This window comes from Cavia porcellus, unplaced genomic scaffold (assembly GCF_034190915.1).
Source record: "Cavia porcellus strain 051 isolate PalLab524CR breed Dunkin Hartley unplaced genomic scaffold, mCavPor4.1 scaffold_6, whole genome shotgun sequence".
NCBI lineage: Eukaryota > Metazoa > Chordata > Mammalia > Rodentia > Caviidae > Cavia > Cavia porcellus.
In genome coordinates, this window is record NW_026947489.1 from 62,740,086 (window position 1) to 63,215,487 (window position 475,402).

A 475,402-nucleotide genomic window follows, 5' to 3' on the forward strand; every position below is an offset into this window, starting at 1 on the left:
AATCTTTTCCCAGTTTGTGGGTTTTCTTTTCACTATGCTGGAGATTTCTTTTGACATGCAGAAACTTTTTAATAAGAAGTGGTCCCAGTTATTGATTCTGGGAAGTATTTCCTGTGCGGTTTGAGTCCTGTTCATGAATTCTCTACCTACTCCTATGTCTTCAACGTTTCTACCCAATTTGTCTTCCAATAGATTTAGTGTTTCTGTTTTAATATTCAGATCTTTGACCCATTTAGATTTTAATTTAGTACATGGTGATAGACATGGGTCTAGCTTTAGTTTTCGGCAAATGGAGAGCCAGTTTTCCCAGCACCATTTATTAAAGAGATTGTCGTTCTTCCAGTGAAACTGCTTGGCTCCTTTATCAAACATAAGGTGGTTGAGTGTGTTTGTAGTTATGGTTGTATCTTCTAATCTATTCCATTGATCTTCGCCTCTGTTTTGATTCCAATACCATGTTGATTTTACTACTGTTGCTTTGTAGTATAACTTCAAGTCAGGTATTGTGATGCCTCCTGTTTTGTCTTTGCTGCTTAGAATTGCCTGCAGTATTCTCTGTCGAGTTGAATTGGTGGTTGCAAATTCCCCTAGTTCCCCTTTATCCTGGAAGCACCTTGTTTCCATTAATTTCTAGGGACAGTTGTGCAGGATATATCAACCTTGGCTGGAAGTTATTGTCTTTCAAAGCTTGAATTATTTTGCCCCATGCTCTTTGTGATTTGATGGTTAGTGCTGAGAAGTCTGCTGTAATTCTGATGGGTGTTCCCTTGTAAGTGATCTGTTTCTTGTCTCTGACAGCTTTTAATTTTCTGTTCTTATATTGGATTTCTGGAATTTTGATTATTATATGCCTGGGTGTAGTTCTGTTTGGGTTGTAGGTGGTTGGGGTCCTGTATGCCTCATACATCTGAGCATCTTTAACTTTTTCTATATTTGGGAAGTTCTCCTTCATTATTTCTGTGAATAGCCTTTGCAGGTCATTGTTAATTCTTAAGATATAGATCCACTTATCATCTTCTAGCCTTTGTATTGTTACTGCTTGTTGCCTTGTTATTTTTAAGACATTTTTCCTGTCATGCTCCCATATTGCAATCCTGTACTCCAGTTCAGATAATCTATCCTTAGTTTCTTTCAAGCTGTTATGCCAGCTTTCAATAGAGTTTTAATTTCCTGGTAATCTCTTTGAACCTGCTTCATGTATTCTATGTTTTCTCTATTTTCTCCATCAAACAATTCTCCCCTTTTTTTGCTCTTTCATTCTACCATCTGTTTTTTTCTTTGGAGGTGGTTAGCATTTCTTTAACTATTCTTCATATATCCTGCTTTACTTGGTTAAATACTTCACTTTTGAACTTGTCTATGAGGACTCTAAGATATCGCTTTATGTCTATTGGTGCCATGCCTGATATTGTGTATTTTCTGTCCTCATTCTCCTTTGCATTTATCTTTCCTGGGTCAGTGTTCTCAGAATTGGGGACCAAGGGCCCTCTTTTCTTGCCTCCTCTTCTCATGTTTTTTTCCTTCCATATAGGCATATATAGGAGGCCCAGTTTCTTTGTCAGTTTCAGTTTGTCTGAAGTGCGCTAACTAGGTGGTCCCACCCACTGCAGTATACTGGGAGGTACAGACCCTGCAGCCTATACTGGGTCTGATCCTTCAAGTCAACCTACTGAAGGCTTCACTGCATTAGGTTGCACTGCCAGGTACAGGATGTTGGTTTGGGCTAGCCTATTGGGCCTCAGTCTGTGGAATCACCCAGGTCAAGGGCTCCCCACCAATCCTGCTTGAGAGGGGAATATGTGACTGAAGTCACTGCAGCACCCTATTCCAGTCAGTCTGCTCAGTCTCAGAATATCCTCTGTTGGAGCCTCTTTGACTATGGGAGGGTCCCTGTTCCTCTCACCCACCGCAGGTCAGTGCAGGTTCCTTTCACCCACTGCAGGTTTATGCAGGTTCATCTCACCCACTGAAAATCAATTTAGGGCTCCCCACCAGTTCTGCTCCCAATTTGGTTCACCAGTGCCTGTTGGAGTCGCTCCCGGCCGGCAGGAAGAACACACGACAAGATCTGGCAGTGGCTAGGCTCTCTTTATTTTCCTTCTCTGCACAGTCTGCCCCGGGATTCTTCCCGGCCGAAGCCTCTACCGGTCCGCTCCCCGCGGCTCCTTTCGTGCTTCTTCTCCCGAGCGGGAGAGGCACTCGCTTATATGCAGGCACATCATCCAATCAAGCCGAAGCGGGTCAGGCAAGCTGATTGGCTAACCTCACTAGTTGATAAAAGATGTAACCCATCGAAGCACGAACGGCCCTATAAGCAAGAGCAGGAGCAAAGAGCACAGGGGGCTGTCAGCCACCCAACACTAACATCGTGACTATTATTTTTTGGCCATCTCTGGATACAAGTTGCATTAAACTGTGGCACATATTGGACTTGAAAAGGTGGCCCATGTGTGCAATTTTGGGGTACACTAAAATTATGGGAGTCACTGCTATTGTAAGTGACTGGTAGGGCCAGCGGCCATGACTCTCCCATCATCATGCACAGCCAACAATCGGAGGCCAGGGCTGGATCAGTTTGATTAAGTGCCCTATGGGTGGCTTCTAGGATGTCCTCTGTAGCGGGGTCCAGGCTGATGCCTCGGGACTTTGGGCGCAGAAGCGGGTGGTAAGTTATCTCGGGGAATGGGTCTAGTTGTTTCCATCGCTCTATGATCTGTTCCTGCTGATACTGATCTTGGACCCCCCCCCACTGTCCGAGATATGGACGGGGGATACCATCTGCCAACAAACAACATCTCCAATCTCTCCATTGCAGCCCGCCTGCATAAATGGGGAGCTACCTACAACAGTGGGGAGATGGCCAGGGGCAACTGGAACTGAACCTCTAGTGAGGCTTGCCATCCAATAGGTTTTGTTATTGACCACACATGATTGTGTTTGTGTATAACAAGTCGAATGTACAGATTCTTCGAATTTCTTGCAAGGGCATGTCTGGGGCTTGCCTGACTCAGGGTTCACCTTAGGCTTCTTCACACACTGATAGGAGGGAACTGTCGGCCCTGTCCCACTAGCATAGCTAACGAGGTATGCAATTTTCTCCCCACAATCAGTTGAGCCAGAGTGAGGGGTAGAAGGGGGAGACGTGATTATGCCGCCTCCGCAATCACATGGGTTGCCATACAGGGACTTATATAGATCATCTCTAGACACGGGACCCCCTAGTCCAGCATGCACCATACTTATCCTAAGGAGGGTTAGGACAGCACTCCCAAGGAGGAGGGCAACCTCCTTTTGGCACATCTTGTTAGCTGGTCTGTGACTGATCTCCGGCGGGACAGGTCTGTTCTTCGGTCGAAGGACTTGTCGCTCGCGTCAGCCTTTCTGGGACCCACAATGGTTCTCGTCCCGGTTCCTGCGGGAAAACACAAACCACACCTCGGTTCCAGCTGACCACCGGATCCGGGCCCATCCATTGTCCTGTCAGGACATCTTTCCACTTCACCCACCCTTTATGGTTAGGGGACGGATTACAATGCTCCATAGCTGGGGAGCAATTATCATTGTTTAAATTTAAAAAATTGTGTATGAATAATGCCATGGATAACCGTGCCTTTGGGGGCAGGCTCTGACTTACTCCCCCTTTTTGTTTATCTAAAATTTCTTTGAGACTTCTATGAGCTCTTTCGATAATTCCTTGACCTTGAGGATTATATGGGATACCATGTTTTAGCCGAACTTCCATAGTTTTGCAGAATTCATTGAAGGCTTTCCCTGTGTAGGCTGGTCCATTGTCTGTTTTTAACATTTTGTGTTTGCCCCAAGCGGCCCAAGCCGCCAGGCAATGATTAATCACATTAGACACCTTTTCACCCGTCTCTGCCGTTGCAAATATAATGTGAGAACAGGTATCTGTAGAGACATGGACATATTTAAGAGCTCCAAACTCATTTATGTGTGTGACATCCATCTGCCAAATATCGCCAGGGATCAGACCTCTAGGGTTTACCCCCATCGGTATATCAGGTTTATATGCGGCACAGGAGCCGCATAATCGCACGATGTCTCGTGCGTTAGCCCTGGAAATGTGGAAATGGTTTGCTAATGTCCTGGCATTGACATGGAACTTGTCATGGAAGGCACGGGCCTGTTCTATTGGTGTTAGTATGTTGAAAATCCACAGCAGGCGAGTGGCCGCATCAGCAGCCGCATTTCCCTGTGCCATGGGCCCTGACAGGTGTGTATGTGCTCTTATATGGGTGGTGAATACTTTATGGTGTCTATTTAGGAGTAATGTTTGGATAGACAGGAGCAGTTTGGTCACTGTAGATGTTGGTTTGATTGGGCCCGCGGTCTCAAGGATCTGCATCGCATTGACCACGTATTTTGAGTCGGAGACGATGTTAATGGCTCCTGGGAATTTTTCAAGGACAGTTCTGACAATCTGTAGCTCTACCACTTGTGGTTGATCTGGCTCAAACTGTATGCTAACTGGAGGCGTGCCTGAGATCACATAGGCTCCTATCCCAGTCTTGGATCCATCCGTATAAATTGTTGTTGCTGAGGCAATAGGCTCGGGGGCGGTGACTTTTGGAAAGACTACTGGGTGTTGAGTAACAAATTGTAATAGAGGGTCCTTAGGATACTGATTATCTATTTCCCCATGGAAAACACATCTCAGAATAGCCCAAGTATCTATGCAAGCAGCTAGAGTCTTAATTTGGCTGGCGGTGTAAGGTACCCGAATGGCTTGAGGCCCTGAGCCAAAATGTTGAATAGCTCTATTATGTGCCTCGAGGGCCAGAGAAGCAACTGCTTCCGGGTAATGTTCAATAACCTTAGCAGGTGAAACTCTGGGATGTACCCACAGGAGTGGTCCTGTTTGCCAAATCACCGCTGTGGGCTGGGAGCTGGTTTGCAGTAGGCAGATGTCAAAGGACCGCTCTGGTTCAATTCTTTGTAATGTGGCCTTGCCTAAGGCCTCTTCTATTTTTCTTAATGCAACTCTGGCTTCTGGGGTGAGGTCTATGAGACGCGATATCTGGATTTCCCTTTAGAAGATCAAATAAGGGCTTTAAATCTGAATTAGGGACATGTAAGTAAGGTCTAATCCAATTTATATCCCCCAATAACTTCTGCATGTCATTTAAGGTTGTAATACCATCTGTTCTAATGGTCACCTTTTGTGGTGAGACCAATGTAGGGGAAATCCTGGCACCTAGATAAGTCACCATGTCCCCTCCCTGAATCTTGTCGGGGGCAATATGTAAATTGGCTTTCCTCAGGGCCTCGACCAATTGGCCGAGCATATCATTCAGCATTTTTGTGTCTTTACCACTAATCAAGAGATCGTCCATGTAATGCACACACCTAACCCTAGGGAAGGCCTTACGTATGGGGACCAATAAGGAATCTAGATATGTCTGGCACATAGTGGGGCTATTAGCCATGCCTTGTGGTAAGACCACCCATTCATATCTAAGATCAGGGCTTTCTTGATTGATGGTGGGCAGGGTGAAGGCGAACCTGTGGGTGTCCTCAGGATGCAAGGGAATTGAGAAAAAACAGTCTCTGAGGTCTATGATATAAGTTGGCCAGGATCTAGGAATTGCCGAGAGGGCCGGCAACCCTCTTTGAACTGCCCCTAGGGGTTGCATCTGTGCATTAACTGCTCTTAAATCATGGAGTAGTCTCCACCTGCCTGACTTCTTTCTAATTACAAAAATGGGAGTATTCCACGGGGAAGTTGACGGCTTAATATGTCCTGCCTGGAGTTGGGTGTTAACTATTTCTGACAAGGCTAGGAGCTTCTCCTTGGGCAAGGGCCACTGAGGTACCCAGACCGGATTTAAAGACTTCCAGGTGATCTTGATTGGAGTGGGTAGGAGAACTTCCTCAGCGGCCCCTAGGAAAAACCCAGCCTGTGTCTACCTTCCCTTTTTTCTACAGTCACGGGAGATGTCCGGCCCTGTAGGGCAGAGCCCAGGCCCTTGCCGGGAACATATCCCTGATTTTTAAGTATACCCTTAGCTTGAGGAGAGCAGGTGGATGTAAGAGTAACATCCATCTGTGTGAGGATGTCCCTCCCCCACAAAGACACTGGTAGCTGCAAAACAAAAGGTTGAAAGTGATCCTGATGACCCTCCCCATCGCACCAGAACAATGCTGTAGCACTAACTTGAGGGGCAGATGCCATCCCCAGGCCCTGAAGCGTGTTGTCCGCAGTGTTGGTGGGCCAACTGGAAGGCCAGTCCTTTTTGGAGACAATGGAACGGTCAGCTCCTGTATCTAGGAGCCCTGTTATATTCTTGCCATTGACCTCAAGTGAGAGCATGGGCCTTTTATCAAGTTTCATATGGAGTCCCTCGAAGATTTCCCCTGAGGAACCGAAGCGTTGGCTTTTTCTAACTTTCTGCTTTGAGGGAAATCTCTTGTGGAGACTGGGGAGCAGCAAGAGCTGCACTATCTTGTCTCCTTTATTGATTACCATAGTGCCCACAAGAGATTGAACCATAATTTTAATATGTCCTGTGTAGTCTGAGTCTATGACCCCCGGGACTACTGTGAGACCCCGAAGGGCCGTGGAGGACCTTCCAATCACTAGACCGACGGAATCCTCGGGTAATGGTCCCTTGAAAGTGGTTTCCACCACCTGAACACCCATGTCTGGCGCTAATATGAGTCTGGAGGTGACACAGAGGTCCACACCGGCTGACCCAGGGGTAGCCCTTGCTGAAGGCTGCCATCCTGCGCTGTCCTGTCTCGGGGGCGGGGGCCTGCCGGCGAGGAGGGCCCCCTCTGGCCGTTTTTTGGCTCGTTTGCATCTCGGCCACAAATACGATTCCCCTGAGTGTCATAAACTGACCTGCAATCCTTTGCCTTGTGTGGTCCCTTTTTGCACCGCCCACAGACGTTATACGATCCTTCATTTTTAAGGCGAGGCTTGGCATCTGCACTATTTGGGCAGTTGCGTTTAATGTGTCCTGGGTCCCCGCAGCTGAAGCACCCCTTGGCTTTATGTTCCTCTCTAGGCCCGCGAGGTCCCCTTTGTTGCACTGCCGCAGCCAGGAGAGCTGCAACTCCCGAATTAGAAAGCGGCCCCCCTATTTCTCTGCATATTCTGATCCAGGCATTAAGGTCTTTATTCTTATGGGGAGCTATCGCTGCCTTACATTCCTTTGTGCATTGTTCGAAAATCAACTGCCTGACAAGCGGACGAGCCACATCCTGGTCGGAAAATATTTTGTCAGCAGCGTCCTGCATTCTGGCCACAAAGTCAATAAATGGCTCCGTGGTGCCTTGAACTATTTTTGAAAGACATAGGGAGGCTGTTCCAGCACCACTTACCTGCTTCCAGGCGCGAAGCCCTATGGCATTAATTTGTTCATAAACAGTGCTGGGGAACTGGGTCTGATCATCTGCGTGTTGGCCTTCTCCCATAAGCATACCCTTATTCCATCCCCGGTTTCCCCGGCTGGCATTTCTCTCAGCCTGTTCGGCGGAGAACTCCGCGTACCAGGCTCGCCAGTCTAGGTAACTACCCGAGGGCAGGCAGGCTTTTGCCAACTGGACCCAATCCGTGGGGGTAAGGGGCCCGGCGGATAGGTTCTCCAGCATGGCAATGGTATACGGTGCAGTAGGTCCGAAGGTCGTAACAGCACTTTTAAGTTCTCTAATCTGTTTTATTTCAAAGGGTTCCCACACATTACATCCCTGGCCTAGGGCCATTTGTACAGGATATATCCCATAGGGGCCGCTATCTATCCCTGGGAACGGGTGGTCTTCATTAGACACACGACCCCCACGCCACAGCTGTCTGTGGAAATAACGTCCTGCCGGCGGCGGAGCATCATAAGATGGCGGCCTGTGCGTTACTTCCTGTACTGACGGAAGAGGGGGGAGTTCCCATGCGGCGGCCTCGCGGCGAGGGACCGCTTCCGGGAACGAGTTCCAGGGCGGAGCAGAAGGTTCTGTCTCCCTCCCCTGCCAGGGGGCGCTCAGAAGCTCTCTGCTTTTTCGTAAGCCTAGCTGAGCGGAGCGCAATTCGCGGCGCAACGCAGCGAAAGAGCCTTGCGTCTCCCCATCAAGCGACTTAGCCTCCTGACAGCTGGTCTCTTTGGCCTCCTTGCCATTCAACTTTCCCTCGTCCTCGGAGTCAGACGACTCCGAGGCTAGAGCCCCGTCCTCCTCCTTAGCATCCTTGTTCCCCTTGACGGACCCCTCTCGGGAGCTCCCTGACTGGGCCTGCTCAAATACCCTGCGTACTTCTGTAAGCTCTTGAGAGCTTTCCCCGCAACCACCCTCGCTCTTCAGGCATGCATGTATCATCTCCCACAATGGCCGAGCAGAGACGGAAGCTCTGCCCTCCCTCTCCGCTAGAGAAAGGTCTCTGCCCAACTTTTCCCAGGACGACAGGTTTAAGTGCCCTATAGGCAAGAACCAGGGAGCGAAACTGTCATTCTCTTCAAGGAAGTTTTCTAGAGTTTTGCGTCCCACCATGAGGTCCCTGGACTTTAAGAGCCTCCGGAGGACCTGTACCAGGGGCCGAGTGCCGCTACTTGGCATGTTTCCCATTTTTTAATATGTTACTCACCGCGTGAGGCCCGAGGAATCCGCCACTTACGCGTGAGCCTGAGAGGAGTCTACAAACCCTGTAGGTGCGCGCCACCCAGGGCCCAGGTTTATCCTCTACTCACCTGTCCTGCAGCACCGTATCAGAGGATATCGTCCACTGCCGCGTCTCGGGGCTGATCAGGTCCCCGTACGGGCAACCAGATGTCGGAGTCGCTCCCGGCCGGCAGGAAGAACACACGACAAGATCTGGCAGTGGCTAGGCTCTCTTTATTTTCCTTCTCCGCACAGTCTGCCCCGGGATTCTTCCCGGCCGAAGCCTCTACCGGTCCGCTCCCCGCGGCTCCTTTCGTGCTTCTTCTCCCGAGCGGGAGAGGCACTCGCTTATATGCAGGCACATCATCCAATCAAGCCGAAGCGGGTCAGGCAAGCTGATTGGCTAACCTCACTAGTTACTAGGCAGGCTATTTTATAGAGCGGGCGATCAGTGCAACGATAACAACCCGGAAGCAGGAAGCGGGCGCCATCTTGGCATACTCGATGGGAGGGGTAATTTAGCTTAGGCTTTGCTCTTTCCTACAGGCCGTATGACCATCACACAAGGTGACCTAGCATTGCTGCGGCTCCCAACAAGTGCCCATTCTCAGAGCATTCACATTTCTGGTGAGTTGCATCTAGCAGGCTATCCCAGCTGTGCCAATTCAGGTGTGGCAGCCACAGGGGATTCAAGTGTGAGTTTTTTAGATGTTCCAACCATAGCACCAGGAATGCATTTCCAATTGGTTCCTCTCAGCTTAGTTCATTCCTGGGTCAGCCTGGTATATCTCTCTCTGCTTAGGACTCCCCACACTGTACCATTCTGGAATTTAAGCTGGCTATCTCAGAGAGCCACTGTAGCTGATGTTATCTATCCACCATCTTTTCTCGGTTCCTAGAATTTTGTATCTTGATTCAGCTTTGTTAATTCATAACATCCAGGAATCTGCCAATTTCTTATGTATTTTCCATCTTATTAGAATACAAGTTCTCAAAGTAAGCATAGATAATCTTTCATGTTTCTGCAGAATCTGCTGTGATTTTACCCTTTTCATTCTTAATTGTATGAATTTGAGTCTTTCCTTTTCTGATAAGTGTAGCTAAGAGTTTGTCTATTTTATTTAATCCTTCAAAAAACCAACTCTTTGATTCATTGGTTCATTGTATTATTTTTTAATCTCAATTGCTTTAATTTCTGGTCTGATCTTTGTTATTTTCTCCCTCAGGTGTGCTTTGAGTTTAACTTTCTTTTCTTTTTCTAGGACTTTGAAGTTCACCATTAGGTTGTTTATTTGAGCTTGCCCTGTTTTTTTAATATGGGAATTCACCACTATAAATTGCCCTCATAGGACTGCTTTCATTGAATCCCATAAGTTCCAGTATATTTTATTGACATTACCATTTAATTGTAGAAATTGTCTAATTTTACCTGTGATCCATTGGCTGTTCAGAAAGGTGTTACTTAAATTCCATGTATCTATGTAGTTTTTGTGGTTTCTTTTGCTACTAATTTCATTTCATTCACTATGATCTTATAATATGCATGGGATAATTTCAGTTCTTTTGCATTTCCTTAAGCATGTTTTATGAGCTAGTATGTGGTCTATTATGGAGAAGTCCTGTGTGCTCCTGAGAAGAATGTATATACTGTGTATATAGTAAATGTCCACTCAGTAGAGTGAGTTTATCCTCAGAGGGAAAAATTTTAAATAGATATAAAAAATAGAAAGTGATTATGAATAATACTGAAGAATAAAGGAAACTGCTAAGGAAGACAGGAGGGAAAGAAAGAATAAAAAAATTAAAAACAATGTTCACACTTATGAAAAAACAAAACATAGATCTGAGTATCTTTACCTTTTCCCATATTAGGGAAGTTCTCCTTGATTATTTCTGTGAATAGCTTTTGCAGTTCATTTGTTTGTATCCCTGCTTATTCCTTTACATTCTTCATTCTTAAGTTATAGATCCTCTTATCATCTTCTAGCCTTTGAATTGTTACTGCTTGTTTCCTTGTTATATTTAAGAAGTTTTTTCTTTCATGCTCCCACATTACAAAGCTGTCCTGCAGTTCAGATAATCTAACCTTAGTTTCTTTCAAGCTGTTATGCCAGCTTTCAATAGAGATTTTAGTTTCCTGGTAATCTCTTTGAACCTGCTTCACATATTCTGTTTTCTCTATTTTCTCCATCAAACAATTCTCCCCTTTTTTTCTGTTCTTCCATTCCACCATCTTTTTTTTTCTTGGGAGGTGGTTAGCATTTCTTTAACTATTCTACTTACATCTTACTTTACTTGGTTAAATACTTCACTTTTGAACTCATCTATGAGGTCCCAGAGATATCACTTTTTGTCTATTGGTGCCGTGCCTGATATTGCATGTTTTCTGTCCTCATTCTCCTTTGTATTTACGTTTCCTGGATCAGTGTTCTCACTGAGGGCCCTTTTTTGTTGCTCCTTCTTCCCATACTTTTTGTTCCTTCCATACAAGCGTATATAGGAAACCCAGTTTCTTTCTTTGTCAGTTACGGTTTGTTTGAATTGCGCTGGCTAGGTGTTCCCACCCGCTGCAGTTTACTAGGGATACACAGACCTGGGCAGCCTATGCTGGGCCTGCCCTTCTATGTCAGTCAACCTGTTGAAGGCTTCACTGCATTAAGGTGCACTGCCAGGTGCAAAGACCTGGTTTGGGCTAGCCTATTGGGTCTTAGTCCATGGCATCACTCAGGTCAAGTGCTCCCCACCAATCCTGCTTGAGAGGGGAATATGTGACTGATGTTAGTGCAGTGTCCTGTTCCGGCTAGTCTGCCCAGTCCCAGAATGTCCTCTGTTGGAGCCTCTTTGTCTATGGAAGGGTCCCCATTCCTCTCACTCATCGCAGGTTGATGCAGGGCTCCCTGCTGGCTCTGCCCTCAATTCGGTTTGCTGATTCACACTCTCAGAGCTTTCATGTCTCCCATAGCCAAAGATGCTCCAACAGAGGACACTCTGTGCTGATTCAGATGCAGCAGCAGTGGCAGGCAATTCAAGCCGCAGTTTCCAGAGGCACAGGTTCCAGCTTGGCACTGAGACTTTAGCTGTTCCAGTCATAGCACCAGGACTGCATTTCCAGTTGGTTTCTCTCAGTTTAGTTCGCACCCCTTCTGGAATCTAAGCTGGCTATCTCAGAGAGCCTCCGTAGCTGCTGTTATCTATCTGCCATGTTCTCCTGGAAGTCTTCTTACACTTTTATCAAGGTGTCATACTTAAGGCCTTCCCAGGGAATCCACAGAATTCATTTCACTCAAGTGATTGCTTTATTTTTTAAGGAGAAAAACAACAGAAATAATGATATAAGATTTCAAAACAAGAAAATGGGAGATTGATAATGCTTAATACAATATGTCTTGTTATCTTCAAAGTAATTGCGCAGATTACAAGATATGCACATTAAAAATTGATCAAACAATAAAATACAAAACATTCTTTACTTTTTATTTTTGGCTCTCTTTTTTAATTTTAAAGAAGGTAAAGCCAAGAAAAACACAACCAAATACAACTAATTAAAATAAACCAGTGTAAGTGATACAGGACTTCAAAACCTTAAGAAATCAACAATAGTTACAATGATGCTTTTTGTCATCTTCAAATATACTTGTAGATACCTTCAGACATGGTAAAAATTGAACAGAATAGTAATGATAACAACAAAACAATGAATGCAATAAAAGACTTCAAAACAAGCCAATTGTAAATGCAAAATGGCTACAATAATATGTCTTGCTGTCTTTTAAATAGCTGCACCTGCCATCAGATTTAACATAATCAAACAAAATGAAAGAGAATAAAACCCAACCAAATGAAACAATGTAAACTAATATGATTTCCAGGCAGGGATCAATTCCTGGTGAGGCCTTGTCCTCTCCCACAGCAGTCTGCAAGTGGCACTGACTCAGACAGATAGCTTTGGGTCTGGCTGCCCCAATTCCAGCAGCAGCCCATAAATGGCCCTGGCTTCCAGGCAGGGATCACCTTGTGAAATCTAGTTCTCTTCCTGTGCAGTGCAAAAATGGTGCTAACTCACAAAGAGAGGCTTGGGTCTGGCTGTTCCCACTCCAGAAGCAGCTGTGCATGGTACTGCATTCCAGGTGGGGATCACCTCCTTGTGAGATCTTGTTCTCTCCCCCCAACACCCTGAAGTCTGTGAATGGTGCTGATTCATGGAGAGAGGCTTGATTCTGGCCATCCACTCCAGTAGCAGTCCACACATGGTGCTGGTTTCTAAAACATTCTTTTCAATGAACTTATAGAAATTAGTAGTATAATTATCTTAGCTGTTACATATGTATAATATAGATATCTTCTATCTATCTACCTATCTACCTATCTATTCTTTTACCTTGCTTCTTTTCTTCTTTCCATCATCTCAGTTGTTCTTTCTTTTTGAGGTGTTTCTTTACCTCTCACAATGAGTATTGTACATTTCTATCTTATTTATACTTTTAGTTTCCCGTATTAGGGAGATGATGCCATATTTACACATCTGAATCTACTTCACTTACAAGCATGGTCTGAAGTACATCCATATACCTATAAAAGCCTCAAGTTTATCCTTCTTTTTAGCAGAGTATATTCCACTGTATAAAAATTCCACATCTTTTTTTATCCATTCTTTGTTTGATGGGTATTTGTGTTGTTCCAAGATTTAGCTATTATATATTGTGCTGTTATAAACATGGGTGTAAGTTTATCTCTGTGGTATGATGTTTTTAATTCTTGTGTTCAAATACCCAGAAATGGAATAGCTGGATTGAATGGGACCTCCAAACCCAGTTTTTTGAGGAATCTTCACACTGATTTCCATAGTGGTTGCAAACTCCCACCATCATTGAAAAAGAGTTCCTTTTTCCCACTAATAATTGTTACTGATGATTTCTTGATGATAGACATTCCTTCTGGGATGAGTTAGACTCTCTCAGTGTTCTGTTAATTTGCATTTCTCAAAAGACCAATGGTGTTGAACATTTTTTCATGTAATTATTTGTGATTTGTATTTCTTCATCTGAGAAATATGTGTTCTTCTCAGATGCCCATTTTTGAATTGAGTCTTTGAAATTGGGGGCCTTACTTTTTTCAATACTTGATATGTTCTAGATAGAAATCCTTTGTCTGAGGGACAATTGACTAAACTTTTTTACCAATCTGTGGCTATCTTTTCACTCTGTTGGTGATTTATTTTGGTGTGCAAATATTTTAATAAGATGAGAAACCAGTTGTCGATTCTTCAAAGCATTTTGTATTTTATTCATGAACTCTCTGTTTACCCTTATGTCTTCAAAGTTTCTATCAAATTTCTTGTCCAGTATATTTAATGTATCTGTTTTAATAGTTAGATCTTTGATCCATTTAGACTTTAGTGCATGGTAATAGACATGGATCCAGTTTTAGTCTTTGGCATGTAGAAAGATAATTTTTCCAGCACCATTTATTAAAGACACTATCTTTTTTTCCAGTGAAAATATTTGACTCCTTCATCAAAGATTAGGTTCCTGAGGGTATTTGTAATCACATCTGACTCTTCTCATGTGTTCCACTAATCCTCATGTCTTTTTTTTAACCTTTTTTCTTTCTTTATCTCTTTCTTTCTTTCTATCTTTCTTTTTTTTTTTTTTTTTTTTTTTTGTACTGGGGGATTGAACTCACAACCTCATGCTTGTGAGGCAGGTGCTTATGCCACTAAGCTAAAGCCATGCTCTCATGTCTGTTTTTGTTTTTGTTTTGTTTTGTGTTTGTCAGTGTCATGCTGATTTTATCACGGTACCTTAATAGTATAATTTTAAGTCAGAGATTGTGGTGCCGCCTGCTTTGTCTTTGTTGCACAATATTACCTTTTCTATTCTAGGTATCTTCTCTTTCAAGATGAATTTTAGGAACATTTTCTCTAGATCTGTGAGGTATTCTAAAAGTTCAGAAGACATTGATGTAGAAGAAATTGGAAAACTTTGAAATTTCTGAATTGATAGCAAGTGAAGTAAAGAAAAAATCTGTAAGAATATAGAGGAAATCAGATAGGAATCTCTCACATTAAAAAAGTGAAGGAATTGCTCATCATATTTATAGAAGACAGATAAAAATATAGGAGATATAAGAAAATGATGGAAACCTTGAATAAACAATATAGGGAAGGAATAAAATGCATGAAATGGATTCAAAGAGCTTTCCAAGAAATTAAAAACTCCACTGAAAGCTGGCAAATCTGCTTGAAGGAAACTGAAGATAGACTTTCAGACATTGAAGACATCATGCCTAAAGATCCTGAATGGAAAGATCTCTTAAAAATAATAAAGGATGCAGCCACCCCTGGGGAAGAACCACAGTGTCTCCTGAGATCCATGCCATGTTGGAACTTAGGACACTGGGAAACCAAGCAAACAGCTTGCCTCCTTGGTAAGTGGCTGCAGTGTGGCAGCCTGTGGCCCCTCCAGGGGGAGAACCATCAGCATCTCCTGAGATATGCACCATGTTGGAACTTAGGGTGTTGGGAAACCAAGCAAGCAGCTTGCTCCTCTGGTAAGCAGCTGCGGTGTGGCAGTCTGAAGCCGCCCCTGGGGAAGAACTCCCAGTGTCTCCTGAGATCTATGCCATGTTGGAACTTAAGAAGCTAGGAAACCAAGCAAGCAGCTCACCTCCCTGGTAAGTGGCTGTGGTGTGGCAGGTTGTGGCCCCTCCAGGGGGAGAACCAACAGCATCTCCTGAGATCTGCACCATGTTGGAACTTAGGGTGCTGGGAAACCAAGCAAGCAGCTTGCCTCCCTGGTAAGCGGCTGTGATGTGGCAGGCTGTGGACCCTCCAGGGGGAGCACCCCCAGTGTTTCCTGAGATCTGCACCATGTTGGAACTTAGGGTCCTGGGAAACCAAACAAGCAGCTCATTTCCCTGGTAAGTGGCTGTGGTGTGGCAGGCTGAAGTTACCCCTGGGGAAGAACCACCAGCATCTCCTGAGATCTGCACCTTATTGGAACTTAGGCCACTGGGAAACCAAGCAAGCAGCCTTTCTCCCTGCTAAGCAATAGTGAGCCTACCAGTACATGGGCTGAGAGTCAAACATTCCACTTCCACTTTCCACTTGCCCCCCATTAGCAAATGGGAACCAGAGATCTTGGGAGGTTGACCATATGCAATATAGCAAATAAGTGGGATTTTCTTCTACCATCTCTTTGAAGGAAAATACATTTATTACTGTTTTGCTTTATTCTATTTAGTGATACTACTCTACTCAACATACTGTTTTGATAAATTCTATAATGTTCTGTATTTCATTTTGCTATAAGTAATTGAAAGAACAACTATTGTGAAGATAAAAGTTATACCTATTACTATTATCTCCATAACCTGCTGTGAAGTTCTGTACCAATTTCACTGCACTGTCTCAGTTGGCTTTGTTCTATCTTGTTCTGTTGTATTTTACTATCTTCAAAATAAAAAAAAAGAAAAGAAAATTTCCCCATGAAAAAAATAATAAAGGAGCAGAAAATAAAATACAACATCTGCAAGATGATTAAAATTAAAACATAAGTTTAACAGACGTTAATGAAAAATCATAAATCAATGCAAATGACATAAAAAGATTATTTGTAGAGGCAATAATAGAGGATTTTCTAATTATGGAAACAGAATCTGATATACATATAAGTAAGTTGTATAGAATTCCAAACAGTCATGAACAAATAGTTCTGCACCCAGATACATATATATAATCAAGATCCCAAAAATTCAGCACAAAATAATATTTAAAACTGTTAGAGAAAAGAAACAGATTACCTGTAATTGAAGGTCCAATAAAAATCACAGCTGACTTCCCAACACAAACCCTCAAGTCAAGAAGAGCTTGGTTCGAGACTTCTGGGAGAACGTGGCAGACAAATGACAACAGCCACAGAGGCTCTCTGAGATTACCAGTTTAGAATCCAGGAGCGGTGCCGTGTGAGGAGTCCTACGTGAGGGGAGATGTACCCTGCTGACCCAGGAATGAACTAAGCTGAGAGAAACCAATTGGAAATGCAATCCTGATGCTATAACAGGAAAAGATAAAATTTCAGTATGGAAGCTGGATCCCACGCCATTGGAAGCCGCAATTTGAATTTCCTGCTGCCGATACTGCATCCCAATCTGCACGGCAGGGAGAGAGATGCGCAAAAGCTCTGAGAACTGGAATCGGCGAACCAAACAGCATTGAGAGCGGGACTGGCAGGGAGCCCTGCATCGACTTGCGGTGAGTGAGAGAAATGGGGACCCTTTCATAGAGTAGGAGGCTCCAACAAAGGACATTTTGGGAATGAGCAGACTAGCCGGAACAGGGCCCTGCAGTGACTTTAGGGTCTTCCGCACTCCTTCCCTATTGACACCACACAGCAGGGTGGGTGAGTCAATGACGGGTAAGAGCGTGCCTCCCCAGCACAACTCGACCTAAGCCAGGCCCTACCCCATGGCGCACGAAAGCCGCTGGATTACTAGAATCTGCCCAGATCTAGATGCCTCTCCGAGGGGATCACACGGAGGGGCATGAGTGCATGCCTATGTGCATCCAGGTTCCGTCCAGTTCACTCCTGGCCCTGGAAAAAGGACGAGGGTCTCAAGGCCTTGGCAGACCCGGGGGCGGCCAACCAGGGTCCAAGCCAAGGGCCTACGGTGGGCCTCAACACAGGGCATAAGCCTCTGCACTCGATCCAGGGCGGGCTGCGATGCATATATTCATTCAAAGTAAATAAAATAGGGGGAGATGTTGGGAGCCGCCGACACCGGTCGCCTTACTTGGCGGACGTAGGGCCTGTGGGTGGGAGCGGAGCCTGAGCTAGATTGCCCCTCCCATCGAGTGAGTCAAGTTGGCGCCTGCTTCCTGCCCCCTGATTGCGCTGGCGACTTAAACAACCCGCTCTGTAAGATAGTCTGCCTAGCAACAGCTGATGTTAGCCAGTCAGCCCGCATCACGCGCTTTGAACTGATTGGCTACTGTTGCCCTATAAAAGTGAATGCCTCTCCCGCCACGAGAGGAAGCACAGAGAGGAAGCACAGAGAGAGATAGAGAAAAGTCCACCGGCGAGAAAGGGCTGGTGGCAGAGAGGAGGCCTCGCGGAGCCCACGCGGAGATAAATAAAGGCAAGATTGCACACCGCCAGACTTTGTCGTGTGTCTTTCCTGCCGGCCGGGAGCGACATCGACAATGACCCTGCTCCCATTTCTGCGCTGTGCTAATGGGAGGGGTCGAACAATTGTGGAGAGGATGTCATGAGGACTGGAGTGGACACCATGACCTTGAGGCAGGAAATTGTTCAGTCTGGAGTCATACATTCTGTGTTTGAAGACTTACAGCCCACATTATATCCCTGGGTCCCATTGCCTACATTGGGATAATAGGGCATATCTCATTGTGCTTTTGCTGCACAGAAGTAGACTAATCTTTAGAGTGCCTAGAGCAGATCTGGGCAGTAGACAGCATTTTAGAAGACTTGGCCATGCCTTTTATGAACTGAAGTTTTGGGTTCTATCCCATGCCATTTTTGCAGCAATGACACAGGTGTCTCATTAACATCCTTGTATGTATCATAAAAGAAATTTCTGTAATGTTTAGGCCATAGCTCATTTTAGAGGCTGCTCTAGGTGGCTGACAGTCTCTTGCTCAGAGTAGTGGTTGGATCAGGATGTGAGGAAGTCCGCTTGAATGAATAGGACACCTTGTGACCTCTGAGTTGGTATGCTGGTTCTGCCTGAAAAGTCATCTTATTTCTTTGATCCTCAGTTTCCCATTTCAATCTGGTCTGCATGAAGTGGGCATGGATGGGTAGAGTGTAATATGTCTTTTCACACTGAATATCATGTGAAGGCTTCAGGATTCTTTTCTACTTTGGGTTTACTATCACACTTAGTTTGCAGCCCCATGAAGCCATCCCAGAAAATTAAAATTAAATCACTTGATAAGTTGCAACTAGTAACAGGTGAATGTCACCTCTTGACAGAAAGTTTTGACAAAAGCCTGGACCATAACTCAAAATTATACCCTGCCAGTCATGGGGCATCAGATGCAATCATGGGCCAGGAAGAGAGTATAAGTGGGGTTGGCGAAGGAGCTGCCCAACCTGGATCTTGAATTCTAGTTGTGGCTGGTTTCTAGGAGGGTGATCTCAATGAGTAATTTCTCTCTTCAAATATCTAATATACAATTTGTAAAATTGTGGAGAATAATGTCTACGCTTGAGGCTGGTGTGAACCACAAAGAAGGCCTACTGTGATTCTGGCAACAAGTAAGTGCTCAACAAATTTTCCTTTCTTTCCACTCCATTTTTTCTGCAGCATCTGATAGATATCACCAAAAATCTTCTGTTTAAAAGGCGATTACATTCTGGGTCCTGTATTCATCAGTAGATTCAACTTTGGATGAGTTTAGTGCAGTTATTGGAAGTGGGTTTCTGGGGACTTAACCCAAAAAGCTGTGTCCTTGTCTCCAAATTTTCTTATGTCACTTTGCTTTGTGACTGCCATTTTTCAATAGCTTTCTTCTGTCAGGCCCTTCTCTGCTGTCTTTCTGCCTCATACCTGCTGATCTGTAAATGAATCCATTAAACCTGTCTTCCTTTAACCTGCAGGTCATCAGTGCTTTTCCTCACCAATGAAGGAGTTCCTTACAGAAGTTTTGGAACCAGAGAACTGGAATTGCTGCTGTCAGTGTACCTGAGCATATAGTTTGAATGTATTTGGAGCTACTTTGTGGGAAGAATTTGGAAAGGATTGAAAGTGTCAGGTAAAGAAGCCCTAGAATGTGGAAATAAAGAAAATGGAGACATAGTAGAGGAAGTTAAAAGCCCAAGTAATTACAAATAAATTTAATCGGATGAATCAGTCATGCTGAGAGCTGGGGCTGGGCAGAGCTGAGGGAAATACGAGGGAGCAGTTGAATTTCTTGAAGTTTGTTTCACATGGGGGAATGACAAATTACTGTATTTTGTATTTTAGTTGTACTGAAGTTTTGATGGACTATATGGGGAACATCTAAAGAGAACAACAAAAGAATAAAATGGTTCAACTCTCCATTTTGTTTTTATTTATAATTTGCTCCCTTATCCATGTCTCCATTTAGTTTGCTCCCTAATTTTCCTTCACTCTTTAGTCCCATTGATATATCCATGAACTCTGCTCATCCTTTTTTTGCCTCTGATACTCTTTTCTTCCCACTCATCCTTGTTTCTGTCTACCCATCCAATATAAACGCTGTTTCGTTCTGTTCATTTGTGGAACATTTTTTTACTGTATATGCATTCTCATAAATCCAATAAAGGAGAAATGCTGTCTCTTTCTTTTAAAATGGATAGCAAATATTGATTTCAACTAAGCTCTCTAAGTGTCGAAGATCTGCACATGGTGACCAATTAAGGTTTTAATCAGAAATAAATTTTCAATATTAATAATGGAATTCTTCAATTTAAAAACTGAAAGAAAAAATAGTGACTCAAAAGCCAAAAACTGGATGTGGGCACACGATGAGCTACATCTACTGACTTATTTAATGTTAATTTTCAGACAGATGCTTGTTGTCTTGAGATATTCTAGGTTGAACTCAAACTTACAATCTTCAGCCTCACTATCCCATAGTGCTGAGATCACATGTGTATACCACCACAAACAGAATAAAACTTCATATATATGGATTAACATGAATATATATATCAGATTATATAGCAGATAAATCATTTCCTGTCACATTTTCTAAAAATTCTTTATAATACTTGGATATAAAATGAAAAGAAAGTTTATTTTATAAACTATATATATAATGCAAATGTACATTATACCTCTCAGTCAAGAATAATTAATAAGGATACAAGGAAATACAAATGTGGAATGGAAAAAGTTTTATTGCATATCTAGAAGATTCTTCTCAAAGTAGTTTACAAATTCAATACATTGGCATCATAAAATCAAATTGTAGAGGGGCTGGGGATTTAGCTCAGCAGCATAAGCGCCTGCCTTGCAAGCAGGCAGTCGTGAGTTCGATCCCTGGTACCGATAAAAATGAAAAAGACAAAAAAAATCAAATTGTAGGATCTTAAAAGCCATGTAAGACATAACACTTAAAAGTAATGCAAAGTAATTGCAAAAGGGAAATGAAAGAAGACAGGTATGCATACAGCTACTAAAATGTACTATAACAAGCACATATAAGACAGGATATACCTTCAAAAGAAAATGCAATAAAATATATTTATAAATTCAGAACACAGTAATAAACAGGAAGAGTTTTAATATCATTTTAAAATGAGACAAATATTGAGAAAATTTAAAAAAGACAATAAAAGTGAATAGTGTGATAGAAACAGGTAAATTTTGACTGAATTAAACAAAATATGTGGAATAAAATTCAACTGGAAGATATGAGGACTACAGTTTCTAGTGATCATAATGTTAATAGAAAAAGAAGTTGCATCACTTACTAAGGATCCAAGTCCCATATAATAGAATATAGTGTCTGCCTACACACATGGTTCAGCTTTGACTTCAAGACCACAGGTTATATTAGAAAGCAAATATGTTTAATGATAAGAAGATTCCTTTCTCATAGAATGTGTTTTATTCCTGATTCGAATAATAGAATTTCTCTCTGGTCTTAACAAAATAATGTAGCACTTAGGTACAAAGATGCAGACCAGCAGCCCTGCACCAGAGGCTAAGATGGAAAAGACCTCCATGGCCACCATCTCCTTCCCCTTGCTGCTGTGGTACACAGGAAGGAAAGTGACCCACACACTGCAGAACACCAGCATGCTGAACGTCAGGAACTTGGCTTCATTGAATGTGTCAGGCAGGTTTCTAGCCAGGAAAGCCACAGTGAAACTGACCAGGGCTAGGGAGCCCAGGTATCCCAGGACACAGTAGAAGGCAGTGAGGGAGCCCTTGTTGCACACGATGATGATGTGGCCATGGACAGAGTGTGTATCTCTGTCAATGTAGGGTGGATTTGTCCCCATCCAGATGCCACAGAGAGTGAGTTGGATCAGGGAGCAGATGGGGATGATGGAATTTGGTGTCCTTGATACCAGCAACTGCCTCATCCTCTTGCCTGGAGCAGTGATTTTAAATGCCAGCACCACAGTAATGGTTTTGGCCAACACAGTGGAAACAGCCACAGTGAATGCAACTGCAAATATGGTCTGCTGGAGGATGCAGGTGGTTGTGTTGGGATGGCCAATGAAGAGTAAGGAGCAGAGGAAGCAAGAGAGGAGAGAGATGAGTAGGGTGTAGCTGAGAGCCTGATTGTTGGCCTTGACAATGGGAGTGTCTTGGTGCTTCACAAAGAGCCAAAGGACAGCGGCTGTGAGGACAGTTAGACTCAGGGCAGTGCCAGCCAGAACTTTTCCCAAAGGATCTTCATAAGCCAGAAAGGTCACAGTTTTATGCAAGCAGTGATTTCTCTGAGTGTTGGCATATTGATGACCTAGACACTTTGCACACTGCTCCATATCTAGAAAAAATTAAAATTGTCACTTGCCTCAGTTTATTATTTCTTTTTCACAGTCCCATCCCCAGAAACACAGTGGACTTGAACTAAATGGTGGCTTTTTGATATTTTTTGTCTTGTCTTTCTCTTTCTTTTTCAGAATGTGAGATTGAACTCAGAAACTTTGCCTTGAGATATATTTCAATCCTTTTAAATTTTATTATTTTGAGAAAGAAATCTCCTTAAGTAATTATGTTGCCAATGCTGTTTTGACTGAAAATCCTCTAGCCTCAGCCTCCCAGAAACCTGGATACCAAGCATGCATCACCACACCTCACTCTTCCATTGTATTCTAGGCACAAAAATAAAGAGTGGTATATAGAGAATAATTTCTAAGTAATACAATTTATTGCTTGCTATCCTTTTAAATGTGGCATACTCATAAAAATACTCTATGTTTACATATAATAAAGGATCTACCTTTATTATTTACTTCACTTATTTGATCTATATCAAATCTTTTTTTTTTTTTTGTCTTTTTCGTTTTTTATTGGTACCAGGGATCGAACTCACGACTGCCTGCTTGCAAGGCAGGCGCTTATGCCACTGAGCTAAATCCCCAGCCCCTATATCAAATCTTTAAAAATGATTCCCCAGATATTCAATGAACAATCTCATATTAGGAAGCCAACATAATTTACTATGTCCCAGGGAAATATATATGAGGAAGTGTATTGAATGAGATTAATTCCATCATTGAACCTTTCCATCTATGCATGTGTTTTCTGCAATAATTTTTAAATTTTTATTTTCAAATGAGTGTTTCAATAGTTTGATTGAAGCATCTTGTAAAATCATTGCAACTTATATCGCCACATATTTAGTGATTTTGAAATGCTGCAAAATCATTTTTCAATATTTTACATATGAATGCCTTATGATCAAGGTGTGGACACAGGCTTCTTTGTAATAGTCTTGTATTGAATAACTAGGAAAGTCAGCATAATTTTATTAATTTACATGAATTTTATAGTTGAAAACTAATATCACTGGAAAATCTTATCATCCACATTTCTCCATTTCTAATATATATTTTTCATTAGTTTTCTTCACTGCATTGACCATGATGTAGAACATGATGTGTGGCAGAACCATGATACACAAAGTTCTTGCTAATGGACCACAAATTGTAAAATGTGTTACAAGATTACATAACATAATTTTTGAATGATAATTAGAGACTTTTCTCCTACTTCTTAATTGGTAAGTAATGTTCTTCTTGATGTTTCTTTTTAACATCAGAAGGTGTACAAAGCACTTCAAACCTCAGTTAATTGAAGACATTTTTCAAGCTCTTTGATCAGTGTTTGAGTGAAGATTTTTGATGAGTTTAATTGTCCATTTCTGTTTCTGTGGTTTGAAAAATTATCATCCTGTGTACCATGAGTTAGTGTTAGAATAAACTGAAATTGGGGATAAATACTTTGTGAAAAATGGCTATCAAAATCTAAATTGTTGTCAAATGTCCAGTGGTTGGAATAGGACTGCTTTGGTGAATTTGAAGGAGCATGTTTGTGGTCTACAAGTTGTTCAATAATCTTGTGCTGCTGACCTAAAAAATATGCCTTAACCATTGATAAAGGCAGGCCCACAAAGACCTCCACTTGTTAATAATTCTACAGTTAGGATTCATTTTTCTTTGTACTTGACTTAACAAAAGCATACTTCTAAATATTTACTGATGCTTTTTTAATAAATCATACTTCTATTTGATCCAATTGCAGTGGTGTTTTATACAAGCCAAAATGTAGTCTCCCATCACCTTGTACTCCAAATGTGATGTTTGGTGATCAGGAGCAGGTCACTCATGACAAGAACACTTTGGACAGTTACTAAAGCATGTCCCCAGAATTCAGACATTTCCTCCAATTTTCATGCCCTTTATTCTTTGTTTTCTATTTTCTCATTCCTCTGCTACTGGAATGTTCTTCAAGTCTACCATTAGCATTTACTAAATAGTGGTCAGGACTGACAAATCACCCATCCTTGACACCCTTTACAATGAGTCATATCTTAGGATATTGTAAAATCTCTAAAAAATAATCCTGCTCTGAGTAACCACCAACTGATCCACTGTCCTGACTCTTAACCCAGCATTCACTGCCAGTCTTCCTCTGTTCCTTGTCTTCAGTTCCTTATATCTTATAAAGTTGGATCAGAGGGTTTTGTGATTGTTACTGTATGGATAAAAATATCCATTCAAACACTGTTTTAGTATGTTTAGCCTTTGAAGTAGGTAGTTGCATGGGTTTTATTCTACAAATTACTTGTGATACCAGTAGTCATGAATGTATACTTGTATTTGTGGATTACATAGCTGTTGAGAAGAACATTCTACTCCGTATTACACCCTCAAATCTGTGACTGCATCTCTAGCATTTACTATGCAGTGGGGTACTTTGCCTATAATCAAAGCACTAAAAATAGATGCTTTTTCTGTTAAACTTGTGTAGAGTTGGGAGTTGATGCTGAAAATTGTCATTTAGCCCTTCTAAAACTGTAAAATTGTAAAATATCCAAAAACAAATTGATCTGCCTAATTTTTATTACAAAAAATAAAGTAAATCAATGTAGCCAGGTATGGCAGTGCATAAGGGTTATTCCAGAAATTTAGTGAGCTGAGACAGGCCTTTTGAATTTTGGGGGCAATCTGAGGCAAATTGGTGAAATTCTGTCACATAATATCAATTGAGAATAGCTGGGGACATGGAATATTGATAGAGAACACTTTGGTTTAATAACCAGTAAAGGAAAAAGGATTAATAAGAATGTAATAAAAATAAAATGAATTAGAGTGAATTTCAAAAGAGGAAATGTGTTTTCCAACCAAGCAATAGCACTGAATTAAACAAATAATTGAGAGTGAAGGAAGAATTTTGTCATCAGTGCCCTCTACAAGACTTTTTTCCACTTCCTGAAGGAGTAGAGTGAGTGTAAAATATAGTGAGTATGTGTCCACAGGATATGTTCCTACCTGTTTCATTGGTGATCTCATTGTCTGCACAAGGGATGCAATCAAAACAACAGGGAGCCTTTCCCTCCTGAGGGCTTTTTCTAAATCCAGGATGGCAACTCTCACTGCATACCGAGAGGGGGATCTAAGGAAAAATTATATGGTAGTAATTTTTTTAGAAAGTTACTTACTTCAGAATTTCAAGAATAAATTTATTTTTGTAGATACATAAACAGAACTATTGAATTCTCATGCCAAATTTATTTCATCCTATGAAATATATATTTACAAAAATAAATTCACTCCTTTCCTATTCATTAGAAAACATATAAACAATTATTTTTCAAGTTGAAAATTTAGTTATTCAATGTTCACACATGATTATTACATGAGGACAATTGGAAGCACAAAATCTATGAGAGATTTAGCTTACCTGTGCTTAAGGAAGTGCATCATGATTAGTTAAAACATACCTCTGTAACTCCTGTGGTCCACTCTATCATATCCTCAGATAAAGTCATTTTTTGACCATGTGGACCATGTGAAGTAAATGTTCCCACTTTAACTTTAAGTCTAAGGCCTTCTGGAAAATTCCAAAAATTGAGAATGTCATACTCTGAATCCAGTTTGCTTCTGTCATTCAAATTCACTTGGTCTCCAGCAGGATTGGAAAATTGGATGTTCTTCAGAAAGGGATGAAGCTAAAAGACACACAACATCTTATGTGAACAGGGCTCCAGAATACAAGCAAAAATAGGAATGTAAAAAAGACACTAAGTGTCACCAATCTCATTTACATAAAACAGTTTAAAAACTGGTATCAATTAAATTGGAGCATGTGAATTTTGATGAACTAAAATGTAACCATATTCAAGAAACACCAGTCAGTTTCCGAAAAATAATCTTTTGCATTCCAATTTAAATAAAGTGTACAGTTGGGTTAGAGAAAAACACCAACTGTGAAATTAAAGCTTCTCAGTCTTACAACTTCCAGCATGTATTCTGACTCATAAGACGAAAATGCACACAGTGACTTCCAGCCCACAGGGAAGCTTTTGCACCTTTCTCCTAGACTGGCAAAGCCCCACCCAGAGTCCCTTATCACTGGAGGATGCACTGGAGGGTCCCTGCAGGCCTAACTGGGCCCTGCCCAGGGACCCCTGTGGCATGAAGCCACCTGCATTCCACCTTATGAGCCGAAAGTGTGTGCAGTGATTTCCAGCCCATGGAGAAGCATTGGTTTGTGGCTCCAAGTCAGGTAAGGCCCCGTCCAGCACCCCACATCACTGAAGGACAAACTGGAAGTTCCCTCTGGCCCTATTTGGGCCCCAATCAGCCAAGAATCCCCTGAAAAAATGCAGAAGTAACTATTCTGTTTGCAGACAATGTTGAACTTCAGACTAACAATGATCCAAAGAGATAAAGAAGGTCCCTGCATACTAGTTAGAGGAAAACTTCAAGAGGAAGAGATAACAGTATTAAATATATATGCTCCAAATTTGGGAGAACCCAGCTATAAAAAAATATTAACATAAAAAATGAAATAAGCAATAACAATTATAACAGGAGAACTTAATACTCCATTGACACAAAGAGATGGATCAACTAGATAGAAAATCAGCAAAGAAGTAACAGAACTGAATCACACCTGTGAACAAATGGACTTGGTGGACATATACAGAGTGGTCCACCCAACAACACCAGAATATACATTCTTCTCAGCAGCACATGAGACATTCTCTAAAATGAACTTTATACTAGCCCACAGTACATGCATAAGTAAATGCAAAACAATTGAAGTTACCCCATGCATTTGATTGGATCATAGTGCCATGAAACTAGAAATTAGTGGCAAAAGAAACTGCAAAACCCCCACAAACAGTGAAAAAAGAATAATATGCTCTTGAGAAATCAGTGAGTCACAAAGAAAATTAAGGAAGAAATTAAACAATGTCTACAAGCAAATGAAAATACAAATACAACATACCAGAACCAGTGGGATACAATGAAAACAGTCCCCAGAGGAAAATTTATTGCAGTGAATTCCTACATCAGGAAAACAGAATGAACACAAATAAATAACCTGATGGAACACCTCAAACATCTAGAAAAATAAAAGCAAGTGGAACCCAAAGCAAGGGAAGGGAGGAAAATTATAAAGATCAGAGCAGAAATTAATGCAATAGAGACTAAGAAAACAATACAAAAAACCAATGAGTCAAAGAGTTGGTTCTTTGAAAGAATAAATAAAATTGATAAGCTCCTTGCCAACCTTATTAAAACATCAAAGGAAAAAACTCAAATTCATGCAATAAAGAATGAAAATAATGAAATCACTACAGACCCTGTGGAAATACAGAAGATCATCAACATCTATGTTGAAAACTTCTACTCCCATAGGCTTAACAATACAGAAGAAACAGACTCATTTCTAGAAATATATGAATTACCAAAGTGGGATCAAGAAGACATAAAACTTCTGAATAACCCAATTTCAATTAATGAAATTGAAAGTGTAATTAAAACCTTACCATCAAAGAAAAGCCCAGGTCACAACGGATTCACTGCAGAATTCTACAAGAAATTCAAAGAAGACTTAATGCAAACACTCTCCTAACTCATTCCTGGAAGCAAGTATTACTCTAATACCAAAACCAGAGGAAGACCCAACCACAAAAGAGAGCTACCGGCCAATCTCCATAATGAACACAGATGTAAAAATTCTCAATAAAATATTGGCCAAAAGAGTGCAGCAAATCATCAAGAAGATTATACACCATGACCAAGTGGGATTCGTCCCAGGATTGCAGGGATGTTGCAACATACACAAATCAATAAATGTAATCCACCATATCAATAGAGCCAAAAGTAAGAATCATGTGGTCATTTCTATAACTGCAAGAAAAGCTTTTGATAAAGTCCAATACTCATTCATGGTATAAACCTTACAGAAAATTGGAATAGATGATCTTTATCTCAATATGATTAAAAAAACATCTATGACAAACCAACAGTCAGCATCATATTAAATGGCCAAAAACTGAAAGCCTTTAATCTAAATCAGGAATAAGACCAGGAAGTCCATTATCAGCACTCCTGTTCAATATGTGTGCTGGGAATACTAGCCAGAGCAATTAGAAAGAGAAAGAAATAAAAGGAATAAGGATAGGAAAAGAGGAAGTTAAATTATCATTATTTGCAGGTGACATGATACTCTAAGTAGAAGACCCCCAAATTCCATTGAAAGACTCCTAGGTATAATAAATAAACTCAGTTATATGGCTGAATACAAAATTAATACTCAAAAATCAATAGCATTCCTATACACAAACAACAAACTCACTGAGAGAGAAATAAGAGAAGCCACACCCTTCATAGTAGCATCCAAAAAAGTGAAATACTGAGGAATCAATCTAAAAATCTATTCATGAAAAATTATAATACCCTTAAAAAGGAAATTGAAAACTACATCAGAAAATGAAAAACATTCCTTGTTTATGGATAGGAAGAACAAATGTTGTGACAATGGTTATTCTTCCAAAATTGTTATACAGATTTAATTCAATACCAATCAAAATGCCATCAGCATACCTCACAGATCTAGAGAAATCATTCCTAAAATTTATCTGGAGCCAGAAAAAAAACCTAGAGTAGCAAAGGCAATTTTGGGAAACAGAGAAAAGTCAGGAGGCAACACAATCCCTGACTTGAAGTTATACTACAAAGCTACTGTAATAAAATCAGCATTGTACAGCAGTAAAAACAGACTTGAAGATCAATGGAATATATTAGAAGATATAGCTACAACTACAAAGACATGCAGCCACTTTATCTGTGATAAAGGGGCAAACACAATACTGGAAGAAAGTTTCTCACATAAATGGTGCTGTAAAAACTGGCACTCCATATGCCAAAAACTAGACCCATGCCTATCACCACGTACTAAACTAAAGTCTAGATTGGGTAAAAAAATGGCGGCTTGCTAGGGGATCAGGCGGAGAGTCTCTCTGGAGAAATCATATTAGAAGCTAGAATATGACAACATGGAGAGGGCCAGATGAATGCATAATGATTCTTATTAACCAAGGCAGTGCAGCTGGAGGATTTAAAGTTGTGCTGAGACTGTGAAGGCTGATAATGGGAGGCTGCAAATCCCGTGCCTTTAAATCAGCAAACTGACCCGTGGACCCAACAGGAAAAGCTGTGTTGGCTTTTGATGACTGCTGGAAACTGAGACCTGGGACCCTGAGAAGCAGCCAGGACTGCCCCGCTGCACCAGACGAGATTGTGAAAGGCTTTGGAGCTCCAAAGCTGAATGCTGTGCAGTTTTCTGACCATTCCATGCTGTGCCGAGAGCACAGAGAGGGCGAGCAGCGTGGTGTGCAGTAGACCCAAGAGGAGGACCTGCACCGAAACCTGGTGAGTACGGGGGACCCCGCGGCTGCTGGGGTTGGCCAGAGAACATCTTGGAACTGGGCAGAGCCCACCACCACGGGGACATCAATAACACAGAGAGCCTGGCGGCAGACATCTTAGAGTTGGGCAGAACCTACAGCTCGGTGACAGCACCAAGTCCCCCTGTAGGGAGGTCTGGTGGAAGACATCTTGAAATTGGGCAGAGCCTGATGCCATGCTGGCTTCAGCGTCATACAGAGAACTAGTGGAAGACATCTTGGATTTGGGCAGACCTGCTGTCATGGTGCTCCTGTCACAGAGAGGTCTGGAAGAGAACAGCTGGGATTTGGGCAGAAACCTGTGCCATAGTGACATTAGTCAGCTGCTTCTGGTACAGAGAGAACTGGCAGGAGCTACTGGGGCTAAACCAAGCCTCTGCTTGGGGCTCAATAAGCAGATACAAAACAGTCACAACTCAATGACATCCAGAAAGTACAGCCTAATTTACGGATTGACTGGCACAGAGGCTGGAGGCTAGCCTGTACCGCCCCTGCATCCCAGCCTACCCCATATAACAGCAAATTGGGGAGGATGGCAAAAACTCAAGTCAGCATGCTTCTGAAAGACCCTAAGCAGTACGGAGAGGGCCAGGGACCCCAGGACACTCCAGTCTGAAAGAAACCAGAAACACAACAAGAGATAAAAATTTAAAAAAAAACTCCAGCTGCCCAACATGAGAAAATAAGCCCAGGAGAAGTAAACACTGAAGAGAACAAGCACAGTAACCATCCAATACTCGACACAGCATCAGCCGAAATTAAAAAATACCTTCATGACCTCATAGATGAATTTAAAACTGTACTCCTGATCCAAGTAAGGCAAGATATAAAGAGATTAATTAAAGAAATGACAAGCCCCGCCCAAGAGAACACAGATGGAAGAACTGAGGAAATCAGAAAAGAAAGAGAAACTTCTGAAGAAGAATTTAAACATAACTTAGAATACATGAAACAGATCCAAAGAGATTACCAGGAAACTAAAAACTCCATTGAACACTGGCAAAATGCCTTGACAGAAACTAAAGACAGCCTTCTGAAACTTGAAGAGAGATTTATGACATATGATCGTGAAAGAAAAAGCCTCTTAAAAATAACAAGGAACCAGAAAGAAACAATTCAAAAACTAGAAGATGACAAAAAGATACATAACTTAAGAATAAAGAATGTGAGGAAGCAGGAGCAACCAAAAATGAAATACAAAGAATATTCACAGATATATTAAAGCAAAATTTCCCATGTATAGCAAAAAGAAATGATATCCAGATAAAAGAGGCATACAGAACACCAGTTACCTACAACCAAAACAGATCTACGCCTAGACATATAATAATCAAGATTCCAGAAATCCACCAAAAGAACAGAATATTAAAAGCAGCCAGAGAAAAGGTGCAGATTACCTACAATGGGAAAATTATCAAAATAACAGCAGACTTATCAACACAAACTCTTAAGTCAAGAAGGGAGTGGGGAGAAATATTCCAAGTCCTGAAAGAAAATAATATGCAACCAAAGCTCATATACCAATCAAAACTCTCTCTCTCAAAATTAATGGAGAAATAAGATGCTTCCAAGACAAGGAGGAACTGTGGGAGTTCGTGGCCACCAATCCAACCCTACAGAGAGTGCTGAAGGACATTACAGAGAAAGAGAGGAAGGGATACCAGGATTCCAGCAACAGTGGCAGAGAGGCCTCAATGAATGGGGCAGACAGTGGAATGAGGGAATAAGGTGGACAAATTATAGCAGAAAAGTGGAGTAGCAGACATGAGGCAGAGACAGTAAGCTATAGTCTTTAGTATAGACAGCTCTGAAACACTATTAAAAAAAGGCAGAGGTCATTGTTAATGGTGTATAAGGATTTAAAAGACACAGTCTTATCACCATATTTAGTTTGAATTTAATTTGTTCTGGTCTATCCACACATGTCAGATTTGAGGGCACAGACATCTTGACCCAAAAATAGCAGGTTATACCATGGTAACTATCCTTACTTTCCTATTAACTTAAACTGAAATCCTGTATTATTTACATTGTCTTACTATGACTGATTTTAATTGAATCTGGATCATAAGACTATGGGTTGGCCTTGGCTGATTTTATTTGAATTTGGTATGCTTGTTAGTATCAACCCTAAAAGTAGAGGCAACTACTCTGAAGATGACAAGATGTAAAGGATATCCATACTGGTATTAACTATTAACAGCTCTCAAATCCTACAATGCTTTCAAAGTTAAGTTTTTATAAAAATAGGTAATACTAGGTTTAACTATAATAAGCCGGTGTTGTGGACAAATCTATTGAAAATAACAAGAGAAAACATAGTAACTATGGAAGATCATCTATATTGTGGTCTTATATGTCTTATCCATTGCATGTTTTTCTAGGAAATTGTTTTGCTGTCCCTATAATACAGAGAGGATAGATATATATGTAGAAATTCACACATGAGTTTTTTTTTAATTATTTATGGGAACAGATTACATAATGCAAGACTCTGAGGAAGAGACGCTAAGAAACCCGAGGCTAATTTTGTAGCATTATGATGTAAATTCTAGCAATACTATTGTTCACTGATTAGAATGACATTGGACTGGTTTCTTGAGTTCAATTTCAGCATATGTAGAGATGGGGACAGCTATCACAAAGAGAATGAGAGATGTAATGGTGGTTATTATTGTCTTCCCTAATGTTAGATCTTGAAGACCTAAAAAGCCTTCATCATCCTGTAATGATTTGATTAGTTCTATAATATGCAATAAGTATATAAAGTGGGTGAAGATGGGGACAGCTATTTGTAAGAAACTGGAGACAGTTAGATAGACAGTGAAGATCTCCAGTGGACTTGCTTTGAAATCTGTATTTCTTTAAATTGCTTTTTTAAACTGTTTTATTCTGTTTTGATATGTTTAATCTTACCCTCTTTGAGATGTAAAACAAATGTGTAGGACTGATAACCATATTACTGAGCTTTTGTTCGATCATTGAGCAGAACTGTTTGTAGTGTCACTTTTTGAATGTCATTCTAAATACTTTAATTCTGTAACCTGAGCAGCTATTTCCAAGATGACAATATGTAACTTATCAACCAGCAATTTCTTACCGTTTGTTTTTCTGTAATTTTGTATTATTTCTACCCTTTTTTTTATCTCCATGTATTTTTTTGTTTCCTTTTCTTTAAATAAAAAAAAAAATAAACTAACGTCTAAATGGATCAAAGATCTAAATATTAAAATAGAAGCACTGAATCTGCTGTAAGAAAAAGTAGTTAGAAATCTTGAAGACATAGGGTTAGGGAGAGAACTCGTGAACAAAAATCAAACCACATGGGAAATATTTCCTAGAATCAACAACTGGGATCACATCCTATTATCATGTTTTTGCATGTTTAAAGAAATCTCCAATACAGTAAAAAGGAAACCCATGAATTTTGAAAAAAATCTTAGTCAACTGCCCCTCAGACAAATAACTTCTTTCTAAAACATATAAAGAATTTTTTAAAAATCATACTCCCGGGGCTGGGGGTTTAGCTTAGCGGCATAAGCGCCTGCCTTGCAAGCAGGCAGTCGTGAGTTCGATCCCTGGTACTGATAAAAACGAAAAAGACAAAAAAAAAAAAAAATCATACTCCCAAAATTCAAAGACCCAATCAAAAAATGGGCATCTGAGATGAATACACAATTCTCAGATAAAGAAATACAAATGGCAAATAAATACATGAAAAAATCTTCAGTATCACTGTTCAGTAGAGAAATGCAAATTAAAATCACAATGGAACTTCATGTCACTACTGAAAGAATGGCCAGGATAAAGAAAACTACCACCAACAAATTCTGGAGATGCTGCGGGAAAAAGGAATTCTTCTGCACTGTTGGTTGGAGTGTAGATTAGGGCAACCACTGAGGAGGTCAGTCTGGAGGTTCCTCAAAAAGCCTAGATTTGAAGTCCCATTTGACCCAACTATTCTGCTTCTAGGCATATTTGCAGAACTGAAAGCATCATATCTCAGTGATATATGTGCACTCACGTTTATGGCAGCACAATGTGTAATAGCCAGACATAGAATAACTTAAATTCCCATCAACTGAGGAATGGATAAAAAACATGTGGTATTTTTATAAAATGGAACGCTGTTCAGCTATAAAGGACTGGATTAAGATATTTATAATGCATTCTAACTTCTTAAATTAGATACTATTAGAATTTAGTATAGATGTACCTTCAGACTATTTTCATAAATAAAATAAACTCACATGTGTAAATAATGTATTGTCTTCCTAGTGTAAGGATTGGTAAGAGTACATAAGATACAAAATCTCCTATAGAGTGAAAGGGTAAGAATGTGCTCAAAGAAGAAATAATATCTCAGGGAAAATTTGGAAAAAGAAAAAGGAAGGGAAAAGATATCTAAATTTATATAAACACACTTAGGATAGCTAGGATGATTGTGTTACAAATCCTGTAAGTCCTTGGAACAAAACAGTTAACATTCATAGGATTAGAACAATTTTGCACGTTTGTGTCCTGTGATCTTAGGAACTCTTGAACATAACTAGGTAAAATAATAACCTTAGTTCTGTTCCTACCGCCTCATTTTGAAGGCCTATATTATCATTGTTTTGGGCTCTTTGGTATTGTTATTTACTTGCCTTTTTTGTTTCTTGTTTTTCTAGTAATCTGTTGTGTTTTATTTTTTTCCTCTAATACAGAAAAGATAGGTATACATGTACAGGCTTATACATGCCTAGAATTTCTAAACAGCTTATAAAAATCAATTATATTGGCCCGACTACCACTGGGGATGGGAAGGTGAGCGTCCAGCCGAGTGGAGGCCAGCCCTGCTGCCGCCTCTCCTGCCCAGGGCTCAACTACCACCGCTGGGGACCAGAAGGTGAGCATCCAGCTGAGCAGGGGCCGGCCCTGCTGCCGCCTCTCCTGCCCGGGGCCCATACTACCACCACTGGGGACTGTAAGGTGCGCATCCAGCTGAGCGGAGGCGACTCCGGTCCAGCCCTGAAACTGTGCAAATTGAAGAAGCTTTAGGTCTACCTGAGAGGAGCCTGGCAAGCCTCTTTTAATCCAGGGGCTCCGCTGCCCAAGGAGGGAGCTACTACAAGAGGAGTCCCAAGAGCCCAGGACATAAGAGTCAATTTACAACACAACCAGGGGAAACTCTGAAACAACACTTGAAACACAGTAATATAGGAAAATGACAAAATGAAAGACCAAAATGCAATCTCAAACACCCAACCTATCCCCCCAAAAAAGCCTAGGAGTCATGTACATAGAAGAAAATATATGCCATATACCTGAAATACCTGAAACAATAGTAACAGAAATAAAGAAGCAGCTCTGGGAAGCTTTGAAGGAATTCAAACTAGAAATAATATATCAAGTAAAAGAAGAAATAATAAAAGAAATGAAGGAGATGCTGAACATATGTAAAGAAGACACAGGTAAAAAACTGGAGGAACTAAACAAAAGGATAGAATCTCTGGATGAACAATATAAGAAACAAACAGAATATATAAAACAGATGCAAAGAGATATACAGGAAATCAAAAGCAACATTGAAAGTTGTAAAAACCGCCTGGATGAATGCAAAGATAGAATTTCGGACTTCAAAGACAAGATTGCAGCCAGTGAACAGGAAAGGAAAGATCTTTTAAAAATAACAAGAAATCAAGAAATAACACTACAACACCTGCAATATGACACAGTGAAAAACAACATCAGGTTGATGGGGATAAATGAAAAAGAAGGAGACAATACAAAGGATGTCAAGAGGATATTTAGAGAAGTAATTGCTGAAAACTTCCCAAACATGAAATTGGAAACTGATATCAGGATCAATGAGGCATATAGAACTCCAAATAGCCAAAACCAAAATAAAACTACACCCAGACATATAATAATCACCGTTCCAGAAATCGAACAAAAGAATAGAATATTAAAAGCTGTCAGAGATAAAAGACAGATCACCTATAAAGGAAAACCTATCAGAATCACAGCAGACTTCTCAACACAAACAATAAAGGCAAGAAGAGCATGGAGTGAAGTATTTCAGAACCGAAAGGAAAATGATTTCCAACCTAGACTGATGTACTCTGCAAAACTGTCCTTCAAAATTCATGGAGAAATAAGATACTTCCACGACAAAGAACAGCTGAAGAAATTCATGATCACCAAGCCAATCCTGCAAAGAATACTGAAAGACAGTCTGGATACACTTAAGAAAAAAACCACTTAACAAAGCAGACAATTAAATAGAACAGAAAGATAAAGATGAAACAGCAGAAATATAACATGTCACTAATAAACCAATATATAACACTTATAACCATTAACATAAATAGTCTCAATGCACTAATTAAAAGAAATAGACTGGCAGAATGGATCAAGAAACAAAATCCAACCATATGCTGTCTATAAGAAACCCATCTAACCCAAAAGGATGCTCACAGACTGAAAGTCAAAGGATGGAAAACAATACTTCATGCAACAGGATCACAAAAATAAGTGGGGGTAGCTATTCTGTTTGTAGACAATGTGAACTTCAAACCAATAATGATCAGAAGAGACAAAGCAGGTCACTACATACTGGTTACGGGAAAACTTCAAGAGGAAGAGATAACTATCTTAAATATATATGCACCAAATTCCAAAGCACCCAGTTATATAAAACAAGTAATATCAGAAATGAAAAACCAAATTAGCAGTAATACAATTATAACAGAAGATTTTAACACACCATTGACACCAATGGACAGATCAACAGGACAGAAAATCAGCAAAGAGATAAAAGAACTGAATCCCACCTGTGAACAAATGGAATTGATAGACATATACAGAGTATTCCGCCCAACAACAACAGAATACACATTTTTCTCAGCAGTACATGGGTCATTCTCTAAAACAGACCATATATTAACTCACAGAACATATATAAAGAAATGCAAAAGAGTTGAAATCATCCCCTGCATGTTATCAGATCATAGCGCTATGACATTAGTAATTAATGATAAAAGATACTGCAAAAATCCCATAAACACATGCAAACTGAATAACATACTCTTGAGTAATCAGTGGGTCACAGAGGAAGTTAAAGAAGAAATTAAACAATACCTACAAACAAATGAAAACACAAATACAACTTACCGGAATCTGTGGGATGCAATAAAAGCTGTCCTCAGAGGGAAACTTATTGCACTGAGTTCCCACATCAGGAAAACAGAACAAATACAAATAAATAACTTGATGCTACACCTCAAACAGCTAGAAAAAGAAGAGCAAGTCAAGCCCAAAGCCAAAAGAAGAGAGAAATTATAAAAATCAGAGCAGAAATCAATGCAATAGAGACTAAGAAAACAATACAAAGAATCAATGAATCAAACAGTTGGTTCTTTGAAAGAATACATAAAATTGATAAGCCCCTAGCCAACTTTATTTAAAAAAGGGAAGAAAAAGCTCAAATTCATTCAATAAGGAGTGAAAAAGGTGAAATCACTACAGACCAAATAAAGATCATCAACACCTATATCAAAAACCTCTACTATCAAAGGTTAGATAACACAGAAGAAATAGACAGATTTCTAGAAGCATATGAAGTACCAAAGCTAGGTCAAGAAGAAGTAAAACTGCTGAATAACCCAATTTCTATTCATGAAATCGAAAATGTAATTAAGTCATTACCTACAAAGAAGAGCCCAGGCCCAGATGGATTCACTGCAGAATTCTACAAGAAATACAAAGAGGACCTAATGCCAACACTCCGCAAACTCTTCAATGAAATTGAAAGGGAAGCAATCCTTCCTAAGTAATTCCTGGAAGCAAATATTACTCTAGTACCAAAACCTGAGAAAGACCCAACTGAAAAAGAGAACTACAGACCAACCTCCCTAATGAACACAGATGCGAAGATCCTCAATAAAATATTGGCAAATAGGATGCAGCAAGTCATCAAAAAGATTATACACCATGACGAAGTGGGATTCATTCCAGGTATGCAGGGGTGGTTCAATATATGTAAATCAATAAATGTAATCCACCATATCAATAGAGTCAAAAGTAAGAATCACATGATCATTTCTATAGATGCAGAAAAAGCTTTTGATAAGGTACAACATTCATTTATGATAAGAACCTTACAGAAAATTGGAATAGATGGTCATTACCTCAACATAATAAAGGCCATCTATGACAAACCAACAGCCAGTATCATACTAAATGGCCAAAAATTGAAGGCCTTTACTTTAAAATCAGGCACAAGGCAAGGATATCCCCTGTCACTACTCCTATTTAGCATAGCACTGGAAATACTAGCCAGAGCAATTAGACATGAAAGAAAAATAAAAGGCGTATAGATAGGAAAAGAAGAAGTTAAATTATCACTATTTGCAGATGACATGATACTCTACATAGAAGACCCCCAAAACTCCATTGAAAGACTCCTAGATATAATAAATAAATTCAGCAATGTGGCTGGATACAAAATCAATGCTCAAAAATCAATAGCATTCTTATATACTAACAACAAAATCACAGAGAGAGAAATAAGAGAAGCCACACCCTTCACACTAGCAACCAAGAAAATGAAATATTTAGGAATTACTCTCACGAAAGAAGTGAAAGACCTATACAGGGAAAATTATAATACATTGAAAAATGAAATTGAAGATGATCTCAAGAAATGGAAAGACATCCCTTGCTCGTGGATAGGAAGAATAAATATTGTGAAAATGGCCATTCTCCCAAAACTGTTATACAGATTCAATGCAATCCCGATAAAAATACCATCAACATAACTCATAGATCTTGAGAAATCATTCCTAAAATTCATCTGGAACCATAAGAGACCTAGAATAGCAAGGAGGGTTCTAAGCAGCAAAGGCAAGGCAGGAGGCATCACAATCCCTGACTTGAAGTTACACTGCAAAGCAACTGTAGCAAAATCAACATGGTACTGGAATCAAAACAGAGCCGAAGACCAATGGAATAGATTAGAAGATATAACCACAACTACAAACACACTCAACCACCTCATCTTTGATAAAGGGGCTAAACAGGTTCACTGGAAGAATGACAGTCTCTTTAATAAATGGTGTTGGAAAAACTGGCTCTCCATATGCCGAAAACTAAAACTAGACCCATGCCTGTCACCATACACTAAAATAAAATCTAAATGGATCAAAGATCTAAATATTAAAATGGAAACACTGAATCTATTGGAAGACAAATTGGGTAAAAACCTTGAAGACATAGGGGTAGGTAGAGAATTCATGAACAAGACTCAAACCGCACGGGAAATACTTCCCAGAGTCAATAACTGGGATCACATCTTATTAAAAAGTTTCTGTACATCAAAAGAAATCTCTAACATAGTGAAAAGAAAACCCACAAACTGGGGAAAAATCCTAGTGAACTGTCCCTCAGACAAAGGACTTCTGTCTAAAACATACAAAGAATTAAAAAAAATCAGACCCCCAAAATTCAAAGACCCCATCCAAAAATGGGCATCAGAGATGAATAAACAATTTTCAGATGAAGAAATACAAACGGCAAATAAATATATGAAAAAATGTTCAGCGTCACTAGTCATTAGAGAAATGCAAATTAAAACCACACTGAGATTTCATCTCACTCCTGAAATAATGGCCAAGATCAAGAAAACCACCAATAACAAATGCTGGAGAGGCTGTGGGGAAAAATGAACTCTCCTGCACTGTTGGTGGGAGTGTAGACTGGTGCAACCATTGTGGAGGTCAGTCTGGAGATTTCTCAGAAAGCTGGGACTGGAAGCACCATTTGACCCAGCTATTCCACTCCTAGGCATATTCCCAGAAGAACTGAAAGCATCATACCACAGTGATATATGTGCACCCATGTTTATAGCAGCACAATTTGTAATAGCCAGATCTTGGAAACAACCTAACCCAACCTCAGTCCATCAACTGAGGAATGGATAAAAAAGTTGTGGTACTTTTATACAATGGAGTACTGCTCAGCTATAAAAAATGATCACATTGAGACATTTATAAATAAATGGATGCAGCTCGAGACCATACTTATAAGTGAAATAAATCAAACTCACCTGTATAAATACCGAATAGTTTCCCTAGTGTAAGTAACGATAAGAATTCATGAAAGTACGTGGTAATCATGATTCCCAGTCACACTGGTTTGAAGCCATATAATGTTTTCACTCATTACTTGGAATGGTTTTAATTTGGGTGGTTTTATTTTATTGTCTGTGATACTACAAATGACTATTTTTGAAGAGAATAAGAGCATAATAGCTAGCGCTGATTTAATATCATCCTGTTTTGAAGCCCCATCAAGTTTTTGTTCATTTGTTTCCATTGGTTCTAACATGTGGTACCTTATTACATCTTAATGTATGTGATAGTATAAGCAAGTTTTTTATAGACAAAGAGATAATATAGAAATTGATGTTTGGTTTCTGCTAGCTGGTTCTAAATTCCCTGCAACAATTTCATTCTCTTGAACGGTCTTACACTGTCTTGATAAATTTGATGCTATAGTATACGAAGTTAGACTCAAATATTTCAAGGAAAGAGTCACTATGGTAAGTACTATTAATGTCAAGCTATCTAGGGGTGAAACACAATGATGATTAAATTTTTCAATTCTGACCGGTGTTGTTATATTGATACATTTTTTTTATCTCAGTCTCCCCCTTTTTCTTTCCTTTTTTATAAAAAATTAATTTATTTCTTAGTATCTTTTAACTAAGGGAAAATTAAATTAAAAATAGTGTGATAGATTATAGTAATTTTTTGTTTCCCTATTAACCTGATTTGAACCCCTGTAGTGTTCTCCATATCTTGTTCTGACTGATTTTATTATATTCTGTTTCGCTTAATAGTATCAAGTTTGAGTGTATAGGCAACCATTTGGAAGGCAACCAGATATTCTATGATGCCCGTTATTATTTGACTATTATCTTCTTTGGAATCCTGTAAGCACTCCAATGTGGTTTTACTGGTCTTATATACAGTTTTGTTCAATTCCTTTATACTAGCTGATATAGGCTACTCTTTTAGGATAACAAGAGGCATAACGGTAACCACTGTTGCTCACCTAGTAATCCCCCCTTAATTTTTTTTTTCATTTTATGCTATGTCCATCCTCCTGATATAAATGACTCTGTTTTGCTTCGTCACATTGGGTTTTTCTTTGGTCCGTCTTGCTTTGTTTTTTGTTTTTTGGCCTTTTTTTCAATCTTTTTTCTTTTCCTCTTCAAAGAAAAAGTTTAAAAAACTGTGGAAGTAATGGAAACTAAAATGCGCGATTGTTAGTATAAAAAAGAGAGAAAGGAAAGTGATCTCAAGGATATAACTGCAAGTTTATTTAAATGTGTAGGAAAGAGAACCATATTGCTGAGTTTTTCTTGGATCATTGAAAAGAACTGACTGCAATCTCACTGTATTAATCTCCACTTTGTACGCTTTAATTTTGTAATCTGGACAGCTGTTTGTAAGTTGACAATGTGTGATCTATTAACTGGTGAACTCTTACTGTGTGTTTTTTCTCTTGAAATTCTGTGTTGCTTCTAGCCTTTTACTGTCTTGCTTCGTTTAGTTTTGTTTTTCTCTTTAAATAAAAAAATCAATTATATTATGCATGATGAAATTAACAGCTACTTTGTAGAAAAAGAGACATTATGGTATCCATTGCTGATTCCATATCATCATGCTGTGAAATCCAGTAATGATTTTATTCTTTGTTCAGAGTGGTTTTAGTCTGTTTTGTATGGTTTAATGTCAACATACATGAAGGTACAGATAGCTATGTTAAAGAGAACAAGAGACATTATGGTAGTCATTGTTGATTTTTCTTTTGTCTGATTTTGAAGGCATGCAATGCCTTCATTACTCTGTTCTGATCAGTTTTGTACCATTGTGTTTTGTATGAATTAATTGTGTATGAAGATACGGACAACTCTTTAGAAGAAAACAAAAGACACTATAGCATCCACTGTAGATCACCTGTTCTCTTACTTTGAAATCTATGTCACTTGCATTGTTTTCTTCTGATCTGCTTTGCTATGTTTTGTTCTGTTTAGTTTTACCCTCTTTGGAGTAAAAAAAAAACTCACAACTTCCATTGTCTACCTGACTTTTCTCATAAAGTCTGCCTAAAAAATGAGTTCAACAATAACTCAAGAGTTGGCAGAATTAAATAAAATTTAATTACATGTATTGTTGGGTTTAACCCACTATAGTTTTGGAAAGACTTTTTAAACCAAGTATTGAAATCATGACCTTGCAATGAACAGCCACTTTGAAGAAAATAAGACATAATAACAGCTAGTGCTGATTTAATAACATCTTGTCTTAAAGCCGTACCAAACTATGGTTCTTCTGTCTCCATTGATTTTATTATGTTGTTACTTGCTGGACTTTATCGTATGTGGTAGTATAAACAAAATTGCTATAGGCAAAGAGATAATATTGAAACCATTGATCATTTTTTTTCTGTTAGCTGGTTCTAAATACTCTACAATGCTTTCATCCACTTGAATGGTGTTACATAGTCTTGATATATTTGATGCTATAGCATATGAAGTTATATTCAAATATTTCAAAGAAAAAGACTCTATGGTAACTACTATTAAGTCAGGTTATTTGGTGGTGAAGCACTAGATTGCTGAAAGTCTTATGCTTTAACCTGTATTGTTATGTTGTTATGCCCCCTTTTATCTCATCCTCTCCCTTATTCATTAAAAAATCATTTAATTTTTTTAAAAAATCAACCAATAAAAAATGCTCCCGGTTCTGTAGGGAAAAAGAAACCCTTTACAACTGTTGGTTAGAGAGTAGATTAGTACAAACACTGTGGAAATCAGTGTGGAGATTCCTCAAAAAATTAGGATTAGAGGCCCCATTCAACCCAGGTATTCCCTTTCTGTGTATCTTCCCAGAATGATTGAAAAACATCACACCACAGTGACATATGTGAAACCATAAGGTTCAAAATATACAATAGTCACTGTGAAATGGAAGGAAACTGTTTAATAAAAAGAAGAAACTAAGATAGGAGAAAAGAGAAAGGATAGAAGGGAAAAGAAAAAAGTGCAAGTTAGTTATACCATTAGTGTCACTTAGTTCACTGAATAGGAAAGGTTGTGCTAATATTGATTGAAGTAATTTTTATGCCCATATTTTGTACTTGAGTGACTAAAGATAATGTTGTATAATTTATTAACAATTGTTACTTTTTCATTATTTTGTTGTGAAAATTTGTTTTACCTTTTCTTCTTAATATTAATAAATAAAGTAATAAAAAAAAAGAAATCATGACCTTGCACTTGCTAGGCATTTGTTTATACTCCTGAGGTAAATCCCTTGGCCCATCCCAATTTAGTTTTGCAAGTTTCTACAGCTTTCCAAGATGTTCTTAAGAAAATCACAGAACATGTTTAAATGGGTGTGGCACTGACATCTTTTAGACCAGTTAGCTTGGGTTTTGTTTCCTCCTCCTTGCCAATGGAGGGTGGAGGGTGATTTCAAGTAAACTCAAAAATTATCTCCTTAGCAATAAGTGTGATACACAATGCCTTGTATTTTATAGAAATGGTACTAACATTCTTTGGTGAAGGACATGCAATATCTGGAGAGAGACCTTGATGACACTGCATGCCAATTCAAAGGAAGATTCATTACCTGCCATGAGGAAAACATCATCATTTTTCTGTTTCTCATTGGTGGCCCTTGTTCTTCTCCAAAAAGCATAACATGGAGAGCATGGGCCACAGCATACACACCATTGTATATGTTGTAACTCCTATCACTCATGGCTGTGTCAAAATGATTCAGAGGCAGCCAAGCCAGAGAGACATTAGGTGTGCAGTTCTTCAGTGTACAGTCAGACTCAGAGAATGAGCAGTGGAAATTCTTGTACCAATACACAAAGAGATAAGTGTCACCTGGGTATTTGAAAGGGGTAGCTTCCTGGACATAAGTTTTAAAACCTGAAATCTCTTCATGGTGGTGTGAAAAAACAAGAACCCCATGGAATGAGTCAAGTATGAAATTTCTTCCATCTAGGACAGCTTGCCATTGTGAGTTTGTCATCCAGACCTTCCATGTCATTAAGTTTTGTACTATGTTGTAACTCACATCATTTTGACTATCTGTATCATAGTAAATAACCACCACATTGACTGATGATGTATCTGCAGTCCAGATATCATGTTTCTGCATCACTGAGAGATATGACACAGTGGCACTTGACACAATTTTCACAAAAGCTACACAGATTCTATTCCTGTCCATCTCAGTTCTCACATTTGAGAGAAACTGAAGACCCTTATGGCCTTCCGTGGTGAGCAGCCCCACCCATGTCCAGTGGAAATGAAGCATCAAGGATACCATGCCAAAGGCCAAATGTGTGTCCTTTTGAGCCACCTGATGGAGTGAAGGATACTGGCCACTCTCAGTGAATGTAGGATCAAAAAAGCCAAAGGAAACCTAAAATAAAAAGAAAATTGGGTAATATACTAGTATTGATGGAAAGAAATATTAGTCCTAAAGTGTACTGAGTATCCTATATGAATTTTAGAAGAAAAACATGTTCTCCCCATCTTTCTAAACATCTACCACAGCAGATTTTTTTTAAAATGAACGAATCAATCAGACATCCAATAAATGTATTTTCCTTCTTTCTTGCACCTTGGATCCAAAAAATGATAAGGAAAAAAAGTTGTTTGTAACCTAGGAAGTCTCTATGTACAGACTCTGGTGCATTGTACCATTTGAAAGACACTAATTGCAGTCATCTTTAAACTGTTATGCTTCTGGTATCTGAAACACCAAATATATGTTTCTATAATTTTCTGTCACAGCAATCCTCACCTGTGGAAATTTGTAGAGTTCCATCAGTGGTCCTATCTGAGCTGAGGTATCCCATGGAATATCTGTCAATACTGCTGAACACTTGCTTTTTTTGCCACACACATAATTTGGAATCTCATGTTGTCCTGTGAGCAAAATGAAGGAATTCTCTAGTATCCTCCAATGACTGTAAATGAAATTATGGAACTCATAACCCAGAGAAATGTTGGGTAAAAGATGAGGATTCCTGTTGATCTCTTCCACAGCGAAAGTGAAAGCTAGGTAGTTCTGGTAGTTGCTGGGTGTAAGCCTGCATGTAAAGCACAGAGATCCTTAGGGGAAAGACTAAATCAATGATTATCTTCCAATTCAGTACAATAGCATTTATGACCTGAATGCTTGAGTTCTAACCACACACTCATATATTTATAATCTAAGTGTGAACATGGTGATATTAGAAGATTGACTTATTGGAAGACAATTATAATTTAGATGAATCATAGGGGTGAATTTCTCATAAAGGGGCTTAGTGGGCTTACAAGATTCTCAGAAGGGTTGCTTCATTAACTGTTATATTTGTTATACAGTTAACATGACCTTGCTACATAAATTCAGAATAAATTTTGTATAATTGAACTATGTAGGTCTTTAGAAAATGTTATATTTTTAAAATATCCTCACAGTATTCCAGGTGAAAAATAATATATTTATGAATTACATATGGTATTCAGCACCAACAAGCATTCATTTCTATTTGAATGCTTCATTTTAGGTAAAAAAAAATTCCTTAATATTATTATTTAAATATATCCCAAACAAAATTGCTATTCACTCTTATGCATGAGAAGAAATATTAAGCTGATTATATATTAATCTGCTTGATTTACTGTTTAGGTAACATAAATATGTAGAGGCATATTACACTGCATCTATCAATATAAAATTGAATGTGGTAGCTAAAGATAAAATTAAAGATAAAACTAAAATTCTTTCAAGTCAAAACTTAGATTTGCTTAAAGAATAAAGCATGAGTCACCACTGGCATACAAGTTCATACTGTTTCAGGAATTCATCACACAATTATCCACCCTTCTGCTGAGAGATTTCTGTTAATACAGCTATAAAATTACTACTGACAAAGTGAAATCTCCTTTCAATATTGTGGAATAAATCTAAAAAGCAGTATATCAGGGTGTTTTCATGGAAAAGGTTTCCAAACAGTATTTCTTTGTTAACATCAGAATCTGTTAGCATTTTCTGGAATTTCTATGTCACAGAAATTATATTCAGCAAGTTTTAGAGAAAAAAGAACTGAAGAGAAAACCAGGCATTTCTACATCATTAAGAAAAAGATTATTCACCTAAAAAATAGAAGAAGATTTTAGTACAGGCTCCAAACAAATTTAAGTAAATGAGAATAAAAGAGGGTTACAGTATAAAATTGGTAAGTGAAACTTTGTTGAGAAAAACATATGTAATATTGCAAAAGCTTTAACAAAACTTAAAATAAGACTTCTTTAAAAGTCTTAAAGTTGTGGCAAAGAGATAAAAGCATTGAAAAGAATACTCCACAAAATTTAATATTAAAAAGTTCTATCAGTGTTGCCACTATTAACCAATATTTAAAGAAGTGATAATTTTATATCAATGACACATATTATACAAATACCAGAAAATGTTCAAAAATCTGAAAAAGTAGTGAAACTGTCTCATAAAACAGAAGTACTGTGGTATTTAGAGAAAAAGAAACTAAAGATATAGCTGCATCAATGGAACAGGCCATAAAAATAACCTGTCCTTAAAACTTGCTCTATATCTGTCTCATCATCTATCATTTTTATCACAAGATTTGTTTAGAACTTCACTATTAAATTATGTTATTGATAGCAAAAATAATATGAAAACAAATTAAGAGTGCTATTCACACATTTATGGCCAAATAAATTTTAAGTACTAAATAATTAATTAAAATGTAAAAGTAATAGTCAACATGTATTTTCAAAATTATGCATTGAGATGCATTACAAATAGGAAAAACAAAAAGGTAAATGATGAGTATTTTTTCCAGCCTACAAGCTCATATCTATCTCTCTTTAAGCATGATTTATGTAAAAACATTTACTTCAACAAAGTGCTAGTCAATCATTTTAAAATTATCTAATCAAGAATATTTTCCTTTCCTTGATATACAAAACATTATTTTGCAATTTAGAAGGCCTTTCCTAAGGCAAAAATTGAATTGAATATATCTATATTTATGTGCAGAAAAGCCAAGAATACAATATAAATATTATGACTACTGCATTTGAAATATGATCCTGAAAAGTATTAAAATTAGATTCTTCAATATGTGGTTGGTATAAAAGATACAAATTGTTTATGTGTAAGCATTTTTATTTTTTGAAAGTTCTTTTGTTTTCTTTCTGATTTTATCAAGAATCAAAATTCCCTTCTGAGTCCCTAAACTCTCATTCCTGGTAGATATATCAGCCTGGACATACAAGCTCAAAATTCTAAATGTGAACATTTTGACCACAGACAGAGCTCACAGCATATGGGTAGAACTTTAAAAGCTGCCTGATTCCCTGAGCATATGTGGTTCCATAGAGGACAATAGGAGGGTGGGTACCTTATCTTCTTCTCCTAGGAATACAAAGAGCCTACATGCTTGAACTACTCTTGAAATCTGACAATGGTTGGTAGATACCAAGATCAGTTTCTCATTCCCCACTATACTCAGATGATGTCTGATCATACTGGGATTTTTGTAGTTAGAATCCTCAGGCAGGTTTAGCCAGACTCCCTGATTTCCTGCCTCCATTCTTCTGGTTAGCACTAGATGCACAGTAGCCTATACACCTTTCAGAACCCACTTTCCCAAATAAACCACGTTTCATTGGATTCTCTACTGAAGATTATGTCTTGCTCAAATAAAACCCTTCTTAATCTTTTCAATAAGTGACATGAGTAATTAATCCTTTCATAGGGTTTAGTTGATTTTGAGCAGAGTTCTCTGAGTAAAAACATCCAAAAATTCTGATCTGTTGCTAACAAGAAACATTTAGTAGCAAGAACCAGAATCAAACCCTTCTATATTAAGCATATCAGTGACAATATACATTTTAGAAAAAGATGGGAGAAAAACACACTTTCAAAGTGTAATGAAGTTTCCTGTAATGCAAGCTGGTAGAGAAGCTTAAACGGAGGAAATTTTTGAACCAAGGAGTTTGCTGGTAGCATAGTCAGAACAGGAAGTCCCTGTCTTGAAAACTCTGTAAACATTTGGAAAGTGTCTAGGAATAAAAATATAAGCAAACCTCTGGATGTTATAAGCAGTATGAAATAGGTAGAAATCCCATTTGCAAAAGAAAAAATCTAAATGCCCTTATTCTGCTGTCTCTACTCCCAAATAGGTTGTTGCCTTTAAAAGACTATGTCACAACTGGTTAATGTAGGGGCCTGAAGTCACAAGTAACAAATGCCTTTACTACCAAGGTAAAAACAATAAAACAAATATCAATAAGTTGTTAGTTAACACATACATGATCACACAGAAGAGAAAACCCAGAAAAAGTTACATCACCAAGTTGGAGGAGCTTGTAGCCCTGACATTCCAATCCCATTGCTGAGTAGTCTCTTCATATGGTTTTCAGGGTTCTTATTGGGAAGGTCAGGACAGAGAGTCCTCTCTACAGATGAGATTCAAAAGCCCTCCTACCAGTGAAACCTCTTAAAATCTGGTTGAGACAAAAGTGGCAGTGGCTTAATTTTGTGCATGACCAGAAGCAGGGAGTCTGTAGCCTCCAAGACCTGGCCAAGCATCTGATGGAACAAACATCTGCATCTTCTGGACGGCTAAAAAAGAAACTGTTTGGGAGGTGGTCAGGATAACAGCAAGTTTCTTCTCATATCAGGTTGTGCAGCAATCATCCTAATGGCAAACTTTTACAACAAGGTTATGACACTGTAGGGAAGATCTTTCTGTATTTATTTTTAATGCTTCATGTGGATAGCTGCCAGAGAGCACTATGAAACCAAAATCTTCTATAAGGTTCAATCTATCACTACTCCAATGACATCTCTTTCTTTCACAAAAGCACAAGTCACTTGCTAGAATTCTCTGACCCTTGTAAAAGCCATTATTTAATTATATGCTTGGCATGAAACCGATCAGATAGTATCTGAATAGTGCACAGATACACACATGCAACTGATGAAAAGTCACATTGGTGGGGAAAAGTCTCACAGATTTATGCCTTATTCTAGGCCTTATTCTGAGTCCTAGGGAACCCTAGAGTGTATTTTAATTAGTTACTGAATATTCACAGAAATCAGTTTCTCCAAGCAGAAAAGGTAGAAATATAAGAAGACAATCTGTAAAAGTGTAAGGAATTTTTTGCATTGTTAGAGAAACATCAGCAAGCCCTTTATTGTATTAGGGATATTTGGCAAAAGCTGCTTATCACTCAGTTCAATCCAAGGATTTCAACTATGATGATCGTTGCCTAATGTCATGCAGTACCATCTAGGTAGGAGGAAGGACATCAACCATGGAATATTGTGGAGAGTGGGGTCCCTTTCAGCATCCAAGATTCATAACAATATGCTAGAAACACACACAAAAAAGAATATTCTCTTTCACATTCAAAAGTGCAAAAAAAAAAATAAGTAAAACTAAAAATCAGCCCTGTTGTACACATGTGGGTGGGCAGAACAAAATAGCACCATTGAGAATATTGATGAGTTAATCCACAGATACTTACACATTATCTATCCTACTGTTCACAAGAAAACAAGTAAATGAAGAAGATACTTACTGAATGAAATAGAATTCTCTAGTTGGCTTTATATGAAAGATACCACTATAGTAGACATAGTAATAAAGAGACAAAAAACACCCAATCACCACATCTCCATCTTTGTGCACACTGGTGCTCCTTTGGTAAAGGCAGGCTTCATTTTCAAAAGTACACACTAAGATAGGAAGTTTCAGAGGAAGGAAGAGAACAATCAAAGGTAACATCTTAGATGTATGTGCAATGCTTTAGACTCAGTTAAAAGAAAACTTGCAGTGAGGGGCAGGTATATAAATATATTATGTGTCTAACATCAGCATGACATTGTCTCTGACTCAGGTGGACACTCTGATGCCTCAATACCTGTCACCAGAGTCTGCTCCATGTCCCTGGAGAAGTTTTCCATCATTGTACCCTGGGCTCCACATCTGAGGTCTGATGTCCCAGAGAAAAACATCAGCCAGAAAGCATATGTGAATGTCATTTTCTTCACCTGGAACCACCATGATTTAATTCAGTTCCACTGATAACAACATCCCAAGGGCCATCTTCTCCTGAGCAGGTTTGTTCCTAAGTCTCAGTCAACAAATCATTAGTGTAGATGTCATTAGAGATGATGCTATTTGTTTTCTCTAGAATATTTAATGTTAGTGTTGTGGCAGTGTGCCTTCCAAAGTGGAAGATTAACAAGTATCATCTGACAGGCCCATGATTAAGATTTTCAGCCACAGAACTTTCCCTGTGTAACTGTGTTGTCTGTGTACCAGAAACACACTGAAACTCACAGCCACACCAGCTCTTCATTGCTTGTGGTACAAATAATTGTACTACAGCCAAGAATTCCAAATTAGGTACTGAAGATGACTGCAGAAATGAAACACATTCCTGAATTGTGTAATTTCCTCTGTTTCCTACTGCTTAGTTCTTCATACCGTGATTCAGTACACTGTCATAATCTAAATGTATCCTACAACACTGAGTTCCACCAGTATTTAGGCTTTTACGAGAACAGGAGTCCATGTGGCACATTTCTTTTTCCCCTCATCAATGAGGCAGAGGGGCAAAGCTGAAAATGACTTCTATATTTACCATCAGTCAAATTTTTGAGGAGTAGGGAAGCAGAGACAACATTGACAGCCATGAAACTCAGTGGAGTTTTCAGAACAAGTAGACTGTTTGCGTAATAGTGTATTTGTCCAATACATGTCATTTTGCATTTGTCAAAATTTAAATAATGAGCACAAGGAGTGAGCTTCAGTGTAAACTTAGATTTAATCTATTGTATAGTATCAATATTGGCTTATACACTTATAAACCCAAATAGACAATCTGTTAAAGATGCAAGGAAACATTGATTTTTCAAATGATAAACTTAAAATTTAAAGTATATAAATTTTGATAAAATATTTTCTAATTTGCAAAATGTCAACCTCATGTCCTCATTAGCATTTAAAAAGTACCTATCTAAAATATAATGGGACTCTAAGTGCAAAATCAACAGTTAAAAAAAATTTAAGACATGATTAAACTTAATAAGTGTATATTAACAGCAATAGTTGATACATTGTGTCAACTTGAGAAGTTTAGAAGTTTAACTAAGCAACTCAGCAGCTCTACTTTCTGAGGTGTAGAGGTTCTTGCTGAATTTGCTGTTTTCCACTGCCCTAAAATGTTGCCCCTTCACCATGTGCCATCCTCCCTTGGAGTTAGCTGATCATAGACTGAAACTTTGACAAACTATGAGATAAATAAACTTTTCTTCTTTTAACTTTGAGTGTTGAATATTTTGCAATGGGAGAAAACTAAATAACACAATAACTGCAAGACAGGATAATATATTGGATCTAATTTGTTTAAAAGTTTTATAAAATAATTTTAAATGAAAGAGTGTTTATGTCCATTAACATGGATATAGCAAGTTGCACCAAATAGAAACACATATTTGAAAATACACTTGAGTCCTTCACTTAAATATATGACTTGCCAAACTCAAGATTTCTTTTCTACTTTGAGTTAGACTATTATCTGGATTGAATTGTGTTTCATGTGCAATATTGAGATATGAAGTTTGATACTTGTGAATGTGATATAATTAAAAATAGAGTGTTTTTAGAAATTAAGGGAAGTTCTTTAGACAGATACTGATCCAATTTATCTGTGTCTTTCTAGCAGGAAAACACCACATAAAACTTTGGCTTATAATAACTTTTAAGTGGCTGAGGAAGCAGTTAAATGGATACTACATGCTGAACATACACAAGATCTTCCACTCAATCTCTTGTGCCACAAACAATAAACTGAAGCACTAAATTCGTAAATACACTACAGAACTTAATGATACCAATTCAGGAAATCACTCAGTAAATTATTGCTTTTGTAAAATAATAATTTTTCCAATATGATTACATATGTAATACAACGGAGGAAAACTTTTGATCAGAAATACTGTTTTGCACTCCCTGGAACATCATCTGGAAAAAGTTTGGTAGTGTTGCTCCGTGGTCAACACCACTGAAGGCACTCTATTTCCTTCCCAACTGCAGACTCCCAAGTTGCATGGAGGAAAAACTGGTGCCTCTTTTTTAAACTTTTATTTTAAAGAGATTAAGACAAAAGAGGACAGAACAAAGCAGATCAAATCAGAACAATGTAAACAACACAGCACTTCACAACAAGACAACTGGATATTAACAGTAGCTACCATAATGTCTCTTTCTTTGAAACAGTTGAGCATACCTTCACATACAATAGTATCAAACATAACAAAATAGTGTAAAACCATTCAAGAGGATGAAAGTATTACAGGACATTCAGAGCCAAATAACAGAAAATGAACAATGGTTACTATATTATCACATTTTCCATAAAATTTTGTTTATACTATCAAGCATATTAAAATCCAATGAGATAAAACATGATACAACCAATGGGAACAAAAGAAGAAAAGCATGGTAGACTTCAAAGCAAGATGATATTAAATCATCAATGACTACCACAATGTCTTGTTTTCTTCAAACTAGTTGTTCATATCATCACATATAATAAAATCAAACAAAACAGAATAAAACCATTCCAACTAAATAATGAAAACACTACAAGGCTTCAAAGCAATGTAATGGGGAATCATGATTGCCATAAAATCTTATGCACTCCTAAGATTTCTTATACTAGGGAGACTATATGGTAATCATACATGTGAATTTGATTTATCTTGCTTATAAGTATGGTGTCAAGTTGCACCCACTTATTTATAAATATCTCAATGTGATCATTATTTATAGCTGAATATTATGCCATTGAATAGAAATACCACCACTTTTTCATCCATTCCTCAGTGGATAGACACTTAGGCTGTTTTCAAGATCTGGCTATTCTGCCTGTTTTGCTGCCGTGCCTGGCCATCGGTGTGCAGAGGAGGAGCTGGGCAGATCTGGGGTGCCTTCATCGGCCTCTCTGCGTGCCTGGAGGACTGTGGATATCTCCGCCCAGACTGTTGGAGTCCCTCCAGGCTTCCAGGCGCAGTGAAGGGGACAGGTGGGTTTCAGGATTCTACATCCGCCTCCCCATCCAGGTTGCACTTGGAGAACTGCTGAGCTCCTCACGGGTGGGCGGGCCCACACTATCATCTGAGCCCAGCCTGTTTTGCTGCCACGCCTAGCCATCAGTGTGCAGAGGAAGAGCTGGGTGGATCTGGGGTGCCTGCATCGGCCTCTCCGTGTGTCTGGAGGACTGTGGATATCTCTGCAAGCAGGGAGGGATCAGAGGTTCCTGAGGCACTGCGGCTGTGGTGAGTACCCTAACCCAGCTGTGATTGAAGAACTGTGGAGCTTCCAAGGGGCAGATGGGCGCACAGTGTCCCTGAGGCCCAGCTTGTCTGGAACTGCAGAGTTCTGAGCAGGCAGAGGAGGGCCACTGGTTCTGCAGGCCCAATGGCCTGGGGTAGCGTGGTGCCAGAGTCTCAGTACCTGCAAACATAGAAGGGGATTTTCAACAGATCTTGAGGAAGCTTTCAAATAACACTTGAAACACAGAAATATAGGAAAATGACAAAACGAAAGACCAAATTACAACCTCAAACTTCCAGAACATCTCAAGAAACCCTAGGAGTGATGTATATAGAAGAAAATATATCCCATCCACCTCATATATCGGACACAATAGCTACTGAAATTGACAAGCAACTCCAGGAAGCTTTAAAGAAATTCAAACTCGAAATAATCTCCCAGATAAAAGAAAAAATGATAAAAGAAATGAAACAGATTCTAAATATATCTAAAGAAAACACAGATAAAAAATTGGAGGAACTAAACAAAAAGATAGAATCCCTAGACGAGCAATATAAAAAACAAACAGAATACATAATGCAGATGCACAGAGATATACAGGAAATAAAAAACTCCACTGAAACTTGTAAAAACCGCCTTAATGAAAGTGAAGATAGAATTTCAGACCTTGAAGACAGGATTGCAGCTAGTGAACAGGAAAGGAAAGATCTTTTAAAAATAACAAGGAATCAGGAAACAACAATTCAACTGCAAGACGATGCAAAGAAGAATAACATAAGAATGATAGGGATTAATGAAAGAGAGGGAGACAACATGAAGGATGTCAGGAGGATATTTAGAGAAGTAATAGCTGAAAATTTCCCAAGCATGAGATCAGAAATGGACATCAGGATCAGTGAAGCATATAGAATTCCAAATACTCATAACCAAAATAAAACTACACCAAGACATATAATAATCACCATCCCAGAAATCCAACACAAGAATAGATTATTAAAAGCTGTCAGAGAGAAAAGACAGATCACTTATAAAGGAAAACCTATCAGAATCACAGCAGACTTCTCAGCACAAACAATAAAGTCAAGAAGAGCATGGAGTGAAGTATTCCAGATCGTAAAGCAAAATGATTTCCAACCTAGACTGATGTATCCTGCAAAACTATCATTCAAAATTGATGGTGAAATACGATATTTCCATGACAAAGAACAGCTGAAGAACTTCATGAACACCAAACCAACCCTGCAAAAAATATTGAAAGACAGTTTAGATACACAAAAGAAGAAACCACTAAGCAAAGCAAATAATTAAACAGAACAGAAAGATAAAGATGCAACAGCAGAAAGATAACATTCCTACAATTAACCAGCATTTAACAGTAATAACCATTAATGTAAATGGTCTCAATGCACCAATCAAAAGAAACAGACTAGCAGAATGGATCAAGAAACAAAATCCAACCATATGCTGTTTACAGGAAACACATATAACCCGGAATGATACTCACAGACTGAAAGCCAAAGGATGGAAAACAATTCTTCATGCAGCAGGAATCCAAAAAAAGGCAGGAGTAGCAATTCTGTTTGCAGACAATGTGAACTTTAAACCAACAATGACGATAAAGGACAAAGAAGATCATTACATACTCGTAAGGGGAAAACTCCAAGAAGAGATAACCATCTTAAATATATATGCACCAAACTCCAGAGCACCCAGTTATATAAAACAATTATTAACAGAAATGAAAAATCAAATTATCAGTAACACAATTGTAACAGGAGACCTTAATACGCCATTGACACCAAGGGACAGATCAACCAGACAAAAAATGAGCCAAGAAATAACAGAACTGAATCACACCTGTGAACAAAGGGTCTGATAGACATATACAGAATGTTCCATCCAACAACATCAGAATACACATTCTTCTCAGCAGTACATGGATCATTTTCTAAAATAGACCATATATTAGCTCACAGAACATATTTAAACACATGCAAAAGAGTTGAAATCATCCCTTGCATGTTATCGAATCATAGCGCTCTGAAATTAGAAATTAATGATAAAAGATACTGCAAAAATCCCGCAAACACATGGAAACTGAATAACACACTCTTGAGTAATCAGTGGGTCACAGAAGAAATTAAAAAAGAAATTAAACAATACCTAAAAGAAAATGAAAATGCAGATACAACTTACCGGAATCTGTGGGATGCAATGAAAGCCGTCCTGAGAGGAAAATTTATTGCACTGAGTTCCCACATCAGGAAAACAGAAAGAATACAAATAAATAACTTGATGCTACAACTCTAACAGCTACAAAAAGAAGAGCAAGTCAAGCCCAAAGCCAAAAGAAGAGAGGAAATTATAAAAATCAGAGCAGAAATCAATGCAATAGAGACTAAGAAAACAATCCAAAGAATCAACGAATCAAAGAGTTGCTTCTTTCAAAGAATAAATAAAATTGATAAGACCCTAGCCAACCTTATTTAAAAAAGGGAGGAAAAAGCTCAAATTCATGCAATAAGAAATGAAAAAGGAGAAATCACTACAGACCCAATAGAAATACAGAGAAGATCATCAACACCTATTTCGAAAACCTCTACTCTCAAAAGTTTGATAACACAGAAGAAATAGACAGATTCTTAGATGCATATGAAGTACCAAAGCTAGATCAAAAGGATGTAAAACTGTTGAATAACCCAATCTCTGCTAATGAAATTGAAAATGTAATTAAGTCTTTACCCACCAAGAAGAGCCCAGGCCCAGATGGATTCACTGCAGAATTCTACAAGAAATACAAAGAAGACCTAATGCCGACACTCCTCAAACTATTCAATAAAATTGAAAGGGAAGCAATCCTTCCTAAGGCATTCCTGGAAGCAAATATTACTCTAGTACCAAAACCTGAGAAAGACCCAACTATAAAAGAGAACTATAGACCGATCTCCCTAATGAACACAGATGCAAAAATCCTCAATAAAATATTGGCAAATAGGATCCAGCAAATCATCAAGAAGATTATACACCATGACCAAGTGGGATTCATCCCAGGAATGCAAGGATGGTTCAACATATGCAAATCAATAAATGTAATCCACCATATCAATAAAGCCAAAAATAAGAATCACATGATCATTTCTATAGATGCAGAAAAAGCCTTCGATAAGGTCCAACATTTATTCATGATAAGAACTTTACAGAAAATTGGAATAAATGGTCTTTACCTCAATCTAATAAAGGCCATTTATGACAAACCAACAGCCAGCATCATACTAAATGGCCAAAAATTGAAAGCCTTTACTTTAAAATCGGGCACAAGACAAGGATGTCCTTTATCACCACTCCTATTTAATATAGTACTGGAAGTACTAGCCAGAGCAATTAGGCAAGAAAGAGAAATAAAAGGGGTAAAGATAGGAAAAGAAGAAGTTAAATTATCATTGTTTGCAGATGACATGATACTCTACATAGAAGACCCCCTAAACCCTACATAGAAGACCCCCTAAACCCTGAAAGACTCTTAGATACAATAAATAAATTCAGTAATGTGGCTGGATCCAAAATCAATATTCAGAAATCAATAGCATTCCTATACACGAACAACAAAATCACAGAGAGGGAAATAAGAGAAACTGGACTACTCACATTAGCAAGCAAAAAAATGAAATATTTAGGAATTACTCTTACAAAAGAAGTGAAAGACTTATACAGTGAAAATTATAATACACTGAAAAAGGAAATTGAAGATGATCTCAGAAAATGGAAAGACATCCCTTGCTCATGGATAGGAAGAACAAACATTGTGAAAATGGCCATTCTCCCAAAACTGTTATACAGATTCAATGCAATCCCAATAGAAATACCATCAACATACCTTATAGATCTAGAGAAATCACGCCTAAATTTCATCTGGAACCAGAAGAGACCTAGAATCACAAAGGCAATTCTAAGCAGCAAAGATAAAGCAGGAGGCATCACAATCCCTGACGTGAAGTTATACTACAAAGCAACAGTAGTAAAATCAACATGGTTTTGGAATCAAACAGAACCAAAGATCAATGGAATAGATTAGAAGATACAACCACAACTACAAACACACTCAACCACCTTATCTTTGATAAAGGAGCCAAGCAGGTTCACTGGAAGAATGACAGTCTCTTTAATAAATGGTGCTGGAAAAACTGGCTCTCCATTTGCCAAAAACTAAACCTACACCCATGTCTATCACCATGTACTAAATTAAAATCCAAATGGGTCAAAGATCTGAATATTAAAACAGAAACACTAAATCTATTGGAAGACAAATTAGGTAGAAACCTTGGAGACATAGGAGTAGGTAAAGAATTCATGAACAAGACTCAAACCACATGGGAAATACTTCCCAGAATCAATAACTGGGACCACTTCTTGTTAAAAAGTTTCTGCATGTCAAAAGAAATCTCCAGCATAGTGAAAAGAAAACCCACAAACTGGGAAAAGATTTTAGTGAACTCTCTCTCAGACAAGGGACTCTTGTCTAAAACATATAAAGAATGAAAAAAACTCAGACCTCCAAAATTCAAAGATCCAATCCAAAAATGGGAATCTGAGATGAATACGCAATTCTCAGATGAAGAAATGCAAATGCAAATAAATACATGAAAATGCTCATCATCATTGGTCATTAGAGAAATGCAAATTAAAACCACACTGAGATACCATCTCACTCCTGAAAGAATGGCCAGGATCAAGAAAACCAACAACAAATGCTGGAGAGGTTGTGGGGGAAAAGGAACTCTCTCCTGCTCTATTGGTGGGAGTGTAGACTGGTACAGCCTTTGTGGAGATCTGTCTGGAGATTTCTCAAAAAGTTGGGATTGGAAATTCCATTTATTCCAGCTATTCCACTTCTAGGCATATTCCCAGAAGAACTGAAAGCATCATACCACGGTGATATATGTGCACCTATGTTTATAGCAGCACAATTTGTAATTGCCAGATCTTGGAAACAACCCAAGTGTCCATCAACTGAGGAATGGATAAAAAAGTTCTGGTATTTCTATACAATGAAGTATTATTCAGCTATAAAGAAGGATCACATTGAGATTTTTATCAGTAAATGGGCGCAGCTTGAGACCATACTCATAAGTGAAATAAATCAATCTCGCATGTGTGAATACCGAATAGTTTCCCTAATGTAAGTAATGATTCAAATATATAAAAATATGTGGTAATCATGATTCCCCATTATGTGGCCTTGAAGCCTTATAAAGTTTTCACTCATTAATTAGAAAGGCTTTATTCTGGGCTTCTTGATATGGAAATATTTGAAGCTATAGTATATGAAGTTTTATCCAAATACTTCAAGGAAAAAGACAGACACTATGGTAACTACTATTAAGTCAGGTTATATGGTGGTGAAGTACTAGGTTGCTGAAACAGTCAAGCTTTGACCTCTATTGTTATATTGTTATGTCCTGTTTTATCTCAATCTCCCCCTTATTCATTAAAAATTATTTAGTGATTTTTTATGTTTTTTTTAATTAAGTGGAAAAATTTAAAAAATTAGCAGGATCTATAATAGTAACTTTTTTTTGATTTCCTATTAACTTGTTTTGAAGTCCTGTAACACTCCCACTATCTTGTTTTGACTGAGTAGACTCTGTTCCATTCTGTATGATAGTATCAAGTTTGAGGGTATAGGCAACTACTTTGAAGGCATTAAGATTCACCAAGATGCCCATTATGGTTTGACTATTGTCTCCTTTGGAAGTCCTGTAATGTTTACAATGCCTAAGTTTTATTGGTCTTGTTCTCTACTGTTTTGTCCACCTTTATAATATCTAATGAGATAGACAATTCTTTTTAAGGAAACAAGAGACAACGTTGATAACCATTGTTGATAACCTTGTACTCTGTTCTACACCATGTGCTATGTCTATCCTTGGTTTTGACTGACAGCTTTGTTTTGCCATATTTGACTGTATTCTCTCCCCCCCAAAAAAGTAATAAGAACTAAGGAGTAATAAAATCCAAAATGTGTAAATTTTGTTGTAAAAAAGAGAGGGGAAAAAAAAGAGCTCTAACGGATATAACAGCAAGTGTATTTAGGGGTGTTAAATACCTGACTATATCCATGTTTTTGGATCATTGAACCCAGCTGTTTTGCAGTCTCCCTGTTTGAATGTCCACTTTGTATTCTTTGATACTGTGATTTGAGCAACTATTTTCAAGATGATAATATGTAATCTATTTATAGGTGATTTCCTACTGTTATGTTTTTTTTTGTTTTGTTCTGTTTTTTTGTAGTTCTGTATTACGTGTACCCTTACACCGCTTTGTTTTGTTTTGTGTTTTTCTCTTTTTCCTCTTAAATAAAATTTAAAAAAAGAGATCTGGCTATTACAAATTGTGCTGTTAGAAACATGGGTGCACATGTATCACTGTGATATGATGTTTTCAGTTCCTCTGGGAATATGCCTAGAAGTGGAATAGCTGGGTCAAATGGGACTTCCAATCCCAGCTTTTTGAGAAAGCTCCAGACTGATCTCCACAGTGATTGCACCAGTCTATACTCCCACCAGCAGTGCAAAAGAGTACCCTTTACCCACAGCCACTGCAGCATTTGTTGTTGGTAGTTTTCTTCATCCTGGCCATTCTTTCTGGAGTAACATGGAATCCAGTGTGGTTTTAATTTGCATTTGTTTGATGACTAATGATGATGAATATTTTTTCATATATTTATTTATCACTTCTACATCTTCAGATGTATATCTTAAGTAACATACACATCTTCAGATGTATTTCTTCATCTGAGAACTGTGTATTCATCTCAGATGCCCATTTCTGGATTGGGTCTTTGAATATTGGGGTCTAATTTTTTAAATTCTTTCTATGTTCTAGACATAAATCCTTTGTCTGAGGGACAGTTCACCAAGATGTTTTCCCAGTTTGTGGGATTTCTTTTCACTATGCTGAAGATTTCTTCAACATGAAGAAACTCTTTAATAAGATGTGATCCCAGTTATTGATTCTGGGAAGTATTTTCTGTGTGGCTTGATTACTGTTCATGAATTTTCTACCTACCTCTATGTCTTCAAGATATTTATCTAATTTGTCTTCCAACAGACTTAGTGTTTCTGTTTTAATATTCAGATCTTTGATACATTTAGGTTTTAATTTAGTAAATGGTGGTAAGTCATGGTATAGTTTTACTTTTCAGCATATGGAGAGCCAGTTTTTCCAGCACCATTTATTAAGGAGACTATTGTTCTTCCAGTGAACATGTTTGGCTCTGTTGGCAAAGATAAGATGGTTGAGTGTGTTGGTAGTTGTGGTTGTATCTTCTAATCTATTGCATTGATCTTCAGATCTGTTTGTATTCCAGTACCATGCTGATTTAATTACAGTAGCATTGTAGAATGAATTCAAGTCAGGGATTGTGAAACCCCTGCCTTGCTTTTGCTGCTTAGAATTGTCTTCACTATTCTAGGTCTCTTCTGGTTCCAGGTTAAATTCAGTGATTTCTCTAGATTTATGAAGTATGTTAGTGGTACTTTTATTGGGATTGCATTGAATCTATATAACATTTTTGGGATAATAGCAATTTTCAAAATATTTATTCTATCCATGAACAAGGGAAGTCTTTCACTTTTTGAGATCCTTGATTTCCTTTTTCAGTGTATTATAATTTTCCCTGTATAGATCTTTTACTCTTTTTTTATTTTATTTAAAAGTAAAAAGAAGAAAACAAAACAAAACAAAGCGGTGTAAGGGTACAAGTAATACAGAACTACAAAAAAAACAGTAAGAAATCACCAGCTAATAGATTATATATTATCATCGTAGAGATAGTTGCTCAAGTCATATAGTATCAGAGCACACAAAGTGGACATTCAAACAGTGAAACTGCAAATAGTTGTGTTCAGTGATCCAAACAAAAACATTAATGTGGTCAGCTATTTAACACCCCTAAACACACTTGCTGTTGTATCCTTTAGAGCACTTTTTTTCCTTCTCTTTTTTACAACAAAATTTACACATTTTCGGTTTTATTACTCCTTAGTTCTTATTACTTTTTTGGGGAGATAATAAAGTCAAATATGGCAAAAAAAAGCTGTCTGTCAAAACCAAGCATAGACATAGTACATGATGTAAGAACAGAGTACAAGGTTATTAACAATGGTTACCATAATATCTCTTGTTTCCTTAAAAAGAATTGTCTATCTCATTGGGTATTATAAAGTTGAACAAAACAGTAGAGAACAAGACCAATAAAACTTAAGCATTGTAAACATTACAGGACTTCCAAAGGAGATAACAGTCAAACCATAATGGGCATTTTAGTGAATCTTATTGCCTTCAAAGTAGTTGCCTATACCCTCAAACTTGATACTATCATACAGAATGGAACAGAGTCTACTCAGTCAAAACAAGATAGTGGGAGTGTTACAGGACTTCAAAACAAGTTAATAGGAAATCAAAAAAGAGTTACTATTATAGATACTGCTAATTTTTTTAATTTTTCCACTTAAATTAAAAAAAACATAAAAAATCACTAAATAATATTTAATGAATAAGGGAGAGATTGAGATAAAAGAGGACATAACAATATAACAATACAGGTCAAAGCATGACTGTTTCAGCAGCCTACTGCTTCACCACCAAATAATCCGACTTAATAGTAGCTACCATAGTGTCTGTCTTTTTCCTTGAAGTATTTGGATAAAACTTCATATACTATAGCTTCAAATATTTCTATATCAAGAAGCCCAGAATAAAGCCTTTCCAAATAATAAGTGAAAACTTTATAAGGCTTCAAGGCCACATAATGGGGAATCATAATTACCACATATTTTTATATATTTCAATCATTACTTACATCAGGGAAACTATTTGGTACTCACACATGCAAGATTGATTTATTTCACTTATGAGTATGATCTCAAGCTGCGCCCATTTATTGATAAAAATCTCAATGTGATCCTTCTTTATAGCTGAATAATACTCCATTGTATAGAAATACCACAACTTTTTTTTATCCATTCCTGAGTTGATTGACACTTGGGTGGTTTCCAAGATCTGGCGATTACAAATTGTGCTGCTATAAACATAGATGCACATGTATCACTGTGGTATGATGCTTTCAGTTCTTCTGGGAATATGCCTAGAAGTGGAATAGCTGGAATAAATGGAATTTCCAATCCCAGCTTTTTGAGAAATCTCCAGACTGACCACCACAAAGGCTGTACCAGTCTACACTCCCACCAACAGTGTAGGAGAGTTCCTTTTGCTCACAGCCTCTTCAGCATGTGCTGTTGTTGGTTTTCTTGATCCTGGCCATTCTTTCAGGAGTGAGATGGTATCTCAGTGTGGTTTTAATTTGCATTTCTCTAATGACCAATGATGATGAACATTTTTTCTTGTATTTATTTGCCATTTGTATTTCTTCATCTGAGAAGTGCGTATTCATCTCAAATGCCCATTCTTGGATTGGATCTTTGAATTTTGGGGGTCTGAGTTTTTTAAATTCTGTATATGTTTTAGACAAGAGTCCCTTGTCTGAGAGAGAGTTCACTAAAATCTTTTCCCAGTTTGTGGGTTTTCTTTTCACTATGCTGGAGATTTCTTTTGACAAGCAGAAACTTTTTAATAAGAAGTGGTCCCAGTTATTGATTCTGGGAAGTATTTCCCATGCGGTTTGAGTCCTGTTCAGGAATTCTCTACCTACTCCTATGTCTTCAAGGCTTCTACCCAATTTGTCTTTCAGTAGATTTAGTGTTTCTGTTTTAATATTCAGATCTTTGACCCATTTAGATTTTAATTTAGTACATGGTGATAGACATGGGTCTAGCTTTAGTTTTCGGCAAATGGAGAGCCAGTTTTTCCTGCACCACTTATTAAAGAGACTGTCATTCTTTCAGTGAACCTGCTTGGCTCCTTTATCAAAGATAAGGTGGTTGAATATGTTTGTAGTTGTGGTTGTATCTTCTAATCTATTCCATTGATCTTCGGCTCTGTTTTGATTCCAATACCATGTTGATTTTACTACTGTTGCTTTGTATTCTAACTTCAAGTCAGGGATTGTGATGCCTCCGGCCTTGCCTTTGCTGCTTAGAAATTCCTCCACTATTCTCGGTCTCTTCTGGTTCCAGATGAATTTTAGGAGTGATTTCTCTAGATCTATAAGGTATGTTGATGGTATTTCTATTGGGATTGCATTGAATCTGTATAACAGTTTTGGGAGAATGGCCATTTTCACAATGTTTGTTCTTCCTACCTATGAGCAAGGGATGTCTTTCCATTTCCTGAGATCAACTTCAATTTCCTTTTTCAGTGTATTATAATTTTCACTGTATAAGTCTTTCACTTCTTTTGTAAGAGTAATTCCTAAATATTTCATTTTGTTGCTTGCTAATGTGAAGAGTGTAGCTTCTGTTACTTCCCTCTCTGTGATTTTGTTGTTCGTGTATAGGAATGCTATTGATTTCTGAGTACTGGTTTTGTATCCAGCTACATTATTGAATTTATTTATTGTATCTAAGAGTCTTTCAATGGAGTTTAGGGGTCTTCTATGTAGAGTATCATGTCAGCTGCAAACAATGATAATTTAACTTCTTCTTTTCCTATCTTTACCCCTGTGATTTCTCTATCTTGCATAATTCCTCTGGCTAGTACTTCCAGTACTATATTAAATAGGAGTGGTGATAAAGGACATCCTTGTCTTGTGCCTGATTTTAAAGTAAAGGCTTTCAATTTTTGGCCACTTAGTATGATGCTGGCTGTTGTTTTGTCATAAATTACCTTTATTAGATTGAGGTAAAAACCATCTATTCCAATTTCTGTAAAGTTTTTATCATGAATGAATGTTGGACCTTACCGAAGGCTTTTTCTGCATCTATAGAAATGATCATGTGATTCTTACTTTTAGCTATATCAATATGGTGGATTACATTTATTGATTTACGTATGTTGAACCATCCTTGCATTCCTGGGATGAATCCCACTTGGTCATGGTGTATAATCTTCTTGATGATTTGCTGCATCCTATTTGTCAATATTTTATTGAGGATTTTTGCATCTGTGTTCATTAGGGAGATCGGTATATAGTTCTCTTTTTTAGTTGGGTCTTTCACAGGTTTTGGTAGTAGAGGAATATTTGCTTCCAGAAATGACTTAGGAAAGATTGTTTCCCTTTGAATTTCATTGAAAAGTTTGAGGAGTGTCAGCATTAGGTCTTCTTTGTATTTCTTGTAGAATTCTGCAGTGAATCCATCTGGGCCTGGGCTCTTCATTGTAGGTAAGGAGTTAACTACATTTTCAATTTCATTAACAGAGATTGGGTTATTCAACAGTTTTACATCCTCTTGATCTAGCTTTGGTACTTCATATGTTTCTAGGAATCTGTCTATTTATTCTGTTATCAAACCTTTGACAGTAGAGGTTTTCGAAATACGTGTTGATGATCTTCTGTATTTCTATTGGGTCTGTAGTGATTTCTCCTTTTTCATTTCTTATTGCATGCATTTGAGCTTTTTCTTCCCCTTTTTAAATAAGTTTGGCTAGGGTCTTATCGATTTTATTTATTCTTTCAAAGAACCAAGTCTTTGATTCATTGATTCTTTGGATTGTTTTCTTAGTCTCTATTGCATTGACTTCTGCTCTGGTTTTCATAATTTCTTCTCTTCTTTGGCTTTGGGCTTGACTTGCTCTTCTTTTTCTAGGTGGTTGAGGTGTAGCATCAAGTTATTTATTTGTATTCATTCTGTTTTCCTGATGTGGGAACTCAGTGCAATAAATTTTCCTCTGAGGACAGCTTTCATTGAATCCAACAAATTCTGGTAAGTTGTATCTGCATTTTTATTTTCTTTTAGGTATTGTTTAATTTCTTCTTTAATTTCTTCTGTGACCCGCTGATTACTCAAGAGTGTATTATTCAGTTTCAATGTGGTTGCGGGATTTTTGCAGTATCTTTTATCATTAATGTCTAATTTCAGAGCACTATGATTTGATAACATGCAAGGGATGATTTCAACTCTTTTGCATGTGTTTAAATATGTTCTGTGAGCTAATATATGGTCTATTTTAGAAAATGATCCATGTACTGCTGAGAAGAATGTGTATTCTGATGTTGTTGGGTGGAACATTCTGTAGATGTCTATCAAACCCATTTGTTCGCAGGTGTGATTCAGTTCTGTTATTTCTTGGCTCATTTTTTGTCTGGTTGATCTGTCCCTTGGTGTCAATGACATATTAAGGTCTCCTGTTACAATTGTGTTACTGATAATTTGATTTTTCATTTCTGTTAGTACTTGTTTTATATAACTTGGTGCTCTGGAATTTGGTGCATATATATTTAAGATAGTTATCTCTTCCTCTTGGAATTTTCCCCTAACTGGTATGTAGTGACCTTCTTTGTCTTTTCTGATCATTGTTGGTTTAAAGTTCACATTGTCTACACACAGAACGGCTACTCTTTTTTTTTTTTTTTTTTTTTTTGGATTCCTGTTGCGTGGTGTACTGTTTTTCATGCTTTCAATTTCAGTCTGTGAGTATCCTTCTGGGTTAATGGGTTTCCTGTAAACAGCATATGGTTGGATTTTGTTTCTTGATCCATTCTGCTAGTCTGTTTCTTTTGATTGGTGTATTGAGACCATTTACATTAATGGTTATTACTGTTAAATGCTGGTTTATTGTTGACATGTTATCTCTCTGCTGTTGCATCTTTATCTTTCTGTTCTCTTTAATTATCTGCTTTGCTTAGTGCTTTTTTCCTTTGTGTATCTAAACTGTCTTTCAATATTTTTTGTAGGTTGGGTTTGGTGTTCAGGAAGTTCTTCAGCTGTTCTTTGTCATGGAAGTATCAAATTTCACCATCAATTTTGAATGATAGTTTTGCAGGATACATCAGTCTAGGTTGGAAATCCTTTTGCTTTAGGATCTGGAATACTTCACTCCATGCTCTTCTTGACTTTATTGTTTGTGCTGAGAAGTCTGCTGTGATTCTGATAGGTTTTCCTTTATAAGTGATCTGTCTTTTCTCTCTGACAACTTTTAATAATTTATTCTTGTGTTGCATTTCTGGGATATTGATTATTATATGTCTGGGTGTAGTTTTATTTTGGTTATGACTATTTGGTGTTCTATATGCTTCACTGATCCTGATGTCGGTTTCTGATCTCATGCTTGGGAAATTTTCAGCTATTTCTTCTCTAAATATCCTCTTGACATCCTTTATGTTGTCTCCTTCTTTTTCATTAATCCCTATCATTCTTATGTTATTTTTCTTTGCATCATCTTGCAGTTGTTGAATGGTTGTTTCCTGATTCTTTGTTATTTTTAAAAGATCTTTTCTTTCCTGTTCACTAGCTGCAATTCTGTCTTCAAGGTCTGAAATTTTATCTTCACTTTCATTAAGGTGGTTTTTACAACTTTCAGTGGAGTTTTTTATTTCCTGTATATCTCTGTGCATCTGCATTATGTATTCTCTTTGTTTCTTGTATTGCTCATCTAGGGATTCTATCTTTTTGTTTAGTTCCTCCAATTTTTTAACTGTGTTTTCTTTAGATATATTCAGAATCTCTTTCATTTCTTTTATCATTTCTTCTTTTCCCTGGGAGATTATTTCGAGTTTGAATTTCTTTAAAGCTTCCTGGAGTTGCTTGTCAATTTCAGTAACTATTGTGTCTGATATTTGAGGTGAATGGCATGGATTTTCTTCTATATACATTGCTCCTTGGGTTTCTTGAGATGGGCTGGAGGTTTGAGGTTGTAAATTGTTCTTTCATTTTGTCATTTTCTTATATTTCTGTGTTTCAAGTGTTATTTGAAAGCCTCCTCAGCGTCTGTTGTAAATCCCCTTCTATGTTCGCAGCTCCTGAGACTCTGGCACCCCGTTACCCCAAGTCACTGGGCCTGTAGAACCAATGGCCCTCTTCTGCCTGTTTAGAACTCCGTAGTTCCAGATAAGCTGGGCTTCAGGGACACTGTGCACCCACCTGCTTTTTGGAAGCTCCACAGTTCTTCAAGCGCAGCCAGGATGGGGAGGCGGATGTAAATGCCCCAAACCCCCTTCTCCACTTCACTGTGCCCGGAAGCCTGGAGGGTCCCGAACAGTCTGGGCTTTGGGCAAAGTGCACTGAGCACTTACCACAGGCCGCATGGCCTCTGGATCCTGCGATGCTCCCCTGCTTGCTGAGATATCCACAGTCCTCCAGACACATGGGGAGGCTGATGCAGGTGCCCCAGATCCGCCCAGCCTCTCCTCTGCACACCAATGGTGAGGTTGAGGAGTCCCAAATAGGCTGGGCTCCGGGGATAGAGTGTGCCCACCTACTTGTTGGAAGCTCCACAGTTCTCCAAGTGCAGCTGGGATGGGGAGGCGGATGTAGATGCCTCAAACCTACTTCTCCACTTCACTGCACCCAGAAGCCTGGAGTGTCCCGAATATTCTGGGCTTTGGGCAGAGGGCACTGAGCACTTACCACAGCCCGCAGGGCCTCTGGAACCTGCAATGCTCCCCTGCTTGCTGAGATATCCACAGTCCTCCAGACACACAGGGAGGTTGATGCAGGTGCCCCAGATCCACCCAGCCCCTCCTCTGCACACCGATGGTGAGGTGCAGGAGTCCCAAATAGGCTGGGCTCCAGGGAAGGCGTGCGCCTGCCTACTTGTTGGAGGCTCCACAGTTCTCCACACGCAGCCGGGATGGAGAGGCGGATGTAGATGCCTCAAACCCACTTCACTTCACTGCACCCGGAAGCCTGGAGGGTCCTGAATAGTCTGGGCTTAGGGCAGAGTGTGCTGAGCACTTACCACAGCCCGCAGGGCCTCTGGAACCTGCGATGCTCCCCTGCTTGCTGAGATATCCACAGTCCTCCAGGCACATGGGGAGGTGTATGCAGGTGCCCCAGATCCTCCCAGCCCCTCTGCATGCTGATGGTGAGTTGTGGGAGTTGGAATGAGGCTTTTTAAAGAAACTATACCTCAAGAACATTTTCAGTGAAAAAAGTGACTAATATAGTGATTCTACATTGGCATTGGGGTGACTTAGGACTTTAAGGAGACTCTCAACCTAGAAACAAATATCCTAGTAAAATATCCTACCAGAAAACTGGTAGAGCAAAAGGAATTGAAGGGAGGTCAGGCATTGCTATCCCATGAGGAAAAAGCTTGTTCAAGTAAGAAAAAAATGAAAAATGTGGTATCAGATCCAAACAAAACTGTTTAATCTTTTAAAATAAGAAAAGCACGAGCTGGGAAAAAATGGCGGCTAACTAGAGGATCGGGTGGAGAGTCTCTCTGGAGAAATCATATTAAAAGCTAGAATATCACAACATGGAGAGGGCCAGACAAATGGATAACGATTCTTATTAACCAAGACAGTGCAGCTGGAGGATTTAAAGTCGTGCTGAGACTGTGAAGGCTGAAAACGGGAAGATGCAAACCCCGCGCCTTTAAATCAACAGTTTAACCCATGGACGCAACAGGAAAAGCTGTGTTGGCTTTTGACTGCCCAGCTACACCAGAGGAGATTGTGAAAGACTCTCGAGCTTCAAAGCCAAACGCTGCTCCGCACTGTGCTGGGAGGGCTCGCCGCGCGGGTTTCTGACCCTTCCACACCATACCAGGAGTGCACGCAGCGCGGATTTCTGACTGCTCCGCGCCGCGAGTGCACGCCGCGTGGGTTTCCGACGGTTCCGCACTGAGCCGGGAGTGCACGCAGTGCGGATTCCTGACCACTCTGCACTGTACCAGGCGCTGCGCGGATTTCTGATCGTTCTGTGCTGTACCGGGAGTGCACGCTGCGCGGATCTCTGACCGATCCGCGCTCTGCTGGGAACGTGGGAAAGGTGGGCGGCGTGGACCCTGGTGAGTACTGGAGACCCTGCGACTGCCAGGGTTGGTCAGAGAACATCTTGGAACGGGACAGTGCCCGCCACCACGGGGACATCAATAACACAGAGTCTGGTGGCAGCCATCTTAGAGTTGGGCAGAACCTACAGCTCAGTGGCGTCACTGAGCCCCCTGTAGGGAGGGCTAGTGGAAGGCATCTTGGAAATGGGCAGAGCCTGAGTACGTGTTGGCTTAAGCCTCATCCAGAGAACTGGTGGGAGGCATCTTGAGTCTGGGCAGTTCTGCTGTGCTGGTGCTCCTGTCACAGAGAGGTCTGGAAGAGAACAGCTGAGATTTGGGCAGGACCCTGTGCCATAGTGACATTAGTCAGCTGCTTCTGGTACAAAGAGAACTGGCAGGAGATACTGGGGCTAACCCAAGCCTCTGCTTGGGGCCCAATGAGCGGATACAAAATAGCCACAACTCAGTGACAACCAGAAAGTACAGCCTAATTTAGGAACTAACTGGCACAGAGGCTAGAGACTAGCCTGTACCGCCCCTGCATCCCAGTCTACCCCAGATAACAGTAAATTGGGGAGGACAGCAAAAACTCAAGCCAGCACGCTTCTGAAAGGCCCTAAGCAATTCGGAGAGGGCCACAGAACTCCAGGACAGTCTGAAAGAAACCAGAAACATGACAAGAGATAAAAATAAAAAAAAAATCTCCAGCTGCCCAACAGGAGAAAATAAGCCCAGGAGAACTAAACACTGAAGAGAACAAGCACAGTAACCATCCACTACTCGACACAGCATCAGCCGAAATTAAAAAGTACTTACATGATCTCATAGAGGAATTTAAAGCTGTACTCCTGATCCAACTGAGGCACGATATAAAGAGATTAATTAAAGAAATGACAAGCCCCGCCCAAGAGAACACAGATGGAAGAACTGAGGAAATCAGAAAAGAAAGAGAAGCATCTGAAGAAGAATTTAAGCGTAACCTAGAATACATGAAACAGATCCAAAGAGAATATCAGGAAACTAAAAAATCCATTGAACATTGGCAAAATGCCTTGACAGAAACTAAAGACAGCCTTCTGAAACTTGAAGAGAGATTTAGGACATATGAACGTGAAAGAAAAAGCCTCTTAAAAATAACAAGGAACCAGAAAGAAGCAATTCTAAAACTGGAAGATGACAAAAAGATACATAACCTAAGGATAAAGAATGTGAGTGAGGAAGCAGGAACATCCAAAAATGAAATACAAAAAATATTCACAGAGATATTAAAGCAAAATTTCCCACGTATAGCAAAAAGAAATGATATCCAGATAAAAGAAGCATACAGAACGCCAGCTACCTACAACCAAAACAGATCTACGCCTAGGCATATAATAATCGAGATCCCAGAAATCCACCAAAAAAACAGAATATTAAAAGCAGCCAGAGAAAGGATGCAGGTTACCTATAACGGGAAATCTATTAAAATAACAGCAGACTTATCAACACAAACTCTTAAGTCAAGAAGGGAGTGGGGAGAAATATTCCAAGTCCTGAAGGAAAAAAATATGCAACCGAAGTTCATATATCCGTCAAAACTCTCTCTAAAAATTAATGAAGAAATAAGATACTTTCAAGACAAGGAGGAACTGTGGGAGTTTGTGGCCACCAATCCAACCCTACAGAGAGCGCTGAAGGACATTACAGAGAAAGAGAGGAAGAGATACCAGGATTCCAGCAACAGTGGCAGAGAGGCCTCAGTGAATGGGGCAGACAATGGAATGAGGGAATAAGGTGGACAAATTATAGCAGAAAAGTGGAGTCGCAGACATGAGGCAGGGACGGTAAGCTAGTCTTTAGTATAGACAGCTCTGAAACTATATTTAAAAAAAAAAAAGCAGAGGTCATTGCTAATGGTGTATAATGATTTAAAAGACACAGTAGCCCTAGTGCCATATTTAGATTGAATTTAATTTGTTCTGGTCTGTCCGCTCATGTCAGATTTGAGGACACAGACATCTTGACCCAAAAATAGCAGACTATACCATGGTAACTATCCTTACTTTCCTATTAACTTAAATTGAAATCCTATAATACTTACATTGTCTTACTATGACTGATCTTAATTGAATCTGAAACGTAAGACTATGGGTTGGCCATGGCTGATTTTATTTGAAATTGGTATGCTTGTCAGTATCAACCCTAAAAGTAGAGGCAACTACTCTGAGGATGACAAGTTGTAAAGAATATCCATACTGGTATTAATTAGTAACAGCTTCCAAACCCTACAATGCTGCCAAAGTTAAATTTTTATAAAAATAGGTGATACTATATTTAACTATAATAAGCCAGTGTGGTGGTCAAATCTATTGAAAATAACAAGAGGAAACATAGTAACTATGGAAGATCATCTATATTGTGGTCTTAAATGTTTTATCCATTGCATGTTTTTCTAGGAAATTGTTATGCTGTCTTGCTATGACTTGGTATTCCCTATAACACAGAGAGGATAGATATATATGTAGAAATTCACACATGGGTTCTTTTTTTTCTTTTTAATTATTTATGGGAACAGATTATATAATGTAAGATGTAATGAACAGATACTCTGAGGAAGAGACACTAAGAAACCCGAGGCTAATTTAGTAGCATTATGATAGAAATTCTAGCAATACTAATGTTTGCTGATTAGAATGACATTGGACTGGTTTCTTGAGTTCAATTTCAGCATATGTAGAGATGGGGACAGCTATCACAAAGAGTAAGAGAGGTGAGTTGGTAGTTACTATTGTCTTCCCTAATTTGGTACTTGAGGACCTAAAAAGTCTTCAATGATTTGATTAGTTCTATAATATACACTAAGTATATAAGGTGGATGAAGATGGAGACAACTATTTGTAAAAAACTAGAGACAGTTAGATAGACAATCAAGATCTCCAGTGGGCTTCCTATGAAATCTGTATTTCTTTAAATTGTTTTTTTAACTGCTATGTTCTGTTTTGATATGTTTAATCTTACCCTCTTTGAGAAGTAAAACAAATGTGTAGGACTGATAACCATGTTACTGAGCTCTTGTTCGATCATAGAGCAGAAGGGTTTGTAGTGTCACTTTATGAATGTCATTCTAAATGCTTTAATTCCATAACATGAACAGCTACTTCTAAGATGACAATGTGTAACTTATCAACCAGCAATTTCTTACCATTTGTTTTTCTGTAAGTTTGTATCATTTCTACCCTTTTTTAAAATCTGCATGTATTCTTTTGTTTCCTTTTCTTTAAATAAAAAATTTAAAAAAAAAAAGAAAAGCACTTTCTGAAATTTGATTGAATATATCTATATCTATCTATATCTATATCCATATCTATATTTATATCTATATCTGTATATCTATATCTAACTATATAATTTATCTTTAAATATTTTCATTTCCTAAAGTCCTTTATACTTCTGATTCTAAAAGTAATGAAAATGCTAACAAGGGACTAAAATGTTTTTCCTAGTGTTTACATGAGCCTGTCTGGCAATGAAAAGCTTTTGGAAGACTTCTGGGAGAACATGGCAGATAGATAACAGCAGCTATGGAGGCTCTCTGAGATACCTAGCTTAGAATCCAGGAATGGTGCGGTGTGAGGAGTCCTAAACAAGGGAAGATATACCCTGCCAACCCAGGAATGAACTAAGGTGAGAGAAACCAACTGGAAATGCAATCCCGGTGCTATAACAGAAACAGATAAAATCTCATTGCAGAAGCTGGAACCTGTGCCACTGGAAGCGTGATTTGAATTTCCTGCTGCTGCTGCTGCTGTGTCCAAATCAGCAGGAAGAGAGACTCATGAAAGCTCTGAGAGTGGGAATCAGCAAACGGAGTTGAGAGAGGGACTGGCAGGGAGCCTTGCATCAACTTGTGGTGAGTAAGAGGAACGGGGACCCTTCCATAGAGTAGGGACATTCTGGGACTGGGAAAACTAGCTGGAACAGGATGCTGCAGTGACTTTAGTCACATATTCCCCTCTCAAGCAGGACTGGTGTGGAGCTCTTGGCCTGGGTGACACCACTGACTAAAACCCAGTAGGCTAGCCCAAACCAGGTCCCAGCACCTGGCAGTGCACCCTAGCAGTGAAGCCTTCAGTAGGATGACCTGGAGAGGGGGGCCCAGCAGAGGCTGCCCAGGTCTGTGTCTCCCTAGTACACTGCAGTGGGTGGGAACACCTAGCCGGAAGATTCAAACAAACTGCAACAGACAAAGAGAAAAAAAACTGGGCCTCCAATATACACTTGTATGGAAGGAACAAAAAGTATGGGAAGAGGGAGCAACAAGAAAGGGTCTTCAGTCCCCAATTCTCAGAACACTGATCCAGGAAAGGTAAATGCAAAGGAGGACAGAAAACATGCAATATCAGACACGGCACCAACAGACATAAAGTGATATCTCCAGAGCCTCATAGACGAGATTAAAAGTGAAGTATTTAATAAAATAAAGCAAGATATAAGTAGAATAGTTAGAGAAATGCTAAGCACCGCCCAAGAAAAAACAGATGGTGGAATGGAAGAACAGAAAAAAAGGGGAGAACTGCTTGATGAAGAAAATAGAGAAAACATAGAATATGTGAAGCAGGTTCAAAGAGATTACCAGGAAACTAAAAACTCTATTGAAAACTGGCAAAACAGCTTGAAAGAAACTAGATTAGATAGATTATCTAGATAGATTATCTGAACTAGAGGGCAGATTTGTAATGTGGAAGTATGAAATGAAAAACTTCTTAAAAATAACAAGAAAACAAACAGCAATAATACAAAGACTAGAAGATGATAAGAGGATCTACAACTTAAGAATTAAGAACATAAAAGAAAAAGTAGGGACATAAACAAATGGACTACAAAAGCTACTCACAGAAATAATACAGGAGAATTTCCCTAATTTAGCAAAAGGTAAAAATACTCAGATGCATGAGGCATACAGGACCCCAGCCACCTACAACCCAAACAGAGCTACACCCAGGCATATAATAATCAAAATTCAAGAAATCCAATATAAGAACAGAATATTAAAAGCTGTCAGAGACAAGAAACAGATCACTTACAAGGGAACACCCATCAGAATTACAGCAGACTTCTCAGCACAAACCATCAAATAATGAAGAGCATGGGGGGAAATAATTCAAGCTTTGAAAGATAGCAACCTCCAACCAAGATTGATATATCCTGCACAACTGTCCCTAGAAATTGATGGAAAAACAAGGTGCTTCCAGGATAAAGAGGAACTAGGGGAATTTGCAACCACCAATACTGCAGGTGGTTGCAATACTGCAGGATATCTAAAAAAGAAAAATACCAAGATTCCAGAAACAGTGGCAGAGAGGCCACAATGAATGGAGCAGAAAGCGAAATGAAGAAGACAAACTGACAACTAATAATAGAAAAAGAGCTCAACAGAAATGAGGCATAGAAGATTGGATGGTTGGAACAGCTATTTTGGAGAAAACAAGACATCAGAATAGCTAGTACTGATTCTCTATCATCTTGTTTTGAAGTCCTATCAAACTTGTATTCTTCTGTCTCCATCAGTCTTAACATGTTGTATCTTATTGGATTTTATTATACGTGATAATATAAACAAAAACTTTTATAGACAAGGAGATTATACAGAGACCATTGTTCATTTTCTGATAGTTGGTACTAAATACCCTGTAATACTGTCATTCTCTTGAATGGTTTTACATTGTCTTGATATCTTTGGTGCTACAGTATATGAAGTCATTCTCAAAGAAGGAAAGAGACCCTACAGTAACTACTTTTATGCCAGGATATCTTGTGGTGAAACATTATGTTGCTTAAATGGTTATGTTTTGACCATGCTGTTTTGTTGTTATGCCCTCTTTTATCTCAATCTCTTTTTTTATTACTTTTTTATTTTTATCTTTTTAATTAAGAGAAAAATAAATAAAAAATAGCAGGATATATTATAGTAACCCACTTTGATTTCCTATTAACTTGATTTGAAACCCTGTATTGCCCTCATCATCTTGTTTTGACTGATTTTCCACTATTCTGCTTTGCTTAATAGTACCAAGTTCGAAAGTATAGGCAACATCTGTGAAGACAGTAGGATTCATTATGAGGCCCATTGTGATTGACTATTATCTTCTTTTAAAGTCCTGTAATGTCTCCAATGTTTTCGTTTTATTCTTTACTGTTTTGTTCAATTTTATTATAACTGATGATATAGGTAAATCTTTTTAAGATAGTAAGAGGCAGTATGGTAAGCATTGTTGATCACCTTGTATTTTGTTTTTTACATTATGTATTATGTCCATCCTTTTGATTTGACTGACTGTTCTGTTATGTCACATTTGGTTTTACTCTCTTCAAACAAAGTAATAAGAACTGTGGGAGTAATAAAACCCAAAATGTGTAATTGTCATTGTACAAAAGAAAGGAAAAGAAAGTGTTCTAAAGTATATAAGTGCATGTATATTTAAGTGTATAAGATAGATAACCATATTACTGAGTTTTGTTGGATCATTGAACAGAACTGTTTGCAGCCTCACTGTTTGAAAGTCCGCTTTATATGCTTTAATTTTATAACTTGAACAACTATTTCTAAGATAACAATATGTAATCTATTAACAAGTGATTTCCTACTTTTTATTTTTTCTGAAATTCTGTATAACTTGTACCCTTTTTTTGTTTTTTTTTTTCTTTTTCTCCTTAAATAAAATTTTTTTAAAAAAGAAAATCTTTTGGAAGTACAAGTGGTTCTTTTCACCATAAAGTGGGATCACAGTGATTGCATGTAGAACAGGACCAACTGCAGAAGCAATCATATTGCCTGGGCATGTGGGGTGACAGCAGAGGTAAAAAGAAGAGTAGGTAGCCTCTCGTCTGTTTTAATGGAGTGAAAGAAAACCTGTATCCATCATCACTGAATTATTCTTAAAGTCTTATAACTCTCCATGTTTTAATATTTATAATTAAGATAAAATAACTTGAAGTGACCACAACAAAAGTAAATACAAAATTGTACATCCTTTTCAATGGAGTTTCAAATAGTTTGAATAAAATTTCTACTATATACTGCGTCTGAATTTTTGGACAAAGTAGTTGATTTCAAAACATAGAACTACAAGCCAGGCATGGGCTTGTAGTCACCCCAGTGCCAATACCCAGTGCCAATTTCTCATTGCCCAGTACACTCAGATGATGTGTGATCTCACTGGCTAGGCTTTGGTTAGAATCCTGTCAGGTGTATAGCCAGACTGCTGAATATGAACCTTCCTTAACATTCCATTCAGTGTCCTCCAATCCTTTTTTTTTACTAACCTTCTACTATCCCATCCATCATTTAGATTATGCTTTTTTTTATTTAAGGAGAAAAGAAAAAAAAACCAGTGAAAGGGTACAAGTTATACAGATTTACAGAAGAAAAAAATGAACAGTAGGAAATCACTATACATATTGCCATCTTAGAAATAATTGTTCAAGTCACAAGATTAAAGCTTGTAGAGTGGACATTCCAACAATGATACTGCAAACAGTTCTGTTCAATGATCCAATAAAACTCTGTGATATCATTTTCTATCTTATACACTTAAATATACATGCAGTTATATAGTTTAGAGCACTTTCTTTTCCTCTCTTTTGTACAATGACAATTACACATTTTGGGTTTCATTGCTCCCACAGTTCTTATTGCTTTTTTGGAAGAGAGTAAAACCAAATGAGACATAACAGAACAGAATCTGTCAAGTCAAAAGGGTGGACATAATAGATAATATAAAAACATAATACAAGGTGATCAACAATGGTTACCATAATGCCTCCCGCTGTCTCTAATAGAATTGCCTATATCATTAGTTATAATACAATTGAACAAAACAGTAAAGAACAAAACTGACAAAACCAAAACATTGGAGACATTGTAGGTCTTCAAAAGTAGATAAAAGTCAACGAGAATGGGCGTTATAATGAATCTCATTATCTTCTCAGCAGATGGCTAAACTTTCGAACCTGATACTATCCAGCAAAACAGAATAGGGGAACATCAGTCAAAAACAAGATGGTGAGAGTAATACAGGGCTTCAAATCGAGATAATAGAAAGTCAAAGTGGGTTACTATATTATATGCTATTTTTTCCCTTTAATTAAACAGATAAAAATTAAAAAGTAAATAATGGAGTGGAGATTGAGAAAAAAGAGGGCATAACAGCGAAACAGCACAGATCAAAACATAACCATTTAAGCAGAGTAGTGTTTCACCACCAGATAATTCCGACCCAAAAGTAGTTACCATATTGACTCTTCCCTTGAAGATTCTGCTTTTTTAAAACAAATCACAATGTAGTAGTTTGTATATTGAGGGTTATGCCCTGATCAAATAAAATCCTTGTGATTTTCAATAAATGCTATGAGTAATCAATACTTTCATAGGTTTCAGGACATTCAGAGCATGCTTGTCTGTGCCAACCACTAAAAACTTACACTGTTTTGTTTTTTCTCTTTTTCCTTTTAAATAAAAAAAACCTTCTGGTCTATCACAATCAGAAAAGAAATTCTTAACATCAGCTATGATAATTAAAGTTTGTAAACAACAAACATTGATGATAATATCTAATACATGTTGGAAAATGACAGAAGAAAGCACATACGTGAAGGGTGTAATGACAAATTCCTGTAATGCCAGAAGAGATTAAAGCAGAGGGAATCTTGGATCCCAGGAAATTGTTGCTAGCAGTAACTCGTAACCTGGGGAAAGTGTCTAGGAATAAAAGTATAAGAAACATCTGGACATTCTAAGAAATATGAGATAGGTAAAGACTCCATTTACAAAATAAAAAAGCTCTAATCCCTCATATTGCCACTCCTGCTCCCAAACCTAGGCAGCTGTCACTCTTAATCCAGCATTTTATAAAACACACAGTCATTCACTCATTCTGTGGCATCTCTTTTTCTCACAAAAACACAAGTCATTTGCTAGAATTCTCTGACACATTGAAAATTTTATTAATTAAATACACACGGTGATGAAAGCAGAATGATATGGTGGCTTACCTGGTATGAGATACTTACTTAGAGTTTAGTTGAAAGACAACTGAATATCTGTACCAGGATGTGCCTTCAAGTAGGAGGGGTAGCAATACCACAGAATAACCAGTACTAATAAAATGAATTTTATGTATAATTAAAGAGATATTCAGAGGCCCTTGATTGTATAAGAGGATATTTGGCAAAAGCCACTTTGTACTCACATCAGTCCATTCCAAGGGCTGGGATTGATTTGCTACAAAACATCACTTAATGCCATGCAGTGGCAGGCATTAAGTAGGAGGTAGGGCACTGACCATGGGATGAGGTAGAGAACTGTGTCTAAGGTTCCAGTACCAAAATCAAGAACCTCAGAAAACAAGACAAGACTGTCTTCCCAATTCAAATAGTTAAAGAGGACAGAAAGACAACTAGAGTCCTATTGCACGAATGGGGGGGGGGGGCAGGACAGGATAGCATTACACAAAAAACTGATGATCTATCTATAGATGCCTAGCCAGTATCTGTCATGAAAACCACAAAAAAATATAAATGAAGAAGACACTTATGGCGTGATATAGAAGTCCTGCAAAGGTGTTGTCTCAATGATACCAGTGTAGTACATATAGAAATACAGTAAGAAAAAGCATCCAGTCACATCTCCATCCTTTCGCACACTAGTGCTTCTTCACTGAAGGCAGGCTTCACTATTCAAAGTACACACTAAGATAGAAAGTTGAAGTAAAAGGAAGTTAGCAATCAAAGGGAACATCTTAGACACAGACACAAACTTTTGGCTTCGTGGAGATCAAACTTACAGCATCTTTCAGTTATGTATGTGTGGATTCATCCAGATATATGTGTGTGTGTTTGTGACCCAGGTGGATACTCTTTTTTTCCCTCTTCGTCCTCTTTATACTTTTTTTAAAAAAATTTATTTAAAGAAAGACAAAACAAAACAGAAAACAGGTAGAAATAGTATATACTTTCAAAGGAAAAAATAAACAGTAATAAATCAATAGTTGATGTTTACATATTGTCCTCTTAAAAAATAATTGTTCAAGGTACAGAAGTGGAACACATAAATGGGAATTCAAACAGGGAGAGTGCAAATAGTTCTGTTCAACTATCTAATAAAAACTTAGTAATAGAGTTATCAATCCTATGCACTTAAACATACACACTTTATCCATATCTTCATTTATGTTGAGATTAAACAAACCAAAGCAGACTAAAATAACTCCAAACAAAGAATATAATATTGCTGGATTGCACATCACGACACTCTGGAATCAGCATTGGGTACTGTAGTGCCTTTTTTTCCTTCAAAGTATTTGTTCATTTCATCCTGTGTCATAAGATCTATTCTTGTAAACTGTTTATAGGTTTTATGTAAGCATGAATCTTAACATGTATTTCTATCGTTTTATATTAGAGGAAGAAACAGAACAAAGCAGGACAGAACAAAACATATTCCTATAGACACATAAAACAAAACAAAAAAAACATAAAACTGCTGCACAAGGAGTTCTACCATGGTTACTGTGTTATCTCTTGTTATCATCAATAGAATTGGCTATATCATCAGATAAAATATAATTGAATATATCAGTATGTAACAGTATTAATAGAAATACAACTTTGTAGATAGTGTAGAAGTACAAAAACAGGTAGTGATCAAACTAGAATGGCTGTCATAGTGAATCATTGTCATTTTCAGTATAGTTGTCTATACTCTCTGACTTGATACTATCAATCTGAACAGATTTGAATAAAATCTATCAATAACAAACAGCAATCAAACAAATCAGATTTAACTAAGATTAGCCATGATATAACAGTATAAGTTATACAGCGATCCAGATTAAGTTAATAGGAAATTAAGGATGATTACTGTGCTATATCCTGATATTTTTGGGACAGCTGTCTGTGTCCTCAGATCTAGTGCTTATATACAAACAGGGAAGAAATAATTTCTATTTAAGCAGAGTGGTGTGAGTAATATGGGTTTTAATTCCTGATACACTATTAGCAATATCTTCTGCTGTCTTTTTTAATACTATTCCTCCCCCTTTCACTCCCCCAAGGTGTACTGTGCATTTTAGGGTCTCCCTACCACCCTCAGTTTTATATTGGGGGAGGGCAACCTGCTATTTACCTAAGCGTTTCTGAATTTTCTCACTCCTGGGCTTGATCTCTAGTAATATTTCTTTGCCTATTAAAGCCTGTCTTTCCAACCTATCCATAAATACTGGTCCAATATTACTCTCTGGTTCCCTATCACATAGAGTTCTGTTTTCTCATATTTGATTTTTGGTCCAAATACCCTTATTCAGGTTAATTATATTTCCTATAAAGAGCATCTCAGTGGATCCTACCTCTTGATCCACTCTGCCTGCGATTCTCTCTTTTCTCTCCTTAATTTAGGGTATCTTTATTAGAAATTATATTCAGCCTTCTCTGTCTCATTTCTGTTTGCTCTTTTTCCATCACTAGTTATCTGTTTGTCTTCTTCATTTCGTGTTTTGCTCCATTCATTGGGGCCTCTCTGCCAATGTTCCTGACATACTGGTGCTTTTCTCTCTCTTTATTTTTTTTTTTAATTTTTATTTAAGGAGAAAAGAAAAGAAAGAAAAAAAAACAGTGAAGGGGTACAAGTTATACAGATTTACAGAATAAAAAATGCGCAGTAGGAAATCACTAGTTAATGGATTACATATTGCCATCTTAGAAATAATTGTTCAAGTCACAAAATTAAAGCTTGTAGAGTGGACATTCCAGCAATGATACTGCAAACAGTTCTGTTCGATGATCCAATAAAACTCTGTGATATCATTTTCTATCTTATACATTTAAATATACATGCAGTTATATAGTTTAGAGCACTTTCTTTTCCTCTCTTTTGTACAGTGACTATTACACATTTTGGGTTTCATTGCTCCCACGGTTCTTGTTGCTTTTTTGGAAGAGAGTAAAACCAAATGTGACATAACAGAACAGAATCGGTCAAGTCAAAAGGGTGGACATAATAGATAATATAAAAACATAATACAAGGTGATCAACAATGGTTACCATAATGCCTCCCGCTATTTCTAATAGAATTGCCTATATCATTAGTTGTAATACAATTGAACAAAACCGTAAAGAATAAAACCGACAAAACCAAAACATTGGAGATATTGTAGGTCTTCAAAAGTAGATAAAAGTCAACGAGAATGGGCGTTATAATGAATCTCATTATCTTCTCAGCTGATGCCTAAACTTTCGAACCTGATACTATCCAGCAAAACAGAATATAGGAACCTCAGTCAAAAACAAGATGGTGAGAGTAATACAGGGCTTCAAATCGAGATAATAGAAAGTCAAAGTGGGTTACTATATTATATCCTGCTATATTTTTCCCTTTAATTAAATGGATAAAAATAAAAAAGTAAATAATGGAGTGGAGATTGAGAAAAAAGAGGGCATAACAGCGAAACAGGGCAGATCAAAACATAACCATTTAAGCAGAATAGTGTTTCACCACCAGCTAATCCTGACCCAAAAATAGTTACCATATTGACTCCTTCCCTGAAGTCCTTGAGTACAACTTCATATACTGTAGCATTAAGTATATCAAAACAATGTAAATCCATTTAAGAGAATGACAGCATTATAGAGTATTTAAAATCGACTAACAGAAAATGAACAATGGTCTCTGTATAATCTCCTTGTCTTTAAAAGGTTTTTTCTTATACTATCGTACATAGCAAAATCCAATAAGATACAACCTGTTTAGACCATTTGAGACAGAAGAACAAAAGCTAGATGAGACTTCAAAACAAGATGGTACTAAATCAGCATTACCTATTAAGATGTCATTTTCTCCAAAAAAAGCTGTTCCTATCATCCAATCTTCTCTGTCTCATTTCTGTTGAGCTCTTTTTCTGTCAGTAGCTGTCAGTTTGTCTTCTTCATTTTGTTCTCTGCTCCATTCGTTGTGGCCTCCCCACCCCTATTTCTGGGTTCTTTGTATTTTTCTTTTTTTAGAATATTCTGCAATACTTTCTGTAGGGTTGAATTGGTGGTTGCAAATTCCCCCAGTTCCTCTTTATCTTGGAAGCACCTCGTTTTTCCATCAATTTCCAGGGACAGTTGTGCAGGATATCTCAATCTTGGCTGTAGATTATTATCTTTCAAAGCTTGAATTATTTCTCCCCATGCTCTTCGTGATTTGATGGTTTGTGAAGAGAAATCTGCTGTAATTCTGATGGGTCTTCCCTTGTAAGTGATCTGTTTCTTGTCTCTTACAGCTTTTAATATTCTGTTCTTGTATTGAATTTCTGGAATTTTTATTATTATATGCCTGGGTGTTTCTCTGTTAGGGTTGTAGGTAGCTGGGGTCCTGTATGCCTCATACATTTGAGTATCTTTACCTTTTGCTAAATTAGGAAAATTCTCCTGGATTATTTCTGTGAGTAGCTTTTGTAGTTCACTTGTTTGTGTCCCTACTTCTTCTTTTATGTTCTTAATCCTTAAGTTATGGCTCCTCTTATCATCTTCTTGTCTTTGTATTATTGCTGTGTGTTTCTTTGTTATTTTTAAGAAGTTTTTCATTTCATTCTCCCATGTTTCAAGTCTGCCCTCCAATTCAGATAGTCTGTCCTTAGTTTCTTTCAAGCTGTTATGCCAGTCTTGGGTAGACTTCTTGATTTCTTGATAGTCCCTTTGCACCTGCTTCACATACTCAATGCTTTCTCTGTTTTCTCCATCAAGCAATTCTCCCCTCTTTTTCTGTTCTTCCATTCCACCATCTGCTTTTTCCTGGGTGGTGCTTAGCATTTCTCTAACTATTCTGCATACTTCTAGCTTCAGGTCATTGATAACTTCATTCCTGAATTGGTCTATGAGGCTCTCTAAATGGCGCTTAATGTATATTGGTGCAGTGTCCACTATTGCCTGATTCTCAGGATTGGGGGTCGAGGAGCCTTTTTTGTTGCTTCCCTTCCCCATATTTTCTGTTCCTTATAAAATGTGATCTTACACAGGAGGCCCGGCTTCCCTGCCTGTCAGCCACAGCTTGATCAAATTGCGCTGGTTAGTTGTTCCCACTCACCGCTGCGCCCCAGGGAGTTGCGGAGGAGGCAGCCTACGCGGGAGTCGATCGCTCCTCCGGGCCACCGTCAGGCTCTGGGATCTGGGTTAGGCCAGCCCAGGGAGTCCGCCAGCAGCGTCCCTCCGGCCAGGCACCTTTCACCAATCCCGTCCGAGAGGGAAACGTGCGGCTGCAGTTGCCACCGCGCCCTGCTCTTACAGGACTGCCCGCGCCCAGAAAAACCTCCGCTGGAGTCAACCTGCGGTAGGGAGTCAGTTCCTCGCTCACCTCGCCACCAGTCAGCCTTCCTCCCTGTCTGTCGCGTTTCCGACTCCGTTCGCAGACTCCCGTTCCCAGAGCTCGGCGGTCGCATCTCTCCTTGCCGAGCCGCTATGGAGGTAGCCGGCTGCCGGGCGGCGGGAAATCCAAACCGCGGTTCCCGATGGCGCGGGAACTCCGTTCCCAGACTCCCGTTCCCAAAGCTCGGCGGTCGCGTCTCTTCTTGCCAAGCCGCTGTGGAGGCACCGGCCGCCGGGGGGCGGGAAATCCAAACCGCGGTTTCCGATGGCGCGGAGTCGAGCCTCCACACCGAGATTTTTCTGTTCCTATTTTAGCGCCAGGACTGTATTCCAAGTTGGATTCTCTCAGCCCAGTTCGTTCCTGAGTCAGCAGAGCATATCTCTACTGGTTCGTATCTCCTTAGTCCGCATCATTCCTGGCCTCTGAGCCGAGCCTTTAGAGAGCGTTCAGTAGTTGCTGTTGTCTGTCCGCCACGTTCTCTCAAGTCCTCTTTTCTCTCTCTTTAGAATGTTCTGTAATATTCTCTGTAGAGTTGGATTGGTGGCTGTGAATTTCCCCAGTTCTCTTTATCTTGGAAGCATCTTGTTTCTCTATTAATTTGTAGGGACAATTTTTCAGGGTACATCAATCTGGGCTGCAGGTTATTTTCTGTCAAGGCTTGGAATACTTCACTCCATGCTCCTCTCGATTTGATGGTTTGTGCTGAGAAGTCTGCTGTAATTCTGATGGGCTTTCCCTTGTAAGTAATCTGTTTCTTGTCTCTGACAGCTTTTAATATTCTTTTCTTATATTGGATTTCTGGGATCTTGATTATTATATGGCTGGGTGTGGCACTGTTTTGGTTGTAGGTGGCTGGAGTTCTGTATGCCTCATACATCTGAGTATCTTTTCCTTTTCTTATGTTTGGGAAGTTCTCCTTAACTATTTCTGTGAATAGCCTTTGTAGTTCCTTTGTTTGTACCCCTGCTTATTCATTCACATTCTTTATTCTCAAGTTATAGATCCTCTTGTCATCTTCTAGCCTTTGTGTTTTTACTGTTTCCTTGTTATTTTTAAGAAATTTTTCCTTTCATGATCCACATTGCACACTTCTTCTCCAGTTCAGATAATCTATCCTAAGTTTCTTTCAAGCAGTTTTGCCAGCTTTCAATGGAGTTTTTAATTTCCTGGTAATCTCTTTGAACCTGCTTCATGTATTCTATGTTTTCTTCATCTCTATTTTCTTCATCAAACAATTCTCCCCTTTTATTATGTTCCTCTGTTCTTCCATGTTTTTTCTTGGGAGGTGCTTAGCATTTCTTTTATTGTTCCATTTATATGTTGCTTTACTTGGTTAAATACTTCACTTTTGAACTCATCTATGAGGTCCTGAAGATATCACTTTATGTCCACTGGTGCCATGTCTGATACTGCATGTTTGCCATCCTCAAAATCCTTTGCATTTACCTTTCCTGGATCAATGTTCTTTGGGTTGGCAGCTAGGGACCCTTTCTTGTTGCTTCCTCTTCTCATATTTTTTGTTCCTTCCATACAGGTGTATATAGGAGACCCCAGTTTCTTTCTTTGTTGGTTACAGTTAGTCTGAAGCACATTGACTAGGTGCTCCTGCCCACTGTGGTGTACTACAGAAGTACAGACTTGGGCAGCCTATGCTGGTCCCTCCCTTCTGGGTCAGTCAACCTACTAGGGGCTTCACTGCATTACAGTGTGCTGCCAGACATAGGGACTTGGTTTGGGCTAGCCTATTGGGTCTCAGTCCAGAACATGACCCAGGTCAAGCACTCCCCACCAATTGCTTGAGATGGGAGCAACTGAATGAAGTCACTGCAGCACCTTATTCTTGCCAGTCTGCCTGTTCCCAGGATGTCATCTGTTGTAGCCCCTTTTTCTATGGAAGGGTTTTATTCCTGTCACTCACCACAGGTCGATACAGGTTCCCCACCACCTCAGCTCTCTGTTCAGTTCGTCAACTCCTGTCCTCAGTGTGAGTGCATCTCCCATGAGTTGAAGCAGCGGTGGGCTTTCGGGTAGCTTGGTGGGTCTCAACTGCACAAGTTCAAGTGCTGTAGCAGAAGCACCGAGACTTTAGCTTTTCCAATAGTAGCTCTGGGACTGAATATTTAGTTGGTTTCTCTCAGCTTAGTTTGTTCCTGGGTTGGGAGGATCTATCTCCCTCTATTTGGGACTCCCCATGCTGTATTATTTTTAGAATCTAAGTTGACTGTCTCAGGGAGACTCTGTAGCCTGTTGTTATCTATCTGCCATCTTTTATCCATCCCAGATGGATACTCTTACGCTCCTGGCTCCTTTCAACAGCTCCTGCTCAATGTCCCTGGAGAAGTTTGCTACCATTGTAACCTGGGATCTACATCTGAGGTCTGGTGTCCAGGAGAAAAACACAAGACAGAAGTTATACTTGAGTATCATTATATCCTCCTTCAGCCAGCAGTATCAGCCAATTGTATCCATTTCCCCAGATAGCAACATAACAGGGGCCACAACTTCCTTGGAAGATTTACTCCTTTGCCTTTTTCAATAAGCTGTCTGTATTGATGCCAACAAAGGTGTTGCTATTGAATAGAACTAGAGGATTAATGTTAAGTTTCTGTTGCAATAGTTCGAAAAACACCAAGCTCATGGAAGAAACATCAGGCCTTGTGCCTTCCAAAGTGAAAGATTGAAAGTTAATAACTGACAGGCCCATGATCAAGCATTACAGCCACCGAACATTCTCTGTATAGAAATATTGGTTGTTGACTAGTCACATGAGCTGAAACTCATAGTCACACCTGTTCTCCATTCCTTGGGTTACAAATTATTACACCACTGCCAGAAAATCCAAATTAGTAACTCAGAATCAGTCCAGAAAAGAATGCATTTTTGAGTTTTATAATTTATCCTATTTTCTGACATCTTCATTTTTCCAAATGTCTTCACGACATAGTTTAATATATTGTCATGTCTATGTCTAGTCTTACAAATGTGATTGCTTCCAGTATTTAGGTTTAGTGAGGACAAGAGTCTGTGTAATGAATTTCCTTATTACCCTCATTCTAAAACAGATGATCAAAGCTGGAAACAACTTCTATGTTTCCTATTACACAATTTTGAACAGCAGGGACACACAAGAGTTTCTGGCCACAGGTCAGTTAATTTTTCAGGACAGAATGATTTTTTCTCAATAATATATTTGGTCAGTATTTCCTTTTGAATGCATCAAAATCTTAATAATATCATCGTGAAGAATGATCCTCAGTGTGGATTTGAATTTACATATCACACAGTTATCATTGTAGGCTTATCATAATTTTTTGGTTTTTTTCTTTTTTATCAGTATCGGGGATCAAACTCACAACTGCCTGCTTGCAAAGCAGGTGTTTATGCCACTGAGCTAAATCCCCAGCCCCTGGCTTATCATTATTAATGTTGGCTTATCAATCTAAATAACAGGTGATATGTTAAAGGTGGGAGAGATCCTATAATTTATTTTAAAACTAAATCTTTAAAAACTAAAGTGTGTAAATTTTAAGGAAAACATATTTCCTTCAATAAAAGGCACTAACCCCACTGTCTTCATTCATGTTTGAAAAGTTGCTACTAAAAAATAAAGTTATGATAGAAGTTCAAAATATTCAGCTTGTAAAACTTTAAGAAATAATAAGGGTACTTTGTCTCATTAATTTTATAATAATGATATGACCAAATAATATATTGAATGTACTGGTTTATGTAAAATACATAATAAGAATTTTAACTGAAAAGTATTCATGTTTACTAACCTGGACATTGGATATGATACATAGTAAAAGAAATATTCTGTAATTGAACAAGGCTTCTTCATATATGATATATTTTAATGCTAAGTAGTGTCCTCAGTAGATAATTTTACATATAAAAATGGAAACCATCATTATTTTGCTGATGCTAGCATTTAACTCCTTCACTGAAGAGCTCCTCCTGCCATAGCTCTCTGGCAGGGGCTATATAAAAGTATGACAGTGCATACTGAATCTCAAAAAATTTAGTGGTAATTTTTTTCATGTAGTTCAAACAACCTATATTAAAATACTACCATTATCTAATCAACAAGGGATTCATTTGATTCAGGAACATTTAAGGAATCAATTTCAGTACTGTCTGATCTTCTATGACACCCACCCACTATTTTTGTGCATCTTTGCAATGCAGAACATGGCACACTGGATTCACTGGAATAAACAAAAATAAAATTGCAATTATAAAATAAAGTTAGATTTGGAAAAGCATGACACTTCAAAATGTGGTGGGATATTTATTGTCTTCCTACTTTGGCTTTACAGGTGATATGTGAATGTGATATGACCATCGTATATTCTGAGAAAACTCATGAAGATAACTTGCATTTTACTTATGTATGGGCAAGACAAACTTGTAAAGAAATCATGCAACTTTTAAAATCTCTACAAGCAAGAAAAAGATATAATTAAACAGTACAGTCTTTTAAATAAAATTTTTATCACCCACATATACTGAAATGGAGTTCCAAAAGTGATTTGCTACCTTAGAAAATTCATGCACTTCAAATTTTACTAATTAATATACCAATCACATATCACATAACAAGATGATATATCTATTGTTTTCTTTATACTTAAAAAATAAAGCATGAACAAGAATAAGCTCCTTGCTTATACTAAGTAGTGTGGTGCTATGAATCAATTAAGAACAAATAACTTTGATAAATTATTTATCAGTAACTGCAAACTAAACTTTGTTGAGTGAACAGAGAGAGACAGAGACAGAAAGAGAATTCAAGCTTAAACATTCAGTAAGGAGTGGCAAGTACACTAATATACAGTATGGAACTTTGGAATACAAGGATTTATTTCTACCACCAGAAATATGTAAGTTTGTAAGAATAAAAAACAACTTTTCTGTTGGCTACACTCATGCAATATATCAACAAAATACTATATTTCAAAGAGAAATGGACTGTGTGATTTATTTATAGTTGTCTAAAATAAATCATGTTTATTTTAGAATAGGGGGTCAACTTGTTATCTATTTGAGTGTTGCTGAACCTTTTTACCCCTGAGCTTAATCTTGAGCTGTACTCCTTTACTTACTAAAGCCACAAAGGTTTTCCTTCCTTCCAGCTGTGTAGTTCTACACTACACATAAGTGTCATAACTTTTCCAACCTATCTTGCAGCTGCTGGACAAGTTGTCCCTATTTCTCTTTGGTTTCCTGTCACATATATCATTGTTTTCTCATCTTTGACTTTCAGTTTATTAATCCTCTTTCAGGCTGAGTGTATTTCCTATTCAGAGCCTCTCGATGGATCCTGCCTCCTAATCTCCTCTGCCTGTTTCTTTTTTGTTAGTGTATCAAGGCTATCTATATTAAAAATTGTAGCTTACCGTCTCTGCCTCATCTCTGCTATTCTATTCTTCTGCTGTTATTTGTCCACTTTACTCCCTCATTCCACTGTCTGCCCCATTCATTGAGGCCTCTCTGCCACTGTTGCTGGAATCTTGGTATTTTTTCCTCTCTCTGGAATATCCTTCAGATTTTTTTTTTTGGTAGGGTTGGATTGGTGGCCATGAACTCCCACAGTTCCTCCTTGTCTTGGAATTATCTTGTTTCTCCATTAATTTTGAGAGAGTTTTTCCAGGTACATCAGCCTTGGTTGGAAGTTGTTTTCTTTCAGGACTTGGACTATTTCCCTGAGGCTCTTCTCGATTTGAGAGTTTATGTTGATAAGTCTGTCATTATTTTGATGATTTGTCCTTTGTAGGTGATCTGCTTCTTTTCTCTGGCCACTTTTAATGTTCTGTTCTTGTGGTAGATTCCTGAAACTTGATTATATGTCCGGGTGTAGATCTGTTTTGGTTGTAGTTGGTGGAGTTCTGTATGCATCATTTATCTGGATATCATTTCTTTTTCCTATGCTTCAGAAGTTTTAATTATATCTGTGAATAATCATTGTAGTTCATTTGTGTTTACTCCAGCTTCTTAGTTTACATTTTTTATTCTTAAGTTATAGATGCTCTTGTCATCTTCTAGCCTTTGAATTGTTTCTTCCTGGTTCCTTGTTATTTTTAAGAGATCTTTTCTTTCACAATCACACATCATACTTCTCTCTTCAAGTTTCAAAAGGCTAACTTTAGTTTCTGTCAAGGCATTTTGCCAGCTTTCAATGGAGTTTTTAGTTTCCTGGTAATCTCTTTGGATCTGTTTCTTGTATTCTAGATTTTGTTTATATTCTTCATGAAAGGTTTCTCTTCCTTTTCTGAGTTCATTCTTCTATCTGTGTTCTTTTGGAAAAGTCTTATCATTTCTTTAATTAATCTTTTTATATCTTGCCTTACTTGGATCAGAAGTTCAGTTTTAAATTCATCTATGAGGTCACGAAGGTATTTCTTTATGTCTGCTGATGCTGTGTCTAATACTGCATGATTACTACACTGGTTTTCTTCTGTATTTACCTCTCCTGGGCTTATTTTCCCAGGGTCAGCGGCTGTTTTTTTTTTTTTTTTCTATCTCTTGTCATATTTCTGGTTTCTTTCAGACAGGTGTGTCCTGGGGGTCTCTGGCCCTCTCCGTATTGCTTAGGGTCTTTCTGAAGCTTGCTGACTGGAGTTTTGCTGTCCTCCCCAATTTGCTGTTATCTGTGGTACAGGCAAGGATGCAGGGATGGTGCAGGCTAGCCTCTAGCCTCTGAGCCAGTCGACCTGCAATTTCATTCAGGGACTTATGTTGTACCTTGTGGCCATCACTGAGTCATGACGTTTTGTCCTTGGCTATTTGGTCCCAACCAGAGACATAGCTCAGCCCCAGCAGAGCCCAATTATTCTCTCTATGCCAGGGGCAGCTGACTGATGCCACTGTGGAGCCAGGCTCTGCCCAACTCCATCATGTCCTCCAGCCAGCAACAGCAGCCACTGGACCCAATCCTCAGCACACACCGGGAATCAACGCAGGTTCTCCACTTGAATTCACTCCACACCATGCTGCATCCTCCCACCAAGGCCTCGGGACTCAACAATTCCCATTATCAGCAGCCATGGCTTCAGCTTGACCTTGAATCACCTGACTCCACGGCGTTCCCAGTACAGCACGGACTGGTCTCAGTGAGCACGCAGGGCTCCAGCCCTACCTCACGTTTTTCCTTCCTTCACAGAGGCAGATTCTAGCTTGATGTGGTTTTTCCACATTTATATCAGCATCCTGCCTCTTCAGAAAATTGCGCGGCATGGCACCCGGCTTTGGCGCCTATGCACATGGTCCTCTCCATGGCCTCCTCCCCACACTGGCTTTCTGGCATGTATTCTTCTGTTGTTATCATTGGAGGAGCTCCCCTCCAAGGATTCTTTGAAGCTTAAAATTGCCAAATGTATCCGATAATCTTGTTTTTATGTGTTCTTTCTTATGGAGACCCCAAGGAGATACCTCATAATCCACTGTTTGGGATGTGGAAAATTACTATTTCACTGGTGAATTATTGATCAAATGCTACTGTCCATGGGATAATTAAGATAGATTTATGTGCCCTATTACATAACATCTCAGCAAAAATAAGACATAATAGAATGTTGTTGGGTCAGCATTCCATACTGCATCATTGTTTGCTAATGGGAAGGAAACTAACCAGGCCCTGCACGGACCTATGTAGTCAAAAGGAATTACGATCCACTGGCTGGTATCTTTGGCCCCAAAAGCAACAGCCTGCCTCTGATCACACTAGTAAATGTTCATAGTCTGTAGAGACAGAACATTTTAGTAGACATTGGGATTGTGAATCTATATCTCCCTGGCATGGAAACAAAGGAGATCGTTACCTTTTCCTTATGCAGGAGACCCCATCTTCCTGCACCCTCAACTAGTGTAATCTTATGACTTTCAGACCCAAAATCCCAACCGATCCTGTTTGGAAAGCAGGATTACATTATGGTATTAGGTTATGGGATATGACCCGAGAAGTGCCTTTACCACTCAGTTCATTCCTAGGCCTGTTCAGACAGCCCCCACCAGACCCATAGGCCCTCAGTCTCCTTAGCCCTCTTGATCTCTTCCTGTCACTCATCTTCCACCCTCCTCCACTAGACTTCCTGCTCCTGAGACCTTTTTGCCCTCTGCCATTTCTGTGCCATCCCTAGACCCCTTCTTACCTCTGGATATTGCTTACTAGTTTCTCAATCTTAGTGCCCCAAACCTCACTGCTGACTGCTGGCTGTGCCTCCCATCTCGACCTCCCTTCTATATGGCATCCCTGTGACTATTATGGCAAATCAACTTTTAAATTCCTCTGCAGATGACACCACTTGTTGGTGGGGTACTAGGCCCCTGCTCACATTGGACAATGTACAGGGCACTCCAGGAACCTGTGTTTACTCTGGCTCCTACTTCTTGCGCACTCCACTTATGCTGCACTCTGTAATCTTACCTCTTCAGCTTTGATTCATAATTTTTCCTATCCTGCTAATCAGCACTTTGTTGCTCCCAATGGAAACTTGTTTGCCTGTACTTCTGGTATAACTTCTTGTTCCATGCACCACCTGTTCACCCAGTGCCCTGAGCTTTGCATATTAGTCCATATCTTTCCTCAAGTGTACTGGTACTCTGGAGATAATGGTAGGAGTCATTTGTTCCCTATCTTTGACCTAAAAAGTCCTGTCTGATTGAAGATAAATCCATACCTGTATTACTGGGAATTGGGATGGCAGAGTCAATAGGTTCAGGAGTGTCAAACTTGTTTAACAATTGAACTTTGCATTATAAACAAATTGTTAAACTATGTCAAAGATTGGGCTCAAACTACAAAGCTCACGATTTTAAGGACACAAGATTATGAACAGATACCTCTGTTTGAAAACCCCATGAGACATGCTTATCACCCTAGTAACCATGTAACTCCCTTCCCAAACACAGCTGTTTTCTGCAGCCAGCCACGATGGAGCACTGACCACTTTGTTATAAATTAATTGAAGTGCCACCATACTGTTCTATATGTGTCATCATTCCAGTAACCTGTTTCCTGTGTCAACCTTTGTTCCTTTTGTGAGTCAAATGTTCCTGGAATTAGCAGACCAAGGACTGTGAATTCCTGTAAGGAAGAAAAGGGCTAACCACTGACCAGAAATGTCTCCAATCTCAAGCAAAGGGAAACAAAGGCATTCCTCATTCCTGCTCACTATGTACTTTGCAGTTTATGCAGTTAATGAGCTATAAAAATGTCAAAATTCTCACCCAGTGGCACCGCTTTGCAAACTCCATCTGCACTGTGTTGCTGGTGCCAGCTTAAATACAGTGCTCTTTTTCTTTTTAAAAGACGTCTTGCCCTGTTTTTTGGGGACATCATCTTGAGGCTCATTTTTGGGGTACAACAGTAAGGAGGGAGGGAGGCACTACCCAAAGCCATCACACTGCCCAGGCCAGGAAGCACTCCCCTCCCAACTCCCAGGGAGCAAATCCCATAGTGGCACATTTGCAAAGCACTGACTTGCTGGCTCCATGGACCCTTCCCCACTCTGCACTTCAACAGGTCTCTCTGCACCAACCCTGATCTCTCAGGACTTGGAAACCCAGGGAGCATCCTGCAGGGTGGTTCCTTGTTACTTTGCCAGGTGCTTCTTTAGTGAGGCCTGCTGTGAAGCACCTTGGGTCCCAGCGGCCTCCATGCTGCAGGCTGGTGGTGGGAAAGGTGTGGGTGGGTGCAGGGGCTGGGCATTAACAGCCCACAATCTCTTTTGTGAGTGGGTAAATGGGGGTGGTGTGGGGGGATACAGGCAAGGGGGACTGCTGGCAAGAAGAATGAAGAGAGTGGAACCTGAGTGGGTGCAAGGGTGCTTATCTGTAATCCCACAACTGGGGCCTGAGGTAGGAGGATGGGTTTGAAGTCAGTCTGTGCAAGGTAGTGCATTCAAAGCAAGCTCAGCTATGTAGTGAGTTGCAACCTGGACAACAGAAAGAGACCCTCTCTCAAAAGGAGAGGGACTAAGGTGGGGGTGGGGGGAGAGAGAATATGAATGAGGAAAGGGTGCTTTTTATTTTGTTATTTTAAAGAGAAAATAAAACTGCAAAATAAGACAGAAGGTAACTGTGGTTTATACACTGAGTATTGTTAGCTTTAGTTACTTGGACTACAACATGTTGACATTGAGTTGTCCAAACAATATTAACACAAACCTTTCTTTTCAAATAACTAAGAGAAATTAGTAGTTAACTGTATTAACTATCATATATTGTTTCTATGAGCTTCTCATACTAGGAAGACAATGTTCACACATGCGAGCCTGATTTCACTCATGAGTATAGTCTCCAGTTATGTCCATTTACCTACAAAAGACCTTGAGTTTATCCTTCTTTGTGGCTGAGTCATATTCCATCATTTTTACCAGTTTTTGGTTGATGGACATTTGAGTTGCTTCCAAGTTGTAGCTGTCACAAATTGTGCTGTTATAAACATGGATGCATGCATAACATTATGGTTTTTAATGTTTCTGAGAAGATACCCAGCAAGGAAATAGCTGAGTCCAATAGGATCTCCAATCCTAGCTTTTTAAGGATTCTCTGAATGATGGCACCAGTTACACTCCCACCAACAGTGGAAAAGGGTTCCTTTTCCCTCACAGCCCTGCCAGCATTTGTTTATTGGTTGATTTCTTAATAATAACCTTTCTCTCTGGGTTGAGGGAATCTCAGCCTTGTTTTCATTTGCATCTCTTGAATGACCAGTGATGTTGAGTGTTTTTCATGTATTTATGCGTTTTAATTCTATATGATGCTTTCCTAGATACTTCACACCAATAAGGTTGTAACTGGCCAGTGTTCCTTTTCATTCCCACTATTACCTACCCAGAAAGAACATTCCTACGAATGATTCCCAGGCCTCCAGGCAAAGAGCCAGAGCAGAGGTGAAAAGACAGGGCACAGGGATCCTGGGTCTGGTGCTCCATTGTCTAGTCTCCATCTTTGTTGTCTGAATGTGTGTACATTCCCAGCTGTTGTGCAGCATGGGATACTGAACCCACAGCATCACCTGGAGCTACATACCCAGCCCTCTATGTGGTTTTTTATTTTTAGACAGGGCTTTGAACTTGGGACCCTCTTGCCTCAGGCTCCCGAGTAGTTGGGATGACAGGCATATGCTATCACACCTGGCTGGATGTACATTTGATGGGAAATTCCCAGCCAGAATTTTGAGGAATCATGACACAACCCTCTGAACTCTGTAAAGGTGAGGACTCACAGCGGCATGCCAAGGCATACTGGCCACCACTGGCAGCCCTAAGTGTTTGTTTCCCTAGCTTCATACTTCAGGGCAGTCTCTGCCAGTGTGTTTTCCCCTGCAGTAATGGCAACATCGTAAAACAGCTCACCAGTTGTCTGGATGATGGGTGGTGAGGGGTCCCTGCAATCCTAGCCACCTGAGGAAGGCTTCAAGGCTATCCTGGACATTGTACCAAGACCATGTGTCAAAATAAAAGATAACTAAGAGCTGGCATATAGCTCAATGATAGCAACCTAGGTTCCATCTCCAGCACTATCACTTCCCCCACAAACAAAAAAGTTATCTGCAGATGTGGCTGCTAAAATATTTACAACTGCCTACTGAATGCTCTAAGGATTATCTCCTTTTATGTGCAAAGAATTATTTTCTTCCATGTCCAATGTCTAGATGAGACAGACTATCTCTCATCTTGATGAGATTAAGTAACTTCATGCATGACAACAAGGTTAGGAAATAACAGAGCCGTGATGCGGAACTAGATGGTCTAACTTTTTGCTGTTCCGAGAGCCAACAGAATGGGCATTAAAATGTAGAAAGCAAGGATTCATGTGGGGCTAGACACTGATAAAAGGAAGTGTCTCTGCCTCTATCTCTTGGAAGTACTACAGGCTGAAGCCAGTCTACCATTGAGGTACATCTCCAGTCTGCCCCTTTATTCTTTCTCTCCATACATGGCCTTCATAAATTGTCCAGGCTGTCCTCCAACTTGTAGTAATCCTGCTTCAGCTACCTGAACAGCAGGCTATTTTTCTTATGAAATTCACTGAAAGATGAAAAACCTCATTTTCTGGAGCACTGCCATGTCTCTGTTGGTGGCACTGTTGGGTATGTGAAAATCTCAGTATGTATGATCACGCTCACTGTGCACGTTAACCCTATGACGGGCCCAGACCTCTGTTATTCACTGCAGAAGGCAGAAGAGTATTTTACATCTTTTTTTTTCCTTTTATACTTCTGGGGACAGAAACTAAGACCTCCTCATGTTAGGCAAGAGCTCTACTACTGAGCTGCTTCAGCCTTTAACATTATCCTAGTTAAAATTAATGAAGCCACACCATTATTTTGGCAGATATTTATTTTTGGTACCAGGAATCAAACTCAGGATGTTGTGCTTGCCAGGCAGGTGCTTGTGCCACTGATCTGTGTCCCTGGATCTTGTAGATTTTTAAATCCCTGTAGTCAGTGTTGGTATTGCTTCTCATTTTACTTTCAGAAGTGGGAAGAGCTAATGAAAAAGTCTTGGAAACTGAAAACCATAACAGAATGTCTCACCTGGGTGTGGTGTTATAAAAAAATTTAAAACACCCAAAAACAAAAGCAATAATCCAAATTGTCAGTGTTTCAGTAATTTCAGTATAGTGAGCTAATACTTACTAATATTCTGCTGCATGTTTTTTTCCCATGCTGAGGAATGCTGAAGGACCTAGTACATTCCCAAAACCTGGTACCATTAGTCAGCTCTCACATTGGAGAGACAGAATACCCAATATGCACAATTTAAAGGAGTGGAGGTTTCATTTGACTCACATTTTCACACGTTTATTGCCTCTAAAGCAGAAACATCATGAGATGGCAGGCAGAGCACAACTGCTCAGTTCGTGGTGTCTGAGAAGCAGAGTAGGGCAAGAGCACAAGAGAGAAAAGGGCCAGGGACCAGTTTCAGATCCCAACGATACACCTCAACAGCCCACACACACTCAAAAGTGTAATTAATTCCCTGTGCAGCTCCTAAGTCAATCAAGTGGCCATTAAGCTAGCCTTCACAAAACCCAGAGAATAGGTAGAGAGATGGGGATGGAGTTAAATCAGTTTTATCCTGAGTTTACCTCTTATTTCACTTTTATAGTCCTTCAACATTGTTCAGAACACTCTTGAGGTACACTTTCTGGGAAAGCTACTGTACCTTTATTCAAATGTTCATTCTAGCATCATCTTTGGAGGATCATGGAACACTTTATAAGCAGTTTCCTCTTTTATAGGATGGGTTTTGTTTTTTGGTTTTGTGAAGATTAAAAATGATCACTCAGTTCACAAGTATTTCTGGAGCAAGTAATATATGCAGGTTTACTACCAGGAATAGAGAATATGTCAGTGAACAACCCAGATACAATCTCTGGCCTTGGGACATTACAGTTTTATAATGCCATCAGAGGCACATACTCCTGGTTTGTAAGATTTTTATGTACTATAAATTAAAATATGATCTTTGTGGATGGGTGAAGACAGACAGGATACTATGGAAAAATCTTACAGAGGGTGTGAAACCAGGCTAAGGTTCAGGAACTTCAGGAAGACTCCATAAGGGAGTAAAGTATGAGGTGAGAAGCAAATGATGAGGTAGATAACTAAAGAACTGTGGTACATGTGTGCTCCAAGCAGTAACAGTGCACACAAAAATAGTTGAAGAATGGGAGAAGCCAAATATTTCCAAAAGCAGCAGAAAAAGATTTAAATAAAGAAATGAAATATTGTTTTTTTGCATGTTAAAAAGACCATTATGAAGGGCATGGTGGCACACTCCTGTAATCCCAGCACTTGGGAGGTTGAGGCAGGCAGATTGTTGCAAGTTTGAAACCAGCCTGGGCTACAAAGGGAATCCAAGGCCACCCTGAACCACACAGCAAGACCCAGTCTCAAAAAAAGACAACAAAAACAAAAACAAAACAAAACCCAAAAGATCACTGTGTCCTAGTACATAAGAGGGCCAAGACAGAAGAACTTAAATTTGAGGTGAACCAAAGCTACACAGTGTGACCCTTCTAAAACAACAAAAAGAAAACAATTATTGCAAAGAAAAGTACAAAAGAATTTTTTTGGACACACTGTCTTGCTATATAATTCAGGCTGGCCTGAACTCACTATGTAACCCAGGTTACCCTCAAACTCACAGTGATCCTTCTGTCTCAGCCTCCTGAGTGGAATTACAGGCCTGCACCACGATACCTGACTATGAAATATTTTACAAATGTGAGTCAGTTTTAACCCACTCTGCTGCTTCCTTGTCTAGAACTTTCTGTTGGATTCCCACATTTTGACATGACCTATAATTATGATCCCTTTGGCTGTTTCCATGCTCACTTCATCCTTACAACTTACTCTCCTGTACCATACTGACCTCTTACTGCTGCAGTTCAGTGTTTCCCTGAGGAATTTGTATTTGCTATTCCTCTTGCTGGGATGCTATGAGCCATGACTCCAGTCACAAGATTGGCTCCCTGTCCTCATTCCAACTAAAGCTCAAAGGTCATGTCTTCAGTAGCTTCCCTCACATCACCGTCTGAAGTTAAATTCTGCCCCACACAATCTTTATTGGTTCAATCTTTATCATGTTGCCAGCATCGCCACTACTACCTTTGTTCTTTAATGACTCCAGGCCTACAGGGACTCTGCTTTGTTCACTATTGTCCCAGCACCAGGAGCAGGACTGGTACACATGCATCATTCAAAAAACAACTGTGATATGGGATTCCATGGAAGAGGTCACTGGAAGACCATGCTAAGATGCTCAGTAAGAGTTACAAGTGACTTAGATGAGGGTGATGGTCACAGAAACAGAGGGAAATCATAATAGGGTATTTCTATTTTGGAGGTTTAAAAAAGTCCATTTCAGCTTCTCTTGGGAAAAAAAACACTATATAGATATATATATATATTTTTTTTGACATAGGATTTCAGGCTGGCCTCAGCCTCCCGAGTGCTGGGATTATAAGTATGTAACACCATATCTATCAGGGTTGGTATTTTTGATCTCTAGTTTTCACTGCTGATTATTTTCTGGTTAGGCCTAATTTTGGGGGAAACATGGCCAGTGACTCAATAAACAGATCTACCAACATTATTATTCTTAATATTAACCAATATTTCACACTTACTGGCCACACAGGAGGGTTGTGTAGAACAGATCACAATCCTTCTCAGCTGCACTTGGTATAAGACTTTTATCCTTAAAGTATGTACTAACAAACAGTGCCATAATAACCTTAAACCACCATTTATCATGTTATGTGTTATTAGTCTTACATTTTAACATAGATTGGTTTTGTCTCATCAATTAGAATAACTTGCTTGAGAGACAGACTGTTTTATAAGTCTCTGTATCTCTCAAAGTTTCTTAAACTTAGTATCATTTATAAACTAATTTGTTTTCTGCTAAATATAAATGGCAAGCAACTGTTTCCTTGCCTTAAAATAGCCAATAGATTTGTACCTTACTATTTGATTTGTGCAGCATAAAATTTATGGGAACTGAGAAATATGACTATGACTATTCACCACAGGAACCATTCAATTTTTGCAAGACATTTTTCTCACTCACCAAGATACACAAAAACAAGGTTATCTGGCTAGTATCACACACCCAGCAGTACAAAGCTTCTTTGGGAAGGTTTCTATTCATATGGAAGATTCCAAAGGGCAGGTAAAGAAAGACAAATCCTTAAAGAACCACGCTAGGTACATGCATCATCTGGCCAATAGTCACATGAAGCCAAATTAGAAAAATGTTGTAATCGTAAGCTTACCATAGTTTTATTTCTCTATTACACTCATCATGTGAGGGGTACATTCCAAAGTGTATGAGAATGGTGGTATTCATCTTAAAAGAGTTCCAAATACTTTGGGATTTTATCACTACCTCCTAATAAATCAATTCTAGGTAATGGGAACACAGTAATCCTAGCCAAATAGTTGAGTGATATTTCTGGTATAAAACAGGACAACTGGTGGTAGCTCCTTATGTGTAACACTTATATCAAAGATTGAAGGTCTTGCTTCTGACTCTCAAATTTAAACAAAGAAATAAATCTCATAGAGCTGAAAGTGAATAGTAGTAAAAAATAAAAAACCACTTTATTGTATAACAAAAGTGAAGTATTCAAAAATTTACACAACAAAATCAAAAGCCATTCTGGGCATAATGAACAATTTTTGAAATTGTAACTACCTTGCACTTTTCAGGAATCTGAAAGGTTACAAGTGCCTCCAACACACAGATTGGAACCACATGACTGCTATAACAGCTGAACGAAGTATGATACAGAACTTGAACTGCTCTCCTGATAGCGACTGAAGCAGGCAAGAGAAGAAAGGAGCTCACAACCAGATGCTCAAAATCGGGCTAGAATCCCTCTGTGATCCTGCTGCAGTCAGTCTGACAAGTCACTCTGATCCAGCACAATTATCCTGTGCACAAATGTTTTAAAGGACAAAAAAGGGAGCTTCAAATCGATATGCACAATTAAACATTTTTTTCATTATTATTTGCCATCCTGGGGATTGAACCCAGAGTTCTGTGCATGCTAGAGGAGCATTCAATCACTGAACAATGGCCCCCAACTCAGTATGTATTTTTTTGTTACTGGTAGTACATGTTTGAAATATATAAAGAATACATTCACCTTGGAATCATGGTACATGTATCTACTGTACCTTAACCCTTTTTACCTCCCTTCCCTTCTCATTGCATTCCTGTATCCCTTTCCCATTTTTTAAAGGTCTACCTCCCTGTTTCCTATAATCTTTTACTTTGTTTTTAAATTACTTACACTTTGGGTTTTTCATATAAGAGAAACCATATGACATTTAACCTTCTGTGTCTCACTTATTTTACTTAGAGTTATTATTATTATTATTATTTTTTATCTTTTTGAGACAGGGTCTCACTATGCAGTTCAATTTGTCCTTGTAGCCCAGGATGTACTTGTACTCACAGCGATCTTCCTGCCTCAGCCTCCCCAGTACTGGAATTACAGGTGTGTGCTGTCACACCGGCTTCTCTTAGAATAATAACTGCAAGGCATATCCATTTTTCTGCAGTGACTCAAATTTATTCTTCTCTGGCTAAACAGTACCACACTGTGTACAAGTATCACGTTTTCTTTATTCATGTATGCAAGATTCAGCTATTATAAGTTACGCTGCTATAAATATGGGAATACATGTATGATGTAATATGATGTCTTTTAACTTTTTCAGGAAGATACTCAGAAAGAAAATAGCTAGCTTGAATGAAGTTTCTATTTTTAGTTTTCTGAGGAATCTCCTTACTGATTTCAATACTTGTTGTAGTACGTACATTTTTCAAAGACACAAACATCCCTTCTATTCAACTGAATCAAGAGGAAAGGGATTTGGGTTTTTATAATCAAGGGAGAACATAATATGATCAGTGAATCATGAAAACGCAAGACTACTGCAAAGCAATGACGGCAGCATCTGTTCTCCCATATGTGAACTGTTATTTCATTTTATATTTTAATTGAATATGAGCATACAGCTATAAATTGAGCAAGCTGGTCAGAAATTCAAGTCTTTTCCCATTGTGTTCATTCACACTAGTTAATGTTTTAAGTGTGCTTATTCTGTCTCTAAAAATGAAACTGCATACTAAATAGATAATCCAATTACCTTGATGGTTCAGACCAGCCCAGTCGCTTCCAAAAACAGGGTTTTAGTTCATCTTCATGAAATAAAAGAGAAAGAACAAAAAAACCTAATTATTTTCTAGGTAAATAAGTGCCAGAATTCAGAATTTGTATCAGCGTTTTGTATAGTTTACTGTAGACAATCATCTTTTGTTTATTTTTTTTGGCAGTACTGAGGATCAAAATCACAACCTTGCACTTGCCAGGCAGGTGCTTATGTCATTGAGCTAAAACCCCAGCCCTAGACAGTCTTATCTACAACAGCTTTTTTTTTTTTTTGACACAGTGTCTCATCATATATTCCAGGCTGGCCTCAAGCTGATGGTGATCCTTCTACTTCAGGCTCCTGAGTGCTGAGGTATGTGCACTGTGTTCTATCACACAGATATAGAATCTTTCTGAGAACACAACTAATGGCTTCCCTTCCAAACATTCTACAACCCCCAGCCATAATGGTGGGCACTAATTCACAAATTATCTTCTGAATTACCTTCTTAGTGACTCCAATACTACTCAAATGCCCCACACAGTGTCTAGTCAGAGGTTGGAGGAAAGAAAATGTACCCATGGATAGTACAGGGAAAGTTTCCTTTATAAAGGGTCTACATACAAAGGCATAGTTACAGTAAAAGGAACAAACAAGGAATGGCAGGGCATCCAGGGATGGGCAGCAGTGGAAAGCCTAACCCTAAAGGGCCTGAATGGTAAGGGTAGGAGGACAGTTACTGGAACTCAGGGAAGACAGTAGGAACTGGAAAGGACAGGCTGCCACACAGAAGCTGTGCCTGAGGAAGGACAACATTCTTCCGCACGCAAGATACTAAAATAGTCAGGGAGGAGAAATAAATCCCAACCTGTCCCCTGCCCTTTGATTTTTGCCAGGCCTTCTAACTGGCCAATAGGAAGCCCTGGAGAGGCAGTCCACTAGGGTCAGCATCCTGGGCAAAATCTGGACAGGGAAAGAACAATGAAAAGGTGCTGGGGAAAGGATAAAAGAGGTAAAGGATGGCCTGAAGGGGTTAATATCACTCACTTCCTGAGTGGAAGAAACAAAATTTAGGAGGATATCATCTGTAAATAGTATATCATAAGCCTAAAGCCACTGTAACCCCAGCACTCAGGAGACCAAGGCAGGTGGATTGCCATGAAATTGAGGCCAGGGAGGGTTCCAGAGTGAGTTAAGAGCCAGTCTGAATTAAGAGGCAAGAGTGTCTCAAAAAATAACATGAAATTAAGGTAAAGTTACAACTTTTGCATTACTTGTAGACCCCAATTAAATTACATAAAATATCGTTAGATTCTGCAGTATATGGGTGAGCTAAATGTAAAAATGTTTGCAGATGTTACACAATTCGAAACTATACAACTCTCCAGACAGTGTGAAAGATGCTCATGATACTGGCCAATAGATCGATTCTGAAAGAGAACTAGATTAAGTGATGATTGGCAGGTAACAGAAAGTCTATACAGAAATTCAGGGAACTGTGAACCTAGGAAGATTATATATGCTATCTGAGAAACATTTCTTAGTAACTCGGATGTCCACCAAGCTCAAGGATGGCAGACTACATTATAAACAATTCTTCATTCATACCTTCTTCACAAGTCCCTAAAAAGCTTTCTGATTTCCTTCTCTCTGGCTTGATGTTTTCTTTCCTTTTGGTCTTCTTTTCAATGAAGTCTTGATCCTTGGTTTTTGTGTCCCTTTAATAATAATTATTTGGGGCATTAAACCACATTACTAAGGTCCAGAATAATAGGACAGCACTCCAAAGGAAACAAACAGTCAGCACTATGGGAGTGTTTCTTATGGCTGGGTGTTGATTTATGTACTAGAATCCCGTTAACTCAATTGTCATAACAACTAAACGAAGTAGTTCTCACTACTATTCCCATTACCTGATGAAAAAACTGGGGCATAGAGAAATTACATATCTAGTCCTAGAACTAGGATCAACCCAGAAAGGCTAGCTAACCAGACTCTGCTTTTGTTTCTTAGCTATAAAGCTAATCGCAAAGAGAAAAATGTATTTCACTCATGTACTAATGGGTATACTTTGAAAACCCACCATTTCTTTTATCATCTCATCTTCATTTTCTGAAATTTCTAATATGAAATGTAATTTAAGTATCTCACAGCTTAAGATTACATTTGATAAACCATCAAAGAGACATCTCCATCACTCAATGTCACTTCTAATTGCATTACCAGGCTGAGCACAAAGCTTGGTTCATTGGCAGTGTTCAAGAGATGCTGGCTCCCTGTCCCCTCCCTCCCATGAGCCAGGGAGAGAAAACCTCCCGCTACAAGCAACTGGCTGACTCAGAAGAGCACAGGCTGAGATGGCAACAACTGAAGTAAAGAAACAACCAAACACTTAAATTGTTTGATTAGCTTTGCAAGTCTAAATCTGGTAGTCTGAGCAACAATTCAGAGCATAACAATATGCAACAGAGTAACTATGGTGGTGGATTCTCTACTGGTTTGTTTTTGAAATGCAGTATTGTTTCATTTTATTGTTCTATTCTATTCCCTTTAAAATTTAAAAAAAAAAAAAAAAAGATGCTGGCTGAACCAAGGCAACTCTTCTGTTCTCAGCCAGCCTCTGCTGAGCAGCAGCAGCCGTTTTGGAAGGGAAAGGGCGGCTGCCTCCCCACTCCCATGGCTATAATCAGGAGAAAGTCTGTTCTACTAAAGAAAGTTCTGTTTGCAATTTCCAGTTACCAGCTGTGTCCTTTGGGGCAGGAGACAGTAGCCAAGTCTGGTCACTTCACAGTGCTTTAGGCATGTGAGGGAGGCTTTCAGATTCTCCCCTCTACCGGCTCTGCTCAGGCTGAGTCTTCCCAGCTCCTTCAGCTGCCCTCATCCACCTGCTTTGCACGCCTCTGACTGCTCTGTGCCTATGCTCTGCTCTTTGTTGAGATCTCCATTTAAATGTGACACCCAAAGGGAGCAGCACATTGTATCCGAGTCCTCTGAACAGCACATTACCTGTCTCACTCATCACCTTATCTGGACTGTATAGTTCTGTCTTTGCATAATTAATGCAGTGCTGACATTTTCAGTAACTTATCAACCTAAGGCCTCACTGGCTGAGGCCCTATAATTTTGCACTGTTCAAGAATTTCTGGAATACTGGGCTGGGGATTTAGCTCAGTGGTATAAGTGCCTGCCTGGCAAGCATGAGGTTGTAACCTCAATCCCCAGTAACGCAAGAAAAAAAAAAAAAAAAGAATTTCTGAAATTCATAACATGTTTCACGAAGCAAATTAAGGGCTGGGCATATAAAAATAAGACTTCCTGCTTTGAATGTTATTATTATTATTATTATTATTTTGGTCTTTTTAAGAGAAAGTCCTGCTATGTACTACAGGCTGAGCTTACTTTGAAGCTGAGGATGGTCTCAGATTTGCAACAATTCTTCTGCCTCAGCCTCAAGAGTGCCACCATGTCTGGCTTCAATGGTTATTATTGAGGAGAAGCTTCCAGTTTAAAATTTTCCATTCAGAATAGGTATCCTGAATTTTATGCTGCTAGATATAGAACATTAGCCTCAACTCTAGCAATTCTTTGGCCTCAGCCTTCTGAGTAGCTAGGCTTACACTTGTGCACCAATGTGCTCAGCTTTACCTTTATCTTTTAGACTAACATTTCTACCTGTCAAGACCATTTTAATCTATCATCCAAATAACATTAGAGTTCACTCTGAGACGTGCTACCTCAATATTTGGTAAGCATGCCTTTTCTGATTTAATTCAGATGATTGATGAAAATGTTGAGGGTGACAGGACAAACCTGTCTCTGCCTGAAGTGCCACCTATTAATCAAAATTTTAAGCACTATGGGTGGCTGGAAGAAAAGGAGCAAGCATGAGAGAGAGTAGAGAGATGAAGTCAGGATACCTATCTGCAGCAGTGTAATGCCATTATCAGACACTCATTCTGCCAGGCTCCTAACCCTAGCCCCACTTCCTGAATGGGAATCTAAATCTAATACTCCTGTATCTTAAGCATGCAATGTGTTCTTTCTCCTGTAAAGAATAGGGTAGAAGAGGAAGAAGAAAGAAAATAATCCCCTAATAGGGAACAATAACCTTTTAAAGTCTTCGCAGGAGCCACGTAGCTTCATATTCTTCTCTTCAGGTGGCTGTAGCCATCTTTCCAAGTCTTCATCCAGAGTAGAGTGAGCTCTGTTCAAGGACAAGTGAAGAGAGTGAAGATAGTCATTGCTCCTTTAGAATGGGAAGAGACCCTGAAAATCAGTGCTTTCCCTAAATAGCTGAGAAAACAAGTGCTTGATGGTATTGTGTCTAAAACTGCCAGAGTCACTTAGATCTGACTTCAATGTACAATAAAATAGCTGTTTAAAGCCAAGCATGGTGGCACTTACTTGTAATCACAGCACACTGGGTGGCTGAGGCACGGGGATTACTGGGTAGAGCCCAGATTGGGACATTTACTGATTTTGTAAGACAGTATTTCAAAATAAAATAATAAAATGGTCTGGGATGTAGCTCAGTTTAAAGACCCACGTTCAAATCCCAGAACCGCACCTCCCCGAAAAAAAGACAAAAAAAAAAAAATAGGGGCTGGGGATTTCGCTCAGCGGCATAAGCGCCTGCCTTGCAAGCAGGCAGTCATGAGTTCGATCCCTGGTACCGCTAAAAAGAAAAAAAAAAAAAAGACAAATCCGAGAACCCCAAACAAATAAAAAAACATGTTCTTTAGAACTTTGATGCTTTGGCATTTATGAGACCTGCTTAGCTTCTCTCAAAGTCTTGAGGAGTTGAAAGCACTAGCATTGCTAACTGCTCCACTGTGGGGTTGGTGGGATTACCCAGTACCCTATCCTAATCCTACTGAAGGCTTGCTGGGATTATGCAGTGTGGATCTGGGCTCTGTCAGCCTCCTCGGTCTACCTCTGTCTACCAGTGACAGCAGAGCCATGCTTTAAATTGGATACTATCACAAAATTATAGACTCAAGAAATAACCACAAGAAAGATCTTTTTTTTCTTTCCTTTTTCTTGTGGTTCATTTGCTTTTTCTTTTCCTCATTGTTTTTGCTTTTTCATAAGTGTGAACATTGTTTTTATTTTTTTTGTATTTTTTTTATTCTTTCTTTCCCTCCTATCTTCCTGAGCAGTTTCCTTTATCCTTCAGTATTATTCATAATCATTTTGTATTTTTTATATTTATTTAAAAATTTCCCTCTGAGGATAAACTCACTCCACTGAGTGGACATTTACTGTATACGCAGTATACACATTCTTCTCAGCAGCACATGGGACTTCTATAGACCACATACTAGCTCATAAAACATGCTTAAGGAAATGCAAAAGAACTGAAATTATCCCATGCATATTATAAGATAATAGTGAGTGAAACGAAATTAGTAGCAAAAGAAACCACAAAAACTACATAAACACATGGAATTTAAGTAACACCTTTCTGAACAGCCAATGGATCACAGGTGAAATTAGACAATTTCTACAATTAAATAGTGATGTCAATGAAGTATCTGGAACTTATGGGATGCAATGAAAGCAGTCCTATGAGGGAAATTTCTAGTGGTGAGTTACCACATTAAAAAAACAGAGCAAGCTCAAATAAACAACCTAATGGTGAACTTCAAGGTCCTAGAAAAAGAAAAGCAAGTTATACTCAAAGCACACCTGAGGGAGAAAATTATAAAGATCAGAGCAGAAATTAAAGCAACTGAGATTAAAAAATAATACAAAGAACCAACAAATCAAAGACATGGTTCCTTGAAGGATTAAATAAAATAGACAAACACTTAGCCACACTTACCAGAAAAGGAAAGACTCAAATTCATACAATTAAGAATGAAAAGGGTAAAATCACAGCAGATTCAGCAGAAATACAAAATAATATATATTCTTACTTTGAGAACTTGTATTCTAATAAGATGGAAAATACTTAAGAAATTGGCAGATTCCTGGATGTTATGAATTAACAAAGCTGAATCAAGATACAAATTTCTAGGAACCAAGAAAAGATGGTGGATAGATAACATCAGCTACAGTGGCTCTCTGAGGTAGCCAGCTTAAATTCCAGAATGGTATGGTGTGGGGAGTCCTAAGCAGAAAGAGATATACCCTGCCGACCCAGGAATGAACTAAGCTGAGAGAAACGAATTGGAAATGCAATCCCGGTGCTACGACTGGAACACCTAAAAAACTCACAGCTTGAATACCTTGTGGCTGCCGCGCCTGAATTGCCACAGCTGGGATAGCCTGCTAGTTGCAACTCATCAGAGATGGGAACACTCTGAGAGTGGGAATTGGTAAACTGAATTGGGAGCAGAACTGGTGGAGAGGCCAACATCGACCTGTGGTAGGTGAGAGGAACCTGCATCAACCTGCGATGAGTGAGAGGGATGGGGACCCTCCCATAGTCAAAGAGGCTCCAACAGAGGACATTCTGAGACTGGGCAGACTGGCTGGAGTAGGGCGCTGCAGTGACTTTGTCACATATTCCCCTCTCAAGCAGGATTGGTGGGGAGCGCTTGATCTACGCGATGCCATGGACTAAGGCCCAATGGGCTAGCCCAAACCAAGGACCTGTGCCTGGTAGTGCAACCTAATGCAGTGAAGCCGTCAGTAGGTTGACCTGGAGGATCAGACCCAGCACAGGCTGTGGGGTCTGTACCTCCCAGTATACTGCAGTGGGTGGGACCACCTAGTCAGCACACTTCAGACAAACTGAAACTGACAAAGAAAGAAACTGGACCTCCTATATATGCCTGTGTGGAAGGAACAAAAAATATGAAAAGAGGAGGCAACAAGAAAGGGTCCTCGGTCCCCAATCCTGAGAACACTGATCCAGGAAAGGTAAATGCAAAGGAGTTTGAGGATGGTAAACATGCAGTATCAGGCATGACACCAACAGACATAAAGCGATATCTTAGGGACTGCATAGACAAGTTCAAAAGTGAAGTATTTAACCAAGTAAAGCAGGATATAAGTAGAACAGTTAAAGAAATGCTAACCACCTCCCAAGAAAAAACAGATGGTAGAATGAAAGAGCAAAAAAAGGGGGAGAATTGTTTGATGGAGAAAATAGAGAAAACATAGAATACATGAAGCAGGTTCAAAGAGATTACCAGGAAATTAAAACTCTATTGAAAGCTGGCATAACAGCTTGAAAGAAACTAAGGTTAGATTACCTGAACTGGAGGACAGGTTTGCAGTATGGGAGCATGAAAGGAAAAATGTCTTAAAAATAACAAAGCAACAAGCTGTAACAATACAAAGGCTAGAAGATGACAAGAGGATAGAATTAAGAATGTAAAGGAATAAGCAGGGATACAAACAAATGACCTGCAAAGGCTATTCACAGAAATAATGAAGGAGAACTTCCCAAATACAGGAAAAGGTAAAGATGCTCAGATGTATGAGGCATACAGAACTCCAGCCACCTACAATCCAAAAAGAACTACACCCAGGCATATAATAATCAAAATTCCAGAAATCCAATATAAGAACAAAATATTAAAAGCTGTCAGAGACAAGAAACAGATCACTTACAAGGGAACACCCATCAGAATTACAGCAGACTTCTCGGCAAAAACTATCAAATCATGAAGAGCGTGGGGCGAAATAATCCAAGCTTTGAAAGACAATAACCTCCAGCCAAGACTGATCTATCCTGAACAACTGTCCCCAGAAATTAATAGAGAAACAAGGTGCTTCCAGGATAAAGAGGAACTGGGGGAATTTGCAACCACCCATTCAACTCTACAGAGAATACTGCAGGACATTCTAAAAGAGAAAAGTACCAGGATTCCAGAAACAGTGGCAGAGAGGCCACAATGAATGGAGCAAAAAGCAAAATGAAGAAGACAAACTGACAAATAATGACAGAAAAAGAATTCAACAGAAATGAGGCAGAGAAGATTGGATATAATTTCTAATATAGATGGCCTAGATATACTAACTTAAGGGAAAAAAGAGAGAATCACAGACAGAGTGGATCAAGAGATAGGGTCCATCAAGAGGCTCTTTGTAGGAAATATAATCAGCCTGAAGAAGCTTATATGGACCAAAATCAAACATGAGAAAACAGAAATCAATGTGATAGGGAACCAGAGAGTAATAGGGGTAACTAGACCAGTATTTATGGATAGGTTGAACAGACGAGCTTTCATAAATAAAAAAATATAACTAGAAATCCAGCCCAGGAGTGAGAAAGTTTGGAAACACTTAGGTAAATAGCAGGTTGCGCCCCGCAATACAAAACCGTGAGTGTTGGGGAGACCCAAAAATACACAGTTCATTCTAGGGAAGTAAAGGGGAGGAATAGTCTTCAAAAAAAAAAAAAAACCAGCAGAAGATATAGCTAATAGTGTATCAGGAATTAAAACCCCTATTACTTGCACCACTCTGCTTGGTTGGAACTTGTTCTGTTTGTATACAAGCAATGGATTTGAGGGGCACAGACAGCTGTCCGTAGCACAGTGAACATCTTTAATTTCCTATGAACTCAATCAGGATCCATGTTGTATGATGACTGATCTTAGTTAAATCTGATGTTTGATTGCTGCTTATTATTGACAGATTTTATTCAAAACTGTAAGGTTGATGGTATCAAGTTGAGGAGTATAGATAACTATACTGAAAATGACAATGATTCACTACAATATCCATTCCGATTTGATTACTTACCTGTTTTTATAGCTCCACACTATCTACGAAGTTGTATTACTGTTAATCCTGTAATGTACTGATATGTTCAATTATATTTTATCTGATGATATAGCCAATTCTGTTGATAACAAGAAACAGCACAGTGACCATGGTAGAACTCCTTATACAGCAGATTTATGTATCTTTTTAGTTTTATATGTCTATAGGAAAAAGTTTAGTTCTGTCCTGCTTTGTTCTGTTTTTCCCTCTAATATAAAAAGGATAGAAATACATGTTAAGACTCATGTTTACGTAAAACCTATAAACAGTTCATGAGAACCGACCTGATGACACATGATGAAATGAACAAAAACTTTGAAGGAAAGTGGCACTGCAGTACCCAATCCTGATTCTACAGTGTTATGATGTGAAATCCAGTAATATTATTAATCTTTGTTCACAAAGATTTTAATCTAATAAGTTGTGTTAGGTCTCAACATAAATGAAGATATGGATAAATGTGTACACGTCTAAGTGTATAGGATTGATACCCATAATACTTAAGTTTTTGTTGGATAGTTGAACAGAACTGTTTGCAATCTCCCTGGTTGAATTCCCATTTATATGTTCCACTTGTGTACCTTGAACAACTATTTATGAGGGGACAATATGTATACATCAGCTAGTGATTTATTACTATTTATTTCTTTTCTTTGAAAGTATGTACTATTTCTGCCCGTTTTCTATTTTGTTTTGTTTTTCTTTAAATGAAAACAAGATACAAAATTTTAAATAAACCAGTATCATTCAATGAAACTGAAGAAGTAATTTTTAAAAATTACCAACAAAGGATATCCCAGGCCCTGAAAGATTCACTGTTCATTTCTACAAGAAATTAACAGAATATCTCATGCCACTATTCTTCAAACTCCTTAATGAAACTGAAAGGGAAGCAATACTTTCAAATTCATTTCTGGAAGAAAGCATTACGCTGATACCAAAACTAGAGAAAGATCCAATTAACCCCCTCCCCTCAAAAAACTACAGGTCTATCTCTCTAATGAACAAAGATCTAAAGATCCTCAGTAAGATACTGGCAAACATATTGCAGCAAATCATCATGAAGATTATACACCATGATCATTATTTTACTAGATGCAGAAAAGTATTTCACAAAGACCAAAACCCATTAATGATTAAAAAAACCCATAGGAAATTGGAATAAGTTTTTTGGCTTTTTGAGACAGAGTCTCACTATGCAGTTAAAAGTTGGCCTTACATTCACTTTGTAGCCCAGGCTGGTCTCAAATTTGCAAGGATCCCCTGAGTCCTGGGATTACAGGCATGCACCACCATGCCCTGCTTGAAATAGATGGTTTTCATCTCTATCTGCAATTTATGACAAACTAACACCTAGCATCACACCAGTCAAAAGCTGAAAGCTTTCACTCAAATACAGGAATGAGATAAGGATGCCCACCATCACCACTCCTTTTCAGGAAGGTATGGAAACATTAGCCTGAGCAATTATATAGGAGAAAGAAATAAAAGCAATAAGGAATTATCTTATTTGCAGGTAACATAATACTGTACATAGAAAACCCCAAAAATTCCACCAGAAGACTATATTTAATAATCAAATTCAATATTGCAGCTAGATACAAAGTTAACACTCAAAAATCAGTAGCATTTCTGTACACAAATGATAAAATGAGAGAGAAATTAAGGAAACAATACCTTTCACAATAGTATCAAGAAAAATGAAATACTTAGGAATCAATCTAATGAAGGAAGTAAAAGACCTTTACACTGAAAACTACAGCACTCTGAAACTGAAAAGGATATCAGAAAATGAAGATATCCCTTGTTCTTAAATAGGTAAAACCAATATAGTGAAAATGGCCACAATTGTTATACAGATTTAATGAAATTCTGATCAAAATACCAGGAGCAAACTTCATAAAATTAGAAAAAACAATCCTCAAATTCATATGGAACCAGAGGAGACAAAAATAGCAAAAACAGCTAGGCATGATAGCACATGCCTATAACCCCCAGTACTCAGGAGGCTCAGGTGGAGGCCAGCCTGGGCTACATAGTGAGTCCAAAGTCAGCCTAAATTAAAAAATAAATTTATCTTTAGCCCTATCTACATAGTGAGTCCAAAGTCAGCCTAAATTAAAAAATAAATTTATCTTTAGCCCTATCTATCTATCTATCTATCTATCTGTCTGTCTGTCTGTCTCAAAGCAATTGTGAGCAACAAAGGCAAGGCAGGAGGCATCACAACATACGACTTGAAATTGTACTATAAAGGTACCATGATAAAAACATGATATTGGCAAATAAACAGGCCAGAAGATCAACAGAACAGATTACAAGATGCAGAAACAACTGCAAACACACTCAGTTACTTATCTTTGACAAAGGAGACAAACACCTTCACTGGAAGAATGATAAGTTCTTTAATAAATGGTGCTGGGGAAACTAGCTTTCCATATGCTGAAGATTAAACCTAGACCCATATCTTTCACCATGTACTAAACTAAAATCAAAATAGATCAGATCTAAATATGAAAACAGAAACAATTTGCTGGATGATAGGTAAAACTCTTGAAGACACAGGTGTAGGCAAAGACTTTATGAACAAAATCCTGATTGCACAGGAAATATTACAAAGCATCAACAACTGGGATCACATGTTATTAAAGATTTTGCATGGCAAAAGAAACTACAACAGAGTGAAAAGACAATCCCCAAAACGAGCTATTCCTCAGACAAAGGAGTGGTATCTAGAATATATAAAAAACTCAAGACAAAACAACAACAAAATAAGACTACTCCAAATTTAAAGACACAAGCCACAAATGGGTTTCTGAAATGAATAGATACTTTTCAGATGCAGTACGAACAACAAATAAACGTAAGACACAATGCTCAACATCAGCCGGCCATGGCGGCACATGCCTGTAATCCCAGCACTTGGGAGTCTGAGGTAGGAGGAACACTGTGAGTTCCAGACCAGCCAGGGCTACAAAGTGAGTTCAAGGCCAGCTTGAACTGCACAGTGAAACCCTGTCTCAGAAAGACACGAAAAAAACCCAAAGCTCATCATTGATTATTCAAAATATACAAACTAAAAACAGATCATCTCACTCTAGAAAAAAATAGCTATATTAAGAAATCAACCACTAACAAATGCTGGCAAGGCTGTGGAGAAAGGAACCCTTCTTGGTGGGAATCTATACTAGCACAACCATTATGGAAATCAGCATAGAAACTCCCAAAAAAACTAAATCTAGGGCCAGGGGTTTAGCTCAGTGGCACAAGTACCTGCCTGACGTTTGTAAGTTCGATCCCCAGTACCAAAATAAATCAAAACCAAAAAAAAACCCTAAATCTACAAATTCCATGTGACCTAGCTAGGTATATTTCAGTGGTCTACGCATATGCATAGTACAGCAGCCTAATCCTTTTTTTCAATTTTTTACTAGCTGTCTAATTTTTAATAGCTAAATCTTGGAAGTCGGCTATATGCCTAGTAACAGATACATGGATTAAGAAAATGTGGAAAAAAAAGAAAACAGATTGCTTCTGATAACCTTTCAGTTAATAAATTGAAAAAATGAAAAGATAGTTTGTTCATTTTCATTCTTATTTTCAATATAAATCACTTGCTACCATGTTTCATTTTAGTTATTAATCATATAGTTGAAGAGTATTTAGTCAATCTGTAATATATTAAAAATTTTTAACCTGAAAATCAAAAAAAGAAAATGTGGTATTTCTATACAATGGAGTATTACTCTGTCATAAAGAAGGATAAACTTATCCTTTGTAAGAAAATGAATATACTTGAGACTTAAGGTTAAAGAAAATAAGATGCACAGATCTGAGTATTGTGTGACTCTCTTATATGAGAAAGCCAAAATACAGATAGATAATAAAAGGATAGATAATAAAAAGTAGGGAGATAGATCTTTCACATATTGGAGGAGATTAAGGGGTGATAGGATGGAGGAGTAAGGGAAAGAAGTGAAAAAAGAATCAGACATGTCACATTTATGTATCAACTTGCCACAAAAAATATAATCACATTAGAAATATGTAATGGTAAAAAATAAAAACTGAAAAAAAGATCTTAACACTGAAAGCTGCTGAAACAGCAAAGATGGCAGCTTTCCTAGATAAACAAAGCAGGTTAATATATCTAAGTCAAAAACTTTTTCCTTTTGGAAAACAATTGAGATGTCGCATCTTCTTGTGCCTTTTTTTCAAGGGAATATCAAGAGTTTAGAGTTTATGCTGCTTTTTTCACTTTGTAGGACAAAGAATTCAATTTTCTTTCTCTGCTTGACTTTGCTTAACTGACATTAATTTTGGTTTATAAAGCAACAAGGGTAAGTGACTGGTAGGTAACATAATAGCCTAAATGGCCACGGATTTCATAACTACATCATAGGAAATTAAGCAGCCCTATAATTTGACATCTTTTTTTGACAGAGCAGAATTTTAGGCTGAGGATATATTTCAGTGGTACAGCATATGCTTCATGAGTGATGTCCAGTCCTCACCATACAAAATAAAAAAGATACATTCATTATTATAAAACTGCATTTTGAACTAATTAAACAATGTTCATTGGGCTGAGAATGTAGCTCAGTACAAATAGGGCTTGAGGAGTATATCTGGAGCTCTTCGATCACCAGGACCTCAAAAAAATTGAGAGAATGAAGTTCTCCTGTAGGTACATATTTCTGAGGTAAACTTACCATCAGTAAACTGCGGTGTGTGTTGGGATATTTGACACATGTAAACCTATGAAACCATCATCACAAATAACATGTTTAGAGGGAGGAATGGGGGAAGGAAGAAGTGAGGGAGGAGGAAAAGGAGGAAAGGAGAAGATGGAGAAGAGGAAGAAGAAGAGGAGAAAGAAGAAAGGAATGTACTGGGCTCTTAGACTTCTTATTAGACAGTACTGCCCACATTCAGAATAAGCGTTCCATTCTTTCACCTTGGTTTGCTCTTCCACACACCCATCTTCTCTGGAAGCACCCTAACAAACACACCAGGAAGTGTGCTTCACAAATTTCTTAGGCATTGTCCAGTTCAAACAAGTTGATAATCAAGATTAACCATCACACTGATTAATTATCCTGTTGGTAGTTTTTTTTTTTTCAGTTTTCCCTAGGTGAAAGAACCTCTCTGTCTAGTAGGTTCCTCAAGAACAGTACATGTGTACAGTACTCCTGAGTCTCTGCACATTCTATTCTCTTTATATACATACCCTTGAAACTTCAAAGAGGTTTTGACAATATGACATTGCTTGCTGACATTTCTGTTCTTTAACTGCCTAGAAAATGCAATTCTGTTTGTGTCTTTCCCTATGTGTTGTTCTGGAGAAGCTTGGTGAAATTCTAATTCATCTGCAGGTCAAAGATATTTCATCTTTTTTACTTGAAAATCCTAGGGAATTTGTATTTAAAGTTTAATGACTTTCCTAGATATGTGCCCGTTTACTGTTATGAGTCTACTGAAATGGTACGTAGTGGTACTGAAATTGATACGTAGAATCAAGTCTTCTTTTATTTTGGACACTTCAAAATTATGGCATACATTTTCCAATATTTATTTTCTTTCAATGTTTTTATTTTTTAAAAGACTAATTTTTCCTATCTTGAATTACATTAATTTGTGTTACAATGCAAATACTGTGCTTTCATTTTCTTAAATCACCTTTTAAAATAAAAATTGTAGGAGCTGGGGATTTAGCCCAGTAGGTATGAGCACCTGCCTAGCAACAGTAATGTTATGAGTTCGATCCCTGATACCAAAAGAAAAAAAATGTATGGTTTTACAATTATTGAAAAATAAAAACAAAAACAAGTTACTTTTTTTGTACCAGGGTTCAAACTCATGATCTCATACTTGCCAGGCACTTAATATACTTATCATCTCCAAAACTCTCTTTCCGGCCTTCTGTAATTCCACCTCTATTTCCCTATTATCTTTTGTTCTGTTTTTATTTCACTGTCAGTTTTTGTTTCTCAAGTTTTGTGTAGAAGGAATTGTACATTAAGTATTTTTTGTGGGGAAGAGAGCCTGACTTCTATCATTCAGCTTAAGTTTGAAACTGATCCAGATTCCTGGGTATTTGAAAAGTTCCCTCTGTAGGCTGAGGATGTAGTTCAGTGGCACAGCATGTGCTTAGCTTGCATGAGGCAGTACGTTCAATGCCCAGCACTGTAAAAGATAAAAATTAAACATAGTGGTACCTCAGTTCATGAACTTAATTTGTTTTACAGTTCTGGAAAAGATGGCTGTTTGTGTTCATGCAGGCAAGGTGGCTTCAGTCAGGTTCGCTGACAATGCAGGGTAGTTTGCATCAGAAGCACTCATGAGCCAAGGCACCACTGTCAGTCACCTTTTATTGCTGAATTATGCCACTATGTGGCTAGATGTAACCATTTACCTCTTGAGGAGAATTCAGGTTCCTTACAGTTTTTGCTTGTTACAAATAAATCATTTACATGTATGAAAAATCCTTTTTAAGTCCAGCTTTTTCTGTTACCTCTCTGTGTCATCTCCTACATCCTGTGATTCTCTGGTCCAAAGCAAACTGCTACCTTCTTTGTTACTGTCAGTTTCTTGTTCATCCAAATGCGTTGGATCTAAAAATCATTTAAAAAAATCATTTATTAGAATGAAAAAAATTAGTGGGTATGGTGGCACATGACTATAATCTTAGCATTTGGGAAGCTGAAGCAGGAGGATCCCACAATTTTGAGGCTAACCTGGGCTACACAGGGAGTTCAAGGTTAGCCTGGACTAGTATGACCCTGTCTCAAAAAAACAAAACAAAAAACCCCAACCAAACAAAATGAAAAAAATTGAGAAAGCCTGATTTACAAAAAATAAGGCTACCAGTGGTGCCTGAAGTATGCAATGCACCAACTTCCTTCATCCCATGACATCAGAGGGTCAGGTGGCAGTCTGCAGACACTTGTATTCACAGCAGCTGCCTCTAGGATCTGGGGAGCTTTTTTGGTGCCGGGTGAAGCTGCAGGAAACTCAGCCTGAGCCAAGGTTCAAAGATACAGAAGAAACAGAGGAAAGAAAGAGCACACAAAAGACGCAAGAACTACTGACAATAAGCTACATACATTTACTTTAGGGGACCATCCTGTTTTCACTTCCCTAGGTCGGAGCCCCAGGGAAGCAATTTGCATGGGGAAGAGATGTATCCCATAATGTATCCAAGCAACCTAATTACGCCACTTCATTTCATCCAGCAGTTCTACATATGTTAAGCATTAATGTTAATTTTCTAATTATTTTACAATGTACCAGGTGCCATTCATGGAGCTACAGTATACATAATGAGATAGGACTTATTTCCATGTTACAGATAAGAATGACTAAGGTTCAGAGACATTAAACACTTTATCATATAAATGTAATTGGTGCAGCCTGGAGAGGAATACATAGTGAGATCATGTCTCAAAACATTTCTCTCCCACCCAAAAAGTAACTGTGAAATCAGAATTGAGATGGAGATGTACCTGATCTCAAGGTCACACTTCCCCTATGTACCACTATGCTGCCAAGGACAGCGTGATGAAACAGGTCTGGGGAGCAGCTTACCATCTGCAGTGATGCTAGGATGACATGCTGTGCTCTCATGCAACACCAAGGATGAGGCCTGCTGCTGCTTCAGTTGCTCTGTCACAGTACAGAAGCAGAAGGCAACTTATTCCTCCTTTGCATGACACATCAGTCCCTAGGTAGTGGTTCTCAAAGAGTGGTCCTCAGTCCAGCATCACTAGTATAACCCACAAATTTCATAGAAATGCAATTTTGTTGTTGTTGTTTTTCTGAGGCAAAGTTTCACTCTGCAGTTCAGGCTGGCCTTGAACTCACTTTGTAGCCCAGGCTGGCCTTGAACTCTCAGCGATCCTCCTGTCTTAGACACCTGAGAGTTGGGATTACAGCTGTGCACCACCATGCCCAGTCAGAAATGTAAATTCCTGAGTCACATCCCAGACCTACTGAATTTGAAACTCTGGAAGTGTGGTCCAATCTGGTTTTAACAATATTTTTAGGTGATTCTGATGCCTGGAAAAGTTTGAGAATCACTACTCTTAGGAATCTGAGTTTAAAAGAAACTCTTCAAGTAAGACAAAAATTCCAAAAAACATTCATGGAAGAAAAATTATGAAGGATGATGAAGTAGATCCAGATGAAGAAGATCTGGAGTACATGTGGCATGTACTGTGCCTAAGCATTTACACACATTAATTTAGGATTAATATTCACAATTCATCTTCATATAGCCCTATGAAATCGATTGCATTACTGTTAATCCTGTTTAATATATGCAAAAATAAAGGTAAGAAACTTGGAATAAGTAAGAGAATTGAGATTTGAATTTAAGAAAACTAGTTCTAAATTTTATGTTCTTAATCTCTACTTTTTTTGTTTGTTTTTTGAGACAGAGTCTTTGCTATGCAGTTCAGGCCTGCCTTGAATTCACTCTGTAATCCAACCTCGTTTCTACTTCATGAAGATCCTCCTGCCTCAGCCTCCCAAGTCGTGAGATTACAGGCAAGTGCTACCACACTCGGCATCCTAATCTCTATACTCCCTCAAAAAGTTTGTAACAACATCAGAAAAATCCAAATGTTACCCTTTCTCTACTGGGCTATATGATGCATCTTTTACCTAACCTACAGCAAAACAGAAGACAAAGAATATTATGTTCAGTTCTTTAAAAAATACTCGCTAGAGCAAGACAAGCATCTGCTAAAATCAGGAGCTCAGTCCCCTCAAAGGGCTCCCCAGGGCAGAGAGACAGATAAGTACAGGAGCACAGGAAGGCCACCCTGAGGTCATACACAGGGCCCTATTCCGGGCAGCACAGATCTACTACTTTTCTGGCAGCTCCTAGGTGTCAAGGAACCTGTAAGACTATTTAATTTGACTCAAAACAGAAAATTCATTTTTATCTTAATAGCTTCTGTTGCTTTGTTAATTATATACATATATACTAGGATTCTAAAAGTGATTTTTCTTTAGGCCACTATCAGGAGACTAGAGATTTTGAGAGGGACCCTCCAAAAGAGCAGAGATCTCGTTAAGGGGAGAGGTAGAATGGCAACACAAAATCATCAGCTTAGTAGGCCCATGACCAGGAGAAACTCCTCAAATGGCCTTTATTCTTTGTCTTTCTGAAAAATTACAGACCCATTCAAAGTGCAGACATCACCTAGAATTCTGGCCCAGATAATTTCTGTAAGTGGGATGAGAAAACACTTCTGCACAATGGGATTCAGCAGTGCCACAAGGCTAACGTGCGGAAAGAAGCCTGACAGGCTAGAAATGGCAAAGTGCAGGAAGATTCACACGTGACTACAAAGAAAGGTCAATGGGATCTGGAGGAAAATCATCAGCTACTATCAGACCACAGAGTTTACAAGTACTGTGCCAAAAGCCATAGGTAAGGGAGAATGACACCAAAAATCTATGTGATCAATACGTGTGGAGCAACCTCCACTCTCAATAGTTGTTATTTAAAAGCAACTGGAAAGGAGAAATTTGCAAAGACTACCTCAGGAATTCTATAACTAAAACAGAAGAGTGGAGGTTCTGGCTCTAAGAGCCTGACCCAACAACCATGTAGCATTGGGAGGATTTCAGTCAGGTAAGGAAAGGCCTATAAGGCTGTTGGGTGTAGCTCAGTAGTACACCTACAAGCAAGCACAAGGTCCTGAATTTGATCTCCACGCAGCAGGAAAAGGAAAGGAAGTGAAAGAGATAGTGTTGGGAGGAGTAAAAGAACAGAAAGGGACTTTACAGAAAAAGAAAGAAAATGAAGGTTCTGGAAGCTATGACTGGTTCCACCCAAATTCACCAGGCCAATGAATAGAGACTGAAGTTATGGTAAGAAGCCTACAGGATAGCTATCCCTTGATTCAGACCTATTAGTCTTTATTCCTTATGAGACACAAAATTTAATAGACCTTCAAACCATGTGTAAATCTCAGAATATTCTCTATACTGTCAAGGAAAGGGATAAAAATGAATCAGCAAAATGCATGTTTGCATGTACAGACAACCCTGAGTACACTGTGACAGGATCCTTGATTTTAGGCAGACTCAAGATACTCTGCTCTAAGGCATGCAGGCCTGTTGTCACCAAGCCACTTTTGTCTGAACACAGTACTTAAGAAACTAGCAAGCCAGGCATGATGACACATGCCTGTAGTCCCTGTACTTGGGAGACTGAGGCAGGAGGACTGTGCTGAGTTTGAGGCCAGCCTGGACTACACAGTGAGTTCACAGCCACCTTGAACTACACAGCAAGATCCTGTCTCAAAAAAAGAAACGAACAAATTGGGCACAGTGTTGGGGTTTTTTCTTTTGCCTGCCAAAGGCTCTGTCTCATGCAAGATCCTCCCCCAGAGGATGCCTCTTCATCTTTTGGTGCTCTCCCTTGCTTCATTGTGGGGTGATATATGACTGGACTATGCTCATATCTGTTATACTTTTATAAATAAACTTACTTTCATCTATATGAAATCAGGATTTGGCTCTTCTCTGTTGGTGTGGGTCTGAACCTCAACTTTCTATGACAACATATAATTGCTTGCTATTGTAATACCCAATAACAAGAACTGGACCATACCACAGTACCCCTGAGAACCTTTTTCTAAGGGTGAGGGGCTGGTCTGCACTGCTGCTGTGGAACCAGACCACTGGATCCTGGCTATTTCTAGATACACCCTTATTTTCAGCATTGGTCCTGCTACAAGTAAACTGAGCTGATATTTTTCAGTCTGCTTGAAAATTCTGGTCTCATTAAGTATTGTGTCACTGACTTTCCTGCTCTGAGCAAAGGGATTAATCCACAATTCTAGCGCCTTTAATACCTCCTACTATTGGTAAACTGAAAGTACAAGTTCTCAGCCTGAGCTGCTACATCTTAGGCCCCTAGGGATAGTAGGATAGGTTATAAAAGGAGATAAAAATATCAGGTGTAGTGGTGCATGCCTGCAATTCCAATACTTGGGAGGCTGAGGCAGGTTCAAGGGTAGCCTGGACCCCTTAACCTAAACTATATAGCAAGACCTTGTCTCAAAAAAATAAATAAAAGGAGGTAAGAATTCCTTTAGTGAAACAAGTTTGTCATAATAAGCCATTTGAATGTTGCTAATTCAACTTCACTACCATTAGCCCTTTAAGTAACTAACTGACAACAGACTGAAGGCCAATTATCCCAGCAAGGCAGATGTGATTGCAATGTGATGGGGGTGGGGGTGGGGATACTGGGGATCAAACTCAGGACCTTGTGCTTGTCAGGCAGGTGCTGTGCTACTGAGCTGTATCCTCAGCCCTCATTTTGTTGGAAAATTTCCCCTTCTTAAATTTTATAAAAACCAGAACTTTGTAGGGTCTTTTACATCAGGGCTCACATTTCAGACAAAGAAACCATATGGTGAGGCTAGGGATGTAGCTCAGTGGTACAGCACTTACTTGCCTAGCCAGAAGGCGGCTTTAGGTGTAATTCCCAGCACTGAAACACAAACAAACAACAACAACAACAACAAAACAAATCTGATAATGAGTAACTATAACCAAAAGGGGTAGGAGTGTATTTTGTATTGCATGGAACAATCATTACCGATTTCTTCAAGCAGCTCCCGAGATGGCGGTGGTAGCTCTTCGATTTGATGCTGTGAGATGGCTTCCATTAGTTCTTTAAGAAAATAATTGGGAAAATAATTTAATACTTTCTAGGACCTGAACTGGATTCTTCTAGGTTTTTCATGAACTTCACAAAGGATTTCTCAACTAAAGGGGAAGGAAGTTTCTAATGTAACAGTTTTACTAGCAACCTCCTAATATGTGAATGGCCTTTACTCCCTCTTTTCATCTTGCTTACCCTACTACACTTGGTCTGTGTCCTTCCTAAGGATATGTGGGTAGGGAAGGTACAAATTTTTACTAAGATTCAATCTAGCTCAGGGTTGTTAGAAGGATATAGAGGTTCTGGACCAGCCAAATTAAACAAAACACAAATTAGAGAGCCTCTATCTCTAGACCATCAGGCCAGTGGATGTAAGCAAAACTATGCTTTGGGTCTTGCCCTGAGTATTCAATGATACTATAGCTAAAACCTTTCAGAATAATTTATAAGGCTAGGCATAGTGGCACATGCCTGTAATCCCAACATTCAGGAGGTTAAGGAAGGAGGATTCTCTTGAGTTTAGAAGGCAGCTATACTTACCACTATAGTACCAATACTTTGGACCCAGCCTGAGCTACATAGTGAGTTCAAGGCTGGCCTGAACTACATAGCAATATCCTGTCTCTAAAAACACAAACAAGCAGTTCAGGACTGATATTCAACATGGTGCCAACTATGTTAAGACATTTTTATATAGTTCCAAAACTATAAAATAAGCACCAAAATATACATAAGGTTAAAAAAAGGTTAAATGATCATTTTCTTGTTAAGCCTTTCTTTAGCCTCGAAATGTTCTATGATGAGTAGGCTTTACTTTTACAACCAGGAGGAAAATAGCAAATCTGTTTGAACTGAGTATAGCATCGTGATCACTGAGCAACAGTTCATGCCTCCTTCAATTGGCCTACCAGTATCAAGGGCTATTTTAATATTAGACATGGGCATCTTTAGGCATATTCTTTGAGTGACATGAGTTGATGAATCAAATGATTACTACAGGGCGTAAGTAATACATGTTTCAGTATACAGCACTATCTTAAGTGGCAAACTCTAGCAAATCCATTGTTTCTGCACTAAATTTAGTAGTGTTTAGAGTACGGAGTAGACTCTGCATTTGCATCTCTACCATTGCAGTCCTAATCAAAAGCTCCTAACCTACTGCAACATCATTACCACCAGCACCCCTACATGGCCTCCCAAGGGATTGTGCACTCCAAAGTTGCTCTATTAGAACACTCATCACATGTGACTTCTGGCCTGGCTTCTGAGAGCCAGATGGAAGGAGCTATGAGTTCTCCCAAAATATTTCTCCTTTCTGTGCATGATTACCTGGGCTGAGTGGAGTGCTGACACTAGTAGGCGCGTGGCTTACTTTGGGTGTTTTGCATAAGGTTTCCTTAAAGGAGCCATCTGATTCATAGGAGATACTAGACAGATCTTGAATGTCTGTTAATGATCTAAGGAATTAAAAATATAGTAATTATGAGAAATTTAGGAAAATTGAATGATATCCTCCTGAAAGGAACTTTTAAACTATACTTTTCAAAAAAATCTTTTTTGTCAATAGGTCAAAATTAGAGTACATCTTAAAATATTATACAGAGAATATTAAAAAATATTCTAGAAAGAGATATTAAGTGTATAGATAGATAGATAGATAGAGACATATAGATATATATAGATATAGATATATAAATATATATATCCTGGCAACTAAAAGGAAACTATGCCGGGGATTTAGCTCATAGGCATAAATGCCTGCTTGGCAAACATGAAGTCCTGAGTTCAATCCCCAGTACCAAAAATGTAAATAAAAAATAAAAAGAAATGATTTCCATCGATGAAAAGATATTTATGTAGAAAATAAATAATTATCACTGTAACTCCCTGATTATAAGGAGCTATCATTTATAAAAAACATCATACATTAATAAGTTTTTTGGTGAAAGAAGAAACACTCCCATTAAGTCCATATATAAAAATGCTAAGAATACCAATTCTTAAAAATAAAGACATACTATTTCCATAAAAGCAAGACTATACACAAGCATTCTTAGGCTATTCTTTGGTGGCCTTACATGTCTTTTCCTTTCATTTCCTTTGGTGGCTCCTTTAATGTCTTTTCTTGTTCACATTCAGCACTGTGAGATACAAAGTACAAAAAATACTTTGTCAGCACAGTGTACAAAGTGATACAGGGACCCAGTTTATCAGGCCAGTGTGAGAAGACACTAAGCTCAAAAGTGGAAAATGTGAGTTCTGGTTTTGGCTCTGCTGCAAATTAGCCACTAGTTTTCTGCCATGTCTGGGCTTCAACTCCTCTCTGGAGATTGAATATTCTCTAAGGGTCAGCTCAGCCCTAAAGTCAGTCAATGACTCTGACAATGAGCAAGTTTGTAAGAAAATAATGGAGCACAAGAATTTCACTGAAGGGAGATATTGGAGCAAAGGGCACATCTATAGGGTTTCAGCAAACTAAGATGGCTTCCTGATGCAGAGTATCAGAGGAGGCCAAGAGTGTACCAAAAAATGGCCAGGAAAGAACACTGAAGATAAAATTTGACCCATTCCTACTTTCAATAATATTTAAAATTTAATTTCAATGAAATTTAATTTTAATACTGTAAGCCAGATCCCACATTAAAGCCTTCCATATATTTTCATAGTTTTAATCCCTACAACAATCCTGTGAAACCAATGATTAAAAGAATTAATACAGATTTTGGGTTGACTAGTAACTTTTATCCTCTTAATCAAAATATGTGTTTCTATCACTGGGTGTGGTGAAGCACACCTATATTCCCAGTACTCAGGAGGCTGAGCCAGAAGGATTCCTGTGAATTCAATGTCAGCCTGGGCTACAGAAGTGAGTTGAAGGCCAGCCTGTACTACATAAAGAGACCCTGTCTCAAAAACATAAACAACTCCCACCAAAATAAAAGATACATTTGTCCTTAAAAGTTTATAGCTTACTTACTTTTTGGTCCTGTTAATTATATCAACTGCTACATGACTATTACATATAAATTTGCTATAAATACTCAGGTAGGTGGTTTTGTGGGGGCGGTTGCTAGGGATTGAACCCAGGGCTTTGTGCATGCAAGGCAGGGTACATGGGTCTGTATGAATGTTGAGTCTTCCTTTCTCTAAAGTAAGTGCCAAAAAGTTACATTATTACTTTAAATTCCTTTGTAAAATTGCTCACTAAGGGTTCTTATTTTACAGAGGGGAAGTAGAATAGAGGGGCGAAGAACTATGACAAAGATCACATGGATAGGATGCCAAAGTCAGGACCTCAATCAGGACAATGACTTCTTTTCACTCCCCTTCAATGTCTGCCAAACAAATTATAACAAAGTTAGGCTTCGGAAAGTTAATTTTTGAAAAGAGGTAGTTAATACATTTGAAGATGATCAACATATAATTAAATATATAAGTATATATAAATATGTGGCATTCTCCCATTTCACAGTGTAAAACTGTAAGATGATAAAAGTGCATACCTTTGCATAGCTTGGAGCCTGGTGAAAATCTCAGTGTTCTTTCCAAGGAATTTTTCCATTTGGAACTTTTCCTCACCTGAAATAAAGAAAATTCTTCTACATTTTACTTAAACCACATTATCATATTTCCATCCCCTAGAACATCGGTGGCAAACCCATGTGATGTGTGCAGCAGCAGGCTGCTTCTATTAATGGAAAGTTTAAAAATGTTTGCTATCATTGCCCTAGGACTTCCCTTGGAACGAGAAATAATCTGGACTACAAAATGCTTTCCTAATTGGGTTTGGAATGAATGCTCTGGAGGAAACTTTTGCTCTGAAAATTTGTTTCTCTTCCTCAGAGAACATTCAGAAAACAATCAAGTTATTCATCAGTCTTTCAATTATTTCTGGAAACAAATACTACTTCAAGAAGGCAAACTGATCCAATTCCTGTTAACAAACATCAGAGGGCACCAAAGATTTCAAACAGGAAAGCCCATTAAATGGGAGTTCCCAGAGAGCTGAAAGTACCTCTTGGCCATCAGCCACCACCTAAAGACAGGAGCATGTAGAGTGCAGTCTTGGGTACTGAGGAGCTGGATCAACTGTCCTACGTCCTCCTTGGCATGAAGAATCTAAAGTTACTTCTCAACAGTTCTCGGCAAAATGATGTTCAGATACCTAGCCAGTGTCTATTTTCTCTCCCAACTGAACTGTCCTAGTTCATAGACACGGGGGCAGATGGAATGCTCTACCTTGATTCCTAAAGATCATGACTCCCCACTCTACCCATCTCCTGAGATGCCTGGTAGGCTCTGGGGAGGTCCACACAGCACAGTGCCACCCTAGCAAATTCCAACACAATTGGAAACAGTAGTGACACAGAGGTTTTTCTTATGGTGACCATCTCTTAAGACAACACACACTCAGAAAGCATAAACTAATTCCTAATAAGAACACTCTAGAACCAGAGGATACTTTACAGAGTGTAGACTAAGACCCCCATCTGTGCTTTACCTGAGGGAGAGTAGGTCCTGGGATGAAGTCATCGTCCAAAACTAGGCAGATAAGTCAGGGCTCAGAAACCAGCATACATTCTATTGTACCCTAATGTTACGGTTCTGGGTGTGGAAGAGAATATGCAGCAGATCCTTGTGTGGAAGCAGGGTGGGAGTAGGGAGGAAAAGGCTGAGAGGAGGATATAGAGTAGAAATGTAAGGCTCTCACCTACTTCAGATGCTTGCAAGGGACTGGCCCAGGGTTTCTGACCTATCTATGTTACACCTCCATCCCAGTGAACCTTCTTCCAAACACAAGTAAAGCAACCATGTTCACACCAAGCCCACAAAGAGTGATCATGGGAAGAGCCTCTGTAGGAGAGGGAAGGTAGTCCAAGACCCTGGGAACTTTTAGTACTCAAGGCTTGAAGATTCTTAAAAGGCTCCTAACTCTGGCAAGGGAATGAATCTTGAATGAATTCACTTCCACAGCTAATTTTTTTTCAGTCTTTTTGAAACAGGGTCTTGCTATGCAGTTCAAACTGGCCTTGAGTTCACTCTGTAACCCAGGCTGGCCTCAAATTCACAATGCTCCTCCTGCCACCACCTCTCAAGTGTTGGGATAATAGGAATGTACCACTACGCCATACTCAAGGGGACTGAATCATGTTAGATTTGGAAGCTGAAGCGTGCACTGGAAGCAAAGAAGTAAGGTAAGAACCCCCATACACCTGTGTTCAGAATGTTGAAGTATGACTATGAACTTCTACATAGACTCTTAGGTGGATATCAATGGTTTAATGAAAGCATGGATGCTGTCTTGGTTACTTTTCTCTCATTGCTAGGACAAAATACTTGACGCCCAAAATGAAGGAAGGAAAGGTTTATTTAGATTATAGTAGTGGAAGTTTCAGCTTATAATCAGCTGGCTCCACATCAGGTGGCATGGCTTAGGGGCAACATGGTAGCTGTGGCAGATACCAGAAGTGACAAGATCAAAAGGGCAAAAGGAATGGGAGCCACTGGCGTTTACTAGGACCTGTGCCATGCTGGGACCTGGAGCACTGGGAAACCAAGCAACCCTGCCCACTTCCGCCTTGTGAGCGGCTGTGAGCATGGCAGGCTGTGGTGGCCCAGGATGGGAGCCACTGGTATTTACTGGGACCCATGCTATGCCGGGACCTACAGTATCAAGAAACCAAGCAACCACCCAATCCCCATGAGTGACTGTGAGCCTGCAAAATATCACATCTCCCCCCGCTACCCTGATAACAAGTGGGAGCCAGTGATCTGGACATCCCTTGAGAGGTTGACCATAGCAAAGTAGCAAATGGGGGGATTTCCTTCTGCTATCTCTTTAAAGGCAAATACTTTTATCCATGTTTTGCTTTGTTCTAATTAATGGTGTTATATTAGCTTGCTTTGTTTTGTTGACTTGAATATACATGAAAGTATGGACAGCTATTTTGAAGAGAACGAGACTCTATGACAGCCGTCAGTGACTTCCTTACTGTCTGGTTTTGAAGACCTAAAACACCTTCCTCATTCTGTTCAGCTCAGTTTTTTTTTTTTTAATTTAACGAGAAAAAGGAAAAAAAAAAACAGAAAAAGGGTACAAGTAATACCAAATTTAAAAAATAAACAGTAAGAAATCACTAGTTAATAGATTACATATTCTCATCTTAGAAATAGTTGTTCAAGTTACAAAATTGAAGCACATAAAGTGGACTTTCAAACAGTGAGAGTGAAAACAGTTTTGTTCAATGACCCAAAAAACACTCAGTAATATGGTTATCTATCTTATACACTTAAACATATATGCAGTTATAACCTTTAGAGAACTTTCTTTTCTTTTTTTTTTTTGTAGAATGACAATTACACATTTTGGGTTTTATTACTCCCACAGTTCTTTTTACTTTTTTTGAAGAGAGTAAAACCAAATGCGATATATCAGAACAGAGTCAGTCAAATCAAAAGCGTGGACGTAATAGATAATGTAAAAACAAAATATAAGGTGATCAACAATGGTTACCATACTGCCTCTTGCTATTTTAAGAATTGGCAGTTATAATAAAATTGAACTAAACAGGAAAGAATAAAACCAAAGCATTGGAGACATTACAGGATTTTAAAAGAAAATAATAGTCAATGGGAATGGGGGTCATAATGATTCTTATTGTCTTCACAGTTATACCTATACTTTAGATCTTGGTACTATCAAGCAAAGCAGAATAGAGGAAAATCAGTCAAAACAAGATGGTGAGGGTAATACAGGATTTCAAATCAAGTTAATAGGAAATCAAAGTAGGTTACTATAATGTATCCTATTTTTTATTTATTTTTCTCTTAATTAAAAAAATAAAAAGAAAAAAGTAAATAATTTTAAAAAGGGGGGGAATTGAGATAAAAGAACGCATAACAACAGAACAGCGCAGGTCAAATCATAACCATTTAAGCAAACCAGTGTTTCACCACAAGATATCCTGACATAAAAATAGTTACCATAGTGTCTCTTTCCTTGAAATCTTTGAGTATAACTTCTTATACTGCAGCACCAAACATATCACAACACTATAAAACCATTCAAGACAATGATATCATTACAGGGTATTTAGAACCAATTGACAGAAAATGAACAATGATTTCTATATAAATCCTTGTCTATAAAAATTTTTGCTTATATTATCATATATAATAAAACCCAGTAAGATACAACCTTTTAAGACCAATGGAGACTGAAGAATACATGTTTGATGGGACTTCAAAACAAGATGATACTAAATCAGCAGTAGCTATTATGATGTCTTGTTTTCTCCAAAATGGCTGTTCCTGCCTTCCAATCTTCTCTGCCTCATTTCTGTTGAGCTCTTTTTCTGTCGTTTGTTGTCAGTTTGTCATTCTTCATTTCATTTTCTGCTCCATTCATTGTGGCCTCTCTGCCACTATTTCTGGAATCTTGGTATTTTCTTTTTTTAGACTATCCTGCAGTATTCTCTGTAGAGTTGAATTTGTGGTTGCAAATTCCCCTAGTTCCTCTTTATCCTGGAAGCACCTTGTTTTTCCATCAATTTCTAGGGACAGTTGTGCAGGATGTATCAATCTTGGCTGGAGGTTATTATCTTTCAAAGCTTGAATTATTTTCCCCCATGCTCTTTGTGATTTGATGGTTTGTGCCGAGAAGTCTGTTGTAATTCTGATGGGTGTTCCCTTGTAAGTGATCTGTTTTTTGTCTCTGACGGTTTTTAATATTCTGTTCATATATTGGATTTCTGGAATTTTGATTATTATACACCTGGGTGTACCTCTGTTTGGGTTGTAGGTGGCTGGTGTCCTGTATGCCTCATATATCTGAGTATCTTTACTTTTGCAAAATTAGGGAAATTCTCTTGGATTATTTCTGTGAATAGCTTTTGAAGTCCATTTGTTTGTGTCCCCACTTCTTCTCTTATGTTCTTAATTCTTAAGTTATAGATCCTCTTATCATCTTCTAGCCTTTGTATTATTGCTGTTTGTTTCCTTGTTATTTTTAAGAAGTTTTTCATTTCATGCTCCCATATTACAAATCTGCCCTCCAGTTCAGATAATCTGTCCTTAGTTTCTTTCAAGCTGTTATGCCAGTTTTCGATGTGTTTTTAGTTTCCTGGTAGTCTCTTTGAACCTGCTTCGTGTATTCTACGTTTGCTCTATCTTCTCCATCAAACAATTCTCCCTTTTTCTGTTCTTCCATTCCACCATCTGCTTTTTCTTGGGTAGTGCTTAGCATTTCTCTAACTATTCTGCTTATGTCTTGCTTCAGGTCATTAAGAACTTCATTCCTGAACTCGTCTATGAGGCTCTGGAGATAGCCCTTTATATCTATTGGTGCCATGTCTGCTATTGCGTGTTTCTCAGGACTGGGGGCCGAGGACCCTTTCTTGTTGCTCCCTCTTCCCATATTCTTTGTTCCTTATATTTAAGCATGTATAGGAGGCCCAGCTTCCTTCCCTGTTGGCCACAGTCTGTTTGAATTGCACCGGCTAGGTGTTCCCGCCCACTGTAGTGTACTAGGGAGACACAGACCTGGGCAGCCTATGCTGGGCCTGCCCCTCCAGGTCAACCTACTGAAGGCTTCACCTCTAGGGTGCACCTTCAGGCACTGGGACCTGAGTTGGGCTTGCCTATTGGGTCTCAGCCAGTGGCGTCTCACAGACCAGGCACTCCCCACCAATCCCACTTCAGAGGGGGAAATGTGACTGAAGTCACTGCAGCTTCTCGTTCCGGGAAGTCTGCCTGGTCCGAGTATGTCCTCCGCTGAAGCCTCCTTCTCTATGTAAGGGTCCGATTTGCTCACTTACCGCAGGTCGATGCAGGGTACCCGGCCAGTCCTGCTCCCAACTCCTTTCAACGCTTCCCACTCTCGGACCTTTTGAGCCTCTCTCCCTGCTGTGCCAACCAGGACGCAACAGTGGCTGCAGGTAATTCAAATCGCAGATTCCAGTGGCGCGGGTCCAGCTTCTGTGCTGAGACCTTATCTGTGCCTGCTATCTCACCAGGATTGTGTTTCCAGATGGTTTCTCTTAATTTAGTTCATTCCTGAGTCAGCAAAGAATATCCCCCCTTGCCTGGGACTTCCTGTCCGGCACCATTCCTACATTTCAAGTGCGGTTTCTCCGAGAGCCTCAGAGGCTGCTGCTATCTATCTACCACGTTCTTCCGGAATCCAGCTCAGTTTTATACAGTATTGTTTTGTATGAATTCTCTGTATGCGAAGACATGGACAACTATTTGCAAGAAAACAAGAGAGAGTATGACAGATAGTGAACATCTCAGGTCATCTAGCTTTGAAATTTGTATCTCTTACATTGCTTTCTTATGTCCTATTTTGTTCTGTTTTGTTGTTTAATTTTATCCCCTTTAAAATAAAAATTTTTTAAAGTGCAAAAGGAAAAGAATGCCTTCTTTCTTCCCTTCTATTGTATGCTGGCTACCTGCCCCTGGGGGAGGGGTACAGCACTCACACTGCCAATCCCAGTGCTACACAACGAATCAATCACAACTGCCAGACTCAGCTGCCTCCATGACTGTATAAGGCTTTGAAGGGACATCCAAAAACCAACCATAAGGTTCCATACTTGGCCCTATAAAGACACAGGGACATCCTTTATGCAACAGATAGTTGGTCCATTGCCAAAGTCCTAACAGTTTCAGCATTGCTAAAAAGTTCAAATTCCAAGTCTTTTGTGAGATCTAAGGCAAATTCTTAGCTATAAACCCTTGCACAAATTAAAACAAAGTTAAACACTTCCAACATTCAATGATACAAGATAAACATTACCATTCCAAAAGGTACAAACAGGGATACAAAGCACTGGGACCAGAGGAAGTCCACAATCCAGCAGGGCAAACAGTAAGTACTATAGTTCCATGTGCACTGTTTGAGGCAATATATGGCAAACTGTGAGCTCCAAAAGGCTTGAGTGACTCCACCTCCATGGCACTTCTGGTAGTTTTGGCTCCCATGGCTTCTCTGTTGGGCTGGCATTGCTCTCTCTTTGAAGATTTCCTTACATGATCCATGCTCCTGGCTTTTCCAAACTTCTAGGTTCTCCACTGCACCTATGGCTTCATACACGCAGCTTCACACACTACTCTCTCAGGGGCATGCTGCCTGGCCTCTTAGGCCCTCTGAAATCTGGGTGGAAGCCTTTACAATCTCAGAACTCTTGTGTTCTGCATGTGCCTAAACCCAGTGCCATGTAGATGATGCCAAGGTTCACTGTGAGCTGAAACAGTAGCCAGGCTTTCCTCTCTCTTGTAGAGTTCAAGTGCTTGGATTGCTCAGCACTCTAAATCTGATTCTGAGGAGGAAATTCTCTATGCTATTGTCATTCTGGAACCTGGTTTGGCTGCTGCCATTTTGGAAACCTGTGGTCATCCCTGCCATTCTAGAACATTCTAGAACATGGCGCTCAGTGGCTTTCTCTTCACAGTAGTCTTTCACTTTTGTCATTTTGAGGCTACAAAGGGTGGAGACCCACTGCTTTTTGTGATGTTCCCAGGCCATCTTTTCTGTTCTTCTGTTCCTTCTCAGCAATCAAGATCTCAGCTCTATCTTTACAGTCCATAGCTTTACTAGAGCTTCCTTTCTGGACAAACTTCCATTTTAAATAATCCACCTGGACATTTTGCTCTTGATTGGCAACATAAATCTGGCAAAATGCCCCCAACAATAACCATGCCACTGCCTCAACATTAGACTGCCTTGAAATTTCTTCTCTCAGATTAGTTAGTCCACTGTCACTAATCTCAGTCACAGGCAAAGTCTCTGGACATGAGCAAGACACAGACAAACTTTCTGCAAATCCATAACACATTGTTTTGAGTCCAACAACCCCTGCAGTCAGTCCTTCCCAGCAAAAAACCATGGGGCCTTGTCTTTACCAGCAAGATTTCTTTCAGTTTCTGGTCTCCTGAGCTTTGACCAGACTCTCCCACACAGAACGGCCTAAGGTGCTCCAGCTCTACTTCTTTAGGTAACATCTTTTAACTTGAACCTTTCCAAACTCTTTCCGTAAGCCACTCCCAAAGACTGCTGAACTACAGTCAGGTAAAGTCATGGTAATGACCTCACTCTAATGGTACCAAAGTCTGTTGGTTACTTTTCTCTTATTGCTGAGACAAAATACTTGACACCCAAAATGAAAGGAGGAAAGGTTTACTTAGCTCACAGTTTATGGAGGTTTCAGTCCATAATCAGCTGGCTTCAAGTCAGGGTAGCATGGCTCAGGGGCAACATGGCAACTGTGGCAGATACCAGAAACGACAAAAGCAAAACGGCAAAAGGGGAAAGCACGCCTCTTTCCTTCCCTTCTACTGTATTCCAGCCCCCTGTCCCTGGGTGGGTGCAGCATTCACACCATCAATCCTTACCCTAGACAATGAACCAATCATAAATACTAGACTTAGCTGCCTCCATGACAGCATGAGGTTATGAGGAAACACGCAAACATAAACCATAACTGATGCATACCTGAAAACAACAAAAGCATGCAATCGTTAAAATGTCTGTAAGACAACCAATACTGCATTTATATGTTGTCGTGTGCAACATCACTGATCTAATGTTAACTTGCCACCTAATGGAAAGCTCCTGTAAAGTTACAAAGCACCAAAGGCCTCCAAAGGATGGTGGGTGGGAGCAGGTGACAGCATTAAGTTGAATCTGCACTACTGGCTGTTAACTCAGTGATAATAAAGATGCTATCCAAGCAAAAGAAAACAACAGTGAGGGCCAGGGATTTAGCTCAGTGGTGCAAGTCCCTGCCTGGCAAGCACAAGGTCAAGAGGTTGCTTCCCAGTACCAAAAAACCCCAAAAACCAAAAACAGTGAAACTGGCTTCTAAGGTGGAGAAAGACACAAAAACCAAATTCAAGTTTGTGTATCCAGTAACTGGCTTTGTGGATTCAGAAAATTCCTCAAGTTGCTCCAAAAGTTAACTATTGTGGTATGTCACCAGGGAGGTAAAAATCTAGTGAGACCAGATGGTGGATAAAACAGGGACTACAATGTATGCTATACAAAATACAAAGGAGTATACATAACATGTCAGTGTCACGAGCTGGTAAGGAGCCGGGGCTCCATTCTTACTAGAAGAGATAACTGAGCCTCAGTTTTCTCATCTGTAACATGAAAGGCTGAGACAAGATGATCTCTAAGCATCCTGCCAGCCCTAAAATTATCTGTCATCCAACAAACATTAAAGGCAAGAGATTTTCAAAGGAATCTTCCCTAGGGCTTACCGTAGCCTTGAGGTTGGGCAAATACACCTTGTATTTCTTCAAAGTTTCCTTCTATGGGACTTGAGGCCTATAAAACAATGAAAGGGGGAGGGTAAAGAAAGGAGGCTCATTGACAGAAGATATATCAAAAATTTAAGGGTCGTATTTCCTTTCTTATGAGATTAAACCAGGGTGTTGCATATCTTAGTAGCACTCTAACACTGAGCTACACCCCCTGCCCTCCCAATGTTCTTAAACCTTGGAAAGCTTCATGAGGCCTCTTTACCTCTCACAGTTAAAGACTATTTCATGACATTAAATACCAATTTTTGTTGTTTCATCAACAAAAAGCCTTCACTCTGTGAAAAGGAATTTTATAACTTTTCTCTTTGCATCATTGTCCCCTTGTTACCTAAATTTTCCAACAACACTGTTTTGGTTCTTGGGAACTTAGTAAGAGTCAAAGGAGGCCGAAAATGGATCAGCATGAAAAACTACCCTAAGTTGGCATGGTGGCAAATACCTATAATCACAGCACTCAGGAGGCTGAGGCAGGAGGACTGCTGCAAGCTGGAGGCCAGCCTGGGATACAAAGTGAATTCAAGGGCAGCCGAAATTGCATAGTGAAACCCTGTCTCAAAGAGACGAAAAAGAAAAACCCTACTCTATAACATGAGAAGTCAAAACAATAGAAATACTGGTTCTCTTGTGGAAAGGCAAAGATTGGGAGGGAGAACAAGGGTTTATTTTTCTTTTCCCCACTCTAAATTTTTTATTAGTGTATTCCTGTGATACACAGTAAATATATTCACCATAAAGGAATACATTCATTACAGGGGAACTGGCACATATACATATTGATCTTAATCCTTTTACTTTCCATTTCCCCTCTCTTCTTGCTCCCTCATCCACTGAGATCTCCTTTCAATCCTTTTGAAGAACCAACTCAAGTCAGTGATCCTTTGCATTGTTTTTTCAGTCTCAACTTCATTAATTTCTGCTCAGATCTTTTATCTCTAGTAGTTTCACACTTGTTCTGTGTTGGTAGGCTCTCAAAATGCACCAGTGGGATATTTCAGCTTGCTTTTTTTTTTTTGGTACTGTGACTCACACTCAGGACTGCGTGCTCGCCAGACAGGTCTTCTGCTATTAAGCTATATCCGTGGCCCTTCTAATTCTTTCCATGTGTGCATTTATAGTTAAAACTTTCCCTCTTAAAACTTCTTTCATAGTGTCCCATAGGGTTTTTTTGAAGATAGTAAAATACAACAAAACAAGACAGAACAAAGCCAACTGAAACAATGCAGTGAAATTGGTACAGAACTTCAGGGCAGGATACCAGGATAACAGTAATAGATTCCATAATATGTCTCATTATCTTCACAATAGTTGTCCATTCAATCAAGTATAGCAAAATCAAACCAAAAACAGAACATTATAAAACTTATCAAAACAATATTGAATGGAGCAAGACAATGGATCATAACAAAGCAAAATAGTAAAAACATTTGCCTTTAAGAGAAGACAGAAGGAAATCCCCCATATTTGCTATATTGCACAGTCATCCTCCCAAGAGATGCTCAAACCTCTGGCTTCAGGTCAGCATAATCAACCCAACAATACAAGCATTTAGTTGCTTTATGTGCTTTAGCTGCCATCAACTCTGGCTGTCCTCAACACCTTCCAGTGGCTAAATGGGGGTAGGAGAGAATGGGACATTTGATTTTCAGCCCAGCGCCGGTAGGCTCACAGGAGACACTGAGTTGTTTGTGCCCACTGCTTGCTTGCTCCATGGCTTACCAAGAGGGAGGTCTTGTTGCTTTCTTATTCATCCCCTCAAGTTCCAACTTGTCCCATAGGTTTTAATATGCTGTGCTTCCACTGTTATCTGATTCTTCTGACTTCTTGGGATCTGTTGATTTCACAACATTATTTAATCTTTGTGCTGGCATAGTTTCTTTTGTTGTTGATTTCTACTTTTCTTCTGCTATAGTCTAATAGTATTTGGGGACTATTTAATTACTTTTGTATTTATGCATGCTTTATACCTAAGTTATAGTCTCTTTTGGAAAGCATTCTGTGTGCTGCTGAGAAATGTGTATTCTCTCATTGGATGAAACACTCTGGATACCTGTTAAGGCCACCTGTTCAATGATATGATTTAACTTTGATGACCTTTGCTGATTTTTATTTTGCCTGACTAATCTGTCTAATTGTTAATCTACTCATCACTTTAACTCCAGGGGTTTTATTATGAAACTGGGTGTACTCTACTCTGTTTAGATTATATTCTGTCCCAGTTTATCTACTTGCGCTACATCTGAGGGCACAGACAACGATTCCAAAAATAGCAGGATACAGTACAGGAATCATCCTTAATTCCCTATTAACTTAGCTGAAGCCCTGTATAACTTATACTGAACCTGGTTTGTTAGACTGCTGTTTGGTATCGATGCATTTGATTCAAAACTGTTATGATTGATAGTATCAAGTCTGAGAGTATAGGCAACTACAATGAAGATGGTAAGATTCACTAGGATACCCATTCTGGTTGGATTATTACCTGCTTTTGAAGTTTTACACTATCTACCATGTTTTGTTTTTATTGTTATGTACTATTATATTCAATTATACTAGGTCTGATGATATAGACAATTCTATTGAAGAAGAGACAACACAGTAACCATTGTACAACACCTTGTACTGTGGTATTATATGACTTATTCATTTCATGTGTTTATAGGAATATGTTTTGTTTTGTCTTGATTTGCTTTGTTTCTTCAATATAGATAGGACAGAAATACACGTAGAGACTCATGCATACGTAGAACCTTTAAACAGTTTATGAGAACTGATCTTATAACACATGATGAAATGAACAACTACTTTGAAGAAAAAGAGACACTACAGTACCCAGTGCTGATCCCATAGTGTCATGATGTGAAATCCAGCAATACTATTATTCTTTGTTCAGAGTGATTTTAGCCTGCTTTGGTTTAATCTTAACACACATGAAGATATGGATAACAGCATATATGTTTAAGTGTATAGGATTGTTAACCATATTACCAAGTTTTTGTTGGATAGTTGACCAGAACTGTTTGCAGTCTCACTGTTTGAATGTCTACTTTGTATGCTTCACTTTTGTAACTTGAACAACTATTTGTAACGAGGACAATATGTAATTACCAACTAGTGATTTCTTACTGTTTATTTTTCCTTTGAAATTATGTATTATTTCTACCCTTTTTCTGTTTTGTTTACTCTTTAAACAAAATTTAAATAAAAATAAATTGGGTGTGCCACATTCATGCCCTTTTTCTGTTTTGTTTTATTCTTTAAACAAAATTGAAATAAAAATAAATTGGGTGTGCACAGATATCTACAACTGTTATCTCTTCCTACTGAATTGTATGTAATAGACATCTTCCTCTCTATTGATAAGTTTTGGCCCGACGCCTGATGTGTCTGAAAATAAGATAGCTATTTCTGCTTGTTTTGGGGTTCTTGTTGAATGTGGACCTTTTGGATGAAGCGTGTCTCTTGTAGGCATATATGGCTGTGTTGTTTTTTGGTCCAATCCACCATTTTGTGTCTTTGATTAGGGACTTCAGACCATTTGACATTGAGAGTTAATATGTATTTATTTAGTTATACCATTGCATTATTTTTCCAGTGTTGATTCTTTCACAGATATTCCTCCTTTAGCGACCTATTGAATGACTGTTCTGCCTTAAGCCTCCTTCTCAGACTTATGATGGTCTTTTTTGTAGAGTCAATACACCTTGTTTATACAACTTCAAGTTCTTTTTTTTTGTACAGTACACCTTTTTTATACGGTACTATATTATGTTCTTTAATACATAACAGTACTGCATGTGAGAGTTATGCAAATAAAAGCAAAATCATGAAATTGGAGTGAGTCAGTCTGTTTCTTGTTTGTGTTTTTTGAGACAGTGTCTCACTATGTACTCCAGGCTGGACTGATCCTCATGCCTCAACATTTCTCCTGAGTGAAGACAGGTAAAAATCATGCTTTTGATATACCTGAGACTCTTGTTAGTCAAATGTTATGATTGTAATGTACACTCCTGCCTTCCCTTCAGCCTCTCAAGAAGTGGGATTACAGGCATGCACCATCATGTCCGGCTATAAGTTGTTTTCTTTGACCATTTCGTTGTTCTGAAAACTGCAGTGTACATTCTATATATGGTCCCTCATTTAACACCCAATTCAATTAAGGATGGTCACAGAACCATGACCAATTCAATTAACAACCCAGTCACAGGACCGTAACAGTTGTTAAATGAGAATTCCCCAACACACACACATATCTTTTGACAATTCTATTATATGCATACTCTGTATTCTTTGATGCTGGAGGCCTCCTATTCTCTGTCTAGAATTCCTTTAAGTATTTTCTGGAATGCTGATTTAGTTCACATGTAGTTCTTGAAGATTTCTGTGTCATGGAAAACCTAATAATTTTGAAGGCTAATTTACCAGGATATAAAACTCTAGGTTGATAAGTGTTTTCCTTCAGGGATTAAAAATCTTTACTGCTGGGTGCAGTAGTACACATTTGTAATCTCAGCGTTGGAGAGCGTGAGGCAGAAAGACTGCTGCAAGTTAGAGAGTCTGCGGGCTACACAGTGAGTTCAAGGCCAGTCTGAACTATATATTGAGCCACGAGTCTCAAAAAAAAAGGATCTGGAGAGCACCACCGCTGCTGCCTGGAGGGGGGAGCTGCACTGCAGGCGCTTACTTAGGCCTTGCCAGCGACCTTCTCTCAGCCCAGAGAGCACCATTCCGCCGCCCAGAGAGAAATGCACTGAGGAGGAGGTTTGAGGCCTGCGTAGACCACAAAGGTAACCTCCTTTCAGCCCAGGGAGCTTTGCCGCCCGACAAGTTGCATGCCTGCACAATATCCGATCCCCATGAGGGTTTGAGATCCTTGCTCTGGGTGGTTGGGGACGGGCCCAGCTTGTGGCCACACCAGATTGGGCTTGGCAGGATTTGGGCCTGCATGGACTGCACAGTGGCCTTCTATCCATTGGCAGACCTTTGTTGTCAGAGAGGGAGCTGCACTGCTGGAGGAGACTTTAGGCCTGCCTGAGCTGCGCCTGGTAAACTTCTTTAATACGGAGGCCTCGCTGCCCAGGGAGGAAGCTATGCTACCAGAGGAGACCCAGGAGCTCAGGACATAGCAGACAATTTCCAACACACCCAGGGGAAGCTTTGGAACAACACTTGAAACACTTGAAAATGACAAAGTGAAAGACCAAAATGCAATCTCAAACATCCAGCCCATCCCAAGAAAGCCTAGGAGTCATGTACATAAGAAAAAAATATATGTCATACACCTGAAATACCTGAAACAATAGTAACTGAAATAAAGAAGCAACTCCATTAAACTTTAAAGGAATTCAAACTAGAAATAATATCCTAGGTAAAAGAAGAAATGTTAAAAGTAATGAAAGAGATGCTGAACACATCTAAAGAGGACACAGTTAAAAAATCAGAGAAACAAAACAAAAAGATAGAATCCCTGAATGAACAATATAAGAAACAAATAGAATACATAAAGCAGACTCAAAGAGACATACAGGAAATCAACATTTCCACTGAAAGTTCTCAAAATCACTTCAACGACAGTAAAGATAGAATTTCAGATCTTGAAGACAAGATTGCAGCTAGTGAACAGCAAAGGAAAGATCTCTTAAAAATAACAAGGAAGCAGGAAATAACAATTCAACAGCTGTAAGATGACTCAAAGAAAAACGTAAGAATGATAGGGATAAATTAAAGAAAAGGGGACAACACAAATGATATCAAGACCTATTTACAGAAGTAATAGCTGAAAATTCCCAAACATAAGAATGGAAACTGACATTAGGATTAGTGAAGCATATAGAACTCCAAATAGCCATAACCAAAACAAAACTACATCCAGACATATAATAATCACTATCCCAGAAATCCAACATAAGAATAGAATATTAAAAACTGTTAGAAGAGACAGATCACCTATAAAGGAAAGCCTATCAGAATCACAGAAGACTACTCAACACAAACAATGAAGTCAAGAAAAACATGAAGTATTTCAAATCCTAATGGAAAATTATTACCAACCTAGACTGATGTACCCTGTAAAGCTGTTCTTCAAAATTGATGGGGAAATAACATAAATTTATGACAAAGAACAGCCAAAGAACTTCATGAGCAGCAAGCCAACCCTGTAAAGAATACTAAAAGACACTTTAGATACACATAGGAAAAAAACTACTAAACAAGGCAGACAAACAGAATGGAAAGATAAAGATGCAACACCAAAAAGATAACATGTCAATAATAAACCATTATATAACAGTTACAATCATTAATGTAAATGATTTCAATTCACCAATTAAAAGAAACAGACAGGAAGAATGGATCAAGAAACAACATCCAACCATAGGCTGTCTACAAGAAGCCCATCTATGCTGGGGATTTAGCTCAGTGGAATAAGCACCTGCCTTGCAAGCAGGCAATCATGAGATGGATCCCTGGTACCGATAAAAAAGAAAAAGACCAACAACAACAAAAAAAGAAGCCCATCTAACCCAAAAGTAAACTCACAGGCTGAAAGTCAAAGGATGGAAAACAATATTTCATGCAACAGGAACCCAAAAAAAGCGGGGGTAGCTATTTTGTTTGCAGACAATGTGAACTTCAAACCAAGAATGATCCTAAGGGGCTGGGGATTTAGCTCAGCGGCATAAGCGCCTGCCTTGCAAGCAGGCAGTCGTGAGTTCGATCCCTGGTACCGATAAAAACGAAAAAGACAAAAAAAAAAAAAAAAAAAAAAAAAAAAAAAAAAAAAGAATGATCCTAAGAGATAAAGAAGGTCATTACATACTGGTCAGGGGAAAACGTCAAGAGGAAGAGACAACAATCTTAAATATATATATATATATATATATATATCTCAAATACCATAGCACCCAGTTATATCAGCAAGTATTAATAGAGCCCCAGCCCAGCAAACTCTCTTCTTCGCCCGGGGACCAGGCTCCGGCTTCCTGTCAGTCCAGTGAGTCCAGCGGAGGCCTGGAACTGTCTTCTTCACCTGGGGGCCAGGCTCCGGCTTCCTGTCAGATGGGTGGGTCTGGCAAAGGCAGGGAACCCCGCCCCAGCCTGGTGAACTCTTTTCTTCGCCTGGGGACTGAACTCCAGCTTCCGGACGGGTCAAGTGGGTCCAGCGGAGGCCCAGAACTGTCTTCTTCACCTGGGGACCAGGCTCCTGCTCCCTGTTGGGACAAGTGGGTCCAGCGGAGGTGCGGTATTTTTCTTCACCTGGGGGCCAAGATGTGGCTTCCTGTCGGGTGGAGTGGGTCCAGAGGAGGTGGGGAGCCCCGTCCCAGCCCAGAAGAGCTCTCTTCTTCGCCTGGGGACCAGGCCCGGACTTCCTGTCGAGATCAGTCAGTAAGGATGGAGCAGGGAATTCCGTCCCAGCCTGGCTGACCTCTCTCCCTCACTTGGAACAACACTTGAAGCTCAAAAATATAGTAAAATGACAAAACAAAAGACCAAAATACAGTCTCAAACATCCACCCCATCCCAAGAAAGCCTACAAGCCATGGGCATAGAAGAAAATACATGCCACATAACTGAAATACCTGAAATAATAGTAACTGAAATAAAGAAGCAACTCTTGGAAACCTTAAAGGAATTCAAACTAGAAATAATCTCTCAGGTAAAAGAAGAAATGGTAAAAGAAATGAAGGAGATACTGAACATGTCTAAGAAGACACAGTTAAAAAATTGTAGGAGATAAACAAAAACATAGAATCCCTGGATGAACAATATAAAAAACAAACAGAATATATAAAGCAGATGCAAAGAGATATACAAGAAATCAAAAACTCCATCGAAAGCTGTAAAAATCGCCTCAATGAATGTGAAGATAGAATTTCAGACCTCGAAGACAAGATTGCAGCCAGTGAACAGGAAGGATCTTTTAAAAATAACAAGAAATCAGGAAATAACAATTCAACACCTGTAAGATGACGCAAAGAGGAACAACAGAAGGTTAAAGAAATAAATGAAAAAGAAAGGAACAACAAAGATGTCACGACGATATTTAGAGAAGTAATAGCTGAAAATTTCACAAACATGAGGTTGGAAACTGGTATCAAGATCAATGAAGCATATAGAACTCCAAATAGCCATAACCAAAATAAAACTACACCCAGACACATAATAATGGCCATTCCAGAAATTGAACAAAAGAATAGAATATTAAAAGCTGTCAGAGAGAAAAGACAGATCACCTATAAAGGAAAACCTATCAGAATCACAGCAGACTTCTCAGCACAAACAATAAAGTCAAGAAGAGCATGGAGTGAAGTATCACAGATCCTAAAGAAAAATGATTTACAATCTAGACAGATATACCCTGCAAAACAGTCCTTCAAAATAGATGGAGAAATAAGATACTTCCGAGGAAGAAGCTGTGTCTTGCTCTTTGCTGGTTCGAACTTGCTGTCAGTGGCTGCCATGAACTGCGGTCCAGCCATGCCCACCTGTCTTGGAGTCAAATGAGTGTGGACTGAAACCTCCAAAAATGTATGTTGTCACAGCGACGAGTAAAAAGTAACCAAGACAGGCGCGAAAGCTCTAAAAGTAGGAAGCAGCGAATGGAGTTGAGAGCAGGACTGGCCGGGAGCCCTGCATTGGCCTGTGGTGAGTGAGCGGATCGGGGAACCTTCCACAGAGTAGGAGGCTTCAGCAAAGGACATATTGGGACCGGGCAGATTAGCCAGAACAGGACCTGAAGTGACTTCAGTCACATATTCCCCTCTCAAGTGGGATTGGTGGGGGGTGCCTGGCCTAGGTGATGCCACAGACTAAGACCCAGTAGGCTAGCCCAAACCAGGTCCCAGTGCCTGGAGGTGCACCCTAGCAGTGAAGCCTTCAGTAAGTTGACCTGGAGGGGCTGGTGCAGCATAGGCTGCCCAGGTCTGTGTCTCTCTTGTACATTGCAGTGGTCAGGAAGACCTAGCCAGTGCAATTCAAACAAACTGTAACCAACAAAGAAAGACACTGGGCCTCCTATATAAGCTTGTATGGAAGGAACAAAAAATATGGGAAGTGGGAGCAACAAGAAAGGGTCCTCAGCCACCAAACCGGAGAAACATGCAATATCAGACATGGCACCAACAGACATAAAGCGGTATCTCCAGAGCCTCATAAACGAGTTTAGGAATGAAGTTATTAATGACCTAAAGCAAGATATAAGTAGAATAGTTAGAGAAATGCTAAGCACCACCCAAGAAAAAACAAATGGTGGAATGGAAGAACAGAAAAAAAGGGGAGAATTCTTTGATGGAGAAAACAGAAAAAACATAGAATACGTGACGCAGGTTCAAAGAGATTACCAGGAAACTAAAAACTCTATCGAAAGCTGGCATAACAGCTTCAAAGAAACTAAGGTAGATTATTTGAACTGGAGGGAAGATTCGTATTATGGGAGTATGAAATGAAAAACTTCTTAAAAATAACAAAAAAACAAACAGCAATAATACAAAGGCTAGAAGATGATACGAGGATCTATAACTTAAGAATTAAGAACATAAAAGAAGAAGTGGGGACACAAACAAATGGACTACAAAAGCTAGTCACAGAAAAAATCCAAGAGAATTTCCCTAATTTAGCAAAAGATAAAGATACTCAGATCTATGAGGCATACTGGACCCCAGCCACCTACAACCCAAACAGAACTACACCAAGGAATTTAATAATTAAAATTCTAGAAATCCAATATAAGAACAGAATATTAAAAGCCGTCAGAGACAAGAAACAGATCACTTACAAGGGAACACCCATCAGAATTACAGCAGACTTCTCGGCACAAACCATCAAATCACAAACAGTGTGGGGGGAAATAATTTAAGCTTTGAAAGATAATAACTTCCAGCCAAGATTGATATATCCTGCACAACTGTCCCCGGAAATTGATGGAAAAACAAGGTGCTTCCAGGATAAAGAGGAACTAAGGGAATTTGTAACCACCAATTCAACTCTACAGAGAATACTGCATGATATTCCAAAAAAGGAAAATACCAAGATTCCAGAAATAATGGCAGAGAGGGCACAATGAGTGGAGCAGAAAGCGAAATGAAGAAGACAACCTGACAACAAAGGACAGAAAAAGATCTCAACAGAAATGAGGCAGAGAAGATCGGATGACAGAAACAGCTATTTTGGAGAAAACAAGACATCATAATAGCTAGTGCTAATGTAGTATCGTCTTGTTTTGAAGTCCCATCAAGCTTGTATTCTGTCTCCATCGGTCATAACATGTTGTATCTTATTGGATTTTATTATATGTGATAATATAAGCAAAAACTTTTATAGACAAGGAGATTATACAGAAACCATGATTTATTTTCTGTTAGCTGGTTCTAAATACCCTGTAATAATGTCATTCTCTTGAATGGTTTTACAGTGTCTTGGTATGTTTGGTGCTACAGTATACGAAGTTATATTCAAAGATTTCAAGGAAAGAGTCACTATGGTAACTACTTTTATGTCAGGATATCTTGAGGTAAAACACTATTTTGCTTAAATGGTTATGTTTTGACCTGTGCTGTTCTGTTGTTATGCCCTCTTTTATCTCAATCCCCTTTTTTTCTTTCTTTTTTTAATTATTTACTTCTTTATTTTTATCTTTTTAATTAAGGGAAACATAAATTAAAAAATAGTAGGATACATTATAGTAACCTACTTTGATTTCCTATTAACTTGATTTGAAACCCTGTATTTCCCTCACCATCTTGCTTTAATTGATTTTCCCCTATTGTGCTTTGCTAGATAGTACCAAGTTCAAAAGTACAGGCAACAACTGTGAAGACAATAAGATTCATTATGACGCCCATTCTGGTTGACTATTATCTTCTTTTAAAGTCCTGTAAAGTCTCAAGTGTTTTGGTTGTATTCTCTACTGTTTTGTTCAATTTTATTATAACTGATGATGTAGGCAATTCTTGTTAAAATAGCAAGAGGCAGTATGGTAACCTTTGTTGATCACCTTGTGTTTTGCTTTTACATTATGTATTATGTCCATCCTTTTGATTTCACTGACTCTGTTCTGATATGTTGCATTTGGTTTTACTCTTCAAAAAAAGTAATAAGAACTGTGGGAGTAATAAAACCCAAAATGTGTAATTGTCATTCTACAAAACAAAAGAAAAGAAGGTGCTCTAACGGTTATAACTGTATATATGTTTGAGTGTATAAGATGGATAGCCATATTACTGAGATTTTTTGGATCATTGAACAAAACTGTTTGCATTCTCACTATTTGAAAGTCCACTTTACATGCCTTAATTTTGTAACTTGAACAACTATTTCTAAGATGAGAATATGTAATCTATTAACTAGTGATTTCTTACTATTTATTTTTTTAAATTTGGTATTACTTGTACCTTTTTCCTGTTTTTTTCTTTTTCTCCTTAAATAAAAAGAAAGAAAAAGAAAAAGAAAAAAATAAGATACGTCCATGACAAAGAAGAGTTGAAAAACTACATGATCACCAAGCCAACCCTGCAAAGAATACTGAAAGACAGCCTAGATACATTTAGCAAAAAAACACTAAACAAAGCAGACAATTAAACAAAACTGAAAGATAAAGATGCAACAGCAGAAAGATAACATGTCAACAATAAACCAATACATAACAGTTATAACTATTAATGTAAATGGTCTCAATGCACCAATTAAAAGAAACAGACTGGCAGAATGGATCAAGAAACAAAATCCAACCTTATGTTGTCCACAAGAAACAAATCTAACCCAAAAGGATACCCATAGACTGACAGTCAAAGGATGGAAAACAATACTTCATGCAACAGGAATCCAAAAAAAAAGCAGAGGTGGCTATTCTGTTTGCAGACAATGTGAACTTCAAGCCAATAATGATCAGAAGGCATAAAAAAGATCACTACATACTGGTTAGGGGAAAACTCCAAGAGGAAGAGATAACTATCTTAAGTATATATGCATCAAATTCCAGAGCACCCAGTTATATAAAACAAGTACTAACAAAAATGAAAAACCAAGTTAACAGTGAACCAATTCTAACAGGAGATCTTAACACACCATTGACACCAATGGACAGATCAACCAGATGGAAAATCAGCAAACAAATAAAAGAACTGAATCGTACCTGTGAACAAATAGACTTAATAGACATACAGAGTATCTACCCAACAACAACAGAATACACATTCTTCTAAGCAGTGCATGGGTCATTTTCTAAAACTGACCATACATTAATTCACAAAACATATTTAAATAAATGCAAAAGGGTTGAAATCATCCCTTGCATGCTTTCGAATGATAGCACTACGAAATTAGAAATTAATGATAAAAGATACTGCAAAAATCCCACAAACATATGGAAACTAAATAACACACTTTTGAGTAATCAGTGGGTCACAGAGGAAATTAAAGCAGAAATTAAACACTACCTACAAGAAAATGAAACACAAGTACAACTTACCGGAATCTGTGGGATGCAATGAAAGCCGTCCTCAGAGGAAAATTTATTGCACTGAGTTCCCACATCAGGAAAACAGAACGAATACAAATAAATAACCTGATGCTACACTTCAAACAGCTAGAAAAAGAAAAGCAAGTCAAGCCCAAAGCCAAAAGAAGAGAGGAAATTATAAAAATCAGAGCATAAATCAACACAATAGAGACTAAGAAAACAATCCAAAGAATCAACGAATCAAAAAGCTAGTTCTTTCAAAAAATAAATAAAATCGATAAGCCCCTAGCCATCCTTATTTTAAAAAAGGAAGAAAAAGCTCAAATTCATGCAATAAGGAATGAAAGAGGAGAAATCACTATAGAACCTACAGAAATACAGAAAATCATCAACATCTATTTCGAAAACCTCTACTATCAGACGTTTGAAAACACAGAGGAAATGGACAGATTCCTAGAAGCATAAGAAGTACCAAAGCTAGGTCATGAAGATGTAAAACTACTGAATAACCCTATATCTATTAATGAAATCAAAAACGTAATTAAATCCTTTCCTACAAAGAAGAGCCCAGGCCCAGATGGATTCACTGCAGAATTCTACAAGAAATACAAAGAAGACCTAATGCCAACAGTCCTCAAACTCTTCAATGAACTTGAAAGGGAAGCAATCTTTCCTAAATTGTTCCTAGAAGCAAATATTGCTCTAGTACCAAAACCTGAAAAGGATCCAACTGAAAAAAAGAACTACAGACCAATCTCCCTAATGAACACAGATGCAAAAATCCTCAACAAAAATACTGGCAAATAGGATGCAGCAAATCATCAAGAAGAACATACACCATGACCAAGTAGGATTCATCCCAGACATGCAGGGATGGTTCAATATACATAAATCAATAAATGTAATACACCATATCAATAGAGCCAAAAGGAAGAACCACATGATCATTTCTATAGATGCAGAAAAAGCTTTTGACTAGGTCCAACATTGATTCATGATAAGAACCTTGCAGAAAATTGGAATACATGGTCTTTACCTCAATATAATAAAGGTTGTCTATGACAAACCTACAGCCAATATCATACTAAATGGCCAAAAACTGAAAGCCTTTACTTTAAAATCAGACACAAGACAAGGATGTCCCTTATCACAGCTTCTATTTAATATAGTGCTGGAAATACTAGCCAGAGCAATTAGACAAGAGAGAGAAATAAATGGCGTAACGATAGGAAAAGAAAAAGTTAAACTATCATTACCTGCAAATAACATGATATTCTATACAGAAGATCCCCAAAACTCCATTGAAAGACTGCTAGATATAATAAATAAATTCAGTAATGTAGCTGGATAGAAAATCAATACTCAAAAATCAATACCATTCCTATAGACTAACAAGAAAATCACAGAGAGAGAAATAAGAGAAGACATACCCTTCACACTAGCAACCAAAAAAATGAAATATCTAGGAATTACTCTCACAAAAGAAGTGAAAAACCCGTATAAGGAAAATTATAATACATTGAAAAATGAAATTGAAAATGATCTCAGAAAATGGAAAGACATCCCTTGTTCATGGATAGAAAGAATAAATATTGTGAAAACGGCCATTCCCCCCAAAACTTTTAAACAGATTCAATGCAATCCCAATAAAAATACCATCAACATACTTCACAGAACTCGAGAAATCACTCCTAAAATTCATCTGGAGCGAGAAGCAACCTAGAATAGCAAGGACAGTTGTAAGCAGCAAAGGCAAGGCAGGAGGTGTCACAATCCCTGACTTGAAGTTATACTACAAAGCAACCGTAGTAAAATCAAGATGGTACTGGAACCAAAACAGAGCTGAAGATCAGTGGAATAGATTAGAAGATACAACCACAACTACAAACACACTCAACCACCTTACCTTCGATAAAGGGGCCAAACATGTTCACTGGGAGAACGACAGTCTCTTTAATAAATGGTGCTGGAAAAACTGGCTCTCCATATGCCAAAAACTAAAACTAGACCCATGCCTATCACCATGTACTAAAATAAAATCTAAATGGATCAAAGATCTAAATATTAAAACAGAAACACTAAATGTATTGGAAGACAAATTGGGTAAAAACCTTGAACACATAGGAATAGGGAGAGAATTCATGAATAGGACTCAAACCGCACGGGAAATACTTCCCAGAATCAATAACTGGGATCACCTCTTATTAAAAAGTTTCTGCACGAAAAAAGAAATCTCCAGCATAGTGAAAAGAAAACCCACAAACTGGGAAAAAATCTTAGTGAACTGCTCCTCACACAAAGGACTTCTGTCTAAAACATATAAAGAATTAAAAAAAAATCAAACCCCCAAAATTCAAAGACCAAGTCCAAAAGTGGGCATCTGAGATGAATAAACAAGTCTCTGATGAAGAAATACAAATGACAAATAAATATATGAAAAAATGTTTACCATCACTGGTCATTAGAGAAATGCAAATTAAAACCACACTGAGATTTCATCTCACTCCTGAAAGAAAGGCCAAGATCAAGAAAACCAACAACAAATGCTGGAGAGGCTGTGGGGAAAAAGGAACTCTCCTGCACTGTTGGTGGGAGTGTAGACTAGTGCAACCATTGTGGAGGTCAGTCTGGAAACTGGGACTGGAAGCCCCATTTGACCCAGCTATACCACTTCTAGGCATACTCCCAGAAGAACCGAAAGTGCATCATACCACAGTCATATATGTGCACCCATATTTATAGCAGCACAATTTGTAATAGCCAGATCTTGGAAACAACCTAAGTGTCCATCAACTGAAGAATGGATAAAAAAGTTGTGGTACTTTTATACAATTGAGTACTACTCAGCTATAAAGAATGATCACATTAAGACATATATAAATAAATGGATGTGGCTTGAGACCATACTCATAAGTGAAATAAATCAAACTCACATGTATAAATACTGAATAGTTTCCCTAGTGTAAGAAATAATAATACATAAAAATATGTGGTAATCATGATTCCCAATCATATTGGTTTGAAGCCATATAATGTTTTCACTCATTAACCGCAATGGTTTTAACCTGGGTTGTTCGATTTTAGTATCTATCATAGTACAAATAGCTATTCTGAAGAAAACAACACAACATAAAAGCTAGTGCTGATTTAATATCATCTTGTTTTGAAGTCCCATCAAGCTGTGATACATTTGTTTCCACTGATTTTCACGTTATATCTTACTATATTTCACTATATGCTATAGTATAAACAAAATTCTTTATAGACAAAGAGATAATAAAGAAACTGTTGTTTGTTTTCTATTAGTTCGTTCTAAATACCCTGTAATTCTTGCATTCTCTTGAATGGCTTCACACTGTCTTGATATGCTTGATGTTATAGCTTATGAAGTTACACTCAAATAATTCAAGAAAAGAGGCACTATGGCGACTACTATTATGTTAGATTATCTGGTGGTGAAACACAATGATGCGTAAATGGTTCGGTTCTGCCCTGCGTTGTTCTGTTACAATGTCCTCTCTTATCTTAATCTCCCCCCCTTTTTTAAATTAATCTATTTTCTCTCATTTTTTTAATTAAGGGATAACTAAATTAAAAATAGCGGGACATATAATAGTAACTTTCCTGGTTTTCCTATTAACTTGATTTGAACCCCAGTATTGCTCTCCCCATCTTGTTCTGTCTGATTACTCTATATTCTATTTTGTTTGATAGTATCAAGTTTGAGGGTATAAGCAACCACTTTGAAGGCAATAAGATATACTATGATGCCCATTATGGTTTGACTATTATCCTTTTTTTTTGAAGTCCTGCAAGGTCTTCAGTGTAGATTTTATTTGTCTTGTTCTATACTGTTTTGATCAATTCTATGATGATACAGACAACTCAATTTAAAAATAGCAAGAGGCACAATGGTAACCACTTTTGATCATCTGGTATTCTATTTTTGCATCATGTGCTATGCCCACCCTTCTGTTCTGACTCTGTTTTGCTTAGTCACATTTGGTTTTATTCTCTTCAAAAAAAGGAATAAGAACCGTGGGAGTAATAAAACCCAAAAAGTCTAATTGTTATTGTAAAAAAGAGAGGAAAGGAAGGTGGACTAAGGGATATAACTGCAGGTACATTCGAGTGTGTAGGATGAAAAACCATATTACTGAGCTTTTGTTGGAGCAATGAATGGAACTGTCTCCAGTTTCACTGTATGAATGTCCAGTTTATATGTTTTAATTTTGTAATTTGGACAACTGTTCCTGGGAAGATAATATGTAACCTATTAACTGGTGATTTCTTACTACATATTTTTTTCCTTGAAATACTGTATTATTTGTACCCTTTTACTGATTTGTTTTTTTATGTCCTTTTTTTCTCTTTAAATGAAAAAAGTATTAATAGAAATGAAAAATCAAATTAACAACACAATTATAACAGGAGACCTTAAAACACCATTGACATCAAGGGACAGATCAACCAGACAGAAAATCAGCAAAGAAATAACAGAACTGAATCACACTTCTGAACAAAGGGACTTGATAGACATATACAGAGTGTTCCATCTAACAACATCGGAATGTACATTCTTTTCAGTGGTACATGGGACATTCTCTAAAATAGACCACATACTAACCTACAGAACATATTTAAATAAATGCAAAAGAGCTGAAATTATCCCATGCATGTTATCAGATCAGAGTGCCATAAAACTAGATATTAATGATGAAAGAAACTGCAAAAAACCCACAAACACATGGAAATTGAATAATACACTCTTGAGCAATCAGTGGGTCACAGGGGAAATTAAAGAAGAAATTAAAAAATACCTACAAGCAAATGAAACTATAAATACAACTTATCAGTATCTGTGGGATGTAATCAAAACAATCCTCAGAGGAAAATTTATTGCACTGAGTTCCCACATCAGGAAAACAGAACGAATACAAATAGACAACCTGATGCTACACCTCAAACATCTAGAAAAAGAAGAGCAAGTCAAGCCCAGAGTCAAAAGAAGAGAGGAAATTATAAAAATCAGAGCAAAAATTAATGCAATAGAGACTAAGAAAACAATCCATAGAATCAATGAATTAAAGAGTTGGTTCTTTGAAAGAATAAATAAAATTGATAAGCCCCTAGCCAACCAATTTTAAAAAAGGAAAAAAAAAAAAGCTCAAATTCATGCAATAAGGAATGACAAAGGCAAAATCACTACTGACTCTGTGGAAATACAGAAGATCATCCACACCTATTTCAATAACCTCTACTCTCACAGGTTCACTAACAGAGAAGAAATGGACAGATTCGTAGAAACATATGAAGTACCAAAGCTAAGTCAAGAAGATGTAAAACTGCTGAATAAACTAATTTCTATTAATGGAATTGAAAATGTAATTAAGTCCTTACCTACAAAGAAGAGCCCAGGCCCAGACGGATTCACTGTGGAATTTTACAAGAAATATAACGAAGACTTAATGCTGACGCTCCTCAAACTCTTCAATGAAATCAAAAGGAAATCATTCTTCCTAATTCATTCCTGAAAGCAAATGTTGCTCTAGTACCAAAACCTGAGAAAAACCCAACTTAAAAAGAGAACGACAGGCCAGTATCCCTAATGAACACAGTTGCAAAAGTCCTCAACAAAATATTGGCAAACAGGATGCAGCAAATCATCAAGATTATACACCACGACCAAGTAGGATTCATCCCAGGCATGCAGGGATGGTTCAACCAACATACGTAAATCAGTAAGTGTAATCCACCATATCAATAAAGTCAAAAGGAAGAATCACATGATCATTTACACAGATGCAGAAAAAGCTTTTAATAAGGCCCAATACTCATTCATGATAAAAACCTTCCAAAAAATTGGAATAGATGGTATTTACCTCAATATGATAAAGGCCATCTCTGACAAACCAACAGCCAGCATTATATTAAATGGCCAAAAACTTTACCTCAAAATCAGGCACAAGACAACGATGTCCCTTATCAGTGCTCCTATTCAATATAGTATTGGAAATACTAGCCAGAGCAATTAGACAAGAGAGAGAAATAAAAGGAGTAAACATAGGAAAAGAGGAAGTTAAATTATCATTATTTGCAGATGATATGATACTTTACACAGAAGACCCTCAAAACTCCATTGAAAGACTCCTAGATATAAATAAATTCAGCAATATAGCTGGATACAAAATCAATGCTCAAAAATCACTAGCATTTCTATAGACTAACAACAAAATTACAGGGAGAGAAATAAAAGAAGCTACACCCTTCACACTGGCATCCAAAAAAATGAAATACTTAGGAATTAATCTCATGAAAGAAGTAAAAGATTTATACAGGGAAAATTATAATACCCTGAAAAAAGAAATAAAGATAATCTCAGAAAATGGAAAGACATCCCCTGTTCATGGATAGGGAGAATAAATATTGTGAAAATGGCCATTCTGCCAAAACTGTTATACAGGTTCAATGCAATCCCGATAAAAATACCATCAACATACCTCATACACCTAGAGAAATCACTCCTAAAATTCATCTGGAACTAGAAGAGACCTAGAATAGCAAAGGCAATTTTAAGCAGCAAAGGCAAGGCTGGAGAAATCACAATCCCTGACTTGAAGTTATACTACAAAGCAACTGTAATAAAATCCACATGGTATTGGAATCAAAAAAGATCTGAAGATCAATGGAATAGAAAGATACAATCACAATTACCAACACACTCAACCAACTTATCTTTGATAAAGGGTCCAAACATGTTCACTGGAAGAATGACAGTCTCTTTTAATAAAGAGACTGGTGCTGGAAAAACTGGCTCTCCACATGCCAAAAACTAAAACTAGACCCATGCTTATCACCATGTACTAAAATAAAATCTAAATGGATCAAAGATATGAATATTAAAACAGAAACACTAAATCTGTTGGAAGACAAAGCAGGTAAACATCTTGAAGACATAGAGGTAGGTAGAGAATTCATGAACTGGAATCAAATTGCATGGGAAATATTTCCCAGAATCAGTAACTGGGACCCCGTCTTATTAAAAAGTTTCTGCATGTCAAAAGAAATCTTCAGCATAGGGAAAAGAAAACCCACAAACTGGGAAAAAATCTTAGTGAACTGCCCCTCAGACAAAGGACTTTGTCTAAAACACATAAAGAATTAAACAAAATCAGATCCCCGAAACTCAAAGACCCAATCCAAAAATGGGCATCTGCGATAAATACACAGTTCTCAGATGAAGAAATACAAATGGCAAATAAATACATGCAAAAATTTTCATTATCATTAATCATTAGAGAAAAGCAAATTAAAACCACACTGAGATTCTATCTCACTCCAGAAAGAATGGCCAGAATCAAGAAAACTACCAACACCAGATGCTGAAGAGGCTGTGGGGAAAAAGGAACTCTCCTGCACTGCTGGTGAGAGTGTAGACTGGTGCAACCACTGTGGAGTTCAATATGGAGATTCCTCAAAAAGCTGGACTTGGAAGTCCCATTCGACCCAGCTATTCTACTTCTGGGCATTATTTCCAGAAGAACTGAAAACATACCACAGTGATATATGTGCACCCATGTTTATAGCAGCACAATTTGTAATAGCCAGATCTTGGAAACAACCTAAGTGTCCATCAACTGAGGAATGGATAAAAAATTGTGGTATTTTTATACAATGGAGTACTACTCAGCTATAAAGAATGAGCACATTGAGATATTAAGTCCCATGTATAAATACCATATAATCTCTCTAGTGTTACAGTACATAAGAATTTATGGTGATCATGATTCCCCATGACACTGTTTTTGTAGCCTTAGAACGATTGCATTCATCATTTGGAATGGGTTTTCCTGGTTTATTTGGTTTTATTATCTGTGATGGTATGAACAGCTAATTTGAGGGAATTAAGTCATTATAATAGCCAGTATTGATGTAATATCTTACTCTGAAATCCTACTATGCTTTTACTCTTCGGTTTCCATTGGCTCTATCATGTTGTACCTCATTGGGTTGGATTGTGTGTGAAAGTATAAACAAATTTTCTATGAAAAATGAGATAATATAGTAGCCATTGTTTGTTTTCTGTTATTTTGTTCTGCATGCCGTGTAATATTCTCATTCTCTTGAATGTTTTCATACTATTTTGTTATGTTTGATATAACAGTATATAAAGTTATACTCACCTATTTCAAAGAGACATTGTGGTAATTATTGTTAATTACAGCTTGTCTTTTGGTGAAATACTGTGTTGCTTACATTGTTCTGTTCTGATCTGCTTTGTTATGTCCTGTTTTGTCGTAATCTCTTTAGAATAAAAAAATACATATATATATATACACACATACGTATATGTGTGTACATATATATATAAAGAAATAAAATAAAAATGAATAGTGGAACTGCTGTGTGAAGACAAGTAGAAACTATTTTTCTGATATATCTGGAACTCTTGTCAGTCAAATGATATGATTGGAATATACATTCCTGGCTTTCCTTCAGTTTACTCTTCATGTTCGTAAAAGATTCCAAAAATGTAGCAATTAGGGGAGAGATGGGGTAGAAATTATATAAGTAAGAGAATCCAGTAAATTTAGTTTGCCAGCAGCTCCTTGCACAACGTGCATGCTCAGAGGAAAATTGTGTGTACTGGACAGTGCCATTTTTTTTTTCTTGTGAGACAGGATCTCACTATGCAAGACTAACTTCAAGTTCACTTTGTAACCCAGGATGGTCTCAAACTTGCAACGATCCTTCTGCCTCAGCCTCTTCTGCACTGGGATTACAGGCAAGTGCCATTCTGCCCAGCTGGACTGGACAGGGCTATCTTATTCCTGAACAAAATGCCTGTAATTCTGGCTCTCCTGTTACTAAAGGTTGGACAATGAGGCTTGATTCCCTATATCTGCAGTCACAAGTTTTTCTTCACAGAGGTGATAGATAATCTCTTCTCCACAGAAAGGATATGTGAATCAGGTAGCAGGAATAAAAATGCTTTAGGGTCTAGGATTTAGCTCTGACACAGAGCCTGCCTGGCAAGTGCGAGGTCGTGGGTTTAATCCCTGGTACCAAAAAACAAAACAGAACAAAACTGTTTGGGAAAAAAGTACAAAGTACTATACAAGTGGGAAAATCATGACTTTGAGAGAAACTGCACATGACTTTCCACTGTCAAAAATCTTAGTTGTCAAAAATAGATTTTTAAAATATGCACAAAAGCACTATGAATATGACATTAGGTATTTTCATGTGTGCTAGTTACTTTTCTTGTTGCTAAGACAAAATATCAGACACCCTAAATTAAAAAACAAAAGGTTGATGGTAGTTCACAGTTTACAGAGGTTTCAGTCCACAGGCAGCTGGCTCTAAGGCAGGGTGGCATGGCAGAGGTGGACGACACAGAAACAGTTCTTGGCAGGAAGAAGGCAGGAGGTCAAAGGTAGTAAGTGACCTTTTTGTAGCCTATATAACATCCAGCCTACCTGCCCTCAGGACTGGCAGCATTCAAACCCAGGGTGGGGCACCCTTAAACCCCAAACTGTGCCAAACCAATCAGTGGACTAATTTAGTAATCACAGTCCTGATCCCAGCATCACACTCTAGATCCAGCCACCACTGAAAAGCTTAACCTATGACCACACAAGGCTTTGGTGGCGGATATCTAGCCATAAACCATAACAATGTTTAAACTATTGTCTCAAGAAAAAATGATTTAACTAAGGCAATGGAGAAAACTAAAAACGTACGTTACCCTGAATGTGATTTTTACCTCTACAGGTAAGTTTTCTTGAGCAGTTGGAGAATAAAAATATTCATGGTCTGGAGTTAAAAATTCATCTGTTACATCCTCAGAAGATTCTGGTGACCACGATGATGGTATAGCCTGATCCTATAAATAATGCAGGTAATCACATTTTAAAATTTGTATTTTAAAAAGAGAAAAATCAGAAAGGCAAAGAGCAAAAGATATAAACAACAGCAAACTCAAAACAACAATATAATTTTCAAAACAGAATGAAAGAAATTTAACAATGGTTGTTATATTGCATATTGTTCTTTTTTTCATAGAAAGAAAATTAAAGAAAATAGAAAGACAGAAAAGGGCAGAACAATACCAAATTTTAAAAAATTATCATCATAGAATTGCTAGTTGATACATTACTCACTGTCATCTTAAAAAATAGTTGCCAAAGCCACAAAATCAAAGCACAAATAGTGGCTAGACACTCAAAGATTGACAGTGCAAATCCTTCTGTTCAATATTCCCACAGAAATTCAGTAATATGGTCACCTATCTACACACTATGCATACCGTTATACTCTTTAGAGCACTTTCCTTCCCTTTCACTTTCACAGTATCTATTACACTTTTTGGATCCCATTATTCTGTCAGTATTTATTATTTTTTACACTAGAGAGACAATGCAATATTTACTAATGTCTTATTTATTTCACTAATGAGGATATTTTCAAGTTGTCTCCAAGTAATCACAATTAAATTTCATTGTAAATGATTCCTTTACTGTTGGATGCAGTGTTAATCACAGCATTACAGAAGACTACCTAGCAGTCATTTGAACACAAAGCTGGCTTTCCCAGCTCATCTGTGTGTGTGCCTCTGCTCAACTTTATGGTGAAGACAGGCATCGTGAACTGCTTGGAGTAAGTGTGGAGGAATGATGGTCCTGTGTCTCAGCCTCTCATTTGCACAAGGGTGGGGATGAGACTGCTTTTCTGTTTACAATTCTAAGTGAGAAGACAGACCCCAGACAACTCAAGCTAAGGATTCAACTTACAACTCTCAGTGCCACCAGGGTACAGATACAGTCCACAGTCCACACACTGACATTGGCCTGCACATGAGGAGCCTGAGGCTGCTCAGACTTCACAATTCCTCAGGCACAACCGTTTAAGGCAAGCAAAGGAACAGGGGAAGAATTTCTTTTGGTGTATTTTTGTCTTGTTTTTTGAAACAGGGTTTTGCTTTGTAGTACAGGCTGGTCTTGAACACACAGCAATGCCCGTATCCTAGCCTAAGGAGTAGGATTTTAAAAATAATGCAACCTCAAGAAAGAAAAGTGGGGGCCGGGATTTAGCTCAACAGCATAAGCACCTGTCTGGTAGGTGCAAGGTCATGAGTTCGATCCCCAGTACCAAAAAAAAGGAATGAAAAATTAAATTGGGCATGGTGGTACACTCCCTTAATCCCAGTTCTTGGGAGATTGGGGCAAGAGAACTGCTGAGTTTGAGGCCAGCCTGAGCTACATAGTGAGTTCAAGGCCAGTTTGAATTGCATAGTGAGACCCTGTCTCAAATAAATAAATGAAATGAAATTGAAAAAGTAACAGAGCATCTCCACTTCACTCCCTCTTTTTCGCTCCTTTTCTTATATTCAGCTGCTGCTTGTGACATGGTTAGACAAGTGGTTCTTTTCTCCTGCCTTTCAGGCATCTCTTTGCAGAGATTTTTATGACTTCTTTCTTTAGACATTGCTTCTGGCATAACCTTCCCCTCACTGCGCACTCAAGAGCTATTCCTCTTTACTTCTCACAGTAAACCTAAACTTACCAGGTGAGTCTGGGTGCCCCACACCTTCCCTCTTCCCTGACTAGACCTGTCTCTCCAGCCTAGTCAGTGTGCTCAATGTAGCACAACCTTCTAGCTCTCACATATACACTGTGAATAGTTTATATGATTAAATACAACAATGTACTGCGTTCAAAAGACTTTATTATTCTAACACTATTATACTTTATATTGTATTATTCAAATTACTGCCTCTATTCTATAGATGACTGTTACCCCCATATAGTTAGTATATTGTTGGGGACCACAAATTCACAACGGTTAATCGTGTGTACTTTCCTAAGGAATAAATGGAAGCTTGGGATTATCGGTGCCATCCTTTTGAGGTTTCCCATTATCTCTTTAAGGAAGGGCCATCCTCTCCCACCCACTAAGACTAAAACTAAAACCACTAAGATAAAAGACTCCAGGGCAAGCTTCTTAGCAAGATCCCTTCCACTTTGAGTCATCATCCCTTTTGAGTCATCCACCTCTGAGTCTTCTGCCAACCTTGAGTCTTCTGTTATCCCCTCCTATGACTCTATATACCCAATAAATCTGGCTGGTTGAAGAGGCTTTATCTCTGCCCATCCTGAGGCACTGGCTCCCTAGACCCCCATCATGCATTAGTAGATCTGTTTCTTATTCCTCCTTTCACAGTACCCCTCATTGAGGCAGCTGGGGATCTTGGCCAGATACTACAGATACTACATAATACCTTGGCTCTAGTTTATTAGATCTCTGAGCTCAGTTTGGCTCTCCAAGCCATATTACTTACATTGTAAGATTTCTCAGCAGTCACAGACACAACAGAACTTGCTTGAAAGGCTCCATTAGGTTCTGGCTGCTCATTTCTCCTCAATGAAAGATGCCTGATACCTAATGAGTATAATGCAATCAGGGTCACAGACATTCATATTGGGATAGCATTGCAGGAATAAAAGACAGCATGGAAAGAGATGCACATACATTCTGTCAAGAGTGGCCGTCTCTCTTATGTTAGGTTTAGTGCAGAGAACAGAGACTGTTAGTTTAGCTTGAGCCCAAAATGCAGCCCTGAATCATCCACCCTGTTGTTCATACACTCAAGAGTGATTCTTTAAAAAAAAAAGATGCTTGATGAGGAACAGATTCTAAATGCAAAACAAAACACTCAGACCTCTAGCAAGCACAAGGTCATGAGTTCAATTCCCCACATCACAAAAACAAAACAGCACCCAAGCCAATAGGCTTCCTACATAAAACAAGTAACTGCAGACATCCTTTTCTTTGGGTCAATGATATTCCATTATCCTCACCAAGACCAAATTACTGGGTGGACATACATAGTCTTCAGCTATAAATGTAATAGATTGGTGAATTTATTTCTAGCCTAGAGTATAATGCAAAGAAACAAGCATTTCCTTCTGGGGTTAGACCCAGGACCATGACCAGGACATGAACTTTATCTTACTTTCTTTGGATGAAGGGAGTTTAAGTAATGGAAAAATTTGTGAATCTCTGAATACCTATGCACCTAAGAAGCACTACGGGGTGTAAAGGGTATGCTGCTTTCCCTTGGCATTCAAGTTCCCAGAAAAGGTAGGAAAGAAATATGCCATGAGGAAGCTGAGGCAAAAGGATCACTGAATTTGAGGTTAGCCTGTGTTATACAGTGAAATCAAGGCCAGCCTGAACTACCCAGCAAGACCTGATCTCAAAAAAAAAAAGAAAGAAAGAAAGAAAAATTAACACGTTTTTGGGAGCTGATATAACTTGTAAGCATTCACTCAACACAATTTCCCCAACTGAACTTACCAGTGAAGCTTTGTGGCCCAGGCTGTCTGCCACAATTCTCACTGTTGTGGCTACAGCTGTCTACTTTCACCAAGCTGACATCATATCCTTCTGTCTCCTCCTTCTCCTTGTGAAACTCTATACCTTGCTGCCAGCCCATTGTTTCAGGGCCCCTAGCAGGAGGCTGCAACAAGGGACCGGACTTGCAGACAGCCTCACTCTTCAAAGTCAAACTGCTCTGAGGATGCCAAGGAAGGACTGGGAGCTCCCCACTAGCTGCCTTCTCAGCCGTTTCTTTCACCTCCGCTGCACATAAGAGGAAACAACCTTGAACTGTCACTGTGAAACTAGAAACAAAGCTGTCATCCTATCGATGTGAGACCCTACTCTAGCTCACACTGTAATAACAGTTGCCTTTGCACAGCTGCATCTTCCTTAGCTTGCCCTGTTTGGATTGGTGGGGAGGGGAAGGGAGAACTGATGACAGAAAACAGGAAAGGCATCCCAGTTAGTTACCCCCCAAACAGCCTTTGCTGCTGCATTCCGGATGAATTCAGCAGAAAACTTGCAGGTGCAAGGTCTTGATGATTTAACCAAAAAATGGACATCTGAAATTCCCAGAAAGAGTAGTTAATACAATGAGTTTGATTTGAATTTACCTAGTTTTTCTAGACCATTAAGCTCATATTTGGGATATGTCTATACATGCCTGTTTTCATTTCAAACAAGCTATACTTCTGCTAAGGTCACAACACTAAAATACACACATTGTAGCTGGGTGTGGTGGTGCATCCCACTAATCCCAGCACATAGGGGCAGGGGCAAGGGCAGGGGCAGGGGCAGGGGCAGAGAGATCACCACAAATTTGAGGCCAGACTGGGCCACATAGTGAGTTCAGTTCAAGGGCCTGTCTAAATAAATAAACTAATCAATGAATGAATGAATGATCTCATACAAGAAAAATGTAAGATGACACTGTTATTTTTTCAAGTGAAATCCAGGTTGTAAACTTAAAGGTATCAGTTGGGGCTGTAGTTATAGCTTAGTGGAGGAACCTAGAAAGTATGAGGCCCTGGGTTTGAGTGAGAGAGAGGGATAGCAGTTAAATTTCATTTTACCTAACAAAATCCATGATATCATACTCACTTTTCCATTTTAAGTGTATCTTTCCATCATCTTTATTTCCTTGTTTCACATTAGAGATTACAGAAGATGTAGATTCCACATTGTTCCTAAATTGCATAGGTTTTTTTGGGTCAGGATGATAGAAGCAGGTAGACATAAATACATCAGGTTTCTTCAAGTTCCTAACACAACTAAAAGCCTCCTCACCCATAACCATCCCAGACTCCCTGAGCCATTCCCACAGGTGCACTGACTCCTGTCTACCATCAGAGAACACCAGATTGCAGGCTCCTTACCTGGTAGAACCCTGGGAAGGGTGGGATGACCCAGTAGGTCCCTGAGCATGGCTTGACACAGGGAAAAGGACACTCTTTAGCTCCATGACTTTGCCTTGGGTACTGAACTCCTTAGACCTTCCCTGGCTGAGAAATGAAAAGACTGGGCTAGAGGTTCTCTGGATATTTTTCCAGTTTCCAAGTTAAGATTTTATAACACTAAACATTTTCTTTGGAAATTTTCAGAAGTAGAAGAAACCCACAATTTAAATACAGTTTCACTAGACAAAATTCTGATCCTCTGGATGCTGCAGTGCCCACCTGTCCCCCAAGTCCTCAAATCACAAGTAATGGTTTAGGTGAAGGTTATGGTCCTATCCTTCCATCAGATTCTCTGCTAACACGTTCACCGACATATCAGTTATACCACAGTAACTAACATTTGTAGAGACGGTTGTAAGGCACCAGGACTGTAAAGAACATTCTGAAACCTTAGTTTCCTTTTACTGAGTTCTGGATTAGCTGTCTCGGTTAGCTGTCTGATTTTAGTAAATGTCAATCTCTCTTCACTGGGTTTCCTCAGCTGCAAAATAAGGGTACCTTTTTTTCTCTTTTAAATACCCTGTATTATTTCATATACACATAAATATATATATATATACACATATACTAACTAAAATAACTCTCAGAGTTGTGTGCTCTGTGGCACAGATACATCTTCTACATTGTCTAGAATGCACCATCTCCAAAGCTAGAACAGAAAGCAGAAAGGTCAGTTTGATTAACTTCTTCAAAGAACTCTTCAGAAACAACTTTAAGACGTTCAAACTCTTTGACCTAATAATCCTGTTTCTGGAAGTTTTTTCTCAGACATTAATCCAAACTGTAGGAAAACTATACTTACAAGCTACAGTGGCTTTATTTTTAACAGAATAGAGAATGAAACGAAATAAAATTCAACCATGAAAGAAATCCAACAACTGCAAAGTAAGTTTATAGAGTTTTAAAAACTAACATGGGGAGCCAGGCATGGTGGCATACTCCTATAATTCCAGCATTTGGGAAGCTGAGGCAAGAGAATCATTTGCAAGTTGGAGACAAGCCTGGCCTACAAAGTGAGCCCAAGGCCAGCCTGAACTGCACAGCAAGACCTTGTCTCAAAAAGGCAAAACAAAACAGAACCAAAAAACCAAAGGAAAAAAAAATTAACATGGGATAATGTTTATGTTGTAATATATATAAAGTGAAAAACCATGATATAAAATTATCTATACAGCTGGCATGATGGTGCACACTTGTAACCCTGAAACTCATAAGGCTAAGTTCAAGGAGGATCACTGATAGTTTGAGGCCAGCCTGGGCTACATGGTGAACTCAAGACCAGCCTGAACCACTTAGGGAGCCTCTGCTCAAAAAATAAAAATAAAAAAGCATACACATATAGTAATTATAGTTTTATTTTTTTTAAAGCATATAAAAGAGCCAAGAAAACAGCTCAATGGCAAGTGCCTGTATGGCAAGTACAAGGTCCTAAGTTCAATTCCAGATACAAAAAAAAAAAAGAAAGAAAGAAAGAAAAGCATACAAAGGTATAAAAGTATAAAAGCACACATAAATAGGTAGCAAAATATTAAAATTTCATTTGGCCTGTTTCTGTTCTTCTAAGAGAAGAAAGGTGAAGCTGAGCAGGGGAGGTCACAAGTACGTTTCTTTAACATCTAATAGCACCAATGTCACTCGATTTGCTCTATAAACAGCATGAATGCCAAACTTTCTGATGCTACACAGTGTTTCTTTGTAAATCCCTTTGTCAAAGTAAAATACAGTGATCTAAAATGGCCTAGCATTCTCTTTCACACTCCTTATATACATATTTACCAACATAAAAAGAACACCAAACTCTTGTCATCAGTCTCAGAAACATGGGGTATGAGAATGTTTTTTCCTCCTAGAACTGACTTTAAAGCTATGAATTTGTGTTATCATTTATGCACACACACACACACACACACACACACACACACACACACATACTAAACTCAAAGACTAATACACTGGTCTAGATTAAAATATATTTTTTAAATCTATTTTTTTTTTTTTTTGGTACCAGGGATCAAACTCATGACCTCACACTTGCCAAGCAGGTGCTTAAGGCAGTGAGCTAAATTTCCAGTCTGAAATGTATTTTTAAGACAGCAAATGTTGGGCCAGGGACATACTCAGTGGCACAGCACAAGGTTGGGTTTGATATCCAGTACAAAAACAATAACAACAAAAACAAACAAACACAAAAAGAGAGCATATGTTTGCAAAGACATGAAGAAAGAGGAATCATTATAATTGGTGGGAATATAAATGAGAATAGCAATTAAGATAATGGGTACAGAGGTTCCTCAAGAAATTAAAACTAAGCTGGGCTAGTGGTGAATACCTATAGTCTCCACTACTGTGGAGGCTGAAACAGAAGTATCATTTGAGCCAAGGAGATCAATACCAGCTTGTACAACATAATAAAATTGGACTAGGGATTTAGCTCAGTGGCATAAGCACCTGCCTTGCAAGTGTATGGTCATGAGTTTGATCCTTGGTACCAAAATAGTGATAATAATAATAATAATAATAATATTCCTCTCAGAAAAAACAAAACATTAAAAATATAACTACCATTATGATCCAGCAATCTTACTAATGGGTATATATCTGAAAGAGCTGAAATCAGAATTTTGGAGAAATATCCACAGTTCCCACAGCTGCATGTTTACTGCAGCCCTATTCATAATAGCCAAGATATGGAATCAATTTAGGTGTCCATCAAGAGATGAATAACAAGAACATGAGATATGTGTTTGTGTATGTACACATGTATGCACCTCCTCGCACACAATAAAACAGTACTCAGTCACAGAAAGAATGAAATCTTTTTGTGATAAAATCGATGAGTCTGGAGGACATATTAAGTGAGAGAAGTCAGACATAGAAAGACAAATATGCATGATCTCACTCATCTGTGGAATCTAAGAATGTTATTCTCATGGAAGTAGTAGAATGGTGGTTACCTGTACGTGTGTATACACAGCAGTGCCTATGCTGGATGACTATACATCAGTCTTGAAGGCAGAGTAGGCATGTGTGCTCTAGCATGCCTGCTGTGTGAGAATTACCTACAAATAAACACTCCACAATGAGTGTGTACTTCAAAACATCATGCCATGGATGATTAAAAATTGTATCAACTTTTAAAATTTAAAAATTAAGCACATTTTTAGCTCCTTTAATAATTGTTCATACATAAAATAAAATTTATTTTGCATAAATAATTCAAAATCCAGTGCACATAAGTACTTTCCTCCCAGGAGATTTCTACTAATGTCAATTCATTTCATTCATTTGGCAAGAAATCACACACTCCAGGATAATAGCACTGCTCAACTTCTCTGCAATCAGTGATACTTAAACACATTCATGATGGGGATGAACATACATGACTGTCCCACTGGGCAGCTTGTGGCACCAGATGGGACTGTCCCATGTCACCTGATGGGAGAGTCATGTATGAACCACTAGTGGTTCAATTTGACAAGGATGTGTTAAACCTGTTTTCCAGTAAGTTTGGTTCTGGATTACTGGCAAGTGGAGTACCTGGCATTGATTTTTGTAAGAAAAACTACCTAGTCAGTTTTGGAAAAGCAAGATGCTGAGACTTGGACAAAGAATAAACCCTGTCTCATTAAGCTGCCAGCCACATTCCCTGTGATCTCTTCTGCAAGATTCCAATACACTGCTCTTTTCATTCACTTGGCACAGAGAACCTGACAAGATCCGCTTCTGTCTTGCTCTTTTTCACTACTCCCAGGTCCTGTGTCAACTAGATATGTGAAGTTCACTTAGTGGCTGCATGGCCACAGCAAAGTCTAAAGACACAGTGGCACAAACAATAACATGTTGACCTACCTACTATCTTGGTTCTTCTTCCTTTCCAAACTGTCCTTGGCTCCTTGAGTGACCTGAAATGATTCACCTGTGTCCTGTTTCCCAGGGTCACAAAGAGTTGACAGCTTGAAAAACAATAACCATATTTTAGAGCCTTGTTCTCTTTATTCTTACACTATTTTCACAGTCATTCTGGCTAAATGTCTAGAAATAACAAGATGTATCCTTTGCATGTCTCTTATCTATTAATCTATCTTTTAGTTTGAAGTTTTTACAGAGAAATGTTAGTTAGCCCACAAGACCTCAGACCAAACAAGTCCATGTGGATAATGAGCAAATAAAATAAAAATCTGCTGAGCATCTTCCTCCGACACTAATATGAAGGCATCATATATTCGCTGCAGAATCCCTAGATTCTAATTTAAGTCTTACTTAGACTAATCTAAGAGAGTCATGCACTACAGTTTCATCATCTATAAAGAGAAACAATAATACCACCAGAGAAGATGCCAAGAAAATAAAATACAATAAAATAAAGGCTATGATACTTTGGAAATAGCAAAAGTAAAACAAATGTCTAAGTCCTTTACTCAAAACAGAGACTTTTGCATCTCCCTGTTTCAATTATAACAAATTTTAATAAGATAAGTTAATTGTATTTCCTTGCTTATAGAAAATTAAAGCTACAACTGTGGAGTTTGGGACATCAGCAAGATGCATAACAGTAAGAAAAGGAATACAACATTATCACAATCTCTCCAAAGAATGATTTCAAGAGGTCTATGTGTAAGAGCAAACACTTCTCCTCAAGGGCTGAAGATGGCCTTTAGCCAAGGAAGCATGACAAGATCAAATATCCACAAAAATGTCACTATCATCAAGGAAATGCTAAAGTATGTTTTGAATTACAATTAAAATACACATATAGAATAACAGGAAATCTGTAATGTTTTCATTCTTAAAAATTTAAGAATTAAACCAAAGGAATCAATTTCAACTCTGAAAAATTTACTTGGTAAAAATGTCTTATTTCCTGATAAAAACATAAAAATATGATTGTTTTATTCATAGTCATATGCACTAGGTTAAGGTAGGAGGATAGCTGCAAGGTCAGTTGTGCTACAAGCCTAAACTACATAGTAAAACCCTGTCTCAAAAAGCCGAGACAAGCAAGCAAGCAGTCAGCTGGCCAGCCAGCCAGGTACCATAGCATAAAGAAGCTTGGGTGAGACGATTTATTGAATGATGAAAAGCCAAATGCAGAAAAGAAAACCACACGGAGGAGTTCAAGGCATCAGTCATATAAATGGAGGCATCTTGATTATTCTTGCCCTGCTCAACCTCCAGCAGAATGCAATCAAGTGACTCAGCTAATGCGATGTAGTACAGAACCACCACGAAGTTAATTCTCAAGTCTCTGACCCCATGAGAAATAAGAAGGCATGGCTGTTTTAAGCTACCAAGTATTTTGCTTTATGTGGTTTTTTCTTTTTTCTGAGACAGGATCTTGCTATGTAGTTCAACCTAGCCTTGAACTCACAATGTAGCCCAGCTTGGCCTATGACTCACAGTACTCCTCCTGCCTCAGCCTTCTGAGTGCTGGGATTACAGCCTGCACCACCACACCTGGCCTAAACTACTTAAGTTTTGAGGGTGTTTTCCTATTAAACAGCAACAGATATCCAAAACATAACAAGAGCAGTTATTTCCAATAATTTTCTATCAAACCCTAATATTCAATGAAAGCAAGTATTAGAAACTACATAAGCTATTTGCACTTCATGTAGAAAAATGCCAGGGCTGCAGGTAAAGCTCCTAGAGATCATACCTAGCATGGATGAGGCGCTGGGTTTAATCTGCAGCACGCGCATGCATGCGCACACACACAAAGTCAATGTATTTCCAGTGTTTGAGGTAAAGACTGAAGCCTCATTGAAACTCAGCACGACACAGTAAAAGAAACCAGACTGGAGTCAGAAAGACCCCAGCCAGTTTGGACTTTGCCAGTGGCATAGGAAACTAGGGGGAAGGGTATATCTGTTATACGCAGACAATAACAGGGTACATTGTAAGTGGAGACTTTAACAGTAACAAAACCCCTACAAGTTGACCTGCTTTTCCTTACCATGAGATAGCCATTTTTAGTAATTATGGTAGTAAAATCCTCTGGAACAGAACTCTCTTGCCCCACTCCCATCTTGGTGACATCACTGGACCTAAGGAAGTTTAACTCACTGAGCTTGAGCATGGCACTCTATAAAATGACAGTTAGCTGGGCATGGTGGCTCACACCTATAATCGCAGCACTCGGGAGGCTGAGGTGGGAGGATTGTTGTGAGTTCGAGACCAGCCTGAGTTACAAAGTGAGCTCAAGGCCAGCCTGAACTGCATAGCAAGACCCTGTCTCAAAAAATAAATAAATAAAATAAAATGACAAAGTTGATCCAGGTCTGAGGGGGCTTTTAGCTCTAAAAGTCAGTAACTCAACAAGCAGACTGCTATCTGTATGAACTAGTTCAAATTTATTTATGCATTCATCCTCAGTGATCATTTGTTGAGCATCTTCTAGCGTCAGGCCCAAGCTTCGTGCTGAGACACAGGAGTAAGACCTCAGCTGTGTTCTTAAAGTGCTCATAAAGAAGCTACTCTAGAACCTGACAAGCACCGGTATACTCCCAGGGCAGCTCCCAGACTCCCCACTCACCTCCTCTCAAGTGTCCTCTGGGACCAGTAAGTCCCTCAGACTCCCACTGGGGTTTGAGCTGCTTATGAGCATAGCTTGTGGCTTATTCTCATCATATCCCAGGGTCTAATACAGCCTCTGGCTCTGTAAATGCTTTTTAGGTGTGTGAATGAATGAGTGAATGAATAAGCAATTTATAGTGGGAATGAGTATCTGTACAGAACACTATGTGAAACTGCTAAAACTTGATTCATTGTATTGACTATAAAGCACAAATTTCATTTGATTCCATCTACTGTATTTGAATTTACAAAGGCACAGGCTGTCTGTTGGGTTTGGAAATGGAAGATAGTGTGTATCTTTCTTGAATTCTTTCCTGGAGATCTTTCCTAAAGCAAAGAGGAACTTGCTATGAGTTAGTGGCATTTATCTTCCAGCTATTACACATGGGTCAGGGACAGTGTTGATCCTGGCTCTGAAGTGCTAGTTAGGTTCCACCTGCCTCCCACTTTGATTTACCTGATGACGTCTCTCTGCCTGGTACTCAGTGCTTTCTTCAGAGATGTGGGTGAAAGGTTTCCAGGCATAACTACTACTTCTTTTGGGCTTTTTGTCACAATATGCTCCTTGAAATTCTTTCACTCTTCTTGGGGACCTTAGTAAGGTTGGGAAATTGCCACTGGTGTCTGGATGGGAGCCTCCTGACACCTGCATGACAGGAGGAATGTAATTCAAAGTTGGAGGGCCTACTGGTCTAGGTAAATCACAGACATCTGGAAATAATCTTGAAGCAGTCCACAAAGATGTATTCTCCTTTTGTATCAACTCAACCTCATTTAATTTCTGCTTAATATTTCCCACCAAATCTGTAATCTCGTGAGCCATTGTCTGTGAAATCTTTAGATTCAGCACACATTTACTGATGTACTCCTCAGTCTTGGACCAGCTGCTCACTTTACCCGTGGCTTCTCTGGCTGGCTTGGGTAGGCTGAGTAAACTAAGTGAATTATTTTGCCAGTCCCAGTCACCAAAAAACAGCTCTGTGTCAACCTCTGAAGAGTTCTCGTCCTCATCACAAAGGTGTGCCTCTTCCTCCATCTTATCCAACTCTTCTTCCAGGGACTGTAGTTCATCTACCTGGTTTGGTTTATCATCCTCAAGAGCTGAAGTAGCACCTGGGCATTCTTCCTCTGTGTCAATTTCTATGTTCAAGCAGCCTGAGAAGATTTCATTGATTTCGAAGCTGTTGAGGCTGCCCTGACTTGCACTGGTTTCTGCCACAACCGATGTAGGAGGAGGAGGAGGTGGCGAAGGAGGAGGAGGAGGAGCAACAGCAGCAGCAGCAGCAGCTAGATTCTGAGGCACCTGGGCCATCAGACTTGGATCTGGAGTCTGAGGAGCTAATACTGCTTTTGCAGTGGGAGAAGAGTAATCCTTTGGTGAATGGGGCTGACTGCCTGTTAAAAATAGAACACACAACTGATTAAAGTGATTACTATATTCAGCATTACTATACTCAGTCAAAAGGCACAAGAATGCCCACAAAGTCATTCATTTTCAACTCCCTCAGCATTATGGAAGACTATTGCACACATTCATCAAAGGATACATACTTACACATTTTTTTTCCTGGTACTGGGAATTGAACTCAGGAACTCGTACTTGACAGGCAGGTGCTGTGCCACTGAGCTATATTCCTGGCCCCAAATGATATTTTTAATCTGAGTGAAAGTTCTCATTTGCATATGAAATGAAGAGAGATTTTGTGAGTGAGAGAAGTCAAATCCTAAGGAAAATGTTGTAAGCTTCATTTATACTGCAGTCAAAACATTTTTAACTGCTGAGACATGAAAATTACAGGGCCCTGAATCTCAAGGACTATGCTTATAGTTTTCTTCACACAAACACATATGATAATTTAGGTTGGCGAATTGTGTTCTTAGTGAGCATCTGATAAAAGTAGCAGAGGAGTGATCCAGGAAACCGTTGCATCACGGAGGGATAAATACGCACCATAATGCTATTGCTGACCACACATCATTTCTGATTGACAGGTGTCAGACATGGAGTAAATGAGATAAAAGACACAAATAAAAAGGGCTTGAGAGCCACAGTGTAGGCCCCCAGTCCTATCAAGAGGAAAGTCTGAGTGAACAGTCATTTGGCTGCAATTAGAAGGCCTGAGTTCCAGATCTGTAACATGTCCTGGCACCCCAAGCAGACTATAACTCTGCACCTTAGTTTTCTCGTCTGCAATGACAGGGTGTTATGCCCAATGATTATAAGGTTTTCAGTTTCCAATTCTAAGGTTTCTACATGTACTAAAAAGCAGAAAAGCACAGAAAATGTAAGAAAGGCCAAAATGTCAATAAATTATTTCTAAGTGGCAGAATTAAAATGGTAATAAATTCTCTTCTTTGTTCTGTTTCAATTTCCAAAATGAGGAGAGGGTAGCTCTTTTTTTCTTTATTTGAGATTAAATTTCAAGAAGTTGTCCACACTGGTCTGGAACTCTTAAGCTCAAGTGATACTACTGCCTCAGCCACCTGATTAACAGATATTACAGGTAGATATCATCACATCTGGCTGGTACATGGCCAGTTAGCAGGGAGTGGTTTTAAACTAAAAAATTAAAAGATCATCTCTGTTTTCAAGCAATTACATAAGATCTTAAGAGTAATCAGAGTCACACATAGTCCTGCAAATCTAAGATTATCAACATGTAGGAGGCTGAGTCAGGCGTATCTTGAGTTTCAAGCCAGCCTGGACTACACAGAGAGTTCAAGGCCAGCCAGAGTACATAGTGACATGATTTCTAAAAAAAAAAAAGAAGAGAAAAATGCCAGGCATAGTGGTACACTATGTAATCTGTAATCTCAGCACTTCTGAGGCGGAGGCAAAAAGTAAGTTCAAACCAGCCTGGGATACATAGTGAATTTAAGACCAGCCTGAACTGCACAGTGAGATCTTATTTCAAGAAAAGACTGAAAAAAAGACAAAAAGAAAAAGGGAAGAAAGAAAAGAAATGGAGTATTGCTAGCAATAAACTCATTGTTACCACTTAGTTCTACATTCAAGCCAGGTATCTTATAAAGCCCAAAAAGTTTAATCTTAAGATTTTAAAGATCTTGGATTTTCCCCTGAATTATCCCTATCTTCCCAGCATAAGTTACATGTATAGGTTCAAGATGATTAATCGTAGTTCATGTGACTCACAAAATACACTAGTGTTAAAGTGATGCTTAGCCTGTGAGTCAAGGCCATACCTGATTCCTTTAGCTCTTTAATTTCCAAGTCTACACCGGCCTTTCGATGTTGTGAAGTTAGTCCTAGATAGACACTAACATCAGGATAGGGTTCACATCTCTGCACCCTGGGGCTCTCCATTGGCTGGGTTCTCTGTACTCCAGTATTCTCCTGTGACACGGGAAATGTTGTCAAAGGTGTATCTGCGATCTCCTGACTGTCACTGGTAGAAACCATTTACCTGTCAGGTAAGCTCCCTCTTTTTGGTGGATACCCTGTAGTCCTTATTAGCTACTTCACTGCTATCCCAATACCTTGAAAGCAGTAATAGCTACCATTCACTGCATCCCCACTGTGTGCCTACAGCGCACCCTACCCACTATGTGCTAACTCTCCTCAACTCCACCCCTCCGTCCCTACTACTTACACTGTGTTAAGCAGTTAGGCTTTCTCAGAAACACACAAGTATAGTAAAATGAGGATTTCCAGGGCTTTCTACAGCTTAATCTCCAGACTCCTTTTGGTCTCTCATTGCCTACTTTCCCAAGATGGCTAAGTAGAACCAAGTTCCCAAGTACTTCAGGGCTTGCCTTTAAGTCATTCTTCAGAATATACTGGATGTCTTGAAGATTCATAATTCTGTCTTTCTCCTTGACTTGGATACCTGACTTAACAACATCATAGTAAGGTTCTGGAAGCCTGGCATCAGCTTCTAAATAGTTTCCCAAGAGGATAGCTTCCTTAATAACTGAGCCATCTAAGTCATTCCAGGGCACATCATCTGTAAGGAGGAAGGAGCAACTGTGAGAAATCAGATGCAGTTGTGTAGCCACAGTCAAGTCACTCAAACCCCTTGACATGTTAGTTTCTCTCTGAAGTAAAACAATCTGGAAGGCTATTCACAAATGAGAAGCCACTTTATCCATTTACCAAGGAAAACCCTGCCACAGGGACAGGAAATAGACTGCAAGTATCATATGTATTCTCTTTCTGGTAGCCTTGGCAGACCCATTAATGCTTCATGGTATTCATCTGGGTACCCCAATGTGAATACTGTACCTCTTGCCAGGTACAGTGTTGTCTCTGTGACTGCAAGTACTATAAAAGCAAGCTGACTCTTACTTACCCCCTAATGAAATGTGTTTTTTGCTGTGTGTGCATGCATGCATGCGTGTGTGTGCGTTGTGTTTTTCTTTTACTTAATAATCATTTTTTATGGTGCTGGGGTAGAAACCAGGGCCATGTCCACACTGGCATGTAGCTCTACCACTGAGCTATATGCCCAGCCCTTGAGCTCATCCTCTAACACATTTTCACATGCATGACTACTTCATATTAAAGTCTTACAGGTTTTAAAGGGTTTCCAGTTCTCTCATGTGCTACTGTTTTACACATTTACAGGACCCTGGGTGTGTTTAATTTCATATTTACTGCTCAGAAGCCAATCTTTTTCTCATTTACAAGTCCTTATGGGGAACATCACAGAGATCCTTAAACACTGACAAGAATATTCAATTTTAAACTTTACTTGGGAGGAAGGGTGTATGTATCTCAGGACTACAGCACTTGCCTAGTATCTGCAAGGTACTGAGTTCAATCCTGAGCACTGAAAAAAAAAAAAAGAGAGAGAAGATAGAGGAGAAAGTGGAAAGGAACAGGATGAGAAGAGGAAAAAACAGCGGGGAAGCAGGGGGAGGAAGGGGAAGAGAAAGAGGAAAGAAGAAAAAGGCAAAGGGGAGGAGAAGGGAGAGGAAAGAGAGAAGGAAGAGGAGAATAAGGAAAAAGAAAAGGAAGTAAAGACAGAGGAAGAGGAGACAGAGGAGGAAAATAACGTGTGCTTGGTCTAAATGTATTATCATTAACAAGTTCACAAAGGGGCTATAATTTGTATGTTTCCCTGCTGGATGGTTAAACCACCACTAGTACACGTATGGCTGACCCATAGAGGGGCTTTTTATTAATTGTATTAGTAAAAAAGACCAATAAAAGGAATTAGAACCATCTGTACCAGCATGGGATGGCCATGCATGTACCACCAGTGGTTCAAGGCAGGAACTCGGTAATGAGCAAATGGATGATCTTTGGTGACTTGTTTGGGGGTGAGTCTTGAAGAACAGTTACAATAAAGACTTCTACAAGATCATTGTATATTCCAAAAGTACAAAAGAAGTGTCTAAAAAGATATTTTTCTCTAAGCCATTCATGGTGACAGACACCTCTAATCCCAGCATTTAGCAGGCTGAGACAGGAGGATTGAGAGTCCAAAGCGACCCTGGGACCCTGTCTTAGAAAAAAAAAAAAAAAAATGGAACAAAACCAAAAATCTTTTGAATTCTCCACTTGCATAAAACTAACTCTTAAAGGAAAGACAACCTAAAAATAGGAGGTTTGGTTAATTTGATCACCTGTTAAAATCTCTTGTATGATCATGGAAAAGCTGTAGATGTCTGACTTCACCGTGGCTGCCTTCTGAAAGATCACTTCCGGTGCAGCCCAGTTGTATAGCTCGGTGGGGAGGGGAACTTGACTCAGGTCCCTGTGTCCACCACTGTCCTGGCTATAGAAGGAAGCATACGAGGCAGGGATCATGTCTTAAGGGAACACTGTGGTCACCACACAGTGCATTGGTGAAACATTCGCTGTACAGACTGGCAAGTCCTTGACCTTCTGGAAATACAGTGAGACCCTGAGCTAACCCACACTGCCTCAGCACCATTCTAGACCTAGAGCTGCTTACTATCCCTGCCAGTCCAGGGCCTGCTTGCCCCTGACTCATCTGGCCACTCTCTCCTGCTCACTGGCTCCAACCAAGTCACACAAGCCATCTCTCATTCCTTCATGTTAAGCACATTACTACCTCCAATCTTGGCACCAGCAGTTTTTCTGCCAGCATTTCCTACATGTGGAGCCTAGCATAACAAGCTGCTTCTTACGACTGACATATTCATTTGAAAGTCACTTCTTCAGAGAAGCCTTCCCTGACCACCTACTCTAAAGTAATCCTGTATTAGGGGTTTCAGAACACTTACTTAACATGTGAATTTCTTTTGTTCATTTATTTACTGCATTAGCTATTTTCCTGCCACTATAGTCAATTTTCTGAGTACAGGCACCTAATCTGTCTATTGTATCCCCAAGCTTTCACCAGGGCCCCAATGCTGACTGTTGAATAAATCAATGTAAGACTCTCAAGAGCCATCTTCTGGATCAGCTGACGGGTGCCTGGCTGGCGCGGTGGCAAACATGGTGGCTGAGATCCACTCCAGGCCACAGAGTGGCTGCTGTGGTGCTGCTGAGCAAGATCAAGGGCCACCAGGACACTCTTACAGCCATGCTGCTCATCCCCAAGGAGGATGGCATGATCATGGGCAGTGAGGACAGGACACTCTGAGTATGGCTGAAGAGAAATAGCAGCCAGTACTGGCCCAGCATTTACCACACCTTGCTCCACCATGGCTTACCACCGTGATAGCAGATGAATACTTGTGGGCCAGGATAATGGAGCCGTAACGGAATTTCACGTTTCTGAAAATTTTAATAAAATGACCTTTATTAAGACCTACCCAGCTCATCAGAACTGGGTCTCTGTCATCTTCAGCCCGGCTAGCAAGTGGGTAATCAGCACTGGCCACAACGAGTGCGTGAGCTGGATGTGCACATGGAGTGGAAGCTGGTAGAAGTGGTACTTATGTACCTCCTGGGCTTCATGCCTGCAATACGATTTTGATATTCAGTACACATTTGTTGGTGATTATTCTGGACAGATCAGCCTGCTGAAACTTGAGCAGAATGCATGTGCAGTCATCACCACCCTCGACATGAAGGGAGTGTTGCCTGCTTCTGGTGGGACCCGATTCAGTGGTTACTCTTCTCAGGAGCATCTGACAACAGCATCATCATGTGGGACATCGGGGGCCAGAACGGCCAGACACTCTTGCTTCAGGGCCACCATGACCGGGTGCAGTCACTGGCAGCTTGTGTCCTGTGATGGTGACATCGCAGTGTGGAACATGGACATCAGCCGAGAGGAGGCACCCCAGTGATTGGAAAGTGATTCCTGTCAGAAATGTGAGCATGTATTTTCTGGAATATAAAGTACCTGTGGGACACAAAGATGCTGGGGTTGAGGCAGCATCATTGCTGGAAGTGCAAGCAAGCTGTGTGAGGAAAGTGCAGCAGCAAGCGCTCCAGTTACCTGGTCATGGGCTTCAAGTTCCAGGTGCAAGTGTGTGACTCCTGCCATGACTCCATCAAAGACAAAGACTGAACTTCTCTAGCAATGTTTCATGAATAAAAGCACAACACCTCACACACGTCCATGGACACCGCCAGGGGCCTGATGGTGACATGTGGGACGGACCGCATACTGAAGATCTGGGACATGGATGCAGGTGGTGGACTGCAGCCTGGCGACTGGATTTTCTCTGCATTGATCTGGGAGCTGGTGTATGTCTCCCCCTTACAAACAGCGGCCTCCACCTGATTAAGCCCTTCTCATGTGGCCCACGTCATGTGAAGGGACAGTAGCCACTTAAAAACATTTTTCTAAAGAAAACATCAGAAAGGAACTCACCTTTGGGACACATACGAAAAAGGTCTGTGGCGGTTCCCTGACTTCAAGACCTCCCTGTGAGCAGCAAGCATGAGGATGAGGAAAGAGTCATCCTGCTGTGCAAGTTTTAGAGGGGAAAAAATTGAACCAAAAGTGAATGCTGCGAATTCTCCCAATGTTGTCCAGAACACAAACACATGTCTGCTCAGACCAGCAGGTCTCCTGAGAGCCCAGAGTTGGAGGAAGTCAAGAAGCGAGAGTCCGTCCTCCTTGCCAGCAGCGTGCAGATGTGACCTGCACCTTACTGTACCCTGTCTGGGTAGTGCCATCATCTGCATGTAGCATTTGGTCCATTTCAGGTGCTTCCCTTCCAGGAAAACCTTTCCACATGCCACAAGCAAACCTTTGCTCTTGTCGTGATGTCAATTGTGAAACTTCTATAACACTCAGGTCAGTCCACATCCTTCCCTCTCCCCAGGTGTGCTCTGAGGACACTTTACTATGGTGCTGTTAACACGCAAGTCACGCAGGTCGTCTGACATGCTCTCACTGCAGCCAGGGACAACTCACAGTGAAGCCCACTGTCAGCCTGCAGAGACAGGACACGGTCACTCTGTCCCACAATCATGCGGCCTTCCTGACAGACACATTCTGTCCCTAGTCCCAAGATGAGCTCCTGAGATGTGTGGCAATTTAATGTCCTCAGAGAAGTACTCCAAAGCTTTTAAATGATGCTGACTTTTAGTTGAATGGGCATTCTTAACATTTCTTCAGAGGAACCTGTTGACCAGAGCTATAATCATCAATTCGTCTTGTACCCCTTACCAGTAAATCATTTCCATCACAAATGGCAGAAGTTGTTGTTTCCAAGCTTTGAACCAGAGTGCTAGGGTGAGGCAGAGGTCAAGGAATAGAGAGCCTGTCTTTTTTATATAGAATATTAATGTCCATGTTTGCTTAACGTGCGGCCCCTGCATCAATTCTTCGGGCTGTGGAGCTGAGTGTCAAAGGACCTACTTTTTAAAAAAGGATTAAATATGAAAATAGGAACTGTATCATTCTAATGTCTTACTAATGGATATTGATTTTAAAAAACACTGTCACTGTGTTGGGGATATACTAAGACAATATGGTCATTCTGTATGATCACACTAAAAGGACTAAATCTAGTTTGTAATGAGGGCTTACAGGGATAAAAAAGTTTCTGGCAGTCAGTTCATCTGAGATGTCTTACTGGCCATGTGACAAAACTAATAAAGCTGCAAGGTGTATCATATTCTGGAATGATTCATAAAAACTGTTTTTAGAATGAAGCCGGAGGCATTTTGTTGCTCCTTAACTTTTTTGTATTATATCACCTTGGAAAATTGTTTCTTTTAACAACTTTTCACAAAATATATGTTACTTAACATGATTTGGAAGCAAAATTGAATGATAGTAGCTTTTAAGCCATGATGTTTAATGTTCAACTTCATACATTAATTTTCATTCGGATAATGGTTTGGTCCATTCAAAGGTGCTATCCTACGATTTTAAGTCCTAAAGGGAAAATAGAATATGATCCCATCTTTGCCCTGGGGAACAGTTCTGAGCTGTGGTTTTGTTTTCTTTTAACTTCTGTAAAATGTACTCCTTAATGTCTGTGTTAAGTTGAACAGAATACCACAGTTGCTAAGAATAGTGCATAGCTTTCAAATATTTTATCTGAAAGTGTTCTTGATGAAAAAAACTGTTTTCCATAGAGAATGTAAAAGTCATTTCAGGCCCTTTACAGAGTTAATGTAAGTCAAGGAGGAAATTTACACCTAAGGAAAAATTGGAGTAAGATGCCTTAGAGAAGGAAGAAGAATACTTCAATATAGATTGCTCTCCACCTAAGCCTATGATCTCTTTTCTTTTTGGAAATGGATACATCAGGCTTATCTTGTTTCTATCACACATTAGCCAGAAAGTGGTGTAGTATTTTTTACAGAAGTGGGCAAAAATTATTTTCTCAATTATACTGATGAGACATACAAGCAAGGTACAGATAAACTCAATAGTTATTGTCTTATTTTGATTGTTTCTCATGAACACATCACGTAAGATAGTTCAGGTAAGTTTCCGATGCTTTTCTGAATCTTTAAGCTAATTTGTATGGATATGGATTAAAAATTACAGAATATTAGAGAATATCTTTATATTTAGCTCTTGTGTTTATGGAATAAAGACATGCAAGATCTTCATTAGCAACGTGTTTTAAAACTGTTCTATATTAATCTAAGTGATAGCAATATCCCCATAGCATTAAATAGAAGCAAATTATTATTCATTATACTGTATTGCAAATCTCCATTTACTACTCCCTAGTTCTGTCTTGCTCTCCAGAGGACAAAAGCAGAAAACAACATCTTGCTTTAGAACATACTACTTGTTTGTCTTCTCTCAGCAATTCAGTTTGTTAGTAGCTGTCTTTTTTAAACTGTTGAATCTGACCCAGATATGCAGTATGCACCACAGCAGCACAGATCCAAGGAGATATTTTCTAAAGGCAGTTTTCTTTAAAATATTTTCTACTTCCATTACTGAATCTGATGTCTTTTAAAAAGTAAGAAACCATTTACTATTAGTGATAAACCATCTGCTCATTGTCAAAGTGAGGTGTAACAAATAGGTAATACATGCTATATGTATTCAAGTATCTAGTGCTTGTTAATTGTGAGATTATTGAATGCCTCCTCTATTTTCTATAGTTTGCTATACAGTAACTCTTAGAGTAAGCTGAACTTTATAAGCACATTTGTAGTAGAGTACAAATAAACTGTTTTTCTCTACCAAAAATAAGAGCCACCTTCTATATCAAAACTATCTGGCCGGCCACACCTGTAGTCCCAGCTACTCGGGAGGCTGAGGTGGAGGATCGCTTGAGTCCAGGAGTTCTGGGCTGTAGTGCTCTATACCGATCGGGTGTCCCCACTAAGTTCGGCATCAATATGGTGACCTCCCGGGAGCGGGGGACCACCAGGTTGCCTAAGGAGGGGTGAGCCGGTCCAGGTCGGAAACGGAACAGGTCAAAACTCCCGTGCTGATCAGTAGTGGGATCGCGCCTGTGAATAGCCACTGCACTCCAGCCTGGGCAATATAGTGATTCCCTGTCTCTAAAAAAAAAAAAAAAAAAAACTATCTGATACTTTTCCAACTCCTGTCATCATGGAAATGGACTCTATCAGTTTAGCACTCAAAAGCTCACTAATTGCCTGAAAAACTCACCTTCTCAAAACAGATTCCTTAAAAGCTAAGTCAATACATTCTCAAGTATCCTGGACCAACAAGAGTCCTCAAGCTAACTGGAAGGTCAATGCTGACTTATGCACATGATTGTCATGAGAATCAAATGAGACCATGTGCTAAGCCTGCTGGTGTACACCTGTAACTCAAGCTACTATGGATGATGATACTAGCCTGGAGAACTTACCAAGACCCTATCTTAGAACTAAATAATAAAAAGGATTGGAGATATAGCTAAGTGCTTCCTGTATTCAATCTCCAGAATGAAGAAAATTAATCATCACAATGACATTTAACACTCATGTGCCTAAGTAGACTGTAAACAAAAATCAATGCAACTTTGAAAGCTGGTTTGGATTCTTGGATAATCAATTAATGTCATTAACTTTCAAAAAAGGGCAGTGCCAGGGCTGAAAATGTTTGCTGATCTGACATTTCTGCCTGAAGTTCCATCCTGAGTCAATAAGCACAAATGAGGACCTGCATCTTCTCACCATACCCGTGCGGCTTTCATCAATCCTGGCTCCCTTGTACCCTCGACTGACCAGCTGCTTACCTCAACTCAGCTCTTTGGTGCAGTTCATTTCTGGCCTTATCACTTTGGCCTCTTGGCTCCACTCTGTAGCCTCCTAGAGATCCTCTTCCCACACACAACCTCAAATCCACCCTGTTCCTGAAGCCCAGAGCGATGTTTTACCACCTGGCTTTACACCCACCTATGCCTCTCACCAAGAGGGTAACTTCTCAGCCCTCCAAGCCTGCTTCTGTATCTATACACCTAAAAAGAGAAGTATACATCAGGCAGGGTATACATTAGCCTACCATGTATGGGGCCCAGCATTTGATTCCCAGTACGTCTAAAAAAACCAAGATAAAAACAACAAAACACAACAAACAGAATTGGGCCAGCTCATCTATAAAACTCCATTTCACTACTGTAAGAATCACATTTCTATGGGAGATAACAACAGCACAGGGAATACAAACTACTTAGTTTCTACCTCCCTGGAACAAACAGCCAAAGTAGTTAACCCTGCCCTGAACCATTTCAAGTTTCCCTAGATGCATCTAATCTTTCAACAAATACTCACTAGGCACCTATTTGTGACTATTCCTATACTGGACTCCTAAAAACAGAGTGATAAACAAGACAGTGCCTGTTCCCCGTGAGGTGGCTGCCTAGCAGGACTCACACTTATACCAAGGGCTGCAGTAGATGTCAGGATGTGTGAGGAGAGGAATGTGCAAACTGCCTCAGGGCATGAGGACATTTGGATTGGCTAGACTGAAATGAGTTTAAGCTGGAGACATAAGCATGTGTATGTATGTGATGCAGAAAGTAACACTGACACACAGCGGGTAAAGGGTGCCTCACATAATGAGGACATGGAAGGGAAGAGGTCACTGCTGTGAGTAGAGTGCCTCATGTGGGAAGGCATTCACATTATGTAAAGATACCCAGGGGTAATTTTGAAGACAATGAGGAAACACTGAAAGATTTTTTTTTCCTTAGTACTACGGACTGAATTTATTCCCAGCCTTTTTTCACGCTGAACTACATTGCGAGCCCTTTTTTCCCCATTTTTAAAATTTTGAAAAAGGGTCTAGGTCACTAAGTTAGGCAGCATGGGCTCGAATTCACAGTTCTCCTGCCTCAGTCTCTAGAGATTCTCTCAAGTACTACTATACTCACAAGATTTTTTTTTGAGGTGCTAGGGATCAAATCTAGGATCTCATATGTTAGGAAAGTGGTCTACATTGAACTATATCCCTTAGTCTGCCCCTGAAATGTCTGAGATGGAGAATAGACAGATCTGAGGTGTAGCAGCTTGACTGTAAGAGTTATCTGGCTTCTGTTCCCATGTAAAAAAGTGTGACCACTGGGAGTGGTGGTACACTCCTGTAATCCCAGCACTCAGGAGGCAGAAAGATTATCACAAGTTCAAGGATGGCCTGAACTATCTAGTGACTTCAATCCTTGAAGTCAATAGTGAGAGCCTGTCTCAAAAAAAAAAAAAAGTGAAATGCTATTGCGCCAGGAAAGGCTATTCCTGGCCTATCTAGTGCTCCCTCAAGGCTGTTATGGTTTATACTTTGTGTAACTGGAGAAGTCTAGAAGCTTAACTAAGGGACTCAGCAGCTCCACATCCTGGGGTGTAGGGGACAAGCCACTACCATTCTAGGATATTGTACCCTGTGTCAATCTGAGAAGGACAGAGGTTTAATTGATTCAGCAGGGGGCCAGGATCCTTAGTGTATAGTCTGTACAAGAGGAGGGTGTGCAAATGGTATGAGTGCTACACCAACCCCAGGGGAGCAGCCTGCATATAATAAAAGGCAATGAGGAGGGATTGCTTGCTGATTCTTCAGAGGAGCTCCAGTCTTCGCCTTCATCTTAGATATCTCCTGGCACAGACTGTTTGCCTTCCACCTGGGACTCTTCAATCCTCCATTGTAGATTCTTCAGTGCTCCATCACAGACTCATTGGCCTCCTGATTCGGACTTGCACAGGACACTGCAATGAGCTCCAGCCCTTGGACTGAATCCTTCAGACTTCAGTGTGCAGAGATCCTTTGCATATTCCTTCATCCATCTTGTGGCTGACCATTGTAAACCAATATTGTAATTTTATTATACATCTGTATATCTTGTGTTATATATGTTTATCTAGTAAACTCTGACTGATACACAGGCCTTTTCCATACACAGGAGCTAGAATAATCTCCTTAACTCACATGATATCCATGATACCATTAATGCTCATAAAGTCCCTTCCACTAGGTGTGGTGGCACATGCCCATAGTCTTAGCACTTGGGAGGCTGAGGCAGAAGGACTGCCATGAGTTTAAGGCCAATATAGTGAACTTAAGGCCAGCCTGAGCTACACAGTGTACACAGACTCCATCTCAAAAAAAAGGTCTCTTCCACAGTATCTGTGAGACTCAGTGCAAAGTTCATATTCTTTGCTAGACCCACAAGATCAACACCATCTGAACCCTTCCCCCCTCTCCAAGCAGCTGGATAAGAAGTGCTAAGGTCTGGGGAGATGAGACTCTGTCAGTTTCATTTGCTTAGTAAATCTCTGACTTCACAATATTCACCAGAATGAAAGGAGTGACATGGCATGTGAGGAGCAAGACCTGCTAAGACTCAGAAATGAGGCATCAGGAATGGGTGTATATGGTGGTAGGAGTCAAGAGTAAGAGCAAGTAGGTGATCTGAGCAAGGAATCTGCAGTGGCTGAGGCCTCTCAGCAAAAGTTCAGAGTTGTGCATAGCAGTGATGATGTAAAAAGAAAACGTTTGCCTCCCAGAGTCTGGCAAGAAATCGGAGTTAGCCCCCAACTCTTAGGAGGCTTCTTACTCCAGTCCAATGGGAAACCATCCCTGGAATGAAGGCACTATTTTTGAGTTTCACTGTGCTGAACCTCCTGAGGGAGGCAGGGAACACGTAGTATCTTAGAGGTATGACACATAAGGGGCTCACTACACCTGTCTCTTTGTTTGTCCTACAGGCAAGACACTTCAGAATCCTTGCAATAAGATTTGGCTCTGACCACTGCAAACTGGGCAGGTGTGACATGTCCACCTCAGGCTGGCCTGAAACCCCACTGTTAACTCATCCAAATTCTCTTTCTCCTTGGCCAAAAAAGTAAAGAACTGTGCAGCACTGAGGCCTTGGGGATGGCAGGACCACTGATCAGGGGAACACATAAAACAGTGTCCCTCCAACACATATGCTAGACCACAAGAGGAAAAATACACCTCAGTTATGCAGTGCCACTGAAAATTGTACAACTGAAAGAATTTTACCTGGCCCTCCTGTGAACCAGTGGCAGTTGTGGTCTGGGAGGACAGCCAAGAAGTCAACCTATTTCTCCTATGATCCAGTGGCAGCCATGCAGGCCCTTCCTGTGAGCCAGCAGCATTGTGGGCCAGGAGGAGAATCAAGAAGTCAGCTGGCCCCTCCCATGAGCCAGCTGGCCCTCAGGCTGGGAGACAAGAAGAGTCCCCCAACACAGGCCGATAGGCAACTGAGGTTTCTGCTGGGAAGAAGGACCACATTGGTTGTCAGATTCCATACAATATGTGTTATAGCTTGGCAGAAAGTTTGTTTGCATTTTACTCATGTTCTGAGACTTTGCCTAAGATTAAAGGTGGTAGACTAACTAATATGGTAAAAGAAATTTCAAGGCAGTCTAATGTTGAGGCTGTGGCATAGCTATTGTTGGGGACTTTTTGCCAGATTTATGTTGCAAATCAACAGCAAAGAACCCAGCAGGATGATTTAAAACGTTGGGAGTTTGGCCAGGAAGGAAGCTCCAGTAAAGCTATGGACTGTAAAGATAAAGATGAGATCTTGATTGCTGAGAAGGAATAATAAAAATAAAAAAGAAGCAGAACACAAACTGGGATATAGCAACTGAGGTACAAAAACAACTTAATACTTCCATTGTTTGACTGATTTTGCAGGCCTAAATGATAACAATATGCAATATAGCAACTAATAGAAATTTCCTTCCATCTTTTTTTGAAATCCAATTTTGTTATCACTATTTTGTTTTAGCCCCTTCAAAATAAATGAACAAACAAAAGTTAGAGCTGTGACACACATTGGCTACCATGGGCTGTTACACACTTATTAAAATGAGAATGCACCAAACAGAAATAACTTCCCTAAAGTCTCTGTAACCTTTGTAGTCTGGGCAAGGAATCTGGAAAATCTCTTCCATACTGATGGACATTTTTGCTGAACAATGACAAGCAGGCCTCTCTAGAGTAGAGTCTGTCTAGGTATAGGAAGGTCCCTTCGGGAGGAAGCTGCACTTAAGGTTGCACCTACCTTTCCAACATGTATTCCAGGTTGGTCAGCCTTGCTTCCCCTGCAGACACAATGTGGATGGCATAAGAGCTGAGGGAGCGGTGGACAAACCCCCGGGAATGCAGGTATCTCAGGGCATCAGCAATTTGCAGCAGTAAGTGCACCATCACCTCCATGTGCAGCACAGGGAACTGGGACCGCTGCAAGTGAGAGACAAAATGCCAGAACACAAAGGAAAAGCCCGATACTGTAGGATCCGGTATCATTTCCAACAGCTTTTCACTTAAATCTCCTAATTCCTTAGTGTCCCTATTTTACAGATAACGAATTTAAAGGTGGGTGTGACCATGCTAAAATGCCATTGAGCTGGCCCCTACTCAAACCTGTGCTCCTTTACTTTGGCTGAAATTCTTTGTAGAGTACCTGTTACAAGCATCAGGGATCAGCCTGAGGGATATTACAAGGAAATGTATCCCACAACCAGAGGTAAACATGCCCTATAAGAACCCTGCAGAAGGCAGATAACCAATCCAGCCCTGCCTACAGTCAGGAGTACGAGGAAGACCATCCTAAGAAGACAGAAATTCATTCATATTGATGTACCCAGGTCATGTCTCTTCTCTAGGGAAATGCTGTCCGTTTTAAGGACTCATTCCAGCAAGGGAATAAAAAGCAAATGCAGAATGCTAATGAAGTCATCAGGAAAGAAGGAAGGAAGGAAGGGAGGCAGGCAGGCAGGCAAGCCATCTGGGAGAAAAGTCTCAGAGGATCCCTCTTTACTCTCAGCATCTTTAGAATAAAGTCACAGAGAAAGAAACATCCTCTAGGAGCTCTCTGAGGCCACATGGTTTTCTGGAAACCTATTAGCCATGGAAGGTCTTTCTTTGCCAAAAGGAAATGTAAGCAATTACAAGGAAGGAATAAAGACTGCTATAAACTAGCCAGGACAGACCACAAGTGGAAAAAAAGAGTTGGAGACAACAAATTATTTAGGGATGGGCCATCCTCTCCCACCCACAAAGACTAAAATGAAACCAGTGGATTAAAGAACACTCCCCGGCAAGATCCTTCTTAGTATAAGATCATCTCTGCCCTCTTGAGTTATCCTAAGATTATCCACTGCCCACTGAGTCATTGGCCTCTGAGTCTTCAACTGACCTTGAATCTTCAATTAGCCACTCCTACCAAGGTATACACTCAATAATAGTGGCTGACTTGGAGTGTCTTTGTCTCTGCCCGTCCTGAGGCACTGACCTCCCAGCCTTACTTCATGAATTACTAAATTTGTCTGTTTCCTATGTCATCCCTTTGCCATATCCTTCATACAGGCAGTTGGAGATCTTGGCCAGATCCCTGATAGCAAAGAAGGAAAGTAGACAGTGAGCAATGGCTTAATGAACTAGAAACAGGTTCTATGTATTTCTGGGCAGGACTGACAAGATGTCACATTAGTTCTGACCACGTGCACATGAGCATTAAGTAGAATATTACACAGCCCCATAACAAAACACATTCTCTGTGGGACCTCTAGGGCTTGTACAGAGGAGAAAGGGCAGGGAAAAGCGGTAAAGGTAGCAGGGGAGGAAAGAACATAGAATGGCTGATTACCCGTTCATGAAGGACACTGAATAGTGTGCCAACAGTGATGCGCTCATACACAAGTTGGGTCTTCTCCAGGTCCTGGGACAGGCACACAGCCATCAGTTGTAGCAGGTGCGGATGACGCAGCTTGCTGCAAAAGAAGTAAGTTTCACAAAGGATGGGGAATAGGAGCACATCATGAAAACACAAGTGTTGTCCTTTTATTAGGCCCTTTGAGTCCACAGTAAACAAAATTTTTCTAAGAAAAGAGCAAGGATTGGAGGTTCAGTAGTCTCTGTTGGTAGAACCTATGGCTTCTCTCACTAACCACATCCTGAGAGCTTACAAGAATCAAAATAACAATGACAATGTTGCTGTAAGTTATTGAGCAAGACATTCTGTCTCTGTTGTACCTGTCATCTTATACTGTAATCATCACATGTTAGAAATACATCCTTATATTCTCACTTGAGAAATGAAGTACCTAACATTAAGGAAACACGAGGAACTTTTCCAATGTGACACATCCTATACTATGCCTATAGGTCTTCCCAAAGCTCTTGGGGCTTTAGACTGATTTCTCCAAAAAGAAACACTGGCCTCTCTAGGGACACCTCCTATAGCAGTTGGGCGGACTATTCAGTTAAGAGCTTAATGAGCCTAGATTCACTACAGGCTGTTCCAGCAGGAACTGAAGGACCAAAACTTGCAACCAGAGGAAATCTAACAAACTAAAGACTCATAGCCATGTCCTCAATGTTGGAGATGTGGTTCTTAGAGATATGGATCTCATGCCCAGACATGCTCCAAGAAAACACATGATTTCATGATGAACCCAGTGCTCCAAATTGGGCAAGGCTCAGGGACAACAGAAGGAAAACCAGATGGGCCCAGAAGTTGGGCCATCCATTAGAGGGGTTATGGAAGAGTACACAGACTTGAGCCCCTCACCATTGTAATCCCTACCCCTCAGATTTCATCAGTAATTCTTATTTCCCTTTTCTTGGCAGCCTTTGGAAGTCAACTCAACCAATTCTGAGTCAGGAAATATGAGGTTGATGGGGGCTGGTACTCTGCACCCCATAGACCACCCTAGCAAGGAATTCGGGTCTCTAGAGACCTGGTCCTGTAATTGATCCGGCCGCTGGGCCTCCTGCTTACCTGCTATGTTCCTGCTCAGCAATCAGTAAGTCAGCCAGCCTCAGCTTGTTGCTGTGAGGGTGGGTGGGGAGATTCAGGCTCTTCACTGTGACTCTACTCCCATTCCACACAAGGCTACAAGGGCAGCAGAATACAAGCAAAGGGCATTAGCAGCCATGGCTTCAGTGAGCCAGCTTTCCAGATAAGACCAGAGGACTGGGTTCACACAGAACCTGTTACATCCCATGGGATGAATGGATTCTCTCTACCCAAAACTACTGGATTCCCAACACCTTGGAGAATCAGGTGTGGTATCAGGAAGTCAGAGAGGTTTCCAGGGAGGGAGTGATTTGGTCATATGTGCATTTTAAAAACACAATAGTACCAGCAGTGTGGAAAATGGATAAGGCAGCGGTGATGAAGAGAATAAAAGACCAGTCAAGGGTCCATCTGGGTGAAGGACAGTGATAACTCGGGTAGAGGCAGCAGCAATGGAACACAAAGGCAAGATCCATCAATAAATTCAGGGAGCAGGGGGATTTGTAAATTTGGCAGAGGCCTTTTTATTAGAAGGGTGATTCTTCTAGGCAGAGATGAAGCATTCAGGTTCAAGAAGCTGAGAGACCTGGGCTAGGACAGGTCTCTGAAGACTGAGAAAACCCCAGGGACTCTTCATAAACAAACCCTGTTACTGTCACCTCCCCTGGATTTGGCTGATGAGACCCCCAAAAGATGCCTGTTTCATCTTCTACAGAGGCTTCAGTATCCTTTTGCCTGTATCAAAGGCACAGCAATCAGCACAAAGTTACCTCAGTATTTCAGAAAGCAAAGAGGTGAAACTATTATAAACAAGTAATCTTTCAGAGCTGGATTCTCCCTCTCAGAACACATGGGAAATATGCATAGACAAGTGTGGCTGTTACAACTACAAAGGGCATAAAGGATTGCCACTACTACCTAATGACAAGGGTCAAGGGAGCCAAACATCCTACAATGCACAGGTCTGCCCTCAGTAACAAAGGATCAGCTAGCCAAAAATTTTCACATGAGAAACTCTGATGTAGACACATGTTCTTAAACGCTCCCTTGTGTTGAAGAGGAAACTCTCTACATATAAGGGTGTTATTTCAGCCCACACTTCCCATGAACCAAATGAATCCTCCCACTGACCAGCTCCTTACTTGGTCATGACCATGTAAGGCCCACTGATAAAAGAGAAAGTGGGCTCATCATCAGCTTGAATCATTTCCTTTTCTCCAATTATTGGAAGAGAGCCTAGATAGGCAAGCTGTGTGCCACCTGTGAGATAAAACTGAAACCAAAGCATAGACTCAACTCATGGGGAGAAAAAAGGAAAAGCAAAATACTACCAGAATCTTGTTAGCTATCTAAAATTAGTTAAGAACTGATACTCACTTGCTGAATATCTCTATGCACTATAGACATTATTCTTTAATTTTTATCATTTTAAATCTTCCTAGAAACACTGCTGGGTTATTGTATTCTTTCCTTTCCACTAGTGATAAAAACTGAGTTGGAGGTCACACACTTGTCTGAAGTACTGGAGGCTGACTGAGGAGCCTCCCATAGAACCTGGACCTACATGTAGACAAAGCACACATTCCTGGGTCTGCTTCTGCAGATTACTCAGGCAAATACCACTCATCTGCCAAGCAGTTTTTCCCAACTGTCTATCTTTGATTGATAGAACCAAGGATTCAAAACTTACTATCTTTTCTCACAACATTCCTTCAGTTTAAAAATCCAAATTCCTCAAAAGGATGTCGGCCATGCCTATAAGCCAGTGGGAGGCCAAGGTCATCAGGCAACAAATCCATTGGGGGTAGTGTAGCTCTCATTCTCGCTGTTAAGGGAGAGTAATGAGGCCTTCATTGAAAATTAAATCACCTTCTAAACTTCTGAAATCTAGCCCACAGTCATCCACAGGAATTCTCCATAGTTTTTATTGTTTTTCAGTAGAGACAGAAGCCTCACAACATGACAAGAAAAAAAAAATACTTTGGCAAGGGTAAAGGAGAAAGTCTTATTAACAAAGGTCACATGGTGGTTCACATGATTTCCAGTTAGTCCTACAACACTGGTTGTTATTAGCAACACCTTACCTTCCCAAAGCCAAAGCTGTAGATATTTTGGGTAGAAATGACTCCAGCTTTAAGAGGTCGATTAGGAGAACCACTAGGACTTCTAGAAATGTATACAGAAAAAAAATGAAAATTAGCCACTCACATAAAGAGGCATAATACTAACCCTAATTTTGGAAGGTGCAGTTCTTGTGACTTTTTTTAAAGAGTTCAATCTCTTACACTACAGAAGGAATGCAGCAGGCACTCTGGGCATCCACTGCAACCCTCAGGTGAGAGGCACAGCTCTCCGAAGGTTCATAAGCCCCTCCTCCAGTCAACATCAACACCAGACATTACCAAGACTATGGCTGCTTTCTCTCCACCTACAGAATGCTTCACAAATCTGCATGTCATTCTTGTACGAGACACATGCTTCATGCTCATCTTCTCTGTGTCCTAGTGCTGGTATATGTGCTGCTGAAACAAGCATGATATGACTTGACTTTTATCATGGAATTAAAGACTATGATAGCCAACCCTGAAAAGACTATGGTGATTGTCACCACCTGGTATTCATGATATTCATAGTCAAAGAAGTTTAACCTGTTAGCTTAGTAAGATATTGTGGAAATGATGGGGTAACCCTTCCAAAGCAAAGGCTAACAGGGATTCTGCCTTGATCTCTCTGGTATTATTTGCTTTGAGAATTGTGAGGACATTGAGCAGCCCAACACAGAAACCAAATATTCAGTACCAATTTTCTAACCATGGAAGTATGCCCTTTTGAAACTGGATCCTGCATTCCCCATCAAGCCTTCAGATGGATTATGGCAGCTCCAAAAGATATCTTCAGTGTAAACTAGGTAAGCCATTCACTGCATCCTGATCCCAGAAATTCCATCAGATAAACATATTTAGTTCCCTACTAAAACAGATAGTAAGAAAATGTAGAAAGGAACACAAGAAAAGAAAGGATGGTATAAGGATGGATAACTAGGGAGAAGACTATAAACAAATATAGTCACTGAAACAAAAAAAATGAAACTGGGGAGGATGAAAATGATTTAAGTGTGTTATGTGCACTAATCAGCATAAACAATACTCACTAATAAAAAAGATATGAAATTAACAAAAAACAGTTGGTAGGGGTTGGGAGGAATCATAAAGCATATCTTCTACAACTTTCTCATTTTACAATGGGGAAAATGAAGCCGAAGAGAAGTCACAGACCAAGAGCACAGACCAAACTTGGACCTCACCCAAACCACTGCCTGCATGTAAGATTCCACTAATTAAAGGCACCTTGGAATGTCATACATTTCTTTGGGTCCAGAGGCCTGGGAGTATGCCATGCATGTAGCAGGTGCTTAGTGGATGCTTTATGAGTAGTTTTCACCCAGATTGCAGGATAGGGAGAGGCACTAAAACATTTTCCCTTCTTGGCAAATGGCAAAGAAGCTGGTGGGACAGTGTATACCCAGCCCCAGTCTGTGCCAGGTCTATGAGGTCACATCATGAACAGATGAAAATGCTGTACTTCTGCTCTTGCAATTGCCCAGGCTTTATATCTCCTCAGCAACTTTTCAGTTCCAAGCTGTCCTTTCCCTCCTTTCACACGTCATGCTGCTGAAGAGAAGACTCTCAAATCTGGACTGAGGTAAACTGGACATCTCAGTTTACACTTTGTATCCCAGGATCATCCTTTTGGAAATAATCAGTGTACGGGGTAACTTCTGTGGTTTCCCTGATTTGAGGAGACGCATTCTCCTGTGTGTGTGTGTGTGTGTGTGTGTGTGTGTGTGTGTGTGTGTGTGTCTTTTTGAGACAAGGTCTCACCATGTGGTTCAGGCTGGCCTTGGGCTCACTGTGTAGCCCAGGCTGGTCATGAACTTGCAATGATCTGCCTGCCTCAGCCTCCTCAGTGCTAGTATTACAGGAATGCACCATAATGCCCAGCTGAGGAGACACATTCTTTAGAGAAAAGCCACTTTCTTATGCCAAATCATTAGTCTCCTCTATAAACAAGGCCTATGTGCTTAGCCCTAACAGATCTAGGAAACAATGGAGCACTTCTAATCCCAGGGGAACAGATTAGTATTAGTGAGGGTGGGATCCCCCCTCAGCCATGCAACAGGAGACACCACTGCTCAGGCCTCCCGTCTTCCATCTGATCAGCACATAGGCTCATTAGAAGGTAGCAGCACTGTTTAAGCAAAGAAGCTGACTGTTCTCTGGCATCAACCTGGATCACGCTGCAGTTCAGACTAATGTGTCTTGCTCTCTGATCTAAATCTCTCAGTCTCTGGGCCAGGAATATAGCTCAGTAGCACAAGCGCCTGCTTGGCAATTGCAAGGTCTTGAGTTTGATTCCTGGTCCTCCCCAAAAAACAAAAAGCGAAAAAACAACTAAGTCCCTGTCTATGTAACTAAATGTTTCAGTCCCTATCCATGTAAGGGGAGTAAAAACGACTCTGGTTATCCACAACTATCCAGCCACCACTTTGTCTTTGTTTAGTGCTTTCATCTTTCCCGGTCCTGGCTCTGCATCTTCATATGCCTACGGACAATCGTATCTGATGTGGTATCACTCATAGACCTTAGGCCAACTCTTTATTTCTAGGACTTGTGTGATTCTTTATATTACAAAAAAAGGAGATGTGCATTTCCATCCTATTTTCCATTAAACATACCATTTACTTTAGGTTTTTAATTAGATGAATTATGTAATTATGAAACAGACACTATGTCTAGATTAGTAATTGATGTTTCAAGTGTTGACCAATTTTTTTTTTTTGAGACAGGGTCTTGCTTTGTAGTACAGGCTAGCCTTGAACTCACTATGTAGCCCAGGCTGGTCTTGAACTTGTGTGTGTGATCCTTCAGCCTCAGTCTCCTGAGTGCTGGGATAACAAGTATATACCACCATGCCCAGCACAAACGTTTATCGATATTGAATTTGGGATTTCTTTCTTGGCTTTCCATAAACATACTTTATTTGTACTGACCAGGCCACTAAGGGTTAGTGATGAATGATTCATAGTCTCTGTCCAATTGGTATTCACAGATTGGTTAGAAAAACAGAAAACACTTGCAAATAAAATGACAAGTGAAAAATTTCTGTAAATGGAGTGGATAAACTGTACAAGGGCAGCACATATCTTACAGCAGCTTCAAACAGCCCCAAAAACCATAAATTAAGCATTTGTGAACTTCTACAACCTTCATAAGAAAGAAATATTCTTTCCAAGATTCAGAAGATGACCAAAAAAAAAAAAAAAAAAAAAGCCAGGCAGCTACCCTACCAGCTAAGTTTTTTCTGCTGGGCCCCTCAGACTTAAGATGTTCCTCTTTTACCGATGGGATCTGCCTGGATTTCCCCGATTTTCTAGGGGGAGGAGGATGCTCTTCTGGCAGTCCTTTCTTAAGGGTCACATCTCTTTCCAAGTGCAGCTCTTTCTCTGGGTGGCCGAGATACCAGCAAGTATACTTGTAAAGGAGACCAGCAGCACATGTCACAGGGCTCCCATTAGGAAGGGGGTTGGAGCAGAATATTCCATGTGCTGGAATCAGTACTCACCCTTGCAGTAGGCCCACAAGGCAGGGTGGGCTGCAGATGAGCCGTTGAGGGGAGTCTATCTTCTTCAGGAGGTCATGAGAGAAGCCTTGCATGATGGCCTGCATGTGCAAGGCACAGCGCTGCATGAACTCCACCATCTATAACACATGGTAAAGACACTCAACACTGGCCACATCAGCCCTTGATGGAAATACAGGTTTGGGTGAAGCATGAATGACAGACCTCCCAGAGGGGAGAGAAAGGGAACAGAAGACTTTCAGATGGATGGAACATTTTCAAGGAGAAGATTTGTCCACGACTGCCTCAAATTTCCTCATTCCACACCTGAGGAAATTGAGGTAGAGGGGTAAAATCTCTTGCTCAAGGCTCAAGAGGTAATAAGCAGAACCAGAGGGCAGGAAGTATATTGCACCAAGAGGTTGGCATTTCGCATGTTCCTGGCTTTCACATCTGTCCTGTTATTTAGCTCTCATTAAAACACATTACATGTGGGACTGGGGATGTAGCTCAGGGACACAGCACCTGCCTCATAAGCAAAAGGTCCTGAGTTTGATTCCCAGTACCAAAACAAACAAACAAAACAAAAAAAATCACATCGCACCGGACAGTGAGTGGCCTCAAGCACGTTACACAATGTCAACAGGACTATGGGAGTAAAATGAGGACAATAACAATACTGTACTGAGCTGAAAGGCTATTGAGATTTAGGTAAGTCATTTAAAAAAAACTTCTTTGGAACATGACTGGTGGTAAGGGCTAAAGGGGTTAGACAACATTATTGCTCTCCCTCTTCACTCAACAAATGATTTTCTAGAATCACTAGACTTGACCAAGGTTCTATACCAGGTTAACTTGCTTGGACTCAGGCCTATGTGTCCAATGCAAGGCTAAAACTCCTGCAAGCTCTGCCTTGCACCTAGGATCCTGACTCTCAGGCTGGGGCTCCTCCACTGGACTGGAAAGTGGGACCTCCCTTACCGGGGTACTGCGATCCTTTCCTGCTGCCAAGGCCCAAGTGTGTGGGTTTCGACCCTTCTCATCATGAAGCCGTAGGTCACCCCCTGCATCCAGAAGTTTACTGAGGATCCACTGACTGCCTGAAAATGCTGCTGCATGGACAGGGGTGCTGCCATCAAAGCAGCGGCTGTGAACAGAGGGTGGAAATGAGTACAGCAAGTGTCCATGGCAATATTCCTTTCTTCCTTCCATGGGAAAGACACAAGGCTTGCAGGCCACAATGGCAACCTTTAGTGTTTAGAATTAGAAGAATACCACTCATAAGGCCCCTGGCCTCTACCAACAGGAACCTTACACACATTTGCTTTGTCCATCCATACCTCAAGCCTTCAGCACTCTTGTACATCCAAGAGATAACAGATATAGGTCTGATTCAACACCCCAGTGTTCTTTCCCTACCACACTCTGATATTAGCTGTTCTGAAACAATTCATGTCTGCAGCATCCTAGGGTCAGGTTGGTCAAGCACACAATAACCAGCAACTAGTCCAGGCCCAATCCTGTGATGGGGGCCCAAAAAACCCTCAGTCAAGGACTTATGCCTCAAATAAAGCTCACCAGTGATACTTTTTACGGTATCTCCTAAAGTCTCATGTGCTATACTTACCTGTGGACTCATCTATTAATGAACTCTCAGTTGAATGTGCTGTTAGGGAGTGGGCCTGGTTGGAAGAGGCGTCACTGAGGGGATGTACCTTTCTTTGAAGGTCTACCTCCCTCTGTAGCTCCTCCCTTTTGTCTTTGCATCTTGGCTGTCATGGGTTAAACTCAGGCTGGCTTTGAACTCCCAGCCACCTTGCCCCAGCCTCCCAAGTACTGGGATTATAGGCATACAGAGCCAAGCCAAGCTCAAAGTACTTTTGAAATGCCTCTACTTGTTTTAAGAGCATATGCCTAACCCAGCATAGTGGCACACATCTGTACTGTATAAGATTAATGCAAGAAAACAGCAAATTCAGCTAAGAGCCCAGGCTCAGTAATTTAGCAATTTGAAGAGACCTGGAATCCAAATTTTAAAAAAGGCTAAGGATGTAGCCCAATGCCTACAGGCCATAGGTTCCTTCCCCAGCACCAGGAAACAAACAAGTAACCTCATTAATAGCTATGTATCATGCTACCATACTTACTGATTTGGATCTGATCCATAATCCACCAGAACATCAACTAATTTCGTAAGGCCCAATAATGCGGCCACAAAAAGTGCTGTCTGCCCCAGGGAATTAACTGCATCAATGCAAATTCCTGCAAGGCAAATACAGAAGCAATGTAAATATCAGGAATCTTCCTGAAATCAAAGTAGGAACTTTACAGAAAAGTACCTTCTACTTTCATGAATTACTAGGAGCCTTAAAAAAAAAAAAAAATGGGCCGCGGGATCCCGCTCTGGCCTTGCTGACTGCCTTCTCTGCGCCTACTCTCACCCAGAGTGTACACTGCAGCTGCCAGCCTGGAGGAGTGACTTGGGCTGAGCCAAGGGACCCTACTCCAGCCTTGTGGACCGCCCTCTCTCACCCAGAAGGCACACCACAGCTGCCTACCTGGAGGAGTGAGTTTGGCAGAGCCGCAGGACCATGCCCCGGCCTTGCTGACTGCCCTCTCTCACCCGGAGGGCACTCCGCAACTACCCTCCTGGAAGAGGGAGCTGGGCTGAGCTGCAGGACACACTCCAGTCTTGCTGTCTGCCTTCTCTCACCCGGAGTGCACAGAGCAGCTGCCTCCCTGGAGGAGTGAGCTAGGCCCAGCCACGGGACCAAGCTCCAGCCTCGCTGACCGCCCTCTCTCACCCGGAGGGCACACCGCAGCTGCCTGCCTGGAAGAGGGAGCTGGGCCTAACCTCGGGAACCTGTTTCGGCCATGCTGACTGCATTCCATCACTGGAGGGCCCACAGTAGCTACACCAACTGAAGGAGGGAACTGGGTCAAGCTGGGGCTCCGGCCTTGCCTGCGAACTTCTTTCCACCTGGAGAGCACCAGCACTACTGCCACCACCTGTAGGAGGGAGCAGCCCTGCTGAGAAGGTTTGAGGCCTACCTAGGCCATGAGGGGGCCTTTGCCATCCAAGGATCTGGATGGTTATACAACATTCAAACCCCGGGAGAACATGAGATCCTTGCTGTAGGGGGTTGGGGGCCCACTGGGCTTGTGGCCACACTAGATTGGATTTAGCAGGATTTGGGATTGCCGGGACCACACCAGGTAGCTTTCTTTCCCTCAGGGGAGCTTTGCTGCCAGAGTGGGGAGCTGTGTGGATTGAGGAGGCTTTAGGTCTACCTGAGAGAAGCCTGGCAACCTTCTTTTAATTCAGAGCCTCCCTGCCCAAGGAGGGAGTTATGCTACCAGAGCAGTCCCAGGAGCCCAGGACATAGGAGACAATTTAAAACATGCCCAGGGGAAACTTTGAAACAACACTTGAAAAATACAAATATAAGAAAATGACAAAACGAAAGACCAAAATGCAAACATCCAGCCCATCCCAGGAAAGCCTAGGAGCCATGTACATAGAAGAAAATACATGCCATATGCCTGAAATATCTGAAATAATAGTAACCGAAATAAAGAAACAACTCCAGGAAGCTTTAAAGGAATTCAAACTAGAAATAATCTCTCAGGTAAAAGAAGAAATGCTAAAAGAAATGAACATAGCTAAAGAAGACACAGTTAAAAAATTGGAGGAACTAAACAAAAAGATAAAATCCCTGGATGAACAATATAAGAAACAAACAGAATACCTAAAGCAGATGTAAAGAGATATACAGGAAGTCAAAAATTCCATGGAAAGTTGTAAAAACCTTCATATTCTTCAATGAATATGAAGATAGAATTTCAGACCTCGAAGAAAAGATTGCAGCAAGTGAACAGGAAAGGAAAGATCTTCTAAAAATAACAAGTAATCAGGAAATAAAAATTCAATACCTGCAAGATGATGCAAAGATAAACAACATAAGGTTGATAGGGATAACTAAAAAAGAGGGGGACAATATAAACAATGTCAAGAGGATATTTAGAGAATAGCTGAAAATTTCCCAAACGTAACATTAGAAACTGATATGAGGATCAATGAAGCATATAGAACTCCAAATAGCCATAACCAAAATAAAACTACACCCAGACACATAATAATCACTATCCCAGAAATCAAACAAAAGAATAGAATATTAAAAGCTGTCAGAGAGAAAAGACAGATCACCTATAAAGGAAAACCTATCAAAATCACAGCAGACTTCCCAGCACAAACAATAAAGTTAAGAAGAGCATGGAGTAAAGTATTTCAGATCCTAAAGGAAAATGATTTCCAACCTAGACTGATGTACCCTGAAAAACTGTCCTTCAAAATCGATGGAGAAATAAAATACTTTCATGACAAAGAACAGCTGAAGAACTTCATGATCACCAAGCCAACCCTGTAAAGAATACTGAAAGACAGTTTAGATACACTTAGGAAAAAAACCACTAAACAAAGCAGACAATTAAACAGAACAGAAAGATAAAGATGAAACAGCAGAAAGACAACATGTCAACCATAAACCAACATATAACAGTTATTACCATTGATGTAAATGGTCTCAATGCATCAATTAAAAGAAACAGACTGGCAGAATGGATCAAGAAACAAAATCCAACCATATGCTATCTACAAGAAACACATCTAACCCAAAAGGATACTCACAGACTGAAAGTCAAAAGATGGAAAACAATACTTCATGCAATAGTAACCCTCAAAACAGTGGGGGTAGCTATTCTGTTTGCAGACAATATGGACTTAAAACTAATAATGATAAGAAGAGATAAAGAAGGTCACTACATACTGGTCAGGGGAAAACTTCAAGAGGAAGAGGTAACTATCTTAAATATATATGCACGAAATTCTAGAACACCCAGTTATATAAAACAAGTATTAACAGAAATGAAAAAACCAAATTAGCAGTAATACAATTCTAACAGGAGATCTTAACACACCATTGACACCAATAGACACATCAACCAGACAAAAAATCAGCAAAGAAATAAAAGAACTGAATCACACCTGTGAACAAATGGACTTGAAAAGACATATACAGAGTATTTCACCCAACAACAAAAGAATACACATTCTTCTCAGCAGTACGTGGGTCATTCTCTAAAACAGACCATATATTAACTGACAGAACATATGTAAATAAATGCAACAGCGTTGAAATTATCCCTTGCATGTTATCGGATCATAGCGCTATGAAATAAGAAATTAATGATAAAAGATAACTGCAAAAATCCCACAAACACATGGAAACTGAATAACACACTCTTGAGTAAGCAGTGGGTCACAGAGGAAATTAAAGAAGAAATTAAACAATACCTACAAACAAATGAAAACACAAATAGAACTTACTGGAATCTGTGGGATGCAATGAAAGCTGTCTTCAGAGGAAAATTTATTGCACTGAGTTCCCACATCAGGAAAACAGAAGGAATACAAATAAATAACCTGATGTCACACATCTAATATCTAGAAAAAGAAGAGCAAGTCAAGCTCAAAGCCAAAAGAAGAGAGAAACTTATGAAAAGCAGAGCAGAAATCAATGCAGTACAGACTAAGAAAACAATCCAAAAAAATCAATGAATCAAAGAGTTGGTTCTTTGAAACAATAAATAAAATCCATAAGCCCCGGGCCAACCTTATTTTAAAAAGGGAAGAAAAAGCTCAAATTCATGCAATAAGGAATGAAAAAGGCAAAATCACTACAGACCCTATAGAAATACAGAAGATCGGGACTGGGGATTTAGCTCAGCAGCATAAGCATCTGCCTTGCAAGCAGGCAGTCATGAGTTCGATCCCTAGTACCGATAAAAAGGAAAAAGACAAAAAAAAAAAAAAAAAAAAAAAAAAAACAGAAGATCAACACCTATTTTGAAAACCTCTGCTCACAAAGGTTTGAAAACTCAGAAAAAATAGACAGATTCCTAGAAGCATATAAAGTGCCAAAGCTAGGTTAAGAAGATGTAAAACTGCTGAATAACCCAATTTCTATTAATGAAAGTGCAAATGTAATCAAGTCCTTACCTACAAAGAATAACCCAGGCCCAGACGGATTCACTGCAGAATTCTACAAGAAATACAAAGAAGACCTAATGCCAACACTCCTCAAACTCTTCAATGAAATTGAAAGGGAAGCAATCCTTCCTAAATCGTTCCTAGAAGCAAATATTACTCTAGTACCCAAACCTGAGAAGGACCCAACTGTAAAAGAGAACTACAGATCAATCTCCCTAATGAACACAAATGCAAAAATCCTCCATAAAATATTGGCAAATAGGATGCAGCAAATCATCAAGAAGATTTTACACCATGACAAAGTAGGATTTATCCCAGGCATCCAGGGATGGTTCAACATACATAAATCAGTAACTGTAACCCACCACATCAATAAAACCAAAAGTAACAATCACATGATCATTTCTATAGATGCAGAAAAAGCTTTTGATAAGGTCCAACATTCATTTATGATAAGAACCTTGCAGAAAATTAAAATAGATGTTATTTACCTCAATATAATAAAGGCAGTCTATGACAAACCAACAGCCGGTATCAAACTAAATGGCTAAAAATTGAAGGCCTTTACTTTAAAATCAGGCACAAGACAAGGATGTCCCTTATCACTGCTCCTATTTAATATAGTACTGGAAATACTAGCCAGAGCAATTAGACAGGAGAGAGAAATAAAAGGCGTAAAGATCGGAAAAGAAGAAGTTAAATTATCACTATTTGCAGATGACATGATACTCTACATAGAAGATCCCTGAAACTCCATTGAAAGACTCCTAGATATAAATAAATTAATTCAGCAATGTGGCTGGATACAAAATCAATACTCAAAAATCAATAGCATTCCTCTCCACTAACAAGAAAATCACAGAGAGAGAAATAAGAGAAGCTATACCCTTCACACTAGCAACCCAAAAAAATGAAATATTTAGGAATTACTCTCACGAGACATGTAAAAGACCTATACAGGGAAAATTATAATACACTAAAAAATGAAATTGAAGATGATCTCAGAAAATGGAAAGACATCCCTTGCTCAAGGATAGAAAGAATAAATATAGTGAAAATGGCCATTCTCCCAAAACTGTTATACAGATTCAATGTAATCCCGATAAAAATAACATCAACATACTTCACAGAACTCGAGAAATCACTCCTAAAATTCGTCTGGAGCAAGAACAGACCTAGAATACCAAAGACAGTTCTAAGCAGCAAAGGTAAGGCAGGAGGCATCACAGTCCCTGACTTGAAGTTATACTACAAAGCAACTGTAGTAAAATCAACATGGTACTGGAACCAAAACAGAGCTGAAGATCAGTGGAATAGATTAGAAGATACAACCACAACTACAAACACACTCAACCACGTTATCTTTGATAAAGGGGCCAAACAGTCTCTTTAATAAATGGTGTTGGAAAAACTGGCTCTCCATATGCCGAAAACTAAAACTAAACCCATGCCTATCATATATTAAAATAAAATCTAAATGGATCAAAGATCTGAATATTAAAACAGAAACACTAAATCTATTGGAAGACAAAGTGGTAAAGAATTCATGAATAGTACTCAAACTGCATGGGAAATACTTCCCAGAATCATTAACTGAGATCACCTCTTATTAAAGTTTCTGCACGTCAAAAGAAATCTCCAGCATAGTGAAAAGAAAACACACAAACTGGGAAAAAAAATCTTAGTGAACTGTCCCTCAGACAAAGGACTTCTGTCTAAAACATATAAAGAATTTTAAAAAATCAGACCCCCAAAATTCAAAGACCCAATCCAAAAATGGGCATCTGAAATGAATACACAATTCTCTGATGAAGAATTACAAACAGCAAATAAATACATGAAAAAATGTTCATCATCATTAGTCATTAGAGAAATGCAAATTAAAACCACACTGAGATTTCATCTCACTCCTGAAAGAATGACCAAGATCAAGAAACCACCCACAACAAATGCTGGAGAGGCTGTGGGGAAAAAGGAACTCTCCTGCACTGTTGGTGGGAGTGTAGACTGTTGCAACCATTGTGGAGGTCAGTCTGGAGATTTCTCAGAAAGCTGGGATTGGAAGCTCCATTTGACCCAGCTATTCCACTTCTAGGCATATTCCCAGAAGAACTGAAAGTGCATCATACCACAGTGATATATGTGCACCCATGTTTGTAGCAGCACAATTTGTAATAGCCAGATCCTGGAAACAACCTAAATGTCCATCAACTGAGGAATGGATAAAAAAAAGTTGTGGTATTTTTATACAATGGAGTACTACTCAGCTATAAAAAATAATCACATGGAGATATTTATAAATAAATGGGCACAGCTTCAGACCATACTCATAAGTAAAATAAATCAAACTCACATGTATAAATACCAAATAGTTTCCCTAGTGTAATAAATGATAAGAATACATAAAAGTATGTGGTAATCATGATTCCCAATTATATTGGTTTGAAGTCATATAATGTTTTCACTCATTAATTGGAATGGTTTTAATTTGGGTTGTTCGATTTTATTGTCTGTGATACTACGAATAGCTATTTTAAAGAAAACAAGTCATCATAATAGCTAGTGCTTTAATATCATCTTCATCAAGCCATCAAGCTGTTGTTCATCTGTTTCCATTGGTTTTAACATGTTTTATCTTATTGTATTTTAATATATATGATAGTATAAACAAATTTTTTTATAGGCAAAGAGATAATATAGAAATCGTTGTTCGTTTTCTGTTAGCTGGTTCAAATACCCTGTATTCTCTTAAATGGTTTCACATCGTCTTGATATGTTTGATGGTATAGTATATGAAGTTATAACTCAAATATTTCAAGGAAAGACACTATGGTAACTACTATTATGTTAGGTTATCTGGTGGTGAAACACTATGATGTTTAAATTGTTCTGTTCTGACCTGTGTTATGTTGTTATGTCCTCTTTTATCTCAATCTCCCTTTTCCTTTTTTTTTAAATTAATTTTTATATCATTTTTTAATTAAGGGAAAAATAAATTTAAAAATAGCGGCATGTATTATAGTAACTTTTTGTTTTCCTATTAACCTGATTTGAACCCCTGTATTGCTCTTGTTTTGACTGATTTTACTCTATTCTGTTTTGTTTGATAGTATCAAGTTTGAGGGTATAGGCAACCACTTTGAAGGCAATAAGATTCACTATGATGCCCTTTCTGGTTTGACTATTATCTTCTTTTGAAGTCCTGTAAGATCTCCAATGTTTAGGTTTTATTTGTTTTGTTCAGTATTGTTTTGTTCAATTCTATTGTACCTGATGATATAGGCAACTCTTTTTAAGATAGCAAGAGGCATAATGGTAACCATTATTGATCACCTACTATTCTGTTTTTACATCATGTACTATGTCCATCCTTCTGTTCTGATTCTGTTTTGCTTTGTCACATTTGGTTTTTTTCTCTTCAAAAAAAGTAGTAAGAACTGTGGGAGTAATAAAACCCAAAAAGTGCAATTGTTATTGTAAAAAAGAGAGGAAAAGAAAGTGATTTAAAGGGTATAACTGCATGTATATTTAAGTGTGTGTTGTAGTTAGGGGTTGTACACAGAGAACAACTAGGATTAGGACATGGAGTTTATAATATTTTTATAATGGTCACTGGGATTTAACACAGGAAAATGCAGGAACTCTATCCGCAACACCAAAGACATGGATTATTCAGTCAAAAGCCTAAACTCCACGGCAATGTCCCACATGAGTCCAGATAAAAACCCAGAGCTCAGCACAATGCCTCCCATGAGTCCAACTGATCCAGAGCCCACAAGAAGGACTCACGCCAGTCTCTTTTATGGATCTATGCTGGGAAGACCCAAGGGTCAGCAGTGAAAGCCAGAAAGTCTGTGTCAGCAAGATGCAGGAACTGTGCTAGTGGGATGAGGGTTCTACGCTGGAGCCGAGAAGTCACACTCACAACAAAGACCGGGGCTGTCCTGAAAGGCACCACAGCTGTCCTCAGCAACATGAAGGCCCTGAGCTCCTCCACAACAAGCACAGTCGGGTACGTGCCAGAAAGCAGCGTGACGAGTTCATCCTGGAGACCAAGCAGCACACGTCTTCCCCCTCCGGAGCCAGGAAGCAATGCTCGATGTGAGGACCAAAGCTTCTCAGGAGAACCAACAGCTCAGACAGCAACTCATAGAACTCACAATGTCTCCTTAACACCTCAGCCCTCCCTTCTTCTCCACCTATTTATCCTGGCAACTTTTATCAGGTAGAGAATCTTCACTCAATGCCTTGCTGATGTAATCCAGCTGGCGTTAAGCTGACAACAAGTTCTCAATCCATAACAGTGTGTAAAATAGAAAACCCTACTACTAAGTTTTTATTGGATCATTGAACAGAACTGTTTGCAATCTCACTGTTTGAATGTCCACTTTGTATGCTTTAATTTTGTAATTTGAACCACTATTTCTAAGATGACAATATGTAATCTATTAACTAGTGATTTCTTAGTGTATATCTTTTCTTGAAATTCTGTATTACTTGTATCCTTTTACTGTCTTTTTTCTCTTTAAATAAAAAAAAAAATAAAAAGGAAACACACACACACACACACAAATGACACCAGCAATGGTGCCAAGTGCTTGTTATCCTAGCTCCTGGGAGGCTGGGCAGGAAGCAGGACTTTAAAACCAGTTGAGGAATTTAACTGGACCTTATCTCAAAATTTAAAAATGAAAATGGCTAGGGGTATAGCTCAGTGGTAGAGTACTTGTCTAACATAGTCAAAGCCCTGCATAATCCAGCATAGCAAAAGAAAAAGGAAAAGTCAGAAAATCACACCTTCTATTAGTTTCACACAAACACAAAACATCAAAGATCATGTAAAAGGCATCCCAGATAGTTGTGCAAGTAAATGCCTATAACCCAAGCATTCTGAGAGACAGAGGCAGGAGGATCATAAATTTGAGCCCAATCTACATAATTTGGTGAGATTCTGTCTCAAAAAAAAAAGTGTTTTTCTTTGGGGGGGGGTACCAGGGATCTAACTCACGACCACATACTTGCAAGGCAGGCACTTATGCCACTGAGCTAAATCCCCGGCTCTGTCTCAAAATTTAAAAAAAAAAAAATTTAAATGAGGATGGAAATGTCGCTCAGCACAAAGGCCCTGGATTCAAACTCCAATTAAAAACAAGCCCTGGGCATGGTGGTACACACCTGTAATCCCAGAACTCAGGAGGCTAATGAAGGCAACTGTAGCATGTTCAAGGCCAACCTAGACCACATAGTAAGTTCAAGCTTAGCCTGAACTACATAGGGAGAACCTGTCTCAAAAAACCCAAAACAAACAAAAAAGAAAACCAAAAATTTCAGTGGAATGAATTAAATGGTTCTTAGTCATAAAAATATATGAAAGAATTAATAATACCTATGTTGGGAGGACAATAATATAAAAAATTAATAGACTAGGCCATTTTACCTAGAAAATATCTCTAAACTATGGAGTCATTCAGCAAAGGAAAGGCACACAACAGACCAATTTCCATGCTATCATGGAAGTCCAAAAAAACAAAGAAACAAACAAAAACTATCAATAATTGCAATTACACTCTGGGAGGCTAAAGCAGGAGAGTCGAAAAATCAGAATCAACTTGATGTGATGCCAGTGCGAAACATAAAGTGAGTTCAAGGCTAGCCTGAACTGCATAGTGAAATCTTGTCTCAAATAAACTAAAAAAAGAAAAAAAAAACAAAAAGATCAATTTTAAATAAAGCAATAAAAATGTTAATTTTAGAAAAAGAGAAAAAAGAAAAAAATGATGATCACGCTGGATTTAGTAAAAATTTGTCTCCAAGTAAAACTGAGGATGGAGTTCACAAGAAAAAAAACTTCAGTTTTACTATGAGTAAACACCCTTTCACTCTAAAACCCACTGAAAGTAAGCTTTAAACTGTTTCATTCAGCATCACCATACCCACTACAATCAGTCTGAGATTAAGTCTATTTCTGTTGTGCAAGTACCTCAGCATTTCAAACAATATTATCTTTTTGTGAGGTTTTTGAAATTTTTACTTTCCACCCCACACTACAACACCTAGAGAATCCTGCCACTAGAGAATACTAGCACTAGTAAGGGTTGAAATGCTCCCAATTAACACATACTACACCCACATATTAAAAATATCACACACAGGGAAGAACTAAGAGCAAGCCTAAAATATATATACAAATTGGACTGGTCATCTTACAATATCCTTCAGTATTACTTCAACAGAAACAGAAGCCACTCAAACTGCATTCCTTCCTTCCTGCTCTCTCCAAGAAGACAGGAAAAACAATTATCAATGACATGTGGTGTAGGGAGTGGCGTGACTGTCTCACTGCTGCCACCTCATTTCCTTTTCCCTTGGGCGCCAACTGCATCTGCCTACATTACCCAAGATCCTCTCCTGTCTACCTCACATACCTGAATGAGACGGCAGCCTACCAGAGATCACCACATAGCCTCTTCCTGTCCCACCAGGCCGCCATTGTTCTATAAAAGCTGCAACCTCTTCCTGAATAAACGAGACTTGATTGGACTTCCTCAACTTGTCTCCGTCTCTCTCCCCTCTTGTCCTTTGCCCCACCCCCACCCCGTTCATCCACCAGGTGAGACCCACAGATTGACTGGCGGGCCGGATCAAGGTGGCAGTTGTACTCAAGCAACAACACCATGATGCAACTTGACACTCAGGAAAAAACACTATTCCTTGTGGTCTCTGGCACTCCACATGATCACAGCGACTTCTCTAGTAACATACTATAGAAATGACCCCTGACAAGGAAGGAGGCACTATGATGACTACTATTATGTTAGATTATCTGGGGATGAAACACAATGATGCTTAAATTGTTCGGTTCTGACCTATGTTGTTCTAATACAATGTCCTCTTTTACCTCAATCCCATCCTTTTTTTAAAATTAATCTATTTTTTCTTACATTTTTTTTCAATTAAGGGAAAACTAAATTAAAAACTAGCGGGACATATTATAGTAACTTTTTTGTTTTCCTATTAACCTGATTTGAACCTCAGTATTGCTCTCCCCATCTTGTTCTGTCTGATTATTCTATATTCTGTTTTGTTTGATAGTATCGTTTGAGGGTATAGGCAACCACTTTGAAGGCAATAAGATATACTATGACGCCCATTATAGTTTGACTATTATCTTTTTTTGAAGTCCTGTAAGGTCTCCAGTGTAGGTTTTATTGGTCTTGTTCTGTACTGTTTTGATCAATTCTATTATACCTGACGATATAGGCAACTTTTTAAAAAAATAGCAAGAGGCACAATGGTAACCATTTTAGACCACCTGATATTCTATTTTTACATCATGTACTATGCCTATCCTTTTGTTCTAACTGACTCTGTTTTGTTTAGCCACGTTAGGTTTTATTCTTTCCAAAAAATAATAAGAATTGTGGGAGTAAAAAAACCCAAAAAGTGTAGTTGTTATTAAAAAGAGAGGAAAGGAAGATGGTCTAAGGGATATAACTGCATGTATGTTTGAGTGTGTAGGATGGAAATCCATATTACTGAACTTTTGTTGGATCATTGATTAGCATTGTGCGCAATCTCATCGTATGAATGTTCACTTTACATGCTTTAATTTATAATTTGGACAACTATTTCAAAGATGACAATATGTAACCTATTAACTAGTGATATCTTACTGTATTTTTTTCCTTGAAATTCTGTATTATTTATACCCTTTTACTGCTTTATTTTTTTATTTTATTTCCTTTCTTTTTTTTCTCTTTAAGAAAAAAACAAGTGACCCTTGAAACTATAGACTTGCTGGTGTGCAGCCACCTTTGCTTCCTTCCTGAAATACACACATATCACGCTGATGGTCACTACCTCTGGGGACACCGGCTCACATAAATGCACACTTCTAGCTTCCCTGGAGGAAGCCTTTCCCTTACCAGACTTACAAAAAACCACTTTTCAACGCTCTTGCCTTTTTGAAAACTACTTCACGCTGGCACCTTCATTAACATAGCACCGCCAAACACCCAATCTCTAAGCCACTTACCTCTAATCAAGCCAGCCCCACTTCCGCCAGTTCTGCGCCACCAGCGCCATGCTGATGGCCAACCAGCGCGCTGCCAGGAACCACCCCTTGCACGCCTCAGTTGAGACCGCTGGACCCAGCCAAGATGGCGTCTCATGGAGAAAGGAAAAAAAAAATGGAAAGTGGACAGTGGAAGTCCCCACACAAAGCCAAAGGCTATGACGTCTGCACCTAATGTCCTATTATTTATTTATTTATTTTGAGTTTTAAATTTTATCCTGTGAGCAAAAAGACAGGCGATATATCCTGTTGGGGCTCCCATTCCCAATCAAGGAATTCGGAATGGAAAGAGACAATATGGCTGTGATTAAACAAATAATATAAAATATTATCCCCCTGCTTTAAACTTGTGTGGTTTCCCATTGTTGGGTTAAGGTCAAAGCTTTTCTACATTCATACCATGCCCTAGGCTCACTTTCCTCCACTTGAGCTCAACTACACACCCTGTGTTCCCAAGGGCTCCCTTGTGGCCTAAGGCCTGTTCACAGGTGGCTCTCTCCAGCAGGGATTCTCCCCTCAACTTAGCTTCACTTCATCATTCTGACATCTGTGCAACTGTCTCTGTTTCCTTAAGCCTTTCCTCAACTTCAACAGATCAAACACCTCTTTTGTGTGATTATTTGATTAATCCCTGCCACATGCATGAGATTTAAGGTTTTGAAGAGTATAAACAGCTGTGTACTCACAGAATCTCAAGCACCTATTACCAGAAGGCATCCACACACACTCTCTTGGGCTGGATGGGGACCTTTAACTTCACCACTGTTGTTGTTGTTTTTTTTAATAAGACTAAAACAAAACAATAAAATAAAAAAAACAATGGAAACAATATTGGATTTCAAAAACAAAACAGTTCTAGGAAATCAACCATAGTTACTGTAGTTACTGTTAATAACTAGATTATAGATTGTTAGTCTAAATAGATGCTCAAACCATGTGAAATAAACATCAAATAGTCTTTTTATGCAGTTACTATCATTTCAGAAATCACCACTAAAACTTAAACTGCAGGGTGTGGGGGAATGGGTGGAATGTGTCCCAAAACTGCAGTGTCTTCACGTCCTGAGGCCCACTAACATCTTTCTTGTTGTGGTGAAAGGTATATTAGGGAACTGAACCAGGGCTTTTGCACTGAGCTACTTACTTTTCCAGCCCTTTAAAATTTTTTTTTCCCTTCTGGACAGGGTCATGCTAATTTTCCGAGTATGAGGTTGAATTTGAGATCCTTCTATCTTAGCTGCCCAGGGTGCTGGTATTATATGCTTGGGTCTCCCACTAACATCTAAAGAGGCAGGCTGAGGAAAAAAAGCAAAGGGCAGATAGAGGTAAAAGAAAAATCTGAAAAATGGTTTATGCTGGCAAGGGAGGCAAGAGATTCAAACAGGAGAATGGATGAATGTTACCAAAGCCAGAGACATCAGCCAGGTGTGGTGGTGTACAACTGTAGTAACCCCAGCACTCTGGGAGACTGAGGCAGGAGAATTGCAAATTTCAGTCCCATCTTGGAAATATAGTCTAGTCTTTAAATAATCTAGTCTTTAAATAATCTAGTCTTTAAATAAAAAGAATTCAAAAGGACTGAGGATATAGCAAAGTACAGAACCACTAGGTTCAATTCTCTGTACAGTACTGGGGTAGAAAGGGGGAGAGACATCTAGTACAAAAGAGAAATCTTAGTGAGAGCAATGCTAGTGTGGTTCACATTTTTTACTGCTCCTGGATCACTGTGTTAAAAGTATTCCAGGCATGTCTTGTCTCTCATCAGACTGTCTCCCTTTACTAGAACATAGGAACCACTAAGTGTACTCCCTAGCTTCAGTGGCTGTTATACTCATCTACCCAACAGGAGCAAGCAAAAGCACAGAAGAGCTGCAAAGAATACTGTGGGATGAGTCTTCTCCATGGTGTCTCTCCTGCTAATGCACATTCCAGGACGAAAGTGTTAGTTATCCTTTGTTTTTTCTGAAGATGTTTGTAGAATAAACTTTTGAAGAGACAGATAGGATCATCTAAAACAACGCAAATGCATGCTTACTGACTGCTATAATAAAGAAAAGGTCTCCCTCTGCAGCAAAGAGCATACTGTCCAATAGAAAGGATTCATGCTTCCTCAACTCAGGGTTCCTCTACTACAAAGGCAACCAGTATGTATGCAATGTTATCAGGCTCTTTGCCTGGCACTTTGCCTGGCTCTGGGAACTGGGGTTAAAGGAACCAACTACATTAATTATAATTAATAATCTGGCCATTTAGGTTGGGCATATAGCTTAGTGGCATAAGCGCCTGCCTGGCAAACACAAGGTCTTGAGTTCAATTCCTGGTACTAACCAAAAAAAAATGTTGTTAAAAGGTAATAATCTAGTCACTGCACTTGTTAGGAGTAATAAAAGATCATTCATCTCTGATTCAAGAATCTGTTATCTTCTACCAGCAACCATAAACTTGTGATAAGTGGTGACACACACTTGTCATTCCAGCACTGGGGAGGCTGAGTCAGGAGAACTGTTGCAAGTTCTAGGCCATCTTGAACCGCATAGCAAGATCCTCTCTCAAAAAACAAACAAACAAACCCCAAAGCAAAACAAACAATAACAAAATCAACCACTGTTCTTATGCCTTTCACCAGTAGTCCCTCTCAGGTTTTTAGTCAAAATAAAACCTGTTCTTGGCTGGGAAGGCTGCTGAGCTCAATTCCTTTTCCTTTTTTCCTAACATATGCACTATACCATACTAATGTAGGGACAGTAGGATTCTTAGGTACAACTAGATTAGGGAATGGACCCCTTTTAGAGGCCTTTGTATCTCAGCAGGCAGCAGAGCTGGCAGTCTGCAGTTCTGACACCTCTTGTGGAGCTACACTGTTTCTGAAGGCCCTCTTTAAGGAGATTACTTTTCCCTAAATGAAATCGGCAAACAAAATTCTCATCAGCCTACTTACTCTGGCCCCTTCAAGTCTGATAACTCATCAACTGTCAACCTTTAAGAGTGTAGAGCTGGGATCATATGTCATAAAACAGGACCACAGCCCCAGAGTAGGTGGTATCTCGGGCACCCTTACTCCCGGAATGGCTTTCTACTGCTTCCTGAAATACCTGCAATAAAGTTTTTGCTTTGCACTGGTCTTTTCTGACTCATCTTCCTCTTTCTTCATTGAAGAGACAGGCCTGACAAGGGTATATCTGGTGACTCCTAGACCCCAGGCCCAACAGATGTAACATTATCTGAAAATATATATGTCATTTTTTAAATGTCATTTTTGTTTCATTTTTTGACATTCAGCTAACACCTTTGGAATATCAGGGAGTGATGAATGTCTTTTGTAAACAATGCTTTAATGGCAGCTAGAGGCACTTGGATACCTAGGCAGAACAAAGGAATGAGTAGAAATCAGCCCATTTTTCCTCTGTAGAGGCTGGCAAATCAGAGCTGAAAGTTAAGTGGAACATTAGAGGCTAATGATCTACTCAAGTATACCTACCAAAATGTCCTTAAAAACTCAAAAAGTGCCAGGTGTGGTGGTGCACTCCTGTAATCCCAGCACTTGGGAGGCTGAGGCAGGAGGAGCATTGCAAGTTGGAGACCAGCCTGGGCTACAAAGTGGGCTCAAGGCCAGCCTGAACTGCATAGTGAGACCCTGACTTAAAAAGACAAAAAAAAAAAAAAAAAAACCTCCAAAAAGTGGCATTCAGGAAGCTTCCAGACAACTGAACAAGTGAAGGACATAGCACACAGAGACCATGGAATTTCTTTGTCTATTTCTTGTGGCGGGGCCTATGCATCTTCTTTTGTGTGGTATGGGGCTACTACACACCTATAATCCCAGAACCCTGAGAGGCTGAGGTAGGAATCAAAAATTCTAGTTCAGGGTAGGCAACTTAGCAAGGGTGTCTTAACATGAAAATAGGCCACATAGTGAAATCCTGTCTCAAAACACACAACAAAATAAATAAATAACATTGAAAAAAAGGTGCTTAAAGTAAAAATAAAAATATGACTCTTCTTCAAAGTTCAACTCAAAACAGTAAACCCTCAGACTATGGTCTCTCCCTCTTGCTCTACCCTCTAAAAAAAGATCCATAATTCGTAGTGAATGATAGTCAGAATAAATCAACACCATGTGCCAGTTTAATGCTCAGGAGTGAACATTACCTACTCCCCAGGGCTTCTGATAATCAACACAAAGGTGGCTTTTCAGAAGTGGCTGGATCTAGGGTATGTGATGCTGGGATTAAGGGTGTCGTTCATGATTGATTTAGCCTCTGAAAAGCCCCACTATGACTGCATGAGGCTTTGGGGGAACATCTAGGACAGATCACCAAGTTAAATGTCTAAAACAGTTTCAAACCTTGTATAGAGGCAGGTATGGTGGCAACATGTCTGTTATCCCAGCATTAGAGAGGCTGATGCAAGAAGGATTTCTGGGTTTGAGGCCAGCCTGAGCTACACAATGAGTTCAGTGTTAGCCTGAACTACATAGAGAAACCCTGTCTCAAAATAAAATAAAAACAAACAACAAACAAACAAAAAAAAGTAAAACATGCCTTCATATGATTGGGGACGAAGTACAGTGTTCACTTGTGAACATAAGGCTAGCGTGTGATATTGGTTTCTTCTGATCATCACTCCAACATATTCTTTTTTTAAAATTTTTTTTATTTTAAAGAGAATAAAACAAAACAAAACAGAACAAGGCAAATCAGAACAGAACAATGCAAACAACACAGGACTTCACAAGACAATAGGACATCAATAGTGGCTACCATAATGTCTCTTGTTTTCTTTGAAATAGTTGAGCAGATCTTCACTCACAATAATATCAAACATAACAAAATAGTATAAAACCACTCAAAAGAATAAAAGCATTACAGGGCTTCAAACCCACATAACAGGAAATGAATAATGGCTACAATATCTTATTTTCCTCAAAAAGTTGTCTATACCATCACACATAATAAAACCAAATAAAACACAACAAGATAAAATCAATCAAAACAGAAGAACAAAAACATGATAGGACTTCAAAACAAGATAGGAAATCACAAATGGCTACTATAATGTGTCATTTTCTTCAAAATAGCTGCTCCAACATATTTTAAGACTTAACTCACATCACCTCTTCTAGAAGTCTTCCTTGACCTCTCCACAAAAACAGTATTTTCTATCCCTAGTAATCTTAAATGTGCCTTAATATAGTTCACTGTTATAAATACATTTACTTCTGACTACTAAACTTGTGAGGATTTTGTTTGGTTTTGTTTGTTTTGCTTGGTTCTTAGTTTTGATTTTTTTTGAGGTAGCCTCTTACTATGTTTAAACTGTGAGTTCTTTATTGGTGTTTTAGGGGGTTTGTGGTGTGTGATGGGGTCTTCCTGAACTCAAATTTTTATCCTATTATACTTATCTTTATAGCTCCAGCATCAGGCCTGGCACAGGTGATGCCTACTAAATGCATGATGAAATAATGCCTGGTAGGGCTGGGGATTTAGCTCAGTGGCATAAGTGCCTGCCTTGCAAGCAGGCAGTCGTGAGTTCAATCCCTGGTACCGATAAAAAGGAAAAAGACCAAAAAAAAAAAAGAAAAGAAATAATGCCTGGCTCTTGACTTCACTATTGAGAAACATCGGTTTCACCCACTCTTTTATTCTGCTACTCCTGCAAAGTAGGCTTGCCTCTAAGAGAGTGAGATCCTTGTCAGCAGAGTTCCTGGCCTTCTCCTCTTGCCCATCCTTTGTTTCAAAATGTGTCTGCACAACCCAGATCTCTTACGAGCTGCTAGTCCAGATATTCAGCCTCTGACACTGTGTTTAGCCAAGTCATAGGTATTTCACATTCAGTCTTCTCAAACTTAATTGTATCAGCTTCCGCCTAAATTTATTCTTCTTCCAGGAAATTGAACCATTTTCAACCCAGTTGCTCAAAACAAAATCTGAGTTATGCTATCTTTTTCTTCCTCTGTCACTTATCAGAGTGGCTCCTATAGCTGGAAAAACCTTTTTGAAACATGAATCTGTTCACACTTGTGGTACACTAAGGTGTGTGTGTGTGTGTGTGTGTGTGTGTGTGATCATTAGTTACATATTAGATAGTAACCAAAAAGACCAGGGCATGATTAGAGCGCTGGGATTTTAACATCCTCCTTTTTCCACTGACCTACAGGCAGAGAAGAGCAGCTACAGACTGAGTTCAACCATCGGTGGTCAATAATTTTATCAATCATATAATATAATGAAATATCCATAAAACACCTACACAGCTGGACTTGGTGTTACAAGTCTGTAATTCTAGCTAGACTTTAAGCCTGCCTGGGTTGCTTAGTGAGACCCTGACTCAAATGTTGTTTTTTAAAAAAAGGAGGGTAGAGATAGAGCTGAGAATAGGAGAAGAGTGGGAAGTCTGAACAATATACTAGCCTCCTCTCTGCTGTACTTGCCTGCTCAATGCCCAGAACATCTTCCACCATGGCCACCACGGCAAGTTTCCACTTGAACAACGCCATCAAGCAGATGTACACATTGCTGCCTCAAGGCGACAAAGCCTAAGCATGTACATCTGGATTGACGGCACTGGGACTGTGCTGTAAAATTCTCACCTTGGACTGTGGGCCCAGGAATGTGGAAGAATTGCCTGAGTAGAATTCTGATGGTTCTCACACTTTATATTCTGAAGGCTCTACCAGTGACGTGTACCTTACCCTTGCTACCATGTTTCAGGACCCAAATAATAAATGGCCTTCTGTGATGTTTTCAAGCGGAACTCGACGCCTGCAGAGACTAATTTAAGAAAGGCCTGTAAAATAGACAAGGGACATGGTATACAACCAGCAGCTCTGTTTCAGAATGGAAGGTCCATGTTACTGTGATAATAATGTTTGATTCTAAGCCCACTCCTCAGAACAACCATGGTGCGGGCTGTCATACCAACTTTAGCTGAAGGCCATGAAAGAGGATAATGGTGTGAAGTACACTGATGAGACCTTTGAGAAACTAAAAAAGAAATAAGGACCTCCTTTTGGGTAGGGGTCAGCAATATGGCTCTTGCTTCTTCATTACTACATAAAGGTTTCCTGCCCTGCCCACCCTCCTATAGCAGAAGGACACTAGGCAGTTAATAAGTGGATGTGCAATACTAGCAGTCACTTGAGCCTCCTGGCTTGGGTTTAGAAGACACACATGCACATGTCCACACCTGGATTTAGAAGTTAAGAGTTGACTGCTCAATTTGAGCATGACACTAACAAGCAAGGGCCATTGGGGTTGTTTTCTGGTGGAGCTAACATGTTACTAAAGTAGGCCTTTTTTGATATATTTTTAAAAAGCAAATAAAGTATAGATTTTAATCAAATTTTTAGAGTTTTTAAGTATAATTTTACAGGACTGCCTATTTGTTTCATCTGTGTTCTGTTCCGCTCTTGCAGTTGGGGACAGGGTTGGAGTTAAAACATTTGTAATTTTGTATCCTCCTTTCTTTTCTCCTAGTGCCAAATATCCTTTTCTTAAGCACCCTAAAGAGCTGTTTCTTTTATAATAAACCCCATCCCTATCCCTACCTTTCCCTTACTACTCTCTGGTTATTTTTGTGTTGGCTGCAGCAGGCCAGCTGTGATTTTCTCTTGTCATGAAGGCTTCTAATTGCCATGCACAGAATGTTCAGATTTAGGTAACTCTTCAGTATAAAACTGTAACTGCCCAATGTAGCACTTATAAATAAACCTAACGTTTATTTTTTTACAAAGGGGGACTTGGATATAGGAAGTATGATTACTCAATATGGAGAATGACTGAATATAAAAATTTTTATTACACACTGGGGGTTTAGCTCAGCGGCATAAGCACCTGCGTTGCAAGCAGGCGGTCGTGAGTTTGATCCCTGGTACCGATAAAAAAAGAAAAAGACAAAAAAAAATTTTATTACAATAAAATACATACTGCCATTAATCTCTCTCAAAATATTCCCCTAAACTTTGAACACATTTATCCTGTTCTTGTCATCTTCTAAAGCAGTTCAGGAACTCCTTTCTCTTGAGTTGCTCTAAGATAGCTGCTTTCATGTCATGAATTGATTAAAAATATTTACTTTTCATGGTCACTCTGACCTTGGGAAGAGCCAGATCCAACAAACAAGGACATTTTTTATAAGCCTGCATTTCTGTTGGATACATCTGATGACAGCATTCACCATATTTTTTTTCTTTTTTATTTTTTTTGGCTTTCTCGTTTTTATCAGTACCAGGGATCGAACTCACGACTGCCTGCTTGCGAGGCAGGTGCTTATGCCACTGAGCTAAATCCCCAGCCCCCGCATTCACCATATTTTGACTCATATCTAAAGACAAAAGAGGACTTCCGCAAATGCTTTACAAAGCAGCAAGAAAGATGCAATAATTGTGTTCAAAGTCAGGCATATTCTAAGATGGATTAATGCCAATGTGTCCTTTACTGTAACATACATAGAAATATATATATATTTGTGGGAGTACTGGGGATTGAACTCATGACCTCACACTCACCAGGCAGGTGTTTAAGCCACTGAGCAAAAACCCTGGCCCTTTTTTTCTTTTTGAGACAGGATCTCACTATGTAGTTCAGGCTGGCCTTGAACTAGCATTAATCTTCCTGCTTTGGCCTCCCAAATGCTAGAATTACAGGTGTGCACCACCATACCTGGCTTTGTAATACACTTTTAAAAAATTAAACATTAACTGTATCTTTTAAATTTCAACTCCTACCTCAATGGTACATTACTCACCTAGGATGCATAAGGTCCTGGGTTCAATCCCAACACTAAAAAAATGGATTTGGGGCCTGTGCATCGATACTGAAGAACTGGCTTGCCTGGAGAAAGCACAGTCTTTATATACTCTCCTGCACACCTATTCCTGTGCATGTCTTTCATTGGGTCTTCTTGAGTTGAATTTTTTATACTAACTGGTAATGGTAAATGTGTTCTATGAGTCTTTCTGGTGAATTATCCTATTGTAGAGATGTTGTGGGAACTCAAGAGCTTTGTAGTTAGCCAGCAGAAATGTGTGTAGGTTGGGTACCCTATTTGTAGTTGTGGAGGTGGTCTTGTGGGACCACCTGTGAGGTTCAAGCTAATTGAGAAGTTAATGTCAGAATCTAATTAAACTACTAAAAGCCAGGCAGAGGTGCACACAGCACTTGGGAGAGTGAAGTAGGAAGAGCACCGTGAGTTTGAAACCAGCCTGGGCTACAGTGAGTTCAAGGTCAGTCTGTACTACATGGTAACACCCTGTTGCCCCACCACCACCACCAAAAAATAATTACTCAACTCATACATAAAAAGGAAAAGGTATGACTGTTTTAAAATTGAACCCAGAGTCTTCACAGTGACCTACTTCCTCCCATCCTTTTTTTATTTTAAGACAGTATTTCACCTAAATTGATAAAACTGCTGAGACTAGGCTCAAAATTCTGATCCTCTTTCCTCACCCTCTCAAAGTGCTGGGATTACAGATATGTGCCATCATATCCAGCTTTATGACTTCTTTCTTCCTTCCTTCCTTTTTTTCTTTATCCCTATGTAGTTCAGGCTAGCTTTGAACTCACTATGTAGCCCAGGTTGGCCTTGACTTTATAGAGATCATTCTGCCTTAGCCTCCCAATGCTGGGATTATAGGCATATGACACCAGGCCTGGCTATAAACCATATTTTTAAATAATATATTTAATGATAACCAGGAGTTCTATGTCAGCCTGGAATACATACAAAGAACTTGTCTCAAAACAAAACAACCAAAAAAAAACAAACAAACCTAAGGATTGAACTCATGGCTTCATGCAAGCCAGACAAACACTTCATCACCGAGCTGTTCCCTAGCCCTGGAAGACTTACTTGCTTTGAGTCAGAAAGGAGGAAAAAAGCCAGGGCACTGTAACCCTGTTAGTACCTTTTAAAGAATACAGACACCTCTGCCCATCCCACTTATCCTTTTAGATGGGCGGTGGGTAGTTCAAAGATCCTATTAGCCAGCTCACAAGAACTGCATTGAACTAACACAGAGAGGAAACTTGGAGGCTTTAGAGAGGCATCTAACCCTGTGATCACTTTTTGAAGAATCCAGACATAAATGAAATCCTGTTACATATACAGTTATACCCAGTAATCTCATCCCATACCGTGGCTATATGCCAATAATTTAAAGATGCAGAATGCTCGGGAGATGCTTTGGATATTAAAAAAAGTCATAATACTCTGCTTCTCACATTGGAAGATGCAGACAAACACTAAAAGTATAATATATCTACCTTGAACATCAAAATTTTGTTACTATATACAGTTGCCCCTATACTAGGCAGATGTTATAGAGTAAAACGTAAATTTTTAAGGAGAAAAATAGTCATGGTTTTTTAAAAAGTTTTATTTAAAGAGAAAAAAAGCAAAACAAAAACAAAGGGTAGTAATAATACAGAATTTCAAAAAAAAAGTAAGAAATCACAAGTTGGTAAGTTATATACTGTCATCTTAGAAACAGTTGTTCAAGTTACAAAATTAAAGCATACAAAGTGGACATTCAAACAGTGAGACTGCAAACATTTCTGCTCAATGATCCAACGAAAACTTAGTAATATGGTTAACTATCTTACACATTTAAACTTATATGCAGTTATGTCCTTTAGAGCATTTTCTTTTCCTCTTTTTTACAATAGCAATTACACATCTTGGGTTTTATTATTCCTATAGTTATTACTTTTTACAATAGAGATACAATGTGATATTTATACATATGATTCTGATTTCACTTATGAGAATAGTCTCAAATTGGCTTCATTTACCTATGAAGGCCTCAAAATAATCCTTTTTATAGCTGAGTACTATTCCCCTGTATAAAATTACCACATCTTTTTCATCCACTCTGCAGTTGATGGTCATTTTGGTTGTTTCCAAGATTTAGCTATTACAAATTATGCTGCTATAAACATAGGTGCGGGGCTGGGGATTTAGCTCAGCGGCATAAACGCCTGCCTTGCAAGCAGGCAGTTGTGGGTTCGATCCCTGGTACCGATAAAAAACGAAAAAGACAAAAAAAAAAAAAAAAAAAACATAGGTGCACATATATCACTGTGATATGACCTTTTCAGGTTTTCTGGGAAAATACCCAGGAGGGGAATAGCTGGATTGAATGGAACTTCCAAATGCTAGTCTTCTGAGAAATCTCTATACTGAATTCCATAGCAGATGCACCAGTCTATACTCTCACCAACAATGCAGCAGTGTTCCATTTTCCCCACAGCCTTGCCAACATTTGTTTTCAGTTGATTTCTTGTTGGCAGCCATTCTTTCCAGAGTGAAATGAAATCTCAATGCTGTTGTAATTTGCATTTCTTGAATGACCAGTGATGGTGAACATTTCTTCATGTATTTATTTGCTATTTGTATATCTTCGTCTAAGAACTTTGTGTTCATCTCAAATGCCCATTTTTGGAGAGGGTCTTTGAATTTGGGGTGCTTGATGTTTTTCAATTCTGTATATGTTCTGAATATAATTCCTTTGTCCCAGGGGTTGATGCCTAAAATTTTTTCTCATTCTGTGGGTTTTATTTTCCTCTGTTGGTGATATCTTTTGAAGTGCAGAAACTTTTCAATATATGAGATTCCAGTTGTTGATTCTTTGAAGTGTTTCCCGTGCAATTTGTGATTTGTTCATGAACTCTGCCTACCCCTATGTCTCCAAGACTTCTATCTACCTTGTCTTCCAGTAGATTTAGTGTTTCTGTTTTACTGTTTAGATCTCTGACCCATTTAGACTTTGGTTTTGTACATGGTGATATATGCCTGAGTTTAGTTTCAGTCTTCAGCATGTGGAAAGCCAATTTTTCAATGCCATTTATTAAAGAGGTTATCCTTCTTCAAGTGAACATGGTTAGTACCTTTGTCAAATATAAGGTGTCTGAGTGTCTTTGTAGCTATTTTTGCAACTTCTAATCTGTTCCATTGATCATCAGGTCTGTTTCTTTGCCATTATCATGCTGATTTTATCACTGTGGCTTTGAGTATAGTTTCAAGTCAAGAATTGAGATGCCTCCTGCCTTGCCTTTGTTGCCCAGAATTGCCTTTGCTATTTTAGGTTTCTTCTGCTTCCAAATGAGTTTTAGGAGTGTTTTCTCTAGATCTGTGAGGTATGTCAATGGTATTTTGTTTGGAACTGCATTAAATCTGTATAACAGGTTTGGGAATATGGCCATTTTCACAATGTTGGTTCTTCCTAGCCAAGAGCAAGGAACAGCCTTCCTTTTTCTAATATCTCTTCAAGCTCCTTTTTCAGTGTAGCATAATTTTCAGCATATAGGTCTTTTACATTCTTAGTTACGTTGATTCTTAAATTTTCCATTTTTTTTAGATGCTATTGTGAAAGGCAATATTTTCATTATTTCTCTCAGTGAGTTTTTTGTTTCTGTCTAGGAATGCTACTGATTTTTGAGCACTGACCTCAAGTAGTCTTTTAATGGAGTTTTTTGGGTCTTCTATATAGAGTATCCTGTCATCTGCAAATAGTGATAGTTTAACCTCTTCCTTTCCTATCTTTATTCTTTTTATTTCTCTCTCTTGTCTGTTTACCCTGGCTAGTATATCCAGAACTATATTGAATGGTGGTGATAGTAGACATCCCTGTCTTGTTCCTGATTTCAGTGTGGAAGCTTTCAGTTTTTGTCCATTTAGTATAATGTTAGCTGTTGGTTTGTCATAGATAACTTTATGAGATAGGTAGACACCATGTATTGAGTTTCTGAAGGGTTTTTATCATGAACATGTGTTGGACTTTATCAAAAGCTTTTTCTGCATCTACTGAAATGATCATGTGGTTTTTGATTCTGTTGATGTGGTGTATTGCATTTATTGATTTGTGTAAGTCAAACCATCCCTGCATTACTGGAATGAATCCCACTTGGTCATGATGTATAATCTTCTTGATGATTTGCTGTATTCTATTTGCCAGTATTTTATTGGGAATCTTTGCATCAATGTTCACTAGTAAATACTGGCCAATAGTTCTCCTTTTTGATTGAGTCTTTCTCTGGTTTTGGTATCAGAGTAATACTTGTCTCCAGAAATGATTTAGGGAGGACTGCTTCCTTTTCAGTTTCATTGAAGAGTTTAAGGAGTACTGGCATCAAATCTCTAAATTTCTTGTAAAGTTCAGCCATGAATCCATCAGGATCTGGGATTTTCTTTGTTGGTAAGTTTTTAATTACATTTTCAATATCTGATACTGGGTTCTTCAAAATTGCAATATCTTCTTGATTGAACTTTGGTAGTTTGTATGTTTCTAGAAATCTGTCCATTTCCTCTGTTTTCCACTCTATGTGAGTAGAGATTTTCAAAGTAGGTATTCATGATCTTTTGAATTTCCATGGGATCTGTAGTAATTTCCCTCTTTTCAGTCCTTGTTGCATGAATTTGAGTTTTTTCTTTGTAAAATTAGGTTAGAGGTTTGTCAATTTTGTTTATTCTCGCAAAAAAATCATCTTTTTGATTCTTTTTGTTTTGTTAGTTTCAATAGCATTGATTTCTGCACTAATCTTTACAATTTCCTCTCTTCTATGAGCTTTGGGTTTAACATGCTCTTTTTCTAGAAGCTTGAGACAAAGCATTAGGTTATTTGTGTTCATTCTGTCTTCTTGATATGACAGTTCATTGCTATATATTTCCCTTTTAAGACTACTTTCATTGGATCCCACAAATTGCAGTATGTTGTTTATGCATTTTCATAGAATTGTAGGCATTGCTTTATTTCTTCTTTAATTTCATCTGTAGCCCACTAGTTGTTCAGAAGGTGGTTATTTAATTTCCATGGATTTATGCAAGTTTTACAATTTGCTTTGCCATTAATTTCCAATTCCAGTATGCTGTGATCAGATATTACGCATGGGATAATTTCAATACCTTTGTATTTACTTAAGAATATTTTATGGTATTATATATGGTCTATTTTGGAGAATGTCCCATGTGCAGCTGAGAAAAATGTATATTCTGATGGGGTTGGGTGGACACTCTGTAAACATCTAAGTCCAATTGCTCACAGGTATGATTCAGTTCTATTCTTTGCTGACATTTTGTCTAGCTGATCTATCTGTTTGTGACAATGGGTTATTAAGGTCCCCTGTTATAACTGTGTTCTTATGTATTTGGTTTTTCATGTCCATTAGTATTTGTCTTATAGAGTTGGGTGCTCCTGTATTTGGTGCATATATATTTATAATTGGTAGTTTTTCCTCTTGAAGTTTTCCACTAACGAGTATGTAGTGACCTTCTTTATCTCTTTTAATCATTTTAGGTTTGAAGTTCACATTGTTTGCAAATAGAATAGTTACCCCTGCTTTTTTCTGGGTTCCTATTGCATGGAATACTGTTTCCCATCCTTTGACTTTTAATCTATGAGTTTCATTTTGGGTCATATATGTTTCTTGTATACAGCATATTGTGGGATCATGTTTCTTAATCCATTCTGTCAATCTATATCTTTTGATAGGTGAATTGAGGCCATTTACATTTCTGGATATAACAGATATGTACTGGCTCGACTTTGCCATGTTATGTTCCAGTTGTTTGCTTTTGGCTTTTCCCCGTTGTTTAATTACTTGTCCTACCTGGTGGTTTCTTTCTGTTGTTCTGGGATTGTGGTCATTCTTATTTCTATCTAGTATGTCTTTCAACACTCTTTCTAGGGTTGGTTTGGTGGACACGAATTTTCTCAGTTGTTCTTTGTCATGGAAGTATTTTGTTTCTCCAGTAAATTTGAATAAAAGTTTTTCTGGGTACATCAGTCTGGGTTGAAAATTGTTTTCTCTTAGGACTTGAAATAACTCACTCCAAGCTCATCTTGACTTGAGGGTTGTGCTGAACAGTCTACCATAATTCTAATGGGCTTTCCTTGATAGGTGAGTTGTGTCTTTTCTCTAGCAGCTTTTAGTATTGTTTTTATGCCATATTTCTCAGATCTTAATTATTATATGTCTGGGTGTACATTTATGTTGGTTGTGATTGTTTAGTGTTCTATATGCCTCATTTATCTGCATATCAGATTTTTCACCATGTTTGGGAAACTTTCTGCTATTACTTCTGCACATTTTAGTTATGTCATTTGCATTGACTCCTGCACCTTCACTGATGCCTATTAGTCTTTTATTGTTTCTCTTGACATCATCTTGAAGCTGCTGGATTGTCATTTCATGCTGCTTTGTTATTTTTAAAAGTTCTTTCCTTTCATGATCGCTAACTACAATCCTGTCCTCAAGGACCAAAATTCTATCCTCAGCTTCATTTAAACAGTTTTGCCGGCTTTCAATAGAATTTTTTGTCTCTTGTATGTTTCTTTGAGTATGTTTCATGAATTCTGCTTGCTTTCTATATTGTTCACTCAAGGTTTCAATCAGTTTCTATGCTCCTGTACTTTTTTTTAATCTATTTATTCTATAGCTGCACTGAGCAACTCCTTTACCAAGGTTGTTATTTCTGTTTTTACATGAAGATTAGTTCTAATTTTATTTCCTCTATAGACTCGTGGAGCTGTTTTTTTATTTCACTTGCTATCTTTTCAGAGATTTCTTGTGTGTTACTTTTGAAGTCCTCTATTTCAAAGTCTCCTATACTTGCTCCTGGTGGTCTAGATGTTTGAGACTGCATTTTGCCTTTTCATTTTGGGTTAATATGTGGTACCCTTCAATTCCACTAGTGTCAACTGTTGGTAGTGTGTATCTTGGGGTCCTACTGTAAGGTTGATGCTTGTCCAATTGCTGGGTCCCACAATGAGGAGATGGGTCAGTCACATGAATTCCCCCTGCAGGGCCTGTTGGGTGAGTCCTATGTTATTCCTAGGCTTACAAGCATAGGAGTATTAATGGAAATCAACCCCTAGTTCCTGATGTTATGATGTCCTCAGGTTATTCAGAGTCACCAGATCTCCATTTATAGAGCCTGTCTTGGCTGGGACCCTACTGTGTCTCTGGGTGTCCCACAGGCCCACTTAATTTTCTTCAGGTTGGGGGAGGCCTTGTTGGCAACCTTTTCAACCTACCTGATAATCTCTGTGTGGAGGAAGGACTCACCCACCCACTTGCCAAGCTCGCCTATGGCTTACTTCTGGAGGGGGCTTCTCTACTGCTCCTGTTTACCCACTGAAGGTGACAAACTCTATTCCAATTTTAGGGACAAACTCACCTTACTGATGGAAGCCTGCTATGTTCTTCTTATTGAGTCCTCCCTCAATACTTCATGGTTAATCCACTGCAGTCAAGGTTTGGGGTTGGGGGGGTATGGGAGCTGAAGATGAACAACAATGCTAGGTCCAGGAGGTAGGGGGATCCCCAATGGCAGCAGTGGGACTGCCGGGGCATGCACCACAGGTTGGAGTTCCTAGGTCCTGAGGTGGCTGGCCAGGACTATGGGACACAGGAGGGGCCCAGTTCTGGCCCAGCCCCATGCGTGCTTCTGGCTGCAGTTCCTGGGTCTTGTGAGGTTTTCTGTGAAAACTGCTAGTCACAGGAGGGGCCCAGGTCTAGTCCGGCCCCATACAAACCTCTGACTGGAGTTTCTGGGTCCCATGAGGTTGTCTGTGGAGATGGCTGGACTCACAGGAAGGACTTGGGCCTAGCCCGGCCCCATGCATACCTCTGGCTGGAGTTCCCAAGTGACTGTGAAGTTGTCTCTGATCTTTTAAAAATAGAGTTCTCCAATAGGTATTTCATCTACAGATACTAAATAGGGTATGTGGAAAAATTCAATAAATTTTTTTCAGGGTGTTCTGATGTATCCCTATAATCTTAGCTATACCAGAGACTCAAGCAGGAGGACTCCAGGTTCAAAGCCAGCCTGGACCACTTAACAAGACCCTGTTTCAAAATTAAAAAGGATTAGGGATAGATGTCAGTGGCAGTATAACACTTGCCCGGCATACCTGAGTCTTCAGATTCAATCATATTTTGCTTTGAGATCAGGCTTCCATATGAAGCCCAGACTAGCCTCGAACTCACAGTGATCTTTCTGTCTCAGCCTCCCAAATGCTGGGATTATAGGCATATGCCATTAAGCCTGGGTCTAGAGACAGTCTGTGTGTGTGTGTGTGTGTGTGTGTGTGGTACTGGGGACTGAACTCAGGGCCTTGTGCACACTAGGCAAGCACTCTACTACTGAGCTATCCTCAAGCCCAAGTCAATATGTTTATTACATTGTTTTGTGGGAAAGTCAGATCTGAAAAACTTGGGTTATCCTTCTGGAAGTTTTTCGGAATGCTGTTGTAAGGAAGGTCACAAACATTGGAAAAAATCAGGCCACCTAATACTAGCAAGTGAGCATCAAATATCTAGCAGAACTTCTGGTCGCTCTGCCACTAAGAGGTTAGACCTCTAGAGCAAGAACCAAATACCAGCAGAGATTTTGTTTGTGGGCTTTTGTTTGGTCATTCTTTTGAGCACCACCTGCTATTTATATGTACTTGCTGACCTGCATGTACCTAGAAGCGAGAAAATCCAAAAACAAAAGTACCAAGTGGAAATAAAGAACAAGGAAGGGAAGTGAAAGCAGACCACTCAAGCAACCAGAAACCACAGAAGAATGGATAGTGCTCACTAGAAAGAAAAAAGGGAATCAGGCAGAATCAAGGCAAGCAGCCTGAGACAAACCTCAGGAAAACAATCTGATAGAGACCAGGTTTAGTTCCCCAGCATAAAAGAACACAGCCATCAAACAAGTAAAGTCTCTGCTAATCACTGTGTACTGCTAGGGAACATTTAATATCTACATTTAACTTTTGAGATTTCCTCAATAAGTTACTCATAGTTTTATGATGTTTCTAATTTTTCTCCTACCTTACCTTCTTTCAAACCAGGAAACTCAGCTGGTGGCTGGGATGAGTCCTGCATGCCATCTGGAGCCCAGGGAGACTTTAAGATCAGTCCTCCAAGGGCTGAAGGACCCTCCCAGATCCCAGCCACATTAGGCTACACTTTGTAGGTTTCAGGCCTGCCCAGGCCATGCCCAGTGACCTTCTTTCAAACCAGGAAACTCAGCTGATCACTGGGGTGAGTCCTGTGCACCATCCCAAGCCCCGGGAGACTTTAAGATCATCGCTCCCAGTGCTAAAGGACTCACTCAGCTCTTGGCCACACTAGACTAGCTTTAGGAAGTTTTGCAGACCTACTACATTACGCCCAGCAACCTTCTTCAATCAGGGTAGTTGAGAGCAGGTGAAGTGAGTTCCAGGGCATTAGTCTTTCCCCGGGGAGAGTTTAGCCCATCATCCACATTGGATAGGTGCCTGCCTGGAACACTGAAGGTGGGATGGGAGGGCCTCAGGGACTGACTGGACCATGCTCAGCAACCTCCATTCAGTCCCAGGAGACCAAGGCACAGGAGACAATTTCCAAAACACCCAAGGAAAGCCTTGGAAAAACTCTTAAAACACAGAAATATAAGAAAATGACAAAACAAAAGACCAAAATGCAATCTTGAACATCCAGCCCATCCCAAAAAAGCCTAGGAGCCATATATATAGAAGAAAATATATGCCATACACCTGAAATACCTGTAATAATAGCAACTGAAATAAAGAAGCAACTCCAGGAAGCTTTAAAGGAATTCAAACTAGAAATAATCTCCCAGGTAAAAGAAGAAATGATAAAAGTAATGAAAGAGATGCTGAACACATCTAAAGAAAACACAGTTAAAAAATTAGAAGAACAGATGTTGAGGGAAAAAAATGGCAGCTTTCTAGGGGGCTGGATGGAGAGCCTCTGTGGAGAAATCAGATCAGATGCTAGAAGTTGACAACATGGAGAGGGCCAGACGATTGGATAACGATTCTTATTAACCAAGGCAGTAACCGAATGGAAAAATAAAACTAGGAAGAGGAAGGAAAAGCACAGGGAGAACTGAAACTTGACATGCTCACTGAGAAACATTCTGTGCTGTAGTAGGCGCACCCAGACAATCCAAAGTTGTGCTGAGACCGCAGCTGCCGGTAACAGGAGTCAGCAAATCTTGGGCCCTTAATGGGAGGACACAGCGCAGTGAGCAGTGAATCCAAGGGAAAGAGCTCTATTGGCTCTCGGTGAGTGCTGGAAATTGGGTCCTGGAGACTCGTGAAGCACCAGAGCCACCTGGCTGCACCAGAGGAGACCACGAGAGGAACCATACACCTGGGCACTGAAGTCGGGCATCGCGCAGTTTTGTGACTGATCTGTGCTGTGCTAGGAATGCAGTGAAGACACGCAGCACAGTGTGGAGTGGACCCAAAAGGAAGAACTGCATGGATTCCTGGTGAGTGCTAGGGATTGGGTCCCATGACTACTGTCACTGGCTAGAGGACACCTTGGAGTTGGGCAGAGCCCAGAGCCGTGGTGATGTCAGTCAGCCGCCCCTGGTGCAGAGAAAGACTGGTAGAGGACATCTTGGAATTGGGCAGAGCCCAGCGCCGCAGTAACGTCCGTCAGCCACAGTCTCTGCCTGGCGCAGAGAAAACTGGCGGGATCTGCTGGGGCTGAGCCACACCTCTGGCTGGGACCCAATAAGCAGGTACAAATTTGTTGCGACTCTGCAACGTCCACAAGATACAGCCTAACCTGGGGATTGACTGGCACAGAGGCTCGAGGCTAGCCTACACCGTACCTGCAATCCCTGCATGTACCTCAGATAACAGCAAATTAGGAGGCAGCAAACACTCAAGTCAGCATGCTTTGGAAAGGCCCTAAGTAATACGGAGTGGGCCAGAGACTCCCAGAACAAACCAGTCTGAAAGAAACCAGAAACATTACAAGAGAAATAAAAAAAAAAAATCTCCAGCTGCTGGACCTGGGGAAATAAGCCCAGGAGAAGTAAATACAGAAGAGAATCAGTACAGTAACCATCCAGTACTAGACACAGCATTAGCGGATATAAAGAAATACCTTCATGACCTCAGAGACGAATTTTAAACTGTACTTCTGATCCAAGTGAGGCAAGATATAAAAAGATTAAATAAAGAAATGATAAGCCCCTCCAAAGAGAACACAGATGGAAGAAAGGAGGAACTCAGAAAAGAAAAATCTTTGATGAAGAATTTAAACATAACCTAGAACACATGAAACAGATCCAAAGAGATTATCAGGAAACTAAAAACTCCACTGAAAACTGGCAAAATCCCTTGACAGAAACTAAAGTTTGCCTTTTGAAACTTGATGAGAGATTTATGATATATGATTGTGAAAGAAAAGATCTCTTAACAATAATGAGGAACCAGCAAGAAACAATTCAAAGTCTAGAAGACAACAAAAGGATATATAACTTAAGAATAAAATATGTGAGGGAAGAAGCAGGAGTAACCAAAAATGAACTACAAAGACTATTCACAGATATAATAAAGGAAAACTTCCAAAGCATAGAAAAAAGAAATGATATCCAGATAAATGAAACATACAGAACTCTAACAAACTACAACCAAAACAGTTCAACACCCAGACATACAATAATCAAGATTTCAGAAATTGACCAAACAAACAAAAGCAGCCAGGGAAAAGAAGCAGATTACCTACAACGTAAAAATTATCAAAATAACAACAGACCTATCAACATAAACTCTCAAATCGAGAAGAGCCTTGGGGAAATAGTCCAAGCCCTGAAAGAAAATAATCTGAGGGGGCTGGAGGTTTAGTTCAGCGGCATAAGTGCCTGCCTTGGAAGCAGGCAGTCATGAGTTCGATCCCCAGTACCGATAAAAAAGGAAAAAGACAAAAAATTTTAAAAAAGAAAAAAGAAAATAATCTGCAACCAAGACTGATATACCCAGGAAAACTCTCTCTCAAAATTAATGGAGAAATAAGATGTTTCTGTTTCCAAGACAAGGAGGAACTGTGGGAGTTCATGGCCAGCAACCCAACCCTACAAAAAATACTGAAGGGCATTCCAGAGAGAGAGAGGAAAAAATACCAGGATTCCAGCAACAGTGGCAGAGAGGCCTCAATGAATGGGACAGACAGTGGAATGAAGGAGTAAAGTGGACAAATTATAGCAGAAAAATGGAATAGCAGACATGAGGCAGATGGTAAGCTATAATCTTTAATATAGATAGCACACTAAAATAAAAAAAAGAAACAGGCAAAGTAGATTAGGAGGCAGATTCCATTGAGAAGCTCTGAATAAGAAATACACTCAACCCAAAAGAGGGTTAATAAACTGAGAGTCAAAGATGAGAAAGCAATGCTATATGTGACAGGAAACCAGAGAGAAATAGGGCCAACGCATCCAGCAGCCGCAGATAGATTGGAAAGCTATGACACTTTTGGGCAGTGTAGAACTAAATAGCTGGAAGGAAGGAAAACCCTATGACTTTAGTAAGTAAAGGAGTACAGCTCAAGATCAAGCTCAGGGGTAAAAAGGTTCAGCAACACTCAGGTAGACAACAGGCTGGCCCCCTAATCTAAAAACTAAAGGGGCTAGTGGGCCCCAAACATACAAAGCATCCTGAGAAGGGGAAAGGTGAAAAATAGCCTAAAACAGGAAGACAGAGATCACTGCTAATAGTGTATCAGGATTTAAAAGTCACAGTAGACTTATTGTTCCATTTAGTTTGATTTTATTTTGTTCCAGTCTGTCCACTCATATCAGATTTGAGGGCACAGATATCTAACCCAAAAACAGCATGGTAACTATCTTAATTTCCTATTAACTTAAACTGAAACCCTGCATTACTTACATTGCCTTACTATGACTGATCTTATTTGAAGGTGGTATGTTAGGCTGCAGTTTTGCCTTGGCTGATTTTATTCAAATTTGGTATGCTTGATAGTATCACATCTAAGAGTAGAGGCAACTACTCTGAAGATGATAAGATGTAAAAGATATCCATACCAGTTTTGATTATTAACTGCTCTCAAGTCGTACAATGTCTTCAAAGTTGTGTTTTTATAAAAATAGTTATGTGTGTCTTTTTCATTGCATATTTTTCTAGGAATTTGTTTTGTTGTCTTGTTACGATCTGTTTTTCCCTATAATACAGAAAATATAGATATATATGGAGAAATTTACACATGGGAAGAATTTTCTAAACTATTTACAGGAACAGATTAAATAATCCATGATGTAATGAACAGATGCTCTGAAGAAGAGACACTAAGAAACCCAATGCTAATTCTGTAACATTATGATATAAAATCTATCAATACTATTATTCACTGTTCAGAGTGATATTAGTCTAGTCTCTTACATTCAGTTTCAGCATAGTAAAGATAAGCACAGCTACTATGAAGAGAATGAGAGAAATTATGGTAGTCATTATTGACTTCCACAATGTCAGATCTTAAAGACCTAAAAAGCCTTCATCCTCCTGTAATGATTTGATTAGTTCTATAATATGCAATATGTAGTCAATGTGTGTGAAGTTAGGGACAACTATTTGGAGAAAACTAGAGACAATAAGATAGATAGTGAAGATCTCTAGTGGACTTGACTGGAAATCCATATTTCTTTAAATTGTTTCTTTAGGAACTGTTTTGTTCTGTTTCAATATGTTTAATCTCACTCTCTTTAAGATAAAAACAATTGTATAGGACTGATAACCATATTACTACGTGTTGTTGGATCACTGAGCAGAACTGTTGGCAGTGTACACTTTAATTTTGTAACCTGAACAACTATTTCTAGGATGAGAATATGTAACTTATCAACCAGTGATTTCTTACTATTTATTTTTCTGTAATTCTGTATTATTTCTACCATTTTTTTTTGTTATTTGGGGTTTTTTTGTTTTTTCCTCTTTAAATGAAAAAATATATATATAAAAGAATTAGAGAAACAAAACAAAAAGAATCCCTGGATGAACAATATAAGAAACAAACTGAGGACATAAAGCAGATTCAAAGAGTAATTCACAAAATCAAAAATTCCATCGAGGGGGCTGGGGATTTAGCTCAGTGGCATAAGCGCCTGCCTTGCAAGCAGGCAGTCGTGAGTTCGATCCCCGATACCGATAAAAAGGAAAAAGACAAAAAATAAATAAAAAATAAAAAAAACAAAAATTCCATCGAAAGTTGTCAATACTGATTCAGTGAAAGTGAAGACAGAATTTCAGACTTCGAAGACAAGATTGCAGCTAGTGAATAGGAAAGTAAAGATCCTTTTTTTTTTTTTTTCCTTTTTATCGGTACCAGGGATCAAACTCAGGACTGCTTGCTTGCAAGGCAGGCACTTATGCCGCTGAGCTAAAGCCCCAGCCCCAGAAAGATCCTTTAAAAATAAAAAGGAATCAAGAAATAAAAATTCAATAGCTGCAAGATGATTCAAGAAGAACAACATAAGATTTATAGGCTAAATGAAAAAGAAGGGGACAACACAAATGATATTAAGAGGCTATTTACAGAAGTAATAGCTGAAAATATCCCAAACATGAAAATGGAAACTGCTTTTAGGATTAGTGAAGCATATACAACTCCAAATAGCCATAACCAAAATAAAACTAAACCCAGACATAAGATAATTACCATCCCAAAAATCCAACACAAGAAAGAATACTAAAAGCTGTCGGAGAGAAAAGACAGATCACCTATAAAGGAAAGCCTATCAGAATTACAGCAGACCTCTCAACACAAACAATGAAGTCAAGAAGAGCATGGAGTAAGGTATTTCAGATCCTAAAGGAAAACGATTTCCAACCTAGACTGATGTACCCTGCAAAACTGTCCTTCAAAATGGATGGAAAAATAAGATACTTTGATGACAAAGAATAGCTGAAGAACTTCATGATCACCAAGCCAACCATGTAAAGAATACTGAAAGACAGTTTAGATGCACTTAGGAAAAAACCACTAAGCAAAGCAGACAATTACAAAGAATGGAAAGATAAAGATGTAACAGTAGAAAGATTACATGTAATAAAGCAATATATAACAGTTACAACCATTAATGTAAATGATCTCAATTCACCAATTAAAAGAAACAGGTGGGCAGAATGGATCAAGAAACAACATCCAACCATAGGCCATCTACAAGAAACCCATCTAACCCAAAAGGAAACTCACAGACTGAAAGTCAAAGGATGGAAAACAATACTACACACAACAGGAACTGAAAAAAAAGCAGGGGTAGCTATTCTATTTGCAGATAATGTGAACTTCAAATCAAGAATGATCCTAAGGGATAAAAAAAATCACTACATACTGGTTAGGGGAAAACTTCATGAGGAAGAGATAACTTTCTTAAATATATACGCACCATCGCCTGCCTCGCAAGCAGGCAGTCGCGAGTTCGATCCCCGGTAACGATAAAATATATATATATATATATATATATATATATATATATGCTCCAAATTCCAGAGCACACAGTTATACAAAGCAAGTATTAATAGAAATGAAAAATCAAATTAGTAATAACACAGTTATAACAGGAGACTTTAACACACCATTGAAACCAAGGAACAGAAAAACCAGACAGAAAATCAGCAAAGAAATAACAGAACTAAATCACATGTATGAGCAAATGGACTTGATAAGTAAGACATATAGAGTGTTCCATCCAACAACATCAGAATATACACGCTTCTCAGTGGCACATGGGACATTCTCTAAAATAGACCATATACTAGCTTATAGAACATATTTAAATAAATGCAAAAGAATTGAAATTACCCCATGCATGTTATCAGATCATAGTGCCATGAAACTAGAAATTAATGATAAAAGGAACTGCAAAAACCACACAAACATATGGAAATTGAATAATACACTCGAGCAATCAGTGGGTCAAAGAGGAAATTAAAGAAGCATTTAAACAATACCTACAAGCAAACAAAAATACAAATACAACTTACCGGAATCTGTGGGATGCAATGAAAGCAGTCCTCAGAGGAAAACTCACTGCACTGAGTTCCCACATCAGGAAAACAGAATGAATAAAATTAAATAACCTGATGCTATATCTCAAACATCTAGAAAAGGAAGAGCAAGTCAAGCCCAAAGCCAAAGGGAGGAAACTATAAAAATCAGAGCAGAAATTAATGCAATAGAGACTAAGAAAACCATCCTAAAAATCAATGAATCAAAAAGTTGGTTCTTGGGGCTGGGGATTTAGCTCAGCGGCATAAGTGCCTGCCTTGCAAGCAGGCAGTCGTGAGTTCGATCCCTGGTACCAATAAAAACAAAAAAGGCAAAAAAAAAAGTTGGTTCTTTGAAAGAATAAATAAAACTGGTAAGTCCTGAGCCAACCTTATTTTTAAAAAAAAGGAAATAAAAAAGCTCAAATTCATGCAATAACGAACGAAAAAGGCGAAATCACGACAGACTCTGTGGAAATACAGAAGATCATCCACACCTGTTTCAAAAACCTCTACTCTCATAGGTTCGATAACACAGAAGAAATGGACAGATTCCTAGAAACAAATGAAGTAGTAAAGCTGGGTCAAGAAGATATAAAACTGCTGAATAACGTGATTTCCATTAATGAAATTGAAAATGTAATTAAGTCCCTACCTACAAAAAAGAACCCAGACTCAGATGGATTCACAAGAAACACAAAGAAGACTTAATGCCGACACTCCTTAAACTGTTCAATGAAATTGAAAGAGAAGCAATCATTCCTAAGTCATTCCTGGAAGCAAATATTACTCTAGTACCAAAACCTGAGAAAGACACAACTAAAAAAGAAAACTACAAGCCAATATCCCTAATGAACACAGATGCAAAAATCCTCAATAAAATACTGGCAAATAGGATGCAGCAAATCATCAAGAAGATTATACACCATGACCAAGTAGGATTCATCTCAGGCATGCAGGGGATGGTTTAACATACATAAATCAATACATGTAATCTACCATATCAACAAAGTCAAAAGGAAGAATCACATGATCATTTATATAGATGCAGAAAAGGCTTTGATAAGGTCCAACACTCATTCATGATAAGAACCTTACAGAAAATCGGAATAGATGGTCTTTACCTCAATATGATTAAGGCCATCTATGACAAACCAACAGCCATCATCGTATTAAATAGCCAAAAACGGAAGGCTTTTACCTTAAAATCAGACACAAGACAAGGATGTCTCTTATCACCGCTCCTATTTAACGTACTACTGGAAATTCTAGCCAGAGCAATTAGACAAGAAAGAGAAATAAAAGGGATAAAGATAGGAAAAGAGGAAGTTAAATTATCATTATTTGCAGATGACATTATACTCTACATAGAAGACCCACAAAACTGCATTGAAAGACTCCTAGATATAATAAATAAATTCAGCAATGTAGCTGGATATAAAAATCAATGCTCAAAAATCAATAGCATTTGTATACACTAAGAACAAAATCACTGAGAGAAATAAATGAAGCCACACCCTTCACACTAGCATCCAAAAAAATGAAATACTTAGGAATTAATCTCACGAAAGAAGTAAATGATCTATACAGGGAAAATTATAATAACCTGAAAAAAGAAATTGAACATAATCTCAGAAAATGGAAAGACATCCCTTGTTCATGAATAGGAAGAATAAATATTTTAAAAATGGCCATTCTCCGAAAACTGTTATACAGATTCAATGCAATCCCAATGAAAATACCATCAACATACCTCAAACACCTAGAGCTATCACTTCTAAAATTCATCTGGAACCAGAAGAGACCTAGAATAGCAAAGGCAATTCTAAGCAGCAAAGGCAAAGCAGGAGGCATCACAATCCCTGACTTGAAGTTATACTACAAAGCATCTGCAATAAAATCACATGGTACTGGAATCAAACAGATCTGAAGATCAATGGAATAGACTAGAATATACAACCACAACTACAAACACACTCAAGTACCTTATCTTTGATAAAGGAGCCAAACGTGTTCACTGGAAAAACGACAGTCTCTTTAATAAATGATGCTGGAAAAACTGACTTTCCACATGCCAAAAACTAAAACTAGACCCATGCCTATCACCATGTACTAAACTAAAATCTAAATGGATCAAAGATATGACTATTAAAACAGAAACACTAAATCTGTTGGAAGACAAATTAGGTAAAAATCTTAAAGACATAGGTGTAGGTAGAGAATTCATGATTCAGGAATCAAACCGCACGGGAACAACTTCCCACAGTCGATAGCTGGGATCTCGTCTTAAAAAATTTCTGCATGCCAAAAGAAATCTCTAGCATTAGTGAAAAGAAAACCCACAAACTGGGAAAAAGTCTTAGTGAACTGTCCCTCAGGCAAAGGACTTCTGTCTAAAACATATAAAGAATTTTTAAAAACTAGACCCTCCAAATTCAAAGACCCAATCCAAAGATGGGCATCTGAGATGAATACATAGTTCTCACATGAAGAAATACAAATGGCAAATAAATACATGAAAAAATGTTGATCATTATTAGTCATTAGAGAAAGGCAAATTAAAACGACACTGAGATTCCATCTCACTCCAGAAAGAATGGCCAGGATCAAAAAAACTACCAACAAATGCTGGAGAGGCTGTGGGGGAAAAGGAACACTCCTGCACTGTTGGTAGGAGTGGTAGCCTGGTGCAAGCACTGTGAAGATCAGTCTGTAGATTCCTCAAAAAGCTGGGCTTGGAAGTCCTATTTGTTCCAGCTATTCCACTTCTGGGCATATTCCCAGAAGAAGTGAAAACATCATACCACAGTGATATATGTGCACCCATGTTTATAACAGCACAATTTGTAATAGCCAGATCTTGTAAACAACCTAAGTATCCATCAATTGATGAATGGATAAAAAAAGTTGTGGTATTTTTATACAGCGGAGTACTATTCAGCTATAAATAATGATCACATTGATATATTTATAAATAAATGGACACAACTTGAGATCATACTCAGAAGCAAAATAAATGAAACTCACATGTATAAATACCACATAGTCTCCCTAGTGTAAGAAATAGTAAGAGTACATAAGAGTTTATGGTAATCATGATTCCCCATTACATTGCTTTGAAGCTTTATAATGTTTGCATTCATTAGTTGGAATGGTTATATCCTGGTTTGTTTGATTTTATTATCTGTGATAGTATGAACAGCTATTTTGAAGAAGGTAAGACATTAGAATAGCCAGTGCTGATTTAATATCATCTTACTTTGAATTCCTACTATGCTTTTGTTCCTGTTTCCTTTGGTTCTTCATGTTATATCTTATTCGATATTATCATGTGTGATAGTATAAACAAATTTTCTATGGAAAATGAGATAATATAGTAGTCATTGTTTGTTCTCTGTTATTTGGTTAGAAAGCCCTGTAATGCTTTCAATCTCTTGAATGCTTTTATACTGTTTTGTTATGTTTGATACTATCGTATATGAAGTTATGCTCAACTATTTCAAAGAAAGAGACATTATGGTAGTTACTGTTAATTATGGGTTGTCTTGTGGTAAAACGCTGTGTTGCTTACATTTTTATGATCTGAGCTACTTTGTTATGTCCTCTTTTGTCTTAATCTCTTTAAAAAATAAAAATAATTTTTCTCCCACCTACTCCAGCAAAGTGGACGCAGTTACACCAACCACCTCAACACACACTTACCTTTCTTCAGAATTTTCTTTACTTTTACGTAGTTCCCCTGTTTGACATACTCATGAAGTTGTGCTTCTAAGGAGTCATTTTTTAAGGTACCAAGTTGAACTGGACAAGGTATTGACAGACGAACAGCCTGAGACATCCTGTTTCAAAAGAGAGAAACACACCCTAACTGAACAAAAAACTCAAGAGAAAAGATTCTCCCACATTTAGTTACCTGTCAGCCTTCCTTACTAAATATGTGAAAGGCAGTGGGTACAAGCCTCCCTGCAGATTACCAAGCTCCACAGAGGCTCAACTCTTTTGTTTAACAATAGCATAAACAGGGCTGGGGATTTAACTCAGGGGCATTAGCGCCTGCCTGGCAAGCGCAAGGTCGTGAATTCAATCCCCGTCCCCCACACCTGCAAAAAAAAGCATAAACAGCAGTATAATGTCTGCTTGCATACTCCAACTATAATTGAACTTTTTTTGTTGTTTTGGTTTTTGGTTTTTTTTGGTACTGCGAATCAAACTCACTATCTCATGCTTGGCAGGCAGATGCTTGTGCCACTGAACTGAGATAAAACCCCAGCCCAATCAGCTCTATTTAAAAGATAAACACAATGCAACATAAGTTTTATGGTGCAGAGTTTAAGAAACTAGAACAAGAAAAAGAAAAACCTACTGCATTAAAAAAACAATAACAGGGGCTGAGGATTTAGCTCAGCAGCATAGGCGCCTGCCTTGCAAGCAGGCAGTCGTGAGTTTGATCCCCGGTACCGATAAATAGGAAAAAGACAAAAAAAAAAGAAAAAGAAAACAATAACAACAACTTCTCACTCATGGCAACATTTCTGTAATCCCAGCATTTAGGAGCCTAAAGCAGGAATGTACTGGGTCAGGGTGCAAGCAGGCAGAGAATGACACAAGACCACCTGCTCTAAACAAAGAGAAATATTTCCCTTTTACAGGAATAAATAGAAGAAGGCAGGGGAAATTTGGTGGGAGAATCCCAATAAACATCTATGGTCAAAATTCTCTGGAAATCATGCACTTCATTAGGCAGAGTCCTTGAAACGTCTAAAACTTCAGGTGTAAAACTTCACTACAACTTCCAGACTAGCCTGCATAGACCAACAACTACATAGCAAGACCCTGTGTCAAAAACAACCATTATTTCCCTCAAAATGTACTGAATCAATCCTACAAAGCAACACAAAACAGGAAGAAACAAAACAATCAGGGAAGTATAAATGTAGTAATCCCCACCACAAACCATGCAGTCTGTTGCCTACACCTGGAAAAACTGCAATGTGAGCATATCCAAAAGACAAAGGATAAACCTCAGTTTTAGGAAGGTCACCTTCATGATAATAGCATTTCCCTTACCAGGTAAGCATAAGTTGCCACCCTCGCGCCACACCTCACCCTCCTCTCACACTCCTCACCTACTCACGGTCACTATGCTCACAGCTCTGCTACCCCTCTCCCCGCAAACCACACGCTGCTTCTTCCCACCACATACCCCGCACTCCTTTATCGGGGGATCTGCCTGAAACCGCAGCCACCGCGTTGTCATCTACACGTCCCAGCCTCTTGCAGTGACGCCCACCTCGGCAAAAGCCTTCTGCCTGTGCCGCCCTCCTAGAGGCCTCTGTTACTGCGCAAGCGAATATGAGCCCTTGGTAGGTGCAACGGTAGCGAGCCACAGGCTGCTGTGCTGTGGGGACAGGAGTGGTGGTATCGGGGCCACGCGGCGGCGGGCAGCAGAGTGAGTCTAGCCAGGTCTGAATCGTTGCCGCCTCCACGGACATACCCGGTAACCCTCCGTCTGTTTCCATTTCCCAAAATGTATGTATGGTGCAAATAATAGACCCGCCCGTTTCTCAGGCTGGCTGAGGTTTCTGTGAGGGCTGCAGGAGTGCTCTGCAGCCCAGATCCGCCAACCCTTCCTTGACCCTTCTGCCCCAAACTGCAGCAGTGTGCGGGGCTGGGCAGTCAGCCTCGCCAGAATTCACACTAGCAGCTTCTGACACCAAGAAAGCCGCGTCTGTGGCCTATCTGCTAACCATCTGAGAATTTGTCCTTTCTTCTTATAAATAGAGAAAATCCGTTGCGTTTTTCTTTTTGTCCTACTGGCTAATGCTCCAGGCAGAGCAGCCAGCATATGTACTATGAAAGGCGTGCCCATATTTCCCTTTTGCTGTCTGTAATTTTCTTGGGAAAACCTTTGTTTTGTTTAATATGTTTAGAATAGGTACAAATGTCATGTTAGATCACTTGCAAATGACAGGAATTTCCAAAGTGAAACCGAGGACAGCACAGCACAGCACAGGCCTGTAATCTCAAATACAGGAGGATGACAATTCAAAACTAGTTTGGGATACTTTGTGAGACCCTCTTGGCTTACTTTTCTCTTCTTGCTGAGACAAAATACCAGATGCTCAAAATGAAAGAAAGAAAGAAAAGTTTATCTAGCTCAGTTTGTAAAGATTTCAGTCCATAATCAGCTGGCTCCAAGGCTGCATAACAGAGGGGCAGCTGTTCAAGGTGGCAGAAGCAGCAAAAGCAACAAGAGCAGAAGGGGAAGAATAAGACATTTTCTCTTTATATTATATGCAGGCTACATCCCCTCCCATCCACGCAGGTTTAACACTCACTCAGTGATCTCAGTGCCTTTCTCTTGCACAGGATGAGGATGTTTTACAAAGTTAGGATCCTGGCCCCCTGCTTAATTAAACTTCTAAACTTCTACAGTTGACACAAGGTATCATACATTACAATCCACCCCTTGCCAAGTTAGCAATCAGACACATTTCTTTAAACCAGTTTCCAGCTACAAAGACATGCTTATTCTTACCATTTCACAATTTGAACATTATAACACAAGTTGAACAATTTTTAAGGAACAGTATTATGTCTATCACTACTATATTACACTAGAATCATAACATTCCACCCCTGGCCTCCCAAAGACTCATACACATCCCTTTGTACAAAATGCATTTAGACTATCACTAACAACTGATAAAATCCTAACAGCTTCAGCATTGTTGAAAAGTCCAAGTCCCAAGCCTCTGACATGTAAGGAAAACTCAGCTGCAAGCCCTTGTTCAAATGAAAAATTAAACACTTCCAACATGCAATGGCACAAGATAAACATTTTCATTCCAAAAGCTACAAATAGGAGATTCAAAGGATTGAGACTAAAACAAGTTCAAAATTCAATAGGGTGAACATTAAGTCCAGTAGTTCCATGTGCAGTATCTGAAGCAATCTGTGGCAAATTATGAGCTGCAAAGCTGTTGAGTGACTCCACCCCCTGTGTCATTTCTGATGGTTACAGCTACCATGGTTTATTTCTTACGCCTGCTTTGCTCCCTCATTGCAACTTTCCTTAAATGATCAACATTCCTGGCTTTTCCAAAGTTCTTGGGTCTCCACTGCATCTTCAGCTTCATACTTACAGCTTCAAATACTGCCCTCTCAGGAGCACACTGCCTGACCTTCCAGGCCTTCTGAAACCAAAACAAGAGCTTTTAAAACCGCATTCTGCATGCACCTAAAACAAGCACCACATGGATGATGCTTTCCTGTCTCTCAGCTCTAAGGGTCGAGTGCCTGGATTGCTGGACACTCTGAATCTGAATCTGAAGAACAAATTTTTCTATACCACCACCATTCTGGAACATGGAGCACTGAGGCTTGCTCCTTAAAGCAAAGTCTTGCTATTGCAATTTTGAGGATTCAAGGATGGAGACTTGCTGTTTCTTTTTTTCTTTTCTTTTTTTTTTTTTTTTTTTTTTTTTTTTGTCTTCTTCATTTTTATCGGTACCGGGGATTGAACTCACGACTGCCTGCTTTCAAGGCAGGCACTTAGGCTGCTGAGCTAAACCCCCAGCCCCAACTTGCTGTTTCTTGTAATGCCTTCAAAACATCTTGTCTAATCTCTTGTTCCCTCTCAGCAATCAAAATCACCTCAGCTCTCTTTTTGTAGTTCACAGCTTTACTAGAAGCTTCCATTTTGGCCAAACTCAATTCTAATTTATTCTGCTAGGCACCTTGCTTTTCATTCTCAACAAAGATCTGGCTAAAAGCCCCCAACAGTAGCCATGCCACTGGCTCAATATCTGACTGCCTTGAAATTTCTTTGGCCAGATTAATTAGCCCTCTACCCTTAATCTCGGTCTGAGACAAAATTTCTGGATATGAGTAAAATGCTGACAAACTTTTTGCCAAGCTATAACACACTTCATCTGGAGTCCAACAACCAAGGCAGTACTTCTTCCAAGCAGAAACCTCCTGAGCCTATAAGCCTATGAGGGGGACATCTAAACACAAGCCATAACACTGAGTATTAAACAAACAGAATAGTCAAAGAACAATGATTACTAATATGAAAATATTGAGGGAGGTTAGGATTGTAGTTCAGCGTTATACCATTTGGTTAGCATGTGTTCAACTCTTTATCCTTCCCCAGTACTACAAAAAGGGACATTACTGAAACAAAATGCACAGAAATGAGTATTTTCAATAAGAACACTAAATATTTTTGCTTCATAAAGAGGAGACTGAACCTACTTGTATATTTAAAGTATTTGGAAAACAGGCTTTGGCATCATATAAATTTAAATTCAAAGCATGACTTTCTCATATTTTAATTGTACATGAATTTACCTTCTGAGGATAATTATTAGTAATAACCATAATGAATATATATTTACATCTATATGTGTATATATATTAAAACCAACTGCAGTGAGCAGCAACTGGGAAAAAAAGCCCCAACTGAGGCAGGGTTGACAACAGAGCTTCTCAGTACAGGCTACCACCTGGAACACTTTGCTCCAGCACACCAGTGGATGGCAGCATGGCCACACCTGCCTACACCTCTCAGATCACTGCTGCCCCAGCTACTTGAGGCTTCCTGCCCAATCTGCAATGTGCCTCTCAGTCTGTGAGTCTCACTCTCGTCTCTGAATTTCCACCCATCCTGGGTTGGTTCTCAGAAATATGATGGTGGCATGTGCACTCAGTAATTTCATTTTTCTTATATTTACAGGGCTGGCAGTAGTGAGCAGACTCTTATACATATTAGACAAGCTCTCTATCACTAAGCTACATCCTTAACCCAATACTGAATACTTTTTATTTCAATCAATGAGAAAAGAAAAGAATTGAAAAGATGTCAGGGGGCAACAATCACCCAGAGCACAAGACATCTGCATTCAATTGTCTGAAAAATATCTGCACAAATCTTTCTCTTTAATGAACTCGGAGAAATCAGTAGTGTAACTATCTTAACATTTTTATATACATATATATACACATATACATATGTTGTTTCTTTGAACTTCTTATACTAGTGAAACAATACAATGTTTAACACGTGTATCTTATTTATTTCACTTTTGAGTACAGCCTCAAATTGCATCCATTTACCTATAAAAATTTCCAGTTTATCCTTCTTTATGGCTAAGTAGTGCTCCGTTATATAAAAAATCACATCTTTTTTTATCCATTCCTTAGTCAATGGGAATTTAGATTGTTTCCTAGAGCAAGCTATTACAAATTATGCTGCTATAAACATAGGTACACATATATTACACATATATTGGTACAATGTTTTTAATTCTTTTGGGAAGACACCCAGGAGAGGAATACCTAGGTTGAATGGGACCTCTAGTCCTAGTTTTTTGAGGAATCTTCACACTGATTTCCACAGTGGTTGCACCAGTCTATACTCCCACCAACATAGAGAAGGGTTCCTTTTTCCCTATAGCACCTGCAGCATTTGTTATTGCTTGATTTCTTGATAATATTCATTCTGGGGTGCAGTAGAATCTCAGTGTTGTTTTAATTTGTATCTCTCAAATGACTGCTGATGTTGAACATTTTTTCACATATTTATTTGCTGTTTGTATTTCTTCATCTGAGAAGTATATATTCACCTCACATGGCCATTTTTGGATCGGATCTTTAAATCTCAGAGGATTTTTTTTTTTTTTTTTTTTTTTTTTAGTTCTTCATATGTCTTCCATAGTAATCCTTTGTTTGAGGTACCGTTGACAAATCTTTTCTCCCATGTTGTGGATTGTCTTTTAACTCTGTTGGTGGTTTCTCTTGCTATGTAAAATCTTTTCAACAGGGAGAGAGCCTAGTTGTTGATTCTCTGTAACAGTTCCATGCAATTGGGGTTTTGTTCATAAAGTCTTTGCCTACACTAATGCCTTCAAGAGTTTTACCTACTCTATCAACCAGCAGATTTAATGTTTCTGTTTTAATATTAAGATCTTTGATCCATTCTGATTTTAGCTTAGTGCATGGTGAAAGATATGGGTCCAGTTTTAAGCTTTAGCATGTATAGATCCAGTTTTCCCAGCACCATTTATAAAAGAGGCTATCTTTCTTCCCGTGAATGTGTTTGGCACCTTTGTCAAAGATAAAGTAGCTTAGCGTGTCTGCAGTTGTTTCTGCATTTTGTAATCTGTTCCATGGATCTTCAGGTTTTGTTTTTTTCCCATACAATGCTATTTTTAATCACAGTAGCTTTATAGTATAATCTGAAGTCAGGGGTTTTGATGCTCATCTTGCTTTTCTTGTCCAGCATTGCCTTTGCTATTCTAAATTTCTTCTGGTTCCAGATGAATTTTAGGATTGTTTTCTCTAATTCTGTGAGATATCTAATCTCTTTTTCAGAGTGTTGTACTTTTCAACGTTAGAGATCTTTCATCCCTTTGTTTGATTCCTAGGTATTTCACTTTTTTTTGGATGCTACTGTAAAAGGTGTTGTTTCCCTGCTTTTTCTCTCAGTGAGTCTGTTATTTGTATAGAGGATTTTTGAGTGCTGATTATGTATCCAGATATGTTACTGAATTTGCTTATTAAATCTAATAGTCTTTTGGTGGGGTTTTGGAATCTTCTTCTTTTTTTTTTTTTTTTTTTTGTCTTTTTTCGTTTTTATCGGTACCAGGGATCGAACTCACGACTGCCTGCTTGAAAGGCAAGCGCTTATGCCGCTGAGCTAAATCCCCAGCCCCTTGGAATCTTCTATGTAGAGTATAATGTCTACAAATAACCATAGGTTAATTTCTACCTTTCCTATCTTTATTCCTTTCTTTTGTCTAATTGCTTCAGTTAAAGTTTCCAGGACTCGGTTGAATAACACTGGAGACAGTGGACATTCTTGTCTTGTTCCTGATCTAATAATGAATACTTTTTAATAGCCAAGTTTTGTTACACAAACCCATACACGAAGTCTGATGTGGTAGTGCACACATATCATCCTAAGACTCTATGAGGCTGAGGCAAAAGACAAGTTTGATCCTGGTTAGGCAACTTAATGAGACCCTGTGTCAAAAAATAAAAAGGGATAGGGATATAGCTCAGTGAAAAGACCCTAAATTCAATCTCAAGTACCCCTAAAAGTCAATCAATCACACATGCACACATACTGTAATCAAAATCTCAATCTAAACATCCTCTGCTGGAAGAGCATGAATAACTCCAGGGCTACTCTCTGGACGCCATGAGTTGCAGGGCACCAACCCCATTCACTCCTGGCACACACAGTGCTACAACCCTGCATCTTTCAGGCACAGCACTCTTCAACAAAGGCCACAACAATTCTGTGTGGACATCTGCTGGACACCCTCATCCACACAGTGTGCCTCGGCTCATGTCAATGATACAGTATCTATCATCTCATCACCTTACTACCTTCCTAATTTCATTCCACAAAGTTCTATTTCACTCATGGAACTAAACACTGACTGCCAGGCTTGCTGCAGCTCTGAGGCTTTTATGACTGTGTCCCCTACAGCCGTGACTTCACAGAAACTAACATGCCTTCTGATGATATTGCCTACTCCCTTATCTTCTCTATTCATATTCTTGAACACTGTCTTCCAGTACTGGGGACTAAACCTAAGGCCTTTGTATTGTGTTCTTCAGTTCTTTTATTCTTTTCATACAGGGTCTGCCTAAATTGCCCTGGCTGGGCTTAAATTGTGATCTTCCTGCCTCAGCCTCCCAGAGTTTTGAACTTTTGAGTGCTACTCATGATGAAAATCATCTACTCTTAAGTCATTACTTACATGTGGTGAATATTTACATCATTTTTTTTTTGTCTTTTTCCTTTTTATCGGTACCAGGGATTGAACTCACGACTGCCTGCTTGCAAGGCAGGCACTTATGCTGCTGAGCTAAATCTCCAGCCCCTATTTACATCATTTTAAATGACTGATGTGGCCACCACTACCCTAGTACTAGAATCACTTCAAAGAATAATGTAGAGATGAATTCTCTCTATAATATCAACATCACAGTCTGAAGACTCAGCCAAGACAGACACACATCTTAAGAGTGCAATAAAAAAAGACAAATATACTATTCTGTATGGAACATCATCCCTGGGACCAGGGATATGCTCAGCGGCAAAGCAGTGCACAGCAAGTGTAAAGTTGTGAGTTCAATTTCTGGAACCGAAAAACAACAACAACAACAACAACAACAAAATCATATCCCCAAGTATCCAAAGTGTTGTATTACAAAGCAAAATGTAAAACCTGAGGGCAAGGTCAGGTATAAAACAAGATAAAACAAGACTAGAACACTCAGGTATCACTCCTTAGTGCCAAGTAGTAATCTGGGAAAAAAGCCTGCCATTGGAACCAGATAACCAGGGAAAACACAAATGTAGTCCCAAGTGCTACAAAATACATAGTGCTACGGATCACGGGGATCAGTACATCCTGAGTACAACTGGATGTGCCTCACCCTGGAAAACTACTTGCGTGGTTATGGTATCTTCCCCACTGCCCAGGCAGGCGAATTTCCTACATTTGGGGAAATTACAACTCAGTACAGTTGGAGTGCAATGGATGAGCCTCACCATGGGAAAACCACCTTTATGAACATGGTATCTCCCCTGTCAGGTAAGTATGAGTTGTCAGGACCTGGAACCTTCGTAGCCTAGTGTACATAATACTAGGGTCTAAATGTAAACAGTCACCTGAAAGCTCCATATAGTGTCATTACACATTCAGAACTCACACATTCAGCAACATTTGTGTAGTGGCAGCCTTTGAAACTTCCAAACTACATTCTATGAAACACAAGTGTGGAAGCAGCAGCCTTTCCCAGTTTGCACCAAAATTCTTCAGCTACATATCAACACTGGCTGTGGATGACATTAGCATAGGGGACTCACTTCCACTCTCCACCCCTAATCCCTGCTTTATCTTGCCCAGGGAATACAAATGGTGCCTGTAAAGAGTTTATTACTGTACAATTATGGCAGTGGTCTAATGTGGCGGAAGACCAAAGCGGTAACACTTACCACTTCCTCCTCCTTCTCTAGTCCTAACTGCAACTCCCTTTCCTGTTTATATGCAAAGAGAATTCCAATCAGTTCCTCATATGTCATCAATATCTGCCCCATGCACCTTCAATCAGAGATCATATAACCCTCTGCTTCTCTGTATCTGGTCGAAGGAGACAGCCCAGCCACCACGGGTTATGTGCTCCTTTCCATGGCCTCAACTCAATAAACCTGTTCTTTTGTTTTGTACTTTTTGCTTCTCTATTACGCCAGGTATCTCTAACAGTACCTAATATACGCAAGGCACTGGGCTAAATCTTTTGCATAAAATAACCAATAAATCATCATGCCATACAATAAGATAGTTTTAAGATAATATATTGCTAAATTTCCCAGGCAGGACTCACACTTGTGATCATCCCACCTCAGCCTCCTAAACTGCTTACAGGCATGAGCTACAATCCCACTTGAGGTATTTCCCACTGTGGTTATTTCCATCTTTATGGATGTAAACAGTCATAGAAAGGTTAACTTTCAATGTCACACTATACTGTCTGATCCCATTTGATGAATAAATGATCAGACTAACATATTTGACTCATTCACTCACTCTTTCTTCATTAAACAAGCATTTGTTCCCTTCCTGTTGTTGGGAATATAGTGTTGAGAGTCAATCTCTGCTTTCAAAGAACTTGAAGGCTATGAAAAAGAAGGCAAATTTAAATAAGAAACCCACTGAGACACTTCCTCTAACTTTCACTATTAACCCTCATTTTTAAATCAGAATTCCTGGTCACCACTATTCTATAATGTATTTTTTTGTTTGTTTCTTTGTCTTTTTGAGACACAGTCTCGCTATGCAGTTCTGGCTGACCTTAGGCTCATGTTGTAGCCAAGGGTAGTCTCAAACTTGCAAGGATCCTCCTACCTCAGTCTCCCAAGTGCTGGGATAACAGGAGTCTGCCATCACTCCCGGTTCTATAATGGTTTCTTGAGACAGTGGCTCTTTCCCAACAGTTTATTTCTTCAGGGAAAATAAGATCAAATTCCCTAAAAGAAATTTATATACAAATGACATAGGACCTCCAAATGCTATAAGGGAAATATTATAACTCCGAACTTGCTGGATTCTGATACACTGAGTTCATGTTCACCAAAATCAAAGAATGAATTCTAAAGAATGATAGAGGTTAAGAGTAGGATATTTGGGCTGAGGATGTAGCTCAGTGGCATAAGTGCCTGTCTGGCAAGCACAAGACTCTGAGTTTAATTCCCAGTATCAAAAAAAAAGAATAGGAGATATTTATTGAAGGGGAGAGATACAGCTCTTGAGAGCCAGGAGTCCTAAGTGGATTGCCAAGGACCCCACTTTTCAGGGGAAGTTTTATAGAGCACAACCACATGAACACAATGTGGGTTCAAAGATATGGTCAAGCAGTAAGAGTGTAAGTAGAGCCCCTTAAGTAATATTGATCCAATGGGGAGGCAAGTCATGAAGCAAGTATACATGGGAAGAACAAAGAACTTTTCAGGAAAGGATGAGTCTGAAAGGATGAGTCTGAAGGTCGTGATCATCCACTAGGTGACTGACATCTACGGAGACTTTATTAGAGCAAGTGTTACCATTTATTTTAGGTTTGCTTATCTTGCCTTTATCTTGAGGCCTGGCCTCCAACTGATGTGCCACCAGTTACAGTTGCAATGAGGTTTCATCTTTGCTCTGACTGTCGTGAGGGCCCAGCCCAATCTGACTGCTGAATTTCTACTTAACTTAGCTGTCTTTACTAGGATGACTTCCATTTCTTTTTTTCTGCTTCTCCTGCCTTCTCTTCCCCCTGCAGTGCTGGGCACTGGACTCAGACAGTTGCACATACTGAAGTTATGACATGTGAGACAGGTCTGAAGAATACTACTACTTATGAAAGGAGGAAAAAAAGTCTGGAGAGAATGTAAGGATAACTAGGATGTGAGTGGAGATTAGCGTGTGGCAAAACTAGCTGGGGAAGTGTGTGTGGCCTATTAGTTACAAAAATCCTGAAACAGTGCACAGAACAGTTCTCAGAACCCTATAGACAGAATGGCTGTCAGAGCCCTCTACTCAAATAGATTTTCAATAGGATGGCCTACAACCAATACCTGCCTGAGGTATGGGATCCCAGCACTACCTCCTGGGACCATATGTAGATGTTTTCATGGGTTTCTTTGAGATTTGGTCAGCATAAAAGGACACCAAGAAGAACTTGCAATTGTGACTTTCTTCACAGTAGCTCACCCTGCTTTCTTCAAGGTGTTCTTTTATCTTGCTTTTTTCTCTTTTTACTTGCCCCAAGCAGAGCCATTTTCTCCCTTACTCTTCACTTTTACTTTATCAAATAAAGTTTGTCACTGCTTTTTGCTCATTTCATTCAATTCTTTGTTCCATATAAGAACCACCATATGAAAAGAACCTGGAATCTAACTCCAGAAAGAGGTCAGAAACCCAGAATCTGGTAACATTTGATTAGTGAGCCACTTTTAAAAAGAGCTACCCTATAACATTTTGGCATAGCCAGGAGATTTGGATAAAAGGAGGTTAAGGGAATATTTATGCTTACTTTTTTAGATGGAGTTGGGAGTATTGGTGTATTTCCCAGGCTTGTCTCCACCTCTCTGTTCCTTCCCCCAAGTAACTGAGACTCCAGGCATGCATCACCATCCCCACTCAAAAAAGTAATGGTACAGAAACAGAATGTGCTTAATTGTTGCCTGTGGCACAATGGAACTGGAGTGACTTGAAAATAGGGGAATTTTTCATGGTTAGGAATATATTCTAAAACTGAGGCAGAAATGGGAAACCATGCCTATAACTCCAGAACTCTAGGAGGCTGAGGCAGGAGGATCACAGTTAGAGTCCAGCCTAGGGACTTATAAAGATCTGTCTAAAAATTAATTTTTTTAAACAAAAAGTTCTGTGTATGCCAGGCATGGTGGCATATAACCATAATCCCAGCACTTGGGAGTCTGAGACAGGGGGATTGCCATGAGTTCAAGGCCACCCTGAACTATAAAGGAAGCCCATCTCAAAAAGAAAAAAGAAAAAAATAGTCTGTGGATATAGCTTAATGTGAAGGTCCTAGGATCAATCCCTAGAACCACAATAAATATAAATAAATAAAGTTCTAAAACTTGGCTGTGAATGGCTTAGTGCTATTTGATAGGGACCAAACTGGAAAAATATAGACCATTATCCTTCATAGACATAAAATTCTTTCTAGAAAATCAGGCACTAAATCTACCAACATACAAGAGTAATACATGATCCAGTGGGATATATACCAGGAATGCAAAATTGGTTTAATATTACAAAGTAAGTATGTGTAACTCAGCATATCCAGACAAGAAGAAATGGAAGAAAAAGTAACTAGCAAAATTTACTGTGTAGGATGTATGACACTTAGTTTGTACTAACTTGATGGACTTGAGAAAGTCTTACAAAATCAATAAAGCAGGCAGTTGTGGTAGCACACACCTGTAGTCCTAGCACTCAGGAGCCTGAGGAAGGAAGATCACTTCAAGTTCTACAAGGCTACAAAGAAAGTTCAAGGCCAGCCTGAACTGCGTAGCGAAATCCTGTCTCAAAAACATAAGAAAGAAAGAAAGAAAGAAAGAAAGAAAGAAAGAAAGAAAGAAAGAAAGCACACATGCAGGCATCTGGGTTTGTGCCGGCGCAGGGCAGGGGGTGTCAGACCTGAGAGCTTATTTCTAGTTTTTGGCCGCTTCCTCTCTTGTGTGCTTCCCATTGTGTTCTGCTTCAACTGTCATGAAGTGAGCAGTTTTGTTGTATTTCACTAGCAAGATACATGAAAAATGAAATTTCAAGTTCATACTGTTTACAAGTGAACACATTTATCTACCATAGATACTTCTCCCTGCCCTTTCTTCCATCACTAATCTACTACTTTTTTTCTGGACAGGGCCTCAATGTGTAGATAAAGTTAGTCTTGAACTCACTATGTAGGTTAGGCTGGCCATTACACTGTGCTTTGCAACATCATTGCTACTTCTTCTTCTTTGTTTTTTTAAAGAAAAAAGAATTAAAATGATGAAACAATTTCAAAACAAAATCAAATGAGATTAACACTGGTTAATGTAATGTGTATTGCTATCTTCAAAGTAGTTGTTCAGATTACAAGATATAGGCATGAAAAATGATCAAACAATCAAACAATGAAACACAAACTGTTCTTTATGATGAGCTAACAGACATTAGTGGTATAGTTACCTATCTTGTATACATATACACACACATTTATAGACATGTAATCTTTTCCTTTTCTTTTCTGCTTCCTCCTATCCCAGTTTTCTTTCTTTCTGAGCAGTTTCTTTCCTTTTCCTTTTCACAATAAAAATACGGAACACATCAAAAATTTGCATGTCACCCTTGTGCAGGGGACATACTAATCTCTACATCATTCCAATTTTAGTATATATGCTACTGAAGTAAGCACAACATCACTACTTCTTAAGGTTTTCTTTTCTGTTCCTTCTCTTTTTGCGGGGGCGGGCAGGGTGTCTAGCCTAACGTCTAACTCAGGATCTTCCTGCCTCAACCTCACAAGTTCTGGGATTACTGGGATATGTGAATCTAGTCTGGTCGGATATCTCAAGGGTGGGACAAAGCCTTGCTAATACACTTATCTTTGCAAATGAGGCCTCTAAAGTAGTAAAAGTACATAACTAAAGGAACTAACTGGGGATCTACTGTTCCATATATAATGGAAGAATGAAAGTTTTAATGCAGAAAATGTTAGCTGAATCCTTATAAACAGCAGAAAAATAATGGGGTTGGCTGCAGCTCAGTTGCAAAGTGCTTGCCCAGGATGCAGGAGACAAAAAATAAAATCACCTTGGGAAAAGATTTTTTTTTTTAAAGAAGAGTCAGGTGTTATGATACTTGCATGTAATCACAGCTATTTAGAAGGCTGAGGCAGGATAACTGTAAATTCAAGCCCAGTCTAAGAAATTTAGACTTAGGCAGACCCTGTCTCGAAATAACAAAGAGTATGGAACACAGCTCAGTCTTGATAAAATCTCTAATATTTCAACAAATAAACAATTGAATAGTCAGATGGTTGTGACTCATGCCCATAATCCCTGCACTCTCAGAGACTGAGCCTAGACCATCACAAGTTTCAGGGCAGCCTAGGCAATTTAGAGATTTAAGGAGACTATCATTTCAAAGTCAAAAGTAAAAAACTACAGCTATAACTCAGTGCAATATAACTGAGGGATATATACAGTGGAGTTATAACTCAGCTCAATCCCCAGTACTGCCAAAATAAAGGAAGGGAGGGGGATAGGATGGGAGGAAGAGCCAGATGAGGAGAGGGAGGAAAAGAAAAGTATCAAGAATCCCAAGTGCTAGTGATGAATCACAAATATCTTATGAAAGATAATGTGCTGTTGTTAGGGTTGCATACTTGGGGTTTCAGGGATGTAAAGACTACATAAAGATTAAGATGTAGTGGGTCGGGGATTTAGCTCTGTTGCTAAGTGCCTGACTGTCAAGAGTGAGGTCATGAGTTCAATCCCAGGTACAAAAAAAAAAAAAGTTAAGATGTAGTGACACCTGGCATTAGATGTAGTGTTACACTGTGGAGAGTCTGAACACAGTGTCCCAGCATTACAAGTCAGGTAGTCAAGTATTAAAAAGTCAAAGCTTCAGGGCTGGAGATTTAGTTCAGTGGCATAGCGCCTGCCTTGCAAGCGGGCAGTCGTGAGTTCGATCCCTGGTACCGATAAAAACGAAAAGGACAAAAAAAAAGTCAAAGCTTCATGTCCTCATCATCTCCTTTGGTGAGGTGACTGGATCACGGGTGTGTGATACTCATTACTGGATTAATCCACTGATGGGTTTGGAAGGTGAAGCCTAGTGGGAAGAGGTGGGTCACTGTGGGTATGGCCTGAAACGGTTTATAGCTCTTTCCTCTTCCTTTGTTCCCTTGCTTCTTCTTCCTACTGCCATGCCACGAACTGTTTCTCCTCTGTCATTCTTCTCTGCCATGCTGCCCGGTCTTAGAACCATCCAACAATGGACTGAAACTTCTGTGAGCCAAAATAAAGTTTTCCTCCCTTAACTTGTAAGTGTCAGGTAGTGCCAGTAATAAGAAAGTAACTAAGACACCAATTTTGGTACATTTCAGGAAATGTAGAGGTCAGGATATGCAATGAATGGACTTCATTGGAGGAAACCACCTTAACAAACAAGGTATTCCTTACTCCCTGCCAAATAGCATTAATTATAAGTTTCCTGACCCTCAAACTCTAGACATTATTTATCAAATGTCTACTTATTCATGTAAGCTATAGCCCATCACTCAAAATGTAAAGACTTCACATTGTAAGAACAAAACAGGCCAGGCCTGGTAGTGTACACCTGTAATCCCACCATTCAGGAGGCTGAGTCAAGAGGATTACCAAGAGTTGAAGGCCAGCCTGGGTTACACAGTAAGTTCAGCATTAGCCTGAACTACATAGAGAGACCCTGTCTCAAAAATACAAGACAACAACATTTTGAATACTAAGATCCTTATCTTCAAAGTCCTAAGAAATATATGTAAACAAAGCCAGAAGGCATTGCACTTACATTCATATACCAAGCTCACTTTGGTAATAAAGTTGCTGACAAATCCGAGGTGATTTTTTGTTTATTTGCAGTATGAGTTATTGAACCAATGGTCTTTAAACTGAGCTACATCCCCAGTTGATGTTTTATTTTTTGAGGCAGGGTCACACTACATCGTGAATTACTAGGCTAGACTTGAACTTTTGATTCTTCTGCCTCAATTGCACAGAGGCCTGAGATTACAGCCATGCAAATATGAGATTTTTATAGATGCAGTAGGCATAATAATGGTCCATCAAAAATGCCCACATACTAATCTACTTCAAATCTGTAAATGTGTTACTTTTCGGCACAACAGAAATTTTACAGATGTGATTAAAGATATGCAGTGAGTCTAAAGCAATCATATGGTCCCTTGAGTGTCAGAAAAATAAAAATATAAGGACAGAAATCAGAGAGAAGATACCAAATTGATGAGCAGATTGGAGAATGGAAGGATCCTAAGCAAGGAATGTTGGAAGCCTCTTGAAGCTAGAAAAGGCAAAGTAATGGATTCTGCTCTAGAATCTCTAGAGTAAGTAGACAAAGATTTCAAAATGTGGCCTTGCTAGTTTTTGAGCCTAGAACCTGTAGGAAAAACAGTCTTCACTGGATTTTCACATCCATGAAAAATGTGATGCTTAGTGTAGGTCAGAGGTAGAAAGAGTACATATGCAAAGTTCTGTTTCATAATGCTATTTCCTAACACCATATGTCCTACCGCCACAAGGAACTGGTGATATACTTTGATTATTTGTGTCTTTGATGAAAGAGTTCAGGCAAGACATGTAAGCTGATATATAAAATACAGGCAGAATTTATTGTAAAATGGTAAGATTTTGACACATTCAAATGTAAAGATAGGCAAGTGCCAAGATAGCAGGGATGAGGTCTCAGGTTCCATTTCTATGATTAACTTTTTTTCTCCAAGGTCCCTGTTCTTTTAAAGGAAAATGGGCTGTGTTGACCTATTTCAGGGGGAAGTAGAGCCTTTTTTGCTTCTTAGGTAGATGATTTACTTTTGTTTTGAAACCTTGAGGTTTTTCAACCCTAGTCCACGGTCTGGACTCTGTAGTATGGCCCTAGATGTTATCAGCATGCTACAAGGATGTTATATTCTTTTGGGCTAAAGTTTGAATTCACAAGTACATATGGTTTATCCATAGCTAATGATTAATAAAGTAAAGGGAAAATGTGTCTTCTTTTCACTCATGCAAAAAACAAACTCCCCCCCCCCTTTTTTTTGAGACAAGTCTTGCTATGCATCCCAGGCAGGCCTTAAACTTCAAGCATTCCTCCTGCCTCAGCCTCCTGAGTTTTGGAGTTACAGATGTATACTATCATGCCTAGCAGAAAACTTCTCTTGAACAACTGTACCAGGGGAAGCACAAATGCAGTCTCCAACATCAGAAATTATGCAGGGAATTCCTTACATTTGGACAAATCCAAGGGGTCACCATGTCTGGAATGCAATGGATAAGCCTCCCTTGAGAAAACCACCTTCATAATCATAGTATCTCCTGTACCAAGTTAAGTATGCATTTCCTCTGTTGCCTGGCAACTCACCTTCACATTAAAACTGCTGTTAGCTTTATTTTTTTCATGCAAACTATCAATTCCCACTGTTCTGGGGTAAAGAGTTGGTAAATTATAACCATGCAACATTAAATTGTATGTATGAACTGGTTGCAGTGGCACAACCCTGAAATACCAATACTCTGGGAGGCTGAAGATGGGAGCCTGAAAGTTTCAGCCCAGGCTGAGCAGCTTAGTGACTTTGCAAGATCCTCCCCATTCCCCTCAAAAAAGGGTCCAGCACTTGGGATGCAGCTCATAGGAAAAGGCCCCTGGTTTAATTTTCAGTGTCACACCAAAAGAAAAAGAAAAAAAAAGATTGTATATCTAGATATGCCAAAAATCTTAGAAAAATATACGTATGGTAGGAATGATTAGCAGCCACTGTACTTATCTACAAATACCATACCCATTTTACTGAATTCTTCAGTGTGTCTTAGTCACATTTTGGAAATAAAACTTATCTGTAATACATCTGTAATTCTAGACCTCCTGGCAACTGATAGGAGAATCTAAGTTTGAGTCTATTCTTGGAAATTTAGTGATGATTATTGAGACTGAAATTCTGTTTCCAAATAAAAATATTTTAAAAGGTATAGGGATGTAGATAAGTACAAAGGCCTTTGGGTTCAACCTCCAAAATTGGAGAAAGAAATCTTAAAAACATTGTATGATCAGAACATAAACAACAAAAACTGGCTCCTTCTTTAATGGATTTTATTATGGTCTGGTTCTGGAAGGTCCCCCAAAAGACTCCCGTGTTCAAAGGTTTGGCTTTTGGAAGGTGACTGGATCAAGGGGGTGTGCTATACTCATCAGTAGATTAGGCCACAGATACATCTATAGATAAATGTACTATTAGAAGGTGGGATCTGATCAGAAAAGGCAGGTCCCTGGAGTGAGACAAGAAAGTATACCTCCCTCCCTGGCTCCATACTTCACTCCATGCTGGTGATCACGACATGAACAGACCCTTTCAGCATGGTACCTCTGCATTTGAGCCTGCCAACCATGGATTCAAACTTCTCAAACTGTAAACCAAAATAAACTTTTCAAATTGTGGCTGTGGTGTATAGTGTCTCAGAGACAAGCAGGGACTATGACAGATTTTGGTACCAGAAAAGTAGGGTTGTTGCTGTGAATATACCTGACCATATAGTTTAGAAGATTTTAGAACTGGTTTGAGGGAGGAGTTTACAAAGTTTAGAGATGCTTACTAAAGAAGGTGAAGAAGAATGCGGTAAGCTCAGCTTGACAGGAGATTCTGATCAGAACTCAAAAAGCCAGAACGCCAAAGGAAATGCAGAGTAATGGCCAGGCAGGTGCAGGAGGTTTCAGTTGGAAGCAAGGACTTCTCTAGCAGTTGGATCTAAGACCAACTGAGTGGGGTGTGTGTGTGTGTGTGTGGCAGAATATTTGTGTTTGTCCATGTCCTTTGTTTCAGGCAAAGATTACTGATGGTGGACTAATTAGTATAGGCAATTTTTTCAAGGCACCCCAATGTTCAGTTTGTAGCATATGTAATACTGAAAGCTCTCAGCCAGCTTTATAGTGAAAAAAGAGGAGCAAACACTCCATTTTTTAAAAAAAAATCCAGTTTTAACAGAAAGGAAGCCCCTGCACAGTAGGGCAAAGGACAGTGTGGAATTTAATGCTAAAAGGTTAGCATTTTTCAAAAGCCTTGCAATCAGGACATAGGAGAGACCTATTGAGGCATTTATAGAATTAGCAAGACCATAGGCTCAACATGCAAAAGTGAAAGACTCTTTTGAGACCACAGCCCCAAGGCACCCTCCTGAAGAAGGGGCTGCCTATGGAACTGATTCTCCAGGTTTTGGTTCACAGTGCTCAGCCATTCAGGAACTTGAAGGCTTCTACAGCTATGATCCAAGGGAGCCCCACTACTGCTCAAGCTGGCAACAGATGCTGGTGTCATTCACATAATACTGGTTTTATGAGTAAGAGAATGGAAGAACTATCAGAGAGGTTTCCAACAGGTTTCAGACCAGTGAGGTCAAGCAGTGTGCCCCTGAGACAACAGTCTAAGAAGTTTTGAAAGTGAAGCCCAAAATGCAATGAAGACCATAGGAAGTTGGAAAAAACAGCAAAGTAGAGCATTTGAGGAAAGCCACAGGCAGGGAACAGAGGCAACCCAAGAGAGTGGCCATGAGGGCTGCAACCAGCTATGCCACAGGGATGGGGCTGCTCAAATATTTAGGAGAGCACATCTTAGCACAATTTGCCCTAAGAGTTGGATGTGGAACTATAGGACTTAATGCTTGATTTGGTTTGGTTTGATACCGGAGGTCGAACTCACAGACCTCATGCTTGCCAGGCAGGCACTTACACTACTGACTGAGCTAAATCCTTGGCCCTAGGACTTAATGTTTTCCTTTTTTTTTTTTTTTTTTTTGCCTTTTTCTTTTTTTATCGGTACCAGGGATCTAACTCACGACCGCCTGCTTGCAAGGCAGGTACTTGTGCCGCTGAGCTAAATCCCCAGCCCCGGATTTAATGTTTTCACTGCTGGGTTTTAGTCTTTTTTTGCTGGGGGTGGCTGGTTTTGGTCTAATTCCTTCCTACTCTTCTAATTCTCCCTTTTGGAATAGGATTACCCTGTGCCATCATATATCAGCAATATTTAATTTTCTTTTTGAGTTTTACAAGGACTCGCAGCTGACTTGAGTCTTAGAATTTGGACTTTTCAGGAATGCTGGCACTGTTAAGACTTTGGTGACTCTCAGAGATGGACTAAATGTATTTTGCATAAAGAGATGTGAATGGTTCTTTGGGGAGTCAGGTGCAGAATATTATCGTTTGGATCTGGAATGTTCCCCAAGACTCAAGTGTTCAGAGGTTGGACTTTTGGAAGGCGAGTAGATCAAAGGGGCACTATGTTCATCAGAAGAGTAATTAATAGCTAAAAGTGCTTCAGGAAATAAGGCCTGTTCAGAAGAAATGGGTCAACAGAGGTATGACCTGAAAGGCTCCATCATTAGTTCTCTGTTTCCTGGCTGTCATGACATGAGCAGCTTTTCTCTGCAGCAGGTCTTCTAGCATGCCATTACTATATTTGATCCTGCTAACCACAGACTGAAATGTCTGAAATTGTGAGGCAAAATAAACCTCTCCTTTAATTTGTGGGCATCAGGTATTGTGTCTCAGCAATGAGAAAATAACAGGATTGATGCTAATTATGTGAACGTGATTTCTGGCAAAGTCCAACTAGCCAATATCCACATAAGATGAAGAAGTAAGTCTGAAAAGATAGACTTTGGTAAAAGCACAAACACTCCTTATACAACCAAGTTATTGTCCTGTCACTAAATCATTAAATTAACTGGTCACTAAATGAGGAATTGTATACAGTGTGTACATCGTAATATTCAGAACAAAGAAATGGTCAAAGGAAACTCCAATCTGATGTCTTTACTTTTGTTTGCATAACTCTTACATGCAGTACTATAATATATAACAGAACGTAAAACTACAGTACTGTGTTATAAAGTAAAAAAAGTAAAGAAAATTGCAGTCCTATATAAATAAGGAGTACAAAAAAATGGAGGTTCTATTACCAAGATGTACAGAACTGTACCAAAAATTAAAAAACAACAACAAAAAAAAAGGAACACAGGTTGTAAACCCAAGAAGTGGGTTGTAAGTCCAAACAGTGAGCCTCATTTGTAAGTCTGGCCCATCATATGGGTAGGTTGATAAATGGTGAGACAACATATCAAAAATAGTTCAATGAAAATGATTTGTTTTTCTTTTTCTGTTTTTTTCTTTTTTTAAGTTTTTATTGAGACAGGATCTTGCTATGTATTTCAGGTTGGCCTTGAACTCTCTATAGAACCCAGGCTGGCAATCTTCTTGCTTCAGTCTCCCAAGTGCTGGGACTACAAGTATGCACCACTATGCCTGGCGAGAAGCAGTGCTTTGAGTGTGCAATTTTGGCTTATTAATGAAAGATCCTCTGCAGGTCATTTCGAGGGCCCAATGAAACTAAAATACTACTGACAGGATAGCACAGAACCATGAACTTGCTTAACTGTAAAAATCACTGAAAATGCCAAATATTCTTGACAGTGAAACTGGCAATAATGGAACTACTGCTTTGTCTACTTCTGCAGTAAACACCTTGGAGGATAGAAAAACACATAAAATATGCAGTAAAGGCGCGTATAGGGCAGGGCATTTAGCTCAGCACGGTAAGCTCCTGCCTGGCAAGCACAAGGCACTAAAGAAAAGGAGCTTATAGCTAGGAATGTAAGTTGAAAATTCACACAAAACAAACACAGAGCCAAGAACAACAGTGATAATTGTTCGATTGTTTTCTGTGGTTCAATAGTGTATATACAACCCCTGAGAAAATATGTGCACCCATCTGAGACATTTCTATATATCAAAAAGTTTCAAAATATCACTTCTAAAAAGTGTGTTTATATCTGACAATTATTTAACTTCAAATGAATGTTTCATTATCACCTGAGGAACTTCTGGAAGCAAAGTGAGCCCAATAAAAAGAGTGCGCTAATAAGCTTTCCTGGCCCTTTGGCACAGGTGTTGTGACTGCATCATCTGCAATCAACAGATCTCATCATGCTGAACTCCAAATCACTTCCTTCTGCATTAAAACAGGCAAACAATACATATTTTGGATATTTCTGCTTCAATATCCAAAAAATGTCAGGTAGCTTATTTTTTCCCCAGTATCAACATTATAGGAATAATACACATTTTAAGACATTTGTCTTTTCATGAATGTGGTGTTTATTGCATAATATGGGTAGTGACCATCCCTAAAATATAACAGGCTACCAGGCACTTCTTGTTTAACTGAGTTAATGTCCTGTGACTAGGTTGCAAAATGAAGAGTTGCTTGTAGTATTTCACTACAATATTCAGGACAAAGAAATACTCAAAGGAAACTCCAACTTGATGCCTTTGCTTTTGGTTGCACAACTTTTACATGTAGTATAGCAGAACATAAAACTACAGTACTATGCTACACAGTTTGAACAGCAAAAATTACATTATATAAACAAGATGAGTTGTATAAAAAACACTTGAGACTCTATCAACAAGGTGTACAAAACTGTGCAAAAATAAATAAAAGACATCATAAGTCTGAGCAGTGGGTCAAACACCTGAACAGCACGCCTTCATTGTTTCACAGATAGGTCATTATACGAGGAATACCTGTACATTTGAAAATCCAGTGCAGGTGTTGCTAAAAAATAAGTGTATCAGGTGTGGTGGTACATGCCTGTACTCCCAGAATTCAGGAAGCTGAGGCAGGAGGATTTCTGGGCTACATAGTGAGTTCAAGGCCACCCTGAAATATAATGAGAACCTGTCTCTAAATAAATGAATTTTTTTAAAAAAAAAGTGTGCCTAAAATGCCACATAAGTACAAACTACTCTTTCAAATAAGTAGCATATAATCATTATGATCATTTTTACTTGAAAGATCAGTTGCATAAATGTTTTTTTCTTTCCTTCTTTCCTTTTATTGGGGGAGTGGTGGTGGTGGTGGTATCACTGGAGATTAAATTCAGAGAATGCTGAACTACATCCCAGACTTGTTTTTTTGGTTTTTTTTTTTCTTTATGTCTTTTTATCGGTACTGGGGATCGAACTCACGACCACCTGCTTGCTAGGCAGGTGCTTATGCCGCTGAGCTAAATTCCCAGGCCCCCAGACCTGTTTTGAGACATAGTCTCTCTGAGTTGACCAGGATGGCCTTGAACTCGAAGAACCTCTCCTGCATCAGCCTTCTGAGTAGCTGGGTTTACAGATAATATGTTGTGATGCCTGGTGCAAATACATATTTGTTTATTTTTGTTTTTTGAGACAGGTTTTTTGAAACAGTGTAATGTAGTACAGATTGGCCTTAAACTCACTACATAGCCCGGCTGGCCTCGAATTTACAGTGATCTTCCTGTCTCAAGTCTTCTAAGTACTGGGAATACAGGTGTGTGCTATCACTCCTGGCTTTTAATTATGAACAAAGCAGACTAGGGAAAAGCTCACGGGGCTCCTACTTCCAAAGTGCAATAGAAGACCCTTATTGTTGGAAATCACCTTCATGATAAATCTCTCTCCTCTTAAAAGCAGGAATGTAGAAAAAAAAAAAAAAAAAAAGAATGACAAGGGGCTGGGGATTTAGCTCAGTGGCATAAGCGCCTGCCTTGCAAGCAGGCAGCCGTGAGTTCAATTCCCGGTACCAAGAAAAAGACAGGAAAAAAAAAAAAAAGCAGGAATGTATTGCATATTCTTCTTTTTTTTTTTTTGGTACTGTAGATCAAACTCACAACCTCACACATGCCAGGCAGGCATTTGTGCCACTGAGCTAAATACCTAGCCCTTGCTTAATTCTTAAATCAACCTCTACTCAATACTATAAGTTCAGGGTCACTAAGCTCCATTTTTACAGGTGTCACTTAAATCCAAGACTGAATTCCTAGAGGATTTATATGACAGGAAACTCCTGAGTTCCCTAAATTCTTATTAGACTCTTCAAAAAGAGCGTATCATTCTCAAATCCCAAACACTAGTCTCAAAAGATTTGTACCTAGCAGTGCTTTCTTAAAACAAGTACAGAGTCCTTAGGAGCCAATAATTTTCACAGTTCCAGCTTCAGTATTTCATGACTTTCACTCTAATTGGCCCAGTTATCAAAATATCTGCTCAAAAGTCTGCCTCACAGCAAAAGACAGTCCTCTCCTGTAGTTCAAGGAGCTCAAAAGAAATTTTACCAATATTTTTCTCACAGATGCCCTGCAGACCTTAATTACCTCTTAAGAAATGTCATATTATCTCCTTGATTAGAAAAATATAAAGAACTATATATGCTTGTTAAATACTAACATAATTTAGAACAAAAAAATAGAGAAGCATTTTAGTTAATTGAACAACTGTTGCCCAAAGCAGAAAGAACCCGATAATTATTTTTATTTATGAACACACACACAGAACTCTCTAACTAAATGTCTATAATCTTTGAAAACTGACTCTATTAGGATATTTAAGTAAAAAGCACAATGACTCTGGAAGCTTTTTTATTTTGTGTTTGTTTGCATTACTGAGGACTGAACCCAGGTCCTTCTCACTGAGCTGCAATCCCTAGTTGTTTTCTAATTTTTTTGTTTTTGAGACAGGGTATCAGTAAGTTACTAAATTGCCCAGGTGGGGGTGGAGACACAGATTAGTAGATTTCTTGCCTAGCATGCGCAAAGCCTAGGTTCAGCTTCCAGCACCAAAACCAAACCAAACCAAAACACTAAAAATTGCCCAAGTTGGGCTTGAACTTGTGATCCTTTTGCTTGAACCTACCAGAGTCCACAGATTCAAGCATAGGCCACCACACACCTGGCTATGATGTTTTATTTAGGAGTGTGGAACAGAAGTACATAAAATTATGGTCAACTTAGCATTTCATATAGATGAGGGAAAGGACTGATTGCTCCATAAGGACTGCTAAATTAACTCATCACTGAAAGAAGAAAGAGAAACTACTTCATATCTTTGGTTTTTTTCCCTCTTTTTGGTCCTGGAAATTAAACACACATTAAGTCCTTATATTTAAACAAAAATCAGATAACATATTCAAATGTAAATCTAAATCATGCAGAAAAATTGCAAATGAAAAAATTATGTTTCTAAGCATGTTACTAAAAGTCAGAATACAAAATCTGACCAGCTAACATACACAAAATCTGTACAAATTAGGAAACCTCATAAAACAAGGTTTAAATAAATATGACAAAGTGGGAAGACATTTGCAATACATACACTGGGAAAAAAGCCCGTATAATAGAATACAAAAAAGCTGGGACCACAGTACACACAATAAATTCATTGTTTTTTTGTTTTGTTTTGTTTTGTTTTGTTTTGTTTTGTTTTGAGACAGGGTCTCAACATGTATTTCAAGCTGGCATTAAATTAACTATGTAGCTCAGACTAGTCTCAGTTTCCTGAGTGCTGGGATTACAGACATGTGCCACCATGCCTGGAATAAATGTCAACTATTGCTACTGGTACAATTTTTTAAAAACACAAAATCCTAATTTTTAAAAATAGACCTATGACAAATGAGTAAACAAAAGAAGCCAAACTAACAAGCAAAAGTGAGGTGAGATGCTGCAGACCTGTATTCCCAGCTATTCAGGAGGCCAAGACAGAAGGATGAAAGGTTTGACACTAGCTTGGGTGATTTAGCAAGAGCCTGTGTCACAGTAAAAAAAATAAATGGCCAGGCTGGGCATGGTGGAATGTACCTGTAATCTTAACATTTAGGTGGTTGAGGGAAGAGGACTGCTTCAAGTTCAAGGCCAGCCTGGGCTACATGGTGAGTTCAGTCTGAACTATCTAGCAAGATACTGCAAATAACAACAACCAAAAAAATCCAAGTACATTGGTTCATGCCTGTAACCTCAGCAGTCTGGGAGGCTGAGATAGGAGGATTGAGTCCAGTGTGGGAAACTGAGCAACTTAGTAAGAATGTGTCTCAAGGGCTGGGGATTTAGCTCAGCGGCATAAGCGCCTGCCTTGCAAGCAGGCAGTCGTGAGTTCGATCCCCTGTACCCATAAAAAAAGGAAAAAGCCAAAAAAAAAAAAAAAAAAAGAATGTGTCTCAAAGAATAAAAAAGTGCTGCAGCTACACCTCAGTGTAAAGCCCCTAATGCACCATACTGGTAGAAAAAGAGACAGACAGACTAACAGACAAATATAAGAGTGCACATTTGTAATCCCAGAATGTAGGAGGCTGAGGCTGCAGGACTGCTGCAAATTTGAGGCCAGCACAAACAACTTGGCAAGAGCTTGCCTGGAGAAAAAAAAAGGAAAACAAAAAAAGGCCTGAGGATGTATCTTAGCTCAGTGATGGAGTGCTTACTTAGCTTATGTGAGGGTGTGTGGCTTGTACCACACACCCACAAAAGAACATAGGCAAAAATACACACATGTAGATCACAGAAGCACTGTTCGCAAGAGCCAAGAAATGGAAACTGTCCACAAATTAATGGATAAACGAAATGTGGAAACTGAGGTTTATTGTAGAGTCCAGTGATAGAAAACTTCCCTTAGTTCAGAGACTTTTTTTTTTTCCAGTACCAGAGATCGAACTCATGACCGCATGCTTGCAAGGTAGGCACTCCTGCCACTGAGCTAAATCCCCAGCCCCAATACTTTCCTTAGTGTGGGTCACACTCTAGGTTTATCAACAGCATGACAAGTAAAAAAAAGTAGGATCGCATACAACACTGTATTATTCAGCCTTAAAAAAAAATTCTGGCATCTGTAACAACATGCATGAATCTTGAAGTTATGCTAGGTGAAATAAACCAGTCAAGGAATGACAAATACATTATTTCACTTATATGGGATATCTATCTAGTGTCAAACTCATAAAAACATAAAATAGAATGGTGGTGGCCAGGGACTGATACAGGAGCCATACTGAAAGTTTCAATACAGAATGATGATGAAAATTATATTATAAAATCAAGTCCACAGTGAGAGGGCACTAATAACATCTAATTCTACAGCTACACAGAGTCCATTAGGTTTTTTTTTTTTTGCTTTTTTTTTTTTTTTTTTTTTTTTTTTGTCTTTTTCGTTTTTATCGGTACCAGGGATCGAACTCACGACTGCCAGCTTGCAAGGCAGGCGCTTATGCTGCTGAGCTAAATCCCCAGCCCCGTCCATTAAGTTCTTAACATTACACTGCTGATGACACAAAACTCCAAACATGATCATTTCCATTGAGTCTGACCAAACACTTCCCCTTTCTCCAAGAACCTGGTTGCCCTCTGTGTGATTCTCACCAAAAGAGAATGTTAATGTAATGTAAATGTTAAGCCACATTCATATAGAAACCACATTTCAATCAGTCCTATCACACGTTCTTTGACCCACTAAATGAGGTAGAAACGTTTCTGCCTTTCTCCTGCTTGCAGGAAGGTCACACAATGTGGAGATAGCACGGAGACGGTAAAGAAGGATTCTAGGGAGCCCAGCATGGTGACTGTAATCACAGTTACCAAGGCCGACGGAGGATTTCAAGTTCCAGGACAAATTTGCCAGATCCTGTCTTTACTAACTAAAAATAAGTAGTCTAGTATTGAATTTTGGCTTCTAGAAAACTATGCTCTGAAATCAGGAAGTTGGGGAAAGGAGCCTCTGATAGAAGCAGGATTTGCTACAGTGCTCCACGCGAGTCCTTGCAGTCCTCAGGACTCAAGGGGCTCTGACTTGCAATGTTTCAGTACTTTTCAGCAGGGAAGAAAGCTCAGAGTTAAGAACATTCACCCAAGAGTAGAGAGGGAGGGAGCCATTCCCCTAAAGCCATCAAGCTGCCCAGGCCAGGAAGCACTGAAGACACCTTGCAAAACCCCTCCCAGATCCCAGCGAGCCAGCCGAACCCCAAAGCCGCACATTTGCAAAGCGCTCACTTGCTGGTTCCAAGGCACCTCCCCCACTCTGCACCTCAACAGGAAAGAGTCCAGCCCTCAACTCTCAGGACTCGGGAACCCAGGGCACACCCCGTAGGGTGGTTCCTTGCTTACTTTGCCAGCTGCTTCTCCAGTGAGGCCTGCTGTGAAGCAGAGAGGGTACAGGTAGCCTCCACGCCGCAGGCTGGTGGCAGAAAACGTGTGGGTGGGTGCGGGGGGCTGGGCGTTAACGGCCCTCGTGGCTGGGAATGGCGGGCTATGAGGGTTGTCCCACAATCCCTCGCGAGAGCTGGAAGGGGGCGGGAAGGTGAGGGGATGGTTGGCGAGAAGAGCCAAGAGAGTGGAACTCTAGTGGGCATGGTGGCATATGTCTGTAATCCCAGCACTGGTAGGGGTTAGGGGTGAAACAGAATGGGAAATTTGAGAGCAGCCTGGGTTGTCGAGTTCGATATCAACCTGCCAATTTAATGAGATCTTGTCTCAAAAAGAGAGAGGATGCCAGGATGTGGTCGCACACACCTGTAATCCCACCACTTGGGAGGCTGAGGCAGGAAGACTGCTACGAGTTGGAGGCCACTATGGGAAACATAGTGAGTTCAAGGCCAGCCTAAACTACATAGTGAGACTCAAAGAGAAAGAGACAGAGAGAGAGAGATGTAGTTTAATCCTTACATGTTGGTTTCCTGGATTTTTTGCACACGAAGGAAAAAAAAAGGTAACTGGTATATATTTTTTTTTCACTATGCTCACTCAGGGGGCACCTACCTAACAGTGACTCTCAGGCTCCCACGCAACGGGCCAACGCAGAGACAAGGAATTTGTGTCTGGCCTGGCTCTCCATTGTACGGTCTTTATCTACCTTTTTACTCTCCAGATGTACTATTTTCTTCCAACCCTTAGAAGAACACTGCACATTGTCTGTATGAACATTTTTTTCTTACCCTTATGAAAACCCAGAGTTTTGCATCTAGCTACATTCCCAGTCCTTTTTATTTTGAGATAGCGCCTCGATCCTTCTGACTCTGCCACCATCTCTGGCACAATGCACAAGACCCTGAACAGGCAAATCCCAGATAGCATCTTTTTTTTTTTTTTTTTTTTTTTTTGGTATCAGGGATTGAACTCAGGACCTTGCAAGGCAGGCGCTTATGCCGCTGAGCTAAATCTCCGGCCCTCCCAGATAGCATTTTTTTTTTCCAGACAGCATTTTAAGGAATCACAAGGGAAACAGCCAAATCCTGACAACATAATGACTTCCACAGTAGCAAAGCCGACTGGAGGCTCGCCCCGCCCTCTCCACCTTACGTCTGACGTCACAGCGCGCGGGCCTGAAGGGTTTGACCCGCTGGGTTTTGATGAGCCAGGCTCTGCGCAGCTGTGTAAATGCGCGCGGCGTTTGAAATGCAGCGGGATTTGGTGTGTTTCCCGCTATGTCCAGCGGTGCGGGTGAAGCTGGTGTCTGCGGGTTTCCAGAGTGCCGAGGAACTCCTAGAGGCGAAACCCTCCGAACTCAGCAAAGGTAACGACTCCCGAGGGCGAGTGGAGGCATGTTTTCCCGCCTTAAGCTGGCTGCCGCCTCTCACGGCCGCGTTAACCACCGGAAACGGGTTTTGATCCCACTTAATAGTTGTCTGGTCTGGTGCCATGGTGCACGCCTGTAATCTCAGGTAATTAGGAACCTGAAGCAGGACGAAGGTGAGCTCCGGGCAATGTAGCAAGACCCTGCCTCCAGAAAAAAGGAGAAGAAAATTGCAAAACATTTATTTGCAAATTGCTTTCTTTGCCCCCGTGCCTGCTGAATTGCTTTCAGTATCGTCTGGTTTACATTAAAACAAAATCCTTTTATTAGATTATTATGCTCACTATATAGTTGAGCGAACCGATCTGCTTGAGAAAGATATGTAACTTCATGAAAGTGGCATCTTGTGGTACTGGAATTGGGAAGCTGATTGTGTATTTTTCGGTGTTCCAAGAACCAAGAGAGTGGGGAATTAAATGCCAGAAAGGAAGAATTCGTGTGGGATCAAGGACACTAAAAGACAGAGACCATTACTTTAGACCTGAAAAAACAGTAGCAAGACCCTGCCCCCTTCTGAGAGGTAACAGGGTTTGAAGCTAAGGACCTTTTACCACTGCACATGTCCTCAGCCCCACTTACAGACTGGATTTCTGTAAGTGGTCCCGGCTGGCCTTGAATTTGGGATGCTTCTGCCTTAACCTCCAGAGTATTTACACTCCACTTTTCTGATGTAATTCACTGAAAAGCCCCAAACCTCATTTTCCAGACCATGGAAGATTATTTGTTGGTTGAACCGTTACATCCTGAGGCACACTAAAATAATGGTAGTTGTGGTATGACCAGGCAGGCCTGTGCTGTTCACTAAAGAAAATAGAAAGGTATTTTAGATTTTTTTTTTTTCTTTTGCACTGCTGAGGCGGAACCTAAGGCCTCGTACATCCTATGAAGACAAACCGTTAGTGTGCTAGACTTAAATCTCTAAAATCAATGTTGTTATTTCTTATTTTACTTTCAGAAGTTGGGATATCTAAAGAGGAAGCCTTAGAAACTCTGCAAATTTTAAGAAGAGAATGCCTCACAAATAAACCAAGGAATGATAGTACACCTGATACTTCATGCAGAACATATACAGCCCTGGACCTTCTTGAACAAGAGCACACCCAAGGCTTCATAGTTACTTTCTGTTCAGCACTAGATGATATTCTTGGGGGTGGCATACCCTTAATGAAAACAACAGAAATTTGTGGTGCCCCAGGTGTTGGAAAAACACAATTATGGTAAAATAAGATATTCCTGTCTTGAGGGTGGGCTTAATAGCATTTTATGTAAGATTGTGCTTTGGGTTTATAGTCAGCAAGAAGGTTTATATGTCTTTTAGTTGTATGTGCATCTAACAAAACCAACTGCTTAACAAAAATGTTTCTTTTGCAGTGTCATACTGTGGTCACTAGGGTAAGGTAGTCTTAACTTTAATTCTACCATTTGAAAGATTTATACATGATAAGAAAGGATTCTGTTTCCAGAAGCTTAAAAAACACAGAAAATCCTTAATCTTGGTTTCTGGATACATCATCCCTTCTATCCCAGAATCAGTTGGTTCACATCTGAAGGCATCATCCGTCTGTATTGTCTTCCATAACATATTTGCATTTATAAGCACTTTTAGAAGTAAAAGTGATCTTTTAAAACCTCACTGATCATTATCTGAGTTTGAAAAACACTGCCTTAGGTGGCTGGGGATGTAGATCAGTGAATGCTTGCCTAGCATACAGAAGGCCTAAATTCAATTCTTGGTAACACATACACACAAAATAAGTAAAACACACTGTCTTAGTTGATGGTGATAATCATTTGACTTGTTCCTTGACAGTATGCAATTAGCAGTAACTGTGCAGATACCAGAATGTTTTGGAGGAGTGGCAGGCGAAGCCGTTTTCATTGATACAGAGGGAAGTTTTATGGTTGACAGAATGGTAGACCTTGCTACGGCCTGCATTCAACATCTTCAGCTTATAGCAGGAATACACATGGACCAGGGTAAGTTAACAGGTATTCTCCTTTTTCCTCATATAACAAAGATAATTTGTGTCTGTGCCCATATTATATCTCAAGTTACATGTGCTCATGTTATATATAGTAAAAGACTATTAATGAAACTCATTCACTTAACATTGTATTAGTGTTAAGTTATTATACTTCTGTTACAAAAGGAGAAATGTCACAGCCTGAACTGGGCTGTTCTTCTTTAGTCTTCATGTCTTACTGCAATACCTTTGGGACAAAACCTTTATCTGTACTAAAGTGTGTGATATCAGATTACCATATTCCAAGTTGATAATGTGTACATGTGTAATAAGTCAATGCTGATAAGTACATTCAGTGTATATTGACTTCTGTATTGTGTTTTCTAAAAAAGAAAAATGGCTTTCAAAACCACACTAGAAGTGTTTAGAATTTCAAGATGATTGACATTTTGTGGTTTTGAATAGTGTGTGATTTACTTCATAGCTTCATTGCTTTGGGTTTTGAAAATTGGTTTTTGGTGCTTGATATATAGAAATAATTATAAAACATTGAAAGATTTATTTTTCCTCCATACAAGAGATTGAGTTCTACCACTGAGCTATATCAGCCCTATTTTCATTTTTGAAATTTTGAGACCAGGCCTTGTGAAATTGTTAAGTTGCCGAGGATATCTTGAATTTAGTGATCCTGCTGTTTCAACCTCTCAGAGTGCTGGAAGATGGCCTGGCTAAAACATATTTTTAAAAAGACAAATTGCAGGGCAGGGGATTTAGCTCAGTGGAATAAGTGCCTTGCCTGGCAAGGGCGAGGTCATGAGTTCCATCTCTGGTGCCAAAAAAAACCAAAAACCAGACAATTTATGTTCAAGTTCTTGTCCTTGCAATTATCTATCAAAGTAGATGGCTTATATTTTGAGTATTTGCTTTATTACGTTTTCTTTTATTATTTTTTTGTACTACTGGGAGCAAACCCAGGGTCTTTGTCCTGAGCTGCCATCCCCTGATCCTACTTAGTATTCTTACTTCAAAACAGTATCTTCCTAAGTTGCCTAGGCTGGGTTCAAACTCACTCAGATGATAGAGTGGTACTGATGTGTACCACTGTATCTGATATCTGTACATTTTACATTTCAGTAATTAATTGTTTTTTCTCTGAAATGTGTGCAAAGCCAAATTCATTATTTTTTCATCCAATCTAAGCATTTTATATCATTGTTTCTACTTAAATACTATATGCCATTCAAGGGAAAAATGTTCATTTGAGTGTTTTTCCTTTTAACTCTTAATTTCTAGTCTTATTAAAAATTATAAGAAAAACTTCTTTATGTTTCTTCTCCTAGACTCCTTTAACTAAAGATATGAAAAGTTAGTCATTAAGGTACTAGTTAGGTTAGACATGGTGATACGTGCCTGTAATCTAAGCCTCTAGGAACTAGGTAGTTTAACAAGACCCAATCTGAAAACAAAAAAGCGAAACAGAGAACTGGTTTCTTATGTGAATTAACAATTCACGTAACAATTAGCCTCGTATATAAGGAGACAATGGCAAACGTAAAAAACAGAGGTCAAAAATTATGATAGTTTATAGTAACCATACTATAATTTTGTCATATTTGAAATAAAGTTTGTTATATAAAATACAGCCTTTTTTATTATACAAAATACAGTTTGTTATACAAAATACAGCCTTTTTTGTTATACAAAATACAGTTTGTTATACAAAATACAGAATGATATTGGTGCATGAAAAGCATGGAGTTCAATTTTCAGAGTATTTTTTTTAATACTTGTCTGCCTATCAAAACAAGTAAAACTAGCCAGGGATAGTGGCACATGCCTGTAATTCCAGCACTTGCCATGAGTTTGTGGCCAACCTGGGCTACATAGTAAGTTGAAGGCCAGCCTGAACCACATAGCAAGACCCTGTCTTAAAAAACAAAACCAAACCAAGTAAAAAATAAGTAAGACTTATTAAGATTACTTCGGGTTGCTTTCTTGTTTGTTTCAGAACACCAAAAAGCTTTGGAGGATTTCACTCTTGAAAATATCCTTTCCCATATTTATTACTTTCGTTGTCATGATTACACAGAACTACTGGCACAAGTTTATCTCCTTCCTGATTTCCTTTCAGACCACTCAAAGGTATGGTCCAAACTACTGAAATATAACCAACCAAGTATTTTTAGAGGTATTTGATAAGCATAAAAAGAAGATATATAGCATAAAATTAAAAATCACAATCAATCTCTTGCTGCCGTACAATTTATATTTATTTTGCACATGTTTGCACATTATTCAAACTTCAATTTCAAAGGTATTTCTAAATTATCCAGGTATATATGCATATATACAGGTGGTGAAGTTTTGAAATTTAAATAATATCCAGTAAAATCTTGGTTTGTGAGCATAATTTATTAAGGAAACATGCTTGTAATCCAAAGCACTCGTATATCAAAGCAAATTTGTCTAAGAAATAATGGAGCTGGGTATAGTAAGTAGTGCATGCCTATAGTCCTATCACTCAGGAGGCTGAAGCAGAAAGATCATCATGAATTTGAGGCCAGCCTGGGCTACATAGTGAACTCAAGGCCAGCCTGAACTACACAAAGACCTTGTCTCAAAAAAAAAAAAAAAAAAAAAAAAAACCTCAGATTATTTGTTCCACAACTCAAAAATATTCACATAAAGATGACTACAGTACTGTTATATATTACAAAATAATAAAGAAAATACAAAATATAAAGAAAAACAAACAAATTAACTTGCCCTTGCCTTTGACACCTTTGTGACTGGTATGAGAGAGATAGGATTATTGAGTAGGATAACTTTCACTATCACTAATGGAATCACTGCTGTCTATTAGCTTAATGGAATCTTTTTATGCAACTTTAAGAAGGCCTTAATTGCAGGCATAGGTGGGCTATAGTAGAGTGCAAGATCCCCCCTTGGGCAAAGAATTCCCAAGCTTTATCCAGTTTGACAAATAATGGAGTTTGGAGGGGCAAGCAGAATGATTTTTTTTCTTTTTGATCTTTTTGAGACAGGGTCTCAATATGCAGTTCAGGCTGGCCTTAAGCTCACTTTGTAGCCCAGGCTGGTCTCGAACTCGCAATGATCCTCCTGCCTCAGCCTCCCAAGTGCTGGAATTACAGACGTGAGCCACCACGCCCAGCAGCAGAATGATATTTTGATATCTGATAGCTGATTGGGAGAATATTGGCGTGTGAAAAGCATGGAGTTCAATTTTCAGGTTTGGAAGAAGAACATGGAAGTCAGTGTTGAAGGGAGGTGCTGGTTGCACCACGTTGGGCCCGTGCCACACTGAGCCTGGCAGTGCATCACATGGCATCAATTGTAATATTTGAAAAAAAAATTTGTTTTTAAGGTTTTTTGAGATAGAATCTCAATATGTTATGCAGGCTAGTCTTGAACTTGTAGGCTTAAATAGTCCTTTTTGCCTCAGTTTTCCAAATAGCTAGAACACAGGTGTGGGCCACAATGTAAGGCTTATGCTTTGTTGATAAATTGTCAAGCCAGAGTATAATTTAGCTTTATTTTATTTTATTATATTTTATTTTGGAGTCAAGTGTGGTAGTGCACTCCTGTACTTGGGAGGCTGAGGCAGGAAGATTGTTGCAAGTTCAAGACCAGCCTGGGCTACAAAGTGAGCTCAACACCAACCTGAAATGCATAGCAAGACCCTGTTTCAAAAAAGACAAAGAAATGTTTTTAATTTATTGAGATTGGGTCTCAGTATGGCGTGAGCTAGTCTTGAACTCAGAGTACTCCTGCTTTAGCTTCTTCAGTAGCTGGGATTATAGGTACCTCTACATTTTAATATTTAATAAGTACTACATAAAGCATTTAATAAATTGACTCATAACTCTCCAACAGAAGCCTTTCTTTTTAAAGTTGAAAATAAAGCCTTGGGTTTTAAGATTTGTTTCTGTAATGGAATATGCTTTTTGGATGCCATTTTGATTCTTTTATTTTTAATAACAAATCTATTATTATCTCTTCCATATTTAGATTCGATTAGTGATAGTAGATGGTATTGCTTTTCCTTTCCGTCATGACTTTGATGATCTGTCCCTTCGTACTCGATTACTAAATGGCCTAGCACAGCAAATGATCAGCCTTGCAAATCACCACAGATTAGCTGTAAGTATACTGATAAGAGAACTTTATAATAAAGTCAAAAATATATAATACTAGTTTTTATGTCTAGAAGTTACAAAATACATTTTGTCTCACTAAAAGGAAATAATGCACACTTTTGAAGGACACTTAGTTTTGTTTTGGATTGGTTTCCACAAAGAATTAATTCCAGTCAGAAATATATCATTTTTCCTTAAAATTAACAGGCCTCATTCATGTTATTTTAAAAAAATGGACTTTGATAAAGAAGAATCAGATTTGGAAATTGCAGTACTTTTTCTGTCTAAATATATTGGAAGTTTTTCAGGTCCTCATTTTTCCTTTACTGAATTTTTGATCACTACATGGTACATACAGACTCAGAAAAATGATGTAAACAGCCTAGATATTCTGAGGTATAGCCAACTTTTCTAGACTTGAAACGGGAGGAGAGAAATAAACAGAAATACAGAAGTGAAGAGATAAATATGAAGTAGGCCAATCTAAGAGACACATGCCTGTAACCTCAGAATTTGAGTGGCTGAGGCAGGAGAATTACCTTGAGTTCAAGGCTACTCTGTACTACATGTGAGACCTTGTCTCCAAAAAAAAATGGAAAATACATGTGTGTGTATATATATATATATCTCCCACTCTGTAAAATTTAAAGCATACATATTTCAAGTTTTTAGATTTTTCCATAATCTGAAACACATAGTATTCTGTTTAAATTATTTCTTGCCAGTAATTATAATTTACCACTAATACCACTATCAATGAAGATCGCCCAGTAGAGGGCACTCAAGACTAATGGGCTGTATAGTTTCTTAGTTTCATTTTGTTTTGGGGTTTTTTTTGTTGCCATTACAGTTTTTGGTAACATAGTAATGGGCATTGATCCCAAGGCTACATCCTATAGCTTTTTTCAGGGTTGTTTTTTTTTGTTTTATTTTTTTTGATACAGGGTCTCTCTATGTAGTTGAGGCTAGCCTTGAGCTCACTTTGTAGTCCAGGCTGGTCTCGAACTCACAATGATCCTCCTGCTTCAGCCTCCCAAGTGCTGGGAGTACAGGCATGAGCCACCCCGCCTGGCCTTTTTTCAGGTTTTTGAGACAGCATTTTGCTAAATTACCCTGGCTGAGCTTGACCTTGCGATCTTGCAATCTTCCTCAGGCTCCTAGAATGCTAGATGACTGGTATGTACTACCACACCTTGCATTAGGATTTTAACAGAAAGAGTTTTATCTTTCTTGGTTAAAAAGAGTAGTCCAGCTAGAAGTTAGGTATAGTGACAGAGGCCTATAAACCTTGCATTTGTGGCCAAGGCAGGAGAATGGATGCAACTTTGAGGACAGTTTGGGCTGCATAGTGAGTTTAAGCCCAGCTTATACTACATAGCAAGACCCTGTCTAGGGGGGAAAAACTTATAAAAAATATGAACAAAAATTCATCCAAACAGTAACATCAAATGCCACAACGTTTTAAGAAATGATATAATTGTGAATTAGTGACATGGCTGGGCACAGTGGCATGTGCCTGTTTTCCAGCTACTTGGGAGACTAAGGCGGAAGGATGGCAAGCTCAAGGCAAGCCTAGGAAATTTAGCAAGGCCCTGTCTCAAAAAATCAAGTGGAATGTGATGGCACACACTGTAATACCAGTATTCTAGGAAGCTAAGGCAAGAGGGTAGCAAGTTCTACAGCAATTTAGTGACTTAGTGAGAAATTGTCTCAAAAAATAAAGGACTATCAATACCTCTCAGTATTAAGGTTCTGTGTTCACTCCCCAGTTCTGATCAATACATCTCAGTATTAAGGTTCTGTGTTCACTCCTAAGTTCTGTAAAACAAACAAAAATAAGTCAGTAAAAATTTTAAGTGCTAGGAAGCCAGGAGTGATAGCTCATGCGTGTAATCCTAATGCTCAGGAGGCCAAAGCAGGAGGATTACCATGAGTTTGAGTCCAGCTTGAAGTACATACAAAGCAAGACCTTGTCTTAAAAAACAAAATGCTGAGGAAATAGCTTAATGTAAAGACCCTAGTTTTAGCTCCTAATACTCCCCTCTACACAAAGAGCTGACATGGAACAAGCTATATCTAAATTATGATTAAGTAAAAAAATTGAAGCTGCTTAGCAATATATTTAGTGTAATCCAATTTTTGAGAAAAATGAAAATTACGTTCATTTATGGTAATGCATGCCTGTAATCCAGCTACCTCAAGAAGCTGAGGTAGGAAGGAGTTCAAGGCTACCCTGGGCTATGTAGTGAGTTTGAGGCTGGGTTGAACTACATAGCAAGACCCTGTCTCAAAAAAAAAAAAAAAAGAGAACTTCTGAAACTATCAAAACATGAACAGTGTTTTGACGATTTTGTACAATTGGGGACATTTCCTAGATTATAAATTATTTACTTGATTTTCTTTTCAGTTAGCATATACAAAAGCTTGTGTATCTTTTGATAAATATATTGTACAAATTTAAGTTAAGCATTCTTCTTGTAGAAAAACAGTTCTAAAGAAAAACTATATATAAAGTGAATACCTGTTAGGAATGTTTGATGTATATATATCTGTAGACTACATGCTATGCATATACAGAAGTACTTTTTAAGAAATGAGATGTTATTCATGTTGTTTTTGCAAAACAATTTTTTTTATTTTATTTAAGGAGAAAAAAAAACAAAAAGGGTACAAGTTATACAGACTTTCAGAAAAAATAAACAGTAGGAAATCACTAGTTAATTACATATTGTCATCTTAGAAATAGTTGTTGAAGTTACAAAATTAAAGCATATAGAGGGGACTTTGAAACAGTGAGACTGCAAACACTTTTGTTCAATGATCCAACAAAACTCAGTAATATGGTTATCTATCTTATACACTGAAATATATATGCAGTTATATCTTTTAGAGAACTTTCTTTTCCTTTCTTTTGTACAATGACAATTACACATTTTGGGTTTTATTACTCCCACAGTTCCTATTACTTTTTTTTTTTTTTTTGAAGCAAGTGTAACCAAATGTGACATACCAGGACAGAGTCAGTCAAATCAAAAGGATGGACATAATACATAATGTAAAAACAAAATACAAGGTGATCAACAATGGCCATACTACCTCTTGCTATCTTAAGAAGAATTGCCTAAATCATCAGTTATAATAAAATTGAACAAAACAGTAAAGAATAAGACCAATAAAACCAAAACATTGGAGACATTAGAGGACTTCAAAAGAAGATAATAGTCAACCAGAATGGGCATCACAATGAATCTTATTGTCTTCATAGTTGTTGCCTATAGTTTCAAACTTGGTACTATCAAGCATAACAGAATAGAGGAAAATCAGTCAAAACAAGATGGTGAGAGCAATACAGAGTTTCAAATCAAGTTACTAGGAAATCAAAGTGGGTTACTATAATATATCCTTCTATTTTTTATTTATTTTTCCCTTAATTAAAAGGATAAAAATGAAAAAGTAGATAATAAAAAGGAGATTGAGATAAAAAAGAGGGCATAACAACAAAACAGTGCAGGTCAAAACAGCCATTTAAGCAAAATAGTGTTTCACCACAGGATAATCTCGACATAATAGTAGTTACCATAGTGTCTCTTCCCTTAAAATCTTTGGGTATAACTTCGTATACTGTAGCATCAAACGTATCAAGACAATGTAAAACCGTTCAAGAGAATGACAGTATTACAGGGTATTTAGAATCAACTAACAGAAAATGAACAATGGTTTCTGTATAATCTCCTTGTCTATAAAAGTTTTTGTTTATATTATCACATATAATAGAATCCAATAAGATACAACATGTTAAGACCGATGGAGACAGAAGAACAAAAGCTTGATGGGATTTCAAAACAAGAGGATATTAAATCAGCACTACCTATTATGATGTCTTGTTTTCTCCAAAATGGCTGTTCCTACTATCCAACCTTCTCTGCCTCATTTCTGTTGAGCTCTGTTTCTGTCATTAGTTGTCAGTTTGTCCTCTTCATTTCGCTTTCTGCTCCATTCATTGTGGCCTCTCTGCCACTGTTTCTGGAATCTTGGTATTTTTCATTTTTAGAATATCCTGCAGTAATCTCTGTAGAGTTGAATTGGTGGTTGCAAATTCCCCTAGATCCTCTTTATCCTGGAAGCATCTTGTTTTTCCATCAATTTCTCGGGACAGTTGTGCAGGATATATCCATCTTGGCTGGAGGTTATTATCTTTCAAAGCTTGAATTATTTCCCCCCACGCTCTTCATGATTGGATGGTTTGTGCCGAGAAGTCTGCTGTAATTCTGATGGGTATTCCCTTGTAAGTGATCTGTTTCTTGTCTCTGACGGCTTTTAATATTCTGTTCTTATATTGTATTTCTGGAATTTTGATTATTATATGCCTGGGTGTAGCTCTGTTTGGGTTGTAGGTGGCTGGGGTCCTGTATGCCTCATACATCTGAGTATCTTTACCTTTTGCTAAATTAGGGAAATTCTCCTGGATTATTTCTGTGAATAGCTTTTGTATTCTGTGAATAGCTTTTCATTTGTTTGAGTCCCTACTTCTTTTATGTTCTTAATTCTTATGTTATAGATCCTCTTACCATCTTCTAGTCTTTGTATTATTGCTGTTTGTTTTCTTGTTATTTTTAAGAAGTTTTCCATTTCATGCTCCCACCTTATGAATCTGTCCTCCAGTTCTGGTAATCTATCCTTAGTTTCTTTCAAGCTGTTATGCCAGCTTTCAATAGTTTTTAGTTTCCTGGTAATCTCTTTGAACCTGCTTCACGTATTCTATGTTTTCTCTATTTTCTCCATCAAACAATTCTCCCTTTTTTTTCTGTTCTTCCATTCCACCATCTGTTTTTTCTTGGGCAGTGCTTAGCATTTCTCTAACTATTCTACTTATTTCTTGCTTTATTTCATTAAATACTTCATTCCTGAACTCGTCTGTGAGGCTCTGGAGATACCACTTTATGAATATAGGTGCTGTGTTTGATATTGCATGTTTTCTGTCTTCATTCTCTTGCATTTACCTTTCCTGCATCAGTGTTCTCAGGATTGGGGACTGAGGACCCTTTCTTATTGCTCCCTTTTCCCATACTTTTTGTTCCTTCCATACAAGCGTATGTGGGAGGCCCAGTTTTTGTTTTTTCTCTTTGTCTGTTACAATTTGTTTTAATCCGCTGGCTATGTGTTCCCGCCCACTGCAGTGTACTAGGGAGACACAGACCTGAGCAGCCTCTGCTGGGCCCGCCCCTCCAGGTCAACCTACTGAATGCTTTACTGCTAGGGTGCACCGCCAGGCGCAGGGACCTGATTTGGGCTAGCCTACTGGATCTTAGTCCATGACGTCACCAGGCCAAGCACTCCCCACCAATTGAGAGGGGAATATGCAACTAAAGTTACTGCAGGGCCCTGTTCCAGCTAGTCTGCTCATTCCCAGAATGTCCTCTGTTGGAGCCTCCTAGTCTATGAAAGGGTCCCCATTTCTCTCACTCACTGCAGGTTGATGCAGGACTTCATGCCAGTCCTGCTCTCAATGCTGTTTGGTTCGCGAAGAGCTTTCCGGCGTCTCTCTCCCTGCCGTGCAGATTGGGATGCAGTTTTGGCAGCAGGAAATTCAAATCACGGCTTCCAATGGCGCGGGATCAGCTTCCGCACTGAGATTTTATCTGTTCCTGTTATAGCATCAGGATTGCATTTCCAGTTGGTTTCTCTCAGCTTAGTTCCTTCCTGGGTCGGCAGGGTACATCCCCCTCACGTAGGACTCCTCACACGGCACCGCTCCTGGATTCTAAACTGGTAATCTCAGAGAGCCTCCGTGGCTGCTGTCCACCATGTTCTCCAGGGACAATTTTTTTCCTAATATATTGTAAACACCTTCCCATGTATACCACTTGTATATCTGTCTTACCATAACAGCTTTTGTGGTACTAGGAATTGAACCCAGGACCTTTGCACTGAGTTATATCCCAGTTCTTCAAATTATTTTGAGACAACTTTTCACTATGTTGCTTAGGCTAGGAAGGAACTTGCCATTCCTTGCCTTACCCTCTCAAAGTGTTGAGATTACAGGTTTGAGCCATCACGCAAATCAACAAGTATTTTTAAAGTACTGTAGTTCATACTTTTAAAGTGATTGTTAGGTTAATATTTTAAAAACTTGTTAAGCTTCTTTAGAAGCTTGGAGTAATCATACAGTCATTTTCATTTATTTCTATCATGGTAAACCAAAAATTTTATACAAATAGCAGAGTATAGTAATTACTTTATAAATTTTGCTATGAATGGAAAATCTAATTTTGGCATATTGAACAACCAGTTAGCTAATACTTACATGTTCGCAAAGATGTACTCTTTACTAGCACTGTCTAATTGAACTTCACAGAGAAGTATTCAATGTAGTACAATAACTGAATGGTTTTTATTGCCACTGTCACTTAAAAAACTTTTTAGTAGTACATGTTTGTGATACATAATGAACACATTCACATATACACATAACATGTCTTAATCCTTTTTGCTTCCCCTCCCCTTCCACTCTGCAGGGCATCTGAACACTTGAAATATGGCTGATGCTACTAAGTAAATCTCTAGTTTTAACTTTAAAAAACCACATCTGGCTAATTAAGGTCTATGGAACTAGACAGAACACTTCTACACAAAAAGTGTCAGCATAAGTACATATCCTACTTGGGAGTGTGTACAGTAAGAGATATTACTCAGCATGTTGGGAATGCCAGTTAGTCATACCGTTTCAGCTAATTACCAATTTAAATTCCTGCTTAGTTTGTTCTAAGATGTCTGCTGCGAGGTAATTTAAATGAAGAAGATACTATGGCACTTAAGGAGGACTAAAGAAAACGCCTGTCATCAATTCAGTGTCTGAAATCTTGATGCACCACCAACTCATTTGTAGTTAAACAGAATTTTTAGGTTGTTACCAGGCAGTAGAAACAACTAAACAGTCTTTTCTTTTATGGATTTTCAAATTTTTTTTTAAAAATCAGTAATTTGCAATTGTAACTGTCTTTCTAGAGAGAAGATCTGTACTGGGAAAATATTTAAAATAACCATTTCTGGAGAATTCTGGATAAAAAGATTCAGATCTCTGACTTACTAAATTAACCTTAAGCACTTTTGTTTACTGCGACTTTAAAATTACTGTCAGGGCTGAGGGTTTTGTTTAGTGGTAGCTTAGCATGTGTGAGTCTTTGGGTTTAATCCTGGCACACACACACACACACACAAAAAGTTTGTGTGTAAGTGGGGAATCTTTTTCTGTACGTCTCTATCTTCAAAACAAAATTAATTTAGTCTAACCTTCCTGTATCTCATGTGTAAAGATGAGATAATAAAGTATTTCACTCACAGAGTAATTGTGAAGGTTAGGTAAGATAATGAAAGCAAATTGTACTTAACAGTTTGTGGCATGTGTTAATGGTAATAAGTATTTATTACCACCAACGATGCTGTTGCTTGTGTTTTGTTTGTTTCTCTTGGCATATACAAAGTTTGAGCTTTCATTTATTTGGTTTTATAGGACAAGATCTCATTGTGTATCCAAGCCAGCCTTGAACTTGTGATCTTCTTACCTCAGCCCTACACAACTTTTATAAAAGAGAAATTTTTCCAGTTCTCTGGGTTAAGAAGTTTTTATTTCTTAGACCTTTATGTATTGCTTGATATATTTTATTCTTTTTATAATAAAAATATTTCTGCTTTTATCAAATGTTTTATAAGCAATACAATCATATTCTCAAATGATTATCTTGGTTTTTTTTTTTAGCACTAGGGATTGAACCTGGGGACTTTACACTAAATCCCCAGTTGTTTTGTTTTAATTTTGAGACAAAGCCTTGCTAAGTTGCCCAAACTGGGCTTGAATTATCTTCCTTCAACCTTCTTGAGTGCTGAGACTACAGATACATGCTGTCATGCCTGGTTTATTTTTTAAAATGATCACAAAATATTTTCTAAGTGGAGTTTAGCAGTTATAACCAGAATAATAAAATCACGGGATTATTTATTTGATAATTTTTTGGTAGAGATATTTCTAACATTTTGCTTTTGCAGGTAATTTTAACCAACCAGATGACAACAAAGATTGATAAAAATCAGGCTTTGCTGGTTCCTGCTTTAGGTAGGTAAATTAATGAGATAAACATTTCTAGTTCAATACATTTTTTCCTACCTCTCCATTTGATGCTAGTTGAATGGTATAAACACCACAAAAACAGTATCTATTTTGTCACATTTAGTTTATATATCTTACCACCATTGTATCTTTATATATCCTGTAGTACTGAATGGTCCTTTGCCTTTTTAAAGCAACATTTATTGAATATCCACTACCTTTCAACTATTATGTCAGCCACTTGAAATAAAAACATTCAAAAAATAACTTGATGTCAAAACCTCAAATTTAGGTAGGGTATATAGCTTAGTAGATGAGTATTTGCCTAATGTGTTGTAGTCCTGGATTCTCTGCCTAAGATTATAAAAAAAAAATAACCAAAAAAGAAAAGAAACAATGTCACTGTCTTAGGCACAAACATGAATCCACTTGCGTACCAATAATGTCTTAGCAAATAGCTTATGACTGTTCCTGATCCCAGCCGTGATTTTGTTAAAACACACTGGCTCAACATTTACTTCCAATAAAATCTATAAGCATATTCTATTTGCTGGGCACGATGATGTGCACCTACAATCACAGTTATTTGGAAGGCTGAGATAGGAGGATCACTTGAGCCCAGGAGTTTGAGGCCAATTTGGGCAACATATTAAAATATAAAAGCAATATTCTGTTAAAAGTTTTTACTTCTGGCATGAGAAGCCCTGAGTTCAATTCTTGGTACTTTAAAAAAAAAAAAAAGGTTTTACGTCTAGAGCTCAGAAATATGTTAGTAGGCCTGGTGATGTGGAAGACTGACAAAGACATTAACAGAAACCAGAAAGTTCTCTAAAAGCAAAAGCAGGGCCAGGTATTTAGCTCAGTGGCATAGTGCCTGCCAAACATGAGTTGTGAGTTTGATCCCTGGTACCAAAACAAGAAAGAAAGAGAAAGAGGAAAGGAAAAAAAAAAAGCAAAATCAAATAGAGGATAATTTGCACTATTTCTCTGCGTAAACTGTTAATCTTAGGGTGATATTTGTGCCGATTTGTTGAAACTAAGTACAATGTTTTTTGTTTTTTGTTTTTCTTTGAGGCACTTCTGAATTGCGCAGTGTAACCTTAAAATTGTGGTCCTCCTGCCTTAAGCTCCTAAGTACTTGGAATTATCCTCATGTACCACTGGGCCCAGTTCCAAGTATATTTTTGTTATGTTAAAGTTAGTAAAATAACACTCTTTGGTCAGAGGCATTCTAAGAAACTTATAACGTGTTAAAATAAGGAAATATACCATTTTCATGTTCTTTTTTTTTTTTTTTTTGTCAGGAGAGAGTTGGGGTCATGCTGCTACAATTAGGCTAATTTTTCACTGGGACCAAAAACAAAGGTCAGTATAGAAACAAGCTAGTTATTCCAAATGTTAGAATAATTCTATTGAATGCTTAACAGTTTCTTAGTCCTCAAGAAAAGAGGACTAGAGACATGTGGTTATATTGTTCATTTAGCTACACGGGGAATTCTTTGAAATAGTTAAATGATGGGGTACACACACCTGAAACAAGTAGGTGGCTAAGGAATGCCACCCTCTTAAGCTCTTTCAAATCATTTATTAGCCATGCACAAGGAGGTGGTACTGTATGTTCCTGGAATGAGTTGAAAGAATAAAATCAGGACAAAAGAAAAACTTCTGAGGTTAGCTTTAAGACTAATTTATGTAGAAAACGGGATGGTTTTTCTTAGTTGCGTAATGTGGTTTTTGTATGAAATTGTGTGTTTTTCTTTATATTTTCCTATCCTGCTTTTATTACCCAGTTACTTACCTGCCAACCTGTAAGTGTTGTTCTTTAAAATAAAATCATGACAGCATGAAACCTTTGTGTTTGTTTTTAAAGCTGCTGAGCAAGTGAATGAGCCAGATTCCCTTTTCTTTAAAATAGGCCATTGAATGCTATGAAGTCTTTCAGTTTATACTTCAAAAAAAGTCAGATTCATGCCAGCCTTTCTGTTCCAAGATTAATTGACATACCCTAGAGAACATAATACGGAAATGTCCTAGGTAAAGGAGGCAACTGAGGCAGTATGTGGGTACAACTGGAATAACGAGTCACCTAAATACATTGTGGACCTAGTCAGTGATATTTTTTGTCTGCATTTGTTTGTTCCATAAACTAAAAAAAAAAAAGAAAAAATCATGTACTCTTGATAAGTTAGATTTTACTGACCTAAGCTCCTAGGAAAACATGCTATTTCTCCATACATGTTTTGCAATTCAGTCATGCAGTTTGTGTCTCCTTAAGAGAATTCAGCCAAGTGTGGTGGCACATGACTGTAATCCTGTACTCTTGGTAAGACAAGAGGATTGCAAGTTCAAGCCCAGACACAGCTACATCTCCAGTCTTTTTTGTTTTTGTTCGTTGTGGATTCTTTTCTTTTCTTCTCTTGTTTTGTTTAAGATAGGGCTTTGCCATGTGGTTCAGGCTGGCTTTAAACTCACTTGCATTCTAGGCTGGCCTCAAATTTGAGGCGGTCCTCCTGCCTCAGCCTGCCTGGGATTACAAGTGTGCACTAGCACATCCGGCTCGATTTTTATTTTGAAACAAGGTCTCACTAAGTTCCATTTTAGATTCTCCTGCCGTGGCCTTCTGAATAGCTGAGATTATAGGCATGAACCATCAACCTGGTTTGTGTAATTTTTGTTGTGTGGGTTTGTTTAGGACTGAACTATATATAGTTCAGACTGAGCTCACTCCATAGCCCATGCTGGCCTCAAATGTGAAATCTTCTTGCCTTAGCCTCCTGAGGACTACAAGCATGTCCTACTATATCCAGCTACATTATGTTTTACAATTGACTTTGCTCTTTTAATTCTGTAAATAAGTCTTTGAATACAGATTGAGTACCCTTTTCCAAAATACTTGTGAACTGAAGTGCTTTGGATTTTTCAGATTTTTCCATTTGCATATTCATAGCCATTTTAGGAGTCTAATCCAAGTCTAACCACAAAATTCATTTGTTTTATTTGTACTTTATACACATAGCCTGAAGGTAATTTTGTTCAAGTTTTTAATAATTTTTTGTATAAAATAAGGTTTCTAGGTATGGAGTTTTCTACTTGCCGCATCCTGAAATTGCAAAAAAAATTCATTTTGGAGCATTTTGAATTTTGGATTTTTAGATTTGAGATCTCAATCTATTTTTGAGCAACAAACCTTATTATAAAACTTGGTACACAGTGGCACATTCCTGTAATTACCAACACTTGGAAGCCTCAGGCAGGAGGAATGCTGTGAGTTCAAGCTCATCCTGGGTTACATAGTGAAACTCTAGTTCCAAAAAAAACAATGCCAGGTGTACATGGCTGTAATCTTACCATTTGGGAGGCTAAGACAGGAGGATCTCCATGAGTTCAAAGCCAGTTTGCACTACATAGCTAGATGCTATCTCAAAAATAAACCAAAAAAAGCAAACAAAAGACTTGGTTATAGGCTGGGGATTTAGCTCAGTTGCGTAAGCACCTGCCTGGAAAGTACAAGGTCCTGAGTTTGGTCCCTGGTACCAAAAATGAAGTTGGCTATAGTTATTCAACTAAACCAAGATGTGTTGTTTTATTTTGTTTTGCAGGGCTAAAGATTGGACCTAAAGCCTTGTACATAGTAACAAAATGTTTTACTGGTACCAAAAAAATAATAATAATAGTACTATACATCGGGCATTGAACTAAGCAGCATAAGTGCTTGCCTGGCAAGTGCAAGGCTGTGAGTTTGATCCCCAGTATTGAAAGTGCTTTACTACTGACCTACATTCCAGATTATTTTTATATTATTTTGATAGTCTTGCTAAATTGTAGTGCCTAGCTTCCAATTTGTAGTCCTTCTGTGCCAGCCCTCCAAGTACATAACTAGAATTACAGGCCTGTGCCATCATACCGTGTTATCTGGTTTGAGCTGAGGTTTTGTTAATAGTACTAGAGGCTGATATGCATTTGCTGCCTCCCGTAAATCTCCATAAATTTCTCATGCTGGATAGAACTTTTAATTCTCTTGCCTCAGCTTCCCAGAATAGTGGGACTATAGATATGTATCACTATCTTATGTCCCACTCTGAGGTTTTTTTAATATGGTTTTGTATTTTGATTGTCTTGTAATGTACATCCTATTATTTAAATGTTCTTAGGAATTATTCTTGAGCTAATATGCAGTAGTAATCTACTCTAGACTTAAGCAGATACCAAGAGCATATTTAAGTACTAAAAAGAAAGAAGGAAAGGAGAGAGGAAAAAAGTTACAGGAGCAATACAAGATACTTCACCTTTTTATGAACTCATTAGAAGGGAAACTTGCCTTTGTAAAATTCTAGAAGTTAGTATTTTGACCATGATGTCAAAAAATCAAGCTTACTTTTTAAGTGTTAATTCAGAATGAATTCAGCTTCTTATAGATCTTTCCCAAGAAATTAGAGAATGGTGTAGAGCACTGTCATGGACAATAGATACATGTGGAGATAATATACAGTTCTTTTAAATTTTTTTCTAAGCTGGATGTGGTGGCACACACCAGTAATCCCAGCACTCAGGAGGCAGAAGCAGGAATATCATAGTGAGTTTGAGTCTAACCTGTATCACACAGTAAGACCCTGTCTCAAAAAAACCCAACACTTTTCCTGTATCCCAGATAACATTTTAGTGAGTGCTTGCTTATGCCAAGTATTTCACTAGGAACTTTATGTACAACATTTTAGGTAGTCTTTTCAATAATTCTTTGACTAATCTATACTTTTGATTATTAAAAATGAGAAAGACCAAGCCCCAGGAAGCAAAGCAGTGAATAATAGTTTCTATGTATTGAATACTTATTGATTGTCCTTTGTCATGGAAAGCAGTATATTTGTATGTAGTATTTCATTTTTCAGTTCTGTGAGGTAGTATTTTCTACACTTTGTATCATTCGATAGTAAAATCCATTACTTTTCTCCTATAACAGTTTCTAGAAGGTATAGTATTGCATCGATCGCTCGCAAATCTAATTCTTATTCTCTTTTATAGAAAACTTGATTTCTTAAAACTTGATTTCTCCCAGTATGTGGATATGTGATAAGGTTTTTATTTCTGTTGTACTAGGGATTTTTGCAGTAGTAGGGATTAAACCAAATGCCTGGAAAATGTTAGGCAAAGTGTTCTGCCACTGAGCTACAACCCCGACCCTTTTTTGTAATGTTTTTCATCTTTATTTTGAGATAGTCTCACTGAATTGCCCAGGCTGGCCTTGAATTTGAGATCCTACTGTCTCAACCTTCTCATACCTGGGATTATAGGCCTGTGCCACCACACCCATTCTAAAATAGTTTTTTTTTTTTTTTTTTTTTTTCCAGTTTTGGAAACCATGTGCCTTTAAGTTATTAAATGTGCATGAACTCTTTGTAGGATAGTAGGAATTGTGTTTTTCTTGGTGTTTGTTCAGTTACATGTTTTGGGATTTATGGCACAGAACATTGTGCATACTAAGCACGTGTTCTACCACTGCGCTAGAGTAGCCGCAAACTTGCATGAAATTTTACATGTGTTTTAAAATTTAGTTTGTCTTGAAAGGATAGAAATAGAAATTCATACTGGAGGGAAAATATAAAAATGAACACTTTTCATTGGAGCAGAAATGCTGAAAACCTTGAATACCCGAATTTATATTGAGACTTCAACTTAGATATACTATTATGCTCAATGCTTCCCCAGTAATAGCTGATTTTTAACCTTTGTTTAATGATGGAATAATATCCCAGAAGTTCTTAAATGCTCTTGTCTGTGTCCTTATATTGTGTGGGTTTTCCTGTGATTTGCATATTCATGATAACATGAGGCCAAGATTGTTCAGAATCTCTTTGCCAAGAAGATCTGGTGGTAGAGTGGAGTAATACATCAACACCCCCACACAGTGTCTTCTATGTGTGCTCAGCGTTAGAGCACAAATTGTGCTTCTGTGTTATTTCTTCCTGACCCAAACTATGCAGTTCAGCCATATGTTAAGCTTCATTTCTGCTGGAGCTATGAGCCAAGTGATTCTTTGGTTTAATTTTTTATTTTAGAGGTTCTCTGAAGATGCATTTGTGGTATATGAAAATTTATTAACTAGAAATATGAGAAAGATATTCAATCTGAAAACTTAATCCACCTTTGACTTTAGCATTCTTAACAAATGTGCAAATGCTTCTTAAAAGCTTATTCTTTTTAGGTGTGTGGTAATGCATGCGTATAATCCCAGCATTCTTGGAGACTGAGGTAGGAGGATCAGAAGATTGAGCCCACCCTGAGCAATTTACTGAATTTATGAAAACACATCTCAAAATAGAACCCCTAGTACCAAAATAGATATATAAATATCTAATAATTTTTAATAAGTTCCTCAGAAAAGTTAGATGCAATGGATGCCTTTTTGGACATTCTTGTGATATGAGATAATTCAGACACAAATTTTTCAGAACTAGTTAATTTTTGTTTTACTGAATCAAAAATGATATTATGCTGGTACATACTTGTAATTCTAGCACTTGGGAGACTGAGGCAGGAAGCCCACTGCAAATTTGAGGCCAGCCTATGTAGTAAGTTCAAGGGTAGCCTGCACTACGTATTAAGACCCTGACTCAAAAAAAAAAGAAAAAATTTCTAAGCCAGGGATACTGCTCAGTGATATTGTTCTACTTTTTTTTTTTTCTTTTTCCTTTTTATCAGTACCAGGGATTGAACTCACAACTGCCGGCTTGCAAGGCAGGCATTTATGCCGCTGAGCTAAATCCCCAGCCCCTACTGCTCAGTAATAGTCTGCTTGCCTAGTAGTATGCACAGGGCCCTGCAATCAGCAGTTTCAGACTCTGCGAAAAGAAGTTATTTTTCTAAAAGGCACAATAAATAACTGCCTGTGATTTTCTTTTCATATTTTTGGATTAAAGGTAGAACAGCACAATGGTATGAGCCTGTAACCTCAGCTATTAGGCACTGCTATGAAGCAGGAAGATCTAGGCTATTCTTGGTAACATAGCAAGAATTCTTTAAAAAATAATAATAATAAAGTGCTGGAGATGTAGCTCAGTAGTAGAGTGCTTACCTATAGCATGCACAGGGCCATGAGTTCAATCCCCAGTGCCAAAAAAAAAAAAAGAGAATTTCAGTCCTGAAGCATGTTAAAAATTTTATGCTCTTTTTTTGGGTTTTTTTTGTTGTTGTTGTTGTTTGGGGTTTTTTTTTTGTCTTTTTCCTCTTTATTGGTACCGGGGATCGAACTCACAACTGCCTGCTTGCAAGGCAGGCGCTTATGCCGCTGAGCTAAACCTCCAGCCCCAATTTGATGCTCTTTTAAAAAAAACTTTTTAGCTTTTTTTTTGAATCAGGGTCTTACTATGTAGTTTTGACTGGCCTTGACCTCTGTGTAGCCCAGGCTGGCTTCAAACTCAAAACCATTCTTCCAAGAACACAAATATTCTTATATTGCTTAGCAATTATTTTATTACTTAGTAGTTGAGGTTTTTTTTATTCACTTACTCATTTGTTCATTTATTAATACTTTTGAGATTGAATTCAGTCTTTACATTGAGGAATATCTGCAGTGAATTTTTGTTTGCTTGATTTGGTTTTCTGAGACAGGGTCTTGCTGTATAGTTCAGGATGGCCTCAAAATGGTAATGATCTTCTTGCCTCAGACTCTGGCGTGTTGGGATTACAGGCCTGCACCACTATGTTTGACTATCTGCAGCCTATTTGTTATTCTGAGATAAGGTGTCACCAAGCATTCCAGGCTGAGCTACAATTTAGGATCCTCCAGGCTTCCAGAATGCCGGGATTACAGCCATGAGCCACCATGCCTGGGGATGGTTGCTGCTGTTTTCATCCTGAAAGTACAAATTTAGAATTGTTTTTCTCTAAGTTAGAATTTGCACTTAGTTATATCAGTTTTTTAAAGTTATAGTAAAATAGACACACCATAAAATTTACCATTTTAGTAGTGTTTTAAGTGTACAGTATAATGGCATTAAGTACATTCATATTGCTGGGTACAGTAGGATCATTTTCACCCCACTGCCTGCTGCCTGTAATCTCAGCTACTCAGTGCCGCTGAGGCAGGAGGATCAAAAGTTCAAGGCCACCCTAGGGAACTTAATAAGATCTTTTCTAAAAATAAAATAAAAAATGAAAAGGGTTGAAATATAGCTCAGTGGTAGAGCACTTGCCTATTAGCTGAAAAGCCTTGGGTTTAATCTCCAGTATTGCAAAAAAAAAAAAAAAAGTATATTGATATTGTTGCTTAACCTTCACTACCATCTATTTCCAGAACTTTGTCATCTTCTCTTACTAAAACATTAAATAATAACTTCTCCCCACCATTTCATCTGGCAACCACCATTCTACTAACATAATTGGAATCATACACTGTTTGTACTAGTGCGATAGGTTTATTTCATGTAGAATAAGTCTTCAGGATTCTTTTATGTTGTAGCATATGTTACAATTTCCTCCCTCTTTAACACTGAATAATATTTATCATATTTGGGGGCTGGGGATTTAGCTCAGCGGCATAAGCACCTGCCTTGCACGTGCGTGGCCGTGAGTTTGATCCCTGGTACCAAAAAAAAAAAAGAAAAAAAATTCTATCATATTCGTCACATATACAGTGCACACCCCACATTTTTTTTTTTCTCTATCAATAGACACTAGGTTGTTCCTGGTTTTTTGACTATGTGAATATATTATATCTGTTTTAAAGTAATTTTTTTTTGCACCAGGGATTGAACTTACAACCTCACGCTTGCCAGACAGGTGCTTACACGACTGAGCTAAATCCCTGGCCCAAAGGTTTCTTTTTGTTAACAGCATTTGGATATACTTTATAAGAGTTTAGAATTTTATTTAACTACTTTCAGTTTTTGGTTTTATGTTATTTATATTGCATAGTACATAATAAAATTCTACCTGAACAGACCTTGTCCTATTGTGACAGTGTTTCTATTTATAAAGCCATTTTAAGACAATATTTCTTCCTTCTTTATTTTACTTACTTTTGTTTGTTTGGGCTTTTTGAGACAGGCTCCTGCTACTGTAGTTCAGGCTGGCCTTGAACTGACTATGTAGCCCAGTGATTCTTCTGCCTCGGCCTCCCAAGTCCTGGGATTACAGTCATACACACTCCCACCTTTCCTTCTGTATTTGTATGAGAATATATCCTTTATTTATATTCCAAGATATTATCTTCATATTTCTCTAATAACATAAAATAGGTAAATGCTGCAGAAAGATTGAGAAATACATATGAACAACTTTTACCTTGAAGTAACAACTTAACTATTTATTATTATTTGATTTATCTTTTTTTTTTTTTTTTTTTTGTATTGGAAATTGAACTTAAGACCTTGCGCTTCTCAAGCAGGCGCTTATACAACTGAACTATCTCCCTGAGCCTTGGTCATTGGTAATTTTTTTATTTTTTTTGGTACTGGGTATCGAACTCATGACCTCGCCCTTGCCAGGCAGGTGCTTATGCCACTGAGCTAAATCCCCGGCCATCATTGGTAATTTTTCCACACATGTTTATGCATATAGATGTGAGATCATACAGTATAATTTTGATTTGTTTTTTGAGACAGGGTGTCATTATGTAGCTCAGGCTGGCCTTGAGTGCAGTATGTAGGTAGGACAGGCTGGCTTCAAGTTTGATGTCTTCCTGTCCCCGCTTCCTCAGTGCTGGGATTGTAGGTGTGTGCCACCACGTCTGGCCAATACTTTCTTCCTTTTTTAGCACAAGTAATACCTCACTGCATAGAAAATACTTTTTTTTTTTTAGTTTTTTAGTCAGGGTCTTGCTATGTAGTTCAGTGTCACAGGCTGTCTTCTAACTTGCAGTGATCTTCCTTTCTCAGCCTTCTGAGTGCTAGGATAACAACCATGTATCACCATACTTAGAAAAAATACTTTTTTAAAGCTGCACACACAGGTGGTTATAGAACTCTAGGAGGCTGAGACAAGATTACAAGTTCATGCCCAGCCCACTTGAACTTAGCAAGAGCCTATCAAAAAATTTTTATTTCAGTCAATCATTGTGTGTTTTTGTTTGTTTGCTTTACTTTCACCTCTATCCAGTGATCTCAGTGGAAGACCTCCCATTGATAATCAATGTATTTATTTCATTTATTTATTTTTATTGTTATCAGGGATTGAACTCAGGACTGTGTGCTTTCAAGGCAGGTGCTGCTGAGCTAAATCCCCAGCCCAATCAATGTATTTATTATTGATTTGGAATTTTACTTTATATGTATAAACAACTCTATTTGTATGAATTATTAAGTGCATAAATAATAGATACTATTTAAGGGAAGGGGTTTTGTTTTGCTTCGGTTTTTTTGAGACAAGGTCTTTCTGTGTATTCCAGGCTGGCCTTGAACTATACTGTTGCACCCCAGAGTAGCCTCAAACTTGTGGCAATCCTCTTGCCACTGTAATCCTGAGTGCTGGGATTACAGTCATGTGCTACCATACCTGGTTGAGGGGGTTTTTTTTGTGTTTTGTTTTTAAGAAACTGAGTCTTACTGTGTGGCCTGCTCCTTGAACTCCTGGTCACCAAAGAGCTTTCTTCTTTAGCCTCCCCAGTAGCAGGGATACAAGAATGCCCAATGAGGGAAGTGTTTGTTTTTGCTTTTGTTATGTCTTTCTCTTCTGTGTGTGTGTTTTTTTTTTTTTTTTTAATCAGTACCGGGGATCAAATTCATGACCGCACACTTGCAAGGCAGGCGCTTATGCCAGTGAGCTGAATCCTCAGTCCCTCTTCTGTGTTTTTAAGAACAAAAGAATACAAGTATAGCAGAAAACTATAAATTTAAATTTTGCAGTCATCAAAGTTATACTTTTGTGTATATTTATTCTTTTTCTCTAAGCAGGTTAGCAACATTGTACAAATCACCAAGCCAGAGAGAGTGCACAGTGCTGTTTGAGATCACAGTGAGTATTATTTCTACGAAATGAAATTTTGATATTAGTAGGTAGTAATGATTTGAAGAAATTATTTGCACACATTGTTTCTGTTAATTTCTATAGGCCAAAAACATATTTAAGGACAACTTTGCACACTTGGAGTATCCCTAAAGTGGTCGTGTGTACAGGATACTGTAGTCACAATTAGACTAAAATATATTCTTTTTTAAAAATTTTTTTTCTTGTTTTAAATATATGTTTTGGGGGGGGTTGTCTTTTTCCTTTTTATCGGTACCAGGGATCGAACTCATGACTGCCTGCTTGCAAGGCAGGCACTTATGCCGCTGAGCTAAATCCCCAGCCCCTTAAATATGTTTGTAGTACATAATGGTTGCATTCATTGTGGGGAGTGAGTACATGTACTGTGTGTGACACATCTCAATTCTTTTTTATTTCCCCTTTGTCTCCAACCCCCTTTAAAATTTTTTTGGTCAGCATCAGATTAATTATTTTATAGGTCAGTTTTCAAGTTAATTGTCATAAACAGATTAACAGCCTGATTAAGAGTATGAAAAACCAGCAAAACATATAAGACAATTAACATATAAGACTAAATTAAGGTACATAGGGGCCAGGGATTTAGCTCAGTAGTTCAAGTGCTTTTCTGGTAAGTGCAAGGTTGTGAGTTCGATCCCTGGTATAAAAAATTAAGGTACACTTTTTGAAGCTTGTTTTTTTTCCTGACCAAAATCATTTTCTTAATTTATTAATATATATATGCAGCACATAATAGTCACAGTCCTTGTGTACTGTATGCATTCCTAGTTCTTTCTTTGCTTTTTTTTAAATTTTGAGACAAGGTCTCAATAATTTTCCCAGGTTGCTTTTGTTGTTGTTTTGGCCTTTTTTGAGACAAAAATTTTGCCACATAGCTCAGGCTGGCCTTGAGCTATGTAGCCCAGGCTGGTGTTGATCCTCCTGCCTCAGCCTTCTGAGTACTGGAGTGACAGGCGTGCACCACAATGTCTGGCCCTGGCTAATTTTGAACTAATGAGCCTCACACCTCAGCTTTCTAAGATCGTAGGACTGTAGGTGTGCGTCACTGTGTTTGGTACCTAAGATTTTTAAAGTTAAAGTTGGAGATTTTCAGACAGGAAAATATACCAACATTGTTGGCTCTGTGGCTATTATAAATGTATCATAGCCACCAAATATAGCACTCTTTAAAATGTTAATTTTTTTATGAATTTACATCATAGAACACTCCCTTGTGACTGAAATATATATTTACAAACAGTGTGGCATCGTGTATATGTTTTAAAAATTGTGTTTTATTTTAAAGAGATTAAGACAAAACAGTATATAACAAAGCAGATCAGAACAGAACAATTTAAGCAACACAGTATTTCACGGGAAGACAACCCGTAGTTAACAGTAACTACCATGATGTCTCTTTGTTTGAAATAGTTGAGCATAACTTCATATATAATAGTATAAACATAACAAAATAGTATAAAAGCATTCAAGAAAATGAGAGTATTACAGGACATTCTGAACCAGATAACAGAAAACAAACAATGGCTACTACGTTATCTCATTTTCCATAGAAAGTTTGTTTATACTATCACACATAACACAGTCCAATAAGATACAACAGGATAGAGCCAATAGAAACAGAAGAGCAAAAGCATGGTAGGACTTCAGAGTAAGATGATATTGTATCAGTACTGACTATCATAATGACTTGTTTTCTTCAAAATAGCTGTTCATACCATCACAGATTAAAAAAATCAAACATAACAGGATAAACCCATTCCAACTAATGAATGCTATCATTATAAGGCTTCAATGCAATGTAATGGGGAATCACGATTACCATAAACTCTTATGTACTCATACTATTTCTTACAACTAAGGAGACTGGTATTTATACATGTGACTTTATTTCACTTATGAGTATGGTCTCAAGTTGCACCCATTTCTTAGTAAACATCTTAATGTGATCATTCTTTATATCTGAGTAGTACTCCATTGTATAAAAATACCACAACTTTTTTATCCATTCCTCAATTAATGAACACTTGGATTGTTCCCAAGATCTCGCTATTAAAAATTGTGCTGCTATAAACATAGGTGCACATATATTACTGAGGCATGATATTTTCAGTGCTTCTGGGATATGCTTAGAAATGGAATAGCTGGGTCGAATGGGACCTCAAATCCCAGCTTTTTGAGGAATCTCCAGACTGACCTCCACAGTGGTTGCACCATTCTACCCTCCCACCAACAGTGCAGGAGAGTTCCTTTTTCCCCCACAGCCTCTCCAGCATTTGTTGTTGGTAGTTTTCTTGATCCTGGCCATTCTTTCTGGAGTGAGATGGAATATCAGTGTGGTTTTAATTTGCATTTGTCTAATGAGTAATAATGATTATTTGCCATTTGTATTTCTTCATCTCAAGAGTGTGTATTCATCTCAGATGCCCATTTTTGGACTGGGTCTTTGAATTTTGGGGGGTCTGATTTTTTTTAATTCTTTATATGTTTTAGACAGCAGTCTTTTGTCTGAGGGACAGTTCACTAAAATTTTTTCCCAGTTTGTGGGTTTTCTTTTCACTAGGTTGGAGATTTCTTTTGATGTGAAGAAACCTTTTACTAAGACGTGATCCCAGCTATTGATTCTGGGAAGTATTTCCCCTGCAGTTTTTTTCCTGTTCATGAATTCTCTACCTATCCCTATGTCTTCAAGATTTTTACCTACTTTAGTTTTTCTGTTATAATATTCATGTCTTTGATCCATTTAGATTTTAGTTTAGTACATGGTGATAGGCATGGATCTAGATTTAGTTTTTGGCATATGGAGAGCCAGTTTTTCCAGCACCATTTATGAAAGAGATTGTTATTTTTCCAGTGAACACATTTGGCCCCTTTATCAAAGATTAGGGGGTTGAGTGTGTTTGTAGTTGTGGTTGTATCTTCTAATGTATTCCATTGGTCTTCAGGTCTTTTTTGATTCCAGTACCATGTGATTTTATTACAGTAGCTTTGAAGTATAATTTCATGTCAGGGATTGTGGTGCCTCCTGTGTTGCCTTTGCTGCTTAGAATTGCCTTTGCTATTCTAGGTCTCTTCTGGTTCCAGATGAATTTTAGGAGTGATATCTCTAGGTATATGAGGTTGTGTTGATGGTATATTCATTGGGATTGCATTGAATCTGTATAACAATTTTGGGATAATGGCCATTTTCACATTATTTATTCTCGCTATCCATGAACAAGGGATGTCTTTCCATTTCCTGAGATCGTCTTCAGTTTCTTTTTTCAGGGTATTATAATTTTCCCTGTATAGATCTTTTACTTCTTTTGTGAGATTAATTCCTATTTCATTTTTTTGGATGCTAGTGTGAAGGGTGTGGCTTCATTTATTTCTCTCAGTGATTTTGTCATTAGTGGATAGAAATACTATTGATTTTTTTTTTTTTGTCTTTTTCTTTCTTAGCGGTATCTGGGATCGAACTCACGACTGCCTGCTTGCAAGGCAGGCGCTTATGCCGCTGAGCTAAATCCCCAGCCCCAAAATGCTATTGATTTTTGAGCATTGATTTTGTATCCAGCTTCCTTGCTCAATTTATTTATTATATCTAAGAGTCTTTCAGTGGAGTTTTGGGGGTCTTCTATGTAGAATATCATATCATCTGCAAATAAATGATAATTTAACTTTCTCTTTTCCTATCTTTACCCCTTTTATTTCTCTCTTGTCTAATTGCTCTAGCTAGTATTTCCAGTACTATATTGAATAGGAGCAGTAATAAGGAAAATCCTTGTCTTGTGCCTGATTTTAAGGTAAAGTTCTTCAGTTTTTGGCCATTTAATATGATGATGGTTTTTAGTTTGTCATAGATGGCCTTAATCATATTGAGGTAAAACCATCTATTCCAATTTTCTGTAAAGTTCTTATAATGAATGAGTGTTGGACCTCATCAAAAGCTTTTTCTGCATCTATAGAGATGATCATGTGATTCTTACTTTGATATGGTGGGTTACATTTATTGATTTATGTTTGTTGAACCATCCCTGCATTCCTAGGATGAATCACACTTGATCGTGGTATATACTCTTCTTGATGATTTGCTGCATTCTGTTTGCCAATACTTTATTGAGGATTTTTGCATCCGTGTTCATTAGGTAGAATGGTCTGTAGTTCTCTTTTTCAGTTGTGTCCTTCTCAGGTTTTGGAACTAGAGTTACGTTTGCTTCCAGGAATGACTTAGGAAGAATAACTTCCCTTTTGATTTCATTGAAGAGTTTGAAGAGTGTTAGCATTAAGTCTTCTTTGTATTTCTTGTAAAATTCCACAGTGAATCTGTCTGGGCCTGGGCTCTTCTTTGTAGGTAAGGACTTAATTACATTTCCAATTTCATTAATAGAAATTGGTTTATTCAGCAGTTTTACATCTTTTTTGCAGCATGGTACTTCATATGTTTATAGGAATCTGTCCATTTCTTCTGTGTTACCGAACCTATGAGATTAGATATTTTTGAAATAGGTGTTGATGATCCTCTGTATTTCCACAGAATCTGTAGTGATTTTGCCTTTTTCTTTTCTTTTTTTTTTTTTTTTTTTGTCTTTTTCATTTTTATCGGTACTGGGGATCGAACTCAGGACCACCTGCTTGCAAGGGAGGTACTTATGCAGCTGAGCTAAATCCCCAGCCCCAATTTTGCCTTTTTCATTCCTTATTGCATGAATTTGAGCTTTTTCTTTCCTTTTTTAAATTAGGTTGGCTAGGGGCTTATCAATTTTATTTATTCTTTCAAAGAACCAACTCTTTTTTTGTTTTTTTTTTTTTTTAATCAGTACTGGGGATCGAACTCACGACTGCCTGCTTGCAAAGCAGGTGCTTATGCCGCTGAGCTAAATCCCCAGAACCAACTCTTTGATTCTTTGATTCTTTCAATTGTTTTCTTAGTCTCTATTGCATTGATTTCTGCTCTTGATTTTTATCATTTTCTCCCTTCGTTTGGCTTTCGACTTGACTTGCTCTTCTTTTTCTAGTTGTTTGAGGTGAAGCATCAGGTTGTTTATTTGAATTCGTTCTGTTTTCCTAATGCGGGAACTCAGTGCAATAAATTTTCCTCTGAGGACTGCTTTCATTGCATCCCACAGATTCTGGTAAGGTGTATTTGTATTTTTGTTTGCTTGTAGGTATTGTTTAAATTCTTTTTTAACTTCCCCTGTGACCCACAGATTGCTCAAGAGTGCATTATTCAATTTCCATGTATTCGTGGGGTTTTGCAGTTTCTTTTATCATTAAATTCTAGTTTCATGACGCTATAATCTATATGCAAGGGATGATTTCAATCTTTTGCATTTATTTAAGTATGTTTAAATATTAACCCAAATCTTGTGGGTTAGTATGTGGTCTGTTTTAGAGAATGTCCCATGTAACACTGAGAAGAATGTATATTCTGATATTGTTGGATGGAACATTCTTTATATATCTATCAAGTCCATTTGTTCACAAGTGTGATTCAGTTGTTATTTCTTTTCTGATTTTCTTTCTGGTTGATCTGTTCCGGTGTCAATGGTATGTTAAGGTCTCCTTTTACAATTGTGTTATTGCTTATCTGATTTTCATTTCTATAAATACTTGCTTCGTATAACTGGGTGCTCTGGAATTTGGTGCATATATATTTAAGAAAGTTATCTCTTCCCATTGACATTTTCCCCTAATCAGTCTGTAGTGACCTTCTTTATATCTTCGGATCATTCTTGAAGTTCACATTGTCCACAAACAATAACAACACCGGTTTTTGGCGGGGGGTTACTGTTGCATAATATATTGTTTTCCATCTTTTGACTTTCAGTGTGTGATTATCCTTTTCAGTTAGATGAGTTTCTTGTAGACAGCGTATGGTTGGATTTTGTTTATTGATCTATTCTGCCCGCCTGTTTCTTTTAATTGGTGTATTGAGTCCATTTACATTAATGGTGATAACTGTCATATGTTGGCTTATTGCTGACATGTAATCTTTCTGCTGTTGCATCTTTATCTTTCTGTTCTGTTTAATTGTCTGCTTTGCTTAGTGGTTTTTTCCTAAGTATATCTAATCTGTCTTTAGTATTCTTTGCAGGGTTGGTTTGGTGATCATGCAGTTCTTCAGCTTTTCTTTGTCATGGAAGTATCTTATTTTTCCATCCATTTTGAAGGACACTTTTGCAGGGTACGTCAGTCTAGGTTGAAAATCATTCTCGTTTAGGATCTGGAAAACTTCACTCCATGCTCTTCTTGACTTCATTGTTTGTGTTGAGAAGTCTGCTGTGATTCTGATAGGCATTCCTTTATAGGTGATCTGTCTTTTCTCTCTGACAGGTTTTAGGTTTCTATTCTTATGTTGGATTTCTGGGATGGTGATTATTATATGCCAGAGTGTATCTTTATTTTGGTTATGGCTATTTGGAGTTCTATATGCTTCACTAATTCTAATGTCAGTTTCCATTTTCATGTTTGGAAAATTTTCATCTATGACTTTTGTGAATAGCCTTTTGATATCATTTGTACTATTCCCTTCTTTTTTGTTAATCCCTAACAATCTTATGTTGTTTTTCTTTGCATCATTTTGCAGGTGTTGAATTGTTATTTCCTGATTCCTTGTTTTTTAAAAAGATCTTTCCTTTCCTGTTCACTAGCTGCAATCTTGTCTTCAAGATCTGAAATTCTATCTTTACTCTCGTTGAGGCGGTTTTGAAAACTTTCAATGGAATTTTTGATTTCCTGTATGTCTCTTTGAATCCATTTTTCTATATTTCTGTGTTTCAAGTGTTGTTCCAAGCCTTCCCCTGGGCGTATTGGTAATTGTCTCCTATGTCCTGGACTCCTGGGACTCCTCTAGTGGCATTGCTCCCTCCTCGGGCAGCGTGGCCCCCGGATTAAAAGAAGGCTACCAGGCACGGCCCAGGCAGGGCCAAAACCCGCCAAGCCCAGTCTTGTGTGGCCGCAAGCCAAGGGGTCCCCAACCACCTGGAGCAAGAGTCTCAACCTTTCTTGAGGCACAGATGGTATGCGGGCACCCACCTCCTCAGGTGGCGAAGTTCTCCTGGCTGAAGAAAGGTCGCAGCCGTGGGCTAGGTAGGCCTCTGCAACGCAGCTCCCTCTTCCTGGCGTCGACAGTGGCCACAAAGCTCCCCGGACTCGCATCATATATATGTTGGCATCTCATTTTGTAAGGATGAACAGGAGAGATTCTGCAACTGAATTAGCCCATTAAGGTTTTGCACTGGACTAGGTGCAGTTGATGTAATTTATTGATAAATTTTTATTAGGATATTTTAATTATGAAAACAAATTTTTAATGTACTTAATTAGTACAGATTACTTTCTTTTTTGGCAGAGCTACCATAAAGTTTGTTAGACTTATTATTACTGCTATCATTATTATTTTGTCTTTTTGAGACAGGGTCTTGCAATGCAATTCAGTCTGACCTAAGACTCACTTTGTAGCCCAAGCTAATCTCGAATTTGCAGTGATGGTCCTTTCTCAGCCTCCCGAGTGCTGGGATTACAGATATAGGTTACCACACCAAGCTTTTTACAATTATTAAGCAAATTTTTGTTTTTGTTTTTTTATATATTTGGGAAGAGAATGTTGCTGAGCCCCACTCCTGAACTACACTTCCAGTTCTAGAAGGCATTTGATAGTGTATGTTACTTTTATGTGTATATATATTAGTATAAATAAAGATATACTTGTGAGAGTCAGGCATGCTGTAATCCCAGCACTTTGGGAGATTGAAAGTTTGAGCCAATTCTGGGCAATTTATCAAGACTCTCTCAAAATTAAAAATTAAAATAGAGCTGGTGATGTAGCTGAATGCAGAGGTCCTAGGTTCAGCCCCAGTTGTAGAAAAGAAATAAAAGTGTATGTAAAATACTTTTATACAACTGTAATTTGGGCTAAACAAATGATTTAGCTGCTTCATTTTGTTTGATAAACTATCTTCAGCACAAAGTAGCTTTCATATTTATTGCTGAAAAATATTTGGAAGAGCCAGGTATGGTGGCATGTGCTTAAAATCTCAACTGTCTGGGAGATGAAAGCAGGAAGATTGAAAGTTCCAGCCCAACAGGGCAACTTAGTCAGTTAGCAAGATTTTGTCTCAAAATAAATAACAAAAAAAGGGAAAAAAGGAAGACCAGTGTTTATTTTAAATGTTCTTAAAGCATATTTGTATTTTTGTTCATCTTGCAGCCTCAGGGATTTAGAGATGCTATTGCCACCGAGTGTTCTTTGCAAACAGAAGGTTCATTGAATTTCCGGAAACGGTCACGAGATCCAGATGAAGAACAATAATCCCAAAAGTAATCTCAGAGTATGGAAATATATTTACATTGTAAAATTCACAGTGTGCAAGTAGTATAATCATTATTGTAAAATACAAAAATAAGCTGGGCATGGTGCTACACTCCTGTAATCCCAGCATTCAGGAGACTGAGGCAGGAGGATCATTGCAAGTTTGAAACCAAACTGGGCTACAAAGTGAGCTCAAGGCCAGCCAAGAATTCCATAGCAAGACCCTGTCTCAAAAAGACAAAATAAAAACACATTGCAGTGTGAACAAACAAATCAGGATTACATAAAATTAATAGAAAAAATAAGGAATATGATTTTCTGAAAAAGCTTTTCTAAAGCAGTTTTCTAAAATTAGAGTTTGCTGTATTTTCATTTTCAGTCACATTTAAGAGAGGTGATAAATATTCCAAATGTGGCAAGGTAATCTTATGTGGTCAATTTGAATTTACTATTCAGACCAGAAAAGTTCTTTGCCCGTTAGCCTAGATAATCCTAGGAATATATTTTTTTAATTCTTTTTCTTTTTTGCTGGTTTGTTTTTTGGTTTTTTTGAGTCAGGGTTTCCCTATGTAGTACAGGCTGGCCCTGAACTCACTATGTAGCCTAGGCTGGTCTTGAACTTGCAATGATCCTCCTGAGTGCTGGGCTTACAGGTGTGTGCCACCACAGCTATAGTAATTTATTATTTATGAGATACTTTTACATCATTTTATTTGGTCCTCCTAGCAACTCCGTAAGATAGAGGTGATAGGCTAGTCTGTTTTTCTTTTCTTTTTTTCTTTTTATTTTTTGTCTTTTTGAGATGGTCTCACTATGCAGTTCAGGCTGGCCTTGAGCTCACTTTGTAACCCAAGCTAGTCTCAAACACGCAATGATCCTTCTGCCTCGGCCTGCTGAATGCTGGGATTAGGCATGCACCACCATGCTCGGCTATGAATAAATATTTCAAATAAGATTTAGGGTAAATTTTGTTCTCAAGTAGTCAGATAAAAATAGTATTTCTGTTTGGTCATGCACAGGATGGCATTTTGGAGCACTTTTTAAAGTTATACTCTTGGTTTTTATTTTTACATTTTTGTGCTCATTTTGGCAGCACATATACTAAAAATATTGGTATATTTTTATTGTGGCAAAATAGTTTTAACAAAATTTGCCATTCAAATCATTTGTTAGTGTACAAAGTTAATGTTTATTGTATTCACAATGTTATGCAACCATTCCCACTTTTTTGTTTTGATTATTGGGAATCGAACTCAGAACCTCAGGCTTGCCACTGAGCTAAATCCCCAACCCCTACTATTTATTTTATTTTATTTTTTTTGAGTTAGCATCTCACTAGCTTGCCAAGTTGCTCAGGCTGCCTCAGCCACCAGGCCTTAATGCATTAATTTCTAAAACTTCATCATTCCAACCAGAAACATTAAGCAGTAACGCTCTGTTCTCTTTCTGCCCAGCCACTAATAATTTCTCATCTACTTCACATTTTTATGAATTTGCCTATTGTAATTCATATAGGTGGAAACATACAGTATCTTTTCTTTTGTGTCTGGATCATTTCACTTGGCATATTTCTAGTACATGTGCTGCTGAAATGAGCACTTATTTGGCATATTTGTAAAGTTCTTCTAAATTGTATCATATATAAGAAGTCCACTCCTTTTAATGTTTTTGTTGTTGGTGGTGTTGTTTTTGATAGGGGAGTTGAACTCAGGGTCTTGTACTTGTCAGGAAAGTGTTTTGCTGCTGAGCTATATCCCCTGCCCAGTCCATTCCTTTTAAAGGCTAAATATTCCATTTTATGCTTATACTACATTTCATTTATCTGTTCATCTGTGGATAGGCAATTGGGTTATTTTAAAGTGTTATTTGTGGGTTTTCTTTTTTTATACCGGGAATCAAACTCAGGACCTTGCATTTGCCAGGCAGGCACGGTGCCACTAAGTTATATCCCCAGCCCTGTTTTTGTTTTTTGAGACAGTCTCACTGCGTAGCCCAGACTGACCTCAAACTCATGATCCTCCTGCCCCATCTCCTGTATGCTAGGATTACAGGTATGATTGACCATACCCAGCTTTTTTTCCCCCTTCTTTTCTCAGAACTGGAAACAAAACCCAGGGACTTACAGGTGAATACTACAGAGCAAAGCTACATCCCTAGCTCTTTATATGTTATTGTGAAACTAGGTCTCATTTGCTGAGGCTGGCCTCACACTTGTAGTCCTCTTGCCTCAGCCTTCTGAGTAGCCAGGATTACAGACTTCTGCCACCATGCTCAGCTCTAAAGTTTTTTCTCTTGTTAGTAATATTCTGACTAAAATGTTTACAATTTGTGATAAAATTAGAGGTTTGGGAGTTTTTTTGTTGTTGTTTTTACAGTGGGAAAATTTTATTGAGGAGTAACAATGGGGACTAGGCATAGCTCCTGAGAGACAGGAGAGGTCTCAAATGGGTTGTCCCAAAACTAATGTGATAGAAAAATCTCAAGACAAGAGTTAGAAAGCCTCCATTCTAATTCTTGTTGTGAGATTAACAAGCCACATTAGTTCTGGCACCTTTATTTTCTTGTGTCATTATTTTATTTTTAAAACAAGATCAGACTACATGATTGCTTAAATCCATTGCTCCATGCTCACCTCGAGTGTGCAAAGTCAAGAATTTACTTAAAATGATCAGTTCTGAAAACAGTGAAATGTTTGACATTTATACATTTTTATTTTTAAGATCAATAATGCTAGGGTTCCCATTTTAAAACATTGCATTTCAGTTTTGAGACACACTGTTGAAATGTTCTGTTGCTTTAAAAAAAAAACCATTGAGTTGCAGAAGAGAGGCTGGCTGTTCATAATATGTATTTTTAGTTAACATCAGTGCCTAAATTTACTGTTACTGTTAAAATTTACAGAACATTTTGCTCCCTCAGAACTGATTTTGCTATAAAACATGTTGACGTGATTTCATGTATTTTTGACCGAAGTATATTCCTTTGCCTATTTTCCATTTTAGTTTACCATTAACATAGCCCTTTCTAAGTTTCATTCATCTGACTTTCAATATGTGTAGTAAGATGTGAGTTTTTAAATTAAAGACACTATTACCTGTGACTTAGGTGTAGTTTATTTTATGAGGACATCAAAGTTGGGCTCACTTAGAAGGGCTTGAGAATTCATGGAAATTATGTCTTGCCTATTTTCAAAATACAAAACTACAAGGTAAAAGACAAAAGTCACATATAGGAAAACTTACATCAAGAATTCATATAAATCAAGGCTCAAAGAAAAAACAAAGCTTGATTGATTATATAACAATTATTGCTATGTTCTTTTAAAAAAAAAGGTTAACCAGGCAAAGTTTTCGTACACCTGTAATCCTTGTCGTTGGGAAGGCAGAGGTTAGAGGATAACGAGTTCCAGTCCAGCCTTGACAACTTAGTGATTGAGACCTGGACTCAAAAAAAAAAGAGCTGGAGGTGTAGCTCCGTACAAAGACCCTGGGTCTAAGCCCTAATACTACCGCCCGTTTGTTTTTTTCTCCTGCTTTTTAAAAAAATTTGTGAACATTTATTCATTTATTTATTTTGCAGTACTTGGGATTGAATTCAAGTATTGAACTATAGGGCTGGGGATTTAGCTTAATGGCATAAGTGCCTGCCTGGCAAGAACAAGGTCATGAGTTCAATCCCCAGTGCCGTGAAAAAAGTATTGTGTGTCCCCTGCCCTTAGTTTTTGAGAGATGGTCGAGGTAGAATTTAAACTGAGACTCCTACTTTCGCCTCCCAGAGTACTAGTTGTATGTGACCATGCCTGATTGATTGATTGACTGATTGTCTTTTTGAGACAGTCTCATTATGCAATTCAGGCTGAACTTGAGCTCACTTAGTAGCCCAGGCTGGTCTCAAACTCAAAACAATCCTTCTGCTTCAGCCTCCTGAGTGCTGGGATTACAGATATGTGCCACCATACCTGGCTTTAATTTTTTTTAATTAAAGAATATTCATACAGGATTTAAATTTTAGAAACACTAGATTTTAAAAGTCGATGAAAATTATTTACCTTCTGTCACAATCATTCGTTTTCTTTATAGGAGGCAACAGTCATTAACAATTTTTGATAGGATCTTATAGAGCTATTCCATGTAGCTAAAATGTTACTTTTATCCAACACCTTCTTAAATAATACACACATACCGTTCAGCACCTTTTTATGTAAATACATGTAGAAATTTTTCAGTTAAATTGCTGTGGAGCATTCCATTGAATGAATGTACTGTTGTTTAATCACTCACATATTTAGGTTAATTCAGCCTTTAATGAAGATATAAAGAATTGATATGAATATATACATAAAAAACCATTTGAGTTTTTGCTGAATTGTTCCCCAGGAAGATTGCTAGCTTAGACCTTATGTGGTTTTTGAGAGTAGCTGTTTTTCAGTGCTCATGACATGTTATTTGGTTGTGGTTTTTTGGTTGTGGTTGTTTGTTTGTTTTTTGGTTTTGCCAGTTTATATTTTCTTAAGAAAATACATATTTTTGGTTGCATTAGACCATCTCAACTTGATGTCATTAAATATTTGAATTGTAATGAACTTTTTATCTGATTGCATGTGTATTAATTAACAATCTGTTGGTAATTAGATCTCCCAATTAAGGCCAGATCGATGCAGATGTCTCAATGGAGTTAATAGCTCTACTGTAAATTCTTATGTTGTTTGCCCTTGTGGTTTTTATATATTGGATTCTTACAGACTTGTTAGCACTAGTTAATATCCATCCATATAATTAAGTTTGGAACACACATTTCAGAGGTTTCAAGTTCAAGTTGCTGAACTTTATCCTAAATTCATAAACTAAATGTTGCTATGGTAGTTTAAAACAAATTCTTTGGGGCCTGGGGATTTAGCTCAGTGGCATAGGTGCCTACCTGCTAAGCGTGAGGTCATGAGTTTGATCCCTGGTACCAGGGGGGAAAAAAAAAAAAAACAAATTCTTTGGTACTTCTCCTGTCAGATGGGGTATGTTATGTCCTTTTCAGTCTAAAGAGACCTATTTATTTACTGCTTTAACCAATAAAGTACCATAGAAGTAATGATACTAATTTAAGAAATTAAGTTCTAAAAAACTATGTATCAAGTCTGGGGATATATCTCGGTGGTACAGCACCTGCCTAGCAAGTGGAAGGTCCTAAATTTGATTCCAGGTACCAAAAGAAAAACAAAAAAACTATCACTGAGTACTCACTTTTTTTGAGAAAGACTTGCTAGCCTTTTAGGCTAGCCTTGAACTTGTGCCTCCTGAATGCTAGGATTACAGGTGTGCACCACCCCGCCCAGCTGGAATACTCACTTTTGAAGCCCTTAGCCACCATGTAAGAAGTCTGCTAAGACCATCATGTTGAGTTATATGCAAGCGTTTCAGCAATACAGCCCTAACTCATCAACTACTAGCTTAGCAATACAGTGAAATTAGTATCAGGATAAATATTCACGTAATAGTCTTTCTTTACCCTTTCTGTCAATTTAAATGAAAAAAGCTTTATACATCTAGCTCAGTTAAATCTTTAGTTTTGTATCCCCAACTGGTATCTAGGGGCAACCTTTGATGCCTGCAAGTGAGACCCACCAGTTTGAGCCAAGAGCTGTGAAAAGTAGATTAGCTAGTTTGTTTTGCAGTAGTGATAACTGGCACAACCACATGAGAGCCTCTCTTGAGTGAGCTGCCACATCTTACCAAACCATATTCTTCAGGTGCATTCTTAGAATCTCAGACCTTATCTCATGCCTTTTTAGCTTCTTCTTTTCAACCTTATTCTCCCTGATACCATTCTTTCCTGTACTCTTCTTGGCTCACTGCCCAACTGATTCCAGCCTTTAATTTCTCTTCAGTCCATCTTGCATTCATCCGAAAGAATATTTGCAGTTAATTTTTCTTAAAACTTGTTTCTTTCCACTTTGATACTTGTTTCCCAATATTTGGAAAAAGTAATTACAATTTTATCTCCCTAGGTCTAATCTTAAAACATTGGTGCATAGGCTTAATACTTGAGTCATGAAATTAGCCAAGAATAGTGCCACATGCCTTTAATCCCAGCACTGAGGAGCCTGAGGAAAGAAGATTTCAAATTCAAGACCTACTTGGGCTACATAGTGAGTGAGTACAGGCTGATCTACATACCAAGCGTCTTATCTTCAAAAAAGAAAAAAAGTCATGAAATGGTGTGTATTTCCAGAGATAAAAAATTTAAGACTATTCAAATCTAAGGATATTTGAAAAATAATTTTATGTGTGAAAGGACTACATTTAATTTGTATACACATTTTGATTTTCTACCTTTATGCACATGATTGCATGTGTTATTTTAAGTATATAGAAGTTCATCAAGTGTTAATCCTTAGTTTTCAGAATTACTGGAAATCATGTGCTATATTGGTGCCAGATATGTCATTTATAGATCACTTTTTCATAAGGCAGCAAACCATTTCATATGCCCAGATCACCTCCTTTCTGGAAAAGCTGCATTGTGTCAGCATGGTTACCATGTGTGGTAATTGATAATGTCTGTGCCACTTGGCTTATTTCTACCCTGGTCCAACACAGCTATTCTACCACCTATGATTACCATATGTTACAGCACTCTAGGTTAATGGGATCATTTCCATCTTCCCTTCTAGTCACAAATGTCACCATGGCTCAATTCCATCAGCTCAACTGATAATAAAGTATTCAGTACTATCTAAGCATAGAAAATACCGTTATGAAGAGTTTTTATATGTAGTTACCTGTATCCTTTTTATTTAAAAGGTTTTTTATTTGTTTGTTTGTTTTTGAAAGGGTCTTGCTTTGTAGTTCAGGCTGTCCTTCAACTCATCATGTAGCCCAGGATAGCCTTCAAGTTGAGGTGATCCTCCTGCCTCAGTCTCCCAATTAGTATTATAGGTGTGTGTCACCATGCCCGGCTTCTTGTTTATTTTTTTAAAAAGCAGCTTTTATCATTTGTTTCTCTTTGTTTTTTCCTGATAAGGTTTTATTAAGTTGTCTCGGTTAGTCTTGAACTTTTGATTCTCCTGCGTCAGCCTCCCAGGGTGCTGAGCTAATAGGCCTGTACCTCCAGACTTAGCCATCTGGCTTTTTTTTGATGAATGCTTCAAGTTAGAAGTAGGCATCTGCTGACAAGAAGAAGGGTACGATCAATATTCTGGATTTTTACATGTGCTTATCCTAAGCAAATATAAAAAGATAATTAAAAATAAGATCATAATAAAAGTAAAAATTTTACCACTATGTGAAGCACTTTCTGTTTTTTGTAAAGTGAAGACTAGTAGCAAAATGTTGACGTCAGTTCACTCTAGAAAAGTCATTATACAAGGAATATGCCGCATGTTACCATTTATAGTACCATCATTAAATTATCATCAACCCCTACTTTAATCCTCTTTCGTATGGATGTCATAAAATAAGTCCAAAAATAATTTTGGTTGTTCAAAGAACTCTGCTAGGGAAAAAGATTGTTATTAATGGTTAAAACATGAAGAAAAATCAGAACCCATTTTAGAGACTTAATACTTCGCCTGTTAAAACTGGTAAAATTTACTGCATGTGGACCTTTTTGAAGTGAATTTTAATTTTGATGGCTTTTGACTGCAGCTACAATATGACCCTATAAGGCAGTGACAGAAAGAAATAAAAAATTATTATAGCAGTTATGTTTTGGCAGCAAATGAGGATGATTTAGAACTATATTGTTGATCTGGAAAGTAGAAGAGGAAGTTACTATTTGAAAACATTTCTATGTGCTCAACTTATTTAGCTCTCAGGTAGTCTTGTTCCCTGCTAGTCAGCTGGACAACGCAATCAGATTAATATTTTTAAGCTATTTATATAATCTATCCTTTAATTAAATTCCTTTTTCTTGTTTTGCTTTTGGTGGCACGAGGTATTGAACCCATAGCTTTGCATATGCTAGGCCAAGTGTCTTATCACTAATTTGTATGAGTGGCCTTCTGATTCAGTTTTTAAAATAGAAATTTACAACATTTTTTTTTTTAATATTGGCCTTGGGAATCGAACCCAAGGCCTTTTGACTGAGCTACATCCCCAGCCCATTATATTTTGTATTTTGAGACAAGGTCTTGCTAAATTATCCATACTGGTCTTAAACTTGTGATCCACTTACCTTACCCTCCCAGAGTGCTGGGCTTCTATGTGTGTGCCACCATGGGTGGCCAAAAAAATTTGTATTTATTTATGGTATTGGAAACCAAACTCAGGACCTCTCGCCAGGGAGCACTGAGCTATATCCCTGGCACTATTTATTTAGTTAAAAAAATACATATTTTTTTAGATTTTATTTTAACATTTATTATTAGACATACCCTAAACGTATGAGTAGATCTTGATTGATTTTATATATATAATTATGATTTCTTAAAAATATACTTCTGGGAGCTATGGTATTAGTTTTAAATCAATTTTTTTTTTTTTTTTTTTTTTACAATTAGCAGTGTCAAGCTGAGCATGGTGGTACAAGCCAATAATTCTAGCACTTAGAAGGCTGAGTCAAAAGCATCCCCATGGCTTTGAGACTATTCTGGGTTTGAGGCCATGCTGAACTATATGGTAAGATCCTGTCTCAACAAAACAAAAAACAGAAACAATTAGCAATGTCAAAATTGAGGGGAGTTTTTTTAGACAATACTTTCATTTTTGCCTAAAACATAAAACAAACATTTTAAAATAGTTGAAATATTCTAGATTTCTAAAACCAAGCTAACATTAACTGGAAATAGATTTGAAAGTTAAATATTTTTCTTAGTTTTAGTCATTAATTATCTACCAGATATTTTAGGTTTTAGCTTTTTTTTTTTCTACCGGGAATCAAATTCATGACCTCGAGCTTCACAGGCAGGCACTCATGCTGCTGAGCTAAATCCCCAGCCCTTATTTTAGCTATTTTTGAAAACTATTACAACTTTACTTTGTACTGGGAATTGAACTCAGTACCTCGTGCTTGCCAGGCAGGCCCTGTGCTGCTGAGCTATATCCAGCCCTAAAAGACTATTTTTTAAAAGCAAGTTTAAGTTTATAATAAAGTTGAGCAGAAAGGAAAGAATTCCCCATATATGTTCCCTCTCTTACCCCAGTTTTCCCTGTTATTTGCATTTTGCTTTAGTATGGCACGTTGGTTATAATTGATGACTCAGTATTGGAATCTTATTATTAACTAAAGCCCCCAGTTTCTGTTAGAATTCACTCTTGTACATTTTATGAGTATATTGACATGCACCCACCATTTGAGTAATACTAAATAGTTTTTACCACCCTAAAAATTCCCTATTCTTTGTGTATCCCTCCCTCCCAAACATTGGCAACGTATCCTTATTTTAGAAATAACACTAATGCTTCAAGTAAACTCAGTGTCCCAGGAGCATCTTTAGAGACCTAGATGTACTTTAACTTCACCTTAATCCATTTATAGTTGTATATAATCTACCTTATAGTTCCTTAATACATATTACCATATCCATCAGGATCTGGTTAAGAAAGTACAGAAGTGGGTCTGGGGATGTAGCTCAGTGGCACAGCACCTGCCTGGCAAGCACAAGGTCCAGAGTTTGATTCCGTTACCCCTCACCCCCCCAAAAAACTGAAAAACTTCCAATGGCTAAAGTGCAACAATTTGACAGAAAAAATAAAATACGTGGATTATGACCCAAAACATAAATATTCATGAGTCCAAACTAATATAAATAAGTGATTAAATATATTTTTTAAATACAGAAGTGATGGTTATGAAAGTGATGGAAGAGCTAAAAAGGAAGGATTATTTGGTTTCTAAAAGGAAGCTGCAAGTTGCTATCATACCTAAAGGACAAATATAGGAAGAAGATGTTTCTAGAGCTTGTGCCTACGTCACTGACCAAAGCTGGAATTGCAGTGGACACATTCAGAGGGAGCAAAGCTACAAATGAGACTTAGTAGACCTCAGCCCTGTGATAGGGAACAGTGCCTCAGCCAGACCCTGTCACAAAATAAATACAAAGCACTGGGGATGTAGCTTAATAGAAAAGACCCAGGATGAATCCCAAGTCCTGCAAAACAACAGCAGAAGAAAACTGTAAATGTCTGTGTACAAGTTTTTTTTTTTTTTTTTTAGCTTGGGTGCACATGTTGGACATGTTTTTTGTTTTTATGGGTAAGTATCTGAGAGAGGAGTTGCTAGGTCATCCAAGAAATTGCAAATGTAACAATTCTTTTAAATGTTGTAAATATTATCATGAATGTCCATGAAAGGACATGATCCGTTTTCTTAAAAGAGCCAGAGGTTAGAAGGACAGTATTTGTATTTTTATTTTTAAAACAGAACAGTGATACAGAATTTCATAACAACATGAAATTAACACTAAGTAATATATTGTGTATTGTTATCTTCACAGTAGTTGCTGAGATTACAAGATACAGGCATGAAAAAATGAATGTGAAAGCACTGTCCTTTTTGATGAACTAACAGATTAGTATAGTTACATATCATGTAAATATACATATACGAATAAATATACATATAAGGACATAGAAAAATCTTAGTAATGTTAAATATCACTGATACACCCTATACATAACTCGACTTATTTTAAAATAGGGGACTAAGGAGAGGAACTGAAAAGGAAAGCAAAGAGATAAAAAATGACTAAAAAGACTTGTCAAAGGAAAGGTTTAATTTGGCTCACATAAAAAGATGATATTAAAAAGAAAGACTTAATAATGGCAGAATCATCCTACACACCTGCACTGAATTTCTGTCAGCAACCTTCTGGCAAAGCTACTTTGTCAAATGGATTCGTTAGAATCTATATTGATCTTTGTGAAAGAATGTCTTTATTAATGTCAGCAAACATGCCTCATAGTAATGTAGAGATGTGGGCTTTTTCTTTTACTCTTAGAAGTAATGTTTTACCAACATAGATCATTTCCCTTTGATAATGTGGGTTGAGTCAGAAATTAATGTCACAAATAAATGTCATCTAGATGAGGGAGGCAACTACATTATGAAGTAGGAAGGTGTAGCTTGATGTGAATTGTTTGACAGCTATGTACTCTTGAACAAAATGTCAGCATGTCAAGTTCTGGGATATTAACCATTGTGCGAATGTAAAACTGTGGACATTTTGATTTGCAGCCTAAAAAGTTTTGTCAGTCTTTCTAAACTTGAAATGGAAATGAGCAGGTGTATTGAAAATAAAAACAAATGACTTTAAAGGCTTTCTTGGCATCTCATAGAGAAGTTGCTTTACACTGGTGATGTTTTAAGCAAAACACATAAATACATTTAGCATGTCTGGAAGCAGACTTACTGGGTCTTTCCATTTACCTTTGAGAAAAAAAGTTACACAACTCAATTGCATTACTCATGTACACTTTCTATCATATATTATTTAATCTCAAGTGAGGGAAGAGCATAGAACTATTTTACATGATGCCATAATGCACATTAGTGAGCTCAACTCACTTAATCTTAAAATAACAGTATCAGGTCAGGGATTTAGAATACAGTATTATATGAAAATAGTTGGTGCAGAGTTCTCCCTCTTCTGCCATTAATAACTGACTGAAAATGGTATTTCAGACCCTAAATTCAACTGAAACCTAGAAACACTAACTGGAGAGGATGGGGTAGATAATTTGAAAGAAGACATTTTTCAAAGAGAATCACTGTTTTGCTGAATTACATGTTGCCATGGACATGGCAGTATGCAATAATTTCATCTGAACAGCTGTATAACAACACAGCTTTACCCTAGTCCACCCCTCAGTGAGGTTTGGAAATAATAGGTTTGTGTGTAGTTTGGTAAAAAAAAAAAAATTAGAATCATTTTATTTCAGTTTCAACCTAAGAAGGAAAAAAAGATATGGGAGAGGATGAAAAGCAAATGAAATACTATAGAAAAAACCTACATGCAATACAGTATATATTTTATGGAGAAACTCAGGAGAGGAGTGTTGGTGTGATGGAGAACCAATGGGTGAAATTTACTGAATCTCAGACATGAGTAGAGTCCATGTTGCATCACTTGCTTGTGACCTTGAACAAAGTCATGGTATCTTTGGTATCTTTAAAGCTTCCTTCCCCCACTTGTAAAATAATCACATTGATAATATCTATCAAAAGGTTGTGGTAAAGTTGAAAGGGTTGAGAACAACTTGTAAACTACAAAGCCCTATACAAATAAGGCATTATGTGAACACAACACACTTCAGTTTTAAGAGGCAGAGGAGAGTTAAGGGGAAAGTGTGTAAAAGGTGTTGCGATTTAATTCTAACCAGGAATTTAATTCATGGAAGTTTTGAAAACTTAAAGCAAGTAGTTTATTCTTAATTTTTTTATTTCTTTGAGAAATGAGTTTAATCAAATGAGCGAACCTATGTAAAGGAACCTCCCTGCAGGTGTGTGTTTGGGGACTCCCCTCTTCTCAGCTATTTGTTCAATGAGTGTCATCAACAAAATCTATTCATAGTATGGTATCTTTCATCCTATACGTTATGAACAAATAAACTTAAGTCAATGGAATCAAGCGAGAACCAATAGTTTGACTGGGAGATACCTTCATAACGTTGAGACTAGGGTCTTCACCCAATAAAGACATTCAGAGTTGGAGAACAAGCATGTCCTGTGTCCTACGACTATGCAGACTCTAGGAGGACCCTGAAATTCTTAATTAGAACTGGTTGTCATGGCGACGGTCTCCAGGCAGCGTGGGTTGAGCTCTCCGCAGGGATAGAAGGTGGGCCGCCCGCTGGACCCTGCGCGCGCGCTCGCCACCAACTTTCCCTCTAGACCCGAGGGGCAGCGCGCTCTGCCCGGGGCCGCGCACGTCCGCCCTCGGTGGCGCGCACGCCTACGGGAGCCCTCTCCAAGCAACCTAGTGCTGATCGCTCTTGCTGGTGCGGCTGTTAACTACCGTAGCGGGAGCCCCAGGCTCAGAAGCAGCCCCCTCCCCTTCGTGGGCTTCCCCACCCTTTTCCCGGTCGGCCTCGGGGCATGAGCAGCGATGGCCGGCTGTGGCCCTGAGGAGAAAACTTACCGGCGCTTCCTGGAGCTATTCCTTGGCGAGTTTCGCGGACCGTGCGGCGGCGGCGACCCAGAGCCGGAACCCGAACCGGAGTGCGAGCCCGAGCCCGAACCCGAACTGGTAGCCACTGAGGCGGCAGAGGCTTCGATCGAGGAACCCGGAGAGGAGGCAGCCACGCTCGCTGCCACGGAGGAGGTAGAGCAAGAGCCAGACTCGGAGCCCGAAGAGGGGGCGGTGGAGGAGGCGGCGGCAGCGGCGGCCGAAGGCGAGGGGGAGGAGGAAGCAGCGGCGGCCCCGAGGCACTCGGCCGTGCCACCACCGCCGCAGCCCCAGCTGCCGCCGCTGCCCCCACTCCCGCGACCGCTGTCGGAGCGCATCACCCGTGAGGAGGTGGAGGGCGAGAGCCTGGACCTGTGCCTGCAGCAGCTCTACAAATAGTTAAGTAGCGGGGCTTGGCGGCGAGGGGTGGGGGGAGCGCTGTCCCCGTCGCGCTGGCCTCGGACTAGACCCTCTCGGCCCCTCAACTGCTGATGTGCTCTCTACTCCTCACCCCCGGACCTACCGCTCCTGGGGGCGCCTACGCCCGCCGTGGTCCTCGCGCCTCCTGCCCGGCCCTCCCGCGGGCCTCGGCCCTTTCTTCCCTCTTCCCGCTGGCCGCCCGCCACTTCCCACATCGTTTCCCGTTCCTGCCACGGAAGCTCTTTCCTCCCAGTCTTAAGATCTGTCTTTTTCCCTGTTCCCTTCTATTCTGGAGGTTTCCTCCCAATCTCCTTGGGTCTTTTCCTGGACTGGGTTCCTTGTCTGGCGGCATGGATGCGACCCCTTTCTAGACTGTGCTGAGATGCATCCTGCGTAATCGCAGCAGTGATAATACCAGCCCCATATCCTGAGGAAGAGAGACCCAACTAGGTTTTCTGCCAGGCGCTCAGTGTGCAAAGTGATCTCTTTAGACGGCTTAATGCAAAGGGGACTAGTATTTTAGTTGAGACGTTTGACCGCTCATAACTGAGGGAAGTGAAAAGGAATTGGGAGGGAAGGGTAAGTAAAATTTTTAGCAAGTAAACCTTCAGGTGAAAAGCCAGAGTCGGGTAATTCGTTAAAGTGGAAAGTAGGCTGCTTTGATCAAATTGCAATTAGGTGCAGTATTTTCAGTCCATTAAGTACATGGGGTGGGAGGTGGGGGAAAGCAGATGGCTTAGCTACATAGATGAAAGTCTAAAATAGAAAGGTCAAGACTTTGCCTTTCATCTCAGTTCTGGCTTTTATGAGCTTAAAATAGAAACGGTTTACAACTGCATGTCTTTCTAAATGGAATTGTTTAGAACTAATGACTGGAGAATAATAAGTCTAGAAAATATTGATAAACCTGAAAATCATCTGCTATTTAGCTAATACAGTAGTTGTAATGAAAGGTGTTACTCTGACCGCTCAGAAAGTTTACCTCTGCAAGATTCACTGCAATTAAGTTCAAAATTACTTCTGGGATTTTCTCAAAAGCCTAAATAAGTGAAAGGCCTGGAAAATAAAGCTGCTGTGTCTTCATCCACCCTAACAGACGTCCGAACAAATGATTCCCCTCTTAAAGCAGCGTCTTATCAAAATGAAAAAGCATTTAAACAATCTAATGCAGTGCTTTGGTGTCTCACTCTTTATTAGCTATCTAAAATTTTATGTAAAGTATAGTTCAGTTACCAAGAGAATAATGCTTTTTGGAAAATGTAAAAAGTAAAATGGCGTGTAATAACACCACCAGGGATAAACAGCCTTAGCGTTTTAGAATATTTCTCCTTAGTCTTTGCAAACTATCATAGAAAGGGCTTATGAAGTGTCATTTTTTTACATTATTTAAAGACATTAATGTGTTCTCCTTAAAATAAAATGGAAATATTTACACAAGCCAAGGAATTTATCTTAGCATCAGATGAATACTGTACTATTTTCACACAATTTTTTTTACCTCAACTAATGCAGTTATAGAATTCAAGGAACACAATTTAAACATTGGAGAATGTTCAAAAGAGGAAAGAAAGTCATTAGTTTGGTACAACCCTGTACATTTGCCATTAAATAAGATTGGTTTTTTTTAATGAAACCTATATAAAAATGATGGTAAGACAATGTGTTTTTTCATGTAAAAGAGAAACATTAATTTTGATGCTCATATAAATTGGAAAAATCATTCAAATGACAAAGTGTCATAAAGTGAAATTCAAAAATTTGAGTTTGAAATAAAATTAAAGTTAGAATACATGATTTCATCATAAGTCCAAGGTTTTATCTGCTGACTTCATATAAAATCAGAAATTTCAGACTTGTACAGATACCATTTATGTATTTTTATTCAGATATAACATGGCTGGCTTGTTTTTGTCAGGTAACTTTAACCAATCTTAGCTGGTCAAAAAAGTTTTCAAAGGTATACTTTGACTCTTTTAATTTTTATTTTATTTGTAAGAGAACATCTGAATTAGTTTGGAAGAATTAATACTGGAAACCTGTGGAGATAGATCATTTGTCCAAAAATTTCATTTTATAAATTCAGAAAAGACATGAAAGTGATTCCAATATTTTTCAGAATAATCTCTGAACCGCAATACTGATATAGTTGTAATATTGCTTTCTTAAATTTCCTGGGAAATACTCAGAAATAATTCTTTTTTTTTTTTTTCGTTTTTGTTTTATCGGTACCGGGAATGGAACTCACGACTGCCTGTTTACAAGGCAGGTGCTTATGCCGCTGAGCTGAATCTCCAGCCCAGAAATAATTCTTAATACAAATATGTATGCTGGAATTGCTTGTGTAGGGGAAATGATTTTTCCCCCTAAATAGTTTTGCAAATACCCATCAGTCTGTTTATTTTGGGAGTTATTAATAATCCTAAAAATTGTCAGTGAGCATGGTGATGCATGTCTGTAATCCTGGGACTTGAGAAAAATGTAAAAATCAAACAACATAGAACAGAATAGAACTAGGAGGTTTACTTGTGAGTTTGAGGCTAGCCTGCACTACATGAGTGAGTTCAGGACCAGCCTGCACTACATAATGAGACCCTGCCTTAAAAAAAAAAAATTGTCTGGGGCTGGGGATTTAGCTCAGCGGCATAAGCACCTGCCTTGCAAGCAGGCGATCATGAGTTCAATCCCCGGTACCGATAAAAATGAAAAAAAAAAAAAAAAAAATGTCATACTTGGGTTGGGAAAGTGTTTGAGCAATGTAAGACCTGAGCCCCATACCCATACAACACACATAAATTGTCATGCCTGTCAAATGGTGCTAAAATTCCTGAAATTGGGCAAAAAACAACACTGTATTTAATAATAGTTTTATGTAAGTTCTCTTTCTAATGTAGTTTTTTTATCAGTGTTTCAGAAATATATATGGCTGTTCAATGATATACTGACTTAAAATTTTACTTTGTTTGCTGGAGGGGAAATTCAGTGGTACAGTACTGCCTAAATTTTTTTTAACTAAAAAAATGTAGTTACATTTTCTCAATATTTTGGAATAGGAACAGCTTTGCTTTTTTAATTTTTTTTTTTAACTATGTAGTTTAGGCTAGTCTTGAACTCACTTTGTAGTCCAGGCTTGGTCTTAAACTCAAGTAAGTTCTCTTGCCTATCCTTCTTGGGTGGATGAGATTGGCCAGGAATAGCAGGTTTAAAATAAACAGTTATTAAGTTGTTTCTTTGGCTTTTTGTTTTGTTTCTTTTGATTTTTTGAGTCAGGGTCTCACTCTATAGTTTAGGCTGCCCTTAGACTCCTCCCTTAGACTTCAGCGTAGCTGAGATTGCAGACCTGTGCCATCATGCCTGGGCAGGATTGTTTTTTTTTCTTTTTGTGGGACGGAGGATTGAACCCCAGGGCAAGAACAGGTGTGCAAATGTTCTACTACCGAGCTATCTCCCTATCCTAATTATCAAAGCTTACATGAAAAAAGTTATAATTGACAATTTAAAAGTTTTTCAAGCAAATTAGTGAGACTTTATCTCAAAAAATAAAAAGGGCAAGAGAGATCCTGTGTTTCAATCACTAGTGCCACACACACACACACACACACACACACACACACAAATTAGGGTAAAAGTTTTTGCTTCTCTACTTTTAAATGGGACACTTATATAGGCCTCTGCTACAAAAAACGTGTAACACTTTCAAAGAATAAAACGTCAAAAATTCCTTTGAATGAAGGAGACCTTTGGGGCCAGGGATATAACTCAGCACGGCACAAGTGCCTGCCTGACAAGTGCGAGGTCCTGAACTCGATTTCCAGTACAAAAAAAAGAGCTGTTGCGGACTGTGATTTTTTTCCTCAGGTGCTGGTGATTGAACCCAGAGACTTCCTTATGCTAGAAGAGCATAAGCTCTTCTGTAGAACTGAGTTACAACCTTAGCCCTATAAATACTTTTTATGGAACCACAATTTCATTTCAGTCTATTAACTCTCAGTAATCAATGCAATAGTTTAGAACTATTTTGAATTTCCTACTTTCCTACTTGTTAATAAAAATTAAGTGATTTGGAATCTTCAGCTGGTACTAGAAAAATGACCTATGTTTTACTCTTTCTTCTAAATTTAAATGTCTCTCAAGAGATTAAAATACTTGTGATGACATAATCTTAGGATTTCTGAGGTTGATGTGAGAGACTGAAAAAGTGGAAGTGGAGCTGGGGATGGTAGCTTATGACTGTAATTGCTGCATTCGGGGAGTTAAAATAGGAGGATCACTGTGGATTTGATACCAGCATAGGTGGCATACACAGTGAGTTTAAGGACAACCTGGACTATAGGGACATACACACATACAAAAGAAGTAGTCAGATATTTTGTAGCTTTCAAATAAAAATATATAACTGATTTTACAGGTATTGTGAATATAGAGGTACTTGTGAAAGTTTGCAGATCAGTACTGTAGGTTTTTTAAAAAATATTCTTTATACAATACTGGGGCTAAATCAGTTTTAATCTAGAAGAAACATACTCTGAAATCTTTTTTAGAGCTCTGTGTCGTCACATTTTCAGAGCAGTTGTTTCCTCAGTTATTCATTTAGTGTGGGATGGGCTTCCCAAGGGGAGACAGATATCCCAGCAGGCTGGCAAAGTTAAGTAGCTCCAGATGGTTTGCAGTAGTATTGAGGATGGCACTTTAAAAATGACTTGGAAAAGAAAACCATTGGTTATAGATACTTATATTTTAGTTACGTTGAATCCTGTGAATCATGAATGACTGGGATAGGTCATAAAATCATTAAGCTTTGTCTTAGTTTTACATATATACATGAAAAATTATGTATGTATAAATCACATGTATCACTCATTTTTAAATTAAACTTTTTTGTGAATTGTGCTCTGTATTCCCAGCTTCTGGGGAGGCTGAGGCAAGACAATTCTAAATTCAAGGCCAAGGTGGGCAATTTAGAAAAAGTCTCCCGACTCCCCTCTCCTCCAGTCCTGCCTCTCTCCCTCCTCCAACCAAAAGCTGATGTTCTTTCTAGTTGGTCCATCCCTACTTCTCTTGTCGCCTCTCACTCATCATACTTCTGCCTTGGAAATACCTCATGTCTCTACATTCCCATTGCCACTGTCATCTCTTGTCAATTATAGTATATATATATATAATTATACTACTAATTCTCTTAATTCATTAAAAAAGGTTCATGTTGACATTGTTTGGACAATGAAATGCCTATATCTTAGAGTAATTAATGTAAAGATAACAATATGCAATGCATTAACCATTGTTACTCTCCTATTTTGTTTTGAAATTGGGGGGGGGGTTCTTTAAAAAAAAAGACTGCCCTTTGGTTGGGGGATATAGCTTAGTGACAAAACCCTTCCACAGTGTGGGGTTAGGGGAGCTCAATCCCCAATATGGGTTGGGAATCATCCTCTCTGACACCAACTGCACCCCCATTCCACCCTCAGATTTGATATTACATTAAAAATACAGAGCTCACTGAAAGCTATTACATTCATGGTTATGGTTTTATAGGGCCAGGCTACAAACTAGAACCAAAGGAAAAGATAGATAAGGTGCAGTTTAGGAAGCCTGCAGTTATGAGGTTTTCCTTGCCCTCAATATTGTGTTACCTTCCTAGAATGAACACATGTGGTGCAGAAAGGATTGCCAATCCAAGAAACTCACCTCCGTGTCAGGATCCAGAGTTTTTGTTGAAATTCCTGATTGTTGTCCTCATGACTGAACTTAGCTCCTAGTACTTTATTCCCCAGCAGGCAGGCTGATACCATGTGGTTTAAAGGGATAACCATAATAACAAAAATGTTTCTATTACTCCAGAAACTTAGTTCTCTTCTACGATTTAGGAACGAAATTCAGAGCTCTTTTCAGTCAAGCCCAAATTGTTTACTACATATTTTACCTCGGCTATCTCTCATTTAGCTTCCAGATGAAATCCAAAAGTAAGGTTCCTCATCAACCATATCTCTGGAATCACTAATCACACACTCTAACCGCCTCTATACCTCTGAAAACTGCACTTCATCTCTACTAGGCCAGAAATATGTAGAAATATGTTATCCCACCTCTGCACCTTCACACATAGAACACTGTTTCCTCTGGAAACCGTACCTCCCATCTGCACCCCAGCCAATCTCTTATACATTCTTTAGGACCCCATTTAATACAAGACTCTTTAGGACACCTTTGTACACCATTCCCACATTTATAATTTAGGTGTCCCTTTCATGTCCCCAGAATACTGAAAGTCTCTGTTTTTGTAAGCATTTAATTTATTTTTTTATCAACAAATGTATGTCTACTCTATCTCTAGGCCAGTGGTCTTCAAAATGAAGTTTATCTAAAATAATTCATTAAGGCAAAGGGAGAAAATATTAAAATCTGTTTTCTGATGTAGAAAATATAAAAATGCCACTAATATTTGATATATTATTGAAACTAGGTATAGTAGCACACATCTATAATTCTAGCACTTGAGAATTTGAGACTAGCCTGTACTAAGTTAAGTACTATGTTAAGAGTTCAAGACAATGAAAAGAACTCTAAGCCCAGTCTCAAAAAAACAAACATATTCTCCTTCTAGGTACCTTTGTGAAATATTTAAAGGACAGTTCATAATATGTAAATCTTGGAAGCATCCTGTATGTCTACCAACAGATGAATGGACAGAGAAAATGTGGTATTTATACATATTGGAATACTACTGTGCCATGAAGAATAAACTTCAGTAATTTGTAGGAAAATGAATGCACTTTGAGATCATAATATTAAGTGAAATATATCAAATACACAGGCTTAAATATTGCATGGTTTCTCTTATATGAAAAATCAAATGTAGATAAAACAGAACAAAATGTAGATAGGGAAATCTTTTGCAGATGCAAAGGACACAAAGAGATGGAGGAGGAGGAGGGGAAAAAGCAGATATATTATGTACATGCACTAATTCGCTGTCTTAGTTACTCTTTACTGGTCACTGAGACAAAACACCTGATACCCAAAGTTGGGAAAGAAAAGGTTTATTTCTTACAGTTTTTGGAGGTTTCAGTCCATACTCAATTGGCTCCAAGGCAGAGTGGCATGGCAGGCCACAGTTCACAGCAGCTCCAAAACAGCAAGGTGGAAACCAGCAAGAGAGAGAGAGAGAGACACACACACCTTGTCCCATTACATCCTGGCTCCACCCCTAGGCCAATGTAGCATTCACACCCCCAATCCATGTGCTAGACAATGAACCAATCATAGATGCATAATGCAAAGGCATGAGGTCTGGGGGCCACCAACATAAACCATGACATTCTCAAAGAGGAGCAATCATTATGTACTGAGAACATATGTTAAAAAATAAAAACTGGAAAAAATTAAGAAACATCCCATAAATATTTGATGTAATATTGAGATTGGAAACGTTCTGAATGACAACTAATTTTGTATCATGCGTAGTAAATCCTGAGGGAGTATAAATTCCACACCTCAGAAGGGTTGATGATGGCATCTTTTTGCCAAATTTCAGGACATTGTTAAGGTACTACAGTTAACCTGTACTTGGTTAAGTGAATTTATGAAACTGATGCACTGCTTACTGCTCTATGGAAACAGGATAAGTGAATTTATGGGCCATATTTCCTAGTTTTAACATATGAACTTATGAAATACACAAATAGCTTTAAAAATTTCTGCAAAGAAATCATTGGTTAAACATAACATTGAAAGCAGAAGCATAAGAAACAGCACAATTTAAGAGCCTAGAGTTCTTTCCAGTGTTATATTTGATTTTTAAAAACTGATGTTATATTTTAGAAATGAGCAAAATAGAATTAAATTGATTGAGTGACATATGAGTATGTAAGAAATGTATGGGATTGAGAATATGGCTTTGGGATATTGAGCTTGCTGAGTATGTATGAAGCCCTGTGTTTGATTTCTAGCACCACAAAAAAGAAATACATGAAGAATCAGGGCATGGATGGTACATGCCTGTAATCCCAGCTATTGTGAAGACTGAGACAAGAAGATTAAAAATTCAAATAATCCCAGACAGTGTATCAAAAAGGACTATTTCCAAAAGGAGTGAGGGGAGGTTTGGGGATGTAGGTAAGCCATCCCTGGGTTCATTGCCCAGTCCAAAAAAAGAAAAGAAATACATGGTTCTGTTTAAAGAAAGACTGAAATACTGATAAGGACAGTGTTTACGTATATATTATATAACATATAATAAGTGTACATATATTGAGTTGATAAAGCCCAAAAGATTGTTAGTTATGAAATAATTTAAACATTTAGAAAACAAGACGATAATAAAATATAAGTACACCCACAAATCATCAGAATTGTTTTTTTTCAGGAAATACTTCAGTGGAGTTCAGTACTTCATTGTAAACTTTTTATTTCCATAAGTAATTTGAGAATTCTGTGAATGTGTCTTTCTGGTCTGTATTTTTATATTTTACTACATATGAATCGAGGTTTTGGTTTTGGTAACTAACCATTTGAAGACAGATTTCTTTTTTTTTTTTTTAATGTATGTGTAAAACATGTGGATTGTTTCCCTTTCTCTTCCTCCCTTTCTTCTCCCCACTTTTTTTTTTTTTCTTTTAGATAGAATCTCACTAAATTGCCCAGGCTAGTTTTGAATCCTTCTAGTCTAGCCCACTGTTTGGGTGAGATTATAAACATATGCCACTATATTCATACTAGATTTTCTCAGAAAAGTTTGATAACTTCCTTAAAGCCATATAACTAGTGTGACAAGGATGGCATACAGGACTGTATGACTCCCAATCTCCACTGGCTCCCAACCTGGATCTAAACAGTTATGAGTGCAAAATTCCCATTGTAATAGTTTTACATTAGGTTACATATTTTGGTTCTCTAAATATATATGACTTTTGTAGTAACACATTATTGGCCCAAATTTGTTCTTTTAAAAATGAGAATATAAAAACTGACTTTCTCTGCAGATTTAATAATTCATTATTCTTGGAGCCCATGGAATGTTCATTTTGTAGTATTATTTGTTGTTGTTGATATTTGCCATTCCAAATGGTTTAGAAAATATATATATAACCACTGTAGGAATTGTATCATATAATGAATAAATGTTCCAGTAAAAAAAATAAAGTGAGTTTGTTGCCATATGCTTAAAATCCCGCTACTTGGGAGGCTGAGGAAGAAGAATTACAAGTTCAAGGCCAATGTGGGCAATTTAGTGAAACCCTACCTATAAACAAACAAATAATAAAAACATCTGGGAATGTAGCTCATTGACAGAATGCTTTGTAGCATGTGTGAATCATGAGTTTGATCTCCAGCATTGGAGAAAACAAAAAGAATTTGAAATTGTTAATATCTAAATATAAATTAAATTTCTGGATGTAGTAAAGATTCAAAAATTATTATTTTGAAGAGAATATACATTAATAGCATTTCTAATTCAGATGGCTAATTTCATATGATGTATATTTCAGTTAATAATGTTAGTTGGAATGGCACCAGCACACCTGCAAACCCAGCACTCTGGGAGGCTGAGGCAGGAGAATCTCAAGATTGAAACCAACCTGAGCAACTTAGTGTCTCAAAACAAAAACAAAACAAAACAAGAAACCAGTGGAATTGTAGCTTATTGCAAAGACCCTGGGTTCATTCTCCAGTACTGCCTCTACTCTCAAAAAAAAAAATTAGGTAGGGGCTGGGAATTTAGCTCAGTGGCATAAGTGCCTGCCTGGCAAGCATGAAGTTGTGAGTTTGATCCCTGGTACCAAAAAAAGGGGAAGGTTTGGGAGGTTAGCTGGTATGGCAAGCACGAGATCATGAGTTTGATCTATAGTACCAAAAAAAAAGGTGTTAGTAGGTATTTCAACTGTAGAGTTATTAAATATGCATAGTTATTTGTAATAATTATCTACAATTCATAATTATTACTGTAACCTGAAATATGAAAAGAAAATTTCAGTGAAAAAATGAAGCTTAAAAAGAAACTAATTTTGAAATATGATGATTTTAAAAATAGCTTCAGAGATAACAGATTTCTTTAGAACATAAAATGCATGTTGTCCCCATCAAATTGGGTAAATTCTTGGCTTTCACCCAGAGTTATTTCCTTGATTAAGTGGGTGGCTAGAGCTATTTGTATGCCCTAGACAGAAAAAATGAGCCTCTTCTGTCATCTTTCATCATGGATATAGCATCACCTTTAATTGTAAGGAAAGCAGGTACATTTATTTAGCAAAGGCAGTATATATCACCAAATACCAGTTCCCTGAATTTATTTCTGTACAGCTAGTTTTAGTTAATCAGTTTTCATCTTGGTAACATTTAAAAGAATGTTCAATTTGTTTCTGCTCCAGTTCCCTGCTGCTGTTGAGGAGGTGGACAGAGAATTATTCATGTTCAAGGATACAATCACAATGAATGTATTCTTTATCAGTGAAGAACTAAAGCCTTAAGGCCTTGCCCTCTCTTTTTCTGCCCTCCTTCTCCAGCAATAGTATCAGGGAGTTGAGGAAGACAAATTGAACATTCTTTTAAGTGTTGTTATGAAGTTTAAAGCTGATCATCTAGAAGTTTGAAGACTTGAGAGACTGACTTGACCTTTAATTAAAAGATTTTTGATAAATTTTTTTTTTTTGGTGAATGATGCAGGATTCACCTAATCAGACAGATTAGATTAGTTGAATTAATCTGAATAATGAATTGGCAGATGCTTTGACTTTATTGCCTTTATATCTTCAAAACTGAAACTTTGTTTTTTGTTGTTGTTGTTGTTGTTTTTGTGCTGGGGATCGAATTCATGACCACGCGCTTGCTAGGCAAGTGCTTAAGCCACTGAGCTAAATCCCCAGCCCAAAATTGAAACTTTCAGAATGGCACAATACAAAATAGATAATCAAAACGTATACAATATGTATCTGTTTTAGAATGAAAAGACTGTCAAAAGTAATTAAATGACTGTTTCTAAATCTATTTATGGTGACAGATGTCTATACCTCTTGCCTCACACTCTTTGATTCTTAAGCCATCTTGTCCAAGAGAACACAAAAATTTTATTTTCATTTTAGTATATCCAAAATAAGATTCACTTCTTTCATCATCAAACAGTACTTCTTTAGAGTTTCTTCAGACTCACACTCATGTCATTTTTCCCATTCCCAGTTCTGTTTAGTGATCTGCTTTATATCTCTTGCCATATTTTCCTTTGAAATGCATCTAAAATTCATTCTTTTTCCATTCTTGTTGTAACTAGTTTGGGTTTTCATTACTTATTTCCTTTTAAACTTGCTTTCCTGCTTGTGTTCTCCTCTCAGTAGTACTAGTAGTTTAAATTTGCACTGCTATGTCTCTGTGAATTAATCACTAGTTACTTAATACTGGTTTTTTTTTTTTTTTTTTTTTGTCTTGTTTGTGGTAATGGGGATTGGACCAAGAGTCTACACACTGAGCTACATTCCCCAAACCTTTTTGTTTTTGTTTTGAGATAGGGCTTGCTAAGTCTCTTAAGTTTCCCAGGCTGCTCTTGAACTTATTATCCTCCTGCCTCAGCTTCCCAGAGTGAGCAGAGCACTTTCTTAGCCTGCCAGAGGCCCTTGGTTCAACCCTTATTAGTACAAAAAAGAAAAGGAAAACAGCAGATGTGCTTCCTGCTTTAATAATTTGTGATCTGCTGGTAAAAGCATATACATGCAAATGGCTAGTGTATGAGGGTTACCATCAGTTCCTTTCTTTGTGTATGTGCATACTATTTTTCATGACAAGAAAGAGTAGTTCTTGCCTAGCATGTACAAGGCCCTGGAGTTGATTTTCAGCACTGCCCCCACCAAGTCCTAATTACTTTCTCTTTGATTAATAGAATGTGACAGAAGTAATTTTTTAGAACTTTTGTGGCTTATTCTCTAGAAGCTTTGTAACTTCTACCTGGATCTCTTGGAATATGTATTTTGGGATAATCCCTCTTAAACCCAGCCACCGTCAGGTATGGTGGTACACACCTGTAATCTCAGCTACCTGGGAGTCTAAGCCAGGAGGATCTCAAATTCACTTTAACGATATCCTGTCTCAAAAAATTAAAAAATAGAGTGATGCAGTGGCACATGCTTGTAACCCTAGCACTCTAGAAGATTGAAAAAGAAGGATCACAAATTTGAACCCAGCATGAGCAATTTAGTGATTTAACAAGATCCTGTCTCAAAAGTTAAAACATGACTGGGGATGTAGCTCAGTGTAGACCCTGGGTTCAATTCCTAGTACCACTACATTGAACAAACAAAGAAAAAAGGATTCAGTTGTTAGTACCTCTCCACACAAACAAAAGATAATACGTTTAGTAGTAAATTTGTATGCAGCAATAGCTACCCAGAATAGAAATCATCACAGATTATTAACTTTGGATAAATATGATGAAGGAAATAAACTGAAGGAAAAAGAAAGTTTATCTAGATGATCTGAGAAAAAACCCAGAGTTGTTTAATAATGTTTTGTCTTTATGGCTTAACTACATTTCGTGAAAGCAAACATCATCTTGTTCTTTTTTGTTTGCTTGATTTCTTGGTATTTTGAGATAGAGTCTTACTATGTAGTCCAGACTGGCCTTTAATTTTCTCTTTTTACTTGTGTGTGTATGTGTATGTGTGTTTGAGTGTTTGAGATGGGGTCTCACTATGCAGTACAGGCTAGCTTTGAGCTCACTTTGTAGCCCTGGCTGATCTTGAACTTACAATGATCCTCGTGCCTCAGCCTCCTGAGTGCTGGAATTATAGGCGTATGCCATCATGCCCAGCTGGCCTTCAACTTTCAATCTTCCTGCCTTACTGAGTGCTATGAATATAGGCATGTACCACTACCTCCACAAACACTGTCCTGTTTTTAACTTTACGCCTAGTACATGGTGTATATACTCAATATCATTTGAAGTTCTGGTGAACTTTTATTGGCATCTGAAAGAAGACTGCCATTCTATATAAGTCGAGAATTACTTCATTTGCAGCAAAACTTTTTTCCCCTCCTTGTCCACCTGATGTAGAAGTACCACATCTTGCCCAAGCACAAAATTCTAGGTTTTCTAGACCTAGAATTCTTAATTCTTACACCCATGCAACACCCAACTTAATTCTTACGCCCATGATCCATGTGAATGGGGCAATATTTTCTTTCCACAGGTTAGTGACGTCCACTAGGCCTTTCACCTTTGGGAAACTAATTGTAATGGACCACATTACAAATGTAGAAGTTGGACAGGTATTAAGAGGGGCTAGTACTAACGTGGGCCTACATAGTAAAGAAAACAAGGGCTCAGGTGAAGACTCTTAGTGTGTAAACATACTCTAGTCCTTACTCATGTCCTCCCACTATTTCTCACATGATTTTTGGGGGGAGGGATCCAGTGAATTATTCTTTACCAAGATTATGCATAACACGTTTCTTCTTTTCTCTCCTTCCAATACATTGTCCTTATTTCCATCTTTCCATACATGTATTCCCCCTTCACTAAAATACTCTTCCACCCCCTTTCTGCTCACGTAAATCTAACCTACCTTTTGGGGGCCGTTTTAAAATTATTTTTGTGTTGCTGGGGATTGAATTTAGGTCCTGAGCTATCTCTCATTCAGGGTTCTAAGCTATATCTCATTCATTCATTCATTCATTCTTAGTTTTTTGAGACAGGCCTCACTGTGCATTCTGGCCTTGAACACCCTGTGGAGGCCACACTGGCCTCAACTTGCATGCACCACCATACCCAGCTTCCTTTTATTTTGAGACTAGGTCTTGCTAAATTGCTCAGGCTGGACTTGAACTTTCCAGTTTGCTGCCTCAACTTCCCAAGTAGCTAGGATTATATATAGGCCTTTGCTACCACACTTGCTTGGTGACTTAGTTTTCAAATGTATTAGCCATTATTTTCAATCTTGGTTGATTTCAAATACTTAGTATTTTTACTATTACTTTTTTTTCTCTCTCTCTTTTTATTGGTACCGGGGATCGAACTCATGACCACCTGCTTGCAAGGCAGGTGCTTGTGCTGCTGAGTTAAATCCCCAGCCCCTATTACTTTTTATTTTGTATTCTTGCATTCTTTTATACTGGCATGTCTTCTGATCTATGGAGAGGATAGGATCCAAAAATCATGATTTTAGGGAAATAATGCTAAAGCAACCTGTATAATATGAGAAAAATACTTAGTTTGAGTGGTAAGTCTCCTTTTTAACTAGTATATAAAAATGTAAAATTATTCTTCCCATTTGGAAAGTTGTTCACTTATTATCTTTACAGTAGAAACTTGGGATTTAAAACACATAGTATAAATTTTCAACAGAAAAAAATTATTTAAATTAAGACCATTTTCCATGTATGCAGTTTTTGTTTCAGAACCCTAAGTGATAAACATAATTTTTGACAACAGCAGTTCACATGTTAAGTTTTGGAGTTTAGAATTACTATTAACTGTGAATAAATCTCACTGGGGAGTCCTCTAAGTAAGAAAGGTGCTATTTCTGTCAGAAAAATATATTTAGTTTAATGATACTCTGTCGATGTCGCTCCCGGCCGGCAGGAAGGACACACGACAAAGTCTGGCAGTGGACAACCTTTTCTTTTATTTTCCTTCTCCGTACAGCCTGCCCTGGGATCGCTCCCAGCCGAAGCCTCCTTTGGTCCGCTCCCCGCGGCTCCTTCTGGGCTTCTACTTTCGGGCTTCTTCTTCCCCCCCAGGGGTGGCACCAGTATATATACGGATACAGTGTCCAATCATGTTAAAGTAAGCAAGGCAAGCTGATTGGCTAACATCATCAGTTGCCAGGCAGACTATATTGTTGAGCGGGTTGCTTACGCGGTAAGCAGGAAACTAACATGCTCGATGGGAGGGGTAATCTACCTCAGGCTTTACTCTTTACTACAGGCCTCACGTCCGCCAAGTGAGGCGACCGGGCTCGGGGCTGCGGCTCCCAACAATACTCTATGGTGTCAAATGATATGAAACATTTATTGAACTGTGTAGTTCCATTATATTCCTGGAGGCTTAAGAAATTTTTAATTAGGAAAACTAAAGATGTCTTCCCTTCTCCAATGCCCCAGGCAGTTTTCTATTTTTGAGAAAATCACCTAGACTACTTGGGCAAACTTTTCAAATCCTTAATTATAATATTAAGTTAGATTATGTTATGTTTAGGGAATCTCTGCCAGTGGTTACATAGTCGTAGAGAAGTTGTCTTGGTTTGATTTGCTTCTTTTCTTGCATGCATATGTGTGGCACTGGGGATTGAGTGCGGGGCCTTTACACTTCGTTACGTTCTCAGACCTTTTGTATTTTGAGACAAGGTCTTTCTTAAATCAATAAATTACTCAGCATGAGCCTGGCATGGCAGCACACGTGTATCTTCCTAGCATTCGGGAGGCTGAGGCAAGAGGATCACCACAGGTTTAAGGCCAGCCTGGGCTACATAGTAAGTTCAAAGATACCTGGAACTACATAGGAAGACCCTGTCTCTAAATGAATAATAAATAAATAGCCCAGGATGAACTTGAACTTTTGAACTTCTTGATTTAGCCCACCTGAGTGCTGAGATTATAGGAATGTGCAACAGTGCCCAGCTTTTAAAAAAAAAAAAATTGTATACGTCTAGTTTTATTTCTTTTTTATTTTTTTATGAGCTTTGTTTGTTTTAGACAGGGTCTTACCATATTGCCCAAGTCTCCAACTCTGGGTCTCAAATAATTCTCCTACTCTCCCAAACAGCCAAGACAGACTGACTATAGGTAGGTGCTACCACTTGTCTAGTTTCCCTTGTGTTTCCATATTCACCATAAACGAGTATTATTTAGTAGTAGGTGCAAGTGCCATACGATAAACAAGAATAAGAGAAATCAATTTTGAGTAATTGTGAGCAAGAACCTAACTAACATAGCACAGAACTTTACCATCTCTGCCACTTACTATGCTATATTATTTACTATACTAACTAAAGTACCTAACTTCTTTAAGTCTCAGTTTTTTCACCTATGAAACATAAGAGTAAGATTATTGTGAACATTTAATGATAATTTACCTGCAAGTATTTTAACCTAATGCCTAGTGTATGCCACATGTTTATTGTTAAAAATTATATACACTATACTTTATTGGCAATAAGCTAAAAATAAAGTTGCTTTGTTAATTTTAAATCTCATTCAGTCAGCTGGTTGTTATGACCCTTTCCTATATTCCTGGCATTCTGGGAGGCTGAGAGAGAAGGATCCAAAGCTCTAAACCTTCTTGGATAACTTTATGTATCTAAATAAAAAGGGGTGAAGGTGTAGTTGATTGTAAAGGCTGAATACTAAGGATTGTACCCAGGACCTTCACACTGAACTACATTTCTAGTCACTGTCCACCTTTTTGTTTGCAACAACTGGGGATTGAATTTAGGACTTTTGTACTGAACTATATAGCCCCATATGGTTTTTTGTTGTTGTTGTTGTTGTTGTTGTTGTTTTTGAGATATCTCACAAATTTACCAGGCTGGGCTCAAACTTGTAATCCTTCTGCCTCAGCAAGTATGTGCTACTGTGCCTGGCTATCAATTAAAATAATTTTCAAAATTAACACAGCAATTTATTTTTGTGCCATGTGTTAATAAAACATCGTAAATGTAAAGACCATCTAGAGCATTCTTAATGACTCATAGATGATGTTTTTGTCATTTATATGGATATGTATAGCTGAAACAAGATGAATTGTTCATACCAAGTTGTGAAGATTTTTATATAAATTGAATAAGTGCCGCCTGACAGGACATGAAAGAAAAAAAAATTGTATAACAAATGCTACATTTATAACTCATTAAACATTTTTTTTTATATCAGAGATCACACTTATGACCTCGTGCTTGCCAGGCAGACATTTGTGCCACTGAGCTATATCCCCAGCCCTCGTTAAACTTATTTTAAGAAAATATTTTGTAAACTGCTTTGATTACAATGCCAAGTTTTTTTTTTGTACTAGGAGTCGAACTCAGGGCCTTGTGCTTGCCAAGCAAGTGCTGGGCCACTGAGCTATACCTCTAGTCCTTCTTTGTCTTTTTGTCTGTTGTCTTACTATGCAGGTCAGGCTGGGTTTGAGCTCACTTTGTAGCCCAGGCTGGTTTTGAACTTGCAATGATTCTCCTTCCTCAGCCTTCTGAGTGCTAGGATTACATGTGTGTGCCACCATGCCTAGCTCAAAGCCAACTTTTTAAAAAATTGCTAAAATTGAGTAGGAGAGCTAAGCCAAGAATGCTTTCTGAAAAAACTCCAAAAATGCTACTTTCTTTTTTTTTGGAACCAGGTATCAAATGCACAACCTCAAGCCTGCCAGGTAGGTGCTTGTGCCACTGAACTAAATCCCCAGCCTTTCTATTTTCTTGAGATAAAGTGTAATTCAATTTATTCAGACCAAAAAAAAAAAAAATGAAACTTTCAATTACACTAAAAGAAACAGCTTTAGGTTTGGAATCTGTCATCAGATTACATATGCAATGAGGACAATATTATGATAACCATTGATTTGCCACTGTACAATATTTGTTTAATATTAATTTTAAATAGAGCACTGGGACTACTATTTGGAACAATTCTTACAGTGTTACAGTATCAGATACTTTTTTATTTTATGGAAAAGAGTACAATTTCATAACACTAATAGAATAACAATTGTTAACACATTGCATATTGTTATTTTTAAAGTAGTTATTTAGAGTAAAAGATATGGGCATTAAAACTTCTCTGATACTAGCATAAACCTTCCTTTTCAGTGAGCCAAGTAAGAGATACTAATAGTATAACTGGTTTGATTTTTTTTTTTGTCTTTTTCCCTTCCATCCTTTCCCCTTTCCCCATCCTAGATCCTTTTTGATTTTAAACAATTTCTTCCCATTTTGTAATATCTACTGTACATTTTAGACCTTATTTATTTTTTCAGTTTCTCACATCAGGGAGACAATGCGATGTTCACACATGTAAGTCTGATTTTTTTTCCACTTACAAGTATGGTCTCATTGAATCCATTTACCTATAAAAGATTCAAGTTTATCATTATTTATGGCTGAGTAGGTATGATGTTTTTAATTCTTTTGGGAAGATACACAGAAGCAAAATACTGGGTTGAATGGGGCCTCTAATATTTTTGAGCAATCTCTACACTGATTTCCAGAGTGATTGGTTGCCCAGTCCCCACTCCCACTAACAGTGGAAAAGAGTTTTTCCCCCACAGGCCCTCCAGCATTCGTTATTGGTTGATTTCTTGATGATAACCATTCTCTCTGAGGTTAGCACATTTTACTTCTCTTTATACCACCATATTTTTGTATCAGGGCTTTTTTCTCTCCTATAAAGTTGTTTTTGCTGTTGAAGTTCCTGTGAAATTTGTATTTGATCATATTGGCAATAGTCTTGCATGTAACATCAACATGTAATGTCAAGCAAACCTCTAAGTAGTTTACAGCCAGAATAAATTTTTTTAAAAAGTGTTACTTGGTCAACTTTCAAGAATTCTTGGCCCCAGAGAAGATATTGTCTATTCACTTTTTTTGTTCTCCTCATCTTCAGGAGAAGGGGGACAATTCTTGTGGATGCACAACTGAATGACCTTTTTCTTTATCCAAGCGTGTGTGTGTGCATACATGCATATATGTGTTTGGTGCTGAGGACTGAACCCAGGGACCCACATGTGCTAGGTAAGCACTCAACCACTAAGCTACATCCCCAGCCTTTTCTGTTTTCACTTTGAGACAGTTTTGCTAAGTTGCCCAGGTGGAGCTTGATCTTGTGACTCTTCTGTCTCGGCCTCCTACTAAACTGGAATTACAGGCATGTGCCAATCACTATATCCTGCTTGAGTGATCTCTATTAATATTACTGTGTTAACACTTTGTAGAAGTGAATCATCACTGCCTTTGTCATTTACAGCTGTTCCAAGCTATCTTGATAGTCACAGGTTTATTTACTAATTTCCACATCTACTTCAAGTATCTCTGTAAATACTTTGCAAATTAAACAAAGGCATGGTACCTAATTTCAAGGAGAATTTGGGCGAGACATTGAGGAGAGTGGAATGTCATCAACACAACAAGAGAGAGGACCACCTTCAACACCCTTTTGAAAATAGGAAGAATCTTAGCTTTGTACATAAGCAAACAGACATCTGAGATTAAAATAGCCTTACAGCATGCAATTTGTAACAGCTGAACCAAGATTCCAACCTAGGTCTTCCCCCTCACCCAGCCTAGATCTTTTGATTCCAAAGCCCATGTCGTTTTCTGTCATTTTGACTAGAAAATTAGTATGATTAGAAATGTAAGCCAGGAGTTATAGCATATGCCTGTAATTGCTGCGAGTTCGAGGCCAGTCTGGGCTACATAGTGAGTTCAAAATCAGCGTGGACTACACTGTGAGATCCTGTCTCAAAAAATTTTTTAAAAAATGGGGGCTGGGGATTTAGTTCAGTGGCATAAGCATCAGCCTTGCAAGCAGGCAGTTGTGAGTTCGATTCCCGGTACCGATAAAAAGGGAAAAAAAAAATTTTTTTTTTTTTTTTTAAAAAGCCAGCAGTGGTGGTGCACTCCTGTAATCCCAGCACTTGGAGGCTGAGGCGGGAGGATCGTTGGAAGTTTGGGACCAGCCTTAGCTACAAAGTGAGCCCAAGGCCAGCCTGAACTGTATTGTAAGACCCTGTCTCAAAAAGACAAAAAAAAAAAAAAAAAAAAAAAAAAAGAAAGAATGAAAGATAAACTATGTGAAAAAGGGGGCTATAGATGAAAAATACAATTGTTAACAATATCAGAATTGAATTGAAAGAGTAATTAGATCCCTTTTGTACCTGATAGATGATTTTTTAAAAAGTGTGAAAGGAAAAAATGTGAGTTTCCAACTTTCTGCAGTTCCTCTGTGTGCTAATGATAGTTCTGCCATTGCTAATTTAATTTCTTCTGATTCTCCTTCCTCCAAGGAAGGCTCAGCATTTGTCAGACCAGATCTTTGGGGGTTTGTAATGCAAAAACAGAGCTGACAGATAAGAATGAGGTAGAAGGAATATGAAAGTGGCCACTGCGCGATAACCTAATCATACTATTCTGTGTTTTATACTCTGTACTTGAGTTGCATTAAAAGCAGATTTTAGTAGAAATCTTTGAGTTTTATAGTAGGTCCTGTACCTAATTGTGTAGGTAAAAATTGTTGAACTTTTCTTTCTTTTTTTTTTTTTAGATAGGGTCTCTGTAAGTCAGGTGTCCAGCTAGGCTGGAATTGCGATCCTTTTGCCTCAGATTCCTAGTGTGCTGTGATTAGAAACAGCATCTTAATTTTTTTTTTTTTTTAGTAGTACCAGAAATCTAGGGGCCCACATGTTGGGCAAGTGCACTATCAGTAGCAACACCTCCAGCTTTGCTGTTATGGATGTTTAATTATTTCCATAAGAAAGTTGTTTGAGTTTTTAATAAAGTGTTTTAAGGACAGAGAGGAGGATGGCAGGAGTGGATACAAAGATAGAAAAGTGATCAAAATGCAATACAATATATACATTATATACCAGTCTTTCAAGATGAATGTAATTATTGTGTATTTAAAACATATCCTAATGAAATTTTTTATTTTATTTTTGTTTTTTGAGCTTCGTAGTCTTGCTACGTAGTTCAAGTTGAACTCGAACTTATTATATAGCCCAGGCTGGTCTTGAACTTGCAGAGATACTTCTGCCTGTGCCTCCTTAATACTGGGATTACAGGCATGTACCAGAAAAAAATTTTAAATATAAAAATGAACATGTTTTAGTGAATAGGCTTTCTCTTGCATTATAGCAGAAAGCAAATAGCATCTTTTTTTTGTATAATGTTAAGATTGGTCCAAAGGTTTGAATGTGATCAGCCTAGTCTTACATTTCCCTCCTAGCTGTTCACCAAATGGTTTTAGCTACCATTAATGATCTTTACCTATATTTAGATTTCATTAGTAGTTCAAAATTGTGACTCTGTAATTCTTTCATTCCCTCTGTATCCAGCAGCTGAACTGTTCTACAAAAAAAATTTTTCCCTCATTAGTGATTTTTCTACAGTTAGAGTTTTTGTTGTTTTTCAAATTGGAGTCTTAGTAATATGTATGTTCCCAAACTGGCCTCAAATTCCTTGATTCAAGAAATCCTTTTGCGTCAGCCTCCCAAGTAACACATTTATCACCATGTCTGGCTCTGCTGAAGTTCTGTTGTGCTTTTTAAAATTATAGTTGTAATTTGCTATATTTAACTTAGTTGAATAGTAATTAGAAAATGTGATCTGTGTATGACAAGTTTTTTGACATTTGTTACATCTCGTTTTGTGGCCTACTGGGGGGTTAATTTCAAAAATATTTCATTTTTATTTGAACAGAATATGTATTCAATTGGTGGGAATAGGTTCTAAATATGATCATAGGACTAGGAATTTAGCAGTGGTAGAGCACTTGCCTAGCATGCATAAGGCCCTGAGTTCCAGGCCCAGTGCTATGTACATACATACATACATAAAATAACTGTTTTTAATGTTCCTATTGATTTTTTGTCCAGTCTATCTGATATTGAAAATGATGAGTTACTTTTTCATTATGATAGTGAGTTTTTATTCATGTAATTCTACTTGTCTTTTTTAAAGAATATTTTATAGTTTTTGTTTCCAATGTTCAAATTTTAGAGTATAACTGACCATAAGAATCACTTGTAGTTGTATTTTTTCCTCTTGACTGTCTTTCAATTACCAAGTAACTTCTTTGCAAGTGTCATTTTGTTTTGGCAGGAGCTATTTGTTTTTTAAAAATATTGTTACAGCTCTCTCTGCTATTAGGTACATGAAGTTTAGGATTACTGTTTTCCTGATAAATTGAACCTTATATCATTACATGGTGACCCATTTTACCTCTAATACTTTTTGTGTAAAAGTTTATTTTTTTATACTATCTCTAACCAGTTTCTTTTGTTTAGTATTATTTAAAATAACTTTATCATTTGATTTTTTTTAATTGTACTGGAAATTGAATCTAGGACCTTGTGCTTGCCAGGCAGGTGCTACGCCACTGAGCTATATCACTGGCCCTACCTTTCACTTTGCAGTCTTCTGGTTGATTCATTCACATAGATTCATTCATGTGTTGTCTTCACATGTTAGATAAGCACTCTACCACTGGGTTACACTCTTGGTCCTTTTAATTTCTTTGAGACAGTGTCTTACTAAGTTGTCCAACCTGGCCTCAAACTTGTGGTGGTCTTACCTTGGCCTCCTGATTAGTTGGGATATAGGCATGGGCCATCATGTTCAGCTCTAGTAAGATTTTATTTATTTTTTTGGTACCAAAGATCAAACTCATGACCTCACACTTGCCAGGCAGATGCTGCGCTGCTGAGTTATGTTTTAATTTTTTAAAATCTAGTCTTACTGTCTAAATTTTTAGAGTAAAGTTTTAGCTGGGTGTAATAGCAGATACCTGTAATCCCAGCATTCAAGAGGCTGAGCCACGAGGATTGCTATGAGTTGAAAGCCAGCCTAGGATACAAAGTGATTTCCAGACCAGTCTGAATTGCATTGCAAAACCCTGTCTCAAAAAGATAAAACACGGGGCTGGAGATTTAGCTCAGTGGCGTAAGCACCTGCCTTGCAAGTGTGCAGTCATGAATTTGATCTCTGGTACCGATAATAACGAAAAAGACAAAAAAAAAGATAAAGCAAGGGGTTGAGAATTTAGCTCAGTGGCATAAGCACCTGCTTTGCAAGTGCACATTCATGAGTTCGATCCCTGGTACCAAAAAAAAAAAAAAAAAAAAAAAAAAAAGACAAAACAGAGTAGATTTTAGTCCACTTAAAATTATTAAAACTGATATAGCACATTTATTTCTACCATTTTTTATAGTTTTTAAAACTATAAAATAGTTTTATTTATTTACTTAGTGGTACTGAGGATTTATCCTAAGGCTTTAGTATGAAGCTAAATCCCCAGTCCATTTTTCATTTTTTGAGACAAAGTCTTAATAAATCACGTGTTGCCCAAACTGGCCTTGAATGTGGAATACTCTTATGTCAGCCTCCCAGAGTGCTAGGATTATAGGTGTGCATCACCATGCTCTGTGTTTTGTTTCTCAGTTGTCCTATTTTCTATATGTTACTGTCATTCTTCTTGTTTTTCTACCTGCTGTCTAACCTGCTGTTGCTGTTGCTGCCACTTTTGCTCCTCCTCTTCCTTCTGTGCTTTTCTTTCTTCTCTTTCTTCAGAAATTTTACACATTATTTCTTTATTAATTATTCTACAAATTTTAATGTGTATATTTAATCTAAAATTCATGGTTAATAATATTTACTCAATTTCCTTAGACTACTAGGATTTCTGAATGCTTAAACCGATAGTTTTCCTTACAGACAATTATTTGTTATATATTAGTTTTTCTTTAATACTGAATTCTATAACTGATGCAATCAGTGGAAATCAGTTTCAAAAAACTAAAACTAGAGTTTCCATTCAACCCAGCTATTGTCCTTCTTGATATCTTCCCCCAAAGAATTAAAAGCATTGTACACAATGATTTTTGCATACCCGTGTTTGTAGCGGCACAGTTTGTAATAGCTAAGTCTTGGAAACAGCCCAAATGCCCATCAAGCAGTGTGGATAAAGAAGATGTGGTGTTTTTTTTTTTTTTTCATACAGTACCATTCTGCCATAAAAAAGGGTAAAGGGGTTGGGGATTTAGCTCAGCATCATAAGCACCTGCCTTGCAAACAGGCAGTCGTGAATTCGATCCCTGGTACCAATAAAAATGAAAAAGACCAAAAAAAAAAAAAAAGCGTAAGCTTGAGATAGTTCAAATTAAATGGATGTACCTTGAGTCCACACACTTAAATGAAATAAATTGGACACCTGTGTAAACACTGCATTGTTTCTCTGGTGTGAGAAGTGTAAATAAGGACCAAAATGTACAATAGATACTGGAAAATGGTAAGAAAATGTTTAAATGAGAAGGAGCACACAGGGAGGGACTAAGGGGAAAGGAGAGAAGGGACAAGAAAAAGAAGGAAAAAAAATGGAAACAAAGGTTTTGTAAATACACAGGGAATGGGGATTGAAGGAAGGGGAAGGGACTGGGATAAAAGAAACAAGAGATACTTTTTAGACATCATTGTTATGTTTTATATGATCATAGTCTGTTTAGACTTTGTGGTGGATTAAGCAATGGTCAACTTGCAATACCCAGCTGAACTGAGCATGGTGCTGGGTGTGGAAGGCCCACCTGGGGATTGTTTCCAACACCATAAAAAGAGAACTGGAGGGAAAGATGATGCTGTTTATTCTCCTAGAGAAGCTTGTCACACTGGCTTTCCTGATGTGAACTTGACTGTTCTCTTCATTGGCAAAGCCCCGGTCCTCACTGTCACTGAGGATGGCTGCCATTCTCTTCAGGGGAACTCTGGTCCTTACTATGAATGAATGTTGCAGATCCCTCAGCTGCTGTCACAGATCAGTCACCCTGCTGGCAGACTTCTAAGCTTCCACTGACCTCTGGGCCTTCTCAGCACAGATCCTTGATACAGTCTTGCATAAAACATTGTTGTGGGCTGTAGGCCTCCCACTGGATTGGTGCAGGACATTACTGTGGGATCCAGACCTCAGTCAGATTCTTTGGGTCTCCAGTGAGTGGACAGATATCTTGTGCTCTTCTGCATTTGACTCTTTGGGTTATTTATAGTTTAAAATAATCCTATAATTTATTAAAACATATATTAAATTTTTTCCCTTCTCAACCATAACTACAACAGACTTATTTATGCTTATCATTTTCTTTGTTAGGATTTCAGCATCTCAGACCTTTCAAGTCTCTTTCTCCCTAAATTATCTATTTTAGAAGCTCTTCATTTTTTCTTTACTTTTTTTTTCTTTCTTTCTTTCTTTTTTTTTGGTATCAGATATCAAACCCACAACCTTACATTTGCCAGGCAGGTGCTTGTGCCATTGAACTAAATCTGCAGCCCCTCATTTTTTTTTTTGTAGAGTCTCTAAAATACTTTGATTTTTCCAGTTTTAGTCTAAATAGATCAGTTTTTTAAAAATTTATTCTGCTTTAATTCCTTGTATGTGAGAATTATGGTTTTATGAATGAAAAATTCTTAGCTATTACTTCCTCATATATTGCTTTTTTCATTTTCTTTTTCTGAAACTCTAAAGGTTCTAACTATTTCCTCTTGCTCTTAATTTCTCTTTCACATTTTTTTTTTCTCTTTTTGGTGATACCAGGGATTGAACTCACAACCTCATGCTAGCCAGGCAGGTGCTTATGTCAATGAACTAAATCCCTGGCCCTCTTTCACATTTTTTTATTTCTTTTATGTCTGCATGTTGCATCTGGGTAAATTCTTTGTATCTGTCTTCCATTTCAAACTGCTAATTCTCAATTTAGTTTTATCTCCCCTGCTGCTTAACCTGAGTTTCTAACTTCGATAGATTTCCAGTTTGTAAAGATTCTGTGAGGTTACTTTGCTTTTTTGAAGCAGGATCTCCCTGAGTCACTAGTTGTCCAGGTTGAATGAGACTCTAGATTTTTACCTGCCTCAGCCTCTGGAAAGCTGGGATTGTAGGCATGTGTCTGCTTTTTTCTATATGTGCCTGCTCATTGAATAGAGTTCTATCCTGTAGCTGTTTTAAATATTCTATTTTTCTTTAAATGTTTCTCTGTAACCAATAATTCCATTGTCTTTGATGGATGTTAATTTCATGTTTATTATTTCTGCTAATCCTCAGTGGTTAGTATCATATGTTTTACAGTTTTGATTATGAGTTTATGTTCCTTGAAATTATCTTAACTTGATTTTTTTTTTGAATTTTATTTAAAGAAAGACTAAACAGGGGGCTGGGGATTTGGCTCAGGGGCATAAGCGCCTGCCTTGCAAGCAGGCAGTCGTGAGTTCCATCCCCAGTACCGATAAAAAGGAAAAAGACAAAAAAAAAAAAAAAAAGAAAGACTAAACAAAACACAAAATGTGTAGAAATAATACATACTTTCAAAGAAAAAAATAAAATAAAAAATAAAGTAAGAAATCACTAGTTGATGATTACAGATTATCCTCTTACAAATAGTTATTCAGGATACTAAAGTGGAGCACATAAGTGGGAATTCAAACAGTGAGACTGCAACCAGTTCTGTTCAACTATCTAACAAAAAATTAGAAATATGGTTATCAATCCTATACACTTAAACTTACATGCAGTTATCCACATCTTCAATTATGTTGAGATTGAACAAACCCAAGCAGGCTAATATCACTCTGAAAAAGAATAATACTATTGCTGGGTTTCACATTATGACACTCCAGGATCAGCACTGGGTACTTTAGAGTCTCTTTTACTTCAAAGTATTTGTTCATTTCATCATATATCATAAGATCAGTTCTCATAAACTGTTTATAGGTTCTACACATGCATGAATCTTAACATGTATTTCTATGCTTTCTATATTAGAGGGAGAAACAAAACAAAGCAAGACAAAGCAAAACATATTCCTATAAACACATGAAACGAAAAAGACATATAAGACCATTGTACAAGGAGTTCTACCATAGTTCCTGTGTTGTCTCTTGTTATCTTCAGTAGAATTGGCTATATCATCAGACATAGTATAATTGAATATATCAGTACATAACAGTTTTAATAAAAACACAACTTTCTATATAGTATAAAACTTCAAAAGCAGGCAGTTACCAAACCAGAATGTGTATTGTAGAGTCTTGTCATCTTCAGTGTAGTTGCCTATACTCTCTCTCAGACTTGATACTATCAATCATATGTTTTGAATAAAATCTGTCGATACCAAACAGCAATCAAACAAACCAGATTTAACTAAGATCAGTCATGATAAAACAGTAGAAGTCATACAGGGCTTCAGATTAAGTTAATAGGAAATTAAAGATGATTACTGTGCTATATCGTGATGCTTTGGGGATAGCTGTCTGTGCCCTCAAATCTAATGCAAGTGGACAAACTAGGACAGAATAAAGTCTATCTAAGCAGAGTGGTGCAAGTAATGTGAGTTTTAAATCCTGACACACTATTAACGATATCTTCTGCCATCTTTTTTAAGACTCTCCCTCCCCTTTCACTTCCCCAAGGTACACTGTGCATTTTTGGGTCTCACCAAGACCCTTGGTTTCAAATAGTGGGGGGGGGGGGAGGACAACCTGCTATTTACTTAAGTGGTTCCGAACCTTCTCTCTCCTGGACTTGTATTCCTTTACCTATTAAAGCCTGTCTTTCCAACCTATCCACAAATACTGGTCTAGTTGCCCCTATACTCGCTGGTTCTCTGTCACATAGAGCATTGTTTTCTCATATTTGATTTTCAGTCCATGTACTCTTTTTCATGTTAATTATATTTCCTAAAAATAGCATCTCAGTGGACCCTATCTCCTGATCTACTCAATGTGTGGTTCTTTTTTTTTAATTTAGTGTATTAAGTCCATCTATATTAGAGATTATAACCAATCTTCTCTGCCTCATTTCTGTTTTGCTCTTTTTTTTTTTGCCATCAGTTGTCTGCTTGTCTTCTTCATTCTGTTTTCTGCTCCATTCATTGAGGCCTCTCTGCCACTGTTCCTGGAATCCTAGTACTTTTCTCTCTCTCTAGAATGCCCTGAAGTATTCTGTGTATAGTTGGATTGGTGGTTGAGAATTTTCCAAGTTGTTCTTTGTCTTGGAAGCATCTTGTTTCTCCATTAATTTCTAGAGATAGTTTAGCAAGGTATATCAATCTGGGTTGGAGATTATTTTATTTCAGGGCTTGGAATATTTCGCTTGAGGCTCTTCTTGACTTGATGGTTTGTGTTGAGAAGTCTGCCATTATTCTGATGGGCCTTCCTTTATAGATTATCTGTTTCTTGTCTCTAACAGCTTTTAATATTCTGTTCTTATATTGAATTTCTGGGATTTGAGTATTATATGCCTGAGTGTAGCTCTGTTTTGGTTGTAGGTGGCTGGAGTTCTGTTTGCCTCATACATCTGAATATCATTCCCTTTTCTTTTGCTTGGGAAGTTTTCCTTAATTATCTCTGTGAATAGCCTTTGTAGTTCCTTTGTTTGTATCCCTGCTTCTTCATTCACATTCCTTATTCTCAAGTTGTAGATCCTCTTGTTGTCTTCTAGCCTTTGTATTGTTACTGCTTGTTTCCTTGTTATTTTTTTTCCCTTTTATAATCCCACATTGCAAATCTGTCTTCCAGTTTGGATAATCTATCCTTAGATTATCTGCTTTCTTTCTTTCTGTTTTCTATCAAGCAGATTTGCCATCTTTCTATAGAGTTTTTAATTTCCTGGTAATCTCTGAATCTGCTTCATGTATTCTATATTTTCTTTATATTCTTCACCAAATGGTTCTCTCCTTCATTTGAGTTCCTCCATTCTTCCGTCTGTGTCTTCTTGAGGGGGGTGCTTAGCATCTCTTTTATTAATCTTCTTATATCTTGCTTTACTTGGCTAAATATTTCACTTTTGAACTCGTCTATGAGGTCCTGAAGATATCTCTTTATGTCCACTGGTGCTGTGTCTGATATTGCATGTTTGCTGTTCTCATTCTCCTTTGTATTTACCTGTCCTGGGTCAGTGTTCTCAGGGTTGAGATCTGGGCACTTTTTCTTGTTGCTTCCTCTTCCCATCTTTTTTGTTTCTTTTATTTTTATTCATTTACTTGTTTATTTTTTTGGTGCCAGGGATCAAACTCATGACCTTGTGCTTGCCAGGCAGGCACTTATGTCACTGAGCTAAATCCATAGCCCTCTTTTTTCTTTCTTCCAGGAGGCTCCAGTTGCTTTCTTTGTTGGTTACAATTCTTCTGAAGCACACTGGCTAGGTGACCTTTCCCACTGCAGTGTGCTAGTGAGTTACAAACAGGGGCAGCCTATGCTGGCCCCTCCCCTCCAAATCAGTTAACTTGCTGAGGCCTTCACTGTGTTAGTGTGTGCTGCTGCCATTGGGAATTGATTTCAGATAACCTGTTTGGTCTCAGCCAGGTCGTGTGACTCAGGCCAAGCTCACTCTACCAATCCCATTCAGGAAGGGAACAACCTGACTGAAGTGACTGCTGCCCCTTGTTCTTGCCAGTCTTGCCTGGTCCCAGAATGTCATCTGTTGGAGCCCCTTTTTCTGTAGAATGGTTTTATTCCCGTCATTCACCACAGGTCAATACAGTTCCCCCCCCCACCTCAGCTCTCCAGCTTGCCGACCCCAACCTCAGTGTGACTGTGTTTCCAGTGAGTCGAAGCAGTGGGATTTTAGGTGGCTTGGTAAATCACTGCCACGCAAGTTCAGGCACAAAGTGGAAGCACTGAACCTTTATAGCTGTTCCAATAGTAGCACCGGGACTGTATGTTTGATTGGTTCTTCTCACCTTAGTTTCTTCTTGGGACAAGAGAATTCATCTCTCTCTGTTCGGGACTCCCTAAGCTGTATTATGTTGAATTCTAAGTTGACTATCTCAGGGAGCCTCTGTAGCCTACTGTTACCTATCTGCCACCTTTACTCCTTCCCCTTGACTTGATTTTCATATTTTTGTTAGCATTTTTAGACAACTAGGTTGAAATTTTTTCAGGGTAAATTAGTTTCTACTAGTCTGAAATGGAATATAGTAAATATTTATAACTAGGAAAAAATTGGAAAATTATGTATCTATAAAAACAATGGGACTGCCTTTTTAAATGGAAATTTTAGAATGTTTCCTTTGTACTGTGTCAAAAGTGACGATCTTCTCAATAGCCAAGTTGTGTTACATCTTTAAAATCAGTTCTTATAATCTATCCATTGTATGGCCCTCACAAAATTATTAGGAAATAATGAACACTTTTATATTGTTATCTGGTATCTTTAAACTGGTTAACACTGTGTCACTGTGAAGTAACCCTTTACTCATCTTTAAATGTTACTAATTGCTGAGTGTGGTGGCACACACCTGTAATCCCAGCACTAGGGAAGCTGAGGCAGGAGGATCAATGCAAGTTAGAGGCCAGCCTGGGCTATACAGTGAGTTCAAGGCTCCCCTAAACTGCATAGTGAGACCTTGTCTCGAAACAACAAAACAAGTTACTAATTATTGATTAGCAGGCACAAAGTGATGACTTTGTGTTGTTCCTCTAATGGCACAATTTTGCTCTCAATTTGCATCTTTAGCTGGAGAAAAAGAAAGAGATATATTTAAGATCCAGTTCATTAACATCCTTATTCTTTGTTACTATAAAAAGTAAGGGACTAAAGATAAAGGCAAGACAGACATCAGAATTTCTTTTTTTTTTTTTTTGTCTTTTTGAGACAGGGTCTCTCTATGCAGTTCAGGCTGGCCTTGAGCTCACTTTGTAGCCCAGGCTGGTCTCGAACTCACAGTGATCCTCCTCCTCAGCCTCCTAAGTGCTGGGATTACAGGCGCAAGCCACCATGCTTAGCTTTTACTTTTTTATTCTGTATATTAGAATGGGAATTTCTAATATACATTAGTCTGTTCAGGAATTTTATGATAGAACTCATAACAAAAGATGTGTTTAATATTAATTTTGCTTTGTATTGGAAGAAACTGATAGATTGAAGTTGTTTGACATCTTTTTGATCCAAAATTATCTGATCACTTCCATGTCTAAATTTTTTTCCTCCATTTCTTGAGGGATTTATTTTAACTGTAAAAAGAACTTGGTGTTTTACTTTGTATATTTCCTCTAGTCCTTTCAGATGAAAGTAGACTATAAATCATGAAAACAGCAAAGTTATCTTTTTTTTCTCTTCAATCTTTGTGTCTCCATTTTGAGGCTCAAATTGTATGACACATTTGTTTTATGACAGTAGTCTAGTAGTCGTAATAATTTGTGATTTAGCAGTGAGAAATAAAAGAAATTTTTTAATTTTTATTGTTTTGGTGCTAGGGAGTTCATCTTAGGGCCTTGAGCATGATAAGCAGGCACTGTACTAGATACTGATTTATACCCCAAGCCCAAAAGAAATACTTCCAGTTACTTCCCATAATATGTGATGTTCAATATTGTTTTCAAATTTATTGTTTTTTGTTTTTGTTTGGTTATTCGGCAGTATACAAGCTCAAAGGCCTTGCACTTACTAAGTAAGTACTGTACCACTGAGATACAAACTCTGTCTCCTTTGTAAATTTTATGTTGACACAAGATCTCACTAAGTTACCCAGGCCTGCCTCAAATTTGGGATGTCCCTTCTCAGCCTCTCAAGTAGCGGCAATTACAGGCATGTGCCACTATGCCCAGTATTTTCAGTTACTTCACTTTACTTTTATTCCTTCCAAGAAAACTTAAGGTCTTTTGACAGGTACTTTTTTTTTTTTTTAACTTTGTTTCTATCTTCTTTTTATAAAATTTCTGGCTCCTTTGAGTTTCAGCTTCTCCAAAATAATTTTTTTCTTTGACACTTATATAGTGAGATCTTTTAAGTCTTTTTCTCATGAAAATCTCACGTGGGAATTTTTCTTACTTTCGTAGAAAAATTATGCACATACTGGAAAAAAGCCCAATTTAAGTTGACTCAACCAGACTTCCATCTTTACAAAAAGAGCCTAAGATGTTCTACTGGATCATTTGCTTTTTTTTATATATCCAGATTGTCCTCTATCCCAGTGAAAACAGACATAGGGGGCTGTGCTATAGTTATGTAATTCTATTATTCTTGCCAAGATAGTGGGGGTTATTCATTGTGAACACATTCTGCCACCAACAGCTGAGTTAGAACATCGTGTTTATTTGTGAGAGGATTTTAGTATGAACATTCTGGTTTAAAAATTAAATGAGGGAATGTATGATGTTGATATCTCATGAAATATTAGTATGTAAAAGAAAAATCACTAAGTTATAGAAAAGAGTGTACACTTAAAGTATTGAATATCTTATAATACATTAGAAACAGAAAATTCTCTCTGTATTTTATTTGCAAGAGTTTTACTTGGACTTAACTTTGAGAAGTAGACAGATGTACTAGAGGCAACCTAAGCTTGGTGTGATGAGCAACAGATTGGAACATAAAGCAGAACTAGGTGTACGGTGTCAGGGAGTCCAAGTGATTGGGGATTTACTAATAGGAACTTTGTTAAGCACAGTGAGACAGGGAGGTTGAAATGGATATAAATATTAATAAGAAATAATCCCCTAAATGATTTAAAGTAATAATGTGATAGAAATGGGAAAAGATCATAAATAATTGAAATAGATTGAAATAATTGTTATGGTTTGAATCTGAAATGACCCCCTAAAGTTCGTGTGTTGAAGCCATGTTCAAAGGAGAAACTTTTTTTTTTGTCTTTTTGAGACTTGGTCCAACTGTGCAGTTCAGGCTCGCCTTAGGCTCACTTTGTAGTGATCCGCCCGCCTCAGCCTCCTGAGTACTGGGATTACAGATATGCACCATCACATCCAGCTCAAAGGAAAGACTTTTAGGAAGCAATTAGATTATGAGAGCACTGACCTCATGAAGGGATTGAGAATTTATAATCTAATAGACCATGGGGAGGTGGTGGAAACTAGAAAGTGGGGCCTAGATGGAGGAAATAGGTTAGAGGGGACATGCCCTTGAAGGGTCCCCAACCCTCGCTCTCTGACTTTCTCTGTGCCTCCTGGCTGCTATGGTGTGAGCAGCTTTGCCTCCACCATGTGCCCCTTACCATGATGTTCTGTCTTTCCAAAGATAAGACACAATGGGAGCTGGGCGTGGTGACTCACACCTGTAATCCCAGCACTCGGGAGGCTGAGGTGGGAGGATCGAGGATCATTGCAAGTTCGAGACCAGCCTGAGCAACAAAGTGAGCTCAAGGCCAGACTGAACTGCATAGTGAGACCTCATCTCAAAAAAGACAAAAAAAAAAAAAAAGACACAATGGGGATCGGTGACCATGGACCAAAACTTACCTCTGAAACAGTAAGCCAAATTAAAATTTCCTTGGGTTTTTAACTTGTTTTTCTTGAATTTTTTGTAGTTGTTTTTTTCTTGATTTTTGTTATTTTTGTTGAGACAGGGTCTTTCTATATAGTCCAGGCTGGCCTTGAAATCACTATGTAGCCCAGGCTAGCCTCTAATTTGCAGTTCTCTGATTTTAGCCTCCTGTATCTTGGAATTACAGATATATGCCCCATGCTCCACTTTCTTAGGTATTTTGTCACAGTGATGAGAAGCAAATTTTAAAAAGTCTTTCCATTAACATCCTGTAAAGAATCATAGGAAAAGAATAATGAATATCAATTAGAAAATCGCAAAAGGTATCATTAGGAATCTGACTTTGCTGAGCATTCGGTGCATGCCTGTAGTTTTAGCAATTTAGGAGGTTGAAAGTATGTAACAGTTCACTTGAGCCCAGGAGATTGAGATCATCCTGTCTCAAAAACTGAAATAAGCTGTTAGAGCCCATTTGTGATCTCAGCTACTTATGAAGCTAAGATAGGAGGATTGCAAGTTTGAGATCAGCCTAGGGAATTTAGTGAAACCCTGTATCAAAATAAAATTTTAAAATGGCATGGGATGTAGTGCAATGATGTAGTCTTTGCCTAGTATGTACAAAGGGCTGGCTTTAATCCCCAGCACCAAAACTAAATAAACAAAATATAAAGAATATGAATTTTCAGTTGATTCCAGTAAATGAGTAGTATTTTGATAGGTGAAAGAATGAAAATAGGATTGTGAAGATTCCCCCCTCTCCATTTTTTGTGATGCTAGGAATCGAACCCAGGTTTTACACATACTAAGCAAGGGCTCTACCACTGAACTATGCCCACAGAAAAAATCTTGTTTTGGGTTAGGGATTTAGCACAGCGGCATAAATGCCTTCCTGGCAAGTACAAGGTCACGAATTTGATCCCTAGTACCAATGAAAAAAAATCCTGTTTTGAGAGATTTTTTAGAAAAAGACATATACCTGTTTTATGGTGAAAAGATAAGTTCAAACTATATGAGTGTTTAATATTTACTTTGTTGATAATAACAACTAAGACTAAGACTTCTGAGTATTTTGAAGTACATATTTGAGACTTGTGTGGAAAGTATTTATTACTGTAATACATGATTCTGTGTGATTTACGTTGGAAAGATGGATTAGACTGCTTTGTCTTTAAAAACAACACAACCTTGGAATCATTATGTGATATTAATGAATCTCAATCTTTTTTTTTCTTAAATTTTTTTGGGCAGCATTGGGAATTGAACCCAAGCCCTCACACATGTTAGCCAAGTGGTCTAAAAATCACTGAGCTATCTCCAAGGCCCTCAGTATTGCTTATATATCAAATACAGATAATAATACCTTATTTAGAGGTCTGTTTGGGGGCTTTTGTATAGGTTCTACATCCCATTATTCCAGGGGAAAAATTCACACAGACCGTATCTGACAATGTTTTATCCTGAAAGCCAAATAGTAAATATTTTAGGCTTTTCCAGCCAAAGTTATCTGTTACAATAACTAACCCTTGCTCTTGTTGGCACAAAACCAGCAATAGGCAGTGTGTAAACTAGTAGGTATGGCTACAGTCCAATAAACTTCCATTTATAAAAGTAGACACTGGGCTAGGCTATAAATGGTAGATCCATTTGCAATATTCTGTGGCCCAGATTGTTCTAACCAATAAATTATATGAGAACCATAAGAAATACTAATTCATAGCATAGGAATATTTCTTACTTATACATTTGATAAAAGCCCATCTACTTTTCTTTCTTCCCTTTCAAACTTATTGCCTTTGAATTAAACCATTTAAACCTTTGCCCTCAAATTCAGTATTCTCAGTAGGAAAATAAAAAATTATCTTCTATTAACCACAATTAGGTGTGAGAGTAAATGATAATGCATGAGTGTTGTTTTAAGTTTCTTAAAGTCAGATTCACTAGAAATTATGGCTGAGACATTTTTATAACAGTGTCACTATAATAGCAATCATAAATACAGTATGATAAGGAGCCTGAATCCTAAATTAATAACACTATTCATTGTCTTTTGTGATTTGCTACTTTGTATAAACTAGAATTTTTACCTAGAGAATACATACTGCATTGCTCTCTGCAAAATTATTGTATGATAGTAATGCTGTCCTGATTTGTCCAAAGCTACATAGCTTTTTGACAGACTTCTGCTGTATCATTCTTGAAATATATTTAATAACTTTTTTAAAAGTCCATATTTCATCAGAGATACCCAGAGAGGAAAAGGAATATGCTTTCCATGCTTTTACTTATAGTTCTGTTATTACTGTTCCTTTCAAAGGATATTTTCTGAGGTGGCTATTTTTGCCTTAATTCTTGGACAACTATCACAGTCAGATTATTATAAATAAAATGTTGATTGTGTATTAGAGTTGATTTTGAGTCTTCCTTTAGTAATAACAAATTAATTGCCCTTTGTAGGACATTACAGGTTAATTATAAGTATCTTTCATTCTAAGAAGGTTATGGTACTGAGCTTCCATTTGTAATTTTGTTCTTTCAGAAGATTGAACCCAGGGCATTTGCACTGAGCTACATCCCCAGCCCTTTTTTATTTTGAGACAGAAACTCACTAAGCTGCTAAGCCACCTTGGTTGGGCTTGAATTTACCATCCTGCCAACTCAGCTCCTGGAGTGCTGGGATCACAAGCATGGCTACCACATCTGGCTGAAGCTGAAAGAAGTCTTTTAATAGTTGTCATGTTACTGTGGGATAGGATTTTCCTATTTCTAGATTTGAAAAATTTTTTACTCATATAGGAATAGCATATACATTTGTACCTACATTATGTTTTATATTTTTATTGTGATGTGTAGAATATAAAATTTGTTTTAATGATTTTATTTTTATGGGGTTTTTTGGTTTGTTGTGGTGTTTTTTTTTTTTTGTTTTGTTTTGTTTTTTGTTTTTTTGGTATTGGGGATCTAACTCATGACTTTGCACTTACCAGGCAGGTGCTTATGCCGTTAACTAAATCACGGGCCCCTTAATGACTTTAAATTATACAATTCAGTGGCATGAAGTATATTTACAGTATTGTGTACCATCAACACTATCTTATCTCTCAAATTTTTATTTATCATTCCAACTAGAAATCTGTGCCCATTAAACAATAACTCTCAATTCTCTCCCTGACCCAATAACCTGGTAACCTCTGTTCTACTTTTTTTTTTTTTTTGGCCTTTTTGAGACAGGGTCTCACTATGCAGTTCAGGCTGGCCTTGAGCTCACTTTGTAGCCCAGGCTGGTCTTGAACTCACAATGATGCTCCTGCCTCAGCCTCCTAAGTGCTGTTCTGTTCTACTTTTTATTTCTGTGAATTTTCCTATGCTCAGTTTAAATCTTTCCTATTAGTTGAACCATGCAATATCATTTTACGTCTGTCTTATTTCACCTAACATTGTTTTCTTTCTTTTTTCTAACATTGTTTTCAAGGTTCATCTAGGTTGTAGCATGTACCACAATCTCATTTTTAATGGCTGAATAATTTCCATTGTTTGTGTAGACCACATTTTGTTTTTCCTTTCTGTCATGCTTTATGTTGGTGGCCCCCAGGCCTCATGCAATTGCATTATGCATTTGTGATTGGTTCATTGTCTAGAGCTTGGTTGATGGTGTCAGTGCTATACCCACATAGGTGTAGAGCCAGCATACAATGTAATGGCAGGAAGAAGGTGTGACACTCTCTCTTGGTGGTTTCAGCTTGCTCTTTGCAGCTGCCATGAACTGCGGCCCTGCCATGCCACCCTGCCTTGGAGCCAGCTGAGTATGAACTCCTAAAACTGTAAGAAATAAATGTTTCTTTTCCCAACTTTGGTTTATTTTTTCCCCCACGGCGCCCCCCCCCCTCCCGCTTTTCCCAACTTTGAACATCAGGTATTTTGGCTCAGCAATGAGTAAAAAGTAACTAAGACACTTTGTATCTTTAACTGTTGTGATTTTTTTATTTTTAACATGGTGCTAGAGATGGAACTAAAGGCCTCAGAACTATGTCTTCTTCCCCAGTAAGGCTGCTATTGACATTAGTGTATAAAATACCAATTTGAGCACTTGTTTTCTTTTGAACAGGTATCTAAAAGTAGAATTACTGGATCACATGCTAGCTAATTCCATATCTTAACTTTTTGAATAACTGCGAAACTTTTTTTACACTGGCATGCCTTATAATTTAACAGATAGCTGGAATCTTGTTTTTAAAATCTTTTAATAGTTTATTTTAAGATAAAGTATTTTAAAATTTAACAAATTTGGGGACAATAACATTTCTAGATTTACCTGCTTAGATTTTTCTCTTTTTCCATCTCTCTAAATGTAAAATATTAAATATGATTTCTTTGGAAGCCATTGCCTGAGAAGCTAGAAAGATTCTTGCATTCCAGCAAGTGAAACATGCTATAAATAACTCATGTCACATTTCAAACTAGTTAACACTTAGGATTCCCAAGCTTTCTGAGACTTAGATGATAATAAAACACTGGATTTTGCTTATTGCCTAACAAGTCCTTGAATTTCTTAAGAGAAGAAACTCATTTCCTCCCAAAGTAAAATCTATACTGTGTCGAATTTATTAATAGTACTACAGTTTAAAGGTAAATAATATTCAACAGTATAAAATAGGATAGTACTTTTTCATTGATTCCTAATTATATGGCTGAAACTGTACCAATTACATTAGACTCACTAATTTAACACTGGAAACAACCCATGTTGGATAGAAAGTCTTGCAGTGTTTTTTTCCACATGAGAAACTTGAGGCACACAGAGAAGTTAAACACATTGGTTGCCTAAGGTCATACAAGTTTTATATTTAATTCAGAACAACTTTATGTATAACCATATTTAGTAACTACTTGGTGGCACTGAGGAAAACAATAAATAGATTCCTACCTTTGGAATTTATAATAAAAATGATCCCTACCCAGATGTTGTGGCACATATCTGTAATCTCAGCACTTGGGAGGCTGAGAGAGGAGCATCACCATGCATTTGAGACCAGACTGAAGTATGTAGTGAGACCCTGCCTCAAAAAAAGAAAAAAACATTTGAGGCCAGAGCCAGGGGTTTAGCTCAGTGGTACAAGTGCCTAACCTGGCAAGCACAAGGTTGTGAGTTCGATCTGTGGTACCCCCCCCCCAAAGAGCCCAAAGCATTTAATATTACTATTGCAAGGAATAGGACAGTTCCTCCCCTTTCACTTTTATAGGATGTATTATACATTTTGGATCCTACTAACTCCTTTAGTTTTTATATTAGGGAGGCAACCTTCTATTTACCTAAGTGATTCTGAAGCTTTTTACCCCTGAGCATGGTCTCAAGTTTTATCCATTTACTTAAAAGAGCCTCAAAGTTTTCTTTCTTTATAGCTGAGTAGTTTCCCATTGTATAAAAGTGTCATGGCTTTCTATAACCAATCTGCAGCTGATGGGAAACTACCCCCACTTTTTTCTGGCTCCCTGTCACCTAGAGCATTGTTTTCTTGCCTTTTGATTTTCAGTCTATAAACTTTCTTTTGGGTTAAATGTATTTCTTACAAAAGCATATTGATGGACCCTATCTCCTGATACATTCTGCCTGCACTTCTTTTTATTGGTGAATCGAGGCCATCTATATTAGTGATTATAGCCAACCTTCTCTGCTATGCTATTTTTCTGCTGTTGGTTGTCTACTTTTTCCTTTCAGCCCACTGTCTGCCCCGTTCAGTGAGCCACTTCTGCCACTGTTCCTGAAACCATGGTCTTTTTTCTCTTTCTCTAGAATGTCCTTCAGTATTTTTTGTAGAGTTGGATTGGTGGTCACGAAGTCCCCCAGTTCCTCTTTGTCATAGAAGCATCTTGTTTCTCCATTAATTTTGGGAGATAGTTTTGCAGGGTACATCACTCTGGGTGGGAGGTTATTTTCTTTTAGGACTTAGAATACTTCACTCAAAGCTCTTCTTGATTTGATGGTTTTTATGGATTCTGATGGATTTTCCTTTATAGGTGATCTGTTTCTTTTCTCTGACAGCTTTTAATATTCTGTTCTTGTGTTGAATTTCTGGGATCTTGATTATTATATGTCTGGATATAGATCTGTTTTGGTTATAGCTGCCTGGAGTTCTGTATGCCTTGCTTATCTGAATATCATTTCCTTTTCCTATGGTTGGGAAGTTTTCTTTAATTATTTCTGTAAATAGATTTTAAATGTCATTTGTGTTTACCCCTGCTTCTTCACTCATATCTTTTATTCTTAAGTTATGCTCTCTCTTGTCATCTTGTAGCCTTTGTATTGTTACTTCCTGGTTCCATGTTATTTTTAAGACAGCGTTCCTTAAAAAAAAAAAAAAAAAAAAAAAAAAAAAAAGACAGCTTTCCTTTCACAATTGCAACCTGCAAACCTGTCTTCAAGGTTTGATAGTCTATCTTTAGTTTTTTCAAGCAGTTTTGCCAGCTTTCAATAGTTTTTAATTTCCTGGTAATCTCTTTGAATCTGTTTCATGTATTCTAAATCTTTTTTATATTCTTCATTGAAGGTTTGCCTCATTTTTTGCTCCTCTACTCTTCCATCTGTGTCTTCTTTAGAGGTGCTTTGCAATTTTTTTATTATGTTTCTCATTTCTTCTTTTACCTGGGATAGAATTTCTGTTCCAAGATCTTTTATACCCTCTTGAAGTTGCTTCTTTATTTCCATTGCTGTTGCTTCAGAAACTTCAGGTGTGTGACTACTGATCTTTTCTGTGTTTATATCTCCTATACCAGTACTGCTTGGGTTGGAGGCCAGAGACTGCGTTTTGCTTCTTTGTCTTGACATATTCCCGATTTCTTCCAGACAAGTGGGTAGTGGGGTCCCAGGCACTTCCTGTATTGGTTATAATTTCTCTGAAGCAAGACTGTTTGCTTTTAGGCTATTTGTAGTTGGTGGAGTGCAAGCAGGGATGGGACAGGCTGGTACCTCCCTCCCTCCTGAGCTGGTTAACCTCAGGGAGTCCTCACCAGGTATAGTCCAGGCCCAGCGGAGCTGGTTGTGGATAGCTTTAGGGAAACCTCCATGATGGCTGTTGGACTGCGAACAGGGGAAGGATTCAGTTCAAGCAGTTTCCACCAATCTGCTCCAAGCTGGGAGTGGCTGAATGAAGCTAGGTGCAGTTCTGGTTCCAGGCTTATCCTGCCCAACACCAAAATGGCACCTGGCCAATTCTGACTCCTGTGGGAAGACTGAGTCCCCCACACTCACCACCAGCCAATGCAGTTCTCCTGTCTACTGATCCCCTCTGCCACTGTGTCTACCCACCGAGGCCTTCAGGCTTGCCAGCCATCAGCTTTACTGTTACTGTGCATCCCCAGGTTTCATCAACACTTCTCTCATGGCGTATGGTGGTTCCACCTCCAGGTAAAAGCACCACCAGCTATCGCCTTCTTCTGTTTAAGTTTTTCTTTCTTTTTTTTTTTTTTCCTTTTTTTATTCTCTCTGTGGGCTTCAGTTCTCACTTTTGGTTCTTCCTGAGTCAATGGGACCCACTTCCTTCCTTCCTTGTTTTCTCCAGAATGCTATATTCCAACATCTGAACTGTTTCTCTCAGAGACTGTTTACTCTGCTGCTTACTGTTCTGCCATCTTCCCAGGATCCTCCAAACTATTTCTTCTTTATAAATTCTTATCAAGTAAGATAATGAAGTCTGGGGCTGGGGTTTTAGCTCAGCGACATAAGCGCCTGCCTTGCAAGCAAGCAGTCAAGAGTTCGATCCCCGGTACCGATAAAAAGGAAAAAAGACAAAAAAAAAAAAAAAAAAGATAATGAAGTCTGATGCTCTAATTGTTACATGGTTGCTGGTCTCTGCCCACCTCCCTTTCCCACAGTCCTACTTCTAATTACATTTTTTCCCCTGAATATTATCAGTGTAACAGAGTGATAAAAGTTACAGATTTTGGTGTCAGACAGATGTGGAACTGATTTTGTCCTAACTAACTATTGTGTGATCTAGTGTGTAGTGAATCTCCCAAATCGCAAGTTCCTTGTCACAAATCTGTGGTTTTGCCTCCCCTGGTTTCCGTCACCTGTAGTTAACCACTATCCAAAAGTGATAAATGGAAAATTTCAAAAATAAATCATAAGTTTTAAATTATGTGCTATTCTGTGTTGCATGATGAAATCTCATACCATTATCTTACTTGGTGTTGTAGTCAGGGGTTGTACACAGAGAACAATTCAGGTCAGGATATGGAGTTTATAATATTTTTATAATCGTCACTGAAAGTTAACACAGGAAAATGCAGGAGATCTATCCACAACACCAACGACATAGATTATTTAAGTCAAGAGCATAAACCCCACGGCAATGTCCCACATGAGTCCAGATAAAAACCCAGAGCTCAGGACAATGCCTCCACGAGTCCAACTGGAAGTCCAGAGCCCACAAGAAGGACTCATGCCAGTCTCTTTTACGGATTCATGCTGGGAAGACCCAAGAGTCAGCGGTGCAAGCCAGAAAGTCCATGCCAGCAGGATGAAGGAGCTGTGCTAGTGGGATGAGGGTTCTACACTGGAGCTGAGAAGTCACACTCACAACAAAGAGCGAGGCTGTCCTGAAAGGAACCACAGCTGTCCTCAGCGACACGGAGGCCCCGAGCTCCTCCGACGACAAGCACAGTTGGGTACGTGCCAGGAAGCAGTGTGACGAATTCACCCTGGAGACCAGGCAGCACATGTCTTCCCCTCCGGAGCCAGGAAGCAATGCTCGATGTGAAGATCAAAGCTTCTCCAGGAGAACCAACAGCTCAGACAGCAACTTGTAGGAGAACTAACAATGCCTCCATAATGCCTCCATCCCTCTCAAAACCTCTCTTCTTCTCCACCTATTTATCCTGGCAACCCTCCTCAGGTGGAGCATCTTCTCTCAATGCATGCTGATGTAATCCAGCTGGCGTTAAGTTGACCACTAGTTATCAAACCATAACACTTGGAATGTGATTTATCCATTTGTCTGGTGTATCTAGCTGTATTCATATTCTACCTACCCATTAATCATTTGATACCTATCTTGGTTATCAGATCACCTGTGGTGGTATTGCAGTATTGTGCCCAGCTACTTCTTACGTTATCTAATAATGGCCCAAAAGTCTAAGAGTAGTGATGCTGACAATTGGGATATACTTTCAAAGAGAACCTCTGAAGTGCTTTAAGTGAAAATTCTAGACTTGGGTTTTTTGGTCTTACTTCACGCTCCTTTTTTCTTTCTTTCTTTCTTTTTTTTTTTCTTTTAAGATGAGGTCTTCCTAAATCCCTAAATTGTCCAAGCTGGGCTCAAACTTGCTTTCCTCTAGCCTTGGCCTTCCAAGAACGTTGCGATTATAGATATGTCCCACCAGCTCTGTAAAATATTTTTGTTGGTTTTTTTTTTTTTTTTGAGACATGGTCCCACTGTGTAGTTTAGAGTGGACTTGAACTCAATGTGTAGCCCAGGCTGGCCTTGAACTTGTAACAGTTCTGTCTCAGTCTCCCAGGTGCTGGGATTTCAAGTGTGCAGCACCACACTGGCACAATAAGATCTTTTAGGGGATTACAGTCATATACTTTTTATTAAAATACTATATACTGTTATAATTGTTTTAATTTACTATTAGTTATTATTAACCTCTTAGTATGCCTAATTTATAAGTTAAAATTTTTAGCCAAGCATGGTGGTGCACACCTGTAATCCCAGCACTTGGGAGGCTGATGTAGGAGAATCATTGTGAGTTTGAGAATAGCCTGGGCTACAAAATGAGCTCAAGGCCAGCCTGAACTGCATAGGGAGGTTTGTCTCCAAAAGATGAATGAATTAATTAATTAATTAAACTTTTATTATAAATATGTATATGTAGGAAAAACATAATATATAAGGTGGGGTGGAGATTTAGCTCAGCGGTATAAGTGCCTGCCTGGCAAGCAGTAGGTTATGAGTTCGATCCCCTGTACCAAAAAAAAAAGTGGGAGGGGTTCAGTGTTATTCACATTTTCACTGAGGGTCTTAAAATATATCCCCCTGAGCAGAAAAAGACCGCTATAGCACCAGCTTCTGGCATTGCTAACTTCAGGGTCTATTTGTGTTCAATAAGTTAATTTTCTTTTTCAAATTACTTGAGATTCAACTGTAAAAGATATGATCAAGGTGTTAAAAAAGTAGACCTTTTAATAGATAAATGGGTTATATATTAAATTTATGTCTAAAACATTGGCAGACTATGAGTACGTTAAAATAAAGATAATACATACAAATGACTATTAGTTCATTGTTGTCTCTAAATTGTACTCAAAACAACAGAATTATAGTCTGTATACCATTATTTCACATATTACAAGCAAATGTTTAAAAGTAAATGTGAAGTTTATCATGAGAAAAGGAAATTATTTGTGAGAATGAGTCATAATTACGGGTTAGCAGAAATGGTCTTGCTAATTTTAGATAAACAGATTGCTACACTTGATGAACAATAAACTGTGAGGACCTAACAGATACCAAATTCTGTTACAATCAAATAAAATGTAAATTAATCTGAAACATTTATGACGTATTTAATTTGATTGTAATATATGATGTTTAAAGTACAAATGGTAAACAGTTTATATGTGATTGTATAATTAACATTGTAGACTTTCAGCTAAATGTTGCATTTTTATAATCACATAGAGAGGAGGAAGGAGTATACTAGAAAAAGAAGAAAGTTGTTTCTTCTACTTGGTTATGAAGACCTCTACATTCAAGCCCCTTTTTCAGTGGATGCCAAAGTAACCTTGAGCCCTTTGATATAGATACGTACATGTTAGATGATTGATTTTACTTAGCTTAGGGCAGGGCACACACTTTTCTAGTGCAACAAAAATAACTGCCTTCCCTTCACAAACTTAACAGAAGAGGTAGAAATAGAATAAAAACTGAAGTCATCTTCAACAATGAAAGAATCTCATTTTGAGAGTATATAGGATTAGGGAAAGTATTTCTTAAGTTTGCTAACTCTATTATTATGTAACTAATGGTAAAGAGGGGAGTGGACTGAAGTATGTGAAAACTGTCCTTTCCTAGATTTCTCCTACATTCTGTCTAAAATGTTACCACTTATTTGATAATTATGTACTTTTTAGTTAAACTAGATTTTTTTTGTTTTGTTTTTGCTTTTCAGGGAGGCCTTGAACTCATTATGTAGCCCAGGTTGGCCTCAAACTTATGAGGACCCTTTTACCTTAGCCTCCTGTTTGCTTTGATTATAGATGTCTGCCACCATACCTGGCTGTTGTTTTTGTTTTGCTTCGCTTCGCTTCGCTTTGCTTTGCTACTGGGAGTTGAACCCAGGCCCTTCACACTCGGCTACATGCCCACCCCATTTTACATTTTTTGTTTTGAGTCTGGGTCTCCCTTAGTTAACTGAGCTGCTTAGGCTGGGAATGAATTTTCAGTCCTCCTGTTTTAGCAACCCAGAGCGCTGGAATTATAGGTATGACCTAGTAGTATGAACACCTAATAGTATGAACAAGTTTAATCAGCTATGTATTCTAATAACTGGCTGAAATGCATCGTTAATGAGATTAAAAGGAGACTAAAGAACAGAGATTATTTTAAAACATAAATTGTTGAAAAAGGCAAGGCTTTAAGTGGGAGTTAAGTAGCAACTTCAGGAAGGAATTTGGCAGGAAAAAGACAACCCAGATAGAGATGAGTTACTACTAAGAAAGGAGCAAAGAAGCGTATATCAGAGGGAAGTAGGAAGTAACAATAGCAAGAAAAAAAAGTGAAAAAGAGAGCAAAGAGGCACTGAAGCATAGCACTAAATGAGATGTAAACAAATATGTGAATGGAAGCAGATGTTATAAGGCACAAACTGCAGTGCAGGCTGTAAGCTGCAAAGGTCCCCCCTACCTCTTGGAGCATCCCAAATGTCTTTTGGTATGGGGAATCAAGCTTACAACCTTGTGCTTGCCAGTTAATCTTTTGTGTAAATACTAGTGGTTGCTTCTCTGTGTATCATCTTGCATTGTATAATTCTGGAGCAAAGTTGATACAAAGGTTTAAGTATATTGGCACTCAGAAAAACATGAATAGTTTAGAAAGCTTTTTAAACATTGGTATTATTTCACAAAACAATGAAATGAAAACATAATATTTTTCTCTTCTCTTTTTTTCCTATGGAGTATAGTTCATTTTTATATTTAAGATATAAATATCAAAATTACAGTTTTAGTTTTAATGGTCTCTGACTTTTTTTTCAGGTTATTCAGAGTAAATGTAAACTGCTTTGTTGTCTTATAAAAGAAATTTAGTTGGACAGATCCAGCTGTTGCATTTATAAATAGCTACAGATATCTACAGCAGTAAAGGGTTATTTGGGTTGCTATGGCAACTAAAATTCAACAGAATCTTAAAGATAGGCTGTATTGAAGGGAGTACATTAACTGTATATTTAACTCAATCATATAATAAAAGTTTTTATTTATTATCTATCATTTTAGGTTGTAATAAAGAAGTTAGTTTTAACTTGTCAATGTAATTTACTGTCCTTGGTGTACAAAGATCCTAAATAATTGGTTTTTATATACTTTTAAGAAGGTTTTCTGTTAACAGTGATAGATTGTGTTGACCCATTTCAATATTCTAGCTCTCCTCCTCCTCTCTTTTTTTCCGTCCCCACCCCTTTCTCCCTGAGGATCAAACCTAGGGCCTCACATATGTTAAGCAAGCACTCTACCAGTCCTAAATCCTCTTTTTTGGAGGGTTTTCTTTGTAATGAATTGGATGGTTAATTAAATCTGCAGAATAGAATTGAGGGTCCATGAAATGTGATAGTCCCTGCACTGGGCTTTAAATCCATGATCTTATTGCTAATGCTTTTTTCAACTGGATTATAACCAGTTATAATCTTTTAATGCCATTTATAGAAGTAGGTATATGCAAATATTCTGCTTTAAAGTGAACCTGGTAGTGGGATACTAGAATATATAGTTTTTTGGGTTTGGTTTCTGGTTTTTTTGAGATGGGACCTTGCTGTATAGTTCAGGCTGGTCTTGAACTCACTTTGTAGACCAGGGAAATTAGTGGAAGTCCTCCTGTCTCAGCCTCCCATGTGCTGAGATTATAGGCAAGTACCAACATGCCCAGCAGTGTTTTGTTTTTTGTAGTAGTGGGGATTGAACCCAGAACTTCAAGAATACTAGGTAAGCGCCCTACCAATGAGCTATATGTATCAATGCTGTTTCCTTTTCTGAAAAATAAAGATTTAACAATCTTTTACAATTCTTCCACTTACTTTCTCCTCATATATATTCCCAATATAATCAAGTCATGATTTAGGGAAAAATAATGTTTACATTATTTGAATTATGTAAATATTGTTGACACTAAGCCACTATATACTATGATTACGTTTTCTTACCAACCTTTTAATTTTCCTACAGTTAATGATTACCTATTAAATAAAACCTTCTTAAATGTTTCATTTGCTTAGTTTTCTATGTAGCTATCATTTATTTTCCAAACTGTATTGTAACTATAAAACCACTCTCAAAATAATTTAAAAACTAATTTATTTTTAAAGACGGTCAATCTGGGGCTTCTATTTACTTAGTCCAATGTGACCTGTATACTTTCTTTACTTCCTATACAGATGTCATTCTTGAAATCTGCTATGATACTGTTTCTTTTATTAGAACCTAATTTTCATGGTTCTCATGTCTTCCTCTTTTTGGATTTCCTCTTTCAATAGGTTAGTACACATGCTGTAGTACACTACTTATGATAGATTCACAGGACTTAATTTTTTTTGAGACTTCATTACCTTGAAATGTCTTTATTCTACTCTCCTACTCAATTGATAGTTTAGTTAGGTATAGAAATACAGGTTGAGAGCCCATTTCCCCACACACAGAATTTTGAAGGTGTTTTATCACTTCTTTGTTATTTTCATTGTTGTTACTGTTTCCATCATTATTACTAAGAAAGATGATAATGTTTTAAATCCTGATCCTATTTATATATGACTTGTTTTTCTTTCATAAAGCTTTTAGATTCTTTTTTAAAGAGACAAACAATAAAATCGATCAAAACAAACCAGTGTAAGAGACACAAGACTTCAAAACATTATGAAATCAATAATAGTTACCATAATGCCTCTTGATGACTTCAAAACAGCTAACTTTGGGCATAGATACTTCAGATATAGTAAAAATCAAACAGAACAGAATAGAATAGAAACAATAAAAACAAAACAATGAATGTGATAAAGGACTTCAAAACATGCCCATAGTAAATCCAAAATTGCTATCATAATATTTCTTGCTACCTTTGAAATAGTTGTGCCTGCCACCGGATTTAACATAATCAAACAAAACAAAAGAAAATAAAACTCAATGAAACAAATAATATAAGACTTCCAAAACAAGACCATAGGTAATCAACAATGGCTGCGACCCTCACAAGGGGATTCCCTCTAGGTGCCGTACTATGTACTTTGAACCTATGATCAGACCACTGGTCCTAGACCTGCAATGTTATTGAAACACCAACCACCTCAGGCATGCAACTGCATTTCATCTCTGTAGCTATCATCATAGCCTGTGTTTCTCCAGATAAGCCAGGGGGTACGTAGAGGATGGGGTGGTACTGGTGCTTTTGGAAGGGTCTGGGGTCTGTCTTTTCCAATCCAGCAGCGGCCCATACAAGGCACTGGTTCCTAGACTGGGTTTGCTTCCTGGTGTAGCCTTTTCTCTACCCACTACTTTTAGATTCTTTAAGCCAATATTTTAGGAACTAAATAGAAAAGATGAGTGTTCACTTACAATTTTTCATATAGTATTATTTATAATTTTCCATAAGGTGATTTATCTCCACCATGCATTGTATTTTATGTCTTTGGATACAGAGTTATTCTGATTCAACTTATTCATAAAACAAACCTTTTCCTCCTGTGTGAGACAGAAGTTGTCTGGTTTTATGGGAGATTATAAAAAGGGGATCCTAGGTATTTTATTCTTTTTTATAATTGCAATGCATTGTAATGTTTCTAGTACTTCTCCACTCCTTCTGTCTGATGTAACTATGTCTCTAATTCTTTAGATTTCTGGAGTTCATGGAGCCAACTGATTTTTGGTAACATATTTATTCCCCTCATAGACAGTATAGATTGAGTTTTGTCCTTTCTGCTAAGTAGAGATTATTACTTTTATCTCCTTTTCTTGCTTCCAAATATTTATTAATTTTTGTAGTTGACTATTACGTCTTCCACATCTTTGTTTCATTTCACATTTCAGGAGGTTACTGAGATAAATGCATGTGTACATTTGCTATTTTCAGTCAGAAGTCCTGAATCAGTGTTATTGCCATTGCTTTTATTGTCCCATTAATAAGCAACTCATTATATTCCAGGACAACCATTTCCTCTTTGAACAATCTCTAGGTCCTCTTTTAGTCTATTTCCCCCTTCCCATTGATGCTGGGAATTAAAGCCAAGGTCTTCACATTGAATTGTACCCCCAAACCTTTACATTATTTATTTATTTGTTGTCTTTTTGATATAGGGTCTCACTATGTGATTCAGGATGGCCTTGGGGTTAGTTTGTAGCCTAGGCTGGTTTGGAATTCACAATGATCTCTTGCCTCCTGAGTGCTGGGATTACAGGAGTGTGATACCACACCCAGCTCCCAAATCTTTTCAATTAATTAATTAGTTACTTTAATTTTGAGACAGGATGTCATTAAATTTCCCAGACTGGGCTCTAATTTGTAGTCCCTTTGATAGATTATAGGTGTGCACCACTCCTCCTGGCTTTTCTTTGGTCTGTTTTTTAGTGTCTCCCTGTTTTTCTTTGTCCTTGTCTCTATAGGATAGTTAGTCCCAATTTTATCCCATAGTACCATTCCAAAAATAATTTATCTTCTACATGTTATTTTCCTAGATTTGAAGATATTTATTACAACTTTATTGCCTTTTCTTCTGTAAATACAGCTCAAAGCATATTTTTTCAAATGTCATCACTAATTCTAGTCATTGACCTCTGAACTAACTATCCTTAAACAATGATACACGGACCAGGGATTTAGCTCACTGGTGTAAGTGCCAGCTTGGCAAACATGAGGTCATGAATTTGATCCCTGGTACCAAAAAAAAAAAAAAAAAAAAAACCCAAAAAGCAAAAAAAAAGAACAACAACAACAACAAAACAATGATACTCAAGTGAAAGCCTTATTCCAAGTAGGCTCTAGCCAAATTAGAACAAATTCTAGACCAGCCTGGGCAATTTTTTCTTCCTGGCTATCTGTCTATACATTTTTATTTGTTTGTTTGTTTGTGACAGACTTGTTTGTGACAGTTCAGATTTGCCTTGAACTCACTATGTAGCCCAGGCTGGCCTGGAATTTGTTACAGTCTTTCCACCTCAGCTGCCTGAGTGCTTGGATTACAGGCATGTCTAGCTAAACCTGAGTAATTTAAGAAGATCTTGTCAAAAAAAAAAAGTGTACAGTTATAGTTGTACACCCAAAACAAACTGTACAATTATAGTTGAAAACCCCAGTGTTACAGATTTGAGACCAAAATGGTGACCCAAAGTTCAGTTTACTAGTTGTTTTAAATTCTTCAAATATATTCGTTTATAAATATCTATATAAGAAAAACCTGTAGGTTCCACTATATAACTCAATAGAATTCTATGCAGCCTGTTTTAAATACTCCTATCATTCATGGACAAAGAGCTATATTTAGTACCTTATTTGAGAGGCACTGTAATTAAGTCTGTTTTAGTGTCAGTCATTACTAACATTGGGTAATATAGGTGAGAAGAGTTTTAAATAAAATTTCCCTTAACCCTCATGAAGTTGTATTTGAGACAGATTCCTGTAACAAAAGACAGTTTAACAGTAGAAAACAAGCAAGTTTATTAGCTCATGCAGTGTAAATCATGAGGAGGAAAACCCCTCAATTTAAAATTAACTAAAAACAATGGTTTAGAAACTGGACACCCTGACACACTAGATTAGTCTTGTTATCCCAGTACTTTGGGAGGCTGAAGCAGGAGAATCGCAAGTTTGAGTCAAGCCTGGGCAATTTAGTGACTTAGCAAAACTTTGTCAAGATAAAATCTGAAGAGAGTTCTAGGAATGTAGCTCAGGACAAAGGTCCTGTGTTAAATCCCCATACCACCACTAAAACCCAATGAAACTAAAAGAAATCAAATAAAAAAATCCACAATCTCTGAGAGCACTTTTCAGTGAGGCTGGGATGTAGCCAAAATCCTGCTCATGTGTTGTTGGCAACAAAAAAACAGAGAAGTCCCAGACTCTAAGGTAGTGAAACTGGGAAGCAGGGTATTTGGGAATGGAAGTGAATTAACAAAAGTTATTTCCACATTTCTCTCTGAGCTGATAAAGGTTATAAAGGAGAATTCCCTTTGTGTCTTTAGGCGGGAAGTTGGTGGACAGAAAGAGGGAAAGCAGAAAGTTCCCCTGTGTCTAGTCTAAAGACAATTGTCTTTAGCCCAGGATCCTTTATATTATTGGAGAAAATTTTCTGTGCCCTTCTTGATGGGGTGGGGGGGATAGCTCCTCAGAGATACCCATGAGAATGATTTACGGCTAATTTGAACTTGAAAAATTACAAGGATGTCAGTGTCATCAATCAGAAATACAGTACACACTTCATCTGAAGAGATGGCTTTATGGAGTATTAATGACTGTGCATCTTTTCAAAGGACAAAAAAGTTTGTTTTTCTGTTGCCTAAATGTAGTGTTTACTTCCACTAGGTGCACGGTGAATGTGGTATTTGGTGATTTAAATGTATTAGGACTAGGATTGGGAATATAGCCCAGTGACACAAGTGCCTGTCTGGCAAGTGCAAGGTGCTGAGTTTGATTCTTGATACTAAATAAGTAAATAAATAAATGTATTATGAGCATGAGTTTTTATTTTGCTTCAAAAATATGTTTTGGCCTGGCTATATTATGAGTTTAAGACCAGCCTGAACTACATAGTGAGACCTGTCTCACAAAAACAAAAAAGACTTTGATATGTGGATTACAAAGGGTGGTCAAAATATATATGATTAAATTTTTTAAAAAGATGACAGTGAAAGAGATGGTCATTAATCTCCCTCAATATATTATCCCTCGCTGCAAACATAGTTTTCCTACCATTCTTGCCAAGCAGTTTTGGGGATCCCTTTTCTGAATGTCTTTAGGAGATATGATAAACAATCCAGTGAATGCTACTGCCAAGTGCTATCCAGTGAAAAGGCATACTTCTCAAAACATTGCAGGGCTGGGGATTTATTTAGCTTGGCAGCGTAACTGGCCTGCCTGGCAAGCACAAGGTTGTGAGTTCGAGCCCTGGTACCAAAAAATAAAAATGAAAATATTGCAATGTGTCCACCTTATTCACCAGACCTGGCACTGGGTAACATGAAAGGTAAACATTTTGGATTGATTCAGGACAATTGGTTCAACACAAGACATTCATGAGAGAACTTCTAGAACTGCTTTAGAAAGTGGCAAGAATGATGAGAGAGGGTACATTTTGAGGGAGATTAATGGAAAACAACTTTTCAAAATATGAATATTTACTTTTTTTAAAATCACATCTCATACATCTCATACTATTACTTAAGAAAAAAAGTAAATTGAAGCTGGGGGTGGTGGTGCATGACTGTAATCTCAGCATTGTTGAGAGGCTGAGGCCAAAAGACTACAAATTTGAATGTAGCCTGGATAACTTGGGGACTTGTCTCTGATGGCTTTTAATATTCTGTTCTTATATTGGATTTCTGGAATTTTGATTATTATATGCCTGGGTGTAGCTCTGTTTTGGTTGTAGGTGGCTGAGGTCCTGTATGCCTCATACATCTGAGTACCTTTACCATTTACTAAATTAGGGAAATTCTCTTGAATTATTTCTGTGAATGGCTTTCTCATACATCTGAGTATCTTTACCATTTGCTAAATTAGGGAAATTCGCTTGGATTATTTCTGTGAATGGCTTTTGTAGTCCATTTGTTTGTGTCCCCACTTCTTATGTTCTTAAGTTATAGATCCTCTTATCAACTTCTAGCTTTTGTATTTTTGCTTTTTTTTTTTTTGCTATTTTTAAGAAGTTTTTCATTTCATGCTCCCATATTACAAATCTGCCCTCCAGTTCAGATAATCTATCCTTAGTTTCTTTCAAGCTGTTATGCCAGTTTTAGATAGAGTTTTTAGTTTCCTGGTAATCTCTTTGAACCTGTTTCATGTATTCTATGTTTTCTCTATCTTCTCCATCAAACAATTCTCCCCCTTTTTTTCTGTTCTTCCATTCTACCATCTGTTTTTTTCTTGGGTGATGCTTAGCATTTCTCTAACTGTTCTACTTATATGTTGCTTCAGGTCATTAATAACTTCATTCCTGAACTCGTTTATGAGGCTCTGGAGATAGCGCTTTATGTCTATTGGTGCCGTGTCTACTATTGCATGTTTCTCAGGATTGGGGGCCAAGGACCCTTTCTTGTTGCTCCCTCTTCCCTTCTTTGTTCCTTATATATAAGCGTATATAGGAGGCCCAGCTTCCTTCCCTGTCAGCCACGGTCTGTTTGAATTGCACCAGCTAGGTGTTCCTGCCCACTGCAGTGTACTAGGGAGACACAGACCTGGGCAGTCTATGCCGGCCTGCCCCTCCAGGTCAACCTACTGAAGGCTTCACCACTGGGGTGCACCTCCAGGCGCTGGGACCTGGGTTGGGCTAGCCTACTGGATCTCAGCCAGCAGTGTCTCGCAGGCCAGACACTCCCCACCAATCCTGCTTGAGAGGGGAATATGTGAACGAAGTCACTGTAGCATCTCGTTCTGGGCAGTCTGCCCAGTCCAAGTATGTCCTCCACTGAAGGCTCCTTCTCTATGGAAGGGTCCCGATCCGGTCACTCACCGCAAGTCGATGCAGGGCACCCGGCCAGCCCCGCTCCCAACTCCATTCAATGCTTCCCACTCTCCGAGCTTTCGTGCCTCTCTCCCTGCTGTGCCGACAGGGACGCAACAGCGGCTGCAGGATCGCAGTTTCCAGTGGCATGAGGTCCGGCTTCCGTGCTGAGACCTTATCTGTTTCTGCTGTATCATCAGGATTGCGTTTCTAGTTGGTTTCTCTTAATTTAGTTCATTCCTGGGTCTGCAAAGAATATCCCCCCTTGCCTAGGACTTCCTGTCCGGTACGATTCCTGGATTTCAAGTGCAGTTTCTCAGAGAGCCTCCAAGGCTGCTGCTATCTATCTACCATGTTCTTCCGGACTCCATAACTTGGGGACTTATCGAAATAAAAATATAAAAAGGTCTGGGAATGGAGTTCAGTTCCAAAACCTTGGGCATAATTTCCAGTACTAGAGGAGAAAAGTACATTGAAATGCGAAAGGTGGAAACACTTCTTGTGGCTCAACTTCCAAATAAGGAAGGACTGACTTTAGTTTTTAACTTTTTTTTTTTTTTTTTTTTTTTTTTTTTTGTCTTTTTGAGGCAGGGTCTTCCTATACAGTTCACGCTGGCCTTGAGCTCACATTGTAACCCAAGGCTGGTCTCAAACTCACAGTGATCCTCCTGCCTCAGCCTCTGAGGGCTGGGACTACAGGCATGTGCCACCACACCCGGCTTATATAAATATATGTATATATTTCTGGTTTTGTTTGTCTCATTCTTTTACGACTGACTTCAGACAGTAGTTTGTGTGTATCATGATAAATATATCATGCAGTCCATCAGTTACTAAATTAACTAAAAGACCTTAATCTGCCAGCTGGGAAAAAATAGAAAATATTTAGTAGTCATTTAAAAGCTAAGAAAAAGCTAAGAATTATTTTTACAAGTTAGAAGGTCAGTTCGAGCTGATCTGTAATTCCAGAATACCATGTCATTTCTTTTTATCTTGGGAATAAATGTGTATGTTTTCTGCTATATTCTCCTCTAATTTATTCAACTCTTGGTCCTTTCTCAAAGTTTGATGGAGTTTAATCAAGGGGAAAATATTAACTGGAAATATTATTACCTGTAATAAAACATGTGAAGAAGAGTACAGTGGTGGATGCATGTGATCCCAGCTACTTAAGAGATTGAGGAGGATTGCAAGCATGAAACCAGTTTGGGAAATTTATGTCAAAAATAAAACTAAAAAGAGCTCAGGATGTAGCTCAGTGTTAGAGCACTTGTCTAGCATGCATGAGGTCCTGGATTCAATCCCCAAAAAGACAAACAAGTGACTATGATCAGCCTTGGCTTTGATCTACTGCCAGGAAGCTAACTTTCCATTTAAATTTCCTTTTTAACTGTATATTGCTCATTTCTTTCCTCCCTTTCTCTTGCCTCCACCCTCCTCTTCACCCTCCCCACTTTCTCTCCCCTCCTTCCTCCTCTTCTCTCCTATTCTCTCTGATAGGAGTCTTGCTATGTTATCTAAATTGATTTTGAACTCCTGGACTCAGCTTCCCCAGTAGTGGGAACTATAGGCATGTGAACCATGCCTAACTTTTACTGAGTGTCATGGTTACTTTTCGCTCATTGCTGGGACAATATATGTGACACTCATAATGAAGGAAGGAAAGATTTATTTAGCTCACTGTTTGTAGAGGTTTCAGTCCATAATCAACTGGCTCCAGGGCACAGTGGCATGGCACCAGGGCAGCACTTTAAGGCAGCAGCCAGCTAAAAGTAGCCAGAGCAAAAGGGGAAAATAAGCCTCTTCTCCTTCCTTATATTGTAAGCAGGCCATTCCCCAGCCCCTCCCAGGATGGATATAGCACACAGGCCACCTCTGTGTCCTCCTTTTGAACAGACTGAGGATATTTACAAAGTAAGGAATCCTGGCTTCCTGCTGCTTCTCTTAGTCAAATTTCTAAACTCCTCAGGTTGACACAATGTATCAATCATAACACTGAGAGATTTCTATTAAAAATAAAAAATGTATAGGTGGATGTGGAAAGGAATGTTTCTCTCTCCCTTAGTCCTTCCCAATCGAAGAGTAGTATAAGAATCTTAAGTATTTTTGTTTGTTTCTTATCTTAAATTTTTGGTTGAGGGCACTGCTCAGCTCTATATGTAGGCAGGTTAATCGTATTTGGTTTGGGAAGTATTTATCTAAGCACTGTTAATTCAAGGGTTTATTAACCCTAAATTTACCTCTGTCTCATCCACCTTCAAGCCTGAGGATGCTAAATAAGAGATTTGCAGGGACATTTAGCAGCCAACTTTTGCCTCCTGCTATGGGTGTCTAGAAGTCTGTCGTCGCTACCCTAAATATGCAGTTGCCTGAGATTCCAGCGGAGCTTCTGCAACACTGGGACTGCTCCCCAAACAGAAACAAATCATCTGGTTGAAACCACATTGCCCCTTCCAGCCATAAGGACTTTCCAGAGCTGTAAAACCAGAATTGAGATCTTGATCAACCAGACTGTAGCAACCGGCATAATCTCTGGCCTCTTTTCTTTGTTAATGAACCAGCCTGATCTGCATCAGAGCTATCGGAGCCTCATCAAGATGAAGTCATTTCTCCAGTTAAAGGTTTTGCCATAAATTTGTGATTTATCTTAGTTTTAATTTCCCTTATTGCTAAAGCAAGGAGTCACACTAGATAGTGACACAAGTAGTTCCTTAAAGTCTTATGGCATCACCGCTTTTTGGCCATGCTTACATATGAGAAGATGTCTGTGCTGATTGTGAGTACCTAAGGTTTGGCCTTGTCAGGCGGTCCATGAAGCCATTTCCTTGGATCACAACCAAGGAGCAGGATTTAGGTTAGTACTCTTAGTGCTATTGCTAAATTCTTTCCAGTTTGGGCAAGTTAGATTTAGGAGACGCTTTCCTAGCCTGCCATACAGCTTTCAAATTCTGCTTGTGTCTCAAACTTCCAGAAATGGAAGCAATGGGTTCTGACTTCAACCCAATACTGCAAATAACAAAACAAAAACTTCTGATATTATAAAAGTGCAATAAAATAATTTGGGGTTTAGACATTTCTTGTTCAACAAGCAGATATAAAATCGGAGTGCCTCTTTTTTAAATGGCACTGTCTGCAATGACTTGTTAACTAATGAATGCGTTTTGACACATGGCAAGGAGCAAATAATTCTTACTTACACTTTGAGTAGTTGAGATGCATCAAATACGATCTAGTTTACATTTATTGTATATTTAACTAGAATATAAATCTAAAAATAAAGGGATAATTATCAGCTTTATTATGAGAAAGAGATGTCATACAGATGAGCTGAATTCACATATAGTCAGCTAACTTTATTTCCCCTTCTTATATCAGCCTGCTATTATATATTACATGTCACATATTTGTCTTTGTAGACAAATTTGTCTCTGCAGAAGAGTAATTGCTGGGCTAGGGCTGTAGTTCAGTGGCACAGCACCTGCTGGCAGGCATGACATCCTGATTTTGATTCCCAGCACCAAAAAAAAAAAAGCTTAACTGTGCTTAACATATGGATTACTTCCTCCATATATTCACATAACAAGAATTTTAGTTGTTAATGAACAAAGATCATTTTAGTCCTGATGTTCACATTTTATGATTCTCAATTGCCAAAGTGTTGCCTTTACCAAAAGATCTTTTCATTACCAGAAACTGCTCTGCCTCCAAATTACTAATGCATTTAATCGACTCATCAACCACAACCTTCTGTCTTCTGGATTCACTTGTTCAAATGTGCTATTACCACTCTTCTTTAATTTCACCAACACTTTCATTCTGTTGGCTTCTGTGTTAGTTACCTTTCTGAGGCTGAGACAAATACCTACTATGTACAATTTAAATGAGAAAAGACACATTTCAACTCACAGTTTCAAAAGACTCAGGTCTACTGACTCCAAGGCAGAAAGCTGTTCACATCATGGCAGTAAATAAGCAGGAAGAGAGAGAGCAAAGAGAAGGAGGCAGAGTGAGAGAGAGCAGCTGGCATATCCCAGTGACCTACTTCCTCCAAAGGAACTCCACCTCTTAATAGCCCATTCAGTATTCAGCCTTATTGATGGAGGAGGTTAAGGACCTTATGATCCAATCACATTCGAGACACACCATTTCTGAACACGAGGGTTTAGGGGAACTTTCTGGAGCTAAACCATAACAGCACCCTCTTACTTTTACTTTGAAATTTGTGCAACTTAGATTTTGCCATTCTCCATCACGGTCATGCAGTTGTAAATACTGTCAAATTCTTTGCCCTTCTCTCCTCCCGTGTTATCTGTGTGGCAAAGCCTAACTCCCTGCTTTCTCTGCAAGCTGCACATAAACAATTGAGGATTGCTAGAGAAAAAATGCTGTAGCCTGGTGTAGGGTCACTATAAAACATAAACAATCTCAACTGTGAGTAGACCTTTTGTCTAGTAAATTCACTGTGTCCTGTGCTTTGGATTTTCTGTTTTATACTTTCTTTTATCTGTTCAGCTCTCCCAATGCTCTCTCATTCCATTTTGCAGGTTTTCTCATAATCAAGAGGAAAAATAATAGTTACCAAGTGAAAATTTTACTGGGCGTGGTGGTGCATGCTTGTAATCCCAGTACTTGGGAGGCGGAGGCAGGAAGATCACTGAGAGTTTGAGGCCAGCCTGAGGTACATAGCGAGTTCGAGTCCACATTACAGCACAAGACCCTGTCTTCAAACAGAATGAAACAAAACAAATGAAAATTTCCTCTCTTTGCAGATACCAATAGACTCATCTGTATCTGAATCTTTTCTTTTTTGTCCTCCACTTGTGACTTAAATTCCATCACTGTCCTCTTTCTTAGAGAACTAACTCCATTAGTTATTGCCTTTTCTGCATCTTTAACTTCTTTTTTCACTAGATCTTTTCCTCTAAGATATTCAAAAATATCTCTCTAATCTCTTTCATATTAAGAAAAAACATCTTTCCAATTGCCATCCATCACACTTTACTTTTATAACAAAAATTTTCAAAACTTTTGTCTCCATACCCTTACTTTTCAATCCTTTTTTGTTTGGTTGTTATTTGTTTGTTGTTATGTTGTAGTTTTTTAAAACTGGGTCTCACTTTATTGTGTAGGGTGGCTTCAAACTTGTGGTGATCCTCCACTCTTAGCCTCTTGAGTGCTGGGATCACAGGTGTGTACCACTACATCCTAAAAAGAATGTATATTCATATTCTCTGCCTCTGCCTTTCCCCCTATCCATATAGTCATTCATTCATTTATTCACTCATTCATACCATAGAAAATAATATAAGAACTTTGCCTGCATAGTTCTCTGCCCCTGCCCTATACTGCCCTATCTTTTATTTTTGTGTTTATCATTCCCTTACTTAATTTTTTTTTGTATTTATGAGACAATGTCTCGTTATGCAGTTCAGGCTGGCTTTGAGCTTACTTTGTGGCCCAGGTTGGTCTCAAACTTACAACGATCCTCTTGCCTCAACTGCCTGAGTGCTGAGATTCAGGTGTGTGCCCAGCTGTTAATTTTTAAAATTTCTTACTGGAAATATATAGGAAAGCGTATAATTGTAAGCTAAACATCTTGAATTATCAGAATGTAAACATATGCATACCTACTACCCAGACCAACATTTAGGCACTCTAGAAGCTTCCTCTATGCGACCTCCCAGTCACAATTTCTTTGTCTTTCCCAAAGTTGGTCACTACCCTGATTTCTAACGGAATAAGGTAATTTTGCCAATTTTTTGAAATTTATGTAAATAGTATCATATTTTCTTATGGCTACCTTGTATTAGTCAATAATACACTTGCACATTTCATATATGTAATTACATGTGTAGCAGGAGTTCATTTTTTATCATAGAATTTATTATATCAATAGTTTTCTATCAATTTTATTATTGGACATTTAGTGTTATTTTCAGTTTTAGGTCATTGTGTAGACTATGACATGAAAATCCTAAATCAAGTCTTTTGTTATATACATGTACATATTTCTTTTGAGTAATATACACAATCACATATTCCTTTTGGATATCTATTTGGATGTATTATAATAGCTATCCATAGAGTATATGTATGTTTAACTTTAGTAGATAATATCAAACTGTTCTCAAATTTGTTATATCAATTTACTCTTTCATCAAGAAATGTAACAAATTTGCTAGTTGTCATCTTTCTCAGAGTTTGATTTTATTTTAGGCGTCTCATGAGTATATTTCATTGTGGTTTTAATTTTCATCTCCATATTAGTAATATGGTTATCTTACTTACTTTTCTCTCATTGCTGGGACAAAACACCTGATGCCCAAAATGAAAGAAGGAAACGTTTATTTAGCTTACAGTTTGTAGAGGTCCAGTCCATACTCAGCTGGCTCCAAGGCAGGGTGGTATGGCACATGGGCAGTCATTCATGGCAACAGAAGGTACCAAAGACAGCAAGAAGGAGGAGCGAGCATGCCTCCTCTCTCTTATATTGGCTGCCAGCTCCCCGCCCCTGGGTGGGCACAGCACTCACACCCTGAATCCCAGCACTAGTCAACAAACCAATCACAAATAACTAGATTTAGCCACCTTTGACTGCATGAAGCTTTGGAAGGACATCCAAATATAAACCATAACAATGGTTGGTCATCTCTTCCTATGTTTATGCTGGCCACTTTTATATAAAGTGATTAAGTCAGAGTTGATTGTTTTCCAGTTTTTTGCTTTGTTCCCTCTCATCTTCCTCCTCTTTCTCTTCTTTTCTCTCCCCTGTCCCTCTCTCTCCTCTTCCTCCTTCCCTTCCTCAGTACTGAACGCAGAACCATTGTACTGAGCTACATTACCAGCACTTTACTGGGATTACAAGTGTGAATCATCACAACTGGCTTATATTCCTTTTGCTTACAGATGTGTATATCTTTGTTTTCTAAACAAAGCTTACATGTGTTACAAATATCTTCTCCCATGTTGTAGCTTTATTTGATTTTTTTTTTTTTTTTTGAACCAGGGATCAAATTTATCTCATGCTTACCAGGCAGGTGCTTATACCACTGAGCTAAATCCCTGGCCCAGTAGCTTATTTCTTTACTACTTCAAGTTTTATTTGTACAAAAGTTTTTCATTTTAATATAATCAAAGTGTGAGTACTTTTCTTTAAGGTTAAACCTTTTTATATCTTGTTTAAGAAAACTGTGAAGCTGGGCTTGATGCCTTATTCCTGTAATCCCAGCAGTCAGGAAGGCAAATTAGGAGGATTCCAAATTTAAGGCCAGCCTGAGCTACAAAGTGAGACCCTATCTCAAAAATCTACATAAATAGAGACTTCTGGGAGAACATGACAGATAGATAGCAGCAACTTCGGAGACTCTCTGAGAAATGGCACTTAAAATCCAGCAATCGAGCCTGGCGAGAAATCCTAAGCAAGGGGAGATATACTTTGCCAACCCAAGAACGAACTAAACTAAGAGAAACCAACTGGAAAAGCAATCCCGGTGATATAACAGGAATAGATAAGGTCTGAGCACAGAAGCTGGACCCTGCACCATGGGAAGCTGTGATTTGAATTTCCAGCAGCCGCTGCTACGTCCCAATAGGGATGGCAAGGAGAGAGGTCTGAAAGCTCTGAAAGTGGGAAGTTGTGAATGGAGTTGAGAGCGGGACTGGCTGGGAGCCCTGCATTGACCTGTGGTGAGCGGATCGGTGACACTTCGATAGAGTAGGAGGCTTCAGCAAAGGACACACTGGGACCAGCGGGCTGGCCGGGATAGGATGCTGCAGTGACTTTAGTCACATACTCCCCTCTCAAGCGGGATTGGTGGGGAGTGCCTGACCTCCGTGACTCCACTGACCAAGACCCACTAGGCTAGCCCAAACAATGGCCCAGCACCTGGAGGTGCACCCTAGGAGTGAAGCCTTCGGTAGGTTGACCAGGAGGGGCGGGCCCAACATAGGCTGCCCAGGTCTGTCTCCCTAGTACACTGCAGTGGGCGGGAACATCTAGCCGGGGCAATTCAAACAAACTGTAACCTACAAAGAAAAAAAAAGGAACAAAAAATATGAGAAGAGGGAGCAACAAGAAAGGGTCCTTGGCCCCCAATCCTGAGAAACATGCAATAGTAGACACGGCACCAATAGACATAAAGCGCTATCTCCCCTGGAAGGGTGGGACCAGCAGAGGCTGCCCAGGTCTGTGTCTCCCTAACACACTGCAGTGAGCGGAAACACCTCGCTGGCGGATTCAAAAAAACTGTAACCAACAAAGAAACAAACTGGGCTTCCTATATATGCTTGTATGGAAGGGACAAAATGTATGGGAAGAGGGAGCAACAAGAAATGGTCCTGAGACCCAAATCATGAGAACAATGATCCAGGAAAGGTACATGCAAAGGAGAATGAGTACAGAAAATATGCAATCTCAGACATTGCACCAATAGATATAAAGTGATATCTCTAGAGCCTCATAGATGAGTTCAAAAGTGAAGCATTTAACGAAATAAAGCAAGATATAAGTACAACAGTTAGAGAAATGCTAAGCACCGCCCCCCCACCAAAAAAACAGATGGTGGAATGGAAGAACAGAAAAAAAGGGGAGAATTGTTTGATGGAGAAAATAGAGAAAACATAGAATGTGTGAAGCATGTTCAAAGAGATTACCAGGAAAATAAAAACTCTGTTGAAAGCTGCCACAACAGCTTGAAAGAAACAAAGGATAGGTTATCTGACCTGGAGGACAGATTTGTAATGTGGGAGCATGAAATGAAAGACTTCTTAAAAATAACAAGGAAACAGCAATAATACAAAGACTAGAAGATGGTAAAAGGATCTATAACTTCAGAAGGTAAAAGAAGAAGTAGGGACACAAATAAATGAACTACAAAGGCTATTCACAGAAATAATCCAAGAGAATTTCCCTAATTTAGCAAAAGGTAAAGATACTCAGATATATGAGGCATACAGGACCCCAGCCACCTACAACCCAAACAGAGCTACACCCAGGCATATAATAATCAAAATTCCAGAAATCCAATATGACAACAAACTATTAAAAGCCATCAGAGACAAGAAACAGATCACTTACAAGGGAACACCCATCAGAATTACAGCAGACTTCTTGGCACAAACCATCAAATCACAAAGAATGTGGGGGGAAATAATTCAAGTTTGAAAGATAACCTCCAGCCAAGATTGATATATCCTGCACAACTGTCCCTAGAAATTGATGGAAAAACAAGGTACATCCAGGATAAAGAGGAACTAGGGGAATTTTCAACCACCAATCCAACTCTACAGAGAATACTGCAGGATATTCTAAAAAAGGAAAATACAAAGATTCCAGAAACAGTGGCAGAGAGGTCACAGTGAATGGAACAGAAAGCAAAATGAAGAAGACAGACTGACAACTAATGACAGAAAAAGAGCTCAACAGAAATGAGGCAGAGAAGGTTGGATGATAGGAACAGCTATTTTGGAGAAAACCAGACATCAGAATAGCTAGTGCTGATTTAGTATCATCTTGTTTTGAAGTCTCATCAAGCTTTTATTCTTCTGTCTCCATCGGCCTTAACAGGTTGTCTTGCTGGATTTTATTATATGTGATAATATAAACAAAAACTTTTATAGACGAGATTATACAGAAACCATTGTTCATTTTCTGTTGATTTCAAATACTGTGTAATACTGTCATTCTCTTGAATGGTTTTACACTGTCTTGATATGTTTGATGCTGCAGTATACAAAGTTATACTCAAAGATTTCAAGGAAAGAGATACTATGGTAACTACTTTTATGTTGGGCTATCTTGTGGTGAAACACTATTTTGCTTAAATGGTTATGTTTTGACCTGCGCTGTTCTGTTGTTATGCCCTTTTTTATCAAACTTTTTTTATTATTTACTTTTTTATCTTTCTAATTAAGGGAAAAGTAAATAAAAAATAGCATGTTATATTATAGTAACCCACTTTGATTTCCTATTAACTTGATTTGAACTCCTGTATTGCCCTCACCATCTTGTTTTGACTGATTTTCCTCTATTCTGTTTTGCTTGATAGTACCAAGTTCAAAAGTATAGGCAACAACTGTGAAGACAATAAGATTCATCATGACGCCAATTCTGGTTGACTATTATCTTCTTATGAACTCCTGTAATGTCTCCAATATTTTGCTTTTATTGGCTTTGTTCTTTACTGTTTTGTCCAATTTTATTATAACTGATGATATAGGCAATTCTTTTTAAGATAGCAAGAGGCATTATGGTAACCATTGTTGATCACCTTGTACTTTGTTTTTACATTATGTATTATGTCCATCCTTTTGATTTGACTGACTCTGTTTTGTTATGTCACATTTGGTTTTACTGTCTTCAAAAAAAGTAATAAGAACTGTGGTAGTAATAAAACCCAAAATGTGTAATTGTCATTGTACAAAAGAGAGGAAAAGAAAGTGCTCTAAAGGATATAACTGCATGTATATTTAAGTGTATAACACAGATAACCATATTACTGAGATTTGCTGGATCATTGAACAGAACTGTTTCCATTCTCACTTTTTGAATGCCCACTTTATGTGCTTTAATTTTGTAACTTGAACAACTATTTCTAAAAGGGCAATATGTAATCTATTAACTAGTGACTTCCTACTGTTTATTTTTTCTGAAATTCTGTATAACTTGTACCCTTTTTCTGTTTATTTTCTCCTTAAATAAAAAAAAAACCAATGGTTCCCATTATGCCTCTTGCTATCTTAAAAAGAGTTGCCCATATTATCAGGTATAATAGAATTGAACAAAACAGTACAGAGCAAAACCAATAAAATCTAATCATTGGACACCTTACAGGACTTCAAAAGTAGATAATAGTCAAACCATAATGGGCATCATAGTGAATCTTATTGCTTTCGAAGTGGTTGCCTATACCCTCAAACTTTATACTATCAAACAAAACAGAATAGAGTAAAATCAGTCAAAACAAGATGGTGAGAGCAATACAGGTGTCAAATCAGGTTATTAGGAAAACAAAAAAGTTACTATAATATATCCTGCTAATTTTTAAGTTATTTTTCCCTTAATTGAAAAAATAATAAGAAAAAATAAATTAATTTTTTTAAAAAAGGGGGAGATTGAGATAAAAAAGGACATAACAGAACAATACAGGTCAGAACAGAATAATTTAATCAACATATTGTTTCACCACTAGATAACCTGACATAATAGTAGTTACCATAGTGTCTCTTTCCTTGATATATTTGAGTATAACTTCGTATACTGTAGCATCAAACATATTAAGACAGTGTGAAACCATTCAACAGAATGAAAGTATTACAGGGTATTTAGAACAAGCTAACAGAAAACCAACAATGGTTTCTATATTATCTCTTTGCCGATAAAAATTTTTGTTTATACTATCACGTATATTAAAATATAATAAGATACTACATGTTAAAACCAATGGAAACAGATGAACAACAGCTTGATGGGACTTCAAAAGAAGATGATATGAAATCAGCACTAGCTATTATGTCTTGTTTTCTTCAAAATAGCTATTCATACTATCACAGACAATAAAATCAAACAACCCAAATTAAAATCATTGCAATTAATGAAAGCATTATATGACTTCAAACCAATATAACTGCAAATCATGATTATCACATACTTTTATATATTCTTATCATTTTTAAATTAGGGAAACTATTCAGTATTTATACATGTGGGTTTGATTTATTTCACTTATGAGTACGGTCTCAAGATGTGTCCATTCATTTATAAGTATCTCCATGTGATCATTATTTATAGCTGAGTAGTACTCCATTGTATAAAATTACCACAACTTTTTTATCCATTCCTCAGTTGATGGACACTTGGGTTGTTTCCAAGATCTGGCTATTACAAATTGTGCTGCTGTAAACATGGCTGTACATATATCACTGTGTTATGATGCACTTTGAGTTCTTCTGGGAAAATGCCTAGAAGTGGAATAGCTTGGTCGAACGAGGCTTCCAATCCCAGCTTTCTGATCAATCTCCAGAGTGACCTCCACAATGGTTGCACCAGTCTACACTCCCACCAACAGTGCAGGAGAATTCCTTTTTCATCACAGCCTCTCCAGCATTTGTTGTTGGTGGTTTTGTTGATCTTAGCCATTCTTTCAGGAGTGAGATGGTATCTTAGTGTGGTTTTAATTTGCATTTCTCTAATGAGCAATAATGATGAACATTTTTTCATGTATTTATTTGCCGTTTGTATTTCTTCACCTGAGAATTGTGTGTTCATCTCAGGTGCCCATTTTTAGATTGGGTCTTTGAATTTTGGGAGTCTGGTTTTTTTTAATTCCTTGTATGTTTTAGACAGAAGTCCTTTGTCTGAGGGGCAGTTCATTAAGATTTTTTCCCAGTTTGTGAGTTTCTTTTCACTATGCTGGAGATTTCTTTTGACATGCAGAAACTTTTTAATAAGAGGTGATCTCAGTTAGTGATTCTGGGAAGTATTTCCCATGTGGTTTGAGTCCTGTTCATGAATTCTCTACCTACTCCTATGTCTTGAAGGTTTTTACCCAATTTGTCTTCCAATAGACTTAGTGTTTCTGTTTTAATATTCATATCTTTGATCCATTTACATTTTATTTTAGTACATGGTGATAGGCATGGGTCTAGTTTTAGTTTTTGGCATATGTAGAGCCAGTTTTTCCACACCATTTATTAAAGAGAACAAGTTACAAACATGTTCCACTGAACATATTTGGCCCCTTTATCAAAGATAAGGTGGTTGAGTGTGTTTCTAGTTGTGGTTGTATCTTCTAATCTATTCCACTGATCTTCAGCTCTGTTTTGGTTCCAGTACCATGTTGATTTTACTACAGTTGCTTTGTAGTATAACTTCCAAGTCAGAGATTGTGATACCTCCTGCCTTGCCTTTGCTGCTTAGAACTGTCCTTGTTACTCCAGGTCTCTTCTCGCTCCAGATGAATTTTAGGAGTGATTTATCGAGATCTATGAGGTATGTTGATGGTATTTTTATCAGGATTGCATTGAATCTGTATAACAGTTTTGGGAGAATGGCCACTTTCACAATAATTATTCTTCCTATCCATGAGCAAGGGATGTCTTTCCATTTTCTGAGATCATCTTCAATTTCATTTTTCAGTGTAGTGTAATTTTCCCTCTATAGGTCTTTCACTTTCATGAGAGTAATTCCTAAATATTTCATTTTCTTGGTTGCTAGTATGAAGGGTGTGGCTTCTCTTATTTCTCTCTCTGTAATTTTCTTTTTTTTTATTTAAAGAAAAGGAAACGAAAAAAAATACATGGAGATTAAAAAAAAAGGGTAGAAATAATACTAAATTACAGACAAACAAAAGGTAAGAAATTGCCAGTTGATAAGTTACAAATTGTCACCTTCGAAATGGCTGTTCAGGTTATAGAATTAAAGTATATAGAATGACATTCAAAAAAATGACCCTACAAACCATTCTGCTCTATGGCCGAACAAAAGCTCCGTAATATGATTATCAGTCCCACCTATTTGTTTTATATCTCTAAGAGGATAAGGTTAACCATATCAAAACAGAACAGAACATTTAAAAAAAATAAAAAACAATTTAAAGAAATACAGATTTCAAAGCAAGTCCACTGGAGATCTACCTTATCTAACTGTCTCTAGCTTCTTACAAATAGTTGTCCCTAACTTCACCCACTTTCTATACTTATTGCATATTATAGAACTAATCAAATCATTACAGGATGATGGAGTCTTTTTAGGTCCTCAAGTTCCAAATTAGGGAAGACAATACCAACTACCATCGCATCTCTCATTCTCTTTGTGATAGCCGTCCCCATCTCTGCATATGCTGAAGTTGAGCTGAAGAAACCAGTCCAGAGTCATTTTAATCAGCAAGCAATAGATTGCTAGAATTTATATTATAATGCTACAAAATAAGCCTCGGGTTTTTCAGGTCTCTTCCTCAGCGTATTTGTTCCTATCCTCTCTGTATTATAGGGAAAACCAAGTCATAACAAGACAACGAAACAATTTCCTAGATAAACATGCAATGGATAGGACTTATAAAACTATAATATAAATGATCTTCCGTAGCTACTATGTTTTCTCTTGTTATTTTCAATAGATTTGTCGACAACACTGGCTTATTATAGTTAAACATACTATCACCTATTTTTATAAAAACTTATCTTTGACTGCATTGTAGTATTTGAGAGCTGTTACTGATTCATACCAGTATGGATATCCTTTACATCTTGTCATGCTCAGAGTGGTTTCCTCTACTTTTAGGGTTGATTCTAACACGCATACCGATTTCAAATAGGATCAGTCAAGGGCAACCAATAGTCTTATGATTCAGATACAATTAAGATCAGTCATAGTAAGACAATGTAAGTAATACAGAATTTCAGCCTAAGTCAATAGGAAAGTAAGGATAGTTACCGTGGTATAACCTGCTATTTTTGGTTCTAGAGGTCTGTGTCCTCAAATCTGATATGAGTGGACAGACCAGAACAAATTTAATTCAATCTAAATATGGCACTAGGACTACTGTGTCTTTTAAATCGTTATACACCATTAGCAATGACCTCTGCTTTTTTTTTTAAATATAGTTTCAGAGCTGTCTCTACTAAAGACTAGCTTACCGTCTCTGCCTCATGTCTGCTACTCCACTTTTCTGCTATAATTTGTCCACCTTATTCCCTCATTCCATGGTCTGCCCCGTTCACTGAGGCTTCTCTGCCACTGTAGCTGTAATCCTGATATCTCTTCCTCTCTTTCTCTGTAATGTCCTTCAGCGCTCTCTGTAGGGTTGGATTGGTGGCCACGAACTCCCACAGTTCCTCCTTGTCTTGAAAGTATCTTATTTCTTCATTAATTTTTAGAGAGAGTTTTGACGGATATATGAACTTAGGTTGTGTATTTTTTTCCTTCAGGACTTGGAATATTTCTCCCCACTCCCTTCTTGACTTAAGAGTTTGTGTTGATAAGTCTGCTGTTATTTGGATAGATTTCCCGTTATAGGTAACCTGCATCCTTTCTCTGGCTGCTTTTAATATTCTGTTTTTTTGGTGGATTTCTGGGATCTCGATTATTATATGCCTAGGCGTAGATCTGTTTTGGTTGTAGGTAGCTGGCGTTCTGTATGCTTCTTTTATCTGGATATCATTTCTTTTTGCTATACGTGGGAAATTTTGCTTTAATATCTCTGTGAATATTTTTTGTATTTCATTTTTGGATGTTCCTGCTTCCTCACTCACATTCTTTATCCTTAGGTTATGTATCTTTTTATTATCTTCCAGTTTTAGAATTGCTTCTTTCTGGTTCCTTGTTATTTTTAAGAGGCTTTTTCTTTCACGTTCATAAGCCCTAAATCTCTCTTCAAGTTTCAGAAGGTTGTCTTTAGTTTCTGTCAAGGCATTTTGCCAATATTCAATGGAGTTCTTAGTTTCCTGATATTCTCTTTGGATCTGTTTCATGTATTCTAAGTTATGCTTAAATTCTTCAGATGCTTCTCTTTCTTTTCTGATTTCCTCAGTTCTTCCATCTGTGTTCTCTTGGGCGGGGCTTGTCATTTCTTTAATTAATCTCTTTATATCTTGCCTCACTTGGATCAGGAGTACATCTTTAAATTCCTCTATGAGATCATGTAAGTACTTTTTAATTTCGGCTGATGCTGTGTCGAGTAGAGGATGGTTACTGTGCTTGTTCTCTTCAGTGTTTAGTTCTCTTGGGTTTAATTTCTCCTGTTGAACAGCTTGAGATTTTTTTTTATTTTTATCTCTTGTCATGTTTCTGGTTTCTTTCAGACTGTCCTGGAGTTCTCTGGCCCTCTCCGAATTGCTTAGGGCCTTTCAGAAGCGTGCTGGCTTGAGTTTTTGCTGTCCTCCCCAATTTGCTGTTATCTGGGGTAGGCTGGGATGTAGGGGCGGTACAGTCTAGTCTCTAGCCTCTGTGTCAGTTAGTTCATAAATTAGGCTGTACTTTCTGGTTGTCACTGAGTTGTGACTATGTTGTATCTGCTTATTGGGCCCCAAGCAGAGGCTTGGTTTAGCCCCAGTAGCTCCTGCCAGTTCTCTTTGAATCAGAAGCAGCTGAGTAATGGCACAGGATTCTGCCCAGGTCCCAGCCGTTCTCTTCCAAACCTCTCTGTGATAGGAGCTCTAGAAAAGCAGATCTGCCCAAAACCAAGATGGCTCCCACTAAGTTCTCTGTGTGGAGCTGAAGCCAACAAGTAATCAGGCTCTGCCAGGACTCAAGATGTCTTCCACCAGCCCTCCCTACAGGGGGTCCTGGTGATGTCACCAAGCTGCGGTTTCTGCCGCCAGGCTAATATGTCTGCACCAGACTCTGTGTTATTGATTTCCCCATGGTGGCGGGCCAGCTGTTCTCTGGCCAAACCCAGCAGCCGCGGGGTTTTCTGTACTCACCAGAGTCCGGTGCAAGTCCTCGTTCCGGGACCGCCGCACACCAAGCTGTCCACTTTTCCCCCACTCGCGGCTCAGCGCTGACCGGTCAGATTTCTGTGCACCGTTTAGATTTGAATCGCCAGAGCTTTGTACATCCGCTCTGGTGCAGCGGTGCAGAACTGGCTGCTACTTGGAGTCTCGATCTGGGTCTCAGTTTCCCGCGGTCCCCAAAAGCAACTCAGCTTTTCGTGCTGGGTCCACGAGTCTGTTTGTTGATTTAAGGGCGCGGGATTTGCAGCCTCCGGTCTCAGCACGACTTTAAATCCTCCAGCTGTACTGTCTTGGTTAATAAGAATCGCTATCGATTTGTCTGGTCCTCTCCATGCTGTCTTTTTTTAGCTTTGAGTTTGAATTCTCTGGAGAGACTCTTCGCTCGATCCCCTAGCTCGCCGCCATTTTTCTCTGTAATTTTCTTGTTAGTATAGAGGAATGGTATTGATTTTTGAGTATTGATTTTGTATCCAACCACATTGCTGAATTTATTTATTATATCTAAGAGTCTTTTAATGGAATTTTGGGGGTCGTCTATGTAGAGTATCATGTTATCTGCAAATAATGATAATTTAACTTCTTCATTTCCGATCTTTACGCCTTTTATGTCTCTCTCTTGTCTAATTGCTCTGGCTAGTGTTTCCAGTACTATATTAAATAGGAATTGTGATAAGAAACATACTTGTCTTGTGCCTGATTTTAAAGTAAAGGCCTTCAAGTTTTGGCCATTTAGTATGATACTGGCTGTTGGTTTGTCGTACACGGCCTTTATTATATTGAGGTAAAGACTATTCCAATTTTCTGCAAGGTTCTTATCATAAATGAATGTTGGACCTTATCAAAAGGTTTCTCTGCATCTATAGAAATTATCATGTGATTCTTACTTTTGGCTCTATTGATCTGGTGGATTATATTTTTTGATTTACGTATGTTGAACCATCCCTGCATGCCTCTCATGAAGCCAACTTGGTCATGGTGTATAATCTTCTTGATGACTTGCTGCATCCTGTTTGCCAATATTTTATATTTGCCAATATTTTATTGAGAATTTTTGCATCTGTGTTCATTACGGAGATTGGTCTGTAGTTCTCTTTTTCAGTTGTGTCCTTCTCAGGTTTTGGTACTAGAGTAATATTTGCTTCCAGGAATGACATAGAAAGGATTGCTTCCCTTTCATTTTCATTGAAGAGTTTGAGGAGTGTTGGCATTAGGTCTTCTTTGTATTTCTTGTAGAATTCTGCAGTGAATCTGTCTGGGCTTGGGCTCTTCTTTGTAGGTAAGGACTTATTTACATTTTCAATTTCATTAATAGAGATTGGGTTATTCAGCAGTTTCACATCCTCTTGATCTAGCTCTGGTACTTCGTATGTTTCTAGGAATCTGTGTATTTCTTCTGTGTTATCAAACCTTTGCAAGTAGAGGTTTTTGAAATAAATGTTGAAAATCTTCTGTATTTAGGATCTGTAGTGATTTCACCTTTTTCATTCATTATTGCATGAATTTGAGCTTTTTCCTCCCTCTTTTTAATAAGGTTGGCTAGGGGCTTATCGATTTTATTTATTGTTTCAAAGCACCAACACTTTGATTCATTGATTTTTTTTTGGATTGTTTTTAGTCTCTATTGCATTGATTTCTGCTCTGATTTTTATAATTTCCTCTCTTCTTTTGGCTTTGGGCTGGACTTGCTCTTCTTTTTCTAGATGTCTGATCACATCAGTTTATTTATTTGTATTCATTCTGTTTTCTTGATGTGGGAACTCAGCTCAATGAATTTCCCTCTGAGTACAGCTTTCCTTGCATCCCACAGATTCCGGTAAGTTGTATTTGTGTTTTCATTTGTTTGTAGATATTTTTTAATTTCTGCTTTTATTTCCTTTGTGACCCACTGATTACTCAATACTGTGTTATTCAGTTTCTATGTGTTTTTGGTATCTTTGCAGTATCTTTTATCATTAATTTCTCATTTCATAGCGCTCCGATCCGATAACCTACAAGGGAAAATTTCAACCCTTTTGCATTTATGTAAATATGTTCTGTGAGTTAATATATGGTCTGTTTTAGAGAATGACCCATGTACTGCTGAGAAGAATGTGTATTCTTTTGTTGTTGGGTAGAATACTCTATATGTATATCAAGTCCATTTGTTCACAGGTGTGATTCCGTTCTTTTATTTCTTTGCCGATTTTCTGTCTCGTTGATGTGTCCATTGGTGTCAATGGTGTGTTAAGATCTCGTGTTATAATTGTATTACTACTAATTTGGTTTTTCATTTCTGTTAATACTTGTTTTATATAACTGGGTGTTCTGGAATTTGGTGCATATATATTTAAGATAGTTATCTCTTGCTCTTGAACTTTTCCCCTAACCAGTATGTAGTGAACTTCTTTATCTCTTATGATCATTATTGGTTTGAAGTGCCCATTGTCTGCAAACAACATAGCTACCCCTGCTTTTTTGGGGTTCCTGTTGCATGAAGTATTGTTTTCCATCCTTTGATTTTCAGTCTATGAGTATCCTTTTGGGTTAGATGGGTTTCTTGTAGACAGCATATGGTTGGATTTTGCTTCTTGATTCATTCTGCCAGTCTGTTTCTTTTAATTGGTGCATTGAGACCATTTACATTAAGGGTTATAACTGTTATATGTTGGTTTATTTTTGATATGTTATCTTTCTGCTGTTGCATCGTTATCTTTCTGTTCTGTTTGTCTGCTTTGTTTAGTGTTTTTTTTTTCCTGAGCGTATCTAAACTGTCTTTCAGTATTCTTTGCAGAGTTGGCTTGGTGATCATGAAGTTCTTCAGCTGTTCTTTGTCATGGAATTATCTTATTTCTCCATCGATTTTTTTAAATTTTATTTAAGAAGAAAAAGAAAAAAATGAAAAAGGGTACATGTTATACAGAATTTCAGAAAAAATAAATAGTAGGAAATCACTAGTTAACAGATTACATATTGTCATCTTATTAATAGTTGTTCAAGTTATAAAATTAGAGCATATAAAGTAGACTTTCAAACAGTGAGACTGCAAACAGTTCTGTTCAGTGATCCAAAAAACATAGTAATATGGTTATCTGTCTTATACACTTAAATATACATGTAGTTATATCCTTTAGAGAACTTTCTTTTCCTTTCTTTTGTAAAATTATAATTATACATTTTGGGTTTTATTGCTCGCACAGTTCTTAGTACTTTTTTTTGAAGAGAGTAAAATCAAATGTGACATAACAGAACAGAGTCAGTCAAATAAAAAGGATGGACATAATACATAACGTAAAAACCAAATACAAGGTGATCAATAGTGGTTACCATAATGCCTCTTGCTATCTGGATTTTATTATATGTGATAATATAAACCAAAACTTTTATAGACAAGGAGATTATACAGAAACCATTGTTCATTTTCTGTTAGTTGATTCTAAATACTATGTAATACTGTCATTCTCTTGAATGGTTTTACATTGTCTTGATATGTTTGATGCTACAGTATACGAAATTATACCCAAAGATTTTAAGGGAAGAGACACTATTGTAACTACTATTATGTCGAGATTATCTTGTGGTGAAACACTGTTTTGCTTAAATGGCTATGTTTTGACCTGCACTCTTTGGTTGTTATGCCCTCTTTTTTATCTCAATCTCCTTTTTATTGTCTACTTTTTCATTTTTATCCTTTGAATTAAGGGAAAAATAAATAAAAAATAGCAGGATATATTATAGTAACCCACTTTGATTTCCTGTTAACTTGATTTGAAACCCTGTATTGCTCTCACCATCTTGTTTTGACTGATTTTCCCTTATTCTATTTAGCATGATAGTACCAAGTTTGAAAGTACAGACAACAACTGTGAAGACAGTAAGATTCATTATGATGCCCACTTTGGTTCACTATTATCTTCTTTTGAAGTCCTCTAATGTCTCCAATTTTTTGGTTTTGTTCTTTACTGTTTTGTTCAATTTTATTATAACTGATGACATAGGCAATTCTTTTTAAGATAAGAAGCATTATGGTAACCATTGTTGATCACCTTGTATTTTGTTTTTACATTATGTATTATGTCCATCCTTTTGATTTGACTGACTCTGTCCTGGTATGTCACATTTGGTTTTACTTTCTTCAAAAAAAAAATAATAAGAACTGTGGGAGTAATAAAACCCAAAATGTGTAATTGTCATTGTACAAAAGAAAGGAAAATAAAGTCCTCTAAAAGATATATATTTAAGTGTATAAGATAGATAACCATATTACTGAGTTTTGTTGGATCATTGAACAAAACTGTTTGCAGTCTCACTGTTTGAAAGTCCCCTCTATGTGCTTTAATTTTGTAACTTCAACAACTATTTCTAAGATGACAATATGTAATTAACTAGTGATTTCCTACTTTTTATTTTTTCTGAAATTCTGTAGCACCAAAGATATCAAGACAGTTTAAAACCATTCAAGAGAATGACAGTATTACAGGGTATTGAGAATCAACTAACAGAAAATGAACAATGGTTTCTGTATAATCTCCTTGTCTATAAAAGTTTTTGTTTATATTATCACATATAATAAAATCCAATAAGTTACAACCTGTTAAGACCGATGGAGACCGAAGAATGAAAGCTTGATGGGACTTCAAAACAAGATGATACTAAATCAGCACTAGCTATTATGATGTCTTGTTTTCTCCAAAATATCTGTTCCTACCATCCAACCTTCTCTGCCTCATTTCTGTTGAGCTCTTTTTCTGTCGTTAGTTTTCAGTTTGTCTTCTTCATTTCGCTTTCTGCTCCATTCATTATGGCCTCTTTGCCACTGTTTCTGGAATCTTTGTATTTTTCTTTTTTAGAATATCCTGCAGTATTCTCTGTAGAGTTGAATTAGTGGTTGCATATTCCCCTAGTTCCTCTTTATCCTGGATGCACCTTGTTTTTCCATCAATTTCTAGGGACAGTTGTGCAGGATATATCAATCTTGGCTGGAGGTTATTATCTTTCAAAGCTTGAATTATTTCCCCCCACGCTCTTTGTGATTTGATGGTTTGTGCCAAGAAGTCTGCTGTAATTCTGATGGTTGTTCCCTTGTAAGTGATCTGTTTCTTGTCTCTGATGGCTTTTAATATTCTGTTCTTATATTGAATTTCTGGAATTTTGATTTTTATATGCCTGGGTGTAGCTCTGTTTGGGTTGTAGGTGGCTGGGGTCCTGTATGCCTCATACATCTGAGTATCTTTACCTTTTGATAAATTAGGGAAATTCTCTCTGACAGCTTTTTATATTCTATTCTTTTGTTTGATTTCTGGGATGGTGATTATTATATGTCTGGGTGTAGTTTTGTTTTGGATATGGCTATTTGGAGTTTTATATGCTTCACTGATCCTAATAACAGTTTCTAATGTCATGTTTGGCAAATTTTCAGCTATTCTCTAAATATCCTCTTGACATCCTTTATGTTGTCCCCCTTCTTTTTCATTTATCCCTGTCAACCTTATATTGTTTATCATTGCGTCATGTTACAGGTGTTAAATTGTTATTTCCTGATTTCTTGTTATTTTTTTTTGTCTTTTTCTTTTATTTTTAAAAGATCTTTCCTTTCCTGTTCACTGGTGGCAATCTTGTCTTCGAGGTCTGAAATTCTGTCTTCACTTTCATTGAGTTTTTACAACTTTCCATGGAATTTTTGATTTCCTGTATATCTCTTTGCATCTCCGTTATATATTCTGTTTGTTTCTTATATTATTCACCCAGGGATTCTATCTTTTTGTTTAGTTCCTCTAATTTTTTAATTGTGTCTTCTTTAGATATGTTCAGCATATCCTTCATTAATCATTTCTTCTTTTACCTGAGAGATTATTTCTGGTTTAAATTCATTTAAACAATTCCTTCTTGGAGTTGCTTCTTTATTTCGGTTACTATTATTTCAGGTAGTTCAGGCATATGACATGTATTTTTTTCTATGTACATGGCTCCTAGGCTTTCCTGGAATGGGCTGGATGTTTCAGATTGCATTTTGGTCTATCGTTTTGTCATTTTCTTATATTTCCATGTTTCAAGTGTTGTTTCAACGCTTTCCCTGGGCGTGTTAGAAATTTTCTATGTCCTGGGCTCCTGGGACTCCTCTGGTAGCTCCCTCCTTAGGTAGCGAGGCCCCCGGATTAAAAGAAGGTTGCCAGGCTCCTCCCAGATAAACCTAAAGCCTCCTCAAGCTACACAGCTCCCCTCTCTGGCAGCAAAGCTCACCCGAGAGAAAGAAGGCTACCTGGTGTGGTCCAGGCAATACCAAATCCCACTAAGCCCAATCTAGTGTGGCTGCAAGTCCAGCGTTCCCCCAACCTTTAGAGCAAGGATCTCATACTCTCCCGGGGATTGGATGTTTTGTAACCATCCATCTCCTTGGATGGCAAAGTAGGCCTCAAATCTCCTCAGCAGGGCTGACCCTCCTGCAGGCGGTGGCAGTAGTGCTGGTGCTCTCCAGGTCGAAAGAAGTTTGCAGGCAAGGCCAGAGTAGGTTCCCGCAGGTTGGCCCAGTTCCCTCCTTCACGCAGGGCAGCTGCGGTGTGCCCTCTGGGTGAGACAAGGGCAGTCAGCAAGGCCAGAGTAGGGTCCCGTGGCTCGGCCCAACTCACTCCTCCAGGTGAGAGTAGGCTAAGAGAAGGCAGTCAGCTAGGCCGGAGCAGGGTCCTGTGGCTCGGCCCAGCTTCCTCTTCCTGGTGTGCCCTCCAGGTGAGAGAGGGCAGTCAGCAAGGCCAGAGTGGGGTCCTGAGGCTTGGCCCAACTCACTCCTCCAGGCGGGCGGCTGAGGTGTTTACTCCGTGTGAGAGAGGGTGGTCAGCAAGGCCGGAACGGGGTTCCACAGCTCAGTCCAACTCACTCTTCCCAGTGGGCAGCTGCAGTGTGCCTTGACCTATTATTTTAAACTATGCATTTCTCTTCAGAGATGTATTGAGATATAATAATAACATGGGAATTTTGAAGAGTAGAATTATAGTATGAACCCTGTACCGAGTGAGAACTTAACCATTCTTTAGAAAATTAGTGGCAATTATTGTCAGTTTCTTAGTCTATAGTCTGAATTTCCTTTTAAGGACACTTTTATGTTCTTTTATTTTTAAAAAGGTATTTTGATTAATTTTGAGAAATGATTTCTTGCACTTGCCAAACACAAAATGTCTGATTTTTAATCATGTGACCTTTGGCATGTTACTTCCTCTTTCTGTGTATTGTTTCCTTACCCCTATGTCAGAATTGTTTTGGAGATTAAATGTGTTAAGTGAAAAGGACTAAACTAGTGTCTGGAACATTGTAAATGCTGAATTAATACCAATTGACTCTTCCCCTAAAGGCCCCACTGGATGAAAAGAGCAAGCTGAGCTAGGAATCAAAGAAAACTTAAAAGAGCTGAAAGGTATCACTTTTTCCAGGGAGTTTCCTGGCCGTAAGACCGAAAAAATAAACCACCCTGGGACCGACTTACCTCTCCAAGTGCTCAAACCTAAGCCCTGCCCATCAGATAATGTTATGTTCTTATTTTGTTCTATCTTTTGACTACAGGTTACAGCAGTTTCTGCACAGTCCTATCTATGCCCCACACCCTAATTGATAAGCAAGCAGCTTCACCATGGCTTGTTCCCTGATTCTACAGCAGGCCATAGCCAACCAGACATTCAAAGTTGTAAACCTGTCACATTTAACTGCCTTTGTCCTGTTTGCCTTTTTTGCCACAAACTTTGTATAACTTCTCTCCTAACCCAGACTTGGGGCTCAGAATTTGGCGCGCTTAACTCCTCCTGGCCCACAGCTAATAAAGGTTGATTCCCTCCATTTCTCCCAAGTGCTGCTGATGCGTCCCACATCACTGCTAAATCTGACTTTGCTGTAACTGCCATATTTTGGACTTCTGTAGCATTCAGTATATAAGACTGTCTTACATTTTATATTGATTACCTGTGTAACTAGTGTTTTCTTCTTCATAAAATTCTAAAATTGTCAAGAAAAGAGACAATGTCCCATTTATTAACTCTTTTATTCAGTAAGTCAGCAAATGCTTTAGTACTCTCTGTTTACCAGGCACCAGAGATAAGCACTGAATAAAAAAGATATGGTCTCTGCTTCCATTGATTTTGCATTCTAAAGGAAAAGCCAAATAATAAACCAAAATGAGAAAGATTGCATATTTTTGTACAGGCTCTGATGGCGTAGCCAGGAGTTCAGTAGTTCAGTGGAGTGGCAAAGAACAAAGCAGAGTCTCAGTGATATTTCCTGATCGAATGGGGTTCAGTACAGAGAATAAGAAAGGATAAATTAGCAATAATATCCCACCAAATTCCTGCCTTAGAAAGCTCTCCAAGGAAAAAATCATCATTATGTATTATAAACAAGGTATTATACTAAATACTACAGTTGTATGTTGAGTACTGTATGTTAATTATCCCATTTAATTCTCATGTCTTTGAAAGGTAGATATTAGATTCATTTTACAGATGAATAAAAAGTGCAGGAGTTGAAGTGCAGTCACTTCAAGGTCACACAGTAAGGATCAGAATTCAGATTTTACTCAAGATGCAAAGCCAGAGTTTTTCACCATGAAATAGAGCTGATAAGTTTTTCTAAATAAGCAGCTAATTATCAGGGATGGGTGGCTCAAGCTATAATCCCACCTGCTTGGGAGACTGAGGCAGGATTGCAAGTTTGAGGCCAGCCTTGGGCAATTTAATGAGGCACTGTCCCAAAATAAAAAATAAAAAGGGCTGGGATATAGCTCAGGGCTAGAATGCCCCTGGATCTCAGCTCCCCTGGGAGGAAGGAGGAAGAGCCAGTTTGAATTTGAAGACCTGGGGTGTGCCTGTGAGAAAGACTTCTTGAATTTTTATTTTTTAGCAGAAGTAGGTCTATTGAAAGATAAACCCATACATCATATGTGAACTATAAAAATGTCAATCAGTAGTATGAGTAATTTCTTTCTCTAATGTCTTACAGTTTATATAACTGTATTACTGTACCACTTACTCTGTAATTGAGCAAGATACTTAAACTTGTGACTCAGATGTCTTCATATAACAAGTAGAAATGATAGTACCTGCCAAACCTAATCAAGTGAAATATAGGAAAGATATGTAAATCAGAATAATGTTTTAATTTTCTTAATGGCCCATAAACTATTTGAGGATGGTCACGGGGTTATATATCATCTTTTCCTATGTGCCACAGCATAAAAAGAGATCATCTTATGGTACATATTTGCACGCCTTAAATACAGCACTAGTTGAGGAAATAAATAATTATCAGGCTTTTATCATTATGATAAATAATGTAGCAGGAACAAGTAGGTTGGTACCTCAGTAATTTTGGTTATCTTGATGCCTTTGAGTTTTCCTGAGCTATACCTTGGATTTTAGTTGCAATAAAATAGTCTTTGGTGTTGAGAACCATTTTAGTTTATTTTTAGCAACTCACTTCATATGTAAACATGTGGCAGAGAATGAGAATATGATGGAATGGAAAGGAGTTAGTTTACTGATGCAAGAACACTCTGCCTTTGTGATGTTTATAGGTGTAGGTTGTGATAACCTGCCACATGCTGCACATTTTTTAGAAATAGGTGACGGTCAGATCTAAAACTAACTCCTAAACTCCAATCTTCACATTAAAATATGAAATTAAGGGGCTGGGGATTTAGCTCAGCGGCATAAGCGCCTGCCTTGTAAGCAGGCAGTCGTGAGTTCAATCCCGGTACTGATAAAAAGGAAAAAGACAAAAAAAAAAAAAAATGAAATTAAAGAATACAATACTATTTGGCACTATAGTTTGAGTAACATATGCTTGTATCAAATCTGAGAAATTCAATTTAGAAAAAGGAAAATCTCAAATTAGATTTTGTTATAGAGCCCTTCATACTTAGTAATTTTAAATACCGTTTAAGTTACCATTTTAGGCTGGGCATGGTGGCACATGCCTGTAATACCAGCACTCTGGGAGACTGAGACAGTAAGGTTGTAAGTTGAAGGCTGGCCAGTTTAGCAGCTTAATGAGACATTGCCTCAAAATAAAAACTTTTTTAAAAGGCCAGGGAATATAGCTCAGTGCTAAGGCATTAGATTCACTTCCAGTACAAAAGCAAACAAACAAACAGGAAAAAAACTACAACACTTTAATTTCCCACCATTTTTTCCTATTTACTTTCTTCTTTTTAAGATCCTTTTTCAGAGAAGTTTAAGTTTAGAGCGAAATCGAGACGAAAATACAGAGGTACCCTATATTCTACTGCTCCATCCATTCATAGCCTCCCCTCTTATCAACACATCCTACCAGAGTAGTATGTAATCTCTAGTATCACACACACACAAAATCCAACCCAACAAAAAACACCTAATAACTTGCTGAACAACATATTTTAGCAACATAGAATACTACGATACTAGTTATTTACTCTTGTGCTACCCAGCAGTGTGGGAAAGTATCTTGTACTATACCACTACCCCAGGAAAAGATAAAAATTCAAAGTGTGGTTTCTACTGAATGCATATCACTTTTATACCATGTTGAAAAATCATTATGTTGAACCATTGTATGTCAAGAACCATCTTCTGTGTTTAGAAGAAACTGCCAAACCCTGTTACAAAATGAGTGTACTATTCTGCATGTCCATCAGCAAGCATTGTTTTGGATTGTACTATTCTAAGTCTATCTTGTCTGAACTTGCATTTGCCTGATGACCTGATATGGAACATCTTTTCATATGCCAATTTGTCATCTGTGGTTTTTGTTGTTGGTGGTGGTGGTGGTGGTAGTGTGTGTGTGTGTGTGTACACGCGCATGTTTAACAGTGCTGGGATCAAACCCCAAGGCCTTGACTGTGCTATCCATACATTCCAACTCCTTCTCTTCCTCTCTTTCACCCTTCTTTGGAGATAGGCCCAGGCTGACCTCAAATTCCTGAATTCAAGTATTTCTTGTACTTAAGCCTCCTGAGTAGCTGGGACTATATGCATGCACCTACTCCTCCTGGATTGATTAATTTTTTAATCAGGTTGTTCATTTGGTTATCATTAAGTTTGTATTTGGGATAACCAGCTGAGACAGGAAGATAGCAAGTTCAAGGCCACTGGGGTTATACAGTGAGTTCAAGGCTGGATCCTTCATCAGGTCTTTTGTGAATTTTTTCTTTCAGTCTGTGACTTTGGTCTTCTAGTTTTGTTGACAGTGACTTTTACAGAGAAGTTTTTCATTATTCTTTTTTTTTTTTGTCTTTTTGAGACAAGGTCTCTCTATGCAGTTCAGGCTGGCCTTGAGCTCACTTTATAACCTAGGCTGGTTTCAAATTCGCAAGAATCCTCCTGCCTCAGCCTCCCTAGTGCTTAGATTATAGGCATGAGCTACCACGCCTGCTTCGTTTTACATTTTAATGAAGTCCAGTGTGTGTATTATTTCTCCGATAGAGTTATGCCTTTGGTATTGTACCTAAAAAGTAATTACTATACCCAAGCTCATTTATATTTTTCCCATGTTATTTTCCTGGACTTTTATAGTTTTAGATGTTATATTTACAGGTAATGCATCTTTGACACATTGTTAATTAATTTCTGTGAAGAATGTAAGGTCTGTACATAGTCATTTCTTTTCCCCTGAAGGTAATTACTTGTTTTTGCGTCTTTTGTTGAAAATATTTCATTTGTACAATATACCATGTTTGTTCTTGTGTCAAAGATCAGTTGACTGGGGCTGGAGGTTTAGCTCAGTGGCATAAGTGCCTGCCTTGCAAGCAGGCAGTCGTGAGTTCGACCCCCAGTACCGGTAAAAAAAAAAAAAAAAATCAGTTGACTATATTTAGTGTATATTTTTAGCCCTTTGGTCTGTGTGTCTGTTCTTTTGCCTGCATCACATTGTCCTGTTACTGTAGCTTTATAGTTTTGAAGTTGATTGATTTTTGAATGTTTTTCAATATTATGTTGGCCAGTATAGTTGTTTAGCTTCTCCAATATTTAATAACCAATTTGCCAAAATCTACAAAATTAGTTGTGATTTTGATTGGGTTGCCTTGAACCTATCAAGTTGAAGAGAACTGGCATCTTGATAATATTGAGTCTTGTCGTCCCTAAATATGGAATCTCTCTATTTTAGTTCTTTTATTTTGTTCAACAGAGTTTTGTAGTGTTCCTCCTGTAAATCTTATATATTTTGTTAGATTTCCTCAGTATTTCACTTTGAGAGTGTTAAGGCAAATGGTATTATATTTTTTATTTCAAATTCCACTTGTTCATTGCTGATATATAGAAAAGTTATTGACATTAGTATATTAATCTCTTATCCTACAACCTTGTTATCTTGCTTATTAGTTCTAGATTTTTTATTTTTACTGGTTGTCATTGACTTCAGATTTTCTACAAATACAGTCTTGTCATCTATGAAGAGTTTTATTATTTTTTTCCTTACTAAACATTATACCTTTTACTTTTTTTTTTTGGTAGCCGGTATTGAACTCAGGATGTCACACTTGCTAGTAGGCGCTTGTGCCTCTGAGCTAAATCTCTGGTCCCACCTTTTACTTCTTTTCCTTATCTTACTGCATTTGCTAGGACTTTAAGTATGATATTGAAAGTGAGTTGTAAGAGGAAACATATTTGTTTTATTCCTACTTAGTTGGAAAGCTCTGAGTTTTTGTTTTTATTTTGTTGATATTCATCAACTTGAAATTTCCCTTTATTTCTGGTATACAAAAGTTTCTCATGAACAATTATTTGATTTTGTTATCAATTATTTAATTTTTTCTACATCTATTGATGTGATCAAATAATTTTTCTTTAACCTGTTGATGTAATGGGTTATATGATTTTCTTTTTCAGTACTGGGGATTGAATCTGGGTCCTTTACACTGAGCTACATCCCCAGCCTTCTTCAATTTTTTATTTTTGTTTTTGTTTTTGAGACAGGGTCGTGCACTGTCACTAAGTTGTTCAGTGTAGGCTAGAACTTGCAGTTCTCCTACCTCTCAACCTTCCAGAGTACTGGGGTTATAGATACACAAAGCTACTCCAGGTGTGAATTGATTTTGAATATTGAACTAGCCTTACATACCTGGAATATATCCCATTTGATTGTGGTGAGTAATTCTTTTTATACATTATTGGAAGCAATTTGCTAATGTTTTGTTGAGTTTTGCATCTGTGTTTATGAGACATTGATCTGTAGTAAAGATAAAAGATAACTTTTATCTGATTTTGACATTAGGGAGATGATGGCCACACAGAATTAATTAGGATGTGCCATGTAAAATGGCGTATGGAAGGCTAGTGACCTGAATAGTAGAAGAATTTATAAGACCAGGCTGGGCATGTTGGTGCATATCTGTAATTTCAGCACTGTGGGAGGCTGAGGTTGGAGCATTACAAATTTGAGCCGAGCCTGGGCAACTTAGTGACTCAGTAAGACCTTGTCTCTAAAGATAAAAAAGAACTGACAATGTAGCTCAGTGATGAGGCCCTAGATTCAATCCCTAACAACAAACACACATATAGACCTCAACACACATGCACACAGAATTTATCAAGACCAGAGCAAGAAGAAAGGAAATTTTTTGATTGTACTTCAAAGGAGCAGTGAACAAGTTTATAGGTCATGCAGTCTGAGAAAGGCAAGGAGTCTTTATAATGGTTTCTTGAGCCTAAGATATTACAGATAAGATCTATGGACTTGGGAAAAAATATTACAGGATAAGGTATGGTCCTGTGTTGCTGGTCTCTCTGAAGGTTGTTGATATATGTTATTTTACAGTAAGGTTCCATGCCAGGCGTGTGGGATAATGTAATGGTCACATTCAATAAATAAGGGCTGCTTAAATGACTGTTTAGCTGTAGGTTTCTTTAGCAGCTCATTTGAAAACAGAGTTTGTGATTCTGACATAGGGCCAAATGGAGGCCAAAATGGCCTCTTGTTGGTTTAATGTCACAGGAAGTATTCTCTGAACTTCTACATTTTGAAAGAGGTTATAGAGAATAGATATTAATTTTTTCTTAAATGTTAGGTAGAATTTCTGAGTGAACTCCTCTGGGTCTGTGCTTTCTGTTTTACGTTATTAATTATTGATTTAACTTCTTTACTAGACAGCAGCATATTCAGATTGTTTATTTTTTCTGTGTGAGTTTTGGCAGATTGTGTGAAAAATTCATCTATTTAAAAAATAATAATAATAAATTCATCTATTTCATCTAATTTGGAGATATAGTAATTCATAGTTTTCATTTTATTATCTTTTTATACTGGTGTCTTCTCTTTCATATCTAATGTCAGTAATTTGTATTTTCTCTCCTTTTCTCAGCCTAGCTATGGACACATTGATCTTTTTTTTTTTTTTTTTTTTGTCTTTTTCCTTTTTATCGGTACCAGGGATCGAATTCACGACTTCCTGCATGCAAGGCAGGCGCTTATGCCGTTGAGCTAAATCCCCAGCCCCTCATTGATCTTTTCTTTTTTTTTTTTTTTTCATTGATCTTTTCAAAGAGCCATCTCTTAGTTTCGTTGACTTCCTCTTTTCAGTTTCATTGATTTCTGTTCTAATTCTATTGTTTCTTTTCTTCTGCTTTAGATTTAATTTGTGCTTTTTCTCCTTAGCTTTCTAATGCAGAAGCTTGGATTACTGATTTTAGATCTTGCTTTTCTAATATATACATTCAATATTACTTAAATCATTGCTTTTGCTATATCCACAAATTCTGGTAAATTATGCTTTCATTTTCATTTAGTCCAAAATATTTTCTAAAAATTCTACAGGGGGGTGGGTTTCTACCTGAGATTTAGTTGACCCATGTATTATTTAGAAGTAGGTTGTTTAATCTTCACATATTTGTTACTGACTTCTAGTTTAATTCTGTTGGGAGCTAAAAACAGTCATTGTATAATTTCTGTTCATTTAAATTTGCTAATAGTTGTTTCATGGCCAGAATGTGGTCTAGCTAGATGAATGTTCTATGTGAGATTAATAAGAATGTGTATTCTCTGCTAGTTAAGTGGGGTATAGATGTTGATTGTATTCAAATTGATGGATGATATGGTTGGGTTCAGCTATATCCTTACCAATCTTTCTGCTTGCTGGATTTGTACTTTTCTTCCTCATTTTCCATAGTAAGGATATTAAATTATCCAGAGATAATACTGTATTCTCTGTGTAGTTCTTCAAATTTTTGCCAATGCAGGTTGATATTCTGTTGTTCAGCACATACAGATTAGATCTTATACAGTACTGCAAAAAAAGAAAAAAGAAAAAAATGTATGTGTACCAGCAGAGAGCCCATGCTTTCATCATAATATAATGCCCCTCACTAGGATTGATAACTTTGCTTGCTTTGAAGTATGCTCTGTCTTAATGTAGCTACTTCTGCTTTCTTTTCATGAGTGCTATCAGAGGTTATCTTTCCTTGTCCATTTTCTTCTACTCTAAATGTGTCTTCATACGTTTACAGAGGGTTTTCAGGGCTAGGGCTAAATACGAAGTTCAGAGACAGAGCGTATGCTTAGCGTGAACAGGGGCCCTAGGTTCTGTATCCAGCTTCAAAGCCAAAAACAAAAAAAAAAACAGTAGATTTCCTGTGAATGGCATATACAGTTCATTATTGTTATTTGATATATTCTGACAAACTATTAATGAATTGGTACATTGAGATCATGGTGTACACAGTGATTACTGAAATGCTGGGGATGTAGCTCAGTAGGTGAGCAAATGCTTTGCAGGCAGAAGGCACTGGGCTTGATCCCCAGTACTGGGAAAAAGTGATTATTGATACAGTTGAATTTAATAGCTACCAAATTTTTACTATTTTCTAATTGTGGTCCTGTTCTTTGTTTCTGTCTTTTTGGCTTTAATTGAACATTTTATAATTCCACTTTTTTTCCTTTTTTAGCATTATCAGTTATGCTTTTTTTTTTTTTTGTACTGGGAATCCAACTCACGACCATGCGCTTGCAAGGCAGACGCTTATGCCACTGAGCTACATCCCCAGCCTCAGTTATGCTTTTTTTTAAAAAAAAAAAAAAAACCTTTTTTTTTAGTGTTTGTTCTGGAGTGTATCCAAGCCAACTTTCTTTTTTTTTTTGTCTTTTTCATTTTTATCGGTACCGGGGATCAAACTCCCGACTACCTGCTTGCAAGGCAGGCGCTTATGCCGCTGAGCTAAATCCCCAGCCCCTCCAAACCAACTTTCAAATAACCCTACAAATATACTTTAAAGACATTGCAAATTCATCTATAGACTACTGCAAAAATAGAATATCATAATTAGTATGTCACAAAAATGTTTTGGTTTCCTAGGGCATATAGAAGTTATGTTTGAGCCAGGCATGTTGATCTATGTCTATAATTCCAGCATTTAGAAGGCCGGTACAGGAGGATTATAAATTTGAGACCAGCTATCCTGTCTCAAAACAAAATAGTTATAAGTTATGTTTGCATTACAGTGTGTTAAATGTGCAGTAGGATTTTTAAAAATACATATTTTAATTGAGGGTTGGGGATGTGGTTCAGCAGCACAGTGCCTCCCTGGCAAGTGCGAGGTCCTGAGTTTGATTCCTGTACTGAAAGAAAGAAAGCAAGAAAGAAAAGAAAAGAGAGAAAGAGAAAGAAAGAATGAATGAATGAATGAATTTATTGAAGCTGGGCATGGTGGTATACTCCTGTAATTCCAGCACTCATAAGGCTGTCAGACAGACTGCAGTGAATTCAAAGCAAACCTTAGCTACATAGCGAGTTCAAGGCCAGCCTTGAACTACATTGTAAGACCCTGTCTCAACCTCCTCCCCCCAAAAAAGAACTTTATTGATAGAAAATACTGACGCTCATTTAAGTCTTTAGTGGATTTTATCTTAACAATGAAGTTTCTACATTCATCTACTCTTCCTTTCATGAATCATGTTGCATTTTACCATATAGAGCTTTTTTTCAAAATTGAAGTCAGTCCTCTCAAACTCTTTATCAGCTAAGTTTATTTTATCAACTAAGTTGCATAAATCTCTAAATTCATGTTGTCATTTCAACATGATCACAGCATCTTCACCAGGGGAGTCTATCTCAAGAAACTTTCTTTGCTCATCCATAAGAAGCTACTCATATTGGTCTGTTGAACTTTTCTCATGAGATAGCAACAATTTAGCTACATCTTTAGGCTCTATTTTAATTCTGGTTCTTTTTTTTTTTTTTTTTTTTCTGTCTGAAACAGGGTTTTGCTTATAGCTCAGGCTGTCCCTGAACTCACTATGTAGCACAGGCTGGCCTCAGACTCAACACATCCTTCTGCCTTAGCTTTCCAAGTGCTGGAGTTACAGATGTAGGCCATCATGCTTGGCTTTTAATCAACTTCTTCAAATACCTGTTAATGTTACATACTTTTTATATAAGCTGATAGTATCTCACTAAATTGCCTAAGCTATCTAAAAACTTGCATTTCTCCTGCCTTAGCCTCCCAAGTAGCTAAGATTATAAGTATGCGCCTCTACATCCAACCAGTGAGGCACAACCAGGGAGAGGTCCCGTGACTCACAAATGTTCTTAATGACAACTGGAATGGTGAATCCTTTCCAGAAGATTTTAAATTCAATTTATCCAGATTCATTAGAGAAATCACTGTCTATGGCACTGCAGTTTTAAAAAGTATGTTTGATTTATTTATTCATTGCCCTGCATCATGATGAAACCCAAGGCTTTGAGCTTGCTAGGCAACTACACTATCAATGAACTATAGCCCTAACCCAAAAAATGCTTTTTTAAAAAAATAAGACTCAAGATATGTTACTTCTTAACCCAAGTTCTGTAGAATGGATGGTGTGTTAGCAGAGATGAAAATGGCATTAATCTCTTTGGCACATCTCCATCAGAGCTCTTGAGTGATGAGGTGCATTGTCAATGAATAATAATGTTTTGAAAGGAATCTTTCTTTCTGAGCAGATGTCAACAATGGATTTAAAATATTAAATAAGCCATGTCGTAAGCAGAGGTGCTGTTATCCAGGTTATGTTGTTCCATTTATACAATACACGCATAGTACATTGGCATAATCCTTAAAGGCCTTCATATTTTTGGAATGGTCAGTCAACACTGCTTTCAATTTACAATCACCAACTCTGTTAACCCTTAATAACAGAGCCAATCTCTCCTTTGAAACTAATGATTGGCTTCTCTTTAGCTAAAAATCCTGGATGGCATTTTCCTTTCAGATTAAGGCTGCTTTATCAACATTGAAAATCGGCTATTTAGTATTGTCATCTTTAATAGTTATCTTAGCTAGATCTTCTGAGTAACTTGGTGCAGCTTCTGTATCAGTATCTGCTGCTTTACTTTTTACTTTTTGGAGTGTTTGCTTGTTTTTCCACTGTGCTATTGGGATTAAATCCAGGCCTCATGCATTCTTACACACATGATTACCACTGAGCTTCAGGCCCAGACTTTGTATTTTTACATTATGGAGATGGCTTTTGCTTAAAATGTATGAGCAACCAATGCTAGCTTCCAGCTTCTCCTCTGCACTTCCTCACTTCTCTCAATACTCATGGAATTGAAGAGTTAAAGCTTTGCTCTGGATTAAGCTGTGGTTTAATAGAATTTTCTGACTGGTCTGATTTTTTTTCTATACAAGCCATTAAGATGTTCCCTATGTTAGCATTAAAGCTGTCTTACTTTCTTACCATTCATATGTTCACTGGAATAGCACTTTATATTTTCTTCCAAGAACTTTTCTTTTGCATTCACAACTGATTAGGTACAAGAGACCTAGGCTTTGGCCTGTCTTGTCTCATAGCATGCCTTTTTCACTAAGCTTAGTCATTTCTAGCTTTTGATTTAATAGGAGAGATAGGTGATTCTTCTTTTTATTGAACATCTAGAGGCCACTGTAGTGGAGACCACTGTAGCATTATTAACTGGCTTAATTTCAGTGTTGTTCTGTCTCCGGGAAAATAGTGAGGCCTGAGGAGAGGGACACAGGTAACAGTCAGGGGAGCAGTTAAAACATACATCATGACAGTAAATTTGCCATCTTGTTTAGAGAGTTTTTGGCACCCCAAACAATAATAGGAACATACAACATCAGTGAGCACTGATCACATATATGACATGCATAACTTGGGAGAGGAAGTAGGTGATTTTTAGGGGAAATGAGTACACTTGAAGAACAGACAGTGGTTCCTCTGGGCAAAGTTCAGACAAAGTTCCTCTGGGCTTGATTTAATGTTTGTTCATTCTCTTCCTGGGATATGAATTTACTCTAATTTGGTTAATAAATTTTTGTTTTGTCTTTTTCTTTTTTATCGGTACCAGGGATCGAACTCAAGGCTGCCTGCTTGCAAGGCAGGTACTTATGCCGCTGAGCTAAATCCCCATCCCCGGTTAATAAAATTTTAATAAGGGGATTGAAGGAAGTTGTGTTCCTGTTTGGTACATTTGGTCTTTCAGTGGATAAGAGAAACTTAAGAAAAATCCTTCCCTGCACATACTGTTTCTCAGGTGCTTTCAATTTAAAGTTTAAACTGGCATATTTTGGGGTATCATTTTTCTGAGCCCCATTGAGTGCCTACTATATACTGGGTACTATTCTAATTGTTTGAGACAAAGCAGAGAACAGAACTGACTGGATCGCTGTGGAAGATGCTACTGAACAATGTGCATTTTGCTCTCACAGAGTAGTCCAATTACTGCAGTGACAAGTTTTGCAAAAGAGAGTTTATTGATAATGTAGCCAAATTTCAGGTGAGAAATTCTCCAGACTCAAATCTGCCTGTTCAAGGACAAAGTGAGGGGTAGTTATGGGATGAAGAAACAAGTTGGTCCAAGGATTGGCAAAGGGTAAAGTAATTGATCATTTATATGTTAAGTCAAACTTCATGAATGCTCATAAGATTCATATTCAGAAAATGACAGCATGAGAATAATCTGGAGTTTTTGGTTCTTTGTTTTGGCAACAGTCACTCATCAAACATTCCTTCACACCCAAGCTCAGACCGTATACTCAGGTCCACATTACTTGCAGCTACAAAGGAGATAGAAGTGAAATAGTTGATTTTGTGAAAACCTGAGTTCTTTATCTCACAAAGTTGAAAATAAAATCAAGGGTAAAAGGAGGCATTTAGGAGGGTGTTTATAGTAAGAAAAAAACTCTTGGTGGATACTTACCAAGAATAACTGGAACTCTAGTGTGCTTTCTTTGTTTTGGCTTTATATAGATGAGCAGAGCATAGGAGGCTTTGTAGAATTTAAAAAGCAGTTACTACTTAGACAGGTGCTTAGCTGGAAACTACTTCAGCCTGGAGGTTAGGGAGGAACTGTTAATTTAGCATATGCTATGTAATAAGTTTCTTTCCTGGGAGGAAAGATCCTTATATGAACTTCTGTCCTTTGTTCTTGTGTTTTCTTTTATATTTCTAAGCTAACTCCCAAATCTACTTTTAACTTCTAATTTGTGTGCCCAAACTATTTTAAACTCATCCTTGTTACAGAGAGATCTCTGGTTGTTTCAAATGTCTACTCAGGTGTTAAGGACTTTATAGTAAGAAAGAGAGGAGAATAATGAGACAATAGACAAGAAAAATATTGTGCTATCCTCCCCTTACCCATCTCAGCTTCTTGTAGAAACAAAATAGAACCCTACATCCTGGGCCCAACATCAGCATATTTCTTTTAGATTGGTACTCAGATTTATTTATTTACTTAGGCAGGGTGTCACTATTCAGTTTAGGCTGGCTTTGAACTCACAATTTCCAGGCTGGTCTCACACTCACTGTGACCCTCCTGCCTCAGCCTCCCTAGTGCCAGGATTACAGGTGTGTGCCACCATGCCTGGCACATCAGGACTCAGATTTCTGCCCATTTATCAGAGCTGGAGGGGGAGGAATTGCTTATGCTCTCAACCTGAGGAAAACTGAAGCAGCAGCTCAATTATTCATTTATTTATTAAGTGGCTCAATTTGTTTTTTTTTTACATTTTAAAATATTTATGATTTTAGAATATATTGAAATATTTATATGGATAAACAATTCAATGGTACTAAATACAGAAATTGGAATAAAGACCACAGTGTAATCAACATCCTGTGAATGTATTGTCTTTCTATTTATATCTCATCCTATCTTGCTCTTTTTTTTTTTTTTTCCAGGACAACAGTAATAGGTATCACAGTATATTTTGTTATCTTTATAATAGTTGTTCTTTCAATCCCATATATCAAAATGAGATGAAATATAGAACACTACAGAACTTATCAAAACAGAATATTGACTTGAGCAGTACCATTAATCAGAAAAGAACAAAACAGTAATAAAAATATTTGCCTTCAAAGAAATGGTAGAAGGAAGTCTCCCTTATTTGCTATGGTCAACCTCCCAGGAGATGCTCAGATTTCTGGTTCCCATTTGCTAATGGGTGGGGGGGGGGTTTAGGGTAAGTGGGATATTTGACTCTAGGCCATGTAGCAGTAGGTTCACTATTGCTAAGCAGGGAGGCAGAATGGTCATTTGTTTTCACAGCATCCTCAGTTCCAACATGGCGTGGATCTCAGGAGACACTGCTGGTTCTCCCCCCGGAAGGGCTGCAGTGTGCCACCCTGCCTCCACTTACCAGGGAGGGAGGTGCTGGCTTGGCTTCCCAGAGTCCTAAGTTCCAACATGGTGTGGATCTCAGGAGACACTACTAGTTCTCCCCCTGGAAGGTCTGCAGTAAGTGGCTCCATTTGTAAAGATCTATTACAGGCATGGTGTTGCACACTTGTATTCTCAACACTCAGGAGACTGAGGCAGAAGACCACCTTGAGCTCAAGGCCAGCCTAAGTTACATAGTTAGACACTGTCTCCAAAAAAATCTATTTTATCTTCTCAGTTATAAATGGGTTGATGAGTATGATATAGGAATGATATAGGACCTCCAAATTATGGGAATATATTAGAACCCCTAACCTACTAGATGTCCAATATGCTGAATTCATGTTCCCCAAAATTAAAGAATGAATTCTAAGCAACAACAGAGGTTAGGAGTAGGAAGTATTTATTGAGAAAAACAGCTCCTGCCTGAGAGACAGGATGAATCTTGAGTGGTTTGCCAATAAGCCCAGTTTTTGGAGGGAGTTTTATAGAGCAAAATCATGAGGTGAGTACAAAATCACAAAGTAGGCACCATGTGGGACAAAACTAAGATCAACCAATGAGGTTACAAGTATAGTTGCTTAGGTCATATTGATCCAATGGGGAAGCAGATCACATAGCAAATGTACATGGAAAGAATAAAGAGATTTTCAGGAAGGGATGAGTCTGAGTGTCTTGGTCACCCACCAGTATGACTGACGTCTATCTAGACTTTATTGTACCAAATGTTACCACTTATCTATTGTGGAAGCGTGTAGGTCTGGTCATTCTGTCTTTATGTTGAAGCTTGACTTCCAACAGATATGCCTCCAGCCACAATTGTAATGTGTTTTTATCTTTTGTATTGACTCTCTAGAGGGCCTAGCCATGTGTGACAACCTATAATATTTCTTTGTTTTTTGTATGGAGGATCGAACTCACAACCTCGTACTTGCCAGGGCAGGTGCTTATGCCGCTAAGCTCAACTCCCGGCCCTAGCCTATAATATTTCTATCTAACTCAGCTGTCTATAATGGCTTCAACCAGGTAGAGCTACACAAGCTATCTCCAAATCCCTAAATAAACAGTTTCATCATTACCAGAGGGGTTACCATGTATCAGAGGGGTTAGCTGTAATAAAGCTAGCAGGAGTCTGCTACTTTATTGTTAACTAGCATCTAAAATTAGTGATGAAGCAAGTAAGTACAAGTGAAGGTGAGGGATTTGTTCATGTTTCCTGTTTTTTCTTCCCTCACTGCCTCCTCTCCTTCAGGGTCTTACTATGTACTTCAGGCTGGTCTTGAACTAAGTATCCCAGACTGCCCTTGGAACTTACCCTTATCCTGCCTCAGCCTTCCAATGTTGAGCTTTAAAAAAAGAAAAAAGAAAAAGAAAGAAAAACGCTGTTTGGTGTTTAAACTTTAGGGAGGAAAAATGACACAAGCCTCCTATAAGAGGAAAAAAATTATTAATTTCATTGTGGGAACTTAGTTTTTTGGACAAAAGGGAAACATAAGTATTCACAAATAAATAGAAAGATCATCAAGTTTTTTAAGATAGTGGGCAAGAAAATTCTTTCTAGTATTAATTTGAGCAGAGACTTGAAAGAAGTGAGGGTATAAACTATATGACTATCTGAAGGAATTTCAGCCCAAGCCCAAGAAATGATGCAAAGTGCAGCAGTGAGTAGTGGAGCGAGTGAGTATGTGGTGTTTGAAGAATAGCAAAGAGGCCAGTGTGGCCGAAGTGGATTGAGGAAAGAGTACATTTACAGGAGACAGTCAGTGGGATACTGTAATTTTATAATAAATAGTCTTTTGCTTTTCTCTCTGTTTCCTGGCTTATAGCTCCTAAAACTTGTAGAATTTCCAAAGGGGTAAGTACCCTTTTATATGCTAATGAGATGCTTGGTGGTTAGGGAGTTTCAGGTTAGCCTAAGAATGGATGAGATGGTTGTCAGGAGAACCATTTGTGTGTAAGCCAGTTAGAATTGTAGTTTTTTTATTTTTTCAGTCAATCTCCAGAAAGGGTAGAGGAGCTAAAGGTGAGATGATCATCAATAGGCAATGATTTAATCAATCATGAAACCTCACACATAATGAAACCTCCACAAAAACACAGGAAACCACAACATTTGTTGAGCTTCTTTTTTTTTTTTTTTTTTTTTTGATTGTTGAACAAGAACACCACCTTATGGAGCTGGGGATTTAGCTCGGCGGCATAAGCGCCTGCCTTGCAAGCAGGCAGTCATGAGTTCGATCCCCAGTACCGATAAAAAGGTAAAAGACAAAAAAAAAATAAAATAAAAAAAAAAAAGAACACCACCATGAGAAGAGTGCGGTGTACCCTAATATCACAACTTCTGAGACAGGGGTGATTCCAAACCTTGCCCATGTGTCTGTTCATCTTGCTGTTCATTTATAGCCTTCAAAATATGGCTTGAAATAAATTATCTATAGCAAATAATAAGATCCAAAATGTACAACAGATACTGTGAAAGTGAAAGAAACTGCTCAAAAGGAAAGAGCAACTGAGTAGGAGAAAGGAGAAAAGAAAGAAGGGGAAAGATTATGTATATGTAGACACACAGTGTACAAGATAAGTAACTGTACTACTAATCTCTGTTGATCAGAAATAATAGTTTGTACTTTCATTGTTTGATCATTTTTTATGCCTATACCTTGTAATCTGAACAACTACTTTGAAGATAACAATATGTAATATACTAACTAGTGTTAATCTCCTATTATTGTTTAGAAATTCTGTATCATTGTTTTTTATTCTTTCACTAAAAAAATAGCAAATAGTGTTGGCCCATGTTCTGTAAGTCATTCTAGCAAATTATTCAAAGCAGTAAAGAGGGGTGTGGTGTTATTGGTGCCAAAGAGGCCTGAACCTGGGGGTCACAACAGGCCAGGTTCAGTTACTGGCTGCCATATCAAATAGCAGAGAGACTGGTGGTGGTGAGACAGGAAAGGAATTTATTTTAGTGTGGCCACAATGGGGAAGACAGTAGTATAGCAATTTAAACACTGCCAATTTAAACAATAGGTCTAAAATTATATAGGAGAAGACTAAGGGTAGGGAATAAGAAGTACGCATCATCAAGCAGTCTTGGCCAAACTGTGATACAATTGATCATTGTTTTAGTCTGGTCATACAGTGCCAGAGAAATCATTACCATGGGTGGGGAGCTTTGATTCCCATCATGACATGATTGTTTGCAGGGATCATGTTCATAGAATTTGAGATAAAGAGAAATAAAGAAGAAACAGGCAGGAGGCACAAATGGCATTAGGAGAGTAACGAGTTACTCTTTCAGGGGAAGTGAAGGACAATTTCAGAAGAGCACCTGTTAGAAGTATAGGTCACAACCTGGGTCTTGTAATTGGCATCTGAAGTGAGGGCAGTCTTGTGGGATGAAGCCCTTAACCTGAGGAATCTTATACTGTCTCCAGGTAGATAGTATCAGAACTGGTAATTATAAGACACCCAGTTGATGCCTGCTGTAGAACTGCTTGATGTGTGGAGAAAGTGTCACACATCTAGTGTCGAAGTACTGCATTGAGTTTAAGTTGAGTGTGAGAATGTTACTGGCCACTAAAGTTTACACACTTAGGTTGCTTTGCTTGCTTAGGTTCATTTGCTACCACTGACCAAATCCAAGGTAACTATATATTTTGGTAAAAAAGAAGAATTTATTCAAAGCTCTCTTGGAGGAGATGGAGGGGACTATTTGCCTCAAATCACCATCTCCATTTGTAAAGGTGGGTAAGGGTCTTTTATAGTAAGAAAGGCAGGCAGAGAGACAACACAGATCTTCACACTTGCTTTATCATTTCCAGCTGTCTCATAGCTCAGTGAGAGGGCAAGCATGGAGACAATACAGATGTCCACATCTGCTGTATCACTTTCAGCCATCTTCAACTCATTGTCCCCTTTCTTGTAGAAAGAAAACTCGACCCTCAGCCTCCAGATGTTAGCATCTGCTTATCTTTCACTTTTGGGCCTAGAAGAGGAGGGGGTGAGGCTATGTGTTCAGTTGGAGGAAGTTTGAAGAAGTTGTTTATTTCTAAAAGGAAAACAAATCTTTTAAAATTCCATTTTGCAATGCCAGTAGAAAAAACAATTTGGTTTTCCTGTCTTATAGTCAGCAAAGTAATAAATGAGATCATAAGCATATAGCCTTAAACAGATTTAAAAAATAAATTTTGGGGTCTGGGGATTTAGCTCAGCGGCATAAGCGCCTGCCTTGCAAGCAGGCAGTCGTGAGTTCGATCCCTGGTACCAATAAAAAGGAAAAAGACAATAAATAAATAAATGTTGTGGGGCTGGGGATTTAGCTCACCAGCATAAGCACTTGCCTGGCAAACATGAATTTGCAAGTTCGATTCCTGGTACCAAAAAAGAAAAAAAAAAATAAATAAAATAAAATTTTCTTTTTTGGTGGTGGGGACTGAATCCAGGGCTAGGCAAGCACTCTACCACTGAGCTTTATCCCCAGCACTCAAAAAAAAGACTTTTTAAATTCTGACTAATTGTAGATTTACAAGAAAGCTGCTAAGATAATGCAAGGACAAGTTATCCTCACCTTGGATCATGCACAGTAAAGAAATCAGGCTGAGGACTAGGAGTGCAGTGAAAGCAAGACTTTCTCAATCTTGCAGGAGTAGATGGCAAGCACGCCGAGGGCAATTACAGGGAGCAACTTATCCCATAGGACACAGGTCCCTTCTCCCAGTTCCTCATTGGCTGGGTACTATAAGGGCACAATCTCCTGGATGCCACTTAGATTCTATTAGAATATACCCTTGGCTCACTTCCTGTCCAAACATTTTGTGGGTTTCAAGTCACAGGTGGCTTCCAGCACTTTTCCAATCTGAGTTAGCATAATGAAGTCATACTTTATTGACTGTCTACCTCTCCTTTATTTAGGGACTTTTCAAATCTATAACCTCAGTCATGTGTGCAGGCAAGAAGGCAATCTTGTCTACTAAAAGCTTTCTACTCAAAGTTTAAGACATTATCTTGGAAGTATATTCCTCAGAATAATGTTCTTATCTTTTTACCATGTCCCCTAATGTTAAAAATTTATACTATTATATACTTGACAATACTAAGAAACCAGCGTTAACTATTGTTTAATTATTATTAACTAAATTGCAGAGTTAATGTGGGTTTCATCAGTTTTTGCACTAATGCTCAAGGTTTCTCCTTTTTATGCTCCAAGAGCCAATCCAGGATCCTACATAGCATGTTTCTGTAAGGCTTAATTTGGACATCATTCTCCCAATATCAAACCTGTCCGCCAGCAGAGGCACTGGTCTCTGTTCAGCACAGGTGCCACTGGTAAACACAGGATGTTGTAAAAGACATAGGATGGAGCGCAGAATCTTCCAAGCTCCTTCTTATCTGAAGACATGTGAGACACCCAAACATTTACACCAGATGCCTCAAGGATTTTGCCCACGAAGGTACAAGACATCCAGAGAACTCTGACCACTGATGTTCACTAAGATAATCCCACTTAATGTCCCTTGCCTTCTTTGAAACTCTATTAAAAAGCCTATTTCTCTTTGTTCCCTACAGATGTCCTTTTCGTCTTCTGTGTGCCTGGACCCAGGCATAAAAATTCCAATTCCACGCCATGTTGCTTTTACACAAGACTGGTAGTGGCGGCTGGTTTCTGCTTTGCACCATTCCTTACAGTTTTCTTATTCTGTCATGGATTCTGACAGGTGCTCAGTCTTTGCTTGTTTGACTCGATGTTTTATAGAATGTTTTTTAGTTTGGATTTATCCAATTATGTTTTACAAAAAGTCTAGACTGATTTTGGGTTTTGGGGAAGAATACCAGAGGAGTAAAGTTCCTCTCTCCAGAAGGCAGTGTTAATGCTCACTCCTAGCTTGGGGTCTGCAGTGTCTCACTTACTTACTTTCTTTGTGTGTGTGTGTGTGTGTGTGTGTGTCTCGCTTTCAAAGAAAAGAATATAAGGAACCTGGAAAACGTTTTTTCCTTCTGTTTTGTCTTTTTCAGACAGTTTCACTATGCAGTTCTGGGTTCGAACTCACAGCAATCCTCCTGCCTTTGCCTCCCAAATGCTGGGATTACAGGCATGTGCTACCACACCCAGCCAAGAGAAATACTTTTAACCAAGTTATTAATTTTAGTATTATCAGTGGTAAATCATACTGACATGATGTGATAAATTGAACAAATTTTGATGGTGTGTGAATAAAAGATCCAATTTTAGAGAAAATACAAGAGCAAAAATATATGATAGCATTCATCATTCATCAGGGTCATGGCCAACAACTCTAACAAATGACAGATTAACAAGAGAAAAACAGTAAGTTTATTTAGTGAAAGTTTTATGTCACGTGTAGCTTCAGAAATTAAGACTCAGGGAAAACTTTTGTGTGTGTGGTACTGGGGATCGAACTCACAACCTTGCACTTGCCAGGCAGGCACTTTCATCACTGGGCTAAATCCCCAGCCCAGGGAAAACTTTTTATGCTTTGGTTTAATGAAGAATTAACAGCCATATAGAAATGTGATTGAATGAAAGGTATGAGCAGTGGAAATAAATGTTTTGAAAAATAAGGAGGGGAAGAGTGATTGAAGAGAGGATAGGGGAATGGAAAAAAAATTAAGTTGTATCACATACAAGTACAAATTCCCTATGATAAATGTGACCATTATATATACCTAAAATGTACCAATAAACTTAATTAAAAATAAAAATAGAGAACTATGAGTTAGTAGTGGTTATTAGAAGGAGAAAAACTCAGTAAGTACTGTTTAGATTCTTCTTGGCCTCTCTATATAGGATTCTTTCCTCCTGGGTATCTGACAAGGACACCCTTTGTCCCCCATGAGGATCTTCAAGGAAGAAGGCAAAGAATGAACTTTTTAGGTTTCATGGCACATTTGCGGGGGAGAGAAGTTCTAGTTTCTAATACACACCTTGGCAAGAAAGATTATGGTTTATGGCTGGGTTGAAGGTGGAAGAAAGGGGCAAGATACAGGAGGGCAGGAGAAAGCCAGAGGGATGTTGTTTTTGAAGCCTTCTAATCTCTCTTAAATTCAATGTAGTTAGCATTCAGATCGGCATTATTTTATGCTCTGTTCTGAGCCCCAATTTAATATTTTTATAGATTAAACTCACTGAAAAATATACATAACTTGTGAAGTTAATTTGAATAAGTTTTTTGATGTTGATTCATATCTTCTACAGCTCTTCACTAGTTAGTACTTTTTATTTTGTCCATGTGGGAGACAGGGAAGGAGAGGGAAGAGACAGGTGAAGAGAGACTGGCTTTGGACTATTTGAGCTTGTTTTTGTATCCAAGTATATTTGTATCAGAAACAATGGAGCTGTTCTCTCCTACCCATGGGTGGAATTTCTGTCTTACCTATTAAATTTTAAACAGCACCCTAGGACCATTCCTCCTTCCATTGTCCTCAGAAAGGTAGAGAATCACAAAAATCCAGTAAATCTCCAGTGTTCCAGGTGAGAGCCCATGCATGTTGGATCTCTTAGCCTAACCTTAAGACACCTTTACCACTCCATAAATAGGTACTATATATTGTGCATGTAAATAAGATCAGAGTGAATTCTGGGACAAGCAGGCATGTTACGAGTGCCTCAGATGACGTAGCACACTGTTGTTATAGACAGCTAAATTAGTAGATATAGATAGTCGGACAGGGCTAGGTCCTCAAAAGAGTCAGTGCAGAGGATGAGAACTCATTACAACAGTGGTTGGAATCCCATCTGTTGGAGGCCAGGCCTCAAGATAAAGATGGAATGACCAGACCTCCCCAGGGAATAAGATAATTGGTATCACCTGGTCCGATAAAGTCTAACTAAATAGGCTTTAGTCACTGAAGTGGATGATAAGACCTTCTGATCCATTCCTTCCTAAAGAAAGTCTTGTTTTTTCTATATACACCTGTTATATGCCCTGCTTCCCCCAATGGATCAATATTAGCTAAGTGGCTATACTTGTAATTAGTTGATTATAGTTTTGACTCACATTGTACCCACCTCGTGATTTTGTTCTAATAAAACGTCCTTTGAGAAGTGGGCTCAATGGTAACCCTCTTTCAGGACCCCTCCTGTCTCTCAGAAGTAAGCTGTCTCAATAAAATTTTCTACTCTTAACCTCCACGGCTCCATAAATTTCATTCTTCACTTTTGGGAAATATGAACTCAGCATATCTGACTTCTAGTAAGTTGAGGGTTAAGTCCTTTCTACCACCGTTAGTTATAGCTGTTAGTTGAACATAGAGATTCAGGTGAAGCACCTGAGGTACATCCTTTAAATTCCAAAAGCCTGATTTATCTGGGGGCTGCTGCTGTGTGCTATGTTTTGTGTGCAGTGCCTTTGCTTTCCTGTCACTCTGGCACCACTTTTCTGTTTGCGCCATATCTTGTCTTGGTACAGACTTGCCCTTAGCACAACTTCTTATGATCTTCAGTAAATGTAGCTGGTTTCCACTTGCCACTGGGTGTATACTTGCAATTCATTGCTCATCATACATAGGAGCTTGATTTTACTTACTAAATTTATTATGTGGTTGCAGTAGTTGCAGTGACTGAGGATTTTATTGAATTACATACATTCAGTACATTGTTAATTTGTAAACACACTAAATTTCACATCTTTTAACTGTGATTGAACTCAGAATTAGATGTATTAAGCATTGTTTTTTTATATCCAAATAACTTTATTTCTTTTATCTTTCCTTCCTTCCTTCTTTCCTTCTTCCCTTCTTCCCTTCCTGTGTGTGCATGTGTGTGTTACTCAGTGTGAAGGCCTTGAGGTTAAGCCCAAGGCCTTCACACTGAGCTGTATACCTCTATCCCCTCTCCCCTTTTTAAGACTGGGTATCATTAAGTCACTGAGTTGCTCAGGCTGGGTTTGAACCTGTCATCTTCCTGCCTTAACCTCTCAAAGTACTGGCATTACAGGCCTATTCCATCATGCCTCGTTATAATTTTATTTCTGTTGCAAATTTGAAGTTATTTTTTCTGTTTTCCTCTCAAAATGCATTTTTGCTCACCTACTCTGTAATGTGAAATAGAATTAACATTGTATTAGTCAACTGAAAATCTGTGTTCTATGACTGTATATAAACCAGGGCTAATTCCCTTAGCTGTTTTCTGACATGCCTAGTAGTCAATATGCATTCTCAGAGTTTCTCCATTTAAGTAAATTTTATCTTATTTCATGTTCTTGGTGTTGGAGCTAGAATCCAAGTGCCAGGGAGCTAGCAACGCATGCCAGGAAGGTACTGTATCACTGAGCTACATCTCTAGCTTTTTAAAATAATCTGGAAAAAATATTTTTATGCAAAATATTTCTAATGATTAAAAAGTTGATCCTCAAAAGTGGCTTATAACAAATTTTCAGTAAACAGAAAATAGCAACTAGAAGGAAGGGAAGGAAAAGTAAAAAGAATTAAGAGTTACTATGTACATATACTAACTCTTCATGATGGATATAATTGTATTATGTAGTATAAACATATGCTAATGAAAATTTTAAAAAAGAATATAGTAACCAATAAAGGTAGAATTTTCTGTTGCCTAGTTTCTCAATCCCATTTAAATATAAGTACAGCTTTGTTTATTCTCTATTAGCTTATACTTTGCTGTTACTAAATTATAAATAGACATTAACTAGTCAGATATTAAAAGTACTATGGAGAAAAAATCCCTAAATACAAACTGAAAGTTGACTTAAGATGAATTTTACTGTATCCTATAGCTTGTTCCAGTTTTATGATTTGATTTTATTTTGTCTACCTCATAGGGTTTGATAAAGGCTAGCAGAAATCATATTTCTAAAGATCTTTCAAGATGATCAATTATAACACAAATATGTAACTAGTAAGCTAGTTAACAGGCTCCTTTAGTAACTACAAGAACTGTCTATCTTCACTGTAAATTCAAAAGCACATCATCTAATATGTTGACTTTTTTTTCTTTCTGATGATGCCTAGATTGTGTTACTCTTATGACTTGATCATTAGTTTCTCAGATAAAAGGGTATAAGACTTGTTATATAGCATACATCCCCTTATATCTTCCACTCTATTTACTCTGTGACAATTTTTCCAAAGGCAGTGCCCAGATGTGTGGCTGTGGTTGAGGTTATAATTCAGCATTTCTGTTAAGGAGATATCTTCAAAACCCATTTTCAAAAAGACAGTAGCTCTGTGCAGTCAGTTTATACAGCTTGATGCCACTGTTCTTGATTTAACTTAGCAGCATAGAACCACAGTGAATTCAGAAAGAAGGCATCACTGGAAAGTAAGATTGTGAACCCTGACATAGTGTCTGCTGTCAACTATTTCTTATTATTAGAATAGTATATTCTTTGTACCATTGTAGTTCTTTTGCATTAAAAAATGTTTTATGATGTATCTTTTTTTCTCTCAAGTTTTTTTATTTTCCACTTACTGGCCCTGTCAGTCCAAAGTCAAAATGTAATTTTATTCCCTGGTTCCTATGGAGATGCATTTAAAGGAAATTACAGTAAATTGCTATATTCTTAGTTTGACTTTTACTTTACTATAATGTAAGAAAGTATTTTCCTAGATATTTTCCATAGAATCTCTGAAAATAGTTCTTCATCTTTCTCTGTGTCAAATGCCAAGCTGAGGTTCTCATTTTGTCCCTGGTTGCTGTATTTTGCTACCTCCTCTTTCTGCATCACTATTTCTTTTCTTTCTTGTTTATTTCTTTTTTTTAATTTAACAGTGGGAATCCACTTGACTGTGTTCACAGCAGGTAATAAGTACTATGGTGGTTACTAGATTGGCTTCGTTGGATGGTTAACGAATAAGAGGGTAATTAAGCCTTTCTGAAGCTGCCAGCTGTATTGGAGGTTTGGTGTATATTTAAGGCTTACTTAAAAATAGTTCTTTCAAAAACTGAACTATTTAACCAATAGAATTCCTAAGAGTATATTCTTTATCAATTGAAGATTACTTAGATTACTGGAATCAAGTAGAAGAAAATCTGGTTTCATATATGGCTAGATATAATGCTGTACTAGCTCATCTTCATGTTTTAAGTGTTTAATTTACAATCTTTATTAGTGGGCTTTATAGCTGTCATAAATCCCCTAAAATAGCTTTTTAAAGCAGTATGTGTTTTTTAAATACAGGTTTCTAAAAAACAATATTGTAATAAAGAAACAGTTATTCTGAGAATTTTTCATCTTTTTTTTTTCTTTTCTTTTCTTTTTTCCAGTACCAGGGATCGAACTCACAACCGCCTGCTTGCAAGGCAGGTGCTTATGCTGCTAAGCTAAATCCCCAGCCCCTGAAATAGTTATTCTGATAAATTTAAAGATGTAGATTTAGCCACGATCCTTCTTGAATGCCCAAATCTATATTTAGATAAAATATAGAAAAGAGATTGTTTTATGAGCTATATTTATAAAGTCTAAAATTTTATCTAAATAAATTGAAATGTTAATATCTCTAACGCCATAAATAGGGACAGGAGTATAGCCTTCAGATTTGTAATTTTCAGAGAGGTTTGATTTAGAGTGCTTTGAAAAGGAAATTTAAGTTTAAATTTAAAAGGGAAGAAATGCCTTAAGTCTTATGACTCTTAGAAGTTTATGGGTAGGAAGAGCCATTATGTATAAAAGAAGAAAGAAAATCCTGAGAGGAATGACAGTTAACATATGAGAAATCCAGTGGAAGAATAGAAATTAATAGATGTAAAGAGGCAATGTAAGGAAATATATGAGCATTTAACTTGAAATCGTCTTGAATAGTTAATATTTAATTTTCACTCATTTATTCAATAAATATTTGTTGAGGGTCTTTACTTGTGCTTGGCACTGAAATTTTAAATAAATGATAATGACATGACTTCTTAGATTTTCAACTTTAATTTTGATATGATTTTAGATTTATAGCAAGGCTGAAAAGAGTTCAGAGAGTCCTTGTATATCTTTTTCCCAGGTTCTTCTAAACTTACAGAAACAGTGCATTACTGTAATTGGTGGGGGAAAGAAAGGTTTATTCAAAGTGAGCTCTGAAGGAGATGGAGGGGACTTTTATTTCCTCAAATCTCCATCTCTCCATGTTCCAGTGTGCAAGGGCTTTTACCGAAAGGAAGAAAGGTGAGAGGTGCAGTGGGGTGGGAGGGGGGGTACAATCCTTTACTCTAATTGGCACCCGCACGCACACACACACACACACACACACACACACACACACACTCCGCCGTCCTCGGCACCGTCCCTCCCTTAATGTAAGGGAAGTGGGCTCCAGTCTCCTGAGACCAAAGTGTGTGCAGACTCCCTTCGGAGGTTTCTGTCAGTCCCTCCGAGCTGAGGAGAGTAGTAGGTCACAGTTTACCTTCTCAGTTTGAGGAAGCTTTGAGAAGCAGTTTATCGGGCTGGGGATTTAGCTCAGCGGCATAAGCGCCTGACTTGCAAGCAGGCAGTCGTGAATTCAATCCCCGCTACTGATAAAAAGGAGAAAGACAAAATAAATAAATAAACACTTAGAAAAGCAGTTTATCATCTAAAAAAGAAAAGTCTCAGTCTTTAAAGTCCCAGTTAAAAAGATTTACAAGAGTTTGAAGATAGAACTAAAAAGATTTGTTGATGGATTGGATTTGGGGTGTGAGATGAGACAAATAAAAAAGGACTTTTTGGCCTGAGAAGATGGAGAAATGGAGTTATTATTTATTGAAATAAGGAAATTTATAAGAGGAACAGGCTTGGCAAAACAGAGGTTGGGAATTAAGAGTTTGCTTTGGGGCATGTTAAGTTTGAAACATACAATAGATATCTAAGAGTAGGCAGCTGAGTGTAAGAGCTGGGGCTCTGGTGAGATAGGTTAGGATAGTAACATTCAGTTGGGATATTGTTATATCTGATGGCATGGGCAGCTGTTTCAAAGAACAAGATATATTATGGTAGCTATTTTGGATTTACTATTATCTTATTTTGAAGCCCTATATTGTGTTCATCATTTTATTTTTGTAGGTTCTATTCTTCTCTGTTTTGTTTGATTTTCCTTTATCTGATGATATGGACAGCTATCATGAAGACGAGGCATTATGATAGCCATTATTGATTTCCTATTATCTTATTTTGAAACCCTGTATCACTTACACTGTTTTATTTTGATTTCCTTTATCATGCCTTGTTTTTATTCTCTTTAAAATAAAAATGAAAAACAAACATTCAGTTGGGAGCTGTCAGCACAGACAAGGAGACCTGACTAAATGTATAAAACACCATGCGCATGGTCAGTGGGTGAGGGTCTTTCATAGCAAGGGGCAGAGAGGTGGGACGGGGCATAAAATAAGACAATAAGCAACAACTCCAGGCCAGCTTCTCTCCTGGTCCCAGACCTGGTGGGGCCAGCACCTGCCTATTCTGGCCTTTCTTCTAGCCTGCAAACAGCAGGGGTGGTTCAGCCCTAGCTGTGAGGAAGTCTGATGACTTGTAAAAAAAAAATTCTCATAAGTTTGATTTCCCATGCAAGTTACAGCCAAAAAGAAAAAGAAAAACCAACAAAAGAGCAAAAGGGCACTTAATGACATAGAGACCAAAAAGAATTAGTGGCCTAAAAGTGAAACAAAAAGATTTCAAGATGGCAAGAAATGATCACTCTTGTCATGTACAGCTAATAGATTTTATTATTAGCTAATAATGCTAATAATAAAATGAAGATGTTGACAGTAGGATTTGGCAGTGGGAAAACTGACATTGTAAAAAAAATAAAGGCAGAGATGATATCACGGGTTGGAGAGATAGGATAGGGTCCAGTGGATAAGTAGAGATGGATGAGGATTGTGCAGTTTTATCAATGTAGTAGGATGAGTATGTTAGTACAAATGCACATAGTTTAGTTTTGGCAATGAAAATTTACATGAGTTCTAATTTCTGTATTTTCATTGAGAATGAGGAGAGGGAAGGACAGGAAGGTAATTAAGAAGAAATACAGTAAGCCGGTATGGGGGCACACACCTTTTATCCCAGCTACTCAGGAAGCTGAGATGGGAGAATCCTTTGAGAATAGCCTCTGTAACATAGTGAGAGTCTGTCTCAAAGTTGATAGTTCTGAATGAAAGGACAAAAGACTAGTCATTGTGTTTGAATTTTACTTCGGTCACTTTTAGCTCTGGGGTACTGGTTTGAGTGAGGAGAGAATTGATTTTAACCAATATTTTACAAAGTAAGTTTGGCAGAGCATAAAGAGGTGAGAGATTTGAGAGTTCAGGCAAGGGATTAATTAAAATAATGGATCAAGGAAGGAGGATGGTGAAGACTCTAGGAACAATGGTTTGAAAAATGAAAAATGTAGGGGCTGGGGGTTTAGCTCAGTGGCATAAGTGCCTGCCTTGCAAGCAGGCAGTCGTGAGTTCGATCCCCGGTACCGATAAAAACAAAAAAGGCAAAAAAAAAAAAAAAATTAAAAAAAAATAAAAATAAAAAAATAAAAAAAAAAAAGAAAAATGAAAAGTGCATTAGAGTCATTGAAGCCGTTAATGCTGCAGAGTGGGCTGGAAAGCTTAGAGGTGGTAGGAAGAGAGTGGGATGCTTGAAATGGAGATGATAGGGGTGGTTCAGTTGTCATTCTGGGAGATGCCATTGGACATGACTGAGTTGAGGTGCAGGAGTAGATCACTGGAGGTGAGGAGGTCAAGACACTGAGAAGTCCACATGGTGGAAGGGTCATCTGCATAGATACTAAAATAACCAGAACTGTGAGGGGTGCAGTCGAGGGAGTGCCAGCAAAGTAGATGTCAGAATACTCAGGAAATGAGGCCATGTGTGGAGAGTGGCTGAAGACTAATTGTACTTGTGAATGGTTTAGAATGGTGCTTTTAGGGAGAAAAGAGGGCCACTGATCTGCAGGTGGTGATGAGCAATTCCCTCACCTTGGCACTGCCTGAAAGGGCACCAAGAAAAATGGTGTCTTCCAGGAATCCAGACTCTGCTAATCTGTAGCGCTAAAAGGAATGAACTGCTGCAAGGAGCTACCGATGTGATTTGCTACTGACAGACCTCGAGTCCTAGAGAGCACAGTGAGAGGGCTGGGTGAGGAGGAGGGATGAGTCTGGATCCATGTAAGAGACAAGAGACTATGGTATAAGGGATTACCTGGAGAGGGATTACCTGGCTTCCTATGCTGACCCTGTCTCAAAATAAAAAGTTAAAAAAAAAAAAAAAAGGTATGAGAAGCCTGGATTTAATCTCCAGTGATGGAAAAAAATATTTTTCATATAGGGTCTCACTAGATTGCCCAGGCTGGATTCAAACTTGTGAATCTCCTGGCTCAGTCTCCTAAGTAGGTGGGATTACAAGTGTAGGTCACCATGCTGAGCTGACATTATTGTCATTGTTGTTGTTACTGTTTTTTGTTTTTTTAGTGAGATCTCTAGGTTGGCCTTGAGCTCATTATATACCTCATGCTGGCTACAAACTTGTCCTTGTTTCAGCTTCCCAAGTGTAGGCATGCGCTACCATGCCTGGTTAATCTTATTTTTAATGATTAAATTGTATTTCATTATATTTAACCAATGCCCTTCTGAGGACATTTGGATTGTTTCTAATTTTTGGCTGTTGTGAAAACCTGTAAATATATCTGAAAGTACTTTTGTAGGTGTATAAATAGGAAAAATTTCTAATGCTATGTTTATAGATATGAGTATGAAATACTAGATATACATAATTTCTCTTTAAAATAATTTCATTAATTTACATTCTTATCAATAGTATACAAGAGAATCAATTTCTTTATGTTCTTTCTGTTTCTTCCTTAAGTGGGACTTAATATGTTAATATGAAGTAGTTTCTGTTAATCTAAAGGCATTCCAATTAATTTATTGGCCATCTCTGGTGAAAGTACCTTTTTATATTTTTTGGTACTTATGTATTTGCTGTATGGGTAATTTAAAATGTGTGTATGGGCTGGAGATTTAGCTCAGTGGCTTAAGCGCCTGCCAAGCAAGCGCGAGATCATGAGTTCGATCCCCAGCACCAAAACAAAAACAACAAAAAAATCAATTTCTTGAGCTGGGCGTGGTGGCTCACGCCTATAATCCCAGCACTCGGGAGGCTGAGATGGGAGGATCGTTGTGAGTTTGAGACCAACCTGGGCTACAAAGTGAGTTCAAGGCCAGCCTGAACTGCATAGCGAGTCCCTGTCTCAGAAAGACAAAAAAAAAAAAGTGTGTATGTATATTAGAATAAAGAAGCATAGGGAAATAAAATAATAATTTCAGAAACCATAACTAATGAATTGTGTTGTGCTACCAGATTATTTTATGTATAGAGTTTGCTATTTCTATTTAATTGAAGAGTAGCTTGAGGTTTTAGAAGATGAATTTTAAAATTACCATTTATATGCCAACATTATCTATAATTTCACATTTAATATATTTGCATTAACTGGGAAAATCTTTTCTAGTTGATTATAAGTAAAGGATATAAATTCAAATTATATATAAAATAATGTATAATTTAAAACAAGTTATAAAAAGAAAAGTAAAACTTAAGATTTAAAAAAGATGTTGATTAGCATTGATTATACAGATTTTTTTTTGGTGGTACTGGGGATTGAACTCACAACCTTGCGCATGCCAGGCAGGCACTTATGCCACTGAGCTAAATCCCCAGCCTGATTATACAGACTTTTAAATTTACAGTTTAGTTTTTAATGTAATTGAGATTTGTCAGAGCATATGGACTTGTAATAAATACATTTGCTTTCAAATATATTTATTTTTTACCTACAGAGATATATTGTTTACTGACTTTTAAACTTAACTAAATAGGATCTTTAGTCTCGGCTTTTTCCAAAAACTAATGAAGCCTTTTGATGAAGTACTTGGACTGCAGTTTCTTTACCATTCTCAGTTTCCCTAAATAGATATATCAGGTTCCTTTATTACTATGTGTCAACTCAAATCAATTCATTTCTTGGTTTGAGATTATGTACTGTTTTCCCCTCTATCTTTAGAAGTCTCCTATGTATCTCATTAGTCAAGCTTATACTTTGAACAGTTACTTTATAATTTGATGATAAATGGCTAACTAAGGTTCAAAGTAAGGAACACAGATATATAGATATTGGGCAGGGTTTAGGACACAACATACAAATTTTGAGGAGACCCCAGTCAGCTCTTAACATGTATTAATACTTATGGGCCCAAGTTATTTTTTAAGCTCATATATTAGTATTTGCTGTGCTAAAGGAATTAAAGTTGTAATTCCTAAAGGTGCATTTGGGGCTTTTTATATTGACTTAATGTGTTCTTTGTGGAAAGAACAGCCTGTTTGTACAAAAATAATTTAAAGGCTATCTTTTACCAGAAGGTCATGTTAAAACATATGATGTTTTTGTAAGGCTATGCTGATGAAAATAGTACATCTTTTAGTGGAACTAGTTTTAGGTATACATACATTTCAGTTTCACCTATCTCTAAAAACTTTCTTTACTCATGCACAAATCTTTGAATAATGAATTTACTGGACCAGAGATTTAGCTCAGTGGCACAAGTGCCTGCTTGGTCAAGAGTTTGATCCCTGGTACACCCCAAAAGAAGAATTTACTAGTTAAATAGTATAGCAGATTTGTAATTCAGTGACATTTGTTGGTGCAAATTGCTAAGTACATTTCTTTGCTTAAATTTTTTTCTTTGCTAACATTTTCTTTGTTTAGATCATATATTCTCCCAGTATGACTGCCTGAAAAATTTTGCCTTGTTTTGTATTTTTCTTTTGCTTGTTTTTGAGACAAAATCTTGCTATGTATTCGAGGTTAGTCTTGAACTCACTGTATAAACCAGTCTGGCCTCAAAAGCACAACAATTCTCCTACCTTACTCTCCCAAGTGCTGGGATTACAGGTGTGTGGCACCATACCTAGCTGGAAATTTGTTTTGATATCTTTTATTCTACATTACTTTAATATCTAGTCACAATATACATAAGTAACTCTTTCTGCTTTTAATCCCAGATGCAGTATTAGGATTATCCTAATACAGTATTGGGATTTTCCTATATGAGTATTAACATGTGACGTTATTCTGCCAACTTAGAAATATCAGATTTATATAACTGAGTCTATTAAATATAGAATCATGCCTTCCCAGTGATTTTATTTTTAAAGTAGCATTGATATGTCTGGCAAATAAAATCAGAAACAAGAAAGTGTCTCACAGTCGGGTGTGGTGGCACATTCCTATAATCCCAGCTATTCAAGGGGCTGAAGCAGGAGAATGGTAAGTTTGAAGCCAGTCTGAGTAGTTTAGCAACACCTTGCCTCACAATAAAAATTAGAAAGAGGTTGGGGATATAGTTTAGTAGCAGTGTACTCCTGAGTTCAAACCCCAGTCCTGAAAAATAAAAAAATTTTTTGTCTTTTTGAGATAAGGTCTCACTATGCGGTTCAGGCTGGCTTTGGGCTCACTTTGTAGCTCAGGCTGGTCTGGAACTTGGAACAATCCTACCTCAGCCTCCCAAGTGCTAGTATTACAGGATTGCACTACCACGCCCAGCTCTGAAAAATAAAATTTTTAAAAGCTTATTATTATGGAAAAATGCACTATTCAGAATCAAAGCCTTCTTACACTGTTAACAAAATTATTTGACTTTATTTTGGTGTATGTGTGTGGTGCTTGGGATTGAGCTCAAGACCTTGGCACTGAGCAACATTCCCAACCCTTATTTCTCTGAGACAGAGTGTCGCTAAGTTGTAAAATTGCCCAGCCTGGGCCAGGGATTTAGCTCAGTGGCCTAAGTGCCTACCTGGCAAGCACAAGGTTATGAGTTCGATTTCCGGTACCAAAAAAAAAAAACATTGTCCAGCCTGGGCTCAAACTTGCAGTCTTCTTGCCTTGGCCTTCCACAGTGTTGGATTTACAAGTGTGTGCCACCTTACTGGATTTCATTTTTGTTTGTTTGTTTTGTTTTTGCAGTGTTTGGGGATTGAGCTCAAAGCTTTGCGTAAGCAAGGCAGTCTGTCTACCATTGAGCTACACAACCAGCTCTAGGACTAATTGATGCTATAAAAGAAAATATTATATCTATATTATTACACTATTAATTTTGTTATCTGTTTTGTGTATGTGTTGCATGCATGTGTGTATGCATCTGTGTATGTGTGTCCTGGGGACTGAACCCAGGGCCTTATACATTCTAAGCAAGTGCTCTACCACTGAGCTGCAGCCCTATCTTTCTCAATCCATGAAGATTGTGTTGCAAATTTAGATTGTAAGATACTAGTATGTACTGACCAGAATTGCTAAAATTAAAACTGACTGTACCAAATACGGGGAAACAGGTGGAGCAGCCAGTAAGTAGTCTATACATTGTCAGTGGGCACATACAAATGGTTCCATTGCTTTGGGAAGTCCTGGCATTTTCTTTTTCTTTTTTTCTAGTCTGTTAGACAACTAAAGATACATTGACTCTGTGATCCAGTAGTTCCAGTTGTAGGTGTTCATCCAAGATGATTCACACAGGGGTGTTCATTCATCCTAGTCCTTCCCCAAAACAACAATAAAACTGAATACAGCCGACATGCCTATCAACAGGAGAATATAAACTGCAGAACATTAATGATACGGAAAACAAGGCAGCAATGAAAAGGAACAAACTAGTAATACAAAATAACACAAGGAGCTCTCAGAAACATTTTACTAAATGAAAGAAACCTTACATAGAATGTATTCCATATAAATCTATTTATATCAAGTTCAGAAAGGGACACAGTAATTTATGGTGGAAAAAAATGAGAATAGGGGTAAAAGTGGACTAGAAAGAAGCATGGGACTTTTGTGGGTCATTGTAATGTCCTGCATCTTGGCAGGGATTTCAGTTACACAGATACATATATTTATCAACATTTGTAGAGCTATACATGCAAGATGTATGCATTTTATTATATGTAAGTTTTACTAAGCTTTGTAGACAAATATTGAATTCTAGGTAATGATATGCATGTGGAAGTATTTAAGAGGAAGCGTACTGACATCTGTAATGTGCATAAAACTAAGATATGTTGATGGATTGATCCAGTGGGTAGATGGCCAGCAAAATATTAATGGCAGAATCTAAGTGACATGTATATGAGTAGTCACTGTAAATTTTTTTCAACTTCCGTACATTTCAAAATTTTTATAATGTAATGCTGGGGGTAGGGATCAAGTAGCTCAAGAAATTCCTTCTCATTTATTTGCTACATGAAGAGAAGCAAAATAACCTTTGAAAGTTAAATTTACTTGCTCATGTTCCTGATGGAACATAAGTTTTTACAGAATCACTATAAAACTCTACTGGTTTCTTTATGTTATTGTGTTATTTTATTTTATATATATAATTGGAAAATTAAACTTGCTTAAATCAACTCGTTCTTTAAAATTTTTGTTACCTTTGGAAGGTCTTAAAAATGAGGTAAAATGTCATTATTTTCAGTATCAGAAATTCTTTGACTTCTTTTCTGAGAACTCAAATATTTGAAGTAATTTTTGTTGGAATTTCTATATGACCAAAATAAAGTAGGAAAATCACAATTGATCTTCCTCAGTGATTTATTTAAATTGTAATGAGTGGGGCTGCAGATTTAGCTCCACAGCATAAGCGGCATAAGCGTCTGCCTTGCAAGCAGGCAGTCGTGAGTTCGATCCCTGGTACCGATAAAAACGAAAAAGAACAGAAAAAAAAAATTGTAATGAGTGCTGTTGGTTTTGTATACAAGTTGTACAGACTGGAAAGAAGGAATCCACAATTTGCTACAGACTATCTGGCTTTTGTCTTTCTCAGGGTTACTTGAATCATTTAGAGGGCAGGAAGGAAAATGGAAGGTAATCATACATACTTCATAAATTTTGGTTGGTTTGATATTACTTCTCAATATCACTCAATTGTTATAAATTTGTACTTGAGCAAGATCTCTAAATTCCATCCAATGCAACCCAAAGTGTCAGAGAAGGATCTGAGACCATAATGACGTACACAACAGTGGTCTCCAACCATTTTGCACCAGAGATGGAGGTCACAGAAGACAGTTTTTCCATGGGGAAGATAGGGTGGGGTGGGTGTTGAAGTGGGAAGCCAGTTTTTTAATGTATGTTTGCAGTGCATAACAGTTGCATTCCTCAGTGCTAGCCTTGCTGCCTCAGCTCTACCTCAAATCATCAGGCATTAGTTTCATCAGGATTGTCATAGTTACTTTTGTTATTTCTGAGACAAAATACCTAACACCCACAAGTTAAGGGAGGAAAGATTTATTTAGCTCACAGTTTGTAGAGGTTTCAGTTCATAATCGGCTAGCTCCAAAGCAGGGTGGCACATGGCAGAGGGCATCACAGAGGATAAACAGTCCATGGTGGGCAGTGGGTAGCAAAGCAAGAAAGGGGCCTTAGTAGCTTTTTTTTTTTTTGCCACTTTTATATTCTATAAAGGCTACTAGAATTTGGACAGTACCAAACCTGTCAGTGGACTGATTTAGTAATCACACATCCTTCATCATAGCATCGCACTGTGAATCAGTCACACACTCTAGACTTAGCCACTCCTGAAAAAGCCCCCCACCTATGACCTTGTGAGGCTTTGCAAGGACATCTAGACACAAATCATAATAACAATCATGCAACCTAGATCCCTAGCAAGCTGCAGTTCTTAGTTGTGTTCACACTCCTATGAGAATCTAATGTAGACGCTGATAGGACAGAAGGAGGAACTCAGGTGGTAGCAGGAATAGGGGACAGCTGTTAATGCAGGTGTAGCTTTGCTCCCTTGGCCACAGGTCACCTCCTGATGCGCAGCCTGGTTCTTAATTGACAAAGGAAGTGGCCATGGGGCTAGGGGTCCTTGTACCAGAAGGTCATAGAATAAATGAAATAGTATGGAGTCAGTTCAGAATCACTGATTCCTTACATATCAGTACTTTTTCTGAGATCACATTGATTGATTGATTAAATTGATTGATTCTGGAAATTGAATCCAGGGCCTTCCTACTGAGCCACGTCCTCAGTCCTTTTTTTACTTTGTATTTTCAGTCAAGCTCTCTCTAAGTTTCTAAATTGCCCAGGCTGGGCTTGAACTTTCCCTTCTCCTGCCTCAGGGACCTAGGATGCTGGGATTGCAGGCAGGTGCTAACTGCCATGCCTGGTTTATCTTTTCATAATTTATCATGCTCATAGTTGAATATATTGGATTCAATTCACTGAATATGCAGTACTTCGAGAAAATATTTTATCTTCTTTTTCCACTTAAGAATCAATTTGCTTAATTCAGTGTCTTTGTATTATAAAAGTAATTGTCATTGTCTCTCTGAAGATCAAGTTCAATCTCTTATTTAAAAAATAAGGCCTCTCAGGCTAGGGATTTAGCTCAGTGGCATAAGTGCCTGCCTGCCAAGCATGAGGTTGTAAGTTTGACCCCTAGTGCTAAAAGAAGAAGAACAAGAAAAACAAGAAATAAGCCTCATAAGTAGGGAAGGTTTTCATTAGTTTTTAAATAGGAAGATAACAGTGACATAGTTGGCTTCTCTCTTAGAAATCACCAGGAAAAAAATTGCAGGGGAATAAAACAAAGGTATCATCATCTTCAGTAAGTGTAAGAAGTATCTGTAACATCAAATTATAAAATCAAGGAAGAACTACCAAAGAGAACAAAGACCAAATGGGTATGAAGAAATGATGAAACCCTGAAGATTGCAGTAAACACCACTTGAATGTGTGCTCTGAGGTGGTATGACTTGAGTGGCAAAAAATCAACATGGAACCATTTAGAAGCTACCAGTGGAAGATTCGTCTTATATAGTTTGGTAACAAAGATAATGAGAAGTGAATGAGGAACTGGAAATAAACCATATTTTACAAAAGGCATTGTATTTGGGCACAGTGATGTACTCCTATAATCCCACCACTCAGGAGGCTGAGACAGGAGGATCCCTATAAGTTTGAGGCCAGCTGGGCTACCTAGTGAGTTCAAGGACAGCCTGAACTACAGAGCAAGAACCTGTCTCAAAAAGCTAAAAATCAAAACAAAACTCTCAAAACTTAAAGAAGGCATTATGAAGAAAGAGACCACATATTAAGAACAGCTTTACCAGTGCCAATGTTTGTTGACCGAGAGGAGTGAAAACAAAATTACTTTCATATGACTAAGTGTTAAGGAACCTCATTATGAACTAAGAAAAATCCTTGTAAGACTGGCCCCTTTCTTACATGAACCTCTTAACAATAGTTAGTTGGAGAAGAACAGATGACTATAAAAGAACAAGAAAGAAATTTAATTTAAAGATATTACAGTGAAAATAGTTAAAAACAACAAAATGAAAATAAAAAATAAGTGGCAGTTGAGAAACTGCTGAATAATGAAGAAACAACTGATGAAGGGCTTAATAAAATATATTGCCTAAGTAATTCAAAAATAATCTAGGGCTGGTGATTTAGCTCAGCGGCATAAGCACCTGCCATACAAGTACACAGGCATGAGTTCAATCTTTGGTACCAAAAAAAAAAATCTAAAGCTCAAAGTGAAGGTAAATCAAGGAGGATTTGGTGCAGAAGATAAAATCTTAGTTAACAGAGTTTAGGAGATAAATGAAAGAGAAAAACTTTTCAGTAAAATAAAGAGCACATTGGAAGGGCAAAAGGAGAATGTATTCTTCTGAGAAACACTGAGGGGCATAGAGAAATTAAAAGAAAGTGAGTAGAATAAAATGAAAATTAACCATTTCTCAGGAATAGACAGTGTTAATTGTGGAATATGGATATAGAATTGTTTCTAAAGAATAAAACTCAAGCCAGGTGTGGCGGCACACATCTGTAATCTCAACACTCAGGAGGCTGAGACAGGTGGATTGCTGCAAATTCGAGACCAGCCTGGGCTACAAAGTGAGCCCAGGCCAGCCTGAACTGCATAGTGAGGCATTGTCTCAAGAAAAATAAAGAATAAAGCTCAATACAATATAATATTTAAAGATATGTCTCAAGAAAACTTAAAAAACAAATACAGGTGAGTTGGCGCCGTGTGTGGGCCAGTGGGAGGAGAACCAGATGCCAGCCCCTTCCTGTAAGTCACCTCCATTTGCAGACTACAGGAGAGGAGAAGAAGAAGCCATGCCCTTCCTGTGAGTTGATGCCATACATGATCTGAAAGGGGAGAACCAGATGCTAGCCACTTCCAGCACATAGGATGAGAGACAAAAAAGCTAGCATGTCTCCCCACTTCCCTCCAGCATCCACTGCCTGCCATGAGCAACTGACTTATCCAGAGAATCACAGGCTGAGAGGATAGCTATTGAGGTAAAACACAACCTAATGCTTATAGTGTTAAGTGTTTTACTGACTTTGCAGGCCTAAAGCTGGTGGTCTGATCATCTATTCAGAGGATAACAATATACAGTGTAGCATCTATGGAGGATCTCCTTCTGAAGGTGGTAGCCATTGTTGATTCCCTATTATCTTGTTTTGAAGTCCTGTAATTGTTTTATTTGGTTGGGTTTTATAGTGTTTTGTCTTGTTTGATTTTATCTGATGGCATGGGCAGCTGTTTCAAAGATAACAAGATATATTATGGTAGCCATTTTGGATTTACTATTATCTTGTTTTGAAGTCCTGTATTGCATTCATTGTTTTGTTTTTATTGGTTCTACTCTGTTCTGTTTTGATTTTACTATGTCTGAAGGTATGGGCAACTATTTTGAAGACAACAAGAGGCATTATAATAACCACTGTTGATTTCCTATTACCCTGTTTTGAAATCATGTGTCACACTTTTATTTTAATTGGCTTTATTCTGTTTTCTTTTGCTTGGTTTTATTCTCTTTAAAATAAAAGTTGTTTTTGTTTGTCTTTTTCGTTTTTATTGCTACCAGGGATCGAACTCACGACTGCCTGCTTGCAAGGCAGGCACTTATGCCACTGAGCTAAATCCCCAGCCTCTAAAATAAAAGTTTTTAAAAATCAAAAAAACAAATACCCACTTGACTCTAGATTTAACGATCACATCATAAGTTGGAAATTTTTATACAGAACAATTATATTGGCTGGTCCAATGGCAGTGGGTTATCAGAACTTACTAACATTAGTGTCACTAAAGTTGGTATACAACCCCCCCCACTGCTAAATTTAACTGGCTTAAAAAAAAACAATTATATTAAGGAGCAACCTTAGTAATGTTATTGAACTACAAAAATTGAAAAATGTCTGCTGAGAAAGTGAACTTGGGCTAAGGATATAGCTCAGCAGCATAAACACCTGCCTGACAAGTGCAAGGTCCTGAGTTTCATTTCTGGTATCAAAAAAAAAGAGAGAGAGATTTTTAAAAATGAGAGAAAGATTGAGATTTACTTAACAATTCTCCTCAGAAAAGTTCAGTGCCAGAAGACAGTGGAGCAAAATATAAAATCTTCAAGGACAGAAAGCATGTCTCAAGATTTCTATGTCTAGCTAAGGTGTTTTCAGATAAAAGGTAGGTATCTTGAGACATTGTCTCCCCTACCTGGCCTTAAACTCAAAATCCTCCAGCCTTAGCCACCCCAGGGTTGAGATTACAAATATGTGACAACATGCCCCACTAATTATTAAATCGACTACTTGTATTTAGTCAAGTCTTTGAATTCTTAAGAATTGTCAGCTATTTCAGAATATTGGTTGGAGACCAGTTCCTACTGAAAAGCTATACATATTTTTGAAATTTAAGTACATTATCTTTTTTTTTATTTAAAAGTACATTATCTTTTGGCGAGAAGGATTAAAATACCTAATTAAGTGAGTCTGCAGCATAAAGCAGTTGAGTTGACAACAAACATACAAACATGGCTATAATTCCTATTTACTAATAGTTATCAGCTGTTTACTGAAACGAGTCCAAGTTTCATAGCTTCTATTACATGGATTGATTTTTCTAATTGTAAGAAACATTCATCCTAGTGGTAGGTAGGGAAAGATTCAACATAGATAAATCAGAAGGCATTTTATTCATTCAGCAAATACTTACTGGGCACTTGTGTGCCAGGCACTGATGTGGGTATTGACCACCAAGGACCAGAGCAGTCAGAAACAGTAGTAGAGAGAAGCAAAGAAACAATATGTGGTAAAGAATAAGAATGCCTACAGTATATTAAAATTTGATAAAACCCTGACAATATAGGCAACTTTTTTAAAAAATAGCAAGAGACACAATGGTAACCATTTTAGATCACCTGATACTCTATTTTTATATCGTGTACTATGCCTATCCTTTTGTTCTAACCGACTCTGTTTTGTTTAGCCACGTTAGGTTTTATTCTCTCCAAAAAAATAATAAGAACTGTGGGAGTAAAAAAACCCAAAAGTATAATTGTTATTAAAAAGAGAGGAAAGGAAGGTGATCTAAGGGATATAACTGCATGTATGTTTGAGTGTGTAGGATGGAAATCCATATTACTGAACTTTAGTTGGATCATTGATCGGCACTGTCTGTAATCTCATTGTATGAATGTTTACTTTACATGCTTTAGTTTTATAATTTGGACAACTATTTCAAAGATGACAATATGTAACCTATTAACTAGTGATATCTTACTGTATTTTTTTCCTTGAAATTCTGTATTATTTGTACCCTTTTACTGCTTTTTTTTATTTTATTTTATTTCCTTCCTTTTTTTTCTCTTTAAATAAAAAAAAATTGATAAAACTAGGGAAAAAGAGAAAGACATGGCATCACAGGAAGTTTAGAGATGAGAGGAAGAAGCATCAGTGAAGACTGAGAAGACAGATCCTGTGAGTGACATGGGGAGTGTGGTGTGACAGAAGCCTGGAGAAGGAAAGGGAGTCACGGTAGGGGAACCCTTGGCAGGCAAGAGCCACTGGGTGGAAGGAACTGATGCACAGAGGACTTCACAATGGGAAGGTCATCCTGGTGATGCTAAGAGCTGTTTGAATATTACTGTTAATTAGTCCCTTCTGGTCATGGAGGATGGCTGACAAGGCAGATAGCTACACCTGAACTCTCTTCTTTCCCTGGTTTTGTGAGATGAATGTTATTGGCTGTTTGGTAAATCAATAACATGTAGATGGCTATTCACAGAAAACCTCAGAGGTCGTTTGGTTTTCTCAAATGTCAGTCAATCTTGTCAGTATGTGGGAAAAGGGTTGCTAAGATTATACTGGTAGCAGTAGGGAATGCAGCTTCTGTCGTGAGAAGCTCAAATGCAGAGCTGAAGGAACCTAGTCATTTGGTAGGCATTGTTTAGTTTGGAAAAGCTAATGAAAAGGATCTGTGATGTGTGGGCGTCACAATCAGCTGGCTCCAGGTGGCATTCCTAGAGGTTGCTGTGCAAAGAAAGGAAACAGTTTATAGAGGAGAAAATTCAGCTTTGATTTTAACTTCACTTAGGCCACTAAAAATAGTAAATCAGGTGAAGGATTTGCCTTCTTTATTTTTAGCTTAATGAGTTATTTTAGATACAGAATTCTCATGGTTAACTGAGGAAGGGGCGTGATTAGAAATTAACATTTTAGTGCTTCTTCCTAGCAAGGGCAAACTGAATAGATGGCAGCCTCATAATATGTGGGCTGAGATGAGGCTTCTTGCAAAGTTAATTGATGGAAATTTCCCACCTTCAGGAATTTTTATTACCTTACAGTGCTATGCCAAGACTGCCGAAACACAGCTGTGGGTGCTGTGCAGACGCCCACATGGCCAGCGTCAGGAAGGATGTACTTTTAAACCTCTAATTTATCTTAATAATGTCTTCAGTGGTTTGTGTAGGTTTGGCATTGTGATGAAAATGCTTCTTGGCTCAGTTTTATAACAAGAATTCAGTTTGCAGTCTTAAAATGTATTATTGTCTTACTATGCATGTGGAAGATACTAACAAGTCTACTTAGAAAAAAAAGCTCTGACTTAAATACTATCCTGTCCATCTGACAGAACTTAGTCACATAGTATTTGAAATGGATACAAATGAAATATTTTTATGCCATAATAATTGATTTATCTCTTGTGGTTTCTGCTTTATAAGAAGACAATACACAGTTCTGAAAGAGCTCATTGTCAATTTCAGTTTACCATTTTTCCTTTTCTCTAATGAAAAATATTAACTGATTGAACTGAAGTCAGCCTATAGAGTAGAGATGGAATAACAAGATCTTGTAAATAAATATTTATAAGACATAGGAAAATAGTACTCTCGTTTCAAATGTAAAAATGTAGGCCAAGGATGTTACTCAGTGACACAGTGGCTGCCTGGGGAGCATGAGGTTGTAAGTTTGAATCTTGGTACCAAAAAATAAATAAATGAAATGTAAAAATTTGTAACAAGTTCATAACAATATTACTTTGTTATAGGTGTGTATCTTTAAAAAAATAGGTGCCTACAGTATAGGTGTGTATTTTTAAAAAATAAGCTATAAAAAATTTGAAAGATTCTTTTCTAACAGCTTTACTACAAAGATCAATTATATTTATCAAAAAACACTCAAGTTTTAAGATTACATCTAGTGCATAAAACAGTATTCCTATGATACAGAAAAATATATAGAATTTGTTTCTAATCTGCTGCACTATATGAATACATTTGTTTGGAGTGTGTGTGTGTCTGTGATTGTTTTTGAGACAAGATCTCAAACTAGCCCTAAGTGATACTCCTGCCTCAGGTTCCCAACTAGCTGGGACTAAGGTGTGCGCCACCTTGTGTAGCAGTTTATACTCTTAAACTGCTTTTGTCCTATCTTTGAAATTAACCATATTTGTTAGATTTGGCAGTCTTTTTTGGGGGGTGGATACAGAAATTAAACTCACGGCCTTGTGCTTGCCAGGCAGGCACTTATGCTGCTGAGGTAAATCCCTGGTCCAAATGTTTACAATTATTTATTTTATTTGGTACTGTGGATTGAACTCATGACCTCATGCTTGCTAGGCAGGTGCTTATACCACTGAGCTATATCCCCAGACCCCTACTTGGCAGTCTTAACAGTTATTTTATTTACATTTTTAAATTTTTCATTTGAGGACACTAAAATCGAGGGAATTTAAGCATTGTACCTGAAATTCTCCACCCAGAATTAGAACCACTTAATTCTGGTTCCTTATATTTCTGGTATATTTTCTGTCTCCAATAAGTCATTTGAATAGCAACTGAGTGGTAAGTTGGCAGACATGTTAGGTCTCTCTCAGTGTGTGAGCTGTGTATGTTCAGATTCGTAGTCAGTAATGATGCATAATTATTTCTGTTTTTAAAAACTGCTGGAATCAATCTACGGCCTTATGTATAACAGACAAATGCTACTGAGCTATACCCTCAACTTTCTCTCTTTTTTAATCTTTGTAGCAATATGGAGATATTGTGTTTACAAGTTAATGTGATTTCTGAGTGCCTGAGATACCTATTTATAAATGTAGTAGTCTTTCATATCGTTAGGTACCCAGGACACATATAATAGTTAATTTCTGTAAACACTGTAGGTAAAGGAAGTGCTAAGAATTCTCCAGTGATTTGATTTCATTGTGAATGTAAAGAAATAAATATTCAGGGGTCAGAGATTTAACTCAGTGGCATAAGTGCCTACCTGGCAAGTGCAAGGTAGTAAGTTTGATTCCCCATACCAAAAAAATTAAAAAAGAAATAAATATTCATGTAGAGCATAAGAAATACTTAGTAATAAAATTATGCTTTTCCATGCTTATTCTGATTTTCTATTTGATTGTGTGTGTGCTGGAAATTGAACCTTGGGTCTCACACATGGCTAGTACATTTCTGTACTGCTGAGCTACCCTGTAGCCCTAAGTTTGATGCTTAGTTCCGATAATGATTAACATCTGTTTCCTTAAATACTACCTCAGATACTGCAGCAAACTAAAAAATTTACATAAACATCAACAAGTACTGAATATTGATGGTCATTATTAAGATGTAGCTATATATTTATAATTTAAAGTCTTTCATCAAACATCCTGTGAGCTATGCCTATTTGATATGTAGGGATATTGGGAATCTATTGTAGTCAAGAGTTGCAAGGAGAACAATTACATACAGGACACAGAACTTACAATATTATTTTATGATGGGTCACCCAGTGTTAAATACAAGAAAGTGCAAGAAATCTATACACAACACTAAAGACCTAGAAAATAGAGCCAAGGGCCTGGATCCCACAGCAATGTCCTGCATGAGTCCAGCTGAAGACCTAGAGCCCATAATAAAAAAGCAAGTCTGTTTTACAGATTCGCTCTGGGAAGGCCCAAAGGTCAGTGGTGGATGCTAGAAAGTCTCTGCCAATGGGATGAAGGGTCTGTGCCAGTAAGTTGAAGGTTCCACAGTAGAGCCAAGATGCAGCAGTCAAAATAAGAACCAAGGCTTCCCTGAAACTTACCACAGCCATCTTTAGCGACCATGAGGTCCTGAGCTCCTCCAATGATAAAACCGTCAAGTACATGTCAGAAAGCCAGTGTGACAAGCTTCTCCTGGAGATTAAACAACACACATCTTCCACTCTGGAGCCAGGAAGCAATGCTCAATGTAAGGAGCAGAGCTCCCCCAAAGTAAACCACAGCTACTCTCAACAAGGTCCAAGCTCCTCCAATAATAATGGTCAAGTTCATATCAGGGAAGCCAGCATGACAAGCTCCTCCTGGAGAACAAACAACTCCAAATAACAACATTTAAGAGAACCCACAACACATCCCTCTTTTGCTCCATGTCTCCTTTTATGCTGGCAACTTTCCTCAGGTGGGCCATCTACACTCAGCACCATGAAGATTTAGTTCAGCTTTTGTTAAATTGATTGCCAGTTTTTAATCCATATCAGGATCCAACCCAAATCTTTGCACACACTAAACACACCTTCTGCCACTGAGTAATAATCTCAGCTATTATTTTTGAAATATAATTGAAAGCCAGGCATGGTGGCACCCCTCTAAAATTCTCATACTCAAGAGACGAAGGTGGGAAGATCACTGGTAGTTTGAGGCTGGCATAGGGTACATAGTGAATATGAGGCCAGCCTGAATTATGTAGTGAGACCTTGCTTGAAAAAGCTCAACGAGGTGGGGAGGAAATATAATTGAAGAATTAAGTTTGACTTACCCAGATAAATATTTGGTGAATAAAGATGATGCTAGCTAATGTGAATAGCAGGAAAGAACAATCAGAACATTCATGAGTCCTAATTTTATGGGGGTTTTGGTGCATATCTGAAGAACATTTATTGTTAGCTTAGCACAGAACTCTGTGCTTTGTTTACTGAGCTCAATTTATGAAACTTTAATAGAGACTGGTTTTCTGCTTTACAATGTATAATATTGAAAAAATCAGCATCCAGAAATTCAAATATACATTCATGTATTCATTGATATGAACAGCTTTAATAAAGTGGACTATTTTACTTAATGTGATGAAACATAAAGGCAAAACTAAATGGATCCCTAATTAGTGGTTTTTTTCAACATTGTTAAAAAGTATTTATATAAATAATTTAAATATGACTTAAAGATAAAATAGACCAGATTTTATTTTTATCTATGACTATAGAAAATCTATACCTAAAACAAAAAAAAATAACAAATAGATGAGTACAAAAGCTCATTTCCTCTTCTTCAAGGATATGAATTACCTGAAGGACAGAAAACATTTCAAAATATCTGCTTATACATACATATATATCATATTGACTACCTACCTATAATTCAATGCATTATTCTTGAACCATATTTAAGAGTCCTAACAAGATTAATTTGACTTGAGAGTTTTTTCCCTTTGTTTGCTTTTTTAGAGGAGAAGATAGGGACTCACAATATAGTTCAGGCTGACCCTGAACTCACTACATAGCCCTGGCTGGCCTCAAAGAGTGATCCTCCTGCCTCAGCCTCTTAAGTGCTGGGATTAGACTTACACCACTGTCCCTGGTTTGCTTTGATTTTTTTGAGACAGAGTCTTACTTTTGCACAGGCTGACCTTAAACCTGTGATCTTCCTGACCAAGTCGCCTTGGGTAGCTGGAACTACAGGTGTGTGCCACCACAACTGGCTCTAATTTGACTTTAAATGTCCAGTCCACTCAAAGATGCAAATTGCAAAAGTTTAAAAAATTTAATAATGCTGAATGTCAGCAGTATTCCAAGAACAGTAACATTTTTAAACCTAGTTCTCCAAACTGCCATGAATATTGGCCCACTTCTGATATTTGCTATGCTTATTTGCCAGACTTGAAAAGATTCAGTATCAAGCTCCTTCAAGAATTTTAAGAGAAATTAGAAGCAGTTTTCTATCTTATTATCATGTTAGTCACTCTTGATAATTCTCCTAAAATGACAAGCATAAATGATAAGCTTTTATTTGAGGTGTATCAAATATTCTCTGATGTGACTAGGCTTTAAAATATATCTGCAATTCTAATTTTTCAGAAACAATCACTTCAGTTGAGTCAAAACCATAAAAAGTTATTCATGCTAAGTGTTCTAGCTTTCTGACAGGTATGAATAGCTGATGTTGGAGAAGTGTCTAGGGAGATGTTTTATATCTAGCTATTAGTCAGCTAATCCTCTTCCCTACTTCACTGAAAATATTTTCATTCTGTTTGACAAAGTAAATTACATTAACTGTGACTAAAAATTACTGCAAATGACACATTAGTAAGACTAATGGTTCTTGCCTTATTCTCTAAAGTTTTCATGTCTTACCTTTGGTGAACGTACGTCCAGATTGTTTAATTACACAAAAGATATTTTCTTTTGGAACTCTAGGGAACAAGATAACACTAAAACTTGTCCCATTACCTAGTAATGTAATTTAAAAAGATATTTGAAGTCTATGCAGCTAATCAGAGTAAAAGCATGGCAGAAACATAGAGATAAGCAATGCTCACAGAGTTCAGGTCTGTGAAGGAGAATTTTGACTCACCCAGAAAAATTCAGTTAATCAGGATAGCATGAAATACAAACCATATGGATTTTAAAGAGGTCACATCAATTTATTTTATAATTGTTGTCTTAGTTACTTTTTACTCATTGCTGAGACAAAATACCTGAAGCCCAAAGTTGGGAAAGGAAAGGTCTTAGAGTTTTTGGAGTTTAAGTCCAAACTCAGTTGGCTCTAAGGCAGGGGGGGCATGGCTGGGCTACAGTTCGTGGAGGCTGCAAACAGCACCTGCCATTACATCACATCCTGGCTCCACCCCTATGTGGGTGGAGCACTGACACCATCAATCCAAGCACTAGACAATGAACCAATCACAAGTGAACAATGCAAACTCATGAGGCCTGGGGGACACAGACATAAACCATGACAATTGTTAAAGAACAGTAACTTTCAAAAACTTTTCACCACAATTAGAATTCAGTATGCTATTTATTTATTTTGGTGTTTGTTTTTTGAGATAAGATCTTGCTATGTAGCCCAGGGTGACCTCGAATTCACAGCAATAATCCTTCTGTCTCAACCTCTAGAGTGCTGGGAATACAGGCATGGACCACCATGTCCTGTTCTACATAGTATATTTTCTCTCTCTCTCTCTCTCTCTCTCTCTCTCTTGCCTGGAACAATACTTGGCCATATATCCTGCTTGCTGTTCTATATCTTTTTTTTAAAATGTTGGTTATAATTCTATATTGATTTCATTATCCACTAAGGAGCATGTCTTAGTAACTTTTCTCATTGCTGAAACAAAATACCCAACACCCAAAGTTAAGTTTTTTTCTTTTCTCTTTTTTCTTCTTTATGTGGCATGGTTTATTTAGCTTAAAGTTTGTAGAGATTTCAGTCCATCATAAACTGGCTTCAAGGCAAGGTGATACATGGCAGAGGGGCAACAGTTCATGGCAGTGGAAGACAGCAAAAGCAGCAAGAGGGGATAGGAGTCAAGCCTCTTTCTGTCCCTTATATTGTTCTCAGTCTGCTGGGATTAGGACAGTGCCAATCTAATCAGTGAACTGATCCAGCAGTCACCACCATTAATCCCAGTGCCCTTAATCCCAGCACTGCACAGCCCTCAGTTAAATACACTAGAGTCAGCCATCGCTAAAAAAGCCCTATGATCGCATGAGGCTTTGAGGGGACATCCACAACAGATCATAATGTATAATTTAAAATGAATGATAAAGGGAATTTTAAAATATTTCCGCCTTGGAGACTTGGAATGTTTCTAAACCACTTATACTTGTGGTTTCACCTAGATCTTACTGTATTACCAAAAACTGTACCAACTCCACAATTTTGTACACAAGTATCCTGCTCTCAGACTACAATGTTCTGTCCTTGATTTTCTGCCCAAGTACTCCCACCTACAATTCTTTAATTATATTTAGATCACAGACTTACAACTCATCTGATCTTTCTTAGCCAGTGTATAATCCACAGTCCAATGTCAGTCATATTCTTAAAAAATACTCAATTCCTAGGTTTTGCCTTCATTTTGTAGTACAGTCTTTAAAAAAATACCAAATCTTAATAAGGTGATTCTTCCTATGCACACGTGTATTAGCATAAGAGCATAGATAGAAAGTCACACAATCAGAAAAAGTAGTTAAAAGTTATCTCAGGTATCAACAATCTTAGGCTGATAGTCCTACTCTGTTATGACTATTTCCTGTCTGCTATTTTTCATCATACCTCCTGCTCCTTCATGTGTTTTCTAGTAGCCCCACCTCACTGATATATGGGCCCCAGACTAGCATCATGAATGTGGCCTAAAAATCTGTTAGACATGAAAATTTCCAGGCCCCACTCAGGCCCGCTGAATGAGAAACTATTAACAAGCACTACAGCTGACTGATGTATGGAAAAGCTTTAAGAGATGGCCTAGCCTCACAGTTCATTTAGAAGCTCTTGTCCAGAATATAAGCTCTAAAAAAGCACACAGGTTTTGTCTTTTTTGTTCATAAATATCCTGAGTTTTAGAACACTGCCTAGCATAAAGCAGTCCTTAGTATTTGCTCAGTCAAACCATTAAATGAGAATTCTCTTCTTATAGAAATCTACCTGTATCTGTAGCAGTTTTGTTCCTTCATTATCTAAGTAAGGAATTGCGCCTCCGCCTATCAAGGGCCAGTCTTTCCTTGTGGTGTTATGGTTTCTATCTAAAGTGTCCTGCCAGAGCCCTGTGTGTGTGAAAGGCAGTTGGATCACAGGTACACTGTATTCATCCATGATGAGTTTGCAGCTGAATGTGCTTTCAGGAGGTGGTGCCTGGTTGGATGTGGGTCACTGTGGGGAAGGTAGAAAACTGTATTCTTGTCACTGGCTGTTCCTTACTCTCTTTGCTTTCTGGCTGTTGTGGTTTTTCCTCTGGCATCCTATTTGTGCCTTGGAGCCAGCCGAAAGATGGACTGAAACTGTGAGCTAGATGAAACTCCTTTAAACTCCTCCTTTAAACTGTGAGTGCGAGCTATTTTGTTCCAGTGGCAGGAAGGTAAGACATGTGGACTGGACATCATCCTTTCTTGCCTTCTCAAGAACTTTGCTTTGGAGAGATCCAGCTTAGAATCCAGGAGTGGTGCAGAGTGAGGAATCCTAATCAAGAGGAGATATACCCTGCTGACCCAAGAACGAACTGGGCTGAGAGAAACCAACTGGGAATGTAATCCTGGTGCTATAACAGGAACAGATAAAGCCTGAGTGTGAAAGCTGGAGCCCGCACCATTGGAAGCTGCGATTTGGGTTTCCTGCCGCCGCTGCAGCATCTTAATCAGCTTGGCAGGGAGAGAAACGCGCGAAAGCTCTGAGAACGGGAATTGGTGAACAGAGTTGAGAGCTGGATGGATGGGGAGCCATGCATCAGGTTGCGGTGAGTGAGGAAAACTGGGACTCTTCCACAGTCTAGGAGGTTCCAACAGAGGACATTCTGGAACTGGGCAGACTTGCCGGAACAGGGCACTGTAGTGACTTCAGTGACATAGCCCCCTCTCAAGCGGGATTAGTGAGCAGTGCCTAGCCTATGTGACACTGCTGGCTGTGACCCAGTAGGCTAGCACAACCCAGGTCCCAGCGCCTGGAGGTGCACCCTAGCAGTGAAGCCTGGAGGGGCGGGCCCCATATAGGCTGCCCAGGCTGTAACTCTCTGGTGCGCTGTGGCGGGAACACCTAGCTGGTGCAATTCAAACAGACTGTGGCCGACAGGGAAGGAAGCTGGGCCTCCTATATATGCTTATATATAAGGAACAAAGAATATGGGAAGAGGGGGCAACAAGAAAGGATTCTCGGCCCCCAATCCTGAGAAACAGGCAATAGTAGACACGGCACCAATAGACATAAAGCGCTATCTCCAGAGCCTCATAGACGAGTTCAAGAATGAAGTCATTAATGACCTGAAGCAAGACATAGGCAGAATAGTTAGAGAAATGCTAAGCACCACCCAAGAAAAAGCAGATGGTGGAATGGAAGAACAGAAAAAGAGGGGAGAATTGTTTGATGGAGAAAATAGAGAAAACATAAAAAACATGAAGCAGGTTCAAAGAGAATACCACGAAACTAAAAACTCAATCGAAAACTGGCAAAACAGCTTGAAAGAAACTAGGGATAGATTATCTGAACTGGAGGGCAGATTTGTAATATGGGAGCATGAAATGAAAAACTTCTTAAAAATAACAAAAAAACAAACAGCAACAATACAAAGACTAGAAGATGATAAGAGGATCTATAACTTAAGAATTAAGAACATAAAAGAAGAGGTAGGGATACAAACAAATGAACTACAAAAGCTACTCGCAGAAATAATCCAGGAGAATTTTCCTAATTTAGCAAAAGGTAAAGATATTCAGATGTATGAAGCATACAGGACCCCAGCCACCTACAACCCAAACAGAGCTACACCCAGGCATATAATAATCAAAATACCAGAAATCCAATATAAGAACAGAATATTAAAAGCTGTCAGAGACAAGAAACAGATCACTTACAAGGGAACACCCATCAGAATTACAGCAGACTTCTTGGCACAAACCATCAAATCACAAAGAGTATGGGGGGAAATAATTCAAGCTTTGAAAGATAATAACCTCCAGCCAAGATTGAGATATCCTGCACAACTATCCCTGGAAATTGATGAAAAAACAAGGTGCATCCAGGATAAAGAGGAACTAGGGGAATATGCAACCACCAATTCAACTCTACAGAGAATACTGCAGGATATTCTAAAAAAGAAAAATATGAAGAATCCAGAAATAGTGGCAGAGAGGCCACAATGAATGGAGCAGAAACTAATGCCAGAAAAAGAGCTCAAGAGAAATGAGGCAGAGAAGATTGGATGATAGGAACAGCTATTTTGGAGAAAACGACGTCATAATAGATAGTGCTGATTTAGTATCGTCTTGTTTTGAAGTCCCATCAAGCTTTTGTTCTTCTCTCTCCATAGGTCTTAACAGGTTGTGTCTTACTGGATTTTATTATATGTGATAATGTAAACAAAAACTTTTATAGACAAGGAGATTATACAGAAACCATAGTTCATTATCTGTTAGTTGATTCTAAATACCCTGTAATACTGTCATTCTCTTGAATGGTTTTACATTGTTTTGATACATTTGATGCTACAGTATACGAAGTTATACTCAAAGATTTCAAGGAAAGAGACTCTATGGTAACTACTTTTATGTCGGGATTATCTTGTGGTGAAACACTATTTTGCTTAAATAGTTATGTTTTGATCTGCACTGTTTTGTTGTTATGCCCTCTTTTATCTCAATCTCCATTTTATTACTTTTTTATTTTTATCCTTTTAATTAAGGGAAAAATAAATAAAAAAATAGCAGGATATATTATAGTAACCCACTTTAATTTTCTATTAACTTGATTTGAAGCCCTGTATTGCTCTCACCATCTTGTTCTGACTGATGTTCCTCTATTCTGTTTTGCTTGATAGTACCAGGTTCGAAAGTTTAGGCAACAGCTGTGAAGATAGTGGGATTCATTATGAGCCCATACTGATTGACTATTATCTACTTTTGAAGACCTGTAATGTCTCCAATGTTTTGGTTTTGTTGGTTTCATTCTTTACTGTTTTGTTCAATTTTATTATAACTGATGATATAGGCAATTCTATTTGAGATAGCGGGAGGCATTATGATAACCATTGTTGATCACTTTGTATTATGTTTTTACATTATCTATTATGTCCACCCTTTTGATTTAACCGACTCTGTTCTGTTAAGTCATGTTTGGTTTTACTCTTTTCTAAAAAAAAGTAATAAGAACTGTGGGAGCAATAAAACCCAAAATGCGTAATAGTCAATGTACAAAAAAGAGGAAAAGAAAGTGCTCTGAACGGTATAACTGCATGTATATTTAAGTGTATAAATAGACGATGATATTACTGAGTTTTGTTGGATCATTGAACAGAACTGTTTGCAGTCTCACTGTTTGAATGTCTACTTTATATGCTTTAATTTTGTAACTTGAACAAATATTTCTAAGATGACAATATGTAATCCATTAACTAGTGATTTCCTACTGTTTATTTTTTTTCTGAAATTCTGTATAACTTGTACCTTTTTCTGCTTTTTTTTTTTCCTTTTTCTCCTTAAATAAAATTTAAAAAAAAAAAAAAAAAAAAAAGAACTTTGCTTTGGCCAGGGATTTAACTCAGCAATGTAAGCACCAGACTGGCAAGTACTAGGTCATGAGTTCGATTCCTGATACAAAAAAAGAAAGACCTCTGCTTCTTTGCCATCCTTTCTGTCTGGCATTACTTACCAATCTCTCTTTCTTGGATCATTTCACTTTATATGCATTCAGAATATAGACATATATAGACTGTCCTAGAAAAAAAGCAACAACTTGTCCCCATGTCTCCTATCAGTTACTATCCTATATCTGTTTCCCCTTTGTGCAAACCTTACCTTACACTAACCAATCCTTTCTGGTCTGATTTACCTCTCCTATTCTGTGGTTCTCGACAAGCATCAACTAACCATTTACAATGTACACTTGAATAGTTTCAGTATTTTCAGTTGTTGATAATGTTTTAGAAAAATTCTGTCTCTACAAAAGATAGATTCAACCTTAGCCCTGCTCCCCTCTCCTCCAACCTGCCTGTCACCCCTGAACTACCACTACTCTCTTTCTATTGATTTGGCTATTCTGGACAATTCAGATAAATGGAAACCTACAATAAATGGTCTTGGATTTTGTGATTTACCGTATGTTTTCCATAGCACATATAATTGCTATATTTCTTTGTGTGACTGAATAATATTCTATTGTATAAAATACTGCATTTATCCAACATCAGTTGATGGTCACTTGGGTGTGTCTACTTTTCAGCTATTGTGAGTAATACGTCCATGCTCAGTCAGTATGAACCTAGGGTCTTGCACATGATAGGCATGCTCTCTAGCCCTAATCTACCTTGTCAGCACTCATGTATAAATCTTTGTATGGATGTATTTTAATTCATCTGTACATGTATCTCTAAATGGAATTGCTGGGCCTTATGGTAACTTTATGTTTAAAATTTTAAGAAAATGCCACAACAGTAACACCATCTTACATTTTTACTGAGCAGTATATGAAGGGTTCCAATTTCTCCATGAAGTCATCAACATTGTTACCACTTTTCCCCTCAACTCTCGTGCTTTGGGCTAAACTCAAGGCCTTGCATATGCTAGCAAAATGTTCTACTGAACTATGTTCCCAGCCTCAGATGACACATTTTGAGTTAATTTATTTAATGTGGTGTAAGCGAAGGGCCTAGCTTGATTCTTCTACATATGTATATCCAATTGACCTAGCACTATCTGTTCTAAGAATGGTTCTTTCCTCCACTAAACTGTCTTGGCCCTCAGTGATGATTTACATACTGTTAGACTCAAGTATTCATTTTTTTACTTATTTGATGTCTCTGATAGAATGACATCATTGACAATTTCCTCCAAATAATTCACTCTTTATTCTCCTTTTACTTATTCTGCCTTTTTAAAAACAGGGTTTCACTTCTCATACTGGCCTAGAGCTCAGTATGTTGCCTAGGCTGTTGTCAGTCAAACTCATGATCCTCCTCAGCCTCCTGAGTGCTGGGATTATGGTGTATGCCACAACACCCAGTTTTATCTTGTTATTTCTTTTCAGTCTTAACAGGTTGTTAGAATCTACCAGGAATGATTGCTTGCTTGCTTGCTTGCTTGGTGTTTGTTTTTTGAGACAGGGTCTTGCTGTATAGTTTATGCTGGCCTTAAACTTACAGTGGTACTGGCTCAGCGTCCCAAGTATTATTACTTTGCCCAGCTATACCAAGATTTTAAATGTTGGGTTTTCAGTGACTGTGAGTCTGTAAAAAATTGTCATAAAACTTAGTTGCATAAAATAATCATTTATTATATTATTGTTTCTCTGGGTCAGTAATTCAGAGTGGGCAAAGAAATTAGCCTGTCCCTTTGTTCCAGAGTATCTTCTGAAGGCCTGTGTATACTTATATGTCAAGCAGTTGATGGTCATTGGCGGAGGGGCAAACTCAGCTCATAGCCACAGGGGCCTGTTTCTGTTCTCCATCTGGGCTGCTCTGGACTTCCTCACAAAATGGTGAGTAGGGTCTACAAGGGAGCTTCTAGAGGAGACAGAAAGAAATGAAGATGAAACCATGTGGCCTTTTACAGTTAAATTTTAGAAGTTATGGAGCATTACTTTTAACATACTTTAAAAATCAAAGTAAAAGCTGGGCATGGTGGCATATGCCTATAATCCCAGAATTCAGGAGACTGAGGCAGAACTGGCATAAGTTCAAGGCCAGCCTGGGCTGCATAGTGTCCAGCTTGAACTCTATATATCTATATAGTCTCTCAAAAAATCAAACTATAAGGTGGGCATGGTGGTGTCTGCCTGTAATCCTAGCACTCAGGAGGCAAAGGCAGGAGGATCACTAAGTTCAAGGCCAGCCTAGGCTACAAAATGAGTTCAAAACCTGTCTGAACTGCATTGTGAAACCCTTGCCTCAAAAAGAAACAAAAACGAAACAAAAAACTATATTATCTCAAAAGACCAAAAAATTAAAATCAAAGTAGTCATAAAATCTTACTTGGAGAGAAATCTTTATGAAGAATGGAAAGGTTCTAAAATAGTATGGGAGGCCCAGGAATTTAGCTCAGTGGTGTAAACACCTGCCTGGCAAGCAAGAGGTCATGAGTTTGATCCCTGGTACCAATAAAATAAATAAAATAAAATAAAATAAAATAGTATGGGGACTCATGCATCTTGGGGTAAAACATGATAGAGTTTATAGCTGGCATACATGAAGCTCTGGGTTAAATCCCCAACACTATAAAAACAACTACAAAAAAAAAAAGTGGGAACTGAAGTGTGGTGCAAGCACTTGGGAGGCTGAGGCAGGAGGATTGCTGTGAGTTCAAGCCCAGCCTGGACATAGAGTAAGGCATTGTCTCAAAAAAATAAACGAAACACTCTCATGCTCAAAATTGTAAATTCTCATTACCTTTTGAGAAAAAACCAAATCCCGGTCCACAGGGCCTATGTAACTGCCTTGCTTGTCCCTCTGACCTTGCTTCCCTGAAGCTCTGCCCCTTAGCTATGCTTATGTTTCATAGAGTGTCTGTATGCCTGAGGTGTTCTCTCCTGACTTAGCACCTCCACACTACTCAGTCTGTTAGCCTTCAGTGTGGCATTCCTGGCCATTCTAAGTAGGTACCACCTCTCTACTATTGTCACTCTATTCTGTCTGTTTCCTTTATAAAACTTGTCCCATTTTTAAGTTATATTCTTTTTGTTTGTCATCTGTCTCAACCTGGATTGTGGGTCCATCTAGGTAAGGGGCCATCTCTGTCGTTCACCAGTATGTATCCAGTGCTTGCCATGTGGTATGCTCTCAGTAAATATTGTTTGAAGGTATAATTATGTTTTGAGATAATTAATGTAATTATTAATACTGATAAATGTATTACTTCCTAATTCTTACTGAATGTAGTTTTCTATTTTTCTTTCAGTAACTGCCCTTCCTTTTTGGCTGCAGCCTTGGCCAGAGCCACCTCAGATGAAGTCCTCCAGAGTGACCTGTCTGCACATTACATCCCAAAGGAGACCGAAGGCACAGAAGGAACTGTGGGTATGTACTTTTCTACAATGTTTGTTGAAAAATACTAAAATCTTCTCATATGTAATGATCCATAGAAAATATCTGTAAAATTCTAAATCTAATTGTATTTATCCAGCAGCTAATTATATAGTAGCAGTAGATGAAAAATACAATTTTTCCAATAGATCAATAAAAAGGAAGAAGATAAAATATAAATGTATTTTTAAAAGTAGTGCTATATATAGAATGTAATGAAACAACAGGAAATTGTCATGAATAATATCTAGATAATGGAAAAAAGGGGACTACAGATACACAGCAAAGATATTAATCGGTAAGTGTATGGCAGTTGAGCAAGTCTGTTTACAATTTTTAGCTTACCTTTACAAATCCAAGTAAAAAGTCAGATGTAAAAATAAGAAAGTTCAAGAAACCTTAATTATATTAGCTACTGTATTTACCAATAAATACAACTTTTTATGACAGATATGTAATATGTGCTTTAACTACATGGATCATTGAACATCTTATTTTGTCAAGATGATTATAAGGTCCTCTTTCTCCTTTTCTCTCTCTCTCTCTCTCTCTCTATCTCTCTCTCTCTCTCTCTCCTCTCTCTCTCTCTTCTCTTCTCTTCACTTCTCTTCTCTTCTCTTCTTCTACTGGGGATTGAACTTAGGGCCTTGCACGTGCTAGGCAAGTGTTCTACTACTGAGGTATAGTCCAGCCCTTTTATCTTGAGACACTCCCTAAGTTACCCAGGCTTACCCTGAACTTTTAATCCTTCTGCACCAGCCTTTCAAATAGCTGTGTAGACAGACAGGCACCACCACACTGGTGAGAGAGTCAGTTTCTTGAAAAAGAAATATTTATTAATGTTTTAATTTTTACATATTTGATAGGACTTAAAGATTTATTTAAAAAATCACCACTCTCCACTTGCTGAGGATCAAATCCAGGGCCATTTGCATGCTAAGCACATATTCCACCATTGAGCTACATCCTCAACCCACTACCTAGAAATTTTTTAAAAGTTGTTAATTTGTTCTATGTAAAGCATTTGCCTATAAACATAGTACAGAAAGAATACAGCATATATTAATGAATTTGAATAACTAGATTCCAGAGAATATGAGGAAGATATAAAAATAAACATTCTTGTTCTTCCTTTATCTTTCTAGATTTTGATAGAAAGTCATCAAGAAGGAATTATTCTGTTTTTACTGAAGATAATTTATTCACCTGGAACCAAACTGTTCCAGAGTGAAGTTGGATAGAATCCCTGCTACGAAACATTGCTCTTTCCTCTGGAGCTGACGCATGTACTGAAAAGACAAGAGAGATTAAATTCTGCCTCACTGCAGCCAGGGTGACAGCTGACTCAGCTCCAGCTTAGTACAATGACATTAACAACTGATGAGTAATGTACAGCTGTGAGGGATAGCCTCCTTCTTGGGACAACTTTCACTTTTTCACACTCCCTTTTTATTTTCATGTGATGATTATTTATATATTGATGTCCCATACCACTCACTATAGCAGAACACAAAAGAATATTTAATGTAGCAAGATTGAAGTGCTGCCCTTTGTGCCTAGTTTGGAAGAATTTTCTGAACCCCATAGGGTAGCAAATGTGAAATGAAGGGTTTTTGTTTCAATAGATATCATTGATCATTCTGATTTTATATTTTTCCAGGTGATTACTCAGTAATGTCTTCATGCTTTTTCCATGATTCAGACTATGCTAAAATTCTAATGTACTTTCAAATCTTTATCTACTTGATCCAAATCATTCAGTGTGAACTGCACTTAGGAAAAATCTCTATAGGAATATATTGTTTATCTGTACATTAGATTGGGAAATGAACACACTATAAGCCTGTAGTCACTGGCTTAAAGGCCCTGAACTCACAGAAATGCCTTTTTATCCCATGCCTTTTTATCCCTCTTAGTTGTTTCCAGAAACAACTATAAGGGAAAAAAATTAAAGTTCTTTTCATGTTTATGTTATTCCTAAAACATTATTTACTAAATGACCTTGCAAATCAATTTAATTGGTAAACTGCTGTCTAGACAACCTGAAACTGATTCGAAAAACTGAATGAAAATTAAAAACAAGGAGCATGGTGATGCATACCTATAATCCCATTACTCTGGCAGGCTGAGATAGAAGGACTGCAAGTTCAAACCCAGCTTGGGCAACTCAGTGAGACCTTGTGCCAAAATTTTAAAAAGAAAAAGAAAGAAGATTTGGAGATGTAGTGAAGAGATCCTGGGTTCAATCCCCAGTGCCACCAACACAAACACACACACACAAACAAAATCAAACTAAACAAACAAAAGAATTATAAAAAATTTGTGTAAAGAAATTTGAAAACCTGGATATTTTCTAGAAAAATATAAATGAACAAAATTTACGTAAGAAAAGATTATAAAAATTGGCAAGGACAAAAAACACATGGAGTAGAGATAATCCCAATGCTTTTTTAAATGAATGTTTTAATTGCACAAAGAAAAAATAATTTGCATAACATTTGTACAAAAACCTGCTGAAGAGCAGATGTGAGAGCACATGACTATAATCCCAGCATTCTGGGAGACTGAGGCAGGAGAATCATGCACTTGAGGTCAGTTTGAGCTATTTATTGACACCCTGTCACACACACACAAACATACAAAAAGGTCCCAGATTCAATCCCCAATACTTCAACAAAATCAAACCAAACCTTACCTCACAATTGCACCTTGACTACACTTCATTCATTCAGTGAGTAATTTTTTTTTTCAGTGAGTAATTTATTGATGACCTACCATCTAGACTCCTGAGATTTTCATTGTAAATGACACAAATCAGTTTGGCTTCAGCAAAGCATGATTTGCTAGATGTAGTGGCACACACCTGTAATCCCAGCACAGGATCACTATGAGTTTGAGGTCAGTCTGGGCTGCAAAATGAGTTCAAGACCTGCCTCAACTGCATACTGAAACCCTGTCTCAAAAAGACATAAAACAAAAACAACAAAAAGACAAACTCCCAAAAAACAGGAAGCAAAACAGGCTTTAACTGGCAACCCTCCAGGGTAAAGGCCATGCAGCTACCTTGAAATGTTGTCAACGCAACCTGGCATTTTTCTTCATTTTTATTTAATTACCAGGCTTCCTGTGATGGCCAGATGACTACTTAGAAACACTAGGTCTTCATTTGCCCAAATTCAAATTGAGCAGAAAAATAAAAGGAGCTTTTCTCAGTTGCTGTTACTTATATCAGTCCCAAAATTCACTCCAGTTGTCCAAATTGGCATAGTTTTCCATTGCTGAACTATTCACTGTGACCAGAGGAATGTAATTCTCTTGCTGGTTAGATCTCAATCACATTTTACCCCAAAATACATGTAGACCAAGATAAAGTTTTTTAAAAAAGCATTTTTCTGGGTAGCAAAAAAACACATTAAAGCAATGTTTTGATTGAAAATAGCAAATGGATAAGATAATCAGGAATAAAATGATTAAGAAGCATGAAGAGGATACTCTTGGTGGTGTGATCCTGTAACCCTAGCTAAACAATATGCTGAGCAGGAGGATCCCAGGTTTGAGGGTATCCTGAATACAGAGAGGGCCATCTCTAAAGAAAAGAAAGAAAGAATTGGGTTTGGAGTGGTTGAGGACTTGCCAAGCCTGTTCACTCATGGACATGGGTTCCAGGTGTAGCTCTGCAAAGTGGGAAGAAAGGAGAAAAAGCAAAAAAAAAAAAAAAAAAAATGATTTTATGTACTTACAAAATATTCTAAAGACACCGAATATAGCAAAAGCCCCTGCTACAAAATGTGATTGTTATAATAGATGTAATAAACAAAAGTGAGGGACAGAGAGGGAGCCCGGACAGATCTTGTGGTTACTTGTGTGTTAGAGGAAATTGGTATTGCTTCTCCTAACCAATTTAATCGCTGTCGGTACTGTCCAGCAGACTGTGCAATGATGTAAACATTCCCTAAGTGTGTTGCTCAATGTGGTAACCACTAGCCACGTGTGGTTATTGAGAAAGCACTTTAATATAGGTAATGTGACCAAGAAGCTGAACTTAAATTTTCATTTATTTGGGCCAGCAAATTTAGCTCAGCGGCATAAGCACCTGCCTGGCAAGTGCACGGTCATGAGTTCAATCCCTGGTACCAAAAAAACCACAAAAAACCCTAACATTTTATTTAATTCAAATATCCTCAGGTAGTTAATAGCTATCTCTTTGAACAATGCAGGCCTCTATAATGGAATAACACATAAAGAATGACATAATGGTTTATATTATTATAATGAAAATCTGGAAACTATCCTATCAGTAAATAATATGGTTTTTTTTTTTTAACCTTATCTCATTCTTCCTCAAAGTTTCTGAATTCACCTGTTTTATAATCCTCTGATGTGACTGTCAAATGCAGACACATCCATCTTGAGGGGCTGTCTTTTGGGGTCTCCCCTGCTACTGACACAAGATTGGTTATAGTGGTTCAAGTAGGTCATTGCTAGATGAAAAAGTTTCTAGGCTGGAGATGTGGCTCATTGGAACAAGGCCCTGGGTTCCATCCTTAGCACTGACAAAACAAAGCTCGTGGTAACTAAAACTCAAAACAACCGTAGTACTGGGTTGGCCAACCCAGTAGTCTCAGCTGGGCTGTTTGTTTTCTTCTTGTACATATTTGAGGCTGTATCTGCTCTTTGAGCTTCATTTCTCTTTCAAGTGTACCCTTGAATTCAGTTATAGGAAATTAAGGGGGACAAAGCCACAGAACAAGATTTACCATCCTATACTATGTTACTGAAGAAAGAAAAGAAAACTTGGGGTCAGTTTTCTGAATATAGTCTTAAGAGAATTCTGCTAAGAAACTGGTACATGGGTCACAGATTTATGGCAAAGGCAAGATGAGAGTCCAAGTTGCCATTGCCAGGCTGTTCAGGAACATATAGTCTCTTCTTCGGGGCTGTGTTCTTGATTGGAGAAAACATCTGTAGCCATTGCCCATCTGGCACATATTTTCTCAGGCTGTCAAGCTACATCTGATTTAGCAAAGTAAAACAATAGAGTTTTTTCTTTTCAACCTGAGATGTAGGAGGAGCCTCTAAAATACTGGCCTCAGTAAACCTTATCTTCCCAGGGTTATCTCAATATTTTCATCTTGACTTGAGTAGAGGGTTAAGGGGTGTGATATACAATCTCTCCTGTTCCATCCAACATTGCTTAACAGGCCTGTACACTGCTCTGCCTACTGAAGGATGCAGCTCACCTCAGAAGCCAGCTACTCGGTTCTTTTTAGGGGTCGTGTGTGGTGAAGAATTCTATTACTATTGCTCCTCTGATTGCTGTCTGCCTTTTTCTATCTAGAATTGCACACACAGAAATAATTTTTTTCTTAGAGAAATGTAAAACTTTTAACTTATTAATTAGCCTACTGACTAAACTATTACCTAAAGTCTTAATAGATATATCAAGTAGAAAAAATATGTAACTCAGTTCCAAATGATGATCATTTACGAGAGAGAGAAAAGTTAGGAAACTATGTTAAAGAGGAGGTCAGAAAGAAAGAAGGGGATACAAACAAATGATAAGGTAAACATTCCTGTAGTTTCTAAGCAAACTGTCTGTTTTCATGGGCCTTTTCTAATTCTGATTGGCTGGATAGCCAGTGTTCATCTTTCAGTCGTTCTTCTAGCTAGGCAGCTCCGCCCTCAGATAGTAACTGAAAAGGAGTAAATACTCCGAACTTGAGAGCAGGGCCCAGAGCATTTCCCGTCTGAAATCAGCAGGCCTTGCAATAGGTCTGGTCCTGGCTCAAGGTTTTCTCCTCATGACATAAGGGTATCTTAGTGGCAGCTGCTGGCTGATAATTTTCTACTAGAGATGCTCTGTCATTTTGTCTCTTTAGAAGCAGCATTTCATTTTTCTTGAGGAGGGTGAATTTCTTCTATTAAAGAGGAACCTGACTAAGGTGACCTACTTCTGTCTTTCCTAAGCAGACGAGTGAAAAGCAGTTTTATAAAGCTCTTTATTGGAGATTTCTGTGTTTCTTTCACAGAGATTGAGACTGTGAAATTGGCCCGGTCTGTCTTCAGCAAACTACACGAGATTTGCTGCAGCTGGGTGAAAGACTTCCCTCTCCGCAGGAGACCCCAGCTTTATTATGAGACATCAATCCATGCCATCAAAAACATGCGCAGGAAAATGGAGGACAAACATGTCTGCATTCCCGACTTTAATATGCTCTTCAACCTAGAGGTAAGGGGCACTTTTGGAGAACCAGTGAGATTTTAAAAAACAAACACCTTCATTGTCCTGCTGGAAAAGGAGAACTATGTATTTCTAATAGTGTCCTGAATAAGTTATAGAAAAACTGATTGCTAAGTGGCACAAATTTGCCTGTATTAGACTATGGAAAAGGAACTATTTTATGTTATTTTTTAGTAAGTTCAAATAAAAACTGGGACCATTATGTTATTTTGATAGGTTCACAAGGTTCAAAATTGCAAATATAAAAATCTCGTATCATCCAGATACTTAATTCCTCTCCATGAAGGCAAAGAAAGTTACCAGTTTCTTGTGTAAGCTTTTAGAGCTATTCTATAAACATATGAGTTAAAAAAGAAAAGTATTAGACATCAAAAAAGCTATTTTATAAAGAAAATATTTCTATAGTATAATTAAATGCTATTTGTTAAGTCCCTACAACACAAAACTCAAACATTTAAGGTTGAAACATTTTTTTTTTATTTCATGTGATTTTCTTTTTAAAATCTTGGTGCCTACGATAGAAAGTGGTTGAAATCATATTCCATGAATCTTTGTGACTGACAAATTGGATCGATATAAGCCTTGTCAGCTTAATAACCATTCTCTTGATACCTTCTTTCCTTTTCTATTAAATGTATTATGTTCATGCAAACAGAGGTGGGTTTGTTTCCTTCATCTGTCACTTGCCTCTTTTCTTCACTGAAGCCCATAACTTAAAAATTACAATGTAGTAATTTATCCATAACTTAAAACTTACAATGTAGTAATCACAATATTTCCTTCATTTAGTGGCTGAATTTAACTTTTAGTTGTCAAGGTCTAATAAGTGATCAAGTTAGTAATTGGTACCTATAAAAATATTACCTAATATCTTTGTTTGTAATACCATGCCCATGCAAATCTAACTCAAAGACGATGTGATAAACAATTCTCATATTGTTATACTTATTTAAAGATTATATTCAGATTTGAGGGCTTTATTGCTGGCTGTTGACTTGGTTTTTATTTTGCCTTATTTAAAGTTAATCCAAAGGCCTAACTCATAAAGGAGTACCTTAGGACAGTTTAGCAACAAATATTTAGAGGTTTTGTAAATTTTCATACCTTTGGTATGATAATTTCATTTTAATTCTTAAGAAAACAGAACTAGGTGAAGTGGTATACACCTGTTGTACTAATACTAGGGAGGCTGAGGCAGGAGGATTACCACAAGTTTGAGGCCAGTCTGGGTTACTTAGTGAGTTGAAGACCAAACTAAACTATACACAAGACCTTGTCTCAACTAAAAATAAAACAAATAAAATAAAATAAATTAAGAAAGAAAAAGGAAATAGAAATACAGAAAGTCTTACATAAAGTCTTACATAATTTTGTTAATAAAACATCTGAAATGACCTAATTCATTAGCAATATGAATATAACTCATTAACAATATGAAAATTATGAATATAAAAATATACTCATAAGATATATAAGCCTTTAAAAGTAGTGTCTCTGAACAATACTTAGTGACATAGGGAAATGCTAATGATAATATAAATGAAAAAAGTAGGACATAAATTTTATGTATACTATGCTTCTAATTTTATTTTTTAAAGTATGTTATGTATAGGATTGAGGTTTAGCTCAGTGGTACAGCACTTGCCTAGCAGACACAAGGTCCTGGGTTTACTCCCAAGCACTAGAAAAACCTAAAACAAAACAAAACAAAAGCCAAGCATGGTGGCACAAGCCTATAATCCCCAGCACTCGGGAGACTGAGACAGGAGGATGTTGTGAGTTTGAGTGCAGGAACAGCCTGGGCTACAAAGTGAGTTTAAGACTAGCCTGAACTACATAGCTGAGAACCTCTCTCAAAAAGACAAAACAACAACAACAACAACAACCCAGATACTATAACTGATGGTTTTCTATGGATGGTATGGGTTATATGTGATATCTATTTTTTTTCTTTTTTCTTTTTTTTTTTTTATCAGTACCAGGGATCGAACTCACAACCACACACTTGCAAGGCACGTGCTTATGCCACTGAGCTAAATCCCCAGCCCTATATATATTTTCTTTATACTTCATTTTCATTAATTATAATAGGGAAAGCATCAATACATTTTTTGTTTGTTTTTTAGAAAAGAAGCTCTTTTAAAAATCCACTTGGTCTCTTTTGCTTCTTTCTAATACTAAACTTAGTTGTTTAAGAATGAATACTGCTTAAGTACAGATAGCAATTCTATGTGTCAGGGTTACTCCTAGATAATTCCATTTTTAGTAAGTTAGTCATCAATAGCACTATAGGTGATATTATATCAACTGCAAAATGAACCTGTTTTAGTATTTCTTCCAACCACCATGACATAGCAGCTCCACTCTACCTAACACAGAGAAACAAGAGAAAATATGACCTTTTCAAGGATCAGTGACAGGGCCTGAACTCCTCTGTGGCTCCTGGTAGCCTAAGCAAAATAAACAGACTTAAAAATGAAAATCATTACTTAACTGTTATCGATGCCTATAGGGAGCTCAGGACTCTGTAAGACTTGAGTCACAGATCCCCTAAGTAAAGCAGACCTGAGATTGAAACACCTGAGCTGAAGATGAAGTAAACTATGTATTTAGTGGCTGAATTATAAACTTACGGTTAGGCTTTTTCAAGGCAAAGCAAAAGATTGGAAGAACTTCTTCTGGCAGGTGGCCCTTATGAAAAAGCGTGAAACTAAATCTTGGTTTAGTCATGGGGTGAAGCAGAGTTGAGAGTCACACAAAGCTCTTAGATGTCTGGTTCAAGTTCAGTTACCTAGTTACCTAGAGACTGTGCTATTTATGGTGAGAATTCAATGTGACCATGAATGATTTACAAAGAAGGTATTACACTTTAGAACTATGTATATTTTTTAAGTCTATTTTAAACAAGCTGAACATAATTGGCTTTGCACTAGAAAGCCAATTGTTTTTTATTGTTTTCTGACATTCTAAAAAGTCCTCAATTCTACCTCATACCTCCTCTTTCCTCCCCTTCCAACTTTGTAACAGCAATTTTGAAGCAAATGTATGTGGGTGGTTTCTATGGTACAAGACAACAACTTTCAAAGAGAGGGCACTTCAGCCTGAGCTAATTGGGCATGATATGTTCCAGTGCTTCGTGTACAAACACAGATGCCCTTATATTCAGGTATTTCAGCAATTGGTCGAGCATGTTAGAAAAGGGAAACACAGACTCATTATCTGAGCGACAAATGCAGTAAACGAGGATGGGCAACAATGTCTACGGTAATTGGATCATTTGAATCAAACCGTATGCAACCCCTTAACTGTTCCATGTTTGTACTGACAGGACCAAGAAGAACAAGCTTACTTCGCAGTGTTTGATGGCCATGGGGGAGTGGATGCTGCCATATATGCTTCCATTCATTTACATGTTAACTTAGTACGCCAGGAAATGTTCCCCCATGATCCTGCTGAAGCTCTGTGCCGGGCCTTCCGGGTCACTGACGAGCGCTTTGTGCAGAAGGCAGCTAGGGAGGTAGGCCATTTTCTCTTCCCTTCTGTCTGTGAGTGCAGTATTGGGGTTCACCAGGCTTTATATAGCTGAAGGGCTCTTTTGAACTTTTTTCTCTCTGGGCAGGCATTATCCAAACTGTATTTTCTCGACCCACAGTGTTGGATTCTGTTGTTGATTTTAGCCAAAAGGCTGAGAAGCAATCTGTTGTAGTTCTAAATCTAATTCCTTCTTCAGGATTAGTTGTAGAGGGGTACAGTTATCTACTGTATAGAACTTATAAGCTATGGCTTTTCTGGATTCATTTCTATAACCACTGCTGGGTTTGGAGGGTGAGTTTTATCCTCTTTTATTCCCTATTGCCTGTCAGGTTCACAGCAGGACTGTGTCTCTAAGTACTCTTGCTGATAAGCTCTGTATGTGGGGAATGTAAAACAAAAACAATGGTTTTAAAAAAGAAACAGAAACTGGGATTACTTCCATACATTTGGTTCTAAATGGATAGGCAGTGTTTGCTCAATGTCTCTTGAGGGAAAATTTCCTTGGGGAGGGTGAATCCTTAGATGATCCTTCATTTTTTCTTAATGAGAAGAAAAGTCAGAACTCATATGCTATATTGCTAAGGTTAACCAGACCTAAGTGTTTTTTACTCTGAATGAAATTCAGGGGCTCTATAATAAGATCTAAAAGTTAAAAAAAGTTTAATGATTATTCTGGGTATCAGCATATAATTAACTACAGTACTCTATACTGAATTTTTAACTGAGGGCCAATAGAAAAAAATTTAATATTTAAAATTACAGAATTAGATACACACAGAAAATAACACTCTTGCGGCATGGCTTAAATTTATCTCTTTAAATGTAATTGGACAGATCAGAGTAATCACTTAATCTATTTCTTTGATCTCACAAGCAGTAGTAGGATTAAGCATTAAGATTGTTACTCAGAAGTGTTTGGTATTGGAGAAATATTCTGTATCTATACTCCAACCCCCAAGTTTGATTTAATATGCAAATTCTTTAAATTAACCACTACATATTGAAGTGGGGCTAGAAAATAAAATGCAACTCTTGGCTTAAGACCTTCCCAATCTCATGAGCATCAGTATTCTGCTTGGTCTTTCTTGAAGCTGCTGCTGGCTCTGAAGTTTTAACTTGAGGAAAAGAGTGGCCCCTTTATAGGTGATCTGTAATCACTACCGTAAAACAAAGAGAATCATTTTGTTTTTTCATTCTCTAGTTTATTCTTATTCCTCTAGCTTATTCCTATTCTCAAAATTGTGGCTTCCCCATTTACCTCCTTTGTTTTGTCAGGCTCCTGGTATCTCTCAGTTCTACCAACAGTTCCCTTGAACAACTCAGGTTTGTCTCAGCAGTTACTTTGCTCCTTCTTGTGCTTCCATGTGCTGCTAACTGCTGGGGATAAGAAGCTATTCCTGTTGTGAAGCAGCCCTGCCTCCTGTTCTCTCCGGGGCATATGCACTGCAGTGTCTTTATCGTGTGTTCCAGAGGGCTGAGTTTTTAAACATTCTGTGTGGGAAGATATTTTATTGGTGGGTGAGAATTTATAATAAATTTTCCCTATATAGGGAACAAGAAGTTGTTTTTCTTATTAGATACAAGAGGTCCTTTACCACCCCTGATGCACTGGTTCTAATTTAGGCTAGGTCCTTAGTAACAGAAAGTCATGTTCATTTGGTGGTGACTCATGTCAAATAGAGATGTCATTTCAGCATAGTGGGATCAAGAGCTTTACAGTGGTAGCTATTACAGTGAAATTCCAGGCTGTTAGTTCTTTATGCAATGTTCCAAAAGCAAAGATTTCTAAAAATATGGTAGGGAAGGTATTATCTTTAAAGGTATAAGCATCAGGGAATGCATGCTATCTCTTGGTCTCTTGAGAGCATTTGTTATATACCAGGCAAATGCTTTGTATATTATTTTGTATGTAGGACATCTCCCTGAACATATAGCAGGTCAGTAATGAAACAGACTGGAATGTAGAAATCTTTAAGGACTGATTTAGTAGATTTAGCAATGAACCGAAAGCCAAAAGAATTTTAGCTATATTTTGTATAATACTTGCCCTCAGGCAAGTCATGTAACCTGTCAGTTTTAAATTCTGTATGTAAAATGAGATTAATAATCATCTCCTTTTTGTATATCACAGATCAGATGAGTTTATATACATAAATATAAGACTACACTGAGAAACACAGGATTGCTGTTTGTTAAATTGTATTAATATTAAAATGCAACGAGTAAATATTTAATTTTATTATACCAGTAGATTGGGCATAATGGCATATGCCTGTAATCCCAGCACGAGAGGCTGAGGCATAAGGATTGCTGTGAGTTGAAGGCCAGCCTGGACTACATAGTGAGACTCTGTTTCAAAAACAAACAAACATAGGACACACTTCCATTAACTCCCCTCAAATGCTACCTCCCAGGCCCTGGCTCGAAACACACTTACATCCTTGCCACTTCCTAAAGCAGTTCTTTAAGTCCTCTTTCATATGTGTCTCTAGTTATGTTGCTGTGGCTGCCTCAATGTCCTAAGACTCAATTCAAAATGTTTACCTTTCATGATCATTTTGACTTTAGGAAAGAACCAAAAGTTTACATGGTGCCAGATCTGGTTAATAAGGTGGGTGAGGACATAAAGTAATGTTTTTATAAGCCTGAATAGCACTTGGCAGCAGCATTCATCATAAAGATACTCACAAGAGAGAACTTCCAGAACTGCTTCAGAAAGTAAAGGAATGATGGGATATGTTTCTAAAGCATAAAGCAGTATTTTGGAGGGAGTTAGTGGCAATGTAACTTTTACTGTAATAAATTTTTTAAAATGCATCTATTTTGATGATACCTACAGTCTGCTTCTCACATAAAAACTTCTATTATCAATTGCTTCTCAGTGAGGTTTTTCTAGTTATTTTCATTAATTCTAGTATTAAACTATTTTCAGAGCTTAAGATGTGGGACCACAGGAGTGGTGACTTTTATCAGAGGCAACATGCTACACGTGGCCTGGGTGGGTGATTCCCAGGTTATGCTCGTGAGAAAGGGCCAAGCTGTTGAACTAATGAAACCACATAAACCAGATAGAGAGGTAAGTATGGTTTTTTTCTATTAAAACATGTCTCAATAAAGTTTTCTAGTTGATTCCTTAGGATTCATTCAATTATTGCTATTAATCTCTGCAACTATGCACACCTTCAAAGGAAGAATATAGAGAACCTTTGCAGGAAGCTAATGAATATTTTTAACTGTTGTTGTTAATTGTCAAAATAGATGAATAAATCTTGAATCCAGTTATTTGCTTCTTTTTATTGCATCACTGTTTAGGATGAAAAGCAGCGAATTGAGGCCCTTGGAGGCTGTGTAGTCTGGTTTGGTGCCTGGAGGGTCAATGGAAGCCTGTCAGTCTCCAGAGCAATAGGTAGGAAAAATAAATTAATTTTGTTTCTCCAAACTGTACTCTTCTAGTGCACTGTCTCACATTAACTCTGAAACATAGGAACCCAAGGTATGATTTATGGTATCAGAATGCTTATTATATGTTTCACATAACAATTGGATAATGCCTCTTTTTCATTATTTAATGATACCTATTTATATGCTTAAATTCCATTATAAAAAGGGAGCCATAACAAGAAATGCCAAATTTACTAGTTCATATGTATTTTTTTTAAATAGAAGCTTCTGTTAGTATATAAATCTCTTTTTCCCTTGGTACTGGGAATTGAACTCAGGACCACCTCATGCTTGTCAGGCAGGCACTGAACCATTGAGCTAAATCCTTGACTCTAAAAATCTCTTTCAACCATAACTACCCTCATTGCATTATTTTTGGCCATATTTGACTTGAATCAGTATTTTCCAGAGAATGGATGGTTCTCCTTATATTTTATCCATATTTTAAAAAATATTTTTACATAATTTAAATGAATTTCAAAATAATATAAATAATGGAATTCATAGGGATCATTGTACTAAAAATTTTTTAAATGAAAACTATTTTCAGAGGTATACTATAGTAATTTGTCAAATAACCCTGGCTTTTGAAGAACCTGCCTCCTTAGGACTTAAATTTTTCAAAAGAAAGTGAAAATCAGTGAAACTATGTAAAACTTAGAGATAAAGTAGCTGACTGGAAAAAATGCAAAGGTATAGGTTCAAAGAGTTGAGCTATTTCTTTTTGTCTTGCTTTGGGCCCTGGGTCTTTATTTTAGGCTTTGTAATTTGCCTTTACTTCCTAGTTTTTAAATGAATAAATCAACATCTGTCTTCATAGGTGATATGAACACATGCTATGATTCTTAATCTTTGCCTTTCTGAAGAAATGGAATAATTGGACCTAAGGTTAGCATGAATAGAGTTCACATCTAATTTCCAAATTTAGTTTATTGTTACCAAAAAGTTTCAGAACAGTAAAAAAAATCTAAAAAGAATGATTTTCTTTCCCCACTGCTCTGAGTTACTCTTTCTTTGGGGAGATGCTGGCAAGCTGTGAAGTGGCCCAAATATGAGCAGCAGAAAGCTCAAAGAGAAATAGCTAAGAGATTCTACACATACCTCCTAACAAATTGATAGCTTTACCTGACACTGAGAGAGTTAACAGGAACTCTGGAGGGAAATTTCTCATTTCTAAAATACATTCTTATATACAGAGGGGGAAGTTTCTCATTGCTAAATATATTCTTATATAAAATTATTTTTGACAACTCTAACTGAAGACCTCTTTTTCTTGATCTCACCTGTCTTTGTCAGAAGACTGAAGATTATCTTTAATGCTTGTTTTAGAACAGAAACTTACTAGAGGATACATCTTTTTCTTCTAAAAATGGAACACAAGGTGAAGCTAAAGCAGAATGTCCTTGAAAAAGTCACAGTCTAAAATAGAAAAGGTTAGCTATGTCATAGAGGAAATGGCTTTTGAGGAAAGGAAATCCCATATAGGAATATAAATACATGGAAGTTGGAAAGAGTGTGGGATGTTAAGAATAGTGACAAACAGAGGAGGCTAGATGAGGGTGAATGCGAGATATCCGTAGGTATAACACAGAAGGTGAGCTAGACTATAAAGCACCCAGTTGGGAGATCATTCAGCAGTCTGTGGATATATTTGTTACAGTGTTAGGGATGGCTAAAAAGGGATCCGGAAGAGGGCCTAACTGATGAGACAAAACAGTCGTGGGGAAGGGGAAAGCTAACTTCCAGGTTTCCGATTTGTCACTGGAAGGATGGAGCATATATATATATATATATATATATATATATATATATATATATATGTGTGTGTGTGTGTGTGTGTGTGTGTGTGTGTGTGTGTGTGTGTATGTATGTATGTATGTATTTTTTTTTTTTTTTTATACTAGGAATTGAACTCAGCAACTTGTGCTTGCCAGGCAGGTGCTTGTGTCACTGAGCTGTATCTTCAGTGCTGGCAGGACATACTTTATATTCTGGGATGACTTGGAAGAGCATATGTAGTTGGAAATACAGATCTGAAGCATAGATGAGAGTTCTAGATTTGAGACAGAGGTTTGAAAGCTCATTCTGTTTTGGCAATACTAGGTAACTGTGAAGCAAAAATAGGCATGGTTACATTGCCCAGGGAAGGTGCGTTTTGTGAAAAAGGCACAGGCTTATTACTTTAGGGAGAATAATACTGTGGATGGACTCTGGATTTGTACTTGACAAGGAGTGGGCCTTGGGAAATCTACTTCACTTCTCAGTGTCTGTTTCCTTCTTGGTAAAGTAGGAACAACAGTGGTACCTAGCTCAGACAATCTTTATATTAAATGGTGCATCACCTGAGCTATACTTTAGGCCATATGGAGCATACAGTGAATGTTAGTGTTATTAAGTGAAGGGAGTCAGCAAAGACAAATCAAGAAACAATCAGAAGCTGAGAAGTGACGGGATATGATGCATATGATGGAAAGAGGCTTTGTAGGAGCAAACAGCCAACAGTGTTGAGTGCTATAGTGGTCAAGTGAAAAATGGGTTTAAAAGAGACATGGAACTTAAAAAATTAGGAAATAAGTTTGGCATGGTGGTGCACACCTGTAATTCCAGCGCTCATGAGGCTGAGGCAGGAAAATCGTTGTAAGTTTGAGACCAGCCTGGGCTACAAAGTGAGCTCAACGGCAGCCTAAACTGCACAGTGAGACCCTGTTTCAAAAAAGACTGGAAGAAAAAAAAAAAGAAAAAGAAATAATTGATGAAACTTGCAAGAAATATTTTAGATTGTGAGATGTGAAAACTACTAATTGGGTTATAGAAAACAACAAGGTCAGGGCTGGGGATTTAGCTCAGCAGCACAAGCACCTGCCTGGCATACATAGGTTATGAGTTCAATCCCCAGTACCAAAAGAAAAAAAAAAAGGAAGAAAGAAAGAAAGACAGACAGACAGACAACAAGGTGATGAAAAAGGCAGGATCACAGGAACAATCATAGATTTAGTTTCCTGGGCAATCTGATTGTGAAAGGAATAAAGGAAATAGTATGATAGATAGAGGAAAGAGTTGATTTGGGAAAAGGTTACTTTTATTGCTTCTGTTTTTTGGATGAGGAAATTTTAGATTTGAGTATTTGTAGGAAAAAGAAAGTAATTAAAGGGAAAACTGAAAATGAGAGCGTAGTCAGAGAAATAGGAAGACATGGCCAACAGCACAGGACAGCTTTGGAAAGGAAAAGAGACACCTCTGAGTTGGGTAAATGGCAGTGGATTTGGTGAATCTCTACACACACACACACACACACACACACACACACACACACACAAATTTTTTTAACTTCAGGGAAGCGTAGGAATCAAGGACATTTGATGAATGATGAAGCTTGGGAGATGAAAAGCTTTTCAATTACTTCTCTGCATAAGCCCTTCAGATTCATTATCCAAAGTTGACAGAAGCATGATGTGTTTCCTAGCACATGGAGAGAGGAGGCTGAACACACAAGGATGTTGCCATTTCTACCATGAAATGGATATTCATGCCCTCCTACCAAATTTGGGGGCGAAATGTCATGAATTTGACACCAACAGTACAGCAGGTGAAAAGCCAGAATTTTGGCAGCATTTTCTCTGTGCAAATCTTTATATGTTCTGTTCCAAAGTAACAGTTGCAGTAGTCTTTTAATTGTAGCACTAAAACAAGACTTTTGGGAACAGTATGACTCAGATCACATTTATTTTTAGAAGTGGAATTAAACAAATACTGATAATTCAGTCAGGTAGAGTGGGAAATTAAGTGGATTGATGGAAAATACAATCCCATGATTGGAAGTTTTAATTAACAGGGTATTGGGAGGCATCATAATAAAGAAGTGAAGTTCATGAAATCAAAACCATGCTTGAGGAAGATGGTTTTGACTATTATAAGAAATAGTGCATGAATGGAAGACAGCATAGCTGAGTAAGAGGAGGGAGTCATACATTTGAGAACAGGAGTGGAGCTGAGGACTTTAAGGTGACTAATATCTCACCTTACAGATATACTAACCTAAGTAATTCTATTAAGGAACTATTGTGTTTTGTTTTGTTTTGTTTTTGAGACAGGGTCTCACTATGCAGTTCTGGGTGGCCTTGAAGTCACTATCCTAAGCCAGTTTTGAACTCACAGTGATCTTATCTTATCCCAAATACTAGGATTACAGGTGTGAACCCCCACACCTGGCTAACATATTTTTGTTTTTTGTTTTGGTCTTTTCTGGTAGACAGTCACACAACCTACTGGATAGGTAGTATATATTGCCCAGAAGAGTGATCCATAGGGGTCCTATTGAAACTTCCAGGCCTATCTAGGGATTAAATAGGTGTGAAATGTTGTAAAGATGTTTCTTGGACAAAAGAGAACCTAGAACAGATAACAGAAATAATGATTATAGAGCCATATAACTTAGTTTATCTTCATTTATCTTCCCCTAGTCAAAAGTTCCTTTTAGTACAATGGAAAAAACAGTCATTAATGACAGTTGTGTAGCTAACAAGCTAGGATTTAGAGCCAGGCAGTCTGACAGCAGTGCTGATATCCTTAACCACTACCAACTAGGTTCCTTCCAGCTACTTAAAGGAAAACAATGAAAGCAAACAGTGAATGCGTCCTGTAACGTTCTAGATTTGAATGTTCCCAAGGCACTGCAGGTAATCAATTATCTCAGTAAGTGGTGACAGAAACCTAGCTCAGTGTGGGCCCAGGGTCTCCAGTCTCTATTATACACCACTCCCTAACAGTGGCCTGTCTTTGCTTATGTTGTTCCCCCAAGTGAAGGAACTCTGCCTAGTTGCTACCTTACACTTCAAGACTAGGCTCAAATGTGATTCTCTGAGTAAAGGAATTAAGCAAGAAGAGAAAGGTCCAGGAGGGCTTTAGGGGTTCTCACAGTTGTTAATGAATGAGCAGATGAGTAGTAAGGACAGAAGAGGCATTAATCAGAGACATAGGAAGAAATGAAGAACATGGTAATAATTTCTAAAGACAAAAGAAAAATGGTCATATATATTTTGTCTCTAGAAGTTAAAATAAATCAGCATTAAAAGAAAGCCAAGCAGATTAGGGCCTAAAAGACCTGCATTCTAGTTCCCTATATGAAGCCTTGGATAAGCCACAAATTTTCTTGGCTTGAGGGAGTTGCAACTGATATTTTAAATTCCTTAGGAATGCAAACCTTCCTCTGTGCTTGCAATATGAAGCTATTTAGTGATTTCTAAATAAGGATAGAACAAAAATTGTTTAATGAAGAAAACAATCAGAACTTCTAGTTTTTTTCAAGAGGATTTGTACTCAAATTGCAATTAAATAAAATCTAACCACTATGTAGGGCCAAATTTTTTAGTACATCAACAAATTTAGATCTACCCTACTTGTAGTCATACTCAGCAAAGCCTAAATGATAGCCAGAGGCACAAGCTTCACAGTACATGCTAGGCAAAAAACTTAGCCCAATGATTGGTAATTGTTCAACTGGAATTAAGACATAAGCAACAGCTACTTAACAGAAAACTTAAAAACATTTTATCTGAAATTACAATCTATCTCATGTCATTGGATATAAATTTTTTTTCTTTTATGCTACTGGATACTGAACCCAGGGGCCTTTGCACTGAGCCTTTAAAAAAATAATTTTTAAAAAATGTTTAGACAGGATCTCACTAAATTGCTTAATTTCCCCAGGCTGAACTTGAATTTACAGTCTTCCTGCCTCAGCTTCCCAGACTATTGTGATTATAGGTTTGTACCATCATTTCTGGGTTGGCCATAAACATTCTAAGCATTCAAGCAAACCAAAGTCTGCCTTCTGATCTCTCTACTTTCAAATTCCCACAGGAGATGCTGAACATAAGCCATATATCTGTGGAGATGCAGATTCTGCCTCTACTGTCTTGGATGGGACTGAAGACTACCTCATTCTGGCCTGTGATGGCTTCTATGATACTGTGAACCCTGATGAGGCAGTGAAAGTTGTGTCTGATCACTTGAAAGAAAACAATGGAGACAGCAGTATGGTCGCCCACAAATTAGTGGCATCGGCTCGCGATGCTGGGTCAAGTGATAACATCACTGTTATTGTGGTATTCCTGAGGGACATGAATAAAGCTGTAAATGTTAGTGAGGAATCAGATTGGACAGAGAACTCTTTTCAAGGAGGGCAAGAAGATGGTGGGGATGATAAGGAGAATCATGGAGAATGCAAACGCCCTTGGCCTCAGCACCAGTGCTCAGCACCAGCCGATCTAGGCTATGATGGGCGTGTGGATTCATTCACTGATAGCACCAGCCTCAGCCCAGGGTCCCATATCAACGTGCTGGAAGATCCAGGCTACCTAGATCTCACACAATTAGAAGCAAGCAAACCTCACAGTGCTCAGTTTTTGCCACCAGTTGAAATGTTTGGTCCTGGTGAACCAAAGAAAGCCAATCTCAATAATGAGCTAATGATGGAGGAAAAATCAGTTCAATCATCATTGCATGCATGGAGTGGTGCTGGAGAGTTTTCTGCTTCTTTTAATTTGGGTTCCACAGGGCAGCAGATATACAGAATGGAGACTTTGTCTCCTGTCTGTTCTGGGTTAGAAAATAAACCATCCAAATCTCTGGCGAAAAGAATTTATAGATTCTATCATCCATGCTATTACTACTCCAAGAGGTGGCAAAAGTTTTATTCATTTTTCTCTGCTCAAGAGCCTTCCCACAAAATAGGCATTAACCTAACTTCAGTTATTCGAAGTGGGAAGAAAAATAGGATGGTAAGAAGTTCTGTCCCATGGAGGGAAAATGGCTGGAAAGGGTACAGAGACAACACAATAAAGAAAACCATAAAGAGTAATGATATTCCATGCCCAGATGTTTTCAGAAGTTGTAAAATATAATACTTTTTCATTAAAGTAGGCTAGCTAGGTCTCCCTCAATTAAAGTCACCACTATCAGAGTAGAAACAAGGTAGACATTTCTAAAACACATGTACTTCATTATGAATCCATGGTTGGCTCAATTCTTAAATGTAAATAGATCTCTAGGAAACTCAAAATAGTGTTTCAAATTTTAAAAAAAGTATTGGCAGTTTCACTAGCAAAATTATACAACTGATCCCTGCGATGTGTCTCTAAACCTGCCCCCAACCCCTGCCACCATCCTTTCACGTCACTAGTGGAAGCTTGAATTATTTCAGTCAGGACGTATAGTGTTGAAATCTGGTCTGATGTGCCTCATATATCTACAGAAAAATCAATGAAGAATTTAATTGGGAAACATCTCTCAAGATCTTGGGGTCTGTGAAAGATCCCTCTCACTCCTTTTGGGTAGATAAAAGACTAAAAGCCATAGGGTTTTAGCTGGTAATAATGAAAGTAGAAAGCTAATGTAGAGGTGTTATTTTTTCAGACTTGTGAGGCAAGATATAGTCAAAATTTACAGATTTTTTTTTTCCTGTAACATAATACTATGAACATTTTTTGAATTAAAAATGTTTCTTAGGGCTGTAGTTATTTGGGAGTTTCATATATGTCATGGTGCTTTTGGTGGAATTTTTTTGTCATTTTAGAAAACCACTGTTTTAATCTATGATGCTAATGTGTTTTTCACTGTACCTTCATCTCAGGAATAAAACTGGTTTAACAGAGATGATGTCAGGTACAAATATAAAAGAATCAAAATGCCATTTATAAAAGAAAGCTACTCAGCATTTGTATATTTTCTACTTTTTTTTTTAAGTTCACAGACAGAATGGGCATATACAACTATAACATAAAGTGGCTTTGAAGATTTAAAAATGCTAGTTTCAACTTCTCTAAAACTGTTTTCCCCAAGGGGATGAAGTAACTGGTATGAAAGAGACTGAAAATACTGCCTAAAGTGAACCAAAAGGCCAAGTGCAAAGGACAATGCAGATTACCAAGAGCCAGGTCTGTTCAGTTTTAACTGGAAGACAAGCCAGTCCTGCTACAGGCAAATTCAGACTGTAGAAACAGGATGTATAATTTTCATTTCAATATTTGTATTTCATAGTTTAAAATCATCTGGTTTTTGCTATTTCTACCATTTCAAGCCAGAAGCATATCTTCAACTAAAAACAGCAAGTAAACTATCATTCAGCGAAGCAGCCTTGATTCTGAGAATCACGAATGTCTCCATGTCACCCTTCCCTAGCCAATGGTGGCCCCACTGCACTGATCGCTCACAGTCAGATGCACTCAGTGCTCTTGCTGACAAATGACCACTGCCTAGTCATGTTTTTTACATGATAGTATAATTACCTTCAGTTCCCTGGACAGAGCAGGGTTATAATTCTTGAGTTTTTAAGATAAAGATGACTGCAGCATATTACAGGTGCCAGTATAGCTATATCAAGTAATTTTTAAACAAAGCTTTTAACAACAATCTGATTGTTAATCTACAGATTTTATTTTTTAAAATTTGGATGTAAGTAGAGATTTTCAGTGTTTTTCTCTTGACTTTGAAGTCATTCATTTTTTTCCTCAAGTCTTGTGACAGAGATGAAAGAGTAAACATGACTCCAACTATAGTATTAGACAACTTTTTTCATTGTTATGATTCTTTGCCCTATGCATGGGCCTCACTCATATCTGTCATTTTCTGAAGCCTAGATCTTGTTGACAACCCTTCCGATGCAGTGTCAGTTTCAACTCAAGTTATCTAAAGAAACAAGAAAACAAAGGCAGCAGAATATTGGTACATATTATAGTCCAAAACTCTTAGCTAAGTAAAAAACTAAATTTTCCATAATTGTCTGCTGATAATGCTTTTGATCAGAATAAAGGTGAAAGGAAAGAAGCTGCAAATGGTAAGATTTTTCAGTAGGGAAAAAATGGCTGGATGAAACTAGGACAAACACAGACCCATTTTTAAGGGTATGGGATGTGTAGGTCTGACTATATAGCAGTGTTAACTCCATGTCTCATTTTCTCTAGGAAATAGAATAGTTCTCAATATTGTAAAAAAATAGCAACTATTCATTTGTTCACAACATGCATATTTATAGGGTAGTTAGGTACCATTTGTAAGGTAAGTCCTTTAAAATTCTATAATAAATATTAAGATAGTGGTTATTGGTCTGATACATGCTGCTCATGGTTCTATAAACTAGATAAAAAGCAGTGCTTTGTGAAATGCAGTGTTATATTTTAATGCCACTGGTGATAGAAAGTAGTTCCCTTCCATTCAAATCCTGTGCCCTTAATTTGCTGCTTGCTGACGTAAGCAATAAGTAACCCTTTAACTAATGGTATCTATACATTATTGTAACTTGTATTTAATGATGGTGTATCTGGTGATTGTACAAATAGACAGATATAAAAGTATATATTACATATTAACTTAATGCTGAGGTATAATCTGTGAATTATGTGTTTCGTACTTTTACTCATTGTGTAATTTAGTGGTGGTGAAAGTTCTACACTCAGTCCTTGAAGAGGGGCAGTCTCCCTTTTTCAATTTAACATGAACTGCATCAATTTGTCTGCCTGCTAACCAAGTTTTGTTAGAATAGGAAATAGTAAAATATAAACAAGAAAGTATAGTATTGGTTAGGGAAACAGACTTCACGTCACCAAATGAAGTTATTACAAATTCCTTGTACATTCACTGTGAGTTTCAAAGGGAGTCACTCCCTACCTTAAAAGTTTCCTTTTTTCACTTTCTAGACATGTACTTTTGAGGGCCATCTGAGGTTAGGCAACATTACAGCACCAAATACTGGGGCTATTAATCCCATTAGGTCTGTACTACAAGAGGTCAGTTAGAAACACACATGTATATACCTTTTCTTTACCTAGAAGTGCCATCCATTGTCCTTGAAGAATACAATTAAAGTTCCTGTTGCATTTAACTAGGAGAATTCTTGAAGGTAACATCTTTCCCAAGGACAGTATCAATGTCAACAATAAGTCAACTCTGACCATATTTATAGTGGTATAGTATCAACACTGCATTTTCAGGACAATCACACTCCATTGCTGTAACACTGTGCCAGTAATAAGTGCAACATCAGTGGGCAGATGAAAATGATGCATGAGGAGTTCTGTGTTTACAGATCAACTGCTGTGGTTCAAGTACTTCCTTCCATATCAGAGACTCGGTGAGGTAGTGAGAAAATGATCCAAATTTTTTAAACAATTTGTTCATTCAATGACCATTCTCACTTAAGCAAGGCCATAAAAGGGGAAACTATAAGTTTTGTTCACACCTTAATTTCAGATTTTTAAGTCATGAATTAGCAAAAAAATGGTTTTTTCACCTTTGAAAAAGATTAAATGTTTTTCAAAACAAAATGATCGCCAGTATTACAACGTAAGGCATATTAAAGAGCCTGTTAAAGAATTGTTACTTCCTCCAGCAGCATTTTATCTATCTCAAAGATGATTTATGGTACTAATTAGAAATTATCAAATAAGATAGGAATCTCCGGAGTGACACACCAGTTGCTAATGAAAAGGAAATGCTTGAACTTTGATGTATTAGATAATCTAGATACATCACTGTAAACTATGCAGGTGCTCTTTGGTGAGACAGGCTTTCTCTTGTTTATGACATTTCTCTGCAATGAATTCTCTATGGAGTGAAGAGAGTGAACATTTCTTACCAAGTAAATTTACAAACCTGCTCTACAGATCACCTTTGAGTTCAGTTGTAATCATATTTTATTTATTAAGCTGTTCATTCAAGTAAGGAGTATGTTGAAATTTTGCCAATCTTAATAAAACCCAGCAATTTAAAAACCAATTGTCTTTGTCTTTTTCTTTAAGAGAACACTGTTATTTAGTGCTTAAAATTAGGCAGATTCTCTCAGAAATGCAAAGAAAATTCCAAGATGATAGTTTTCTTTAGTTTTACCTAGGAACTTTGTGTGTGTGTGTGTGTGTGTGTGTGTGTGTGTGTGTGTGTGTGTGGTAACAAGGGTTTTACAGGCAAGGCAAGTGCTCTGCTACTGAGCTATATCCCCAACCACCTTCTAAAATTTTGTCAAACCTCACTAAAATGCCCAGATTATCCCTGAAGCTGGGATCCTTCTGCCTCAGCCTCCTGAGTGGCTGCATTTAGTCACAAAGTGTCACACCTGGCAAGTAGGAACATTTAATGAAGAAAATGTGCTTAGTGCTTTTATAACAATTACTGCCCCTCAGAAAAAGAGATGTTTTGGGCCAAGGATTTAGCTCTGTGGCATAAGCACCTGCCTGGCAAGTGTGAGGTCGTGAGTTCAATCTCCAGTACCAAAAAAAAAAAAAAAAAGAAAGAAAACAAGATATTTCATCTTACACATGTTCTCCCCACTGACTTAACCAGGGGAAAAGGAATGAGAGAAGAGTTAGTATCTAAAATAGAAAAGAAACAGGACCTACCTCACACCTCCCGAGAACTTAATTCCTACAACTCTAAATCCAACCACTCAAGTCTTTCCTTCCAATCACTTTTCCTGTTTAGTTTGAAAAGGAGAGGTGAATTGTGCAAGCCTTTGGAGGATTGCTCTTGAGGGAGTAATAGGGGACAGAAAAGTGGTGTAAGAAGTAAGACAAGATGCCTGCATCCAAAGGAATGGGAGGTAAACCGCATTATCCATTCTTGCCATTAAGATCTTTTAGCTCACTCTCAATGATGGTAAATTTAAATTCCCTAAATTCAGTTTTTAACATGAATTAATAGAAAAGCACCTTTAAGTAAGTGTTTACCTTTGAAAACAATCCTTAAAATTTAATATTTAGTTCAAAATTTAGTATTTACTTTCAGAAGCAATAGCACACAAGATGATTTAAGTGAGCCATTAGGTATAAAAAAAATCATTTGAACTTGGCAGAAATTTACCAATATCAAATTACTGAAAATCACTATTGTGGGTACCATGTGTAGCTTAGTGATGTAACACTTGTCTAGCATGCATGAGGTCCTGGGTTTGACCCCTGGCCAAAAAAATTAAAGGTAGATGGATGGATAAGGTGTTATTTATTGAAATAGTGTCTATGAGGTCCTCACGGGCCTTGAACTCCAAATACTACTGTTTCATCTTTCAAAATGATGCCTTTACAGGTATGTACCACCATATCTTGGCTTCATTTTCCTTTTTGATTACAAGGCTGTACCCTGCAGGGTTTTTTTTTTTTTTTTTTTTCAGCTGGACACTGAGTCCAGGGCTTCAGCATGTTCCACAGACTGTACCACTAACTCACCAGTTACTTTAACAGCAATCAGTAAAGAACATTTCTGTTGTGCTTTAGGAAATCTATTTTTAGTTGGCCTTGGAAGAGCTTTTCTTACTTATATTTCAAACAAGTTAGGCTGAGACCCCAAACTTCAACAACAAAGTGCTTTTCCACAGACCACTGGGTTTAGCATACCTCTATGCTGTAGGATGCTACCCCAGTGATTAGACCTCTAGGGAAGATGTGCCATCCCTTCATGCTACAAACAGAGCCCTTCACACAGAGGTTCTGACTTTCTGATCCTGGTTTTGGACCAGAGAAATCAATGTGAAAATCTGTCAGAAGTGACAAACATTTGGAGAAGTCATTTTTCAAGTAACCAGAGTTTGACCAAAGATGAAAAAGCCCTTGCTAGTCCCAGTACTGTAATGTGATAGGCTGAAGATGGGGGCAGACAGTTAAGCCAAGCACAGCCACTAGGGCCTCACCAGGTCACATGGTACTGACAGAGCAGGAAACTAAGTATACAAAGCAGTCCTCCAGGTGCACCTTAGGGACACTACATGTTGCAGGACCTGGCAGAAGACTCTGGCTCAGAAGAGCTCCACTGAACAGGAATGGAAGGAAGACAGAGGTTTAGAAACAGAGCAGCCCCCTCGATTTATGTCCCAAACTGCAGAGTGGCTGATATTACCATTTGCCATTTAGCCCCACTGGACAGAGTTTTAAAACTTCTATAAATCTAGACTATGAAGCATGTATTTACTGACTGATGTGAGACGCATAGAATGAGAAATTTTAAAATATGGCCATGTAAAGAATAAAATGAATATGCAAAGAAGAAAACAGGTCTTGGGAGTTTTCTGTTTTCCAAACTTTTTATACTTATAATTTGAAAGTAAAGATAAAATCATAAAATAGTTTTTTTTTAAGTATGGCTTTAAAATTAGTCTCTAATAGTATATACATATTAATGACTTATCAACTTACAGTATGACCAAAAATTGCATATTTTTTCATTAATTTTTATAAGACTATTACAGAAAATATAAAATGACAATTTTATCAAGCTTATCCAATTGAAGAGTTGACTGGTTGAAATGACACTTGCTCAAGTGACACTTGGGGTAAACAAGTAACTTAGAAAAAATAGTACTCTGCTCTGTGAGATGCAGAGCTAAAAGAAACACTGCTACTACTCTTACAATGAAAGTGAGCTAGATTAAATGCAAATTATGACTTTAAAAAGAACACTGAAAAGCCAAAATTGAACAGTGGCTAAATAAAGTTGAGCATAACAGGCTTCTACAGGGGAAAGGGAACACTAGCACATTCAGCTAAAATGACGTCAGTGAAGGGACAGTATGGGCTGGAAGTATAACATGGGGTAGGGAAGTGTGACAGAAATTGCTAGAGTCTGCATCCTCTTGCAGACTTTTTCTACACAATCTCTACCAAGGGCTCACAGAAAAGAGTGGAAAGAACTCTTAGGTACCGCTGTGGGGAAGGTTCAGGAGAGGTACCCAGCATCCTTGGAGAAAGGTACAGAAAGTCAACCTGATCTATGGAAAAGAAGGTATTCCACTTGAGGTAGGAAGGGGGTCCAGAAATACTACTCCCCTCAAGACACCGGTGTCACTGTAGCCAAGGAAGCCAACAGGGAAGAAGAATCCTACCCCCAGGGAAGGGGCAGGAATGTCACTATGTATGCAACTAGCCGGGAAAGGCCAAGTAAACTAAGACACTACCCCCACCCTACCCTGCCAGAATCTAGAGCCATGAACACCAGCCCCAGCCATGTTTCAAACAGCAGCAGAATGTTCTTGGGAGAGGAGCAAGAGAGAACTAAAGGAACAGAGGGGCAAGGTTTAGCTCAGAAGTAAATGTGACCATAGGGTGGGGGGGATCTTGTCCAAGTCACAGGACAATGAAAAGCTCAGGATAGGCACTGTTCGCTCAAACTAGCCACTATCAGCAATACAATAATGTACTGCTGTAGGAACCTGAAATCACTAAAGTTATTCATAGCTACAGCAAGTCTTAAAACAAGCATAACTCTACTAGATTAATACAACCTCTGCAATGAAGGTGTAAGAAGAAAAAAAAATGCATGCTTATTTTTGGGCATTAAGTATCTATTCATCAAAGTGTCTACTGTTCTACATTAGTTGTATTACTTTTAGCAAAATATACAGAGGTATATGAAAAGGCAAAAAACTCTATATAGATGGCAATACTCTATATAGATGAAGCAATCGCCAACACCAAGCATGCACCACCATGGCTGTGTGTGTGTGTGTGTGTGTGTGTGTGTGTGTGTGCGCGCACACACTGGAATGAAACACAGGGCCTCAGGTATGCTAAGCAAGTGCTCTACCACTAAGCTACGTTCCTGGCCTGAGAGATAATTTTCAATAAATATGATTAATATATTAGGGAAAAATTATAGTAACATGTAAGATCATATGGGTGATGTGGGTAGAGAAACAAAGTGTAATAGAAAGGTTAGAAAAGAAAAATACCATAACAGAGATGATTAATGTCTTTGACTGGCTGGATCAGTTTTGTAGGGGTTCAATTAATAAACCTGAAAGTCAACAACAATGGCCCTACTTAGGTTTGGTGGCAAATGACTGTATTCTAAGCTCTGCAAAACACAAATATACACAAAACTTCCTTCGCACCCCAAAACTTTAACTGAACCACAACAGTTAAAAAAAAAAAAAGACAAACAAAAAACTCAGAAAGAGCACACATATAAATGCTATGACAATACCAGTGTAATGTAGGCATAACTAGAATCCTAGAAGGAAAAGAGAAGGGTAATGGGTATAAGCAATAATGGCTCAAACTTTTCCCAAATTAATGATACATGCAAAATCACAGATCCAAGAAACTCAGAGGACAGCAAGCAGAATAAACTGTAAAAACACCACAGCTAAGAAAGAGAAACCTACTCCAAACTTGGCAGTGCTACATATTATTTTCCAGAGAAGACTCATGACTTCAGCATCAGTGTATTGATACCAAGTCAGATACAATTATAGACTGATATCCCAGGTTTAGGGCTGAGTCTTCCATGAGGCTATCCTCACTTCAGACACCAGCTTCAAGCCCAGAGGTTCCCCCTAAGCCACTGCCACTTTTGGATAGCAGCTGGATGCAAGTTTAGGGGTTCCCACCATTCCATTTAGGTTTGTAACCCATTACAATGAATAACACCCAGGAAAGCACTATACTTATGATCACAATTTTATAACAAAAGGATATAAATACAAAGCAGCTGAACGAGAGGCATACAGAGATCTGTGAAGGTTCCAAAAGTGAAGATGCCTTCTCCTCAGTAAGCTACCTTAATAGCATACTCAACTACTGTGATGTAATGCTGTCAACCAGAGAAGCTCCTTCAGGCTTTAATATCCAGAGTTTTGTACTGAAATTTCAATATGCAAGCATGGCTGATTAAGTGGCAATTAGGCTAGTAACCTTATTCTAATCACCTAGCTTGCCCTTCGGGCATGAAGTTCATATTCTGAGTCATTTTGTTAGATCAACTAGGTCCACCATAAATTGATTCTTTTTTTTTTTTTTTTTTTTTTTGGTACGGGGTAAAACTCATGACCTTGTACTTGCCAGGCAGGTGCTTATGCTGCTCAGTTAAATCCCCAGCCCAAATGATTCTTTATTACTTAAGGAATTCCAAATTACAGGGTGTTTCTCAAGAATCCAGAAAGAGGCCAGCCAATCCTATATCACACATGACAACCCCACCCATGGGGATTTAATATCATGGAGAATATTTTATGCTTACATAAGAATCCGTACACTAGTGTTTGTAAGTTTCGTAAACATCCTTAGTCACAACTCTTATGTCTTGCAATGGATAAATAAACAAACAGTGGCATAACTATATAATGTAATACTACTCAACAATCAAAAAGAAATTAAGTCTGATTCACATAAGAGAGATGAAATTTAATTGCATTTTGTTATATGAAGAGCCATATATTTTGTGTTCCATTTATATGACTCTTTGGAAAAGGAAACTAAAAGCAAAGATAATAAATCAGTGATGTCCAGGAATTTGGTGGCAGTGGTATGGGGTGGTGGCAGCTGTGTATAAAAGGCATGACTAGAGAATTTTTAGGACAGCCAAAATGCTCTATATACTATTTGGCACATAACACAACACTTGTCAAAATCCACAGAACCACATACCAGAAAGCTTAAATTTTAATGTATGTAAATTAAGTCAACAAGGATGTGTGTGGGAGGACAGAATGCAGACTACAATGATGTATCTAACAGTATTACAAATGAATCACATAATCATAATAGAGAGGATAGGAAAGGAAGCAATGTTAATTTTCAATCTAGAAACCTAAATAAATCTTAAATCTATTTTGACATTATACTCAAACGGTGATGAGAAAAGTAACTGCAGTACTTGGGTGCAATTTTATGTGCCTGAGGCCCAGCTACTGGAAAGCCTGAAGAAGGATGATCACTTGCACTCAGGAATTCAAATGAGTCTGGGAAACATTTGAAAATCCCATCTCAAGAACGAAATAAAAACCAAACAAACAAACAAAAACCAACCATAGGTAAGCATTAGAATCTGTAATCTAGGTGATAAATTTTTCACACAAGAGTATGGCTCAACATTTCTGAAAGTATCTTTTTTATTTTTTAACCAGGATTGAACAAGTAAGTAAATACACTGTAACTAAGATAGGTTTGTCCCCATTAGATATTTCAAATAAGAAAAAAGGCTAGAATGAGCCCTGAAGAGCTGTAGTGATGTAGGTATCAACATAGAATCACAGAATTTCTTTAAAAACAAAGTTTTATATACTCACTGACACAGAAATACATATAAATGTATAATTTGCATGAACAGGCAATCATCTACTGACTAAAACAGACTAGAAGCAGTGATGTTCTAGTAACAATCAGCACATTAGCACTCAGATCTTTGTTCCCAAATACTATTCTCCAATAAAAGGAACCACGGGAAATAGTTGATCCCATGCTCAGGGCAGGGCAAACTTAAGGTGAGCTTGGAGCAACCTCTGGGGAGGGAGGGAGGGAGGGAGGGAAGGAAGGAAGGAAGGAGAGAGGGAACAAAATAAGGAGAAACTTAAAATATAGAACAAATAAAACAAAAAAATTCAAAAACAAAAACCAAGAAAAGGATCTATCAAAAGGACACTGAAACCAAACTGAAAAGATCTTCTAATGGCCAAAACTGAAACAAGCCAAAAAATTATAGCACTAGATCATAATTCAAAGAATAAAGCATCTGCTCCTTACAGAAGTCTAAAAAAATACAGACCTAATTAGGGAACCAGAAAAGTACCATTAGAGAAAGGAGGCAAGGGGAAGGGAATGAAAGAAAATTAAGATGTGTCAAGTGCACGTACCAACTCTCCAGAATGATAATCATGTACCGTAAACAGGTACTAACAAAAATTTTTAAAAAGCTATCATAAAAAAAAGAGAAAGAAAAAAAAAAGAAAAGTACCATTAGAATACTGCAGTAATAATCACTATGGACAAAATCTACTAATGAGTGCAAAACTTAATGGGTAAGAGTTGAGTAGAAACAGGTACCTGCAATGTTCCAAGTATCTGTTTCAAATACTATAGAGAATCCTAGCAGACATCACTTTAACCAATTAATAAAGGTTAACACTGCCAATAATAAATGTCAACATCATACGCCCCTTGACACGATGCCCAGAGAAGGGCACACTTCCTCCACTGTAGCCTTATCAATACACCATCTCCTCAAATGAATATGAGCAAGCACCTGACAAATCAAATGGAAGAGCATTCTCTAAAATAAATCGGTCCTTTAAAGAGAAAATCACAGTTAAGAAAGCGAGAAAAAATTGTGGAACCATCATAGACTACAGCATACTAAGGAAGACATAACAAAATGCAATGTGGAAGCCTTGACCTGAGTCCTAGAATGGGAAAAGGCCTGTAGTGAAACAACTGGTGGAACCTGGGTAACAGAACTGCAACCAAGATTAAGATGTTAATTTTGCTCATTGTTCCAAACTTATGTAAGGTATTTTAAAAAGGAGAAGCTGGGCAAAGTGTGTAAGGAAATTCTCACAATTTTTCCAATTCCTGCAAATCTAAAATCATCTTAAAATAAAAGTTAAAAAATAGGACAGTCTTTAGGGTTTTAATTACTAGGTACAAAAACATTGCGTTTGATTCCTGTGTGATGTGCTGTAAAAGCACTACACTAGCAATCCATC

General features: G+C 38.2%; 4 protein-coding genes, 3 non-coding genes and 1 pseudogene across 10 annotated transcripts; 3 read left to right on the forward strand and 5 right to left on the reverse strand.

The window, feature by feature from the left end:
* Window positions 1-21,164: 21,164 nt before the first annotated feature.
* Window positions 21,165-68,864, reverse strand: LOC100726752 (vomeronasal type-2 receptor 116-like). The gene is made up of 6 exons (XM_013152021.2): window positions 68,575-68,864; window positions 44,410-44,698; window positions 43,219-44,025; window positions 25,556-25,783; window positions 25,104-25,227; window positions 21,165-22,093 (listed from the first exon to the last, which is right to left on the reverse strand). Exons 1-6 carry the CDS (start codon window positions 68,862-68,864, stop codon window positions 21,165-21,167), a joined length of 2,667 nt encoding a protein of 888 aa, XP_013007475.2.
* Window positions 68,865-99,272: 30,408 nt separating this feature from the next.
* On the reverse strand, window positions 99,273-262,832 carry Tex14 (testis expressed 14, intercellular bridge forming factor). The gene is made up of 31 exons (XM_023564983.2): window positions 262,369-262,832; window positions 234,285-234,421; window positions 193,811-193,925; window positions 192,645-192,810; window positions 191,667-191,803; window positions 188,129-188,210; window positions 187,187-187,317; window positions 186,027-186,140; window positions 184,893-185,016; window positions 183,306-183,484; window positions 173,049-173,200; window positions 171,234-171,424; window positions 170,664-170,814; window positions 167,917-168,854; window positions 164,736-164,839; window positions 160,806-160,931; window positions 160,531-160,616; window positions 159,406-159,690; window positions 158,387-158,487; window positions 155,813-155,932; window positions 133,533-133,599; window positions 124,775-124,850; window positions 123,350-123,412; window positions 122,601-122,728; window positions 121,206-121,280; window positions 117,170-117,247; window positions 116,097-116,196; window positions 104,970-105,065; window positions 102,470-102,579; window positions 100,859-100,910; window positions 99,273-99,634 (listed from the first exon to the last, which is right to left on the reverse strand). Exons 1-31 carry the CDS (start codon window positions 262,611-262,613, stop codon window positions 99,598-99,600), a joined length of 4,566 nt encoding a protein of 1,521 aa, XP_023420751.2. The 5' UTR covers window positions 262,614-262,832; the 3' UTR covers window positions 99,273-99,597.
* LOC106027618 (WD repeat and FYVE domain-containing protein 1-like) lies at window positions 173,887-175,076 on the forward strand (annotated as a pseudogene).
* Window positions 204,302-204,509, reverse strand: LOC111756822 (small nucleolar RNA U3). The gene has a single exon (XR_002791232.1). It is a non-coding gene; the product is annotated as a small nucleolar RNA U3 (small nucleolar RNA).
* Window positions 247,966-248,069, reverse strand: LOC111756833 (U6 spliceosomal RNA). The gene has a single exon (XR_002791240.1). It is a non-coding gene; the product is annotated as a U6 spliceosomal RNA (small nuclear RNA).
* LOC111756810 (U1 spliceosomal RNA) lies at window positions 251,602-251,763 on the reverse strand. The gene has a single exon (XR_002791225.1). It is a non-coding gene; the product is annotated as a U1 spliceosomal RNA (small nuclear RNA).
* A 727-nt stretch (window positions 262,833-263,559) lies between the features above and the next one.
* Window positions 263,560-308,574, forward strand: Rad51c (RAD51 paralog C). Of its 4 annotated transcripts, XM_063250862.1 has the most exons (10): window positions 263,564-263,773; window positions 264,789-265,050; window positions 265,644-265,810; window positions 267,806-267,939; window positions 269,827-269,958; window positions 277,998-278,064; window positions 279,363-279,423; window positions 288,945-289,005; window positions 297,224-297,344; window positions 303,324-308,574. In XM_063250862.1, exons 1-9 carry the CDS (start codon window positions 263,638-263,640, stop codon window positions 297,323-297,325), a joined length of 1,122 nt encoding a protein of 373 aa, XP_063106932.1. In that variant the 5' UTR covers window positions 263,564-263,637; the 3' UTR covers window positions 297,326-297,344; window positions 303,324-308,574. The 4 variants fall into 4 exon arrangements, with proteins under 4 accessions (XP_063106934.1, XP_063106932.1, XP_063106933.1 ...); XM_063250863.1 differs by lacking the exon at window positions 297,224-297,344; XM_013152000.3 differs by lacking the exon at window positions 303,324-308,574 and having other exon boundaries at window positions 297,224-302,024.
* Window positions 308,575-310,133: 1,559 nt separating this feature from the next.
* Ppm1e (protein phosphatase, Mg2+/Mn2+ dependent 1E) lies at window positions 310,134-467,718 on the forward strand. Its single transcript, XM_003469446.5, has 7 exons — window positions 310,134-310,819; window positions 443,608-443,726; window positions 449,762-449,961; window positions 453,302-453,490; window positions 456,440-456,583; window positions 456,820-456,913; window positions 462,808-467,718. The coding sequence occupies exons 1-7, from the start codon at window positions 310,362-310,364 to the stop codon at window positions 463,848-463,850; spliced, it is 2,247 nt and encodes a 748-aa protein (XP_003469494.2). The 5' UTR covers window positions 310,134-310,361; the 3' UTR covers window positions 463,851-467,718.
* The last annotated feature ends 7,684 nt before the right edge of the window (window positions 467,719-475,402 follow it).

Excerpts from the sequence above, each read along its gene's own strand:
- LOC100726752 (XM_013152021.2), bottom strand. The coding sequence starts at position 68,864 with ATGTTCTCTGACCAACCCTGGCAGTCGCAGGGTCTCCAGTACTCACCA. Across the intron at positions 44,026-44,409 it reads AACTCTACAAATTTCCACAG|GTTTCCTTTGGCTTTTTTGA; the intron begins GTGAGGATTGCT and ends TTTTTATTTTAG. Across the intron at positions 25,228-25,555 it reads GGACCACAGGAGTTACAGAG|ATCCCCCTCTCGGTATGCAG; the intron begins GTATGTTTTAAC and ends ATTTTTCCTTAG.
- Tex14 (XM_023564983.2), bottom strand. The coding sequence starts at position 262,613 with ATGCCCACTAGAGTTCCACTCTCTTGGCTCTTCTCGCCAACCATCCCC. Across the intron at positions 185,017-186,026 it reads GCTGAGCAGGAACATAGCAG|CAAGCTGCGTCATCCGCACC; the intron begins GTAAGCAGGAGG and ends CTTCTTTTGCAG. Across the intron at positions 159,691-160,530 it reads GATACACTTAAAATGGAAAA|CGGAGGTGAAAGAAACGGCT; the intron begins GTGAGTATGATA and ends TCTTATGTGCAG.
- Rad51c (XM_063250862.1), top strand. The coding sequence starts at position 263,638 with ATGCGCGCGGCGTTTGAAATGCAGCGGGATTTGGTGTGTTTCCCGCTA. Across the intron at positions 265,051-265,643 it reads GTTGGAAAAACACAATTATG|TATGCAATTAGCAGTAACTG; the intron begins GTAAAATAAGAT and ends GTTCCTTGACAG. Across the intron at positions 269,959-277,997 it reads CAAATCACCACAGATTAGCT|GTAATTTTAACCAACCAGAT; the intron begins GTAAGTATACTG and ends TTGCTTTTGCAG.
- Ppm1e (XM_003469446.5), top strand. The coding sequence starts at position 310,362 with ATGGCCGGCTGTGGCCCTGAGGAGAAAACTTACCGGCGCTTCCTGGAG. Across the intron at positions 443,727-449,761 it reads AGGCACAGAAGGAACTGTGG|AGATTGAGACTGTGAAATTG; the intron begins GTATGTACTTTT and ends TTTCTTTCACAG. Across the intron at positions 456,914-462,807 it reads GTCAGTCTCCAGAGCAATAG|GAGATGCTGAACATAAGCCA; the intron begins GTAGGAAAAATA and ends AAATTCCCACAG.